We start from the raw sequence: 576,716 nt of genomic DNA, 5'->3' as shown, positions 1-576,716 counted from the left end.
TCTAATCAAGCATGTCATCGTTCATACCACGTTGAAAGCGCCGGTTCTCGTCCGATTCGTAACTAAGCAACGGTGGAATAATAATCAGTGATGTCGAGAAACCCACTTGTTGAGAAATTTATATGCAAAAACGGCTCGTTTGGGTTAAGAAAATATTTTACATAGAAGAGCGAACAACGTTTCGACCTTCTTCGGTCATCGTCAGGTTCACAAAGAAAGAGGTAACTGACAAGAAGCTGACCACATGTTTGAAAGGGGTTGTGTAACTGTGTGTCGAAATGTAGAGGGCGGTATTAGATGTTTGAATATATAATTTTATTTATTTTATTATATTAATATAGGTATAAAGGCGTTCCTTTATATTGGTTTATTTTGGGTTTAAGTTGTTGTATAAGTAAGGCTTCTTTAATTTTGCGTTTGTTTCTTTATTTAGTATTTGAGTGTTTTCTATGGTTATGTTGTGTTTATTTGACTTGCAGTGTTCGAAAACGTGTGAAGGTGACTTTTTATGTTCTTTGAATCTGGTTTTCATTTTCTACTTGTTTCTCAATATAGAAGTCGTGGCAGTTATCACATTGTATTTTATAAATAATGTTGGTGTGGTGTTTGTCAGTGTAGTTTTTACATAGTATAGACCTCAGTTTTGTGCCTGGTTGTTGAATAAATTTGGTATTAACTGGAATGTCATATTTTGTTACTAATTTTTGCCAAATGTTGGTTATTTGTTTGCTGATGTCAGGAATATATGGTATACAGCAGTATATGGTTTCGTGGTTTTGATTCGTGAGCTGTATTTACTTTAGTTGGTTGATTTTGCTTTCTGTCTAGGTGTGTGCGTATAATGTTTTCTACGGTTTGTGGAGGGAAACTTATTGATGTTGATGAAATATTGTTTTATTTTGTCTAATTCATCGTTAATTTTATCTGGTGAGCATAGTTTTATGGCTATGTTTATTTGGTTTCTTAGTATGTTGAGTTTTTGTTTTGTTTCATGTGCTGAGTCCCAAGGAATGTATAGTCCAGTATGGGTGATTTTTCGGTGGATTTCTGTTTTGAATTGTGTGTCAGTTCTTGTAATTTTGAGGTTAAGAAATGATATTTGATTGCTTTCTGACTGTTCACATGTGAAGTTAATATTGGGATGTATAGAGTTAATGTGATTGAAAAAATTAAGTATGTGTTCTGTAGATTTGAATCCTGCAACCGTGTCATCTACATATCTGTACCAGTATAGTGGTGGATGTAATGCTGTGTTAATTGCTTGTGTTTCAACTTGTGTCATAAAAATATTGGCTAGAACTGATGATACTGGGTTGCCCATGCTTAGGCCATTTGTTTGTATATAGTTTTGGTTGTTGAACATGAAGTTTGTCTTTATCGTGGTGAATTCTATGAGGGTTGCTAACTGGTTACTGGGAATTTCTATAGTTGGGTTAGGGTCTCGGATATAGAGTTCTAAGGCTATCTTGCAGGCTTCAGTGGTTGGAACTTCTGTAAAGAGGGATATAACATCGAAACTGGCCATTAAGGCTTTATGATTAAGTTGATTTAGATCAGACTTGAAATTAAAAGAGTCTTTGATGAATGAGCTGGCTGATGTTACATATTTGGATAATGCCCATGCTATGTATTTACCAAGACTGTAATTAAACGATTCATATGGGGACATTATTGGTTGTAATGGACAATCTGGTTTATGAGGTTTGGGGATGCCGTATATTTGCGGTGTGCGTGAGTCGGTTTTACGTAGGTATGAATAAAGTGTTTGCGAAATTGTGTTGGCTTTTTTCATTTGTAGTAGTAATTTGTTCAGTTGCGTCTCGTGTGTCTTTGTTAGATTTGTGTGTATTGGTTTAAATTTGTTCGTGTCTGATAGGATGTTCTTCATTTTTTGGATGTATTTATTCGTGTTCATTATGACTATAGCGTTACCTTTATCTGCTTTTAGAATTTTTATGTTTTTGTCTTGTTTTAGGTTTTTAATGGAATTAATGTCTCTTTTTGTAAGGTTGTAAAGACACCAAAACGACAAACCGTTGACTAACCTCATAATTAACAGATCCGACCGTCAATTAAACACAGACGAGATAGATCTACTTAACAAAGGACTCAACTTCGCAATAGCACCTAGGTACATTCCAACCATAGAAATCAAAACATGTTTAGAAGACCTAGCCAGGAGACTTGTGATACTTTCTACAGAGAACAAAAACAAGGAAACAACCAAAAACAACCAACAGAAAGAAGATAACTAAGATAATTTTATTGACATCCAACAGCCAAACTTCCCAGGAAAAATTACAAATTTATATTTTCCAGAAACACCTAAAAACAACATCTTAAACGATTTTTTCAAAGAATTTTCTCACAAAACCATCAACATAATTTCACTAAACAGAAAACTAAAAAACAACCTTACAAAAAGAGACATTAATTCCATTAAAAACCTAAAACAAGACAAAAACATAAAAATTCTAAAAGCAGATAAAGGTAATGCTATAGTCATAATGAACACGAATGAATACATCCAAAAAATGAAGAACATCTTATCAGACACGAACAAATTTAAACCAATACACACAAATCCAACAAAGACACACGAGACGCAACTGAACAAATTACTACTACAAATGAAAAAAGCCAACACAATTTCGCAAACACTTTATTCCTACCTACGTAAAACCGACTCACGCACACCGCAAATATACGGCATCCCCAAACCTCATAAACCAGATTGTCCATTACGACCAATGTCCACATATGAATCGTTTAATTACAGTCTTGGTAAATACATAGCATGGGCATTCTCCAAATATGTAACATCAGCCAGCTCATTCATCAAAGACTCTTTTAATTTCAAGTCTGATCTAAATCAACTTAATCATAAAGCCTTAATGGCCAGTTTCGATGTTATATCCCTCTTTACAGAAGTTCCAACCACTGAAGCCTGCAAGATAGCCTTAGAACTCTATATCCGAGACCCTAACCCAACTATAGAAATTCCCAGTAACCAGTTAGCAACCCTCATAGAATTCACCACGATAAAGACAAACTTCATGTTCAACAACCAAAACTATATACAAACAAATGGCCTAAGCATGGGCAACCCAGTATCACCAGTTGTAGCCAATATTTTTATGACACAAGTTGAAACACAAGCAATTAACACAGCATTACATCCACCACTATACTGGTACAGATATGTAGATGACACGGTTGCAGGATTCAAATCTACAGAACACATACTTAATTTTTTCAATCACATTAACTCTATACATCCCAATATTAACTTCACATGTGAACAGTCAGAAAGCAATCAAATATCATTTCTTAACCTCAAAATTACAAGAACTGACACACAATTCAAAACAGAAATCCACCGAAAAATCACCCATACTGGACTATACATTCCTTGGGACTCAGCACATGAAACAAAACAAAAACTCAACACACTAAGAAACCAAATAAACACAGCCATAAATCTATGCTCACCAGATAAAATTAACGATGAATTAGACAAAATAAAACAATACTTCATCAACATCAATAAATTTCCTCCACAAACCGTAGAAAACATTATACGCACACACCTAGACAAAAAGCAAAATCAACCAACTAAAGTAAATACAGCTCACGAATCAAAAAACCACGAAACCATATACTGCTGTATACCATATATTCCTGACATCAGCAAACAAATAACCAACATTTGGCAAAAATTAGTAACAAAATATGACATTCCAGTTAATACCAAATTTATTCAACAACCAGGCACAAAACTGAGGTCTATACTATGTAAAAACTACACTGACAAACACCACACCAACATTATTTATAAAATACAATGTGATAACTGCCACGACTTCTATATTGGAGAAACAAGTAGAAAAATGAAAACCAGATTCAAAGAACATAAAAAGTCACCTTCACACGTTTTCGAACACTGCAAGTCAAATAAACACAACATAACCATAGAAAACACTCAAATACTAAATAAAGAAACAAACGCAAAATTAAAGAAGCCTTACTTATACAACAACTTAAACCCAAAATAAACCAATATAAAGGAACGCCTTTATACCTATATTAATATAATAAAATAAATAAAATTATATATTCAAACATCTAATACCGCCCTCTACATTTCGACACACAGTTACACAACCCCTTTCAAACATGTGGTCAGCTTCTTGTCAGTTACCTCTTTCTTTGTGAACCTGACGATGACCGAAGAAGGTCGAAGCGTTGTTCGCTCTTCTATGTAAAATATTTTCTTAACCCAAACGAGCCGTTTTTGCATATAAATTAAGCAACGGTGGGCCCAGTTAGTACTTGGTAGGGTGACCTCCTGGGAATACCGGGTGATGATAACATTTTTAAGGGCCCGGCATGGCCTAGCGCGTTGAGGCATGCGCTTCGTAATCTGAGAGTCGCGGGTTCGCGGCCGACTCGCGCCAAACATGCTCGCCCTCCCAGCCGTGGGGGCGTTATAATGTGACGGTCAATCCCACTATTCGTTGGTCAAAGAGTAGCCCAAGAGTTGGCGGTAGGTGGTGATGACTAGCTGCCTTCCCTCTAGTCTTACACTGTTAAATTAGGGACGGCTAGCACAGATAGCCCTCGAGTAGCTTTGTGCGAAATTCCAAAACAAACAAACAAACTGTCAAGCATGACCCCCGTCGTGGCAGAGCGATATGTCTACGGACTTCCTAGGCCTAGAAACTTTAAACGGAATTCAATAGATTGATCGAAAGGTTTTCGGTTCTAGTGAGAATAAAACTGGTTAGTTTATCTCATAGCATGTCATCTTATGGTCCTGAGGTGTAAGACTTTCGTTGGTAGTGGAAACTATCTATTTATTGAAATTATCAGAGTCTACCTATCGTTTAATTTGTTGAACGAGAATCTTCGTTTCAACGTTTGGGTTATTTGTATTGTGTGGTTGGAACAAGCAATTAGTTTCCATATTTAAACAACCATCTAATATATTTTATGTCATCTCAATCAGAGTCACGCACAAAAATACTTGTGGATTCGCAACTTTTGGTTGCAAGGTATCTAATAAGATAGAAGTCACACACATAAAAAACAAATTAACTCATTGCATGTACTAACGAGCCCTTGAGCCTAAGGCCCACACTTTCAGGGTCTCTATAATGCAAATTTAATGCTTGAAATATTATTTTACACTTTTTTTCAGTGTAATTATCTCGACCCAGCATGGCGGTGGTTAAATCACTCGACTCGTAATCCGAGAATCGTGGGTTCGAGTCCTTGTCACACCAAACATACTTGCCCTGTCGACCGTGGGAGCGTTATAATTGGACTCTTAATCCCACTATTTGTTGGTAAAAGAGTAACCCAAGAGTTGGGGGTGGGTGGTGATGACTAGCTGCCTTCCCTCTAGTTTATTAATGGTTAATTAGGGATGACTAGCACAAATAGTCCACGTGTAGCTTTGGGCGAAATTCTGAATAAAGAAATTCTATGTAGACACTTTTCCCAATTTAAATTTTAAGCTTTAATTGCTTTTAATCAGGCTAATTGGAACAAAAGTACGAGATAACCGGTTTACTTAAAACTGTCTTTTGAGTAACAAACAAACAGTTTAATAATCATTGCCACAATGATGCAAGTTAAATTTCTTTAACTAAGTTACGAAGAGTAATTAGTAGGCCTAATTATTTACGTGCTGTACCGTAAATCGATAATACGAAATTTGGGCTTCTTGTTCGGGGATTACTAGCAAAAGTATTTCGCGATCTTTCGCGAAATAGCTGGTTTTTTTGTTTTTTTTTCAAGGGGTTGGGTGAAAACTTTTAAATTTGGGCAAACCTCGGATTGTTTGTTTATGTTTTTCTTATTTCTCGCAAAACTACACGAGGGCTATCTGCGCTAGCCGTCCGTAATTTAGCAGTGTAAAACTACAGAGAAGTCAACTAGTCATCATGTCCCACCTCCAACTATTGGACTACTCTTTTACCTACGAATAATGGGATTGAGCGTCACATTATAACGATCGCACTACTAAAGGAGCGAGCATATTTGGTATGAGGAGGACTTGAACTCGCAATCCTGAGATAACGAGTCGAGCACTGAAACCATCTGGTCATGCAGGGCCCATAAACACAGAATTTTATTATATAGATTTGTAACAGCAGTGCAATTATTTACTTCTAGAATGTCCTATGTATTTTACGTAGAAAATAAGTGTTTTTTCCAGAGTTGTTCTGATTAGTTCTTTATAATGAACGCTTTAACAAACACCACATAAAATTATCTAATGCGGTGAAATATACTGAAACTAGCTCTACTGAAAGGTGTAAGTCAGGAACTTAAAGATCAGAGTGAACTTTAAATAAACAAAAACAAATACAAAATACACACATATATTCTAAATAGAAACATTTATTTTTGATAAACGTTGTAAATACTTGTACTTTATGCTAGCATTATCTAACTGTGACTCCGAGGGTTCATGGTTCGCAACCCATTGCTCTAAAATAGGTCCTTACTTTGGTACTGTTACTGTATAGTAACCGTGACGTTGAAAAATTACTGTTCAGTCAGTTCAAAATTAGTTCAAACAGTTGGTGTGGTGGATATCTTTATCTACCTTTCTATTTGTTAAAAATTAAGGACGGTTATGAGCAGCTAGCCCTTGTATGAAAATTATAAGGTAAAATAAATCGCTACGGGGTGTTGGAAGTACAGTTGACGCTACACATTTACAGGAGTTCCTTTAAGAAATAACCAGTCACTAGAAACCCCTTATGAAATTTGAAATAAATTGGATAATCGCGCAGATTGACGCCACCAGTTGTAATGGAACTTAGCCTTCATCCTGGTGTGTTTTTCGCCTCAGTACTACTACTGAGATTCGCTAGGCCTCACCCACATTACGTTTACATCACTTCCTTTAAATGTTTTATTGTAGTAATAGTTTCCTTTGAACGCAGCGAAAGAGATTTACACTTGAATAACTTGGTCCTAATAGCGAAGAAAAGATGAGTTCCTCCAGGCGTGAGCAAATAAAATTCAGTTTTGGAAATTCTCACGAGCTAAACAGGCTTGTTCGTTATACTGTGGACAAAAATAATGATAATAAATATGAAAGAAAGTTAATACCACCGAATGGCATAGATCCAATATTTATTAGCATATGTATATACACAAGAAGTAAACAATAGCCTGCTCCGACGTGGCCAAGCGTGTTAAGGCGTTCGACTTGTACTCCGAAGGTCTCAGGTTCGAATCCCGCTCGCACTAAAACAGGCTCGCCCTCCCAGCCGTGGGGGCGTTATAATGTGACGGTCAATCACTCATATTCGTTGGTAAAAGAGTAACCCAAGAGTTGGGGTGGGTGGTGATGACTAGCTGCCTTCTCTCTAGTCTTACATTGCTAAATTAGGGACGGCTAGCGCAGATAGCTCTCGAATAGCTTTACGCGAAGTAAAAAAAAAAAACAATAGCCTGAGGAAAACTAGAACTCCTGTAGATAAAGTGATTCAGAATTTAAAAACCAAAAACCATTTTTGCTCTTCTTTTACCACAAGCGTGTTTAATATCTTTCAATTATCACTTGCACGATGTTGTTTTTAAGAAAGCTAGAAAACGACATATTAGAAAAGTTATTATAAAATCAGCATGAACATTAAATTATTAATGGTTTAAAATTTCTGAATTTTACTTTTAGACCGCGATGATGAGGCCGCAATTTGAGATTGCTTTAAATGTTCAAAGCGCAGGTAGGTTTTAATTGTATATACACACACGTGTATTTCTGAAAAGGAAACACGTGTGTCTCATTTTCAGCCTCTGACAGCATTAAACTAATTGCTGTACCTAGAAAGAATTCAGATGATTTGAGCTTTTACATTTTGACAACATTTTGGTTCACACCGTGGACAGATAACTATTTTGTTCTGTTAACGACCAATTCAGAGTTTTCATACTTCAAGTCAAGTGTGACCAGCTTATGTAGGACAGTGGCTTGTTTGTTTGTTTTGGAATTTCGCACAAAGCTACTCGAGGGCTATCTGTGCTGCCGTCCCTAATTTAGTAGTGTAAGGCTAGAGGGAAGGCAGCTAGTCATCACCACCCACCGCCAACTTTTTACCAACGAATAGTGGGATTGACCGTTACATTATACACCCCCACGGCTGGGAGGGCGAGCATGTTTAGCGCGACGCGGGCGCGAACCCGCGACCCTCGGATTACGAGTCGCACGCCTTACGCGCTCGGCCATGCCAGGCCAAGGACAGTGGCAGCTGATAGTATTAAGCGCTTCTGTTGCCTTAGTTTGGTAGTAATAATCGAGTAAGACAATTTGACGGAATGAATGTAATATCAAAACAAAATTTTCATGAAAAATATTTTAAAATTAATTGTATATTCTATCCACAAAATGTGGTATGTTGATTTTTTATTAAAAACCTTACTCATGGGTCCTAAGGTCAAGTTATAAAAAGAAAGAGATCACAAACGGTATTAATTAATTCTTATGTTTCATATTTAATTTAATAGTAAGGTTTTCAATGTATTCTATTAGTTAAATTGTTTCATATGTAATTTATTAGAAATATTTCATAATTTTTCTGTTGTTGACTTCTTATGTTTTGTATTTAATTTATTAGTACGGTTTTCAACGTATTCTATTAGTTAAATTGTTTCATATTTAATTTATTTTTAAATTTTTCTGTTCTTGACTTCTTATGTTTTGTATTTAATTTATTAGTAAGGTTTTCAATGTATTCTATTAGTTAAATTGTTTCATATTAATTTATTTTTAAATGTTTCTGTTATTGATTTCTTATGTTTTGTATTTAATTTATTTGTAGGATTTTCAACATATTCTATTAGTTAAATTGTTTCATATTTAATTTATTAGAAATATTTTTAAATTTTTCTGTTGTTGACTTCTTATGTTTTGTACTTAATTTATTAGTAAGGTTTTTAATGTATTTTATTAGTTAAATTGTTTCATATTTAATTTATTTTTAAATTTTTCTGTTGTTCACTTCTTATGTTTTGTATTAAATTAATTAGTAAGGTTTTCAATGTATTCTATTAGTTAAATTGTTTCATATGTAATTTATTAGAAATATTTTTAAATTTTTCTGTTGTTGACTTCTTATGTTTTGTATTTAATTTATTCGTAAGGTTTTCAACGTATCCTATTAGTTAAATTGTTTGATATGTAAATTATTAGAAATATTTTTAAATTTATCTGTTGTTGACTTCTTATGTTTTGTATTTAATTTATTCATAAGGTTTTAATGTATTCTATTAGTTAAATTGTTTCATATTTAATTTATTTTTAAATTTTTCAGTTATTGACTTCTTATGTTTTGTATTTAATTTAATAGTAAGGTTTTCAATGTATTCTATCAGTTAAATTGTTTGATATTTAATTTATTAGAAATATTTTTAAATTTTTCTGTTGTTGACTTCTTATGTTTTGTATTTAATTTATTAGTAAGGTAATTATATTAGTAATTTATTATTTTCAATGTATTCTCTATTAATTAAATTGTTTCATATTTAATTTATTAGAAATATTTTTAAATTTTTCTTTTGTTGACTCCTTATGTTTTGTATTTAATTTATTTGTAGTATTTTCAATGTATTCCGTTAGTTAAATTGTTTCATATTTAATTTATTAGAAATATTTTAAAATTTTTCTTTTGTTGACTTCTTATGTTTTGTATTTGATTTATTTGTAGTATTTTCAATGTATTCCGTTAGTTAAATTGTTTCATATTTAATTTATTAGAAATATTAAAAAAATTTTCTTTTGTTGACTTCTTATGTTTTGTATTTAATTTATTTGTAGTATTTTCAATGTATTCCGTTAGTTAAATTGTTTCATATTTAATTTATTAGAAATATTTTAAAATTTTTCTTTTGTTGACTTCTTATGTTTTGTATTTGATTTATTTGTAGTATTTTCAATGTATTCCGTTAGTTAAATTGTTTCATATTTAATTTATTAGAAATATTAAAAAATTTTTCTTTTGTTGACTTCTTATGTTTTGTATTTAATTTTTTGTAGTATTTTCAATGTATTCCGTTAGTTAAATTGTTTCATATTTAATTTATTAGAAATATTTTAAAATTTTTCTTTTGTTGACTTCTTATGTTTTGTATGTAATTTTTTGTGGGGTTTTCTAGTTTCTCTATAAGTAAATTCTTATGTTTTATGTTAATTTATCAGTAGGATTTTTCGATTTTTCTATGGGTGAATTCTTATGTTTCATATTTAACTTATTAGAAGGTTTTAAGGTTGTTCTATGAGTGAATTCTTATGTTTCATATTTAAATTGTCATAAGGTTTTCACTTTTTTCTATGGGTGAATTCTTATGCTTCATATTTAATTTCTTAGTAATGTTTTCACTTTTTTCTCTGAGTGAATTATTATGTTTTATATTTATTTTATCAGTAAGGTTTTCACTTTGTTTTATGAGTGAATTTTTAGGTTTAATATTGAATTTGTCAATAATATTTTCAAGTTTTCAATGAGTGGATTTTTATGAATCACATTTAACTGATTAGTAAGTTTTCAAGTTTGTATTGGTAAATCGAAGATCAGTAACTATGTCAGAAAGAGCAGCCTATAGTTAAAATATACGTAATTTAGAATTTAAACTTACGTTGAAAAGTATATAATATAGTGAATGTAATATTCCGATATCAGATTACGTGGCTCGGCATGGCCAAGCATGTTAAGTAGCAAAGCTATAGTGGGATTGACCGTTACATTATAACGCCCCCACGGCTGAAAGGGCGAGCATGTTTGCCTTGTTCATATAACAATTACTCTAATTTTTTTTATTATAATACCACTCGAATATCATGATAAAGAAAAGAATTATGTTTTAATGGTTATCTCTGAAGGTTACTAGAGCGCCACCAAACTTACACCAAAAAACTAGAACATCGTAATATTTTTAATGCTCGAAAGACAAAAAATCAATAATCGGAACTACGTTGTCTCAGTATCATGAGAAACGCTGAATAGGACACCTACGATTTCAGTAGACATAAACATGTGAAATGAAAGATTAGTGTGGAAATAGCTACTAACAAATACGTGAAAAAAATATGATAAAAATCTCACACTAACAAGGTAGATAAACTAATAAAAACGGATAATGTTCGTACCTATCAAGTGTAGCCTGATGTGAGTTGATATGTTAACAAACATTAGGAGAATCATAGTAAATAATCTCTAATGAAGTTGATTCAAGCTGAGAGCATTGAGTTAAACTTCAGCAGGAGGGAATCAAACAGTGTGACAATTAACACTGATCTAACTCTATAACGTTTGTCAGAACGTTTCGACAAGTTTAGAACGAGTTTAACACCATGTGTCAACAGACGTATGCTAGAATTTATAGTTTCGTTTTCTCTGATTACGTCTATTTATCCCACTATATTATAACGGTAGCTCCTGTTCTCTTTAATCCGTGTGACACTAATTTTTTGGGACTTCGTTAACCTTGGCAAACAGTGTTTCTTATTCTCCAAAAATGTATGAATACACACTGTTGGCCAAAATCTTATGGCCAATGTTTTTTGTTTTGTTTTAATTTTTTTGCGCAAAGTCACTCGAGGGCTATCTGAGCTAGCCGTCCCTAATTTAGCAGTGTAAGACGAGAGGGAAGGCAGCTAGTCATCACCACCCACCGCCAACTCTTGGGTTACTCTTTTACCAACGAATAGTGGGATTGATTGTTACATTATAACGCCCCCACGGCTGGGAGGGCGAGCATGTTTGGTGCGACCGAGATTCGAACCCGCGACCCTCGGATTACGAGTCGAACGCCTTAACACGCTTGGCCATGCCGGGCCCTAAGGCCAATGAACATAAAGAAAAAAATATGCATTTTGCGTTGTTAGACTGAACCACTTATTTGGGTAGAGCTTCGAAAGATGACAATAAGAAAAGGGAAAATAAAAATTAAAAAAAAGGTTAGCATTTGATAGGGAAAATGTGAACACTATGAAATTAGCCTAAATACTACCTGGTCAAATGTTTAGGACCATACCAAAAAGAAGTCCTACACAGGGTAGGAAATGCCCAACAAGCGGTCTCATTAGTGAGTTGCACAGCCGTTTTTGCGAATAACTTCAAACATTCGCTTTGGCATGGCCGATATAGGCGTTTGCAGAAGGCTGGCTGGAATGTTATTCCGAGTGGTGAAGATGGCTTTACGAAGATCACACACTGTTTGGAATTGACGTCCATTTCTATAGACTTCCCTTGCCATCCACCTCCAAACATTTTCAATGGGGTTCAGTTCGGGCGAACACGCTGGATGGTCCAAAAGAATCACGTTATTCGCCAGGAAAAAGCCCTTTGTCCTGTGGGTATTGTAGATTGCAGCGTTGTCCTGCTGAAAGATCCAGTCATTTCCACACAATCGAGGGCCTACAGTCAACATGCCAATGTAACCAGCTGCTGTTTCACGCCCCTGTATAACCTGAAGCTCCATTGTTCCATGAAAGGAGAAAGCACCCCAGATCATGATGGAACATCCTCCACTGTGTCGTTTAGAAAATGTCTCCGGTGGGATATCCTTATCGTGCCAGTAACGTTGGAAACCATCTGGACCATCCAGGTTAAAATTTTTCTCATCAGAGAACAAAACCTTCGTCTACCTTTTTACGTCCCACGTTTGGTGCTTCTCAGCAAAGTTTAACCGAGCTGTTTCGTGGTGTGGAAAAAAGCGTGGCCTTTGAAGACGTTCACGGTTTATAAAGCCTTTCTCTCGTTCAAACTCTGTCAACTATTTAGCCTTTGTCATGTTTCTGCCCAATGTAACACAGGAGATGTTAGTGGAAGATATTGACAACGCTAATATTTGAACACAAATGACTAAATTTCGTTACGTGTTTACCGATTAACGTTTCGTTTCAGTATGGTCTTAAACTTTTGACCAGCTAGTATTTAGGCTAATTTTATAGTGTTCACATTTTCCCTATTAAATGCTAAAAATATTTTTTTTAATTTTCCCTTTTATTATTTTCATCTTTCGAAGCTCTATTCAAATAAGTGATTGATTCTAACAACACAAAATGCATATTTTTTCTTTATGTTCATTGGTCTTAAGATTTTGGCCAGCAGTGTATATACTAGCGAAAGTAGCCAGCTTCGCTCTGGTTATTAGGCTGATAGTGTGTTTGTATTCTGAACCTGTTGTCGCATAAAAGTATAACTATATACTTTTATTGCTAAGAAACATGACATGAAAGCCATTGTTTGAACGCATTGTTCTCAAGAAGCACTGTCTTTTCTATATTACAGAAGTGTTTATATAATGAACCATTTTTTTTCTGTGTGGTTTTTAGTTAGCTTGCCTCGTTAAAAAGATACGCACCGTGCACGCACGCGGATAAAATAAATAATAATACCTAGGTGCGCACCCTCAGGGTTTACTTAACATGGGTGCAAAATTTCAGGTTTCCAGATTCTTTGGAGCTATGACGGTCACACACACAGACCAATAAACACGCATTTTTATTGTTATATATGATTAACTGATTGCTTGAAATTAAGTAGAAAGTTCCATAATAGGCTACCTGTGCTCTGCCCACCACAGGTATCAAAACTCCATTTCAAGCGGTGTGAGTCCGCAGACATGCCTCTGTGCAACTGAGAGGCTGGTATAGATGACTAAGTAACTATGTGTACTCTTCAAACCTGTTTAGTCAACTGAGTTTCTAAATTAGGAAATCAACAAATATTCGTTTGTTGTCTATACATTTCATTTTATACTTTCAGTACATAGATTAACAACAATATTATGGTCACACATATACGCATGCGCGTACGCACAGATGTGCGTGTCTGTGAATTATACGTATGCTAAAAGGGCGTGTCTGTGTATGTGACGTCATAGCTCTAAGAGCTCAGACAAAAGTAGGTAAAATGCTAGTGTTAGGTGCTGTTGATTCGCAATGTTCTTTATAATCTATCATCTGTACAAGTAGCCCTTGTACATTCTCATTCCAAACTCTGAAAATAACACCATAAATTCTTAAACAGACAAACGCTATAATGCTTCCTACTTTTCCTTATCACACCGAAAACATTCAAGTGAAAGCTTTAGGTTGTAACGTTTTCCTATTTATATCACTCGTATTTTTATCATCGTGTTTATTTCGTGCATTAAGCTTTCCGAAATCGACAATTTGACACCTGACATAACCAAAAGGTCAAACTTAAATGCACTTAACATTTAATATAAGATTTTTCTTGCAAAAAGTAAAACTGTTGTGCAGAGCTGGCAATATGTACTAAAGCTCGTCTCGCTAAGTGTGTGACGTCTGCTGTAATATAAAGGTATGTAAAACGAGATACGTTTCACAGTCAAGGGTGGTCTTTTGAAATTTCACAATAACACTGCACAATGAAAACGGTTTACGACGTAGTCAAATTAGATCATTTTTTTGCTTATTTTATATTACGTGTGTCATTTTCTTACTGCAAAGCCACATCGGGTTATCTGCTGAGTCCACCGAGAGGAATCGAAACCCTGATTTTAACGTTGGAAACCCGTAGACTTACCGCTGTACCAGCGAGGGGCTTTATAGTACGTCTGTACTATATATATATACAGGGAAACCAAAAGAAAGCTAGCAAATTAACCATGGTACAATGCATATCTTACACTAATTATTCAATCTCCCCTTAACCGGCATGTTCAAGTGGTTAGGGTGCAGGGTGCTTGACTCTCACACAATTTCCCCCAGGACTAGTAATTCATTGCAGCAAGTTAAATACAATAGTTGAGTGAATGAAAGCAGTATTATTCTAAGTGGCCCGGCATGGCCTAGCGCGTAAGGCGTGCGACTCGCAATCCGAGGGTCGCGAATTCGCGCCCGCGTCGTGCTAAACATGCTCGCCCTCCCAGCCGTGGGGTGTATAATGTGACGGTCAATCCCACTATTCGTTGGTAAAAGAGTAGCCCAGAGTTGGCGGTGGGTGGTGATTGCTGCCTTCCCTCTAGTCTTACACTGCTAAATTAGGGACGGCTAGCACAGATAGCCCTCGAGTAGCTTTGTGCGAAATTCCCAAACAAACAAACAAACAATTATTCTAAGCAGCTTGATTTCATTGGAAACTTTCATTCAAGCCTTTAAGTGTCACGATTTGATAGAAACTGACTGTTTGTTAAACGTATACTTCTGTTGGACATTGTGCAAGGTTTGAGTTGAAGAACACGTCGTTGTTTCAATGGAACTTTTGGCAAAGCGGGCATAGAAGGTTTGAGAACTTTGTGGATGAACTGCAACTGCCTGTCGGGTGAAAAGTGGACGATATTTCAGCTTCTATACTGAGGTCTTCTTGAGGACTGAGAAAAGGAATTGTTGAAGATGATGGCCTTCGGTCATTTAAAGTATTTATGTTGCTTTAACGTAGCAAGAAACATTCTTTAATCAGTTTGTTTCTCGACTTCTTTCATTGCACTTTCTGCAACTTGTTAATTTCTTGGTCTGAGATTGCTTGTTTGTTTTGTTTGCATGCGCTGAGCATTGAGCCACCTAGTGACGATCATTGAAAGCAATGGATCTATTTTACCCTCTACTGTTCCGTCAAAGATGTAATTTTTTTTAAAAATGTGTCTCTAATTAATCGCTGAACAATTTAACTGGACCAAACAGCAATAAATTATAATTTATTTTAACATTTTATTCGTTTTGTAGCTGACGTTTTGTACCTACTCAGTATATAAACCAGATGATGTATTCTCAGTTAATCTTTATTCCATATGTCATGGTAATAAAACCTGTTTGACGTAGTACAGGAATTGATTGGATGAGAAGAAATACGACCGACAGCAGATACATCAGCTTATTTTTGTTGCATCGGTGTCGAGCCTCATGATTTGGAGTACAATCATTATGTAGTCCATCTTTTAAGAAACTTGTTTTTATCGAAATTCCCTAACATGGCGCAACTTCTTCCCGTGCAAAATAAGTCAGTTTAAAAATAATAAAAATAGAGAAGGTTCCAACTTGTTGCAAGTCAGAATCGTGGATACAAGTTGACGACGTATGTTTGTTTAGAAGTTTTGCACAAAGCTACACAAAGGTTATTTGCGTACAAACATCCCTAATTTTGAACTGTTGGACTGGTGGGAATCTAACTAGTTAACAGTATCCTCCAAAACTCTTTAGCTAGTGTTTATAAAGTCTATTATCCATCTCTGTTATCTAACGTGATCACAGCTAAAGAACGGGTTATGATGCTCATTGTCCCTCTCTGTTATCTAACGTGATCACAGCTAAAGAACGGGTTATGATGCTCATTGTTCCTCTCTGTTATCTAACGTGATCACAGCTAAAGAACGGGTTATGATGCTTGTTGTTCCTCTCTGTTATCTAACGTGATCACAGCTAAAGAACGGGTTATGATGCTCATTGTCCCTCTCTGTTATCTAACGTGATCACAGCTAAAGAACGGGTTATGATGCTCATTGTTCCTCTCTGTTATCTAACGTGATCACAGCTAAAGAACGGGTTATGATGCTCATTGTTCCTCTCTGTTATCTAACGTGATCACAGCTAAAGAACGGGTTATGATGCTCATTGTCCCTCTCTGTTATCTAACGTGATCACAGCTAAAGAACGGGTTATGATGCTTGTTGTTCCTCTCTGTTATCTAACGTGATCACAGCTAAAGAACGGGTTATGATGCTCATTGTTCCTCTCTGTTATCTAACGTGATCACAGCTAAAGAACGGGTTATGATGCTTGTTGTTCCTCTCTGTTATCTAACGTGATCACAGCTAAAGAACGGGTTATGATGCTCATTGTTCCTCTCTGTTATCTAACGTGATCACAGCTAAAGAACGGGTTATGATGCTCATTGTCCCTCTCTGTTATCTAACGTGATCACAGCTAAAGAACGGGTTATGATGCTCATTGTCCCTCTCTGTTATCTAACGTGATCACAGCTAAAGAACAGGTTATGATGCTCATTGTCCCTCTCTGTTATCTAACGTGATCACAGCTAAAGAACGGGTTATGATGCTCATTGTTCCTCTCTGTTATCTAACGTGATCACAGCTAAAGAACGGGTTATGATGCTCATTGTTCCTCTCTGTTATCTAACGTGATCACAGCTAAAGAACGGGTTATGATGCTCATTGTCCCTCTCTGTTATCTAACGTGATCACAGCTAAAGAACGGGTTATGATGCTCATTGTTCCTCTCTGTTATCTAACGTGATCACAGCTAAAGAACGGGTTATGATGCTCATTGTTCCTCTCTGTTATCTAACGTGATCACAGCTAAAGAACGGGTTATGATGCTCATTATTCCTTTCTGTTATTTAACGTGATCACAGCTAAAGAACGGGTTATGATGCTCATTGTCCCTCTCTGTAATTTAACGTGATCACAGCTAAAGAACGGGTTATGATGCTCATTGTCCCTCTCTGTTATCTAACGTGATCACAGCTAAAGAACGGATTATGATGCTCATTGTCCCTTTCTGTTATTTAATGTGATCACAGCTGAAGAACGGACGGGTTAGGAAAAGTGAACCAGCTTTTGGGGAAAAAAAAATCTCCCTTTTACATCGGTTAATTGAAATGAGCTAGTTCAGTTATCTTCAGTGATGTCAGAAACGTCCATAGTAGGCTAATCTGACGATAAATCATCTTTTATAGCGTCATTCATGGTAGAGTACTCTAACGTTGCATAATCTATACTGACGTCAGGGGCATCCATGGTAAATACCCAAGCGTGAAATAATGTTCAATGATATTAGGAACATCCATAGTAGACTATTCTGATGGTACATATCTTTAGTGGGGTATTATTAGCAGACTAATAGTGTCATACATCGTATAGTAGTACAGTGTTGTTACTTTAACAACGTCAGGGGCGTCCAGGATAAGGTTCCCTGAGCCTGATGATCTTTAATAACAATGACATCAAGTAGTGTCAGGACATACCTAACAAAGTAATCTTTTGTTAACTTCCTTATGAAATGCATACGTGGAAGAATATCCTGAAGACCCATGATCCTTCGTGATGTCAGTAGCATACCATCCTGACATCATGGAAATGTCCACTTCCTCGATTCATGATTTATCCTCTTTTATTAATTTATGAAAGTTACGAGTAATTGAATTGCGTTATTCGTTTGAGTGTTACAAAAACACACTAGCATTTATGACACATGGTTTGTACCTTTTGGCTACTCTATATTTAACAATGTTGTATTTCTAAGTGTCACAGGTTTGAACCTGCTGTTTTTATGGCAGTTCTTCTTTTTGATTTCATTTTGCTTGATTGTCTAGGTATTAAACTTTTGTTCTTGACTTTGTTATAGAACGTTGAACGCTACAGGTGAAAGGGTTAGCTTAAACTTGAGTTTGTTTGTTTTTGAAATTCGCACAAAGCTACTCGAGGGCTATCTGTGCTAGCCGTCCCTAATGTAGCAGTGTAAGACTAGAGGGAAGGCAGCTAGTCATCACCACCCACCGCCAACTCTTGGGCTACTCTTTTACCAGCGAATAGTGGGATTGACCGTCACATTATAACACCCCCATGGCTGAAAAGGCGAGCATGTTTGGCGCGACGGGGATGCGAACCTGCGACCCTCAGATTACGAGTCGCACGCCTTAACGCGCTTGATCATGCCGGGCCTCATGTGTAGCCTGTGCAGAGTGTCCAAAAAAAATATGCACACACTTTGAACGATTATAAACACAATGTTTATTAAGATATATCTAGGTTTTATGACCCAAGTGTAAGAAGACAAATGTAGAATCTTTTGAGTTATCGCAGGTATTCGAACTGACAACTGTTCTGATCCGGGTACAGACAGATGGAATTGCAAAGCTCACGAATCAATTGCTGCTCTCAGCTCATTGATTGTTGGAGATTTTGTGCTATCCTTGACGGATCCCCATGAAAAAAAGTCCAGAGGTGTGAGGTCTGGTAAACGTGGGGGAAATTCACCACTACCTCTTCGTCCAATGCATCTGTTCGGCAAATTTTCGTCAAGATAGGTCCTCACATTATGATAGTAGTGGGGAGGTGCTCCATCTTACTGGAAATAAAACTCCTCATCTCCATATTGCTTTCGAATGCATGGCACGCCCCCACTGTTGAAAGGGCGAGCATGTTTGGCGCAACGGGGATGCGAACCCCCGACCCTCAGATTACGAGTCGCACGCCTTAACACGCTTGGCCATGCCGGGCCCCGATAACTTTTGTAATGAATAGCTAATTAAAGTATCGTGCTATAAACCTATTCCTTGGATCAGCAAAAGTTCAGCTTTGAGCAAGAAATTAATACAGAATTCCAGAAACCATTAAGAAGTTTGAAAATTATGTAAACTCATGAAGTTTATTACCGCCAGATTCAGGTAAAGTCAATGGCACACGCTTAGAAGCGGCGAAATTGATTACAAGTATCCGGTTTATTCGTCGAATACGCGGGAATGGAAAATATAGACAAATTCAAACAGGAAGTGTAACCAACCTAAGAAACTTGTTTTCTTTCAACCAATACTAAAACTAAGAAGGTTACGTTGGAAAGGTTTCAGAACCTGTTTAATATCTCTCGCAACAAGGAATTTCGAAACGAATTACGTATATTTGTTACTTAGTCTATCTTTCCGTGAACAGAGTCGTTAATGAAGGGAATACCAGGGAACAAAGGTTGTGGTAAGAGGAAGGGTCAGTTGAAAAACCTAACCTCAAAGTACCATTATACATCAGTCCAATGCGTGTCGTACGTTTAAAGTACAGCCCAACAACTCCGGACCACGTGCTATTTAGTTTCCATTTTAGCCCAGGAATCTGTGAGAATTCGCCCCTGCAAGTGGCATAACTAATGAAGATTTGTGTCAGTTTTATGCAAGTTGCACAAACATTTCGTTAGACATTATTTCAACTGAAAATTAATTAGACTTTCTTGCTTCTATTTGTTTTTATGTGTTTTATCCAGGTCTAATAAACGAGTCTCGTATACTTGAGGCCGTAATTTATTGTATTATAAATGAATATATATATATATATCTTTACGCTGTTGTATTATTTCTTCTTGGTCTAAAATTACACATTTTCTTCTGATTGAATCGAAACCTCTTCCTTCTCAAGGTCTCGTCTATGAAACGTGAAAGTGCGATAAGTAATGCTTGAGGGTTAGAGCTTCCAAAGCCACCCTTTCCATTGGATTTGAACGGTCAGACTTGCCCTTTACGAATTATACTCTGACTTATCTGCTTTCTCAGGTGATAGTGAAAGTTCTCACGATTGAGGTTTAATAAAACAAAAAAATCACGTGGTCTTCAGTTAGCCTATCAAAAGCATTGTCTGTTCCTTAGTTATGAAGCTGGTTTTAAAGCTTTTTTGTAACTTAGCACACTGATGAAAGACTTGTATAGCACAACACACTGATAGAAAACTTGTAGCACAGCGCACTGATAGAAACTTGTAGCATAGCACACACACTGATAGAAAACTTGTAGCACAGCACACTGATAGAAAACTTGTAGCATAGCACACTGATAGAAAACTTGTAGCACAGCACACTGATAGAAAACTTGTAGCATAGCACACTGATAGAAAACTTGTAGCACAGCACACTGATAGAAACTTGTAGCATAGCACACTGATAGAAAACTTGTAGCACAGCGCACTGATAGAAAACCTGTGGTGTAGCATACTGATCGAAAACTTTAATTACAGCAAAGCATGTTGATGGAAGACTTTACTTATAGTATAGCCTACTACCGAAAAGCTAGATGGATAGTCCTAGACTTTACTTGTAGCATATCACACTTGGTGCACAGTTTTTACACTTTAGTTTTAGCATAGCACACTGATAGAAGACCTAATGTAAAGTTTAGGGAAGAGTAAAATCCATACGTTGTTTCCCACACAGTGAAAGGAACAGGGTGTTAGATATTTAGATAAACACTTAAGACAAGTTAGTTACATATAATTATATAGAAACGTAAATTCAAAGCTTACGTGCTAGTTTATAACATAAATTTACCACGTAATGTGGAAACTAAACACGTTATAATTTCTCTCTAAACAGATCGAAAAGCTCGTAATAAGAACCAACTATTTCAGACGGCGCAGAAAGAAACAAAAGAACATCCGTTGTTCAGACAGAACAAGAAATGTTGAACTTTGTGCGCACAAACCGTTTTTAACCCTTAAATTATTACCGACGAAATCCATCCAGACTTTAAATATCTTTAAAGATTTTTTTTTTCTAAATTGGTTCTGCAGCATATTGATTGTTTATAAGATCAATATTATTTATTATACGCGTCAAACTCACACAAATACATAAACAAAACCGCTGTCAGTAAATCTATTAATCTCACTATTCATTGCTGGCAGTTCCTAGGTGTTTAACGTAGTAAATTAGTGATTCGTCCTGATTTACACTGAATGTTGTCAAAGGAAAAATCATATGTGGAGCCCTACTGGTAGTAAAATGTATTAAAACAAGTTGGTAATTCCAGGGGTAGGCTAATGTAACTGAGCAGTTTTCTATCAATAAAAGCTGTATGTTACCACTGCCGAACGTAAAGGAAGAGAAGTAATTATTTCTAGAAACGTGCAGGAGTACACGTCATCATCCGGTTTATTTTAACGTCACCAATAAGCTGAGTACAATCCTGACATCTCTAGATATATTGTTCAACTGATACAGTTCAATTCGCATAAACTTGTGTACACAGCTAGCGGAAACAGTCTGTTCTCACTTAACAACGTTCCATATGTAAAGTATTTTCATTTTTTACATATACAAGGTCGTTATAAATGTATCAAACGGAATATTGAATCGCAGGTCATTAAGACTAATAGGGAAAAGTGGAATCTAGAACATCAAGTGTATACGTATGAATTATCTTTGCTTATTTATTTGTAGTTTTGCTTTTCATTTTATCATAAGGATATTCTGAATTGGAGTATTCCTCGTACTCGACTGTTAGCTAACTAGACAGTCAGGACTTAATATATCACCTCAGTAAATGCCTTTATACGTGAAAGCAGTGAATGTGGAACCTTCGTGGTTTGGCTCTTTCACTACTAGTATTCTCACACAAACAAGTAACATTCGTTCAAAACCTGTCGTAAAAAAACTAACAACTATTACGTCATAATAATGGGAGAAGGCTGTGAATTATACCAGCAACTGAACGACATGTCATAGCAGTTAGAAAAGAAAATGCTTCTGACGCTAGAAATCTAACTAAATACCTTAGTGTTGAGAAGAGACTGTTAGTGGCAATGACACTTAAAATGGATATCACAGCAATGCTAATGACACTTAAAGTGGATATCACAGCACTGCTAATGACACTTAAATGAATATCACAGCAGTGCTAATGACACTTAAAATGGATATCACAGCAGTGCTAATGACACTTAAAGTGGATATCATAGCAGTGCTAATGACACTTAAAATGGATATCACAGCAGTGCTAATGACACTTAAAATGGATATCACAGCAGTGCTAATGACACTTAAAATGGATATCACAGCAGTGCTAATGACACTTAAAGTGGATACCATAGCAGTGCTAATGACACTTAAAATGGATATCACAGCAGTGCTAATGACACTTAAAATGGATATCACAGCAGTGCTAATGACACTTAAAGTGGATATCATAGCAGTGCTAATGACACTTAAAATGGATATCACAACAGTGCTAATGACACTTAAAGTGGATATCATAGCAGTGCTAATGACACTTAAAATGGATATCATAGCAGTGCTAATGACACTTAAAATGGATATCATAGCAGTGCTAATGACACTGACAACGAACTAAATATCACATATATGAAAGAAAGCTACTAACAACACTAACCGACGAGCAGAGAAGCAGCGAAAAAAATTGCTAATAAGACTGGTAATCGAGCTAAATATCCCCGGGGTGGGCAGAGCACACAAAGCCAGTTGTGTAGTTAGACGCTTAACTACAAATAAACTGAATATTGTAGTACCAAAAGTGGGCTGCTAATAAGTCTACGAATTGAACCAAATAATGTAAAAGCGAAAGTGGATTGTTGTTATTGTTGGCGGAACTGAAAATAAACCCAGGTAAAAGAGGGTTGTTCAACCACTTCCTGTCATTCTCCTAAAATAAAAATTATGCATTATGCCCTCATTAACTGGACGGATTAGGTGAACAGAAATTTAGGGTGCACGTTTAGGGTTACTGCACAGGTGGTTAATTATCTTATGCTCAGTTCTTAGCTTAATACGAAAATGTTTCACAAGAAATGTTGTCGTTTTATGTTATTAGGCATGAAATAAGACAATGAGCTATCGGTTCTCTGTCTACCAAGGGTATCGAAACCTAGTTTCTAGTAGTATAAATCCGCAGACATACCGGGGGAAGGCCATAATGAAAGACTTTTATCACTCAGAATAAGAGTAGGTTCTTTGGATGTTTGATGTGTATTTGATTTATCAAAGTAAAATGGCGAAATTAAACCTTCAAAATGTGAACACAAGGTATATATGCGTGCAATGTTTGAACCTCAAAATCTGAAACTCGGGAGGGGGGGGTCTCTTCTTGCCTTATCCAGCACAAACCTCTGTGAGGTATCTATTATATGTCAGAGAAGAAAACGTCGCCATTTGTTTGAAAAACAATCAGAGTTGTAGGACCTTGGACGATTTTACGTAACAAGGTAAAAGGTTCGTCACAGCCACCAAATCCACCTAACTGTAGAGAGGTAGCCGCAATTTCAACCTTGCTAGGCCCAGATCAGTTTTCAACGCAGTCGTTCTCAAAATTTTAAGGCCCGACATGACCAGATGGTTAGGCCTCGAGTCGTAATCTGAGGGCCACGAGTTCGAATCTGCGTCACACCAAACATACTCGCTCTTTCAGCCGTGAAGACGTTATAATATGACGGTCAATCCCACTTTTCGTTGTTAAAAGTGTAACCATAAATTGGCGGTGAATGGTGATGGCTAGCTGCCTTCCCTCTAGCCTTACAATGCTAAATTAAGGACGGCTTGCGCAGATAGCCCTCGTGTCAGCGAAATTCAGAACAAACAAACAGAATTACAAATATCCCTTAGTATTGTATAAGCTTCGCATAGCCCTTTTTCCCCTTTAAATAACTACTGTGACTCTCCCTAGCAATTTTCTTAACGCTGGGGGAAGGGAGATAGACATTCCAGATCTTCCTTCCTTTCGATCTCTGTAATATAACGGATAAACTTGATGATAGACTAGATTTAATAACGTTATTCCTCGTTCGACCTTGTTGTGCTCAATGGTTCGTCCTTATTGTCTTATAATGTACCAACATCAACTGATTCCTCACGTAACAAAGTTTTGTGCTCAATGGTTCGTCCTTATTGTCTTATAATGTACCAACATCAACTGATTCCTCACGTAACAAAGTTTTGTGCTCAATGGTTCGTCCTTATTGTCTTATAATGTACCAACATCAACTGATTCCTCACGTAACAAAGTTTTGTACTCAATGGTTCGTCCTTATTGTCTTATAATGTACCAACATCAACTGATTCCTCACGTAACAAAGTTTTGTGCTCAATGGTTCGTCCTTATTGTCTTATAATGTACCAACATCAACTGATTCCTCACGTAACAAAGTTTTGTGCTCAGTGGTTCGTCATTATTGTCTTATAATGTAGCAACATCAACTGATTCTTCACGTAACAAAGTTTTGTGCTCAATGGTTCGTCATTATTGTCTTATAATGTACCAACATCAACTGATTCCTCACGTAACAAAGTTTTGTGCTCAATGGTTCGTCCTTATTGTCTTATAATGTACCAACATCAACTGATTCCTCACGTAACAAAGTTTTGTGCTCAATGGTTCGTCCTTATTGTCTTATAATGTACCAACATCAACTGATTCTTCACGTAACAAAGTTTTGTGCTCAATGGTTCGTCCTTATTGTCTTATAATGTACCAACATCAACTGATTCCTCACGTAACAAAGTTTTGACCGGTATATAGACCGACGTCTGTATGCGTAACTTGAAGTCTGAAAGATGTTATTATTACCTTAACAATCGGGGACCACGTCTGCTCTGGTACGCGTAATACGTTGCAACCAGTTCTGTACAGGAGAGAATAAAAGAGAACGTGACTTCTGAAAGCCATGGCTGCTGACAAAAACAATGTCTTCCATAATTCAGGAAGATCCACGACGGCAATTAATCGAACGTAAAAATAAAATAAAAAAATGCTTATTATGTATTCATATTTGCAAGAGATGCATAGAGAACCTCAAGTTGCCATGGTAACAGAAGTAGGTACCCTAAACACTCGAACACGTTTGAAGATTAAATAGAACAGTTGATTCTGATCCTCTCTTGTCACGAGAAGAATGTTGCGTGGTGCGCGTGAGATGTTAATTTTTTTATCTCAACAACTAAGGGACTGTCTTAATAGGATCTTATTAAAAAAAACTGTGACAGCATTCTGTGTAATGTTAATAAAACGGACGAAAAACTGAGGTAAGTAATGTTCGTCAGACAAAATCGCTATGATTTACTTTAATAATCTTATATTCTGTGTACAGTTGAAGAGCTCCCTACTCGTTTAACTAAAAACGTTATTCTTCCACATCTGAAATAAAGCAGGGATTGAACTTTATAACGGTAAATAAACAATTATTGTTTTTGTTTGTTTTTGAATTTCGCACAAAGCTACTCGAGGGCTATCTGTGCTAGCCGTCCCTAATTTAGCAGTGTAAGACTAGAGGGAAGGCAGCTAGTCATCACCACCCACCGCCAACTCTTGGGCTACTCTTTTACCAACGAATAGCGGGATTGACCGTCACATTATAACGCCCCCATGGCTGAAAGGGCGAGCATGTTTGGCGCGACAGGGATGCAAACCAGCGACTCTCAGATTACGATTCGCACGTCTTAAAACGCTTGGCCATGCCGGGCCGAAAATAAACAATTAAAAAAAAATATCTTCAAAGTTGTGATCTGTGTCACTGCTCACAAAAGTCGAAATGCTAAGTATATGTTAAAGTAATAATAATAAAACTGTGCATATATACTTCCATTATCGTTCATTCGAACATTAAGCTGCACAATGGAAGACTTGCGCTGTGATAGTCACGGGAATCGAGCCCCGATTTTGTGCGTTATAAGACCTCGATCTTATATCACCGAGCCACAAGCGCAACCTACAGGGATACAAATGACTTTGTTTTTTAGGCCACGTAACGTGTTCTGTTAATTTTTCTAAAGGGTTTCAATGAGCTAACACAAGTTGTTTTCAGGAAAACAAACTTCTGGGTGTGACGCGCCCCAGTGGCACAACGGTATGTCTGCGAATTCACACTGCTAGAAGCCGAGTTTTGATACTCGTGGTGGGTAGAGCACAGGTAGCCCATTGTGCTTAATTTCAAACAAACAATGTATGAATATGTGTTATATACCATAATAAACGTTGCTGAACATGTCTTATAAAAGGATTTTTTTTTTTAACTAAACCGTCTCAGGCGGTTCAACTCCAGAAAGTATTGGAAAAATGACGGAAAAACCCTCAGACCCAAATATTGAGTAATGAATATAGAGACTTCCCGAATAATTCCTCCTAGCGGATTTTACCTAAACTATTCTATATGGACAAATAAAAAATAGACCCAAGTGTTTAGTAGTGAAAATTATATGGACTTTCAGAATAATTCCAAAACGAATCTATACGCTTTAAGACATTTGGTAATAAACGATTAAAAACACCAACTCATTACGTCAATTTAACTCTGAAATACGAGTTGATTCAAATACATCGTTAAGTTAGGCTATTATTTCAATTAAAATGCTACATGTATTTCCAGCATTAAATTATAACATCCGATTTGTGGACATTTTAAATGCTTGCAATAAACACCAAGTGAACTGTTACTTCAAACGTCATAACGTGCAAAACAACTTTAAATTTTCCAAATATATAAAAATGGGTCAGCAAATATTTATTCATTATAGATATACACACTGCAGAGACTATATTATCAAATCTCTTGGGAATGGGGCTGATATCACATTTCTTGGGGTTATATTTCCACTCCTTTTTACAAGTAATTCTAAGAATTATAAAAAGCTCAAACTTTGTCACCTGGGCAGCATTTCAAAATTTCCTATATCAGGCATTTGGGTTTAGGTCAACCTTCTGGGCTAGTCAAGGCAGATTTGTTTTAAACCATTGTTGGACTCGGTATGTAGTAAAACATAATAAAGGAAGAAGTGGGTCCTTCATCACAGTATTCTTTCAGTGCATAGGGTGTAGCATCATCCAGAATATCACGATATAATAAAGCATCCGAGACTTCCTTGACTGCTATCAACCCATAGCAACTAAAACAGACCCACATCCTGATAATACCACACAATTCTTCATGTTTAGAAGGACAATATCGTATTCAAAGCATTTTCTAGGTTACTAACGTGCTCGGACCCATCTGTCTGAATTAAGTGATAAATGATGGGACCTATTATCCTACTAGACTGTTTCAGCATCACGAGTGGCTTTTGAACTGTTGAACTCCAGAAAAAAAATACTGTTATAAAACAGTTTGGACACTCGTAGTGCTAAAGCTGCATCTAATAAAGCTCTTTGGAGTTCTTTGAGCTTTACTTATGACAGTTTCACTGCACTTGGCTGACCTTGAAAAGACCTGCCCAGCAACATGATGTAGGCTTTACATTTAAATTACTGAATACAAGTGAGGCGTTCCAATGCTCTTGGTAATATATGTACCGTTTTAAACAAATCTAATTGAGAAAGATACCAAAACATCCAAATATGGCTGGATTTAGTCGACCTGGAAAGTTAATAAACAGTAATTTTTTTATAGAAAAACCACATCGGGTTATCTTCTGTGTCTACCGCTGGAATCGTACCCTGGATTTTAAAGTCCGTATACTTGCTGCTCTTGCACGAGGGAACTAAACAATAATGAGTAAGAATAATGGTTAAGGATTTACGTTGAAATCTAGTTTTTCCTCACAATAACGTAATTATTTTATTGGTGGAAAAGTGTGACGAGAGAAATGCTCCTCACAATAACGTAATTATTTTATTGGTGGAAAAGTGTCACGAGAGAAATGCTCCTCACAATAACATAATTATTTTATTGGTGGAAAAGTGTCATGAGAGAAATGTTAGCAATATGTAAGAAGGGAAATGAATTGTATCTATCCAAATTTTGGCCAAGTGTGTTAAGGCGTTCGACTCGTAATCCGAGGGTCGCGGGTTCGAATCCCGGTCGCACCAAACATGCTCGCCCTTTCAGCTGTGGGGGCGTTATAATGTATCGGTCAATCCCACTATTCGTTGGTAAAAGAGTAGCCCAAGAGTTGGCGGTGGGTGGTGATGACTAGCTGCCTTCCCTCTAGTCTTACACCGCTAAACTAGGGACGGCTAGCGCAGATAGCCCTCGAGTAGCTTTGTGCGAAATTAAAAAAAAAAAAAAACTATCCAAATTTAGTTTATTACTGTTTTAGATACTGGTTTAAGAAATGCATATTTTCGTTTCTGCTACTTCGTTAAGTAAAGTTACGTTTCTCGCTTTGAGTAAACCTAGTTATTATCGTATTCCTAAAGAAAACCCTTGTTTTTTGAAATGGTTCTGTAAATCTACATGCATTACTACAACCACTCCCACAGTAATATCGAAGTTTCGTCGCGAGCATTCCAAATAGTCGTTTTAAAGAGCATCTGAAGAAAAAAAAAAAAAGGTTTTATTTGTTAGTGGGGAATGTAACGGTTTTAGCATGACGTCATTATCGAAACAAGTACTGAACCTGGATATAAATACATCTTGAAGGAGGGAAACAATAGGGGATCCAACGAAAGACTAGAGCAAACTAAATAAAATTCTGATGGATGAAGCTTTCTTTTTTCTTGTCAGTTTAAAAAAAACAACAACTGATGTCTCAAACAGATATTCATTGTAATATTTTTTCCTCAGGTCACCATTAATTAGAAGGCTTCTAACGTAAAACCATCGTGTTTAGATGCCCTTGTGGGCACAGCATAAATAGCCCATTGTAAAACCTTGCGCTTAACAATAACAACGACAAGAAAACGTTTTATTCATAGTAGAGACACGTGAAGAGTTGTATTTGTCAAATAACGTTGGACAGAAAATCCATAACCTAGACCACTGTATTTGTAAGACGTCACTTTATAGAATGAAAGCAGATGATTTTAACGTATTTATGATGGTCATTTACTTCGCCAAGCAAAGAAAGTGAAAGAATCGCTCAACCAGTCATAACATAACGGTATATGCAAATGTCACACGTTTAAATTACCTCTACCATGCATCGATGGTATAGTAACAATAATACTCGATACGCCATGTTGGTATAAATTGTCGTAAGATTATAGGTACGTTCTATAAGTAATTAAAGGTTTATCTGCTTTATCGAGATTAAAACTACAATGGCAAAATGCATATTGAGATATATCCATAACTTACAAAAACCTCTTCTAGTAACTTAAACGTATTATTTTACATGTCAAACTGATCGGTCAAACGCGTGTTCCATTCATTGGCTGTATCTTAAAGTGATGTTAATTTTTAAATATCAGAGAGAGACATAATTGGCTACTTTGAAATAGTATAAAGTACGTGATCTCGTTAGAACGTAAGATGCACTACTCATTAATTTAGAACTGGTAGCTACTTAAGATATATAAATACATTTGGAAGAGCTATTGTAATATAACTAACGTGTATAAATTTCAATATTTAATTACTACCATAATAAATAAAGCCAGTTAAGATGAATTTAAATAAATAATTGATCAAAGACTGAATGTATAAGCTCAGCAATAAGCAGTAATAAATCTCTCAACTTAAACTGCTTAACCATGACACGATAAATAGAAAAAAATTCAATACTGTTTAAGCGTAACCAGTTGCACATCTCAGTGCTTCAACTGCTTGACAGTGATATGGCACAGTAGACAGTGGATACATCCAAAACCTAAAACTTCTTGACAAGAGAACGGGGAACAAAAATATCAGTATTCTTAAAGGTAAACTTAGACATGAAGTAATATATAAAACTTGTTTATATATATTAACTTTGTACTTATTGTGGGAACGGTGTAGAAATATGGCGTCGAAAATGTTTTACAAATCGTTGGTTCTAATATTCAGAATAATCTTTGGAATGTTGTTTTCTTAAAGTAAAGGCTTAAAAGTAATGTTTTTTTCTGAAACTCTGTATTAATATGTCAAAACTACTGGCCCGGCATGACCAGGTGGGTTAAGGCGTTTGACTCGTAATGTGAGGGCGCGGGTTCAAATCTCCATCGCACCAACATGCTCGCCCTTTCAGCCGTGGGAGCGTTATAATGTTACGGTCAATCCCACTATTCGTTGGTAAAAGATTAACCCAAGAGTTCGCGAAGGGTGGTGATGACTAGGTACCTTCCCTCTAGTTTTACACTGCTAAATTAGGGATGGCTAGCACACTTAGTCCACGTGTAGTTTTGCGCGAAATTCAAAAACCAAACAAACAATCAAAAGTAGTATCACTTTAAAAAAAACAAGACGTTACACGAAGCACATGATACATAAAGTAGTTCGATACCCGGGCTGGTCAGAAGCAAGCCGCGGAACAACAGTTCCTTATAATATAAATTTCTCCTTAAAACAAAAAGAAGGGTTAGGTAATTGGGTTTTATCTTTACACTGTTTGATAATTAGAAACATAAAAGAATGTGAACAAACAAAATCCAATCACGACGCTCTGCACTAGTAAGGATAAAATTTTAAAAACTCTCATATGTCATATCTTTACTTTCTCTTCCTTAAAACTCCATTTCTCATGTGTTATATCCTCATTTTCTCTTCCATAAAACTCGATTTCTCTTGCGTTATATCCTCATTTTCTCTTCCATAAAACTCTATTTCTCATGTGTTATATCCTCATTTTCTCTTCCATAAAACTCCATTTCTTTTGTGTTATATCCTCATTTTCTCTCCAATAAAACTCGATTTCTCTTGTTTTATATCTTCATTTTCTCTCCATAAAACTCGATTTCTCATGTTTTATATTTTTTCTCTTTGTTAACCTGAAGATGGCCTGAGAAGGTCAAAACGTTGTTCTTTACTTTAATAAAAGTTTTAATATCCATACCAGCCGTCTTGAATAAATGAAGATATAAAATATTTCTCATATTTTATATCTTCATTTATTCTTTCATAAACTCGACTTCTCATGGGTTATATCTTCATTTTCTCTCTCCCATGAAACTCATTTGTTTCAAGTGACCAAGCAGTGTCTGAAATACGTCAGCTTTTGACTAAAAAGCTCTTAATAAACACTACAATGGATACTACATTTTGAGAGAACCTTTATCTTCTCCCAGTAAAGTACTGAACGTCAAGTGTATTCCTTATTTAGAGCCTTTACGGTTTAACGAGAAGAATTTTTAGAGTACTTGAGATCGTCACAAGTTCTAATTTTATTACTTTAACTGTCTTCAATGGCTTGTAATTGTGATGACTTCTTTTGTATTGTACTTCTCTCAAAACGGTCGCTGTGGTTTAAAACAGTGTAACGATCATTACAAAGCACAGCTATTGTAAACTTCACTGACAAACCCTGGCAAAAAATGTCTCATTGGTATTTTAAAAAAAATCATTATAATACTGCTAAAACGAAGCAAGTCAACTAGCAAGACTGTTCACGAGTGAACTGAGAATTCTTTAAGATTTCATAAGAAACTTTGCTGGTGAAGGATTGATTGGCTGCTGAAAACCTTACCAAACAATGTATTTTTCTCACAACGATCACCTTGAGGTGTTACCGTTGAGTTTCATTGTTTTATAAAAAAATATTAACTTGTTTAATGATTGATACTTGAGGTGTTGTTGCTAAGTTTCGTTATTTCTAACAAGAGTTATTGTTTTACAACGACCAGTGCTTGAGATGTTACTAGTTATGTTTCATCGTTTCTGAAACGTTGTTACTCACAACTATTGTACGAGACAAAAATGTTCATCTCTGGCTAATTAATTAGGAGGATTTGTTATGAGTTATGTAAAGAGGAGATATATGGCACGTTTCTTTAGTAGGAGTTATTTAATCTATATCAGTTTAAGATATGAGTTATTTGATGTATACTAATTTTTACTTAGGAGGTATTTTATTTATATTATTTTTTTCCTAGGAGCAATATGATGTATATTAAAGTTAAGTCGGAAATATTCGGTACGAACACATAGATTCCAAATTTTTGAAAATAATTTATTTGACTTTTACTAAATTGTGAATAACAGTTCTTCCCGATAGTCCAACGGTAAAGATGGAAACGTATAATGCTAGAATTCGGGGCTTGATCTCCGTGGTGGGTAGCAGATTTGTGCTAAGATACAATAAACATGGAGAAGTTGACATGTTAATAGAATATAATGATTATTCTAATACAGGGTTTTCGGAAAGTCACTGTGCACTTATATATTTATTAACAGACATGTTTCAATATAGAATGCAGGAGGTAAATATGAATGACAATTATAAACAATGTTGAAAGTGACTCCTGTTGGCATCAATACAGGCCTGGATCCTTCTTATTTTGTTTCTAAACACTGCTATCAGTTACTGGCTTGAAACAGACTGAATAAAATATGATTACAAAACTGCACGGTGACTTTCCGAACACCCTGTACTTTTAAGGAAAAAACAACAGACATGTTGCTATTAGAGACAAACATGATACATATTCTACAGGGTTTTTTTTTGGTTTTCTTTTATTTCTTTGGATTGCCCAATATAAGAGTCAATAAAGAGATACGTTTATTCAGTATCACATCTCGTGATTAAATTGTCAAAATGTCTCGTGTAGCTGAAATTATAGTGTACAAGACTATTTAACTTTATCTGTACTTGTCTGTTCTTAAATTTGGTCTGACGAACGACGGAGGTGTCTCTTCAATAGTGTTCAATGCCAGCTGTTCGGATTTTTTTTGTCAAAGGAGCTGAGATTTTTACACAGTCCAAAAGCATACCCATAATTCCAAAAGACGGAGCGCACTGTTGTGGCAAAAACGACGCAAAATCTGTAGTTCGAGCCCTGGCCACCTTCTGCTTTACTGCATTCATTCACTGAATATGAATTCGTGCTTCATGGAACTTATCGTGAGTAGGCTGTTTAAAGTGGAACTGTTTTTGATACTTTTCACCACGTACAGTCAGTTATAAATGACCGTCTGCGCTGACAATGTTTTGCCAACGTGTCATATGGCAGGGTAATTATCCTGTAACACTGCCAAATTGAACAGATGTAGTTGATATGCAATTTTTCATATGGAATAATGGAAAAGTGAGGTACAAAAGATATTATTTCTCCACTATCACTGGGGGCTAACGCGTACAATTGCCACACATTTTTATTTACATAAGAAGTTGTAAAAAATTATTTAACCTTCTTTTAAAAATCTTTCATCTAAAGTTTTAAATCTACAATAATTATCTACTTCCTATATTGATATTATACATTTATTTTTTCGTTCATAATAGACCCAGCATGGCCAGGTGGGTAATGGCGTTCGACTCGTAATCTGAGGGTGGCGAGTTCGAATCCCCGTCGCACCAAACATGCTCGCCCTTTCAGCCGTGGGGGTGTTATAATGTTACTGTCAATCCCACTATTCGTTGGTAAAAGAGTAGCCCAAGAGTTGGCGGTGAAGCGTGATGACTAGCTGCCTTCCCTGTAGTCTTACACTGCTAAATTAGGGACAGCTAGAGCAGATAGTCCTCGTGTAGCTTTGCGCGAAATTCAAAATAAACAAACATTCGTTCATAATAACTGAATCACCTCATCACCGAGGCCAGTCGTCTGGCGTACGATACACTTGAAAGAGAGAGCTATTGCCTACAACTGGCTTAGACACTTGAAGATATTTCAATTTCATAGAGTGCATAGATCGAGGATAACAAATAAAACTGACTCTGGATGACTTTAACCTGTTGATTGCCAAGTATTTCAACTGCTACGACAACTCCAAACCAAGTTCAAAATACAACTCTAATGCTTCTTCATTTTGTAACTTTTTCGTGACGCCATTTTGGATCGAAAGTGAAACAATTTGTAAGTAGGTATATATCTAGTGTTGAAGTTAGGTATTATTGAGAACGAATTAACTGGTCCGTGGCACTGTGTAACCGATCGGCTTGGACGAGTTATCTCGTCTACGGCACTGGACAAGTTAATGATATTCTGTCAATTGTAATGGAAAAATCTGCAAATAATCTTGTATCTTAAATGCGTGGTGAGTGCAGTTGCTTTTTTGGTTTGACTTTTAGGACTTTAATATATGATTACTGATAGTTGTTATTGTTTTGTTTTTTTATAATATCCACTACTACTATGACTAGTAATTAAGACTAAGTTAAAAATTGAAGTCCTGAAGTAAGTCTACAAACATTTTTACGTAATCCTTTAGAGAAAACAGAGAAACAGAAACTTGAAGGTTGTCAAACTAAGGTTAGATAATTCGTTTATCGTAAGGAAATTATGCCACGTAGAGTATTCGAATAATATTTCATAAATTGACACTCTGCATTAGTTAGAACTGTAATTATACTAACAATGAATCTAATGTACTTGGATAAGTACTCCGATAAATCTATTAAAATGTGCCTGTTGTTAAACTCAAGGCTCAACAGTAAACTATTCATGCTGCGCCCACCACGGATATCGAACCCAGATTTTTAGCATCACAAGTCCAGAAACTTACTGCTGAGCCAGTTTGAGCATAGTGACATTAAAGTATTAGGAATGTTCTAATCTAATATCTAAACAGTTACTTAGAACTGCGCTACTGTGTGCTTCGTTGGCATTAACCGTATAGGTTGTGAATAATGCAGGTTTATAGAAATACCAGGAGCATACAAGTAATAATACGAATATTTGATATAAGCTTTTCATAACTTTTCTTTTTAACTTTTGCTCATTATAAAAGAAGAGCTATTTTGTGACACAACGTACGTCTGGAGTTCAGTTGGGATCGCATCCAAGTAAATTTAGTTTCCCGTGGATTTTATTTCTTCATCCAACCTGGAAACAACATTTTCAAACTTTGAAATTGTACCAAATAATTATTCTGCTCAATACTGCACGAATAATTGATTTTCAAACGCAAAATGGTGGAAGAAAAGCCCATGAGTTAGCTAAGAAGGTATTATAATGATACGATCACTCCCACTATTCAATGGTAGAAGAACAGCCAGAGAGATAGCGATGGGTGGTGTTAACCAACTGTCTTCCCTTTCGTTCATTGCCACTAAAGTAGGGACGGTCTAAACATGCGTAAGATAAATCACAAACTATACACAACATTAAGTTAACGTAACACTGATGTCTAGTAACGTCACACAGCATTAAGTTAACGTAACACTGATATCTGGTAACGTCACACAGCATTAAGTTAACGTAACACTGATATCTAGTAACGTCATACAGTATTAAGTCAACGTAACACTGATATCTGGTAACGTCACACAGCATTAAGTTAACGTAACACTGATATCTGGTAACGTCACACAGCATTAAGTTAACGTAACACTGATATCTAGTAACGTCACACAGCATTAAGTTACCGTAACACTGATATCTAGTAACGTCACACAGCATTAAGTTAACGTAACACTGATGTCTAGTAACGTCACACAGCATTAAGTTAACGTAACACTGATATCTAGTAACGTCACACAGCATTAAGTTAACGTAACACTGATATCTAGTAACGACACACAGCATTAAGTTAACGTAACACTGACATCTAGTAACGTCACACAGCATTAAGTTAACGTAACACTGATATCTAGTAACGTCACACAGCATTAAGTTACCGTAACACTGATATCTAGTAACGTCACACAGCATTAAGTTAACGTAACACTGATATCTAGTAACGTCACACAGCATTAAGTTAACGTAACACTGATATCTAGTAACGTCACACAGCATTAAGTTAACGTAACACTGATATCTAGTAACGTCACACAGCATTAAGTTAACGTAACACTGACATCTAGTAACGTCATACAGTATTAAGTCAACGTAACACTGATATCTAGTAACGACACACAGCATTAAGTTAACGTAACACTGACATCTAGTAACGTCACACAGCATTAAGTTAACGTAACACTGATATCTAGTAACGTCACACAGCATTAAGTTACCGTAACACTGATATCTAGTAACGTCATACAGTATTAAGTCAACGTAACACTGATATCTGGTAACGTCACACAGCATTAAGTTAACGTAACACTGATATCTAGTAACGTCATACAGTATTAAGTCAACGTAATACTGATATCTGGTAACGTCACACAGCATTAAGTTAACGTAACACTGACATCTAGTAACGTCACACAGCATTAAGTTAACGTAACACTGATATCTAGTAACGTCACACAGCATTAAGTTAACGTAACACTGATATCTGGTAACGACACAGCATTAAGTTAACGTAACACTGATGTCTAGTAACGTCACACAGCATTAAGTTAACGTAACACTGATATCTAGTAACGTCACACAGCATTAAGTTAACGTAACACTGATATCTAGTAACGACACACAGCATTAAGTTAACGTAACACTGACATCTAGTAACGTCACACAGCATTAAGTTAACGTAACACTGATATCTAGTAACGTCACACAGCATTAAGTTACCGTAACACTGATATCTAGTAACGTCACACAGCATTAAGTTAACGTAACACTGATATCTAGTAACGTCACACAGCATTAAGTTAACGTAACACTGATATCTAGTAACGTCACACAGCATTAAGTTACCGTAACACTGATATCTAGTAACGTCACACAGCATTAAGTTAACGTAACACTCATATCAAGTAACGTCATACATCACTAAATACGCCAGTTTATCATTTCATTATTCAACCAAAGTTTTTCTTTAATTTTCATGCATATATTAAATCACTTTGGTGTAGCAGTGAGTGAATTTATCAAATATATAAGTACCGTTGGGATAACGGTAAGTTTACGGACTTACAATGCTGAAACCTTAGGTCCAATTCCACGAAGTAGCTAAATAAAATAGCCCAACATATTTCACACTAAAACAAACAAATATATGTCATAGGGTTTGCTGTTTTGTTTTTTCTGTTTGAAACATAGTTATTGATTCCTGCTTTAAAACAAATCTGTGTTAATATTATGTAATGCAGCCATATACAGGGTGTAAATATACCAAAAGTAAAGTACTTTTAATTAACATTGCGTAATGCATCCATATATAGGGTGTAAATATACCAATAGTAAAGTTATTTTAATTAATATTGTGTAATGCAGCCATATACAGGGTGTAAATACACCAATTGTAAAGTTCTTTTAATTAATATTGTGTAATGCAACCATATATAGGGTGTAAATATACCAATAGTAAAGTTATTTTAATTGATATTGTGTAATGCAGCCGTATACAGGGTGTAAATACACCAATTGTAAAGTTATTTTAATTAATATTGTGTAATGCAACCATATACAGGGTGTAAATATACCAAAAGTAAAGTTCTTTTAATTAATATTGTGTAGTGCGGCCATATACAGGGTGTAAATATACCAAAATTAAAGTTCTTTTAATTAATATTGTGTAGTGCGGCCATATACAGGGTGTTAATATACCAAAATTAAAGTTCTTTTAAGGCTTATCCAATAAAATCTTCCCGTATTATCACCAGTTAAGTAACAAATTTATGACTTTCAGTATCACTTTAAGTTGCAAGAAAAGAAAAATGTTAAATACGCAGCTAATATTCTTTACTGGTGTTTGAATGGCTACAACATAAGTTGAATTAAAACAACACAGTCGTCATAGAGTAACAAAACAACACAGTCCTCATAGAGTAACAAGAAACCACAGTCGTGACAGGCTAACAAAACAACACAGTCCTCATAGAGTAACAAGAAACCACAGTCGTGACAGGCTAACAAAACAACACAGTCGTGATAGGCTAACAAAACAACACAGTCCTCATAGAGTAACAAGAAACCACAGTCGTGACAGGCTAACAAAACAACACAGTCGTGATAGGCTAACAAAACAACACAGTCCTCATAGAGTAACAAGAAACCACAGTCGTGACAGGCTAACAAAACAACACAGTCGTCATAGAATAACAAAACAACACAGTCGTGATAGAATAACAAAACAACACAGTCCTCATAGAGTAACAAGAAACCACAGTCGTGACAGGCTAACAAAACAACACAGTCGTGATAGGCTAACAAAACAACACAGTCCTCATAGAGTAACAAGAAACCACAGTCGTGACAGGCTAACAAAACAACACAGTCGTGATAGGCTAACAAAACAACACAGTCCTCATAGAGTAACAAGAAACCACAGTCGTGACAGGCTAACAAAACAACACAGTCGTGACAGGCTAACAAAAAACACAGTCGTCATAGAATAACAAAACAACACAGTCGTGATAGAATAACAAAACAACACAGTCCTCATAGAGTAACAAGAAACCACAGTCGTGACAGGCTAACAAAACAACACAGTCCTCATAGAGTAACAAGAAACCACAGTCGTGACAGGCTAACAAAACAACACAGTCGTGATAGGCTAACAAAACAACACAGTCCTCATAGGTAACAAGAAACCACAGTCGTGACAGGCTAACAAAACAACACAGTCGTGATAGGCTAACAAAACAACACAGTCGTCATAGAATAACAAAACAACACAGTCGTGATAGAATAACAAAACAACACAGTCCTCATAGAGTAACAAGAAACCACAGTCGTGACAGGCTAACAAAACAACACAGTCGTGATAGGCTAACAAAACAACACAGTCGTGATAGGCTAACAAAACAACACAGTCCTCATAGAGTAACAAGAAACCACAGTCGTGACAGGCTAACAAAACAACACAGTCGTGATAGACTAACAAAACAACACAGTCGTCATAGAATAACAAAACAACACAGTCGTGACAGGCTAACAAAACAACACAGTCGTGATAGGCTAACAAAACAACACAGTCGTCATAGAATAACAAAACAACACAGTCCTCATAGAGTAACAAGAAACCACAGTCGTGACAGGCTAACAAAACAACACAGTCGTGATAGGCTAGCAAAACAACACAGTCCTCATAGAGTAACAAGAAACCACAGTCGTGACAGGCTAACAAAACAACACAGTCGTGATAGGCTAACAAAACAACACAGTCGTCATAGAATAACAAAACAACACAGTCGTGATAGGCTAACAAAACAACACAGTCGTGATAGGCTAACAAAACAACACAGTCGTCATAGAGTAACAAAACAACACAGTCGTGATAGAATAACAAAACAACACAGTCGTGACAGGCTAACAAAACAACACAGTCGTGATAGGCTAACAAACCAACACAGTCGTGACAGGCTAACAAAACAACACAGTCGTCATAGAATAACAAACCAACACAGTCGTGATAGGCTAACAAACCAACACAGTCGTGACAGGCTAACAAAACAACACAGTCGTGATAGTCTTGTGCTGAATGTTGTGTAGACCCAAGCCTTCACAACACAGCAATGTGTTTAAATAAACAAATGTCACATTGAAAATCGTATTTTTATGTTACAACAGTTGAGTTATAAATCACACAAATGCGTGTTTAGAAAACACATTTTGTGTTTCGAAATAAAACACTGTTTGTGCTAGTTTTCGCAGCATATTATCGTTCAAGTAGCTTTTTAAGTGTAGTATGTAACCGCCGTATTACAGGTTGGAACGCTTGATCTTTAGAGGTGGACTAGGTTACAGTTTTATTTGTTTTTTTTTTTTGAAGTTCGCGCAAAGCTACACAAGGGTTATCTGCGCTAGCCGTCCATAATTTAGCAGTGTAAGACCAGAGGGAAGGCAGCTAGTCATCACCACCCACAGCCAACACTTGGATTACCCTTTTACCAGCGAATAGTGGGATTGATTGTCACATTATAACGCCCCTACGGCTGAAAACGCGAGAATGTTTGGTGCGAGGGGGATTCGAACTCGCGACCCTCAGATTACGAGTCGAACGCCTTAAACCACCTGGCCATGCCGGGCGAGGTTACAGTTTTACATAAGATTTTCATATATACGAAAAAACATTAAATAGGTAAGAAAAGTACGATTCAGAAGTTTATTTTCTACAGTAGAATTTATTGCTATTATTATTATTAAAGTCTACTTTAACCACTAGCTAATTCAGTGTAAATCTTAGAACAGTAGTGTCTCTCACACGTGTGTGTCACGAGAACAATCACTACATCTTTTAAAATGTACATAATGTATATTCATGGTATCATTTCGATGATGTTCTCTCATGCAACTAGGAATAACATTGAACATGTATTACACTTCCCATTTTCATTGACATTCGAAACGTGACAACGCTTTACAACGAAGTAACCGGAAGTGGTACAACGTTGTGTACTTCAGTGACTTATTAGTCTTAGATCTATAGTTCCATGTTAAAGTTTGTTTTTTATTTATTTAATTGTATTTTCTAGTAATGAAGCTGACGGATTCTCCTTACAATTAATCGAATGCGCTTTGGTTGTAACTCATAAAAGTTTATTTTTGTCCCTAGCCAATTTTTATGAGTCATGAATAGATTCTTTCAGAACTTATAATATGTACAACACTAAACTATGGTTTAGTTTGCATATTGGGTGACGTGAAATTACGTTAACGAAGTTGTTTACTTGTTCAAAGGAGTCCCGGCATGGCCAGGTGGTTAAGGAACTCGACTCGTGATCCGAGGGTCGCGATTTCGAATTCCCGTCGCACCAAACATACTCGCCCTTTCAGCCGTGGGGGCGTTATAATGTTACGACCAATCCCACTATTCGTTGGTAAAAGAGTTGGCGGTGGGTGGTGATGACTAGCTGCCTTCCCTCTAGTCTTACACTGCCAAATTAGGGACGGCTAGCACAGATAGCCCTCGTGTAGCCTTGCGCGAAAATCAAAACAAAAAAAAACAAAACGGGAGCCTTGAATCACTCGCTACGTGATGGCGTGCACGTGGAACTCGAGTTCTTTATTATCTTCTAAATCTCTATGCATTCATAAATCAGAATTGATATACGTCTTTAGAAGTTTCCGGAATCCTCGTTGTTATGAATACAAATGGACAAGGCAGCTAATATGTTTCTCTTCGTGATCGTAGTATAAAACGTATAAAATGAAATTCGTGAAATCAGTTCGCTATTTTTTGTTATAATTATATAAAAAATGCGATTAAATTAGATGTTAAACAGATGGATTATTGCAACACCCGGATACAGATTATAATGAAACCAAAGCAAAACATCTAATAAGTAATCCTAAATCATTAATTTCAGATTAGGCACGTCTAACCTATTATTTAATTATTGCATCATATTAAGCCTACATAATCTTAAAGTACGTTACTTAGTCCTAATAATGTTTACATGGTTTGTTTTGCAATAGTTGAGCATTATCTCTCCCTAGTTTTCAACTGATAATCCAGAAAAAAGTCATGTAACCAACAGTGTCCTTCGTCAATTCTCGGGCAACTCAAATTGAATAGTAGGATTCGATCGTCTCTCTTATAACGCATCTACAGCCACAAAGTGTAGAGTGCGAAATCTGAAAGCCAGTTTAGCGACACCTAGAATAAATGAGCGACTCAGAAACCTTTAAGATTCAAACATAAGAATCTGTAGTTCAGAAGTTTTCGCCAGAGGGAGAGTAATTGATCACCAACTCCTATCGTCTGTGCGGCTACTCTTGGTCGAATAATGAGATTGACTGTCACACTTACAACACCTCCCATAACTATCGCGGTGTCATATCGCGGTTCATATACTGACCTTTATAAAACAGCTGACCACTAGACCAGATAAGGAACAAAATTTTGTTGATTATCCGACGACGAACTTATGTATGGAGGAACTAACACTAAATGAATATATTTAGCAGATAACAAGAAATCCTCGGTTAGGGTTAAGATACAAGTTAAAGTTCCTTCTAAAATGGATCAGGTCCATTACAGATTTAATAATATCAAGTTTCCCTGATGAAGAAAGGTCTACTTTTCGATAGTGCTCGGGTTCTGGACTTTTTAACTTTTGTCTTTATCTTATTTCTTAAATCTCCATGTTTTTATAACATAATTAATGTTATAATTAAAATATTCGATACTCGTCCTGTCACGCGGGACTTCAGTAACGTGTACCTAATAGCTTCCATCTAATATTTCATTATACATTCCAGCCACGACGGTTCAATGTTTTTACGATATTTTTTACGTATTCATTTTAATATAATCAATTATTTAAAGCTCTAAAAATATATTTTGTTCTTGACTCCGACGTTCCTTTCAAAACTTTCAAATATAGGCCTCACATAGCCAGGTGATTAGAGCGCTCCACTTGTAACCTGAGCGTCGAGGGTTCGAATCTCCGTCACAGTAAACATTCTCGCCCTTTCAGCCGTGAGAGGTTATAATGTTACGTTCACTCCTACTGTTCGTAGATAAAAGAGTAGCCTAGCCTAACAGTTGGCAGTGTGTGGTGATGACTAGTTGCCTTCCTTCTAGTCTCACACTGCTAAATTAGGGATGGCTAGCGCAGATAGCCCTTGTGTAGCTTTGCGCGAAATTCAAAACAAACCAAACCAATAATCACACCAAACATTCTCGTCCTTTCAGCCGTGGGGGCGTAATAATGTGAAGTGGGTGGTAATGAGTAGAAGAGTAGCCCAATAGTGGGTGGTGGGTGGTAATGGCCAGCTGCCTTCCCTCTAGTCTTACATTCCTATGTTAGGGACAGCTAGAGCAGATAACCCTCGTGTAGCTTTGCGCGAAGTTCAAAAACAAACAAAACCTTTCTAATATCTGTGCAGATTGATGTCCGTTGCTCATAAGTCTCCGAAACACGTGTAAGAACTCGAGAATACGAAGGCGGGCAGTAGACGTAAAAATAAACATACGACTGATCACGCGTAACTGGACGAAACAACTCATTTTTTAAGAGAATTTGGGTCGTACATATGGGTTGATGTAGCATACCACTCGGAAAACCTGGAACAAAACTTATGAAGTAGATAGGCTTAAAGATAAGACTTGCTACATTTAATGGACTGTAAGAGGAGTAAACGTTTTTATGTAGAGATAAGACAGGACAAACACAAGATAGTAAAATACACCTCGAAGGGAAATGCACTAGACACACATTCCAAAAGTAAAGAAACTTTGATAGAGATAAAAACTACTTACTCCATAAAGATACAACTAGGCACACATTGGAAGAGCTAAGAAAGTTAAGAGTTAGGCAGGTGTATCGATACGGGTAACCAAATAGAAAAAAAAATACACAAAAAGGCTATATACGAGTGGTTGGGTGGGTGTATATGGGTGCGTCATTAACACACAGACACGTTTTAAACTATTGATAGAAATTACAAAATCAGATAATTTAAAGCTTTTACCAATCCACAATGATAAAAACTGTAAGTAAACAAATAATTATTCAGGTGGTATAATGTGATGCATTTGAACTTTGTGAAGTACATTAGAAATTTCAGAGAGTGAGTGGTTTAAAGGTAATGCTAAAAGAAGGGAAAATATTTTTTTCGATTTCTTCTAAACGTATGTTTGTTGGGGAAGGGTAAAATGTCAAAAATGGCTTCATTTTGTTATGCTCAAAATTATATTTCTTACTTGTACGTTTTTCAAAACACATAACTATCACTGAAATAAACCGATGCTCTATTTGCTAAAGTTAAATTAATAATGGAAAAAATAAATCTGCTTTTATAGCACAAATCCATGTTTGACTATTTGCTGTGTCCACAAATCAATGTTTGGCTATTTGCTGCGTCCAAAAATCCATGTTAAAATATCTGCTGTGTCCACAAATCCTTGTTTGGATATCTGTTGCGTCCACCATGGGAAATTGAATTGAAACTTGTTTCAAAGTAACTACAAGAAGTTACAAAAGAATATAATAATGTGTCAACCACACTACACCTGCTACATTCACAGCCGACGAGGCCCTTCGCCCAAATTCAAGGCTGGATTGCAACAGACTTAGTAGAGGTTCGTGTAAGATGGCTTTGAGTCAGGAACTATGAGTTTCCAAATGAACCAATATTCGATTTCAGTTATCGAAGTGTGACACACAAACATTATTACAAAATTTTTCACTGTTAAATTACTTTTTACCTCCCTTTTCTCTCTCTCTCTCTCTTATAATAAATGATTTCAAAAATCTTGCGTCAAATACAGCGCTATTTTGTTCAGAATTCTTGAGATTCAAAATCTTCGTACTGGTAAGCTATTCAAACAGTACTTTCCACAGTGTGTGTTTATTCATAAGAGTAATTTATATTAATTTTAGAACGTTAGTTTACACCTATGCTTCAGCTTGAAACGACTGTTACACCCTTGTGCAAATTAATTGAAACAAAACGGAAAATTACGATTTTTTTTCAATTTTTTGCGTTTTATTTCTGAGAATCCAAAAATTACTCTCAAATTGATACACGATATGACCGCCTTTATATTTCAGAAGATTATTAATTTGCTTTGGCATCGAGTCCACGAGTTGACTACAATCTTTACTAATTTTGGATCGCGGTACCACACCTCAATTATGGCTTCAATTAGCTTATCTTTCGTAGTACAGTCTTTTTTCCCGAAGTCTTTCTTTACAAATCACCCAAAGATTTTCAATAGGATTTAAGTCCAGATAGTTTCCAGGCCAGTCCAGCACCTTTTCACAAGTTTCGATGTGTGGCACGGATCCAGATCTTGCTGGAAAATGCCAGATCCATCTGGAAATCTCTTTTTCAATTCTGAAACGACTCTTCTGTGCAAAACTTCGATGTACTGTGGTCCTCGCATCATAACTTCTACGATATGTAAGCCTTCGACGCCATAGTAGCTGAAAAAGCCCCAAAACATCTTCTTCAAGGGACGCTTTACGAACTGATTGATGTGAGATTCTCGAAGTTTCTCACCTGGAGATCTACGAACATGCAGACTTCTTTGGCCCTGTACGAAGAAATGAGTCTCGTCACTGAATAACACCTTCCTCCATTGTTCTTGCGTCCATTTCTTGACGGCTGAAAGACAATTGATTAGCAGTAAAACAAATAGCCTTATTTTTTAGAAAAGTCTAACGCAATTTCGAATGACGTAATATTCCTCAAAATTTCGTCCCCCAAAAATAGATCGACCGTACTGCAAAACACAGCTAATGACGCCGTCTGTGTGAAAAAATGACTATTAAAGGAAATCAGCGGGTCCAGCGAGCCTACACCGGCCGCCAAGCTGAAAATATTGTAAAATGACCATTTGTTTCAATTAATTTGCACAATGGTGTATAATACATGTTAACCCTAAAATTCGCAAAACGTTAGGTCCCATCGCATTTTTTAAATGCATTATATATTAGAGTTCTCGCGGGTTCGTAACTTAGTCACAGGATCTATATGTCACAAAATCTAACTAAACATTCTGTCACTTTTGTGATTATCTATTTTGATTATTTTAGGCACACAGAATGAAAGACTTTATCAAGTTTTGAGATTTTCCTACAGTAAGTATCGTAACAAGCAGCAGAATAGAATAAGTTACTCAGTATCAGTTGATGTGTATGTACCCTAGCGGCAGTAAACAGAATGCAGACAGGTCGGTAATCTCGTTGGTTAGCAGATATATATTATCAGTAACGTTCCATATTTAGTTATATTTTTCTCCTGTTTCAACAACCACATCTGCAGTGTCTATATCTTGTTTGTTTATCGCAAAGAATATGTAACTTGGCTGTTCTGTATATATACCAGGGTAAAATACACTGCAAGTAACTAATTCCATATTAATTAAGTGATTAAGACAGTGACAGCTGATGTGGTAGGAATATATAGTGAAAATATTATACTCAGTGTGGCTGACAAGAAATACAATATTTGATCATATAATATTGGAGAATTAGTGTTTCTTTGTAGCATATAATATTGGAGAATTAGTGTTTCTTCGTAACATATAATATTGGAGAATTAGTGTTTCTTTGTAGCATATAATATTGGAGAATTAGTGTTTCTTCGTAACATATAATATTGGAGAATTAGTTTCTTTGTCACATATAATATTTGTGAATCAGTGTTTCTTTATCACATATATTGGAGAATCAGTGTTTCTTTGTCACATATAATACTGGAGAGTTAGTGTTTCTTTGAAACATTATATTGGGGAATTAGTGCTTTATTGTAAAATATATTGGGGATTTTGGTTTTCTTGTAACAATATTATATTGGGAAGTTATGGTTTCCTTGGAACCTAGAATATTGGGAAATTAGTTTTTTTCCTTCTAACATATCGTATTGGGGAATTAGTGTTTCATTAAAACAGGTAATATTATGGAATTAGTGCTTACTTATGACATGGTATATTAGAGAACTGGTGTTCCTCTGTAACATGTAGGCCCCGGCATGGCCAAGCGTGTTAAGGCGTGCGACTCCTAATCTGAGGGTCGCGGGTTCGAATCTCAGACGCGCCAAACATGCTCGCCCTTTAAGCCGTGGGGGCGTTATAATGTGACGGTCAATCCTACTATTTTTTGGTAAAAGAGTAGCCCAACAGTTGGCGGTGGGTGGTGATGATTAGCTGCCTTCCCTCTGGTCTGTTTGTTTCTTTGTTTTTTGAATTTCGCACAAAGCTACTCGAGGGCTATCTGTGCTAGCCGTCCTTAATTTAGTAGTGTAAGACTAGAGGGAAGGCAGCTAGTCATCACCACCCACCGCCAACTCTTGGGCTACTCTTTTACCAACGAATAGTGGGATTGACCGTCACATTATAACGCTCCCACGGCTGAAAGGGCGAGCATGTTTGGCGCGACGGGGATACGAACCCGCGACCCTCAGATTACGAGTCGCACGCCTCAACACTCTTGGCCATGGCGGGCGGTCTCTCTAGTCTTACATTGCTAAGTTAGGGACGGCTGGCACAGATAGCCCTCGAATAGCTTTGTGCGAAATTCAAAAAACAAACAAAATGTAACATGTAATACTAAGTAATTAGTGTTTCTTAGTAACCACGTAATATTAGTGCATTAGTATTTCATAGTGACATATAATATTAGGAACCTGGTAGTTTTGTAACATATGACATTGAGGAATAAACGTTTTCTTGTGACATGTAATATTGTGGAATCAGTGTTTCATTGTAATACATATATATAAATATCTTTATTCAAGTTTGGGTTCATTCGATTCTTTTAATAAAATAACGGAATTGACTGCTACCTTTAAAACTCGCCTGCAGCTAAACGTGCGAGTCTGGTTCTCTATTAGATGACTGTGTGTTACCACTTCGCTTATCTTTTAGTTTGATAACAGTGAACACGTACTGACAAAAAAAAAATACTGTAATGAAAAAATACCCCAACGGCAAAATATTGCTCGGCGCAGTTGAGACATTTTCTCGCAGTCTGGGTCAGACACTCAAGTGTGTAGATCCTTTATTAAATGAAGCAGCCAGTTCCTAGCGTTTGTTGAGCTCATAATTTTCGCGTTTTCTGTCCCAAAGCAAGAACCAGAAGAAGGCCCTTCTCTTGAACTTATTTCCTTTCCGTTCTCATGGTTTTTGTAACTCCAGTCCATCATATTTGGCCAGTTTGGCTGTACTAGTAAGGCCACGATATGCTTTGGAAATCACTACTACATACGTAGTTCATGTGTATTCTGCAGTTTCGCGGTATCTAGCTGCACCATTCCCCGTGTGTGCCCAAGGTTCGAGCGATATCACGTATATATATATATATATAGAGAGAGAGAGAGAGTTGGTATAATTTTTACAATATTTTCTGGTTTGCACAGACACAACTTTGTCTACGCTTTAATTAATAGTTTTGGGATTTCAAGTTAAATAATTTTGCATTAACAACGTTCACAATAGTCGGCATACGTAAGCACGTGTCCAAAAGTAATAGATACAAGTACCAACATGAACCCCCACCCAGTGGCTCAGCGGTATGTCTGCGGACTTACAACGTTAAAACCGGGTTTCGATGCCCGTGATGGGCAGAGCACAGATAGCTTATTGTGTAGCTTTGTGCTTAATTCAAAACAACAACCAACATGAACACTCTTGTGATTTATAATTTATAATGTAGATGGTTACCAAAACTAAATAAAGCTTAGCTTTTATTACTGTTAATAAGTTTCTAAAGTGGCCTTTAAAATTTCCAAACGTTTATGTTTCAGTCCAGTATATTACAAGTAATAAAAAAACATTTTGTAAATGTAAAATAATGTAATGCTGGCAGTGCCAAAAATAACGCCAACAAGAATATGTGGATTATACAGTTATGCATAGATCATCACTACATGACTTTCAATATTAAAATTTATTATTACACTATAAAATGCACGAAAACAAAGTGGTGACGAGGTCGGTTGACCGACCTCGTAGCGAGTGTCTGTAATGCTTTTTAATAATAAAGACATGTTTTTACTGAAAATGATTTTCCTTGGACGTAAGTTTTAGGCTCTTAGTTACATTTCATCGACCTTGACATGACCAGGATATAAAGATAAACAAACTGTATTATCAACAGTCAGGAATATATAATTTTCCGACTGCAGTAATATTAAAGTCAAGAATGCATTTTCCAGTATAACATTAAAATTTAACGTTGAAAGTCATGTAGGGATGATCTATATATAACTTGTTTGCGTTCTTTATAACACTGCTATATCCTTACATGATTTTACCTTCACAAAATGTTTCCATTAATAACTTTGTGACTTCTTCCCCTGATTTAAAGTTCTTGTATTCTATGAATGTGTGTAATAGAATTTAATATTATATATATTGATTTTATTTCTTTCGTTTCTTACATAATATAGGGGTCGGCTCCCTAAAGACACCGATTGTATAGTGTACAAAGCATTGTGTATGTTATATGTTACAGTCGTCTAATGTTCATCTATTATTGGCTGGTAACACTGCACAACAATGTTTTTGAAAAGTTTTGCTTCCTGAAAAGTTTTTTGCTGATTGTGACAGGTACCTGGTGGGTATACACAAATATAGTTTTGGTTTTGCTTCATCACGTAGGAACTCCGAGAAATAGACAGTTAACTGTTTACCGGCAATAACGTATTTAATTGCGTTTATGTTTCTAATACGCTATTAAGTTCAACGTAATTAAAAGTGTTTTGCTCCTGATTTTCGTTTGTATTCAATGTCCGGTGCTTCACGTTGCAGTGTCCAACAGTAGTCAGCAAGCATTGACAGATTCCAGTTGCCCTGATATCGTTTTTCCATTGTAGCAATGTCCTGGTGAAACTTAAGATTTCGATGAAACGGTACGTGATGGGCAAATTTGGATGTGATTTTCATGATCAGCAGCCAAAAATCTATAAGAAACAGCCAACAGTGTTCACGAAGCAAACACTTTGTTGTGCAGTGTAATTTATGTTTTACCCTGTAGGCAAGCTTTTTGAAGGAACGCCAGAGTTCCGTGAAAAAGCTAACTTCAACAGGTAATTATAAGATCGTTTACTCTGGGACTATGATTGTTATTTTTTGAAATTACTACTAGTCACTACGATTAAACGATGACATCCTGCCCTACCCAGATCACATACAGTGGATGTAGGTTTAATCTAACGTTAGTAATAAAGTAGTTGTAGTTATCTCAACAAGAAACAAGAAGAAGAATGATGAACAGTTTGGTGGGCTAGTCGCTTTCTGGTTTAGCACCACAGCGATTGTTTCTTGCCTTCTTGGGTAGAGAAACAAATAAAGGTGAGTGGCAATCATATTTTAAAGTAAAACTCCTTTCATTGTTCATTTTTATCACGAATATTTGCATTCTATCTATCGAGTTCCTTATATCAAGCCTACAGACTATATGAATCTTATGCTAAAAACATTTATTTGTGTTCAAACTGTACTATACATCGTGTAAGTGTGATTTTACTATTATAACTAAAAATAATACCACTGAAAGTAGTACCACACTGCTTCGTTACAAAGAGCTAATTTTACTGTTACAACCAAAACTGGGACAACAATACGTCGTAACAATGTAATAATCTTGATGTTACAACTATAAAAAAAAAACACCACGTTGTTACCACTAATAAACAGCACGAGACTACATCGTAACAACGTGTTTGCACGAGATGAGAACCAACCGGTCGTTCTTCTTCTATATGGTGGGTTTCACTTATCAAGTATCGTGTGAGTTTATCTCATTTTTGGTTTTGTTACTCTTGGAACAAGGACGTAACTTGTGAACGGGTTGAAAGACAATCTAACCTAGTAGCTCATGACAGACATAAATGTATCATATTATGCTGAGCCAGCGGTTTTGAACTGGGCGTACTACGTGAGAGATCAGGTCTCTCTTGTGGGATTCTACGTGTTGTGTTAGAACGACGAAACACCATGAGTTTCTTGTTTTCTTCACTTAACAATATAACGCTGCAAGGATTGATACCTAAACAGCAGTTATGCCAAAACGAGAAAAGGAAAATCATTTTGTCAAATTAGGCAAGACTGGGGTGCTATTAGCATGTCTTTTTATTTCCTTCCTTTTGTGTCCATTTGGGTTAAATATATGGCCTACTTCAGCTTAAAATATATTGCAATATATAAAGAAATACCATAGAGCATACTTTTAAGTAAAAGGTTATTCCGAGAGGCTTAACTTACAGAATAAACATAGAACTGTTATATTAAAAAACAAAACAAAACATGTCAACTTTTCGAACATTTATTATAAAGAAGTTATCATTAATTAGTTTATTTATATTTTATAAGTACAATATTTCAGTTCAGAAATTGCGCTTGAAAACACTTCCTCCATCGTCAGTCTAGGTCCCATGATGCACTTGGAAACACTTCCTGGATCGTCAGTCTAGATCCCATGATGCACTTGGAAACACTTCCTCCATCGTCAGTCTAGATCCCATGATGCACTTGGAACAGCATGCGTCACGTTTTATACTGCTACTCTTAATGTAATATCCTCAGAGGTGAAAGTTCAAAGTGCATTTAAAGAAATGCCGTGGCTCAAACCTTAGACTTTTCAACCTACAGCCCGGTTCTTATTAAAAGAAACAAGGGATTTTCCTAAACTGGCCGACAGACAGGGGTTTCTTTACACATGATCCATTGTGACTGTATTTTTAAATGCGCTCGTTTCAAACAATCACTTCACGATTTATTAGTTATGAAGAATGATATAACCTTAAAATTTCAATATGAATATAAAATACAAGTAACGTATCGTGTATAAGGGGAAGAATGGTGGTGTATTTGTTGTATACTTATGGATACATCGTATTTCGCTTCACTTTCGTTTCTGCTTCGTAACTGATAAACCAGAATTTATGTATTTCCTAGTTTAGTCATCTACCCTACAAAGATTGCTTCTTCGCTTAACTTGGGTTTAGTAAACAAAGCTCCTCCGGGATAGCCAAACTACCTTTACCAATTTCAGCCATTTTTCAACTCCTAATTTTTTTTATTCGATATTTCCTACTGCGATTGGATATTAATGTCTTTAACTTATTACTTTACTATGAGGTTAACCTTAAACGCAATAGATTTTTTTATCTATTGATATAAGTTTAATGTGTCGACATTTTCTGTATAAAACAACGACTTTGTGCGACATATCTAAGGTTTCTGTAGAAAACGGTTGTGTTTGTATATACAAACATCATGTCTAACGTGATATATCTTCTACACCAACGGCAAGTGGAGCCACATTTACCTTTTCATTCTCGTTCACTCTAGCTGTATGTAATCGAATTCCTAAATCAGGCAGCAGCTGTACAATACGCATTCTTGTGTAATTAAAGAAAGAACATTAGGTTGTCTGAGGTGATGACATATTAAGCTAACCACAGTTCTATTCAAACGTGACTGGTTCATCACGTGTGTAAAGAACGTTTTGCCCAATTGGATAACTTGCCTCGTTCTTAAAGTTATTTGACCAGGTCATTTCGTGAATTAACAATGCATATACCCCAGCGGTACAGTCTATTTTTTTTAAGTGCAGACATTTTATGTTATAGCCTTTCCAGCTAATCAAGAATATAAGGTTTTTATGCTGATAAGCATATATCTTAAGCAAAGATGTTAGTTTTCAATTTCGTGCAAGGCCACACGAGGGCTACCTGCACTAGGCGTCCCTAGCTTAGCAGTGAAAGGCTAGAAGGAAGGCAGCTAGTCATCACCATCCACCGCCAACTCTTCAGCTACTCTTTTAATAAAGAATAATAGGATTGACTATCACATTATAATAACCCCACGGCTGAAATGGTGAGCATGTTTGGAGGTATAGGGATTCGAACCTGCGACCCTCAGATTGAGAGTCGAGCGACCGAAGTGAAGGTGTAGAAAATGTTATAAGCCTACTTTAAAGTGATACGCATCATTTAGCACTATTAGGTTATTCAGTGGAGCTGGTTCGCGTCTAAAGAGGAATACATTTAGAGACTGAAATCATTCTTTCGGAAGATTTTAATGTTTTTCTTCGTGTTGAGATACAGAACAAACTTATTGCATGTACCAGCAAATCCGAATACGATTCAATCTAATATCATTCACGATTGGGGTGTATCTGTTATCAGTTTGATGACTTGAACAAATAACATTGTTTTTGTGTTATGATATTTCTATACTGAAGTCTAAATATTCATGTTTTACAGCTATGGGTACCTAGAACTGTTTATCATAGACATCTGCCAAGTGATTAATTTGTTGTAGTGTGAGTGCGATAGCTTATGGTTCGATTCCCGTTTTCTTTAAATCGCACTCCGTACAATATTAATTATAAATTAGGAACGGCTATGCGCAGATAGCCCTTTAGTTTATTTGCTAGAAATTTTGAAATCCACTCAAAAGAAAAATTAAAAAGAAATACTCTCCCTGTAGCACAGTTCACACAACAAAGACGTTGAGACAGAGAAGTACCGTATTTTACCCCTTGTAAGGTGCTACATCATAGAAGACGTTCCGTAATTGTGGAATGACAATACCAAGAAAAAAAATATTTAGACTCAGTAACCAACACCTTGATGTAACCTTGACCTTTTTCAACCTACTGAGTAAATACAGTCAAATACATCGTATTCTTCACAGTATTTCGACAGTATTTGTTAAATTAAACGTTTTATGCTATTGAAAATACTTGTAATTGTTAAGTAATGACATTACGATCTGTATGAGAGACCCTATTGAGTAGACCCTAAACTAACCTCTTGTCTTAACCCATAACTTTTGTCTTGGAAAACGCATGGGGATTTATCAAGGTAATTTTAAAGGAAAAAGTGCATCATACAAGGCGTGTTACAAAAAAAAAATCAAAGAGTTTTGTAGCATATTCTTTTCAACTACGTTAAAACCCTTTGGAGACCATAGTTTTAGGCTTTTATCAAAGATTTCTAATAGAGTTTTCGTGTAAGATTTAAATTTTTCATCTCTTTATGAAACGCACGTGCGTCGTTAATAAAAGCCAGATATCTTAATGACGTATCAATATTTGATTCGTTTATTTGCTAAGCGTTGATATTGGATGGGAAACTCCATTACGAGCTTTCGTGTCCTGGCATGGCCAGGTGGTTAACGCACTCGATCCATAATCTGTGGGTCGCGGGTTCGAGTCCCCATCACACCAAACATGCTCGCCCTTTCAGCCGTAGGGGCGTTATAATGTTACAATCAATCCCTTTATTCGTAAAAGAGTAGCCTAAAAGTTCACGGTAGGCGGTGATGACTAGCTTCCTTCACTCTAGTCTTACATTGCTAAATTAGGGACGGCTAACGCAGATATCCCTCGTGTAGCTTTGCGCGAAATTCAAAAACAAATAAAAGAAACGAGCTTTCGTTTTTCTTTCCATTATTGAATAGGTGTCGTTTTATAAAAAGCCACTTTTGAAAGTGAGCTTTCGGTTGTTTGTTGTTGTTGTTGTTTTCATTTTAATGAGCAGTCGTCGTTGTTAAAAACTAATTTTCATATTAAGTTTCCGGATTTTATTATTATTATTTTTAACGAGTGTCGTAACTAAACGTACATTTTCATAAAGAGTTTTCAGTTCCAATTATCATTCTTGAACGAACGTCGTTATTAAAGTCAAATGTTCCTAATAACTCTCTAGTTGTTCACTTGTTTCCTTTGCTCTATTTTTCAACTAGTGTTACTATTAAAAAAGAGATGGCACTGTTGAATAATTCAAGCAAAGTGACGTTTTTCTACTATCGTTGTTATATGCAGTTGCAAAGGATATAACACCAGATAAGGAATTGAAAAATATCTTTTTTAATTAAAAAAACGGATAATATTTCCGATAAAGCTAGCGTTTTTCTGTAATTTGGTGTTTACATTTTAAAGGGCACCTTATGCAACGCCTTGGCTACTTGTGACAAAGTTCAAAGTTCAGATACGTTTGTCCCTAATAGTGACCTTTAACCAGAGGAAAGGAATTGAGTCAACAGTGTTTGCCGCTTAAACAACTTCTTCTAACTGAATAGTCACTGTTATAGTCACAGCTTTTAATTTAAGTTTGATTTACAGTAACGTATAACAACTCCAGCGTTGGGCCTTTCATGCACATTTCGGTGGGCTATCCATTGGACATGTCCAGTTTCAGTGGACATGTAATAACAACAACTTCGAGTAAAAAATCACGAGAAAAGTGATAAGTGGATTTAACTGAGAACACACCAAAGTTAAAAAAATGAAAAGCGTTGTCTCTGTTTCTCACTAGGTGTTAAACAATAGTATTAAAACTCTATACGGCTACTTACTATGTTCTCAGATGTCAATATTGTTGTGTTCATTTACCTTTACTCAATATGATAGATAAATCACGTATCGCCCTTTCTGTCTTTAAAAGTTTTTTTGTTTTGTTTTTTTGGTCTGATAAATCGTGTTTATTTCAAACTGTGAACTAAAACTGATTCACTTTTAATCGCCCTCTAGTGGCTCGGGGGTATGTCTGCGGACTTACAACGCTAAAATCCGGGTTTCGATACTCGTGGTGGGCAGAACACAGATAGCCTATTGAGTAGCTTTGTGCTTAATTCAAAACAAAAACAACAACACTTTTAATCTGACAGTAATTCTGGTTCTCAACTCATCGCTTTATACCAATGTGTCTACATATGTATATCTTTGACTAAGACTTTTAATGGATTTTGTTTGTTTGGTTTGAATTTCGCGCTAAGCTACACGAGGGCTATCTGCGTTAGCCATCCCTAATTTAGCAGTGTAAAGCTAGAGGGAAGGTAGCAGGTTATCACACCCCACCGCGAACTCTTGGGCTACTCTTTTACAAACGAATAGGGGGACTAATCGTCATATTATAACGCCCCCACGGCTGATAGGGCGAGCATATTTTTTGGTGCTACGGGGATTTTAACTCGGATTACGAGTTGAATGCCTTAACCACCTGGCCATGCCGGGCCAACTTCTAGCTACCATTTAAAATGTAAAACCCAGTGTTAATGTCTCACTTATCTTGGTTCAACACTTCCCGTTTCCTTCGTTTTTTATAACAGTTACGTATGGATGAGGCTTTTTTTTTCTTCGCCTGTAATTCAATTTTCGAATAGTGGTTTATGTAATTTAAGCCTTTAGAAATCGTCACATTTTGTTGACTTATCTCTCCTCGCATAAAATAGTCGTGTTTTAAGTAATAATGAGAGATAGGACTAATTATCCACTACAGGAAGATTGTGAGGCTAACCCTTTAGGAATAACGGTCTCTTGGAAATAAGGTTAAACTGTACACTAAAAAGGTTATCCTAAACTGTTACTTCCTCAAAAAAACAAAAAAAAACAACATCGTATTAAATTATACTTCTTATGTACTTGACTTGCGTAGCAGTGAACACCTAGACTTGTGAAGGTTGTATATTATTAACCTGCGTAGCGATGAATACCACGGTTGTATATTATTACTGATTGTTTGTTTTTTTGGAATTTCGCGCAAAGCTACTCGAGGGTTATCTGTGCTAGCCGTCTCTAATTTAGCAGTCTAAGACTAGAGGGAAGTCAGCTAGTCATCACCACCCACCGCTAACTCTTGAGCTACTCTTTTACCAATGAATAGTGGGATTGGCCGTAACATTATAACGCCCCCACAGCTGAAAGGGCGAGCATGTTTGGTGCGACGGGGATTCGAACCCGCGAGTATATTATTATAACATGAGAGGTGGTAAATGCCGACGTTATTGTAGGTTGTATGTTATAACGAGTATAGAGTTTTACGTAAAAATGTGTGTGTGTGTGTTTTCGTAGAGCAAATCCACATCAGGCTATCTGCTGAGCCCACCGAGGGGAATCGAACCCCTGATTTTAGCGTTGTAAATCCGGAGACATACTGCTGTACTAGCGGGGGACATTACGTAAAAATAAACACTGTTGTAAGTTGTATATCATTATAAGTTCACTTTACCCAACTAAAGATTCCCGTCGTTGTAATGTAGCCTATTGCACTGTGATGCAATTTCATGGCAAATAAACGCTAAAATCAGTGATTCGATTCCCCTGTTGTGGCTTTGCTATGAGAAAACACACACACACACACACATGGCAAACAATTACTTACATAACAAAAGAGAAAACGTTTCTTTATTCACAACACACAAATAAATATGTGGATGCAACTGAATGATTGGCAGGTCTTCTGTCTAAAATTTCGTGTTAGCGCCATCTAGTGATACCCACAAATTGCTTCAGAAAATAACTGACAGAAACATATAATGGTGTTGTTGCGTTGTCAGTCGAAAGGCCACACAATGCATTATATGCATTCAATCCACTGCAAGGAATTGTCTGTTAATAAATATATAAATGCGCAGTGACTTTCCGGACACCCTGTAGAACTACAACACTCGTCACCAGATCTGTCACTGAAATAATTTTATGATAAAGATGTAGGTATTATAAAACCTAAATCTTACCCTATACCACAGACTCATCTATTACACTGCCTCAATATTTATCTTACGCCAAGGATTAGCACTTATGCTGTCTCTGTATTACTTTATGTTTCATGTTTTATAACACTGTATTACTTTTCAGAATCTGTATAAATAATTACGACTGTGCTAAAGCACGCAATACCACGACAACTGATGCTAAAGAACCACATGGTGGTTAAGGCGCCGGAATATGAGTTTGAAATTTTGTGTTTCATTTCACGCCCATTATCATGAAATTTTAAAAAAAAATGGGCTCCGTACTTGAGAGCCATGAGTGCGTTATAAGAGTGGCTGTCACATCCCAGTATTCTGTTGGACAAGAATAGCCCAAGATCTGATGGTGGATAGCGTAAATTAGCTGCCTTCACTCTAGTCTATCATTTCCAAATTCGAGACCATTAGCGCAGAAAGCTTTCGAGTAATTCTGTGCAAAATTCAGCATACGGATGTGAATATCTCTGAAACGGAACTGAGGGAAAATTCAACAAAAGTGTAATAATAGACATTTTTTTTTCGAACCTGGTAAAAAGCCCATTCAGTTGTTTAATTAACACTTTAATTTCACTGAAATTAGATACAATTTATCACTCGTTTAAAATTTATAAGTGCTTAACATAGTAGTTAGTATTTCGAGCTATAGGTGGAAAGTCTAAGGTTCGAGTTCGCAATTTGCCTCCACATACTCTGCACTTTGAACTGTAGATTATTTATGAGGTGTCAATCAATCTTAATAACAGACACGTAACCAGGCAGTTAGTGCTGTTGGGTGGTTACTATTCCTCCTGGTCAGTATTTCAAAGTTAAAAATGACCTAGAAACTTCGGATCTTTAGGCCACTTATCCTAAGTTTCATCTAAAGTGACATTCTGATTAAAACTATCAAATGACAAAAAGTTTTACTTCATAGAAAAGCTTTAAGTAATTTTCCCGAAAGATTTGAATAAATGTTATTAGCGGATTTCATAATATATATATAAATATGTTGTTAGTGGTTCTCATCTGACAGTCAATACACTTACGTAGATGTTAGCATATTTCATCCAACAACCTGTAAACAAATATGCTGCTACTGGATATCAAACTACATATTTATATAGACGTTGCCAGCGGATCTCATCTAACAATCTATATATTTATATAGACGTTGCCAGCGGATCTCATCTAACAATCTATATATTTATATAGACGTTGCCAGCGGATCTCATCTAACAATCTATATATTTATATAGACGTTGCCAGCGGATCTCATCTAACAATCTATATATTTATATAGACGTTGCCAGCGGATCTCATCTAACAATCTATATATTTATATAGACGTTGCCAGCGGATCTCATCTAACAATGCATATATTTATATAGATGTTGTTAGCGGATCTCATCCAACAAACAATATATTTATATAGATGTTGTTAGTGGATCTCATCCAACAAACAATATATTTATATAGATGTTGTTAGTGGATCTCATCCAACAAACAATATATTTATATACATGTTGTTAGCGGACCCCATCCAACAAATTGTATATTTATATAAATGTTGTTAGCGGATCTCACCCAACAAACAGTATATTTATATAGATTTTATTAGCGGGTCTCATCCAACAAACTAAATATGTTCATAGATGCCGGTAGCGGATCTCATCCAACAAACAATATACACTGCTGGCCAAAATCTTAAGACCAATGAACATAAAGAAAAAATATGCATTTTGCATTGTTAGACTCAACAACTTATTTGAGTAGAGCTTCTAAAGATGAAAATAAAAAAGGGAAAATAAAAAAAAACTTTTTAGTATTTAATAGGGAAAATGTGAACACTATGAAATTAGCCTAAATTCCAGCTGGTCAAAAGTTTAAGACCATATTGAAACGAAGCGTTACGGTAAACACGTAACGAAATTTAGTGATTTGTGTTCAAGCATTAGCATTGTCAATATCTCCCAGTGACATCTCCTGTGTTACATTGGGTAAAAATATGGCAAAGGCTAAAAAGTTGACAGAGTTTGAACGTGGCAGAATTGTCGAACTGCAAAAGCAAAGTCTCTCTTAACATGAGATTGAGCGTAGTAAAACTGCTGTTGCAAATTTCTTAAAAGACCCTGAGGGATATGATACGGAACGAGAATTTCAAGTGGTCGGCCCAAGAAAATTTCGCCGGCGTTGAGCAGATGGATTAGACGGGTTGTCCGGCAAGACACTAGTCGATCGTCGAAACAAATTAAGGCCCTTACGGACGCAGGATGAAGCTCAAGAACAATAACACGGCATCTACAAGAGAAAGGCTTTAAAAACCATAAACGTCTTCAAAGGACACTCCTCCTTCCACACCACGAAACAGCTCGGTTAAACTTTGCTGAGATGCACCAAACATGGGACGTAGAAAAGTGGACGAAGGTTTTGTTCTCTGATGAGAAAATAGTTAACCTGGATGGTCCAGATGGCTTCCAACGTTACTGGCGCGATAAAGATATCCCACCGGAGACATTTTTACACGATTCAGTGGAGGAGGTTCCATCATGATCTAGGGTGCTTTCTCCTTCCATGGAACAATGGAGCTTCAGGTTATACAGGGGCGTCAAACAGTAGCTGGCTACATTGGCATGTTGGAGAGAGCATCCTTATTGACTGAAGGCCCTCGTTTGTGTGGAAATGATTGGATCTTTCAGCAGGCCTACGCTGCAATCCACAATGACCGTAGGACAAAGGACTTTTTCATGGCAAATAACGTGATTCTTTTAGATCATCCAGCGTGTTCGCCCGAACTAAACCTCTTGAAAATGTTTGGGAGTGGATGGCAATGAAAGTCTACAGAAATGGACGTCAATTCCAAACAGTGCATGATCTTCGTGAAGCCATCTTCACCACTTGGAATAACATTCCAGCCAACCTTCTGCAAACGCTTATATCGACCATACCAAAGCGAATGTTTGCAGTTATTCGCAATGACGGACGTGCAACTCACGACTGAGATCTCTTGTTGGGCATTTCCTACCCTGTTTAGGACTTCTTTTTGGTATGGCCTTAAACTTTCGACCAGTTATTATTTAGACTAATTTCATAGTGTTCACATTTTCCCTATTAAATGCTAAAAACGTTTGTTTGTTTTTTTCGAAGCTCTACTCAAATAAGTGGTTGAGTCTAACAATGCAAAATGCATATTTTTTCTTCATGTTTATTGGCCTTAAGATTTCGGATAGCAATGTATTTATATAGATGTTGTTAGCGGATCTCATCTAACAAATTGTATATATGTATATAGATGTTGTTAGCGGATCTCATTCAACAAATTGTATATGTATATAGATGTTGTTAGCGGATTTCATCCAACAAATTGTATATGTATATAGATGTTGTTAGCGGATCTCATTCAACAAATTGTATATTTATATAGATGTTGTTAGCGGATCTCATTCAACAAATTGTATATTTATATAGATGTTGTTAGCGGATCTCATTCAACAAATTGTATATTTATATAGATGTTGTTAGCGGATCTCATTCAACAAATTGTATATGTATATAGATGTTGTTAGCGGATCTCATTCAACAAATTGTATATGTATATAGATGTTGTTAGCGGATTTCATCCAACAAATTGTATATGTATATAGATGTTGTTAGCGGATCTCATTCAACAAATTGTATATTTATATAGATGTTGTTAGCGGATCTCATTCAACAAATTGTATATTTATATAGATGTTGTTAGCGGATCTCATTCAACAAATTGTATATTTATATAGATGTTGTTAGCGGATCTCATTCAACAAATTGTATATTTATATGGATGTTGTTAGCGGATCTCATTCAACAAATTGTATATGTATATAGATGTTGTTAGCGGATCTCATTCAACAAATTGTATATTTATATAGATGTTGTTAGCGGATCTTATTCAACAAATTGTATATTTATATAGATGTTGTTAGCGGATCTCATTCAACAAATTGTATATTTATATAGATGTTGTTAGCGGATCTCATTCAACAAATTGTATATTTATATAGATGTTGTTAGCGTATCTCATCTAACAAATTGTATATATGTATATAGATGTTGTTAGCGGATCTCATTCAACACATTGTATATATATATAGATGTTGTTAGCGGATCTCATTCAACAAATTGTATATTTATATAGATGTTGTTAGCGGATCTCATCTAACAAATTGTATATTTATATAGATGTTGTTAGCGGATCTCATTCAACAAATTGTATATGTATATAGATGTTGTTAGCGGATCTCATTCAACAAATTGTATATTTATATAGATGTTGTTAGCGGATCTCATTCAACAAATTGTATATTTATATAGATGTTGTTAGCGGATCTCATTCAACAAATTGTATATTTATATAGACGTTGTTAACGGATCTCATTCAACAAATTGTATATTTATATAGACGTTGTTAGCGGATCTCATTCAACAAATTGTATATGTATATAGATGTTGTTAGCGGATCTCATTCAACAAATTGTATATTTATATAGATGTTGTTAGCGGATCTCATTCAACAAATTGTATATGTATATAGATGTTGTTAGCGGATCTCATTCAACAAATTGTATATTTATATAGATGTTGTTAGCGGATCTCATTCAACAAATTGTATATTTATATAGATGTTGTTAGCGGATCTCATTCAACAAATTGTATATTTATATAGATGTTGTTATCGTATCTCATCCAACGAACTATATTTTTATATAGATGTTGTTATCGTATCTCATCCAACGAACTATATTTTTATATAGACGTTCTTAACGGATCTCATCCAACAAGTTATATACTAAGTTATACAAATGTTTATGACTTAAAATAATATTTATAGCTATTGTTTTCACTCTTTACTGTCCGGTATCCAAATAAAGTAGTTTATGGAACATGCTATTTTTATTATTTTATGAAAACAACTCCTTTAACATAAGAAAATACAAAAATATCCATTTTTCTTGGATATTTCATTATACGTCTGCGGAAGGAAATTGGTAACACAAAAAGTTAGACACAAGAAACACGTCCCTTAGTACTTGTCACGATATGGTCCTGATAATGAAATAAAGCAAAATGCTGAACATTGGTTTGGTTTGAATTTGTTTTGAATTTCACGCAAAGCTACATAAGGGCTATTTACGCTAGCCATCCCTAATTTAGGAGTGTAAGACTAGAGAGAAGGCAGCTAGTCATCACCACCCACCGCCAACTCTTGGACTACTCTTTTACCAACGAATAGTAGGATTGACGGTAACATTATAATGCCCTCACGGCTGAAAGGGCGAGCATGTTTGTTGCAACGGGGATTCAAACCTGCGACCCTCAGATTATGAGTCGAGTACCTTAACCAACTGCCTTTTATTTATTTTAATGGAGGTATTGTTATAAAAGCATAGGTTGTGTAAACTGCAATGTTGCAGGGTATATTTCAAAGACCTACTAACCTTGTATTAGCTGTTTATTATTCCACTGAGTAAAAGTTTGCAATAATCAATAAATATCATTGTATTCGACTTATTTATGGATAATATTGCTTTGTATGGTGAAGTAGGAAGGCTTGTCCTGTACTATACGTCCAAGCAGGAAAATTATGTTTGTTAAAGTGAGCATAAAAGATTTGAGAAGTGGATTGTCCTGTCCTACAAGTCTAAGTAACAAAACCTGTCCTGTCCTACAAGTCTAAGTAACAAAACCTGTCCTGTCCTACAAGTCTAAGTAACAAAGCCTGTCCTACAAGTCTAAGTAACAAAACCTGTCCTACAAGTCTAAGTAACAAAGCCTGTCCTGTCCTACAAGTCTAAGTAACAAAACCTGTCCTGTCCTACAAGTCTAAGTAACAAAGCCTGTCTTGTCCTACAAGTCTAAGTAACAAAGCCTGTCCTGTCCTACAAGTCTAAGTAACAAAACCTGTCCTTGTTTATACATCTAAGTAACAAAACCTGTCCTTGTTTATATATCTAAGTAACAAAACCTGTCCTACAAGTCTAAGTAACAAAACCTGTCCTTGTTTATATATCTAAGTAACAAAACCTGTCCTTGTTTATATATCTAAGTAACAAAACCTGTCCTTGTTTATATATCTAAGTAACAAAGCCTGTCCTTGTTTATATATCTAAGTAACAAAACCTGTCCTTGTTTATATATCTAAGTAACAAAACCTGTCCTTGTTTATATATCTAAGTAACAAAACCTGTCCTTGTTTATACATCTAAGTAACAAAGCCTGTCCTCGTTTATATATCTAAGTAACAAAGCCTGTCCTCGTTTATATATCTAAGTAACAAAGCCTGTTCTTGTTTATATATCTAAGTAACAAAACCTGTCCTTGTTTATATATCTAAGTAACAAAGCCTGTCCTCGTTTATATATCTAAGTAACAAAGCCTGTCCTCGTTTATATATCTAAGTAACAAAGCCTGTCCTTGTTTACACATCTAAGTAACAAAACCTGTCCTTGTTTATATATCTAAGTAACAAAACCTGTCCTTGTTTACACATCTAAGTAACAAAACCTGTCCTTGTTTATATATCTAAGTAATAAAACCTGTCCTTGTTTATATATTTAAGCAATAAAGCCTGTCCTTGTTTATATATTTAAGCAATAAAGCCTGTCCTTGTTTATATATTTAAGCAATAAAGCCTGACCTTGTTTATATATTTAAGCAATAAAGCCTGTCCTTGTTTATATATCTAAGTAACAAAGCCTGTCCTTGTTTATATATCTAAGTAACAAAGCCTGTCCTTGTTTATATATTTAAGCAATAAAGCCTGTCCTTGTTTATATATCTAAGTAACAAAGCCTGTCCTTGTTTATATATCTAAGTAACAAAGCCTGTTCTTGTTTATATATTTAAGCAATAAAGCCTATTCTTGTTTATTCGCCGAAGCAGAAAGTTTGTTCTGTTCTATTTAACAAGTAGTAAAATCCTGTTCTGTCGACCCAAAAACAAGTGAGAAAAACTGTTGTGTTGTCCAAAAGTCCAAAACAATAAGATATGACTGTTGTACATGCCAAACAGGAAGGTCCTGTTCTATAAACCTAAAAAGAAAGTTTGTTCTCATCTATAAGTAAGGAAGTCTGTCCTGTTCTATAAATAAGGAAGCCTGTCCTGTTCTATAAATAAGGAAACCTGTCCTGTTCTATAAGGAAACCTGTCCTGTTCTATAAGTAAAGAAGCCTGTCCTGTTCTATAAGTAAGGAAGCCTGTCTTGCTTTATAAATAAGGAAGTCTGTTCTGTTCTATAAGTAAGGAAGGCTATCCTGTTCTATAAGTAAGGAAGCCTGTCCTGCTCTATAAATAAGGAAGTCTGTCCTGTTCTATAAGTAAGGAAGTCTGTCCTGTTCTATAAATAAGGAAGTCTGTCCTGTTCTATAAGTAAGGAAGTCTGTCCTGTTCTGTAAATAAGGAAGCCTGTCCTGTTCTATAAATAAGGAAGCCTGTCCTGTTCTATAAGTAAGGAAGCCTGTCCTGTTCTATATTCCAAACCAGACGATCTTTAATCTTCGACATTTTTTTCTTTACCCTCGAAAATTGTTGTTTCTACTCAGCAGTCTCGCGTAGCTGTATTCAGGTCGTATAATACAGATTTTAAGTGATTTACAACGTGGTTAAGAATAATTGGTCTGAAGCTTCTTTTAAAATTTTCGTCTTAAGTTCTTGCTTGTCAGGTCTCATCACTGGTTTAGTTCTAACACTAAGTCATGTATACTTCGGTCTAACGGAATTTGTTTATGTTTTTATGGACTCATAACAATACTTTAAGTAAATGTATCGTGAAGTACGTCATATGCAAATTATTGGGTCACATTCTTTTCTGTAGGACTAACCTAGAAAGATAAATGAAGTAACTAATCTTTTACAGTTTCCATAAGAGATACAGTATCGACGTAAAGTGAGATAAATGATAAAACGTAAAGAGATATAATCTCTTCAGTAAGCCTGTTAAAAATATAAAGAGTGCCTTTAGTACACATTTTTCAAGGAAACCTTTTGATGAATGCGGAAGATGACCCCATTAATCATGAAAACCCGCTAACGTGAACGTTATGTCAAATCTTTGATATGATCATACCCTAACTCAATAGTAAAAATAACATTATTTTATTGCTCATATTCGTAAATGTTTTTCCTCCATGTAAGTTTAAACGTTCTATTTCAAAAATACCTAATTTTAAACATATAGGCACAACTTTTATTAGACTAAAATTAAGAAGAGGTTAAAACATTTTTTAAAGTATGCAACTATTAATGTATTCCTAAACATTATAACTTTAAAATTTCGCTCAAGGCTTAAATTTTTCTTAAATTTATAAGTTCTTGTAAATATTTTCTCACTGTTTGTTTAACCTGTTGACTGCCAAGTATTTCAGCTGCTACGGCAACTCCGAACCAAGTTCAAAATACAACTCTAATGCTTCTTCATTTTGTAACCTTTTTTCGTGACGCCATTTTGGATCGAAAGTGAAACAATTTGTAAGTAGGTCAAATACGTGTATGATGCTAACATCTAGCATTGAAGTTGGGTAATATTGAGAACGAATTATCTCGTCCGTGGCACTGTGTTACCGATCGGCTTGGACGAGTTATCTCGTCTACGGCACTGAACAGGTTAACGTATTTATGATTTTTTTGTGTGTGTGAGCACAGATGGAAATACAGATATACGAGCTGAGAGTGAGAACATCTGTAAGACAGACACATACAGACTACGTAAATAGCAAAACAAACGGTGTAATGAAGTTTAGTTTTCAAAGTTTACTTTTTTAATTATCAAATGCGTGCTGTTACATTTACATGTTTCTTTATTTCACGACGAACTGTATTTTCATTTCAATAGTTCTTTAACAACTGTTCTACAGTCCTTACACTACTATGGATAGAATTGTGGAAGTAACATTAAGGTTCATTAGATGCATTGTTCCTCTAAAGTGAATTTCTTTGATCACAGTAATCTTATCAAACCGATTTTTAAGTTTTAAAATTTTTTTCGAGCTGATATCATTTCGTGGCGAATAAAAGCACGAAATAAAATTCAAACTCTGAGTGAGTTTTCTTTGTGATTGATAAGCGTGTATTATGGAAAACTTTTCTCGATTTTGCATCAAAGATTGCCGTTTTGCTGTGAAGAATAATACACACATCTGCCTTTGCGGTCATCTCTTAACCTGCGTTATAATACTTCGTTAATATAATATGGAAATTTTATTGAAATTTCATAAGTTTAACAGAGGAAGGATGTTTGTTTGTTTGTTTTTGAATTTCGCACAAAGCTACTCGAGGGCTATCTATGCTAGCCGTCCCTAATTTAGCAGTGTAAGACTAGAAGGAAGGCAGCTAGTCATCACCACCCACCGCCAAATCTTGGGCTACTCTTTTACCAACGAATAGTGGGATTGACCGTCACATTATAACGCCCCCACGGCTCAGAGGAAAGATGTAGAAAAGAAACGTGAAATCGCTTCTTGTTTCTCTCGTAATGTGAGGTAATTTGTAAATATTACAGAAGTGATAACACATAGACGAATAAATACTTTATGAGCGAACTGCCCTTTCTTTCTTCAAGGAATAAATACGTTTTGAAGCTAGGGTTTCACGAGGTACTTAGAAAGTTCAGGGCTAGAGCCCACAGCGGCGAAAACTTTCGGCGTTTCAGTAAAATATCAGTCATGGTTTTCTATTCTGTTTTCTTGAGACACCAACTGGAGATTTGAGGCACTGAATTACTGAAAACTGGGACATGAGCGTAGGGTGCCAGTGCCTAGCGGTGCCTCTGCTTTGAACGCAGTTAATCTTGTAAGTTTGAAATAAAGCATAACCGCTCGAAGACGCGGTTAACTTAAACTGAAGAAATATAAATTGGTGATTCACTTTCTCTAGGTTATTTAGGATAACAGGCAGTTGTAGGTTTCATTACATCAAAATTTTTAGTGGATTTATTAACTTCCCAAATACACTCCAGGTCCGGCATGGCCAGGTGGTTAAGGCACTCAACTCGTAATCCGAGAGTCCCGGGTTCGAATCCCCGTCACACCATACGTGCTCGACATTTCAGTCGTGGGGGCGTTATAACGTTACGATCAATCCCACTATTCGTTGGTAAAAGAGTAGCTCAAGAGTTGGCGGTGGGTGGTGAGGATTAGCTGTCTTCCCTCTAGTCTTATACTGCTAAATTAAGGACGGCTAGCGCAGATAGCCCTCGTGTAGCTTTGCGCGAAATTCACAAAACAAACAAACAAAGTACACCCCAAGTCTGCAGAGCACAAATAACCCGTTATACAGCTTAACAACAGTCAAATCAAAATCATCCTAAGTATGCATACTTTCAGTTTGTTTGTTTAATCGAATCGCTGTTCGTGAATCTTCCAGGTCACAACGAGACAACTCAACCAGTTCAACTTGGCATACTGAAAGTTATATTGTTTCAATGTCGTTGTCTAACTGTTACATTCAAATTTTACTCACTTTTCCTTCCTAATCACGCGGGTTACGCGCAATTAAATCTCTTGTGATTTCAGTCACTCTCTTCTCTTTCTTGGAGAAATGAAAGATCCAAGTCTATCCTGAAATTCTTTTTTATCTCCCACCTTTACCATTTCTTAAATGTGGTTTGAACCTACGATAAAAACAAAAACAACTCTTAAGGTCAATTACAATTGTAAAGTCGTTTTGTTTATTTGTTTGAGAACTTTATGGCAAAGTCATACAAAGAGCTATCTGCGCAGAGATCCCTAATTTGAAATTGATATATTAGAGATAAAAATCCCACCCCACCCCTAACTCTTTAGCTACTGTTGTTTGAACTAACAATATAATTATCAGATGGACTCCGTTATAACATATCCAAGGCATCAAAGTATGAAGCGCAGTTTCTGGGTAAAGAGTGGCAAACTTTGAACCCTTAGATCCACGTTCCTAGCAAGCTAACATTAAGGCCACTCTCTCAGCCCTCTAACCTTCAGTTTGTGATCATATGGTTCGGACTCCTTACAAATGGAACCAGCTTTAACAGGTAGACAAAGCCGACATTATCCTAGGGCGGCAAAATGTAAAGACAATGAGAATACGATAATTCGAAAACAGAAAATCAGAGTTTGGAATAAATCATCACTTATCACTGCCAACTCTTGGGATTGGCCTAAATAGGTTTGATTGATGTACGTGAAACTACCAACTTCCATACGTTCCCTATGGTGGCAAAGATCCTAAGGGCAGCGCCGATTGCAAACTAACTTACAATTACTGAATCATTTCTGTATAATTCACAGTAATAAATTTGATGAGTGATCTAAATAATTAGTAGATTTCGTCTGAATAATACATAATAATTCAACAAGTGGATTAAACTATCGGTTTAAAACGTATTGTGTACTTTCAGAATGACTGGTGTAACCTTACAACTATGCTATAAAGAAGATAACCATTTCAGAAATCTAGAAAGACAACATTTATCAATACAAATTCGAGCCTGAAACTTGACGAAATCCAAACCAATTCTCTATCAACTGAGATAATTGTTTATTTGTTTTTCTTCATAAAACACAAAGCTACAAAATGGGCTATATCTAATTTGCTTGTCGCAGGGATCAAAACCTGATTTTTAGAGTTAAGAGCCCATTTACTTATCGCTGAACCATCGGGATTGGATGACAATTGAAATAAACGAATAACCCTGTGAAAATTCCTAGTAAGGCACATTTTAACAACTCAGACTACCACACATTTTCAAAGTGTATGTTAAAAACATTTCGCCATTAAATCTCAAACTCTGACGTATATTTTTCAATACGATTTTCTTTATTTGTGTCAATAACCCAATGATGTTTGAAAAATAGCTTTCAAAAAGCAAATTTGTTTTCCATTTACAGAATTAGGCCATTTGTATAAAATAATATTTAGACGGAAGAATGTTTTATGCAAAAATTAAACGATTTATTAACATGCACAACTACAGGTCTCATAATGCCGCTATATCAGCATATTCCCACAATAGTACCTGTTTACAGTTGAATGTTGTATAAATATAGACTTGCGGTTAATATCAGAAACAAGCTTATGGTCCGCACGCAAGAACTAAATTAGCTAACACAACTAAAACTTTACCAGTTTATTTTGTTGGCTGGGTTTTTGAATTTCGAATACTGTTTATGTGTGGGCGTATAAAAGTTGCTTATGGAATGCAATGCAAATATATATAATTGGATAATTGGTCTTTCGTTTATCGTATTTTGATCACGATAATTTTTTTTGATTCCGACAACAAAGCACTCACTTTTCACGTCCCTTTAAGTTCTACCTTGAAGTAAGCTTCGTAATATCACCAACTATATATTGTTCAAAAATCTATAATTTTTGTCTTCGCCTTGGTGAATCATCTGAAACGGTAAGAAAATCAACTGTAACTCAATAAACGTCTCATACGGGTGGTTATGGTTCAATGATTTGTCAGACTGTGGTTCTGCAAGTCCACGTTCACGTCCCGTTATTGGTAAATAAATAAAAAAAAAAACGTTCAGCATAGTTTGGGGGCCATTAAGCATTATAAGGGTGATAGTCAACTCCCACTTTGTGATCAGTTTGTTTGTTTGTTTTTCAATTTCGCGCAAAGCTCCACGAGGGTCATCTGTGCTAGCCGTCTTTAATTTAGCAGTGTAAGACTAGAGTGAAGGCAGCTAGTCATCACCACCCACCGCCAACTCTTGGGCTACTTTTTTACTTACATCATTATATTATTATTGCCGTATATACCTAGATCTACTATATTATGAAACTGAACATTAAGCTAACGCGACTAATTTCGTGACTACGTTAACAAAAAACTCCAACGGATTATTCAAGAATCTTATCTTGTTGTTTCTTTACTTACAAAGAAATCGTATCATATGTTGTGTGTTTAGTTAAAGACTTAAAACGTTACTCACAAATTCCTGCAAGATCGAAAGGAAAATAAAAATGTGTACTTCGTACTTTCGTATTAAAATCATCACAACTGTGAGTTGGTAATATCGAATTGCACGTGGTCGTTTTTAACAAAATCACATAAAAGTACATACAGAACACGTAGGTTAAAATTTCATTCAAAAACACGAGATACATAAAGTTTGTTTGACGCACTTCTCTCAAAAACTAAAAGACAGTCCATTACTTGGAGATTTCCATTATCCAAATGATATAAGCACCCAGATGAACAACCTCCAAGATACCAACTTGAGATTTCTTTGCATTTTAATGTATATATTTTCCTTTCGGAGATTCACAACTTACGTCAAAAACATTCTCAAAGGATACCTTTAAAATAATATATTTTCTTTAATATTCAGTGATATTAATAATAAATGACGCTGAGATTTTTTTTCATAATGATGTTAGGAATTACAGAGCGAACGTTGATTCAATTCTATCAAGAGACGAATAACTTGTTATTATTTTAATGTTTCAGTTATTTTCCTGCATTTATTAGCTTCTGATGTTGGATTTGGACTATTGAAAGTATATTTACAAGTGTTAGGTATCACCATTAGATTCCATCAAGGAACATAGGGCCGCAATCCCTTGCGGATTCTTCAACAAGTATTTAAGTGAGTAGGTTGTTAACCCGCTGCACCGAGCCGTCCCTAATTTAGTAGTGTAAGACTAGAGGGAAGGCAGCTAGTCATCACCACCCACCGCCAACTCTTGGGCTACTCTTGTACCAACGAATAGTGGGATTGACCGTGACATTATAACGCCCACACGGCTGGGAGGGCGAGCATGTTTAGCGCGACGCGGGCTCGAGCCCGCAACCCTCGGATTACGAGTCGCACGCCTTACGCGCTCGGCCATGCCAGGCCTGATTTACAAGTGTATTAACATTTAATAAGCCGTTCTTGCTTCTTTAGAATTTTCGCCCAAAGCAACTCGAAGGCTATCTGCGCTAGCCGTCTCTAATTTAGCAGTGAAAGACTGGAAGGAAGGCAGCTAGTCACCACCATCCACCGCCAAATATTTGGCTACTCTTTTCCCAATGAATGGTGGGATTGACCGTAACATAAAAAATTGCTCTCAAACGCTGGAAAAACGAGAGCCCTCACCACCATGGCCATGATAATTTTTGAACATTAAGCGCAACCAAATAGTGTTGTAATATATTTTGTAAGCAATAACCTATTTTAATTCTTCAGGTCTGGCATGACCTAGTGGTTAAGGCACTCACCTTACAAAGTGCGCATCGGTGATTTGAATCCTGTAACGGAAAAAACTCACCCTTTCATCCATAGATGAACTGTCATGTAAAATACAATCCCAGTGTTCGTTTGTTTGTTTTTAATTTCGCGCAAAACTGAACGAAGGCTATTTGCGCTAGCCGTTCCTAATTTAGCAGTGTAAGGTTAGAGGGAAGGCAGCTAGTCATCACCACCCACTGCCAACTCTTAGGCTACTTTTTTACCAACGAATAGTGGGATTGACCGTCACATTATAACGCCTCCACGGCTGAAAGGGAGAGCATGTTTGGTGTGACGTAGATTCGAACCTGCAACCCTCAGATTACGAGTCCAGTGTCTTAAGACCACCTGGCCATGCCGGGCCCCGTATTCGTTAGTAAAGAGTAGCCTTAGAGTTGCGGTGGGTTGTGTTGAGTTATTTCCTTCCCTTTAATCTGTTACTTCAAAATTAGGTACAGTTAGAGCAGATATTATTCGTGAAATTCAACAAACCAACCATTTTCTCTATAGTCAGGTAGGACAGAGCGTCACAGTAGGCTACCCGCACTGTAGATCTGTGGTTCTATGATTCGTGGGTGCCTTATAAAAATAACAGTAAAATATCTCGCTAATCAATAAGAGACGTCAATCAGTGATGTCGACAAACTACGTTTTCTATACGTCTAGCAGTCCAAACACAGTTCTATAGTATCTTTTGTTTTGTTGTCGGCCTTTCCGTGAGGAAGTATTCAACATCTCGATTTCTGGTAACCACCAAACTATCAGGGATTCTTGGGAACGCCCACGTATGGTTATGAACTACCCTTACTATATACCAACATCTCGATTTCTGGTAACCACCAAACTATCAGGGATTCTTGGGTACGCCCACGTATGGTTATGAACTACCCTTACTATGTACATTTTCTAATTTTAATGTGTATGATAACCATTTCAATCTACCTACCTTGTTTTTACCGTATTACCAACTTCTCGAACTGTTGTGGTTCCACTTCCAGTGATTCAGAGGTTATAACCCTGGTATCCAGGACATGTAGAAATACATTTAAAACACTTGTATCTAATCTGAGTAAACTCACAAAAAGACGTGAGATTCTTTTATGTAGATATTTAGGTAGATCTGCACGGTGGATGGGGCACATACATGCTATCCATGTGAAGACAATAAATTCAACGTTGGGCGTGGCATTAGAAAATGTGATATTTAAATGAAAAGTTTTTTTTATATTTTTATCTTGACCTGTATAGGTCGTCACTTTTCGTCCACCGGTGGACAGACTGTAAGTTTACAGACTTCCAACACTAAAAACAGAATTCGATTATCTGCGGTGCGCAAAACTCACATAGTTCATTGTATACCTTTTCTCTGAAACAGAACGATAGTTCGTTCTATGTAACTTTCCTCTAAAACGCCAACAGCGACAGTTCATTGTACACTTATTCTTTAAAACAGCAACAATAATTATTCATTGTACACTTATTCTTTAAAACAGCCCCACAATGGCTCAGCGGTATGTCTGCGGACTTACAACACTAAAAACCGGGTATCGAAAACCGACGTGGGCAAAGCAGAGATAGCCCATTTTGTAGCTTTGTGCTTATTTTAAAAATAAGTACATCCTTAAAACAGCAACAGTAACAGTTCATTGTATACTTATTCCGTAAACAGTAACAGTTCATTGGATACTTATTCCTTAAAACACCAACAATAACAGTTCATTGTATACTTGTTCTTTAAAACAGCAACAGTAACAGTTCATTGTATACTTGTTCTTTTAAACAGCAACAGTAACAGTTCATTGTATACTTATTCCTTAAAACAGCAACAGTAACAGTTCATTGTATACTTATTCTTTAAAACAGCAACAATAACAGTTCATTGTATACTTATTTCTTAAAACAGCAACAGTAACAGTTCATTGTATACTTGTTTTTTAAAACAGTAACAGTTCATTGTATACTTATGCCTTAAAACAGCAACAGTAACAGTTCATTGTATACTTATTCTTTAAAACAGCAACAGTAACAGTTCATTGTATACTTATGCCTTAAAACACCAACAATAACAGTTCATTGTATACTTATTCCATAAAACACCAACAATAACAGTTCATTGTATACTTATTCCATAAAACACCAACAATAACAGTTCATTGTATACTTATTTCTTAAAACAGCAACAGTAACAGTTCATTGTATACTTATTCTTTAAAACAGCAACAGTAACAGTTCATTGTATACTTATTCTTTAAAACAGCAACAGTAACAGTTCATTGTATACTTATTCCATAAAACACCAACAATAACAGTTCATTGTATACTTATTTCTTAAAACAGCAACAGTAACAGTTCATTGTATACTTATTCTTTAAAACAGCAACAGTAAGAGTTCATTGTATACTTATTCTTTAAAACAGCAACAGTAACAGTTCATTGTATACTTATTCCATAAAACACCAACAATAACAGTTCATTGTATACTTATTTCTTAAAACAGCAACAGTAACAGTTCATTGTATACTTATTCTTTAAAACAGCAACAGTAACAGTTCATTGTATACTTATTCCATAAAACACCAACAATAACAGTTCATTGTATACTTATTTCTTAAAACAGCAACAGTAACAGTTCATTGTATACTTATTCTTTAAAACAGCAACAGTAACAGTTCATTGTATACTTATTTCTTAAAACAGCAACAGTTCATTGTATACTTGTTTTTTAAAACAGTAACAGTTCATTGTATACTTATTCCTTAAAACAGCAACAGTAACAGTTCATTGTATACTTATGCCTTAAAACACCAAAAGTAACAGTTCATTGTATACTTATTCTTTAAAACAGCAACAGTAACAGTTCATTGTATACTTATTCTTTAAAACACCAACAATAACAGTTCATTGTATACTTATTTCTTAAAACAGCAACAGTAACAGTTCATTGTATACTTATTCCATAAAACAGTAACAATAACAGTTCATTGTATACTTGTTTTTTAAAACAGTAACAGTTCATTGTATACTTATGCCTTAAAACAGCAACAGTAACAGTTCATTGTATACTTGTTTTTTAAAACAGTAACAGTTCATTGTATACTTATGCCTTAAAACACCAACAGTAACAGTTCATTGTATACTTATTCCTTAAAACAGCAACAGTAACAGTTCATTGTATACTTATTCTTTTAAACAGCAACAGTAACAGTTCATTGTATACTTATGCCTTAAAACACCAACAATAACAGTTCATTGTATACTTATTCCATAAAACAGTAACAATAACAGTTCATTGTATACTTGTTTTTTAAAACAGTAACAGTTCATTGTATACTTATTCCTTAAATCACCAACAGTAACAGTTCATTGTATACTTATGCCTTAAAACACCAACAGTAACAGTTCATTGTATACTTATTCCTTAAAACACCAACAGTAACAGATCATTGTATACTTATTCCTTAAAACACCAACAGTAACAGTTCATTGTATACTTATTCCTTAAAATAGTAACAGTTCATTGTATACTTATTCTTTATAACAGCAACAGTAACAGTTCATTGTATACTTATGCCTTAAAACACCAACAGTAACAGTTCATTGTATACTTATTCTTTATAACAGCAACAGTAACAGTTCATTGTATACTTATGCCTTAAAACACCAACAGTAACAGTTCATTGTATACTTATGCCTTAAAACACCAACAGTAACAGTTCATTGTATACTTATTCCTTAAAACACCAACAGTAACAGTTCATTGTATACTTATTCCTTAAAACACAACAGTAACAGTTCATTGTATACTTATTTCTTAAAACACCAACAGTAACAGATCATTGTATACTTATTCCTTAAAACACCAACAGTAACAGTTCATTGTATACTTATGCCTTAAAACACCAACAGTAACAGTTCATTGTATACTTATTCCTTAAAACACCAACAGTAACAGATCATTGTATACTTATTCCTTAAAACACCAACAGTAACAGTTCATTGTATACTTATGCCTTAAAACACCAACAGTAACAGTTCATTGTATACTTATTCCTTAAAACACCAACAGTAACAGATCATTGTATACTTATTCCTTAAAACACCAACAGTAACAGTTCATTGTATACTTATTCCTTAAAATAGTAACAGTTCATTGTATACTTATTCTTTATAACAGCAACAGTAACAGTTCATTGTATACTTATGCCTTAAAACACCAACAGTAACAGTTCATTGTATACTTATGCCTTAAAACACCAACAGTAACAGATCATTGTATACTTATGCCTTAAAACACCAACAGTAACAGATCATTGTATACTTATGCCTTAAAACACCAACAGTAACAGATCATTGTATACTTATTCCTTAAAACACCAACAGTAACAGATCATTGTATACTTATTCCTTAAAACGCCAACAGTGACAGTTCATTGTATACTTATTCCTTAAAACACCAACAGTAACAGATCATTGTATACTTATTCCTTAAAACACCAACAGTAACAGTTCATTGTATACTTATGCCTTAAAACACCAACAGTAACAGTTCATTGTATACTTATTCCTAAAAACACCAACAGTAACAGTTCATTGTATACTTATTCTTTAAAACAGCAACAATAACAGTTCATTGTATACTTGTTTTTTAAAACAGTAACAGTTCATTGTATACTTATGCCTTAAAACAGCAACAGTAACAGTTCATTGTATACTTGTTTTTTAAAACAGTAACAGTTCATTGTATACTTATGCCTTAAAACACCAACAGTAACAGTTCATTGTATACTTATTCCTTAAAACAGCAACAGTAACAGTTCATTGTATACTTATTCTTTTAAACAGCAACAGTAACAGTTCATTGTATACTTATGCCTTAAAACACCAACAATAACAGTTCATTGTATACTTATTCCATAAAACAGTAACAATAACAGTTCATTTTTTACTTGTTTTTTAAAACAGTAACAGTTCATTGTATACTTATTCCATAAAACACCAACAATAACAGTTCATTGTATACTTATTCCATAAAACACCAACAATAACAGTTCATTGTATACTTATTTCTTAAAACAGCAACAGTAACAGTTCATTGTATACTTATTCTTTAAAACAGCAACAGTAACAGTTCATTGTATACTTATTCTTTTAAACAGCAACAGTAACAGTTCATTGTATACTTATGCCTTAAAACACCAACAATAACAGTTCATTGTATACTTATTCCATAAAACAGTAACAATAACAGTTCATTGTATACTTGTTTTTTAAAACAGTAACAGTTCATTGTATACTTATTCCTTAAATCACCAACAGTAACAGTTCATTGTATACTTATGCCTTAAAACACCAACAGTAACAGTTCATTGTATACTTATTCCTTAAAACACCAACAGTAACAGATCATTGTATACTTATTCCTTAAAACACCAACAGTAACAGTTCATTGTATACTTATTCCTTAAAATAGTAACAGTTCATTGTATACTTATTCTTTATAACAGCAACAGTAACAGTTCATTGTATACTTATTCCTTAAAACACCAACAGTAACAGTTCATTGTATACTTATTCCTTAAAATAGTAACAGTTCATTGTATACTTATTCTTTATAACACCAACAGTAACAGTTCATTGTATACTTATTCCTTAAAACACCAACAGTAACAGATCATTGTATACTTATTCCTTAAAACACCAACAGTAACAGTTCATTGTATACTTATTCCTTAAAATAGTAACAGTTCATTGTATACTTATTCTTTATAACAGCAACAGTAACAGTTCATTGTATACTTATGCCTTAAAACACCAACAGTAACAGTTCATTGTATACTTATGCCTTAAAACACCAACAGTAACAGATCGTTGTATACTTATGCCTTAAAACACCAACAGTAACAGATCATTGTATACTTATGCCTTAAAACACCAACAGTAACAGATCATTGTATACTTATTCCTTAAAACACCAACAGTAACAGATCATTGTATACTTATTCCTTAAAACACCAACAGTGACAGTTCATTGTATACTTATTCCTTAAAACACCAACAGTAACAGATCATTGTATACTTATTCCTTAAAACACCAACAGTAACAGTTCATTGTATACTTATGCCTTAAAACACCAACAGTAACAGTTCATTGTATACTTATTCCTTAAAACACCAACAGTAACAGTTCATTGTATACTTATTCTTTAAAACAGCAACAATAACAGTTCATTGTATACTTATTTCTTAAAACAGCAACAGTAACAGTTCATTGTATACTTGTTTTTTAAAACAGTAACAGTTCATTGTATACTTATTTCTTAAAACAGCAACAGTAACAGTTCATTCTATACTTATTCTTTAAAACAGCAACAGTAACAGTTCATTGTATACTTATTCCATAAAACACCAACAATAACAGTTCATTGTATACTTATTTCTTAAAACAGCAACAGTAACAGTTCATTGTATACTTATTCCATAAAACACCAACAATAACAGTTCATTGTATACTTATTTCTTAAAACAGCAACAGTAACAGTTCATTGTATACTTATTCTTTAAAACAGCAACAGTAACAGTTCATTGTATACTTATTCTTTAAAACACCAACAATAACAGTTCATTGTATACTTATTTCTTAAAACAGCAACAGTAACAGTTCATTGTATACTTATTCCTTAAAACAGCAACAGTAACAGTTCATTGTATACTTATGCCTTAAAACACCAAAAGTAACAGTTCATTGTATACTTATTTCTTAAAACAGCAACAGTAACAGTTCATTGTATACTTATTCCATAAAACAGTAACAATAACAGTTCATTGTATACTTGTTTTTTAAAACAGTAACAGTTCATTGTATACTTGTTTTTTAAAACAGTAACAGTTCATTGTATACTTATGCCTTAAAACAGCAACAGTAACAGTTCATTGTATACTTGTTTTTTAAAACAGTAACAGTTCATTGTATACTTATTCCTTAAAACAGCAACAGTAACAGTTCATTGTATACTTATGCCTTAAAACACCAACAATAACAGATCATTGTATACTTATGCCTTAAAACACCAACAGTAACAGATCATTGTATACTTATGCCTTAAAACACCAACAGTAACAGATCATTGTATACTTATGCCTTAAAACACCAACAGTAACAGATCATTGTATACTTATGCCTTAAAACACCAACAGTAACAGATCATTGTATACTTATGCCTTAAAACACCAACAGTAACAGTTCATTGTATACTTATGCCTTAAAACACCAACAGTAACAGTTCATTGTATACTTATTCCTTAAAACACCAACAGTAACAGTTCATTGTATACTTATGCCTTAAAACACCAACAGTAACAGATCATTGTATACTTATGCCTTAAAACACCAACAGTAACAGATCATTGTATACTTATGCCTTAAAACACCAACAGTAACAGATCATTGTATACTTATGCCTTAAAACACCAACAGTAACAGATCATTGTATAGTTTTGTTACAGATACTTGTTATTTACTACGATGTTGACTTTCGAGAAATTTTATCGCCATTAAATCTCGTATTTATTGTATTACAAGAACAAATTATAATATATACAAATATAAACCAAACAATGTCTTAGTAAATTCTTTTCATAGAACTAATTACATATATGGATATGCAAGTTTATATGTAATTTTTTTTAAAGTTTTAACTTTTTCCGTTTGAGGGGGTTTGTCATGTTTTGAGAGTTAATTAAAGTTTTCAACACTTCAACACGCAATCTTCTCTCAATTTCAACTGTGGAAGTTACATATAATGTGATGGTAAATGCTACTTTTAGTTGGTAAAAGAGTAGCCAGAGTTGACGATGGGTGTTACTAGTTGCCTGCTCTTTTGTCCGTCACTTCTAAATGAAGATAGGCAAACGCAGATAGCCCTCAATTAGCTTTGTGAGAAACTCGACGAACAAACAACCCGTTACTGAACGAGAAACAATATTAACCGGTTAAAAACAAGCAACTTTTTAACAATAACAGAAATTTCGACCATAAGTCTTATATCGCAAATTTTGGGTTCGGTCCCCACAACTAACGTATATTATCTTTTACTGCAGTTTTGACCCAAAATAAACCAACGGAATGAGTGCGTGTGTGTGTTTTTATCAAAGCCACATCGGGCTATCTGCTGAGTCCACCTTGGGGAATCGAACCCCTGATTTTAGCATTGCAACTCCGTAGACCTATCGCTGTACCAGCGGGGAACCCAACGGGACTAAAGTTAACAAATGTGATTTATAAATAATTCCAATTTATAAACTCAAAATTGTTAGTATCAAAACATAATATATTAATATAAATAAACAATACACGAGTAGGTTATTTTTTTACTTTTTTTTTAGAGAAACGGGCTTTTATTTGTATGAAAACAACATCAAGAAGTTTCGATATAACCAATTCTACTTTTTCTTCCCTTTTCTAAATATAAAATATATATTCCCATCACAACGATTCCCTGTGCATATATTCTCTTTTGTATACCAATGAAGGAAATCTGAACTGCTTGTTTGTATAAGAGAGCTTTAGGGTTAGTGCTTTCTTTGTTTGCATCCACAGAGCTTGAAGCATCGAACAAGAAAGCATTGGGAAAAATTGAAGTTTCTTAGGTCCTTGAATTTTTTCTTCTGTAAAGTTCACTGTATAGAATGGAACACAAAAGTGGAAGGAGTTACAAGCTTTTGTATCTTTCAGCTTCACTCGTTACAATAATCAAACAACAATACTTTATATGGAAATATTAGAAAACAAACAGAATCATGTTACGTCTCCTAAACATTCTTCGTTTGCATCTCTTGGCGATATTACTGCTCTGTAGTTTAAAATGCATCACGCATGTTTCGTTTTATTATTTGTATATTTTGGTTATGGCATCGCTGCATAATAAATAGGCAATAGGTTATCTGCGATGTGCCAACCGCGGAGACTGAATCCAAAATTTTAGCGTTATAAGCCTTCAAGCTTGCACCTTAGCCACCATATTTAACAAAGGTGAGCGTCATAGATGCCCTATTTTCTGAATGGATAGTTTGTTTGTTTGATTAATTTCGTGCAAAGCTACACGAGGGCTATCTGAGCTAACCGTCCCTAATTTAGCAGTGTAAGGCTAGAGGGTAAGCAGATAGTCATCACCACCCACCGCCAACTCCTGAACTACCAACGAATAGTGGGACTGACCGTCACATTATAACGTCCCTATGGCTGAAATGGCGAGTATGTTTGGTGTAACAGGGATTCGAACTCGCAAGACTCAGATGACGAGTCGAGCACCGTAACCACCTGGCCATAGCGGGCCAGAATGGATGGAACCTAGAGTTTTGAAGAGGCCAACAGTAGTGATGGGTAACTCTTAACAATAACAATTATCTAACATTTGATACCTCGAGCATGTCATTGTATGAAGTCCAGAAAGATAACCAAGCAGATTCATGTTTTGGCATGTAGGAAAACATATGGAAGATAAGACAGATGGCATGTTGTACGTCAGAAAACATATGGAAGATAAGACAGATGGCATGTTGTACGTCAGAAAACATATGGAAGATAAGACAGATTGGTACATGCAATCTCGGTAGCACATAAAATACAGACCTGCAAAACTTCTGGAGAGGAAACCAACACACATAAAAGTTCACGTGAACGTGTACAAACAAATATACTAAAATAAGTTTCGTTTAAACACAGGAACATAAAATGCATACTAGATATTGTAATGCCTACCTATTGTCTTTAATGACAATGAAGTATATCATATATTGCAACAGAGAGAGAATAAACGTTTTCTCAAACACAAGAAAGAGAGTGGTAAAAGTAGTTTTTAAACACTTATACTAAACTAGCCACACGTAAAGCTGGCAGAAGTTAAATAACCCTCCTATAACTTTTAAATAATGGGACATCAGCCAGACAGTGATAACGCTTCAGTAAAATAATTGTCATCAGCCAGACCAATGATAACGCTTCAGTAAAATAATTGACATCAGCCAGACCAATGATAACACTTCAGTAAAATAATTTACATCACCAAGACCAACGATAACCCTTCAATAAGATAATTGACATCATCCAGACCAATGATAGCGCTTCAATAAGATAATTGTCATCAGCCAGACCAATGACAACGCTTCAATAAGATAATTTATATCACCAAGACCAACGATAACCCTTCAATAAGATAACTGACATCAGCCAGACTAGTGATAACGCTCCGATAATGTGTTATAGAATTGATTTTACTTGTTGTCCTCTCGCTCTCAGTTGTACGTAATTATGCATTGAAACAAAGTCCTGGTATTTAGAAAGATCCAAATTATTCACTTTAATACAGCTACAACGATAACTTTTGAATTTTTCAACAAAACCAACTACGATTTGAGATGCATTCTAATCATTATTCTTACGAAATGTGTCCGTTTATGACTTAAAGTTTAAATATTAAGATTATTTTCGTATAATAACAAAATAACAAACGTAAGCCTATTTTAGTAGAAAGATTACTAGTTAATCTCATTAAATCACTTCCATTCTTTTGTTATTTTTCATTTTTAGCATCAAGTTATCGACTTTGTTTTTTATATTTTTCACTACCGATCGTGTCAACACATTGTATTGTACTTAATAAATTTAAGTTTGTTTTTTTTCTGGCCAAAAATTAGAAGTAATCGCTCATTTTCATAAATAAAATGCATAAGCGAACACAACAGTTATTTCTAGAATTAATTATCGTATTTAAGGCAATTTTTGTTTATATTTGTGTGAGGTGGGGGCTACAACTAATAAAATACACAAGCAATTTTGTGCATAATAAATTAGAAAAACGTGCTTAAAATACGTTGAAATCTAACCCTCACCACCAATGTTAGGGTTAAGTACTTTACTTGTAAATGCATTAGTTTCATAACTGGATTGCTGAACAGATGTCCTCTAGTACTAACTTTACGAGTTAACAGCTAAACTGACTAAACGACGACTGATGGAAAATATGGAACATGTGTTTTCATTGTGTTTATCAAAAGAAAAGAATTATTTTACTATATATATATTTCACTCATTTACTTGAGATAAAACAGCTAAAATTTTCTGTTTAGGTAATTGGTAATTCATAATAAAAATCATAAAAAACTGCCAGGGCGTGCCCATCCTATTAAAAAAAGTGTAGGGGTGGTGTCTAGCGGTCCGCCCATACAAACCTACACCTCTCATAATCATAAGAAATACTGAATCGCAATGGTCATATGTAATAGTAAATACCCACAAAATTATAATATAGTACCTAACCCTACAGAGAAACACACTATTTATCATTACAGAATTATAATATACAGCCTAACCCTACAAAGAAACACACTATTTATCATTACAGAATTATAATATACAGCCTAACCCTACAAAGAAACACACTATTTATCATTACAGAATTATAATATAGAGCCTAACTCTACAGAGAAACACACTATTTATCATTACAGAATTATAATATAGAGCCTACCTCTACAGAGAAACACACTATTTATCATTACAGAATTATAATATAGAGCCTAACCCTACAAAGAAACACACTATTTATCATTACAGAATTATAATATAGAGCCTACCTCTGCAGAGAAACACACTATTTATCATTACAGAATTATAATATAGAGCCTACCTCTACAGAGAAACACACTATTTATCATTACAGAATTATAATATAGAGCCTAACTGTACAGAGAAACACACTATTTATCATTACAGAATTATAATATAGAGCCTAACCCTACAAAGAAACACACTATTTACCATTACAGAATTATAATATAGAGCCTACCTCTGCAGAGAAACACACTATTTATCATTACAGAATTATAATATAGAGCCTAACCCTACAAAGAAACACACTATTTATCATTACAGAATTATAATATAGAGCCTACCTCTGCAGAGAAACACACTATTTATCATTACAGAATTATAATATAGAGCCTACCTCTACAGAGAAACACACTATTTATCATTACAGAATTAAAATATAGAGCCTACCTCTACAGAGAAACACACTATTTATCATTACAGAATTAAAATATAGAGCCTAACTCTACAGAGAAACACACTATTTATCATTACAGAATTATGATATAGTACTTAACCCTACAAAGAACCACACTATTTATCATTACAAGTGTGCTCTTCAAAACAGTATGTATCTTTGTAAACCTGACGATGACCGAAGAAGGTCGAAACGTTGTTCGCTCCGCTACATAGTGCTTTGTATACCCATACCAGCCGTTTTTTATATATATAATATGTATCTTTCCATAAATAAAAATAAACATTTCTTCATAAAATATTGAAATAATCACATCCAAAGGAAAACACACACACACATATATATACATTAGACAACTTTTATTTCAGTATGTAAAGTCATTCGTAGCTTCCTTCAGAAAGTGATAACGCTATTTACCACAACTAAAGCACCTACTGTGCATCTTCACAAAGTAGCACAATATATTTGTATTCAGAAAGCTAAATATTATACGTCCACTAAATAACTGTTTGGCTTCCTAATGAATTACGTATCACGATTCCATAGTACAGCACATTATCTCTCTTTATAAAGTATGACTCTACAGTACAACATAATGTTTATCGTTATAAAGTATGACTCTACAGTACAACATAATGTTTATCGTTATAAAGTATGACTCTACAGTACAACATAATGTTTATCGTTATAAAGTATGACTCTACAGTACAACATAATGTTTATCTTTATAAAGTATGACTCTACAGTACAACATAATGTTTATCGTTATAAAGTATGACTCTACAGTACAACATAACGTTTATCTTTATAAAGTATGACTCTACAGTACAATATAATGTTTATCGTTATAAAGTATGACTCTACAGTACAACATATTGTTTATCTTTATAAAGTATGACTCTACAATACAACATATTGTTTATCTTTATAAAGTATGACTCTACAGTACAGCACATTATCTCTCTTTATAAAGTATGACTCTACAGTACAACATAATGTTTATCGTTATAAAGTATGACTCTACAGTACAACATAATGTTTATCGTTATAAAGTATGACTCTACAGTACAACATAATGTTTATCTTTATAAAGTATGACTCTACAGTACAACATAATGTTTATCGTTATAAAGTATGACTCTACAGTACAACATAATGTTTATCTTTATAAAGTATGACTCTACAGTACAATATAATGTTTATCGTTATAAAGTATGACTCTACAGTACAACATATTGTTTATCTTTATAAAGTATGACTCTACAATACAACATATTGTTTATCTTTATAAAGTATGACTCTACAGTACAACATAATGTTTATCGTTATAAAGTATGACTCTACAGTACAACATAATGCTTATCTTTATAAAATATGACTCTGCAGTACAACATAATGTTTATCTTTATAAAGTATGACTCTACAGTACAACATATTGTTTATCTTTATAAAGTATGACTCTACAGTACAACATATATAATGTTTATCGTTATAAAGTATGACTCTACAGTACAACATAATGCTTATCTTTATAAAATATGACTCTGCAGTACAACATAATGTTTATCTTTATAAAGTATGACTCTACAGTACAATATAATGTTTATCTTTATAAAGTATGACTCTACAGTACAACATAATGTTTATCTTTATAAAGTATGACTCTACAGTACAATATAATGTTTATCGTTATAAAGTATGACTCCATAGTACAACATAATGTTTATCTTTATAAAGTATGACTCTACAGTACAACATATAGTTTATCTTTATAAAGTATGACTCTACAGTGCAACATAATGTTTATCTTTATAAAGTATGACTCTACAGTGCAACATAATGTTTATCGTTATAAAGTATGACTCTACAGTACAACATAATGCTTATCTTTATAAAATATGACTCTGCAGTACAACATAATGTTTATCTTTATAAAGTATGACTCTACAGTACAACATATTGTTTATCTTTATAAAGTATGACTCTACAGTGCAACATATTGTTTATCTTTATAAAGTGTGACTCTACAGTACAACATAATGTTTATCTTTATAAAGTATGACTCTACAGTACAACATATTGTTTATCTTTATAAAGTATGACTCTACAGTACAACATATTGTTTATCTTTATAAAGTATGACTCTACAGTACAACATAATGTTTATCTTTATAAAGTATGACTCTACAGTACAACATATTGTTTATCTTTATAAAGTGTGACTCTACAGTACAATATAATGTTTATCGTTCTAAAGTATGACTCTACAGTACAATATAATGTTTATCTTTATAAAGTATGACTCTACAGTACAACATAATGCTTATCTTTATAAAGTGTGACTCTACAGTGCAACATAATGTTTATCTTTATAAAGTGTGACTCTACAGTGCAACATAATGTTTATCTTTATAAAGTATGACTCTACAGTACAACATATTGTTTATCTTTATAAAGTATGACTCTACAGTACAACATATATATTGTTTATCTTTATAAAATATGACTCTACAGTACAACATATTGTTTATCGTTATAAAGTATGACTCTACAGTACAACATAATGTTTATCTTTATAAAGTATGACTCTACAGTACAACATATAGTTTATCTTTATAAAGTATGACTCTACAGTGCAACATAATGTTTATCTTTATAAAGTATGACTCTACAGTGCAACATAATGTTTATCGTTATAAAGTATGACTCTACAGTACAACATAATGTTTATCTTTATAAAATATGACTCTGCAGTACAACATAATGTTTATCTTTATAAAGTATGACTCTACAGTACAACATATTGTTTATCTTTATAAAGTATGACTCTACAGTACAACATATAGTTTATCTTTATAAAGTATGACTCTACAGTACAACATATAGTTTATCTTTATAAAGTATGACTCTACAGTGCAACATAATGTTTATCTTTATAAAGTATGACTCTACAGTGCAACATAATGTTTATCGTTATAAAGTATGACTCTACAGTACAACATAATGCTTATCTTTATAAAATATGACTCTGCAGTACAACATAATGTTTATCTTTATAAAGTATGACTCTACAGTACAACATATTGTTTATCTTTATAAAGTATGACTCTACAGTGCAACATATTGTTTATTTTATAAAGTGTGACTCTACAGTACAACATAATGTTTATCTTTATAAAGTATGACTCTACAGTACAACATATTGTTTATCTTTATAAAGTATGACTCTACAGTACAACATAATGTTTATCTTTATAAAGTATGACTCTACAGTACAACATATTGTTTATCTTTATAAAGTGTGACTCTACAGTACAATATAATGTTTATCGTTCTAAAGTATGACTCTACAGTACAATATAATGTTTATCTTTATAAAGTATGACTCTACAGTACAACATAATGCTTATCTTTATAAAGTGTGACTCTACAGTGCAACATAATGTTTATCTTTATAAAGTGTGACTCTACAGTGCAACATAATGTTTATCTTTATAAAGTATGACTCTACAGTACAACATATTGTTTATCTTTATAAAGTATGACTCTACAGTACAACATATATATTGTTTATCTTTATAAAATATGACTCTACAGTACAACATATTGTTTATCGTTATAAAGTATGACTCTACAGTACAACATAATGTTTATCTTTATAAAGTATGACTCTACAGTACAACATATAGTTTATCTTTATAAAGTATGACTCTACAGTGCAACATAATGTTTATCTTTATAAAGTATGACTCTACAGTGCAACATAATGTTTATCGTTATAAAGTATGACTCTACAGTACAACATAATGTTTATCTTTATAAAATATGACTCTGCAGTACAACATAATGTTTATCTTTATAAAGTATGACTCTACAGTACAACATATTGTTTATCTTTATAAAGTATGACTCTACAGTACAACATATAGTTTATCTTTATAAAGTATGACTCTACAGTACAACATATAGTTTATCTTTATAAAGTATGACTCTACAGTGCAACATAATGTTTATCTTTATAAAGTATGACTCTACAGTGCAACATAATGTTTATCGTTATAAAGTATGACTCTACAGTACAACATAATGCTTATCTTTATAAAATATGACTCTGCAGTACAACATAATGTTTATCTTTATAAAGTATGACTCTACAGTACAACATATTGTTTATCTTTATAAAGTATGACTCTACAGTGCAACATATTGTTTATCTTTATAAAGTGTGACTCTACAGTACAACATAATGTTTATCTTTATAAAGTATGACTCTACAGTACAACATATTGTTTATCTTTATAAAGTATGACTCTACAGTACAACATAATGTTTATCGTTATAAAGTGTGACTCTACAGTACAACATAATGTTTATCGTTATAAAATATGACTCTACAGTACAACAATGTTTATCTTTATAAAGTATGACTCTACAGTACAACATAATGCTTATCTTTATAAAGTATGACTCTACAGTACAACATATTGTTTATCTTTATAAAGTATGACTCTACAGTACAACATATTGTTTATCTTTATAAAGTGTGACTCTACAGTACAACATAATGTTTATCGTTATAAAGTATGACTCTACAGTACAACATAATGTTTATCTTTATAAAATATGACTCTGCAGTACAACATAATGTTTATCTTTATAAAATATGACTCTGCAGTACAACATAATGCTTATCTTTATAAAGTATGACTCTACAGTACAACATATTGTTTATCTTTATAAAGTGTGACTCTACAGTACAACATAATGTTTATCGTTATAAAGTATGACTCTACAGTACAACATAATGTTTATCTTTATAAAGTATGACTCTACAGTACAACATAATGCTTATCTTTATAAAATATGACTCTGCAGTACAACATAATGCTTATCTTTATAAAAGTATGACTCTACAGTACAACATATTGTTTATCTTTATTAAGTGTGACTCTACAGTACAACATAATGTTTATCTTTATAAAGTATGACTCTACAGTACAACATATTGTTTATCTTTATAAAGTATGACTCTACAGTACAACATAATGTTTATCTTTATAAAGTATGACTCTACAGTACAACATATTGTTTATCTTTATAAAGTGTGACTCTACAGTACAATATAATGTTTATCGTTATAAAGTATGACTCTACAGTGCAACATAATGTTTATCTTTATAAAGTGTGACTCTACAGTGCAACATAATGTTTATCTTTATAAAGTGTGACTCTACAGTGAAACATAATGTTTATCTTTATAAAGTATGACTCTACAGTACAACATAATGTTTATCTTTATAAAATATGACTCTACAGTACAACATATTGTTTATCTTTATAAAGTATGACTCTACAGTACAACATAATGTTTATCTTTATAAAGTATGACTCTACAGTACAACATAATGCTTATCTTTATAAAGTGTGACTCTACAGTACAACATAATGTTTATCTTTATAAAGTATGACTCTACAGTACAACATAATGTTTATCTTTATAAAGTATGACTCTACAGTACAACATAATGCTTATCTTTATAAAGTATGACTCTGCAGTACAACATAATGCTTATCTTTATAAAGTATGACTCTACAGTACAACATAATGTTTATCTTTATAAAGTATGACTCTACAGTACAACATATTGTTTATCTTTATAAAGTATGACTCTACAGTACAACATAATGTTTATCTTTATAAAGTATGACTCTACAGTACAACATAATGCTTATCTTTATAAAGTGTGACTCTACAGTACAACATAATGTTTATCGTTATAAAGTGTGACTCTACAGTGCAACATAATGTTTATCTTTATAAAGTATGACTCTACAGTACAACATATTGTTTATCTTTATAAAATATGACTCTACAGTACAATATATTGTTTATCTTTATAAAGTGTGACTCTACAGTGCAACATAATGTTTATCTTTATAAAGTGTGACTCTACAGTGCAACATAATGTTTATCTTTATAAAGTATGACTCTACAGTACAACATAATGTTTATCTTTATAAAGTATGACTCTACAGTACAACATAATGTTTATCTTTATAAAGTATGACTCTACAGTACAACATATTATTTCTCTTTATAAAGTACGACTTCACAAAGCAAAACTGTTTTCACAATAGGTTACATAGAGTGTCTCTAAAAGCCAATACAATATTTATTTATATCAAACAACCCCATCAGCCGTGGAAGTAAAATGTCGATACAGTTAATTTTTGTTGTTGTTGTGTTTTGTTTTTTGTAAAGTGTCGGCGTGGTCGGAGTTGAGTATATGCTTTCTTTATAATACATCAATTCTAAATCATAGCCGTGTATCGCAAACAGCTCTGAATATGTTTACGCAAAATTCAGTAAATAAAATCTAAGGAAGAAATAATAAAATGTAAACTTACTGTCAAAAGTTCGTCCCCTGGTGAATAAAGCCATCAAGCGACAAGTAAAAGTTAACCCTAACATTGAGCCCGGTAGCTTTTTATATGCCGAAATAAAACTACATTTCCTTTCTGATTACTGTATCAACCTTTAAATAAAAATAAATCGTCTGCTAATTAACAAATAAATCTATCCTCAAACTTAGCCCTATTTGAGGAGTTTACTGTGTTACTGTTCCGTTTATGAATTTTCTTTAGTGCAATATATTCCTGCGACAGTAGCTTCGGCTAGCAACCGGCGTTTATGGATTTGTAACGGACTTTTGAAGGATCTTCTTGTGAAATTCGTTTATTTATTTCTCTAACAAGCATTTTTTTTTTCCTTCTGCGCTTAAAGATACAGAAGTGATCACATCTGTAGGAAGAAATATAAACTTCACTCGAAGTAACAGTTACAGTTTTATCGCTGGCTTTAACTATTATAGATTTTCTTTAAAGGCTGAATACAAATAACAAGGTTATATGAAAATAAAAAATACACGATGTAAAACAGTTAAACCTAACGTTCTATAAATTCTGGTATAATTTTACAGGAACGAAAGCATCTCATGGGTCAAACATTTTATTTACTACGAGAACTCTTCAACCAAACCATTAGTACAGCCCTCTGTTAATTTCCATAAGCAATGCAGTAGAATCATTTTGACGCTTATGGCTTGCCAACAGTAATATGTATGATAACTAACCTTAATGTTACTAGACTAAACAAGGCACGAGCAATGTGCTCGCATGCATTTTAGTCATATTGAGATCGAGCCCTTTATTGAATCAGCTTATTGCATGCACCGAGGCGATACGAACATCAGGACTATAAACAAAAGACTTGCATTAAGAATAAATATCTGTGTGAGTGTTCTCTTTATACACTGAGCTTATTTTACTTTTATATTTAACTTGTGAAGTACATATACGCATTCTGCTCTGAACTCAATAGTACAGTTAGATCCAGTTGTTTACTTTTCAATTGGGACTCAATATGGGCCTAAGCGTGAAACTGCCTGATCTTGTCACAACAGACCAATTTCTATAAAGTTTAAAGCTGGTATACACAGATGAATCAATCTCTACAAGGTTTAGAACTGACATATACAGATGGACTACAATGTCTACAAAGTTTAAAGCTGGTATATACAGATGGACCAATGATTACAAGGTTTTAAAGTTGGTACGTACAGATGGACCAATGTCTACAAAATTTAAAGCTGATATATACAAATGAACCAGTCTCTATAAGGTTTAGAACTGACATATACAGATGGACCAATGTCTACAAAGTTTGAAGCTGGTATATACAGATGAACCAATGTCTAAAACGTTTAAAGCTGACATATAGAGATGGACCAATGTCTACAAAGTTTAAAGCTGGTAGACACAAATGGACCAATGTCTACAAAGTTTGAAGCTGGTATACACAGATGGACCAATGTCCACAACATCTAGAAGTGATATACATACAGCCGGTGACTTCAGGCTAAAAATCACTTACATATTATACCTTCTTTAAAAACACGAAGAAAAGAAAACTCAATTATTTACATAATTAGAGATGCCTTCCGATGTCAACCTCAATAAAAACTGACTTAATTAATAATAATTAAGTGTTACAACCAATTGAGCTACTTATTTTAGGATGTAATATTACTTTCGTAATTTTACTTTATTAAAGGGAAATGTTACCCATTGGTTTTCTCCTACAAATCCCTAACTGTGTAATACACCCATTTTCGAAAGTCACCCAAATTCAAGTCTTCAGGTACAAACAAAGGTCGAAATCATTTTATAATTCAGAATGAAAGATGCATCTGTGGTTTGCTTGTTGTTGTTGTTTTTCTGAAATCTATTGTTATATCGTTCACAAGTGTTAACAAGACTTTAATGTAAAAATATATTTACTATCGCCATTTTCAGTAGTAAATGTTAATATTGAATGAACGTCGAATCAACAGAACTGAAAGTTTAATCGTGTTTTATTCTTCATAATTATTTCGTACTTTACGCTTCATGTTTGTGTCAAAATATATCCCTTCCCCCCGTTAAGCCTAACCTCGTCTCCGAGCCTTTTGTTGTGTTTTGGTTATTAGGTATATAACGTGTACAGACAGAGTATAGCGAATATTCGAGCTCTGAACGCCTGATATTCAAAGTTTCTCGTTCATATAATAATAAGCACGTTATCGGCCGCTGTATTTGTTATTATTTCATGATTTCGTTATAAAGTATAATTAAGAACACTTCTGTTAAGTAAAAAGATATAAAATCCGGGTGTGTTCAGCTACTCATAGTTTATGTGTAGGAATTTGAAACTTATGACTACAGTAAAAAGTTGTTAGTTATATTTTTTGCTAGAAACAAAAATGGAGATTTGTAAAAAACACAAATATACTTTTCATACCAAAAAATATTAAAAAGTTATTTAGAACAAACTGTAGCTACAGTACTACTTATGGTATATGGTGAATCAGTTTTAACAGTGGTGTGACAAATACGTTTTAAACAATTATCTGGTTTGTTTTGAATTTCGCGCAAAGCTACACAAGAGCAATCTGCGCTAGCCGTCACCACCCACCGCCAACTCTTGGGCTACTCTTTTACCAACGAATAGTGAGATTGACCGTCACATTATAACGCCTCCACGGCTGAAAGGGCGAGCATGTTTGTTGCGATGGGGATTCCAACCCGCGACCCTCAGGTTAGGAATCGAACGCCTTAACCCACCTGGCCATGCCGGGCCTCAGTTATCTGGAAATGTCATTCTAACAGTTAACAAAGATGCGTTCGGTCTTGACTTAACACATAAGTAACCGTACGTTACATGAGCATCCCATAGTTCGAAACATTCTGAATATCCCACAATTTATTACTTAGATTTGCGATCTGCTTTATTTTTTCTCTAGCATTAACTTAACGTAGCTATAGATTTAAAAAAAAAGAAGATTTCTTCGGACTGCGGTTAAAGTTGGGAAGAATCGTTAACATTAACTGATCCGTCCCTTTAACTGGATCTTTACCTAACATCGGTTTGTACCACATTTATCCAAGATAATACAAAGAGATTCAGACCCAAAAAATATGTTTTTCTTCAGTAGTAGTCTACTAATAAAATAGCATAGGTAGTGGTTGGTGAACAGGATTTAACAAAGCATAATGGTGTCAAATAAAACGTTTAACACTACGAAGCTACAGCTAACGTTTTAAGTCAAGGTAAACAACAACTAACTTCACATAAGGAAGCTAGAGTTAACGTTGCAGATCAAGGTAAACAACAATTAACTTTCCGATTCAAGGAGGCCACAGCCAGCATTTCTGTAATAAAACAAAACAACGGTGTGTTAAATGGAGATCATTTAAAAAAATATATGAAATAGAGATTTCTCTAGAGGGAGCTAGAATTTCATATTATGGAAAGTAAAACATAATTTTAAAAGTGCTGTGTTATGTTAAAAAGACCTTATGGATACCTTAGAGAAGATAGATCATGACAACCCTATTATAAAGGTAAAGAGTCATTATTTCGCCTAACTCATTAATACGCGGTTATTATGGCTACGCCCAAACCATTAAAGTAATTTAAGGTAAAATGTATAGAAACATTGAAATTCCATAGATGGACGTTATTTCCTTAAAAAAATAGGATTGTTTCAAACTGTGAAAGTAATAATTACATGAATGAAATATACTATATAATTAAAAGTTACTAATTGTCTTAACAAGTCTTTGTGTTGTTTTTATGAAGACTGAAGAACTGTGTTGATCATCAAAGGGTTAAATGTCTCTCAAATAAGCAGTAATAAATGTTATACGCCTAAAAATGTAACAAAAGTAGATTCATGAGGGAGGGAATTAAAAAATAAAGTTCACAGTTATATAAAAATGCGTTAAACTAATAACAAGTAAAAGAAAACTTTACTTTAACCTGTAACAACGAAGAGACAACAATGTACTACTGTGTTTATTATTAAAACACAACAATGTACTACTGTGTTTATTATTAAAACAGCAATGTACTGTGGTGTTTATTATTAAAACAGCAATGTACTGGTGTGTTTATTATTAAAACACAACAATGTACTGGTGTGTTTATTATTAAAACAGCAATTTACTACTGTGTTTATTATTAAAACACAGCAATGTACTGGTGTGTTTATTATTAAAACAGCAATGTACTGGTGTGTTTATTATTAAAACACAACAATGTACAGGTGTGTTTATTATTAAAACAGCAATGTACTACTGTGTTTATTATTAAAACACAGCAATGTACTGGTGTGTTTATTATTAAAACAGCAATGTACTGGTGTGTTTATTATTAAGACAGTAATGTACTACTGTGTTTATTATTAAGACACAGCAATGTACTGGTGTGTTTATTATTAAAACACAACAATGTACTGGTGTATTTATTAAAACAGCAATGTACTGGTGTGTTCATTATTAAAACACAACAATGTACTGGTGTGTTTATTAATAAAACAGCAATGTACTGGTGTGTTTATTATTAAAACACAACAATGTACTACTGTGTTTATTATTAAAACAGCAATGTACTGTGGTGTTTATTATTAAAACACAACAATGTACTGGTGTGTTTATTATTAAAACACAGCAATGTACTGGTGTGTTTATTATTAAAACACAACAATGTACTGGTGTGTTTATTATTAAAACACAGCAATGTACTGGTGTGTTTATTATTAAAACAGCAAGGTACTGGTGTGTTTATTATGAAAACACAGCAACGTACTGGTGTGTGTATTATTAAAACAGCAATGTACTGGTGTGTTTATTATTAAAACACAACAAAGTACTGGTGTGTTTATTGTTAAAACTGCAATGTACTGGTGTGTTTATTATTAAAACAGCAATGTACTACTGTGTTTATTATTAAAACTGCAATGTACTGGTGTGTTTATTATTAAAACAGCAATGTACTGGTGTGTTTATTATTAAAACACAACAATGTACAGGTGTGTTTATTATTAAAACACAACAATGTACTGGTGTGTTTATTATTAAAACACAGCAATGTACTGGTGTGTTTATTATTAAAACACAGCAATGTACTACTGTGTATATTTTTAAAACACAATAATGTAGTGATCTGTTTATTATTAAAACACAACAATGTACTGGTGTGTTTATTAATAAAACAGCAATGTACTGGTGTGTTTATTATTAAAGCACAGCAATGTACTGGTGTGTTTATTAATAAAACAGCAATGTACTGGTGTGTTTATTATTAAAACACAACAATGTACTGGTGTGTTTATTATTAAAACACAGCAATGTACTGGTGTGTCTATTATTAAAACAGCAATGTACTGGTGTGTTTATTATTAAAACACAACAATGTACTGGTGTATTTATTAAAACAGCAATGTACTGGTGTGTTTATTATTAAAACACAGCACTGTACTGGTGTGTTTATTATTAAAACACACCAATGTACTACTGTGTATATTTTTAAAACACAATAATGTAGTGATCTGTTTATTATTAAAACACAACAATGTACTGGTGTGTTTATTATTAAAACACAGCAATGTACTGGTGTGTCTATTATTAAAACAGCAATGTACTGGTGTGTTTATTATTAAAACACAACAATGTACTGGTGTATTTATTAAAACAGCAATGTACTGGTGTGTTTATTATTAAAACACAACAATGTACTGGTGTATTTATTAAAACAGCAATGTACTGGTGTGTTTATTATTAAAACACAACAATGTACTGGTGTGTTTATTATTCAGACACAGCAATGTAATACTGTGTTTTTTATTAAAACAGCAATGTACTACTGTGTTTATTATTAAAACACAACAATGTACTGCTGTGTTTATTATTAAAACAGCAATATACTGGTGTGTCTATTATTAAAACACAACAATGTACTGGTGTGTTTATTATTAAGACACAGCAATGTACTGGTGTGTTTATTATTAAAACAGCAATGTACTACTGTGTTTATTATTAAAACTGCAATGTACTGGTGTGTTTATTATTAAAACAGCAATGTACTGGTGTGTTTATTATTAAAACAGCAATGTACTGGTGTGTTTATTATTAAAACACAGCAATGTACTGGTGTGTTTATTATTAAAACACAGCAATGTACTACTGTGTTTATTTTTAAAACACAATAATGTAGTGATCTGTTTATTATTAAAACACAACAATGTACTAGTCTGTTTATTATTAAAACATAATAATGTACTATTCTATTTATTATTAAGACACAACAATGTACTAGCCTATTTATTATTAAGACACAACAGTGTACTAGTCTATTTATTATTAAGACACTATAATGTACTAATCTATTTATTATTAAGACGCAATAATGTATTGGTCTGTTTATTATTAAGACACAACAGTGTACTAGTCTGTTTATTATTAAAACATAATAATGTACTATTCTATTTATTATTAAGACACAACAATGTACTAGCCTATTTATTATTAAGACACAACAGTGTACTAGTCTATTTATTATTGAGACACTATAATGTACTAATCTATTTATTATTAAGACGCAATAATGTATTGGTCTGTTTATTATTAAGACACAATAATGTACTATTCTGTTTATTATTAAGACAACAATGTATTAATCTGGTTTACAAGAAAGAGGCAACGTCGCTTTACAAGTGATAAATAACTGAATTAATCTATTTACGCTAAAGAGTCAGCAATGCATCAGTCTACTTACACGTGAGAAACAGTAGAAGACATTACAGTAATCTGTTTCCTCGAGTATTACAAAACACATTTCGTTAAATTTAAAGTTGTTTTTTTTCTAATTTAATACTATATAAAATAACTATCAATGAACGAACATTCTATTATTCTTCTATAATTTTATTAATTAATTTTAAAAGTTTTGAATGAACATCCAATGGCACAGTTGAAAGTCTTCCAGTTTAAAGGCTTAAAAATCGAGTTTTAATACTATTAGTGTACATAGTACAGATAGTCCATTGCGTAGCTATGCGCTTGACTACAAACAAACAAATAGTTCCGAATAAATACTGTATTTTATACAAAATTAGGAATTGTTTGGTAGGTACGGTGCAATAGTTCTACCTTTATGAGTATTATTAAATTAATGTTATTCTAGCTATAATTCAACGATAAAAGTGGATACGTGGTACCTGTTATAAACATGAGTGATATTCAGCACTTAAGGTTACTCATGACTTAGTTGAGAACACCAGTTTCGATTATTCATTATTTATTTGTCTTTATTAGGTGTTATCCATTATCCGTTGCCGCTGTAATAGTCACACTTTAAATTTAAATACTAATGAGTTAGTCATTTCATGTTGGTATAAGAAGGATTGCAAGCAAAAATCCACACTAAGTTGGATTCACAACCATAGAGAAAAGTCTTGGTTGCCTATTGTTAAGCGCAAAGCTACACAATGGGCTATCTGTACTTTGCCCACCGCAAATATCGAAACCTGAATTTGAGGAAAAGAAAACAACATAATACTTTCCGGTTCTTCCAACTTACAGAATATATTTTTCTTCGTTTTTAGATTCCTGAATTTTCCAGCAGTATGTGAGCGAAAGGCACGTTTTGGTTGGTTGTTGTTTTCAAGCACATATCTATACAACTGGCTATCTGCGCTATCCTCACAGAAAGCATCAGACACCGATTTTTAGCGTCATTAGCCCTCGCGTCTACTGCTGGACTCTCAGATTGAATCATGCACGTAAACAAAGTGTTACGTACAATACTGACGAATCTGTGAAATATGAGGTAAACTCAATTATTTCAGTGCGAATATATTTCCTCTCTTTTAACAATAGATGTTATTATAATATAATGAGAATAGGAACAATGTGAAGACATTTAAACCAACAGAGACTCACAAAACATTTGAGGGCAAATTAATATATTTATTTCAACATTACTTCATTAAATGCAGTATTTGTAGAATAACAAAACATAAATTTAATAACAGACATCGAAATATATAAGTCCATTTGTCTTATACCTAACATTAGTTAAGCCTCTATTAAGTACACCCTATGTATAATAGCGAGATAAATTAACAGCGTAACTTGTATACGTGTGTTGAGTTAGTTTGTTTAGGGCTAAAACTTTACTGTACTTAATAATGACAATAAATAATTTTATATAATGTTATTCTACAACCTGACGTTAGGCCTTTTAGTAACAAACTGTCTACTAAAATATGTTAACGTCCGCCTTTTCTTTATACCCGTTGAAATAAAGTGCACGCGCATTCATATTGTAATCTGTGCAAGCGCATTTTCAGGATAGGCAAAAACTCAGCATTACTATAATATATTACCTGGCATGGCCGGGTGGTTAGGGTGCTCGACTCGCAATGTGGATGTCGCAGGTTCTAATCACCCTCTCACCGAACATGTTCGCCCTTTCAGCTGTGGGGAGCTTTATAATGTTACGGTCAATTCCACTATTCGTTAGTAAAATAGTAAACAAAGAGTTGGGCTTACACTACTAAATTAGGGACGGCTAGCGCAGAGAGCCCTCGTGTGGCTTTGTGCGAAATTCAAAGCAAACCAAACCATTATAATAGATTGTAACAATAGCAACTGCATCCAATGTTTATACTGTAAGATAACCGCTTACAGATAGCAGTTGTATCCACTCTATAGATACAAGATAAATAAAAATGTTGGAAATTCAAAACCTACAAATAGAAAACGTGTGGAATGTAGACTGGGGATACCATAGACATTACTTACTTGAACCACAAACCCCTTATTTTGTTTAATAATTTTACTTATGATTACATTTGGTGGAGTCAAATTAAGGATTTGTAGTTTGAATAAATAATATCTTCATCTTTTTTTTTTACTTTTTTACCATCCATATCTTAAGATTTTAAATACTTAATTTTTCTTTATCTTGTTTGCTGGATTTTTATTCTCAACTATGAGTAAAGGATTACTTAATATTGTACGTAACTTTATACATTATAACGATAATAACCATAGCTAGTAGCTAGCTTATACAGAACATGATGATTTACTGTATCTAGTGTCTATTTGATCACATCAGCTCGATATGTAAAATGTTAAGCTGCAACTTGAGATTTGTTTAAGAACATAGTATGCATTTATAGTTTTTGTATGACTAAATTATCTATATATAATGCATAACAACAGGCAATTATGTGCAGACCAATCGAGGGGGGAGGGTTCCAGATGAATGGAACCTGTTTATGCCATAAAGCACGTTTTTACAATTATACAGTGAGCTACAAATGGCTGCTGCCGTGATTTTTCCTTGTTTATGAGCTGTCCTAATTTATGATCTTCTCTTTTATCATTTCTTTTAGATGTTAAAAAAGAGAGAGAAAAAAGGCTTGGAGAGGATGTATGTCCCGGGATCTAGCTCTCGACGTTCCTGAATATATATGTCTAGACTAAGACACAGTCCCCACTGAGAGTGTATCAAATTTTACCGGTAGAAAAGCAGCCTTTTGAAATGAAACATAATACACGTTTAGAATACTGCTTTAAATATAGTTTAGTGTCTATTAAAGTAATTACCCTATACGTGTGTGTAATACAATTGAATATTATGTGTGTTGATGTTTTATTACTTCAATGTATATATAATACAGGAATTAGCTTCCTAAAGACATCGATTGTATACTGTACAAAGCAATGAGTATCTACATGCTACAGTATCTAATTTTCATTCATTATTGGCTGGTAACTCCTGTTTCATCCTTTACTTAAACCTTTTAAAGGACATCAGATTTTTGTAAGAAAACTAACTTCAAGGGGTAATGATAACAATATTTACACTAGAATAATGATGTTTATAACTTATGTAAAATACAGAAGAACAAATCAACTTTTCAATACCTCTACTACCTTTGTAGACCTTATTTAGCATTCTACAAAACTTTTGGGTGCAATATACCAAACTATTTTTGTTGTAGGCTGGCAAAAGATTAAAAACGAGCCATTTTGAGTGAATTTTCTTGTCCTTGATACCACGTTTTTGTGTGCATTTTATATGTGTACGACCTAAGCAAACAACAGTTACGGTGCTTTTCTGCCCGAACGTTTTATTGAGGTTTTATACAATTCCTGGCGATCCTTATTATGAACCATTATCGTGATTCATAATGACACGTTGGACGCTGCACTTATTTACTTGGTTTTGCTGCGAGAAATGACATTACATTAGTCTGTATACAATTAACAAACGAAAGAGAAAATAAATTTTAGTAGAAGTACTTTATCAGACTTGAGGTATTTCGTAGATTAATATTTAAGGAAACGAGCGAAAAGAAATAAACATTCCACTGTTTCTCGATAATTTTATTCGTAAATATGGTATGGTTTCACGGGAATAGCGAGAAACATAGCGTGCGTTCGTCATTTGCCAACTATAAAGGATCCAAAATGGAAATGATTGTCAAATGCGGAAATTAGAAAATAAATAAAAGAAAGGGTGTTAGAATCCTTGCTGGGTATACCGAAAAATTCCAGAGAGGTCAGGAAATAGGAAATTCTTTCCTTAGAACATGCAATTAGACATACAGACATAAGTCACTTAATGATAAAGAATGTGGTAAAAAAAATTAAGTGTGATTTAGTGATGGAAATGTCAAAAACTTCAAACACAAGACAGATATGAATATAATAAATCCATATAAAATCCCCGCACAAATACCCAGATTCAATATTACAAACTTATGGCTATTAGCCACTGTACAACTGTATAGCACTATTCAGCTTGAATTTTATTAACCAAACCTGAATTCAAACAACTTACAGGAATTCAGTTTCAGTTGTATACAAAAATCATTATTAGAAAGATCTGGCTACTTGTGTAGTGATTTGTGTATGATTTTAGGTATTCATCGATACCTAGTTTCTTTGCCTTTCCTACATCATACATATTTTTTGCAAATAAAAAAATTACTTCCTTCCTTTGTTTTCTAAACAATTCATTTCATTAAAATAATTTGATAACCAAACATTTGTTTTTTTATAATTCAACGGTTAATATATATTGTTAATATCATATCGATTTTATCAGTTTCTTCCCTACATGCCCCCCCCCGCTAGTACAGCGGTATGTCTACGGATTTACAACTCTAAAATCAGCGGTTCGATTCCCCTCGCTGGGCTCAGCAGATAGCCCGATGTGGCTTTGCTATTGGAAAACACACACTTCCCTACACTTGTAAAATGACCTTATTGGTTACAATAGCTTAACAGTCATCACTAGAAATAATTTTGATAGCTTGGAAATTAATTTTGAGTAACCTACAGTAACGATAGATCACATGAAGAATGTGCAGCTGTATCGTCCGTATTAATCGTGCTTGCATTATGTTTTTGCACTGCCATCTCTAAGTCATTTTATGACTACAAAATATTTATTATTTTGTGATTTTTTTCCCTAACCAAAAATTAAAGTATTCTATGCATGTGTGAAATTAAATTTAATATAATATATACGGTGTGGCAAGACCAGGTGGTAAGAACGCTCGATTCGTAGTCTGAGGGCGAGTGTTCGAATCCCCGCCACAACAAAGATACTCGTCCTTACAGCCGTGGGGGCGTTATATAATGTGACGGTCAATCCCACTATTCGTTGGTAAAGGAGTAGCCCAAGAGTTGGCGGTGGGTGGTGATGATCAACCGCCTTCCCTCCAATCTTACACTGCTAAATTAGGATCAGTTTGCGCAGATAGTCCTTGTGCAGCTTTACACAAATTTAAAACAAACAACCAATTGTGTGTATTGATTTTTAACCCCTTCACCTCACACAAACTATAAGGGTTGGCTCCCTAAAGGCACCGACTGTATAGTGTACAAAGTATTAGTAACCTACATGTTATTGGCTGATAATTCCTGTTTCACCCTGTACCTTTTAAAGGAATTCCAGTTGTTTGTAAGAAATCTCTCTTCAAGGGGCGATGATAATATAGTTTATACTATAATTAGGATTTTTTTATTTAGATTATATTGAGCACTTCCATGTTTAATTATAGCCTGTTCCCAAGTGTTCTTAAAATTATTTTCTGTCGTACTAAAGCCATTGTGAAAACTTCACCCATTTCTGGACTACCAAAGAAAAATAAGACCTTCGGCTTGTTCTCTACTTTGGCAACGTTTTTTAATTATATTGGTGATTTCACTAGCTGTGAAACGATCGATAATTGAAATTAGATTCTTAAATAAGGCTATAAATTTTCTTTAGCAGTAATCTGTATCATAAAGCAATAGACTGAATACAGCAACAACTGTTTCCTTGGTCCATCCCTACATACTAAGTACTACTGTAGTTAGCGAAAATATATATTATTTATCTTCTCCTACAGTGTTTGAAGTGATGTGAAATCCGAGTTAAGATGTCAATAGATTTTAAGTAATTTAGTGATATATACACCCTAATAGATTAGCGTTATATTTACGGACTCAAAAAGGAAAAACAAAACAAAACAGGGATTTCCGGCGTGCAGTTAATACGTTGGGTAGGTTTGCACTGAAAACATGACAACATCAAATATGTAGTCAAAATAATAAAGTATTCCTAAATAAAGAAATATTGTGCCGTAAGAATTGTAATAAAAAATCACGTGAACTTAGGCCATAGAACAAAAATATCAAACCACTATTGCATTCATGTTGATTTTTATATCCTATCCTTCCTTCTGACAGCAAAATATGAAATATTGATTACAGTTATTGTCAGATGTTAAGTTATGTTTTCCAATTGTCAAGTAAAGCCTTTACTCTACAGTAGGTGTCTGTGACATGTTGGTGATAAATTCAACAATAAATGAACAGCACGTACACCACTTATTTTTAAAATAATATATTTATATATAAATACGTGTGTGTATTCGAAACAAGTTAAATGTATGTACAACAAATTATTTACACCATACAGATTATAGGCATATTATAAACATTGTATATAGTTCTATTCTTTTTGTCAAAAGTCTTCTCCAGCCTATTCAATTGCTTTAGAATTTCAGTTGACAAGCCAAACCACCTTTTGTTTATTTCTACTGCACAGATATTTCTTTCTTCAAAATATCCTCTGGTCCTTTTGTCAAAATGCACTCAGGCTGATTCAATTAGTTTAGAACTACACTTTGACGGAATAAATGTCAAATATTCTAATTATCTCCTTTTCTACTGCTAATCTCACGCTAACATATTAGTCGTTAGTCTATCACTTCTACGATAGTTAACTTCACGACAAACTCTTTCTTGACCGAGCTCCTCCTGCTCTTGTCTGTCTGCTAATTCCTTTTCAGCTCATATTTATATATGTTTATTTATAAATCGCCTGCTGGCTATATATTTTCGATATCAGTAAATTTCACACTATGTTCTATAATATCCACATAAATCAGTTATAAACACAAAATTTGATTATTACTGAGTTTAAGTAACTCAGCTTGTCATAACATTTACTTTAAAATATTTGCCTCTAACTTTCTTGTTATAAACAAAACTAACCAATCATAAAATATTCAATCACAAAATAAATAAATTAATAATATATACACTAAACAGTCTTTTATGTCCCGACAGTTATATTATAGGTTGATCCATAAACTTACTGCTATCTCACTAGGAGGACAACAAAACAGGTTTTTCAAAACTAAATATCTTTCATATGACTGAGACGCCAGAGAGTACAAAAATATGGCTATCTGGCTAACTCAAACTGAAAGTTAAGAGAGGGAGGACAAGGAAATATGGCTATCTTGCTGACTCCGATATGAAAGCTAAATAGCCAGATCTCAAAAGAGAGAATACGTGAAGGAACAGACGTCACATCTTTAATTTTGAGTGCACAAAGCCTAAAAAGTAATCAAAATGAGTGTCGTTATGACAAATGTGGAATTAGTAAGTATTATTAACCTATAAAATCCAGAGACCGCCGTGTATATCAGTACAAACATTCTATATTATGAAATGGCTTAAAGTCAATGAATATGACAAAGTTTTACATTCTCAAGTATCATACATAACCCTATCGCTACCTGTTTGATGAAATAAAACAAAGTATGAGAAATGTGTTTAACAAATTGCCAAAACTAATTACGTTGGTATAATTACCAATAAGTATTATAATTACACCATAAATCATTAATGTTATAATGAAAGACAGTTTGCTGATAATCTGTTTAAGAAATTCCAGTGTGAGTGTATATGTCGTGGATAAAAATAGTTCCAGTCAGGCTCTCATACATATGCTTCGTAACACAGACAAAATCAAGTGTCGGCAAATAAGCTAAATACATTGATGTTATCAAACAAACCAAAAATATGAAAAGTACTTCGCTCTACTAGACTGGCTCCTTGTTTAGGGCTTTGGGCAGTAAGGCTATTAACTTACGAAACACGAAGACATTCAAACTTTAGCAAATTACCTCTTGAACCACTACAGAAGATAAGGTATCTTACAATGGAGTAAGTTGATGGAGATCAAATCATAAAAGACTCTCTAGTGAAGGGATAAAAGTCCATGGAATCGAACACGTACAAGCGAAGACACAAGTACAAAATATAAGGCCTACCAGCACACTGTGTCTTGAAATGAGACCTTTAAGCTTCCTAAGAAAGAAATACAAAAAAAAAAAAACGGTTTATTGTGCAGACATGTCTTGTTTTAGCTCTTATGAAAATCTGAATTACCGTGTTTCTCCGAAAATAAGGCAGGGCTTATATTAATTTTCACTCCAAAATATGACACTAGGGCTTATTTTCGGGGGATGTCTTATTTTGATATATTAAAAAGATGAAGTTACAAAGTAAAACTATTAAACTAACCATTTAAAATAAACTATTATTAAACTATTAAACTAACTGATTAATACTTAAACAAACTAATTAACTAACTATTAAACTAATTAATAAATTAATTTTTTTTATTTCTTTCCTCTTCCTGCCACTCGTAACTAGGGCTTATATTAAAACTATCCCCAAAAATCACACTAGGTCTTATTTTATGGGTAGGTCTTATTATCGGAGAAACACGGTAATACAATGCAACCACTAAATCTGTTTCCTATGTCCTATTTTCAAAAATAACGATGTTTTCTTTGCTGCCTAATAAAGACTTTCCTTCATTTTGTCTCTATTGTTCTTGATTAGGAAATGGAGACGTGAATCATGCGTGCCTGGTTTGTTGCTGTCCTACACTGTTCAGTGGCCAGTAAACAACGATATAAAATATGCTTTGGTGTCACAGCTGCTTGGACCTTTCCGAAACACAACTTCTACACAAAACTTCACGAGAAACTAATACGTATCTTATTCAGTATTGCCCTTGTGCTTTTGATAAATGTAGAAATGTATCATAATTTACAGAAAACGTTATATATAACAGTCCACTGCAAACAGATTCTTAGGTCATCATTTTTGTACATTGTACTGAATTTTTGGTTTTGATTTATGTTCATTTATGTTAAAGCTCTCTCGCATTTGTTGTACAGTCTCAAATAATGTAATTGAAATTTGCTTGAACTCGTGATACGTTTGGAGGCCTTTTTCTCCCTTAAAACTCATTTTAAGATATAAAATAGATAACGAAAAACAAAAAAATATTAAAGTATGCAACATACATTATGTACAAAACAGTGACAAACAATCAAATGTTGACGCATTAGAACGAAGAAAAATAAATCGACGATAAAAATAGGAATTAGAGTGTATGTGTGTTTTCTAACACCAAAGTCACATCTGCTGAGTCCACCGAGACGAATCGAACCCCTGAGTTTAACGTCGTAGATTCGTAGATTTACCGCTGTGCCAGTGGAGGGCACGACTTAAAGATAGCACGTGCTTCTCAACACATTGTCATAGTGGATGTCCCGGTAGGGCGTTAACTTTTCCTGCTCAGTTCTATTTTTACACAATTGCCTACGAAACTAAGTATCAGAGGAATTATTCATTCTTTTGGGGGGCTTTTTCGACCGTTTAAGAAGGTGTAACGTATTACCTTTCCTTTAGACATCCGCAGAACAATCTACCAGTATTGACAGAAACATTTACTCGGGTGTGTACAATCTTTCCTTGCTTGTGAGTCTGGAATGAGACACGCCTTCGAAGCAGTAGCAAAGTGATTTTTCTCAAAGTTTAAGCCTAATGTATAAAGTTAATACTTAACTTTTTATTCGGTAATAAAAACCTTCTTCTGCGACAATTTTTGTTCTACGAAGTCTTGAAACACGCCTTTCATTAGTTCCCAGAGAAATATTAATAACAGTTTCCAACTGAAGTGTTTTTTTGGCGTTTCTCATTGAGAATTTCATTACTATTAATTAAATTGCATATAAATTTGTGATGAAATATACAGTAGTGTGCAAAAGTGTTAGGAAAAGAAAATGTTATTTCCATTTTATGGGACTATTTTTCCACGCCACTACGTAATGTAAATTTCAACACTATAGTAATGCTTCACTGATTCCTGTTGACAACTGAATGAATCATATACTTGCGCCAAGGGTATGTCATAAGGGTTCTGCTTGAGTAAACATACTGATTAAATTTAGGGCCTGAAATAACTGTCGTGATACCCCATGCAGTATTTCAACTATATAGAAGGAAGTTGGTATATGGTACCGGTATATGACAAAATAAATCAAGTTAATAGCACTCCACAAGTAAGCCTTGAAAAGAAAAAACAGTATATAACGCTATGCCAATGTCCAAAAAGCATAGAAAATTGTCAGTAGAACAGAGAGTTTTATATAATGCTGGTTAGACTTCAAGTGTGTAGCAATTTGAAATGTTCCCCAAACACTGTTAAGTACACCCTAGTTCATGAGACCGAGAAGGTAAATTTGAAAATAGGGAAGGAAGAGGCAGAACACCTAAACTCAATGACACTGATTTTAAGTATATTCATTTATGTAGCCTTCAGGACAGAATGAAGACTGCTACTGATATAAAGTATGAGATAAATGACCATGGACCAATATTTGTATGACTTTGATTGATAAACCAATATATTTCATATTTGAAACATCCTTTGTGTTTCTGTTATAAATTGTAGGAAGAAAAAATAGACATATCTTGTCTCAAGTTCATCTTTTCTTTCCCCTCGGCACAGCAGCAAGTCTCAAGACATATAACACTAAAGACCGGGTTTCAATATCCCTGGTGGGCACAGTATAGACAGGCAAATGTATGTATCTTCATGATTGAAAAGAGATAATTATAATTTTAAAATCACTTATTTTTCTTCAGAGATTGAGTGACTTAATTTAACAGGTTGTATGATACACAAAATATATTTACTTTGACTTAATAAAAGTTTTAGTTAATATCTTTATACAATTTTAAGTTCTCGGTAGCCTAACATTGTTTCGTGAATATACAAAATCAATTAAAAAGAGAAGCTTCTAGTGACTCTATACCAGTGAAAAGTTTCGATTCAGTTTTGTGGTACCCCAATGTGCCCAATTAGCCCCATTTTTTTTCTCCCTCTTCTCCACTGGACAAAATATTCACATACGCAAGCTCATAAATATCAAGTTGAGAATTCAAGAGGGCACGTGAAAGAGATAATAACAAACAAGGCCAATGGGTAAATATATCTGATAATTTTGAATAAAGCATATATTCAACGTCAAAAATAACCGCCTTTAGCCATAACTATCAAATGACACTAAGTGCAAATACTTTGTCGAATAATCATACCCTAACTTGTGCCAAAGTTGTACAGTTTGCACCAAAGATTTTCTACTGATTGCAAAAATATCCTTATCATATATATATTTCCGAAACAGGAGACAAGATAAATTTTTACTTCATGAACTGCATATTCCATATACCTTGAACATATAGACGTCTAATCACGGATGAGACTACGGTTCACTTTCAGTACGTCACCGCGATCTACTTTAAGACAAACCACTTATTTTGTGAGAGCAAACGTTTTCTAAAATGCTTTAAATCTCATGTTTTCAAAGGCTTGACTAAAAGCTTCGCAAAATTCTTAGATTATATTTTTCACAATTTTAAATCCACGGTAGCCTAATCTTGTGTGTGTGTGAATGTACAGAAAACAATTTAAAAGGGGAACTTTCAGTGACTGGAATACCATTAAAAAGTTTCAATTCATTTTTTTGTAACCCCAACGTGCCAAATTAACATCACCATTAAGGCACACATAATATCATTTGAACAACTGTTAAGCAATGCTACAGACTTAGATTACAGAAAAGTTTCACCGCTGAAGCAATAAATACTAAATATGTTACTGTGGTCACTGTTACAGAAAATAGGCCTGACTTACCTCCCAGCTTTTCTTAATAGGCTTGAGACACGATAGAATAGCTAAAATAAGACAAGTTTTCATTATAATCACAAAGAAAAACGCATTTACCAGTTTACATGGAAACATGCATGGCATTATTATATATACAAACATTTTAAAATAAATATTTAAAATGTCAGAAGAAACAAGGAAAATATCAACAGTATCTGTTCTAGTATTACACTCTAGTGGTTATTCTTAGAAACACAACGTACCAATTTGTGTTTATTTTAGGAAGTAAAAAGAATTTATGCGAGTATCGTTCTATTAATTAATTTTCTGACCAAACGTTACACTTCTTCAAATAATAAAACTAAGTTGCAAAATGAGCATTTACTCATTCAGAAAGACAAAACATTTTCTTGTTTAGATACCTTTTTCATGATCGCAATTCTAAATTAATCGAATTTCAAAAACGGTTATCTGCCTTACTTTTAAAGCACGAATGTGATGTTGAGTTCGATACATTAAGTTTTTAATATCATTCGATTTGTTTATTTGTCGTTAAACGCATAGCTACATAATAAGGCTATCTATACGGTGTCGCACTTTGGTGAAGAAAATCGTTTTTTAGTATCCTTCATGAGTAATATGAGCCACTGAGGAGCATTTATTTGACAAACTGGTGTATTATAAAATCGTTTGTCTCTCATCGTATTGCTAATCTGAAGAGTTATGGCGTTGAAAAAACGATAGTAACTAGCGAGAGACAAAATGATAACTCTCAAATGCTATTCTGACGTGATTCCGATTCTGAAACTGTGATGATCAAATAAAAGAGGAACGTGGGAAAAATTCTAAAATTGGCGTGATTTTTTTTACAAATGTTAGGCCAATCTGTATATTGCATTCAGTTACCTACCTGAAATGACAGGAATCTTTAAAATAGGCTCTAAGAGACGCCCATGAAATATTTACTCATTAAATAATCTATTTTACCCGTAAAGTAACAACTAAAAGATATAGTTACAGCAATAAACATACCTATTACCATACCCTAGTTTTCTACGTGTATCAGATTCGGTGAGCTCCATTTGTGAAACTTAGTTCAGTTGAAGGTAAATTTTCATACTTTACACGATGTTAAATATAATGTAAAGTATGAAGCAATATCATACTTCAGAATACTATTTATCATCGTGAGGTGTGTTGTATGTTTAAGTATGATATTGTTTAATGGTGCAATGGCTCCTTCGCTCGTACTGTTTATGCTAAAATGTTAAGATTCGTCTTTGGCGTCATGTTGAAGATTTAATTAAACCTTTTAATTGTAATGACGGAGGTACATCATGTGACCAATAACCATGTACATTGTATAATGTATTACCACCTGACACTGCAACGTGCCAATCACGTGGCTACGTAAACATTATCCAATGAAACTGTTTCACTTAAATTTAATAGCACAGTATTGTTTAGTTTATATTGTGCGAGAGCTAAAGCAAATTATTTCAGACGCGACAGTTAGTAAAAGTTTGCTTTCGTAACTGTTTATGAATCTTTTGTGTGTGTAATTCAATTATTGTCAATTGACGTCACATTACTCGAACCTTCTGAATTATTCTCGTTGCCTTAAATAAGTATTGTTACATCATAACGTCTTCTAGTTCTACGCCTCAGTCTGGCAGTACATAGACCACCAAATTAGTGTAAATAAATAAGTTAAATTAGTGAAAGTAAAAATGAAGTTATAGTGCGTGTGAATTCAGCCTTAACGAGCGATTTCTAAAGCGAGTTTCACAGCTCGTATTGTAATAACTTAACTTGCCACAGGTTGTTTATAAAGTAACTAAACCCGCCTATATGAACTTTATGGATACAACTGTGATAACCAACAGTATAAAGAATTTTGTACATAAGTTTGACTTGTTTTTAATAAACTATTTTAAAACAACAGGCCTGTTTTGTGTTTGTTGAAAATTATCGCCAACAAGTCATAAACACCTGCTATAAAGAATTTGTCCTGACACAACTTGACACACTTTTACAGTTAAGAGACAAGTCATGTTTTTGCCAAATTGTTTACTTAGTGATTTATAACATTCACCGTAAAGTAATGTTGGCAAAAATAATTCATTCATGAAGAAGGAATACAGGTGTATCGTCTGTCATGCGAAGTTAGGCCCAAGAGAACGAAGATGTGTATCAGAACCACATAACGGTGTATTATTTGTCTGTGTGTTTCTTAACCACAAAGTCACGCAATGACCTACATGTGCTGCACTCACCACAGGTATCGAAGCCCGGTTTTTGTATTACAACCCTTCAGACTTTCCACTTAGAGGAGGAGAGCTAATGGTTGGATAAGGATAAAACTCAGAGACAGAAGAGAAAATTGCCCAACATGGTGTGATTTGTCAGATGCTTTCAACAGTTCACTATTATTCCAAACACTGTGTGCCTGAAGATTGCCCTCTAGATGAGAGAAATGATCCAAGCTATAACTTCTCTACCTCCACTCCTGACGCATCCTTGACACAGATTATAAAAACCTATAGTGTTTAAAATTGAATATTAAGACAACAAACAGAAATCATGCCAGATGTATAACGCTCCCAAAACGTATTTAGATGACTGTTTTAAAACTTGAAATAGGAATTTGGCTATGCACAGTATCATAATCCTTACTGAAACCCTGTGATACAATAGTCACCTAAACAAGAAATATTTTCTATCTGGCTTCTGCCATGTGATAGATGCAAATATGAAATACCACACTAAATGTAACAAAACTGGCACGACTGGTCTGTGTAAACAATATGTGGAGCAGCGGAAAATGGGAAAAACATCAGGTGGAACAGATCTTCAATTATGTTGGATATTTTAAGATGATTGGGCTCGATAGGTTTCAGTTTGATTATCTGAATTTCAGGATTCCACCTTTAAGGAATATATGTTCGAACCTGCTTGGAGCTTATCCTTGTTAAAGTCCAAATTGAGTTATCAAAAACAAAAACAGTCTCTATAATTCTAGGTTAGGAAACCAGTTTCGTTGAAAAAGAAAGAGAAATAATGCAATGAACCAGTTCTGCTTTAGTGGAAGGTTTGTTTGTTTGTTTGTTTTTGAATTTCGCACAAAGCTACTCGAGGGCTATCTGTGCTAGCCATCCCTAATTTAGCAGTGTAAGATTAGAGAGAAGGCAGCTTGTCATCACCACCCACCGCCAACTCTTGGGCTACTCTTTTACCAACGAATAATGGGATTGACCATCACATTATAACGCCCCCACGACTGATAGGGCGAGTATGTTTGGCGCAACGGGGATGCGAACCCGCGAACCTCGGAATACGAGTCACACGCCTTAACACGCTTGGCCATGCCGGGCCCTTTAGTGGAAAGATTTGTTCATTTGCATCTCAGATTTGGACGTGTCAGTCACCAAAAATAATATATTACCATATCCAATGCAAAAGGAGGAATCTTACGGAAGAAAGAAACAATTACATCGTCATCCTAGTTCCAGATAGCATGCTTTTTATATGCAGTTAATTGCTAATTATATCTTTCATAGGTAAAGTTACAATGTGCACAAGCAGTGGTCATTTTCAGACCAAGGTTGGTTTTGTCCACTGAAAAGTGCATTGTATCAGTCTTTGGTTCATATCTTACTGATGACCAAATAATTATGCAAGGGATTCGAAACCAGGATTTTAAACGTGGTACTTCATGAAATGTTTCAAAATGATGTCAAAAAACATTCACATCTGTATACAACCACTTGATTTGACTATTTGTGAATAGATAATTGGGGGATGTACTGGGTCTTCAAGAAACGGATGCAAAAACCCAAATGTCATTCTTTCTGTTAAAAAAAAAAGTTTAATTGGCATCATACAGAGGTACAAAAATTGTTAAGATTTATCACAAAAATGAGTTGGGTTGTATAATCAATAGATGGTATCATAACATAGTAAATTAATTCTGAAAGGTTTTAATGAACATTTATATTGGATTATGTGAGATCTAACATTCCTTTTGAACTGATAACAGCTTCTTCCCGTGGAAACAGTGGGGTCTGCTTTCCCACGACTAATATTCAAACTAGTAATAATACAGCCCAACATACTCCAACAGATTGTAGAACCCGAATATTTAGCACGAAAGCGGTCGATGTGTAGAATTAAAGAAGGTAACGTGGTTTGGGATCTTCCACAGTTGACTGTGGTCTTATATACCTGCTCTGTGACATACCTACAATGACATCTGTCTGAAGTTGAGCTGTGTGACAAGTGAAATAGGTGGGTTTCTCGATATATTTCAAGTGTACTCCCTCCCCGGTTTGCCCCCCGCTAGTATAGCGATATGTCTCCGGATTTACAACGCTAAAATCAGGGGTTCGATTCCCCTCGGTGGGCTGAGCAGATAGCCCTTTGTGGCTTTGCTATACGAAAAACACACACACACCGGTTTAAACATGATTAATCAATGTGACAAAGCTATTTGTTACAATAATGTCGCGCAAGCACGAGAATAGTGGAGTTATTGTGCACGCCTAACGTCAGTAATGTGGTTCCTTCTGAAACCCATAAAATCGGTGTCCGCCCGCGCCTAAAAGTGTTCTAGCCTTCACTCCATAACATGTCTAACAAGGCCTTGCATGGCCAAGCGCGTAAGGCGTGCGACTCGTAATCCGAGGGTCGCGGGTTCGCGCCCGCGTCGCGCTAAAGATGCTTGCCCTCCCAGCCATAATGTGACGGTCAATCTCACTATTCGTTGGTAAAAGAGTAGCCCAAGAGTTGGCGGTGGGTGGTGATGACTAGCTGCCTTCCCTCTAGTCTTACACTACTAAATTAGGGACGGCTAGCACAGATAGCCCTCGAGTAGCTTTGTGCGAAATTCCAAAACAAACAAAACATGTCTAATAAATCAAACAACTTGTTTTGGTTTGAATTTGGCGCAAAGCTATACTAGGGCTGTCTTCGCTGACCCTTCCCAATTTGACAGTGTAAGACTAGATGGAAGGCAACTAGTCATCACGACAAATCGTGGGCTACTCTTTTACAAACGTCTTTTGACCCTCACATTATAACACCCTCACGTCTGAAATGAAGAGCATATTTGGTGGGACAGGGGATTCCAACCTGTCCCCCTTAGTTTGCGAGTCAAGCGCCCTAATCACCTGGCCATGTGGATACTTAATGTACGCGATATGTAAAAAAAAAGTGATATTTTATGGGCGAGTCATGGGCAAAATAAGTTATTTTATGGTCATTTTTAAGATTTCAAGCATCTGTTCGATGAGTAGAACTGTACGGACATTTTCATGTTACTTTGTTAGTGGTTGAGCCCTAAGATATAATATGGGCAACTTGTGCCCTGCTCGCCACGGATATCGAAAAGCAGTTCGTAGCGTTGCAAGTCTCAATACATACCGTTGTGCCAATGGGAGGTGGATTCATCGTACTAAGTATTATATTTTTATAATATCAGAGTATAATAAATGGTCCTTTGTTAGGTCGTTTGAACTTGACATTAAATTTCCTTTGTGAAATTTGGCGTCAATTTATTAACTACATTGTTTATTCACCTGGTATGCGGTCGGTATACAAACTCAAAATATTAAAATTTGAGATTCGTTTCCTCTCGGTGTACAAAGCGCAAATAACCCACTGAGTATCTTCAGGCTAAAATAATAACAAAAATCGAGCATGGATACATTGGAATAACTAATGCCACTTTTCGTTAAATCATATCAAATAAACCTCTTACGTATTGGTTAAGTTGAACATAGTAGGTGAAAGTTAGTTTGTTTATTAGTAATCACAAAGTCACACAGTGGACCATTTGTGCTCTGCTCACCGCGGGTATCAAAACCCGAATGTTAGAGACATAAGCTGTGAGACTTACTGCTGAGCCACTGGGAAATAGATTTGTTTGTTTTTTGTAGTTAAGCACAAAGATACACGACAACTATCTGTGGTGTGGCCATCACGGTACCAAAACATGGTTTTTAGTGTTATAAGTCTGCAAACGTACGGCTAAGCCACTGGTAATCGATCGGTGCGAATTAGAAAATAATTTGATTTGTTTTGAATTTAGCGCAGAGATACACGAGGGCTCATCTTTGTAAGCTGTCCCTCATTTAACAGTGAAAGACAAAAGACAAGACAGCAAGTCAACACCACCCACCGACAACTCTTGGACTACTCTTTTATCAACAGATGGTGGGAATGACCCTCATATTTTAAAGCGTCCACAGTAGAAATTCGAGTACGAACATGTTTGGTGAGACGAAGATTCAAACCCGTTACCCGAAGGTTGCAAGTCGAGCGTCATAACCACTAAAGAAAAAAATTTATAATTAACATTGCTTGTTTGTTTTTTGAATTTCGCGCGGAGCTACTCGAGGGCTATCTGCGCTAGCCGTCACTAATTTAGCTGTTTAGGACGAGAGGTAAGGCAGCTAGTCATCACCACCCACCGCCAATTCTTGGGCTACTATTTTACCAACGAATAGTGGGATTGGCCGTTACATTATAACCCCCACGGCTGAAAGGTCGAGCATGTTCGGAGCGACTTGGATTCAAACTCGCGATCCTCAAATTGCAAGCTGAGTGCCTTAACCACCAAGCCATGCTGGGCCTTATCAGAAGCTAAAAAACTGATAATCTGGTCTCTGTACACGGCCAATAAAAGTATTTTGTGAAATTACTTTTAAGATATTTTAATTTTCATGATATTAGTTGGGAAAATGAATACCAAATGACAGCTGTTCAATCTTAACAAAATTATTTCATAGTGTCAGGGGCGTAGATTTTTTACACACGATGGGGGGGATGATTTTTGCAACCACTTATGTGGACTGTTTAATTTGCAAATTGGTAATCTCTGATTACGTGAACCTGAAAGCTGTAAATATGCAGTCACAGAGTAATCTTGTTGCCACGATACTTGCATGTATACTTACGAACTATCGCTTAGATCGAAAAACTTAGAAGCACGCCTATATTAAAGATGTACATTTCGGCTACTGAAAAAGCCTACATCTAGGCCTAATTAAGTAATTCGATTGGTAAGAACACGAGAATCATAAGAACAAACACATAATTTGTAGGCCTGTGATGCAATAAAACAATTCAACAGACCAAACTGTAGGGGGATGATTGTATGCACCATACCTCCCACCTAAAATGAAAGGGGGAAATGTATACCCTTTCATCCTCCCAGAATCTACGCCCCTGATAGTGTCATTACTTTTCTTAAAATTATATTTTAATTTATATAAATTGTATACATCTGATATTGTAAAATTAAACGTTCTCTCCCTCTTCAACTTTTAATAGCACGTGTTCTTCTATGAATATTTAATTTCGTCCTTTAAACCCAATTTCTGAAGTATTTCTTTTCTTCCAAAAATTATATATAGTACAAATGCAATAAATTGTAGAAAATCTAGCCAAAACTCCCGCGTCATCATTTTTTGTTAGTGCCATCTGGTGCACGATTAGTACACTTTATATTTTTATTAAAATCAAACATACGATCCAGGCACAGTAAGCGTATAAAAATAAATCTTCTTTTAAATTAAAAAACACGTGTACAAACCATTATTTTTTTATATCTCAGGTTACTTCATAAATAATGATAACGCTCCACCAAAATGATTATTTTGTCTATAGTCTTATACTGATATTTAATTTAAATGTTTCGGATGCAAAATAAATAAAACGTTATTTCACAAAATATTTTTATTATAAACTGATCCCTGAACTTGTTTACATGTATACATAAAATCTCTCCACAAAACGTTGAAGTTTCTGTTGCATCTCAGATATTATGTTTCTGGTCCTTTAAACTAAATAACTTGGTTATCATGAAAATACCTTGTTATATAAAAAAAAATTCAAAACTATCATAAGAGATGAGATTCTACACCTGTTGATAGAGCAACAATAGAAATTCCTTTTTTTTGAGGGGGGGACAATCAGTACATAGCCAATTATTTTTATAGAACTTGGTTCATTAGAAAATCTATTTTACCAACTGGCTCCAAGACAGTAATTTTTATAAATAACGTTTAACCTTATACATGGTAATAAAAAATAAACTTACATATAATTTAAACTAACCAACTTTGAAAACATCAGAGGCAATGACTGTGTTTTTGCCAATAAAACATAAATGGTCTACATAAACTACGTGCAAAAGGTAGTATTATATAGTATTTCATTAAACATACATTCCATTATGTTCATCTATTTACTATTAATAATAAAACTTGACTATGTGAACAAAAGATGACCTTACAAACATTCATTATTATACCTTACACACACGTTGTTTGTTTTTTTTTACAACTGATAAAGAAATATACATTACTGGAAATTAACACAACTTCATTCTTTTTTGAGCATATGAGGTAAATTTTTAAAAAATTACAAGAGATAAAAAAACACTCATAATTAACATCTCAATCTACCATAAGAGAACTGTATATGGAAATTAAAACAATGTTATACAAAACTAAAACACTATTAAAGTCAAGCATATTATAAACAAAAATTACACATGGGTAAATACGAATATTTTAGCAGACTTAGAAACCATTAATTAAACTCTTAACATATTGTATATGTCCTTTTTGCTTTTCCAAACCCCCCCCCCAAAGAAATCAAATTATTGTATTACAAATTACGCTACCTCTAGTATACACAGAATTACTCTATGAATATTAAAAATAAATCAAAATAAATATGAAATCTAGTGACTGAAAAGGTATTTCAAACATTTATGAACAATATAAAAAATATTCTGTTAACCAAACCTTCTTCTATTTTGGACATACATAAACTCTCTGTATTCTTCACAAAAAAAGGTTTCTCCTCTTTATTGGCATTCCAAGTTTCTTAATCATTTTAATCAGCATAACATCAGTATTACAACTTCAATATCTTGGTTTGTTGACATGCAATACTGAACTGATAATTGTATTAAACCACATGCAAATCTTAGCTCTTTATCACACATTATTTTTTTTTTCTATGCCTGTTCATACAACATAACAGGAAATTTATTTTTAGGGGACAAACCTATTTCTAGTAAATTATTTTGTGGAAAAAAAAAAGATTCATTAAAGAAAAAATATCAACTTTGCCCAACTGTATGTAAGACATTTTTTTCTTTTATCATATAGATGGTAATAAAAATCATATAAATATACAAACGTTTAGCTAAACAACTTAAAAAATACTACTAGCAATGACTGTTACTATTTTTCTTAACACAAAGAAACTTCATGTAATCATCTCCCCAAATAGAAATATAATCTTTCATCAATGATAAATATTTTATAGCTTTACAAAATACGTATAAACCAACAGATAGTATCAGTTACCAAATCATACCTGCTTGAACTTGATTTTGTATTAACGTAAAACAAAATTTCTAACACAGGTTTAAACACCCTACAAGCATTACAAGCAAAATTCATCACAATTTTAATTAAAGCAAATGCTTTAACATGACAAAGATACAACCAAGAAACTCATATTTAAAAATATTTGTTATTACTAAAAAAACAAAACAGTAATATGGTTTAACTGTGCTTTATCATACTGTTCCTTAAAAGTCTTTAACATAAATTAATCTTTACAATAATCATTACCATTTTACTATGAAGATGATAAATGCACTAATGAAAAACGAAAGTATATTCTTAGTTTTGTTTAACACAGACTGAAGTTTATTATAAAATAATTCTACTTAAGAATTAAAAATAAATATTTATCATCCCATATAAACATTAATGTGAACTAAAACAAAATAAACGTTCTATCCATTTGCTCAAAAGAGAAACAATAATCACTTTATGCATGGAATATTCAATTCTGATACATGAATTTTTAACAATGCTAAATTCACCATCATTCTTTCTTAAACAAAAACAGATTATTTTTTGTAAGAAACACTCACACTGGAATTCAGGTTCACATTATCTATTTCTTTTTCTGTAAAAAATCAATTCCAAAAAGGGCATTCTGTTGCAACTTTACTAAATCAGGAAACAAAGGAGACACTGCTTCCCTTGATATCCTTTATATAACATTTTTGTAAACATAAATACGCACACATTAAAGATCTGAATAAAAAGAAAACCTAGAGTTAATTTTCAGCAAACTCTCACTAGATAGGAAGATTAATAATTTGTTTCTTCAATTTATATTTGTTTGTTGTTTTATAACTAAAGGAATATCACAAAGAAGTCAAAATATGATACATGTAGATTTCACCATTATGGTTACTATCCTGACAGAGATAATGCTAACCTATCTAACTGTAGTTCTACAAACAATTAAATGTATAATAAATTCTTCTGAACAAAAACAAAATGTCAAATACTTTCTAATATTATGTAGACATTTAATTAGGGTTGCTAAATAAAAATTTAAGAAAAATTGTCTACAAAGAAATATGTCTCAAAATTATAAAATAGTTTTCTGAAGTAACACCAACTGCCCAGGACAAGCACTACAAAAATAAAGTTGCCCCAAAAAATTAGTACAAAAATAGTGTTGCCCAAAACAAACGTTATACAAATAATATTTTACATTCAAAACAATCTGGAAGTTTGAGAATAATTAATTTTGGGCTATATATTAACAATGTATTTATTATCACATCTGAATTTCAAAAGAACAAGGTTTTAAGACGGTGACTAAATTAAACTACTTATCTGTATTACACCTTGAAACCAATTTTGAAATATTGAAGAAAATAACTTAAGGTGTGTGATCACAAAAACCAAATCTAATACACTTCAAAAGTGAAATAAGAACAGTCCATTTCCCGAGATATGAAGTATGAATATGAAAGAGACAACAGATGTAATTACACATATAACAGTTCTATGCATTTGAAAACATTTGATGTTTAGTTATCTCACTTTTTCTAACTCAAGTCAGTTTTTTTGTTGCTCCAAAATTTTGGCTCATGTCAAATATTTGTGGGTAACTATGCACGTGTCAAAAAAAGTTTACTCTCAAGTGTTTTTTTGGTCACTCAGATCTAAACACTGAAAGTGATTACCAGGTTTTTATTTGCTGAAAGAAGTTGCTATTAAGACAGTGCATAATAAAAATATAATATAAAAGTCTAGCCTAAAAATACACCGTTCTTCTGGCTCTGTTTACTCTACTGTACATCTTATTTTCAAATTAAATTTTCTAAGATGAAAAATTAAAATGTCAGTAAATCATATTAAGTTTTCATAATAAATAAAAAAACTTACTAAATTCACTTTCTCTATAACAAGTGTGTGAAAGTATTTTGTTAAACTAAAATTAGGTAACAAGGTAAACTATCTTTCAGCCTTAGTTTATCAACTTCTTTAAAGCAAACATACTAAACTAGCAAATATAGCTGTAGATGCATGTAACCTACTTTTATATACAAATTAACTAAACAATTCAGCAGCCTATGTTAATTTCCAACAAACAGATTTATCACATCTGACATCAGATGACATAATCACTATACTGATGAAATCTGGAAATGATAAGGATATTTAAAAACAAAACAAAGGGAAATTCTTAATATTACATCACGCACATAGAATACATTTACAATAAAACATAGTTTAGTAATAAATGTTTCAAAAGCATAAGTTTATCTCGCACAGAACTATAAAGCAGAAACTGAGATTTTCCTTAAAATAGTGTATGTAACACTCAAAAGCTTGGACTTATAATAGACATTCAACGAAACCATATTGTCTGTTTTGCTACTTCCTTTCAAGGCAGTGCTCCCAGAATTAAGTTTATTTTTATATAATAAAAAACTGAAAGACATGTTTTGACATTCTGTTATTTATCTTAAACATGAAACTGATAAATGTTTGGAAGTTTAATGAAGTAACCTTTCTTCATGGTGATAAAATATTTCAAGCTTGCATGGCAGTGCTCTAGAGGGGGACATGTAGGTACATACAAGAATTTCAAGATATGGATAGAGTTATGACAGTATACAAAGAATGTACAAAACCAGACGTACTTCTGGGGGGGGACCACAAAAAGTGTTCTTTTTTAACAGTCCATAAAACCAAAATTATAAGTAACAGATATTTCTTGTTTTTGAAGTCCATATATCACACTGTGTTGTAATCTAGAGAGTAAGAGAGTGCATAATTCTTCTCATGATTCATAGCATGTACACATTTTAATGGCATCACAACAGTACAACATGCAATGTTAAGTATCCCTTATGTCATGCCATTTTAGTGTCTAATAACTGACTGACAGACAACACATTACTGTAAAGAGGTAAAAGTGATTAGAACAGGTAATCTCTCCAGGCAGCATTTGGCCTCTTTTTCAAGGAAATAAGGATCAACTGAACTTTGTGCCTGCCTTCATGTATCTGGGATGTTACAAAAGGGCTAATTATAGACTATAAATGTTAAGTCTACACACACACTTTGAGACATTAAGCCTCAAAATAGATGGATAAATCTTACTTGTACTATAGACGAGACAACACGTATTCCTCAGTACTCAAGTGGTAACTTACAGAAAACATTAACTACTCTCATGCTAAATTACCTCACAAGTTCCATAGATGTAACTTATAAAAACATGTGCACAACATATAGTGAAGGTTCCATGAGATAAATGGATATGATGTCTGACAGTCCTAAGGTTAAGTCTCAATACAGACAACATCAGAACTATTCTACCTAGTGGCATGTACATTCATCATGAAAACAGTTCTACTACTCAAACTTGCTGACTTTAATAAAAGACATATTTCACTGCCACTATAGACTTTAGATACATGGAAGACGTAACAAGATAAGAATGCACTCATTCTTCCAAGTATACACATATACAAAATGATTACAATGAAAACTCTTAAGGCTTAAATGATTAGAAAAACCCTGAGTAATGAAAACTTTCTAAATACTCCATGGTCACCTAGTCATGTCAGAATAGAAATTTCAAAATTTAAGACTGCCAGATTTTAAATATAGAACTGAGCTTAACAAGTCTTCATATGAAATTTCTGGCATTATGAGATTCAAAAACACTTTTTTTCTACTAAAGTTTAGATGGAGATGCTTGGAAAACAGCTGATTATTTTTAATAATAACTCAGAGAATGTTAACAATTTTATAAAATTGGAGAAGTAAACAAAAGCCAACCAGCAAGAATTAAACCAGTCAAAATTTATATCATAAAGATAAATATATTCAAATACTTTTATAACAATCAAGATGAAACCCTAATAAAGATTTGTCACAAACTATCCAAGTTTCTTGATGAATAAATACGTGTAAATCACTTTTAGAAAGTGATGTTGCTGTAAAGCTACATTACCTCTCCCATTCCTCTTGTCTTTAAGAGTTTACAACAGTAATATTTACCCAAATGTTTTATGTCAAAATCAGAATAATTACTTCCCTCCCTACTAAGTCTACTTTGTCTTTAAACCATGTTACTTTATATGGACAAGACACTTAGGCGTAAGCAAATTCATGACAGAAACACTGTTAATCCAATAAAATTTAGTAATTTTTGCCAAAATATCAGGATTACTAGGCTACTTCGCATGCAGTACATAAACATATAAAATTGAATAATATTTTTGTCTAATCCTTGACACTAAATTTAACACTACTGCACTGAAAACTCGTGCAAATTCATGCAAAATCCATAAATTACGCTTTGAGTTTTTGATTTATGCAAGCTTAGTACATGCTCAACATAAATTATCAGTGATAAGAAAGCATTAAAAAATTATTATTATTGTATAGTTAAAGTTCACAAGCTTAAAAACAGCATAAACATTCAGACAGCCTCAGCAACATATAAGGCATGTAATTTACATTCATTATCAGTCTTGGTTAATAATTATTTCCAGCAGTCAGCAGCTCCTAAGTAGCTGAGAGACAGATGGTTATACAAGAAAACAGACAGACATTCAGCAGGATGACGTACTTCAGCGTCCACTGGTTTCAGAGGGAGAGTCACGGGCAACGATGAACCCCCTTTAAAAAACAAATTTTTCTTTATTTTAGGATATGGTAAAAGCTTCTCTTCCTTAATTTTTCTGGATGGACCTATTTACGAAGTGTTTCAAAATATAATTTAAATATTCTTTAGACACAGAACTTTAACACCCATAGGCTGTTTTTCCAAGGAAGAGAAATACAATACCTGATACAAAACAGAAACAACTAGTATATACAAACGTAGGGTGACCAGACATCTAGAGAAAACAGGGCACGTCCTCCTTTATAATCTTGTGTCCTCCATCCAGCAAACACGTTGAGTGTGTTGATATTTTCCAGCATTTTACTCATACACAAACAGTGTCTAAGGCGACTTGCCACTGCCATTGTGCTCCGAAGTAGTAAATTATCATATATTTCCCAAACCTTCATATGCGTGTGTATATATACCATATATGTAGACACTTTTTGACTTTGAATTTTATATATTTTGCTAATTAATTTTATATTTCATTGCAAAGAAAGTATATAAATCAAAACAAAAGTTACTCCTAAACATATCATATGGTAGATGGCAGTTACAAGTTATTACCAAACATGAACCAACTATTGTTTCATACACTTTTGGTTTTTTTTGCCAGTTTCCAATTAAGACTTTAGACCTGGAGGACACACTTGCGATTTGCAAGTTGACATTTATCATCTGCTTAGGTTTAGCCCATTAATGATTTTGTGACCAGCAAGTTTGCATTTGTTACAGTTTGTATGTTTTTAAAGAGGAATGTGATATTTCTTTCATTTGATTTGACAGTTTTTTTTTAACATTCTTATCAATAGATAGTGGTTTCAATTTAAGTAACAGCAAGCTGGCAACACTGGTGTCAGTAAGTAAGGGCAAGCTGCAACACTGGTGTCAGTAAGTAACAGCAAGCTTGCAACACTGGTATCAGTGACACTGGTATCAGTAAGTAACGGCAAGCTGGCAACACTGGTGTCAGTAAGTAACGGCAAGCTGGCAACAATGGTGTCAGTAAGTAACGGCAAGCTGGCAACACTGGTATCAGTAAGTAAAGCGGCAAGCTTGCAACACTGGTGTCAGTAAGTAACGGCAAGCTGGCAACACTGGTGTCAGTAAGTAACGGCAAGCTGGCAACAATGGTGTCAGTAAGTAATGGCAAGCTGGCAACAATGGTGTCAGTAAGTAACGCAAGCTGGCAACACTGGTATCAGTAAGTAGCCAAGCTGGTGTCAGTAAGTAACAGCAAGCTGGCAACAATGGTGTCAGTAAGTATGGCAAGCTGGCAACACTGGTGTCAGTAAGTAAAGCTGGCAACACTGGTGTCAGTAAGTAATGGCAACACTGCTGGCAACACTGGTATCAGTAAGTAATGGCAAGCTGGCAACACTGGTCAGTCAGTAAGGCAAGCTGGCAACACAAGCTGGCAACAATGGTGTCAGTAAGTAACGGCAAGCTGGCAACACTGGTGTCAGTAAGTAATGGCAAGCTGGCAACAATGGTGTCAGTAAGTAACGGCAAGCTGGCAACACTGGTATCAGTATGTCATGGCAAGCTGGCAACACTGGTATCAGTAAGTAAAGGCAAGCTGGCAACACTGGTATCAGTAAAAGTAAACTGGTATCAGTAAGTAAAGGCAAGCTGGCAACACTGGTATCAGTAAGTAAAGGCAAGCTGGCAACACTGGTATCAGTAAGTAAAGGCAAGCTAGCAACACTGGTATCAGTAAGTAAAGGCAAGCTGGCAACACTGCCTCTGGCTACAAGCCTAATTCTGTCTGAACTTTTTTTTTCTGATAAAATTTCATTTCACTAATTTTATCAAAAAATTTTAATAACATTAAATTATAACTCATTCACATTTATTCCATGTATGGCATGTGTAAGTATCTAAGCAGAAATGAAAACTGGAAAAAAAAATTCATGAAACTTTGTTGAAGCTGCCCAAAATTTATGGTTTCTTTTCTTCTTTTGCTGGCCAGAGATATGAAGTTAGAAAGCAGGGTAAAAAGGTAAGTGTAGCTGTGTGCACAAATCTACTAGTGAAACCAGCATTGTGAAAATGAGTCCAGCAAAACCCCTTTCATACCAGTAGATATCATGGGTAAACTCAGCACTTGTTCTTTTAAAGTTATACGTGCGTCTTCTGACAGAAATGGCTCTGGTTTATGATGTTGTTTAAAGAGTGCAAGTTTGTTTGTTTTTTTTACTAAGTATCAAAATGAGACATATTACCGAGTTTCATTTCTGAATTTGATACTCAGCAAGGATTAGCAACTAAAAGTCTGAACCCAACTAGATCAGCTGGACATTTTGATGCAGGGTTTGGTCTCAAAATGCAATTCTGGGAAGTTCAAGAGGCTCTGGCAAAAATAATTTTGCGTAGCCAAAAATCAGACAAACACAATAAAGCCACTGCACCTAAGAAATTCCTCAAAAATTTTAACTTTGTCTTTTAGCAAAATTTTTACAGTCTACAAATTTACTGTTGAAAGTGCTTCAGGAGGAAAAAAAAAACAGATCTTAAAGGTGTGCTTTGGCAAATTGTTCACCTACAGAAACCAGCTTGAAGATCAAAAAGAAGAAACATGAATGGTAACAAGAAGCTGGTCACTTATCCCTGAATTTGGTTAAAAAAAAAAAAAATGGCCAAGACCGCAAAGTGACATCTTGATGAATTTGCAAAGACCAAAGACTGGCAGCAAACATTTTTCACACTTTGGACAACATCATAAATTAGTTGAACTCTTGTTTCACTTCAATTCACCCAGCTGTCTTCATTTTCTCTGCATTGCAGCCTAGTACACTGCAGTACCTATCACACTTACAACTGTTTAAGGAGGCAGCAATATTTATCAGCAAGTATCAAACAGATGTATCAGAAATATTCACTGAAGAAATCCTAAATATGAGATCTATTCTGAAGAATAAAATCAACAACATTTCTACCATCAGAGAACTCACTATTTTATTGCCCACAGGAAACCATTCTCTATCAGTGAGTTTCCTGATGTTTATACAGCCTTCTTATTGTTTCTGACAGTACAAATAATAACTGCAAGTGCCAAGTGGTCTTTGTCAAAATTAAAAATTCTTAAAGAAGTACCATGAATCAGAAATGATTACATGTAACGTCACTTCTATTTGTCGAACTTAACGATTACATGTAACGTCACTTCTATTTGTCGAACTTAACGATTACATGTAACGACTTACATCGAACTTAACGATTACATGTAACGTCTTCTACCAATCGAACTTAACGATTACATGTAACGTCACTTCTACCAATCGAACTTAACGATTACATGTAACGTCACTTCTACCAATCGAACTTAACAATTACATGTAACGTCACTTCTACCAATCGAACTTAACGATTACATGTAACGTCACTTCTACCAATCAAACTTAACGATTACATGTAATGTTACTTCTACCAATCAAACTTAATGATTACATGCAATGTCTTGTTTTTGTTTTGAATTAAGCACAAAGCTACACAATGGGCTATCTGTGCTCTGCCCACCACGGGTATCGAAACCCAGTTTTTAGTGTTGTAAGTCAACAGACATACCGCTGAGCCACTGCACGTGCAATGTCACTTCTATCAATCGAACAAGATTTTGTTCATTGATCAATCTACAGATGTGACAACAAAGAAGAAAGATATTCCATATGGAATATTCAGGAATTTCAAGTGTTAAACTTTTATAATTATATTTGCTAATACTGATCTTGTATGTTTAACCCTTCTTGTTCATTCATTATATTCGATTAGTAAGATAAGAAAGCTTAATAGGCTCCATGTTATTAGTTTAGGAGAAAGCTGAGTAGGGGGTGTCAATAATACTTTCTGTTCCTAGTTATATCACTGTCAATAAATTATAGGATTGACCATCACTATATAATGCCCCTACACCTGAAAGAATGAACATCAGTGACAAATTTCACTACTGTGATCCACAGGTTGCATGTTATAGACCCAAACTATCAGACTATGCTTCGCCCCCACTTCAGTCTTTTGTCTCCCAAACCTGACTTATTAAACATGCTAAACTAGATTGATTAATGATGATAGACAAAATCATGTTAATGAAGGGTTTCAATAAGTTAGAAAACGTATTTATTCTTCCAACTATACAGCAGAAACATTCAAAAGGATTTTTGTTTCTATGAATCATTATAAACAGACAAAAATAAGTGCATGTGTTTTCACGAGTTTCAGGGATAGAAAACTTAATAAACACATCAATCATGCAACAGCTCGTGCAATAAAAATACACATGTGCATGTAAAGATAAAATCAATTTACTGGTGCACAATGCCTGCACACTGAAGAGAACATACTGCAAGAGATAGTATTTAGTGTTTTACTGAAGACATAACCCTTTTTCCTGCTTTAGCAAAAGAGAAAAATAAAGACTACCCTTTCCTACAGTGCATGTTCTTAGCTGAAAACTAATGGTATAATCTTCAAAAACATAATAAGTATATTACTGATAATTCCAGTATAAGTATTAAATATTTAATAAATATTAATATTAAATATAAAATATTTGTAACCATGAGGTACAGACTTACACTACGTCTGCAGTTATAGAAAGTCACAACTACACAACAACATTTCTCACAAAAAAAACATGATAACAACCACCTGAAGTATAAATGTCCTGCTTTTTTAGTTCTCAAAGATTTACTTGCCACCCAATGTTCATTTCAACACCACAGTACAGATCAAACTATTGATGCCTCAAACATCCACATAACACTACCTAACATAAAGGCAAACAAATTCTACTTTTTAGATTAACGCTGGAAGAATTGAGGTTTGTCAAGACGTATACAACTTCTAAAAATATATTCAATATTTATTAATAAATAAAGTTTTCTATATCTCCACTAATTTGTACAATTAATGGATGATCTAACGAATTTACATGAAATTCCTCTATGGATATCTCCCTCTGCCAATTACAGTCATGACGTTCATTCTGTCCAAGGAAAAATCTTAACTTTTAAGTAAGACAGATGAAATGCATGATTTTTGTGCCCTCTACACTTCCAGCTTCTTCAATTATTTTAACTTCTGCACTGACAAGTTTGTTCATTTTTTGTCCAGTTGTAGCTTAGTATCATTCATTTTTCCCATTTTTCTCCGAGTCTGGTGTGAAATTCGGAGTAAATAATAAGAAAAGAAACATACCATCTCTCTTTTTTAAAGATATCAAAAACTATGTGGAAAAAATAAATCATTTAATACCTTGGCTGCATGTTGTAGATAAGATTATGAGCTCGCCGTCTTCTCTCTTTGGCCCTAGATGTTTCAGAAAACAGACATGCTGCAGCAAAAACATGAAGAAAGAAAGATATTACTGCTAAACCATAAGCCCAGGAAAGGTGATTGAAGACAGGGTACAGAAGCCAAGACCTGTCAAAACACATTCCTCCAAAGACAGCAACCGAGAGGAACACTGGTAGAGCTAAAAGTAAATAATCATATTATTACTATCCTATTAAAATACATATTATATGAGTAATTATAATATTTTATAACAAAAATGAACAGAAAAAAACATTGACATCCCAAAGATTGTTATACTAGTTAATAAAAAATAAGAGATATAATTATTATATGCAAGAAACTTGAATAACTCTGTTACAATACACAGGAAATTATATTTAAGGTATTTTGTAACTGTTTCTTTGTCCGGAATGAATAACATTTAGCCACATGTTCAGGTGTTCAACTCAAAGCATCTTCTAAAGAAACAGATGAAAGAAAGATATTTTGGATACAAATTCCATGTACGCATCAGTTGTATGATAGTTAAACTTTACCTTTAAAGTCTATTTGATCACATACATAAACATTAGTTTCAATAATGATTAATTTTAACTCCTTTTTCTCAAACAACACAAATATTTCTCTCACACAAAAAGTTAAATCTTTCTCCAAACGTCCATACCCCAAGTACATCACTTTATATATTTGTCTTCTAAATAAACTTGTTTTCCACACTACAGAGGCCCAGCATGACCAGGTGGTTAGGGCACTCAACTCGTAATCCTTGTCACACCAAACATGCTCACCCTCTCAGCCATGGGGGCATTATAATGTGATGGTCAATCCCACTATTCATTGCTGAAAGAGTAGCCCAAGAGTTGGCAGTGGGTGGTGATGACTAGCTGTCTTCCCTCTAGTCTAACACTACTAAATTTGGGACAGCTAGTACAGATAGCCCTCATGTAGCTATGTACAAAATTCAAAGAACAAACCACATTACAGTTCATTCATTAAGACCAATACATTCTCCTAAACCTAGGAGATATTTCACATCATTACTTTTCTTCCTAGAATATTGATATTATCACCAAATTTAGAAGTATCATTAACTGAAAGTTTAAAATGAATCTTAGTTAAATACACCCATCATGTGTCACACTATTTGTATCAGAAGAATATCTATTACCAGCTTCCAGTTCCCACCACCAGGTCAAATATTTATTTAATTTTTAACAATTCTCCCAATTTAATAAAAATCTAACTCGCTACTTAAATTTTTTTCTACAGATGCTTTATTCTCAGTTTCCCAAGCTTTTTAAAAAAGGATTTTCTTTAACAATAATTACATTTAAAAACAGCTCTCCTAGACTTCTAAACAAAATTATATGTATTTGATTTTCATTAGTAAAAATATTTCCATAAAAAGTTATTGGATACTCTAACATGTTCTATTAATTATAAGTTCCACTTAACACCTCTTAATATTCCAATATTATCTCTATTTTTTTTTTTTAAGTTAAAAAAAACAAAAAACATTCTAGTTAACTTTGATTCACCTTTTATTCCTACAACTTTTGAACATATGAATCAAATCAATGTGGCCCTTATAATATTACAAAAAAACAAATACTAATTTTCAAGAAGCCTAAACTGAACACCATATTTTAAGAGGACCTTCCTGAAGACTTTTACAATAATAAAACAACCTTTAAGTTTTAAACTTTTTATTTTACATATGTATACACACACAAACACAGAGCCAAAGTATGTTTTCCTTACCGACAATTTTAAAAATCCAATTTTGACAGCAAGTACACACACTTCTACTGTTAATCTAGATTTTATTACCACATATAAGCTGGCATGAACATTCAATATAATGTCAATTTTCAAACTTTTTTTTAAACCAGTGGTTCTCAGTAAATGGTAAATGAAAACAAAGATAGAGGAATGAACTTACAAAATAAATATTCAGCTTCCATACATTTCATGTAAATTGGAATCTTTGTCTTTTATGCATAATTGTTTCAAACATGAGAAATACATTGTATAACCTCACAGTTACATTTCTGTTTTAATAGCAAAATTGGAAATTACACTGAAAGAGACATGCTTAACACCTACCTTTTACAAACTTAATAACCAATTTTAAAACCAAACGTGTGTTGACAAGTTAAGGTACCTGTAATTCCCAGCAATATCGTACAGACTGCAAGAAGAAATGCTTCCAGTTTCATAAAAAACCTCATCAGAACAATACTCAACACCAAGAGTGCCATCAAGGAGAACCACAGAGCTATAGACATCATGGCCTCTACAAATATCATCCAACCTTCAAAAGAAATATGATACAAATTATAATAGTTGAGGTGCTAAGCCAGAACTGAATATTTGTAATCTATTTAAATATATTTAAAGCCATATAAAACAGAAATTACACTATAACTTATAAAATAATATTAGCTATTAACCATCTTTACATACACTTGCTCTTAACAATATTGTCTTCTACATGTAGTCATGTGATGCAGTAGAATACTAGAATTTTTTTACATCTTTAATAATAACAGACAATTTATCCAAATTTTATTATTCCCAATTAAAAGATACATAACTATTTTCAAAACAAATTATATTTTTATGTATAAACAAGAACTGTCTTTTTTTTTTTTTACTGAAAAACAGAAACATTAAACATTACCTGGTTGTAACCAGTCTCTAATGTTCTGGGAAACATTAAACATTACCTGGTTGTAACCAGTCTCTAATGTTCTGGAAAACATTAAACATTACCTGGTTGTAACCAGTCTCTAATGTTCTGGAAAACATTAAACATTACCTGGTTGTAACCAGTCTCTAATGTTCTGGAAAACATTAAACATTACCTGGTTGTAACCAGTCTCTAATGTTCTGGAAAACATTAAACATTACCTGGTTGTAACCAGTCTCTAATGTTCTGGGAAACATTAAACATTACCTGGTTGTAACCAGTCCTAATGTTCTGGGAAACATTAAACATTACCTGGTTGTAACCAGTCTCTAATGTTCTGGGAAACATTAAACATTACCTGGTTGTAACCAGTCTCTAATGTTCTGGGAAACATTAAACATTACCTGGTTGTAACCAGTCTCTAATGTTCTGGGAAACATTAAACATTACCTGGTTGTAACCAGTCTCTAATGTTCTGGAACTTATAACTGAAGATCCAATGGCAGCCGTCAAACTTTTCATCATACTGATAAGAGGGATGACGATAATTTCTAAAGCAGACGTCCCAAAGTCCTAAACGTACAAACTCTGAGTACGTCTCTGGATAAGATACCAGCCAATAGGGGCTTGAAAATGAAATAAGAAGCAGAACTCCTGCAATAAATGCCAAGATACTACCTGTAAGAAGGGTTCCTGATGCTTTTGGATATACCTGAGGATCACTCATCACAAATTTGTAATGCTGCTATTATAATAAATGTTGACCACTTAGCACCACACAATTCAGCATCAACAGCAGCCTAGGACATAATAAAATTCATTTCAATCCACGTGTAGAAATAAATCATATAAACATAAGATTATTATATTTATCTCAGCTTTATCAGAGAGAAGCTGTCAGAATAATTCCAGGATTAAACAAGTTACTGTATAGGTTGAAATATCTTGATATGCTTTTAATGGAATTGGGAAAGGAGGAAAGTCTGAAGAGACATGACTGAGCTAGTTAAAGGGACTCAGAATTAAATGAGGTAAAAAGCATAAAGTTTTCTAAACTGTGAGGTTTGAATCCATAAACCTAAATATTTCAAACAAACAACATCTGTAGAGTGTAAAACCAGATAGCACATGCAATTTTAACATATGTAAAACTGACACAATTGTAGCTGACCAGTACTGCTTTTTTAAGTAGTGAGATAATCAGCCAACAAAATAGTTTGCACTTAATAAAATATGAAAGTTGTAATATTAGGAATGTTCCAATAATGAAATTGAATAAATATTTTAGAGATAAGGGTTGGATATAAATAAAAGTTTGCCTTTTCCTTTGCCTGTGTGTAGTCTTGAGTATTACCAGAAAATGGGCTAGCGTAAACGATTCAAACAGCATTTTGCTATTAACTTGCGGTAAAACGATTTACTGACACCAAGATTGTGTTATATTACAACTAAACCAAATAACCAACGCTAAATAAACTGTGTTTAACATTACAATGTATTTGTTAGTTTTACAAAATTTGAAAAGCTTAAGTTAATACTAGGTGTCATCTTGTTATTGTTGTTAGTGTTTTACTGCTACTGTTAATATTATTCAACATCACTTACGAATTTATTTTCCAACTCACTCGGTTACCATAAATTAAAGTTTGTTTTACGTCACAGCTCCATTATACATATATTACATTGAAAAATATGTAAAATTATCTACCTCTTATTTTACCACAAAATACTGAAAATGTAACTTACTGAACTTAGTACTTAACAGTTGCCCTATTCTTTATCATACATAATACAGTACAGGCTAATCTTACTCAATTTAAATTTCCACTCTTTGTGTCGGTTTCGTTACGATGCAAAAAATATCTCTAGGGGAACGCCCATTCCATTAATCGAGTAATTTGACCAACTTCAGTTTTCAGAAATAAAAACAATATGCGAATTTGTACAAAAAAAAAAAAATTTTAGGTTGCACTTTTTCAATGAAGTTTTTGAATAAAAGTAAACAATCTTAAAAACTGTAAACTTTAAGGTGTAAGATCAATTCTAATGTAGAAAACAATATCCACTGAAATACACTTAGTATATACTCGCCTTGTGATTCATCAAGTGGCGTGCCACAGTAATAAACGCCAAACTAATATTAAATTAATATAATTTTAGAATGTTTTTAAATATATACACAAAGATTATTTTTTGTTTGTTTTTTAAGGATGGTCTAATTTCTCCATTACTTACTACAATCTATTTTAGCGTATTCATTCGTCTTTCGGGTTCTTGTAAATTATTTAATGAAAATATAAAAAAATTCAGTCCTCAAAATGATAACTAATTAATTTTTTCTTAAAAAAACCTTGTTACAAGCAACATTTAATTTGACAAAAAATTGTAGACCAAAACTCGTAAAGAAACTACGGCAGACCTAGCAAACTTAAAATCAGTAACGACGCAAGCACCACAAACTGGGAAAGGAAGGAAACAAACCAACATTATTTTCAGAAAACAACACATCTTGTACTCACATGTAATTTTAAAGGTACTCGTTACTCTCTTCAAATTTTAGCTACAGTGCGCTTCAAAAAGTGCTGTGCATTGAGTTTTGAAACACCACTGTACTTAAAAATGATCAGAAGGTTCTTACCCATTCTAGCTGTTCGAAAAGTTTTCGCGGAGTGGGGGACAATAAGTCCATTTAAAAGTGAAGTTTTGAATAATGGTCAAAAGTATTACCTTACCAAGACACCGACCAGAATGATTCTCAACTTTAAAGCGAGGTTAATCTGGTATTTAGAAATTTAGTAACCAACATGTCAACAAACTCACCAAGATCAATGGAAAGATCACGTTTTCTGTGCACACTAATTAATGACGGACTCTTCAGTCTCTTACTTGCCTTATTGGTCCTACGGTTATGTATGATCAGTTTTAACTTACTGTGCTTACTGGTAGAATTACTGCTAGCTTTATAACCTTGTAATGTTCAGTAAAGGTCATAAATATGGGTAAGAGACTTTATGCAAACTCCTCGACTGCCCCAAATATCGTACTATTATGCTCTTTTATTTTATATTCTCAAGACAGCTGGTATGTGTATTAAAACTTTAAAATACAGAACAACGTTTCGATCCAATTAAGTCATCTTTGTTAACCCGAAGATGTCCTAATAAGGTCGAAACGTCGTTCTCTACTTTAAGGTTTAAATACTCATACCAGCCGTCTTGAGATACATTTTTACTTCAAGTGGGTTTCTCGTTATCACGAATCTCTTTTATTATTTTACCTTGCATCATTTCCACGTTTTCATGATTCAGTACATAATTTATTAATGGGCTGCAATATATTTAATATTCTCAAAATAGATGAAAGTTTCAGATTTCAAATGAATCTCGTATAGCATCCCACTTCCCAAATGTAGTTAGAAGTTTAAAGTTGTCCATGGTTGAGAACGTGAAGCTCTGCAACTGATGCTGACGGCAACATTTCAGATCATTTTTAGTTGCAATGTCACAATATTGTGAAAAATAATGATCAGCTTTCCTATCACATCTGTATATTTGCAAATCTACTAGAGGGCTCTCACTGATATCTAATTTTGCAAGTAATCTAATTTGGAACTTTGCAGCATATCTGATGATTCTTTAGCTTGATATAAGATATCATTCATAAACAGTATACAGTATATGAATGTCTGGTAAACTTCTGCCAAAATAGATCGTATATTTAATGCATGGTTTCTATTAGTGTCACGTATGTCAACAGTGAGTGTAGATGGTTTGAAGTACGATTTGTCTTATTTTTTATGAACCTCAGAACATTTGCCACTCGTGACAACAACACTATCATATCCTTGACCAATCTGGTTTGTAACTTAAAGACCGTTGTCTTTTATTCCTCCAGAATATATTTGGTCAACAATTCTGAGTCTTGTTAATCGGCGACTTCATAACAAAGTAATTTTTTGTCAACTTGTATATCATTAAGATACTGAAGTATTAAACTCATTTGTTCTGTTTTTGGATAGGTTTTTAGCTTCATCGACTAAGATTGAAAAGTACTCTACTTTTCTTATTTCTTTTTTATTTCGTTCAAAATTATATCACTGAAGATATCCAAAATAGCTTCTTGTATATACATATTTGGCATTTTACTTCCTTCACATGGTTATTTATACAGGATCCGATAATAACTATTTGAAAATTTATTATTTTCAGTGTCTTCTTCACGATGACCTTTTTGAGCTATGTTTTGAACAGCTGTAAGTCTCAACGTACTTGCAAGTATTTTGATGTATTCCCTATTTCTTTCCACAATCATCCAGTGAATTTCATTAATGTGGATTATTTGTTTGTTTGTTTTGAATTTCGAGCAAAAATACACGAGAGCTATCTGCGCTAGCCGTCTCTTATTTAGCAGTGTAAGACTAGTAGGAAGGTAGCTAGTCATCATCACCCACCACTAACACTTGGGCTACCCTTTACCAACGAATAATGTGATTGACCTTACGTTATAACGCCCACATGGCTGAAAGGGCGAGCATGTTTGGTGTAATGGGGATTCAAACCTACGACCCTCGGATTATGAGTAGCCCAAGAGTTGATGGTGGGTGGTGATGACTAGCTGCCTTCCCTCCAGTCTGACACTGCTAGCGCAGATAGTTCTCGAGTAGCTTTGCGCGAAATTTAAGAAACAAACTTATTTAACATAAATATATTTTAAAATACAATAAAAATAATGAAATTTATAATAACAGTTATTTCTAATAGTTATTACTTATGATGGTTTATCTGCAACAGTTTTACAAACTTACAGACAACACTGAATCTTAAATTCGATCAAGAACTGAATATTTTGTTGACAGTCCAGGTCCACGACGAGCTAGTTAATTCTAAGTTGACATTGTCACACTTCGCTTGAGCTAGCTAGCTAAACTGGACTCACACCGCTGACTTTTACCAGTGATGATATTTAAGGTCCTCGTACAAATCCTAACGTCCAAAAGTAATTCACTGAAGTTAAATGCTTTGTAATTCTCGAAATCCATAAATGATCCTGGTCAAAACCTGTACAGTGGAACCCCTCTAATCAGGCCAGTTTGTCTCAGCCCCGAAGGTGGCTGCTTTAGAGGGGTTCCACTGTACATAATTAGGGATTATGTAAACAAATAAAGGGACTGCGATTGAATGACTGCTTTCAAGGGGTGACCGAATCTGAGGGGTGGCCGCTAAGAGTGGTTCCACTTTAGTTTAATAGACGGTAATCACAGTTATATATTCTTAGACCTATAACACACTGACCGTAGCTCTCCAAAATTAATAAAACTATTTGTCTCTCGGCGCGTTATTTTTTATACACCAATCACGTGAGACTCTAGAACATTCGCCAAAGTTTGCTTAGCAACAGTACTGTTAATCAATAGTATCACATAGACACTTGGTACGTTGTTGACTGTTTCGCTCAAGAATCCTTTATAAATTTCGAGGACAGGCAGGACTTGCGCAGTAATACACAACAAAGAATAAACGTCACATGGACAAAAGGAAAATTTTACAAAAACAAGCATAGGTACTAAAAATAATCTATAACGGTAAAGGGTTTCGTCTTTGAAATGGACTATTATCGTTATTTTTGTGTGTGTATGTGCATTTCGGTTTTACTTTGTTACCATGGAAAAAAATATATATACATAGCCAGGTGTTTAAGACACTCGACTCGCAATCTGAGGGTCGCGTGCTCGAATCCCTGTCATACCAAATATGCTCGCCCTTTCAGCCGTGGGTGCATTATAATGTGACAGTCAATCACACTATTCGTTAGTAAAAGAGTAGCCCAAGAATTGTCGGTGGGTGGTGATGATTAGCTGCCTTTCTTTTAGTCTTACATTCCTAAATTAGGGACGGCTAGCGCAGATAGCCCTCGTGTAGTTCTGCGCGAAATTTAAAACAAATCAACATATATACGAGATGTTTTCAAACCTTAAGTTTCAGTATGAACAAGAAACAGGTACGAAAAAAAGAGAGTCGCTTGTATCCTTAATTTTATAATAAAATGTGAGATGTATAACGCTGGTGATTGAAATCACAAAAAAAGCTGTTTTATAAACACAAATTATATTTTAGGTTGCTATTGAACTCGTGTATCAGAAATCATAAGTCAATGTGATGTTTGCTTGTTTGTTTCTGAATTTCGCGCAAAGCTACACGAGGGCTATCTGCCCTAGCCGTCCCTAATGTAGTAGTGTAAGACTAGAGGGAAGGCACCTACTGATCACCACCCACCGCCAACACTTGGACTACCCTTTTACCAACGAATAGTGGGATTGACCGTAACATTATAATGCCCCCACGGCTGAAAGGGCGAGCACATTTGGTGTGACGGTGATTCGAACCCGCGACCTTCAGATTATGAGTCGAGAGCCTTTACCACTTTTCTTGGACCCGTGTTGCTGTAATCATTATTATTGAAAATGTTAACAGTATTGAAGGTTTCGTATTTATGTTATTCAGTGCTAAACATGACTCAAATTTATCATCTCAGTAACCGATTTTGTGACAATAGTATGAGTACCGATAAATAAATAGGAAAAAGTGATGTTTAGCTTCTTTTTAATGGTTGCTTATTAAGAAAAAAAATCCTCGAGAACCAGATTTTCAATTTCGTGATAATTCCTTCTTTGTCCAAACGTTTTCAAGGAATTAACTCTACTTACATTAAGTGTCACTTTTTTTTCCATTTAAATGTCCAGCTTTCATATCTGAAGCTCTCAGTAACTAGACTTAACTTACAACTCCTTCAAGCGTGGAACTCTGCACTTCAGAGCTTGTGAGCCTGGTTCAAATCCGTGCCATGTCACCGTATTTCAAGTCGTTGGTTCATCATAGGAGTGAAGTCAATTCCTTAGTACAGATAGCAGGTAACAGGATGCAGAGGATTAACATAGCTTACGAAGTAAATAAATACGAATTTTACACAAAGTAATATTGGGCATAATACATCACGTAGCTAGACTCCTTGGTTAAGTACCTCTGTGGAAAGTAAGACCTGGAAAGAAAATACACCCCTTTTTTTTTGCAAGTATCCCATCAAAGCACTTGCCTATTAACTGATTCATAATTATACATTATTATAAGCATAGTATTTGTTTTTTCTTAATATATCTTTCACCATAACTGTTTGGTGTTACAATTAGACTTCTGGCTGAAATTATCTGTGTATCTTATCACTGCAATATCTTTGAAGGTTCTAATCTGCGTTTTGGAAGCATTTCTGCTTTGTGTAAAGTCACCGAGTAGTCTCCCATACACAAGATAACGTAGGATACAAGTAAACTATGAAACAGTTACTAACTTCTTTAAACGAGTCTTGCTGCAGAAATTAACAACGAAGATTGAATTAACACAATTTTTGTAGTTTGAAGGTATACCAGCTATTTTCTGCCTCATTTAGTAGAGTGAGCTCTTAAAGTTCAATATTTTTCAAAATTTTTATGCGTAATTTCTATTACAGAACATTGTTGCTTTTGCTCTAGATACCTCTTGTTCTGAGTCATTCACATATGCATCTTATCCTATAACTCTTAAGGATAAAAAAAAAAAATGAGCGCACCTGAGAATACTTCTCGAGCTGATTGGAAAGTTTCAGAACAGAACTTTAGACAAATGCATGTGATAGGAACAGAACAAATACCAAACTCCTGAAATTCAACATAAATTTACTATCTATTTGCTTTTTTTTATATTGTTAACCATAACTTGTTCTGACCATTAAAGATTCCCTTAAGCACATGGTTAGAAACTAGATATCTGGATAACACCAGTTTCACAGTGATGGTGAATTTAAAATGCTTGTCTTATTGTGTGTTTTCTCATAGCAAAACCACATTGGGTTATCTGTTGTGTTTACCAAAGAGAATCAAGTAAAACCGTAGACTAAGTGCTCTTGTTAGTTAACACTCCTACGAAAAGTGGGGCCTAATAGGCCCCAGAGCACCTTGAAAGGTTAATATTAGGCTAATAATTTTGTATTTAAATGAAATTGCCATTTAAATCCATTAATGAATGGATTAACGAGATTCTCATTGTCCCTATCTACTATCTAGCGAAACCACAGCCAGGGGAACGGGCTTGGAGGAATCAGGACTAGAAACGTCTTTTCGTAGGAGTGTTAATGCAACGTCTACCATTTATATTTGAATAGCTACGTTTGCTGGTATATATTAATAAAGACTTGTTCACAACTGTATTCTATTACAGACATAGTATTTGCTTCGTTATTAGCAAGTTTTTACCATGACTTTTTGGTATCATTTTCGTACAGAACATAAGGACTAATTATAATTTTGTATTATATAATGTCACAGATTACTCTGATTAAGACTGTGTCATATGTTCAGTCTTACTTCTACTTAACTAATGTAAAGCAACACAATTTGGTCATATTGTATGCGATACGGCTCATACTTTCTCATTCTGTTACTGTTATCATATGTTGGTAACAGTAGAACTTTCACATCCTACCTACACATCTTGACATCAAGTTCACACTCAGTAACTATTACTATAGGAAACATAATTACCCAGTTTTCCATGTAAGTTATGGTCTTAACTTCAAACTCGAACTTCCAGAACCAGAACACAATTCGTGAAGCAGTTCTGTGCATGTTAAATACAGAATGCCAAATACGTTTTGTTATAATAGTTTCTTTAAATTATTCAAATATCAGAACACACTAACTTTTTTTTTGTACCTAACTAAAACACAAATGAAACTGGAATGCCTGAAACCTGAGGTGTTAAAATAGATTTAGTATTCTGGTGATGACAGCTTAATTAGTTTGGTGTTTCGTCCAAAACAGCATTGGAGTGAAGATTTAGATCTATGGTTAAACGTTGTGTGTGTTTGGAATCAGTCAAGTACATATTGTGTACTCCACTGTTAGTCACTATTGGAATACATTTCAGTACTTCAATTGTTTGTTTTGAATTTTGAGCAGAGCTACAAGAGGACTACCTGTGCTAGCTATCTATAGTTCAACAGTGAAATACAAGATGGAATAAAGGCAGCTAACCGTCACCACTCACCAACATATAGTTTATTTTTTTCACCATTGAACAGTGGGGTCTGACTGTCCAATCATAATTCTCCCACAGCTGAATGGGTCAGCACATTTGGTGGGAATTTGAACCCACGACCCTCAGAATAAAAGTTGATCACCCTAAATACCTAGCCAATACCTAATCTTGGGTAAGATAGCATCTAACCTACAACACAACACACTAGTGGAATCTAACCTACAACACAACACACTAGTGGAATCTAACCTACAACACAACACACTAGTGGAATCTAACCTAGAACACAACACACTAGTGGAATCTAACCTAGAACACAACACACTAGTGGCATCTAACCTGCAACACAACATACTAGTGGCATCTTATCTAGAACACAACATACTAGTGGCATCTTATCTAGAACACAACATACTAGTGGCATCTAATCTAGAACACAACAAACTAGTGGCATCTAACCTAGAACACAACACACTAGTGGCATCTAACCTACAACACAGTATACTAATAGTATCTAACCTATAACACAATATACTAATAGTATCTAACCTATAACACAATATACTAATAGTATCTAACCTATAACACAGTATACTAATAGTATCTAATCTATAACACAGTATACTAATAATATCTAACCTATAACACAGTATACTAATAATATCTAACCTATAACACAGTATACTAATAGTATCTAACCTGTAACAGTATACTAATAGTATCTAACCTGTAACACAGTATACTAATAGTATCTAACCTATAACACAATATACTAATAGTATCTAACCTGTAACACAGTATACCAATAGTATCTAACCTGTAACACAGTATACCAATAGCATCTAACCTGTAACACAGTATACCAATAGTATCTAACCTGTAACACAGTATACCAATAGTATCTAACCTATAACACAATATACTATCTTCATGGCAATGAAATGTTCTGCACATTAAAAGTTCATAACACCCAGCTGATACTTTAAAACAGGTTTGTTTTCACATTAGAAATAAAGGAAACAATATTTTGTACAATATTCTGTGTTTAGGTCCTTGTTCTTTTTTTTAAATTACCAAAGCTGATATTCAAAATGTAAAAAATGCTCAAAGTGCTTTTCAATGGTTCCACAATTTCCCCACAGCATTCTTTTAGTGACAACAAAAATATTAGTATATAAAAAATTCCAGAGCTTACATTACTGGTTTATATCAGAATATAAAACCGGACACTCATATTTACAACACATAATGCATTCTTAGTTAATTAACAAAAAGAAATGCACTAATTACTCTGGATAATATGACAAATTTTATTTAGACTGAAATTTCATTAAGGGGTAAAATAAAAAAATCCCAACACTCCACATTTTGTACCACTGTTTCATAATTATGCTTGTATTAGAAACCAGCAACAGTTAGTCATATCACAGTGTTTTAAACAGATGTTTTATTAACACTAAATGTTTAATTAAAAAAAAACAAATGAGAAACTTTGTTGGATACCTGTGACAATGATAAAGTAAAGCTACAAGAAAACAACAAAAGTATTAAGAAAGAGCCAAAGTTAAGCAACTCAGAGTTGTGTTTGTTGGTTGTGGTTTTTTTGCACATTACTGCATTTTATCCATTAGCTTGCTACATCTATATGGATTACCAAACTCTCAGGTTTCACAGTTGGAACTCTTGGTTTCACGTTTATGGAAACCTCCCACCTCCCCCATTTTACCAGCTGATCTTACACACTAGTGCACACATGGAGTGGGTAATGGTAGAAGGGGTAGCTATCTAACTGATGTCCATCAGTGAAGTGGAGTCTGTTACACTGGTGTTACTGTCTTTTAAAATACTGTCAAACAGGCTCTGGAGCTCTTGGGTCGACTTGATCTGGGTCAGGAACTCCGTTACAAGAGGATTCTTGTCTGTATTGTAAAAAGGAAAAAGGAACAACACATTGGTTCTGTGGATACAAGATGCTTAGTTTTGGTTTTTACACACACCTAAACACTAAACACTTATAAATACAATAATGAAAGTGGAAAACTAACAAAAACATTTCAGAACACAAAACAAATATTTTTCTGTTTAGTAACTAATACACACCATGTTACTACCACTATGTTTAATGCTCAGATCAAGAAGTTAAACACCAAAAACATTCATTTTATTGTGCACATAATCTTCATCGAGTAAACTAACAAGTTCAGAACAGGTTTGAAACTGCTGTGAAAAAAGAAAAAAAGCATGACTGGTGTCAGAATATTATTAACAATGTCCCAAACCTGTAAACTAAACATGAAGAACAAATTATGGTAAATAAATAAACACACGTGAAAAGTAGTCTTAACACTACTTCTTTCAACCACAATATAAGGCTGAAACTATTTTGTTTGAGGGCTAAAACTTTTCTGGTGATTAGTGAACATACCAAGATTATGTGGTTGGTTGTAAGGTACGATCCTTTTGACATGTAACTCACAACTGAACTGGCAATACAAAAAGACTGAGGTAAGTTAAGATTGTAAATGTTCACTAATGATTTATAACAACATTAACGGTGGTCAAGACGCAGTACGGAAAGCAATAAATCACAAGTATATATAGATATGTACAATTACAAGATTGAAGCTACTGAATATAAATCATTGTAGTTTCACATTACAACTGGAGATTATTCTGGCTATCATATTAAAGTCTACCCATGAAGAAGAAAGGTCTACCTTTTGAAAGCACTCGAGTTATAGGATTTCTATTTCATTTGTATTAAAAGTAAATATAAGATAAAATTATCACATGGTCAGTCCCTGGAACCTGGTCCATGTTGGTAGTTATGTTTTTCATTTGTTTTTACAAGTTTGCAGCATAAAGTGTGACCTGACCAGGGTGAGAACTTGCAGGTTGCTAGAAACACTAGGTTGTCTTTTTACACAAAATGCATTGAGAAATACATGTTGGTAAAAATAATCAAGGGTTGACTATTACACCAGCATACACAGTATAACAAAAGAACTCTAACACACCCACACAGATGTGCCTCAAACCAAGAAAAGTCTTATAATTAAAGAAAGTACAATACTGAGCAGATATTCACAATTAAATGAATGTATCAGGAAATAAAAAAAAATTATAATATGATACTTTAACAGGTTTAGTTTTTTCTAATTAGTTACTGCACTCGAGACAAAAGAGAACTCCACTTAAAACACCAAAATTAACAAAAACTTTAATTGGTGTTAAATGGCAGACTTTCTTTAAAAAAAACTTGAAACAAATTAACCTCACACATCAAGCAAAGGTTGATCCAAGACTGTCAATTTCAGAATTTTTTTCTGTTTTGTTTAGAACAGTAACATATGAAAGTAACAAGGATGCTTTGTAAGTAGAAAAGGTACAGCATCCACAGTTTATTAGACTACACTCAACTATTATTTTGCATTCATTGTGTCCATCTAAAACAATCACGCACATCAAGAACTAACCAAAAAATGAGTTGATCTTTTCTACAAATTGGTGAGTCACATGAGGAAAATATTGACAGTTCATTATTTTTTCCTTAAAAAGATCTTTGAACGTTAAGATGTCCACATGATATCTGTGATATGCAAGCAGTGCACAGCTGCTACAAAATCTGAAGATGTCTTAAATATATCTTTGTTTTTATTTGTACTTTACAGCAAATCTTACCAGCATCAGGTATTGCAAGAAGTGCAGTAAATGCTCTCATAGCTGAGCGTTTCAACTCGTCTTGTTTTTCAAATTCCTGCTTCACTGAGTTGGATTTCACTTTACTTGTACAAGTAGTCCTTAAAGGTTCAATAAGTCTCTCTAACCCTGAGAAAAAAACAAAAACACTTGTACAACACAATGCTATATGAACATTTAAATTTTTATAAACCTTAACTTTTTACAGTTGGTGAGATATTTTTATAGCATATCAGTGCTTTTAACGTATAAATATATATAAAATACAAGTACAGAAGTTTCAAATGTCTTCAGAAATAAGAGTTAATAATAATGATTAGTTTTAATTCTAAGAGAAAGAGAAAAAAGCCTCTATATGTTTCTATTAGTTGTACAAATAGTTAACAATGTTTTATAATTTAAACAATCTTTGTTAAAGGTATAAGGTGTTTCAAAAATTCTGTAATCCAAATTGTGTGATATCTGTGAAGACCTCAAATTTTCAATTAATCAATCTATTTATCAACAATAACTGTTATTCTAAGAGCTTTCCAAAGTTTCCACATAATTCAAACTAGATTCTTGTTTAATAATAAACCAGCATAAAAACCATGAATTTCTTAATAAGCAACCTTAAACATCTTTTGTTTAAAAAACAAAAACTAACATTTTCTATCTGTGTATCAAAATCCTTCCTCCAGATACTTTTGACCAAAGTTCCAGTATGTTCATAAACGTTTCATGTTTCTCAAGAGTGATTCTCAAATATAGTAACTCTTATTGTTCCTAGTCAGTTACCAATACCTGCAAGGTTCCGATTTAAGAAACTGTTTGTTTCTTGAATTTGGTACAAAGCTGCATCTTTAAGTAGCCTTTCCAAATTTTGAAATGATAGACTAGATGGAAGACAGCTCACCAACACCATCAACTACCAACTCCTGGGCTATTCTTGGCCAACAAAGTGAGATTACCACACTTATCACATTATAGTCCCTACACAACTGAAATGAAGATATTTACTAATGTGATTTGACCCCATGGTCCAAAATTGTGAACTGAATTACCTAACCTATCCATGTCAAGGCCAATTAAAATGGTAGTTTGTCTTATGAAATAATAAGTAAATAATAATACCTACATAGAAACAACATACAAATCCTGGTAAAATAATACAATTTAAAACAAATAACAAATCAGAGTTTCCAATTCTTGCCTTCTTTTTAATTTTTTCCAAAAGCTATGAAAAACAAACTTATTACAAAAAATAATTTGTTTGGTTTTGGAAAACGTTTTAAAGAAAAGTTTAATATATTTATATGATGGTCTCTTAACTATTGTAGTTAAACCCCTGAATAGTATTAAGATTTTAACTATAAGCAGTTTAACACCTACTCACAACAAATGTACTCAGCATGGCAGAAGCTACTTTAAAAATCCTTTTTTTTTTCTCTTCCCACAAAAACTATTTTATTTATTCAGAGTAATAAAACATTTCATAAAATACATGAATTCCAGCACTGATGAAAACTTATAATTTGTAACTCTTAGAAGGAATGTCAACAACCATATTTATAGGTTTTTAACAAAACAAGATATTAAACTCATAAGTTAAAAAATAACAACATACTCTGCAGTACAGCTGAAGGGCAGAGAGAGGCCAGCCGTACCAGCATTAAGTATGTCAACATTTTAATGTCATAGTGGTCTCGAAGTCCATCTTCTACATGGTTAATGAATTCAAAGACATCAAGCCGATCCAAACAGGAGTCCAACAATGTATACATACACTCAAAAGCTGCCTGTAAATATAAAATAATTATATGTTCATACTGTGAACTACTAGTATTCCGGAAAGTATGAAAAAATGATTTCTCCAATATTGGAAAAGTTCGTATGGCAACGTAACCAGGCCAATGAATTAAGGATGTAATGGTACAGCGATACAATGAGTATAGTACTATGAAGACGTGACTTGATCAATACATTGTCTCACACAATACGATTCTTGTATCTTCACAAAATTTTGTAAGCTGTTAGTAAGCATAACAAGTCTTTTGTACAGAAAAAGTCATGATTTCTCATGAAAAAAATATTTTAGCTAAAAATTAATGATTTAATAAATGAATACAAGTACTGATTACCACATGTATTTATTTTATCAAAAACATTACATGCAAAGAAACAAATTAACCATAACAAAATATGTAACTAAAAATTTGAAAAAGCACCATGAATGCAAATTACACAAGTAAAACAATGTTAATAATATAGATAATAAATTACAGACAAGACTTTGAAACTATGTAACGAACTATTGGTAAAACTTCAATATCTAGGTTCATATCGTATTGACTCCTATGATGAGATACACGCCCATAATATTTGTTAATAAAAAATTAAACACTTTCTACAATGTTTACAAACATTACTTCTTTGAAATACCAAGTAGAATAATTCCTACTACAGTATTGTACACACATCCTATCTGCAAGTAAAGCCAGGTAAGTGTTTCACCAAAAACAAAAGCAAATCATAATGAAGCTATATTACCTAGATCAATTATTTTTAAAGACAGTTCAGGAAATCTAAAACTTTACCCTTAAGCTCTGTCAAAACCTTGTCTATTTAAGCATGCTTATCAAAAATATAAAATCCAGTAAAGTGCTTATGAATCCAGGTAATTAAAAAATTTTGACACTAAATCCATCTAAAAAGTCGGTCATATTGAAGAACTATATTTTAATCAAAGGATCTGTATTAAGTTGATGTATTATCAATATCAGCTTTATGAAGTTACAATTAAGACTCAATCTTTGAAAGTTTATAAAAAAATAATTGGATTTATTTATTTAAAGAAAAAGCTAGTGTTGCAGGACAAGTATGTATTATTTTAATATCAACTTTAATAACGTTCAACTTAAGGTTTCAACAATAACAGACGAATATGGCATGATGAAAAACAATAAAGAAATATCTTAATCTTTACAACCATGGAAGGAAGATGACATAAAAAATTGCCTATTTCTAGCTAAAGAGCAGCAAAGTACAGATAACCAACCAGCTAGAGAAATAATGGTACTTGTAACCATTATAGTAATGTTTAGTAGAAAGAAAAATCCCAGTATAAATAAACCACAAGTTTGACAGTGATGATGGTAACGTTTTAGTACTGTGGAAGCTATCAGGGTTAACTACCATGGTTGAAACTCTCGAGGCTGTAACCATTACGAATTGTGATGTTGCCATTCAATTTAGAAGGTCACCATTTCACTACTCCCAGTAGGCTACAATTTCTGAAGAGTCCTGGATTTTGTTTGTGGGAAACACAGGGAGTTGCAGAAATTAACCAATGATGTGTGAGAACTACTTGAAGCAGCTGTGCACACTACTTGGAATCTCTTAAGAATACCAAGGATATATCATTTAGAAATTCATGTTGAGAGCTAAAACTCTGACAGTATTTTTAGTTTTCTTCAGCATGAGATTTACCCAGCTGTTCCTCTAATGACAAAAGTTCAGTTCAGTTGGGAAGATGTTTGCATTTAAGTTCCCCCTTACAGGAAGCAAGTGACATGTACAAGATACAGAAGGTATCCAATATTCAGAGAAGCTGGTTCATCACTCCCATGGTTCATCACTCCAACTCTGATGTACATTACAAATACTATTTCTTTCACGCCATCAATGTAGTTAATAAACTAAATGTATAATATCGCTACTAACTTGACAACATCTGAGTATATCTAGTAATACACTGATTGAGGAGTTAAGAATAACAGAGTAACTATTGGAAATTATTGACAAGTTAATAAAATTAATTAAAATTAATAAAAATAAGTGAGCAACTAATGCAAGTGTTATTAAACTTTGATGTTTTGTGTAATATCTGTCTGAGTCATTCTCTATGTTAACTGTAAACTCGAGTCAGTGACTTGTTTACTTCACTCAAGACTGTATCCTCATTTAAGTAAATAAGTATGACTCGTGGTGAAAGTCAAGGCTCCAACGACTAGCCAAAATGCTTGTCTGTTATATGTAGTCTTGGAAACAACATTAATGTATCATCGCCAACTTCTTACCATTAGAATAATTCTTTAAACCAAAATAATAAAGTTATTCAGGAATGACTAACCAATACACACCTTTCTGATGTCAAGACCATCGTCTACAGTGTGTTTGAATGGACCCATCTCTACCTCGCGAATCAATTCTTTCTGAAAATATAAAAATTTGTGAAAAAATAAGTTGTTTTATCTTTCTTAAAGTGTGCTAAATAATATTTCATTTTTATTACTGACTTATAAATAAAACAGTAGGTTGCTATTAATAGCTCTTTTTCTATTAGCACCAAAATCTGTAATCTGAGTTTAAATAATAACTGGAAATTTACTAATAGTCAGGGCACTTTCATGTCTATATTGTTAAGCAACTTCCAACTAAAAAACAGATTTTTCTATTACAATTGACAGAATATCATTAACCTGTTCAGTGCTTTAGATGAGATAACTCGTCCAAGCCGATTGGCAACACAGTGCCACGGACGAGTTAATTCATTCTCCATAATTCCTAACTTCAACGCTAGATGTCAGCACCATACATGCATTTGACCTACTTACGTATTGTTTCACTTTCGATCCAAAATGGCGTCACGAAAAGTTACAAAATGAAGAAGCATTACAGTTGTATTTTGAACTTGGTTCGGAGTTGCCGTAGCAGCTGAAATACTTGGCAGTCAACAGGTTAAAATCCCAAAACTAATTTTCATTTACAACTAATAGAATACCATAAATACCCTGAAATTAATTTCAATTACAACTGAAAGAATATCATTAGAACTCCAAACATTTTTCCATTTACAACTAATAAAGTATTAAAATCCCAAAACAGATTTTTCACTTACAAGAACCTGAAACATTTTGCACAGAAATGTCAGTTAACATTTATTGCAACCACTCTCAATATTACATTTACAAGTTTTGCTACTTTCTTGGGCACGATCCTGAATGAAACAAGACAGCCTCATCACAAATACTCTGAGAGATCCTTAGCACCAAATGTAATCTGAAACACATTATTACTATAATTACACAGTTACTAAACAACCAGACTAAAATAAACATAACAGCAGCAAGTCCTTAATCTAAAAAAAGTGTAATACTAAATCCTTACACCAGTCTCTACCTATCCTCTGTATTTCTCATAAAATAGTTTAATGATAGTGAACAAAATGGGAACCTCACACACTGGTTAGAAAAGGTATACTTCCCCGACACACTTTTCCCAGTTATATACACACACAATCTTGGTAACAACTGTGTTAGATTAATCTACTTTCCTCTTTCAATTCCATCAGACAACCATGGTTGATATATAAAATTCATTGATTAATCAAACAATCCATTATTTTGAGTGAAAACTCAGAAATACTGGATTCATGGTATTTGTTATATAGAAATAGAACTGAAACCTTTTCCAATAACAGTTTCTTTTTGTTCTGAGTATGCTTAATGTTCTTGCTGAGCTCCACTTGGATTTCTGACAGTATTTATCTACTGTATGCACTGTTACCAAATGGAGCAATCACAACAGGTGCTTCTTTAACTTTCTAGCATCTTTCAGGAATTGTTAACATATTTCCAGAACCTTTCCAAAAATTGTGGGAACCTTGCCTTATTCTAAGCTGGTTTTACAGCAAATTATCAATCTAAGATAGAAACCAACTCTTTGCTTCAACTTGTTTCCTTGTACATTTAAAAGAAAATTATGAATTTTGCCTTGATGAATTGTCGATACACCTCAAGCATAACGAATGCTCATCTTCCTTCAAAAATCCAGAAGACAAAACAAACGTAACATTTAAACTAATCCCTTAATCTGAGTAGTTTCAATGAAAGCTCAAACAGATGATTTCTTGATCTAACTAGGCAGTTTATTTTTCTTCTTCTGGTGTAGAATGAAAGTTCACCCTTTTCTTGACTGTTGGCTAAATGAACGTTTATTAACACAAAAACATGAGCCCTTACCCTCACTTTGGTTTCACTGTACAACTGAGGCAAAATAGATTCCAAGAGGTCTCGCACCAATGACGGTTTATTGTGGGCTGCTGAATTGAAAGCCACAAGGGCAACTCGACGAACATTCAGATCTGGATCTTGTAAGGTGGAAAGAAATTCACCAATACAGTTTTTAAGGAGACTGTCAATTGGTTGAGGCTAGAAACAAGATTCAGAAATATGATTCACACAAAACATGAAATTTAACAAAATTTCTCTCTGTTATAACATTAATTTTCAAATCATTCAAACAAGCTAAAATTAATAAAAATATATGGCCATTGACATAAATATAATTATTATTATTATATTTCATCACTTAAATCCGAAAATAAGTTCAAATGTTCAAATAACTTAAGCCACGTTAACCCTATCATCACGACCATTCTTTGCTACACATTACACAAGGTTTTAGTGATTTATATTAAAAAATCTCTAGTCTATATGTTATACTAATTAGCATAGCATAAAATCTTAGCTAATAATTAATATTTTAAAAGCATATAAATGAAGTTCTCAAATTTACAAAGCTCCTGAACGTTCCATAAATCGCAACACATTTTCTCTAGGTATCATTTTATCCACCACTCCTCCAACAGCTACAAAATTTAACATAAATTATTAAATCATAATTACTCAGATAAATCACAATTTCTAGTCTTCAATTCTATTTAATTACAGAGCTATCAAACAGAAAGTCAGATCCATCTTGCCACACCCACCTGTCACATTCTCTCTAACAGGATCTGTTAATAATTTTCTTACATATCATTCTACATTATCTATAACCAACAGAAAGCCAAGATTTATCAAGTAATGTCTTATATAATGTTTTCTGAACTGAGAAATATTAATTTTACTTTTAGTGCAATCTTCTTTCCCACTGGAAAGATTGTTTCTTTGTAAATAAGCACAACGCTACACAATGGGCTATCTGTGCTCTACCCACCATGAGTATTAAAACCTGGTTTTTAGCAGTGTGTCTGCAGACATACTGCTGTGCCACTGTGGGACACAGGAAAGATAACTAGCTCAGAAGAATTTGTTAGGGGAAATTGTTTACTTTTTGCAAGTTATATGTTTTTAGTGCACTATTCAATTAACTAAATTTTATTTACTGCATTAGTACTATCAGTATAAGAAAAGCAGGGTTAAATGTCATTGATAATTAAAAGAAAGAAAAAATATATCGATATGTAGTTATTTCTTGTTTTTCATGTTAATTCTTTATTATTATAAAAGTAACTAAAATTTAAAAATAGGTTAGTTCGGTTTAGAGAAGGCAAAATAAATAATAATATAATAAAAATGTTTCATGAGGTATGCGTGTGAGCAGCTTGTGGGTAACATAATTAAATAGTTTCATGTGACCTCCACTTGATTTATAACTTATAATAGCATGAAGAGTAGGTAGAGTCAATTAAAAGGGCAATAAAACCTAATTATAGATAGATATATACTGTTACAAGTTTAAACTACTTAGGATAAAGGAATGTAATTTCATGTTACAATACAAAGTTATTCTAGAAGAAAAAAGGGTAATTCAGATTCATTTTGTTGTTTTTTTTTCTGGTGATTACGATGTTGGTCAATTTGACCAATGCTTTTATAGAATTAGGGTAGAGAAAATAACAGATAAAAATTTAACATTTTATTGAAAACAAACATTTGAAAAGTATTTAGGAGGCTTTAGAAACTACATAAAACAAACCTGAGATTTTTGACACAGAGAAACATACATTTAATCTCAACATAGAATTACTTTACAAACAGATTACTCAAAGCAAATACCCAACACATTCATGAAAAATTCTTTTAGTTTATATAAAATATTTATTAAAATACTTCACAAAAACGTTTTTGCATGTAAAAGACTTGTAGCGTTCAATGAAAGACTGCCAAACTTTGTGAAGATATGTATGCTACATTAAAAGTTTGTAATATTAAATCTATAAAGGTTTTATGTAACTACAAAAATGTCACATGGTCGAATTGACTGAGCCTGTATTGAGAGAGTTAAACACCATTAGAAGTATCTTATTTTGGCTAATTTTTGACTAAACCATTTTTATGTCATATGGCATGAATAAAAATACAGAATTTTTCCCTCTTTTTCCCCACAGTTCTTATACCATGACAATAATGTTAACAGTATTACACTGTTTTTGGACACAGTTATCAAATTAGCCCTGTGCTAACTTCTGAATTCAGTCAATAAAATACAATTCAAATCCATTATTGACGAATAAAATGTTCTGTAATAATGGACCTAAATATTATTCAAATTTGTAGAGTCTGAAAATGAGACAAGAGAAAGATTAATAAGATGGTACAATAGAGAATAGAGCAGCACTAGCACCCACAGGATCACAGAAACTTTAGTTTACCTGTAGCTCATAATTAAGACTATTTTTCAGAGAAAAAATATAGATTCATTAATTTTATACTGTTGTGTCAATAATAAAAGATTTAAATTGAATACATTTGTACAATCTGGCAAAACAATGCATTTATTACTGGTTTAAGAAGTTTAAGAAGTTTTGCAGTCTTGTCAATGAAAGCAAAACACCACCATCTACAAGACTACTAATCACTACTACTTTATCATATAATTCCAAGCCTTTTTTTTATTTTAATTATGAATCTGTCAGACAAAATACCCACCTAGAATACAATACCTGCTGGGTCACAAGGGATAACAAACCTTACTTTACAACTGGTTGAAAGCTATAATTTTTACAAATCAGATTTCATCAGCTTAACTAGCTTAATGAGAGAAAATTCAACATGATGAAGCATAATATAGCTTGAGAGAAAATCATGTACCAACAATCTATTAGCCATAGTTCAAAAATGAGTCTTACCTGATCAGATATAGTGAATTTCATGGCTGTAACCACCGTGCTACGGGTTAGCTGTGATGAGGAACTCAAATAGGACTTCAGTTTAGGAAGAAGAACTGGAGGATCAATTAGTGTCAATTTCCCAAGGCACTCAGCTACCACATTACGGGTGCCTTCTTCCTCACACTCACAGTGCTTGAATAGCATGCTCCTTTGAAAATAAAAAACATGTTGTATTAATAATCTTCTAACTAATACTTTACTTGTTCAGAAAAGAAGTATTAATTAAAACCATTATATATAACAATTAATTAATAATATACTCTAAAAGATTTTCAACACTTAATTAGTAGGATTTGTATGTATACAAATTCATTAAATATATGATCACATCAGATTGCCAAAAGATACTAAGTGAAGAATATATTCTTAGAAATCACCCTATAAAGATAAAAATTATACAAATACAATGTTATTGAAATTGTTTCCACATAATACAATATGTACAAATTGAATGATATGCAAGTTTTCCCTAATGTATTTATGACTACATTAGAGGTAACACAAAAAATACATTCGTCAGAATTTTAGATGTCTGATGCTACCAACTTCAAAAGTCCACAATTTGTAAAGCATATGAACTAGAAATGTGTACAAAGCCTATAGATTTGCAATTTCTTTTCTATGTTAACAAGTACTCTCTATGCAGACAGGATGTTTAAATATTCCTACTTACCAAACAAAAACTACAGATGAGGAGAAATTAAAACAAGTTAGCTGTTTAGACCTTTGTTGTATTACTCTATCAAAAACAAATGTTCATAAAACATACAACAAAAATATTCTCAATATCTGTTATAGTTTCATTCTACAGAGGCATCAGACATAACTTTTTGCTAAAATTACAAATAATTAAACAATCCAAAAATTACAAACAATTAAACAACTATGTTTATGAATAATTAATTAATGCTGAAGTCACAAACAACTGATTAATGCTAAAGTTTAGAATAATTATGCTTAAATAAACAATGCTAAAGTTGAGAATAATTATGCTTAATTAAGCAATGCTGAAGTCATGAATAATTGAACAATACTAACATTATGAAATTGAAGAATGCTAAAGTTAGAAATAATTAAACAATGCTGAAGCTGAGAATAACTGAACAATGCTAAAGTTACAAATAATTAAGCAATGCTAAAGTTGCAAATAATTAAGCAATGCTAAAGTTACAAATAATTATGATTAATTAAACAATGCTAACATCATGAATAACAAAACAACGCTAAAGTTGAGAACAACTGAACAATGTTAAAGTTACAAATAATTGAAAAATGCTAAAGTTACAAATAATTATGAATAATTAAACAATGCCAAAGTTATGAATAATTAGTGTTAAAGTTACACTGACTGCTAGTTCCAGCAACCTTCAAACTGACCCCAAACATGCAAAAACTCATCACACATGTAACATGCAAGAGATTTTGTGTAAATGTCAGTTTTCAACAAAACTTACCACACAGAATCAACAAAGGGCTGAAGTGTTTGAACTGTTGCAGGACTGGCTGACTGACAGCTAATAATCTGAGAAAAACAAAAGGGATTTTCACAACAAAGTACTTAAAGACAAAGCTTATGATAACAAAAAATAACACAAGGAAAATTACTTCACATTCATTGTGATGTAATCAAATGTCACAATCTACATCTGATTTATACAGCACCATATAAAAGTATTTTTCCCAAGGATCAGACAATAAATATGATATTGTACAGAAATAATCAAAACAGTTTATTTCAGAAAATTCGTTAAAAGATACACAACAGTGTATGCACACAAATCACACTTCATATTGAGCTAACAGACTGTAAAACTGAGTTATCTAACATCCATCACCAACTGTTGAACTTCTCTTAACTAAACAGGGAGATTAGACTCACTTTTATAGCATATCAATGGTAACAAAGTAGTAAGCACATTCATGCAGCTATGAGACTCAAACCTTAAATCCTCAGATCTACAGTAAAAGCATGCTAACCACTTGGCTACACCCAGCCTTTAAAAAATTTTACCAGTTAAATTTTAGCTAAAGACAGAAAGAGAAACAAAATCAAACTACAGTCCTACTTCTTTTAAGGAATGTAGCAACAAGTACTGACGCCTGGATTGAGTTTCAATCTCTTCTAAAACAAATGGTAGGTATTCCTGCAGGTTTCCTACACTGATACTACCTGGTAAAACAAAACAAACAATATTACCAAAACAAAAGCCTTAATATTACAACTATAAATGCCTCATAATATAATCAAGTGACAGTTCATAAGTAATGACTTTTTCAGGAACATTAAATCTACAAAAATGAAAAATGTTTAAAAATGGTTTCATTTATGGTAAATAAAGAGAAATTAATCTTGATACCTTTTAAATACAGTGCAAGCTTTACATATTACACTACAAAAAACTATACTTTATTCAATTAAAAAGGAAAACAAATACAACAGAGACCCTATAAATAACTAGCAACACTTGAAAAAAAAATATTAGACCATTTAACCATGTATTTTCAGAAATGATTCTATATTTTGAATTTGTAATTTCAAAATGGTGACCCAAAAATACATCCAGTAGACTGAAACAGATATATTCGCTTTATTCTAGGCCTGACTTCACACGATGTCCCCAAAACAACAAATTTAAATGCTAATATCCATGTTGTGGTAACAAGATATTTCAATTCACGTCTAACTACTTCAATACTGATCTATTTCATTTTTATAACAACAGTTTTGGCACCAAAGTTGAATAATTCATTGTAGTCTCTTATATCAGAAAAGACTCGTCAGAAAGCAACACAGCATAATAAACAAAAATAGCCATTTGCCATCATTCTAATGATTTAGAGCTATAGAACATCCAAATGTCCCATTGAATCTAAAAATCATTGGTTTCAGTAATTATAAAACAATTATTTATAAGCTGAAATAACATGATTGACTTTTATCCTCAGCTTATGAATAAGTTATATATAGTGTGTTCAGAAAAAAACTTAGTGGAAAAAGCACATCTACATAGTCAGAAGCAGCTGTGAACTTTGATAGAGTTCAATAGCCTCAAGAAATTTCTGCACAGAAACGGTTTTTCCTATATATTTAATTGTTTAAATAATTTATGAATATCTGTCCAAACAAAACTTCAGTAAAATATAAACATATGGAGTTCTATATAATTTTATCAAATATTGGTAAACATTCTTTGTAACTTAGAAAACTATAAACCTGCAGAATTCCCACAGATATAAAGATTTCATGTCTTCATTGAAAATATTTACTGTACTCTATCACTTACTGACTTTCACACATGGAAGATCACATTATTTCCACTACAAAAACGTTGCTTACACAAGTGAGAGAACATGTATATTGTATGTCAATGCAAAGTTGTCCAAATATATTATTTTAAGAGCTTAACAAGGGCTAACAATGGGCAAAGTCTATGTATATAAGACCCAAGTCATTCATTGGCTGAGACTGAAAATAAACGATATCTGTTAAATTCATAAATTGTTCCCACTTCTATCAATCTTGAGCTATGATACAGTTTAAAATATCTACAAGTTGTATTAACAGCTTCCAAATAGAAAAGATTACTTAAATGCTTGTGACAAATAAATGACAACAGCTACTGTATTATTTCCTGAAAATAAACTAAAAAAATAACTGTTTTAATCATTTCACAAAAAGTTTAATGTGATTCATACAAAAATCATACATTTTTTTTATTAACTCTATCATGATAGGTCACAAGTCAAAGGCTGAGCCGTATTGCATTTGACACATTCAAAATTTGACTGCACAACTATTTGATAAATGTATGTCAATAGGTCTGATATCAAGCTCTATGATTTAAATTTTAGTGTGATCCATCAGTTATTTTCTGGTATTAAAGTAAATACTAAAAAAAAGGCTAATTATTTTCCATGAGTCACATATGTTGAATACAGCTTTGGTTCAAATTAAGATGTTTACAATGTCCAAAGTCTACAGTTTCTTACAAATCAGAAGCTCAAATATTGACAAACTAGAATATCAAATAAGAACCTCCTATTCTTTCTATTTGCTGAAATATCACTTGTACTGAGTCAAACACGACTACACTTCTTACACTTTTCCATTTTTCAAGATGCTTCCTCACATATAAATTTTTGTCTATGACATGTGAATAGTTTATTGAAAGCTCAAAGTGTCCCCCTAGTGGGTTTCTCAAAACATTTCCAAGTATTACATCATATCATTCTTTCATTACAAACCTTCAAACTTGTAAATTCAATCTTTAGGCTGCTCGAAATTGCATACTTTTTAAAGACCCAAGTACAGCTTACTGTCCAAGCTTAATAAACTGTGGTGGGAATCTACTGTATCAATATGGTAATTTATGACTTTTTTTTGGTTATTTCAAATGTATATATGAAAGTTAAAAGATTTTGTTTCACATCCTCTATGTACAAAACTTTTATAAGGCTTAGCAACCCATGACAAGCAGTGAATGAGCTCAAAGATTGTAACTAAAAATTATTTGCTTTACTTCTGTAATTACTCAAGAAAAATAGGTTTAAGAATGTATTTGTAAGTAGTAAAATGTATATGTATAAAATAGGTTTAAAAATGTATTTGTAAGTAGTAAAATGTATATGCATAAAATAGGTTTAAAAATGTATTTAAGTAGTAAAATGTATATGTATAAAATAGGTTTAAAATGTATTTGTAAGTAGTAAAATGTATATGTATAAAATAGGTTTAAAATGTATTTGTAAGTAGTAAAATGTATATGTATAAAATAGGTTTAAAAATGTATTTGTAAGTAGTAAAATGTATATGTATAAAATAGGTTTAAGAATGTATTTGTAAGTAGTAAAATGTATATGTATAAAATAGGTTTAAAAATGTATTTGTAAGTAGTAAAATGTATATGTATAAAATAGGTTTAAGAATGTATTTGTAAGTAGTAAAATGTATATGTATAAAATAGGTTTAAAATGTATTTGTAAGTAGTAAAATGTATATGTATAAAATAGGTTTAAAAATGTATTTGTAAGTAGTAAAATGTATATGTATAAAATAGGTTTAAAAATGTATTTGTAAGTAGTAAAATGTATATGTATAAAATAGGTTTAAAAATGTATTTGTAAGTAGTAAAATGTATATGTATAAAATAGGTTTAAAATGTATTTGTAAGTAGTAAAATGTATATGTATAAAATAGGTTTAAAAATGTATTTGTAAGTAGTAAAATGTATATGTATAAAATAGGTTTAAAAATGTATTTGTAAGTAGTAAAATGTATATGTATAAAATAGGTTTTAAAATGTATTTGTAAGTAGTAAAATGTATATGTATAAAATAGGAATAAAAATGTATTTGTAAGTAGTAAAATGTATATGTATAAAATAGGTTTAAAAATGTTTTTATAAGTAGTAAAATGTATATGTATATATAACATATTGAAACTGAAATGTGACTATTTTACAAAATATTGATTCATTAAAACACAGCCAACTTTGTAAAGGCCAGATTTCTATTTTTGGATATGGTAACATAAGTGCAAGTGCATCATTTTAGTGTAACTTCTGTATTGTTAACCAGGCACAACTGGAAGGTCAATATAATGAATATAATAAATATATATCAGTTTATAATGTTATTAAATTTAAGCTATTTGGACCAAACGTGTGTTTTCATGTTATAGTTTGTCATCATTCTAGAATAAATAAACAACTTATATTTAATTCCCAATTCTTCAGGGAGGTTACGAAATCGGTCAAATTGAACCAACTCATACAGAGATACAGTGGTGAAAAAAAGGAACAAATAAAATAAAGTTTTCCCTAAAATTATTTCATAATTATCTGAAAGCTACAAAGGTTTCATGTGTGAAATTTGAAAACATTCTGATACATAAAAGTATTTTTAATCTTTAAATCAAAATTACTTTGCATTTTGAATAGTCAATAACCTGATAGGACTAAATGTATGAGCAAATTTGTAATCAAAAAAACTTAATAGTTGATTTAAATACCTGATATTTTGTGTATTAAAATCTTACTTTAAGCCACATTACATTGTTAATTTTCTCTAACTGTAATCACAAACATTTTCATCAATCAGGTCCAATTATCAGACATAAAAATCCAATAGCCAATGTCCAGAACTATCAACCTGTAAGTTTAGGATAAATTAAGTTCCATACTTACTAGACCAGGGTTAATGCTGTTCCACTTACATCAAATGTGTGCATGGGTGTAAAATCAAACTCCACATATGTTTTATTAAAACTTATTAAAAAGGCTACCTGTTGTTCCTTCTATCACACTGTAAAATGTCTACTGTCACTGAGATTTTTCAAAGATCAGCAGCCTTTTTATCTGACTAACCAATCCACCACAAGTCTTATATAAAAACGTATACATGTGTGATTTAGTTACCAACATGCAGAAGATAATGTTCATTCACTTACTTTCATATTTACAATACCTTCTAAGATTGATAACTAGCTTTTGTTTGGATCAGAATAGTTAATTCTTACTGAAAGCTTTACTGGAATGAAATAATACAGCTATGTTTGAATGAAGTGACAGAACTTATTCCAGACTCAGTAGACTTCTTCCAAAGTACAATGTAAGGTGCGAGTTGTGTTGAATGTCATGCAATAATATGGTTGTTTTGATTGCACTGTGTAAGTAAGATTAAATAACATGCAGTTATCTTATACTTCTATATATCTTGAATTAAATCATTACTTTCAATACATCCGAAATACCAGTCTATCAAATACACATACTTAACTAAAAAGCTCAGGAACTTTGTCTACATCACATCTACTAATTGCAAGTCATACAATTTTTAGTTTTATAACACTGTGAAAGAAATCTGATATTGATACACATATGTATGTATTTTCAACTTGTATCAATTTGTCCATTAATGTAAAACAAAAAAGTTGAATAGGAAAATTTATGTTTCAGCAAGTATATTTTTTGTTTCTGATAGACCAGAAATACTATATAAAAAGTGTACACCCAAGAATTATACTTTTAAATAGAACACTCAATGCTAGATATAAAAAATGTTTAGAGTAGAAATTCTTTGACCTAAACTGTTATTAGCAAACCTTTATTAAATTTTCATTAAGTTTTTTATAATTTCTTTGTACATACAGTATAACTACAACATCACAAGTTACTTCTCAGACGCAGATCACTCACCTAAAGCGAAAGAAGCTGCTGTCTTGACTTCCTCACTCTGAGAGCTGAAGGAATCTACCAGAATGTCCTTCAGGTCTTCAATCCCACTCAAATCTCTTTAAAAAAATAATTATTATCTCCTATCAGCCACATTTTTAACAAAAAATAACATATTTTCAAAGAGAAAATCAAGAATATAAGTGACATGCTTGTGTTTTGTATTTAAGCTGTTTGTTTCAAGCATTTGTAAAAATTTCACAAGGGATATGTTTTGCTAGCCCTGTTTAATTTTAAACAGAAATGCAAGAGGAAAGGTTGCACCCACCATTAGCTCTTAGATACTCTGATCAAATAATGAAATTTCAATGCCACTCTTATGATGAACTTACATCCAAAAAGTGCAGTGTTTTTGTGTAGTAATAGGACATGAACCAATGTTATTAGCTCTATAGTCCTGCATGCTGACCTATATGTCACATTTGGTATATTTTGTATATTTTAAGCACTGTTTTTAAATATTAAATGGCAAAATCTGATATTTCAGACTAATGTTGTCTGATCATGACTGGGATACGTGTTGGGTCAAATGGCATGTGTTTATTGTAAATTAGATGATAGTTTTACCACAGGCTGGTTGGGAAATTCAAAATTAGTATAGGTAAAGTTGAAGTAAATTTATGAATTAATTAAAACAGCTAAAGATATTTAATATCAATTTAGAGCAGCTCTTAATTTATAATGTGCAACAACTCAAGTTACAAAGTTCTCATTTCTTAGTGAATCTAGTTTTTGTGTTTGTAAAGTATTCTATTTTGTTGGGTTTATTACTCTTTAGCCATACAACACTTAGTATTATTAGGGATACTGGTGCCTTCAAACGTACGAAAGCTCTGAGCAAGAAGTCAGTGTTACCTTTCATATCAACTTATCTTCTAAATGCCATACTAGCTGTCAATACAAATTAAATGTGACAGGACATAGCATAAGCCATAGAAATAAAAATGTGGTCTTGAAAGACAAACTGAAAAGCTTTGTAGTTACAAAAACCCAATCTCTAACCCCTGATTTAATATCTTTTAACTGGTACTTGTGGTCTTTTATATCAAATACATACATACGTGGGCAAATTATAGCTTTGTACAATGAAATCTCAATGGTATAACTGCTCTCACCTTAAGTTCAGAAAGTGTACTTCAAAGAATATTTCGTATTTATATACGTTGTATTATACAGCATACGGAATGAGTGGATGTGGTTAACTGGAACAGTTACTTTTCATGTCAAACATTCATTTTGTAGTCGACTACAATGAGGGTCTACTAAAATACCAACATTATCCACACAATGAATGTTTCAACAAGGCTAAAGACTGAGAAAAACAATTTAGAATTATGTATTAAAAAAAGTAAGGACAAGTTATTGCTTTGTACAATGAAAACTCAGTGGTATAGCTGCTCTAAACTTAAGTTCAAAAAGTGTACTTGAAAGAGTATTTAGTATTTTGCTACAATTAGGAGTTTAACATCAATGAATTTGTTGTTAAGAATGAAGTTACACAATACATTACCTGCAGTGCTCTGCCTAGTATGGATATCATAAACTGATTTTTATCACTATAAGTCCTTAGGCTTATTGTCACTCAACTACCATGAGCAGTGAAGCAAGATGGATATTTAGACATGACGATTAACATAATTTGAAGGACTAAAACAATTTGTTTTTTAATTATACAGTTCCAAAAATAAAAGTGTGTATGACACAGAAATCAAAATAGAACTATTAAAAGTATACAAGATAACAGTAAACAGTTGCAGACAAAATACTAATTTTCGCTTCTATATTTTTCTTTTCTTTTAAAGTGGATCACAAGCATGAAAAATTTGACAACCAGTGGACTAATGCTTAGACTTTGAAACAGCAGAGGAAACACTCTTCCACATGCTGACAATAAGGATTCTTCAACTTTATAAACATTCACATTTCCCATGTACTCTTATAATTCATACAGTACTTGATCTGATGCCTTAATATATAAGATGAATTCACTGAGTGTGTTTTGAATTTCATACAAAGCTACACAAGGCTATCTGCACAAACTGTCCCTCATTTAGCAGTGAAAGACTAGAGTGAAGGCAGCTAGTCATCACCATCCACCACCAACTCTTGGGTTACTCTTTCATCAATGAATAATGGGATTGACCATAACTTTATAATACCTCCCATGACTTGGAGGATGGGGATTAATTCATTGGGAAGTGACATTAGTATTTTTAACTTCATCTAAATGCTACTTACTATTATAAACCTTTACACTTCTTGAAGATATAAAGATGACATTACAAAAATACAAATAACATTAATTACAAAACACAACCAAGAATCTAATTGCTTATACCGATACTACTAAAATGGCATTAGGAAAAATAAACTTACATGTGTTTCCCTATTTCTCCAATCGCCAACAAGGCAAACAACTGGATGTAATCATTCGATTTCTAGCAGTGAGAGCAGAAATCAAAGACAGAATTTATACAAACAATATTTGCAAAAATATTATTTTCACATTTATAAAACTTCTTTATTTTGCCTCCATATAAAAAGCATGTTCCATTAAAACAACATTTTGGACACAAAATCTAACTATATTTGCTTGGTTTAACTTTACAATTCAATAAGAAGTGGATACTAAAGTAACAACGAGACTACGAATGCCAAAGAAAACTTGTATTCAAAATGTTGAGAAAATGAAGATCCTATTATAGCATTCTTAGTATTAGTGCTATCTTGGTATTCACTTGTCAATATGAATGAGGCAATAAGTATTGTTTCAGAACTTTCTACAAACATACACAAGAGATATCTTTGCTAGTTGTTCCCAGTTTTGAATAAATAGACTACACAGAAAGCAGCTAGTCAACAACATCCACTGCCAACATTTTTGGATAATTTAATCTAATAATGGTATTTGACTGTTACTTTTATTATGCACTAACAATCTCAAAGTGCATAGTTCATTTTTTATATCAATGAGGTCTCAAGATTCACAGTTTAATACATGCTAATCACTAAAGTAATAAAAATAGTCTACAAAATAAAAGCCATTCAACTTTGATATATTTCCTTCTTAAAACAGCAAATAAAGTAAAAAAATGAAAAACTAGCATAAAAGTGGACACATCAAAATGAAAACATAATCCTATAACAGTAAAAGATAGAAACCATTACAAAATAACTATGTTACAAAGGAGAACAAATTAAGATTGTAAACCTGTTTGAAAATAAAAATTAAAAATGTTAAAAGACAATAATGGTGAAAACAATACAAGTCTTACAATCATACAGTTCAAAACTGAAATATTACCAAACAAACTTATTGTGAAGTTTAAAATTACATGATATAAATACATGTACATACATAACAAATATTTTAAACAAGTAGAATATAAGATGATTCATCATTTTAAGAAAGATTAAAGTCATTTAAGTTTCAAATGAGGAAAACTACCTGTATGTCCAGTAAAAACTGTTGAACAACATTTAGAGCCTCCTCTGGGCATGTGATCGTAAGAGCTGCCACACATTTAGCAATAGAATGGAAAGCCTGCTTGTGAATCCCATGAGCAGCCACATTACCAGTGGTTGATCCAGTCTGGTACACTGGAGCTTTTAGTTTCTGTGCAGACATAAACATAGTTAAACTCCTAATAAGTCATGTTACACAAGCTCATTTGGCACTCCAACATAACAGAGGTGGCACTGACAGTTTTAAACTAACAGCATGACTTATTTTTGATACAGAAAACAATGGTTTACAAACAAAATCATTACCTTATAATACAATCCATGTTTTGCAAATACACATGAGTACACATCCACACACAGAGAATAAAATATATTACTGAACTAAAAACCCATTTCCAACATGTTAAACATGATTCTTGATCTTAATGTTTAGACATGTCATCATAACAATTTATGTAATTCTCAAAAACTACTTTGTCAGAAAGTCTTGAGTTGTTAGCATTTGATGACAGCTGTTACTTAAAATAAAGCAAAGACAACTATTTCATAACATACTTTCACAAGCTTTTACCCAACTAATTTCATCAAAGCACTTATTCATAAGAAGAAACCCTGTACAAGTAAATGTGTGTGAATACATAATATTAATCAGACTTGAAAATCATGTTTCCATTTCAGAAATTTTAGTAGTACAACAGGAGATTCAGAAGGTTATAGAAATTTGTTAAAGTTGGTCAAACAGAAAGTTAGCACCTCCAAATGGAAGTAAAAGAAACATTTACCTGAAAATGTAAAACTTAACAGCAGGAATTTCTTCAAATATATTAAAGGTAAATAAAATGTTAGGATTGAAGTAGAACCCTTGAGAGACGATAGAGGAAAGGATTGAGGTAGAACTCTTCAGAGACGATAGAGGAAAGCTAGTGTCTGACAATTATAAGAGAGCTGAATTATTGTGTTAGGTTGTCCAAAAATAAATGTTTTTGAGCTGCGAAGTTTGGAAAAGTATAAAATAGTGTGGTAAAACATACTTTAATCAAAGTAAACACCATTTGCTTCAACACACTTGTAATGATACTGTTTATGCCCCTGCTGGAGAAATGAGAGATTCTATGGTTAATGAACTCCCTGATAGATTCTTCTGCAGCTGACTGGTTTTGAAAGAATTTATTGCTCAAAAAACTGTCGAAGAGCTTGAAAAAATGAAAATCTGTAGGGTAAAGGCCTGGGGAATAAGGTGGATGAAGCAAAACCTCGATTCCCAATTCATTCAATTTTTGGAACCTCATCCTTGACAGGTCTCATAATGCCAATTTTGTTGATCTTCAGTTAGCTCATGTAGAACTCACTTATTCAACTTTTTCGTCTTTCCAATTGCACTCAGTTGGCAATGCTTAATTTGCTTGTGCTTAGTTTTTTTGCAAGCTCACATACTGTTGTGTGAAGATCCATTTCAACTGCTTCCCTTAATGTGGTTTCATCTAAGGATGGCTTCCTTCCACTACCTTTGTAGTCTTCAAGACTTTTATCTCCACGTTGAAACCTTTAGAGCCAATGCTAAACTGTATGTTCAGTAACAGATCCCTGGTCAATTGCCTGGTTGATGTTATGTATAGTTTTGGTAGCTTTTCATCCAAGTTTGAAGTCGTAGAGGAAAATCAGACGAAAGTCCTTCTTATCCATGCTGCCTTGGGGGTTGAAAAACTCACTATGAGTAGAGTTGAAACAGCAGACAATTAAGACACCTTGTAAGCAACAAACATTGGATTAAACTAACTAACCAATGATAAGTTACTCAATATTCAGCTTCTAAATGTCATCGTAAGGATTCTGTCATTTATTTCGGGACAACCTAAAACTTTACTTTTTCTTTCCTTTTTACCAATGAAGATTTAACAGGTATTCCACATCTTGAATAGTTGACAGATGGAAACAAGATAACTGTGTTAATTCTGAGCTTACTAAGAAAAAACTGGGAAGTTTGAAAAACAATAAGGCCGATATTTTTTTCTTGTTTGTTTTGTTACTTTGTGTTTAATTTCACTGTGAAAATGTCAAATAGAGCTGTAGAGACCCCTATGGGTAACAGTGAGAAAAGGAAGCATCTGGCATTATTACAGCATATAGATAAACTATAATACTATTTATAGTCTTCATTTATCCCACTTAGTGTGAATATTCATACTTTTCTCTGCAAAAATACTGATGTACTTAATTACTGTTCATTTGAAGCCGTGTATGTTTAAGCTTTACCAAATATTTTTGTTGGAAATACAATGTTTCAGAGAATTTATTGTCTATAATTAACCCACTATTTCATTTATCAGTATATTACTCCATTAATAAGCTATAGTAGTATTCACAGTATTTATTTAATCCTCTTAGTGCAAGTATTCATACGTTTTTGCTGCAGTATTAGTGTTTCATTATGGGGTGATACATTTGTTCTAAAATCTGAAAAATTCCAAAACAAAACTGACCCCAAAGGTTTCGGAAAAGGGATTGTGGACCCGTACCTCCTTGTTTTTTAAGGTGGGATTGTGGACCCGTACCTCCTTGTTTTTTAAGGTGGGATTGTGGACCCGTACCTCCTTGTTTTTTAAGGTAGGATTGTGGACCCATACCTCCTTGTTCTTTAAGGTAGGATTGTGGACCTCCTTGTTTTTAGGATTGTAGACCCGTACCTCCTTGTTTTTTAAGGTGGGATTGTGGACCCGTACCTCCTTGTTTTTTAAGGTAGGATTGTGGACCCGTACCTCCTTGTTTTTTAAGGTGGGATTGTGGACCCGTACCTCCTTGTTTTTTTAAGGTAGGATTGTAGACCCGTACCTCCTTGTTTTTTAAGGTGGGATTGTGGACCCGTACCTCCTTGTTTTTTAAGGTGGGATTGTGGACCCGTACCTCCTTGTTCTTTAAGGTAGGATTGTGGACCCGGTTTTTTAAGGTAGGATTGTGGACCCGTACCTCCTTGTTTTTTAAGGTGGGATTGTGGACCCGTACCTCCTTGTTTTTTAAGGTGGGATTGTGGACCCGTACCTCCTTGTTTTTTAAGGTGGGATTGTGGACCCGTTTTTTAAGGTGGGATTGTGGACCCGTACCTCCTTGTTCTTTAAGGTAGGATTGTGGACCCATTACCTCCTTGTTTTTTAAGGTAGGATTGTGGACCCATTACCTCCTTGTTTTTTAAGGTAGGATTGTGGACCCGTACCTCCTTGTTTTTTAAGGTAGGATTGTGGACCCGTACCTCCTTGTTCTTTAAGGTAGGATTGTGGACCCGTACCTCCTTGTTTTTTAAGGTAGGATTGTGGACCCGTACCTCCTTGTTTTTTAAGGTAGGATTGTGGACCCGTACCTCCTTGTTCTTTAAGGTAGGATTGTGGACCCATACCTCCTTGTTTTTTAAGGTAGGATTATGGACCTGTACTTCCTTGTTTTTTTTAAATAAATTTTTATTTTTCATTACCTCTATCATATCACTAGCTCTAATCACCAATGTACAATGCAACAAAGTAACATCAGGTAACAAAAGAAAAACGTTTTATTTTTTTGTAGAATATCTTTAGAAAGTTTTATTTTGTTAAATTCATAATTTTATCTCTTTTCCTTCTAACATATATTTAATTATTAAATTTTTATTTTTCCTTTCTTGTCTCTTACAACTTATTCACCTTGACACAAATTAGTGTCCTCAAAGCTTATTACATTTTCTTTGGGAAACATGAGCAAACCCCTCCAGGAAAATTTTCATTTATCGCATAATATCCTAAGCCTCAAGAACAAATGCAACGCATATGTTTTAATTTTAATACTTTGATTATGCATTCTCAAATTACTAATATATAATTTACTAAAACATAATAAAACCTAAATACAATTTAAACCATATCTCTAACATTTAGGTAAGAAACAACCATAAGCATCATTGTTGAGCAAGCAGGCAACAACACTATAGTCAACTTTATGTACCTCATGATCAAGACTTGGTACCAATTTCAAAATAACAATTGCTAGTTTGAACTGTACAATAGCCCTTTCTAACTGTTGTAAACATAAGTTTGTAACATACATGGCAGGGGTAAACCTCAAATAAATCTGTTGAATGTGAGCATGGCAGCTGTCATGAGTTGAAAAAAAATTACTTGTTAACTGTATTCATTCAAAGTACTTTGAAATGAATGAATGAAAAGGTTATGTAAGCATCTTAGTAGCTAGACATACCTCTACTCTATTACCATTGTGTTAGTGAAGTTACAGAGAGCCAAAGTAAAGATTTTTTTTCACAGTAATAAACAACTTAAAACTTAGATGAAATTTCAAACCATAAGAGTCGTTGTAACATTAAATTCTTTCACACTGAAGATGTTTAAGTATATCTTGAACGTAATACAGTGACTCACACAAAGAAGCATTTAAAGAGTTGAGATTGTGACAGGAAGTAATGTACTGATGCATCATCTTTTTACATATTTAACAGTGAGAATGGTAGGACTAGGGAACACAAATATATATTTTGAAAGGGTATTCATCATCTCTAGCTATGACAATTTTATTTTTTCTAAAGTGGGGGGTTGGTTTTAGGAATGTGTTTTCCATGGATGTTGTGGAGGTAGTAAATTTAAGCGAGTTTAAGAAAAAGCTTTAATTTGTAGAGTTAATAGTTGTAGTTTAGTTTAGATGACAGGACAGCTGAGATGGTCCAGTGTACATAATACAAAACATTATGTATTGAAGCAATTGCTTCTGATTAGAACATTATAAAAACTGTTAAAAGATGGGGCTATAAATTAATTCTTAATATTATCACACACCTTTAAAAGTTTCTTGTACCCTAGTCCTGGTAGATCTAGCATAACTAAAGCCTGGAAAAACTCTAGCATCGAGTTAAGAGCAGCACCTAGAAATAAAACGTTTTTTGTTCAGATACAGAATATTTGTTAAAACACTGTTCATTACATACTTAATTAACATTTTGAACATTGTCATTGGTTTGACTTAAGTTAAAATTATTTTCCAATATTAAAAGGATAAATAGTTCTTCACTTTTAAACATGCTTTTCTGAAAGAAAAAATACCAAAGGCAACTACATTTTCAGCATATTTCAATACAATGTTTTTATTTGTTATCGTGTTAAATGTTATCTATAAATAATGTTTGTGTTTCACTTTTAAGAAGTTGTCATGCAAATTTCTCAATCAAACAGTACAAATTTATGCCACAAGGAAGGCAAGTCTGAGGAGTCATCTTCCCCGTTTTGAACTTAACAACACTTTTAATGGAATGAACGTACTACACAGCGACATAATACCATTGTCCTCAAGTGATGACGACCTCGATTTCAACTTTTGTTTTTGTATTTGCAAATTAATTTGCACAAACTTTTAAACAATGTGTAATTTCCTTTAAAAAAAATAAACATTACACGAAATACAACTGCTAAGTGTTTCTCAACTTGTATACGCCTAAAACACATGCTCAATTAATTCAAAACCACATACTTACCACTTTGCAAGCACATATTCAAATGTTTCTGAACATTCAGAGAAGCTTGCCTTCATTACATCTTTAGATTTACTTTGCAATAATACACCTTCAGTTTGTTTCATAGACAGCTACAAACATATTTTAGCTACTTGTTACTTCCTATGGGCCACATTCTTTATTTTTGCTACCTTTGTTTTAACTCATAAAACTAACCATTTGTAACTATTTCATACTCTATATACTGTTATAAATACAGTTACATATGTGTAGTTTTATTAAAAGAAGTTATGACTACTTGATTTTGTACATTTGATTCCATAACATTTTTATCAAATAGAACAGGATTTATCAATCTACACATAATGCCTGCCAAAAAGCATGGTTTAAATCTCATGGAGGAAACTCCAAATGGCAGGAAAACCACCACAAGTGTTTAGCAGATTGCAGCTGGTACACAAATATTTTTGTTACACTTAAATATGAAATAATCATGGTTTACACTCCAACAAAAGAATGAAAGCAGAACAAATATTAACAGAACCAATTTTATTTCACAAACATCAAGAACAAACTAACAAATTCTTACCCTGCAATAGCGGTGATTTGATTAATACTAAAATTTCAGGTAGAATTGCATCTGTAACTTGTACCAAGGACTGCTTATGTACCCTTGAGATTGAAGTTAGCAAGCTCATTGTCAACTAAAACAAAAAGAGGGCACACTTCTTTCAGTTTAATCGAGTCACAACATCCGTTTAAGCTCAAAGCAGTCATAACCTTAAACAGTAAAAAGTGAATGAACATTTCTACAAAAACAAATTAAGCTAAGTAATAGTATGAACTGTATAGAAACAATAGTTTTTTTCCCCCATTTGGACAAAATTTACTAATAAAGCAGAGAACATTTCGACCTTCTTAGGTCACCTTCAGATTAATGGTCAAGATTCACTTTTTTGTTTGTGCAATAACTCATTTAGGTACTTGTATTTCAAGTTTAACAAGGCTTTTAGTAGTTTTTTCTGTAAGTTAAGGATAATGTTTGTACACTGATTACAATTCTTGGATAGTTTTATCTTCACCAAATCATGGATTACTTTATCCTATCAGGACTGAAGATGGGTTGAAATGTTGTTCTGTGCTTTATCAGTAAAAGTGTTACAACCCAAATCAGCCGTTCTGAGATACATTACTTCAAGTGGGTTTCTTATTATTAACAAAAAATGTATTCACAGTTGTTAACATTATATAAATATGAAAGAAAACTATGCTTGTTGCATGTTTAGAAGTATTTATCACTAAATATACCATTTTACAAACAGGTGTAACCCAAAATAATGGTTTACAAAGAAAACAAGTTGAGAAATGAATAAGAGTGTACATTTTCCTTATAGCAAAGCCACATCGGGCTATATGCAAAGTCCACAGAGTCCAAAGTCCCTGATTTTAGTGTTGTGAATCTAGGAGATGAAATGAATGAGAGACAATTTACAAAACAAAACATTTAATAGATTATATGCACATACCTGTGAAATATGCAAGTCAGACTCATTGATCAGAGCAGGGAGTTCATTCATAATTTTATCAATCATTTCTGAAGTCAATGACTCACCTATTAATACCAAAAATAAAAATGACTAAAATCAAATAAACTGGAGTTTGAAAACACCTTGCTAACAGTGATAAAGAGGCTTAGTGCATTCTTACACTGCAAACAGTTAAATAAAGTATTTTGCTTTTCTAAACTTAAATTATAATTCCATAATCTAAAAGTAAAAGAAAAATACAACTGCATTTTGAAAATAATTTTAAATTTCAACCAAACAACCAAACCAAATGTTATCTGAACAAATAAAACTAAGGCATCAAATACAGACTGAAAATGGTATAATGTACTTTATTAGAGGTATCTGATAAAACAGAATCAAGACAAAAAAGAGAATACTGCAATCCAACATCTAGAACAGGGGTGGGCAATTGTGGTCAGCTCGAGTTTAGGAATCGACTTTTTCCATCATTTATTTTTTTACCGCAAATTTGGTAATCAGCAGCTGCACTGCCTCACGTCATCGCAAATGTCGTGCGCTTGAACACTGCCACAGACTTTTCCCATTTTGTAACATCACTCTGGTTTAGATGTTTGTCATACAGTGTGCATTGTTTTGAATGCACTTGCAAACATATTTTATTGTGCAACTTGCAAATGTATAAATATATTTTATATATGCAAAAACGGCTCATTTGGGTTGAGAAAATATTTTACGTAGAAGAGCAAACGTTTTGACCTTCTTCGGTCATCGTCATGTTCACAAAAAATCCAGATGGTGAACACTCAGAAAATAAAGACAGTTTAATTAATTCTAGTATTACTGACGAAAAGAGAATGTCACGTGACTGGAAAAACATGAAACGAGAATGTATTGGAAGTTGTGAGTTAAAACTTGCAGTGATTAAAGCAAATAATAAACCAGTGTGTCTTTTGTGTAACAAAGTTCTTAGGAATAATAAAATATACAACCTTAAGCAACACTAACAATTTTTGCAACAAATTTGATGTAAAATTTCCAATTGAAAACAAAAATCGTATGAATGAAATTAGCTGCCTGAAAGCACAACTTCATGCATAAAAGGGAGGCCCCCACAGAACTAATTACGTTAACTAGCTATAAAGTAGCTTGAATTCTAGCTCAAACAAAGAAATTTTCTGATGCTGAACTAGTAAAAGAAATATTGATTATGGTCATTGAAACTCTGTTGAAGAATTATGATTAAAAAATAAAAGATATTCTTTAAAAGGTGAATAATTTACAATTAAGTCGAAGAACAACTGTTTGCAGAATGTTAGAGTTAGCAAAAGACAAAAAAATGAGTAGTTTGAACAACTAAAAAACTTTGTATTTTTCTTTAGCATTAAACAAGTCAACAGATATTTGTAATACATCACAGTTGATATTTTTGGTTCGATATCTAACTTCAGATCTTCAAGTGTGAGAAGAAACGCTAGTCCTTTGTGGATTACAAGATCGAACATGTGGAAAAAACATCTTTGCAAAATTACTTGACATGTCCAAAAATTCAATCTAAGTTTTAAAAAACTGATTTCTGTCACAACAGACAGTTCTCCCACCATGACTGGTGCAAAATTAGAATTTGTTTCTCTTTTGAAACAGCATTTAACTGAAAATAATGTGAAGTCCACATTGCTATCTTTCCATTGTATTTTGCATCAAGAAAATTTATGTGCTCAGATATCTACAAATGGTGAACTGAAAATTTAATGGACATTGTTGTGAAAATTGTGAATTATTTTAGAAGTGGAAGCTCTCTCATCTATCAACAGTTTGTTGAATCTTTGAAGAAAAGTAGTGACTGTACTTTTGATGATCTTACTGATTTTGGAAATGTAAGATGGTTAAGTAGAGGAAAAGTCTTGGAACAATTTACTTCATTATTTCCTTAAAAAAAGAGTATCTTGTTGAAAAACATAAGATGGAAAGTTTTCCTGAAATTGAAACTTTGTCATGACAGTGTGATATGCACTTTCTGTGTGACATGATAGTTCACTTGAATAATTTGAATACAAAGCTTCAGGGAAGAGGTAAAATAATAAGTGAACAATCATAGTCTATTCATGAATTTAAATTAAAGCTAACAACATTTTGTATGCTAGAATTTCTCAAGTCTAGATACAGATCTCAGGTTACTGACATAAATTTAGAGGCAGAGCTAAGGTGCTCATTGAGCACAGATATTAGGCCAAATTTCACAAAACGTGTTTGTGAAAACCCAGATCAATTTTCCCATTAAAGTTTAATTGAAATGCAGTAATTTTGATTATACTGACATCTTTCTTTCTTTCATGGTGTTGTTTTGATTAGCCACAGTTGTGGCCACTATGAAAATTAAGTTGACCACCCCTGATCTAGAAGATTTGTGCTCTATTTGTATGCTTCTCATACACTACAAAATAGAAAATTTTATAATCTGAGTAAATGTTGGATACTGCATATCTGAAGCTTGTGAAAACAGGTTGAAAATAACAAATTCACAAGTCTTCTGAGAGAACATTTCTAATAAGGATTAACTAATAATAAAAGAAAATCATTCTATACTCAGCTTATACAGCTATTAAAAACTAATTATAAAACATCATGACCAAACTGTTTTAATCTAAAATGTGAAATCACAGCTTAAGTTATGTCTTATTATGAAAAGTAAAAAAATTAATGAACTATTCCTACCCCTTCTGTTAAATGATCAAATTATTTGAGTAGGCAAAGAATAGTGCTACTTCTTACATGCAATTTTGGGAATATACATCAATTTAACAAAATAATTCCAGAATAGTGTGAAATGGAACACCTCAAAGAACTGCTAGAAAAATTTGCAAGTTTCAAATATTGGTTATACATGTACTTTGTATATTAACCAATCCACATCATTGAATTAAAAAAATTATTTTCATAAAAAAATTTTTTACTTTGTTTTGCCCATTACATTTGTATGAAGAATAAAAACATTTCTGTACACTCACATTTACCACACTCAATTTTGAATTTAATTCAGTTACTTTGTTAACAGACATTGGTATTTTCAACATGAATTATACCATTTGTACAAAAAAAGTTATTAGACATCTGAATATGTAAAATTGACCTAACTTCTTTATTAGAATCTCTAAAAACCACAAATCAAACAGTTCCATAATTAGTCATCAATGCTTCCAAACAGAAAACTGAATATTGGAATAATTCTCCATCTGCCAGAAAAACTATTTATCAAATAATTTTCTTATTTTTCAATATTCAAACCAAAGTTTTCAAATAATTTTGATCCCATACGTGTACATTATTTTGAAAGAGTGAAAATGTAAAATATTTTACAAACACAAAGTAAAAAATAACTTATTTACCTTTTGAATATTGTTGCTTTTTATATGTTTATACTAGTACCACTAATGTTTTACAGAAGAATACTTACTGTAGTTCTTCACAAGGGTATCTAGGAGGGTTAGAGTTGAAAGTTTCAGGGCCCTCTGGTTTTTTCTGAGGAAAGATGCTAAAATGGGAACAGATTCTCCTAAAATTGGCCTGAGATTTATCCTCAACGGTGACCTACAAAATGAGTTTTAAACATAATGCATCCAATTTTCTCAATTTAAATCTCTCGAGCAAAATATGAAATATCAGTTACACCACAGATAACCAAGTCTTTTCAATAATTGAATGGATATTTAACTAAACTTATCAATAGAAAACACTTACTAATCAACACTTCAGAAGTTTTATAATTTCTGAAATATTTTCGAATAATTATTTCCATTTATTTTACAAAACTGTGGTACTTCTCTGTGAAATGATTTATGAAAGTTTAAGAATTACAAACTACAAGAAATATAATTTTTAGCACCATAATAAAAGAGTGCTTGTTCTGTTCATAACATGTTATCCATACAACTAGTATGTATTTGTATTTTCTTATAGCAAAACCACATGGGGCTATCTGCTGAGCCCACCGAGGGGAATCGAACCCCTGATTTTAGAGTTGTAAATCCGTAGACATACCACTGTACAAGCAGGGGGCTGCAACTAGTAATACAATAAATCACAAGTACAATATTAGTATATTTAGTGCTTTTACATATTCTTTGCATAACTTTGAAAATTCTTTAAATATATTTACATTTTTGCCAGAACTATACATTTATAAGATTCATTTAAGTATAATAACAAATATAATAGTATAGTTAAATTAAAAGAGAACCTTTGAAATAATTAAAATATTTGGGTATATGTTTACATCAGAAACCCAAAATTAGAAAGTAAGAAGAAAAATGGACATGAAGATTTCCTAGTTTTTCTTCTATTAAAAAGACAGTACAGGTTTCATCAAGAGATACAAAAATACAAGAAAAAAAAATGCCACTTCATAATGTTTTTACTTCACCAAGTAGATTGTAGTAATTACAACATACCCAGCAATTTTTGTGAGAGATTTAACAGTTGTGAGCCTTGTAATCTCATTCCTAAGCCTATCTAAGAAAATAGGCAAACAAGTTTGGAGCTCTGCCTGTAATTGGTCACCCAAGTTACAAATAATTTGACCCCTGAAAAAATAAAAAAAAAAAATAAAAAAAATTAAGTTTTAGCATGACATTTAAATGCATTTGAATCAATACGGAGATGACAGATTCTAACGATCAATAAAACCTTTCTGTTGAAACAAATGCAAAAATCGATTTCAAGTTTGAAAGGCCAAAAAATGATCACATTCTTACTATAATGATAAAATAATATCTATATTTCTTTAGAATCATTCTGAGATAAGCACACCGCTGAACGAGATATCTCTAAGGTAAAAATTTTCACTCTACTTGTAATCATAAGACAAATTTCAAAAATTCTAATAGGGCCACAATATCAAACTATCACGTTTAGCCCTACAATCCTTAACACATTGAATTTTCATATTAAGTAATTTACAAATTATCAAATATTAATTGATAAATCTTCATGTTCGTCTACTCAAATAAAAACAATATTATAAGTTGTGATATAATTAATTTTTGAACATTCCAAATATAAGATAATGTTGAAAATTATTATAACGGATATAAAATTTTGTAAAATAAATGTTATGATAATTTATAGAAAGATTTATTTATTGGCCAAATACTAAAATTTTAGCAATTATATAAATACTGTATTTTTTAAAAGTCATAAGCTATGGTTATTGTGACCTTCCTCATTTCTACAACCTTAATCTTTAGGCAGAGTATTTATAGTGAGTACAATGGAATAGGTAGCAACCACCTGTTGTACAAAAGGACAAAGTTTCAAAAGTATTCCACCTGTCATCTTCTAGTCAGTATGTGTGTGTAATCTGTTGTAAGTCTTTTGTAATACTATGTTGGATTGTGGAAGACAGACACAAAGGAAACTGGAGTAAAACTAGAATCATTAACCCACAAAAAAACCATTTTGGAAGACAAGAACAATTAAAGAATCTTTCTACATTGATACAATAAAGACTTCACCAAACAGAGGTTTATGATTAGATGTGAGTAACCTATGGCTACCACTAGTTGAAGCCACATGCAGCTGTTCCACTAGTCAGAACAAGAAAAAATAAACCATAACACATACCCACATCCCAATACTAGAAGAGACTTGAAACATCTTACATAAGTAGTTAAACTAATACCAAGTTTATAATTCTGTTTTAGTCAATCAGCTTATTAAGCCTGAATTGTTAACCCAGGAACTCACTACTTCACCACAGTCTTGAACTACTTCCTCCTCGGATCTCTTAGCCATAACTCCAATCTAAGTTTCCAATTGGCCAAGCCATCTCCCCTTCCTGTTCTCTCTTCCCTTCTTCCCTATCACAGCTTCCCCCCCACTTATGATATTAATTTTAATGCACTTTTGGATCTACCTTAAATAGTTCTGTATCTACCATTCCCTCAAGTAAGACAATTGTCTCCATTTAGAACAAAACCTCAATTCTGCACATGGGGCTGAAAAGAAACTTGTCTCTGAGCACCCATGGGGCTTGGGAGATATAAAACCAAAACTTGTACCAAGATAAACCGAACACATGCTGACCTGATTAAAAAAAGATGACTTTCAATAGGCCATCCTCTACACTTATGTTTTTTTCTACAAAAGACAGTTGCTGCTTATTACAAAGTACTCATACCCTTATTTTTAAACATGTCTACTTGAACTTAAAAAAAAAATGAAGTGCCTTTGATAAGTTTTCTAAGCTTACAAGTCCAATACAACCATACCCACAACTCATATTTGATATGCTGTTCCCAATCTTTAACAACAAAAAACAAACATGCATTTACAATATTAAAACATTCATAGCAATAACCTTTAGGTCATCTAGAGATATTTTTATTATTTCATGAACCTCTTTAATGCATTAATAAAAACTGATTTTATTTGGTGGCATACAAAACACAAACTCTACACAAGATTAAAAAATACAATTACATGCATGAGATAGCCCTCTCTTTTACTTCTTGATCTATATCTGCAGCTTTGAGCCTCACATGGGTACATCGATACAGGTCAGCAACAAAAGGAGTGAAGTTAAATGTAGTCACGTGGTCTTTGAAACAGAAACAAACCATAAAGAATAGTATTACCACAACTACAACTACATAATGATCACAGCATAAAATGTATTTAAATAACACCAAAAAGTGTGTTATATTAAAATATCCAATCAAAATATTTATTTTCAGCAGACTTTAAGTAAATGAGTATTATAATACAAAAGAGCAAAACTGTCTGATGAAAAATACCTCACAGAATAATTGCCCTGTAGACTGTTTCTCACTATCCAAGTTAAATGTCCTTAAAATTTGTTCTTTTAGAAATTAAATAATATTCATAACATATTCATCTAACATTATAGAACAGAATATACCCTGAATGATTTCCTTTAAACACAATGTTTTAGGGAAACAGAATCAATAGTAAACAAAGTTGTCCTTATAGGCAATTACAAAACACTAATTATCACTGTTTGTTCATAATAAAGGGACTTAACTGATCAAGATAAGCATTTAAGTGACAAAAGATATTCATTATAAATACGAGCTTACCTAGTGGTCTGATGACTTTTACTAACTGCTGCAGTACAAGCAAGGCTTCTGATGTAATTTTATAAAATGCATCCCCAACAGCATGAATTACAACCTAGATTAGTTAAATTAATTTTAAAACATTTTTTCTCAACACTAAAAACTGTAATTTACAAAGATTATTGTATCACTTTTTTTCTTACAATTCTTGTTTATGGCTACTGTGTTGAGGAAGTGGGTAATTATAGATAATTATTAACTATCTGAAAAAAGAATATATTTTAACAGACAGTCACAGAAAGTTGATAAAATCTGACTTTTTAAAGACAAATTATTGCAAATAACAAGGACCATTCTTACTTCCACTTCTTGGAACAAAATAGTCAAAACATTCTGTAAGTTATCATATGGAAAGAACAAGTCTTTCATGGTGAAAGTTTAAGAGGTCCTGTTAATATTTTATAATGGCAAAATGAATACTGAAAATCTTTGCCGACTGTGACAAATGTAATGTATACTAAAACACATCAGGTTCTCTTGTAAATAAACTTCACTAAGTTTTTTTAGAAATGATTTTGTGGTTTTTATATCCCACTTACAAAGTTAACATGACTTAATAGTCAATTTGCCAAATGTTATCTAACAGTGGTAAAACTGGTATTTAATTTGGAGAAACTTCTAGAAATATTTCAGAGTAAGAAATAAGTTAGTTTGCACTCCTTCCTATTGAATCTTGAACAATAAATTATGTTAATGAAGATAAAACAAAGCTGCAGCACCTACATGGAAGCTGTCTGAGATATGTAGAATAAAATGTCTCTATGGCACAAAATACAAATAAACACAGTATAGAGGAGATACAGAATAACTCAGAGTAACATAAAGTTACTAATATATATTATTTACAGAAGCAAATATGAAATACAGTAACAACACATTGGTGCAAGAGCCCTCTATAAAAAATGAACTTACTGGAAGTACTGTTGAAATGTGTGGATGGAAAACCTCAGGGCTGTGCTGAAGTCAGCAGACAGTTCAGAAAGGATAAGGTATCAATCTTCATGTTTGAACTGGTACTCTTGTCACTAAATATAAAAATAAGCTTGAAAGGATAAGGTATCAATCTTCATGTTTGAACTGGTACTCTTGTCACTAAATATAAAAATAAGCTTGAAAGGATAAGGTATCAATCTTCATGTTTGAACTGGTATTCTTGTCACTAAATATCAAAATAAGCTTGGTGTGTATACATATTTCTATTAGTGACTGCAAAGTAATGCTACAGCCCACTTAACACGGTGCAAAGAATTGGAGATTGGAAGAATAATGTGTTTTTCACGATTGCCACGATGTTCAGGCTTCCACACACGAACATCAGTAACAACCACACTTGGGAACAATTAATAAATGTTGCCACTGCATTTAAAGTTTGTGTTATGAACACAAAGGATTCATCATATCTTACAGATGAAAGCTAAGGAACGTGTTAAGCATTTATTCAGTTGTCTAATGTAAGAAAGAAGTAAAAAGATATAATATATTCATTGTGGCCATTAAAACTTGTCAGATCTTAATAAACAAATACACTCATCATGTTACCACTAAGATTATCTTTTTCAACACTAGATTCTTCATTCAGTCCCATAAAGTACTTCAGTAAGACTTTTATAACAGTATTTCAGTCACACTATGTATGACACAGTTAAAATATAACAGGCCTAATGTTTTAAGACAAATATAATTAATTACAATAATTCTTTGCCAGCACTCACACCATAACAATTGTTATAAGAAATATGCTGTCACTATTTTAAAAAAAATTTCAAAGCTACAGATTTCCAATTTGGTTCTTAACACACATGATCTTCTCGTAACAAAATGGAAGATAAAAGAGAATTGAACAGAAGCAAGATTGTCTGAAGACATATTGGGAAAAACTATTTTATAGCAAATGTGCTGGATACGTTACAATCAAGAGTGATCTGAGAAGATAAGATTCTAAAAATGTGATAATATGAATAACAATAAGCATCCAGACTCTTGGTAATATAATTAACAGAAAGTTAAAAGAACAGCCAACATAACCCACTTTGACCCTTACACTGCAATTGGGACATATTTCACAGCTGCAATGTAAGGGTAAACAATCATGACTAATAGATAGCTGCTTATTTGCAAAGGACCGGTAGTTACAAAATAAAATTTTATATTGTTGGTCTTTTTTTCAAGGGGTCTTTTGTAAAAAATATATTTTCCCTTTATTTCATTTGTTTTTATCTCTACAGTCAACGTTTTCACCAAATTTGTGATGACTGGCAGAATATCCCACAAAATTGGTGAATGTTGAACTCATCATATTAAATTGCAGTAAAAAAAAAAAAGGAAAACAGAATACTTTTCCAAAATAGTGACAACGAAACACAAAAGTAAGCTGTATAACAGTTACTGAAAATAATGAACAACATCACAGAAGACTAAGTCAATCAGACCAAATACTTGAAATTTACTTTAGTCTTTGAAACCTAAAAACATCAAATATACTTATCAACAGATTACTTTAAAATATGGACATTGGATCTACCAGAAAGAGAATAAAAGTAATAAGCTAATCCTTGGAATGACTTATCCTCTTTAAAGTAAAACAGAAGTTTAAACTTTGACCTGGTACTCATTGGAGCTTGTCTAGACTGTTGTAGAAGTACTGAGACAAACCTAAACACATGTAATCGAAACTGTTTCAGCTGCACACATCACATGACAAGAAACTCAAGTTTTAAGTATTGTTTCAGAGGTTTCTTTCAAAATAGAGGAATAATAATTTGGATAACAAAATTTGATATAGTTAAGTTCATTAAACTATGCTGATTATAATTTGCTTTAATTAAACTTTTAATGAATGTAACTCAGTAACACTTTGCAACGTGTGCAGAAAAGAATTTAAACAATGGCTGGTAGACATAGGGTTAAACAAGTTAACCACAATTTTGATGAACCAATTAATTACTTGATACCAATCTAAGAAATCAATGCTCATACTGAAAAATATATTAACTGCTCAGCTCTAACGTATATACACAATTTTTGTTTTTAAAGCAATCTGAAGCCTCATTTTAATTTTCTAAGATGTAACAAATATAATCATTTATCAGCATTAGAAACAGGCAAACATTAATTTGTTCATCTCTCAGTACAGTCTAAAGGTAAAACTAAAGTAATTAAAGCAATTTTAAGATCATAAATAAATCCTGAAACAGCTGAAGCAACTTTTCCATTTACAATTATAAATATGAATTACTCTACAGACAATTATAATTTTTAGATATTCGTATAGTTAGAGATTTGCCATTCTGTTTAGAGATCATACTTAATTTAATTAGATTATACAAATTATTAATTTTTATTCTTTCTCCACACTACTTTTTCCTATAACTTTAATTTATTTAGTCAAACAAATCTTTAAGAGTAAACCAGGTTCTAAAAGTACTTACCCTAGAGAATAAATAACACCTGGAACAAGCACAGGTATATGATCAGAAAGGGCTCCAGGCAGAACACAGACCAACTCTGTCAACAAGTTAAAGCATCCCTGTCTGGTTTTTGTGCTTTTTTCTTTCAGTTGCTTGTGAAGTGATTTTACAATTGATGGGACTTGGCACTGTAGCATCGTCACAGGTCTAAGTGTGTAGGAAAAACAGAGCTAAGAATTAAAACTAGAAAACATAGCAGTTAAGATCATTAAAGGCTAACTTTTGCCATTCAAAATCCTTTCACTTCTGTTTTGTTTCTTACCATTCTTTAAATAAACTGTAAATAATTTTAAAATAATGTGAAAAAGCATATTATGCACATTATAAATTATTACTGAATACCTTCACACAATATATTATGTAGAGTTTAAACAGACTTCATAAAAGAAAACTGCAGGGCTTTCCAAGATTTATTCAAGACAAATCCTGCCACATGCAAAAATATTGGATTTTCCTTGCATTTTAGTTCATCAAATGTGCCCACCAATGAACACTAAATCTTTGTAATAAAAGCTACCAAAATGTAAGCAAATTTCACTTTAACAGCAAAACCTCTCTTGTTTAATTTCTATACTTAAATTGATTACTTCATGGGTAATTTTTCATTGAAATACATTTCAGGACTTTTACAGTACATTCAGAACTAGAAGTTTTTAAAAACCCATTTTCCGTGAACTGCGAGAATTTCAGACTTATGCAAACCACCCAATTAGACTGTAAAGTATTATTTATATACATTATTTATATATAATTTTTTCTCAAAATATTCAAATATCATAAATATTATACATGAAGACCTTGTGTTAGCTCACAGAAAAAAATCAAAATTATATGTATAAACCAGTTGAACTTAAGTTGCAAAACTATGTTGTTGTTTTGAATTAAGCACAAAGCTACACAATGGACTATCTGTGCTCTGCCCACCACGGGTATCGAAACCCGGATTTTAGCGTTCTAAGTCCACAAACACACCGCTGAGCCACTGGGGGGGTGGGGTGCAAAATTATATAATAAACCTAAATAAAATACAGTTTCAGAATAATGTTGTTTTTTTTTAAGATTTTTGATAGTAAAAAGAAATATTGTCAAAGACCTGCAAAACATTTGTTATACACATTGCTAACGAGTTGTGGATGTTACATGTAGATAACAATAGTAAACTTCACATTTGTTATACACATTGCTAACGAGTTGTGGATGTTACATGTAGATAACAATAGTAAACTTCACATTTGTTATACACATTGCTAACAAGTTGTGGATGTTACATGTAGATAACAATAGTAAACTTCATTTATTTGTTGTGGATGTTACATGTAGATAACATTAGTAAACTTCACATTTGTTATACACATTGCTAACGTTGTGGATGTTACATGTAGATAACATTAGTAAACTTCACATTTGTTATACCCATTGCTAACGAGTTGTGGATGTTACATGTAGATAACAATAGTAAACTTCACATAACAACTACTTATGAAAGTGTTTTGGACTGAAAATGTTCTTGTTAAAATCATTAAAATGATTGGTTGTTAGAAGTTTGTCTTTGTTCAGTTCTTATCACAAAGATGTTTTCTGTGTACAACTTCTCAAAAGTTGAAAATAGATTTATACACAAATAATAACCTTCAGTTAAAGAGATTCAAGAAACATATTTATAAAACAGTTTTCTTTACTATTTCAACCTCTTACTTCACATTAATGATGAATCATACAAGTTCTACAGCACTAGAAATTTACAATTAACAAATCTCAAGTTTCATTCAAATTGTAACTCTTACTTGAAGTGGATTCAACCACAGGTTGAAACAGTGTTATAACCCAAATCAAATCTATGGCAGAAGTTGTTACTGTTCAATTAATTATACAGTAAGTTCCTAACTAAACACATTTAAACTTTGTTGACTGCAGTACCATTAGAAAGTTTTTCAAATCAGTCACTTATGTAATCTGTTTCTTGAAACACCTGGACCTAATAACTCACATAAAACTAACACACACAGTTTCTTGAAACACCTGGACCTAATAACTCACATAAAACTAACACACACAGTTTCTTGAAACACCTGGATCTAATAACTCACATAAAACTAACACACACAGTTTCTTGAAACACCTGGACCTAATAACTCACATAAAACTAACACACACAGTTTCTTGAAACACCTGGATCTAATAACTCACATAAAACTAACACACACAGTTTCTTGAAACACCTGGATCTAATAACTCACATAAAACTAACACACACAGTTTCTTGAAACACCTGGACCTAATAACTCACATAAAACTAACACACACAGTTTCTTGAAACACCTGGATCTAATAACTCACATAAAACTAACACACACAGTTTCTTGAAACACCTGGACCTAATAACTCACATAAAACTAACACACACAGTTTCTTGAAACACCTGGACCTAATAACTCACATAAAACTAAAACACACAGTTTCTTGAAACACCTGGACCTAATAACTCACATAAAACTAACACACACAGTTTCTTGAAACACCTGGACCTAATAACTCACATAAAACTAAAACACACAGTTTCTTGAAACACCTGGACCTAATAACTCACATAAAACTAACACACACAGTTTCTTGAAACACCTGGACCAATAACTCACATAAAACTAACACACACAGTTTCTTGAAACACCTGGACCTAATAACTCACATAAAACTAACACACACAGTTTCTTGAAACACCTGGACCTAATAACTCACATAAAACTAACACACAGTTTCTTGAAACACCTGGATCTAATAACTCACATAAAACTAACACACACAGTTTCTTGAAACACCTGGACCTAATAACTCACATAAAACTAACACACACAGTTTCTTGAAACACCTGGACCTAATAACTCACATAAAACTAACACACACAGTTTCTTGAAACACCTGGACCTAATAACTCACATAAAACTAACACACACAGTTTCTTGAAACACCTGGACCTAATAACTCACATAAAACTAACACACACAGTTTCTTGAAACACCTGGACCTAATAACTCACATAAAACTAACACACACAGTTTCTTGAAACACCTGGACCTAATAACTCACATAAAACTAACACACACAGTTTCTTGAAACACCTGGACCTAATAACTCACATAAAACTAAAACACACAGTTTCTTGAAACACCTGGACCTAATAACTCACATAAAACTAACACACACAGTTTCTTGAAACACCTGGACCTAATAACTCACATAAAACTAACACACACAGTTTCTTGAAACACCTGGACCTAATAACTCACATAAAACTAAAACACACAGTTTCTTGAAACACCTGGACCTAATAACTCACATAAAACTAACACACACAGTTTCTTGAAACACCTGGACCTAATAACTCACATAAAACTAAAACACACAGTTTCTTGAAACACCTGGACCTAATAACTCACATAAAACTAAAACACACAGTTTCTTGAAACACCTGGACCTAATAACTCACATAAAACTAACACACACAGTTTCTTGAAACACCTGGATCTAATAACTCACATAAAACTAACACACAGTTTCTTGAAACACCTGGACCTAATAACTCACATAAAACTAACACACAGTTTCTTGAAACACCTGGACCTAATAACTCACATAAAACTAACACACAGTTTCTTGAAACACCTGGACCTAATAACTCACATAAAACTAACACACAGTTTCTTGAAACACCTGGACCTAATAACTCACATAAAACTAAAACACACAGTTTCTTGAAACACCTGGACCTAATAACTCACATAAAACTAAAACACACAGTTTCTTGAAACACCTGGACCTAATAACTCACATAAAACTAAAACACACAGTTTCTTGAAACACCTGGACCTAATAACTCACATAAAACTAAAACACACAGTTTCTTGAAACACCTGGACCTAATAACTCACATAAAACTAACACACAGTTTCTTGAAACACCTGGACCTAATAACTCACATAAAACAAACCACACAGTTTTCATACCCTTCTTCATGGTCCATTGTATTGGGATCCACTGTACCAATAGAAACTGTGGGCCGAGTTTGTCGTAAAAGTGCAGTGTAAGCATGAAAAACATCAACCTTAACATTTTCTTCTCTTTCTGAAAAATGAACAATTAAATAAAGATATTCACATTTTATTTAAAAAAACGTGTGTAATTTTAATTGAGCTAATCAAAATTAATCTTTCACACTTGTCATTAGATAAAAACATACTAAAAGATTTACAAATATTTGTTATATCTATTTGTTTCTTAACATTCAAATAAGTATTTAACTTAAAAGTACTCTGCCTAATTATCCCAAAACGTTTTGTTTAGCAAGTTCAGATCAAAAACAATTATCGCAATTACAAGAAGAAATTCCTTTCTTTTTTTTTGCTAGTTGCCTTGAAAAGTATAAGGAGGTCTTATGGTGTCAGAAACATATCGTATCTGAACACAAGAAACTGTCCTAAACTGATAACAAAAAACAGAAATTTAAGACAAAAAACATATCAGCAGCTACAAATTTTTTTATGAAAATATTATGAAACCTAAGGCAGCCAAAGTAATCTTACAAAGTTTGTTTTAGAACAAAACTACTGAGTGGATGATTTATGCTGTACCTAACATGTGAATCAAACCCAAAATTTTAGCATCATAAGCCCTCACCTTTAATACCAAACCACATATGGAAGAATGAGTATCCAAGAAAAGATACCATAATAGTATCCTCCAGTTTCAACTTTTTTTTTTAAATAGAACACTGTTTACAACATCACAAAATCCCCAAGATGCTCAGATTATTTGAAAGACAAAATAATTATGATTTTATGTAATCTCACTTTAACCTGGTAAAATATGGAAGAAAAAATCAGTTTAAAAATTAAACAATTTATACATGTACTCTTCTATGTGAACAAAATATCTTCCACAAAATCTTTCTAGCTCAGTATTTGTTCTTTAATGTATGCTTATATCCTCACACGATATTATAATGTTCAACAGTAACAGAAGTTGTAATTAACCAAAATGAAGTCCTACGTAAATCAAGTCACAAAATATAAGTTCCCCGAATATTCACTCTATCACTGATTATTCTGAACTTTAACTCATGCTAATATAATTCACCACTAGGAGGATTTAACTGCTCCACTACTTATCAGTTTGAAGCTCCCTAAGTGGAATAAAAAAAAAATCATGTTTTGTAGTGATAAAATCCACTTAAACTTTATGTCACCTTTAAATCTTGCAATCAAAGCTGGGGAAATTGTTTTGTAGAATTCAGACAACATTTCATGTCTAGTTGCTATAACAGCTTCAAGACACTTAGCTGATGCCCGTCTCACCTTCCAGCTCATGTCATCGTCGTCACTGTACTCATCTTCACTCTCTCTATAATTGTTAAACAGTACCAAAACTCACTATAGATTAAACAGTAAATCCTTTTCGTCTGCTAAAATCATTAATCTCCTTTCACATGTCACATGTTATCATCTAATTGTCTGTCAGTCATAAAATCGGTAAAGTACATTAACACAACTGATACTATTAGCCAAACCACACATGTTGCTTCAATATGTAACTAGAAAGAGTGAATTGCAAACAAACATTTTAGTATTGTTTATTTTAATGCAAAGATCCATATGAAGTTCGTGTAAGAGTTGGTCAACAGTTTAACATGTTGTTTAGGTGGTAACTTTCTTAGTTAAAGAATCTTAAATTCATGAAGTTGGCGATTTGTTTGGTTGTTAATGAAAATAAAAATTATTCTATTTATGAACCAGGCCATCAGAATCAGGTGTGAAAGAGCACACTGATTAAGTACCAAAAGATGAGTCTAAAATCAACTCTCAACATCTCACAGATGAAAGACTTAACAGTTTACTACAGAAAAGTAAAACAAAATAAATGCTGCCTCCCAAAGCTTTTCTGCAGTTATTTAACATCTATGCAAAGACTGAAGAACAGGTTTCAACAAACACGAATCTTGTGTTTTTTCTTCTCTGCTCTGAATTAGCATACAAAATTTATGGACTTAATCAGTTCTACATGTCCTTTCATTACATTTCAGTAGCAGTACCTCAAATAGACCTCTCTCTCAGAGCTTTCAAATGTACACGATGATGGATAAAACAAACATGAGATAGGCTGGGAATTAATCAGTGAACAACAGACAAAATACTATCCTTAATAAGGTCAATTCACAAGTTAGTTACTTATGTTGGAGTAAAAGGTTTTGACGTATTATATAACTCCACTGAAGTTTCCAGTTCTTCCTTGAATATTACAAAGTTAAAACCTTTTATAATTACTGGTAAGTATTGGAGGTTGTCGTTAGGTAAAGTTAACTTCTCAGTTAGTGAAACACTTTGACAACTGTTACCTTTCATGTGCTTTTAGTATGACTTTACTTCACCTTGCCCATCATGTTTCTTGAGATATATATTTACAGCAGTTCTTATCTTACCACCACCTATTTGCTTCTCCTTCGAGACAGAAGTTCGGAACTTATGGAAGATGTAAATCTAGTTCTAGCAGTTAAGTTTAGAGATATTTCTACAGGTACCAAAGTGCTTTAAACATCACAAGTTGTATTTGAAATTTAGATCAGATAAATGTTCACCAATATTTTGAATTCAGGTTGAAAGCTGAATATTAATCACACTGTTCCATCGTTTAGATGAAAAATGTCTAGGAAGCTGGCTGAACACTACAGTTCTAACAATTTACTGACTTAAAACCTTTTAAAACATCCTCTTTCAGCATATGTGTCCACTAATAATTAATCAGTGAACGAAATTAGAAAGTTAGAACTTTGTTACTAAAGGTTACTTCTAATTATTAATAACTTCATACTGAAATAAGCTAACAATATACAGTTAAAATAATAACGTTATTTCTACTTAAAAAGCTATAAATTAATATGTAATAAAACTAAAACACAGTTATTGGCTGGACCACTTCTTCATTAACGTTTTCACCAGTAATCCCCTGGTAATTTTTCATATAGTTCAAATAGATTGGGAAATATAAATTAGTCTTAAGTTTAGAAATGGAAAATAATCACTGTAAAGGTCAGAATTAATGAACAACAAAAAAGAAATAATAGTGATAATGTTCAAAAAGCACCTTAAATATTATTAACGATCTTATAATAATGGAGCTTGTGATCTATACGTCCAAAACTCAGATCTGAGAAACAACAGCACCAATCATCGTCAATCATAACTGAATAATGTATTTATAAGTAGGTAGTATTTTTTCACAAAAATGATGTTTCAGATTTAACCAATAAAAGTACAAAAACAATGCACAAGTTTCAAACACGAAACAATCAAACAACAAACTTTAAACAAATGTTTTTCATTGATGAAAATCTCTCATTAAGTATTGCAACAGAAAGTCAAGGCTCTTTCATTGATAACTGTGGCCACAAAGAAATACTTCAATAAAATCTACTCTGTGATGATAGCTCATTTACAAACTAAAATTTAAATAAAATCCTTTTTCATGGATGGTGAACATTATTGAATGTCAAGTAGAACTGTCACACAATACCAGAAAAGGATGCAGACCCAATAGCCTTTCACAAGAACTAGCAGTTATACCTGTCCAGAAAGAGAGATTTCTGATAGTAATATTAATGTAACTAAATGTAGAGAAAGCAAGAATACGTCATTATTCACAATGCACATAAAAGAATGTTTGCTCCTAAGGTCCATGACGTTTATGCATATAAAACCAAGATATACTTGTAAGTGTACATTTAATAACAAAATCTGGTCAAAAATGTAAAAAAAAAACAATAATATTCTCTCACTATTAAGAAATTATGAATGAAGAACGTTTGTGGATTTACACTATGAACTGAAACACTTGTGACAAGTGATCAGTAAACAAGTATTTAAAAATACCAAATACAACAATGCTCACTGCACTAGTGAGACAAAATATTGTGAATGTTTGGTGTAGTGAAACCACTTTTTTTGTGGTATTACTCACCCTTCATCATCTTCAGTTCCATCCATTTCCATTGAATCCTCATCATCATAGTTATAATTGGGATCATAACAAAGGTACTCTAAGCTTACTTGAACAATCTGTAAAAAATTTGTATCTTAACAAAGGTACCACAAGGTTACTTGAACAATATGTAAAACAATATATATCATAACAAAGGTACCACAATTTTACTTGAACAATCTGTAAAACTATATATCTAAGCATACTTGAACAATTTTTAAACCAAATTTCAGAGGAAACAGTCACATAATAAACACAAGTTTTACTTGTGACTACTGAAGTGATATTTTCTTTGTTAATTTAAAACAGCTATAACAGTGCTTCAGACAACAATGACAACACACGTGGGTTTTACAGTATGTGATGTTTCACAATATTAACACACTCTAAATGTTCAATGCTTTTGAAATTTCTAGCATGGTTTTCTAGCTTTAAGATCTAATTTACGTTTGAGTATAGAGGTTGAAAACTAGTCATAACCAACCATTATTGTGCACCTTTCTTTAATTCTCCTTTAAATGTATATATGGTTGCAATTCTCAACAGACAACTATTACTATCTAATTACTGTCTATTACAGATTTACACTTTCTGATATACAAAGCATGGATGCAGCATTAGCGTTCTCAGATACCCAAACAGAACTGACCGTATTAACATGAGGCGATATTTCCTTCGGGCAGCGTCTCACAAAAGATTCAAATGCTTGTAAACAGTACTCTCTCAGTTCATCATCATCGTACTTGCAGTATTCTACAACCAATGGCATAATTTTTTCTAAATGTTCTCCAATTCTATGACCTGCTTGTCGACTGAAGTAAAGGACAAAGTGGGAAAACTTAATTGTGATATGAATGTACAACTTAAAAAAGAATCTCAGAATCAGTAACAAAATAACATTTTGCATCCAAACTGAGTTTATACTGAGTGCACATTTCATTCTGTATTATACAGGGTATTATATAATTTCCTAAGAATCAAAATATCACAAGGTTCTCATTAGGAAACAAATCAAAACTGTACCTACTTTGTTGCTATTAATGGATTTTTCTTTCAATCAATCAATTTTTCAATTTCCTAAATATTTATTGTTTAATCAAATTAACAAATACATAGCTATTATTAAAAACATTCCTTAAAGTAAGAACACATAGAAAATCTTACCTTACAGCTGCTATACACTGGATATAAGTTTTAGTGGTTGAAATGTTTTTGCCAAGTTCTTCTTTTAAAGTGTCAATAAGTTTATTGAATAAGGTTTGGCTACAGCTCATTACTAAGTAACCTAAATGAAGAAAAATACATTTTACTCTCCAATAGCTATATGTTGTTTCAATGGGACATAAATAGCAAAAAAGCAAATGTAAAACAAACAAGCAATTTAATATGCAATGTTCTTCAATAAATATAAAATTAACAATCTTCATGAAAAAAGATATGTTTCTAGCTGAAAATCAAACTTAAACAAATTAATTCAATGTTTTAGTAAGGTGACAAACAAATATTTCTAAACGTAACAAGAAGACTTGACAGAGCATTGGTCTGTCTTCATGCAATATGAATGTAATGTGTTCTCCCTAGAACAAATCACTTTACTATGCTTGTACATTATTGTTTTCAAACTTATTATTCTATAAGTATAATGTGCTTCCACACTGAAACATTAAACCTTAACTAACAGTTTTATAAGTTACCTAATCAAATCTTATTAACTTTAAACAAAATCATGCTCATTGCTTACATTATCAAACTTTTCTTAGAGATGTGGCCTATTTAAAAATCATAAAATACACTAGTGATTCAAATGCACTCTTTTAAAAAGTTCTTATTTTTAAACCAATTAGTACTTTGAGAATGTAAGCCTGTATGACCAAAGCAACAAGTTCCATCATTTACACAGTATCAACTAATACAGTGCCATGTCAGGTCACGCGCTTGCTATGATACTAATCCAGTACAATCTGATAAGTGTGTATGGACACCCTACAGAACTAAAAACAGGGTCCTGTTAATAAACTCAAAAAGCCCCTTATGAGCTAACAGCCATCCATACAAGGGTCAGCTCTTGTTTTCTGGCCCTAGATCTGCACCCTTTTCAATGACCCAATCTTGTCTGAAGTCTCTTATGCTGTCATATAGTTACCCCTGTCTATGGAATAGAATGGAATTGATGGATCAGTTTTTTGATTTTGCAGAAGTCCCTTTACTGTTCAGCTTTGGATTAGTTTGGAAATGTCTGCAAGAAGCCTCCTGGTCTCCTAAATAATATGTACCCCTCACAACTAACGTGGACAAATAAATAAACACTACGAAAGACCTTATCTAGCTTTGTAATAGCCCTGTCTTACCAACTTCAAGACAGCATAAGTGCAAAAAGACCAGCCCAGGCTACTGTGACTTGTGTTGTACTTGACAAATCAGTTTTGATACGCTAATAATTCGGTAAGTTAATCACAATTAAAAGTTCACTTCCTCAAGTAATACTCCTATTTTCTCATGACTGTTTCTGACCTAAAAACATATCCCAGCTAAAACAGATTTATCTGAAGTCAGACATCTGGGATTCAAGCAATTATACAATCATTACAATAGAATGATAAAACTGATCTCAAACTGTTTATATTGAATGGAAAATGTGACATGGCACAGGAAATGTACGACAATTTAGATCTACCATCATTAACTTGCAAGACACAAATAACCATTATATACAAACAATGTTTATTCATACCTATGGCAGTTATGGAACGCTTCCTCACTGCTAGACGAGGACTGGATAACTGAGGCAACAGTGCTTCCTGAATGGCTGGGTGAAAGCTTATGAGCAGTCCTACAATGGAAAATGAATTGATTTAAAATACAGGTTATCAAAGAACAAAAACTTCACAAGGCTTCTTTAAGGGTTATTTTTTTTAAAACAGAGTTCATTTGCAAAGACTAAATAATGCAACAATTTTCAAAACACAGCTAAATTTCAACACTATATATACTCTTCAAAAAAAGATACGCAAAAGGGATATTTTTGTTATTTTAAAGAGAAATATATGTAATAACGTTACAAGCATAGAGTATGTGATGTTACACGTGCTAAGGCACTGATTGTCAGACCAAAATGACAATAAAAGTTGTGCACTTTGAAAACGGAGGAAAACATCGGATTTTTTGCCAAAACGCATTCGTGTCCAATAAATTTGTTTGAGAGATCTGCATGTTCTGCAAGTGCAACATGTGCAAAATCCCTATATAAGTGACAGGTTCTCGGTTTCCATAGCTCAGTGTTAAGCCACCGACACGCAATACAGTTACGCCAAGATTGATTGTAGCACAACGCAACAAGGCCATTGGTCACTTGGAAGCAGGCGAATCTCAATCAGATGTTGCCAGAGCTGTGAATGTCCACCCAAGCACCATCACAATGCTATGGAATCGTCACCAACAACATGGATCAAGTTGTGACCGTCCACAATCTAGCAGACCTGTGTGACCACGCCCGCACAAGATTGCAACATCTGGTTACGTCACCTTCGGGATAGGACCACCACTGCGACGTCTACTGCCTCAACCATACCAGGCCTGCGTAGGATTTCCAATCAGACCGTATGCAACCATCTACGAGATGCAGGAATTCGACCTCGACGTCCAGTCAGAGGCATCATCCTCACCCAGCAACATCATCAAGCACGGCTGCAGTGGACTTGGGCACATCGGGTATGACCTCATCGACGATGGAGGCATGTTTGGTTCAGCGATGAATCACGTTTTATGCTTCGTAGACAGGATGGAAGGACCCGTGTTTACCGTCGCCGAGGTGAACGTTTTGCAGCAAACTGTGTGCAGGATGTTGACAGATTTGGTGGTGGCAGCATTATGATGTGGGCTGCCATCGCCTACAATGCCAAAACAGACCTTTTGCACATTTGAGGGAATCTTACAGCTCAACGATACGTCGACGAGATTCTTAGGCCCCATGTGCAACCCATCATGGTGAATGTCAACGATGTTTTTCAACATGACAATGCCCGTCCTCACACAGCCCGACTCACCACTGTATTCTTGAGACACCACAACATCAACATTCTTCCCTGGCCCTCCAGATCACCAGATTTAAACCCCATCAAACATCTTTGGGACGAGTTGGACCGACGTCTGCGACGGCGACAACCTCAACCGCAGACTCTACATCAGCTTGCAGCAGCTTTGCAGGTTGAGTGGACAGCCATTCCACAGGATGTGATTAGTTATCTCATCGCTTCCATGGGCAGGAGATGCCAAGCTGTTATTGATGCTCACAGGGGCATACTCATTATTGACGTTGAGTGACGTTAAACTTCACCTAGTGAGCGTGGACTTAGCTTTGCAGACTTTGGATGTTCAGCAGTGAATGTGCAAAGTTTCACACGTCAAACAGAACTACCCGGAATAAACTTAACAATATGTCTCATATTTTGCCTTTTGCGTTTCTTTTTTTGAAGAGTATATGAAAAAATAAACAGTAATATACTGAATGAGACAATATTAACCCTACTATTATGGACTGGGTGATAGCCTTCCAACTTCTAACCACAAAATGTCCATAGGATGCTATGATTTTTAATATACAAATATCTTCACAAAATTATGTTGGTTACTGATTAACACAACAAGACTTTCGTACACAAAGTATCAAGTTTTCAAATCAAGTATTAAGATGTTTTTAATTAAATATTTTGTCACGAAAGAATGTTGACCTATCCAACATGCACAGAAATTTTGATTTTAAGATTAAAAAGTTTCATGTAACAGAAAAATTTCAAATTTCACAAACAAAATATTTATAACCTCAACATAATCAATTATCAAAAAATTTTTTTCCAGAAAAAACTTATTTTTACTACTGTATCTCTATACACATTAGACCAATTTGATCAACCTTGAAACCACCTTAAAATATTAGAAAATGGATATAAATTATGCTTTTTTTTCCCATTCTAGAATGACTACAAATTATAACAAATGTTTAGTCTAAATACCTGCTCTGGTGTAAAATACATTATACACTGCTGGCCAAAATCTTAAGGCCAACAAACATAAAAAAAAAAAATATGCATGTTGCTTTGTTAGACTCAACCACTTATTTGAGTAGAGCTTCTAAAGATGAAAATAAGGAAAGGGAAAATAAAAATAAACTTTTTTAGCATTTAATAGGGAAAATGTGAACACTGAAATTAGCCTAAATACAAGTTGGTCAAAAGTTTAAGACCATACCAAAAAGAAGTCCTAAACAGGGTAGAAAATGCCCAACAAGATCTCAGTAATGAGTTACATGGCCGTCATTGTGAATAACTGCAAACAATCGCTTTGGCATGGTCTATATAAGCGTTTGCAGAGGGCTGGCTGGAATGTTATTCCAAGTGGTGAGATGGCTTCATGAAGATCATGCACTCTTTGGAATTGACATACATTTCTATAGACTTCCCTTGCCATTCACCCCCAAAAATTTTCAATGGGGTTCAGTTTGGGTGAACACACTGGATGGTCCAAAAGAATGACATTATTCGCCATGAAAAAGTCCTTTGTCCTGTGGGCATTGTGGATTGCACCATTGTCCTGCTGAAAGATCCAGTCATTTCCACACAAGCAAGGGCCTTCAGTCAATAAGGACGCTCCCTCCAACATGCCAATGTAGCCAACTGCCGTTTAATGCCCCTATATAACCTGAAGCTCCATTGTTCCATGGAAGGAGAAAGCACCCAAGATCATGATGGAACCTCATCCACTGTGTCATGCAGAAAATATCTCCGGTGGGATATCCTTATAGTGCCAGTAACATTGGAAGCCATCTGGACCATCCAGGGTTAAATTTTTTCCCATCAGAGAACAAAACCTTCCTCCTCTTTTCTACATCCCATGTTTGGTGCTTCTCAGCAAAGTTTAACCAAGCTGTTTTGTGGTGTGGAAGGAGGTATGGCCTTTGAAGACATTTATGATTTTTAAAGCCTTTCTCTCATAGATGTCATCTTATTGTTCTTGAAATGCATTCTGTGTCCGTAAGGGCCTTAATCTGGTTCGACGATCGGCTGGTGTCTTGCCAGACAACCTGTCAAATCCTCCTGCTCAACGCCAGCAAAATTTCTTGGGCCGACCACTTGAAATTCTCTTTCTGTATCCCTCAGGGTTTTTTAAGAAATTTGCAACATCAATTTTACTATGCCCAATCTCACCAGCGATGGCACATTCAGAGAGACCTTGTTTTTGCAGCTCGACAATTCTACCATGTTCAAACTCTGTCAAATTTTTAGCCTTTACCACGTTTCTACCCAATGTAACACAGGTGATATCAACGGAAGATGTTAACAACGCTAATGCTTGAACACAAATGACTAAATTTTGTTACATGTTTACCAATTAACGCTTCATTTCAGTATGGTCTTAAACTTTTGACCAGCTAGTATTTAGGCTAATTTCTTAGTGCTCACATTTTCCCTGTTAAATGCTAAAAAAGTTTATTTTTATTTTCCCTTTTTTTATTTTCATCTTTCAAAGCTCTACTCAAATAAGTGGTTGAGTCTAACACAAAATGCATATTTTTTCTTTATGTTCATTGGTCTTAAGATTTTGGCTTGCAGTGTATGTGTATACATTACTATTTACATACAGAACATAAATTAATAATAACACTATGTAACAAACTTTTTACTCTTTCTTATTTCTGGGCAGAAAGTGTTATTTCCCAATTACTTATGCCAAGAGATGGCATCAAGAAACTGTAAACATTATCCAGACACATTCTGCTGTGTATGTGGCCAATTTATCAAGACAAGAGTGAAGAAGTACTCTGTGACAGCATCTGCTAAAATGTGTGAAGCCTACAAGGCATATTTCAGCACCCCTGTCGTGGATCAAAACAAACCCTGAGTACCTCATTTTACCTGCGACCACTGCAAAAATACTCAAAAAGATGGACAATTTTTGCTTTGCTTGCTTGAGTAGTAAGATTTTATACTATACAAATTTTAGACCTTTTAAAATTTAAATATCTTTCAATTTTTTTTTTAATTTCCAATAGTATAGAAAAAATATCAAATTATTTTGCATGAACCTATTACACATTAGTTGTGGATGAAATAAATTTATTCTTCATAATAATTTTATTTTGTTCTTTTGTAGGATAGTACAGAGGGGAAAAGAGAGCCATGAAGTTTGCTATTCCAACAATATGGCACGAACCCACCGACCACTCAAACAATTTCTACTTCTGCATGGTGGACCCTTCAAAACGTCCAGCTAGCAAGAATGCATCTGCTATCATGTTTCCAGACCTTTCATCATCCACAGCCCCAGTTCCACACTGCCCTGAGCTCCCTGTACCCACTCTGCCAGAGAGAAAGCAGCCATCCTCAGAAGAGAGCAGCAAATCAGAAAAGAAAACAGATGTTAAAGATCCAGATTACAATTTCAGAGTTGCAGCTGGTGAGAGAAACCCATAATACTCCAATCAAAGAGACCTCAATAACTTGATCAGAGATCTTGGTCTAACAAAGTCGAATGCCAAGACTATATTTGAATATATGAAAGTGATTTACGTTACAGTCGCAAATCTTGAAAAACTACCCACTTCTAAACCTTTTTGTGTAACTTTAGTATAAATACATGTAAATCTTGATTCATATGTTGTTTTATTCTGACCTTATGTAAATGAAAATGTGCAATATGTTTTTACATAGAAAATAGGTTAATTTCCAAAATTCACTATCCAGGTCACAAAAACAAAGTTTGAAGGGAATAATGGTCATTTTCTGTACTTTTACAACATAAGCAATTAAGAAATAACACATACTATTCAGAAACAACTTTTGTGTTACAGTGTTATTGAAAACAATTATCTCTTCTAATTATGAGCTTTCTACTCATTTACTGCTTACTTAAGTTGCTAAGCTTTATCAAGTTATGCACATGGAGAATGTGAAACAAAAATTTTTGACTTTATATATACATTTTGAAATAACCAAAAACTACAAATTACCATATCAATACCACAGAATTCCACTACAAGGTTAGTAACTTAGTAGCTGGATCTAAATATTATGAAATTATGAGCTTACTAAAGTCTTACCACTTAAAATTTAGCATCAAAGGAATGAGTCTGCTACTCAAATATTTCAAAAAGGCTCAGAAAAGCCAACAGAAGGAAATTGAGTTTTCACATATCATAGATCAACACAGACGAGAACAGTGTGTGGGGTTCAGTAAACGTAGCAATATTTCAACAAATATAAAAGACAGGAGGTTCTTAACTTGTCAATCGGTAATTTGAGTTTCTAATTCATAAGAAATAATAGACTTTGTACTTGAATATCAAATATTTAATTTTCACCAATGTTGCTTTCAGCCTAATCATTTTTTGGGATATTTTTAAATATCTACTTTTAAGTTACAAAATTAACTAATGTGTGACACTAAAATTTGAATTATAGTCTACAATTTTCTACCAAACTTACTGACATACATTCATGAAAACATTAGTTCAATAAAATTTTCAATGAGTTCAGGTAGTTTCAGAATGACTGATATTCATGGACACATTTTATCCTGATTGAAATAGTCTACACTTCTATCTGTAAATCATAAAGACGAGAGAAAAAAAAGACAAATGTTTAAAGATGGCCAACCACTTGACCTGTTACAATGGCATCACTATTACTTCTGTCAGGTAAAGTAACATTTTGATTAACTATATGCTGAGTGAACTACATTTGATATCCATTAAATAGTTTCTTTTCAAATAAAAACAAGTTATTTATTTATTCTATTTTAATTCAATAAAAAAAAGCAGTGTCAAGTCAGTTAGGATTTGAATATCTTACTACCATTTACCTTAGCTGGTACCAGCTAAATGTAATTAGGTTTACCAGATGTCTTGTAACAGAAGATTATTTCCACAGCTTTTAGCACTTTACATGCAAGTTTGGTTAAAGTGTCTGACCTCATAACCTAAAACAACTATCAGAATTTCCATTTTATAGTTCTGAATATGTTTTGTGTATTTTCACAAAATCTTGCATTCTTTCTGTGATGTCGAGAAAACCCACTTGCAGAGAAATATATATGCAAAAACGGCTCGTTTGGGTTGAGAAAATATTTTACATAGAAGAGCAAACATTTTGGCCTTCTTCGGTCATCAAAACCTTGTTTGCTCTTCCATGTAAAATATTTTCTCAACCCAAACGAACCGTTTTTGCATATATATTTCTCTTGCATTCTTTCAGTAAACTTCATGAGCCTTTTGTATGCAAAGAATACAATTCTTTAATGACGAACTTTTACTGAGAATTTGTCCATGAATATATGAAGTCGGGCTTCTAATCGGTGTAAATTCAAAGTAATTTTCATGTTAAGATAAAAAATGCTTTATTTAAAATTTTTCAAATTTTTTATTTCCATGATCTCTAAAACCTCCTAAATAAATATTAAATGTTTGTCAGTAAAGGTTTAACTATTCTGTATTTTTTCTACCCTAACTATTTAAACACTCAATTTCAGACTTGTAACCACCATAAAAACACTGTACAAACTGAATCTAAACTACCTTTTTGTTTGTAGAAACAACTGTTTATCCTGAATAGCTTTAAAGCTCATGACAGTATACAATGTTTAATCTTAACATTACTGTTTTATTATCCTTTGTATAACTAATAATCTGACTGCATAGTTTGTAAGCTAGGTGAATGTGTGTAGCTCACATTACTATATTAAATAATATGATGCATGTGAGTACAGCTCCTGAAAAATTAATTTATTTCATTATCTCCCCTAATGTTACCTAAAAAAAATTATAATTTCAGTTAATTTTGATAATAAACAAACATAGATGAAAAACAATACAGCACTCACCTGTAATCAGTACAGCACTCACCTGTGATCAGTACAGCACTCACCTGTGATCAGTATAGTACTTACCTGTGATTACTTGTTTTTATTTTGCTATTGGTTGCTAAAGAAATTTAAGCCTACTTTCTTACAATAATTATTCTAGTACATTAAATAGTCTTTATTTACCTAACTATAACACAAGAGCCTTTAAATATTTACTTAAGCTTGTCAATCTCAGCACCAGGAGAGAATAAAAACAAAATAGACAACGCTCTGTACTGAAAATATTTTAATACATAATTTGGTAGATTTAAACCTTGATTTCCTATTGGTTATTATAAAAAGTCATAGTGAACTGTTAGCAATTTGTGAAACAAGATTTGAGAGGTGGGTGTGGCAGGTGGGTCTGCTTTTCTTATATGTGGCTCTATAAACAAGTAAGACTGAGGCTATAAAAATTGATATAAAAATAAATGAAATATATTAAACTCCATACTTCTCAGAGGAGTAATAAATAAATAAGAAAAGACTTATAGAACAAACTATGAAACTGAAAATTTTCCTGAATATTTTCTCATAAAATTAAACACTTGAAATTCATATAATATTAGAATTTACTAAGATATAGTAGTCGATTTGCTGATCATGATAAAATAAAAATAAATTTTACACTAAGAAAACACGATTATGTAGCTAGACGAATATTTTTACACAGTGAAGTTTCACATATTGATTTGAGTTAATAATGAGAAATTAAATACTCATTTAAAGCAAAATGACATTGCATCAAATATTTTCGCACACACAGACATATATGTAGGATATCATATTGACACTAAAATCATTTAACGCAAAATAGACATTTCACCAACGTGCAAAGATACTGATTAATAAAAATGAAGTTTAATATTCTAAACAACCTAAATTTTAATATTAAATAATGATAATGAAAAAAAACAAAATAATGAAGGAATTATTAATAAAATGAAAGACAAAGTTATGAAGGTAGAAACTCTCTTTTAACATTAATTGGAAAAACTTAACACTGATATTTAATAAAAGTTACACAAGTTGTCTCAAAGACTACGTACACATGTAGTGGATAAAGTATGGGCATAGACTTTTACAGAGTTAAAATCAAAATTTCATTAAACAACTTATTTATTAGTGCATGTCAATAAACTGGACATCAAAATATAATTTACAAAACAAGTTCTGATTTCTGAATTTAAAAATAAAATAGCTGAGTAAATAAATTTTCATTTATCCATTCAATGTGTCACATGATGACACTGCTCTGAAGTCCGTTTTGGACTTTCTTCCCTTATATGAGTTTGAAATGTCCATTAATCAAATAAACAACAACAACAGATACTGACGGAACTTAAAAAAGAACCTCCAACATTCCTTACTTTATGAAATGCCAATAAATTTGTTTCATTCACTGCACAATTTCTCCCAAACTCTTAATGATTTTGAAAATATTCCTCAACTTGTGCTTATTTGCCAATGGTGCAAGTATATAACCAATTAAAAAAAAAAACTATTTTGTAAACTAAGCAACTATGACATCCTTACATCAATTCATTCTGATAAAAAGTGAAATTTCTCAAGATTCTATTGAGTGAAGACTAAAGTCATGGAAAATAGAGAGTTAGATGCCACAAGGTGTAACCTGAAATTTTGTTCACCCTAACTTTGTATTCACATCAGGTGATTTATTACTTTTCTCAGTAGTTATACACAACTCAAAGACCAATAAAACAATAAATACATATATAAACTGTTAAAAGACTGAAACTGTTTAGGATAAATAACTAATTTTCTGTTACAAACTGCAGTGATTCCAGAAAGTTAAAAAGGATAACTTAAATTTATTTCATATTTTTGTAGTGGTTACAAGATTGGTCAAATCGGTGAACAGTGTTGGTGAAGATAAAACAGTGTGTTACTGGAAACAAACTTTTGCTATTTATTAAGGAGGTTCTAGAAGTTATGCAAGTGAGATATGGAAACTGTAAGATAAAAAAAGTAGTGTTATTCTCAATATGAAAATCACCTAAAACTCAGACTAGTGAGCATCCGTGCCTGACTGATTAACGTAAATTCAGAGACAAATATCAGTAAGAATACTTTATTAAAAACTTTGGCTTTCTGTGTATAACATACTTGTAATGTTTACTGAAAACTTATCACATTTTGAAAAGATAAACTTGGTAAATTCAAAATTAGAGTTGTAGATAATCTTCTAATATGGGTTCAACCCAATGGACAAACCCTGTGTATATTGAGCAAGGTATTAAAATGTTGGCAGGTGTTCTTTATATCCTACTAACCACTATCGTTGATAAAGCAACTCTTCTACCTATCACAAGACAGTTGGTCTTCATGCAGAAGGCCAGTGCAGCTCATTGGATTATCACCTAGTACTCAACTCTAATTATAAAAATACATTTACCTCCAAACCGACTCAACAGATCAGAGAGGATATCAAGAGCTTCCAGCTGAACAGAAACATCTTCTTGCTATGAACCAAAACACAAAAACAAAACTATATTAAAAAATGTACAAAGCATCTACATATCACTATATTTTCACTCATAGCTTAGCAGCTTCCAACTCTTTTGTAAAATTTAGAATAAACAAATTATACTGGCATATAAATTTAATAATATTTTTGTATTAGATGTCATAAGAAAAACATTTTAATGGTTGTTCCTTATAATAAAATGGATTGTGAACTTTCTTATACTGTTTGCAAGTTTATAAATAGAAAATTCATTACCATTATTATTTAATTATATAATAAAAATTTTAGTTTCTAAGTACAGTGTTTCATTTTGTATGAATTAATTGTTTGACATGTTATGAATGATCACAGGACAAACAACAAACACGACTCAGACCATTAGTTATATTTATTTTCTTTCTATTATCAGAAAATTACACTTAGTCGACAACAACAAAAAAAGCCAGTTAAGGCATTTGGTATGTGTTACATCAAAATTTACCTTTACATATAAAACTAAGCATAGGCTATTTAAAACTTACATGAGGGTGGGAAGCCAAATATAAAAGTTATTTAAAAGTTCTCTTTCATAAATGTGTCTAAACTTGTAAATGTTGCAAGAGATACTTTGTTTCTTTATCACAGTAACATTGTCAGATTATACTCGTAAAGGTTGAAGTCGGTTTGTTTTCAATAAGGCTGTGAATGGATCTTCTGAAGGAGGTTCAGGTTGTGAAATTAAAAAAATTTAAATTCAAGAGTTACACTTTTGTCTATTTGAATTTGATTTTTATTTTGTACAAAGCTGCACAAGGGTGACATGCCCTAGCAATCCCTAATTGAGCAGTGAAAGATTAGAGGGAAGGCAACTAGTTATTGGTTTACTCTTACCAACAAATGGCAGGATTGACCATCACATTATTAGGCACCCCCATGGCTGAAAGGGTGAGCACGTATAGTGGGGTGGGGATTCAAATACGCAACCAAAATATTGTGAGTCAAGTGTTCCAACCACCTGGCCATAATGGAGCTCTAATGTCTATTGTCACAATAATGCCAAAAAGAAGAAACACCTCCTACAAGAGTAATATGTTCAGACCAACAACAAAAAGAGATACTCTATCTTTCATACAAATCATTTACTTACCTTTGAAATTGCATTGCTTAAACGCCCAGTAATCTTCTTACAAATTGTAGCAACAAGTGCCGTTGATGTTGGCGGTAACTCACTTATGACTGTCTTCAATCCTGACAAAATATTGCTTAATGACAATAAATACATAGATATCTGTGGTTAAAAACATTAAAGTACACTTGATTAAAGACACTAATGTCACAGATACTGTTTTTAATTCACAGTTGTATCAGCAGTTTTCAATCTCATCATAATTTGTTACTGCTGGACAGCATACCATTACTTTCTGCATTTTCTTTTACATAAATAATAAACTACATTTCCAGGAGGTATACAATTACAATTGACTTTTTATTTTCAAAATAGCCTGCTAATCCTTCAAAATAAGATAACTTTATTTAAAAACTGTTTATCTTAAAAGTCATAATGTTAATTGAAACTTTCATTAAACATTCCAACATACTACCATTTTTTACATTACCAACAAATGTATAACCTAACACCAAAATGTATCTAAAGGAATATACTTAACATCCACCGAACAGTTACACAGATACTTCTTTTAACAGTGTACTGTCATCCTCATAAAATTATGACATTTATTCAATATCTTGTGTCTAATAATCGTATATCACTAGTTGAAGAAGCATTCCTCAACCAACCCACATGGAACATGGTATCAAACAAATATAAATATAAATGTACTCTCTATCATCTACAGTGATAAAGCTGAGAACCATCATTAGCATTACATCTCTACTGAAAATAAACTCTGTAACATACAGATTTCATTATCAAGTCAGAGCTTACAAAAAAAAAAAAGAGGCAATAAACTGTAAATCTATGGACAAAATAAAAGTTTTGAGAAAGGATTCTATAGCTTTACAAATGTAAATTTTCATATCATGACTCAACACAAGCAACAAAGCAGTTCATAATCTTTGGTCTACTTTCTGAGAAACATTACCAATGTTACCCATTCCATGTTAGCAATAGTCAACTAGAATGGCAATCTAGAAATAAAAAGTAGCCTACTGCTACATCAACCCAAGAAGAAATATTCCATTGCTACAGACACACAGAAATAAGGTGTAGTGATGGACTGTACCTTATCTGTGTGTCTGTAGCAGCGGAATGCATGGATGACCAAAAATTGTATACGTGATTTCTGAGCAGTGGTGACAGACAACAAAAACCATGTATGTAGGTTATCCACTCACTTCGATTTAGATCAAACAACAAAAACTGTATATAGGCTACCACTCACTGCAATTTACACCTGTATAGTATACAGTGCTGGCTACCATGACACTAGTCTCACTGTACATGTCTACATATTTTTAAAATCCTAAAACAACCTCTGGAAACTTTTCTTGATGACCTTAAGCTGACCTAGGAAGGTCAAAACGTTCTCTCCTTGTTGATAAGTGTTAATACCCATACCACCCAATCTGATACATTTTAACAACCTCTGAAATCTGTTGCTAACCAATTAGATAATAGTCTCAAAACAGGCACTAGAAATGTTCAAATATTACTTCTGTTGGTTCATTTACATTGAAAACATTCATGTGTTTTACAATAAAACCAAAACTCAAGTGCAAGCTTTGCTTTCAGGTCAGTAAAAGTACAAAAATGCAAAAACATAATATTTTAGAAATTTTATAACTACTATCTAAGTTTTTATAGTAAGAAATAAAAATAATAAACAGACTACAATCCAATATTTGATTCACACAATATAAATAAACAGACTACAATATTTGATTCACACAATATAAATAAACAGACTACAATATTTGATTCACACAATATAAATAAACAGACTACAATATTTGATTCACACAATATAAAATTCAAATTCTTACCAATGCTTGAAATATCTCTCAACTGTTCTTTCTCAGATACCATATTGTTACACAAGGTGTCTACAACTGTCTCCACTTGATACTCTTTTACTTTGTTTACAAGTGGGCCCAAACTAAAATGTACATGTACAAACAATGAAATACCTTACACTTTATGTAGACCATATCAGCTAACTAAAGTTGAACTAGGATTAGAAAATCAACAAACAGTACCATTTGCAAATGAAAACAAATGCCACAAAACCTAACATAAAGGTTGACCTCTCTTCATAAGTTTGCCCTGATGAAGAAATATCCTTCTTTTAAAGTGCTTAAATGACAGGATTTCATGGCTTCGTCTTAAAATTGTTTTGAACCTATATAACTTTATGCAAAAAAAATAGTCCAACTAGTAGAACTAATCTATTATGCTTGGCCCCTTTCAAAATAAATGATTTGAAATTTATTTTTACAAAAAACTTTGATACAATCCATATCACTGAATATCAGATATAAAAACGAATTCCAATAAAAAAAAAGAAAATTTTCCAACAAATAAATACTATCACCATCTACAGAAACCTATCACATCAGTGCTTTTAAATGCCTTACAAGTGTCAAAAAAAAGTTAACATTAGATATTTAGGAATGAACTACCTCTAATAGTATGTTTTCTAAAGATATCTTTACGGATTATAACCAGAGACCATCAAAATGCAAATACAGATCTGACTTTAGTGTACTTCTAATTTGCCTTAGCATATACAAAATCAAATCATATACTCTCAGAAAAGAAAAAAAAAAACTCTTACACATTCAAATATGTGCAGTTTTTTGTTTTTTTTTCTACAAATCCAAAATGACTGCCTTATTGGCAAAAATTTAACTACCACATTTTAAAATAGTTACATAGGTTGATTTCTGAGGTGGATGTATCTAATCCAGACAATTTCTGAAGTATGATAAGGAAATACCAGATGTATTAGTCAGTGTCCTAATATATATGATGAACTGTTTTTTCTTTGCCAATTCCAAAAGTTTGTGTTGATTCATTTTCTATTTTACAACTGTTACATTTGACTTGTTTTATGTGTATACTTGAAACTCTTGAAATAAATGTTTTCTGCCAGTTCCATTCACAACGTCCTCCTACAAGCACAGAAGAACGTGGATTGGAAGGAGTGCGAGCAAAAGAGGAAACAGATGGACAGTGGAAACAAATTTGTGCAATCCATCTTGCAAACTCAAAATGTGATTCACTTAGTTTGTTTTTCCAATGCACAGATTCACATAAAAAAAAACTGAGCAAGTGTGAAAGAATTCAGAAAATTTTATTTTACAAATTGAAAACATAAAATTGATAAAGGTCATGAAGTTTCAGATTTTTTTCTGATATACAATATTTTTGTTAATGAATTTATATTCTTCAAGAAAGATTGAAGAATGCACCTTTCCAGGTTCTTCTGCAATTCCTTCTCTTTATTGTTTTGATTTCTCTGGCAATTGAGATCACTATGATGTCTTACCAGCCACTTTTGTTAAAATGTACTTCCACTGCACTTCTGCTCAGAAGTTTTATCACCTTTCCTCTCTGCCACTTCAACAACTGAAGTCAAATTTTGAGGTTCCTTGAGCTGACAACACTCTTTTCAAGCATGCTTTGTCACTTGAATGTTGGTAAAAGAGATTTTGGTGGGTGCTCTGAAGGCTTAGATGCATCTTGAATGTGATGCAGTATTGTGATCCTGCTGTTTGGTAGCAGTCAGAGTGATATCCATACTCCTCTGTCACCTCACTTGGAACAAGCATCATCCATCCTATGAGAAGAGTCCACAGGCTATGCTTTAATTCACCTACTTCTTTTACTTTACCAAGTCTCTTGTCTGAATCTTTATACTGAGAAACATGTGTGAATGAATCAGACACTAAACCTGCAAAATGAATTACACATAGTTTTCTTTGAATTGCTTTTCTGACCTCCTTCTGTTTCCTTTTCCATGTCTGCTAAAGGGATCCGTATACATCTATGTTTACAAGTGGGTGTGACAGAAAATTTTTATATCAGTACTTTCAAATACAAATGCAAAACATGTCATGAATATCAGTTGCAAAATAATAATTACATTTGGATACATCTTGGGAACTGACACACAGTACATGCTAGAAAAGCTGGCTAATTAGGGCATGGGCTAGATAGACAGTATCACTATGCAAGTTAACTATCCAAATATTGACAAGTATATGGAACAGACTTAATCACTTGAAAGTTCAACCATGTAGCCATTTTAAGATGTAATAGCTAAATCCTTACCATTACAGTTGTCGCTTGAGTTTGTAATAATAAAAAAAAAAAGTTGTACATGTTAAATATATAAAACTTTAGATTTCTTCAATCCTAACAATACAAGAATTCACCTCATGTCTTAAATAAAAATAAAATTTGACAGTCTTGAGCTAAAATACAACACACTCATCTCAAACAACAAGCACTGTTACAAGAAGTTCATTCCAAAATATCAAATGTCAATTTCTTTTTCCTGCAATTAGGACACTTTTATGTCACATAAAACTCTTAATGTGATAGGATCCTGGAGGGTGATGGGGGTGCACAAGTTACCTTATCTCACCCCCATGTTATAACAGTTTCTTACTTGCAACAGGGAAGAGGCTGCTTTTCACTTTGTTATCACACAAATGTGAAGTGCAACCTAGTACATGGTAGTTTGGTAAATATAAGACATAGATAATTCTTTAAAATATTAAACTCTTGATATTTTTCTCACTTTTCATGCCCTGGCCATAATTAGAGACTCCATACTTAATCAATTACAAACATTTTTTTCAGTTCAGGAAAAAGAACTGAACCAGCTATTGTCTTCTCTCTCTTTTTCATGAAGTTCCAAGAACGTAGCATGTGTAGTTTAACTTGTACTCAGTTGTAATATTAAGATTATTCATATATAAATGCATACAAAAACCAACAATCCAAGGGTTAATATGGGATGGATTTTTTCCAAACATGATAATTTAACCAAAACATGTTAAAGATAAAAACCCTAACTTACCATTTTACAGCAAGGTTTTGTACCTCACCATTTTTGTCCTCCAAAAGCTTCAACAACATTTTGACAACCTACAAGTAACATCAAACAAAAGTCAAATGTGAAAGTTCTTGTATCTACAAAACACATTCTCAACATTGTTGTTTGCACACACTGATGTAAAAAAAATTCCAGTTTGACCAATTTTTAACAAATTACACCATTCTAATAACATTTGAAGAATAAGAATACTGGACACACACACACACATTACAACCACACATAGTTATTGTGCAAGAACGTTGTTTTGTCCTCCTATTGGTTCGGGTTACCATCAAGAGATGATGACATCATGCACTATTGCAATTTATATTAAATGTGTTTTTATTAGGTAGAAAGCAGCTCAAAGGTAATGGCTTTGAAATCTTACAGACATATGTGCAAAAGAATTGAGCTCTTTTGTGTGATGAAGTGAGATACCATCTCAGAACTTTGCTATTCCCATAATCATTCATCAATCAATTGCAGTAGACCTGTTTACCATTAAGCTGGAACTTCAACACAATTTTGAGTCAACTCAATTTTAAATGAAGTATTCAACTTGCTTAATTTAGTTTTTTTCTTTTAGACACAAGCAAACACTAAATGTAGCATATGTATCCAATTGAAATTTGGTGAGATGGAAGACAAATTACTCTAGCTTTTGTTTCAGCCAAGTAAAAACACTGTAGCATGTGATTCAATTATCATCACTCACTAATTTTCATAACTCCAGATCAACATTAATGTTGCTCAAACTTTACATAATTCCAGTCTAATAGTTTGTTTATCCTATTGTACATTTGCATGCTGTTTCATTTCTTTAGTTGACAATTATTACAGTTTTAAAATAAGTGGTAACTAAACTCTACAAGTGTCATAGCATTTATAAGCTGTACTCCAAAAGCAGGTAACTAAATTCTTTTTTATCCATTGTCCTACGAAATCTAGCACAACACCTTGAATAATATTAAACCCCTATAAATGAATTACAAAACATTACTGTTATAATGGAAATTTTACAGGATTGTAGAAGATAAAGATTATTTAGTCAAATTGGGTTGCTATCACAACTGTAATACTTTAAGGCTTAGCGTTGGGACCTTTGCTCTTTTTGATTTACATCAACTGGACCAAGGAATGATCAGTAAAATCCTTACAATAGCTGATGGTATTAAAGTTTCGGAGTGTTACCTCCCAAGAGGATATTTTAACTGCTTTATAAATATGGATGATAAGATGCTGAACCTTATACAACAGTTTCACACACATACACTCAATAAATTAATACATCAAGTAAATACAGAAATAAGTTATTTGCTAATGATTTTAAATAAAAAAGTTACTGAGCAAGTCTTCTATGAAATTCAATTATTTTTCAGTAACCAATAATAAACAAGCAGTAAACAAGTTACTGGTCAGTAAATTTTGATTCTTTACCAATAACCCTAAGAAAATATGTAAACAGAGTCGAGCTTAATAAAAAAATTTGATATTTTGATAGCAAGAATGTATAGGAACTGAATAAAAAATAGACTTATTTGAGAAAAGCAACCTTGAAAGCAAATGTAAGTTAAAGGCATACACAATTTCTTCAGTCTCTGCCATTTTAATAGAAAAAATAATAATAATAATGGAATTTTATGGATATATTAGTTTTCAAGGAAAAAAAAACATAATATGCAGAATGTCTCACTTGGACTATACATGCCTATAAACAAAACAAAGCTCAAAAGTATGCAGCTTTAGCTGAAAAAAACATCTGGGATATTTCTAATGTTAATTCCGAGTTCCAGCAGATGGTAAACAATTATTAACATGTTAAAATAACAGTATTTAAATACCATTGTCTTACTCAATGTTACTGTATTAATTTATCTTGGAATTTACTGTTACTTACTTTTCTTTCACTATCATCATCGAGTTTAATGGACTGTTTTTGTAATTCACCCATTAGATCATTGGTTGCCATAAACCGAAAATCTTTGTCACTAGAGGTCATCTAGATCAAAAAGAATAAACCAGTGTCATCTGTCAAAGCTGTACTGAGCATTAAAATAGCTTTCACTAAAGGCAAGCATTGGTGTATGTTTCAGATTTTCACAAAATATATTTTTGTTACTGACAGATTACAAACAAAGCATTCATAAACATACATTAATGTTCAATGATTCACTGCCTTGTACATGTACAGTTCTGATATATAAAAATATCTGGCATTGCAACAACTACATCAAAACAAAGAATATAATATTTGTAACATAAAACAAATGGTGACCTCTTCAAGTTGTTGGACTTTTGAGATTACAGACTTTCATAAAATGTAACAGAAGGAACTTGGTAATATGTAGAGCTAGTAATCTGTGAATAATAGTATTTGCTAACTGATTAACCAACAGGGGCAGTAATTAATTTAGTATATACCCCCCACACACCCCTGTACAAACAAGTATGAAATGCAAAAATGTATAAAAAGGGCAAACTGTTTTTATAACTTTTCCAATTAATCTAATGTGTTGTGTTAACACTTCTACGTTCACTAACATTGTTTAATTTTTTTTAGAGTAATTCATGATTTACTCTAGTTTCATATCAATGACCTCTTTTGAATGCCATCATTTGTACATTTTGGAAAAAAAAAAATATCAAAAAAATATTTTTCCAGTTTTAAATAACCTAAACATTTTTTACTCAATAAATGAACTGCTAATGTTGATTAAGTACCACCACATTGAACTTACATAAATCAATTAGATTGATAATAAAATAGTCAAAACGCGTTTTACTGTCACATGCAAGGGTAACAATAGTTTTATTTACAACACATCACAGTTGCAATTAGAAACAACTAAGTAACATGTTAGCTAATTTGTTTATGTACATAGTTTTAATAGGTTAAACATGAAAATAATATTCAAGTTTTGAGTCATTAGAACACTTCATAAATACCTACCATACTCATTAAACAGTAAACTTATCTGGTTTGGTAACAATTTTTTGGTTAATATTTTAAAAAATGTTTACAAACATCATGACTCAATAAAACCATAGTATATCTATTAACCCTTTCACATTTCAATCATTATACATTATATATGTATATAGATTATTACTATTTATAAATAAGTTATTAAAATTTCTTTAAAATACAGAATATTAAGTGAAGTAAATAAAACAATTATCTCTTCTAGTTATGACCTTTGAACACAGTTGTTGCTTCACATAAATTGCTAAGCCTTTTATAAATTTGCACAATATGAAATGAAAAGGTTTTTTATATTTCATATATATACAGTTGAAGAACCAAAAATACATACAATACTCTACTGATACCATAGAATTCCACTATAATTTATTAAACTTAATAACTAAGTTGACATTAATGTCTAAAAAAATATAAACTTCGAGCAGGCTAAAAACACCAAATTACCACCTTCAAATCTTGATTCAAAAGAATGAGGTAACCTTTTGACAGATTAGAATGCCAAAGAAAACCACTAAGGGGCATTCTAAGCTGTCAATTGGTTATTCACATTACATATTGAAGTAACTGTATACAAGGACCATTTCCAAAAATGGAAAGAGAAGAGTGGATCCACTATGTTTGATTCAGTACATAAGCCACATCTAAACAGATGGAAAAAACATGAGGCCCTTACTTTGTATTCTAGCTTGTCAATACTGGAAATCTGAATTAGTAAGTAGTATTTTGACATTGCAAAAATCTTATTTGAACCAGTATTGCATGCAACATACCATGTGTGTTTTTTTAATATTTATTTTTAAATTAAAAAGTTAATGTATCATACTAACATTTGAATTAATCTACTATTGCATATCAAAGTTACTGACATAATTTTGCAAAATACAGTAAAACCTGTCTTAGCCAGAAACCTGTACAAGCCTGAAATATCAAATTTTGCAGCATTATTTTGAGATTTCTCTTATAAAAGGCCCTCTATATGGCAGAACTTGCATAACACGGACAAAAAACTATCTTTCACCTACATCATCTATCAACAAGTAGGATTAGAACCTGAGTAAGGAGGAAAGAATGTTTGTGATTAAATATTAATTTCTTATTGAAATAATAAATTTTTGTTTAATTAATAATTTGTTTAAATGTTAATAAATTATTGGACATTTTGTTACAGTAAGTATTGGTTAAACATATTATGTTCTTTTTTCTGCCGTCGTTATTTCGGAGGTTACCATTCCTACGAACAACTGACTATTTTTGGTTGCATTTGCTGATGGTAAACTAGAGAAACCATGGGTAATAGGTGAAAGTGAAAATCCATGCTGTTTCAAAAATTTAAAGAAAAATGAACTTCCTGTGGAGTGGAAAGTGAACAATAAAGCGTGGAAGACAAGTGCTATATTCAAGGAATTTTTCAACATGTTACAAAATAGAATAAGAAAATAGAAATATTCTACTTTTCCTAAATAATATCCAAAAGTTCAACTTTCAAATGTTTGTTTGGTCTTTCAACCTCCATGTGCAACATCAGTTCTTCAGCCATAAGAAAATATATTTGTTTAGCCTTAGGCAATCTCCATCAGTGCAACCTTTTGTATTGTATTGTACTGTAGTGTTTATTCATGAGTCTAACTACTCTTACCTAATGATGACAAAAACCTTCTCCAAACATTGTACTTCTTTTTGTCTTAAATTCCTGTTTTTTTGTAACACATTCAACAGATACATGTTACATGCTTACATATCATTGATTTCTGTGGCTTTCAAATATATAAAGGTTTACATCTATACACATTTATTCTGCTGTTATGTAATAGTCTAATTCTTACTCTATACAATGATATTTAGACTTCTCTTATAACTTCTTTCAAAATTGTGTTTCATTAGTAAATGATTAAAACAACTTATGAGACACCATAACAAGGTTTCAACCAAGGCTTCTACAAAAACTAAGAGAAATGCTTAACAGTGAAGAAAAATTATAACATTCTCAAGGGAAAAATAAATTCTCAACATAAATATATTTGAGTGAACAGAAAGATTCTAAAAAAAAACCATTGAAAACTGTTGTTTTTTTACAGGCAAAATTCTTTGCAGTTGTGCAGAAATAAAAGGTTTTTCCTTTATGAATTACTCTAAATACATTTACAAAATGTCAAAATATTGATTTAAAAATATCTAAATTAAATTGTTGTAATTGTTAGAATTAACAAATAAAATTGGATTTTTTCATTTTTGTCTTTAGACTTCGAGCACAATCATTTAGGTTTACTTTTAATCCTAAACTTTGTACTAGAAAATGTTTCATACAGCCAACAAAACTACAGTACTTAGCACTAAGTAACAATAAAAGATTTATTAACTTACCAGTCCCTGTTACAACAATGCCATGTACACATTTCTTTACTATTGTACAATTTTATAAGAGCATGTAGCAATACTGGAGATTTAGGTGTTGTATAAATATGCAGAAACTTGAGCAATTTGTAAGCAACCAGTGGAAATAAATTGTACCTGATTTTACTTATTGAGCTAAAGAGTAGTGAAAAAATCATTAGGAAAAGAACAAAACTAGTCTATTCAGATATTATAGTACTGAGTTAAAAAGTACTGTTCAACTTCTACAGAGCAACAGAAATAATGTTTTTAAAGTTATTTATGTGATGAAAATTTTCAGTATTTATTACATGAAACAGATTTTCACAATAATAATACTGTTGAATTAATCAGAGTTTATTATACAGTCCTGAAGAGACCAAAATAAGTGAAAGTTAAAACACTTAATACATTCTATGAACGATTGGTTCAGTCAGGTTATAATCCAATGATTTCGGAACTTATACCTTTAGTCATGTGATTAATATGAAAATAAAAACATTTTAAGTTGAAATTAGTTATAATTACTTATAATGATTTTAAGAAAAACTGATAGTATCTACATTGTAAGAACTGCAGGTGTTCTACAAAAAGTACTAACTGAAGAAAACAAACATTTAGTCCAGATACCTTATTGTCGCATGGAAAAAGCAAATGTATGAAGTTTTACAATGATACCATTTAGCCTTTTTGCAATAGCCTCAGTATAACATACACAAAATAGTCTACACATGTTAAGTATTTACACTAGCTTTAGATACTACATGTACATCTTCACAAAATTTTTGTAGACTTTTAGTAAAGATTACAAGTATTGTGTATACAAAAATCAGATTATTTAATGAAATGTTTTTACTACAGACTTGTTTGTGAAAATAGTGTTTCAATACTAATCAGTGCAAAGTGATTTTATGTTATGACAAAAAATATTCTTTGTCCCAAAAATCTCAAGTATTATTTGCATAATCCCTAAAACCTCCCAAGTACATTTCAAATGTTTGTTTTCAGTAAAACTTTATATTTTGTTATTTTCTATACTCTATGCAGGGTCTGTCATTTGATAGACCTTGTAACCACAATAAGAAAAGTTAGGAAATACAAATTATGTTTTTTTTCATGTTTGAATGACTGCATATTATAACATACAGAATACAAATGTTTAGTCCAAGTAGCTTTAATCTCATAATGCCATAGATTTTTATACATATTTATTATTTTTTGACCTTCCAGTCGTGCCTAGATAACATTACACAACTTGCATTGATACGGTGAACATGCACTTGTGTCACATATCCAGTAATATAAAGCCAAGCTTTAGTCTTCCCTGTCTTGGCTGTGTTTAGTATGTTGTAATATACAGTCACATTTCAATGTTATACAGATTATTACTATTTGGAAATAAATTGTTAAACTCATTTTCCTTAAAATATGGAACAATAATTCAAAAAGTAAAGCAAACAATCATCTCTTCTCATTATGACCTTTGTACTCAGTTGCCGCTGGACACAGGTTGCTGAGCCTTTAAAATTTTGCACGTGGAGAAAATGAAATTATTTTTAATTTTATATATATATATATATATACTTGAATTACCTAAGTATCATAAATAACTACACTGATACCACAGAATTCCACTTCAATTATTTAAGCTTAGTAACTAAGATGTATTTAGATTTAACAAAATATGAAACTTCAAGCAGATTAATCCTAAACAGTGGGAATGTTGTAGGTAGAAGCTTACCACAGACAAATTGGAAAAAAAATTCTTAAACATAACCTCAAACATTTCCATTTCTAACATTTTGAACAAAATATGAAAAAAAATTAAAAGAAAAGCATAATAAAGACTTTTGTACTACAAGTTCAAAAGTTTTTTTAGGGCCTGAAAATCACAGTCATTCTCCAATGCACAGTGCTACTCTACATTCTTTACCCCAGGTAGTCACCATCTTTTGCTTTTCTTGTTGTAGGCATACATGTGACATTGTCCACTTTTTTCAGCTCCTGATGATGGAATGCTTTCTGAAAAGTGCCAAAAGAAAATGTTCCTTTTTCAGAAAGTCTATCATGAACAGTAAGGTTATGTCTTCCTGAGAAAGGTTTTGTCACCCTTCTATACCTTTCCAATAATTGGTAAATTACATTGTAACAAAACTGCCTCGATGGCTTCTTGCCAGTTTGTACTAAATACATGTTATAAGAATTGAAAATTGAGATATCAATTAGGTGAAAAAAAGAGTTTATTGTACCACTTTACACATTTACAAAAGCAATCAATATGTCCAATTTGCTTGTCACTTTTGTCAACAAGCCTCATCTTGATAGTACAATCTAAAACCATATTGGGTTTGGTTATTGGTTGTTTAGTTTTCTAACCATCCTTTCCACTGTATTTCACCTTTATGTACTGCACTAAGCCAAGTAACAGGATGTTTGTCTTTCCATTAAAGTGCTAAAATATTCCCTTGCTTCTTGGCCTCAACATCTCCCTTCTTCAGAGGTGCAAATTTAGGCATGTTTTTCTAATTAGTTCTACCTGTTTCACAAAAACCAGTCTTATTTCCAAAGAGAAAATTGCATTATTCAGGAGACTTATATAATAATTCTACAACTCTTGCAGAATAGATAATCACATCTATTACAATTGCTGTCTCACAGTCACATAACACAAAGATCTTTAATTCAAATGTATGGTGCTTGCTTGGAATGTATTGCTTGAAAACAATGTGACCCTTGAAAAGAATCAAAGATTCATCAATAACTAGTTTTGTGAAATGGAGAAACAGATTCCTTAGTTTTATTCTTCACCATTGTAAACACTTCTTGAACTATCCATAATCAATCATTTGCATTCGGTTCCCCATTATTTGCATGGTGCAACTATCTAAGAACCTCCCTGAATTGATCTTGATTAATGTATTTTGGAAAAACTGGAGTTCCTCTAAGGAAATCCTTCCAATAAGCTAACACGTGCTTTTTTTACATGTGGCATAAGCATAACCAGAGCAAAAAAGTGTGCATATCCTCAATAGTTGAATTTCCCCTTTGTTACTTCATGAAGTATGTGCATATCCTCAATAGTTGAATTTCCCTTTGTTACTTCATGAAGTATGTGCATATCCTCAATAGTTGAATTTCCCCTTTGTTACTTCATGAAGTATGTGCATATCCTCAATAGTTGAATTTTCCCTTTGTTACTTCATGAAGTATGTGCATATCCTCAATAGTTGAATTTCCCCCTTTGTTACTTCATGAAGTAGAGGGAATATTACTTTTACTTTCCTCATAATTCAAGGATTTGCAAAACACATGTTTGTTTCTCACACAATTATACTTTGAACAAGTAGAGCAGTAAAAATTTATATTCTTTAGATTCATCCGTGAGCATTTCTACTATTAAAAGAATGAACAAATGAATCAAAACCATGACACCTTACCCATTGGGAACCAATGGATTCGAATTCACTAACTAAGCCATGTTCAGAGCTAGAAACAACTGAATTTGATGATGAAAAATCTCAAGAGTTTTATTCTTCATTGGAATAATTATCACATGCTAATACTTCAATTTCATCTTTTGATAAAAAACGTTTCACTTCATTTCCTTAGTTAACACACCATTCCTTCACTTCTCCCTGACTTACACTGAGAAAATGACTCAGACATAACACCTTGAGTGAGTATGGTCACTATGGTTTGAGGTGGTTGCCAACTAATGTTTATAGCCTGTATCATCAACTGATGATAGCTGTACTGAGTACAAAGCATGAAATTATCAACTGATGACGACCACCATTAAAGGGTTAAAGACACAACCTACCTTCTTGAAGTCCTGGATCAAAAGAACATGGTTGCTTCTTCACAGAATAAAATGGCTGAGAAAACCACACTGGATAAATTGTAAGCTGTCAATTGGTTATTCACATACATTAAAATAAGTGTATACAAAGGACCATTTCTAAAAATAAAAAAGAGGTGAATGGAGCTACTGTGTTTGATTCATTACATCAGCAAAATAAAAAGATGAGGTTTTCTATTTTATATTCTAGCTTGATAATATTAGTAATTTGAGTTCCTAGTTTATACAAAACTAGACTCAGTGTTTTGATATCACAAACATCTATTTTTAAATAGTGCTGCATTCAACATACTACTTGACTCACTAAAATCTATATTTAGATGTGTTCTTTTAATATTTATTAAGAAATTAACTCATATAATATACAATTTGATTCCAAACTTATTGACATAAATTAATAAAATAACAGTTCAATAAAATTTTGAATGCAACTCAACAAACAAGATAAGGTGGCCTTCAACTCATGACCTATAGTGAAAGGGTTATTAACTGATGCTCATGTAGCTGCACACTAACTTAGAAATAACCATTTACTGATTGGACTGCCGAACTCCAGCCATGTTGGTTTGAAAAAAAAAAACCTATGTTAATTAATACCCCAATAACATAAAAGATTATGATACTGTCTAGATCTACATCTACTTGTCAAATATTAAATAACAATTTCTGCAAACAAAATGGATGGAGGAGTTTGGACCTGCTTTTAGTACTATATATTAGTTAATTCTTACATTAAAAGTAAATATCAGAGGAACATATCTAAATATGTGTGTGTCACATTATTGCTGTTTGTAGCACTGGTTCAAATTATATAGTTGTGATATCAAAATACTACGTCTATAGTTTCATATGAATTACAAACTCATATTACCAATATTTACAAGCTAGAATATAAAATAAGAGCCCAATAGTTTTTTTACAGTTGTTGAGATATGGTTTATATATTGAATCAAGTAGTGACCCTGCTCACCTCTTTCCCCTTATATTCACTTACTTCAATATATGACATGAGTAACCAATCAAAAGCTAAAAATGTTTCCCTAGTCACCTTCTCAGCCATTTTAAACTGCTTGGAAGCCATCTTGTTCTGTCAAACCAAGATCTCAAGCACATTATGTTTTAGTCTGCTTGAAATTGCATACTTTTTCAGAGAAAATATAAATTACTAATCTTGATAAATTTCTATGCTATATATAGAGTTATCTATGATTGTCTGGTTATTTCAATTCTATATATAAATCATAAAAGAATTATTTCACATCCTCCATGGACAAAATTTGAAAAGGCTTAGCAACCTACAGCATGTTGCAAATGAGTACAGAAATCATAACTAAATGATATAATTGTTTGCTATACTTATTTAATTACTGTTCCATGTTTCAAGAATTTATTTTTAAACAGTAATATTCTATAGACATACATAAAGTATAATAATTTAAACATTACTGTATGTTACAAGATACTAGTCTACTAAAATACAGCTAAGACAGCATCACTTTGTAAAGATTAATGGTCAGTTTTATATCATTGAATACTATACAATGCATTCACATACACAACAACAGTGCAAGTTCTGCGATGTTTGACCAGCACAACTATAACTGGAAGGTCAATATAATAGAAACAACAAATAAATAAATATATATAAATGTACAATGTTATGAAATTTAAGCTATTTGGAAAAACATTCATGTTTGTGTTATAATTTACAGTCATTCTAGAATTTAAAAAAAATGTTTCCTTCCTTTCTGGTTGGTTATAAGGTCAGTAAAATAGAAAGAACCTACATAGCCATGGTAGAGAAAATAACAGACAAAATATAAAGTTTTACTGAAAATGAGGACTTGAAGTGTATTTATGAGATTGCATATATCATAACTGAGGATATGGGGCAGAGGATTACTTTTACAATCATAACATGAAAGTCACTTCGCACTCAGATTAACAATGAAACAGATTCAATATTTTCACAAACAAATCTTTAGTAAAAATACTTCATTAAAAAATCTGATTTTGTGTTTGTGAAAAACTTTCAATCTTTACTAAAAGTCTACCATATTTTGTGAAGGTAAACATATTACATCAAATGCCACAGTATAAACACTTAAGTCATTTATAATACACCAAACCCAATATTACGAGTAGCCAAAATGTCAGGATGAAAACAAGATTTCTGAGGGATCATACAGAAAGTTGCACATCTGAACATTACAAGATGGGCAAGTTGTTAAATTCTGTTTGTAAATACAGATGGATAAAGTAAAGATTTAGGCAGTATTCTTTACCCTGTAAAGTTGAGAGATAGAAACACCAAACAATTCTCAGCTTGTTAAAATTTGGAAGTTTAAAAAATAATAAAACTCCTGAGCCAAATATTTCTCCAAGAGTCTTGAAGGACATTAAAAATTGAATACTTTAGCCACTTACTAATAATTTTTGTAAGTCTTTAAACAGCAGACAAGTGCCAATAGATTGAAAATTGTCTGATGTTACTCGTCTTTACAATGAAGGTGATAAAAAATGTTCTAGTAATTGTAAGCTTATTAGTCTTACATTAATGGCTGGAAAAAGTTTTGGAAAATCTGATAAAAGATGCTTTGTAAAGTCATTTGGTAAAGCTTAAAATTTTGTTGGATAGCTAGCATGGTTTCTTTCACCAGGATAAAACTTAGACCAATGTTTTGACATCATTTGAAAATGTTACTTCTAATGTAGATAAAGGTATAAATACAGATTTAGCAATACTTGGATTTCAGAAAGATTTTGACAAGGTGTCACAGAAAAGACTTGTAAAAAATTATCTTTGTAGATGTGGGAGAGAGGTTGGCTAATTGCACAAGAACTGGCTAGATGGAAGAAAGTAGAGGGTTGTTATAAGTGGGATATCTCAGGGTTCAATGTTGAAACCTTTGTTCTTTTTTATTTATAACAATGACAGAATCAAAGGAATGGTCAATGAACTGCTTGTAAATGCAGATATTAACATTTTGAGGGTTTCTGATAATTATTTAGAAAAGGATTTAGATTATTTCCATGAGTTGGATAAATAAATGGATGATGCATGTGGATTATAAGTAAATTATATCTTTGATGACAATAACTCTGAGTGTTGTGAAAGAAAAGGGTCATAATGTTTGGTTCATCAGCCTCTAAGTTATACTGTACTATCAGTGAACTGTTGCTAGTGATGAACCAAATAAAGATTTTATTTTATTTAGATAAATACTAAACATACAAGCATAAAAAGGTTATAATTTCATAGTATAGGTCATCTGGAGTACTGTGTTCAGTCTTGGGCTCCTTGCATCAGGAAGAACATTGAACTATTTGGAGAGGGTTCAAAACAGAAAAATATCTGGAACAGAAAGGTTGTCATAAAAGGACAAGTTAAGATCTCTAAAATTGTTTTATCTTGAAGAAACTGAAGGGGGAATGTGACAGAGCATTTACAATCAAGGGAATTTATAGTACTGATACATCATCTTTTTTCTTACTTTACAAGGCAATGGTAGAATTCATGGACACCAACATAAGTTTTGATAAGGTAGAAATCACCTCCTGCTAAAACATGTTTCTTTTCCTAAATGACAGGTTATGTTTTAGAAGAGGTTGTCTTCCGATGTGAGGGTTGCAAATAATTTAAGCAAGTTTAAGGGTAGGTTTGATAAAAATTTGAATAAGGACTTGTTTTGAGTTTTTATTTTGAAGTTCATTTAGTGAATGGGATGGCCTAGACTGACCAACAGGACCTTTTGCTGTCCTCAAGTTATTTATGTATGTATATGTAATTTTATTGCTTATGAATTACAGTTTAATGCTGGTTTCAGTTTCATTATTTCCACAGTCTCTTTCATTCTTATGTTATTTGTTGTTGGTACTATATACCATGGCATAACCAATGTAATCTCATTGATAAATATATCAATAAACAATGCAGAAATTTAAGCATATCGAGCATTATTGATTCTCTATTTTATCTTGAAAAAGGTCCTCTATATACAGTAAAATGTGGACATTTTGATATTAAAATATCTTTTAATTTATATCTCAACACACAAGTTTTTATCCATAAATGGAAGACAGACACAAAAAGACAATTTATATATACAACAATTCACTTTAGAAGAGTGATAAACTTTATTTAAAAGAAATATCTTAAAATGCCATCAAGTAATGAAAATCCATTTCTTAACAATTTGTTTTGCACTTTCTATTTCTTTAAGATATTTATCAAAATATTATATAAATATTTTAATTTAAATATGTTATTTATTAAATGGAAATTACCTAAACAACCAAATTTTAGGTAGATAAACAAGCATTACCTGTGTAGCTTGCCAACTGAAGAAACCATAGCTCCATCCTTATTTCAAACACTATACTATAATAATAATGTCAAAAATTGATATTTTTTCTATTAATTAAAGTGTTCTAAAGATACTACCCTCTTGGTCACTGACTTTTTTTTAATTAGTGTCTTGATTATTGTTAATAATTTATTAGAACACTAACTAATCTTTAATTGGATGTAATAACATTTCAAGTTTCACCAGATTTTATAAGCACAGTAGTTTTTGTGGAAAAGGTATCTAAAGCACGATTTTAGTCGCCAAAGTATACATAAAAAAAAATGTAAAAAATTACACTTTTGCATTACAGTCTACATTATCCACAAATGTACAATTGCAGACAATGGTACAAACTACAATAAAGTCTGGTACTAGTCATACAAAAATAGTGACAGATGCAATTGTAACTTTTAACCACTGTCAATACCATTTCCAATTGAGTGTAAATTTTCACTGTAAGTTTCTCATCGTTAATGTTAATATAGTGGTAATAATTTGGCATTTATCTGTGAATATTAGTGTGATAGAACTAACTTTGGTAAAGGTAAGCCTAAACGACCTGGAAAACAGGTTTGAGATTGAAATTATTTACGCCACGAATCTGATATTTTAATTTGGTTGTCTTAAAATTACCTATTTAAAACTACACACTTACCTTTTCAAGAAGATTTGCTATATGATACGACGCACTCGTCATTGTGTACGTCTGTGTTTAAAGTTCACTTCAATCAAATCTTCCTAAAAATACGCTACCGGTAATGGTGAAAAATTTTCATTAGTAATAGTATCTTTCTTGCCTTTAAGCGAAGTAAAAATAAACCACTAGACGTCGCCTTAGAGAAGAAAGTACCACTCTTAATAGAATATTTTGTTATTATAAATTCAGTGATGAAAAAGGAACAAGAGTATATAAGGTCTATTGTCGTTAAAACTAAATTTATGTTCCTCTTTTGATTACGTTTAAATGAATAAAAATAATTATCTTCTTTACATTACCTCATACGTTTTTTGTTTTTTTTACATAATTCAGTAACTATGTAAAGTTTCTTTCTTAATCTGAAGATGACCTAGGAAGGTCGAAATGTTGTTCTCTCCTTATTAATAAAAGTGTTAATACCCACATCAGCCGTTCCGAGATACAATCTAAAGTTCGATATTGATTAACAAACAAAGTTTTAATAGGCAGCAATTGGCATGTTCAGAGTGATACTTGAGGGAAAAGTCTTGCGTAACTGAGCTATAAAAGTAACTCAAATAGAAAAGACGATGTTTCAAAAGACTTCCATCTTCATTCTTCAGGTCAGTTTACACTATTCAGAGTATCCGTGGAAGGATTTAGGTTGTAGTAAATCAAAAACATTCGGAAATATAAGATTTATTTTCATTCTGTTCGTGGATTCTTGGGTATAATCGACAGTCTTCGTAAAAAGAAAATAAACAGAGGGTGGGAGCTCCGCTCCATCTTTGCAAAAAACAAAACAAATGGGGTTATTACAGGATCCAAGGAACCAGGGATGGGTTCAAACAATCCAACACTTAAAAAAATTGGCATGACAGGAAAATATGAGTACCTTAAGCAAAACTCACTGTCATCGGACGAGCACTGAATATTCTACCCAGCCAGTACTGAACTAGAAACCTCGACTGGAAGAAAAGAGTCTTGATTAATAAGAATGTACATGAATCTTTTATCAATAAAAAAACTTAAGAAAATATGAAATGTGGTTTGGCTTTTTAGGAGCATCGTTGAAGTAATCATTAAATATAGCATTTTTTATTGTACTCAAAGGGTCTTGCATCAGTGAAATAGGCTGTCTTTGGAGTCTTCTTGATCGTCATTGTAGACACTAACTGGAATCATCAGCTTGCATATGAAGCCTGGTAAACTTCTTTAAAAGGATGTTTAATGTGTGTCGTGATTATCAGCATTCGTTCCTAATCTGTTGACTTGAGTCTGCTTACTTCGGGTGCTTGTTTTTGTGTGTGTTCGACAATTAGAGGTAAAAGAGTTTTCTTTGGATGTGTCTAGGCTTTGTATCTCTTTAACCTTGTGTTTGTGTTTGCTGATCTTCCAATTTTTTTCCATTGTGTCTGTAGTTTGTGCTTGTTGTATCAGTTTTTGAAGGAGTCCATACAGTGTCCTGGAAGATTGAAGTGGACATGATGAGATTGATTGGTGATTCTTGTAGCGGGGTTATCGAAATAAGTGAACAACTCAAAGCCCTAAATATTATATCCCACAATGCTCTCGCCAGTTTTGATATCATAGACCCCTTCACGAACCATCCAATTACAGAAACCCTCTGTATCATCAAACATGTTGAATTGACATAAAGATAGAAACTATTACAGAACTAGCCACAACTTGTCTACAATGAACATGGAATCACCACTCTTTTTAGTTTTAACACGCCCCTCCAACCCTCACCCAATGGTACAGTGGTATGTCTGCGGACTTACAATGCTATAAACAGGGTTTTGATAGACCAAGAGAACAGAGAACTAAAAATACTTTTAGGAGTCACCATCAGGGAAGCGTTTGAACAAAAATTCGTTTCTTCTACCAGTAAGAAACTTAGCTTTTAAAGACGCTGAGTTGACGAAACGTTTATTATCTGGCCCCATAGTCATGACAATTTATTAATTGTTTGTTTGTTTTTGAATTTCGCACAAAGCTACTCGAGGGCTATCTGTGCTAGCTGTCCCTAATTTAGCAGTGTAAGACTAGAGGGAAGGCAGCTAGTCATCACCACCCACCGCTAACTCTTGGGCTACTCTTTTACCAACGAATAGTGGGATTGACCGTCACATTATAATGCCCCCCACGGCTGAAAGGGCGAGCATGTTTGGCGCGACGGGGATGCGAACTCACGACCCTCAGTTTACGAGTCGCACGCCTTAACACGCTTGGCCATGCCGGGCCTCAGTTTATTAATTATTTTACAGCATTTTAATTCCATAGACAACAGAACCCATTTCGCCACTGAAAAGGAAAGTAAAAATAACCTACTATTTCTTGAAATTTTCATGAACAAACAGAATCACAGGTTTGAAACGACCACATCCAAGAAAACAACTCAAACTGATAGATGCTCACATTTCTGGTCTTATTATTAAACTTTTACTAAACGCTGCATGATTAAATGCTTGAACAAAATTCAAAACATACACGTTGAAATCTCCATCGAAACCTCACGCAGACACATTATATCCACTTTCAAACAGAACACGTGCCCCTATAGTTTCATCATTTCAGAAAACATAAGACTACAAACTGGTAAAACGTGCTCGAAAAACGAGTCCAACGCTGTTTGTAAGTAATGAAGTAAACTTGGATCTGTTGATGTCAAAACTTGATAAAAAACAAACAAACTGGAATGCATTTTGAAGCAAGAATAAAATAACACAAAAACCTTATGAGACTAATAAAACACAGAGCTCTGCCCTATTAGAACATGCTTTGTTGACTAGATATAAAACAGACTAGTATAACTGCAGACACATCGACTCAAATAATTTCTGCTAAACAAGAAAAACAGAAAAATCGTTTTGCATTAACACGGTGAAACCATCGCTGAATGCACTCACTCTTGGAAATCAACAGCTTGTGGTCATAATCTGTCAAATCATCACTCGTTCAATCAATCACGTTGGTAATAAGGTTTATAATTCCAGTAATTAAACATGTCATTTTTAATTTTACTTCTACCTCTTACCTTTTGTTTAACCTGTTTACGTTGAAGTTAACTTCCAGAAAGTTCTATCATTTGCTTTGATTTTTGATTTATCATGTGTGTGTGTGTATATATTTATATCTTTTATTCTGACGTCAACCTTGACGCTGTCGAATTCATTAATGTGATCAAAAAGTACTAAATCGCAAATTTGCATAGGGCACTGACTCAGGATTTATATTCATATTTATTTATCGTGATTTAAAAGGTCATTGTTTCAAAATTTACCCCTTTTAATGAATGTATATTACTACTGTTTAAACGGATTCGGCTTTTATTTTGGACAGCAAGAAATTCGACCGCGTTTCGTCATTTCTGAAGAAATCATAGTTGCAACAAGCGAAGCTGTGATTGGGTGATTTCCCGAAAAAACGCAGCTTCGTCAGCTGATGATAGAGAAGCGCTTGTGTCAAGGCAGTGAACGCATGAACATCAGAAGCGTGAAAACATGTTTGGTGGTTGAAGTTTAACACACGTGCGTGAAAGTTATTTCAAGAAGTTTTTAAGGTTAATAACATTCCAATTATCCTATATGGTGTTCCTATTAAACATTAAGATCAAACATTTTTCGTTCGATTGGTTAGTCTAACTTTGTGGTCCACCATACAATGGCTGAAGAAATGTATTCAGAGCGGCAGTTTCCACAGATTAAGGGAGATTTACTAATAAAGGTAGGCACTAAACACGTAGAAGCTAATACCTGTACATATTACATTATTAACCATGTTTAGTTTGTTTAAGAAGGTCACTTTAATCTATGCTATAGCAGTGCCTGATAAATTATATTTACGTTTCACAAAACCAAAAAAGCACATATTCTTATTTTATTAATTTAAGTTATTTATTATTAGTTAAATAGGTTTTTAGAAACATAAAACGCTTGTCAGTTTGCTTAGTGTAAAACGTTTCTATGATCTAAAGGTAACACAGAAATTACGTTTTATATTGAAGTATCATATATGTGCACCATAGAAATAAAAACGTTTTATGATCATATATTTCATACGTGCACATGTTGTGGATCGCTACAAGAGGTCTAAAACGTGCATATATTTTAACAAATCATTACAATTTATCAAAAGCTGTCACTGAACTGTCAAAAATAAAAATATGTAAGTGATGCCTCACAAAAGCGACCTCTTTAAACGAATTTTAAGAAAAGCGTTAAATATTAAAGTTCTGAAACAAGAATTGGTTTGTTTTGAATTTTGCTCAATGCTACACGAGGGCTATCTGCGCTAGCCGTCCCTAATTTATCAGTGTAAGACTAGAGGGACGGCAACTAGTCATCACCACCCATTGCTAACTCTTGGGCTACTCTTTTACCAACAAATTGTGGGATTAACCATAACATTATAATGCCCCCACGGCTGAAAGGGCAAGCATGTTTGGTGTGACGGGGATTCGAGCCCGCGACCTTCGGATAACGAGTCGAGCGCCTTAACCACCTGGCCATGCCGAACCCCTGAAACAAAAATAACCTTACAAAGAAGTGTACCAAAGTACGTAAAACTTATTTAATCCTATTACATGTTTGTTTGTTTTTTTGGTCACACAGTATACATTCAAAAATATCGTCATCAATGGATTGAAAGTAACACGAATAACAACGTGAAATGTGATAAAACGGAAAAATTAGAAAATGTTTAAATACAATAAGAAAATATGCGGTCAAAGGCTTAGCCTAATTAGCTTCATTCGTTAAAAACATTCTAATGAATATTTAATATTTTTAACCCTTTAAACAATGTCCAGGTTCTAGTCGCTTTTTATTTATGTGTGAAAATGTAAATGAAATTCATAAAAGGTCAGATTAAATTTTTTTTCAAAATCATATGTAAATATCGATTTTCTCCATTCACAGTTGTTAATTAACAGTATATTTATTTCTCTTTCGAAGGTTATTAAGCCTAGTTAGTTAGTTTTGTTGTTGTTGTTTTAAGTAGAATCATTAGAGTTCTTGTCCGGATATATAAAATTTTACAAAATAATCCTCGAAACTGAAACAACAAGACCTAAACTACAGTTAGCTTGCATTTTTCTTAAACGAAAAATTACGAAAGATGAATTCTACTTCTATATGTGTGTGAAATATATAATCTATTTCAGGAAAACACTTTTAATGATTGTAAAGTATTGGCGTTTCGTCATCTAGCCTCAGTTAAAACGTTAATAAGGTTTTTCGTAAATGAGTTTCACGTGCGGCGTATCCGTTTATTTGAATACTAACCAATAGATTAAATACTTTCTTAGGAATACGTATATCTTTATTCTTCTGTATAGTGCGTGCGAAAGCCACCAGGTGATTTTTAGTCACTCAGAAGAAGGAATAAAGGAAAGTGTTAAACATTGTTTTTGTGACTGTGTTATTGTTAATCTGTTCTATTAGAGAGTCTACACATAAAGCCATTAGTTTTAATGGCACTACGTTTGAAACTTTATATTTTAGGCGTAATTAAATATATCCACTAAGATTTAGTGTTAGATAGGATAACATGTATTCTGATCAATTTAACTCAAAAATGCAATACCCTATGACCCCAGCACATCATGAATGTATTTTGATCAGTGGTAAAGGCATTTCCCATATTTTCTGTTTTGTATTGTAGAATAAACATCGTTTTACATTATTGTAATTTCAGCTTGTTTTGTTTTGTGTTATTACAAACACAAATTAGGACCTCCTTATATTAGTCCTAAGATGTTAATATATTGGTTTTCAACAATTTAAAATACTATACGTTCGAAAATGAAGTCAACAAGAGCCACGCATTTCCCTTTAAATAGTGTTTTGTGGTCGTATTGTTGTGTACACACCAGCAGCACACTATCAGGGGTTAAAGTGCGAATTTTGAATTGAATCAATTTATTGTTGATTGTCTGAATAGCATGTATTGTAATTCTTGGCGTTATCACAACCCACATTGATTTAAATTCTACTGATTAGTTTTAATCTCTTACATGTTAATGGACTTCAGTATAATTTATCAGTGGCGGATCCACAGTTGTTGGAAAGAAGAGGTTCCACAACAGGGCGCGAAGGAGTCCAGAGGTTATATTGGTTTCACTTAGCATAGGTTTGTATACGGTTGAAGTAATTTGCAAACAAAAGAAGGGTGTGATGAGTCTGGAAAGACATAAGGTAATTATTTCCACATAAAAACATTTTATTGTCGCCAAGAAGGGGGGCCACGACTCTCTGGATCTGCGAATCTTTATGTATTTACTGTTCAACACCTTTTATTTTAAATTAATATTCTTTACTCAAATATATTATATTGGACTTTAGTTTGCTTCGAAGCAATTTATGCTATAGTTTAAAGTTCAAACAACCGTCTGGCAGTTACCTGAAGAATGATGAAATTTAATGAAAACGTTTATCAAGAACGTAAATGAAACAGACAAATAATTGTGTTTTAATGAAAACGTTTATCAAGAACGTAAATTGTTTGTTTGGTTTGTTTTGGAATTTCGCACAAAGCTACAAGAACGTAAATGAAACATAAATGAAACATCTCTCATCTCGGGATTGAGACGTATCATTTACTTGAAAAAAATTATAAAACGATTTATAATTATAATTTATAATTATCTTACAGGTTTTTTATCAAACGAATGCAGGTAAGTCAATCACAGAAAAATTAAGTTTTTTTTTTTTACCACAGCCTTGCAGTATTACAGTTTATTGAAAAAGTGTTCCGAATTAAAAACATTACTGTTTTATTGAGAGATATGTCTATAATTAAAGTAAACAGTTATTAATCAGAGTTCATCTATTAAATGCTTATGTGTTAGACAATAATTACCAGTCATTGTTTTTTTTCTTTAATATTATTAAATCAATGAACCGTATTTATCACCTTTCAATTACTTATGAGTATGAACTTTGTCCAGTTTTCTGATACACTCTACGTGTAATAATTTCTTAATGTTAACTGGAACATTAGCAAAATGTCGTTATTTATTTCAAAAACAGCTACGTTATATAGCACGTACTATTCACTTGTTGCGTGTTTATTCCTATCACTCAAAACTTCATATTTTCCACCCATATAAGATCACTTCTGTGGCTTTAAAACAGAAAAGTCCCCGGTTTTGAGAGTAGCGTTATTTAATACGTTTTTTAAAGCTATTCTCAGAACATCAACATATCGATTTTTCGTTTAATGTACTGCATATTCTTTCCCCATAATGTGCGTGTGCTATATTGTTGTGCACTGGTGTGCAGTTTGTTACCTGTTCTACGAACTATTTTGCAACATCGATTGAAAATGGGCTGGAACCACTTTTGATATTTTTTTATTGTTTATTACCAAATGGTACTTATAGAGATGTTTGTTTTGTTGTTGTTGGGTTTTTTTACCGTTCTTAAATTGCGATTTCAAGAAAAAAAAGCTACTGTGTAATTTTAAAGTGTCAGTTTAGGAAGTGGTTATTATCAAAAGTATGTGTTAATACAAATACTTTAATAGTCGTTGTTTTATGTGACACATATAAAGTTTTCATCGGTTTCTTTATTACTAGTGAGATAGCGTCAAGTCTACAGATGTATAGCTCTAAATGCTGGGGTTCGATTTTCCGTGGCGAACACAGCAGATATCCCACTGTGGCTTTAGTCTGAATCAATCAAACAAGCAAATAAAATAATCCATTTCAATATTGAGTAGAATGTTAATTAACGGCTTTCTTTCGTAATTCGAGAAATCTAAGATAACGAATTATGTTCTCTTTATGCTATTGAAAAAAATAAAACGTGTTTCCTTCAGAACCTAAGTGTCAGTTTCTTACCCAGACCACGAAATGAATTATTTTTCCTAAGTGCGCAATTCTTTTTCCTTTTTAGTTTTATCTACCCCTCTCCTCGTTTCTTTTTTGCCTTCTTTATATTTCTAGCTCACCGCATAGACATTGACCTTGTAGACTTCATTCAACGTTCAGTCCACGTCGTAGTTTCATTACAGATCGTTGCTATGAGCCACCCCTAAAACTGGAACGTGGTAACGTTATGTTTCTAATAGGATTTTCCAAGTTTTTGCGTGCGGCGTTCAAGGTTGCTTTGGTACATAAGGCTTTAATTTAAGGATAATATTTTATTACATAAATGTAAAATATTATCACACTAGTAATATGAAAAACTATTCCTCTGAAAAACAAGAATTTAAAATGCTGCTCAGAATAAATAATATCAATAGTGAATGACTTGAAACGTGTGATGTAGTTCAGTAAATTACAGTAATAATGTTCAGTGTTAATAGTAGAGTCAGATTAGTTTTCATAATACATTCACAGTTTTTGATTAATAGACTTTAGACAAACATTAATAATACACTCACAATTTTTCATTAATTGACTTTAGGCAAAAACACTCACAATTTTTTATTAATGGCCTTTAAATAAGCTTTCATAACACACTCACAATTTTTTTATAAATGGACTTTAGGCAAACACACTCACAATTTTTCATTAATGGACTTTAGACATATTCTCATAATACATTCACAGTTTTTGATTAATAGACTTTAGACAAACATTCACAATTTTTCATTAATTGACTTTAGGTAAAAACACTCACAATTTTTTATTAATAGCTTTTTAATAAACTTTCGTAACACACGTAACCTTAGTTTGACTCTTCCAACAGCACAAAGTTCTGTAGGTGGTGCATTGTTAAGGTGAACATTTTTGTGGCAGAAGTTAGATTCTGACAGTTTTTTTACAGAAGGCTGATAGTTCCTATAAGAAATGCAACATTTTGCACTATGATGAAAAAGGGTTATTTCTAAATGATGGTGAAACAACATATCGCTCTTGTTTAGTTCAAAACTGGCTCGAAGGGCAAGATGATGGCTTCAGTTATCTCATTTGACCAGTACATCCTAAGAACGTACTTCTACTGTTTATTTGTTTTAATTTCGCCCAAAGTGACGCGAGGGCTATCTGCGCTAGCCGTCCCTAATTTAGCAGTGTAAAGTTAGATGGAAGGCAATTAGTCATCACCACCCACCGCCAATTTTTTCGTTACTCTTTCACAAATGAATAGTGAGATTGACCGTTAGATTATAACGCCTCCACGGCTGAAAGGGCGACCATGTTTAGTGAGACAGGGATTCGAACCCGCGATCCTAAGATTACGAGTCGAGATCCCTAACCACCTGACCATGCCGGGCCTGCTTCTACTTTGCATCTTTGGGATGTGCTTGACTTATTCGCCACCGACACTTGTGAATTAATTAATTGTAGACTGCTTCAGGCCCGGCATGGCGAGGTGGTTAAGGCATTCGACTCGTAATCTGAGGATCAAGCGTTCGAATTCCAGTCGCACCAGATATGCTCGCCCTTTCAGCCGTGTGGGCGTTATAATGTTACAGTCAATCCCACTATTCGTTGGTAAATGAGTAGACCAAGAGTTGGCGGTGGGGCATGATGACTAACTGCTTTCCCTCTAGTCTTACACTACTAAATTAGGGGCGACTAGCACAGATAGCCCTCGAGTAGCTTTGCGCGAAATTAAAACAAAAATTCGAAAATTCATAATAAATTTGGTACAATCAAACAAAACACCTTTCAATATCTTTTAGGTGAATACAGGTTATTATCACGATGACAGCGGTATAAACTTAGACAATACATAAACTGTGACGAAAATTTAAGTTACATATTTGGTTATTTTATTGGTATTTACCATAAAGAGACAATTTCCCATAACATTTCTAACGTATTACTTCTGTTTACGTGAGACTGAAGCAGTAAAACAAAACAAAACATACAGGCTTTAGACTGAATTTTGCTTGGCCTACAGCTGTCGTAGCAACAGGGTCAATGTTCTTCAAAAAATGGCACTTAACCAAAGCTTTCCTCGAAGATCATCAACCTTATTTTATTTTTGCTTTTTTTTATTTATTTCCCGTTGTAAATGTGGTTAGTGCAAGAGTTGTTCTTAATAGAAGCCACTTATAAGCATAAATTACGTTTTCAGTGTGGTTATTATATCATGTGTTCAGTTCACATTGTAAACAGCAATAAATGTCATAGAAGAAGTCTACAGCAAATATTAATTAAACCATATAGGATTCACTTGTATGCATACCAACAATAAATGGTTATTTCACACACAATTTAGTTCGCCGAATAAAAGAATTCTTAGAACGTCTTTGAGGTTCGAGGAGGCTATACAAAATGTCGTGGTTACGATTCTAACACAATACAAGGTGACGTTTGAAAATTTAAACGCACGCTGTTCACGTGACGACACAATAGGATCAATTATATACTCTCTTGGGAGATTAATAGCTTCTTAGCCATTTAATCCAACAAAGAAAGACAGATATTAAGACACAAACATCGCGTTAAAAAGTCCTAACGAGATCAGGTCCTTGTCACACACTGCGCTGCCCAACGGATATTCCGACGTGACTTGTCATTTTTGTGTCGTAGAAATTTGAGCAAACGACTCAAACGCGATTGATCAAAGAAATTGCGTCTAAAACCAAATATTGTCACCCACATACACATAATATCAGAATTATAATATACGTTAAATTTTTCTACGTTCGCGAAAAAAAAGATTCTAAACAATGTTTACACAAGTTCAAACTCTCAAGACTTTAATTTTTGTTTTATTTATGAGACCAATTTTATTGGATCGGCAAGGCCAGGTGGTTAAGCCACTTGATTTGTTATCTGTGGGTCAAGGGTTCGAATCCCCGTCACATCAAACGTGCTCGCCCTTTCAATGTGGGGGGCCTTACAATGTTACGGTCAATCCCACTATTCGTTGGTAAAAAATTAGCCCAAAAGTTGGTGGTGGGTGATGATGACTAACGGCCTTCCTTCTAGTCTTACACTGCTAAATTAGGGACGGCTAGCGCAGATAACCCTAGAGTAGCTTTGCGCGAAATTCAAACCAATTTTAATTTCTTACAAGCTACAGCCTATTAACCTCTTTCTTTTTAAATGACCACTTGTGAGACAACAATAAGTTTACGGACTCACAACGCTCAAATCCGGGATTCGAGTACCCGTGCTGAACAGAACACAGACGGCTAATTGTGTAGCTTTGCGCTTAAACATAAGCCAGTTTACTCACGTGTCTTAGCTTTCATTCACCAAACATAGTATAGAAAACTCTTCTTATCAATCTAATATTAAAAAAATAATTTTAATAAAAATTATTGATTGTACTTGAAATATTGTTTTCTTACATTATCAAATTTTTACAAAACCTTTGTTTCAAATCATGGTATTCATGGTATTTCACGTTTAGTTTAGATATTACAAGATTCCTTATGCAAAAATGAAAATGAAAAACATCCATAGTATTTAAAACAAAACTACATAAACTACGCTGTAGCCGTAAGTACCAAATCCTGAATTTTAGGGCTGATAAAAAAGTTTTCATGTTGCAGCACTGGGAATAAGTATACAATTTAACAATAAAATAAAGATAGTTCCAAGTAATTAACTTTGTTTCTGAATTCCAAAGACAAGGATCTCCATCTTAAATTTACTTAAAAGTGATGAAACGTCCTCTTTGAGAGGAACCATTTGGATTTTTTTTTCGCCAATTAAGCGTTCTTAACCATTTCTCAGGCCAAAGAAAACCAGAATAAACCAGATTAGGCTTAGCGACGGTAACGAGTTGGCTTGCTTACAAAAATAAAGGACTCATTGTTATCAAACGGTCACAAGACACAAAGGTTATTAATATTGTAATAAATCAAAACTCTAAAGAATCCATTTCGTTTATTTCATTTTTTTTCCAAAATGTGCTGACATACTTCCCAATCTTATTGTTTGTTTGTTTTTTTGGAATTTCGCACAAAGCTACTCGAGGGCTACCTGCGCTATCCGTTCCTAATTTATTAGTGTAAGACTAGAGGGAAGGCAGCTACTCATCACCACCCACCGCCAACTCTTGGGCTACTCTTTTCCCAACGAATAGTGGGACTGATCGTCACATAATAACGTCCCTACGGTTGAAAGTGCGAACATGTTTGATGTGACGGGGATTCAAACCCGCGACCCTCAGATTACGAGTCGAATGCCTCAACCACATGACCATGCCGGGCGGGCACCCAATTTTATTGCCCCCCCCCCTTCCCGTAGGACAGTGGTGAATTTACGGACTTGCAAACACTAAAACTAAAATCCGGGTTCGATTTCCCACGGTGGATACTGCAGATAGCCCATTTTGAACTTTGATTACCTTATAATGTTTAACCTCTAAATCGAGTTAACTATGATATTTTGAAGGTTAACAACGTTTTGATAATTTATCATAAACGTTACCCACATACTCTCCACATTAGAAAGATATGCAAAGATTTTATCTTATCTCTAATATAGTTCAATGTAATTTCTTACAGCTAATGTTTTCGGGAACACTCTATAAGGCATTGTGTGCAGAAGAGGATTGAACGGTCAGCTAAAGCTAACCGAGTCTCTTTGTTTTCTCCTGATGTATAATACTGATATGAATAGCATTTCCTTTTTTAAAAATTGACTATGCATATTTAGGTTTATATCTATCCATGACTGCTTGGTTATTTTTTGTATATATCATAGAAAAATGTGTACAGATGAATAACTTATTCCAATTATACATATGTTATAGCTATTACAGAAAAACTGTAAATAAACCTTTAGGTTAATTACAGAAAATATGTAAACTTAAATTATTCTCCTCCAGTTGGATATAAAAAAAAAATAGAAACAATTTAAGATACTTGTTCAAGTTAATTAAAGTAGCAAAAACGTTTCTCTACGTAGACGTGTTTAAATGGTGGTTCTTTTATATAGTTCTTTGAAAGCATACTATAAAAAAAGAAATACAATTAGCGCGATTTTGGTGTTGGTATCTTATATCAGGAGACGAGCTGAAATTTAATATCGATTAAATTCATGCTGATTTTGAATAAGAGTTGAAAACTGTTGAATAATTCAATGATCAAAATGTTGAATTTTGGGCATTGTTAGATTTTATCTCGATTAACAGTAATGCACGAGGTATTTAGTGATGCTAAACTACCATAACTGAGCATTCCCTGGTCTCGTTTTAATGTCAAATGGCATTCCGGGCTATCGAGTTATAGATAGAAGCAGAAGAGCAGTTGCTAGGCAACGGATGATCCCTGTATCTACGCGGTTCTCCAAGCGGTGATGTAGACGTACATTTGTTGAAGTACGTTTATACGTCGTTTTATTCGAAAAAAAATCTAACCAATGAGAATGTATAATGTTTTAGCGTCTACACAAGATGTGTTTGAATTACCTAACTTTTTATTAGCTCAGTAAAATGTCAACAATTACTTGCCATTTAAACTGTTTTCTTTTTTTTGTGGGTGTGTCGAATAAAAGCGATGCGTTTTCTCTCATGAAAATCTAGAATAACAAAGATTTCCCTTTTATTTCTTTGAAAAGGCACCACTGAAATTTCCTTTTCTTACCCTGCGCATAACATATTTCGCTGTATTTCTGTGTCATCCTTAAACTTAATGGTTTTGAATTTCATGTAAATAAACTTTGTGTCTTGATATACATCGTCACTAAACCTAATTAGGCTTATTTTATGCTCTTTATAATGGAAGATTCCTGGTCACTTGCTGTCATTGTCCTTGCTCCACTTACTTGAGTAAAATGTAAGAAAAATAGTCTCGTTTGTTTTGAATTTCACGCAATTGAGGGCTATCTGCGCTGGCACTCCCTAATTTCGCAGTGAAATACTATCGGAAAGACTGCTTGTCATAGCAATCCACCGCCACCTCTTGGGCTACTCTTTTACCAGCGAAGAGTGGCATTGACTGTCACATTATAACACCCGCACGGCTGAAAGTGCAAGCATGTTTGATGCGACGGGGATTCGAACCTGCGACCCTAAGATTACGAGAGGAGCGCCCTAATTACCTGGTTATGCCGGGTCATATTGATCTTTTAAACAAGATCGTAACTTAATACTCTAAATAATATATATGTATATATATCTTTGACAAAGAAAAAGTGTAAATTATTTTGGCTTACACTGTCTAAAAAGTCAAAGGTGTTAATTAATAAATAGAAAATCCAGTTAAACGTGTTTCATTTGCTGAGCTTATCGTGGGAACCGAAACCAGAATTTTAGCGTTATAAACGTAAAAGTTTAGCGCTAACAAACCAGGAGATGTTTTGTTTGTTTCTAGAATTAAGCACAAAGCTCAATTATGGGTTATTTGTGCTTTGTCCACCACTGGTGTCGAAACCCGACTTCTAGAGGTGTGAATTCACAGATATACCGTTGTGCTACTGGGGAGCAACCAGGAGATGCAAGGAATTATTTTAGCACGACCTTAAGGAGTCAAATTTGTCTTTACGCTATAATTTGTTGAATATTGAAATTAAAGTCAATCTGGAAAGTCTCAAAGAAGGTGGTTTTTGGATTTACCTTTTTGAGACAAGTTTGTGTTTGTTAATTGATAGATTTTAAAGTGAAATCCAGCATGCTCAAGTTTTCATACTAGCTAGTACTAAGGTTTACACACTGGGACTTAATTCAGTATATATCAATAAAGCCACGTTCTCAGTAACATTAATTAAACAACTACCAATCTTTATGGTTCTGCTATCAACTTTCTATGTTAAGCTTTCAACTGAGATACGAACGATTTCACCTGCGATTCCGTAGGGAAGTTAAAACATCACGATAGTCAAGAGTGGGATGAGCAAACAGGAACACTTTGCTAGCAGACAAGTTGGTTCTAAACGGTTCCTGAATATCTCTGCGTGTCAGTTGGAGACTTCCATGCTTCTTGTGTTTCGCCATCGAGTTTGTGATGCGCTGATGGATTTCGGTCACTTCAAACTTCAAACCAGCTTTCGCAACCCCAACGCTAAAAGAGAGTTGGAAATGCCTTTTGGGAGATAAAATGTCTCCCATTGGTTCGTAAAGGGTCTCTTAATAAAATTTCTTCGGCTCTCAGAAACAAACTTCTCTTTATTATAAAAATATTGTTAATCATTTGCAACTGCATATATCTTATGAACTGAAACTCTCTCGTGTATATTCCACGCGCGAAGCTTTCTCTTCATCAAATCATTTTTTATAACACGTTATGAAAACAACGAGTTTCACACGTAAGCGTTCCCGTTAACCGATATCTACAACTCTTCAACGTACAGTAGTTGAATGAAACGTAAGCGCCCGCGTCGCGCTAAACACACATTACCTATCGGTCAATCCCACTATTCGTTGGTAAAGAGTAGCTAAGAGTTGGCGGTGGGTGGTGACCTGCCTTCCCTCTAGTCTTAAGGGACGGCTCACCCCTCGAGTAGCTGGTTTCCAAACAAACAAACAATCAACGTACAGTAGTTGAATGAAACGTAAGCAACACACATTACCTATCTAATTACCTAATACCTGCAACTCTCTTCTGCTCTACACACACTAAAATCAATGGTTTGATTCCCCTCGGTGGGCTCAGCAGATAGCTCAATGTGGCTTTGCAATAAGAAAAATATGCATCATCTGCCTAACTTGATAAAAGTAAGCAACACACATTACCTTTCTAGTTATCTAACATCTACAACTCCTGCACGTAGGTTAATTAAACGTAAGCAACAAGTTATGAAGAATCTTGAACTTCTCCAGTTCGAAAACTTTCATTCGAAATAGAAGTTAAGAAGCCAGTTTGATATTCCGATGTCATGCGTGCGGTCTTGCTCGTGCGCCTGAGGGACGACTGACGTAGTTTTTCTCAAAATGTTTTCTTGTTAATTGTGAAGAAGCTCACTGAAAACAAAAACAAAGGCCCGGCATGGACAAGTGTGTTAAGGCGTTCGAATCGTAATCCGAGGGTCGCGGGTTCGAATCCCGCTCGCACGAAACATGCTCGCCCTTTCAGCCGTGGGGGCGTTATAATATGACGGTCAATCCCACTATTCGTTGGTAAAAGAGTAGCCCAAGAGTTGGGGGTGGGTGGTGATGACTAACTGCCTTCCCTCTAGTCCTACACTGCTAAATTAGGGACGGCTAGCGCAGATAGCCCTCGAGTAGCTTTGCGCGAAAATTCAAAACAAATAAACCATTCATCTTTAAAAACAGAGAGAGCGAGAGCACGTGGCGATTCTTCTCTTCCTGTCTTGTTGGAAGTCGCTGTAAGTGATCACCCTTTAAAAAGTTCAACGCCCATTAACAAAAATCAATACTTTGCAACGTACGACATACATTTAATGACGGTGAGTCATTGTGTGTCATTATCTCTTTTCGTAATTGGTGAAAAACAAATTATTCCTTGCGTCTGTTTAAATGTTTGTGTACAACAACAAAAAATGTCAATGTTCATCGCTATTTTACAAGTTTTTCGTGCAAAGTTAGTGAAAAAGAATTGTTTAATATACTTGTTAATACGTGTAAAAGTAATTAATAGAGAAGCTCATTATGTTCAGTCGTAATTAATTTGTTCGTAAAGTAATTGTCTTCACTTATGCTGCCCTCCCAATGTCACAGCGGGATGCCTGCGAACTTACGACGCAAGAATCTGGGTTTCGATACCCCTGGTCAAGGCTGACGAATGGGGGTCAGGGGGGGCTACAGTCCCAGGGCCCGGGGAAATATGGGATAAATAATAATGTATTCTCATTTTCGTAATATATTTAAGGAAAAATCGCAGTAATGTGGGGGATCGCTTTGTCTCAAAAAATACCTTTTTTATCCAAAAAATTTAAATTATCAACACGTTTGGCTTCCTCCCGCCAGCAAATTTCTTCATACGCCCATGAATGTACCATGAATTTTTGAGGGCCCGGTGACATAATTGTCCCCGGGGCCCGACCTGCCTCTCGACGCTTCTACCCGTGGTGGACAAAACACAGATGGTCCTATATGTTGCTTAGTGTTCAATTTCGAAACAATCAATCAGTCATACTGAAATCTACATTTACATAAGTAAAAGTCAAATCTCATTGTATTAGATATCGATATTGGGTCAATGCAGTTTTATGTCAATATGTTTATGTACATTCGATTAAGTACTTTGTACTTGACCAAAGGACTAGAAGTTGCAGAAGGAGTGACGTAGTTTTAAGTAATTCAACTGAACTCGTCTCATTCGCTACTTTTGGACGTAAACTCTGGAGATACAAGATGTCCTCCTCTTCAACTAATTTTATACATGGTAATCTTCGTAGACAGCTACAATGAATTGCCCGAACACAAATAAAACATCTCACTTGACTGGTGGTGTTTCGTCTACGCTCGGAGCCAAGACACGTGACAGTCACATGTGTTGACAACCTCTTACGAGTGTTATTTGGCCAGTAGCCTACCTACCGACAAGCCCTCACTTTTTTTTTTTTTTTTTTTGTCTTATTCGTAGAAGGAAGTTACGATAAGATTCGGAAACAAATGGAGTTAAAGAAATCTCTAAGAGATTCCAGTGGCTAGGATAAAGTACCGATATTGTGATGTTACCGTTTGACCGCTCGTATTTTACTATGAACCACCCAGAGACCTAATTGTTCAAAAGGGTGTTAAATTTTATCTTTCCGATAGTATCTTCAGATTTGATAATTTTTTTCAAGCATGAAAACCTGGTTAAAATGCTATTTCAACGTTACGGAGGTACTGTGTCATTGACTTTTTGGAAAAGTTCCAGTATTGTAATTAGGCAAACTGTTTCCACACTTACGCTATGAAACTGACAAGACAGCTGTTGCCATGGTTCTATTCATCATATGTGTCGTGGATAAGTCAACAGATCATACGATTTCCCGAATCTTCCGTCAGTTTGGTGAACAAATGATTGCTTTCGAAAAGAACTGAGAGCTGGCTGGTCATCTTTCGTCAGCCAGGAGATTGTTGATGTTGAAAAGTTAGTTTGTTCGTTTGTCTTTACGTAATGCACAAATTTACACAATGGGCTAACTGTGCTTCTCCCACAACGAGAATCAAAACCCAGTCTTAGCACTGAGGCACTGAAAGGCAACGCTGACAAAAAAACACTGAAATTCTGAGCATTGAAAGCAAACTGATTCATTACGAACGACCTTTATGGCGCCAAGCGTAGAAATATTAGAAATAAGTTATTCCTAAATAATGAGAAAATCATTAGAGCAATGCATCGTATGTGTATATTTATAACTGCACCTGGTGTGTTTTCATTTACCACGCTGTTTTCTCCGCAATGTTCAACTAATTTGCTTTAGGTGCGTGAATGTAGACTTTCAGTCCCCTCGTCCTCTTTTAATTCAAAATAGATTACTTTTACGATGGAAAAAAAGAATCAAGTAGAAAAAAAATGTGATTTGTGATATTTTTATCTCTAAGTGCCACAGTTAGTCTTAGGCTCTGTTTTAAGCGTTTTTTGTTTGTTTGTTTTGTTTTTAAGCTGCCATTAGACCTGTCGACGCCGTGTGTCTGGTCTACTTCAGAACGGGTTAACAACCGGCTGAAGTCAAAATTTATTGTATCTTTTATTTCTCATAGTCACGTGGTTTAAGTCTGGGATGCAAAGATGGTGTTTTACGAGAAGGACTTTCTTGTATAAGAAACCTGAATTATTTTTTTCATAGATCATGTGGAACTATTATAGAACTATCGTGTTTACCAAGACAAGATTAAGTCCAAATAACCTATTGTTGTTCTGAAAATAAAAAACAATACTTTCAATAAGGCCATGACTTTAGTGATAACAAAGGATATCGGGTAATATCTAGAGAACTCACTATCTTGCTATGAGGTTTACCATGTCGTAAACATGGTACATGGCTCCCTTTCTGGAAGTTTCCCATGTATCACTTTACCTAGTTATCCCCAATTTCTTCCACCAATATGTTACTGCCTTACGGTGGACGTAAAGGTCAGTATTTCGTTTAGGTTGGTTGGTTTGGTGTTTTATGGCGCAAAGCAATTAGGCTATCTGCGCCATTTCGTTTTGTTTCTTTGTTTTCGGATATTCGAGCAAAGATACTGAAGTGGGGAAGACAGCTAGTCAAAATCACCCACCGCCAACTCTTTGGCTGCTCTTGTTGGACCGAACAATGAGAATTTAACTGTCATCCTTATAACGCGCTCAGGCCCCAACGTGCGAGCGCGATTTTCTTTTCAGCAATTACGGGATGCGAAGCTTGGACCCACAGATCTATACCCCGACATATTAACCAGTAATCCATCCAGTATGTTGTTTTGGACCGCACGTTGGAGATGGAATGAAATCCGAAACAGAAAACACAAAGTTAGATGAGGATGAATAATCCAATTAATTATCCTATTATTTATTGTAATTACTTTAAGCATCCCTCCAATGAGACAGTGTTAAATCTGTGGACTGATAAATGGGGTTTCAATACCTGTGGTGTTCACAGCTCAGATATCCCTTGTGAAGTTTTGTACCTTACTACAGTTTAGTATTTACTCAGAATGTACTCAATGTAATATTTTAATAAAATGCAGAACTAGTTAAAAACTCCGAATATTCAAAGCCTTATTTTCGTATTGAATCATGGAATGTAAATATAAATGATAATAGTTGGCATAAAAGTGTGGGCGACTTATCACGTGCATACTTCCCTACCATACGTATATTAGTGTGTAATTATACTTCTTAACAAAAATATCAGCCCCAAATAGCAGTTTTCAATGATACAGGGAGCTCGTGGAAGTGTATGTTGGTTGGGTCGGTCACTGAAACTTGTTGGTTTACAGTTCAAGAAATTGCATGTTTCAGCCATCAACCACATTATCTCTCTCAGTAAAGTTGCTAGAGATCCTGATGAGTAATTAAATCGAATCGGGTGCACGCGCGCTCCACGTTTGATATTGCTGGTGCACAAAATATAGGTGTTAAGATTAATTTACTCTAATCCTGCGTATAAGAATTTCAAGTGCCGAGGCTATTGATGATTCCCTTTTGTTTCTTATAAGCTTTTCTTATTTTCATTCTTATTTCTTCCCATACTATAAAACCAGGTGTTGTTGTTTTATCTAAACTCAGTATCTATTTTGTTCCGCGCTTGAAGAGCGTTAAGTCTTCGAATTTACAACGCTAAGATCAGGGGTGTTCGATTCCCCTCGGTGGTCACAGCATATACCCTGATGTGACTTTGCTAAATAAAAAAAACACACACACACTAACCATTTTGTGTTAATTAATCTGTAATTTCTCTGTTTCATTCTGTTTAAAACACCCACATTCTCCACCCAAATCCGCCCGGCATAGCCCGGTGGTTAAGGCACTACACTCGTAATCCAAAGGTCGCGGGTTCGAATCCCCTTCACACCAAACATACTCGTCCTTCCAGCCGTGGGGGCGTTATAATGTGAGGGTCAATCCCATTATTCGTTGGTGAAAGAGTAGCCCAAGAGTTGGCGGTGGGTGGTGATGACTAGCTGCCTTTCTCTAATCTTACACTGTTAAATTAGGGACGGCTAACGAAGGTAGCCCTCGTGTAGCTTTACGCGAAATTCAAAAACAAACAAACAAACGTGGAGATAAGACTGGAAATGCTTGATTCCATAATAAAAGTCTGTGCGATATATTGGGTGTTTGTTTTCTTGGACTATTCTTTTAACAACGAATAGTGGGATTGACCGTTACTTTATAACGCTTTTAAAATTATTTCAGTTCTGCCTTATGTATTGAGTTCATTTTGATTTAAAATTATTTATATTTCTCACTTTATTTATACTGGCGTGCGACTCGTAATCCGAGGGTCGCGGGTTCGCATCCTCATCGCGCCAAACATGCTCGCCCTTTCAGCCGTGGGGGCATTATAATGTGACGGTCAATCCCACTATTCGTTGGTAAAAGAGTAGCCCAAAAGTTGGCGGTGGGTGGTGATGACTAGCTGCCTTCCCTCTAGTCTTACACTGCTAAATTAGGGACGGCTAGCACAGATAGCCCTCGAGTAGCTTTGTTCGAAATTCGAAAACAAACAAACAAAGAAATTATTTATACTGTATTTTTAAATCTTATTATTTGAAAAACAACTTACATTTGAATTTCCCGGCATGGCCTGGTGGGTTAAGGCATTCGACTCATAATCTGAGGGTCGGGTGTTCGAATCTTCGTCGCACCAAACATGCTCGCCCTTTCAGCCGTGGGGGCGTTATAATGTCACGATCAATCCCACTATTCGTTGGTAAAAGAGTAGCCAAAGAGTTGGCGGTGGGTGGTGATAACTAACTGCTTTCCCTCTAGTCTTACACTGCTAAATTAGGGACGGCTAGCGCAGATAGCCCTCGAGTAGCTTTGCGCGAAATTCAAAACAACAACAACATTTTGTTGTTAATTAAAGGAAGAATGTTACTTCTAGATAACTTTTACAATTTACCTAAGTATGTTCTACAAAAATATATTGTATGCAGTTTTGACTTATTTATATAAGACATTCAAAGAAATATATATCTGCATCGTGCTTTGATAATGATTGCAGTAGCGAGTTGATGAAACTATTTATATTTGCCCCAGAAGACAAAGTTCGAGATATGAAGATGATTTTTCACGTATTAAAAACTGTTTCACTTTAACAAAAGTATATTTCTGTTTTCAGAAAAACGTTCAGTACGCGCAAACGCTGCTTTTATATTTAAACGCAAGGGTGTCATGTAATAACTAGTTTCACTTTCATATTTTTTTAACCTCCAGTGGCACCGCGGTATGTCTGCGTACTAGTTTTTCAATCTCCGAAGTGGCAGAGCACAAATCGCCCATTGTGTAGCTTTGTGCTCAACTTTAAACAGCATATTTATTTTTCTGTTTGTGTGTTGTTATTGTGTTTAATAATATATATTGCTGGGTTTTTATTGATTATATATATATAAAATTACGGCTTCCATATTTTCGTATTCATAACCTGGGCTTGTTTTGTTTGTTTGTTTGTTTGTTTTAATTTCGCGCAAAGCTACTTAAGGGCTATCTGCCTTAGCCGTCCCTAATTTAGCAGTGTAAGACCAGAGGGAAGGCAACTAGTCATCACTACCCACCGCCAACTCTTGGGCTACTTTTTTACCAACGAATAGTGGGATTGAACGTCAAATTATAACGCCCCCACGGCTAAAAGAGCGAGCGTGGATTCGAACCGCAGCTCTCAGATTACGAGTCGAACGCCTTAACCTATCTGACCATGCTGGGCCCATAACTTGGGCAACGCTTTGAGGAATGATAGACAATATTATTTTCGGTACATAACAGTTAACTGGCATGCCCGTTCAACACATGGTGAAATCACCGTGGAGTAATAAAAGAGGTCCAGACCCCTACGGTCCCCCGCTGGTACAGCGGTAAGTCTTCAGATTTACAACGCTAAAATCAGGGGTTCGATTCTCCGCTGTGGACTCAGCAGATAGCCAGATGCGGATTTGCTATAAGAAAACACACACACCCCTACGACATCTGTGTAACTCCACTGGATGCCTAAAACTTAATTGTCTGGTTTGGTGACAACGGGTCCAGCAGTTCGCCAGTTATAAGTGGACATACATATATTATTTCTTTTTTTGCGAATAATAATTTAGTTAATGCTGTTAGAAAAATACCCAACATGTCAGATGTTTCTCAGAAATACCAACAATAAGTTTAGACAGTAAATTGCATTGTCTACCATACCATAATAATTAAAGAGTTTTTGCTAACATTCATGTCGATTTCTTTGGAATTTCTTCATGTTTATACACGTCACATTTAACTTAACATTATAAATTCGAAATGGCTGTAATTTTTAGAACACATGTCATTTTCAGAACACTTTAAGAACAAGTGTCTATCGACCATTTATTTTTATGATTTATCTTTTGTATGCTGTTTGTTTATTTTTATTTTTGTTACTGACACTTTACACTGACGAAACATCAAGACGTTTAAAGCCTTTGCTGGAGTTTAAAAACTTTCTCTTTCGTGGATAGTGTGAACTTGTTCAATGTTCTGCTTATGGCGGGAAAAGTAAGCCTTAGTGTTGTTGATTTGAATGACACAGTGATGTAAGAAGGCACTAATTTATATTTATATCGCCCTCTGTTTTGATGTCACAATTTTAACTTTTATGGTTTGTGCGTCAAACGATACCTTTGAAAAGACAAAACCAAAATACCAATTATAAAAGTTGCATAATAAGTTATCAGTGCTATGTCCGTCACAGGTATTGAACCCATGGTATTAATGTTAGAAACCTTCAAATTTTCCGCGAGGAAAGTCAATAAAGGTGTGTCACATTTATTCGAAAATAGCTGTGTGTTTTGTGTTTTTTTTTTATAGCAAGGCCACATCGGGCTATCTACTGAATCCACCGAAAGTAATCGAACCCCTGATTTTAGCGTTGTAAATCCGTAGGCTTACCGCTATACCAGCGGGGGACGCAAATAGGTAACACAAACTGTATTTATTTTAGTTTAATTTCGCAAGTTGTAACTGTTTTGTGAGACACAGTTGGGGGTTCTTTAGGAATCTCTACCACTGTTGTCTCCTTGCAATTACAAGCTGGATTTTCATAAAGAAACGAAATACATTTTGAGTTTAGCGCCATCCTTTATGAGTTACAGATAATTTCATTGGTTAACAGTTAATGGTTTGGGCAACGAATAATTCGGGTGTTTATACTAAGCTTTTTTTTAACGACATTCGGCAGATTTCATAGATTTGTTTGGTTTGAATTTCGCGCAAAACTACACGAGGGCTATTTGTGCTAGCCGTCCCTAAGTTAGCAGTGTAAGACTAGAGGAAAGGCAGCTAGTCATCACCATCCACCGCCAACTCTTGGGCTACTGTTTTCCCATCTAATAGTGGAATTGTCCGTCACATATAACGCCCCTACAGCTGAAACGGAAAGCAAGTTTGGTGTGACAGGGATTCGAACCTTCGACCTTCAAATAACGAATCAAGTGCCTTAACCACCTGGCAATGCTGATCCAATAAAACCGGTCTCATAAATTAGAATAAAATTGAAAGTCTTGAGAGTTTGAACTTGTGTAAATATATTGTTTAGAATCTTTCTTTCGCGTGACCCTCGGATTACAAGTCGAGTGCCTTAACCACCTGGTCATGCTGGGCCGTCAACAAACGAATTTAGAAATTAAAAAAAGTTATATCATGCCATACTTTCAGACTGGGTATTGTTTTATACGTCAGCATGCTGTTCTAGCTTTTTCTTGTCAGGAGCTATGTTCGTAGTTGTACTTTAATAGAACATTATATATATATATTAGTGCAAAGTTTTTTAAAAGTTTTGCCGAGAAACCTGTTAATAATCAATCGCTAGGCTGTTTAGATATTAGTTTGGCTATAGTGTTCGTAACATTTCTCACCCCGTATGGCCAGGTGGTTAAGGTGCTCGAGTCGTAATCTGAGGGTCGTGGGTTCGAATCCCTCTCCCACCAACCATGCTCGCCCTTTCAGCCGTAGGGGCGTTATAATGTGACGGTCAATCCCACTATTCGTTGGTAAAAGAGTAGCCCAAGAGTTGGCGGTGGGTGGTCATGACTAGCTGCCTTCACTTTAGTCTTACACTGCTGAATTAGGGACGGCTTAAGTGGTACCAATAAGCACTGATTGTTACAAGAATCAAGTGTGCTAATAATTTGCGGTTTTTTATCGTCTGCTGTCAAAATATCTACAGAAAATTGATCCTCACCCCCTCTATGAATAAATTTAGTCGTAAAATGAATGCACTTTATCTAATTTTCCTTGAAAAAGTTTGAAAGAATAATATACATTTCCTATTTCGAAGTATTCTGTTTTCAATACATTCAAAGAAAAGCTTTTTCTGCGTATTTTTATATCATTTGTCGCTATGGGAACAACTAGTCAGCCTTTAGTAAGCATAAAGATTTGCTTTGGTGATTACTCAGGCGTTTTCAGAATACTGAACGAGTGAGTTTAGTCAATAATTTGGCACACAGTAACTGCCAAGCCGAATTTCGCTTTCAAATTGTCAAACCCTATGAAAATACAAAAAGAAAAAAAAACGGCCTTGAAGTGAAAAGTTTGCAACTGGAAGATACATTATCATACTGAGAAGATAACTACTCTTGCGAATCCAGTTTGTGGACTTTCTAACTTCTACAAATTTAAAAACAAAAAAATTCTTTTAAAATGTGAAAATGACAGATGCTCAGGGAAAGACAGCCATTTCTAATTATATTTTAAATATGTGAAAAACTTCAGAAACTTTATATATTATTTTTGTTACCATGTTGAATGTGAAGTCTGTTTTTCTGATTCAACGTCCACTTCAAAAGATAGAATTGTCAGTCCTTAGCCCTAAACTGCGCTCTATATTATTCTGTGTGAAACGTTATCCGTTTTATCTTTGATAAGCTGCAACTTTATTTAAATCATGCGTAATTGTAACAATTGCAAATTAAACTATAGATGAACTAAACCCTATAAACATATGTATGTATACTATATGTGCTTTCGTAGGGTCCCTGAAAGTTTTGTTAGAACTGAACCCCATAAACATATGTATGTATACTATATGTGCTTTCGTAGGGTCCCTGAAAGTTTTGTTAGAACTAAACCCTATAAACATATGTATGTATACTATATGTGCTTTCGTAGGGTCCCTGAAAGTTTTGTTAGAACTGAACCCTATAAACATATGTATGTATACTATATGTGCTTTCGTAGGGTTCCTGAAAGTTTTGTTAGAACTAAATCCTATAAAGATATGTATGTATACTATATGTACTTTCGTAGGGTCCCTGAAAGTTTTGTTAGAACTGAACCCTATAAACATATGTATGTATACTATATGTACTTTCGTAGGGTTCCTGAAAGTTTTGTTAGAACTAAATCCTATAAACATATGTATGTATACTATATGTGCTTTCGTAGGGTCCCTGAAAGTTTTGTTAGAACTGAACCCTATAAACATATGTATGTATACTATATGTACTTTAGTAGGGTCCCTGAAAGTTTTCTGTTTCAAGAGTAAATAAAAGCAAAATTAAGAGGAGCAAATATTTTTATCCTTGTTTCAGAAGTTCATATGACGTACTGTGTTATAGCATACAGAATGCATAATTATTCTCGTGATTTATAGAATACGCACGTTGTAATGAAGTTGCGACAGCACAAATCGAAACGTTAAGCGTCGCTTGTGTGACGTCATTTTAGTGTTTACTGACTGACTGACAGACAAATACGCTACCGTAGAGTGATACGAGTGGTTTAAACATCTGACTCTTTTTTATTGTGAATCCTTGCCTTTGATACCACTTTACAAGGTCATTTACTCTTTGTTCCAGATTGGAATATTTCAAACATTGCACCTCAAACAACACTTGTTTGCAATATGTCCACCTCATTCCAAACAATATAGTGTTTCTCTTTGAATATACAGTTTTGTTTTATAGTGCATAAATATTCTTAACTGCGCCAATACAGTTCATCAATTCTTTATTAGGCGTAGGTATTCTTTGTTTGTTTTTGAATTTTGCGCAAAGCTACACGAGGGCTATCTGCACTACCCGTCTCTAACTGAGCGTCGCAATACTAGAGTGAAGGCAGCTAGTTGTTACCATCAACCGCCAACTCTTTTACCAAAGAATAGTGGGATTGACCGTCACATTATAACGTCCTCACGGCTGAAAGAGCGAGCATGTTTGGTGTGACGGAGATTCGAACCTGCGACCCTCAGATTACGAGTCGAGCACCACAACTACCTGACCATGCCGGGCATAGGCTTAGGTAACAAAACCTTATTCACTGTAAGCCGATTGCAATGATATATTTATGTTAATAAGGTCAAATTATGGCTGAAATTGAAGCATTGGTAGTGTATTCAACAAGAGTAAAAAGTTTAACTAAGCAAATTTAAACCGATAATTTGTGGAATGATCAATGACACACCTTGCAGAACGTACGGCACTGAAATCGATATCACAGGATGCAAGAACTTCCTGCACGGCCTTCTGGCATATTAGTGGTACACTTGAGTAACATCCAGTAGTGATCATGGATATTTCATCTGCATGTGTTAATTAGATTCACACGTAACACAGTATCGTAGCATAATACCACCATTGATTTGGGTATATAACAATTTGTTAACTACCAGATGTAAAGCATTGTTAAGGTGACCTTGTGTAAACAACTTTCGCAGAAAAAACACTTGACTTCGTGATATTTCAAATTCTCAGAAACTTTCCTCGTCGCCTTGCAAAAACGCCCGACATGGCCAAGTGGATAAGGCTCTTGACTCGTAATCCGAGGGTGGTGGGCTCGAATACTCGTCGCACCAAACATGCTCGCCCATTCAGTCGTTGGGGCCTTATAAGTGATGGTCAATCCCACTTTTCGTTGGTAAAAGAGTAGCCCAAGAGTTGGCGGCGGGTGGTGATGACTAGCTGCCTTTCCTCTAGTCTTACACTGCTAAATTAGGGACGGCTAGCGCAGATAGCCCTCGAGTAGCTTTGAGCGAAATTCAAAACAAACTAAACCAAAGCCTTGCAAAAAAAAATAATAATAAAAAAAATCTAAAACCTGAAAACAAAATGCCTCATTCGTTTCGTGACAAAAGATGATCAGTCGGTTAGGCAGCGGTAAGTTTATGGACATACAACGCTACAATCCGGGGCTTGACTCTCCGTGGTGGACACAGCAGATTGCCTGATATGGCTTTGACCTAAAGCAAACAAACATACAGAAGATAATAAGTGTATTTAAGTGTGTTCGTTTTACAGAAACCTTTGTATTTGGACTCTTAGAACTTATAAAGTGTAATTAGATGTGTATTATTGTAGTTGTGGAAATTTTTATGATTTATGACTGAGAGAAATGGCACTGTTGGAGGATGAAGAGCAAAGACTTGAATCTCCTCTCCTCGTGTACGTCACGAGGTAAAAACTACAATGTGAACTATTTTCTTTTATTGGCCGATAGCTATTTTACGGGGTTTTTTAATTAAAAATTGGATTATAGACTTAGGTATAAAAGATTGATTTACAATACCTGTTAAAGATTTTATTTTTTTTGTGGAATATTATTTAATAGTATGACATATTACGTTATTTTATAAATTATTTTAGATACAACTTTTGAATATGTGTTGTTGTTTTTTTCAGTAAAACATTTATTTGCTAACTAATTTTTATATTTATATGATTAAACATTGGCTGATAGGCGCAGTATTGTGGCGTCATTGCGAAATATAGTTTGTGAGCGACAAAGATTGATTAAAGTGCTAGGCCTGTGGGAGAATTTTCTTGCGGTTTTAAATAAAAATGAAAGTTCGAAAGCGAAGTTCGTCAATTGATTAAAAGTTAGTATAAAAAGTATGCCTAATGTATCACACATCTTGATCGTTCATATAAAACGTTTGAGTGAGTATGTCCCACATTTATATTGTTCTTCAAATTCCGAGTTTGTCCAACGTAATGACGTATATGTTATAAATTAAAATACTATATATACCCTTGTTTGATTTATTCGAAGAATGTGAAAACGTTTAAGACTTCACTGTTGTAACTCCAATTTTTGGGGTTATTAACGTGTGGCAGAACGGCAAGTACAATGATTTATTTGTAGAAGAAAATTGTATATTTTTATGTATAAACAGTTGTGTGATAACAGTTTTACCGATCGAGGTACACAAACATGTAGTTAGCGTTAAGCAACTGCTGCAGTATGCGCAAATACGCAATATCATCGTTCCGTTGGAAAACAGACCACGAACGTTACAATTATGGAATGCGTTAAGGTCAAAACATTTTCAAATATGTAGAACGTCCAAATAATAATAATGTGCCTATACTGTTGCAGAAACCATACACATTTATGTATGGAAAGAGTCAATCGTGACATTATAAAAATAATAATTACATAAGATCGTCTAGGTTGTCTTGAAGTTTAACCTTCATTTGAGATATACTGTTCTTTTTAAATGTTTATCTGTTTGTTTAAAGGCCTGGCATGGCCTAGCGCGTTAAGGCGTGCGCTTCGTAATCTGAGGGTCGCGGGTTCGCGCCCGAGTTGCGTCAAACATGCTCGCCCTCCCAGCCGTGGGGACGTTATAATGTGACGATCAATCCCACTATTCGTTGGTAAAAGAGTAGCCCAAGAGTTGGCGGTGGGTGGTGATGACTAGCTGCCTTCCCTCTAGTCTTACACTGCTAAATTAGGGACGGCTAGCACAGATAACCCTCGAGTAGCTTTGTGCGAAATTCCAAAACAAACAAACAAACAAATTGTTTGTTTAAAATTTCTCGTAAAGCTACGCGAGAACCATCAGCGCCATTTTGAAACGAAAAATTAGAAAGTGTTTTCTACAAAATAAACGTATGGTGTGTAGGGGGTACATTATGCAATAACTTCGGGTGAATGTGTGATGTAATACCTAAGTTATAAAGGATTAGAGAAGGAAACTGTAATAACCTTATGAATGGCAGAAAATGTTATACAGGTTTAAAATGAGTTTGTTCGTAGTTAAGCACAATGCTACACAATGCGCTGTCTGTGCTCTGCTCGCCACGGGTATCTAAGCTCGGTTTTTAGAATTTTAAATCTGCTATTACACTGAGAGGCACTGAAAAAAGGGACTAAACACAAAGTTGGAAGTGTAATAAAAATAACACTTCATTTATCAAACAAAAATCTGTTAAAATACTGGAGGCACGAGTGCAAGAAGCGAGGAACAGTCGCTCCACCTACAGCCTTAGATAAAGATCTGTGTCACTGTTAGAGGTAATCGTAGATAGAAACGCAATAGGGTTAACTTTCGCAATCATTATCCAGTTGATAAACCCATGAAAAAAGACATGGAGAATGTGTCCTCCATCCTTTCTAAACCTCCATATCAGTGATCTTGACATTGAGACTACGCGATATACAAAACTAAGGCACTTCTACATGGTAGGATTTGTTGATAGCAAAGGCGAATGACCAATGACCGTGTGTAATTAGAACATGAATAAATCAGGAACATTACTTAGTGGACCAGTGGTCGAAACCTGGTGATTTCACAACGTATTCATCTATAGAAGAAGTAACTGAATTTATTATGGTATTATAGTCTGGTGCTGTGTCACCCCTTTGGACAAGGCTTTGTTTACTCCCCTCACACAGATACTTTATTTCAAGTTATACATCGGGTCCCCTTTTCCCTTAAAGGCACATTATTTTTGAATAAGGTATGAGTCCCCATTTTTTACTGGTGACATATAATATTTCTAGGAATATATTATTTTATCTTCAAACTGACTTTATATATATCCAATATTAGCACACTATGGCATTTCTTCATACCAAGATGTAGGAGGCAAATTCGGAATTGGGGGTCAATATTTATTTGACCTAATAAAGCAAGGAATGTGCACCATTGCAGCCAGGGTCCAGGGTTCGCCTAGGGTCCTGGAAACTTGGTTTCTGGATTAAGTTCTATACATTCTTCTGCTATTCCTGAAAGTAACTTTCCTGATTTTGATGCCTGTTTACTGGGACAGATTAGCCCCCACTTTTTACGCCATCTTAACTTTTAGTTGATGTGATTTACATTTAATTACTTATAATAGTAATACAATTATTATAATATTAATACAATATGTTAACATATGAATTCACACTGCGACGCATCAACAGGTCTAATAAATCTAATCACTTTATGTAGATGAATGACTGTTGTATAATAAGCATGATATCACATACATAAACATAAAACTTTGCGATCATTTTTAACAGTTTCACGGCCAAGCGTGTTAAGGCGTGCGACTCGTAATCTGAGGGTCGCGGGTTATCATCCCTGTCGCGCCAAACATGCTCGCCCTTTCAGCCGTGGGGGCGTTATAATGTCACGATCAATCCCACTATTCGTTAGTAAAAGAGTAGCCCAAGAGTTGGCGGTGGGTGGTGATGACTAGCTGCCTTCCCTCTAGTCTTACACTACTAAATTATGGACGGCTAGCACAGATAGCCCTCGAGTAGCTTTGTGCGAAATTAAAAAACAAACAAACAAAAAACAGTTTTATAATTGGCGAAACTTTAATATGATATGCATGTAGTATTTTATGTCAAAATATTACTAAATTCTGTTTTGTATTTCAAATAGGCTTCATTCAAGAGTGTATATGGTTTGTCAAAAATAAAACTTCATTTTCTACAAACAGGAATGATTAAATAAAATACCCTGAAATACTCAGAATATTTGTTCGTTTTTTATAAGGATTTGAGATTTAATACCTTTCGCCTCGCTCGTTGTCTTATAATGGGCTATTTTATATACGTAATTCACTGACAAACGCCAAGTAGCCAAAGTTGTCCGGAACCCCGTGTATCCTCTGGAGAAGTTACCAAATTGTTCTCTTTCCCTTCCTCTAACGCCCGGTATGGTCAAGCGTGTTAAGGCGGTCGACTTGTAATCCGACCACGCGGGGTTCGAATCCCGTTCGCACCAAACATGCTCGTCTTCCCAGCCGTGGGAGCGTTATAAAGTGACGGTCAATCCCACTATTCGTTGGTAAAAGAGTAGCCCAAGAGTTGGCGGTTGGTGGTGCCTTCCCTCTCGCCTTACACTGCTAAATTAGGGACGGCTAGCGCAGATAGCCATCGAGTAGCTTTGCGCGGAATTCAAAACAAACAAACAAACAAACCCTTCCTCTGTGAGCGTTTTTGTTTGCTGGTCCCCCAAAGGTTTGTTTGTTTTTAGTTAAGCGCAAAGTGACACAATAGTCTATTCATGCTGCACCCACACCGAGTATCGAAATCCGGTTTTGAGTGTTATAAGCATTCAGGCATACCACTGAGCCATTGCTGAGCGATCCCTAAATGTTGCACTGGTACAGCCGGATCTCCTGAACAATGTGTTAAACATTTCCTAGTTAAGCATGTAACATTACAAATAAGATGTTTTAATTTAGGTGTCGTCTTAGCCCACTCTTAATTTTAATGAGTCTCAAAAAAAACAACATAAACTCTCTAGCTTCCAACACAAATTTCAGTTTTTGGAATATTTTCTTCTGGATGCATTTAACAAAAATTGTAAGCTAAGAGTCATAACCAAACTACAGGACTTTTTCGTATTGACAATGGGATTTCGCAACTGCAGCCTCAACTCTGGAATAAATGAACAATATTGTACTCACGTCATTTTGTTATACAATACGTAGGAGTATCATTTTGGCATGTTAGACGCTGGTCCTTCTTCCCCTGTTAAACCTGTAGGCATGTGCATATACATTAAACATTTTGATGAACACGAAATGTCCAATTGTAAAAATGATAGAAAAAAAACACCTATTTCGTTCCCAAATCTCTACCGATTTGACGTTAACAGAACACAATATTTATTTTATGTGAAGACTAAATTAAAAACAAATTTAGGTTACTCTGTAACTTAAAGCGATTTTAGCACAGTATTTAATTTTTCCATATACTATTTAGTGATCAGTTATGCAACAAATCAACACAATGTAGCTTTCTTAGAAGACAGTTTTTCACAGTCTGGGTGACATTAGATTTTCAGATCGGCTTGATGATCGTGTGACATTTATAAGTTCAATAATTTAAGTTTTACATGCCTTTAATTTTTGCTATTAAGTTCTTCTTCTCAATAACATTTATTGACCTTTGAATATTAATTAAATATTATTTTCTTCGTTCCAGAGTCCGGGAAACGTCAAAGAGGCAATAGTTAAACTAGGTGGCGCTCTTGGTTCTCATCTACAAGTAAAATCGTCCTGCTCTACTGTTGCCTTGGCGAACCTGTCACAGAAGCTGGGAAGAATAAATGGCTTAAATCCACTGGATAAATCCACCAGTTTACCAAGTATAGGATTGCAAAAAGCTTTTAACAACAGACATAATTTATCCCATAAAGAAGACAACAATATCAATCAAGTTACAGGAACTAATTGCGTCATTTCCGGGTTAGATGCTGAATCGTCACTACCGTTACTTTCCACAAATATCGCTAGGCATGGGCCTCTTAACAACAGCCTCAATATAAATCCAGGATGGAACAGCAACAGAATAGAAAACACTAGTCACGTACAAAACAACAATGAAGGAAACAGTGCCAAACACCTGTCCTCTTCCAACAGTAACGAAACTTTAGTGACCCCCAAACGACACATTTCTCAAACAGAACATAATAATGAATACAATCAAAAGTTCTTACGAGTTGATCCTTACGGTAGAAGACTGCCCTTAACCTCACAAGGTAATAGTTCCTTTCATGTGTTATTATCTAATTAAAGTAACGCTGTTATTGAAAAAAAATGCCCTTAAATCACGTAATGTAATTCTATGTTACTACTGTAGCGTGTATAGGTCATTAGTTTTGGAAATTAGTTATAAATTTCAGTCGTTGTTGTATTCATTGATTAGTTGCTAATTTAGGCTTAAAGAACCTTAGTTGTTAATAATGGCAAGGATGCACACACACGTATATATAATAAACGATACGTGATAATGGAATTTTTTCTGACGGAAGTATGATATAACTTGCGTTGCTACTCGTGTTTTTTCTGTCATAAAAAAGGTGAAAATAAGAGTGAATTCAAAGTACTACATGTTTCAAAAATGTTATAATTTTATTTTCTGTGACTACATGCGGGTCACATTTAAGTAGCCATCTTTGTTTATACACTGTAGCATATTGATGTTTCTCCTCCGCTGGTTTTGAGATACCAACGTATCACTGATTAATAACAAGTATTGCCAATTAAAGATGTTGAACAAATAGTAGGATAGAGTTTGTTGTTAACTTAAAGGGTAAACGTGGCCCACTGTTTACCACGGCTGTTTGTAGACTGAAGGGTCGTGGATTCGAGATGTAGCACTACTGAACATGCCCACGCTTTCAGTTGTAGACGAAAAACGAAATTATCTCTTGTTATTCGCTTTAAATAACCAAAGGTGGTACCCTTAACTGTTGATATTGCTATTATTTACGCTCCGGTCAGTAGTTAAAAATTAAGAACAGTTATCCTTGAACCGTTGAGTTTTCTAACTCGATCCTTCAGTCCTCGTGTGTTTGAGTTAAAACATAACTTCCTGATGGCCAATTTTTTTTTTTTAAACAAAGAGTCAGGTATAACGTCTTAGATTTACAGCTGTTTTGAACAAATGGTAAAGTATTCTCTGTGTGTGCATTTTAATGGGTGAACGGTATTTTTAAAGCTTCCAAATACTAACCTTACAGTGCAAAGGAAGGATAACAAGTAACCCAGATTATATGTGTACAGAGAAATGACTGGTGGCTAGACAAGTGATACTGGTACTTCTAAAATACAGCTTTGAAAATGAGTGAAATGTTTTATTAAGATGACATTCCATCTGCACCCTCCACCCTCCAAGGCGGCTCAACGATAAGTTTGCAGATTTAAACGCGAACAACCTGGTTTCGATAGTTGTGGTGGGCACATCACACAGACAAACATTTCGCTTCGACACACAAAAACGTCAGTTATTCTACTATACACAATAAAAGAAAGAATTTTGCTATTAAAGTAGGCTTAAAAAGTATGTTTAAATCATAAATGAAAACAAGTTTCACATACTCGATTATTTAAGTACATGTTTTGTATGTGATCGCATCTGCCTTTGTAGAGAAATAATGTTATCTGAATAATACACTTAGAATTTATCCATTTAAAGCGCCCTCCCGTGGCACAGCGTTATGTCTGCGGACTTACAACGCCAGACAACGCTTTTCGATACCTGTGGTGGGCAAAGCACAGATAGTCCATTGCATAGTTTTGTGCTTAACTTCAAACAAACAAACCATTGAAAGCTGTATTTGAGAATAAATATGTGGATTCTGCTATATAGCAGTATATTAGGGTTACACTCAACGTGGTATTCCAAGGATTAACAAAGCACCACGTCACCCATCTTTGCAATAACAAGTAAACAGGAGAATGATTCTATTCAATGTTTGTGATTGGTCGTCACTCGCCAACAATTTCAAAAGTTTCAGTACCGGCCCCACTATTCGTTGGTAAAAGAGTAGCCCAAGAATTAGCGGTGGGTAGTGATGACTAGCTGCCTTCCCTCTAGTCTTACACTGCTAAATTAGGGACGGCTAGCACAGATAGCCCTGGAGTAGGTTTGTGCGAAATTCAAAAACAAACAAACAAACAAAAAACCAGTACCGGCACTGCGTAATTTCAAATATGTTGCGTAACATCGTTTTGTTTTAGATGACAATGGAGTGTGGTATTTACAGATGTTTGTAAATCTTGAAACCTCTTCTTGTATCCTTCCCTCACAAAAAGATCAAAATGCTGGTAATGTGGATATAGATTAATAAATACATTGTTAAATAACTCAGAAACGCTTGGGTACTACTATTTTGTTTCTTTTGAAACGTTGATTGTAGTGAATTGGTGCAAGTGGAATGAACGGCATGGACGAAGAATGAATTTGAAATAAAAATACAAACTTTATTCATCGGAGAAAGTAATGAAATGGCCGATCGGACAGGTGGAGAAATATTGTGTTGAAGAGAAGAAACCATTAAGCACGTGAAACCTTATTTAATTAATTAATAATTAAGACACCCGGTCATGAAAAACTGACTGCTCTGGTCGTCACGCCAAATTTTGAAATATTATGCCCCAGAAGGCGCTGATTGGAGGAAATAAACTACTTGACTCTACTATTCATAATCCTTTTTTAGATTTGCATATAGGAGAAATGGTTTTAGAGGCTTCAGCGTTCCCATCTTCTCCAGAACCAATATCATTCTAATACAATTCAACTTTGACCTTTGGAAACACTTGTTTTTCTCATAACTCTTCTTTCTTCACTTTCAGCATCATTTCTTCACTTGATTTGTTTTATTCAAGCATGAATTCAAAGGTAAGCGCCATCTACAAACACCACAGTCTCCTTTCTTTCCATGTGTATGTTCCTGGCAAGGCATTTTACAGATTTTACTTATGAGTATATTTTTGCAATTAGAAGAAGAAGCGTTTTAGACAGTATTATTGGATTACACTATGTAACAAAATTTTTACTTTTTCTTGTTCCTGGGTAGAAAGTGTTACTTCCCAGTTGTTTATGCCTAAAGTAGATAGAAAATGCCTATTTTTTCTCTGCAAACTTTGCTTTTTTGACCTGGATAATGAAATTTCAAACTTACCCACTTTCAGAACATTCCAGGTAGATACAGTGCTGAGTAGCTGATGGAGAATTTTCTAGAATATTGTAGAGGCCTGGCATGGTCTAGCGCGTTAAGGCGTACACTTCGTAATCTGAGGGTCGCGGGTTCGCGCCCGAGTCGCGCCAAACATGCTTGCCCTCCCAGCCGTGGGGGCGTTATAATGTGACGGTCAATCCCACTATTCGTTGGTAAAAGAGTAGCCCAAGAGTTGGCGGTGGGTGGTGATGACTAGCTGCCTTCCCTCTAGTCTTACACTGCTAAATTAGGGTCGGCTAGCACAGATAGCCCTCGAGTAGCTTTGTGCGAAATTCCAAAACAAACAAACAAAGAATATTGTAGAACTTACGAGAATTTTCAAGAACCTTTTAGAATTTTATATACATGTATAAAGGGGCTCATCACTCACCACTTAAGTTTAGTTCTAGCTGCCTAATGTCAACACATAGACCTATCTGATTTTATCAGATATGGCATCAAGAAGCTCAAGCATTCTCCAGATGCATTCTGCTATGTATGTGGCCAATTTATCAAGAACAAAAAAGTACTCTGTGACAGCATCTGCTAAAATATGTGAAGCCTCAAGGCATATTTCAGCACCCCTGTCAGGAATCAAGACAAACCCTGAGTACCTCATTTTACCTGTGAGCACTGCAAAAAAAAAAAAAAAACTTTAGAAGGTAAGGCGGACAATTTTTTGCTTGCTTGAATAGTAAGATTTTATATTATACAAATTCTAGACCTTTTAAAATTTAAATATCTTTCGGTGCACCTCAAAGATGGATACAATAGCATGAGGACCTTGCTAGAAGCTTTGAAGTATGATGAGTATGGCTGGTTATTGGAGACTTCAAAATGGTGACATTCCTGATGAGTCTCCAAGAAGGCTTTACCAAGTTTCTCTGTTATCTTTACCTTTGAGACAGCAGACACACCATAGCGCACTACAATAGGAAGCACTGGCCACAACAGATCGAGTTCTCTGTGGGGAGGCACAATATCAAATGTGAGCCATTAGTGGACTTCCAGAAGGTGTTGTTCCCACCATTGCACATAAAATTGGGCCTTACGAAACAATTTGTCACAGCTCTTGATAAGGAGTCTGCAGCCTTCAAGCACCTTCGAGACTTCTTCCCTAAGCTGTCTGATGCAAAGGTCAAAGCTGGTGTCTTCGTTGGACCACAAATAAAGATCTTAGAATGCACAGAATTCTCCAAGAAGCTAAGTAGAAAGGACAAAATCTTGGGGTAGCTTTGTCGCAGTGGTTCGGGGTTTCTTGGGCAATCACAAGGCCTAAAATTATGTGGAACTGGTTGAGGCTCTGGTGAAGAACTACGGCAAAATGGACTGCAAGGTAAATTCAAGGAGAACATGGAGCATACTCAGAAGAGCGCTTCTACCAAGAGATTCTGGACTTTGAACGCCGCTACCAAGGAGCGTATAACGAAAACATGATGGGAGACTATATTTGGGGGCTGATACGTGAAAGTGATTTACATTAGAGTCGCAAATCTTGAAAAACTACTCACTTCTAAATATTTTTGAATAACTTTGGTATAAATACACGTAAGTCCTGATTCATATGTTGTTTTATTCAGACCTTATGTAAATAAAAATGTGCAAATTTGCCCGTTTTTACATAGAAAATAAGTTAATTTGTAAATTTCATTATCCAGGTCACAAAAACAAAGTTTGAAGGGAATAATGACCATTTTCTGTACTTTTATAACATACGCAATTAAGAAATAACACATACTATCCAGGAACAATATTTGTGTAACATAGTGTTATGGCTACATAGTCTGGCTTCTACAATCCGTTTTTTGGCTCTGACGTTTTTGGTTTTTTTTCATGAATTTGGGTCGGGTTTTCACGACCTGAAATGCAGTCTACCTGCAAATGAACTTGAGGCCGTTAGGATGATATTGCACGAATAAAAACGTATATCGATTATCAGACAGAAATGTACAAGAAAAAGAAAAGTGGAGATTTCCTCAGCGAGTCTTAAATCTCTCAGGTGAGACATGAATGTAATTAAAAATGCCAAAATTGTTCCCGGCCATATTATCTTTATTTCTGAGCAAGCCAAAAACTGTACCACAATTATTCGAAAATATACTTCCTCCATATTATACTCACGAGTAAAGTAGAATCCAATACAGTCCATCGTAAGAAACAGTATACAGTTTCCGAGACTGGATCCTGCTACAGAAAGTAGTACTTAGGGTTGGATTAGCACATGATCTCTATCGGATTTAGGAAAGTGAGATACAATCTGGTCTGGTTGTTTTTTAATTTTGCGCAAAGCTACACGAGGGCTATCTGCGTTAGCCGTCGTTAATTTCGCTGTGTAAGACTAGAGGGAAGGTAACTAGTTATCACCATCCACTGCCAACTCTTGGCCTACTCTTTTACCAAAGAATAGTGGGATTGACCATCACATTATAACGTCCCCACGACTGAAAGTGCGAGTATGTTTGATGTGACGGGGATTTGAACTCGCGATCTTCAGATTACGATTCACAAACCTGACGATGACCGAAGAAGGTCGAAACGTTCTTCGCTCTTCTATGTAAAATAGTTTCTCAACTCAAACGAGCCGTTTTGCATATATATTTTTCTACAACTAGGTTTTCTCGACATTACTGATTTTTCTGTCTTCGATCTTGCTTAATCTTATAGCAGTGATCACGTGCTATTGTTCGATATTGGAAATTCCATTGTAACAATCTTCTCTGCAAAAGATGGCTAGACCAATTTTAGACCATACGTCTTTTAAAGCTAGGCAAATCGGAAACACAAGAATCCATTGGGCCTGTATTAAGGGACTTTACACAGATATGTGTCAGATATGCTGTGATTGAGCTTTGCCTAGTTTGTTTCCGTTCAAGAGCAGAATCACATTGAGTATCTGCTATGTACACAGAGGGGAGATCAAAAGCCGAATTTTAATGATATAAATCTACAAGCTTACCGTTGATCCACTGAGAGACAAATTTATCCAGACGACTTTTTTTCATGAAAACAGTGGTTGGTTTCCAGATGGAGCTGTAAGCATGTCAGATTTTGGCTTGCGAGTCTTTATCAAATTTGAAATCCGTGTATTTATTGTGTAAATGATATTAAGCTTTGCTAGAATGTTTTTTTGAGTCGGAGGGTTCTCTTTCATAATCATAATGTTTACTTTACATGTGAAACCTTCACTTTCTATTAGCTTAGGGTGTATTAAATACTCTGCTTCGAGAGTATTTCTGCTTCCAAAGAAAATACTCAAATATACTCCGTCATAAAGTTGTGTCCTTGGGCTTTTTATCTTCTATCAATCTCGCTGTATATAAAATTTGTACATATTTTACTTTGTTTTTTAATGTTCTTTTAGCCATAAAATAGCCTTGTACTATCAAATGGTCAGGAATTACCTATTAACCGAATAAGTAGGCTTTAAACATGTGGCCCAAGGGACCAGGACTCATGTCTGAGGCGACACATTATTGTATTAGCTGTTACGTGTTATAATTTATGTCGGACTAGTATCTGATTTATTATGTTAGGTATATTAACCTATAACACTTTCATATAGCTGGAGATTTTAATTTTAATTTAGAAGTTAATTAAATGTTGATATCAAATATATGATATTTGCTAACCACATTGATATACACCCTTTTTCTATCAGCAAAAATATATTTTAATATACAAAAACAATACAATTTACAATAACTGTTGTTACGAATATGTATTTATATACAAACTCACAAACAGTATTCAGTCTTCTATCTGGTCTGGAACTGAATATTCTATCCATGGTCCAGGTCCACCAGACGTAAGTTACTTTACGTTGTTACACAGATAACACTTCACTTAATGAGAATGCAAGCTAGCTCTATTCTTTACACGTGAGATTTGTCTGCTGAAGTTATGCAATGGCTTCGTAGAGATACTAACGTCCGAAATTAATTCACTGAAGTTGAACCGTTTGTAATGTTTGAAATCTATAAACATTCCTGGTCAAATCCTGTAGTTTTCCGATTAATAAGCATTTTTCTAAATTTTCACTTCCGAGGCTTATAGTATACTGACTGTAGCTATCCAACAATATTATATTGCTGTCTCTCGACTAGATTTTATTCGAATTAGGCGAGGTTCTCGAACGTTCAACAATATTCGAAGATACGATAATATTTTTGTAAATCATATGTTCTTGATCCTTACTCTCGAGAATCATCTGCAAATTTACAGAACTTGCGCAATACACATCCAACAATATCAACATCAAACTGTAACAAACACAAAGATTAAAATAAATGTACAGTAGTAAATCCATTACGTAGCTTATCCATATTGTTTTAATAAAGTGCAATTGAAACTATCACGTTCAAGTTAGCCGTTGTATCAAACAAATGTGAGATCTTTTTAGACAAATAGGCTTGTAGTAGCAGGAAAAGGTCGTGATCGTGTTACCAGACTTATTCTTTTAACAACTTTTTGAGAGACTTTTCAATCCCAAAAATAATCCAAATGAGAGTTCGCTATTTAATAAAGAGATGCTTCTGATTCCTCACCCCATCATTAACTTCAATCAAACTAACTAACAGTAATAATTTCTTTTTTCCAACCTTTTTTTTGTCAAATGCATCTCAATGGAAATTGCACTTCTTTCATATCAAATTATCTGTTTTGGTACTCTTGAGGTGCAAAAGTTGTTCAAATTGTTCCATTGCATTGCATACAAAGTTGGTGCTATGTAATTTCGTTTATATAAATAAACGTCAACATGTGTCTGTCTGTCTGTTCCTTATACGTTTCCACATTTCTTGATCAATCAACACCAAACTTGGCACAGTGATACAGAATGGCATGAGGAAGGTCATAGGGTTGCCCTCTCTAATTTTGTAAAAGCTGCCAATTTTGTATATCTCTTAGCCTTAGAATGAACTACGTGACAAATATTGTCAGAATTCTTCATAACAGTATGTCTCTCTCTCCAGCACTGGTAACTTTGTATATTTATTGCATTTTTAATATTTATTTTGTGAAGAAAAAATAGAATCACAATTTCTTACCCTTTGTTACAAACTAATTTTTATTTCACTCGTCGAACGGACGGATACTCTCACTAGTTAACAGCATCTTTCAGACAAATCATAAAGTTTTATTTCTTGGCTTTGTTTGGGTCTAATCTGTCAAAAACTGACTTGAAAGCTCGTTATGTAACAGTATATATATATATATTATTTGTTTGTAAATTTCGCGCAAAGCTACACGAGGGTTTGTTTGAAGTTAAGCACAAAGCAACACAGACAGTCCATTGTGTTACAATTACGGACTTACAACGCTAAAATCCGGAAACATACCGATGTGCCACTGGGGGAGGGCGTTACATGAGGGCTAGGTGCGCTAGCCGTCCGTAATGTAGCAGTGTATGACTAGGGGGAAGGCATCTAGTTATCACCACTAACCGCCGCCAACACTTGGGCTACTCTTTTACCAACGAATAATGGGATTGACTGTCACATTATAACGTACCCACAGCTGAAAGGGCGGGCATGTTTGGTGTGACGGGGATTCCAGCGCCTTAACTACCTGGCCATGCCAGTGTGTGTGTGTATATGTGTGTGTGTGTGTGTGTGTGTGTGTGTGTAAGTAATGATATGTTATTAAATTCATTTTCTGAAATAACAGTCTCTCTCTATTAATCTTTGTTTTGTTTTTGTTTTTGTATTACGTTAAAACTTGCTATTGCCCAGCCCTCAGAAGATTTCGACTTAGGAATATTATATTAACTTCTGCCATTTAGTTCTCCCATATAACGGGTTTAGAAATGGAATTTCATAAATTTATTTCCACAATTTAGTAAGTAAGTAGGATGATTACTATCTGTGTGAGTCTGCCTGCCATGCACCAATTCACAGTCGGCAAGCGCATTAGTAAACAACTGAGGCCAGCAACACTTAATCTAATTGAATACAGCTCTGCAAAAGATAAATGTAGCGTACAGGAAATACATCTCTCATAACGTCAATACAATACTGTCTTCAGCGGAGTTAAAGCTAACACGACGAATCGCTTTGTAAAAGTGTATCAACCTTCAGCCAAGAGCATCCGATGTTCAGGTCCACTCTAAGATAATATCAAATTTAACTATATAAAGTAACTTCCGAGTATTGGTTATTCTGAGCTCAGGTCTTTAAAATTTTACATCGTGTCTGATAGAAACTGAAATAACATTCAAATTTCAGAGTTGAAGCTAATGCTTCGATGTTCACACAGAGGGGTACTTTACGAATTAAGTACATGTTCTGGAAAGTTTGTTAATTACATAAATTCATAAGTTCACTCTTCTTGAACTCGGTGGGATTTTAGTTCATTTTGGTTTGTAGACTTGGGAGGTTCAGCTGCGCGCTAGACCTACGTATATGTATTCGTCTTGATCGAAATTTGGGAGGGTCAAATTCTATTTACACCTTGTGACTATGTGGCCTTTGTTGTGTCTGAATAAGTATTTGGTCATTGTGCGTGACCTGGGAGGGTCAGAATCTTTTCCTTGTTCCTTTGTTTGATATTGTATGATAAATTGTCAAATGTTATACTATTGTTCATAAAATCAGGACTTCAACTCTGGATTGAGTTACTGTTTCTTCTTCCATGTTCAGGACTTACTGCGTAGCTTACTGCTAATCTGGGTCGGTATTATGGTCGCGTTGTTATTAGTGGTAACCTCATGAGGTCAGTTGCATTTCAGACCTCGTCCTCCCGATGTAGCCCAGTGAGTTACGAAATCTGTGTTTGTATTTTTGCTCTTAAAACAAGAGATCGGTGTTTTTTTTTTTTTTTTATCCAGTTTTATCTAATTTTAAACGAGTAATATCAGTATATCTCTACCTGAAATATTGAGCTAATCCATGTAGGTAAGGACTGTATAGAAAGGATAGTTGTTGATAAACTGATTGTAGAATGTATTCGTGTAAGTAAATCGTCACTGAATTTTGAAATTTTGTGACGATATTAAGTTTATTTCATATTACTTACACTTTATCGAGGCTTGTATTACAGAAACTTTTCACTTGGAGCATTCCAAAACACTGGCTTAGTACAGTAGTTTTCAAGCGTTACGAAGCCACAATTTGGTTTTGGTTTGTTTTGAATATCGCGTAGAGCTACTCGAGGGCTATCTGCACTCGCCGTCCCTAGTTTAGCAGTGTAAGACTAGAGGGAAGGTAGCTTGTTATCACCATCCATCACCAACTCTTGAGCTACTCTTTTACCAACGAATAGTGGGATTGACCATCACATTATAACGCACCCACGGCTGAAAGGGTGAGCATGTTTGGTGTGATGGGGATTCGAACCCGCGTCCCTCAGATTACGAGTTGAGTGCCTTAACTACCTGGCTACGAAGCCACGGAATTTTCTAATTTCACTCTTTTTCGTTAGAAAACCAGAACCCTTAACCCACTCCAGATGAAACGTGACCAAGTTCGGAGCAGTATTGATAACGTGACATTGTATTGGGTTGAGGAATAATTCGTGAGCGTTTTTTCAAGTTAACAAAATATATTCATAAATGAAATGAAACGCTTTCGCAAAATATTTCATGTCATTTGGTAGATAAATGTTTGCTCTAATAGATGGTGTGTTTGGTTTTCATATGTCTTTAATTTTTGCTTTCATTTTCAGCTCATTAAATGGAATGTTAAGTGGACAAAATCGAGCATTTTCGACACCATCTGCTTTTCGCATTTAATTTCTTGCAATTTCGTTTAAAACTGCATACTATATACCAAGTTGTTACATGAAATAAAGTATCATAATAAATGTTTTGGGTGTAATGTGTTCATGCATTGAAGTATTGTATAGTCTTGCATGTAATGCTTGAATGAAATTATTTAAAAATGCTCACGAATTATTCCTCAACCTAATAAATACGTGTACATAAATCTTCTGCTGTTTATTTATTTGAAATTAAAAGTAACATTGTTTTCATACAGTAACAGCTTAATGACAATGTTATTACTTTTATTAAAGTAATGAATCTGTCTGCTTTTTTCCACAAAGTTGGTCCCTTGACGGCTTAACAGTCAATAATTTAAAAAAAAAAAAGCCATTACCTGTTACTTCTGTGAGGGTAGAGACGACTGATCACCTTCGTGGAATTCTGTTGTTCCATGGAACACAGTTTGAAAAACACATCATAGTCACACTACAGTGGCCACGTTTTAAATATAGAACTACTAATCATAGAATGTTTGTTTTTTTGTTTCTAATTTTCGCGCAAAGCTAAACGAGGGCTATCTTAGGCGTCCCTATTTTACCAGTGTAAGAATAAAGGGAAGGCAGCTAGTCATTACCACCCACCGCCAACTCTTGGGCTACTCTTTTACCAACGAATAGTGGGATTAACTGTCACATTATAATGCCACCACGGCTGAAAGGACGAGCATATTTGGTGTGACGAGGGTCAAAGAATGAAATATTTAGTTTTGAAATCACCAGTATGTATAAACTTACAACAATAATCACAGAATGTTATGGTGTGAAATAAATAAACTAGTGAGGTGAGAAGGTTACACCATGTGACAGAAAAGTGTTAGCCTTAATAAAACAATCAGCAGGAAGGCTAACTGATACTGCAACGAAATAAAATAACAGTTTCAACATCTGCTGTTTTTATTGCACATATAGGTGGAGTTACCTGTCTGTTGATGCGTCACTGAATGCCAAAGCGACTAATGTTAAGATAGACAAACAGGTAGATAGATGCAGAAGAGTTTTGTCGATTATAGTAAGATGGAAAATATATCACCCCAAACATAACCTCTTCTTTAAGGTGTGGAGTTCAATGCGTTAAGTTCACACTTATTATTGAAATATCCAGGGACCGAACATTTCATGTTTTATTCTATTCCATAAAAGCAGTTAACACTTGTTTACTTTGTTTCGTTTTTGTCTTATCATGTCAGAAAAAAAATATCTGAAAGAGAAAAGTAGTGCGAACGTAAACCCAGGCTTCATCTTTTAGACATGCTATTCGGTGTTCTGCACTTTGGACTTTTTTTACTTTGTTGACACTGCTTTTTCGTTGCTTGTATGTTTCAAGCAACAAGAACCTCGAGCGAAAGTTCACGTGCCTTTCAAGTTACATTCAAGTTTCCATATTGTAATACACCACAACCATCTGCAGCTCAGTTACGCCAACATCTTTCGTATAATATGTGAACCAGTGATTTTTTCCAACACCTTTGCAACCCCTTCGAAAATATAATGTCCTCCAATAAAAAAAAAACAACGTATCCAGTGATAACATTTTATTGTATAATAATTAAGCTTAGTATTCCGAAAATTAAATGATCTCAAAGTCTGTGCACAAAGTTCAAGGAAGGTACAGTTCAATCTATGCTTTGATCGACATGTGTCATTGGATTATACGAGTTTTGGAGACTTTTTTTGTTTCTCTCATGGTGACCTGATAGCACGCCCACATCAACAGTATGTTTGTATATACAATTATACACTTCCACAGCTGAACCACTTTCGGTACACAAAATAATTTAGACCTTATAGTCTAGAACCCATGCTTCACGAGAACACTTCGTCCAAAAGTTAAGAGAGTATTATTTTTCACAAGAGAACCATCGTTGACATAGATGTCGCGTTAGTCATTAATGAAAGCAGCATATTAAAAACACAAAATAAATAATATGTTATTACAGGTTAAATCTGGCACTTACTCATAAAACAGGACTACATTCTTGTATATACATATATAATTTATTCCTGCTATATTTTTCAACTTTTGATTGCTAATGAATTTCACTTTTCTACGAATTACTTTAATTTCTTTTCTATACATGCAGAAGCTTTGAAATACTATGGTTCGAGATTAAACAACTTTGAGCGATTAGAAATACAACAATACCAGGAGCTATGGTACATAGGACTGGAAGCCAACAAAATTGAAGGAGAAATTGGTTCTCCTCAAAATAATGGCCATGATGACGAAAACGGCTCCTATCTGAAGGTAAGGAGAATGTTTATTTTACAGGATATTTATTGCTTTGTTATCCTAAAACCTATTCAAACTATAGATTTTTTCGAGTTAGATCTAATTATTTCCAACAATATAAAATAATTTCATTGTAAGATCGAAATATATTTTTTCATAAGGATCTATTTTTTGTTTGTTTGTTTTGAATTTCGCGCAAAGCTACTCGAGGGCTATCTGCGCTAGCCGTCCCTAATTTAGCAGTGTAAGACGAGAGGGAAGGCAGCTAGTCATCACCACCCACCGCGAACTCTTGGGCTACTCTTTTACCAACGAATAGTGGGATTGATCGTAACATTATAACGGCTGAAAGGGCGAGCATGTTTGGTGCGACCGGGATTCTAACCCGCGACCCTCGGATTACGAGTAGAACACCTTAACACGCTTGGCCATGCCGGGCCTCCATTTTTTTAATAATAAAGATATTGATAAGTTTAGAGTTACTTTAATAAGCGAAGTGTGGTCTGATCGAAATATATTTTTTCATAAGGATCTATTTTTTGTTTGTTTGTTTTGAATTTCGCGCAAAGCTACTCGAGGGCTATCTGCGCTAGCCGTCCCTAATTTAGCAGTGTAAGACGAGAGGGAAGGCAGCTAGTCATCACCACCCACCGCGAACTCTTGGGCTACTCTTTTACCAACGAATAGTGGGATTGATCGTAACATTATAACGGCTGAAAGGGCGAGCATGTTTGGTGCGACCGGGATTCTAACCCGCGACCCTCGGATTACGAGTAGAACACCTTAACACGCTTGGCCATGCCGGGCCTCCATTTTTTTAATAATAAAGATATTGATAAGTTTAGAGTTACTTTAATAAGCGAAGTGTGGTCTGTTTTAAGCCAGGGACGATCTGGCATGGCCTGGTAGTTAGGGCGCCTGACTCGCAATCTGAGCGCAGATAGTCCTTGTCTTGTCGAAAGAACGAGAATGACTGGTAGGACGAGGAAATGAACCAGCAACCCTCAGATTGCGTGTCGAGCGCCCTAACCACCTAGCCATGCTGGACAACCAGCTGGCTTGGACATAGTTATTACGAAAACTAAAATCTTCACAGGAAATTAGTAAAGAAAAATAAAAAAGTTGTTGTTTTATAGCAAAGGCAGAAAATGAGTTGTTTTTTTTGCGCGTAATGAAAACTAACCCTGGATTTTAACATTTTAAATGTGTAAGCTTATCGCTGACCCACCTGGAAACAACACATTTTTCACAATACTTAAATGAGTCTGTTAAAGCATGATACATAATTATGCGTATAAGAATAGTGTGGCTGTACTCAGTTTATAGTATAACACAGATTTACGTGACGGAACAAAAACAAAAAAGTTCACAGTGATATTGAATTAAAAAAAAAGAACTATATAAAATAAAATATGTTGACAGTTCACAGTGATATTGAGTTTAAAAAAAGAACAATATAAAACAAAATATGTTGACAGTTCACAGTGATATTGAGTTTTAAAAAAGAACTATATAAAACAAAATATGTTAACAGTTCACAGTGATATTGAGTTTAAAAAAGAACTATATAAAACAAAATATGTTGACAGTTCACAGTGATATTGAGTTTAAAAAAAGAACTATATAAAACAAAATATGTTGACAGTTCACAGTGATATTGAGTTTAAAAGAAGAACTATATAAAACAAAATATGTTGACAGTTCACAGTGATATTGAGTTTAAAAAAAGAACTATATAAAACAAAATATGTTGACAGTTCACAGTGATATTGAGTTTAAAAAAAGAACTATATAAAACAAAATATGTTAACAGTTCACAGTGATATTGAGTTTAAAAAAGAACTATATGAAACAAAATATGTTGACAGTTCACAGTGATATTGAGTTTAAAAAAAGAACTATATAAAACAAAATATGTTGACAGTTCACAGTGATATTGAGTTTTAAAAAAGAACTATATAAAACAAAATATGTTGACAGTTCACAGTGATATTGAGTTTAAAAAAAGAACTATATAAAACAAAATATGTTAACAGTTCACAGTGATATTGAGTTTAAAAAAGAACTATATGAAACAAAATATGTTGACAGTTCACAGTGATATTGAGTTTAAAAAAGAACTATATAAAACAAAATATGTTGACAGTTCACAGTGATATTGAGTTTAAAAAAAGAACTATATAAAACAAAATATGTTGACAGTTCACAGTGATATTGAGTTTAAAAAAAGAACTATATAAAACAAAATATGTTAACAGTTCACAGTGATATTGAGTTTAAAAAAGAACTATATAAAACAAAATATGTTGACAGTTCACAGTGATATTGAGTTAAAAAAAAGAACTATATAAAACAAAATATGTTGACAGTTCACAGTGATATTGAGTTTAAAAAAAGAACTATATAAAACAAACCAGTGATATCAAGTAAACCCACTTGTAGAGAAATATATATGTAAAAGAAAATATGTTGACTTTACTATCGGGTTCTTATGTTCAATATCAAGTGTATACAGTAGGTATGAATAATATATTGAATTTTGTATTCGTAATTTGTTATCATAATTCTTTATCTTAAAGCTCAAGGTATTACTATCAAGAAATATTTCACACACTTTTATGCGAAACTGGTGATTACAACATGAATTATTAACGAGATTTATCTTATATTTTCTCACCCGGTGGAAATACCAATAAAACGCGTTTGATATAATCAGATAGAAACAAGGTTTCTAGTGTTGTTAGTCCTAAGACATGCAGCTAAGCCACTGGACGAGTGTTTGGGTGATGGAAACTTTATCTGCTTCACGGCTATGAAAACGAAATATTCACCATCCTCTTCGTACAGCTCGCTAATTAAGCAATAAATGAACCTCGGAGAAAAGTCCCTAAGAATAAAATGTATTTGCATTAAAAACAGCTCATCTAGTCTTAAGTAATTGTCATAATAGTAGCTGATGTAAGCATAAGCGTCACAAAACCTTCGTTTCTTAGTGTTTCGTTTAAACTATACAGAATTATTCGTGGAAATCTAAAGGCACGAAACGAATCACTACGCAGTTTTGTGACCAATTTAAAGCTGAAGAAAATAAGAAACGCCAGTTGGAAACGTTTTTGAGTACAACTTTTGTTGGGTTCATACAATGAGGTCATTATTTTGAGGACCAGACAGGCCCGATCAGGAAGTATTAAACTGACTGAATCTTATTGTTTTGTTTGTTTAAATTGAATGCCATTGTAACAACATAATGTGAACGAAGAAAATATTCTCGGTTATTATTGTTAAAGTGATTTTTACCTGAAATTTGAATTTATAAGCTAAACAGAACACATAATTATTTTGTATCAGTAGTTGCTGTTAGTTCGATGCTAGAAAGGCATTTCTTTAATTTTTGAAAAACGCCATATTTCCTTATGAATATAATTGTTACTGAGCTAGGTTTCGACTAATTAATGTGTTTAATTCCAACTGTAACCTTATAATCTTTTAGGTTCCTCATGACCATCTGTACTATAGATACGAAATTTTAGAGGTCATCGGAAAAGGGTCTTTTGGTCAAGTTATTCGAGCACTTGATCACAAAACTAACCAGCAGGTGGCAGTAAAAATCATTCGGAACAAGAAAAGGTATACATTACTTCAGATTTGTTTGTTGTTAAGCGTAAAGCTTCGCAATAGGTTATCTGTATTCTTCCCACCACGACTGTAAAGCTCCACAATAGGTTATCTGTACTCTTCCCACCACGAGTGTAAAGCTCCACAATAGGTTATCTGTACTCTTCCCATCACGAGTGTAAAGCTCCGCAATAGGTTATCTGTATTCTTCCCATCACGAGTGTAAAGCTCCACAATAGGTTATCTGTACTCTTCCCATCACGAGTGTAAAGCTCCACAATAGGTTATCTGTACTCTTCCCACCACGAGTGTAAAGCTCCGCAATAGGTTATCTGTACTCTTCCCACAACGAGTATTTAAACTCGGTTTTAAGCGTTGTGAGCCCTCAGACTTAGCGCTTAGTCACTGGGAAGCATTAGTTTAGGAGGAATATTCTCGTTGTGCATTTAAGGAATAAAAATAAATAAAATTCGTGAATAAATTAGGCTTAGTTAAAAGTTTCTTTGTTTATGAATTTCGCACAAAGCTACTCGAGGGCTATCTGTGCTAGCCATCCCTAATTTAGCAGTGTAAGACTAGAGGGAAGGCAGCTAGTCATCATGACCCACCGCCAACTCTTTGGCTACTCTTTTACCAACGAATAGTGGGATTGACCGTCACATTATAACGCCCCCACGGCTGATAGGGCGAGCATGTTTGGCGCGACGGGGATGCGAACCCGCGACCCTCAGATTACGAGTCGCACGCCTTAACACGCTTAGCCATGCCGGGCCATATTTAAAAGTAAAGCAAAATTCACACAACGAGAAATGATCCATCAGAACTTATATATTTTGGATGTTGTTGTTTTCAAAATTAGAGCTTTAAAGAAATGCTCCTATTCTCTGAATTATAACATAATGTTTTGGGACAACAAGGGTCTTAACTGTCCAATATTCTAAATTCAACTAAAACTATTGAATACTAAATTTTTAAAAAAATACTATAACACGTCCTTATCTTTCATATAGTTATCAAGCTTTTATCTTAAACTCACTTAAATTTACTACTTTCACAACGTCTGAATGCAACCTATTTTAAAGGCTAACTACCCTGTTAGAAAAGTAAGACTGTCTTAACTGGAGATGACTCGTATCCTGCCAAAATTTACGTTCGTGCCCATTAATCTTACTATCCTGACAGTTATATTTGTAAAACGGTAATTTTCTAACACTGTCAATTCCTTTTACAATCTTAATCTCCTCAATTAGATCTCCTGTACCTCTTCCTTTTTTCAAGAGAAAACAATTTGAGAGGTTCCAGTCTCTCCTCTTATGACAACCTCTCCATTCCAAGCACCATTTTAGTAACTATCCTCTAAACTACAAGAACTCAATGTCCTTCTTAAGATAAGGAGCCTAAGACTGATACAGTACTCCAAATATAGCCTAATTAGTGATTTATACAATGAAATTATAACCTCTTTAGACTTGTATTCAATATTTCTGTATATACAATCTAAAATCTTATTTGTCCCGTCACGTACAACAGTACATTGCTTGGATGGGTTAATGTACTGATTGACTGTTACACAAAGATTCCTTTCCAAGGTTATTGCATCCATATTATATTTATAATTCAAATTATGATAACTCACATGCATTATTTTCCGTTTTTTTTTGTATTTAAAACCCATCTACCATTTGTTTACTCAACTCACTAAATGATGTAAATCCTTTTGTAAAGTAGTAGCATTCTCTTCACAGTTAGTAAGATCCAAGAGCTTGATGTCATCTTCAAATTTAAGTAATTTTTTGAGTATTCTTTTATCTATGTCATTGATATAAATCAGAAAGGGCAAAGGTCCTAAGACTGAGCCCTGAAGTACAACATGTGTAGCATTAATCCAGTTTGGCTGAATTCCATTTGTAAAAAACCCTGTGCTTTCCTCCATCACGCCACACTTCTATCTAATCAACTAACTCCTCATCCATACTTATAGAGATAACTTTTTTACAAATCTTTTATATAACACTCTGTCAAATGCTTTCCGGAATTCCAGATACACCAAATGTGCACCCTTATTATCATCTACATAAACAGTAACACTTCCAAAGCATGTCAGAAAATTGGCAAGGCAGGATTTTGCTTCAGTGAAACCACGTTAACTATCTGATGAAATTATAGATTTTTGAATGCCTTTGTAAAGTATATTTTATCAGACTATCCAAACATTTTCTACAACTGGTGCGTGGGCGTATAGTTACTGGGACAATACGCCCGTTATTCAAGGACTTACAAAAAGAACACAGCAAATGGCTAACCTTTAACCTCCTTCTGAACTGTTGGGGAAATATTTTCAAGCCCATAGTTATTTTGATAATATTTCAAGGTAACTTTGTTACGAAAGTCAAAAAAAATATAATCTCAAAACTATAATCCTGCAAGGAATTGTGGAAATTGTTGTAAACTCAATGTATTCGCCAAATCGTGGTTCAGTTGTCACTTTCAAATAAACTAATCTTTCAACAAATCTTTTAAAAGATAATTTTTGTTCTCTCATCTTCCTTCAGATTTCATCAGCAAGCTCTAGTTGAAGTGAACATTCTAGATCTTCTGTGTAAGAAAGACAGCGATGGTTATCATAATGTCATCCGTACTATTGACCACTTTCACTTCAGAAATCACTTGTGTATCGTCTTTGAATTAATGGGGTACGTAACTGATATTTTACGAAAAATAATTGTGTTAATTAACTTAAGCAAACATGTATGCTTAGTCTACTCAGTCCTTCCACATACAACATTAAATTCAAGGAAAACCGGGTGTTTACAGGATATAGAAGATTATTAAGTGTAACAAATGGTACTTTCTAAGTTGTTAATTGACCATCGAAACTTGCAAGTAAATAGATGGTATTAATTAGGTTTTGCTGGCAAGATTCGATGCTAACTTAATAATTTAGAAAAGGCCATTGCTACGTAATGGTAATAGGTATGACAGAACTGTTCTGCTTACTTATTACTATTTAGAAAGTTAATATGATAATTGCGTCTAATGAATAGTTATTTTGTTAATTATTTTGTCACAACTTTCGTCACAAGTTTGTGTTACTGCTGTTAAATATTCTGTGTTCCTCTCGGTACTATATATATATATATATTCTTTTTTTGTGTGTCGTTTATTTGAACTTTTTGCTTGACCTCTGTAGCCTGAACCTGTATGAACTTATAAAGAAGAACAACTATCAAGGCCTAAGTTTAGGACTAATTCGAAGATTTACGTATTCGCTTATACAGTGTCTTCGTCTTTTGTACCGAGAGAACATCATTCATTGTGACCTGAAACCGGTAATTACAATAATTATCGATTTTCTTACCTTTTGTATACATCGTACTCAGCCGTTAGCCTAATTCGGTGTCATGTTGTAACTTTATTATTTTCAGTTTCGACATGGTAACCAATCACTGTTCCAATATTTAATCAAAAAAGTCGCCATTATAGTGGTTATTTTATCATGTTTGTTTGACCACGTTACTCTCGATTTGATTTTAAATTATTGTTTGTTCTCTAGATATTTATAAACTAAGGATGTTCTGTTTGAGGATATTCTATCTCCACATATGAAACACGCCCAACTTTATCTAAAGTTTTTGACCAATCACAGAAAGTCCACATTTTCTTGAATCCTGAGTAAATTAATTAATATATTAATCGGTTTTAAATTACATAACTGTCTTAAACTGTAACTCCAAAACGTAAATACTTTTTTTGCTGTTAGTAGTTTATATTATTATGGTTTTAATAAAGATTTTATTGTGAATGTTAAGTGGACTGTTTATCCATTTGGAGGCTACGGGAATGTTAAGTGGACTGTCTATCCATTTGGAGAGTATGAGTTAAAATATCGTTAAGGTTAAAAATCTGTAAATTTTCGAGTAAAAAAACTTACAATCGTTTATCCACAAAGACAATACTTTGGTGAGTTTATGAACTTGAAAATTTAAGTTTTAATTATCAGAAGTGTTTTGACTTTAATATTTTAATATATTCTGGAATATTTCTTACACACTTCTAACATGTCAAAGATCTTCTGGTTATTTTGATATTTATACTTCACTTTCACTAATGTTTAATCAAGACAAGCTACCATCAACATAAACAATAATTAGAATGCATTGATTCGTTATTTGGGTACCCTCGACATAAGCGATATTTTTGGCCATAATACTGTTTATTATATCAATTATTGTTATTTTACAAAACTTTCGATTTAGGAAAATATCCTTCTCAAACAACGGGGAAGCAGTTCTATAAAGGTGATAGACTTTGGTAGTTCCTGCTTTGTCCACCAGAGGGTGTACACCTACATACAATCAAGGTTTTATAGATCTCCGGAGGTAGGTTTATAATCTTGGCCACATTAAGATACGAGACAGGGTTGTTTAGTGCCAGTATTATTTTGGTAAGCTTTCGTATAATAAATGTACTTTTTTAAAGTCCAGAAGACTGCTAGTGTATTTTACAGTCCATTTCGCTTTTATTTTTATTTGGAAACGACGTGCCACTTACATTGTATTTAAGAACTTGAGTGTCAGCTTTAAACCTTGTGCCTAACAAAAATACTTTGTTTGTTTATCTTTTGAATTCTTTGCGAAGCTACACGAGGGCTATCTGCGCTAGCCGACCTTAATTTAGCAAAGTAAGACTAGAGGGAAGGAAGCAAGTCATCACCACCCACCGCCAACTCTTGGGCTACTCTTTCACCAACGAATAATGGCATTGACCACCACATTATAACACCCCTACGGCTGAAAGGGCGAGCATGTTTGATGTGACGGGGATTCGAACCCGCGACCCTTGGATTACAAGTCGAACGCCCTTACCACAAAAATATTTTTATTTTTAAAAAGCGGTTTATGCTGTAGATACGAATTAAAATTTAATTGGAAAAGTTTCTCACGTTTTCAGAGAGATGTACGAACTGAACTGCAGCATTAACTTTGTATTTAAAAAAGAAACTCGAAAACAAGGGAACGTTTCTTAGAAATTACGTAATGGAATGGATAATTATTGTATGATAGTTGGAACGTGATTCGTGAGTTAATAGGTTCTGTTGCTTTGTGTATTTTACTTAAAACCAATATGTTTATTTTTTTATTATTCCCTCTGAAAGTACACGTGGTTAAATTGTTAATATACAATTTGTGACGAGTGTTATTACCAATAATACCCTGTGATAAAAGTTAAATTATCCTAATACATCATGTGTTATCATGTTTATAACACTAAATTAAGTGAGGGCCGGCAAGGCTAGATAGACAACACTGCACAAAATTTTTTGAAGTTAAGTTTTGCTTCCTGAAAAGTTTTTGCTGATTGTGACATGTACCTGGTGGGTGTGCACAAATATAGTTTTGGTTTTGCTTCATCACTTAGGAACTCTTGAGAAATAGACAGTTAACTGTTTACCGGCAATAACGTATTTTATTGCGTTTATGTTTCTGATACGCTATTAAGTTTAACATAATTAAAAGTGTTTTGCTCCTGATTTTCGTTTGTATTCAATGTCCGGTGCTTCACGTTGCAGTGTCCAACAGTAGTCAGCAAGCATTGACGGATTCCAGTTGCCCTTATAACCTTTTTTCCATTGTAGCACTGTCCTGGTGACAACTGAATATTTCGATGAAACCACATGTGATTGGCAAATTTGGATGTGATTTTCGTGATCAGCAGCCAAAAATCTATAAGGAACATCCAACAGTGTTCAAGAAGCAAAAACTTTGTTGTGCAGTGTAATGCGCTCGACTCACAATCTCAGGGTCGTGGGTTCGAATCCCCACCCCACCAAACGTGCTTGCCCTTTCAGCTGTGAGAATATTATAACGTTACGTTCAATCCCACTATCCGTTGGTAAAAGAGTAGTCCACGAGCTGGGGGTGGGTGGTAATGACTAGACGCCTTCCTTCTTGTCTTACACTGATAAATTAAGGATTTGCGCGAAATTAAAAACAAACAAACTAAATTTAGTGAATGACGTCATAACTGATATTCATTATTTAGTCTAATGCCACTTATGTATTTCCTGGCCCTCTACAACTAAACAGCAATGACGTAATACAGTTAACTCTGGTGGAGTGTTTTTTACACAGTTATCTTCATACTCATTCGTATTGAAAGTTTTCTCGAGAACATCTCACTTCTCAGTTAGGCTTAGAGTCGGTTGAATGATCTCGTCGTTGTACAAATAGCTTGTTTGTTTTGGAATTTCGCACAAAGCTACTCGAGGGCTATCTGTGCTAGCCGTCCCTAATTTAGCAGTGTAAGACTAGAGGGAAGGCAGCTAGTCATCACCACCCACCGCCAACTCTTGGGCTACTCTTTTACCAACGAATAGTGGGATTGACCGTCACATTATAACGCCCCCACGGCTGAAAGGGCGAGCATGTTTGGCGCGAAGGGGATGCGAACCCGCGACCCTCAGATTACGAGTCGCACGCTTTAACACGCTTGGCCATGCCGGGCCAGTACAAATAGCGATATGGTAACAGTGTAGTTAGGCTTAAGATGGCTGATTTAGCTCTCAAGTAGAACATATCTTAATCCATTGTAAGAAAATACACGTTTCGCTATACGTTTTATACTATGGCTGTGTTTTTATTTAAAAAAAATAAAAGACAACTATAAGTACCACATTCTCTCCGTATTAGTTAACTTGGTTGGTTATAATTTCTATTCTACAATAATTTTATTCAGGTTATTTTGGGAGTACCTTATGGTCCAGCTATTGACATGTGGAGTCTTGGGTGTATTCTGGCCGAATTATACACCGGATATCCTCTCTTTCCCGGTGAAAACGAGGCTGATCAGCTAGCGTCCATTATGGAAATTATTGGACTACCTCCGGCTGAAATTTTAGAGATAGCGTCACGACGCCGTCTTTTCTTTGGTGAGATTAATTGTAATATTAGACTTTGTTAAAGTGCTGACGTTGAATGATTTAAAATACACTGCCGTTGAAACTGCACAAAACTGAAAGGTATTTGTTTATTAGTGTGAGTCAGTACAGGCTATGGAAATTAGGCTTAATCAAGTTTCTACAAATAATGTGTTCAGTTTAAAATATATGTTATTAAGGAATATTTCTATATTATTTATTCTATTTACAGCCACACTATTTCCCAATACATATAATGAAAATGATTTTAACCTTCCAAGTCTGTTAACTTACCGCTAACCTATAGGAGATTCTTACTATCCGAATCGAATCGTATAAAAATATACAGGCTTTAGTATGTACCCGTTATCAGACATGAAACCTCACCATTTGTATATCACCGTACATGATTAGTAATAAAAACCCTTCCACTTTCATTTAATATACACCGGATAGTCCTTTTATATACAAATTTAAGATTGTTACTAAAGCTGTACTAAGTAAAGTCATATCATTGTTAGTTTGTGAAAAAGACTAGTGCCAACTAGCAAAGTAGCTAAAGACGTCTTTGACTTTCAAAGGGGTATGATAGTGAGGGCTCGTCTAGTAGAATATTGCTATTGAATACGTTTTGATAAAACATTTTTAGAGAAAACAACCTTCACTTTCCAAATATACATATAAATATATTTTATCTAAACTTTTTTTTTTTTATGAAAACGTGCAAATCCCCTCAGTAAACACTAAAAGTTTTGAAAGACAACAAAAATTCCGGCTATTGAATACAGGTTTTTCACATCATCGTCTGTCAACATTAGACGACATAAAGCGAATACATCTATCAATAAGAAAGACAGTGGCTGCCAACCACTGCTAATTCATGTAGAGAAACGACTATTGAACAAACATTAAAACCATAACAACATCCGACTGTGTTTCGGTTGACTATTGTCTTAAATAGATAACATTTGACAACAATTCTAAAAATTGACTACCTCAGAAATGAACAGGAAAGCAGTACTTTGGTGGTCCCTAAAGTGTGACCAATAGGCAGTGAATGATTGAAAGTGTTTTATATATTATGATGGCTCAGTTTTTATCCTTTAGTGGTACTCAGAATAGAACAGAAGTAGAGAGAATTCCACATTCACTTACTTAACCTTTCTTGTGTTGTTCTGATACTGCAAACTCCTTGAAGTGGTATAATTGTGAGGGGAATGTTCTTGTTTAAGACGTTTGGCCTCCTAATCCTTTTAGAAAGAGCGAGTAACATCCAGGATGTGTCTAAATATTGTTATTGGTCATTCGGACCCACAGTTATGTACTTCCGTCCCAATGAAAAATAATTTTTCAACCAATAATAGAACAACCTGGTAGAATTTTATTGTCCAAGTTTACATCGAAGAGCATGATCATAACCATACTGACCTTGATCAGTACAATAAACATCTCTCAATTCAGCATGATTTAAATATCAAATTCTCCAGTGTGTGTCAAGCTGATGTCAACCTGAACACTATGTGTAAACCATATTCTTCAACGAATATGTGTCAAGCTGGCACCTGAATACTGTGTGTAAACCATATTCTTCAACAAACTCCAGCGTGTGTGTCAAGCTGACGCCTAACCACTATGTGTAAACCATATTCTTCAGTGAACATGCTACAGCTTAAAATTACATCTTCCGTCACTTTGCAGTCTATTTCGAACCAATTTCTATGTTAGGATAGTTCCTTATATAAGTGTGTCCCAGTGATTAGTGTGCAGAACTGTGGGCCTGAGAATCTAGTTTTTGTGCTTCGTTACTTTTCCCCTTAAAAAAAAACTAGCTGGAGAATGTGTAGTAAGAAGTCCAGGTGTAATTACAAAGTGAATAAAAAGCCATATGGATTTTTGTTTCACCCCACATCTTTTGGATGCTAATGGACAAAAATATTTGTATTGGAAACAAGGTTCTCATTAGTTCGTTATCCAGGGTGGATAAAGTAAAGGAGGGAGTTAACTGTGATCAAAAAAACAAACAAACCATAGAATTTCAACTCTAGTCATAATCACATGGTAATTTTATAAGAAATAGCATTACAGTTTAAAAAAGGTGTAACATTAATCAAAATCTCTGTTGATTCATAGATTCCAAGGGTAATCCTCGAAATGTAACAAACAGCAAAGGGAAAAAACGTAAACCTGGATCCAAAGCTTTGCCCTCAGTACTAGGATGTTATGATGAAATGTTTGTGGACTTCCTTTCAAGATGTCTGAAGTAAGTAACATTAATGCATAGTGTCTCAGTTGTTTGATTCTCCCAGAAAGTTATGTTACGTTATGAAGTAAGTAACATTAATGCATAGTGTCTCAGTTGTTTGATCCTCCCTGAAAGTTATGTTACGTTATGAAGTAAGTAACATTAATGCATAGTGTCTCAGTTGTTTGATTCTCCCAGAAAGTTATGTTACGTTATGAAGTAAGTAACATTAATGCATAGTGTCTCAGTTGTTTGATCCTCCCAGAAAGTTATGTTACGTTATGAAGTAAGTAACATTAATGCATAGTGTCTCAGTTGTTTGATTCTCCCAGAAAGTTATGTTACGTTATGAAGTAAGTAATATTAATGCATAGTGTCTCAGTTGTTTGATCCTCCTGAAAGTTATGTTACGTTATGAAGTAAGTAACATTAATGCATAGTGTCTCAGTTGTTTGATTCTCCCAGAAAGTTATGTTACGTTATGAAGTAAGTAACATTAATGCATAGTGTCTCAGTTGTTTGATCCTCCCTGAAAGTTATGTTACGTTATGAAGTAAGTAACATTAATGCATAGTGTCTCAGTTGTTTGATTCTCCCAGAAAGTTATGTTACGTTATGAAGTAAGTAACATTAATGCATAGTGTCTCAGTTGTTTGATCCTCCCAGAAAGTTATGTTACGTTATGAAGTAAGTAACATTAATGCATAGTGTCTCAGTTGTTTGATCCTCCCAGAAAGTTATGTTACGTTATGAAGTAAGTAATATTAATGCATAGTGTCTCAGTTGTTTGATCCTCCCAGAAAGTTATGTTACATTAAATTATATAACAGTTCAAGAAATAAGTTGTATTTTAACTGTCAGGAAACACATAACTGAACAACTCTATACAAAGTCTAACCAATAAACTGTCAGGTAACACACAACAGAACAACTGTATATATAATCTAACCAATCAGCTGTTAGGTAACACACAGCAGAACAACTGTATATAAAGTCTGGTCAATCAGCTGTCAGGTAACACACAACAGCGCCTCCTTCAGCCTCAACTCGTCTCTTGCCATGAAACTGATCGCCTTCAACATGAAATTAAAGGATTCGTAAATGAGTTGGAACTAGTTTCTATAATTTTAACTTTTCATATGGTTTTCTTCCATCATTAGTGTGTGAAACGATTCCATATTTGTTTATTGGAGTATATTCTAAAGTTACACTTCGCTACGTTCTTATTTAATTTGTGTAAGTGCAGTAGCTTCAGTTGTTAAAATGTGACTTACTAATAAACACTATAACCCATGTGATATAACACTCGTTATGAGGGAGGCTCAGGTTCGAACTTAACCCAAGAATAAAAAAGTATGACAGAATAAATTGCTTCTGTACCTTGTTTGTTACACTGGACTTACACATTAGACATGAGGACAGACTTTATTTGTGAATGGAATGACAATGTAGTAGTGTGAGTTGAAAGTGTTATAGGGGGGGTTATACTATGTTTTTTTGCTTTTTGAATTTCGCGCAAAGCTACACGAGGGCTATATGCGCTAGCCGTCCCTGATTTAGCAGTATAAGACTAGAGGGAAGGCAGCTAGTAATCACCATCCATCACCAACTCTTGGGCTACTCATTTTACCAAAGAATAGTGGGATTGACCGTCACATTATAACTCCCCCACGGCTGAAAGGGCAAGCATGTTTGGTGCGACGGGGATTCGAACTCGCTAACCTCAGATTACGAGTCGAACGTGGTTATACTCTGAATATATTTACAAGAGTTTGTTTGGAATTATGCAAATGGGCTGTTGGTACTCTGGTCACCACGAGTTTCGAAACCCGATTTCTACCGTCGTGAACTCGCAGACTTACTGCTGTTCCATTGGTGGGTGTTTACAAGAATCATTCAGTATGATCATGAAATAAGACTTCCAGTGTTATTGTTACTTACGTGATTCAACGCATCATACTTGTGTTTTTTGGTATCGTAGTTGCATTGTGTCCTTCATCGTATGTTTGGGGGAATACATTGCAGCTGTCATATGAAACAGAGATACTTTCGAACTTCGTTAACTTGATTGTCTAACGGAAGAGAGGTTGTGTAGGGATTCAGTTTGGATTGTTCCTACTTTGACATCAGAACCTGCTTGTCAAAGTCCAATCTTTGTTTTGTCCCTTTGTGTTCGTTTTTTTTCTCTTCTAATATTAAATTTGTTTGTTTGTTTGAAGTTAAGCACAAAAATACACAATTGGCTATCTGTGTTCTATCCATAACGCGTCCCCCGCTAGTACAGCGGTATGTCTCCGGAATTACAACGCTAAAATCAGGGGTTCGATTCCCCGCGGTGGGCTCAGCAGATAGCCTGATGTAGTTTTGCTGTACGAACACACTCTACCCATCACAGGTATCGAAATTCGGTTTTTAGCATTGTAAGTCTGTAGACGTACCGCTGTGCCTCTGGGGGTCCCGACATTAAGAATAATTAACATTTCATCTAATTATGTTTTGTTACACGGAAAGGGAGAGGTAACACATTATATGTGTGTCATAAATTAAGTGCATTATATGAGTTAAGCGAGGATAAAGCACAAAAATTATAATTTAATTTCTTATACGTTATATAAATTTTATAAATAATACCCAGCTTGAAATTATTTTGTTTGTTTCATAGGTTGAAAAACACTGAAAAAATTTCTTAACAAATTAAACTGAAATTTGAATATACATATAAATTAATTGAAATGAATTTTATACCAGAGTCGAAATGGTTTTCTGTTGAGTTCATCGCGAGGAATCGAATCTCGGATTTTAACGTTATAGGTCCGTAGACTTACTGCTGGTCCACCTGGAGGGACAATGAAGAAAGAAAACGAATCTCGTGAACTTTAAATGTTTTTAACAAAGTTCAACTGAATTTTGTTTCTTTGTTAGGCACAAAGGTATAGAATGGGTTATATGTTCTGTGCCCACGGCAAGTATTGAAACCCGATTTTGTTAGTGTGTTAAACCGTCAGACTTACCGCTAACCCACCAAGGGGGTAGGTCACTCAAGTATGAATAAACAACTTACCTATTGCTATTTTCTTAGGACAGAGATACACAGTGAAATATTTGTAAGTTTTATTTAGGCAGTTATCGTTCCAGGATAATCCTGTTCTGTGTGCAACGCAAAATCACTGTATTTATTTCTTTAATCTTTCCGGGTTCTTTGTTTTTAACGTTCCAGATGCAGTTAAATGTTACCATTGTGAGATAAACTTGTTAAAACACAGATCTCGGAAATCCTAATTTGATTTAAACTCGTGTGTTCATGATTTCCCAGTTATTACTATATACGTATAAAAACCTTTTCTTACAGCTGGAACCCGGAATTACGAATTAACCCAGACGAAGCTCTGGGACACAAATGGTTAGTTGGACATAAAGATGGTCGCTGTGACAGAAGTGAAACTAAGAGCTTACGTTCGTCAACTCCTCCAAGAGAGAGTAATACAGGTATAATTTTTGTAGCTTATATCACTCGTATGTCGTAATTTAATATATTTATTACTTAGTTATTCATCAAAAACGTTTTACAGTCGGTTGGCTAATATTTCACTCTGCAAGATTAGGTTCCGTTCCATAATTAAGGTTCAGAAAATAGCTGAGGTCAGATCTCAAGTACATTAACCCTAAAAGGTTATATATATGTCGATCAAATACATACGTCACCAAAGTTTCAAATTATCATGTCAAAAAGAAAAGCTTAAACAGCTCAGTTTTCATTTATTTGCTTTAAAATTCCTAGACGATTTCATTTAACAAATAACTGATGTTTTAGATTCTCTCTTGAATATCATGCGGTTTTTACTTTTGATGAATACCTCTGGTTCATGTTCTTTGTACATTAATTCTATAGTTTTATGTTTTTAATTGGTAGTTTAAATATATTGTTATATCCATGAATACTCGTGCTACGCAAATATTTATTTTGCGTGATATGCATATACGAGTTTATTGACATCTTCGATTTTTATAGTTTTTTTCTTTATGAAACAGCTTTTATATACACAATACGATACTTTCAAAGTTACTATGTGAAAGCCGATGAAATTTTGAAAAAAATAACTGATCTAAAAATAAGTGAACTCCTACCGGTTTTTTGTTGTTGTTGTTTTCACATTACACTAAGTAAGTCCATTACAGATCCAAATCGGAGTCGTGTAAAAATGACGTTTTTAACTTTAAGATTTCCTTTCGTCTCTTATCGTCTAGCCTAACTTATTACCTCATGTTTTCGAAGGTAAGCTTCTTAGGCGGAATCCATGGAGATAAAAATATCTATGGCAGTAACTTGTAAGAGACAAGAAAAATAAAATATGTTTACACTACTATGATTTCGAGCCGTAACAAACAAACAAACAACGATGAATGTGTTAACGAAAACTGTTAGTAGTTTAAAATTTCTCAGTTTTGACGTTTAGATCGTGGGTTTATTGTTGATCTTTCTTTTTACCTCAATCCAACAAAGTCACAGAATGGCTTCTTTTGAATTTCGCGCAAAGCTACACGAGGGCTATCTGCGCTGTCGTCCCTAATTTACCAGTGTAAGAACAGAGGGAAGGCAGCTAGTCATCACCACTCACCGCCAACTCTTGGACGACTCTTTTACCAACGGATAGTGATGACGAGAAAACTATATGTAAAAACGGCTGGTTTGGGTTCAGAAACATTTTTAGTGGGATTGACCGCGCATAATAACGCCCCTATGACTGTTTGATGTGACTGGCTCGAAGGGCAAGATGATGGCTTCAGTTATCTCATTTGATCAACACATCCTAAGAACGTACTTCTACTGTTTGTTTGTTTTAATTTCACCCAATTTAGCAGTGTAAGGCAAGAGGGAAGGCAGCTAGACATCATCACCCACCGCCAATTTTTTCGTTACTCTTTCACAAATGAATAGTGAGATTGACCATTAGATTATAACGCCTCCACGGCTGAAAGGGCGACCATGTTTAGTGTGACAGGGATTCGAACCCGTGTCCCTCGGATTACGAGTCGAGTGCCTTAACCACCTGGCCCCACTGAATGAATATAGCTAGCGTGATAGTTGTAAAAGTCACAGTAGTTTTGCGTTTTAAAAATGATCCATGTAACAGTTGTCAATGTCAGAGTCATCATGTGTTTTAAAGATAAGCTACGTGACAGTTGTCGACTTCAGGGTTGTTGTGTTTTAAACATAATCTATGTTATAATTGTTGATATCAGTATCATAAAGTATTCATTATTTTACGAATAAAATGCTTAAAACTGCCTTAAAAGTTTTCGATATAACGGCATGGATTCATCTGTAACTAGACAACCAGAAACCATCAACACTAAAAGTTCTGAAAGGATACAAGTTCGTGAGCAGTTCCATTCGAGAGAAATCTGCTGAAAGAAGTACTGTAAGCAAAACCTCTTCAGAAGAATCTCGTAAGTTCTTTTTGTTCTTCCTAGTTATTAATATTCCCATGTTTTTAAATTGTAATGTTATAAACTACTGCTGGGTAATGTGCGCGGGAAAGTTGGTTCTAAGCCTTTTCTCTTTTCTTTCGGAAATTTTAAAAATGTTCTCATCCGATACTTTTTTTAAATATGATTTCCAAATATATTCAGTAACCCAAAAATAACCTTTGGCATATTAAAAAAATGCTTAAATTGGGTTAAAGAAATAAATAGTTTATTTTGATAATTTTAATCATTTTTATACAGTTCTTTTGCGGCCAGTAGAGAGCGTTGAGAGCAACAATGGAGAATTACAAGATCCTCTCGAAGATTCAGGAACATTTCTCCCGCCTATTCTTTGATCTGGTTAACATAATGTGGGTTTAAAATTCTTTGTAGCACCTTCGATACAATTTAAAAGGAAGATAGCTGCAGGTATTCCAGCTGTTGCAATAACGTTGTTTAGCAGTTTTTTTTTCTTGTGTGTACAAATAGTTAATTACAATTCCTGAATATAATGTGCGAAATAAAGAATATAAACAATAATACATCCGTAACAGACATATCTTTCTCAACATAAAAAATATACCATTTTGAACAAAAAAAAAACAGTTGTTGGTAATGGTAGTAAATATATGATATAGGCTCAGTATGTTTCCATTGTATTCACTACCAAGTATTTTAAAGTGTATAGTTGACCTAACATTCAACAGCATTTCATCTGTGAAGTGTACCACTTGTAACAGATCTATGTTAATATTATCTTATAAAAATATCCATTTCAGATGTTAAAATTATGTACTTCATTCAGTGGTGATTGACCTCTTAAGAACGTGGATAGTTAACGTTTAATCATTTAATAACTGCCAGTAAATACATCATCAAATTTTATTTAGTTTCGCAAAACGTTTGTTAAAACATAGCTTTCCATCATTGGCACAACCACGAGTTTGACTTATAAAAACTCTAAAATATAGGTTTCGATTTGCTGCAGTGGACACAGCAGAAAGCCCAATGTGGCTTTGATCTAAAACAAATACAACCATTCTTTTATAAATTATTTAGTTTTTCTGCTTTTGTTAAAGCTAGGCATTCGTGTATGCAAGATCTTTACCAGAAGATTGAAAATCCAACTTTTGACATTGAATATAATATTAGGTTGAGGAATAATTCGTGAGCGTTTTTAAATAATTTCATTCAAGCATTACATGCAAGACTATACAATACTTCAATGCATGAACACATTACACCCAAAACATTTATTATGATACTTTATTTCATGTAATACCTAGGTATATAGTATGCATTGTTTTAAACGAAATAGCAAGAAATTAAATGCGAAAAGCAGATGGTGTCGAAAATGGTCGATTTTGTCCACTTGACATTTCATTTAATGAGCTGAAAATGAAAGCAAAAATTAAAGACATATGAAAATCAAACACACCATCTATTAGAGCAAAAATTTATCTACCAAATGACATGAAATATTTTGTGAAAGCATTTCATTTCATTTATGAATATATTTGTTTAACTTGAAAAAACGCTCACGAATTATTCCTCAACCCAATAGATATTTGAGTACAAAGTGATAAATTGTAAAGTTAAATTTGTGTTGCAAATGGAAGAAAAACTGTTGACCACACCTTCATTAATCCCACCTATTTCAACTTGACTTCTTACGATTCAAGTCTTTCTTTGCTTATGTTAAACTAATTCTCTTAAATTCTAACATCTAAGTCTTCTAGCACAGAGTCATTATCTGAAACTGTACAAAAGTAGGGATTTGTCACATGATACGAAACAATTTTTTACGTGTTTATAATTAAAATATTTTTAGTTTAAAATAAATGTGCGCTCTTTCTAGTATTTGCATTAGCAGATTTTCAGTAAGAGCCTAATGCTTGAATTATTGTCGCCAAAATAACGTACTGCCGAGTTTTTTTTTTTAAGGATTCCTCATGCATGCTTTACTCATGATGTGCATTTTTAAAAATGTTACTTATATCAAAACTATTGTTGTTATTATTAGTCTAACCACACAGGTTGAATTGGAAATACAAAAACCTCTTTGTATTAGAAGTGCTTTATCCAAATGCTTTGTAAGATTTTTTAAATGAAGGCAGGAACAGAAATCCCACCCTTCACTATAGAAAGTTATAGACCAAAATAAAAGGGCAGCAAGACCTTGGATGGTTCATCCCCGTGAAATAGTCACTAATATTAAACAATAGTAAAGTATTTTTAATGAGTTGTACAAAGGAAAGATTTCTTTTTTAATTCTTTAATGAATTATAAGTATGGATACAGTTGTACTGAACATTTCATTCTCTGTGAACATGTGAGTGTGTATTTTGTAATAACAGTTAACTGAAAAAAAACAAAATACAAAACTATAAATTGTGTGGTGTTTGAAATTTTGACACCCATTTTAATATACTTGGATAAACATAGATGTATTTCTTACTGGATTGTTTCTTTTTAATATATCCAGATATTTAGTATAAAAACATTTGAAGTAATCCTTAATAATGAAATGATAAAATACAGATCACATTGTAATATAGTTTACTTACAATTAAGTACAGAAATCACTCGCCAAACTTAAATCTAACTCGAACTGTGACTGATGTGTGTGTAAAAATCAGAAATCAACTATATTTTGTACTTTGGTTCATAAAATTAAATTTATATTTGATTATTATACATTTTATTTTATAAATAGATCATAGTTCACTTTAGTATTTGGAAAGCTAATTAGGCAGTTACTTAATGTTTGATATTTTTCAGTTACTTTACAGGATAATTGTTTTGATGAGACAAATTGAACATTATGTAAAAAAAATTAAGAGTTTAAATCTAGTGCATTGAAAGAAAATTCAATTTTTAAATGTAGTGATTAAAATAAATTTTTGTATTAATGTCTTCTGAAAAAATTAAAAAGACAAATATGTACACATACATAAAACCCTAGGAAAGTTTAATACATTTTGTTAAGTTGCCATGTGATTAAGTGTACCAAAACAGGAAGGTTTAATACATAAAAATAACATTTCAGTTTGTTTTGTTTCGTTCACATGAAAATCTGTGTATGTAAAAGAAAAAAAGCCTTTGTTAAATGTTAAGTTAAAGCTATCATAAATCTAAGTTCCCTTGTAGATACTGTAAAACCCATTAATTTGTGTGAACAACCCTGCTCTTAAGTATTTTGTGACTTCTAAAGATTATATATTGAGAAGTCTCAGAATTAATTTTCTCACATTTTAAAAAAATCTCTGGTCACGCTATGTATGTTTGATGCTATCACATACTTGTTATGTATAGTGTTATGTAATCAAAGTGTTTGATGTCATTTGAAAATAAATTATTTAACTGTTAGAAATATACAAATTGTCATTAGTTTTGTACTTGTAATTAATAATTTCCACTTAATAAGTAACAAGCTGGGTCACATACGGTTCTAATTATTTCAAGTCGTTTATGGATAAAGCACATGACATCCTTGCATAAGTTACATTATACAATTTCCTTATGCAGAGTTGCCCTATTCCATTATTATAAGGGATATGGATTTATATTGGTAAAGCAAAACATGACCTGATTCCAGAAGGAAAAAAACACAGGTTACCGAGGAGCCAGTTACCAGTAATAAAGAAACCTGTTAAATAGCTTATTTAAAAATTTAGGTCTACAGTAGCCACATTTAGTGTTTTACTGGAACTCACAACCAGATGGCAGACCAACTGTTCATTGTTATCTGGCATGTATCTTGATGTGCATGTTTTAAAAATCTGCAAAAGTTTTGAATAATTTACAATCATTTTGCCAACATTTTTATGGTGGTTTCATTTTACAGATAAAAACAGCAAGTTAAATGTTTGGAGAATAAACAAAATAATGCTCAGATGAGTTTGTACATTACCGTACTAACGTGCTGACACTCCTGTCGTTCAGGTTACGGCAACAATTACAAGTTAAATATTCTGAGGTGTTGAGAAATAAAGATAAACTGTCCATATCATCAGGATATGCATGCAAGGAATATCGTCTTTGTATCAACTAGATCTCGATAAGGTGAACCTTCGAGACAAAACATTTAGCTACATGTCAAAGTTAACAATGCCACTTACCCAGCACGATGTACACAAAATGTAATTGGTTACGTCAATACTTCTAAAAAAGAATATTACATGGTAGATGTAGACACAACGTTTATCACGTGATCTACTCAGCATAAAACCTTTTACAAATGTGGGAATCTTATGATGTATTGCATTCATAGTCAAGGCAAAAGCATCTGTGGAATATGGATATATAGAAAGGAGATTGGTATATGCATATTTTCTATGGTGTAATGCACACAAAATAGCACATAAGTGGTTTAAATTAGAAGTATAAAAGTGAGTGCAGAGCACAACTTTGAGTAAATCAAGAAAAATTAATCAGTAGTACATTGTGTGTACAACCACTGAATCGCTAATCTAATAATCCTCGCATAATTCAACGTTCAACAGAAAGTGTTGATGTGTGTGTAATGTGGCACATACGAAAATTTCAAAGTATATGAAATATCCAATTAACAGATACCATCAAAAAACTTTTATTTTCAAGTTGTATATTTCAACATTTATTCTTGTTTTCTAATACAATTGTGAATGTTATTCTATTGAAAATTTATACACTAGTCAATTATAATATTGTAAAATAGTTATAGTAATTCACTCTTCAGCTACTTGGGATGATTCCACATCATTGTAACCATAACCCTAAGTCAAAAGAAAAAAATAAATACATCATGATGTATTCGGTAACACACAGTCTGAAGTGTGGGTTTTATAATGAATCACTTTTCTTTTACGACTTTCAAAATTTGGAAAAATCCACAAGATGAACTTAGTGTATGATTAAACAATTAAATCAGGAAAGAAACGTCAAGTTATATATGCATGTATTTCACGGAAAGCAAGGTTTAAAGTAACTGACCTATAAAGAGTCAAAAAAATAATGTAATTTGATTTAAAATTTCCATGATTATTATCTCTAATTTTTAAGTAAAACAAGAAATATAATTACTTCTACAAGTTATGTTAAAAGTAGACAACTAAGACATGTATTGGACAGAGACTTCTAATGTGCACCTTAAAAACTTGTGTGCATGTCCAAAATGAAGTTGTATGGGACAAAACACTTAACTAAACACACAAATCTGCAGAAGTTGCACACACAATAATGAAAACATTAATTTATTACAGGTATCTAATATAAAACTTAACATCAATTTTTACTTCAAAATACATGTTAAAAATTTATATAGGAGGATATTGTTATTTGTTGTTTTTACATATTTATATATATAGTGAGAAAAAAATACCATACTTATAAACTTATATTTTATATAACTACAATTTAGATGTTTTGGATCCAATTACACCTATAACAGATTCCTGCTTTAAAATATTCTTAAATTTGACATGCAAGTTGGAGTAATACATTTTCTTATTTTAAAACTAAATGTCAAAACTGAAGGCATAATTTGCAAATATTCCAAAAACATACTGATATAAATCATTTCAAGTTGATCATAGTTACCAATAAACCATGAAAACTTTTCAAAGCACATAACAAAAAAAACGCTCTTTGTTTGTATGTGTATACATGTGTGCATTAAATCCAGTGATAAATTTAAAAGTGTGTATCAAATGTAAAAGACAAAATATTCAACTAAGGAAGTACAAAGAACACAGTAAAAGTTACAGCTTTTCCCATACTGAAAATGTATAATTCACAATAGGTAAAAGTTGGTAGAAGGAAGGGAGGGAAATACCAATTGGAAATAAATTTTCAGAATAGGAAAATTATAACTTCAAATAAAATACCTCCACAATATTAGCTAGGATCCCTCAGTGAATAGGAAGCAGAGCAAGTGTGAGGGAAAGACAGAAGTAACACTAAAGTGTCTAAAGGATGCATCTAGAAATGAACAATAAGGTCAAAACATGTGATTAGGAGAACTACACCACTTATGGACCAGAATCCTCTTCACCCATCAGTGAAATATGTAAGAAATAAGGACTGAAAAAGAGGGGAACTCCTCCAAGTGGAAGAGAACTGTAGCAGGACAGTGATTCCAACCATAAATTGTATCTAAATCCCACATAGTATAAAAGTGGGTAAAGCAATGGATGTGCCCTTATGTGCAAAGTGACTAAGTCATGATGGACCACATATGGTAAGTCAATTACCTTCAGAACCCATGTTACTGGGAACTGACATCCACAGAGGAGTGTGATGAGAATCATAATCTTCAACTAAAAGTGTAAGAGACCAGAGGGAATCCAGAATCACCTCAATTCCCGAGCATGACATATTTGACTCGTTGACCTAAACATCTGGTATTGAAAGGATGTCTACATAAGAATCAACTATTCCAACAGTGAAACTAACTGGATCCATCCAAAAAGCAATAACATCTTCAGCATAAGAAACAATGAGGGATAACAAAAAAGATGGAACCAGAACAATTTCCCTTTTCCTCACTGACCCACAATATAAAAAAAGTATGACAGAGGGAAGAATACAGACAATCATAAATGTGTGAAAACTTATGTTGGTTGTTTCTACCCTAAATCCAAAAACCAGCTATAGTGTACTGATCTCCATGCAGCAGGAGGAGGACTCCCAATCTAAAGGGTGAACTGCAATTTGATGCCTCATTCCCTTGCATAACAACACACATTGGAAGATATCACTTCATCAACACCCACAGAATACCACTGCCCTACTCTGCACTGAATTGTTATAGGTAACCTTATTTAGAACTCATTCATGAGTGCCTCCCATAGTCTACCACCCCAGTAGTTTGAACTGGAAAGTAGTAAGGACTCCCATATTCCACTAGAAGAAAAGGCAGATAAAAGAATGAAAAGTCCAGAGAAATGTCATCACATAAGACAGCTAAATGGATGGCCATGAATTCCTATTTTGAAAAGCAGACTACACTGATTTATCTGATACAAGGGATGGTCAGCTAGTCCATTCTACCTTACCCACAAGTGATCTTGTGGAGCACCCCATCACAACAGTGAGCATTGCAAACCCATGGAATTGAAACTAAGAGTCAACATGGCTGTACAACATGGTTTCTAAATGAAGAATACCTGATTAAGCACCACTTACCATAGAGAGAGATCCATATAAAGAAATGAAGGGAAAGAAAGTATGAATTTAAACTTACTCAGTCAAAACTTGAAGAATGGCCACAAGTGGAAGATGAAACCTAAAAATGAAAAAACTGCAACATGGCAGAAATAATGGGAGATGAACGAATTATGTGTAGTCCACATACCTGACTGTTGGACTTTCACCATGGACAATGAATACAAGAAGCAATGGAAAAGACGATGTGGAAAACATGATGAAAAGACATTGTGAACAAATTGTGGTAGGAAGAAGACAAGGACAAATAGCCATCTGAAACAACTTATAAACCCAACAGGTAAGAGTAGAAGAAGAAAGATCATGAACAGAAGACTTCAAAAGGGATAAAAAGTTGGGAATGGGTAAAATAAACATATGTGTAAGCAATATAATAACAAAGGGTACAGACCAGACAGAGAAGTCTATCGAAATAGGAAATAAAGGAAGAGTTACCCTCTCTGGATGTCAAGGTCTTTGAGAAGATAAAGGAGGAGACAGGTAGGGTGGTAAAGAGTGCATGGAATTCCAATGACAAACAAATAACTTTCAACATCCTCAGGCTAAGAGGAGATGGAAATATGTTTTAAAGGAAAGGTGAAACATGGAGCACAAGGAAATAGGTTCAAATGGATATAAAGTGAGGGAATGGAGGACCACATTAAGACCCAAGTCCAGAAGACTAAGCTGTATGGGAGGACAATGAATCCAAAAGAAACATTAACATGGTATGGACAGGGGAAGCAAAAACTCAACATTACTGGGAGAAATAAAAAGGTATGGGATAAGACAACCCAATAACTCAAGAGTGAGGAAACTGAAGACCACTGGCTGAAAAGCCATTTGGGAAACCCAGCCATGGTAGGCCATTCAGCAGAGAATAACAAAATACAGACCAACTGTGGAATACCTTCCATCTGCACTTATACACCTCTATTGAAGAAGCACATATAGAACGAGTCAAAAGGAAAGCTAATTGATAGTAGAAACCTGTTCTCCTTATCAAGGATCAGATAACTGCTACGTGAGAAGACAGAGTATGTGAGTAGTCGGATGTAGATTCAGTAACCAAGGTTGATGAAGAAGGGAGGAAAAAGTTGCAGCTGATGTATTCAATGAAACCATGACTGAGATGGCCAATAAGAAGTGATCAGAAAGACTCAACATGGAGCGATACAGATGAAAGAGACTACCCAATGAAATATTCAAATGGAAGAATAAATATAAAGGAATGTTTGGGACAAATCCTGGCTAAAGGCATCAACAGTCAGAACCTGAGGATGATGTGCTGTGGACCAAATGAAGAGTAAGTTGTGATTAAGAGCTGTAGCAAAAGCATCTACTTGAGGAAAATCCCATAAAGAGAAAAGCCACCACAATACAATGGGATCTAAAAACCACTATGTTGGATATAAATGTAAGCATGCAACAAGATAAATGTGGCACTTGTGACCCCAATAAAAAGAGATCTAATGTTTGAAAACAAAGATATTAACAGAGTGCTCCCTTGGTGAATGATACATGCAAACACCATAGAACTGTCAAAATGAATCATCACTAGACAATATTTGGTGAAAGGAAAGAAGTGATTCAAGGCTTGAGGATGACATGTAAGAACTTCTGGTTGACAGACCAATGACCTGAAGCCTCGTGGTGATTGACCCATGCACCCAAGCCATAAAGAGATGTGGTCATGAAGAGATGTAAATCCAGACAAGGAGGAAGAAGCAGAACACCTTCAGATGTAGAAGCCTTGTCCAACCATTAAAGTAGACAGACCATCAGTGTATGAGGAAGGATGAATGGGAGCTGCTTAGGGATCCTGGGCAAGGTTCCATTGATCTTGAGAGCCCACTGAAGGGATCACATGTGCATGACCAAGGAGAACTAGTTATGTGATTAAAGACAATATTCCCCAAAGCAACAGAACCTTGCAGGCAGAAAGTGATGGAGCTGAAAGGTGTGGACAAACTGACAACTTCATAGATTGAAGTTACAGAGGATAAGGTCAAACCCAAATAAGATGAGTGATAAAAAAGATGCCTTAAAAGACAAGATATTTGGTAGGATGGACTTCTCCAACTTGATTAACCAGCCCACCTGAGTAGCCACTCAAAAGAGCTGATAAATATGGCTGGCTGATTCCAGTTTGGAATGAAGTATAGGGTGCAAAATTGGCAAACTACCATGTGATGAACAAACTGAAAATACAGATGAGATCATGCTAAGATAGGAATGTGTAGATAAGCAATGACAATATACATCTTGTACATCCATAAGCCCAGGGAAAGTGCCTGCTGTAGAGAGAAATGACTCCACTGTAAAATGGAGCAGTTAAACAAATCAATGACAGGCTTCCAGTCTGCAGTTTTCTTGGGAACAATAAAGAGTCTGAAATAAAAACCTAGCAAAATATGTGGAAAAGATTCAATGACCTGCTGGGCTATTAGCTCCTGAACCACCTCCAAAAGATACTGACTTGTTATTGGATCCCAAAATGAAGGGAAGGAAATAGGTATAGATGTCATGGGAGATGGGAAAAGAAACAGTAATACAAATCCTTCCAATAAACCTTGAAGAACCCAATGATCCATGATGAAAGGATGCCACTGATGAAAAAAAATCAGCAAGTTGTGCTCCCACCAGACCATAATCCACTGGGTGCTTTCTGATACTGTTGGCAATATAACGTGTTGTCAAAGAAAACAAGACAGGGCACCTACAGTAGCAGGGATGAAAACTGGAACACTACAAAATTGCTTTCCCCATACACAAGTCCCAAGATAATATGGTGGTAAATAAATACAAGTTAAGGTAGCAACAGGACCTAGAAGTTCCCAACAACAGCATCAACACATATGCAAAACCATAGCAAAGAGGACAGATGAGTTAATCTGGAGAAAGAATGACTGGGAGGAAGTGTGGGAAGATCTAAACATGGAACTTTGACCCAAGTAACATTCAATCTCTCTGCAAATAAATGATGATAAATCTCCAGTCAGATCATCCACACCTGAAGTTTGGTAACATGAAATTCATAAATAGGAAGAATCAGTCAAAGGTCATGATGATATTTAATAATGAGACCGTAATAAACCAGAAGGAAATTGAAGTGAAGAAACAATCTGATTAAATTTGAAAGTAATTGAAGTGAAAACCACTTTGCAAGTATATATTAAAGCTGAAAGCAAAATTTCAAATAAACAAAGGAATACATTTGACCACAAGTGTTGCCAAATGAGAAGTGATGGCTCTTTAGAGACGTATAGAGGAAGTCACAGTAGTATGTCATGTGACTATTGGTAGTGAAGTGACACATGATTATGTGGATGAGACATATTGAAATCAACTGATTCCAACAGAGGGGTATAGAGGAAGTCACAGTAGTATGTCATGTGACTATTGGTAGTGAAGTGACACATGATTATGTGGATGAGACATATTGAAATCAACTGATTCCAACAGAGGGGTATAGAGGAAGTCACAGTAGTATGTCATGTGACTATTGGTAGTGAAGTGACACATGATTATGTGGATGAGACATATTGAAATCAACTGATTCCAACAGAGGGGAGCAGAGAACTTGTGGCATACATAGAGAAAAAGATTTGCATATAGAGAAGCAGTACTAGACAAGAATAGCTACTCCTGTGAACCAAGTTAGTACAGTATCAGAATATACCCTAACAGAAGAGGATTCGTTCAAATAGTGCCACAGCAGCAACACAAATACACCTCAATTCCAAAGTTTCACCTTTAACCTAGTTCTAAAGTACAAGTGGGCATTCAAGCCTATAATAACAAAAAACACCTAAAGTAATATTCTCAGACTGTAGCTAGCTGTGAGGTAATAACTGCTCTTAATAAAACAGGAATACATAACAGATACAGATTATTAAAGCCACAGTACAAAGAGTATTTTTACAAATTATTCAAACCCTAATGCTATCATTTCAGCTTAATTACATGACAAATGTTATTCTGGTACCTGACAATAATGTGACACATAATATAATAATGTATTTCATGAAAGCATCTGTACAATTGACACATACCTTTTGTCCTTGAATTTACTTGTGGTTTTACATCTAATAACCAAACTATTGAGACTCTTCACTGAATTTTGTATTGTAAAATGGAAGATACTGTAAAACTAGTTTCCAGTCAGTAAAATATAAAGTACCCACAATTCCTGTTGTACCAAAAAGAGCTCCAGTTTTAGACCTATATAAAAAGAAAGTTTACACATCTGAAAACATACTTTCTGATAATCAGAAACATCAAGAAAATAATTGAATTTAATAATTTAATTAATACTGAAAGGAACAGCCATAATGGGCCAGGAAGCAGTTTCTCTCATATCTTAATAAAATTGTTACAAAAAACAACAACATTACAACCTAAGTTAATAACTTTATATTAAAAATATGCATATTACATAAATTTATCTAATGAATACAATAAGACAATAAACAGTAGCTTCATTTTCCAAAATTTTGCCAAAGAAGTTTGTAGAATTGGACTTTTAAGGATAAAATAAACACAAACACCATGGAACTCTTTACAACAGAGATTATGGACAGTTTTGAAGATGAGTAGAGGGACTTCAAATAGCTTGTTAGCTGGAAAGTTAAGTTAGTACCAGCAAGATTCACTGTATTGGGAAAGTGAAAAATATAGTAAATAAAAGGTAGTTATGGAACTGACCAAGAAAAAACAAGGGACAGTTATGTTTTGTGAGACAAAGAAAAGTAAAATGTTCACTGCAGCAAACTTAACAGTAGAAAACAACAGATATATATATATATGTATTTATCTATTGAATATTTAGGAGGTGTTAATAGGCTTAAACCACTGGTAAATATTAAAGGCAGAAAGAAGGAAAACCTGAGATTCTATTCACATGTCAGGTTCACAAAAACATTTCTGAATGGAAATAAATAGAACTTGGTACAAAGTGATTGAGAGAATAACACAGAGAAGTTTTGGTTTTGTTTACCATCTGTTAATTATAGAATATGTATGTGATATATGGTATATAGTTTTGTGACTGCTTTCAATGAAGATATTTAACTGTATTTGTGGTATATCAAGAAGGTAATGAAAATCACACACACATGCTGATGAGTTATGATACTGAGAAGAAAAAGAACTTGGCAAATGAGTGACTTGTAAACAAGAGATTTACATACCTGTGACTGGAAGTCGAAAACAGAAGTTAAAATAAAGTAGGAAGATCAGTCATAATTAAATGGGAATTTCAACACTTGATGGCCATAAAATGTATATTAATCAATGTTCTATAAATTCACTGTTTGACCATTAAATTTTTCATTTGACCACACAAGATTTACTTTGAAAAATGTCCTGTATTCTTTTTTGAAAAGATACCAAGTAACAGTATGCAAACAAACAGAAAGCTCTTCATTTCTGTGAGGAAGGTGTTCAAATATCTTTTCTTATCCATCACTAGTCAAATGTTGTTTCACACTTAGTCATGTTCCTTTCCAACATAATAAATTACCAATAATCTCTGTTACATGATCGACGTTATCTTTCATTACATTCTGTAGTTCATGTATGCATAAAATATTTAGAAATAATTAATGTTTAAACTAAAACCAAAAACAATGTAATCCCATTACCTACTTTAGCGATAGCTTTCTTGATGTATTTATACTTCAGTAGGTATCAGTATCCTCCATTTTATCAATATTTTTACATATAGTAAAAACTTTTTGTTTCAATGCATAACGTGGAAATAATTCATTAATTTTCAGCTAGCTTGGTAGAATAAATAATTTAGATCGGCCACACAACTTCTCTAAACTGCTCCAACTACACTGTTACTGTTAATTAAAAATCAAATAGCATTGTAACACAAGGTTTAGTTTTACAGTTTAAAAAACAAACATTTCCATTTCAAGAATACCCAAATCCTTATTAAAACTTCTATCATTATTACCTACCAGCTTTTAGCTAATTCTAAATATTTCCTCCCAACAAGACGAGAAACTACACCCGACTGCATCGTGAAGAATGATATTTCTAAAACTTAAAAAATAATATATATATTTTTTAATTTTACGTGATAAATTAACTTCGTAAACTTCTTCACATTGACCTGACCGCAAGCAAAGTAAGCCCTCTACTGTAATTGTGTTGATATTGTAAAATATTTTCATGAAATAAATTAATATATTTTTCTTAAAATATTATTGCAGCATTAATTCTCAGTTATTTGATTTTGTAAAAATAGAAACGTAATAAATTATAGTAAATGCAGAATAAATATGAAATTTCTGTATCTATAGCTTTTTTAACGTAAAATATTTAAATCTTGATATCATTGTACGCGATTTTACCTCAGCTTCTGAATACTGACGTCTTAACACGCTTGGCCATGCCGAGTCAGCAGGAATGGCAAAAATTAGTTATACAGCTTTCTTTTCTCATTTGTATACATGGTTACATGGATTTGGTTTGGTTTTTGAATTTCGCAAAAAGTTACACGAGGGCTGTCTGTGCTAGCCGTCCCTAATTTAGCAGTGTAAGACTTAAAGGAAGACGGCTAGTCATTACCACCCTCCGCCAACTCTTGGGCTACTCTTTTACCAACGAACAGTAGGATAGACAGTAACATTAGAACGTCCCCACAGCTGAAAGGGCGAGTATGTTTGGCGTGACGGAGATTCGAACCCGCTACCCTCTGATTTCGAGTCCAGTGCCGTAATCTCCTGGCCATGCCGGACCTGTGTTAGATGGATTAACACTATTCAGTTGTGTTTTTATACCACTCAACTAAATAGAGTTGTTTTGCTTTGGTTTCTTGACTTGAATGACTTAATACTTTGAAAGAGACTATTTAATCACAATGCTAATGAGAATGAGGATTTGTAGAATTAACTAATGGAGTTATTAGCTTCTAACCCCATGTTTTGGCTTCTTTATTTATTACAACTAACACCTGGAGGTTTTTGTATTTAACAACGCTGTTTACCTTTCACTTTTTTTCTTTTTTGTTTGTTTCTAGACGTTGATCATACGATAACAACTATAATGTTTCACACACATGTACTTTTCAAGTAACTTTAATTCTCAGTTGTCTGCTATGCTGTGTTTTTAATGTTGAGGCATCTTGTTCAGGTAGTGACTGGAAGTTGTGAGGAAAATATCATGGATATCATAATAGGAATTCCCCACTAATAAGGTGAAATATATGATACTGCTGACATTCAAGGGTATAGTAAAGGATGATCTGAATCATTTCAGATAGATAACTGCTTCAGATGGCTGACTTTGAAAAAAGCTTTTTAACTTTTGTTTCTGAGATGACTGTTCCATCCTATCCTAGGCTCCAATGATTCTTTAAGTGTTTGTATGTTGTTGTTCGGTGAAAAGCTTTGTAGAGTGCTTTGACATCTCCAGTGGTGAAGAAGGAAGATATGTTAGATGGTTGAATGTAGTAACTCGCATTGATGTCTTTTCATTACCCTAAAGGTATGGATGTCAGGATGCATTAGAAAGTGGGCCATTTATTCAGTACGTTAGACCTGATAGCTGAATGGTGACAAGAGGAGCTACAAAACAAGAACCGACCTAAAATTTTTGACACGGCAAATATATTGTATACGTTTAGCGTTATGCCATTTGGCTTGTGTAATGCGTCACCACATTCAAGAAGCTTACCGAGTTAACACCAAAAAGGATTATATGAGTGAAATATTTTGTCTCATATTCGAGTCTGCAACCAGAGATTTGAAAATGATGGTCTAGTAGAAAAAAGAAGGAATTCAAACTTAAACAAACAAAATGGGTGCACATGTGTATGGAACTGAAATTTTATGGTCAGGTTGCAAATAGAAAAGGAATCCCCACAGATACTTGTGAAACAATAATGGTGTAAGACTAACTTAATTAAACCTATGACTAAACAAGAGTTTTTTTCACATTATTGATGGTTTATGGCTATCTTCTTCAAGTTTACCTCATCATTATTAGCGCTAAATAAAGTGGAAGCACACTACATATGGAATTAACCATGCTAACAATGATTCCAGTCCCTAAAGCATGATTTAGTGGAATCCCTAGTGTTAGCATATCCATGACAATATTATGAATATCTGCTAGAACTAACGCCAGTGATAGAAGAATTTAATTAATTTTATCACAGTTGCCAGATGAAGTGTGCCATGTGTCATCAATATGGTTGATGAACTTAAAATCCCCAAAGAGATTATAGCATATAAGATAATAGCACTAGAGGAAAATAACACGATAGCATACAGGATAACAGCATTGTAGAAGTACGAGGTGATAGCAAACAGGATAACAGCATTGTAAGAATATGAATGGATCATGCATCATTATCTAGACCCACAATATAGAAATGCAGACAGGATGCCTTGCTCAATGGTGAGACTTTATTCGCTCACTGAATGTCCTGATTCTGAACACTGGGTGGGAGTAAAGACTATTGTCATAGTGATGAAACGATACAGCAGAAGATTCTATTCTATGATTAACATTGAAAGCTTCAGAAAAGGCAGTTGGAGACCTTAAACTATCATAGGGGATCCTTGTCACGCAACAAAGCTCATATCGACGAACAACGCACGAAGTATTTGGAACTCTTAGCAGTTACAACTGCAAGGAGGTGTGCTGTACATTTGTTATCAAATGGTTTTCGACCTTTGTTACTGCTAACGATCTCCAGGTATTTGAAGTAAAACTGAAAGGCTCTGTGATGTCATCCATACTTGTTATAATGGTACGAGGCCACTTGTGTGTGGTTCACAAATTAAGTAATATGTCCACACAACCCATAACTGATGTAACATTGGTTAGCATAATTTGAAGTGATCTAAGATTAGTTAACGATTTTTCACACTATTTTTTTCTTTATTATAACTAATTTAAGAAAATTTCATATTTTGAGCAAACTTGGTGGATTTTTGTAAGAATTTCGACAGCAGTGTCCTTCAGTGTTGAGAAAGATGGTGCTTCAAGGTCATATTTTCACCCATGTTTGAATGAAAGTGACCAGTCACGGTAATACAGCTAGTTGTTCTGGATAAATACAACTTTTCTTGTGAAGTATGGAACATAAAAGATTAAACAGTCTGGTGCAGAATGTTCAGAGTTTCAATATTATTCCCTAATACATATCCTAATTAAATATTTATTATTTTATGGACCTGTCCCATTGCAATACATAAAATCAGTTTGACTGGAACATACCTCAACAGTCGTGTGGAGTCAACATACTTATTTTATCAACATATCTTTTCCGATTGTTTACTCACTAAATGTGAAAGTAGCTACCACTTTTAACATTTTTGAAGGAAGAGGTGTTCATTTTCATTATCCTTGTAAATTCATGGTTTGATTTATTAAAAAAATAAAAAATAGACATTTTCATTTATTATACACACACACACACTATATATAAAAGATATTTTCGCACTGGAAAACTGTGGTAGAATTCGTGATTTGTGATGACGAGAAACCCACTTGGAATAAAACTATTTCAGAACTGCTGGTATGGGTAATAACACTTTTATAAAACAAAGAACAACGTGATAACCTTCTTAGGTCATCTTCAAGTTAACAATTTACTGTCCAATGATTTTTTTCTTTTCTTTCCAAAGTTTTAATTCATGTTACTCGAGTACCATGTAGAATGATTTTCTCGCTAATACTATGCAGCTGCCGATGGCCTATAGGCGCGTTGTAGCTGACAACGAATGAGTCTATTAAGATACTGAAATCTCTGATGGATAATTCTATTTACAAACCAGTTGAAAGTTGTGCAAGATATAAAAGCATCAATCACAGTAAATGCCATTATGATTTTTGATAAAATATTGGCTCCATAGAGTGTGCATATTATGACTGCTCTCTTGAGTTTACACGAGAGAACCAAATTAGCAGCTACAAGTCAAGCAAACAAGAGCTTTGTAATTATTTTAACTTTCAACTAGTTAGGTCTTATTGCTGTTAAATAGTCATAAGTCGGACTTGTGTTGACTCCCACCAACACTCAAATTTACAATGCTAGAAACAGGGTTTCAATACCCGTAATGGGCAAAGCACAGATAACCCATTGAGGAGCATCGTGCTTAATTACGAAAAAACAATTTGTGTTAAAATATAAGGGCAATTAAATATTTAAAAAATTCAAGCTTATCACGAAGAACTGAATTATTTTAATATTTCAGAGCACAAACAACATTACACATCAATAGAGAATATTCTTGGCTCTCATGTGGAGTACAAAGTTTCAGTGAACCAAGCAATGGTATGACCAAACAACCCACGTCGAATAACGAAAAAAATCAGTCATTTTTGTGGATGCTCAGCTATATTTTCTTTTTTTCAGTGTTATTACTACTCCTGTAGCACACGAGCCTGTAAACTCCTGATTGTTTCTAATTACCTCCATCTTCTGTGAGCCTCTGGCTATTCTTTCTCTGACCTCTTCTTCCTAATTTATTCCAAGCGCGTTAAAGCGTGCGACTCGTAATCCGAGGGTCGTGGGTTCGCGCCCACGTCGCGCCAAACATGCTCGCCCTCCCAGCCGTGGGGGCGTTATAATGTGACGGTCAATCCCACTATTCGTTGGTAAAAGAGTAGCCCAAGAGTTGGCGGTGGGTGGTGATGACTAGCTGCCTTCCCTCTAGTCTTACACTGCTAAATTAGGGACGGCTAGCACAGATAGCCCTCGAGTAGCTTTGTGCGAAATTCCAAAACAAACAAACAATTCCTAATTTATTTTAAATTGGTAGACCCAGAAGATTAGTAACAAATTGTTACAAAGTCTTGGGGTAATTGTACAATATTTTTAATGGGTATTTATGCTAGCTATCTCTAAGTTTAAACTGATTAATTAAAAGGAATGCATCTAATCCACAGCACCCACCGCCACTTAGTGGATTGTTCTTGCCTAACCGAATAATGGGATTTGTCTCGCACTATACCTTACCATCAGAGTGGATTTTTATTTTTTGTTGGAAATTTATAATCTGACACGCTGACCAAGTGGTCTTGCTTTGCCCCGATATATAATGAGTTCCATTATTTTAAAAGATTTAGACTTTTTTTCTTACTGCTTAGACACTAACACAGTTCTGAAGAAAGAATGAGCAGCAAACTAAACAAAACCACAATCAATGCGTATGGATAGATGGCGTATGTTGTTGTCATCATACAACAATTCCTCATTCTTTGGGCTCCCAGATTTTAGTTGCACTGTGGCATAATAAATTCTATTTTTATTTCGTTATGATTTTGTTTACCATTCATTTATTACTTCCGCCACCAAAAGTTGACTAAGGTTTTGTTTAACGCTGTGTGTGTTTGTCAGGAACATTTCTCGTAAACGGCCAAATGGATTTTGACAAAAGTTGGTATGTATTTGAGCTATGATCCAACTCCGATGATATGAGACTGGTTGTTTGGGGAGAAGAGGTCAAGGTCACTGCGATATCACAAAAAATCAAATTCCGATTTTCCAAACTATTATTTTCTTCATTAATTTAATTTATTAATTTACTAATTTAAGAAAATTTCATATTTTGAGGAAGCTTGGTGGATTTTTGTAATGTTATTATTTATCTTTGTCTTTCCAAACACGAGCCGTGTCCGTTGCTAATGACGTACATACGGACAAATTTTCGTATTTTTTTGATGTAGCAGAGACATACGCTCTACAGCGTACTTCTTCAATAATTTCTGCTATCAACTACGAATTTTAATTGTATAAAAACAATAACTCGCTTTCTCTCTACAGTAGGTTGATTGTTTGTTTTTGAAATTCGCACAAAGTTACTCGAGGGCTATGTGTGCTAGCCGTCCCTAATTTAGCAGTGTAAGACTAGAAGGAAGGCAGCTAGTCATCACCACCCACCGCCAACTCTTGGGCTACTCTTTTACCAACGAATAGTGGGATTGACTGTCACATTATAACGCCCCCACGGCTGAAAGGGCGAGCATGTTTGACGCGATGGGGATGTGAAACCGCTCCCCTCAGATTACGGGTCACACACCTTAACAAACTTGTCCATGCCGGGCCTAGCAGGTTGATTTTGAGAATGTTTTATTTTGAAACTAGAATTCCCCCTAGCGATTACGTACAAATGTTAATGTTGTGAAAGATTATTTAGATTTTTGATAATAACTAGTCACATTAAATATAACATCATGGTCTAATCCAGTGGTTTCCAAACTGTTCGCCGCGGACATTTCAAATTTTCGAGGGAAACATAGTGATATCGTCATCTGTCGGACACCTCGCGAACTACTAGCTCGAGGTAGTTCACAGTTTTAATATTAGACCGCTCTACATTCCTTTCGATGATGCTCTCGAATGTTTGAGATATGTTTTTGTTACTTGTACTTCCTGCTACGCCAGCAAGTTATCGATCTTTGTCGTTTATTAAATTTTGTATACAAATGCCTGTCGACTCTCCGGGTCTGTCAATAATCGAAATAACTGAAGGATATTGTGATCAAGTGTCTGTGAGGTCGAGTGAAGATCAGTGTATTATTTTGTTGATTTTATAGTTCTTGTGCATAAAAATGGAAAGATTTTTGAACATTAATAAGAAGTGTGGGAGTGAAGAAAAGGATGGCGAACCACAGACTAGTGGCAAAGATGTGAAGAAACAGAAATACCACGATAATTATCTAGATTTTGGTTTACTTCGGTAGATGTCAATCATGAAGTGTCCGCGGTGTGTGTTGCGTCTAAAAGTGTTGGATACAGAGTGCATGCTTCCAAGTAAACTAAATCGTCACTTAAAAACCAATCATCCTAACATGGCTAGAAAAATACCGTGATTATTTTACCAGAAAGTTAAAATAATTGAAAGAACAAAAAGGTACATTTCTGAAACACGCATCAATACTTTGTTTGTTTTATTCGTATAGCAAAGCCTCAAAGGGCTATCTGCTCAGCCCACCGAGGGGAATCGAACCCCTGATTTTAGCGTTGTAAATCCGGAGACATAGCGATGTACTAGCGGGGGGGGGCGCATCAATACCAAGCAGTGTTTTACTAGCATCCTACAAGGTGACGTAAAGAGACGCGAAATGTAAAAAGTCTCACACCATCGCAGAACTGATTTTACCGGCTGCAGTGATATGGTGAACATTATGGTTGGTGAACCTGTAGGAAGACTGCTTTGAAAGGTGATTTTATCCAACAATACTATTAGTTGTAGAATCCAACACATGGCCAAAGACCTCAACGATCAGCTAATTGACAAAATGAAAGGGAAACAGTTCGGGTTACAGCTAGATGAGGTGATGAATAAAAACAAGGATGCTCATTTGATTTGTTACGCACAGTTCGTGGACGGTGACAAAATTGTGGAAGACCTCTTTTGTAAAAATATCACTGCAGGTACAAAGGCTCAAGACTTGTTTGCGATCCCTGACACTTAAATGTGTGAAAACAACTTAGACCGGACCAAATTAGTTCTCGTCTGCGCCGATGGTGGTCCCTCTGTGTCTGGCTGTTACGGATGATTGCACGCACTCGTACGAAGCAAGGCTCTTAATGCACTGTGGACCCACTGCATAATCCCCATGGAAGCCCTTGCGTCAAATCACCCGAGTCCTCTATTGAGCCTACTCTTGTAAAAATGTGTGTTGAAATTTGTAAAAATCTCGATCACAGAAGGCGAGGATTTTTAAAAACTTTGTGAGGATATGGGATCTGAGCACACATCTTTGTTGTACTATTGTAGCTCGCGAGGGCTCTCTAGTGGAAATGCACTTTCCCGTATGTTCGAATTACGACAGGAACGCTACTATTATTTCGAAGAATAACATGAATGTGCTAAAAACTTTTTGGATACTGATTTTTTGTCAAAATTAGCATAACTGTGTAATCTCTTCGAAAAACTGAATGCATTGAATTTCTATCTGAAACTCGCAGAGAAGGTTTCAGCCTTTAGAAAAAGTTACTGCGATGGCAAAGACCGTTTTCCCTGTTGCAGCAGTTTGTTACACCGAATGAAGTTGATCTGACCCACAAACTAAAATCTCTTTGTGAAGCACCTAACACAGCTCAATGACTGGTTTAAAAATTACTTTCCAGAATATATAGAGAAATTTGCATGGATCCAAGACCCATTTCAAGACTATGGCCCCATCTAATTTACCTCTGCAAAAGAAGAAAATCTTATTGAGCTGTCTTGTGACAAGACTTTAAAACCAAAATTTGGCAGCACTGAACTAACCGAGCTTTGGATATCAGTAAAAGATGAATATCCACTGCTAAGTGTCAAAGTTCAGTGAATCCTAATTCCATTTACGACGTTATATCTCTGCAAAGTTGGGTTTTCGACGGTTGCTGTGATAAAAAGGAAGTACCGTGCGAAAATCAATGTGGAACAGGAAATAAGATGGCTGTGTCCAATCTGATTCCAAGGTTTGAAAAGTTGTGCAGTGCTCAATAGGCGCACAAATCCCATTAGTAATTGTGGTAATTTAAAAATGAAATACAAATATTGTTTTTACTCACAATTTATGTGCATTATTCTTTCAAATAGCTACGAAGTTGTTAGTATTTAATAAGTATTTATGCCCTAAGTTGTTTGGACCTAACTACTTAATAAACGGAACTGTTAGGTTTTTCATTTTGCCTAGGAGCACCGTGAACTGGGAAAATTTGAGATACGCTGGTCTAATCACTAACTTAAAAACCTTCCTTGATCACGAGATATAGCTACGATATTGTTCATAATATTGAGATGCGGTTTAATTTTGGAAATTTTGTGTTATCTTCCGGTGTATTTTTTTATTCTTTTAGTTCTTTTTCCTAACTTCTTAAATAGTTATTGAAATTAATAGCATTGAAATTTATGTTGTTGTTTTTTAAGATTTATACTTAAACCTGGCTAAGCACGGTTTGTTTTTTTTTTGCAATAAGAAGTGATCAAATTTGCATTCTAGTTTTTTAAAGTTTTATTTTGAAATTTTGTTTATATATTTCAAACAATTGTTTTCGTTTTATCCTGGTTGCAGTAACATCTTGTTAGAACATTTAGCGTACAAATTAAAGGGTTTATCTTATATATATATATATATATAAAAAAAAAAGGTCGAGAGAACAAATAATCTACAGAACTTGATCGAATTTTCGTATATTTTCTTTATTAGGCCTAAAATGTTTTAATAATTTCAAATTAATCAAAATATTATTATTAAAATAAATAACACAATAGATGGCATTTTATACAACCATCTAAACTTTTCATGCTTTATGAAGAGATTTAAAAAAAATTATAAACCTGAGAAAGAATTTCTCCAAAGAATTATGTTTCTAATAAACTTCAGTTTATAGCATAAAGACATGCACAATCAAAAGTAAAGAATAGAAAGACTGAACTTTATGGTGAACTTAGTATTCGTGAAATTTAAAAAAAAAAAACTGACAGCTTTATAATTAAAGACACCAGCAGTGGAAGGTAAAATGTTTCAATTTAATTTTGTAAGTTTTTCATAAGTAGTTTCACTTTAGTAACTGAGATGGACAAAAACATGTTTCTCCTAGTCTTAAGCCTAGTTAAAACTTGCGTTACTTAAAGTATGGTTATATATTACACGTTTTTCTCCAAATATCAACACGCAAAAACCTTACATTTCTTATCACACACTGACAAGAAACTAAGTCTGGAAGGAAAGTAACAGATGCTTCGTAACCATCACTAAAACAATAAAAAGAAATTAACAGTGCTTATTAAAGTACAACCATGTAAGTTAGTTTTTGTTATTGAAACAGAATAGGAGAAAACAAAGTACCTGAAATCATTTGTACTTTTCTTTCTGATATGCAACATCAATGTTAATACAAAATAAATATTTTATTTTCATATAAAAACGTAAAACATACTTAGTTCTTCTTAAATTTCCACAGATTTTTAAAACTTACAACCCCAATTAGTACCTATGAAAAATATAAAATATTTTGGATAGTATTCTGATAACATATCTTTGTGATGGTTAATGGTTAGTGTTAAAGAAAGTTTAAATATGCACTACACTTCCACATTCTAATCTAAATACATCCATATATTTATCGCTATTTTTTGCCAACTGTTTCTACTTTATATTCCCTCATCATTTATCTCAATTAAAATTTGTATTATAGCTTACTTGTTTAAATTTAAAAAACTAATATGAAAAACTATTTACTAAAGCCTATAGATTAATACACAACTATAAATAAAAGTTTATTTGATGCTATGAAGAAAATACACGTATAATATTTCAAAATTTCAGTCAAGAACACTTTAATCCCTGTATGATATTTAAGTTACAGGAGCAACTAGCTTGGGGAAGTTTATAACTGCTAACCTGCTTATATATTAGTTTATGTTATTCATTCAATGTTTAACTCTTACCCTAGCTATATTGAGGTCTGGTTTGGTTAAATAAATTCATCCAACTAAAATAAAATCTCGCACATACTCAAACAATAACATATAAAGCTATATATTCCATAAAGTAATAAATACATTTCCGAGCACTGTGTTTTGTTCATTATAAACCACTTCACTGCTGCAGACAAACCGTGCTCTGTAAGCTAAGGATATTATGAAACAAAATATACAATAATTAAAATGTTACAAACTGTTATCAAAAGTAGTACAATGAGAATGAAAATTAATTGGTTGTGGAGGGAAATAGTTGTTTTTACAAAACATGGATGTAACACATCATGCTTACAGAAAATACCTTCTGTTCTTCTGTTATCGTGGGGTAAAGCAAAAGTTTATTACAAAAAAAAAACAATATATATAGTACTTTTTTTTAGCACAAAGTTACTAATAAAACACGTGGTTTGAAATTAAAATAATAAATCTAAGTTTTGCAAGTTGTTTTATTTAAGAAACCTTATTCTGACCAGTGGAGCATGACCAAGTTGTAACTGTTCTTTCCACTAGAAATAAATACATTTGTTTATGTTCTGAACATTTATTCGACCAAAATACCAGCACAACAAAATTTGTACCTTTATACCAATGTACAGATACTGACAGTTTTATTAATATCTTGAAAGCACTTTTGTTAATATAAAACACATTGGATTTTGATGCAAATTGACGATATAATGATAATTTTTTTTAAAAAATCACTAATTTAAAAGCAATTATTTATATTACATTTATTTAAGATATTAACCCTGAAAAAAGTAATTTTTAATCCACAAAATTCTAACAAGTTAGAAAATGATTTGTTGTCAGTACAAGTTTAACGTACTTGGAAAGTTTTCTAATTAATTACATTTGTTTTTGTAACTCTTTGGACTGAAGAAAAAAGTTTAATATTAATCGTTAAAAATACAAATAAACATGAAAGCATCTACTTGATGAAAAACAGCTTACTTTAATTACAATATAAAAATAGACAAGTTCGGAAAACTTCTGCATCATAAGTCACTTATTTCAGCTACCTTGTTAGGAATTTTTCCATATTAAAATATGAACATTTAAAAGGGATTAACCTATTCAGTATATTAAATTAATTAAAGAGTACTATTTATCATATCTATCCCCACTTGAAGGGACAATCTTGTTTTTCATGACACAAATATACCCAACTGCAAGATAGAAATCATGTACTATCAAAAGATATCTGGACAAGAAAAAAATTCTCGTTCCCAGTAGCCTCCTGCATAAATCCAGTCATTAGTCTTGGTGTGTGGATTTTCTTCTTGTTTAAACCACCTGTGAAAAATACCGTAAGACGATAACCTGACGTTTCTTCGACTTCAAACTTTTGTAATGTGATTATCAGAAGTATTTCTGAATAAAAACAATATTAAGTTTAAAAAAAAAGTAAAACTGATAAGGATACGTTGAAGTTCTAATAGTGAGCACATTAAAAAATCAAATGTGCAAGTAATTTGAGAATCTAAACCAAGTGCAAGAGTTAATTTCTGAATGAAATAGAATGTTACTTTTTAGACTTTGAAAAACATATAGTTACGACAGAAAGTGTTCGTACCCCTGCGTCGTGAATAGTTTTTTCCTCGTAACTTAAAAAGTATCACGATCAGGATAATGAAACTATAGTATATTATAAATATTATACTAACACACATCTACATAAATTGTTATGTAAATTGAACGAAAAATAACTGTTTATAAACAAATAACTAAACATAGGAGAGGCAGAAAGTGTTTGTGTGTCTACTTTAATGGTCAGTTGTGTAGCCTTTCAGGTGAATTACTTGGCGCAATCTCTCCTCATAGCCCTCCATGATCGTTTGACAGTATTCGACTGGTATTTTCTTCCATTCTTCTTTACAGAAGGCCTCCAACTCTTGCAAGGTTTTCGGATGACGCTGAGGAACCCCGGTCTTCAACTCATGCCAAACGTTTTCAATTGGGTTGAGATCGGGGAACGAGGAAGGTTAGCAGTTGATCCTGTAAGCTTAAACTTGGCAATTATGCTTTGAACAGTAGATTTCAGCACATTAAGTTGTGTAGCAATATCGGAAAGAGACACACGAGACTTGTATTTTAAAATAATTCGGTTTTTTTTTTTAAATCACTGGACAGTCGTTTCCTGTTTACCATGATGACCAAGCAGATAATGACGGAGACAGCGCTAAATTGCCGGAAAAACATTTTTTGCTGGCTAAATTCCAATAATTATGAACCCAGTGTCTAGTTCTGGAATGGTATAATGTAGTTTATTCGCCAAACTAAACAAAACCTTTATGAGAATATCAGTTTTTTCACACTTTCTGAAATGTACGAACACTTTCTGCTCCTCCTATTTTTGGCTATTTATTTATAAAGAGTTTATTTGTCATATAATTTACATAAACATTTATATAGATGTATATTAGTATAATACTTATAATATACGATACTTCTATTGGCCTAATCGTGATACTTTTTAAGTTATGAGCACACAACCACTCGGATAACAGGGGTACGAACACTTTCTGTCGTCACTGAATGGGCTTGAAGCAGCTTCAAGACAGGGACATTACCAGAAGTAGATGATTTAATCATTAAACTTACTTATGTTTTTTATATTTCATCTGGTCATCATTTTTCAACAATAAAACACATATTTTAGTACCAATTATAATCCATTTATTGTATGACGTACGACTTGGGAAAAACAAAATGTAAGCTTTTCTTCCTTGACTCGCATTATTACAAGATTACTTTAATTACTTCCTTGACTCGCATTATTACAAGATTACTTTAATTACTACCTTGACTCGCATTATTACAAGATTGCTTTAATTACTTCCTTGACTCGCATTATTACAAGATTACTTTAATTACTTCCTTGACTCGCATTATTACAAGATTGCTTTGATTACTACCTTGACTCGCATTATTACAAGATTGCTTTGATTACTACCTTGACTCGCATTATTACAAGATTGCTTTGATTACTACCTTGACTCGCATTATTACAAGATTGCTTTGATTACTACCTTGACTCGCATTATTACAAGATTGCTTTGATTACTACCTTGACTCGCATTATTACAAGATTGCTTTAATTACTACCTTGACTCGCATTATTACAAGATTACTTTAATTACTACCTTGACTCGCATTATTACAAGATTGCTTTGATTACTACCTTGACTCGCATTATTACAAGATTACTTTGATTACTACCTTGACTCGCATTATTACAAGATTGCTTTGATTACTACCTTGACTCGCATTATTACAAGATTGCTTTGATTACTACCATGAGTCACATTATTACAAGATTACTTTAATTACTTCCTTGACTCGCATTATTACAAGATTACTTTAATTACTACCTTGACTCGCATTATTACAAGATTGCTTTGATTACTACCTTGACTCGCATTATTACAAGATTGCTTTGATTACTACCTTGACTCGCATTATTACAAGATTGCTTTGATTACTACCTTGACTCGCATTATTACAAGATTGCTTTGATTACTACCTTGACTCGCATTATTACAAGATTGCTTTGATTACTACCTTGACTCGCATTATTACAAGATTACTTTGATTACTACCTTGACTCGCATTATTACAAGATTGCTTTGATTACTACCTTGACTCGCATTATTACAAGATTGCTTTGATTACTACCTTGACTCGCATTATTACAAGATTGCTTTGATTACTACCTTGACTCGCATTATTACAAGATTGCTTTGATTACTACCTTGACTCGCATTATTACAAGATTGCTTTGATTACTACCTTGACTCGCATTATTACAAGATTGCTTTGATTACTACCTTGACTCGCATTATTACAAGATTGCTTTGATTACTACCTTGACTCGCATTATTACAAGATTGCTTTGATTACTACCTTGACTCGCATTATTACAAGATTGCTTTGATTACTACCTTGACTCGCATTATTACAAGATTGCTTTGATTACTACCTTGACTCGCATTATTACAAGATTGCTTTGATTACTACCTTGACTCGCATTATTACAAGATTGCTTTGATTACTACCTTGACTCGCATTATTACAAGATTGCTTTGATTACTACCTTGAGTCACATTATTACTTTAATTACTTCCTTGACTCGCATTATTACAAGATTACTTTAATTACTTCCTTGACTCGCATTATTACAAGATTACTTTAATTACTTCCTTGACTCGCATTATTACTTTAATTACTTCCTTGACTCGCATTATTATAAGATTACTTTAATTACTTCCTTGACTCGCATTATTACAAGATTACTTTAATTACTTCCTTGACTCGCATTATTACAAGATTGCTTTGATTACTACCTTGACTCACATTATTACTTTAATTATTTCCTTGACTGACATTATTACAAGATTACTTTAATTACTTCCTTGACTGACATTATTACAAGATTACTTTAATTACTTCCTTGACTCGCATTATTACAAGATTACTTTAATTACTTCCTTGACTCGCATTATTACAAGATTACTTTAATTACTTCCTTGACTCGCATTATTACAAGATTACTTTAATTACTTCCTTGACTCGCAATTTTACAAGATTGCTTTGATTACTACCTTAACTCGCATTATTACAAGATTGCTTTGATTACTTCCTTGACTCACATTATTACTTTAATTACTTCCTTGACTCACATTATATCACGAGAAATCAAATAATTAAAATCAGTAAATTATTACTCACTTTGGCTCCCATATTTTTCTTTCCCTTTTTCTCTGCTTCTTTGACTCCCGCTGTTTTTCTTCTAATCGGTTCTTGTCATATGCAGCGCCATCTTTTCATAGAAAATATTACTAAAACCTTTAATAATGAAAAATTTAAATGTATTTAATTACATTATCAATACAATATGATATCCATTCCTTTAAGTTACTGGTTAATGGAATTATTTCTGGGCTGACAAAATACATGTAAAATCATATAATAACACATAGAGTGAACCAGATACTAGAATGAAAAACAGTCATTAACTCTGAAATAAATAAACATAATGATACTGAATCATATACGAATAAAGAAGTACGCCTCTTGGCACAAGCTAGCCTACACTTTGAAGTGACTGTACAATTCCGTAAGTTTCTAAACAATCAAGTATACACCTGAAGCTTGCCTATGTAATACCCAGTATGTGTTCCACAAGTAACCACAAAAAATTGCCAAATAGCATAAAAAAAATGTACCATGTGACAAAGGAACAAAACTTTTCTTAGCTTTGTGCTTGCTTCTTTATGACGTCACAGTCAGTTTCACAACTAGGATATGAATCTGCATTGTGATTAATCACAATCAACATGGCCAGGTGGTCAAGGTACTTCACTCGTAATCTGAAGGTCGCGAGTTTAAATCCCCGTCACACCAAACATGCTCACCCTTTCAGCTGTAGGGACATTATAATGTGACAGTCAATCCCACTATTCGTTAGTAAAAGAGTAGCCCAAGAGTTGGTGGTGGGTGATGATGACTAGCTGCCTTTCCTCTAGTCTTACACTACTAAATTATGGACAGCTAGCACAGATAGCCCTCGAGTAGCTTTGTGTGAAATCCAAAAACAAACCAATCCACAATCAACAAATTGATGTTTCAGGTCCAGTATTCTTTTCATGACTATTACTTGTGTCAACAATCATGCTAAATATTAAACATGATAATGTACTGATGCTAAGCAATGTGACTGTCATTGAAACAAACTTACATCAGGAAGAATGAAGTAAGTCCAAGCATCTCAATGAACTTCCCAGATCTTTTACTGTTTGGGCATTAGCTTGAAAGACATTGTAAAAACAGATAAAAAAGTCCACAAAGCTGCATCTCTTATGCTCACATAAAAAGCCACTGTTGGTAACTCTCGGCAGTGCTCAAGTTGCCTCAGTGGTCAGAGCATCTAAACCTCAAGCATAACTTTCACTTTCAAATATCAATGCAGTTGGAACTTTTTATAATTTTGTTTTCCAAGAGATTACGTTTTGAGCAAGCTCTTTCAATATTTGTAATAAAACGAAAACCTTTATATTTACTATTAATAGATTTCAAAACACAGAAAGTCAAAATGATTCATTGGTTATAGCACTGAACTCTCAAGTTCAAAGCCCAGTCAAGTTGGGATTTTGATCTCCTAACAACAACAAAAATTATTATATTTATACTAAGCTCTTTCAGTACAAGTATATATTAAATCAGGATTTTGAGATATTGGTTCAAATTCCAGTTAAATGATGGCAAGCTTACAGCAACAAGTAAATTCAGCTTTTCATTTCATTTGAACACTTCTGATGCCACCTATGAAAATAAAACATATGTGAAATTCTGAATAAAACTAAAAATAGTTCAGAAATAATTCAGAAAAAGAAGTACTTCACAAGAGAAAGAAAAAGTAAATAGATGCACAATAAAATTAAAAAGGCTTAGCAAAAATTAAGATAACTGAAGCAAAGATAAGAGAACAGAGATAATCACATTAACTTTTTGAAGAAATAAAGTGATGCAGATAAACATGCAAATAGGTTCTGCTCCCACTCTGTCTTTCCCATGTGTTGAATGGATGAATCAGCCAGTCTTCCACACCTGCTTTATATTGAAAGTTATTCGAATTTTCGTTTTATTAAGGGTTTCCTTTTGTTTTTTGACAAAAATAAGAAAAAAACTTATTATGTTTTCTGGCTGTTAACACTGTGAAACATAATACAGTTGTGAAAAATTTTCAGAATGTAAAATCTTACCAATGTCACGTAGTTCAAGTTTGTGAATGTCTGGCCTTAAACGAGAGTCAGTAGGAGGAAGCTGATGTCTTAAGTCATCATCTAACTCATTTAGAGCCATGGCAAAGAGTGTAAAATAGTAATACTGAAATACAGAGATACGAATGTAATATCAGGACACATTAAGATGCGAATGTAATATCAGGACACATTAAGTTGTTTTCCTTACGAGAAAAAAACATTAGCATTCTCTGACATTTGCATACAACATTTTTGGTTTTAACCTTTCAAAAAATCAAAAATTAATCAAAATAATTATTTAGAGCGATGTTGAAAACCATATTTAGTAGCAATGTTGAAACATGCAAGCATCTCTAGGTTTATCTGTATACATTACAAAACAGGTGTAAATGTGTTTATTCTTTTTTCACTAAATGCATGGGAAACAACGTCTTCAGACCTATTGCAGCCTGCATTTCTCCTTACACTACTTATCATGGAGTTACAAAAATAATAAATGTCTTCAAAGTGGCTGTTTCTGGAAGTATAAATTACAGTTAAAAATGCAGCCGAAGTATACCGTACAGCTTATAATTCTATACATTCTTGTTCTCAGTATGATTTGTGTTTTTCTGTGCATTTTGTTGTAATATTTTAAATGCAAGTGCCAACACAGAATGAACTTAAACTATACGTTTTATGTACTTAAATTCCAGAACACGTTTCCTGTTATTTAATTTCCACAACTTACATTTATCAAAGTTTTTCATGCAGCCTACAAGTATATTGTTTTTATGAAATTATATGCCATAAAATAAAAGATGCACACTATTTTATGCTTAGCAATACATAAAAGCACAACAAAAATACATTAACTTAAAAAAGGACAATTAAGGTTAATCACGATTATACTACTCAACATTAAAATATAACAATTCCAAATTACTACGCAAAGCTGTATAAACAAATGTTACCTTTAAATAGTAAACAAAATTTAAGCATACTGTATGTCCAGAAATGGCAGTAAGGGGGGGGGATATTATAAGTTTAAACTAACCCAAAATGCATCTTAGTTTCTTCTCTGTAATCCACACATCAAACAAAGAATGCTTAATTTTAAAGCGTGTTCACTTCCTAAATACTACAGTATGTGCACCCGCAAAATGTTTAATGCAGCCACCTTAATTATTTATATTTACTTCAACCTCTCACAGAGAATAATTAGATGCCTCTTCTGTACTCGTAAATGTCCAGACCAAGCATGCAGTTCAAAAGTAACATCTGATTTAACTGCATTTGCTTTATACATTAATTATCACAGTATTTTGTTATACAAATGTAAACGTACAAAGTCCAAACCATCATTTGGAACAGCCACAGCTAAGTAAATAAATGTATCAATAAACATATAAAACTTTCTGTACGTGCAATTCTAAAACACAAATATTTAATTTTTTCTGGTTTACATACAACTATAAATAACTCGATCACTTTTTTGTTTTTGGTACACAAACATTTTAGGTGTCTTTATATATTTAAAAACAGCTGGTATGGGTAGAGAAAGCACTAATAGAGGAGCGAACAACATTCAGACCTTCTTTGGTCATAGTGAAACATTGTTCATTCCTCTATTAGTGCTTCCTCTACCCATATCAGCTGTTTTTAAATATATAATTTTCTCTACAAGTGGGTTTTCTCATCATCACAGATTATTTTAGGTGTCTAAAACAGCAACTGTAATTTTAATACATTGATTCTTGAAAATATCTTTTATTCAATGTTTTAAACAGACTAAGTGTAAAACAGTGCCACTAAAACATATTTCTATTCTCAATAGTCAATTTTGGTAATAAGAAAAGCAAATTAGTCATCAAATGGTTACTTAAGTGCTGTATTCCTGATTAGTTATCCTGTTTCACGTTTAGTTCAAGAAACAAATTCGCTTCTCTCAACAATAAACAGATTAGATTTCGAGCTTCTTTATTAAATAAACATTTCAAGTTGATTTGTCGTGTATTTACATCAATACTAAGACATTAATGAGAATAATATACTTTCAACGCTTCCCAGTTCACATATTTTACGTAGAACAAAAACACTAAAAACTTAAATCCATCACTTCTGTAGTTATATGATACCATGACCCATCCACACAATGTTTTGTACTTCCATATATTTATACTTGCTTTTACATAGTGCTGTTATGTAACTGGTGTCAGAGTTACCAACAATTTATTTTACCTTATGCTGCTGATTTAATGTCAGTTCGTATTAGAAGACATTAAATATCGTACACAATATATAGGGATAATTGGAGGAAAAAAACCCAGCAGGTGTGCATCTTAGAAGTTCTTGATGTTAATCAAATGAATTATACAATCTATATAATGACAAAAGCATATTTAATAAATTCTTTACTTGAATGTAACATTGAACTTCAACACGTTAGCGTCCGAGTCAGACTAGCATCATCAGGTAAGTTAGTTCAGACATATCTCGAGTACCACTACTTTTATAGCACATCCAAGTTGTTGCATACAATAGACTTGTACATGTTACTAACAGCTTACTACACTTTGTGTTGGTACACAGAGTGAAATGAGAATTATATTCAACAACCTGTGCATGTTCAGTTAATAAGCTTAAGATCAGCAGGATAATTAGCATTAATTACTTTTTATACAAGCTGTATGATTTAGACATTTTACTTACGTATTACACAGAATCGAAACTTATTAACAAACCTTAGCAGAGTTTTCTGGTCTCGGATCAGCTTGCCACAGTATTACAGAATTAAGTATGTCTAATGACAAAGATGAATCACATTTAGGTATTATGCCATTAACATCATCTCTGACAGGCTGAAAGGGGAAAAAATAATAAAAATTAATGATGCCAAAATGGAGGTAAAAATAACTAGTAATATTTACATCCTGCATTTGAATGTCTCCAGATTATTTGACATCAATAGTAAAAGTGGGTATCTATTAATATCATGTGCATCTTTTGAAAAATGAAAGTCCACTGTTTGTTTCTGCCCTACGTGCCTTTTAAAGGCTATAATGATTACTTAAGTTTATAAAATTATCTCTACAATATAGCACATAAACATAACTAACTAACAATAAATCACGATTTAACTTCTGGTACACCTTGCTTAAAACAAATGTAAATGGAATATTTACTAACAATGTTTGTAATTTAACTACAAAATGTTTTATCAAGTGAAACATTTTATTCTTTAACAGTTTGTTCTGTACAGTTAATGTTAGCCGAAATGTTGGTGTTGTCAAGAAGAGGACAGTTTGTTATTAATAAATAACAGTAAATACTACTGTTGAGAAATTTTTGCATCATATATTTTTACATTTGTTTCTTTGAATGTAACCTAATATTTCAATAACTTCTTACATTCTTAAAGAGAAAAAAAGACTGATTTATACAACTGCAACTAGCCATGAAAGTGATGTTAAAAGTTGAGGTATATATTATCTATTGTTAACTGTATATTGATTTATACACTTAACACTTACTGTAGACAAAATGCTCGAGTATTCTGCACTAGCTGCTTTGCCTGCACTGCTTGAAAAACACCTTGTAAAGCTATGAAATTTTTCAGCTATTTTCTTTGGAGTGTGGACTGGACTGCTTGTTGGAGTATTACTAAACATTGAGGTGTTCTGGCCACTTAGAGGTTGTGCTCTATCAGGAGGACAAACATTCTTTGGATGTGTGCAAATATAATCCTCATATGCTTCAATTTCAGCACTCTTCAGATATTCTGTCCATTTTCCATACAAGAACCGAAGTTTTGTCTTCCTGTACAAATGGGTTGTATAGAACATCTGACTTATTAACAGAACAACCAAAATTAATGTATTTTGAGTGATATGAACAAAAAAAAACATGAAAAGTATTTAATAGTGACAGTAAGTACAACATTTACACTACATCAGGTACATTTATTTTACAACACTAGTTTTAAGTCTGACTGGAATTAACAGACTAAGGTACGGCTTTCATACTGCAAGATGTAGCTTTAATCTGACTTGCATATAGCTTTACAGCTTGTATATCTCAATACAAGTTTTTAATTTGACTGACAACAGCCTTCATATCATATGAAAATGTTATTTTTATGATTTGCTTCCTCTGATATTTCTAAAACTAAGTATTAGTCAATACTCAAGTGCGTGATAAAGTAGCCACAAAGTTGTCATCTGAGTTATAATATCACAAAACAATACAATGATGATAAGAGAAATTAGGAGAACAAGAACAAGTAAAAAACTTCAAGATTTCCCATAAGAGCAAACATTTGCTGATACATATTTCTAATTTGTTGTAGGCTTAGAAATTATTTTAAAAGTAAACCTCATTTTATATAATTTAACAGTTGAAAAGACTCTGTACTTAGTAAGGCTAAACAATTATAGAATTGAGGAAAAGAAGACAATTTTATGTTTCACAAATACATTGGTTATTCATGATCATGGTTTCAATATTAAAAGCACTGTCTGATACAAAATAAAATGTCTGTAATGACAAAGCCAAACAAATTTTGTATTTGTGAAATGTACAATTGTCTTGTTCTACCTCAATTATTTAATCTTATTTTCATATTAGTAGTTTGAGCAACTTTCTTTGAAATCTTCTGATTATAACAGTTCACATTTGATTAACTTAATTCATTTGCAAATTAAAGCAACACCAAAATACATCTCTTTCGTCCACTGGAAAGAAAATTAGACCTTTAACATAAGATAGAAATTATGGAAAAATGCTTTGCACGAGTTAAGTGATAAAAACATTTCACTAAATTAGCAATTCGTTTGCTAATATGGTTTTGTGGATAAACTACATTCATAATTTATGGTATTCTGACATGCTCCAAACAAACAGGCATCAATGTCATAACCTAAATACGAAGATACTGAATCTGGTTGAATCAATTTTAAGTCACAAAGTTAGCAGTGAAAACAGAGAAATGAAAGTCTACACACATCCTGATTCTTTCTAAAGGTTGAATAATTTCTCTCAAAAATTCATTTACAAACAATAACTCTACCAATTACTAAACCAAAGTCTGAGATTTGGGGATATTTTACATTTCCATTCAATGACTGTTTATTGACTTCACGTACAGGGTAGTTTTGGTACAAAATATACATGCAGAAACAGGCTGGTATGGGTGAAATTTATCAGATTCTGAACTGTACCTCTATGAATATTTATGGTATTCTAACACACTCCAAAAGTACAATATACAAGACAGTGAGGCATATTACATATTCAAAACACATTACCTATCATATGATTTAATAAATTATTATATGAATTCAGGCTTAATGGATCATGGTCTAGTTTTAGCATGTCTTGCATAAATAAATACAGAAATTCAGTAAGTTTATGCAAAATCAATTAATGATAAAGAATTTTGAAGCTTTGAAACTCAAAAATAAAATGCATACTCACTGCTTGTCGTAAATAAATCCTTCTATCCGATGCAAATCTTTACAAAACCAGCCTGCTTGTTTAAAGTTCAGAACAACAATAAGACCAGTGTCGTGACCAGTCAATTCTAACGTGCCATACTACATCGGAAATAAAAACAACACACATTAACAGCATGTGGCTATTGGCGGGTACCACGTTTAATAAATGTTTCTCTTTTAAATTTCGTGTAACCTAATTGATAACATGATTCGTTAATTTTAAATGTTTCACTTTATAGTATTAATTCTGTTCTTGCATTCTGAAAATTTGAAAAATATATACAGAGATGTAAGAGGCAAATTAAAATTGGAGGCATCCACGAAGCTCCTGGGTTCTAGATTAAGTTTCATGCATTCTCCTGCTTTTCCCGAGATGACTGAGTTAAGTGAGGAAACATAGGACACAGGCACACCCATTATGACCTGGATCAAGGGTTTGAGATAAGGCCCTGGAAGCTCCTGGGTTCTAGATTAAGTTTCATGCATTGCCTTGCTTTTCCCAAGAATAATTTTCTTAATTTTGATGCATATTTACTGGAACAGTTTGAACATTTGCTAACACTTATTTCTAATACAATCAACAAAAGATGTATTTTATTTTTTGGGTTCAATCATGTTACATTCTTTGAAAGTTTTTATGAATTTTCTTATAACTTGGTTAATGAATATTTTGAAAAATATTGAAATATTATATGCCTCATTGCATTATTTCAGTAGTAACAGTCAAATTATAAGATGTATAATAATGTTATATTCTTTCAGTACAACTTTCAAAAATAAACCCAAATAAATTAAACTAGGCAGAATCTAAAATCTTCTAACACCCACGAAATGTTAGTGAATAAAGTAAAATATATAAAAACTGGTTATAACGAGGGAATTAGCCTCTGACGCACATTTTTCAATAACATGAAGGTACACTTTCTGATCATTATATTTATTGTTAAAATATATAAAATAGTAATGCAATGTACTGCTTGTTTTGTGATGTACTGGTTGTTATGGCAACCATTACTTTTATTACAAGTTTTAGTTGTTTGCAGTCTTTACTGTTTTCAATAAAAAACATTATAGAAGCTACAAAAATTCTCTCATTCTGTTTTTCTCTTATGTTTTAATGAAATGTTTTTACTTTATTTGTAATTAAGACTACAATAATTATCTATGCTGTCACGAAGGTACACAGTGATTAGTACTAACACAGCCCAACTTTAACAAAACAACTCAAAGCCAGCCCTTATCACTACACAGTGATTAGTACCAACATAGCCCAACTTTAACAAAACAACTCAAAGCCAGCCCTTATCACTACACAGTGATTAGTACTAACATAGCCCAACTTTAACAAAACAACTCAAAGCCAGCCCTTATCACTACACAGTGATTAGTACCAACATAGCCCAACTTTAACAAAACAACTCAAAGCCAGCCCTTATCACTACACAGTGATTAGTACTAACACAGCCCAACTTTAACAAAACAACTCAAAGCCAGCCCTTATCACTACACAGTGATTAGTACCAACATAGCCCAACTTTAACAAAACAACTCAAAGCCAGCCCTTATCACTACACAGCGATTAGTACCAACATAGCCCAACTTTAACAAAACAACTCAAAGCCAGCCCTTATCACTACACAGTGATTAGTACTAACATAGCCCAACTTTAACAAAACAACTCAAAGCCAGCCCTTATCACTACACAGTGATTAGTACTAACACAGCCCAACTTTAACAAAACAACTCAAAGCCAGCCCTTATCACTACACAGTGATTAGTACCAACATAGCCCAACTTTAACAAAACAACTCAAAGCCAGCCCTTATCACTACACAGTGATTAGTACTAACATAGCCCAACTTTAACAAAACAACTCAAAGCCAGCCCTTATCACTACACAGTGATTAGTACCAACATAGCCCAACTTTAACAAAACAACTCAAAGCCAGCCCTTATCACTACACAGTGATTAGTACTAACACAGCCCAACTTTAACAAAACAACTCAAAGCCAGCCCTTATCACTACACAGGTGATTAGTACCAACATAGCCCAACTTTAACAAAACAACTCAAAGCCAGCCCTTATCACTACACAGTGATTAGTACTAACACAGCCCAACTTTAACAAAACAACTCAAAGCCAGCCCTTATCACTACACAGCGATTAGTACCAACATAGCCCAACTTTAACAAAACAACTCAAAGCCAGCCCTTATCACTACACAGCGATTAGTACTAACACAGTAACTTTAACAAAACAACTCAAAGCCAGCCCTTATCACTACACAGTGATTAGTACTAACATAGCCCAACTTTAACAAAACAACTCAAAGCCAGCCCTTATCACTACACAGCGATTAGTACTAACATAGCCCAACTTTAACAAAACAACTCAAAGCCAGCCCTTATCACTACACAGCGATTAGTACTAACATAGCCCAACTTTAACAAAACAACTCAAAGCCAGCCCTTATCACTACACAGCGATTAGTACTAACACAGTAACTTTAACAAAACAACTCAAAGCCAGCCCTTATCACTACACAGTGATTAGTACTAACACAGCCCAACTTTAACAAAACAACTCAAAGCCAGCCCTTATCACTACACAGCGATTAGTACTAACATAGCCCAACTTTAACAAAACAACTCAAAGCCAGCCCTTATCACTACACAGCGATTAGTACTAACACAGCCCAACTTTAACAAAACAACTCAAAGCCAGCCCTTATCACTACACAGTGATTAGTACTAACACAGCCCAACTTTAACAAAACAACTCAAAGCCAGCCCTTATCACTACACAGCGATTAGTACTAACACAGCCCAACTTTAACAAAACAACTCAAAGCCAGCCCTTATCACTACACAGTGATTAGTACTAACATAGCCCAACTTTAATGAAACAACTCAAAGCCAGCCCTTATCACTACACAGTGATTAGTACTAACACAGCCCAACTTTAATGAAACAACTCAAAGCCAGCCCTTATCACTACACAGCGATTAGTACTAACACAGAAACTTTAACAAAACAACTCAAAGCCAGCCCTTATCACTACACAGCGATTAGTACTAACACAGCCCAACTTTAACAAAACAACTCAAAGCCAGCCCTTATCACTACACAGCGATTAGTACTAACACAGTAACTTTAACAAAACAACTCAAAGCCAGCCCTTATCACTACACAGCGATTAGTACTAACACAGCCCAACTTTAACAAAACAACTCAAAGCCAGCCCTTATCACTACACAGCGATTAGTACTAACATAGCCCAACTTTAACAAAACAACTCAAAGCCAGCCCTTATCACTACACAGCGATTAGTACTAACATAGCCCAACTTTAACAAAACAACTCAAAGCCAGCCCTTATCACTACACAGCGATTAGTACTAACATAGCCCAACTTTAACAAAACAACTCAAAGCCAGCCCTTATCACTACACAGCGATTAGTACTAACACAGCCCAACTTTAACAAAACAACTCAAAGCCAGCCCTTATCACTACACAGTGATTAGTACTAACACAGCCCAACTTTAACAAAACAACTCAAAGCCAGCCCTTATCACTACACAGCGATTAGTACTAACACAGCCCAACTTTAACAAAACAACTCAAAGCCAGCCCTTATCACTACACAGCGATTAGTACTAACACAGCCCAACTTTAACAAAACAACTCAAAGCCAGCCCTTATCACTACACAGCGATTAGTACTAACACAGCCCAACTTTAACAAAACAACTCAAAGCCAGCCCTTATCACTACACAGCGATTAGTACTAACACAGCCCAACTTTAATGAAACAACTCAAAGCTAGCCCTTATCACTAAGATATTTATTAATCCCTTTCTTAAACTTACTGCACCCACCATATACGAGGATAACCAACTTACTACACCCACCATATACGAGGATAACCTGTTACAAAAGCAAAACTGAAAATGATTCCTACCCTACAAGGTTTGTATTTCATTTCTATCCCCTTGTCTTACTATCCTCACCTTTAAATAAAAGCATCAATTCTGTCAATTCCCTTAAACATCTCTAACGTTATTTAAGAAGAAAAAAAATGTGTTGATCTTAGCCCGTCCCTACATGCCCTTTTCACATCAGGTATTCTGGTAGCCCTCCTTCAAACCCATTCCAACAATTATGTGTCCTTCATGAGATAAGGAGTCCAAGACTGAACCCAATACTCTAAATTAACCCTGTTCTGGAAATCCACACAACAACATTATTAACTATTTTAAACTTATATTCAATATAAAAACTACATGAAATCTTGTTTGCCCTACCACCTACAACAGACTGATCAACTAAAGCACAAAGATCCTTTTATTTCATGACACTGTTAAAGTTATTCCCATCAAAATTATACTTACAATTTGGATTAAGATAACCCATATCCATTACACCTTAGAGTTATTAAAATCAAAACTCATCTGCTGTACATCTTACCAACTCACCAAATGATATATATCCTTTTTGTAAATAACAGTCTCCTCATCACAACCAACATCCAATACCAAAAACTTAGAAACTTCAAGTAATTTCTTGACCATTCCCTTCACCTGTATCACTTATGTTAATCAAAAAAAGCAAAGAAATAAATACTAAGCCTTGAGGTTGTCCACTCATGACTAGCTCAATTTGATCGAATTCCATTTATAACAATCTTTTGCTTTTTCCAATCTGCCCACTGTCTATCTAATGAACCAACGTAGCCTTCACACGGATATTCTTGATGACAAGAAACCCACTTGAAATAAAAATGCATCTCAGAACAGCTAGTATGGGTATTAACACTTATTGATAAGGAGAGAACAATGTTTCGACCTTCCTAGGTCATCTTCAGGTTAAGAAGATAGCCTAGGAAGGTCAAAACGTTGTTCTCTCTTTATCAGTAAAAGTGGTAATACCCATGCCAGCCATTCTTAGATAAACCTACACAGATAATTTTTAAAAGAAGCCTTTCATGTGGTACCTTATCAAATACTTTCTAAAGATTCAAGCATACTAAATCTATACCTTTAAACAACATTTTAAATCTTGTTACATGAATTTGCAAAAATTATTTTATTAAATTTTCAAAAACTTTTTGTCAACATATGCAAGACTATTAGGCTTGTAATTACCTAGAAAAATTTTATCACCCTCCCTTTGAAAAAAACAACAAAAGAAATAACTTCCAATCTTCTGGCACCTACCTACTATTCAAGGGCTTGCTAAAATATTAACAAGTAACTCAAATATTCAATCATTAGCCTCCTACAAAACTCTTGAGAAGATGCATGATCCAGGAACATAATTTTTTAAACTACTCAAATATTCCTGACAAGCTTATAATTAAAGATGATCATCTTGTTTAGTTTGTTTTTTTTCCCATCTAGCAACTTTTCGGGATGAAAAAGACTGCTGAAACCTACATTAACAAAAACTAAATGAAAAACAGTATTTAGTGATGCAGTAGTCTTGTAATCAGATATATGCCTTCTTTTATTATTTTTCAAAGAGCCCTATTTTATCCTGACATTTTTCTTACCCTTAATGTATTAAAGAAATTCCTACTGTTAACACTTCTAATTTTAGACAACCATTGTTCGTTGGTAGGATTTTATATATAGACGGGGATTCTTCTACAGTAGGTGTCCGTCTTGTTGGTGATCATTCTGAACAATAAACAGACAGCACACAATCCACTTATTTCAAAATAATATATTTAAAACAAGTCAAATGTGCATACAAAAATTCTTTACACTCTGGGATATCACAGTTGTATCCAATAGTCTAAGTAATTCTCTTTCTTGTCAAAAGGCCACACATACTGATTCAATTACTTTAGAACTCAACTGACAAAACAAAATTTTCTCTAATCTGTTTCTTTATGCACAAAATGTGATAGATTTACTTGCATTGAGTTGCCACAGTTGTATTTAGATCTTTCAGTAATTGTCTTTTTTTCAAAGTCCATACAGGTAGGTTTAATTACTTTAGAACAAACTTTGACAGGAGAAATTATTATCTTTATCTTTGTCAACTTCTGAAACTCAGTTTAGATATTGCTTGTTGCAGCTAAACTAACAACTATACACAGTCTACCTTCACTTAACGTTTTCTGACTATTTTCTGTATCTGGATGTACTTATAAACACACGATAGAAAAATCTAGAAAAACTGTAGTACACTGATCAAATAAGAGTGAAGTATTTCAATCATAAGCTACAAATTAAGTTTGAGGTATTAGATTTTTTTTGCACATTTCCCAGGAGCAAACATTTCTAACCAATTTTTTTTTTTAAACGAGAAAAATTATGCCACGTTTCTGCCAGCTTTTCATCTCAAATTTTTCTTTGAGCAGGTAAGCTGAGCATTTACTCAAGTTTATAAGTTTTGTTTTTTTTACACTATAAATGGTTAATTATACAGTATTTTACAAAATGCAACACATATTCTAAATGTCAATACTTCACAGCATGGGTGTTATATTGTGTTAATTCATTTTTGCATGATATTTCTCCCTGCTTCAGATTCAAACCCAATACCTGTCACATGCCAAGAATACTCGCCTAGATAAGGGGTTAGGACAAATAGATTATCATAGTTTTCTTCAAAATTTGCTGTAAAGCATTTATAATGAAATTCGGAATACACTCTTTTACAGAGATACAAAAAAACATTGTTATAAAAATTATGACAAACTGGTCATGTCAAATCCAGCTATGTTTAGCTACATTATAATCTTTCATATTTTCTTAAGTTATTTGAACATTATCATTCTACACAGTTCACCAGTCCCACATTCCTCATCTATAGTAAAGTAACCAATGTCGATTACAGAGACGTCAAAGTGGTGTGCTGGTCGAGTTCACAGAATCTACCCAACTCGTATTTAGAAACAAGACACTATTTTACATTAAAAAACTACAGCACACAATTAATAATAATATAGTATTTAATATCTTTTGCCAGTGAAGCATAAATTTATTTATTATTAATTTGTGTGATATTAAAAACAAAATTACAAAGTCAATGAAAAATGATTTGTTAAAATATCAGGCTTATTGTAACATGACATGAACCATAAAATTAATTTTTAAGATGCAAATTATCAGTTCAGAATTACTAATTTTTAGCAACAAAATTAATAAACCTATTTTTACTTTTAATCAACCACCTACACGTTTTACCTATTTTTAAACTTTTTTTCTGTACACATTTGTGTTTTTCCTAACTGTTTCTTTAGTACAACTTAAAGTTTCAAGAAGTTACGTACCTGCTCAAACCAGAGTTTTCCTACTATTATATTATGGACACAGCAAGTTACATTGGTCCAAGTGTATGTTTCGTTATGTCTTTAAAAAAAAAAAAAATTCTTTTTACTCACTCTGTTTGCCTTAAACACAATATTTGAAGCACAGTCATATCCTGTTTGATATTTTTTTTGTTTTAATGGAGTTTCATTAACTATAATTCTGACACGATTTCTTATATTTTAAATTTAAAAATACCTACAATCAAATATTAGATATTTCATAAAATCGGTGATTCATATAAAATAAGCTTATATCAAATATTACAATGATATAAAGAAGGGGTGGAGATGAGAAAGAGGACTGTAATTCTTATGAAAGGTTTTAATAGATTTCAACCATACGCTGGAGTTGGTTAAGAAATGGTGTTTTATCTGTTAATAGTTAACAAAGATGTAAATTAACATATAATATTTCTCAGGTTAGAAAGTGTAATTTGGAGCATGGGAAGTGTCATTATTTAGAACAGAATAAAAATACACATTTTTGATTACTACTGTTAAAAATATTTAAGAACCTTTAAGCTTAAATATGTGATGTTTGAGCCTTAAGGCTTCTTTACTTGGCTATAACAACACACTGGTATAAAACATAATTTGGTGTTATATCTTGTTAAGTTTTAATCATTTGAATAAAGACAACCAACTTAAATTATCCTTTTTTAAAGCCATATACCAAAGGCATGAACAACAAAAATTTAATTACGTTTCATGCAAGAATAGATTAGACATATTATGCTTTGTTGAGGTTTATATAAACTTAATATTGCTCACTTTAAAAATAATAAACATCTATTTAGCTGTCAGGAATAACATTTATAATTTTTCACCTTCAGTGTTATTTTGTTAATTGCATTTTGTGTCTGTTAGTACAGTTACATGTAAGGATGTATTCTTTTAAAAAACAGTACAATTACTGTTTTAACATTTTGTTTGTTTTACTGCATGATTTTGGAATCATGTAGATACAACTACAGTACTCAGCTAATCCTATTGCAACACAGTTTATTTAACACATGTTCAATCTTCCTATATATGTTTTGTGGGAATGTGTTTTTATTCTTCTTCATGTGTCGATTGTCTAACATCTTAACTACATCTTTGGTTCATGAAGCACTTTTGGTGAACAAAAATCTGTTGTGTACTCTCTCAAATAAGGTTTGAAATGTAATTTATTTATTTATGAAATATTTTGATTGTGATTAAGAAATATCTACATTAAACTCTTTCTACAGCAAGTTACATTAATATCTTGTTACAATTCTACAAAGATTTTGAAAGATGTTTTATGGGTAAATATTACATTTTAATATGTTATCTAAATCCTCAAAGTGTAGTTATTTTTGTCAGGTCATGACTTAAACCTATTTATACTGAATTTAAGTGCAAAATTTAGTTTTATATATATATATATACTTATTTTTCTAATGCATCACTGTATTATTAATAAATGCCTCCTAAACATTTGTTAAGAGAATGTCATATTTCACGTGTTTGTTGATATAACAAGTTATAATATTAATTTTGTAGCCAACAAGCAATTTTACTTTGAAAATGTTCTTACAAAATGGTATAAAGAAAATTGTTACATTTTAGAACTTTATAGTATAGAAACTCTGTTGGATAATTCCTCTTTACCTTAAAAGTTTAACAGTAAGCAACCCTTCTGGTTTTATTTCCACAGTCTTTCCACAGAACTTGAGTTTGGGACATATGGACCCATGGAAAATATAATGTGGAGAATCGCCATGGAAAGCACTCACAGGAGGATGGTGGCTGACCTGTTCACATATGATCCTAAAACCAATATCTTCCCTATCAGAAAGAAAAGAAACTAATTCTGGTATTTTCATCTCATTATATGAAGATTGTACAATTTGCCAACATGAAAGAATTTTCCAGATGTGTACATTATTTGTTACATCTGTATTAATGTTTAATTTGTTAACACATCTGCAACAACAACACCAGCTGATACAGGACTTTATTTAAGAGAGCAGTGGCTACTTGATGAGGTCTAAACCATGCATTCTTAGAACATTTTATACCAAACAAACTGGCTTATTCCAAAAAATTATGCACAGTTCAAGAAGTGGGGGGGTGATAGATATTATAGATCCTCCTACTTTGTAATTATTATGCTTTATTATTCTGTTGTTTTTTTTTCCTACCTAAGCAGGAAAATAAAAGGGTGACTTACTACCTTATCTCCCCAGCTCATGGGCTAGCCCATGAATAATGGGCAACTGGCCAATACTGGATTCAGTTTTAGGGTGACTTCAAATACATAACTATAAATTTGTTTTTTACACTATAAATGGTTAATTATAGTTTTGAACAATGTAACATTCTGAATGTTAATGATTTATAGCTTGGATGTTATATTGTGTTAATTCTTGTCTGCATAGTGTGTTTCCTTGTCCCAGGCTCAAATCTAAGACCTATCACATTCCAAACAAGTACTTACTTAAAAAAGGGGTTAATCTACTAACACTTGTATCAATAGAACTTGTGTCTGTAACATTTAAACATTTCAAAGTAATACAATAAGACGCGAAATTTGATAAATAACTTGTATATACTATTACACTACTCGTACTGATTATTATTACACTACTCGTACTGATTATTATCACACCACTCGTACTGATTATTATTACACTACTCGTACTGATTATTATTACACCACTCGTACCGATTATTATTACACCACTCGTACCGATTATTATTACACCACTCGTACTGATTATTATTACACCACTCGTACTGATTATTATTACACCACTCGTACTGATTATTATTACACTACTCGTACTGATTATTATCACACCACTCGTACTGATTATTATTACACTACTCGTACCGATTATTATCACACTACTCGTACTGATTATTATTACACTACTTGTACTGATTCTTATTACACCACTCGTACTGATTATTATTACACTACTCGTACTGATTATTATTACACCACACGTACTGATTATTATTACCGATTATTATTACGCTACTCGTACCGATTATTATTACGCCACTCGTACCGATTCTTATTACGCCACTCGTACCGATTCTTATTACGCCACTCATATTGATTCTTATTACACTACTCATATTGATTCTTATTACACTACTCATATTGATTCTTATTACACTACTCATATTGATTCTTATTACACTACTCATATTGATTCTTATTACACTACTCATATTGATTCTTATTACACTACTCATATTGATTCTTATTACACTACTCATATTGATTCTTATTCTAAAGTTAATGTAATAGATACCACATGATAAAGAACTAATTTAGTGTAGTTCTTTGTCATCATGCAGGTATATCAGTTTAGATAACACTGATTGATAAAACTAATACATAACTAGATAACAACAAACCCACCTAACCAATTCGTACGTTTCTCCAAGTAGAGGATTGAAAGGTTTTCCCAATCTTTCCCAGTTCGATGCTAATGCAGAAACAGCAAAAGCTGCAACATACTTTGGATAGAAAAATACGTATTTCATAATTAACTTTCATTTGCATATAAGCCTATTATAAAATAAAGAAAAGCATTACATTACAGAACTCATAGAAACTCTGATAGATAATTCTTTGTTACCTTAATATTGTGACATTAAGCATCTGTTCCAGTTTTGTTTCCCACACCCTTTACACTTTTATTTGCAATATATATCTTAAATTAATACATCTGTCATAAAATGAAATAGTTTATTAAACAGATTTTACAAAAGCTAACCCTAACAATGTGTCATGATATATTTTTACTGATCAGAAACATTGACAACTGATAGATATATTGAAATCCCCATAAAATACAGGATCACTACCTTCAGCCAAAGAATAGGTCAAAAACTGACAACAGAGGAAGGAAGAAACAAACTTATATGAATAAATAAAATGGATATTTATTCATTGTTTGTTTGTTTTTGAATTTTGCACAAAGCTACACGAGGGCTATCTGTGCTAGCTGCCCCTAATTTAGCAGTGTAAGACTGGAAGGAAGGTAGCTAGTCATCACCACCCACTGCCAACTGTTGGGCTACTCTTTTACCAACGAATATTGGAATTGACCATCACATTATAACGCCCCCACAGCTGAAAGGGCGAGCATGTTTGGCGCGACGGGGATGAGAACCCGCGACCCTCAGATTATGAGTCGCACACCATAACACGCTTGGTTATGCCAGGCCATATTTATTCATAATAATGTACCAGTGTTCAGAACTAAACTAACCAGCTTCTTGCTTTATGTTGTGGCTTCAATGGATACTGTGAATAGAGGAAAGTTTCCTACAGGTCTGCATAGGACAAGGACAGGATACAGAACAGTTACACCACACATTCAAGTTAAAGGGGAGTCCCAGTGTAGAATCACATAATTCATGTAACATGTATATCAATGGCTGTTCCAAATGGCATAATCATGGAGAGAGAAGCCACAGCTTAGCAATATTATTAGTTACTGTATCACTCCAAGAAGTGGACACAGATATAAGATCAAAGTGTAGAAGCTTCTGTGATATAGTCACTGCTGTATCTAACTTTTACCTATAAGCAAAAGGATTAGTGCATGTTTATGACCTTTTGACTTCTGGTTTAGAACAAAATCATGTGTAAATTCAGAACATTTGCACAGAAAATTTTAAAGTTAACTTGTATATATATCATAGCTAGCTGTCATAAAATAATTTACTGAAATATAAAAGCTGAATTGATTTCAGAAGCGAACTATAATGGCTGTTAGACACCTATGGTAACAGTAAAAAACAGCAGAACACATTTGAAAATAGTATGCTGGGTATACTTCCTTAAATGTTTCTAAAGTAACACAATGGAAGCACATCACAATGATTTATCTAAAATATTTTTCCAAACAATTCTTCTTTTAAACTTCTCCAGGACTAATTTTAAAAATAAATACAAACAGTCATAAATGAATCATTGAAAACAAACTTTTTGACCCAACCTACAGCATTTGACAATTCCATTGGAAACCAAATTCTTTGATCATCGCATAACAATCCTGAATGCTCCTAAAACCAATTAGTAACACTAATGGAGAAATTTTAAGTAAGGAAAAAACCTTTTTCCCTACCAACTAATATTATTACACATGAAACATTTACAGATGTAGCTTGGAAAATATTCTTCAAATACAACACGAATGATGTAGAAAAATCTTTAAAGTTAACATTTTAAAGAAAAACATTAAAAGAGAACATATTTTGTACAGATACCTTCATGCACCTAGGATAACAGTTATATGGATATATAATGACCAAAAACATTATTCTCTGAGTATCACCAGAACAGTTTTCTGTAATAGGCACTGATCAACATACATGCAAATAAATGTGAAAATTTTGCAGTTTCCAACAGAATAAAAGTGAGAAAGGGTAACAGGAAATGTTATTTTAAATATCTCCTAGCAAAACTGTGCAGACACCAATGAAAATATATTTCTGTTTATCACTATAACAATAGCCACGCCCATCCCCCCCACACACAGTGCCCCCCCTAAAACAATGTCTTTTCTAGAATAATTAGATATTGTTTTTTGACATAGAATAACACTGCATAAAATTGGCTTCACACAAGCACAATAAATATACTTAGTTTGGTCTCTCATGGAAACTAACTATTAAAAATAACTCTACCTGGATTCTATCTAATGGATCATCACATTCATTGGCTTTTTGTAACAAGAAACTGTATTCCATGTACTCCGTGAGTCGCTGGAGAAAACTGAGTGGCTCATTGAATACAACTGGCATGGTAATCTTTGACAAGTCCTACAAAAGAAAAAAATAATCAAAGTTTATTCTAAATAATTAATAAAATCACTGCCAAATTGAAACATTTTGGAAAAATGCATCAATAAATTAACTATATCTCTTAGTTGACGTTTTTGTCTGAATTGTATGGATGAAAATTAAAGTGATTATAATGTTAACACTAACTGATGCAAGTTAACAACAACGTTTTCATTGAGTAAACCCATAACTGATTAATGTGTGGTTCAGATAGTAAAGCTTAAAACAAACATTCACTCTTCTAGTGGAAATAAGGATAAACATCACTAGAATGTTCGAGTTTGTCATTTTATTTTATTTATACTGATATGTATGGTTCTGTTGCTTTTTAATAATGTTTTGAATGCTGTTTATTTAAGGTAAAACTCAAGTCATTTGCCTCAAAATTGTGTGTTAATTCTTTATTATAGTGTTTCTCACACAACAAATTTAACTGATGTGTAACGTAAGAAATATACTTGAAAATACATAGAAAATAAAACGAAAAAGTACAAAAATAATTCAGAGAGCAATTATAATGGTCATCAGATAGGTTTCAGTTTCCTTTCGTGGAGAGATTCCGGATTTTGACCTTGAAAAAGATTGCTTTAAACGTTAATGATTCTTTACATTTTTTACCACCTACATGAAAAATCACAAAGTTAAATCTATGAGAATACTGGTGATAAAGGTCGCATTTAGATTCACATGTGCTAATTTTGTGGCTGGTTACTTTTTGTAAATTTCATGTTAAAATATAGTTTTATATATGGCTATTTTAACACGTATTTAAAATACAAACAGATTCAGAAATGTATTTTTTTATTTGAATGATGGATAAAAGTTTAAAACACTTTCGCAGCTTTAATAGCGTTCTTCTGTCAAGTTGATCAATAATACAGGGTGGCCCGTAAGTCCCTACCTATCCATATGTTATTATGTTACATTCAATTACGCATTTATTATAAATCTGTTTCTTTTATTCAGAGAAATATAGCCGATGTAAGCCAATTTACACTAAAATGCCTCACAGAACATGGAGTCGCATAATATTATGCAGCGAGAATGATGGATAGCACACAGATACACTAGATACATGCATACGGACCACCCTATATAATGTATTAGCGTACAACCCCACCCGTAGTATATCCAAACCTCGTGTTTCATAGCAAACTGAAATAAATAAATTTTGCGAAATCATGTTGGCCAGCAAAATGACAAACAAGGTAGTTAAACGTCGCTAAACTCCTTTGTGAGCCAGTCAAAATTAAGATCATTTATAAAATAAAATCGTGGCGTATTCGTAGAATAATAATTATCAGTAAAAAAATCTGTTAGATCAACAACTTCCAACCTATAGAAAACCAGTGCGTTTTTGGTAACGCCCCTTTTCCAACTGTGGGATTTCTTTTTGTCTTGTCTCTTATCCACAGAAGTATAATCTGATATTGTTAGTATTATTTTATACTACTAGTACACATGTTTAAACAACAAAATTGGAAAAATATTTGTTGATTTCTTAATTTAGAGTCTCCGTTGATTAAAGAGGTTTGTTTGTTTTGTTTATTTAAAACCTTGGTGATATAACAGAAAATATATTAATTCAGAAACGACTCAAGTTTAAGATTGAATTGATATTTTTAATTTCATGATAAATTTTATGCACTTGGCTCTAGGCTAAATGATAGAACACTCACTACACTTGTAAGATTTCAGGTACCCTGTCACTAGAATAATAATGGGCAGACAGTAGTGAAATTATTATATTTAGGTAAATGTATTTTGGCTTTTATAATTCCTATATCAAGAAACCAAACGTGACATAGCACACACTTGGTTTTATATAGGTTAAAGTTTGTGTTTGTTCAAACATTTCCGCCGTACGTTTCCACATTTCTTGATCAAACAGCACTCGACACAGTGATATAGAATGACGTGAGAAGAGAGGATAATTTAATTTCATATCGATAAACTTTTTTGAATATAATGTTTTTATTTTCAATTAGTTCCTTTATGTACTTTCATTGCACTCTTAATGTTTATTATGTTAAGAAAAAACGGTGTCACTCGGGATTACTAAAACGGGCAGAAAGAAGTTCTTGTGCCGAGAGTTATTAATAGAAATTTGTGTTTAAGTGTTAATATAAGTATCATTAGAAGAATTAAAAAGTTATGCACACACGTTTACAATAAAAAAAAACTTGGGGAAATATTACAGATTAATATTTATTAAAAAATTTAAATTATAAGCAAATGTTAAAAATGGACAAGAATTATAATACATTAGATGTATTGCGGAACTTTTTTATTATTATTATTATTTGTTATTCTTAGGATAATTTATTTATCTGAAAATTCAAAATCGATCATCAGATGGCACTATACGATATTCACCTTTCCAATACAATGTTTTAAAACACTCCATATGCCAGATTCGTTTTTGGGAAACACTGGAACTGGAAGAAGACATCTATATAAAAAAAATAATAATAATAATATCATCTTCAATTTATTTTTATATAAACAGAGAAAAAAAAATAGTGCACATACAAACATTAGATTACTATTTTTCCATCATTGTAAAACATTTGTAAAACTTACTAAACCTGTTAAACAGAAGTCTCAAATTAGAAATTTGATGTTACATAAATACAGTCACAATACAGAAAAAATCTATACTTCTCAAACATCAAATGAACAAAAACAGGTAAAAAGTCAAGTTTACGTCAAAAATTATATCAGTGGGATACATTTTATGACCCTTTTGCGAACAAAATATAACTTCACCATAGTGCGGTATCACAGTGTTGACTAGAATATATATCTACTTTTACTTATTTTTATTATATCTCTTAAATTATTATTATTATTCTTTTAGTCCAACATACAGGATTATTGTACGCATTACTGATTTTAATTTTGTTATAAAAATTCTCTCACATTACCACTTTAGTTTATGTATTTCTAACTCAACTAAATTTACGAAACCCGTCGAGTGAAGCACAACTTTTACCAACTGTGATAATTCACACGTGGACATCGGCCTAAACAAGTGGAACTTTAATCACAGTGTGACGCACACCGTTGATGAGAATACTTAACATATGTAGGTTATTTTATACTATTTCAAATTTAATTTTATTATAATGGTTTTTATGCACCGTTAGCTCAGTAGATTTAAAATAGTTTCCTGGGCTGTCGAATCTCGTGAGATATTACTGCGTTTACGGTTGAAAACACTGCTCATTGTTAATTGCGAAAGTACGTAACTGAGTTGCATCAAGCATCTAATCGTCCATAATTTTGAAATGATAGTCTAAAGGAAATGCAACTACTTAACATCACCCACACGTAACCATAGGCTACTCTTCACCAACGAATAATGGGATTAACGGTTAAAGCATGCACGCCTACAAGGACGAACACGTTCGAGGTTGGATTCGAATATGTGACCCTCAGATTGTGAGGTAAGTACTCTGACCACCAGGTCTCAAGATGATAAAAAGATGTGAGAAACAAAATCTCGCACTCTTTGCAAGTTGAACAAGTATTTGGAAATACAACAGACCATTCCATAAAGAAAATATGATCTTGGTAATGATTTTTAAAAAGTTACATAACAGGCTTACCCCTGAAACACCATCAGTTTTATATACCTCTGGAACGTTAAATGCTCAAAATTGAAATATGTTGTACCGACTCCTAAACAAGGGTTTCTTAGCTAGTCCTACTCTGATAGTATTCTAAGAGGCTACGCAACCTCGACTTTTTCACTTTTGGTTTGGTTTTTGAATTTCACGCAAAGCTACACGAGTGCTATCTCCGCTAGCCGTCCCTAATTTTGCAGTGTAAAACTAGAGGGAAGGCAGCTTGGTCATCACCACCCACCGCCAACTATTGGGCTAATCTTTTACCAATAGTAGGATTGACCGTCACATTATGACGCCCCCACGGCTGAAAGGACGAGCATGTTTGGTGCAACAGAGATTCGAACCTGCGACCCTTAGATTAAGAGTCGAGCACCTTAACCACCTGGCCATGCTGAGCCTCCTTTGTACCGGCCAAATCCCACAACTCTGCCTGACAACAATTGGTGGTGGGTGATGTTGACAAGTTCCCATTCCTTTATCTAATATATCATTTCAAAGTTTAGGGATAGCTAGCATAATTAACCCTCTTTAAGCGAAATCCAACAAAGAAACTATCTACAATAATGCGAATCTAGGGGCCACGGGAAATATTAAAATCATAGTTTCAGTATTATACGTCAGCGCCTCCCAGTGGCAAGCTAAGTTTTACAAGCAATTTCAATTGTTACATTTTAACTACATTCAAATGTATTTCATTGATTAATTGAACCGTATCCAAAACCTAATACTTGTTGAAGAAAGAGACAATTACCCTGCTAATGTCAATGATACTATCACTTCACACACTTGATTAAAACTAGACTACGTTAATCGCAACATATATACATTAAATCAACGGTAAGATTAAAGACATACAACATTAAAGTCCTTGGTTCGAGTCTCCACAGTGGACGGACCAGAGAGTGTTGTTGATTTTTAGCGCAGAGTCCAGGCCTGGCATGGCCAAGCGTGTTAAGGCGTTCGACTCGTAATCCGAGGGTCGCGAGTTCCAATCCAGATTGCACCAAACATGCCCGCCCTTTCAGCCGTGGGGGCGTTACAATGTCACGGTCAATCCCACTATTCGTTGGTAAAAAGTAGCCCAAGAGTTGGCGGTGGGTGGTGATGACTAGCTGTCTTCCCTCTAGTCTTACACTTCTAAATTAGGGACGGCTAGTGCAGATCGCCATCGAGTAGTTTTGCGCGAAATTCAAAACAAACAAACAAGCGCAGAGTTACAAAAACAGCTATCTTCAGTGTCAAAAAAAATACTAAAAATTTGTATTCATACATCCAGAAAATAGTTTGGTCATTTAGTGATTCGAGACCTCACCCCTATTCCGGGATACTCCATCCAACGTGGTGTATGTCCTCGAAATGGGGGAATGGGAAAGAGATGAAACAGCCAGGAAATTAAATGTAGGGGTGTGTAGTGTCTAGTTATTTTTTGTGTGTCGGAAAGGGAACACTTTTGTAGCTGTGCCAATGCCTCCACATATTTTAAGTTAAATGTCAAATACATAATATTACAACAGCTTTTTACCTTCAACTTAGAAATATTTATGCGTTTACATTTTCATAAAGTACAGTTAATTACATCCGTGATAAAATACAATGGGAAGAGAATAAATTCCCAACGCCTGCCTTTTAATTTCCTGTCGACATCAGAATGAAATATTTTTGTCGTGTTTAGTTTCTAATAATAATTACCTCCCATAAACCTTTACGTTCAATAATGAGCAGAGAGAGAGGGGAAAAGAAACAGTCGGAAATTAAATAGTTTTACGTTTATCCGTCACGACTATACGAGATAAAATATTTTCGTTATAGTTACTGATGTATGGTAAATGCAATTAAAGATCTGTCTCAGCTTAAGTCATATCCACGGTGCTCAATTCCTAACATTTAATCACGTCTCAGTATGTCCACCGCTGTATAAATTATAGCGAAAGTTTATGTATTGACCACATCACGCTAATAGGGTCAGACTGTCGTAGACGGAAGAGTGATGGAAACTATCTAATTACTTTTTTCTCAACTATAAACCTGAAGTGGAAGACTGATGGTCAGATATCGTTTTATAAAAGCTACTAAAGAACAGAGAGTGAACAGTAGGTATTGCTTGTTTGGATATCGTTAAGCCTAAAACTACTTGTGCTATACCCAACGGAATTTTTGGTTTGCAAGCTGTGTTACTTACATCTGAGTCGTCGGATAGGGGGAACGGCTTTAGATATTACTAGTAAATAATACACGAGAGTTCGGTGGCTTTCAGAATCCTATTTTATCTGGAATAAAAATGAAGTCGTATAAATTTATTTTTATAGCGTAAGGGTTAAAGTTATTATTCAGGTGTTTTGCGTTTTTTTTTTTTTTTTTGTAAACATTACTGTAATGCATAAGTGTTAAACTGAAGAATGACATCCTCACCTCGTTTCGAAGTTATATTATTGGTCCTATCAAACCGATAGGGGGATGTATCCCCTTCATTTTAGGTGGGGGTATGGCGCATACAATCATCCCCCCTACAGTTTGGTCTGTTGAATTGTTTTATTGCATCACAGGCCTACAAATTGTGTTTTTGTTCTTGTGATTCTCGTGTTCTTACCAATCGAATTACATAATTAGGTCTAGATGTAGGCTTTTTCAGTAGCCGAAATGTACATCTTTAATATAAGCGTGCTTCTAAGCTTTTCGATCTAAGCGATAGTTCGTAAGTATCAGTCAGTAGGCCTAAGTATACATGCAAGGTTTGCAAGCACTATCACAGAATCTACCTACGTCTTGTACGTAGTGTAAGATTAAGTAAAATTTTCATCACAACATATTGAACAGAGCATTTTAAAATCAAAAATATTGCTCCCAAGCGTAAACTCCTTTGATCTAGATCTGGCAGGCCATTTGTAGTTTGTAGCTGCATCAATCTTTTGTGTATATTGTGCGGTTTTCCTACGCCATTTGTTCTTATGCATGTCTAGCCGGTTTTATTGTCGAATGTCTTACTCTCCTTAGCTGCCAAAGGCGCTGACCATAGTGTACGTTTAGTGTACAGTTAACGACAGGTTCGGGCCGCTCGGACCCAGACGCGCCCTACTTCACCCCTCCGCTCCCTTTAGTCTGAGCCTCGATTTTACAACAGGGCTCATTAGACCTGTGTTTGTGGCTCTCATTAATCAATGAAATTTCAGATTATCACCGCCCTCTAATAAAGTGCTGGTGCTATATTGTAAAAGAACAATATATTATCTTATAGATAGTAAAAATATTGTATTTTTTTTTGTATAATTAGAACACAAAAGGAGCGATTTCAACGGCCTGAAACCTCTACTTGAATTGTATTGCTAGTTTTTGTTTTGGTGTTTTTATTTAATAGACGTGCTTATGGACATTATATCACAACGTGTTTGATGAGCTTTAACAGGAATATAATATATTTGTGATTGTTTAAGTATTTTTCGAGAAATTTGCAATTACTTGTGTTGTAACCAACACATATTATTGTCCCAGCGATGCCCAGGCGGTCAGTCGGTTCGGTAGTGACTGTGAGGTTCACGCGTTCGACTTAAATATATTGTACAGTTCAGTCCTACTTCCATTCTGTTCTATCTTCGTTCGTTATACGTTAGAGTTTTCCAATAAAGACTGTATTTTAGCCTGTTGAGTCATCTGGGAAACAGATTCCAATTATGACAAGCAAGCGTCTGAAACTTTCCGATATTAGACAGTTCTGCAAGCCAGTTACTAGTAGTACAAGTGACAATGCAGATGCAGATAATCCAACAACCTCAAGCAAAGGAATAGAAACTTGTTTTACAGAGGAAATACCATGTTCATCAGAGGACAAGTCTTAAAATGCTGCATTAGAGGAACTAAACCGTGCATTCCAAGCAAAATCAACGACAGTATGTGGCATGATTGAAGCATCTGCAATGACAGTTGAGCAATTGCGGGTATTGCGAACAGAGGAAAATTACAACAAGATATTTGGTGAAGCTGAGAAAAAGGTAACTTCCCTAGATCTGGGGCCTATTGAACTACCACGCATTCGCAGACCCCCCAGAAGGATCACAGGTTAAGGCTCAGCGCACCATTCTGCAACAGCTAGAGATTACTACAGAAGCCAATATTTTGAATTTGTGGACACAGTCATAGAACATCTGACCACTAGATTCAATGCAGACAATACTAACTTGAGGCAATATCTGGCACTTGAGAACATGATCACATCTGGCAAGATTGACAACTCGGTTATAAACTTCTATCCAGAAATCTCTGCACAACGGCTCGAGTTTCAGTTGCCCATGTTCAAAAAAACAACAAAAGCAGTATCTCTGAAAGGCGCAAAGGATGCTTACTGTAAAATGCATGAAACAAGCCAGTAGATGTTTAGTGAAGTGTTTCTTCTTATGAAAATTTTGCTTGTATGTCCAGTATCCAGCTGCCAATGTGAACGCAGCTCTTATGCATTAAGACGATTGAAGACGTGGTTAAGGTCAACTATGTCTCAGTGCCGCCTCAACCATGTGGCAGTTTGTCACACTCACAAAGATGAGGTCGACAAGATAAATATAGAAGAGCTTATGAAAAAATTCATAAACAGATCATCACAAAGGAGGTCTACGTTTGGGAACATGTAAACTAGAGGACTAAATGAATCTTACTTCAATGAAAAGTATGAATAATTATGTGTTACATTGTATTGATGTGTAATTTTCAAGAGTTCGCAAAGACATTTTAATTATTTTTATTAAACGACATGAACAGTTTTTCAGCAGATATAAACTTATCAAGGATAATTACTAATTTTATTAATATTTGAAAACGTAATTCATGCAATGAAAGTTATTAGTAATCTTGTCAAGTATAATGGTCATCTTTTATACTGTGCAGTGTGCAGGAATAAATTCATGTGGCAGTTAATTTGTGACACATTTGTCTTTATTCTATTAACATTTTGAAAACTGTTCACAACACCTCACTAATACAAACCTACATGGAAACCTTGAAGTATCGTGGCAACAAGATGACTCTGTGACTGCATGTTTACAGCTTTCAGGTTCACGTAATCAGAGATTACCAATTTGCAAATTGAACAGTCCACATAAGTGGTTGCAAATATCATCCCCCCCATTGGGTGTAAAATATCTACGCCCCTGTTACTAACTATCACTGAATTTCAACAAATTATCAGTTTTGTTTTTGTTTTTTTTAATGAATAAATCTTCCTGTGTGGACTACAAGATTTCCAAACCTAGTAACAAAGCTGGCGATCTAAAAACGCAGTAGGCATCTGCTTGGGTTTGTGTAAAGGGTGGGAGTTACGTTATAGCGTTTTTTTGGAAGAACTAAAAAAACACACCGACGCGTCAAAAGAAAAACATTTTCATAGTTTTATACTAGGTTTCTTAGTATTAAAAATTTATAGAATTAGTAATTATTCTTTAGATACAGAATTTTAGTTCCGGAATAACAAGGTTATAAAAACTCACCTTGTTTATGATTTGTATAAAACACATAGTAATTTTCATTTGTAGAATACGTAAGCCTAAATGTACCAGCGTTATTATTTGAACCCGTTATTTTACTATTTTCGACCACAAATAATCATCCTTATCGAAACATATTCGTAATATGATCATGCTATGAAATAGCATATTAAAACTATGATGTTTGTTCTTGTTTACAAACATGTACAAATTAGTTGAACAAACATGTATTACTGCTAGGGCGTTGAACACATCAATGTCGATAAAATGAAAATTAATGGAAAAGTGTGTGTGTTCGTGTGTTTTATACCAAAGTCATGTGGGGCTGTCTGTCACGTGCATCGAGGAGAATCGAAACATTTACTTTAGCTTTAATAATCCTCAGACTTACTGCAAAAAGAGTTGTTGTCTTGAATTAAACACAAAGCTACACAATGGGTTTTCTGTGCTCTGCCTACCACGGGTATCGAAACACAGATTTTAGCGTTGTGAGTCCGCAGACATAACGCTGTGCCATTGAAGGTCACCACAAAAAGAGAGAAACGCAAAGTGGCCAAAACTTCAACCATGAGAGCACAAAGGATTTTTCACAGAATGGCTGTAGAAATTTTGGCTGAATGAAGTTATGAATAAGAAACTTCTGTTCCTTCCTCCCCGCACCCTTATGGTTTAACTTAACGTCGTCATTGCCAGCTAACAATGTTCTGTACCTTGAAGTCACAAAGCACAAAGTAATAAGCCGAGAGGTGGAGGAATGAAAATGGTTTTTACAAGAGTAATAATGGTTTTCAAACGTGTCGGAAATACTGCCAGACTACATCACAAAGCTGGCATTTCTTGGCACTGTGCCAAACTTCAAAAAATAGAAACATCTGATAAGGTAAATAGAAATGTCGGTTTGTTTTGAATTTCGCGCAAAGTTACACGAGAGCTATATGCTCTAGCAGTCGCTAATTTAGCATTGAAAGATTAGAGAGAAAGCAAACAAACGTTGTTTGCCTTTTCTTTAATGGAAGCACTATAATGTTCGGTCAATCTCGCTATTCGTCGTTAAAGGAGTAGCTCAAGAGTTGGTGTGTCGCGGATTCAAACCCGCGACCTTCAGATTGAGACCCAAGCGCACCCCCAACCCTCCTGCCAATGCCGGGCCAAGAAGATAAGTAAAAATGTCGTTAGTACAGTGATGAAGTGTTGTTGTGTTGGATGCTATGTTTAGAGGATAACACGATTTTACAAATACAGAACATTTCACTGTCAGTTCACGTTTAACACGTTATTCACGGTCAGCAGATACTGTATCAAATTACAAGTACACATGTAGAACAAATTAAAATACACATTCTCATAATGTATGTCCCTCCACTTTATCGTTGGTCCACCATCGGGTTTCGATCCCGCGACTCTGAACGTCAGGCTTATTTACTATGGGTATAAATATTGCTCCCCATTAAAAAGCCCACTTTGTATAAACAATTGTCATAGTCTTGGATACACCAGTAAGCTATATTTTTAGTTGGCATACATGACAAATGTATACAGCCCCTCAAACTCTTTATTTTATGTGGACCAGATTTTCTAATATATTTTGTTGAATGATTGTTCCAGTTTTAAATGAATGCAGTACTATGTAAGTGTTAAGACAAAGTAGAAATCAGATTTTAGGCTAATTTCAAAGAACAATGTAAGGTAAACCACAGATAAAACATCAACATTTTATTAATCCTCATATACTAAGTACAACATAAATTCAGTGGTAGTGTTCGAGTTCAAAACAATTAATATGTTATATTCCCCTTTTGTTTTAATACCAACAGACAGTCTTTCAGGCATTGTTTCATCATATTTAATCACAGTGTCCTTTGGTATTTTACTTCCAATATATCTAATCACTCCCATAAAGTTTCTGTGGGAGTAACTTTTTATTTGTCAAGTTTTTAATCTATCAAATCCCAGATGTGCTCAGTTGGGTTGAGATTGATGCTCTGTTGTGGCTATCGCATCATTTGAATGACTCAACAGCTTTTTCTTACCTAAGTAATTTGTGTATAGGTTGGATAAATGTTTGTGGGTCATTAGGTTACTTTACCAATAATACGCAAACCGATGGATACACCATGACAGATCAATACGTGAAGGTACTTGCACTGGTCCATTATACAATCTGTTTTTCAAATATCTCCTGTAGCCTCAGCAGAAAAAACACACACCCCCAAGCCACCGCACTGTCTCCCCCATGCTTCATGGTAGATGCTATGCATTGAGGTATCTTTCACCTTTCTTTTTCTGGGCTTATAACCTACACTTTGAACCAAATATTTCAAACATGGACTCATTCGTCCACAACAACCTTTGGAAAATTGTCAACAGTTTTTGTATTTTTTTAAACAAATTTCAATCTCTTCACAATATTTGAATATCGAAGTAAATATTATTTCAACTGACACACAACCAAATATTAAATTCTCATTGAGTCTTCTTAATACTATAAGATCTGGACACTTATCTATCATCTGGTACATGATTGTTTATCTCATGCTTGAGATCAGCGAGTCTTCCTTCTGTCATGAAGGCTGCATAAACAAAGATACTTAACATCAGTATCACAGTTTAGGTGTGCTGCCTCTTCCCTTCCTAGGGTATACCTGACAGTGTTTAGGGAGCATTTCATGTTTGCAAACATTTGTCAGAGTCCAACCAGCATCACGCAAATAGCTTTTATATGAAAATTCTCTGCTCTACTGACAATTCTCTATGCTTTTCGAAACGTAGCATGATAACAAAACGTTATATATTGTCTTAAATACTGTTTTTATCAAGGTTTATTTGTAGAGTGCTATTAATATAATTAATGTCTTCTATCATATACTGGTACTATACACCAGTTCCTTACTAGCTTCTTTATTTATAGTTAAGACACTGTATAACTTTGGTCAGTATGTTCATTCAAGCAGAACCCTTATGACATGTCCTAGGTACAAGTATATGATAATTATAGACAATAAGTACTCTCACCTTGGTTCATTCAGTTGTCAACATGGATCATTGAAGCATTATCATAGTGTTGAAGTTAAAATTATGTAATGGTATGGATGAATTAGTCCCATAAAATGGAAAAATGGCGCAATATATCTTGTCCTAACATTTCCGCACGGTACTGTATATCCGTTTACCCTTAAAGAAAAATGGTGCTTGGGTTTTAGGGTTCTCATCTTATTAAGACTTCTTGAAGCGACGTGTTTTTCTGACACCATGTATTTATTTATATGTATTGCAAAAAACATTACTTTAGTTCGTCAAATTCAACAATCATATTTAATGTGTAATTCAAATATAATTTCGTCATATGTCAGGTCGAACTACAACACTAAGCCTTGCTAGTTTCATTACATTGTATTGCAACAACATTGCACAGAACACACAATATGATTTGCATAGTTATTCCACATCCGGTAGGTCGTTATCAACATAAAAATATTTCAACTAACTGTTTTTAACAGTCACATGCAATAACTGCTATTTAGCCCCAATTTGGTGCACAGGTCCTAAGGACACTTTGAAAAAAACAACACTAAGTTTTCGATACGTATTTCGTTACTACAACGGTTCAGTTGTAATAAATAGTAGTTAATTCGTTGTAAAATAAATTATCCAAATATACGCACTTACGAAAACTTCCAATTAATAAAAAAGCTATAAGAAATTTTTAGAACGAGTTAAAATAAGCAATGAAAAGTAACTGATTCACCAGATCTCTCAACTCTGATAAACAGTGTATACGATAACACATTCGTACATACTCAAGGTTGAGGTTAAACTCTGACAAGTGACAAAGCAATGGACCTTTCATTTCGTGTAAAATGCTCAATATATCCTGTATATTAGGCAGATACACGAAAAGAACAAAGCAACTTCCGAAACAAAGTATTATCACAAAAACTTAACAAACTAGTACAAACATTCGTGTACAAAAGTCTTTGTTCTACTATATGTTCCGCTTAGATTTGATTTTATTATTATTATTTTTGTAACTTCTTATATTTGTATTTATATTTCGGGATGCGAGTCTTGCGAATATATCAGTACTGCTTGACGAACGAACTTGCGCTGAAAGTCCACACACGCAAAGTTTTGGGTTATTATGGAAAGAAAACACCTGAAACACAATCTTAAAAAAATGAGTATATATTTTCATTTTCAGAAATTAAAAAAAAAAGTGAAAGATGTGGGTGAGGAATGATATTACTTCAAAAGATCCATAGATCCACAAGGTGGGAATCCATCTCCACGATCCCTACTGATAGAGCCAGATATCGCGCAGATAGCCCTCGTGCAATTCAAAAACATACAAACCACCAGATACTTGATAGTATCTGCAAGAATGAGACTTCGAGATGCGTGGTTCAGATCATAACAGGACATTGCTTTGTCTGATCCTGTTGCTATATTCTCATAACTGAATCTTGCACTTTCTGAAACTTGAAGAATACCGACTTTGCTACTGCTTCACACCCTGTTCTCCATTCTGGACACAAATGTTTCTTTCACCTGAGTGATGAAACTCCTTTTATATTTTTGGTTTTTTTTTTTTAATCAAAATACTTGAGAAGAGTCGGTTTTCACTTATTTTCACTGATCTACTTCTGTGGATAAATATTCGTTCCTTCTGCAGGTTATATTAATACCCAGAATGGTGAGAATCAAAACTTCTCCATCTACATCAGTCAGCATAAAGAAATCAATGTTTGTGAGAGATTTGGTTGTTAACACCCAGTAGGCGTTATCCGGTGAGGTAGATATCTTGTTATCTGTTGTCCACCGGCAGAGGATTTGCGGATCGTTTAGCATATGAAGTGCTTACAACAATTCTAGACCACCCAGAGCACTAATCAGTTTAAATGTGTATACGTTGAAGAGGATAGTTATAGGCGAGAATCCTTATGGTAAGCAGAGCAGTTTTTCTTTGTGGCCCGGCGTTCGAGTCGTAATCCGACGGTCGTGGGTTCGAATCCCCGTCGCACCAAACATGCTCGCCCTTTCAGCCGTGTGGGCGTTATAATGTTACGATCAATTTCAATATTCGTTGCTAAAACAGTAGCCCAAGAGTTGGCGGTGGGTGGTGATGACTAGCTGCCTTCCCTCTTATCTTAAACTGCTAAATTAGGGACGGCTAGCGCAGATAGCCCTCGTGTAGCTTTGCGCGAAATTCAAAAAACAAACTTTTCTTTTTTTAATTTTCATTTGCCGTATTTCAACAAACATTGCCTGGTATCCAGCATAGCTAACCACCGTATGATAATATCAGAGACTTCCAGAAAAAAACATCTTTTTTTTCCCCCCCCTTGGAAAATAATTAGCAAAAAAAAAACAGACTTAAAATCATTTCCTCTTCCATTTATTATATAATTAACCATTCACTTATTTTTAGTACACTCGAGGTTGCTTCTATATTGTTGTATAGTGTATAAAACGTACCCAGGTAGAACCGCGTAACAAATATTGTTTTATTGGAATGACTACAAATTACATACAACACTAAATAAACACTGAAGTTTACATACTTGACGGGCACTGTTACCAATTCTAGAATAGACTATTTTAGATATCAGTTAACCACGCTCTACAAAACTTTATGTCTCTCTTATTTGCAGTTTGCCAACAGTAAAATTATCTAAGCTTATATTCTTCCCAGGTGGATTAGCCTCATTGGTAGTTTGTCAATAAAGGTTGTTGGTTTAAACTCCATCTGGTGCATTATACCTGCGTTCTTTTATTCCCAAATTTGCAAATTTTGTTTTACATGTGTAACGGTTTGTTGTTATTTTTGAATTTATAAGCCAGCCTAATGGAAATTTTTACGCCTTTTAAAATAATTGGTAAAATTTACTTTTAGTTTTATAAATACGTCTCGGTTCCTCAGTGTTTTATGCCTTTCGGTATGGGGAAATTCTGAAGATCAATAGGTAGAAGGTTAATCCAACCAAAGTAATTGATTTATTGTATATTTTGTTATTATGGGATAACCCTAAGTGTGTGACGAACGCGTTTCTCTTGTGCTGGATCAATATTTTTACAGCCAGCTTCGATGATATTGTATTAGATTTCACATCATTGTACGCCTACGCGTTTGTTTCTACGACACATCTGCTTATTTAATTAAGAAGTAAATACACAAACGTGTTTTAACAATCGATTCGATGTCTCTCGCTCGTATAAATACCCTTGAGGAATTACGTTGTCAGACACGTCATTGATTCTTCGTCTTAATAACGTTCTGCTCTTGAAAATAAAATCCCAGTTTGATTACTATGGGTGAATAATGTGCCAAGATAAGATCCTCGTCTTCATCTTTCAGCGATTACCACCTATTACGTTATTGTAGCTTGTATCTCTAGCCAGTTACGTGTCAGTAATAATTTAAGATAACATTTTTAAATTTTTCAAAGTATCTATGTGCTTCACGAACAATCGAATAATTACAAATTAGTTTATTTTCTCCTTTCACGTTTCCAAAAGATTAAAACACTTATTCAGTATGATAAGTTGTTGTAGGCCTACGCTACAGTCTAGAATGTAATTATGGTTGACAAATAAATTGTCAAGATGGTAAGAGTTCTGTACCATGGGATGAGTTTGTTTATTTGTTTTTGAATTTCGCGCAAAGCTACACGAGGGCTAGCCTTCCATAATTTGACAGTTTAACGCTAGAGGGAAGGCAGAAATTATCATCACCCACCGCCAACTGTTGGGCTACTCTTTTACCAACGAATGATGGGAATGGTCTGTATATAACGTCCCCCTCCGAATGAAAGGGAGAACACGTTTAGTGTAACGATGATTCGAATCCTCGACTCTCAGATCACGAGTCAAGCGTCCACAACCACTTGGCCATGCCAGGCCACAGAGAATGAGAACATGTGTTGATGTAAAAACTTGATTTATAAAAATGTCCCTCAGAAACATTTTTGACCGAGTGAAATTCCCACTTAAAGAAAAACTAACGTTTTTTGTGGGTTTACGATAACAATTAGTTAAATACCAGAAACGTTACGATATTTACAGATATTTGATCCTTTTAGTGCCAGTTTTTTATTTCTATGTTTGATAACCTCTTGTAATAAATGATAACATGCGAATAAACTCGGGCAAATATTTTTGAAATGTTAATAAAACCCGAGTTATCTCGGGCAAATCATTGAGGTTAATTAAATAATTTTGGTATGTTTGTTGTGAAATTCCTAAATTTCCTAAACCCTAAATTAGCAGTGCAAGACTAGAAGGAAGGCAGCTAGTCATTACCACCCACCGTTAACTCTTGGGCTACTCTTTTACCAACGAATAGTTGGATTGACCATCACGTTATTAACGCTCCCACAGCTGAAAGGATGAGCATGTTTGATGCGACTGGGATTCAAACCCGCGATTCTCGGATTACGAGTCGAGTGCCTTTACCACCTGGCTGTACTGAAAACTGTAACCTTATTGGATAAAGATAACTGTTACAGATGTAAAGTATTCCACGAGTTTTTATGTATTACATAACATGTATTCAGTATTTTATTTTATAACAAAAAACGAAGCAACTGTCGATTATGGTGTTTTCTTTCGAATATAATCCTTACCCAGTATGGCCAGGTGGGTTAAGGCGTTCGACTCGTAATCCAAGGGGCGCGGGTTCGAGTCCCCGTCGCACCAAACCCGTCGTATTTATTTAGTGTTGTGTGAAATTTTTAGTCATTCCAGTAAAACAATTAATATTTGTTACGTGGTTCTAGCGGGGTACGTTTTATACACTATACAACAATATAACAAGAAACCTCGAGTGTACTAAAAATACGTGAATGGTTAATTATATAATAAATGGAAGAGGAAATGATTTTTAAGTCTGTTTTTTTTTGCTAATTATTTTCCAAGGGAAAAAAAAAAAGATGTTTTTTCTGGAAGTCTCTGATATTATCATACGATGGTTAGCTGTGCTGGATACCAGGCAATGTTTGTTGAAATACAGCAAATGAAAATTGAAAAAAGAAAAACTGGTTGTACGCACGCGTTCGTAACATGGTTATTGTTTTTGAATTTCGCGCAAAGCTACATGAAGGCTATCTGCGCTAGCCGTCCCTAATTTAGCAGTTTAAGATAAGAGGGAAGGCAGCTAGTCATCACCACTCATCGCCAACTCTTGGGCTACTGTTTTAGCAACGAATATTGGTATTGGCTGTCACATTATAACGCCCCATGGCTGAAAGGGTGAGCATGTTTGGTGCAACGAGGATTCGAACCAGCGACCGTCGGATTACGACTCGAACGCCGGGCCACAAAGAAAAACTGCTCTGCTTACCATAAGGATTCTCACCTATAACTATCCTCTTCAACGTATACACAAGTAAACTGATTAGTGCTCTGGGTTGTCTAGAATTGTTGTAGGCACTTCATATACTAAACGATCCGCAAATCCTCTGCCGGCGGAAATAGATAACCAGCTATCTACCTCACCGGATAACGCCTACTGGGTGTTAACAACCAAATCTCTCACAAACATTGATTTCTTTATGCTGACTGATGTAGATGGAGAAGTTTTGATTCTCACCATTCTGGGTATTAATATAACCTGCAGAAGGAACGAATCCCACTATTCGTTGGTAAAAGAGTAGCTTAAGAGTTGGCGGTGGGTGGTGATGACTAGTTGCCTTCCCTCTAGCCTTACACTGCTAAATTAGGGACAGCTAGCGGCGATAGCCCTCGTGTAGCTTCGCGCGAAATTCAAAACAAACCAAACTAAAAATACTAAAAAGTAATGTGGCCATGTAGACGACGTTTTCTCGTGACTTTAAAGGAGATCAAAGAACAGATATTAGAGCGTTTCTATTTCGTTTTGAGTAGGTCGATAGGGAATCGGCAGTTTTATGGATCCGCAAGTCGTAAACCAGTTAGTACTGCTTTTATAACGAGGAAAAAAAATCAAAAGAAGGTTTACTAAATGATTTGGTAAAAATGAGCAGACATTCTGTTGTTCAGGTGGAACAAAGGGATACTGTTGTTAATAATGTTCAGTTGAACAGAGCCTCACAGGCCTGTGTTAGGGCCTTCGTTTTTCTTATTTAAATTGATGACATTCATCCGGGTATAAACATTAAATTTTAAAATATTTCTAGGCTTAATGAAGACGTAGAGGCACTAGAATGGCTGATCGTCTGGTAAGTTGGAAACTTGCATTTAATTGCCACAAGTACAATGTTATGCATAGAGATTATTATAACATTCATAACACGTTTGATATAAACGGAAACCCATTCAATACGTGGTTGAAGAAAACGAATTCTTGATAAAATAAGGGTAAGAGGTAATCTTATCGGAGCTTGAAACATTACCCGAATATAAAAAAGGTAAAGGCCTACGCATTTTTTGTGTAGTATTCTGAAGGTAAAAGGGTGAGTGAACAAATTTAAGGTATGATAGATAGTGGTTTTTATACCAGACGATTAACTTGCGGAATCAGTTGCCGCATGCCTGCACTTTACAGAATATTAAGATGGCGGATCAATGGAAAATAAGGGGCCAGATTAAATATTCACTTTTTTCAAGCAAGGAAAGTCTTGAACTAAATGGTCCGTTGTTGTCGGTATGTTAAAACTGTCGTACAAAATAATGTCAGTAGTGTGTGAAATAAATATAATTGGTGAAGTCTAATTCCAGTTTCCATCCAATTAATTGTCCGTAGGTCGAGTATCAATAATTATTATTGCCTCGGCTGTATTATAATACTGTCACAAGGCTTTTAAATAATTTATATTGTTGTACAAATACATTCCTAGAGCTATTTGTTGAGTACACTTCATAGATATTGAAAAACAACAGTTGTGGAGTTTAACTGGAACATCTGCTCTGAACGAGTTATGGGTGAAAGTTCAAGAGCCATTCAGCCAGGTACGTCACACTGAAGCACGTGATTTACTCTGTAGCTCACGGTGTAAACGTACGCTGTAGACTACAGAGTTACATGTATAAAATAATTAACAATATACACATGCAAAATCATGAAACTGTTTTGAATCTGCGCAGCGTTCTTCTGAAGCAGATCAACGTATTTAAAGTTTTCGAAGACTGCAGATTCTACAAAGATTTCACGCGCATGTGTAGTGCAAAACTTTTCGAAGACTGCGGGTTCGATACAGATTTCACGTATATGTGTATGTATATTGAGAGATGTTACTGACGGTGTTGGTTTTTTTTCACTACATTCTACAAGCGCAAAACTAAGACGTTACAGTTTTGTCCACGAAACTGAAGAAGCGTACCACCTTTAAGAGTCGATGCCTTTGGAACTCGAATTTTTGTCTCTAAGAGATAGTAACGAGCAATTCAAGTAACGTTTTTTACTGTGTTTGGTATTATTGAGTAGAAAAACGTGCAGCTTAAGTACTTGTAATAATTAAGTTCAAGTTTCAAGATATCGGAGTAGCCATATATATCGAACATTACTACTATCACGAAACCTGAGATATATCTAAAGGCAATAAAGGCAACTTTATATACAAGAAAGGATACATCACCAGTACCAGTATATGATCACGCACGTACAGCTGCATATAAATTTTAGAGGGTGCTCAGAGGACGAAACTTATGGCGTTCGGTTTAGTTTGTTTTGAATTTTGCGCAAATCTACACGAGGGCAATCTGCGTTTGTCGTTCCTAATTTAGCAGTGTAAAACCAGAGGGAAGGCGGCTAGTTATCACCACCCACCGACAACTTTTGGGCTACTCTTTTAACAATGAATAATGGGATTGACCATCACATTATAACGCCCCCATGGCTGAAATGATAAGCATATTTGGTTCGACGGAGATTCGAACCTCCGACCCTCCGATTACGAGTCGAGCGCTTTAATCACTTGGCCACACCGGGCCGTTCGATTTAGAATTTTATTTTGAGCTCGAGGGAATTTTTTTTTTTGCTATCGATTACTGACAAGATATTAAACTCAAAATACAGGTGGGTAATTTGCTTCTCAGCTAAAATTTGTATATTTCACATGAAAAATATTTTTCAAACGTTACGTTTTTTGTTTTGTTTTAATCTGGTGTCACTTAGATCAAAGGTTTCAACTTCGTATGGGCTAAACCTAACTTTATTACTAAAAGTATGTGTGTTTTACTTGTAGCAAAGCCACATCGTACTATCTGCTGAGCCCACTGAGGAGAATCGAACCCCTGATTTTAGCGTTGTAAGACGGTAGACTCACCGTTGTACCAGCGGGGGGGGAGGCTAAAAGTATGTAATTTGGCATTCCCTTCGCTAAAATGCGCACTATGTACAAAATCACAAGATAATAACTTCTGGCGTTGTTGATATGTTCGTTCAGATAATGGCGGGAAATTAAGTTAGCAAATTACGTCATAATAATCTACCAGGCTTCAGTTAAATTCAGTACATTCCACCGGTCGAGAACCCTCAGCTTAGATATCTTACGTAAAGTTAAGAAAGGAATTTTTAACCCCTTTTGAAATATATACGTAAAAACGGCTCGTTTGGGTTGAGAAAATATTTTACGTAGAGGAGCGAACAACGTTTCGACATTCTTAGCTATTCACGCACAGCAGAACGCTGCATTGTGACCTGAACTTTGATATATTATAATCACATTTAAATAAGATATTTGATCGCCTGTTTAACAGTATATTAGATTTTTTGATTTTTTTTTTTTTGAAAGGCGGATGAAATAACTTTTCCGAACAAAACGAAATCAAACTAAACAGGAGTACCACTTTAAAACAAAACCATTTACAACAAAATCAAACTAAACAGGAGTACCACTTTAAAACAAAACCATTTACAACAACAGTAAAACATTTCACTCAGTAAAAGGAGTGAAAAGCTAAAATAACCGGTAAGACCAAATCAGGCCCAGCATGGGCCGGTGGTTAGGGCGCTCGACTCGTAATCTGGGGCTCGCGAATTCGAATCTCCATTACAGCAAAATTACTCATCCTTTCAGCTGTAGGGAAGAGTTATAATGTGGCAGTCAATCCCGCTATTAGTTGGTAAAAGTACCTCAAGAGTTGGCTGTGAGTTGTGATTACTAGTTGCCGCCCTTCTAGTCCTACACTGCTAAATTAGAGACGGCTAGCGCAGATAGCCCTGGTATAGCTTTGCACAAAATTTAAAAACAAATTAACAAGACAAAATTAATTTTGGGGTCTAAGACTGAGCGCATACAAGAAGCTAGTTATATCACATAAAAGGAACGAGTGATAGATTAGATGAAAAGCAGGTCACCAACACCACTCTCCGACGGTTATCACTAACAGTTTACTTATATGAGATAAAATATTGGGATCTGGCAGTCACTCCTATAACAAAGTGCGGAGCGCGACTTTTCTTTTTTGTAAGTATGCAAATCATAGAACTTCATCTCCACAGTCCTTCTCACTGACCATTGGTCAGCGTTCGATCCCTTCCACAAACTATTAATTTTTTATACAATCTAAAAATTGGTTTTGTTTGTTTGTTTTGGAATTTCGCGCAAAGCAACTCGAGGGTTATCTGTGCTAGCCGTCCCTAATTTAGCAGTGTAAGACTAGAGGGAAAGGAGCTAATCATCACCACCCACCGCCAACTCTTGGGCTACTCTTTTACCAACGAAAAGTGGGATTGACCGTAACATTATAACGCCCCCACGGCTGATAGGGCAAGCATGTTTTGCGCGACGGGGATGCGAACCCGCGACCCTCAGATTACGAAGCGTACGCCTTAACGCGCTAGGTCATGCCAGGCCCTCTCTAAAAATTGGAAACAAAGTTATAGAAACTAAAGAATTGTGTAGTGACGAGTGGAATTTGTAAACCATTGGTTTTTTATTACTTTAACCAAACAATATGCAACATTCGTGCGCTGTCAAAATCACTCACGTTTCGTGTTGTTGTTGTTTATTTGTTTTTCAGTAAAGATAGACAAAAAGTTCTGGTGTAATTTCTTTTTTACAGTTCCGTCATGATGTCCCAAAGCAAATCCTTATGTCAATCCAATGATCCGTTCGGTGATGTTTAATCGTCAATAAAGAAATACAATACTTTGTAAATATCAACGTTTTTGTCCTTTTTATCTACTTTTGACTTGTCCACCAGGTGGTGGGTCAGTAGTAGGTTTTTGAACTTAAAACGCGAAGTTCAGGGGATTTGAGTTCCTACTGTGGACGCAGATAACCCTCGAGTAGCATTGCGTGAAATTCAAAACAAATCCAACCAATACTTCTAGCGGCTAGAATCTAGCCCTAATAACAGCACACGGAACTATTGTTGAGAACAATGAATAGCTCACACATTTTCAGCACTGAAATCTTTACCAACAGAAACAGAAAACAGTTAAAGTAAATATTAAGAGGGAAACAGCTAGTCACTTTTTTCTTTTGTTGAAACAAAATTCTATCACTGAGTTAGTTAAACAAAATGAAAAACGTACTTTCTGATGAAAGTCGTTACCGTAGTTACTAACTGAATTAGCCTGTACTCTTACCCTGTGTTGATTTCTTTGTGTTACCCGAGCAACCAGGCGATAACAAATCACAAGCACTGCGTTACTCGGAAACACAAAATCAACCGAGTAAAGTAATTCGAAAAACATCGAAAACAGATAAACCATGAAACAGTTTAACAAATAATATGGAACACAGTGAATATTCTTATACCACACTGGTACTTTGTCAGTTACTGAAGCTTTTCAGTCTAATATACATAACTTTTCTCCTAGCAAAGTTTTGTATTAAATTTGTTTTTATTGCGCCAACTTGCGTCACTGAAAGAGCATTTTTGTACGTTTCTAAGTCTACTTGCTTCTATCTACCTCGCCTTAATAAAAATGCTGTAACTAATACATTACGGAAAGTTAGTTTAACCACAACCTACTATCACAAAATGTTACTTTTCTCCTAATAACTGATTAAAATAGATTTTACACTTTTAAACAGGACGCAGCTTATGTACCAAATTAAAAACGCACTATATTTGATACATGTTTGTTAAACAGACGAACGTCATAATATCCAGATTAACACCGTTAGATGTTTTTGTTATTATTAAAAGCTGAGAACAAGGCACATTTACTGTTTGTTTTCTGTTGTTCTTGTATTTCAGGAGAAGTTAAACTCTTTGAAGTTCGAAGCAGTTTTCTTGGATTAACAACAGCTGCTAGTTGAGATAGGCTTTTTTTTTTTTTTACTTCTGTAATGTATGGTCAATAAGATATTTGTAGTGGTATGAATTTAGTTATTTAATGTAATAAATTATACACGTACGGATTTCACATTACGTCGACAGGTTATTACATTGTGTTTTAGAACGATTGTTTGTGTATTTCGCGCAAAGCTACAAGAGGGCTATCTACGCTAGCCGTCCCTAATTTAGCAGTGTTAGACCAGAGGGAAGGCAACTAGCCAATCACCATCCAACGCCAACTCATGATTATTACCAACTGGTATTCTTTATTATGTTAAATATCTGATCCAAATATAAAGTATACAAGTACAAGTTTGACATTACATCTATAGAAACAGTTTTTGTTTGTTTTAGAACAAAGCCACGTGGTCTGTCGGTTATGCCCACCACGAGGAATCGTGCTACGAATCTTAGGTTGTATGTCCACCGTGGGATGTTATTAAATTAAAATACAAGGTTAAATAGTTCTTTTACTTTGAATGCTAGCCCAGCATAGCCAGGTATTTAAGGCGCTCGACTTGTAACATGAGTTATTTACAAGAACTAGCTGCGTAAGGACAAAAAATATCGTCACGAATATTGAAAAACTTATCAACTGTGGCATCTAATATTCATATACACTGTGATACCATACATATTCTGACATTCGTAACACTGTGACATCTTATATTCTCACAATGTCTTTCAAGACTGACCACCACACATGTCTAAATATTACAAAAATGCGACACAGAGTTCCTGAGAACTCAAGATCACATCGTTGACACAGCTGACATGAGGATCGCCCTCCCAGCCGTGGGAGCATTATAATGTGACCGTCAATCCCACTATTCGTTGGTAAAAGAGTAGCCCAAGAGTTGACGGTGGGTGGTGATGACTAGCTGCCTTCTCTCTAGTCTTACACTACTAAATTGTGGACGGCTAGTGCAGGTAGCCCTCGTGTAGCTTTGCGCGAAATAAAAAAAAAAAAACACATCTGCAGGTAAAATAAATAACACTAGTTCTGTAACATCATGCTAATTAGCCCTCATCTCTTCCCCTACAAAAAAACAAAAAAAAACATTTATCAGTGGCAGGAGCCACCCACACGCTGTACCAGGTACTTAGCGGTCGAGTGAGCAATATGTTCTTGGTTTTATAAGCACGTGACATTACACGATTAACTCAATAAATGAACTAAGTCATATTCTTTGTATTATTAGCTAGTAGCAACAAGCCTTAAATTGTAAATATATGAATATTTTCCCTGTATTTCTCTGCGTCAGTTAAAACCTGTTAGCTATGTACTATCAAAATATTTACTTTCCTTTTCTATTCATTATAATATTATCATCAAATTATTGCACGGTTCTCGGAAAAGTTGCTAGAACATCGAATTTTGTTGACTATATAGATTCTATGTTATAGAATATTAATCGTGGAGTTCGACGAGGCCTAGTGATTGTGTTGCTAGGCTGTTTGTAGGTAGGCCTAAAGTTCGATTCAAAGTATGCAACTGAACGAGCCCTGAACTAATTAGTTTGAAGGCTGAAAATCCCTTATAAGAAGGTAGTGCTCAAGAAGTGACACATTTCATTCACCATGCCTCACAAATACAAATTTCTGAAGCCTAAAATTACCGAACTCTTTGCGCCGTATCCTTTCTCAAAAGTAGTTCGTATCTTGGTGAATTTTAATCTCGTACATCAACAACCGACGTGCATCACGTGTACAAAAACATCTTAACTTAATAGAACAGTAAGCGCACACGTTCATATACGGGATCATAATTTGAGAAAAAGAAACATATGTATATCGAAAATGAATATTCCTCACAGCAAAATCGAATTTTTAAATTATTCCGATATATTAATCTCAAATCGTGAAGTTCTTTCCAATGTTTTAAATCTATCCGGGCTCGAGAGTTGTCCATCCTTCGTTTGTTCACTTTTTTAAAATGTTCTACATCGTGAATCTTGAGAGCAGACACTTATAAAAGTAATCATATCAAAACAGTTTGGTATCTTAGAATCTTAGAAAAAAACACAGGTATAGAATACAGTGGAGCGCCGTTAAGCCGCGGTATTGGGGGGGGGGTCAACCTGCTTAACCGCGGCTTAAACCTTTGTGACTGAAAAGCCGAAGTCGCCAACAGCTCCGCCGAAGAGCCTCATCCGGGCCATTGCGTGATCATTATAATATTAATATATAGACTATTCAGATACAATTGACAAGTGCCGTTTTAACACAAACGACCAATACATTGCGATAGTTCGCTTTTCTCTGTAAAATTTCGTCTTCCCGTGTTACATGCGGGCCGCCATGTCAATATGATATGCTCACTATTAATTCAGAAACTGAAGTGATTTCTATTGGCCAATTTGTGGCCAATATTTATACAATTCCATAAAACTATCGGATTATCGAATTAAAAATAATACTTTAATTATTGATCACTTTTTTCACGGATTTACCGCGGATTAACTTTAATGTATGGAGAGGTGTGATTCGGTAACAATGGCGGCCTCCATAAAGCTGACATAGCGGATAAGGTAGATTAACGGTCGATTTCTATTGTAATATATTTTATTTATTTCCCAAATTAAAGCAAATCCTTTTTAAATATCCCCTTGAAGTTATAAAGACAAGGAGAGTGCGAGAAACTTTAAAAAGCCAGGTAGTAGATTTAATACATCAAAAATTTTGGGACAAGACTTGCTACAGCGGCTTAAGCGATTTCGCGGTTTACTGTCCCGCGGCTTAATGGCGCTCCATTGTATTATCATACGAATTTCTTTTCAATTACACAGTTATTAAAATTCGGTGAAACTAATTTAATTAAACCCCAAAGGTCTTCATAAAATTCAGATGGAATAATACTGTAAGAAACAAATGCTCCATATAGTGTAACTTCGAAATATAAAAGATTGACAATCAATAGGACACAAACTCACAGCCAGAAAGACACTAGTAACAAGAGTACACGAGTTACTCCACCTCCTGCGAGGCAGAAGGCCCATTGTGGTGAAGCCGTACTTGTCTGTAGAACCCTCGAGATTATCACTTAGTATTCATTTCGATGTTCTATCCTGAGGAGTTTTGTTTTGTTCTTATGCCAATACGGCGCTTTATTTTTATGTGAACCGTCACGGTGTGTATACCTCTTTGTTGGTAGAGTCGCTACACGTTTTATGATTATATGAATTATTCAAATAGCATGCACATCATAAAAAAAACAAAAATCGATTCACTCCCTCTATAAGACTCATCTTTATAAGCCTCTGCGAACCAGAAAAAAAGATTATTGAACTACACAGTAATGATTGTGTTTGAAAACAGTATTTCAGTTAAGACTAAATATTCGTTTTATGTGATGCTAACCAAAAATAACCCGTATTAAGCAGGTAAAAAAGGTTTTGTAAACCCTTATTTTTATCATAGTTAAAGTTAGTGATTTTCCTAATTGAAACTATTTTAGGTCAACAATGATATTATAAAAACATAAATTTAGTCCCATGTACAACTGAAACACACATGATTTGATAACCGTGTTACGAACGCGTGCGTACAACCAATTTTTAGTAGCAGCTGTAATTGTCTCGTATGCAGGGAACTAATTTTTCAACACGGAGAGACATCGAACTAACACTTGCACGAGCATTCAAAATAAAGATTTATATTTTCAGTTCTCACTAAATTTGTCAGGAATAAGTTTAAACTCGTACTTGAACTTTAAACTTCACAAACCTCAAATCACTGACTTGTTTTCGTATAGTTCACTAATGTCTGGAAGCTTGTTGCGTTTTTTGTTTTGTTGTTGTTGTTGTTTTTCAATTTCGCGCAAAGCTACACGAGGGGGAGCTACACTGGTCGTCTCTAATTTCGCGGTGAAAAACTACAGGGAAAATAGCTATTTATCACGACTCACCCGCCAACTCTTGGGCTACTCTTTTACCAATGAATAGTGGGACTGACCGTTACATTATAACTCCCCGTGGCTGAAAGGGCGAACATGTTTGGTGCAATGGGGGGTTCGAACCTGCGATCCTAAGATTACGAGTCGAGCACCTGGCCTTGCCGGGTCCTGGCGTGTAAAAGTGTGATACTAAGCCTAATTGGTATATAATGAAAAAAAGAGTGGAAAAGAACAGTGGAAATTAATATTAGAACTTGTATTTAAATGAATAATATTTAACCTTTCAAACAAACTTTCTTTTACGAAGTATGGGTGTTATTTAAATCTACTATCGCAGTTAGTTGATAGTAAAAGTTCGTCACTGTACTAAAAAGCCAGTTCTGTAAACGAGGAATTTGAAAGTTGGGAAGTATTTGCACTCAATTCTACACAAAAGTTAGGACTAATTCTTCAATACTCCAAAAGAGAAACTTCTTCCGAGACTAAACGTTTTCACGATAATAATGTCATACCATTTTCTCCTGTCAGTGCTTACAAAGAAAGACAACGAGTTCTTTAGCAAACTATTAAATGTAGTACATAGTGGTTGCAAATATTGAACGAGGGACTTCAGAAAATAAGGAAAACGGATACAGTAGAATTTCAACCTTAAATACACCTTAAGTGTCATGGGATCTAAACGATTAGAGCCTTTAGGATTCAGGTAATTCCATAATTTTGGACTAATGACCAAAAACAAAGCATCCAATCAGCAGCGAGTACACTGCTGCCACGAGAACTTTTCCCTACCTTGACGTAAATAACGTTTTTAACATCCATTCTTATAACGTATTGATAAATGAAAATGGTCAGTTTATTTACAGACATTGCATCGGGAGCCTTTTGATCGGGTAGCTCTACAAACTAACAACTAGACCACGTCCAGCCCTTTTAATAAAGAAGATCAAACAAAAGCGTGTTTATCAAAAGATTCAATCACTTCACATTAATACGCTACAAGCTTTCTTTGTTAACTTGCTAGAACTAAAGACATCCAAATTCACGTTAACTTGCTTCAAACTGTCACTGTAGACCTAAAGACAGTCACTTCATATTAATCTTCCACAAACTTTCTATTGAGGTTGAGGAAGTCAAGCTATGTAAATCGTTACTGTTTACTCAGGTAATAGATTCAAAATCGACAACTTAGTGTTTAAGTTACTCAGCAAATACCAGTTTATGTTTAACATGTTATGATATTCAGTTAATTAAAACTAACCCCACGTGAACGGACCTCGAGAAGCTTCTGTTTAACTATGAGGGGTTTTCATTATTAATGCTGTTAAACATTTATTATTTTCATCTAACTTAAATAAACTATAAACTAAAAGTAGATAAAAACCATAAACATTGTTAAATGTATTTGTTCTGTACAGTGGCGACTCGTCGAACGAGGCACTGGTTCACGCATAATTTACATTTCACTAATCTCGAAGACTTAAAACAACATAATTAAAATGTTTACTGTATTGTATTTTCACTGTAATAAAACATTAATTAATGCTATTAAAGCAGCGGTCGCGAGTAATTATTATGCTTAAAGAAACAGTAAGTACGTTCACAAGAATAATGAGCGCAAAAGTAAAGCTCGTTGTTATGCCAACAGAAGAACTTTGTTAGGCAAGTATTAGGCGCCTAACGAGGAAATGAAGAACGAGAATCTACGAGACCTGAATTGCATGGAGTTCAGCCGATGCAAAGGTAGCCATGTGTAGCATTGCGCCTCACCTGACAAAATATCGCCAGCGGCCGCTGGGCTTTTGTAGTTTGTTTATAATTGATAGATTAATCTTAACTATTAAATAGTTTTAATTTACAAATCAACTCTCCACATTGGTATATATATAATATACAAAAAATTATTACTTTTGTACTAAAATATATTCAAATGGTCTAAGTAATTTACTAATGAAGAATACGCAGGGTTAAAATAACATATAGTCAAATATATAGCAAGTGCATACTTTGTATACACACTAATTAAATCATTTCTGGCGCCTGTCAATCTGTTTTTTCTGTACAGTTGCTAGGTGAGACGGATACACAAAGAACATTTAGTGAATGAGCTAGGTACAGTAAATCAAGTGTTACTTGCTCAAAGATTTCTATCCTTCGAAGGCTTTGAACTTCTGCCAATGTTTTATTAATACTAGGGATAATTACAAGCTCAAATTAAACGACAAGATGTTCAGTTACTTTTTCCTAATCCGTTACAGAAGCTAAGAAGAAATAGAAGAGCCTGGACGTTAATTAGTAATTAATCAGTGGAACAGAACAAATAGTCAGGACGTACAATTCATTATAACATTTCGTTGGAGTTTTACTCAAAGTTTTATTTCTTATACAATTTCTCGCGATCTCTCGAACTGTAAAACATAGTTAGATAAAACAAAAGCTGTAAGACATGGGGCAACCAAGCACTTGACAAATGTGCCCAAGTATTTATGAGATGTTAATAAGAAAAGGTTTTCTCATGGGACACCATAACAATGTTTCCTTGGCTGTAAGCAGAGCGAAAATTTCAGAAGTGATATATTAATTGTTGTTTTTGCTTAAGGACGATTTAGGACAATTAAAAACCTTCTTTCCTCGTAAGGTCAAATGGTTATTTGTTATTAATGTTACATTAAGTTATAGTTGTTGCTGTCTTGTTTAAAATTAGCCACGTGGATGAAGCACGATTTTGTTCTTGAAACAAATAGATTCCGTAATAAACTGAGCTAAAATAAATACGTTAAAATATTATAGCACTATCTATTGTACGCCCATTTAACTACTTCGCAGAATGTAAACGGATCTTCACCATAATTGGTATGGGGGTTCACAATAGGTCCATGGGAGTGTACGTACGAATTTTCAGATTTGCAATTTCAACCCTATAGAAAAAATGATAGATTCATAGATTTAAGTTGTACAAGAAAAAATGTCCAGATGGAATAAAAGACGTGACACGGTGCTGAAATCGAAAATACAACTTTTATTAAACCACAGCAAGAAACAAAACATAGGAAAAATAACTATAGAGAAAATAAATAAGTGAACAGAATTTATATCTTGCTCACACAACCAACAGATAAAATAAGACTAGGTTAAGGCTAGGACTCGAAGGCAGATTCTTGCTCTCTTAAGAAAGAAATTCAATTTTTTCTTCTGGAAGCTGAGTCCAGATTCGTTTCGTAAAACGCCAGAACTGCAAAATATATTTTTCTTACAGCTTGCATCATAAAAAGGCACCGAGATGTAGAAATATCTCTTGTTTCGTGCGACAGATGCAAGGTATCTTTTGAACCGAAGGTTAAAAATACAATGTAAATATCCAACAGAACAGTAGCTAGGTTCCTAGACCGGTCAAACTACAAAAAGATAACCACTCAGAATTGGCTTAACAAGATACCATTACCGAGTTAATGCGTTCCAAAATGAGAACAGAAATCTGTGGATAAACTTGTGCTATGAGACAAGATATGTAATATGTGGATGTTACACAAGCACAGAGGACAAGTTGAAGCTTGATAAGCTGGTTAATGGAGAACGCAAAACACTCAACGCACAGTTAGCTAAGGGTCCATACTATGAATGTAGGGTTCGTGTTTCGCGCCTTCTTGCCGCAAAAATATGCTTGAATTAAATTAGGGTTAGATAAACTGTGTAGTTTTGGTAGTTTCTTGTACAACCACAATGATGGCGCGAGATAAATGTCCAAAACAAAACTAGGTATAAAGATAAATAAAACAATAGATTATTAACTGTAATTATCACTTTACGTTGATTTCTTTATTCTTTAAATACAAAATAACTCCAAGTTGTGAAGACTTGGGGCTCGGTATGGCCTGGTAGTTATAGCGCTCGGCTCGCAATCTGAGGGTCGAGGGTTGGAATCCCCGCCACACTAAACATGATTGCCCTTTCAACCGTGGAATGATATAATGTTTCGGTCAGTCCCACTATTCGTTGGCGGTGGGTGGTGATGACTATCTGCCTTCCCTCTAGTTTTACACTCCAAAATTAGGGATGGTTAGCACAGATAACGCTCGTGTAGCTTTTCGCGAAATTCTAAAACAAACAGAAGTGCTCGTAATGATCCCTAGTTTCGGGATGTTTACACCCATACCACAAATCTGGATTACCAGGAATTAGAGTTCATGAAATTTCTACGTCGTATTAGTAGCCAACATGTCCAGAATTATCATTCAGTTCTACAAATTTCGCTGCTTAACCCACAAATGTGCCAAAAAGTTATTTTTGGAAACGTCCTCCTCTCTCACCAACCATTTTCTCAATCACTCTAGCGTAATTTGATGATAGCGACATATGGTAATTTTTTTCTCTAAAACTAATCCTAGATGTACATCCTGCGACAGAAATATGGTGGAAATACCGGTCAATTTGTTCTAAGAATATGTTCTTGCTCAAGGCAGTGAGTGATAGATGTATTGTCAAGGGGAATATATCCCATCAAAATGAAATATTTTGCAAAAACGAAATAAAAAGAATTCGATAGAGACTACTTTATTAGTGATTTAATGTAGCCTATTTTTTTACTTCAGTAAAAGTATTTTCAAATTACAGATTTGCAAACAGTAGATAAACAAAAGATGCTATTTGGTTTAGTTTGAATCTCTCGCAAAGCTACACGAAGGCTATCTGCGCTAGCCGTCCCTAACTGAGCGTCGTAAGACTAGAGGGAAGACAGCTAGTCTTTACCACCCATCGCTGACTCTTGGGCTATTCTTTTTACCATCGAACAGTGGGATTAACTGTCAGATTATAACTGAATGAGTGGGTATGTTTGGTGTGACGGGGATTCGAGCACGAGATCCTCAGAAGTAGAGCGCCTCAACCACATGACCATGCGGAGCTGTCTTATTGTTTCTCGCAAATTATGACAACCACATCCTGGGAATTTCAATTCAATTTACATTTTCGTTTTGTCACGTGCAGTTATTATTCTGTTACTAGCAGAAACCCGCAAAACATTTACTATTAAATTAATATCTTTATTGCAACAGTACTTTAAATATAAGATTTCTAGAACACAGAATAATTTTAATCGCAAATACCGAAATCTAAAAGTCCATTTGTCTTAGGCCTAACATCAGTTAAGCCTAACTTGTATACGTTTTGTTTGCTTTAGTTTAAACTTACCCTACACGTATTACTATCAATAAATAAATTTTGTTTTATACCTAATGTTACACCTTAAGAACTTTGATACGGTGTTTTACAAAATACCTACTAAAATGTATTTACATCTGCTTGTTGCTTATATCCGTTAAAACAAAGTGCTCATGTATCATTTGGATTTGGTTAGTAAGGTGAGTGCGCAATTTCAGGACAGACAAAAACTGAATATTATTACAGTATAGTGCTTGCCGCATGCTAATAATGGGATTGACCGTAACATTTTAACGCCCCCACTGCTGAAAGGGCATGTTTGGTGCGACGGGGATTCGAATCCGCGACCCTCAGATTACGAGACGAACGCCTTAACCCACCTAGCCATGCCGGGCCACATGGTTCATAACAAGTACGTATGTTATGTACAGTCTATACGGTTTCGTAGTTCAATCAAACTCAAAGCTGTAATAATTCTCTAAGCATTTTAATCTTCTCTGGTCATTGTCATCAACTTGAAGTAACACAAAAACAAACCAACATTCGCTCCATTTCAACCTCTCCGGTGGTCATTCGGCTTGACTTTGAAATAATGAAGCACCACAGAAACAAACGTGAATTATGTTCTGTTTTAACCCTTTTTGCGGTCAATCAGTTTCAGGGACTTTTTCAAGAGACATAAATGTAACTTACACTTAGTCACTTTTTATCCATTTCGCTGTTCAAAGTGATAAAAATTCTCGAAAAGTAATCTGCGATCTAAGTTGTTTATGTGAGATGAGAAAATATGCATAACCAAAAAACACTTTAAACGTAGTAGAAAGTAAAATAAATATATACTTTCCGTTACACATAATACTGGCTGTAAGTGACCGTAAAGAAACACTCGGCTCGGAGTTTTCATTCACTCAAATAGCGTTAAATTACTGCACTTTTTAATGAGGCCACCTTTATGATTCCTTTTAAAAGTAGAAACATCACAAGTATGCTGTATGACAGAACTAATAATAATGATTTGCAATGTTAAAAAGTCGGATCGAACTGTTCTAGGAAATATAAAACTGGAAAACATCAGTTATTGATTCAACGTAAGGGTATCAGTTGTTGTACCGTAGCGTATACGTTTCTTATTGATTGCCTCAAATTACCATCATACAATTTTTTTAAAACTTTTAATCGTCTTTATGGTGTTCGTACGCGTAAGAGCGTGCATATTATTCATCTACTTAAAATATGTGCTCTAAACTTAATACAGAGTGGTCACACAATAACAGTGTTATAACTACGAAAAAATACACGGCAGCCGAAAATGAAAATTAGAGAGCACGATTACCAAAGAAACGTGACAAGATTAAACGATAAAAAGAAGTTGATAAATTTTACCACCTGGGGCGCGATTTTAGTAGTAGTTTATATAAATAATCTAATAATGTTTCATAATTAATAACCTAAGCCTAATTATTATTCATTCCTTTTACTAGATATTAATTGACGGCTTTTTTTTTCTAATCAGCTGCATAATTCATAACCTAAGCCCAATTGTTAATTCCTTTACTAGAAGCTAACCGATGGCTTGTTTTTCGTCATGTGTCTTGACTTTTAATCGTCTTAACAAGTAGGCGTTTGTGTATGAATCCTGGCTTTGTTAACTTTTATATTAGGCTTTTTTGTGAGTATTACCAATTAGGTGGTTCTAGAAGGCTTATTTCGATTTTCCTTTTGTTTGTTCCTCTCCCACTGCTTTACTATTATTCTACATAATTCTTTTCTCCAGCGTGATGGATCACTACAGACAGATCGGTACACTTATTATACTCCGAGTTTCGACAATGCATGAGAATGTATGGTGTTTTGCTTTCTGTTTCGGTATTTAGGTGATTTACTGTGTACCCACTGCGATCGTACTGTGTTGTAGTTCTTGAATGAAGGAATAATGCAAGTAAAACACTGACACATTCGACGGAGTTAATTAAATTAAAAGTTCGACTTTTTCAAACAGTATTTGATAACTGCTGATGGATGTCTTTATTTCATCCAAGTAACGTCCAGCTAATTTTTTTGCTTTACAATGGGTCAAATGCTGCAAATCGTCTCTGCCCTATGATGCAGTTCAAATATCTACTTATAAATTGGCAAGCCTATGAAACTAAACTGGTTTTCAAGTACAGTGTAAAAACAACAGAAGTTCTAGAGTGCCGCCATATTGTATCCCTTAAGATGGAAGAAAGCTAGCACCAAACTCTTTCATTTTTTACCGAAGTTTCAATGTACAGAAACCTGGTATTCACGAAAACTTCGAATATCAGATTAATTAAACACAACACTCGCTATATACTGATTAACCAAGGTGTCTCTAACAGTTATTCCTACTTGCATGCTAATGGTGTATTTATTTAATGGTCTTAAGTTTCACTAACTCGTAGTAGCCTAACTGTTTATTAATACAATCCTGGACATACTACACGTGCAGACAGGCTTACATTTCAAACCACCGAGACACATTCATGTACATATATTAAACACACGCAAACAGAAATGTGTTCAAATATTATAAACTTTAGTCTTTTTATCAATTAAATTTAGAACGTGTCTTCTTTCGCCTGAGCAACGCTTATATTACTACCATATAACGCAAAACTGACCTTAAAAATGCCAGTTAATTGAAATTTAGAATACGTAATGTTACGCCTGCTTATCTAGAAAGTCACGTTAAACCTTAGAGCACTTACATAAGTGCACAGCAATTTACAAGTCTAAAATCATGTTTATGGCATCCATAAAAATTTATCAAAATGTCACGAACCTCAGATTCTCTCCAGCAGGTGGCATTATTAAATCTACATGGAGGAATAGGTTAAATGACTTATTTGCCCATAGAATTATTTCACGTTATTTTACTTGTCCGCCGTCTTAAAAAGCAAGGTCACAGAAATGAGGACGTTATAACTTGTACTCACATGAATTTATTTTTAAATTGTTAACTCCCAAGTGAAACTAAAATCTGCCTTTCATTTGTGCTTCAGTTCCACTATCTTAACAGCTACAAACACACACACACAGGTTGACTACGGAGATGTACCAAGCCGCTCGTATTGCCTGATGACTTCGAATCTGTAACTCAGTTCTACAGCGTATTTCCCCTTACAAAAATATCTGATATAAAGTTCTCATGTCCAAAGCATATCCCTCCTCCTTGATGCTTGCCACAGTTTATCTAGTGTTAGAGAACGAAGATTAGCCAGCACCAGTTTCGACAACTCGATAGCACAGGAATTCAAAGGTGCTGCTTCTGGCAACTTGCCAGTTACATTTTTGTAAAAAAATAGCACGAATACCCATTTAATTTTTCTGCTACTTCAGGTGGGTAACGATTGAACACATGCGTTGTAGAAGCAATTTTGTAGACTTGTGTTACTTTTATAGAAGAGAATACTTTTTGATTGAGTTACATACTGTTGCCTCGGCCACGTGAATGATTTTTGTCACTGAACTTTGTGCTTGTGAATTCTCCTCTGTTACAAGACTCTGCACTTTATTTATCACAGTTGAGGGGTGATTTGTTGCGGGTCCATTTTTCTATGGTCCTGATGTCCCAAACTTACCCATTTTTTTTGCCTTCCAATTCCACTAAATACATGGAATATTCCCGTAATTTATCTCAACATCTTTATGATCCGAAAATGTGAATATTTTCTTTGAAATGGCGTTTACATACAAATTAATTCTCAAATGTATTTCTAATCACTATCTTATATTCATGGAAGAATAAATTAAATAAATGAGTTTTACCACGTATACCTGAAAATAAGACTAAGTTGGCTCTGACATGTATTATTGACTAACTTTCTGTATACATAATGCTGAAATTAGGTTTATCTTTTGGTTGAACAAACTTTTCGAAACATTAAAATTGTTCAAAACTTTAGATGTTACACGTATAAAATAGTTATCTAAAATTTAACACAACAGTTCAATTTGAAGTAATTTTAAACATTTTTGAAATATCTAAATCATTTGTAACTACTATTATAAAACTTTGTACATCAAGAATCCTTATATTTCCCATATTTCTTAAAGGCAGCCTAGAGTTCAGCAAGAACTCTGCCATATCTAGAACATCTCTTCTTTTTTTACTTTTAGTAAGAAAAGTTTTGTATTTTTTCTAAAATTTTATAAATTACTAAGCTTTAATCCCATCTAAGTTATCAGTCTATAACATTGCCATCTACTTAGAACTTATGAATTAACGTCAAAAATCGAAAACTTGACAACAGGCTTCAGCCTAAGGCTAAAGTTTGATATCAGAATATTTTAAGATATATATTTAGTATATATTAATACTGTATTATGGATAGTGAATCTATAAGTTTTTCTAAATTCACAGCCATAACACGGTATCAATATATGATAAGTATACATCTTAATATTTTTCCACGTTAAAATTCAACACAACTTACGAATTTTTTCCTATTATCAAAATTACTTCAAAGTTAAGAAATATCCATTAATCTATAAAATTCAATATATCGAAAATATTATGTTTTGGAAACGCATCTAAAACAACACGAGTTTTCAAAACAGTATTACTCTGATTTAAAATCTTTCTTTATTACTTGTTAATAAAACTTCAAAGTTAAGAAATATCTATTAATCTATAAAATTCAATTTATCGAAAATATTATATTTTGGAAACGCATCTAAAACAACACGAGTTTCCAAAGCAGTATTTAAAATCTTTCTTTATTACTTGTTTTCCCCCTCATAATAATATTACCAATCATACGTTGTTTTAATCACCAAGGTAACTGTAGACTATTCGATAGATACGACACACAATTCGTATAAAATTAATCTTTTGTCACCTGTACTGTTTGAAGATCTTAGAGTTAGACGTGGGGCGAAGTCGGTCCATAGTATTCTCTTGTCCGGCCATTGCTAGATCGGTCTGCTGCGTCCGAAAGGCAACTCGTCAATTTCTCTCTCCTCCGGGTGCAAGTTGTAACGGACTAATGACACATTAATTTACGCTTCGTAGTTTAAAATAGTGTAGTGATAAGACACACAAGTTAGAAACACCTGCTCACGTAGGTCCGATTTAACAACTGAAAACTAACGCTGCACCGAAGTCGATACTTACTCTTACAAACTTAGTCGGAAATACGTGACAGTGAACTCTACATGTCCTAATGAATGTTTTATGGGATATTTCGATACTTTTTGTGTAGTTGATACAAAGTCATAACGTTCCCAACGCGATAATATACCTTAATTCAACGTTTACTGTTCTGCACCTAAAAATAACTTGTTTACGGAATATTCATAACACTACATGTGGTCATCTCTAACTGTTCTAATTCCAACTGTGAAAATGACTACACTTTGATTTTTTTTTTTTACGTTCAGCAGCATTCAAATCGCTGAAGACCAGAAAGACTATGTTCGCCGACTCAACTGCGAAGCCTGGCAAATTACTACTACATTAAATACACGTGTTAATCACGTTAACAGTGGATCAAATTCACAATGAAGACCTGCACGTTCTTAGTTTAAGTTTAATACAGATTGTTCAACGCACACTAAGCCTGATTCTAAACAAGTCTCAGAAACTAATTTGGCACTGATAGTTCTTCATGTTCAGCCATCCTTAAAGATTCTCGACGAGAATCTTATAGATTGGAACTCGACTACTTAAAACTTATAAATGTTCACCTATCCAACTCACCTCACAGTTTTAAACCGATATGACAACATAAACTCACGGCGACAAATTTAATATCGTGGAAACATGGAAAGGTTGAACGTCGATTACGCGGTTTCTAAGTTTCCGAAGATGCACAAAAATTATGAGACAACTAAGCAGCTTCCTTTTACTGGTGATACGTATCAACAACAGCGTTAGCCCTCCTGATTCTGATTGCGCCTCGTGCTAAGAACAGCTGACGTAGCTTGAGTGACAGATCAATGATAGCAGTAAGAACCAACAACTTAGGGGAGGCAGGCTTAGGAACAGAAAGAGAAAATAGAAGTTTTGTCAATATGGAAAGAACGCTACTTGTAATTCAAATGACCAACGTGAACCAATTATTGTTTTATATAAAATAAGAAGAAATAATGTCACTAGTACATGAGGTGAGGAAATCTCCTTCTATGTTTCAAATATCGAACAAAGTGTCAAACTAAAACTACGTCATCATTTACGTCAATGTATTATTTATAATTTTAAACAGCGCGAGTTGTATCACGATGGTAATTATTTACAAAATAATGTTGACTTATAACATGTCAGGTAATTACGACATAATGTTGTCGAAACGTTGTATATTTGTCATCAAATTTCTTTCTTAGCCCATTCAAGACGTCTGGCCGCGTGGTTAGGGTGTTTGACTCGCAGTTTGGGGTCCGCGGGTTCGAATCATCGTCCTACCAAACTCGCTCGCTTTTTCCAGCTGTGGTAGCATTATAATGTGACGGTCAATACCACTATTCGTTGGTAAAACCGTAGCCCAAGAGTTGGCGGTGGGTGGTGATGACTAGCAGCCTTCCCTCTAGTCTTACACTGCTAAATTAGGGACGGCTAGCACAGATAACCCTCGAGTAGCTTTGTGCGAAATTTCAAAACAAACAAACAAACGTTCAAATTTGAGATAACGACACGTGCAGGCTTAGCCGGCTGAATAAATGTGAATCTGAGGGGGTTAGAGAAGATTGAGGGCACGTCACTTGTTATTCTAACCGTGACCGTATTGTTTGTTTGTTTTTTGAATTTCGCACAAAGCTACTCGAGGGCTATCTGTGCTAGCCGTCCCTAATTTAGCAGTGTAAGACTAGAGGGAAGGCAGCTAGTCATCATCACCCACCGCCAACCCTTGGGCCACTCTTTTACCAACGAATAGTGGGATTGATCGTAACATTATAACGCCCCCAAAGGGCGAGCATGTTTGGCGCGATGGGGATGCGAACCCGCGACCCTCAAATTACGAGTCCCACGCCTTAACACACTTGGCCATGCCGGGCCGTGACCGTATTCAAATAACCATTCATTAATAAATCAAAATTTGAGGGATATATGAACCCCCTCTCCCACCCGGTTTAGCCGGTTATGCACATTCAGTGATTCGTAGGATTGTCGCCAGATTAATTAATTTTTTTATAAAATTTAAGCGACTTAAACTACAAAGCTATGCGTATTTGGGACACCATTGTTTGTTTGTTGTTAAAACACAAACCTACACAATTGACGATTCCTAGACATGCTTGGGATATTTTTATTTATTTGTTATTGAAGCAGAAACCTATACAATGGACTATTTCTAGGCATACTTGGAATACTTTTGTTTGTTTCTCGTTAAAGCACAAAGCTATAGATAGTCTATTTGTGTTGTTCTCAGTATCGAAACCCGGTTTTTTACGTTACAAGCCCATGCACTTATCACTGAGCCACTGAAAGGCTAACTTGTGTGTATTTTGAAATTAGTTAACTTTTTAAGACTTTGAAGTCTTTGAATTTCTTTAAGTGGTGTGTTTAAATTCGGAATTTACAATGAATGACTTTCGTGCTATCCATTTATTTGTCTGTATTCAACACGGAGGAGAGATCTCTACTTTAGAGTTTGCGACTAACAATCGATGTAATGAAGGCAGTGAATTTTGAAAGAGTTTAAAAGAAAGCTTGATGGAAATATGACTGATAATAACTGACTTTAAGTTGTTTTAAAATAGTTTTAGTTTGACTTACAGAATGGGACATCTGAGATGGACCAATGTGTCCTTTATTGTTCCTAAATATTATGTTATAATGAGAGGTTTATACGGGTCTCTGAAGTCATGCAGAAGTGTAGAGGTTTTTGGAAGTATTCCAAGAATGGTGCACGAGCCAAAAAATAAAATATAGGTTTAAAGAAAGAGAGTGAATTCGTTGAATGTAAGCTACAAAAGAAGTGTAAATAAAGAAAGAACTGTACTTCAGAAAACTATATGCAAACTTTGATAGAGAAAGTGGACCATTGGTTGGACCGAATAACACATTTAACAATTAATTCAACGAATATACATGTAAAAACGGCTCGTTTGGGTTTAGACAATTTTTTATGTAGGGAAGCGAACAACGTTTCGACCTTCTTCGGTCATCGTCAGGTTCACAAAAAAGAAGGTCGAAACGTTGTTCGCTTCCCTACATAAAAAATTGTCTAAACCCAAACGAGCCGTTTTTACATGTATATTTTTCTCGACATCACTGATTATTAATTCAACGTGTATTTGCCCCAATGATTATTTGGAGTGTCTTTAAAGCTAGGGGAGTTGAGAACTAGTACAACTCCAGGCGTCTCAAATATGTTTTGTTTTTTGTTGTTTTTTTGACAACCGTGATAACTTTTGTGCTACAAGTTAACTTATGATATCACATCTCCTTTCCATGCATACAAACAAGTACATGGGAAACGTATAAGAAACGGTGTAAAAATATTTCTTCAGCACGTGATTAGAAAAACAAACAGCGAGTTAATAATACCAACTGAAGAGAGCTGTTCGTGACAAGCCTAACCATAGCATCACATAAAAGCTAGGGGATTTTCAATGCGCGTGGGGTGGGAAGCTCACGTTCTTCTCCTACATCCCAAAACTAGCCCTTTTCTCAATCACAACAAAATGTGAACAACTATTGAAAGACATATCTGATTACTTTATGTGTACCTGAAATAAACCACAATCCCCATGGTCACTCTTAACACCTCTTCACAAAACATCTTGTCTTGCAATATTTGACAAGTGCCATTCTTGTCAACGACTCCATTTCCTTTTAACATTCTATACATGTTATTGACCAGGTGATTACAAATCAATTGAGGCTCGACATGGCCGGGCGGTTAAGGCACTCGACTCGTAATCCGAGGGTCGCGGTTTCGAACCACTGTCACACCAAACATGTTCGCTCTTTCAGCGGTGGAGGCGTTATAATGTGACGGTCAATCGCACTACTCGTTGGTAAAAGAGTAGTTTAATAGTTGGCGGTGGGTGGTGATGACTAGCTGCCTTCTTTCTAGTCTTACACTGCTAAATTAGGGACAGCTAGCGCATATAGTTCTCGTGTAGCTTTGCGCGAAATTTAAACAAATCAATTAACAGAGGTTTGGCAAGATCGAAAGTAGAACGTCGATTACCATGTTACATGTTCAATAAGAGTCCATGGATGGGTTCAATGGCACGTGATTATTTCATTGGTAAAGCTAATGATTAAAAGAACTGAAAAACAAGAAGTATTACTTTGGGAGAAGTTGTTCAACATTCAATTAAATAACAACAACGTTTTTTTTGTTTGTTTATTTAAGAAAAAATAAACGTGTGATATTTATTTGAGTAAAACAGTTTACGTGTGCAAAATATATCCAAGTTAGAGTAGAGGATTACCTGTATGAGGATGTAATACAAAGAACAGAAATGTTATATGGGTTGGTGAGAATTTCGCGCAAAGGTACAAGAGGGTTATCTGCGCTAGCCGTCCCTAATTTAGGAGTGTCAGACTAGAGGAAAGACAGCTAGTCATCACTACCCACCGTCAACTCTTGGGCTACTCTTTGACCGTCACCTTATAACGCCCCCACGGCTGAAAGGGCGAACATGTTTGGTGTGACGGGGATTCGAACCCGCCATCATCGGCGTACGAGTAGAGTGTCTTAACTACTTGACTATGCCGGGCCTAAAGGTTATATGAAAGAACAATAACTTCTGTAAGGCCGTAAGGTAACTGTAAGAAAGAAAGTGTAAACACCTAGACTTTTTTAAAATTTAAATCACAACTGGAACTTCTCCTAGTGTATCAGCAACAAGTCTTCCAACGCTAAAAACTGGGCTTCTAATAGCCAATCGGGCTACTTCGTTCTTAATTACAAACAAACAAAGGATTTATTTGTTTGTTTTGGAATTTCGCACAAAGCTACTCGAGGGCTATCTGTGCTAGCCGTCCCTAATTTAGCAGTGTAAGACTAGAGGGAAGGCAGCTAGTCATCACCACCCACGGCCAACTCTTGGGCTACTCTTTTAACAAAGAATAGTGGGATTGACCGTCACATTATAACGCCCCCACGGCTGAAAGGGCGAGCATGTTTAGCGCGACGGGGATGCGACAAACAAAGGAAATATTATAACTGGAACAAACAGGAACATACCATACCTACTCTTGACGAAGGAACGATTAGACGTTACTTAAGAAGCGCATGCGCACTAAGAGAGAGATGACACCATTGTTTCCTCCGCACACTCACAAGCTCTCTGTATCTACGACTTGATTTCCTTCAGATAATCTTCTTGATAAAGAGCCATATCTCCAGATGTTTGTTTATAAGCTTTTAGGCTTATCGCTGAGCCACCTGGGAAGCATCACAACAGAGAAACTTTGGTGCATTTAACCTGCAGTAATAACTACTTTATTGTTATAAAAAAAAATTCGGGTAAAGATTCTGTTCCAGTATTTTAACGGGTAGTAGTTTTGGTAAAGGTAACTGAAAAAAAATCTCCATGTTATACAGAATGATATTAACATTAAATACGAATAATGCAAGTCTTTGTTAGATAAAAGCAAAATCATTTCGATAAGTTTGCAGATCACGTTTCGTGAAGTGGAACATCAATATGGCAAAGTCTAAAACGCGTTCGTCATTCGTTGAACCGAAGCAAAATTGTGATTCTAGTCTTATAAATAAAAAAAAAAACATCGTTGTAAAAAAAAAAAAAAAAAAAATTAAAAATGGCGCAGCTTAAATAAATGAAATCAAAACTGGTGGCCAAACTTGTAACTACGCTGATAGCGTTGGTAACAACTTTGCAGCGGATATTATTCATACATTAGTGTTAGCTAGGCCACGTTTTCTGTTCATCTTTTGGTATGATAATCGGTGAAATACATCAGCAAGAAACTCAATTACAATTGGAAATATTGTATCTGAGGTATTTCTCCATGGTTTGCCTTGAAATTTAATGGGTAAAGTAAGAGTCCCGTAGCGCACATCCACAGGAAATATGTGATAGTTTGGTTTGCTACAGATCGCGATACAGTAAGTAGAAAATTGCTAAACTATTACTCATGTTAATAACACATAGTGTGTCCTACAGCGCGTTGTTTTGGCTGCAAGACACGCGGTATGTGTCATGATCATAGCTCGGTTTTCGATCAAGTGTAACAGTAACTGATCGTAAAAAAAAAAAAAAAAAAAAAAATACAACTTACTAAATGAATACTGAGTTACAATAGTTATCAAACTGCCCTGTTCTGAGTTTCACTAAAACATAGAAAGAGAGATTGGTACTTGTCTTGATGGGACCGGCATGGATAGGTGGTTAGAACGCACGACACGCAATCTGATAGTCTAGGATTCGAATCTCCGTTCTACTGCGACTTTACACTGTCTGTGGATTTCACGTGACTTATTGATCCGCATGCTCAAAATCCTTTTAATAGAATATACTCCACCTTTTGTAGTACATATATATCTCAGAAGGTAAACTCTCTTAGTTATCCTCGTTCTTACGGAAAGAACGCCACTGGCTTAAATATACTTATATCAGATGTGTGTTTTTCTTATAGCAAGGCCACAACGGGCTATCTGCTGAGTCAACCGAGGGGAATCGAACTCCTGATTATAGTGTTGTAAGTCATTAGGCTTACCGCTGTACCAGCTGAGGACTGACATCATATTATTATTAAAAAATTATATTATTGTTTGAAACTTTGTAAAATTCAATATTTTTTTCACTTTCCTAAATCGCATCAATGCCTTTACTTCTATTTTTAAATTTACTGCAATGATTCTCAGTAGCTAACAATTAACTATCTAATCTATATCTTGTTCTGTTTGTTTTTTGAATTTCGCGCAAATCTACACGAAGGCATCCTGCGCTAGTTGTCCCTAATTTAGCAGTGTAAAACTAAAGGGACGACAGCTAGTTATCACCACCCACCGCCAACTCTTGGGCTACTCGGCTACTCTTTTACCAACGAACAGTGGGATTAGTCGTCACATTATAACGCCGTGGCCATGCCGGTCCTTGCATGCAAGAGAAGATTTTACGAGTGTTAGAAACCCAGAGATTTGGTCACATACGAAGTTAGTTAGACAAGACAGAACTGAAGGTCCAACATGGCCAGGTGGTTAAAGCGCTCGATTCGTAATCTGAGGGTCGCGGGTTCGAATCTCCGTCGCACCAAATAGGCTAACCCTTTCAGCCGTGGGGGCGTTATAATGTGACGGTCATTCCCATTATTCATTGGTAAAAGAGTAGCTCAAGAGTTGGGGGTAGATGGTGATGACTAGCTGCCTTCCCTCTTGACTTACACAGCTCAATTTGAGACGGCTAGCGTGTAGTTTTGCGCGAAATTCAAAACAAACAAACAATCGTCCTCTTACATGCAACAAAATCGCGTTGACACTTTTCTTGTATTCACGTTAAATGCGAACAGAGACGTAATCCTTTTGTGTTCTGCTTTTATGCTTTCAGAATAAGAGAGACGTAACTGATAGTATATTTATTTTCCTTTCGTTTCGCGTTTCTTTTATTAACGACTATTTGTTGAAAGCGATGCGTGCTGGTCGTATTTCCTCTGATTCCAATTATCTGTTAGAGAACATATTACAGTAACAAAACGCTCACCACTGAAAATATAGTGAAAATACAGCTCACCCAATGGAGTTGGTGTGGAACTCCTTGTTCCCAAGTTCTATCTTGTCACTGCCAAGAAAAACGGGAAAAATAAAATAGAACAGATGTAATAATTTATTAATATAGTAGGCTTACGGGTTTGTTATATTTACACCTATAAATACGGAGGGTTAATCACATCTTATAAGAAGGGCTTGCATTTGCTTCTGCAATGGTGCGTCGTCTTAGAAACAAGCCATGGACTATGGACTACATTTTTAACGCCTTCAGTAATATTTGGTTCATACAACCGCCCTTCCACAAGAAGTGAAATCTTTCCACGTTAGGCTTATGGCTGGTGGATTGTCAGTTATTTTCGAGGAAGGATGTTCGAAAAGTGATACTGTTGGACAATATGGATGTAAGAAGTCTTTATTGTTACCCAAGAAAACCAAAATCTTGCACATCAGAGCATTTACGACAATTTGTCTTCCAAATCTATAACCCAAGCCAATCTTGGTCGATTTAATCATTCGGAAAGTGAGAATAAAAAGAGAGCCATTCCACTCAGAAACACTATACACATCTCTCGATGCTTTTAACATAATAATAAACAACGGTTTGTAGTTCATAAAGGCTCAAAATAAAAAAAAAATGCTTGCAAGAATTCAGCAGTATCTGTAAATAAATAACTGTATTCATGAAAAAAGATGTTTGTTTTGTTTTTTTTAAATTTCGCGCAAAGCTACTCGAGGGCTATCTGCGCTAGCCGTCTCTAATTTAGCAGTGTAAGACTAGAAGGAAGGCAGCTAGTCATCACCATCTACCCCCAACACTTGAGATATTATCTTACCAATGAATAATGGGAATGACCGTCACATTATAACGCCCCCACGGCTGAAAGGGCGAGCATGTTTGGTGCCACTGGAATTCGAACCCGCGACCCTCGGATTACGAGTCGAACGCCTTAACACGCTTGGCCATGCCAGGCCAAAAAAAAAAATGATTAAAGAAACTGGGAGTATTAAAACCTATTCGACCACATCTCTGTTTAATCCCCCGAAGTCACTCCAAGAGCATTTATGTATTTAATCTACTTAGACGTGTTATTGAAAGCCGATATCCGATAAACAGAGGCTTGCTAGAACTGAAACTGTGATATCCGCCAATACTGAGCAGTCCTGAAGATCAAACTCAGCATAATCGATGATGGTGAATGTAGTCCCAGAATGATTAGTGTAAATAATAATACTAGCTAATTTATCTAAAACCAAATTATGACGCTAAGGCTACATTAAGTCCTGCATAATGCTAATAACAACGTAGAAAACAATGTTTGTTTTGTTTCTTTTAAATTTCGCGCAAAGCTACATGAGGACTATCTGCGCTAGCCGTCCCTAACTTAGCAGTATAAGACTAGAGGGAAGGCAGCTAGTCATCACCACCCACCGCCAACTTTTGGCCTGCTCTTTTACCAACGAATAGTGGGATTGACCGTAACATTATAACACACCCATGTCTGAAAGGGCGAGCATGCTTGGTGCAACGGGAATTCAAACCCCCGACCCTCAAATTACTAGTCGAACGCTTTAACCCACCTGGCCATGCCGGGCCCCCAGCTAGATAAACGGTGAAAGATAAAACAGATTGGGTCTCCTTTGTTTGCAAACTGCCTTTCGTGTTCTAAATTCTCAGTGCTCACCCTCCAGTTGTGTGGATTTTAATGACATCGTACATGGTTCGTGACAGCTATGAATAATGTAGCTTACTTTTGAACTTGCCACGTGGTTCAACCCAGAAGAGATGTTTCCTTGTCGATGACTGTTATAAAATGCTCTGATGCCTATACCTCCTATACATAAATTCTACGTTAAAAAGTGGGTTCTGTTCCAGCCTGTAAGCAAATCTTCGATCGACTCTACTATTATATATACATACATTACTCTTTCCTCAGCCATTTCGGCAAAATTATTACCAGTAATTTGTCATTTTCTTGTTCGACAGGTAATGTTTCGAGTTACAATAAAAAGTATTAGTAAATCCATTTCTCTGACGAACGACCTATAATCACGTGGCTCATAAAATGGTAAACACGTCATTTCTAAACTGGGTTAGTTTTACACCACGTTTCAGGTTGAAGACAAAATCTGATAAGAAATTAATTACCAGTTTGTTTAAACTTTGTTCGTATTGTCAGATGTTTGGGTGTATTGTATATTGTATACGTTCTTATATTATTTGTTCTCCTGTCGCTTAGTAGGCATATTTTTAGATATTTCTTTAATGGCAATGAAAGCATAGTAATTTTTAGTTTTGAGCAGGGGTGTAGATTTTTAACACCCGATGGGGGGGGATGATTTTTGCAACCAATTATGTGGACTGTTCAATTTACAAATTGGTAATCTCTGATTACGTGAACCTGAAAGCTGTAAACAAGCAGTGACAGAGTAATCTTGTTGCCACGATACTTGCATATATACTTAGGCCTACTGACAAAATTCAAAACTAGCAAACCAACATTTCAGGGCCCAGTATTCGCCAGTGGCTCATCAGTGAGTTCGAATCTTTTAGTTTGGTTAATTGGTTGTTTTCGAATGTCGCGCAAAGCTACATGAGGGCTATCTGCGCTAGCCGTCCCTGATTTAGCAGTGCAAGACAAGAAGAAAGGCAGCTAGTCAGCATCCACCGCCAACTCTTGGGCTACTCTTTTACTAACAAATGGTAGGAATGACCATCACATTATCTACCATATACACACACACACAATTGAAAGGGTGAATATGTTCTATGAGATCTGCATATTGCGTCCTAATCACCAGGCCATGCCAGGTCCCTGGTTTGTTTCCAATATTCGCGTGAAGCTTAACATTTAAAATGAAACAAATAATAAGAATAAAAATATCAAAACAAAAGAGACCTTTAGGACTCCAAAGATCTTCCCAGATTAAATTAAATTAATTTAATGTATTAAAGTACATGTGAGACGAATGAAATAAAGTACATTAAAACATTCCAATGACTGGAATTCAGTTTTACATTTTATAGCATGTTTGTTTACAGTTAAACACTAAACTGCACAATGTGCTATTCGTGCTATCTTTACCACAGGTGTTTTTTTTTGTTGGTTTTTTTAATTTCGCGCTAGCCGTCCCTAATTTAGCAGTGTAAGACTAGAGGGAAGGCAGCAAGTTATCACCACCCACAGCCAACTCTTGGGCTACTCTTTTACCAACGAATAGTGGGATTGACCGTCACATTATAACGTCCCCAATGCTGAAAGGGCGAGCATGTTTGGTGCAACGGAGATTTGAACCAGCGACCCTCAGATTACGAGTCGAACGCCTTAACCCACCTGGCCATGCCAGGCCACACCACGAGTGTCCAAACCCAGTTTTTAACGTTATAAGTTTTCAGATTTACTGCTGTGTCACTGGAATGTGAGAGGGCTTTTATAGAATATTCACTCACTAGTTTCGGTTGTTTTTTTTCTCAGTATTCTCACATAGGTTATTTAGCCTTTGAATCCCCGTATTTTAGCTATTATGGCATTAGGTGTTGTACGAAAATGTTTTTTTTTCTATTAACACCTAGTTTGAGCACTCAAATCTATGGACTGGGTATTACAGTAAAAGATGCGAAAATTTATGTTTATAACCTACATGAAATTATCTTACAGATAAAGTGGTTTTGAAATGACTTTATAAAGTTCTCCACTGGTACAGCGGCAAGTCTACGTATTTTAACGCTAAAATCAGGGATTCGATTCCTCTCGGTGGACACAGCAGATAGCCCGATGTGGCTTTGCTAAAAGGAATACACACAGATTCTCTAACGACCTTATTTCCACATGGTAAAATATTATTATACACAACAACACCTTCTCTAAACAAAAACGCGGGTACTTATTTTTTTGTACCCACTGACCTGAAATTAGTGACAAAGAATTCATTTTTCCCCTGTGTATTTTCAGTGAGACACTTTAATAATAACTGCATAATTCTGATACGGACTTTTGATCCATGAAATGGAGTTCAAAAATAAAAAGAATCATACCAATTTGTACAAGTGTCTATTTCACCTCCAGGAAGTAGATGCAACCTTCTAGCCATTACTTTGTATAGAAAAAGGATTAAAGCAGTGTTTTCCTAACTTTAAACATCCATGTAACAATTTTGAAAGTTCAATCTTACTGGTATATCACTGGGGATTAGATGGTGACAAGTCGTCAGGTTTGTATGACTGCTGTCTGAGGAAGGTGAATACTCACATAATAATACACATGATACACAAAAATAGAAAGAATAATAAGACAGGAACTTATGAAATTTATTTACATTGCTCGTTGAATTTAATTGTAAAGTAACTATCTTTAAATTCAAAGTTGCATATGTACCTATAAATAAGTGAGTTGATGATTGTTCAAAGGGAGGATTGGAACTGCTTGTGACCAGACTTAAGACGAAGACGTGACTCCACGTCAATAAGACGATTTCGGGCTCCGGTGCAAAACTTTTTTAAAGGAGGTATCCCCGTTAATTTTTCGCCCCTGCCGGGTACCACTTGAAACCCTTCCAGGTACCACCGATGATACATGTACAACACTTTGAGGATCATGTGTTTTACGGCCCTTCGACATCTGGTTAATAACGACATCTGTACTCAAATATTGTTTTTAAATTATCTGAATATTTTTGATTACAGATATGTATTCTAAACTAGTTATAATGTTCTGAAATGAGTAATTATTTGGAGCACAACATTTTTATAAGTTTAGTAAGCAAATAATATTATTACCTTCAGATGAAAGCAAGCAACCCACTCTCTCTCTCTCTGTATGGGTATTTGGGTATTGATGTTTGTCCACTCAGGAAGGTCAGGTTTCGTTAACCTATTCCTCCTTCCTTCAGATTTTAGCTATTATTTTTTTTATTTATGTTTTTTTTTTTCCAACTGCCAAGCGTATTTATATAAAGTACACGAGGGCCAGAGTAACCCGCACTTACTCAGGCCCGTTTCAGGACAGTGTCCATACACGATCTATACACACACTTGGTGCAAATAAAACATTTATCTTATAGTTCCATAGATTGTTTGCACTTTCATCAGTTAGATATTAACTGGAAAACGTTTACATAAAAACCCTTTCAATGTATTGTAATTAATCTCTAAACTAACGGGGAGACTAGTTTACAGATGGCCTTTTATTATTATTTTTTACATATTTATTTTTATTTATAAAATATATATTTACTGGAGAAAGTTGCTCAGGTCTATCATCATCAGGTAAACAATACCTGTCTAGTTCACTTACTAGTTCGTTTTTCTCCAATTTCTACTAAAATAATGTATTGTACTCTGTAGTTATTGCTATCTGCTATTGTTTCGATATGTGCGTATTTATGCATAAATTCGGAAGATGTTGTTATAGGTACTTCATAAGCTGTTGTGAGTAATGTATTTGTATTTTTGTTTGAAGTTGTTTTTTGCTTACATTTATCCATGCAGGAGCTGTATAGTCAATGAAGGGTCTAATGCATGTTTTATATATTTTCATAATGTTGTTTGTCGTAGCTCCACTCTTTTTGCCAGTTAGACTCCTAGTATAGTTTGTTCTTCGCCAATTTTTTGTTCTAATATTATTTATGTGGTTTACCCACGTTAGTTTTAAATCAAACTAAGTCTTAAGAATTTTGCTGATGTAGCAATCTGGAGTTGTTCATTATTCATGTAGATCTGTGGTTGTGCTTTTTTATGTTTAGTTAACTTTGTGAATGCTACTAGTTGTGTTTTAGTTGTGTTTATTTTGATTCTGGGTCCGGCATGGCCAAGCGTGTTAAAGAGTTCGACTCGTAATCTGAGGGTCGCGGGTTCAAACCCCGGTCGCACCAAACATGCTCGCCCTCCCAGTCGTGGGGGCGTTATAACGTAACGGTCAATCCCACTATTCGTTGGTAAAAGAGTAGCCCAAGAGTTGGCGGTGGGTGATGATGACTAGGTACCTTTCCTCTAATCTTACACTGCTAAATTAGGGACGGCTAGCGCAGATAGCCCTCGAGTAGCTTTGCGCGAAATTAAAAAAAGAAACAAACAATTTTGATTCTGTATTTTTGGCAATATTCACTTATTCTATTTAATTCTGGTTGTTTGTTTGTGGCTGCTATTGCTGGTGTTGGTGCACTTTTCCAGATTGCTACATCGTCTGCGAACTGTGATGAGTATCTATTATTTGGATTTTTTTTAGGGGCATATTATTCACGTACATGATGGATAAAACAGGGCTAATTACCCCTCCTTGAGGGACACCAGCTTCTGGAGTGAAACTCTCAGAGAAGGTCCTTTCAGCATTTATTTTGCATTATCTGTTTTCCAGAAAGTTTGATAGCCAGCGAATAGTTCCCCGCGACAGTTTCATTTCTTGCATTCGGAACCGGAGACCGTTGTGCCATACAGTGTCGAATACTTTCTCGATATTGAGAAAGCAAGCGACAGTGCATGCTCTTTTATTAAAACTATCTACAATTGTTTCTGTTAATCTGACTAAGTGGTCTGTTGTTTGTCTGAATTTTCTGAAACCATTTTGTTCTTCTGGTAATTTTGATGTTGTCTCCAAGAATGCAGAGAGTCTGTTACTAATTATTATTTCTAGAATTTTGCTTACACGGCTCTTCAGGCTGATTGGTCTGAAGCTATTTGGGTTATTGGCTGGCTTTCTTTCTTTATGGAACATTAATACATTTGCATGCTTCCAAGAAACTTGGATATAACCAGAATATATCGATAGATTAAAGTTGCTCTAAGATGTTCAAGTAATTTCGGAGTGTCTTTCTTAAGAAGAATGGGTCGTTTACCATCTTCTCATGGTGATTTATTTTTAGTGCTTGTTATTGATTCTATGAGTTCTTGTGCTGAAATTGTGTTTTGTAAATGCTGTTGTGTTTGTGTTGTTGGTTTGATAATTGTTTAAGTCTACTGGGAAGAGTAGTTTGAATACTTTACTGTTGTTTGTTATAAAGTTATTTACTTTATTATAGTGGCATGTCTGGGTCGCTATTTGTTTTGAACGTATTTTCTAGTTGTTGTTTGAACATTTCGGCTTTTTCTTTATTTGTATATGCTGTGGTGTTATTGTGCTCTAAACGCGGATATTTTCTTGTTGTTGTATCTGCATTTATTAGTCTTTTTAGATGTGTCCAAAATTGTTTCGGGTCTGTTTTTTCGTTACGATTGGTGCAGAAGTCGTCCCATTTTTCTTGCAAGTGATCCACTTAGAGAGTTTGTTTGGTTTTGAATTTCACGCTAAGCTGCCCGAGGGCTATCTGCGCTAGCCGTCACTAATTTAGTAGTGTAAGAATAGAGAGAAGGCAGCTGGTCATCACCCCCCCCCCCCATCGACAACTCTTTGGCTACTCTTTTACCAACGAATAGTGGGATTGACCGACTTAGAGAGAGAGACTAAAAATCAAACTGATATTGAGTATAACTAGTTAATTAAATACATTTTTCTTAAATAATAAATAAACCTAAACATACACCCATTAATGAATATAATTTATTAAATATACTTTTTTACGTTCTTACTTGTGAAAGTTAGAGTGCGTATTTTCGGCTGTAAACTCGGAGTTGGTAGACCATGTAAAATCGTATTACAAGATCTTACAGTTTCAACACTCTCAACAAACATGAGTTAGTTGTGAGGTGACCTCTAGTGGCAAAGTAACAACTTAGGTATAAAATATAGAACAAGCCTTCGGATATACATATTATTCTAAAACAAATATGTTAAAAACTTTAAACCTGTTATTTTTACACATACAAACATTACAAACTTTTACAAGAAGACCGAGAACTTTGTACACACTATTGTATTAAAATTAACAATAAAAGTACATGACATACATTAACTCAAATACTGTGAAAATCTCACACCAGAATTTTTTAAACACATGAAAGGACATTAATTGTGACATTATTTTTTTTTAATATCATGATTATACCAAGATTGTAAAGATGTTATAATAAGAGAATGTAATGTAGCAGTTGTAGGTAAACTAATTTGTACGGCTCTCAAACACCATTACGAAAATAATACATTTGAATAAAAAATAAGTTATATATGAAACATTGACACAGACCATGCAATAGGCTTTAAGTCTATCTACCTACACGGTGCTGACGAGAAAAACCCACTTGTAGAGAAAAATATATATGTAATAACGGCTGGTTTGGGTTGAGAAATTTTTTATGTAGAGGAGCGAACAACGTTTCGACCTTCTTCGGTCATATGAGGGCTCCGGCATGGCCAAGCGTGTTAAGGCGTGCGACTCGTAATCTGAGGGTCGCGGGTTCGCACCCCGTCGAGCCAAACATGTTCGCCCTTTCAGCCGTGAAGGCGTTATAATGTTATGGTCAATCCCACTATTCTTTGGTAAAGAACTGCTAAATTAGGGACGACTAGCGCAGATAGCCCTCGAGTAGCTTTGCGCGAAATTAAAAAAAAACAAAAAAACAAACAAACAATCGATCATATGAACATGACGATGATCGAAAAATGTCAAAAGGTTGTTCGCTCCTCTACATAAAAAGTTTTCTCAACCCAAACCATCCGTTTTTACATATATATTTTTCTCTATCTTCCTACTGTGCGTTATATAAAAAATAAATAGTCGAATATTACGTATAACTTCTTAGTTAATAATCCAACTGAAATTAACCTGCTGTTATCACTTACAGATAGCATTAACCCTTGTAGACTACAATGTGTTGTTATGATACGTTATTTTTCTTATTATTCTTTAAGGCCTCAAAGGTCGCATGCGACTTACAGGCTGTGCACGACAGTACTGGAGTTATTAGTGACGTAATTCGACCTCATGAGGGGAGGGCTTATCCAGATTTGTTGATTACTGTGGAAGCTATTTAAGCAAAGGGACCGCAGGCTCGATCCAACCTGGGAGAGATGTAACTGCTACCGTGAGGGTTATCTTATTTAATTGCAATTATTTGTGCCATGACCTTGTGTCCTAAACAACTGAATTTTAATTAACCTTGACTAGAGATAATAAAGCACATTTTCTGAAAAGTACGTTCACATGAACTTTTCTGTTGTGAAAAAAACAGTTAAACTTTATTCTGATACAATTATACATGCGAATTTTAAATTGGAATTAACGAAAGTTTAAGTTAGCTTTAGGATTGTTCTTAGCGTATCGGAGAGTCTTATTATCTTCCGGGTTCGGCATGGCCAAGCGTGTTAAGGCGTGCGACTCGTAATCTGAGGGTCGCGGGTTCGCATCCCGGTCGCGCCAAAGATGCTCGCCATTTCAGCCGTGGGGGCGTTATAATGTTACAGTCAATACCACTATTCGTTGGTAAAACCGTAGCCCAAGAGTTGGCGGTGGGTGGTGATGACTAGCAGCCTTCCCTCTAGTCTTAGACTGCTAAATTAGGGACGGCTAGCACAGATAGCCCTCGAGTAGCTTTGTGCGAAATTCAAAGCTTTTATCTTCCTTATTCCAGCCCAATTGATGAGTTCTAATAATGAACGAAAGGAGTCTTAAGCTGTGACTTGTAGAACACACACACGCAAAAATCTAGAATGGTATTTTAGTAGGCCTTTGATTTTGTATTTTCATTAAACAGTTTAAAAGAGATAAAGAAAAGAAACGTCTGCTGCTTACGTGATTCTTATCGTAAATTTTTAGCTCGTTGGTTTCTAACGATAAGCCAGTTTTTGATGTTTAAGTTGTATTATTTCCTTTATAATTTGTTTAATAGTAAATTGACAAACAGAGATCTATAAATATAATAAAAATTATTTATACTGCGAACACATTACATGTTTCTGAATAATACAGACTAATATTCTATTGATTGACTTACGTAGTACATTCATTACGGAAAACAAATCATTGGACTCATTATATTTTTGTCTTGTTTGTTTGTTGATAAGTGCTAATTACAGAATTGGCTATCCGCACTGTTCCAATCACAGGTACCGAAATCCAGATTTTATCGTTATAAGCCTCTAGACGAACCTCTTCGCCCCTGAAGGCGACGTTGTTGGTCGATTTACATAATCTGTTTCTTAAATAACCAACTACATTTTGTTTACATGCGCATCTTGTTCATTAAGGATTTTCTGCTTAATATAAAATTCCGTTAGATCATTTGTTCAATAATATTCAAAGTACTACATTAAAAGCTATTTCAATCATTTCGTACCAGCAAAGATAGGTGTGATTAAAATTATTGCTAATACAGCTAAAACTCCATTGCTTATTATTGAAATTAACTTTACCATAACAGATGGCACTATTGTCGTGAAGTGTACAGTTATTAACATTGGACGAGTTCAGTCAATAACTCGTTGTTGGTAAAAGAGAAACTGCAATTGTGGGAATGAAAATTTAAACAATATCTACAGTTCGAGTTTTAAGAATAACAGTTATTTTGGTTCAATAAAAATTAACACTTGTTTAATACCGAAAAAAAATCGTCTAGGTAAGGTAGAGCTTACGCAGTTAAGCACTAATGGTGATATTAATGATGGCTCTGAGTTTCATTATATTAATTATCTATATTTGTACTATTTTTGTTAGTATGAATATCTGATTGAGTTCAACTGTAAGCATATTAGTAATGGTTACGTTAATGATTATTGTTATTAAACCATTGTACTATTATTATATGTATCTAAAATTATTTTTCTCAATTTAAAATTTTAGTTTTGCTTTGCTAGTGTAATGGTATAATATCAAATTAGAATGATTTTAATTCTGATTTGGGTAACTGTTTTTTTTTTCCTTGACTGTTATATTCTAGTTAATTACCTTATAAATTTCGAAAGCCAAATCCTTTTCTTCTACCATTGTAGCATGAGGAAAAAAACTATAATTTATAAAAACTTTTAAAATACACACCAGATGTTTTATACGTTAAGTGCACTATTTTTATCATGTGTTACTTTAACGTGCTATTTGTAAATTGTGCCAGTAAAACAGCATGCATATTTTTAAAAGTATTTTTCTCTTAATTTTTTCAAAATAATTCTCTCTCCTTTTTTTCCTCATTGATATTTCCAATGTGATACCAAAAAGCCACCATAATATTCAATGACCTCAACAGTGCATGCAATGCCTACTTATTTTTTCATGTTGTTTGCAATTTTCAAGATTAAAGTTATGAAAAAAAAAAGCCCAATGTTATGAAAAAATTTAAACTGTACAAAATTGTGCTACAATGAGTCCTCTTCAGTTGTTTCTGGCCTGTCATTGCAGATGTCTCCAGTGGTACATAGTCATGGTGGCTCATTGCAGATGTCTCTAGGGGTATGTAGTCATGGTGGCTCATTGCAGATGTATCCAGAGGTATGTTGTCATGGTGGTTCATTGCAGATGTCTCCAGAGGTATATTGCCATGGTGGCTCATTGCAGATGTCTCCAGAGGTATATTGCCATGGTGGCTCATTGCAGATGTCTCTAGGGGTATGTAGTCATGGTGGCTTACTGCAGATGTCTCTAGGGGTATGTAGTCATGGTGGCTTACTGCAGATGTCTCCAGAGGTATGTTGTCATGGTGGCTCATTGCAGATGTCTCCAGAGGTATGTTTTCATGGTAGCTCATTGCAGATGTCTCCAGAGGTATGTTGTCATGGTGGCTCATTGCAGATGTCTCTAGAGGTATGTTGTCATGGTGGCTCATTGCAGATGTCTCTAGGGGTATGTAGTCATGGTGGCTCATTGCAGATGTCTCTAGGGGTATGTAGTCATGGTGGCTCATTCAGTTTTGCATGACCTTAAAAGTCCCTTTTCCTTCATCTCACTCAAAATTACATCTGGCTGGAGCCCTTCTGCCCTCAGAATTCAGTCTGTTGGTCATTCCATTTTTATTAACTATGTTCATAGCACTTTGTGCTTAATGATAACTAAGGTCTGAAATGGTTATGTTGTCTTGAAATTTTTACATGTTCTACAGTAATTCCTGCACACTGAATCCCAAAATGATGTTCATTTTTCTCCATCACGTACAGATTTTTCACAAAGCATCATACATATTTTCATGTAAGTGAACTATTTTCATTGAAATTGGATCACATTTTTTTTATTGCTTAAAATGTTGACAGAACCGTTGGCTATAGATTTCTCTAAACCAACCACAATGTGAGTCTTATTAGTTGTTCGAGAACCCATAAGAAACGCACCACTAGTATATAAATGGTTAATAGGCTACATGATGTGTCACATCTGGATAGTAATTGTCTGTGCATGCACTTTGACATTGTTTTTTGTTTTCAATATTTATTTATTTATTGCTATGGCAACAAAAGATTGTGTTAGTGACCAAAACATATTATGTTATATTTGTGGTAAATTTGTTGTAAAGTAACAAAGACAAAACATTACAGAATTCATCATAAAAGCATATTATGCATATTTTGAAATAAAATTTGGGGAGCTAAACAAGTTTGCATCATTTGTGTTGAAGAGTTGAGAGAATGGATGGAAGTTAAAAAAAAGCCTTTGCCTTTTGGAATTTCAGTGATCTGATGTGAACCTAGAAACCATGGAGATGACTGCTTATATAACATGAAATAAAAGGGAATTTTTTTTATCTGAACCTTCAATATACAATAAGACCTGTTGCTTGTGGACTGATGTATCTGTACCTACTCCACTAGAGAGTTGATATTCATTTTATTTGATTGTAAATCTGAAATGAATACAAATGATGGTAGAGATTGTTTTAACCTGAAATCTTTGGTGAATTACAACTTTTCACACAAGGTGAACTTAATGATTTGGTGAGGAGATATTTGGGTCTATCAAAGGATTCTTTAGAGATTTTGAGGTCCAGACTTCAGGCTAAGAACTTTTTCCAGGGACATCATTTTACTAGTATGGAAATCATGAGGCTATACCATACTTTTTGCAAGAAGTTTGATTGGTTTATCACAATAATTAATACCAATGCTGGGTGTTGCAATCTGTGAGCCAGGTGAGTGGCAGTTGTTCATTCATTTTTTTCAAAAGAAACCTAAAATGTGTTCTCCACAATGGTAACACCTTTGCATCTGTTCCTATTGCTCATTTGGTTGACTTGAAGGAAATGTACGAAAATCTCAAACTTCTAAATAAGGTCAAATACAAAGAATATGGTTTGCTAGCTTGTGAAGACTTGGAAGCCCTTTGTGTGTTGTTGGGTCAGCAATCTACTAATATAAAGTTTCCAAGTTTTTGTGTGAATGAAAAGGCAGAGCATGAGAGAAGCAGTGACCGCACAGTGTGAAACAAGGTTTGTAAAACATTGAAAGTTAAAATTTGGTTGACATAAAGAAAGTCCTATTACATTACCTCCACTTCACAGTAAAGTGGGCTTGATGTTCATAAAGACCTCAGACAAAGTTGACAACTGTTTCAAATATTTCTGTGGGCAATTCAATTCCTAGCCCTTTCAGAAGCAAAACTTAGAGAACAGAGTTTTTTTAGACCCCAGATTAGGAAATTAACTTTGGATGAACATTTCAAAAGTACAATGAGGAGAGTTGAAAAAGAAATGTCTTGCCTTTTTTAGAAACAACAAGGACTCAAATTATGAAAATATTGTCAGTAACATGCTGAATAAATTCAAAGAGTTGGGTTGTAATATGAACTATAAAGTTTATATTTTATACTCGCATATTATATATTTCCCTGGAAAACTCAGTGTTGTCAGCAAAACACAAGGAAAAAGAGTTCATTGAAACATCAAAGAAATGGAGAGGAGATATTAGAGAATGTGAAACATCAGCATGCTAGGCAATTTTTGCTGATCATTGGAACAAGGTGCTCCTGATGCAATACATAAAAGAAAGACCACAACACATAGTTTTGAGACTAAAGGGCATAAATGTCATTTTAAAAAGTTCATGTGAACAAGGATGTACATTCATTTCACATCAGTGTTCTTCTCTTTTTTCAGTTTGTTCTTATCTTTGTTAACAGACATAATGATAAAAATATTCATTGCAGATAAAAAAAAAAATTGATACAAGTAAGAGTTTTTGTCTTTTTTTTTGTAAAAATTCCTTACATGGTTGAATGAAAATGGATATTATTTTTTATTTCTGTGTAGCTGAATTATGGAAAATCCACGATTAAAACTAAAACAACTGTTATGAAGTTGAAGTTCACAGGTTGTATAATCAGTGCTATGACTGATGCAACTTTGACCAGTAGGATACAGTTATGGATGCCTGATTCATCTCTAGAATCTGGTCTTTAGGGATGAGGTTTCTTTGCCTCTTCATCTTTGAACTGAGACTAGTTTTGCAGGCTTGCCATCATCTTTGATCTTATTTTTAAACTTCTTATGATATATTCATACACCTCTCTTGTCTGTTCCTTCCTCTGATAGGGAGGTATTATTTTACTGTATCTGAACTTTCTACTTTTGGGTTTACAACCATTGTATTCAGTTGTCAATCTGTAGTGTTTCAAGAGCTTAAGTCCTGAGAGTAGTTGGAATATCTCATCAAAGCCTGGATCCTTCCCATGGAGTAATTTCTCCAACCTCTCTATTTCCTCTCACTATTGACAACCTGTCATAATTGCCTTTCCACCTCTTCTCCACTCACTATGTTTCCAATCCCAAACTTTACAGCTGTGGTTGAGGATGCTCTGTATATGGTGTGGTTCAATCTCCTTTTATATTCTTTGGACATATTTCTTCCCGTTCTTTATTCTTGGAGCTATAATTTACTCTTGTTTTGGCTTCATCCCATGCTGTTCACCACAAGGACAGGATTATCTGCTTTTCTAAACACCCCAAAGTTTGGATGATTTGGGAAAGTGATTGAATGTCTTCTCCATTCCCCTTCTGTTTATTTCATGTACAATTATTCTGACTCGTGTTGTTTCATTTCTTTTGTCTGACTTATTAATGATAATTCATTCACACTTCTTTTCTTAGTGCATTTGTGAATGTATATTTTTCCACAGTATTCTTCTTCCCCTAGTAACTTATCTCTTTCCAGTTTGCTTATTTCTTCTGTGGGTTATAACTCTTCCTTCATCATGTTTGTCACATTGTGGCTTCTCTTTCCTGTAGCCATCGATGTCTCCTGTACGAGTTCTTACAGATTGGAATGTAGACAAACTCCAACACGTTAGTGTTCAATTGCTTACACCACATAAAGGTCTTGCTTACCCTAGGTTTCATTTCCCACCAGTCACTATTACTCACAGTAACTCTGTGTGTGTTTTTTTTTCTTCTCACAACCATCTTATTCAATACATGTATCTGTGTGTGAATACACAAGTATATATGGAGACAATGGTCTGCACTTAACAGTCAGAGTTGCCTCACAAGGAGTACTTCTATAAAATTTACAACAAACAAGGGATTACAACAAGTGTTAGGTCCTTCTGACCATGCTCAGTGCAGGATGTTGAAATGAGGTTTTTTACAAGACTGCTTTGGCAGTGTTCATGTATATTATCTTTCAGGCTGTTTTTTAGTTGTGAAGAGAAATTATAGCACCAGCTGTGTGTCTGCCCTTACATCTGGCTCATACCTGCTGTCTTTGGCATTGGTAACCCATTGCACTGTTTCTCAGTGTGGGGCTAGAGTGTTACCTGGTAGTGTAGTACAGGAAACCCCACTGTGCCAAGAACCAAGCCATTCTTAATGTTTTAGTTCAGATAGATGGGTCATGGGTTTGTCTCAAGGAACAGGTCTGAGACACTTCTACACAATAATTGTGGTATCTCATGTTGGTATTTCTCCAATACAGAACATCTTGACTTGTAGCCTTAGTTGCGTTACATATGCTCAGCTGCCCACTTGTGAGGTAATGACATGTTGAGAAATCTTGCATTCTGCTCACCATGTAAAGATTCTTTTGATGTTTTGTTGTTGTTGTTTGTTTTGCTCTACCTCCTCTTCTTGCAATGAATATCACAATAATATTAGCAAGGAGTATTCCCTGCTTAGGATGGCTGTGGTCTCCTATCAAATGCTTCCCCAGTAGCTTTTCCTGAGCTTGTGGATGAAATACTTTAACTTTCCAAACATCTTCAGTATGGGATTATAGCTCTTTGTGGTGCGGAGAGTTAATATTCTTACAGTTAACATTATCATTACCTGAAAAATGTATTCCTGGTAGATACCTCTCTACATCACTTCCCACCCTTTCCTTCCTGTTTTGGGTGCAGTTAGTTTACATTGTCAAGAGTGATTTCATATTCACACAGAAGTGCTTGTGAGGGATTCCATCTGTAAGTGACTTTAGTCTAACAACAATCACATTATAAACTATATGTTAACTAGTGTAGGGGTGAGAACTTTATTTAAGGCTTGTGGAATGCTCAGAAATTTACATGTGTAATATAACAACTTTTTGTGGTGTATAGAAATAAGATTCTTTCTGAAATACACTGATATGTAAGGAAAATGTCAACTTTGTATATGCTATTGTATTTTAGGGTATTTTAAGTTGCTGTATCTTTTGTTACTATAGTGTGGCTAAGTTAAAACAGTGGAACTTAAAAATGATATATTGACAGCTATACAAGTTTTAGAGCCTTAGCTAATTTAAACTTAAACTTATGTTTGAAGAAATTTCCAGTCGATGTGAGTTGGGAAAAAATTTACCCTTATGCACTTAAGACCTCTGAGATGCCATTTGTCTGTACGTAGAGGAAGTAAGAACATTGTTCCAGTGGAACTTTAAAAAGAGTTTACATAGTAGGTTTGAGAACATAAATGACTGGAACTTCCAGTTGAGAGAAAAGGAGTCAACATTCCAGCCAAAACATTGAAATAAAAACATGAGGCCAGTATTTTCACATGACAAGAATATCATACAAGTAATAGTATCTTATAAATGGTGGTTTATTCCAGGTGAAGGAAAGGTAACTAGAGATAAATGTATTACTTGTGACTTGATATGAGTGCATGAAAAGTTATAATAATACTGTGTATGTATCTTATTAAATATCATCTTAAAATTGCAAGGTTAATTTCTTTAGATGGCTGAGAAGGCTCCAGAGGAAGGCTCTGACATTGTGTATTCCTCAGCTAATGACTTGAAGTTTCTCAAGCATGGATTTGTTACAGTCAATGGAGTGCCAACAAGTGTGCTGACATGTGGTCGATGGTTAGATGAACCTCTTCCAGAAGATGACTCAAAACAGATCCTGATTATTTTAATTCCTGGTCAGTGGATCTTTGGTTACAAAACTGTTAACTATGGTTATGTGAGTTATATTGAAATTGTACACATTTTATACACTGTATTTATAGCTTAGGTTTATATATATATACATGTCTGTTATGTTTTGACAATGAAAACTTTTAAATTATAATTGTTTATCCACATATGCATTATAATACTTTATGAAATGCCATAAAGACAGAAAATGCATTTCTAAGTACTTGTTTTTAGAAAAGATATTTTAACCTGTTCAATGCCATAGACGAGATAACTTGTCCAAGCTGTTCGGTAACACAGTGCCATGGATGAGTTAATTCGTTCTCAATAATACCTAACTTCGACGCTAGATGTCAGCACCATACATGCATTTGACCTACTTACAAATTGTTTCACTTTCGATCCAAAATGGCGTCATGAAAAAAGTTACAAAATGAAGAAGCATTAGAGTTGTATTTTAAACTTGGTTTGGAGTTTCCGTAGCAGTTGAAATACTTGACAGTCAACAGGTTAAATATATGTATAGCATTGTTCTTGTGTGAACAAAACAGTGAACCAAAGGATTATCATAAATTAAAAACAAAAGTCGGTAGGCATAGTGACATACCTGTGAAACTGAGATGCAACACAATTCAAAGTTGACCTGCACGTAACTGTCCAGCGGTATGTGCATTTTTATTTAACAGTTTCGCTGTAATATAAATGTACATTATAATTTTGCTTTGTTTAGCATTTTGTAAAAGCAGAAGTTTTGAAAAATGTTCTGCTGATATGTAGTAACCCAGTTGAATTTATAATTACTCATGTTTCATTATTTCTTTTAAATATGGAGTGCTGTTTGAAAATTTATTATAGTTACGAATAAATCTGTGCAAGCAAGATTTATGTTGTTAAAATGAGGTTAAAAGTGTGCAATATAGAAAACAATGAAACTTAATTATAAATATGAACACATGTGTAGAACAAGGTGTGTATTTAAATATGAAGCAATGCTTGTTTTCTAATACAAAAATATGTGTGAAAGAGTTCTGTATTTACTATCCTTAACCTCAAGGTGTCTTAATCTGCCACTTTACAAATGTGTGCTACGTTTGAGGTAATGTACTTTGTATGATTATTGTGTTCAATGTGATCTATCATTTAATCTTCTTTAATTGAATAATAAACTACAATGGTTAAGGTGCATGTTACACTGAATTTATCAAATAACTAGATGAGCGAGAAGTGTGCATTAGTCAGTTCATAACATTTATTATGGGAGTTTTGTGTTTTGAATGTTGGAATTAAATACATAGACCTGCAGTGGTTTTATTGTCTCGAAATTTTTCCACGTTCAACAGTAATTTCTGTACACTGGGCCTGAAAATGGTATCGATTGTTCCACATCACATACAGATTTTTCTTAAAATGTCACGTATGTTTACATAAGTGAATCATTTTCATTAAAATGAAGTCACATTTGTTATGGCTGATATGTTGACAACTACTTCTATAGGAAAATGTATTTTTCTGGAAAGAAAAATTACAAGATTTATTCACAGGTGAAATACAAAATAGTGCCAACCAGGACAATTTGTATGTCTAACACAATTGAAACTTTTTGTATGATTAGAGACCAAGCACATTTATCGAAGTTATTATGTATTTCATAAAACATTTATTTTGGACTTTTAATAGTTCTGAAATAAAAATATAAATAATTTTGTAATGGGAAAAAGAAGAATTTACAGTAAACTAGAATTATTATTATTAGTAATTAGTTATTAGTTACAAAGTGACATGACAGAATGAACCCTTCATGTTAAATCTGACACTTTCAAAGCTTATTAGCAAAATATTACTAGAAGTGTAGGGTAGTTGTTATTTTCACTATGCAACTGGATACAAAACTGGCATGGAGTATTATATATTTAAATATGACTGGATAGGGTAGAGAAGGCACTAATAGAGGAATGAACAATGTTTTGAGCTTCTTCGGTCATCGTCAAGTTCACAAAGAAAGAAAGGGTTACCGACTGGTAGCTGGCCACATCTTTGAAGGCAGTTGTATAACTGAGTGTAGGAATGTAGAGGGTGTGCTTAGATGTTGGATATATTTATTAATATGGGTATATTAGTGTTCTGTTGTATTGGTTTATTTTAGGCTTAAGTTGTTGTATAAGTAAGGCTTCTTTAATTTTACGTTTGTTTATGTTTGTTTCTTTATTTAGTATGTGGGTGTTTTCTACGATTATGTTGTGTTTATTTGATTTGCAGTGTTCGAAAACATGTGAAGGTGGCTTTTTGTGTTCTTTGAATTTAGTTTCCATTTTACTACTTGTTTCTCCAACATAGAAGTCTTCTTCGTGCTGGAATTTCCATATGCTCACGCACATATCCATATCTGATGTGTAGTTTTACCAACATAGGTAACTCTACAGCTAACTAACTATAAATGTATTTATATGCAGCTTACGAGTGCATAGGAATGGGTGGAACATATTTGGTTGTAAACATGTTTTCAGTTTTAAATGTCGACATAAACGCTATTTGTTTTATAATGATCATTGAATATCCAATAATATCTCTTTGAAACACTTGTGTGTATGGTTTTACTTGGAGAGGACACGAGTCCCAAACAAACATGTACATTCTGTACACATGTTAAAATAAAAGACAGGTCAAAGAAAGTCATTGGTAAAAGTTATAACTTCCCAAATTAGCTTCTCTCTGTTAAGTTGTTATTATCTGTGTATATTCTATATTTTATGTTTAAAACCTAGGTAATCCAGGTGCAATTGAACACTATGAAGAGTTCATGTGTGCCTTGTATGAAGGTCTACAACGGGCTGTTCCAATTTGGGGTATCTCCCATGCTGGTCATACAGCTCCACCTCCTTCAGTGAAATTACCAAAGTTCAGTGGTAAATATTGTAATTTATTTAGGGCTTTTTTATGTGCTAGAAAATATGGATGATTGTAATTGTTATAGCAGTAAAGAAAGAAGTGTAATATCTCTTTATAATATCTCTTTGTAATACCTCTTTGTAATATCTTTGTAAATACCTCTTTGTAATACCTCTTTGTAATATCTGTTTGTAATATCTTTGTAATATCTGTTTGTAATATCTCTTTGTAATATCTCTTTGTAATATCTTTGTAATATCTGTTTGTAATATCTTTTGTAATATCTGTTTGTAATATCTTTGTAATATCTGTTTGTAATATCTCTGGTTATTCCTTATCAACATTAAAAACACTACAGTTTTATTTCACAAATTACTTTTTATCTGTAGCTTTTAATGGTCGTACAATTTATTTTCAATAACTTATTGGTATTCATACTTCAATAAAACAACAAAAATAATCTCATTAAATGATTCAAAATAATGTTTTAACTGGTTTTGAATTGTTATAAATATTTTCTTCTGAAATCTTATATGTATGTGATTATATATGCAAGTTCATTAGTGGGTATTATATATGGGTTATATATGATGTAGAGTAGACATTGGCAAGAACTTCAAGCTAATAGTGGCTTTAAGTAGTCCTTTTTTTTTCAGTAATATATGACTATACATTCACAAAATTCTTTGTGTCTCTTAATGTGTTATTTGCTTAAGGTTTATGTAGGTAAAAAGAAATGATGGAAACATTTGGATGTGCCATATTTAAATGATAGGTATAAGAATAGGTACATTTATATCAATAGTAAATAAAAAAATATTAATGTACATTTTAACTTTATTGGCCAGTTCTCTTGTCACATGCAAAACAGTGTCATTCTTGAAAGTAAATTCTGTAACAGTTGGAAAACCTAAGAAAACCTTCTCATCACTGGACCTTTTCAAATTTCCTGATAGGAATAATATTTTTCAAATAATTAATACATCTAAATACATTGTTTAACTCTGTTTATTAGAATATTAAGTACTTCTTATACAAGGTTTCTATTGGTCTAATATGTAGACTGATCCAAGCAAGTTAAGAAGGGTGAAGTGTTGATGTAACATATTAATCGTACAAGTAGTGTTTAATGTAACACTACATACAAAAACTTTTAATGTTTCTTTATTTACACTTTTAGTAACTGTTTCAGATAAAACTTTTTGTGTATGTGAATGTTTGTGTACATGTATATTGAAGTGAACACTTTTTTACATTCAAATCTCTTTCCAGATTTGAAAGGATGAGCAGTCATCAAAATTACTCTAACTTAGAGTTCTTTGTGTTGAGCTAAAACTTCGGCATTTCTTTTCATAAAACAGTGATCTGTTTTTATATAAACATGTTACATGTGTATGGTATCTATGAACTGTGGGGAACTGATGTTAACAATTGATATTTCAATTTAGAAAATGAATACCTGTATTCCTTGGAGGGTCAGGTCAGGCACAAGATGGTCTTTTTGAACACTTGTGTTCCCCGAGACAGACAGCTTATTTTAATTGGACATTCCATAGGTTGCTACATAGTGCTGGAGATTCTGAAGCGTCTGCCTAGGTTAAATGTAAGCCCAATTTTATTTTTCTAACTTTATTATTTTAATTTTCCTCATGAATACATAAGTTTGCATAAGATTTATGCTGAGAATTACAGTGCAAATTGGTAACAAATCAAACATATACTGATATACGGAAGGTAAAAAATGTGTAGTTTTACTTCAACACAGAAATTATTCAAGTTGGTCTAAGAAGATCGTAGATTAGAGTTAGTTCTTCCATATGTAACATGATATTGAGTTAAACTAGTTCTGAAGAAACCCACCTCTCGTCACCAATCACGAACTAGGACAAACTTAAGATCTGCCAGTATTTCTTTAAAGCTTGAAGTATATTATGCATCTGTGGATCAGAAATAACCACATTTTACACAGTACTGATTACATGTGGCAAAAAAAGATGTTTCAAAAACCAGAAACCCCAAATGCAAAAACGTTAGTTTTTCTCTGTACTTATTAAAGTTTAGTTAAAAATACATTTTAAAAGATCCTTAAAATGTATTTATGTAATGATCCCCTCAGTTCTACACCTTTTAATCTTAGCAAGTTCCACTAAAATTTCATACATGATGGCAAACACTACAGCAGGATTTTCTGAATGCTTTGTTTGCAATTTACAGAAGTGGCATATATTTTTCATATATATTTAAATTTCCTTAAGAAATAATTTTGTTTTTAAATTTGTTGATAGGAGTATAGTGTCTATGGAGTATTTTAAAGTCCTAGGAGACAAATATTATAAAAGAATTAAATATTTATTTTGTACGTTTAAACATTTTAATTAGCAAAGGTCATTTGTACAATTATGAATAAACATTTTGAATTTGAACACTAAAGTTAATTAAATCACAAAATAAAAAAAATATTGTAAAAATACTATTAGATAACCAAAATATGTGTAAACTTATTAATGTAATACCTAAACTGTTTTGTTTAAAACTGTGAAATTTGAGTAAACCAATGTAACATAATTATAGTCAGCATTACTTCCTCATTGAGGTCAATCCAGTAAGCTGATCACATGAACATTCAGTTCATTAATGTGTGCCTCATCCTATTTTAGATTTACATTTAAACAGTGATCAAAAGAGTTATCTTTTTAATTTATCCCTTCTACTCATTCTTGTACTTGAGTTTCTTAAAAAAAAAAAGCTTCAAAGAGTATTATTTATTATTATTTATTAATTTATTTATTATTTATTAATTTATTTATTATTTATTATTTATTTATTATTTATTAATTTATTTATTATTTATTAATTTATTTATTATTTATTATTATTTCAGATCCAAATTTTGTAGAAATAATTCTGAAACCTTTACTCTTACTCCAGCTTTATCCCAAAAGAAATAGGTTCTCTTTGCCTGTTTAAGCAGCGGTATGAATTCTACCACTTTTTGTACCTCGTTACATCTCCACTAGTGATTTTATTTTTGTGGTTCTCTTCACCTACACAAGTGTGCTCTCTGTACCCAGTCTGTATATAAAGCTCTCTGGTATTCTTTGCTACTTGCTTTTTCGAGACGGCAAAAATTATGAAGACTCTTATGTTTAGACTTCAAGTTTCTCTTCATTGTTACAATATTTCTAGCACTTTCTTTTGAAATATTTTAAATATTTTTCATGGGGCTTGAGTTTATTGTTTATTTTAGCATAAAATCAAATATAACAAATTGGCGATATCTTTTTTATTATGGATGTTCGTGACTCGCACACAGAGACGCTTGATGCCCCTCTCCTACCAATTCACAATTCTAACGTTACCCTTGTCAGGGGGAGGGGTACCTTCTTCAGACAATGTACAGTTCTCATACAGAGGGATAGAGTCATACATGCTGTCTGATGTGTTTTATCCTGTTGGCTCTGAGATTGGTTTTGTGGGAAACAAAGAGTGGACAAGTACTGTATTTACATAAATACATCAGAACATGAACATCAGACAGACATCCTGTCTCTTGTAACAACTAGTATACCATGTTTGTAACGTTTTAAGTATTTATGCTGTGGCTTGTGAATCTTTGCCTTCTTTATTATGATAAACTAAGTTGCCTGATCCTTCAACCTTTGCCAGACATTGCAGAGCATATAACAACTTTTGCAGATCATTTGAGGAAAGTTGTTGCCATGCCTTGTCCTCCTTGTTGGCATGCCTTTGCTTACTGTCATCTATAAACCTTCATTTGGGCTCTCAAAGGATAAAACCTCTACTTCCTATCTGGGGCTCTAGACGAGATTCAGGTTACGTGACAATGTAAATTTGTTCCATATTTCCAAGCTCAATTTGTTGCATTCTGAGTTTCTTCAGGTTGGAGGTGAGATTTGTCCTGTTGGACATTGCTTGCCTTCTCTTTATAATTAGTGGCTTGCATGTGTAACTTTCAGGTTATGTTTCCTTCATGTAATATTTCTGTTATACAGATATATCATACTGTGATCTTCATTCCTTTGCCACTACACCTTAGATCTAGCTTTGAATCCACAGTCCTGTAATTCCAAAAACAAGATGTGGAACTTTATTTGTGTAGATGGGGACTGAATTGAGTTTATGGCTATGAACATTGAGAACTCTGTAGCCAGTTAGCCTTTACTGCCCATGTTTATATTTTGTTTTATCTGGGTGAAGAGCACATCCATTACAGAAGTAGTGGAGACCCCCACTAATGTGCTTTAGTGTATGTCAGTATTAAACACCTCTTTTCCTCCACAGAAACTTTCTGTGTGTATCTTGTCCCCACCAGTCCCTCCAACTGGTCACTGTTGGATTCCAGCTAATGTTTTAGAGGAGACGTGTTTTGGAAGGTTACATTTTCCTATACCAAAAATTTATTTACAATAATATTTATCTCCTTTCACATTATCACTGTCTACCTCCTCACTGTATCCATTGTTTGGATCTGATAATTTTATCAGTCTCTAAAAAAATGAACAGAAAAGAAAAACAGGGATCTTACGTGGGGATTGGATATAGAGTGCACATTGGAGTTGGTGGAGTCGCAAGACTGAAATAACTATGGATAATATAGTGGAGTATAAAACTGAAACAAGCAAGGTATAATTGATGCCATTGCTTAAATGAGCAAAGAAGAGAATCTTTTGATGCGATAAAGCTAAAGTGTGACAGGATATAAGAATTACACTACGTAACAAAATTTTTGCTTTTTCTTGTTCCTGGGCAGAAAGTGTTTATTTCCCAGTTGCTTATGCCTAAAATAAATGGTAAAGACCTATTTTTCTTGTCAAACTTTGCTTTTGTTACCTGGGAGCGTATAATGAAAACATGATGGGAGACTGTATTTGGGGGCTAATACATGAAAGTGATTTACATTAGAGTCGCAAATCTTGAAAAACTATTCACTTCTAAACATTTTTGTGCAACTTTAGTATAAATACATGTAAATCTTGATTCATATGTTGTTTTATTCAGACCTTATGCAAATGAAAACGTGCAAATTTGCCTGTTTTTACATAGAAAATAGGTTAATTTCTAAATTTCATTATCCAGGTCACAAAAGCAAAGTTTGAAGGGAATAATGGCCATTTTCTGTGTATAGACAACATAAGCAATTAAGAAATAGCACATACTATCCAGGAACAAGATTTGTGTTACGTGGTGTTATCAGAAATATATTTTTGGTGTAGGAAATTGTAAACTTTTATCATGCAAGAAGTCGAATTTCAGTTTCGTAGTTGCAATTTTAAATTAAGACAAATTTTAAGATTTAGTTACTACAACAAGTTTTTCAACCTGCCATTTATCTATTCTTCTGTTTATCTATTCTTTTCAATGGTGGGCTTACTTTTAGAATATTAAGAAGTTTTTTTAGCTACAAAATCCATGGGTATTAAAATTGTGGCTGGTGTGTGTGTGTGTGTGTGTGCGATACACACTGAATCTTAACATGTATTTACACTCTTATTCCATATACTGTGTTTATTATAACCTTCTTTATTATTTCTGCATTTCTAACATTGAGTATAATGTTCTCTTTGATAGGTAATACGTGGCATATTACTTTTTCCAATAATTGAACGCATGTCAACCACTCCCCAGGGTCAGTGGATGTGGCCACTCTTAAGTTATTTAAGACTGCCTGCCCTATTTGGTGTATATGCTCTTAGTTATTTAAGCCCTCAGTTACAGTGGCGTCTCCTCCTCTGGTACTTTAAAGACCGTCCTGTGCCTGAGTGCGTCCTACGTGCTAGTCTTAACCTTTTTCACCCAGAATGTGCCCGCCAGTGTATGTTTATGGCAAAAGATGAACTTGATAGTGTGACCACTCTAGATATCGACAGTCTTAAAGCCCACGTGAATCATCTCATATTCTATTATGGATCCAGTGATCAGTGGTGTCCAGTATCTTACTATAAAGATCTGAAGGAAATGTTTCCCCAAGGTGATGTACGCCTCTGTCAGTACGGCTTTGAGCATGCCTTTGTGATAAACAACAGTCGAGAAGTGGGAGCCTTGGTAGCAGGGTGGATCTTAGAAGGGGTGCTAGAAACCCCTCGAGACATTCACTCCAAGGCACTACTTGTCTAGTTGGATCATGTGGAATAAACCTTGAGTTGTCACATTCCAGAGATTAAATGTAAGCTGTCTTTATAGCAACTTGCCATGTTTTTTGTTAATATTCCCTGAAAACTAGCTACATATTTAACCTACATTGCATGACATATATAATTTTTATTTGTATCAAATTCATTCTAAAGGTTTGTAAATGTTTTTTTGAGCAATGAGTAGTTCACATATGATAAAGACTTTTGCAGTAAACCATTTGAATTACAAAAATGTTTTGATACACACTGGCTTTTGAAATTAGTTATTTACCTACATTTTAAAGCAGCAATATGTTAGTGTGTGGTAAGCTATATAAAGAAGTAACTGGGGAAATAATAAAATTAAGATTGCAGTAAAAATACACAGCAAATTAATGTTAGCACAGTAAAAATACACAGTAAAATAATGTTAGCGCAGTAAAAATACACAGTAAAATAATGTTAGAGCAGTAAAAATGGACAGTAAAATAATGTTAGTGCAGTAAAAATACACAGTAAAATAATGTCAGTGCAGTACAAATACACAGTAAAATAATGTCAGTGCAGTACAAATACACAGTAAAATAATGTTAGCTTGTTATATTTCTGAAAGTTAGTTTATGAAATAAAACTTATGCTGATCACAGGTGCACAAGAGACCAAAAAGAGCTATCGACACGTAGGCTTTCACCAATGGCAGTAGTATGAAAATATTTATTTTATTTACGTAAGTTTTGTGCTAACTAATCTCCACTAATCAATCAAAAAATTAATCTATATAAGTCCATTCATAAATGTGATTGAATTAGAGTTTGTTTTAAATGTGTACAACTTAGTTTATCATTAATCTGCCTGAAATTCGTCATATCATCATGACTTATTTTGTGTTATCCAGAGGTTCATTTTATTTTGAAAATCATAGGGAAAATATTTAGTTTTATTAATTATTAAGTTATTGTGTTATATGACCATATAAATGTTTTAATTATGTTTTTGTATTTAATTTGTAAAAAAAAAATTTTAATTTTAGTTTTATTTGCCTAAAATTTTATAATCATGTATTAAAGATATAATTGCATGTGTCACTAAATGTCATGATAAAATCTTACATATTTCAAGACTAATCTTTCAAACCATCTTTAATATAAGTATGCTAAAGGTTTTAAACACTTTCACAAGATGATACTATGAAATAATGTTGACCTTTTGCATAAACAATGCAAGAAGAGATTAAAGCTTGATTTGTATTAATTGTTATAATGTTAGTGAGGTATCTACATTCCACCCCTCTATCTTTTGTTGAGTTATATTAACACTAGCTAAGTGGTATGATTCAGTGTCGTGATTTTGTAGGCTGTTTTTTTACACAAATTTCACATGATGAAAATGTTAAGTGTGCATAGAGATATATCATAAATACAGTTAACTTTGCTATTATTTATTCTACTAGCTTACTGTCACAGTAGTTGATTGTTTTGGAATTACTTTATTATGTGTGTGTGTGTGTGTGTGTGTTTTACTGTAGAATAAATTAGTGGCTTTCAAAGTTAGAAATGTCTTGATGTTGGTTAGATCACTAGTAAGGCATTTTCTTTTGTACATTGTGGCCAACAAAAGTATCAACGTGATGCTATAAAGTTCTGCTACTAACCCATGAAAAGCACAAGGAATTAAAAATGGAACAACCTCAAACCACAATTTTCTATCTTGTGATCAGTTGACAGAAGTGTGTCATCTACACTGCCAATGTGTCTAGAAATCTACAATGAAACAGTATTCACTTTTTTTATAAAATATTATACAGTGTATTGTGCTGTGTTGTGAATACAGTGTATTAAAGTAGAAAGTTCAACATTTACCTACACTGGAGACTTGCATAGAACAAGGCTTAATCCAGGATTATCAAATGCAGGAAATACTGCTAGACAACTACAGTGGAATCCCTCTAAAGCAGCCACCTTTGAGACAGAGACAAACTGGCCTGATAAGAAGGGTTCCACTGTACATAACTAGTGATTACATAAACAAAAAAGGGACTGTGATTGAATGACCGCTTTCAAGGGGTGGCCGCTTAGAGGGGTTCCACTGTACTTCAGTGTATTCTGCTTTAATATTGTTTAGTTTCTGAGAGTATCATACATAGAATTTGAGGAAATTTTTTGAGACAGTTTTTAAAATTGCTTTGTAATGAATTTGGATACTTTTTGTACACTGTAACAAGACTGTAAAAGTTCTCATTATACACATGTATTGGATTTATAGTTGCTCTTTGAAGGTCAGTTATGTACCTATCATATTCTGCATCAAGCCACAGAAGACCTAGTTTATTATTGTTATTATTTATTTTTTGTTTTCTCAGATGAAAATGTCATCTGGTGGATTTCAGTAGTTGCTTTCATTAAATTGTTCACTTACCTAATTCTTTCAAATCCAGTAGGAAACTCTTGAAGTCGGTGTAGAAATAAAAGAATAGTGTTAGTAAACTCATTTCAAGACATACCTTTTTTTTATGCTTGTGTTAAACCTAAACTTATATGTGAGACTTATTTTAAGTGGTTGATTGATATTCCACGATGATTAGAAAATCCACTTGTAGAAAAAATATACATGTAAAAACGGCTGGTATGGCTCGAAAAAATATTCCATGAAGAGGAGCGAACAATGTTTCGACCTTCTTCGGTCATCGTCAGGTTCACGTCAGCCGTTTTTACGTGTATATGGTTGACTGATAGACTGCTGCCTGATTGCAAATGCCTCTTAAAGCTGAAGGTATCCAAACACTTTGGAAAAGCACAAACTCCTTAAAGTGTAATAGTGACTGTTTGAACAGGATTGGTAAAAAAGTGGGCTTTAAAACTTTACCATCCACTGTAATAGTGTGGGTTTTCATCCATTTGTTTAAATTTATGTAGAACAGACCTTTATATTTTATTGCTTATCATTTTCATTTATGAAATATGATTTAGATATCTCAGATGGTCATCAACCATTAAATGTTGAAGAAGCACATGTGTGACAAAATTCACAATATTGTTTTCAATAATCAAAGAACTATCTGGTAAAATTCAAAACATTGTTACAAACATTGAATATTCCAAGTTCATTTTTATCCTCATAAATTATATTGTAGGCAGGAGTGTGAAATTGTGGGGTGAAGAAGGGTTTCAGACACCCACTTGTACTATAGGATAACATAATATTGTTGTCAAAATATTGTGCATTTACAATAGTTTTCCCAATCGAGCCATCTCCGAACTTTTACCCAAGCAATCAGTTTCTACCTATATAACTTTGTCAACTCCCCCCTCCCAAGAAAATGAAGTATCCATATCTGTCTCTTAAGAGATTTGTAGATAAATTATCAGTTATTAGTGATAAGCTATGTTTATCAGTAATTTGCTCTCGTGGGAACTGATTCATCCAAGTATTGCATCAGTATTTCATGAAATGGTTAGATTCTATCTTACTGGTCTGGTCATTGCAATTATAAATATTTATATATAATATGTGTTTAAATATATCACGAAATTACTGGCTAATATGTTATCTGATTTATGACTGATCATTGAAACTTCAGTTAAGTTGGCAAAAGACCTGTGTTTGCTGATCATTCTAGCAGTAAATAATATTAATATTTTGCACCCCAAAATGGTGATCCCTAAATCTCCAGAATTTAGAGACTGGAACAAGCAGAAAGTTTCATTTGCTTTTCTCATTCTCTGACTATTGTTTCTTAACTTGCATGTAGTTGACTGACTCCTTTGTAGGACAATAGGCCTGGCATGGCCAGGTGGTTTGGGTGCTTGACTTACAAGCTGAGGATCACCAGTTTGAAAACCCATCCCACCAACCATGGTGGCATTATAATATGATAGTCAATCCCACTATTCATTGGTAAAAGAGTAGCCCATAAGTTGACAGTGGGTGGTGATGACTAACTGCCTTCCTTGTCTTTCACTCCTAAATTATGGACAGCTAGCACAAATGGCCCTCATGTAACTTTGTGCAAAATTAAAAAAAACAAAACAAGATTCTTTGTAAGGCTTAGCTTTCCTGAAAAGTTTATAAATTTGTAACAAAATTTTCCTAGAACTTAATAATCAACACAGAAACACAGTATTATTCAAAATATTTAATCAAAGCATCTTTTATAATTTTGAAGAAATTCTGGTTGAAAAATATAGTTCAGTTCCATCTACAATTCATGCATTTGATGAGCATTTATCAACAGAAATAGAAAAGTTAATCACTAACAAACCCACTTGGTTGATGAAGTGATCTGTAATATATGTCTCAAACTACATTGTTTTATATTTCACCTTTTTTGTAGTCAGAAGATTTTATGACTTTCACTTCTGATTTACCCAAACCATAAGATGTGGATTTTTGGAGTCATTTTTCCCTTTCGTGCAAAATTTTGAACATACTGGTCAAACTGTTATAAAATAAAATCTTTCAGTGTATCTTTGACCTATAAACAAACTTAACTCTCATTGTAAACAGTATGAAGTTTCAAAAAAGCCATTTCTGGGATAATAGATTTGTTTTTGTACAACATTTTATTTCTAACAGAAAGACACGATCACATACCATAAATGTTGTACATGACTATGTCTCCCTAGTAGAGATGAAATGCTGCACAGAAATAAATCTGTTATCCTACAAATAGCTTTTTCAAAAATTCATATTGTTTGTAAGTTAAGTGTGTACCTTACTTCTTAAAGAACATTTAGTTCTAGACCTTTGACCATTCAACAAACATACCGTATTTAATGTAAGGTCGAAAGATTGTTTAGAAAATTTTTATTTCAGAGCTGTATATTTGCTGTGATTTAAAAATATGAGTAGCAGTTTGTAATTCTAATCAATGAATTGGTGGGCAGCAAACCTACTTTCCTAAAACACAAAACTTTATGATAACTTTCAAGACATGTTCTGGAAAAGCAGACAAACCAACATGGACTAAATGTGTGAACTTTTGTAAACTGCATTGGTTGGGTTTTAATAATCAAGTATGCTTTTAACAGAAAGAATTGCATGATCAAAAGTTATAAGATCATAGTAATAAGGTGAAGAATATTTATTAGATGTTTTGGAATTTGATTTTTTTATAATTTGGAGGGAATTGAATGCATACAAAACTGTAGGATTTGACAAATAAACAATAAATATGTATAGTAAATTAGAACAGGTTTAATTATAAATATAATTTTTATGTGTATATGTAGGGTCATATTTTGTTGTAATTACTGAATAAAGTTTCATTCATTAAAAGTATGGTGTCACATTTAGCAGTGGTCAAAGTGATGAAGTTGTGTTCCATGTTTTTGTTATGTTGTTGTGTTGCAGAGAGGCTGTATTTGTTGAGTTTTTAACCAATTTTAACTGACAAATTCATATGTCATAACAACCTTGCACATTAACACATTGGCTCCCAAGCCTATTTTGCCAATACTTTCCAGGGTCCCACTAGTCATTTTATAATTACTTTTTATAGGAAGAGTGTATATGTAGGTGTTGTGTCCCAGCCAATAAGTGTCCCTTTAAAAATAAAATAGAGCTTGACTCACTGGTGCATCATGTGGGAGCCAATGTTAAAATAATATTTCATTTTTGCCATTATAAGAGGCCTTTATACCTCCAGAAATGTATAAATAGACGAGATATGTGAAAAATAGGTCAGGAAATGATCCTTCTTATGAGAGAAGTATTTCATCTACAAGGAGGATTTGAAAACATTTTGTGTTGTTAGCTTTGATTAATAATTGTCTTCTGGATTCTGATTATGAAGCACTGTTTTATTGGATGTTTAAGTATGGTAGGTGCTTGTGGTCTGTTAACAAAGTTGTGTTATAAATGTGCAGTGTTTTATATGTTTTTGTTTCCTGTAAGTTACTGGTGATGAAAATGTATTGTTTTTCTTTATTACTGTAATTCTCACTTTTAATCAGTCATGGTTTAGTTTAATGATAAGGGGATCAGTTTCCTCTTGTTTAAACAAATACTGTTGTACTAGATACTGCAGTTGTGTATTTATTCTTTTGTAGCAAAACAAAAACAGTTTTTAACTTTTAAAATGTTAATACTGAGATCATTTTCTGAGAAGCAAAGAAATTTCTCTGATGGTTATTACAAGTTTTATACTGTCGAACATTTTACCAAGACTTTGTATGTTTCATCAAGTGGTACAAGAAGATGAAATATCAAAACATTTAACATAAAAAAATTCTGCTATGAATGTCACATACGTAAGAAAGAAAAGTATTTCAATGTATAAACTATTTTTCTAAGTTTTTATTTCTATAAATAAGTTATTCACTCATACTGAATTATTTGCTTAGATATATCACATACTTTGAACATTTCTAGATGAAAAGTTTATTATTCTCACAACAAGATATTTATTTTTCAGTTTGCAGTTATAAAAAACAAAGATACTGAGAGACACGTCAACTCTGTGTTGAATGTATTTTTATATAAATGGTTCCAGTAAAATGCCATTTGTTTCTGCTTGTTGACATTATTAGTTAGCTGTTTCTACCTATACCAATGTGAAACAGTGCTACATCTTGTTTATAACTAAGACTTTGCACAGAATAAAATAAACATCACACTTAGTTATTTTATAAATCTTAACTGATATTCAGTAAGAAACATTATAAAGCTTTCACCTCATTTAAAGGTTAAGATATACTAAATTGGTGTAAGAAAGAGTGATTTTTGTCACAAAACATTTAAAGGTTACAAATTTTAGGCTAATGTGAGCTTATTTAACAGCTTTTGTTGTTAATATCACAAAGTATGAGGCTTTCAAGATAAATACATTGTTCTTCAAGCTGTTAATGTTTGTGGAATAAATAATCACTCTAAGCTTCTTGTATGTAAGTCTAGTTTATGACGCAGGTGACGGATGTTTTTGTTACTGTAAACAAAAGAAAAAAATTGTAAGAATCCGCTTAAAGTGTTTAACAGCAGCTGACAAAAAAGTTAAGAAAAGTGCTCTTAGAAATCTTCCTTTAAAATGTTATGTTTAAACAACTATAACACAGTGATGAATAAATATACATGTGTGTGTGAAATACATAGCAGTGCCTTCATATGACCACATGAAAAGAAAACCTGGTCTGGCATGCAATGTAGCAAAGAAAACAACTTAATTCAGAATATATAAGGTTTTGCATTATTCATAGCATATATTGATTTACTTCTTGTGACAAAAATAAGAACAAAATAAATGAAATATAAGATAATATATATGTGTGTATTCATGGGAATTTCACTGTAACTTTTGGTTTCAGTTGAATGAACTTTAAAACTGTCACAGCAGACAAGAAACTTACAGCAAAACTAACATCAAATGTAAGTTTGACATGTTAACAGCATACCATCATATCATTAGTTTTATTTAATGTAAAGTTTATTGGTGGAACTTTCTCAACTCACAAGCATATCATAACAGTTTTATTTTTTCTACTTCAAAGAAAAACTGACTGATAATTTTGAATATTTTTCAGACCATACAGATAACTGTGTTGTTATACATACACAATTAGCCATATTTTTATTTTGATTCATATTATTTGCACAATAAATTTTTGTTCCATTTGCCACGTTGAAGTAAAAGTGGCATGATTTAGAAGTAAAACAAAATTAGTAGTTTTAAAATCATTTTGAAAACAAAGTAATTCATCATACGGCACTAGAGTTAGAAGGTAAAATATAACGAACAACTTACCTTAAACTACTTAGAATTCTACTGAAACTTGTGGAAAATATAAAATGAACCATCCTATCTTGTGTCAAGCAGAAGGTTACAAATCTTGAATGTTGAACTTTAAGCACTCACATGTGCAATCATATGAACTTTGTGAAATAGTCTTTTTTTGTGCTGACATGCATATTTTGTAATTATGGTCATGTGAATTTTGTGAAGTTAATAATTACTCGTGAAGTAGATACCCTAGTGAGTTTTGTGTGGTTAATAATTACTTTCGTGAGTTTTTGTGAAATGGATACTGCAGTGGATTTTATGAAGTTGGTAATTAATTTTATGAGGTTCATAATTACTGTCATGTGGGTTTTGTGAAGTTATTACTTTAACATGGATTTTGTGAAGTACATCATTCCAGCTTCACAATTAATATTGTGTGTTGTCAGACTTGTTTAATTCATGTTTTTTTTACTAAAGTTTTTAATCTATTTTATTTAATTATATTTGGTTTTCCTTCCTTAATTGTGAGTGTAGTATTTGGATTTTCCACTAGTTTCTCCAAGCAACAACTGGTTTTCCTTTTTGAAGCACGTAACATTTCTGAAAGGATTTACTCTGCATGTTATTTTAGTGTATTGTTATCAACTCATTTTGGTTAGCTTAATTTCACAATATAAAATAACTTTTAGAAATATCCTTTGAACTGTAATTTGTGTTAAACTTGTATTTTAAAACCTTGAATTTCCACACAAAAATTAAATGTAGAGTGCAAGTATTTCCTTTATCCTTTACGGGTATTATTTTAGTTGCAGCGTATCGGAGAGATACAAACTGTTGAAATTTACTAGAAAGAAATCAAAATTCAAGATGCCCAAATTTTTGTGCAAGAGATTTCACGTCACATCAGGTTTTTATCATGCGGGATAGTTATAAAAATGTTTATAAAATTGTTTCTTTAATATTTGTTGTTAATATTCTAGAAGCTAGTTTTCTTAATTAACAAGCCATGTAGAAGAGTTCATGGCTTCTCTTCTTTCCAAGGTAATCCTTTCAACCATTTCCATTAACCATTTGTATTATTTTTTATGATTATTCTAAATACAAGTTTAAATAATACAGAAATGTAACATTAATTTATTCATTTTTGTTTTTCACACAGTGTTGTACATTACTCAGTAATTTTGATGTTCAGTTTGCTGTCACTCATACGATGCATGAGAATGATACTGGTAGAAGGGTTAAGGATAGCTAGTTGTGTGTATACAGTTGTAGTTAATTGTAAATTTGAAAACATCTAGATATATAGGACACAAATTTGATTGTTAGAAATCAGTTTTGTTTTCATTTTCCATGTTTCATTTGAAATAATTATAATATATATAGCCTACACCAATATCAACATTTGTAGAACGTAAAACACTTAACTGTGTCCCTTTTACTACTATAGACTTAAATGAGTGTGAGTCCAACAGTTATGGTAGCTACTACTGTAATCAAAACTATTGAAGTTTAGTAATAAATCTTGTGAAATAATTTGCTCTGGAATGCTTTGTTATTAATGGTAGAATTAACTTCTGAGCAATAATTTACGCTGTGTTAGACAAAAGTGTAACATATAGGTCCATCCATATAACATGGTAATTATACAAATAAAACAAATTCTTAATGTTATTCAGAGTACATATTTGAATGTTGCAGCTGGCATTGATACAAATTCTATTGCATTTGTGGTTATTGTGCTGGTAGTAATTGCTTTTCTATAGTATGAGACTGTTGAGCAAGAGGCCATGAATAAACATTCAGTTTGGAGATGATGAACACTATACCAAGTAAACACTGAATTATTGTTGTTTCAGTATTGCTCTTTGTAACTCGAGGTAGAAAACAAATACTTGTGTGTTGTGGTAGTTGTATTAAAAACTTTATACAAACCTGTTTCTGTAACTCCCTCTCAACTTTCATTAATGTCGTGAACTGTGGATTGTATAATTTTAGTCTGTTTGTTCAGTTCAATAAATACGTTTATTCTAACCATTTGTATTTGTGTGGCCTAACGACATCATAACAAAAGTAAACAATTAACATTTAACTTCTAAGTTTTCAACAAAGATATCAGAACATTCTTTACATATTTATTTAGCCAGTTGTTTTCATTCATTCTCAGTGAAAGAACACAAAGGTCAAACTGAACATTTTCAGTTATTCACCTAGTGAAAAAGTACAAGAATCTGTCTAAAGTCTAACTAATCAATTTCCATGCTGTACTATTTTATGTCCTCCTTGTGACAGTTGAACTTCAACCAAATGCACATTATTTCTTCATTTAATGTCTCTGCACAAGTGCTTGAAGCACTGTAAATAATCTTTTTTTTTAAATTTTGATACTTAATCAAAGGACATTTCATTTTTTAAAAATCATTCACTTGTTTATGTGATGTACAATGTCTCAGGTAATTTGTTTTATAAGGTATATCCATTGAATAATCTGTTCCTAGGTGTAACATGTTTAGTCATATTTCTTTTGGGTTCTTGAGAACAAATTTGGAAAAGCTATGACAGAAGGGTAACATTCAACAACTTCAGTTGTATGTTGACTTGAGGATGTTCTTTGCCAACTGATAGGCCTTGGATAGCTAGTCTACCACATATAAGACAGGTGCAAGGGAACCTCTGTAATTAGAATAGTTTTAACCAGTTGCTTTGCACCAGTAAATGCCAAACAACCCAACTGTAACCAGAAAGATGCTGATGACATTTAACCAGTTGCTTTGCATCAGTAAATGCCAAACTACCCAACTGTAACCACAAAGATGCTGATGACATTACAAGGTCAAAAGATCTCAATCAACAAGCACTGGAGCTACCAGTTCCATTTCAAACATGGGTGAGGATGTAGAGAGAGCTAAAGTTGGCCATTGGTAATCTTAACATGTACAAAAAGGTCATCTCATCCACATAATCAGAGTCAAGCTGGCAGCTGGTCCTCATCAATACTACGTGTACACTAACCAAAGTAACACGCATTCAACTCGGGCAACGGATAAAGTTTTGAGAAGTCACAGAAGTGACAAGAATTTTGTAACTTTTTTTTTTTTAGGCTTTGGACATAATTTGAAATGTTTTCAGAGTGTTTATTGACTTTTGGAAAACTTAATAGTACCTTCTCCCCTTTAGAGGGATAATACATTTTACTTGCACATACCTTAATCTTTCTTTTGAGGATGTAATGACATTTACAGCCACATACATCAGCCCCCCCTTTTTAGGGGGTTGTATCTTAATGGAGTTAACTACCATTGATAATTACTATCAATAAAGAATGTGTGAAAGGCTCTTTGAAAAGTATGGATTATCCAGCAATTACCAGGCAATTTTTAGCTCCTGGTGTTAATAATTACCAGTGTCCTGTACAGGAAATTCTGGTCTGAGATAATCTCACACACCACATGGGTGCTGTAGTAACAGAGCTACAAGATAATCCACTAGCAGTTGCTAGTAAGTAATTTTGTAACAACTCAACTTACCACAGTCTACCCTTTAACATACAGTACCCATCTGGTTTTACCTATATGTTGGAGGATAACCACTAACTGATTGCCAGTCTTCTGTGTTAACTTCCATTTTTACATCTTTGTAAGTGGGATTCAACCTGGAACCTCTTGCACTCTAAGTAAGTACTTTACTGACTAAGTTAAAGGTTACATGACTAACATAGAAGAACATTAAAGAAGATATTGAAGTTAGTAACAAACTTTGTAAGCCTGGTTCTCTCGGTAAGAATCTTTGGAATGAAAGTTTTCATTGTGAATGCTACAGCTGTTTAGATTTGTCTTTCATTAAGCTTCAGCACAAAAAATACACACCTGATGGGGACAATATACCGAGATAGAAAGGGAAGCCCATACAAAACTACAATCATCTTGCAGCAAAACTGGAGTCATTTTAACCATTTGAGCTTCACTGTAAAGACAAAATATTTGTTTAAACAGATGATTTAGGATTTTGCATTATAAGTTGAGCAAAGAAACAGTAGGACATGCACAGAAAGCGTTTTCCCCCAATCCCACAAAAAAAATAACTTAATTTGAGTCTGTTCCATACAAGAGAATGCTGAACGACCTGGTACTAAAATGTGAATAGCTGTTGTTGTTTCCTTCAGAGCAAAGCTGCAACAGATTATCTGTCTGTTACATTTTAAATCTGTATGTATACTTATCCCTGTTCCAACAGGGGACAATGCAACAAGCATGGAAAAATTGAACCCCAAGTTTTTTTATTATAAATCTGTATATTTATCCCTGTTCCAACAGGGGACAATACAACTAGCATGTACAAATTAAACCCCAAATTTTAGCATTTTAAATCTGTATATTTATTCCTATCCCAACAAGGGACAATGTGAATAGCATGTGCATCATTTGGTATTTCAAATACCTCCCATTGCATATAATAAACTAACGCATACAACTACATGTTTTATTTATAAACACTGCATCAGGAAAAAGTTAATTTATACTCTTTATAAGACTCATGTTTTTTTTATTTTCCTAGGTAACTTGCATTTTCAGGCTTAAGTTTTGAACTTTAAACTTTCATTAATTTTGACAATTATTCTCCTCATAACATGCTCGGATAGCTAGTATTACGGGCAACATATGCTGTACTATGTCGCGTTACAAATAATAATACACTTGTTACTGGGTCACCTGTATGTTCTGGTATTAGTGTAAAACTAAGTTACCTTGTAAGCTTAATGCCACATAAGCCTAGAATTGGAGTAAATATTTCTATGTCAATATAACATTTGTTTTGTCGGTTTTAAGTTATATGCAGTTCCTGTTAACTGTTTAAGTAATATTGTATTACACAAAAATCACAAACCTGTGATTAGCTGTGCAAGCAGCTTCTTATACGGGGTGGCCACAATTTTTTCTAAATTTATTTTCCACAAGTTTTTAGCCAAAAGTTCTTGTATTTCAGACATGGGTATTTTTTTCAATTTATTTTCACTATTCTAACTAATTATACTGCTTTATATTGCCACCTACTTAATAAAAGGTAATAAAACTTCAGTCTATGGTATTACACACACAAAAAAAAAAGACCTTTTGACAATAAAATCAAAGGTAAATAATAAAACATTTCAATAAAATAATGTCAACTGGCAGATGTCACTGCACTAAAACAAGAACATACCAATAATTAGCATACCTGCCTTCGCAGATTCCGAGAAAAGAGGCACAGTTTTCTCTTCCCTGGAGTTTGTTTCAAATTCCTTGATTTTCTTGAATTTGTGGATAATCAACAATGCTAGATGTCAGCACCATACATGTATTTGACCTACTTACAAATTGTTTCACTTTCGATCCAAAATGGCGTCCCAAAAAAATTTACAAAATGAAAAACATAAGACTACAGAGCATTGAAAAAACAACATTGACAGTAAGATATGTGATAATACACAGTTAAGTTGCATTTACCCACTAAACACAAAATCAGGAAATTTTTATATATTTTTTACTTATGAGATCAGGTGTGGCCTAGATTGTGTGCTCATACTGAGAATCCAAGAGTTATGCTTCTCATCACATTTTGTAAAACATTTCACTTTACAATTTGAGGACACAGGTATGGTATAAGAGTAACTGTCAAATCCTCAACTTGATCAGACAGGAGTTGAAGGTTGGTGTACTGAATAGCAACCTTTCTTTCATTTTTGCAGTTAAGTATTTTGGATGTCTATCTGCAGCCAGCCCTCATGTAGCTCTGAATCAAAATATTAAACAAACCGTAATCTCCTTGTTTTATTAGTAAACTTTAAAACAAAATCATTACAAGCTTGTTTTTTTATATTCAATTCTAAAATAAATTTGATTTGTAAATATAATGCTACAGGCCCAAGTGCCATTTCACGAATCTTCACAGAGGTCATTGAAAAAAATCTTTTGAAGGAAACAGTACGCACATTAAAATCCTCTACCTGAATCAATACTTTACCTTCTTATTTATTAAAATAGGTATAAATCAACTAATATCATCACCTTCAATATGGTACCATGAGGTTGTTTTGTAATGCTACCTAATGTAATTACTATAATACAAAGAATTATTCACAGCATTCTATTTTCAGAAAACAGCATAATTTTAAATTTTCAACTGTGGAGATTTCTTTAATGTACAAATAAGAATACATATATTTGTATTACAAGCCAATGAGTACATGCCAACAAGTTTGTGACAATTAGTAGAAAATTACTCTACTTTCTTTGTATGTTATTCAAACCCAAGTTACAACAAGTTGGATACAAGATATATTTCTGTTCTTAAGAAAATGAAGGCCTGGAAAAAAAGGGTGCCAGAGTGAAAGCAATGACTTCTTATTACAAAAACATACCAGTACTTTATTTACAATAATCACATGTACAACATGACCAAACTGAGCCTGAAGATATTACTTTTAACTTTAAAAGAAAAACATAATACACTATATTACAGATTGAAAACTACTGTCTCTGTTATGGAATATAACCCTTTATTTTCTACAAATAAAATAAATACTACAAAATATCTTTATGCAAAAAATTCACAAATAAACCAAAATCTTGTTAAATGTACAATCCTACTTACATAAAAAATAGTAATTGTCTTTATCAATAAGGAATTTTTTCACTTGTTTCGTAATTTCAATACAGATAAAAAACAAATTGCGTGTAGCAACACTTCAATGATCATAGTTCTTTTCCTTTAAACTTCACAAAAATCTATGCAAGAAGGAACTGAAGTTTTAATTTTTTGTTCTTTAAACTATCAATCTTACTCGTTCGAAACAAAATATACAAAAGTGGATTCAAAACCTGAAATAAAGTTTTTTAAAAGCTCCAAGTGAAAACCTTTTTGAACAAGTTTTATTACCTAAGCCTGGATGATTTTTTTAAATAAAATATTGGACTTATTTTCACAATTCACTGCTTTATCTTGTTATTTTTTAAGTTAATGTTACAAAATATTCACCTGCCTTATCATATTGTAAGTTGTTACAAGAACAACTTGCATATGTTTTTTGTAACATGAACTTAAAATGTTAACAGACAGTGAATATGTTGTGTCTAGTGTGCACAGAAGTCAAATTATATGGTATCAAGTACTTCAAACACTGGTCTGAATGAATATACAATTTGCATCAACTAAATAAACTAAAATATACATCAATATATATCAATCAACTTAGTTATTCAATGAAAGAAGGAAGGTTAACAGAGCTAATGCTCCAGTTGTTCAGAAGAAAAATTTCAGGGTTTATGTTTTTGCTTGTGTGTGGTTCAAAAAAAATCTCAAGCTCTCAAAATGTAAGTTGATAACTATAACTGTCATGATATCTATTACATTTTTAGCTTGGCATCAATAATAAATCTCTGAAGGTGAAGAAAAGTGTGATAATTCTGTAGGTTCTGGGTGAACATATGTAGTTCAGGATGACAGTAGCAATGCTGTTATCAGATTATGATTCTTTGGAAATGTTGAGAAAATGCTCAAAAGTTTGTATGTTGCAGCACCAACAAGAGAATAAGCAACTAATATTGAAAGTAACATTCATAACATCATTACAAGGAATCAACTGTATATAGTTTAACAATAAAAGTTAAAAAATGTCTGCTATCAGTCAGAAAACTCAGTTTCTCTCATTAATCACAACAGAAAGTACAAATAAATATATCTAAACCAAATAATAATGATTTACAATATAATTCTTTATTTCATAGATATAGTAGAAATAGAAGTCTGATGGTTAAAATCTGCAAATGATATTTATATATAATGTGTGGAGAAAAACAGCACCAATAACAGCTTCCAGTGTACATCAAACTTGGTAGTCCTCGAAACTGACACTATAAAGAGGGTGGAGAAGAACAGCACCAGTAACAGCTTCCAGTGTACATCCAACTTGGTAGTCCTCGAAACTGACACTATGAAGAGGGTGGAGAAGAACAGCACCAGTAACAGCTTCCAGTGTACATCCAACTTGGTAGTCCTCAAAACTGACACTATGAAGAGGGTGGAGAAGAACAGCACCAGTAACAGCTTCCAGTGTACATCCAACTTGGTAGTCCTCAAAACTGACACTATGAAGAGGGTGGAGAAGAACAGCACCAATAACAGCTTCCAGTGTACATCCAACTTGGTAGTCCTCAAAACTGACACTATAAAGAGGGTGGAGAAGAACAGCACCAGTAACAGCTTCCAGTGTACATCCAACTTGGTAGTCCTCAAAACTGACACTATAAAGAGGGTGGAGAAGAACAGCACCAATAACAGCTTCCAGTGTACATCCAACTTGGTAGTCCTCAAAACTGACACTATGAAGAGGCTCAGGTCTTTACTGGACTGAGAATAGTCTACACAACTAGGTGCTTGTATCTGAGAAAGAAGTTGTGAAACTTTCACGGGTCTGACTGCAAGTGTTTACGTGAATGGGCCAGTGAGCTTGTTGGCACGAGTGATTGCAGTAACTTGTATTCCAACAGCAGTAGAAATGAGCCTCCTTGCTGCAGTTAGCACACTAAAACAAAAACCAACAGCTCACAATTCAAAACGAATACCAGATGAAACAGAAAACATGAAAATAATTTTCCTCAAGTTCAAAACTTTTAAATAACATGAATTTATCTTTTATCTACACCAATTTTCTGTTGTAATTCCTAATAAAAGAAAGCTGAAAAGACATGTACATACAAGTTAACATATTAACTGAAGTGTTAAGTTTAAAGTTGAGGTTTATTGTGAAGAAATTAAAAAATAAAAACATTTTATATTATGTTTGGTTGTAGAGTTCAGTTTGTCCAACTGTAACGCAGTTTTTCACATGACAAACTCCTTTAAGTACCTCTGTCTTTCTGTAATTTTCTTGAAGTTTGTAGAATATTTTGAAAAGTTTACGAACGATGTATGTAATGAAACATTAATTAAGCCAATTCAACATGTAACCATACTTATGGCCAATTAACATGATGGTTTTCACATACAAAACATCATCCATTTCTGTAAGGTTAATTAATAAAACTGGTCGTTTTGTTGTTGTTGCTTTTAACACAAACTAATATTTCAAACTCTGACTAAAGCCAATTGACAATCACTTTTACATGTAAACCACTATTCAATACCATCTAACAATTTTTTTACATGCAAACTATTATCTAATACTGACTACAACTAATTAACATTATTCTCGGTTTTTTACATGTAAACCACTACATAATATCTAAGGTTAATTAACAAGATTGTTTTTTTACATGTTTGCTACCAGATACAAACTGCTATCCAATGCTTTACAGTTTTAGGCTACTGTTTCAAAATACTTACTCACTTCATTCTGAAAATTAAAATAGTTTAATGTTTGTTTGTTTTTTGAATTTTGCGCAAAGCTACTCAAGGGCTATCTGCACTAGCCGTCCCTAATTTAGCAGTGTAAGACTCAAGAAGGAAATAAGACTAGAAGGAAAGCAGCTAGTCATCACCACCCACCACAACTCTTGGGCTACTCTTTTACCAATGAATAGTGGGATTCACCGTAACATTATAATGCCCCCATGGCTGAAAGGGCAAGTATGTTTGGTACTATGGGAATTCGAACCCATGACCCTCAGATTAGGAGTCGAATGCCTTAACCCACGTGGACATGCCGGGCCAAATAGTTCATGACAACTAAATAAGGTATAAGAATTAAACTACAACCACAACAGTATGAACAATATTTTAAAATGACTGAAATAAAAGGTTTACAGAATTTTTATTTTCCTTCACAACTTGATTCTTTCCTATGTTTATATCACTAAAAGTATGATACATCTGTACTTGAGATTAGATAGATTAAATACTTTTATATATTAAGAATGTGATGCAAATGGTGACACCTGCCCAAGCTTTTGTCTGTCTTCCACATGAAAATCTTGTACAGAGGCAAAACTCAATATTCAGTTTAGAAATGACAGGAGAACAGACACGAATGATTTTCATGCCATATTTTACTTCACAAACAGGATATTTTACACTAAATAGTTAGGAATTAGTCACACGACCACTCACATATCAAAATGTGACATAACTTAAAGAATAAAACTGTTGATTTACCATATGTTATTCTTGTGTGGCTCTTAGACAAATGAAACACTCGAGAATTATATTTCATGGTGGGTGGAACAAGTAACTCAGAACTTTAGCTCAGAGTAAAACCAAAAGTGCAATACATTTAACCTTTTTAAAGTAAATAAAATAACTTGATAGATTAGCATAAACTTCCCCCATCACTGGGGTCAAGTACATTTGTTTGTTGTTATTATACATTTTATGTACTGACAAGAAATTTCACTCCCAAACACGACAGAAATTTACATTCCATGGTAAATTCTAATGATGCTAAATTGGAAACAGATAAAAGTTCAGGAACAGACACTATTTATAAGGTATTTTTCAGAACGCTAAAGTAGTGTGGTAGTAATTTTTAATGGCGGTATTTCAGAAACTCTGTTTATGCCTGTCATTACTGCCAACAAAAGTTACATTTTCTCAAGATACAGACCTCATATGACCAATGGTAAATCCTTTTATGTGATTCCTATATTTTCCTACATTATATCTTATTGGTAATGCTTTTTATACAAGATTTCTCTATGTCATTACTTGCTATATTGCTTCTGTACCATTAATATAACGTCAGATCAACTGTAATGCTTTCTCATCCTTGTATTGTCACACACAAAAAAAAATCTTCCAGATGAAGCAATTCATGATGATGAGAAACCCACTTGAAGTAAAAATATATCTCGGGGTGGCTGATGTGAGTATTGACACTTTTATCAGGAAACAGGTTTACTAATAAAGTTACTGCTATAGAATCCAAGGAGATTTTCATCAAGACTGAAAACGTATATTTTCACTAGCATACTTTATTTGGCATTCCCAGTGACATTAATGTAGTTGTTATCTTATCCAGTATTACTAACTTACTAAACAAAAATTAACTTAAAACTAGCAACTTATTCTACTGTATATTAATACAGACATAAGTAAGTTTAATTTCCTGCTATTGGTTTTAAAGAAACAGATAAATATAAGTGAAATTTTTACAGGTTAAAACTCTCCTTCTACAAAAATTACATGTAATGTAACTAATACAAATTTGTGTTAATAAACACATAAAAATTGTATCCAATCTTTATCATACAAAGCTAAAAATTAGCAATAAGTTATTACTGTCTATGAACAACACAAAGTTTACATTCTTACACAATATCACTGTCTATGAATAACACAAAGTTTACATCCTTGTAGAATATCACTGTCTATGAATAACACAAAGTTTACATGCTTGTAGAATATCACTGTCTATGAATAACACAAAGTTTACATGCTTGTAGAATATCACTGTCTATGAATAACACAAAGAATATCACTGTTTACATGCTTGTAGAATATCACTGTCTATGAATAACACAAAGTTTACATGCTTGTAGAATATCATGTCTATGTAACACAAAGTTTACATGCTTGTAGAATATCATTGTCTATGCATAACACAAAGTTTACATGCTTGTAGAATATCATTGTCTATGCATAACACAAAGTTTACATGCTTGTAGAATATCATTGTCTATGCATAACACAAAGTTTACATGCTTGTAGAATATCATTGTCTATGAATAACACAAAGTTTACATGCTTGTAGAATATCACTGTCTATGAATAACACAAAGTTTACATGCTTGTAGAATATCACTGTCTATGCATAACACAAAGTTTACATGCTTGTAGAATATCATTGTCTATGAATAACACAAAGTTTACATGCTTGTAGAATATCATTGTCTATGCATAACACAAAGTTTACATGCTTGTAGAATATCATTGTCTATGAATAACACAAAGTTTACATGCTTGTAGAATATCATTGTCTATGAATAACACAAAGTTTACATGCTTGTAGAATATCATTGTCTATGAATAACACAAAGTTTACATGCTTGTAGAATATCATTGTCTATGCATAACACAAAGTTTACATGCTTGTAGAATATCATTGTCTATGAATAACACAAAGTTTACATGCTTACCCATTGCTTTTTCTTTGTGGCTTCTATTTCTCTTTCTTTCTCCATTGCATGTATTTTGTTTAAATTTTCCACACACGTTTTTTGTTCATGTTCCCAACTACTTCGTACTTCTAATAAAGTTAATTCTAAAAAATAAATATGTATATTGTAATGGATTTGCTGTTATACATTTATTTTAAAATCTACATTTGTTTCATTTTGATGCATGTGACAAATTGTTAAATGTGTCTTTCAAAGTCTCGCCTGTTCTTTAAATTTGTAGAAGATTCTCAAGAGTGAGAATTAACAATATACATTTCATGATAACACTAGCATATCTTCAAATATTGTTCAACATTCAAGAATTTCACCTAATTGGTATAAAAGCCTGGTGAAACAACATTGTTGGTCACATATAGATAGTATGCTATAAGACTCAGAAGCTACAATTATGGTTAACACCTACTGATCAAAAACTACAGAATTTGACCAGGAATGTTTATAGATTTTGAACATTACAAACCATTCACCTTTACTAGATTAACTTTGGACATTATTATTTCTAGGAGGACATTAAATATCTTCGTCAGTAAAATCATCAGCTTATAATCTGCATGATGCCAACCAAGAGAACCAACACAGAATTAACTTGCTTGTTGTGGGCCTGGACCATCAATAAAAACATTCAGTTCTAGACTAGACAGAAGACTCAATGTAGCTTGTAAAACTACTGTATATAAACCAATATTTATAATAACTGTTTCTAATAACCATTATTATAAACTGTACTATTGTTTGTAAATTGAAATATACATGTGTTACAAAAGAAAATTGTGTGTATCAATCTTGTTGGCAAATAACATAAATTTAATACATATTGAGATTCAATTAACTTTTAAATTAAATTTAAAATTCCTGGTTATTTGAAATCATAATACTTTAAGATATGTAACAATAAATCAGAGACTCCTCCGAGATAAATTATAATATGTAACAATATTAAGTCACATGCTAAATATTCTGTCAAAACATGTTTTCAACATGCAGAGTGTAAAATGAAAACTTTCTAATAATAAAACATGGTCTTGCCTTTTAAGTTATAAAAACTGTTTAACACCTTATCAGTGATCAGTTGATCTACATTTTAGTTTAGTCTCAATCAGAACACAGCATAAAGTTCATTTTACCTCTCTTCATGTTAAAAACAGCAGATGTATCTAGAACGTAAAAATTATATTTCCTATCAATACATTCAAGACTCCAGCTGATTCTTTGGTGAAATACATACAAATTATAACTTTCCCTAAAAAGAACACAATGGAAGCTCCCCTTTCATAACACTTGTAATAAAAATATTCAAATGTTTTTTTTTTGTTTTTGACTGTTCAGTCAGCTTTTGTCACGTTCTATGTTCACTGCAGTCAGATATTGTCATGTTCTATGTTCACTGCAGTCAGATATTGTCACGTTCTATGTTCACTGCAGTCAGATATTGTCACGTTCTATATTCACTACAGTCAGATATTGTCACGTTCTATGTTCACTACAGTCAGATATTGTCACGTTCTATGTTCACTACAGTCAGATTTTGTCACGTTCTATGTTCACTACAGTCAGATTTTGTCACGTTCTATGTTCACTAGTCAGATTTTGTCACGTTCTATGTTCACTACAGTCAGATTTTGTCACGTTCTATGTTCACTACAGACAGATTTTGTCACGTTCTATGTTCACTACAGACAGATTGTTCGGTCAGCTTTTGTCACATTCTATGTTCACTGCAGACAGATTGTTTGGTCAGCTTTTGTCAAGTTCTATGTTCACTGCAGACAGATTGTTCAGTCAGCTTTTGTCAAGTTCTATGCTCACTGCAGACAGATTGTTCAGTCAGCTTTTGTCACGTTCTATGCTCACTACAGACAGATTGTTCAGTCAGCTTTTGTCACGTTCTATGTTCACTACAGACAGATTGTTCAGTCAGCTTTTGTCACATTCTATGTTCACAACAGACAGATTGTTCAGTCAGCTTTTGTCACGTTCTATGTTCACTACAGACAGATTGTTCAGTCAGCTTTTGTCACGTTCTATGTTCACTACAGACAGATTGTTCAATCAGCTTTATTGTATTCTATTCCTGAGCTCAATTTTTATTCATTTCAATTTTTAAAGCAATCAAAGTAATTTGATACCATTATAGATAAATGTATTCTCAGTACTATCTCAGTGTTAGGAAATGTTTGGAAAAACATATCTATGGAGAGAGAGAGGAACTTTCTTAAATCCACTGATTCTATTGATTCAGAGCACGTGACTAAATATCAAAGCTCCAAAATTGTCAATATTGAAAACTGGATTTATGCGTTTACTAGGAACTAGCATTGAGCTAAAACAGGAATTTGTATTTTAAGTACATAATGTCTATGGTACCTCCACCCTTATTCCCTTACTTTTTTCTTTTTACAATTCTTCCTATTTGCAGGTTTTCAAATTCCCAGTTTTGTATTTATCTTGTAAACTATTATATGAGAGCATCATGTTACATTAGAGCCTATATTTTAACCTACTATGATTATGCTTCATTTCAACAACTTCTTGATCGTGTAACCATCTCAACTTCTGTATTTCCTGTTCTAAAAAACTGACCCTTTTTGTCAGGCTATCTACTTGTCCAGCTTTGTCCAACAGTGACTTCAACTATGATATAAAGATGAACATATAATTATAATATTTTTACAGCAATAAACAACAACAAATACATTCTCATTACTTAAGAAATTACATCCCTGGCATTTTAATAAATAAATATCGAAGAAACAAAACTGTTTTCTTTACTAGAATAGAGATTCTGTTAATAAACACTTGGCAATTTTGCAAAACTAACTTTACCCAATATAGCTAAATACCACCCATAAAAAACACCAGTTAATAGAGGGAAGATAACTTGTTTTTTTCCTATGTATATTAGGAGATTCTGCCAGGATTTTCTTTCAAGATCATTCTTCCCAGTTTTCAACTTTTCCTCAAGGCATGTTTTGAGATCTTATCTAATAATTTCCTTGGTGTCCCTAGTGAATGAGTGACTTTTTAATTCCTGTTTTTATTTTATCTCTCCCCTAATTTTTAACTTTCTTCTCAGTTATTTCCACTTGCACAGCTGAATTGCATAAGAAATGAGAGAATCAGAGAGATGAAAATTAAAATAACACAATGTGATGCCCAAAGTAGAATACAGTACTTCTGTAAGGTTTGTTAGTTTTGAAGTAATAAAGCATCTAGCACTTTGCATAACACTCATCTCACTACACCATAACTTTGGACTAAAGTTAATAAGTCACAAAGTATTTAACATAAAGATACTCAAACTACCCTTTCTTAGGGAAGATTAAATCTTCTGATTATGACTCTTTCTGGTTATTTCATTTTTGCAACTTAAAACATTTTACCCTACATTAGCACTGTTGATAAGAGGGCTTGTTTTCTAGAAGCTTGTTGACTTTAGGTGATCAAATCCAGAGATAACTGTGAAGGTATTGCTTAAGATACAACAGCTTGTATGTGCACTACTAGCTGTGTTACTAAAGTGCAATGCCCACACTGCTAGTACAGCAGAAAGTCTGCAGGTTTACAATGCTAAAATCAGGGTTTGATACCCCTCGGTGCAATCAGCAGATAGCCCGATGTGGCTTTGCTATAAGAAAACGCACACTAAAGTGCAACTTTAAGTTCACATTTAATGAAGGGTGTAGTATTTTTCCTTTCTAATATCAATACACATTTTCCATTAAAAACTACGAAACATTTTACACAGATATAAGGAGAATGTAATTAAATATGTTTAAACTTTGTTAATTCTTTAGTCTCAGCTCTGTAGTCCTAACAAACTGATATGTTCCATTCTACACATTATGCATGTATAAATATATTCAATTTGATCGCTTGCCTTTTATTCAACATTATGTGTTGTAACACTTGAAATTATATTCACAGATAGTTCTGGGTTAGAGATACAGCTTGTGACAATACATCATATAATCTCTATCATTAAATACTGTTTAAATGTTAAAACTGTTTATTACAGTTTATGTGAAATACAAAAATGTATTCTGAAGACGGCTGGTACAAGTATTAAAATAAAGTATGTGAAATATAATTTTTATGTTTTTTTTAAATGCGAAGTGCAGGATAGGAACAGATAAACAGTGCAAAAAAATCCTGGGTTTCAACACTATTTCAGTTTTAATACAGTTAGATGTTTATAAAAACTCATCACTGACATGACAATATTGAAAAATAGTAGAACGTTTAGAAAAAAAAAAAGGGGGAAATATGTGATTTATGGATAAGTTACTGCAGTTTGTTAATTCGTTAAATTTCCAGTAGAGAACATAACCCTCAGGAACAGAGACTTTAGCTACAGCATAGTAACAATATTGATGCTGCTTGAAATTAGATCAATTTTTACTGGTATTAGTATCAAAACAAGCAAGTATACCGAATGAAAATCCTATACTCAGGTCTCAGTAAAATACAGTGATATACTTTCCAATACAAATATAGTTATATATATGTTTGTGTTTGTTTACTTCCAACAAACTAAAATAAGCCAAAACAACAAGTTAACAAACACTGAACTGCATGAACAGTTTGGTGTCACAGTTTACAACGTATAATAAAAATAAAACCCATATCACACAGTAAACACACATGTGTATTGTAGATCATAAACTTACCTCAGAGGAGGGTATATCTGACTCCTTTTTTCCAAGCACCTCTAGAATTTTACCCTCATCCCAAGTGGTACCTTTATCAAGAAAGTAAATATTGAAAGTTAAAGTTACATTTCAGATAACGTAAAAACTTTTTTAAAAGGTTTACTGGCCTATTATTTAATAGCAATGTTTTTCATCTCATGTGATAACCTAAGCTAGAAAAGATCAAAACAATAAACACAAATAATTTCTGTGAACTCCATATATCTGGTATCTACTTACCTGCAATAAATATCTCCATGCATCCAAAGTAAAAAGTGCACAAATTCCACAAACCAAAAAAAATCAGACTACGTTTTTAGCAAAATTTTCCTCTGGAAACTTATGGAATACTTTGTGCACCTGGTTATGACAGTACTTAACACACTAACTGGTTATGACAGTGCTTAACACACTAACTGGTTATGACAGTACTTAACACACTAACTGGTTATGACAGTACTTAACACACTAACTGGTTATGACTTATTGATCTACCAAAACTGGTTATGACAGTGCTTAACACACTAACTGGTTATGGTTATGACAGTAACACACTAACTGGTTATGACAGTGCTTAACACACTAACTGGTTATGACAGTAAGTACCAACACACTAACTGGTTATGACCTGGTTATTATAACTGGTTATGACAGTGGTTATGTTTTAACTGGTTATGACAGTTTTTTTATGACAGTGCTTAACACACTAATTAGTAATAACTGGGTTGTTATGAAAATTACAGTACTTATGCTTATTGATCTACCAAAAACATAAGTACCATATTTGCCTGATTATAAGGTGGTGGGTTTTTTTATTAGTAATTAGGTTGTAAAAATTCAAAGCTGACTTGTAGTTGCAGCTGACCACATGAGCCCCATCCTCAAACTCTAGCTTGTATCATTCCAGAATGTCCAGATAACACACAGACTTGAGGTCATTGCCAGTTCTTGCAACTAATCCTCAAGCACTGTTCAGTTATAGTAATGAATTTTGTGGACTTAAAAAACAAAACAAAAAACATTATGACACTTTTTTTTCTTTCCCATTGTTTCTAAAAATGAGGGTTGCCTTATATTAAAGAATACTCTGTAATTAGGCCAATATGGTAAACGTTTAGCAAACAAATTATGAAATGTGATTCATAAGTTAGTAGTTTTATACCCAACAATATTTTGATATGAATGACACATCAACAAAACATAAACACCTTCACAGAACAATACATTTCATAACGTAGCCCCCCTGCTAGTACAGTGGTATGTGTACAGATTTACAACGCTAAAATCAGGAGTTCGATTCCCCTCGTTGGGCTCAGCAGATAGCCCGATGTGGCTTTGCTAAAAGAAAACATACATTCATAATGTCTACACATTTGCTATGTGAAAGAAATTGTTAAATAGTATTACACCAACTGTTAGGCAAACACTACAAAGATACCCACCTTCTGAAACAACACTGCTTTGTGACCTTGTACCTATATGCAGGATCTCTGTAGCTCCTTGTGATGAGGAAAACGTTTCTGATTTCCCCATATCAACTTTAGTATTAATGCCATCAAGTACTGGTTGTTTTCTGTAGTTCTGTTTTACTTTTGTTACATTTACTAATCTATCCTGTCTTTGAATAGTTTTTCCTGCCAAACTGGAAGCACAAACATTTCTTACAGCTCCATTTGAATTTTCTTGTACTTTGATTTCTTCTGGTCTTTTGTCGTCTAACTGTAACTGCGTGCAATGCACGTTAGATGATTTTACTTCTGTTTTATCTCCCTTCAATTCACCTTGACTACTAACCACTTCCTTAGTATTTGCCTCACTGTTATGATCTTCATCTATTACAAGTTTATCTTCTGCTAGCTCATCATCACCACCAGAATGCAATCCGCCTGAAGTTCGTTGATTTTGTTTATTTTCTATTTTAGTCACTGATGAAGTACCGTTTTCAGTTAGAGAGCTATTTTGTTCATTTCGAATCGATGTATAATTTTTGTTACTGTCATTTTCAGTTAAACTGACAGTTTCATGACTAGGGTGAGGATCTTCTTTAAGTTTTTTGGACACAATAATTTTTTTTGACTGTTCTAAATACCTTTTAGGACACCCTCGTTTTTTCGACGAATTTTTTTCTGAACTGTTACTTCTAGTAGAAGTTTGTACCACACCATTTCCTTCCTCTTTGACTTCCATTTTTCCTGATCAAAGGAAGACATTAATTATCATCAAAAAAAGAAACATTTTAGCTAATTAAAGTGTTGATAATACAGCTATTAATATGACCATCATTAACAATGCAATAATAATACATTATTATTATAATAAAACTAAGTGTCATAACAGAATAAATAAATGTTAACTATAATTAAAGCTCTTTGGAAGCAAAATATTACTTTTCTTCAAAATGTATAAAATATAAAAAGTCAGTGCAAATTGTGTAGGTGTGTGTAAATGGTGTTTCGTATTATTATAAATTTAACATTCTGTTGTTTAATATTCAATTTGGATTTGCTTGATGAATACATAATTTTGTATTTAAAAATTATTCCCATTATTTGCAGTACATTCTTCTAGAGAAAAAAAAATTTATCTTATAAAGCTTTAAAAAGGCTTTTATTTTCTCATAGAATGTAGCAAGTTTGTTTTCATTATTATTATTATAAACAAAGTTGTATATCTTGTTTTACCTTAAAAATTTAATACTTTCAAATTAGGTTTCTTGTTGGTTTCTTTCAACTGTTTGCCCAAAACTACCCAAGGTCTGTTTGTGCTAGCCATCCTTTAATTTCCAACTGACAGACTAGAGAGAAAGCAGATATTCAACAGGCACCCACTGCCATCTCTCGAGTTATTCAAATCAAATTCAGCCATCAATTTCATGAAACATTTATAGCTCTAAAACGTTTAGCATGATTTTGAGGCTACAGAATCCGTCATACAAAGCCTTGAAGAGTATGACGGCTAGTATGCCATATCTGATCCCACTGCTTTATAAATGATTGTTTCAAAAATGAACAACCACCTTATTTTTTGGCCAATACACCACCTTATGAACATATACACGTTTTTATAAAAAGGATGACATTCATTTAAGTTATATGATTAGTCAGAAAGTTTACATATCACCTAATGACCATCAAATGTGTCCTCCACAACAGAAGTCTCCAAGCATTTTTGGACAAAGAACAGGAAGTAGATCTTTCTAGGCTTCATGGGCCAGAGAGTCATGGTAAAATTAAGTACAGATGTATACATGATTAGAATACAATATCATTAGTCTATTTCTCATAAGAGCACAAAATGAAAATATTTAAGTTGCACAATCTTTTTTTTTAACATTAGTGAGAAACACAAAACTAGTGCTCTTCCGATAAAATTACGCTTAATTGAGGTTCAAAGTTACTGCTTCCTGTCATCAAAAGCGATTGCAAATGCTCATCAGATAAGGCTGATCTGTAATTAGATTTCACATACTTCATCTTTGAAAATGTCTTTTCACAGAAACAGGTAGTGCCAAAAACTGAAATAAATCCATGAGTAAAGTATTTTTTTAAATGAACATACTAATCACTTGGAAGGCATTTATGGAACTGTCAGTCTTCTTTCTTTGTATTTGTCTTTCAACATGTCACTGGATTGATAATCAATCACTTCTATTTTAACTTCAGGTGATAGTTCGTCAATAACACATTCAAATGGATGGTGGAAAATCCTTATTTCTGTTGTGCTCGTATCAAGATTAAAAAACTTTCCTTGAACTGTAGTTTCAGGTCAGAAAGGATATATTGTACAAACCTGAGTACGAATGGGGATCCCGATTCTTGCTTGAACTGTAGTTTCAGGTCAGAAAGGATATATTGTACAAACCTGAGTACGAATGGGGATCCCGCTTCTTGCTTGAACTGTAGTTTCAGGTCAGGAAGGATATATTTACAAACCTGAGTACTAATGAGGATCCCGCTTCTTGCTTGAACTGTAGTTTCAGGTCAGGAAGGATATATTGTACAAACCTGAGTACGAATGGGGATCCCGCTTCTTGCTTGAACTGTAGTTTCAGGTCAGGAAGGATATATTGTACAAACCTGAGTACGAATGGGGATCCTGCTTCTTTTAAAAAACATGGAAAGTGTTTGAATCAGCTCCTCATCAACTGGGACTAAAAAAAATTAGTTTTTGTCAAAAAGCTTTCACCTTGGTGTACACATTCCAGATAAGCACAGTTTTGCCTTGTAATCTAAGATTGAAGTCAATCAGGTACGCAATCAAATCTACAGAAAAAACTAATTTCCAAAGCCATTCGCTGTTTGTGAGTAATTGTGAGAGCAGTTCTTTTAAGAAAATTTCAATCTCAGTTATAAGCTCAAAAAAATCACAACATAACAATTCCACAGCTAAGCCATTGAACTGAAGTGTGGTAGGGCAAATCAGGATATGTTGATTCTTTGTGTGTTTTCTTATAGCAAAGCCACATTGCGCTATCTGCTGAGCCCACCGAGGGGAATCGAACCCCTGATCTTAGCATTGTAAATACGGAGACATACCACTGTAATAGCGGGGACTTGTTGATTCTATTTCCAACAAAAATTCATGGAACAACTATGGTTGAGCCCATAAGAGTGAATGAAGTTCACTGTTGAAACTACTTGTTCCATGACACACAACATATCCAGATATTTTCCACACATTGCCTGCTGATAAATAATGAGTGAAGAACCATAGACTTGGAACAACCCATACTATCAACAGCTTTGTAAAATTGCATAAATAAGTCTCTTCCTGCACCACACGTTTTTACTATAATCTATAGCAACACAATTCAGCTGTTTCTATTCCTGGTTGTACCGAGTTAGTGATTTTTCGATCTCTTTGAACACATCTTCACCTGTGGTTTTTCCATCCATACTGTGCACAAAAGCTAATTCTTAAGTCACTTCAAAATTAATATTGACTCCATGAATAAACAGCAGAAACTGTGAAGTGTTGGACACATTTGTTGACTCATCAAGTGTGATGGAAAAGTGCTAGAACTCTTTGTCCTTGACTTTCAGCAGACACAACACCGTTTCAATGTCATCAATGCTATGAGCAACTGTATTTGCCAAAATGCCATTAGTCTTATATAAGTCTACTTTTTCTATGCACATTTCTTCAGCTGCTTCAATCATACATAATTTAATTAGCTCACCATCGATAAATGGTTTTCCTTGCTAGGTTAACAGGTCTGTCACTTGGAAACTTGCTCTTGCAACTTCATTCTCGGCTTTCTTCTTAAATACAAACCGATGTGATAAGTTACATTTCAAGGTTTCATATTAATCTGAAAGTAGCTTTTCTGTGAACTGAGAAAAGTTTGATGAGTGCTTGGTTTGGTAATGTTTACGACGGTTGTATCCTTTAAGCACTGTGATAGTTTCATTGCATATTAAGCACAATGCTTTGTTACATGATTCAATAATGAAATAGTCCACGCTCCACTGTTCTTTAGAACACAACATTCAAAATCAACTTTTCTCTTCTTCCTTTTTCCTGACATAATAACTAGGAATAGCTATGAGCTCAAACAAAGTAAACAACAGCATGCACTGACACACCGAGGTACACAGGGCAGGTATGGGAAGAAAATAGAAAAGTGTATCACACCAAGATTGGTTTTTGCTCAATTACATTTCATTTATTGTTTTTAAATATTAAAAAAAGAAAATGATAATTATATCATTATATTACTTAATGGTGGGCCAATCCAAAAACAGTTGAAAATCACTGTTCTATAACCTTTTTCTCTTATAGGCTTATAATGCCATTTTATCAAAGTTTACTGTTCTTCACACTTTCTTTCTCTTTTTGGCTTATGATGTCATTTTATCAAAGTTTACTGTTCTTCACACTTTCTTTTTTTGGCTTATGATGTCATTTTATCAAAGTTTACTGTTCTTCACACTTTCTTTCTCTTTTTGGCTTATGATGTCATTGTATCAAAGTTTACTGTTCTTCATACTTTCTTTCTCTTTTTGGCTTATGATGTCATTTTATCAAAGTTTACTGTTCTTCACACTTTCTTTCTCTTTTTGGCTTATGATGTCATTGTATCAAAGTTTACTGTTCTTCATACTTTCTTTCTCTTTTTGGCTTATGATGTCATTGTATCAAAGTTTACTGTTCTTCACACTTTCTTTCTCTTTTTGGCTTATGATGTCATTGTATCAAAGTTTACTGTTCTTCACACTTTCTTTCTCTTTTTTGGCTTATGATGTCATTGTATCAAAGTTTACTGTTCTTCACACTTTCTTTCTCTTTTTTTTATGATGTCATTGTATCAAAGTTTACTGTTCTTCACACTTTCTTTCTCTTTTTATTTATGATGCCATTTTATCAAAGTTTACTGTTCTTCACAAAGTTTCTTTCTCTTTTTTTTGGCTTATGATGTCATTTTATCAAAGTTTACTGTTCTTCACACTTTCTTTCTCTTTTTGGCTTATGATGTCATTGTATCAAAGTTTACTGTTCTTCACACTTTCTTTCTCTTTTTGGCTTATGATGTCATTGTATCAAAGTTTACTGTTCTTCACACTTTCTTTCTCTTTTTGGCTTATGATGTCATTGTATCAAAGTTTACTGTTCTTCACACTTTCTTTCTCTTTTTGGCTTATGATGTCATTTTATCAAAGTTTACTGTTCTTCACACTTTCTTTCTCTTTTTGGCTTATGATGTCATTTTATCAAAGTTCACTGTTCTTCATACTTTCTTTCTCTTTTTTGCTTATGATGTCATTGTATCAAAGTTTACTGTTCTTCACACTTTCTTTCTCTTTTTGGCTTATGATGCCATTTTATCAAAGTTTACTGTTTTTCATACTTTCTTTCTCTTTTTGGCTTATGATGTCATTGTATCAAAGTTTACTGTTCTTCACACTTTCTTTCTCTTTTTGGCTTATGATGTCATTGTATCAAAGTTTACTGTTCTTCACACTTTCTTTCTCTTTTTGGCTTATGATGTCATTGTATCAAAGTTTACTGTTCTTCACACTTTCTTTCTCTTTTTGGCTTATGATGTCAATTTATCAAAGTTTACTGTTCTTCACACTTTCTTTCTCTTTTTGGCTTATGATGTCATTGTATCAAAGTTTACTGTTCTTCACACTTTCTTTCTCTTTTTGGCTTATGATGTCATTGTATCAAAGTTTACTGTTCTTCACACTTTCTTTCTCTTTTTGGCTTATGATGTCATTTTATCAAAGTTTACTGTTCTTTACACTTTCTTTCTCTTTTATCAAAGTTTACTGTTCTTTACACTTTCTTTCTCTTTTTGGCTTATGATGCCATTTTATCAAAGTTTACTGTTCTTCACACTTTCTTTCTCTCTTTGGCTTATGATGTTATTTTATCAAAGTTTAGAACAAACTATTCACCCACCACTTGTTTCTATATATATGAAAAGACAGTAGAACAAACATTTATGTTCACATGTGGTTTCATGACAGTTTTGATGAATGATTAAGAAACATTTATCAAAAAAGGTGCATTCTAAGATATTAGGTTTTACATAAGACTTTCTTAAAAGAAGTTAAAAACTTGTAGTCTGTGTAGAAAAGAGTTACCTAGAAGGCCCAGGTTGAAGCTTCAAACATCAGAGTTTGAAATTACTAATTAAAATTTCTTACTTGTAACGTAAGATCAATTTTTGCCTTTGGAAAACTTAAGAATGAGATAGTTAGACAAGTGCTGGTGACTTACTTTTTGTTTCAAGTTAACTGTCAAAAACTTAATCATATATTTGAAGTTATATGATAAATAACAGAACATAATCTTTCCTTTAAGTTCCAGTTGTCAAATTTAATAACATTAATGCTAAAGTTAATCCTAACAACTTATGTCTTCAAACCCATCTCTAGTTTCTGTCAGTTTGGCGATTAAAAATCAACAAACATTATGTACAGGCTTCTATTAACTGTTAGTTAACAGCCAAGTTAGTTTACTGGGTTTAAGAGTCTCTGAAGATGAGAAAGAAATATTATACAAAACTATAATTCTATTAATAAACTTTGTTTATAGACAATCTCTCTCACTATCAAACAATTATAAAGTTTATTTGTCATTAGAAACACAATGTTTAGCAACATTTACAAAAACAAAAAGAATATATATATAAAATTACCACATTTCAAGTAACATGATTACAAAAGAAATTACATCACAATAATAGGACTTTTGTATAACAATTATACTAAATTGTATAGATCTACTTACAGCAACAATTACAAGTCAACACTGAAGAGTTAACATTCACGTTTAAATTCTGCAAGGGTATTATTAACATAATTTACCTTGTGATTCATAAAGTATTTCCAATTCAGTTTGAATAAAGAATACATTTTTGATATTTTAAAAGTCTGTAAAAGAGCTATTTGTTTATTTTTCATTCATAATATTCCTACTGGTAAAACTGTAACAAAATCACCTCAGTAAACTGACCTGCCCTGACTCTCAAATCATAATTCAAATGTTTACTTGTAGCATCATGTCCTGTTTCCTTACTAAAAACACTTCATTTCAGAAATGATATCATGATGTTTTAATAGCTAACAGTACAACAATTAAACAGAGGAAAGTTTCAACATTAACAATATGGTAACAATGATAAATTCATTCTCACATAAATACCTCATTAACTACATTGTACAAGCTTGTTCGAAGAATGCATTACAACCGAAACAATGCAATACTAATTCCAACCTTCATTCTTTATTTTCTCAGTAGTTATAAATGTCATAAATTAGTCAGTGAAAGAAGGTCTGTGATGCTAATATTAACACTTATATCAGAGCACAATATCTCAGTGATTATAAACACAAATTTATGTTAGTAAAGTGTTAGAAAATAAATAGCACAGTAAAACACACAATTATTCAAACATATTCAGGTTTCTCAGTTGCTGTAAATGCCCAATTATTTAATTTTAAAGTGTTAAAGCATTAATAACACAGTTTAATAGAAGTTATAAGGTGTCACAGTACCATATTTATATTTGAAAATATAATACATAACCATTCTCACAGATTTAATGTTACTGTAAGTTTCAAACACACACAGCCTATGTATACATTTGTATTTTCAGTATGTTTCATATTTTATTAAACTCCATACCTTGTTTTATCAGATGACTCTTTTTCTTATCAAAACTTTCATCTTTTTCACTTGACTAGAAGAAATAACAACCACTCATGTTTTAAAAGATAAAAATATTTCCCATGCAAAATAGAAATCTATAAACATATGTTCTTCAATTCGCTTCATCTATTAGTGTATAGGTTTATACTTGTAAGTGTTGGGTGTTGATATCAAGAAATTACAAGATTTAAGCCAAAATTACCTCAAAAACGTCTGGGGAAAACAGTCCAATTTACTGGCAAGATTGGAACATGTTAACCATGATACATAAGACATGTAAGCACCTAGTTTAAAAAATAAAAAACCTTTCTTACACTTGCAATGTATACTGCTTTTTGAAATAAAAAATTTTTTCTACATATTTATTAATTATTGATTTATTACTTTCTCCAAAATGTTTTAGACCCAAAACCAATTTCTACATGAAAACATCTATACATTCAAACAGTTTTTAAAATTTTCACTATCACGTTAAAATCTTCACTCATTATTCAGTGAGTTCACACTCATAATTTTGTTCACACCAAAAAAACAACAAGGTTACTCTTTTATCCAACAACTTTGTCATGTGTTTGTACCATACTGGAATGAGACAAACCTATACAAACCCTCGAGCGTACCAACTGAAGTACACATCTATTTTAATAAATTTGCCTCTATATGTTTAAATGACTAAGATACCCTTAATACGACAGAAACTGGAACTTAGAAGCAAACAGAATGTAGAAGTTCTCTTGCTTCAGCCTCCAGAAAGATATAATAGCAAAAGTAGAACAACACTTTAAAACATACCAGTGCAAACTTATCCTGGGAAGTACATCACGCGATCACAAGAGAACTTCTGAAATGTTGAAGATGAAACTCCAAAAAAGGAACCAAGAAGTATACTATAAACAGCTGTAGGTAAGTGGAATATGAAAAGAAATATAACATCAATTCCCTGGGGAGCTCAAAGCATGAACACAAGATTCAACTGTGCAGCCTATAGGCCTGGACCATTCCGATGGAAAAATACAACCAAAAAGTTGGTACAAAATAATGTAAGAGGTCCATCTGGTGCTTATCATAATAAAGAATGCATATTTTTAAAGTTGTAAAGGTTTACGCACAACAAGGAAATCTACCTTGTTCTCTACTATCTTGCACAGTTTAAATTCTCATAACTTTTCTTGAAACTATCTTTATTGATAAACCATCAAAATACTTGAAACTGTTAATGCTTAAACACAAATACAAAATTAAACAATGTATCAAAATATTTCTATGTTACTACTCTAACCGTTATTTTTTTTACAACAATCAGTTTCATTTCTCCAATATTTTCTAACCATACAGATAAGATACATCAGACAGGTAGGTGTAAGAAACATCCCAATAAGACAAGAAATATCTTCATTTTATCACAGAAATGGATATATATTTCTGTAGAATTTTTATAAGATAGTGTTTTCACTTTCATATCTTTTCATCACTGTTGCTCGACTCAAAAACTTGGACATCAAGCACTGGTAAAAGTGGACCAAAAATCCTAATAATGAAACAATTTTTTAAATGAAGTCCACCTTTCAATTTTTTAAATGGAGTCCACCTTTCAATTTTTTAAATGGAAGTCCACCTTTCAATTTTTTAAATGAAGTCCACCTTTCAATTTTTTCTTTATACTAATATTTATGTCACTTGGCTCAATCACTGCAAACTTCAGTACATTTCAAACTATGTTAAGTCATAATTGTTGCAGTGTTACTATCTGTATTCAAACTGTGTATCGTATACATGTTAAGGTTTAGGCAAAATAGTTAAATAATGAAAATTTTACAACTTATTCTTTTATCTGTCTGTTAATGTTTAACATAACAAGTTAAAACAAACAGATGCATGGACCCGATTTCAAAGTTATAATGCTTATAATAAGAGTATGGTACATTACTATTAAAAGATTGTGAACAATAAACCAAGAAAGGAAAATATTTTCTTTCATGAAAAATAGTTACAATAAACTAATATAATTAGTCAGAGGTTTGTATCTACTGATTTTAATGCAGTCTTTTCTTGTGCTAATTTAACTTCATTAAAATGTATTCATTTTCATATATATGGAATGTTAACACTAAAACGTCCAGTAAAATTAAACCAAATCATAAAGAAGTACTACGTTAAAAACAGCAAATCAAAACCAGACAGATATTAACGAGCTAACACAAACAATGTATAGTGCATTAGCTGTATTATAACTCCTAATTTGAAGTTACTAAATCATCCTGTTGTTGGTTTTGTACAGATCTTTTTGTTATGAGCATCAGATTACATCATGTTCTTCTTACAACAAATATATCTCTTTGTACTGCAGTTTTCATTGTATTTTAAATTTGTGAATTTTAATATGCAGCTACGAGTGCTAGTGAACTAGTAATATTTAACACAATTCATTCAGCTCCCAGTCGCACCCAACTAAGGACAGCAGATTTAGGTATGGTCAAGTTGCATGGTTAGAAAGTATCGTCACAAGGCATCTGAAGATGGTAGAAGATGGATGAAAATAGACAGGTTTAGTCTAAGTAACTTAAATTGCATAAAGCTATATATTTGTTTTTATTATATTTACTTTCCAGTCATAACTAGCTAACATTACATAATGTGCATTAACTCGGTACACATACACTCACTTTACTGTATCAAATATTATTAAATTGATTCAGTACCGTTTTAGTGAACTGGTATTTTATATTACACAGAAACATTTAAATTATTATATGTCATATGTGTATAAGTTATGACTATTTAGAAATATGTCATGAAACTTGTGTTTCTTAATACATAGAACAATAAATAAAGTACAGCAAACAATTATCTCTTTTAGCTATGATCTTGGAACTTAGTTGTTTGATATTCTCTAAGTGTGAAATTTTAAAAGGCTAGAAATTTATTTCTAGTAGCAACTATGAGCATCAAAACCTGATTTTTTGTGTTATAAACCCCTATATTGAACCACTGGGGATAAAAATAATATGTCGAGCATATTTCTTCATTACAAAAGTTATTTAAAAAGTGATAAGAAAACATACCTTGGATAATGTGACAATTTTATCTGGATCTACTACTGTCTTGTATGGAGCATAACTAAAAGGAATATTTTTCTTCTGAAGCCGGACTAAATGTGCCTGCAGCTCTTCAACTGAACGCTGAAGAGCCATATTTTTCTTTTTGAGGGGAGTTGGAGGATCTTTGGAAACCAAATAGCACTTATCGATTGGAATCCATGCTCTAAATAAAAACAATACAAATTTCCTTAGAACATTTTTCTATATATGGATGGCATGTGCTTTTAACAAACTTACTTATTACATCTCTTCAAAATTAATTTTTTTTTTTTCTTTCCTAAAGACACTTAACCATAGATTTACAGAAGATAAACCATTCAAATGACTGTTTATAAAACTATGGCAAAAAGGAAGTTAGTCTTCATTATTTTAGAGTAGAAAAAAATATACACTTGTTAGATTTAAAAACAGAATATCTTACCTGTCATGAGCACCAAAAAACCTGGCATCAATGAAGCCATTTAAGACCCTTACAGCCTAAAAACATCATTACAAGAATATTTCAGTGTATAATTTATTTAAAATATATATCTATATTACAAGAACAAATTAATAACTGAACACGTACATAAAATTGTGTGTGTGCAAATACGTACATATTTATGCCCTTCTTTGAAAACAATATACTTATTTGTAGAACAATTCACCGAAAACTTGTTAAAAACCTAACACAACCATATCTGTATTAACTTTACTATTAATACTATTAAACATACAGACAAAATATATAAATTTACAGAAGAACTTTAAATGTAGTAACATTTTTATTACATTTCTTAACAGTGACTTTTCCTTTTCATTTTTTTCAAGTTTACCTGCACTGTACCAGCTATTGAAAACATAATTTACAAATACTAAAAACAATCCAGTACAGATTCTGCATTTATTAGTTTCCCTCTTACCTAAAAACATAAATACCAATTATCACCACCAGCTAAAGTCAAATACTTATGAAGGATCAGATATCACCTCATTATATTATGTTCGAGGAAATGTACTGAGACAGTTTTATCCACAGAACAAAATATAATATGTTTTGTATGTAATATATTTAAAAACTTACATAAATATATAAATTGACAAAGATATAATCAAAGTTTGAAATACTTTCTCACCTTTGCTGGCCAGAAAGGATAACCTTTTAACTTGGCATATATCAAAGTGTGTGATATCCTCTGAAAAAATAAACAGAGATAGCTATTTATAAAGATAAAACTCCTCAGTAACTTACTATACAAATAATAATTTGTAACAAGAATAATTAAACTCATATTTACAATTTAAAGCTCCTACACTCAGTAATTCTTACCAATAACTGAGAAAAAAAATTAGAAAAATGTAAGATATACATTCACGACTTTTGTTTTAGACAATAAAAGATCACATTTTATTAACTTCATGAAATGGAAGTTTCAAAGTCTAACAGTTTCTTACACTAACTGGAAGCAGCAGCATAGTTTAATGTTATAATGTTTAAATATTTTCTGCATAATTCAAAGTGCATAGTGATCAAAAAACATTAAGACAATAGAAAATAATTTCCAATGTTACAAGTGTTCAAAACACATAATTTACAGCTTCAAACACAGAAAATGAACCTCACACTTAAAGTAAAAAAGAAACAAACTGAAGTCAATATATGTACACATAAGAATTCTACAACCAAGTTTTGAAAAAAACAAAAAGGTTTAAAATTTCCAGGGAAGATTCAACACTAGGCATAAAACATCACCCATGATAACCACTTGTTAACAGTGTAGTTCTTAAAGGTGTTATAGTTAAGTTTACTTGCAAAAACCCTTTTCTACACTTGCTTGTTGATATTAGAATGATGTTGATGGTTCTTTTTTCTGTAGTTAAAAATAGACTACCAAAATCTTTGCAATACTTTTCAGATAAAAAGATTTACAGTTCAGGATAATCCATAACAGAGCTTACAAAACAGATACAACTGTAATGCTATTAGAACAATTATCATCTTTGCACAGCACGTTTGATGTCTGAATTTTAAAAGTACACTCTATTAAAGAAACTTATCACATCGTTTATGATAGAAAACCATGTACTTTCTAGATGCGTGTACAATATTCTTGTTATTTCTTAAACTTCCTTAAATTAAATTTAACCATGAATTATCTAAAAAGTTCAATAAAGGAAACATATTTAAGTGAGTTTGTCTTTCTGTGGATATAAAATGAAAGAGCTAGATTTTTGCATACAAAGAATATGGTTCACTGCTTTGCACAGCAAAGAGAAACTTTACTTCTAACGTAACTATGACAGGTGAATGTTGTTGTTTTGTGATTTGATTAAGATGATTTTCCTCTTTTGAAAAGTTTTCCTTGATTTGTTTGTTTTTTAATGCAGTGTTTCAATAGAAATTTTAATGTTGTTCTCAAAACCAAGTTCTAAATACAATAAGGTTCTGACTATAATATTTATTGTTTATTATTGGCTAGTAATTCCTGTTACCATGTACCTAAAGATTTTTGTTTGTTTTGAATTTTGCACAAAGCTACTCGAGGGCTATCTGCACTAGCCATCCCTAATTTAGCAGTGTAAGACTAGAGGGAAGGCAGCTAGTTATCACCACCTACCGCCAACTCTTGGGCTACTCTTTTACCAACGAATAGTGGGATTGACTGTCATATTATAACACCCTCACGGCTGAAAGGGCGAGCATGTTTGGTGCAACGGGGATTTAAACCGCGACCCTTGAATTACAAGTTGAATGCCTTAGCACACTTAGCCATGCCGGGCCCCTAAATATTTTCAAAGGAACATCAAATGTCTGTATGAAAGCAAACTTCACAGGGTAATGATAACATCATTTCCCCTAAAATTTTGAATTTTTTTATGTTAATTACTCCTAGTTAATAATATTCATAAAAATGGATATTCCATATAAAACTATGCCAACTTAGTGAAATTGGCTGACACCATGTTACTGGTTTCTGAGTTATGTACATAAAAAACAAGCAGGAGAAAGAACAAGAAATTTAAATTTTTTGCTACTATATTTACAGATGTTCCCTGGACTTGACTCAGTCATTACACATTGTTATCAAAGGAAACACTGATGACCTCTTATGGTGATATTTAAAATACCATTTCAATGAACTATAGATGCCATCCCTACATAGACAGCACTGCCACCTGTCTGATACACAAACATAAAGAAAAAGCAAGTGTAATGGATTCATCAATCAAAATAGCAAATTCTGATTTTGATTCAAACGTACTCTTTGAAAATGTGTTTCACAATGTCTATGAACAACAAATCCATATGAAGTATCCATATCACATCAAAGCCCATTAACTTTTGCAACATCATATGCTATCCTTGAGGTTACGAAAAGGCCAGTTCTGTTTTGTAACATCATATGCTGTCCTGAATACTTTGCAGTGATGCCTTCACGATGCAATATCCTTCTAGTACATGTTCTTCAGCGATTTAGTTTTAGAAGATTCTAAAATTTTCACAGTGGCCTAATGAGGTGTACTCTCTCTCTGTTTGTCAATGTTTTCATAAAGTATATTTCTTGTTTGGATTTTGTACCACTACAAAAACAAACCCGATACTTTACCCACTGCACATGCAGTATAATTTACACACCTTTTTTCTACTCATAACCTTACAGTCTTGGAACATATACTTCACTCCAGCTGGCCACTTTTAACTATGATCCAATCATTCATCACAAAAATTGAATTTTTGTTATAAAAACCAGCACTCAGAAAATCAATCTTCATAAGCCTAACATCGGCAGATTCATTTTCATTGACACAGGCTTACACCCTCATTCTTCTTTTCCATTACCATCAACTGCTTTGCTCATAATGGTAAGACTTTGGTGCTGGTGTAGTACGATTCATATTTGTAGCTTTTTTTATTTGTTATAACAGATGAATTATAATAAAATTTTAGGCCTCACTTTAATTACCAATAAATTAGAATGATTATTTTATTTCACCAAACCAAAAGATGAATTCATTTCTATGCTTAATATCTTATGTCAACCTGACATAAACTGCAGATTACGTAAAATATGAGTTGCATGAAAAGCATCAACTCTGAATTTATTCCCTTTAGAGAGCAGGTCTTTTTGTTTGTTTAATATTCCACTAATTATAAACAATTTAATGCATAGCACAAAAGCATGTTTTAACAGGCCCCTCCTGAGCCAGTGGGGAACATTTTTGTTAAAAAAAAACAACAAACTACCCAATCTAGTTTTTCTTAATTTGAACTAAGAGTTTTTCAACATTTTTATTGGCAAAAAAGTAGGCATTTCCCACACACTTTTAGTGTTGGGCTATGAATGGCAATTTAAAGTGGTAAGCTAACTGAAACCTGCCAAGCTCATCATGTGCTTAACAGCCAAACAAAAAATATTTATTAATCTCCAAAGACACTTATAGATATTCAGGAAGCATTTAGAATAACCTTGGTAGATACTGTGCAAGCCAAGTACAATATCATTCTTGTAGCTGGTTTCAAAGTGTACCTGTGAGCTAAATTGTAAGCTAAACATAAAAAGGTGATAGAAGAACCATAAAAAGCCTGCAACTGCTTAATTAATAATGCTGAGATATGGTCTTGTTGACAAATATACTGAATTTACCACCAGCCTGTAGACCTTAGTACTAGCTAGAATAGAGACTTGAAGATATTGGATTTCAGTTAAATATTTATCAATTAACAAACAAAAACTTTCTTTGAAGTGGTCTCAAAAAGATATGTCCAAAACCACCCTCTTTGGGATTTTCTGGATTGAACTTATTTTTAAAATTCAACAAATTTAGTATAAAGACACACCCTAACCTCGAAGGATGTGTCAGAAGATCTTTAATCAATCTTCTTTGGTGAGATCCAGCCCCATTTAAAGACTAGTTACATATACTACATGTAGTTACTAGTAGGTTAAAGAAACTTACACATGGTTCAATGAACCAATCATCCTTCAGAGAACAGCAATGACTGTAGCAATCTGGACAGACTTCAATTTCACTTACTTCCCTTTTAACTTGCTTCACAATAGACTTTGCATTTGCACTAAGAGGGTGTTGAGCTATATAAAATACAAGTATCTAAATAATGTACAAACCAAGAGAAATGTTTCACAGCTTCTACCAAGCTAGTTCTAACTTTATGAATTTTTACTTCACATTTCATTGTTATCCACGTTGTTACTGATTAATGGTTATCAAAAATTCTATTGTCTTGGTCAATTCTATTTTGGTTCTTGCTTAGTAGCATCAGCTTGGAAACTTCATACCATTTTTCATAAGCAAAATATTTCTTGTATTAGAATTAAATGCAACTATATTCACAGAGTATACGAACAATAACATGTGTAGAATACTTTGTTCACTCTTGGGTGTCTTGCCTCAGGAAGGACACTGAACTATTGGAAAATAGTCCAGGATGTGCCTACCTAATGTTACACCTTGGATAGCAAGGTTGTCGTGCAATGACACAAGTTAAGGTTTCTGAAACTCTTTTCTCTTGAAAAAATAAGACGTTAGAAAGGATATGACTGAAATATTTAACATAAATAAGGAAACATAATGTAGATGCACCATGTTTTTTGTACTTAATAGTGAGAGTGATAGGACAACGGGACACAAATATAACTTTTGGCAGGGTAGGAGTTGTCTTCAGTTGTGATTCTAACTTTTCTAACAGGGTGGTTGGCCTTTAGAAAGGGTTGCATTCAGATGTGACAGATGCAATTAACTGAAGGAAGAGAGTTGGCTCCAAGTTGTCGTTGTTTAACTTAGAGTTCAGTTTAGATGATGAGATGGCCTAAGTAGACTAACTGGTCTTTTGTTATCCTTAAATTATGTGTATTCATGTAAAAATAAGTAATATGTTAATACTGAGCAAAGGAGATAAAAATAGTAACACAGTTATTTGTTTCAAAAAAAAATTACTGATTCAGAGAATAGCTCAAAAAATCACAGCTTAAATCCTTTCAAGTTACTAGACTGACTTGCACTGAATAAATTAACTTGATCTCTATTGTACTATGGATAAGTTACAACTACCTAGTGCACTTATACAACATTGAGAACACTTTTTTAAATGCATCTATCAACTTCAAATAATAAAATCATTAATCATCATTTAATAAGGATTTTTTTTACATGCAAGTCAACAATGAGGAATAATTGTCACATCTATAAAAATTTACAGTCCAGCCTACTGACTCTCTTTCACAACACTAGCTGGTTTTACAGGTAAATACAATATTAACATATAAAGTTAACAGTTTTCAACCAAAATATTTAAACTAATAACAGTGATACAATAATTATTTAAGTCTTTTAGGCATAAAATATTTTTATACTTGAATTTAAAAACAACACTTGACGTAAATTACATCAAACTTTTGTTAAATTTTCACAAGTTAACAATCACACCATTATTTACAAAATTTCATTCTGTAGTTTCCACAATAATAAAATTATAACAATTATTATAATTTTTCACTACAGGAACAAAGTCTGAGAATAAAGTAAACAGTGAAAACTTAGGCCCATTGTAAATTATACTGTTATGTACAAGAATAAAGTAAACAGTGAAAACTTACGCCCATTGTAAATTATACTGTTATGTACAAGCCACTTTGTATCAGCAATAAATGACTCTGTGCAACCATAACCTTTTTCTTTCACTTTCTGAGAAAAAAAACACCAAAAACATTAGAACATAAATACCAAAATAAAATCTAACAGAGTAATGTTTTTGATCCAATATATAAAATATTTTTGATACAGTTAATGATCTATATTAGTTCATGAAAAATAAAGATAAAATTAATTGATTCTCAGTAATAAACATTCTTAACTACCCACACACAGTTACAAATGAGAATCTGCAGGTTAATTTTAGGTAATCCATTTCCTGGAGAAATCTAAAAAATGCAGCAAATGTCACTCTTTCATCTACAGAATTTAAATATATTGTACAGTACAGTGATTAACTATACTGAACATGTAAATACATAATATCACATAAAGTATCAATGTTTTTCTCTTTTCTTCAGTTTGTTTGCGTTTTTGTTACAAACATAATAAAAAATGTTCGTTGTGGTGAACAAAATAATAATTTGATTCACGCAAGAATTTTTGCTTCTTCCTGCATGGTGAAACAACAACAAAAATTCTTACATGATAGCAGAAAAACAAATATTATTTTAGAAATCTGTGTAGCTTAATTATGGGAAAATCTGTTATTAAAATCAAAACAACTTTTATGAAGTTTAAATTTGTAGGCCTGTGTAAGTTTTTAACCAAAGGTTCAGAATCAAAGTTCAAAATTCAATAAAAAATAACTTGAGATTTACAGTTTTTCTTATTTATACCTTATTCTATATACAAATGAAGAGGCAGCAGTCCTTAACAACCTTGCATAACAGGTTACCACAAAGGTAAAGATGGCAGTTAATGAGTTACCTAATTTTAATATTCTTCCTGACACATTAGGTGATCATACTGATTTACCTTGCAAATTTTAATGAATTTTATTTTTTTTTATATCCCTTTTTCAATTTCATATATTACGTTACAGAATTAAATGTTGTTTACATTCATATCTCATTATAACAAAGTAATACATCAGATACATCCATTGGCTTGTCAGAAATAGATATTCCTTGATTATGTGACACAGTCTATTCTGCATGCTCTATAAATTTAGTGACTATTATTTACCAAAAACAAAGATTATATAAATCCATGTGAAAAATGCTAAAGTAACATGAATTGTAAAGGATATTTCACTAGCTGTTGGACCTATTGTATAACAAAGCATTGTAAATAATTCTCCACTAAATATACAATAGGTCCAACAGCTAGTAAAATATCCTTTTGCATGAGAAAATTTAATGGTTTTGGAGTTTTATATACACACACAGAGCTAGGATTCTTCTACAGTAAGTGTCTGTGACTTGATGGTGATACACTTGAACAATAAATGAACAGCACATAATCCACTTTTTAAAAATTATATATTCATAACAAGTCAAGCATATCTACAAATACTATTCACAACAGGATATCACAGTTGTATCTAAAACTCTTAAATAATTCTCTTTTCTTGTCAAAAGTTAACACAGATTGATTTCATTACTTTAGAATACAACTGAAAAGACAAATTATTTTTCTCTATTCTGTCTCTTGTTCTACAATTTGTAATAAATCATTTGCATTACCTCAAGGATTGCCACAGTTTTATCTCAGACTTTAAATATTTGTCTCCTGTCAAAATCCATACAGATGGGATCAATGACTTTAGAACATTCTTTGATGACACAAATTATTTTCCTTATCTCTATCAAACTGTAAAACTCACTTTAAAATATCACCCATGACAGCAAATTACTCGAACACTGACCAAGTTTGTGTTTTCTAACTTTTTTCTGAATGAACTTTTACTTCACTGAACTTTACTTTTGTTCTGCTTGCCTTCACTCACTAGATAACTTATATTTATATGTTGTTCCCTTAAGCCTTGAATAATACTTACTTAAGGTAACAAGAAAAATACCAAAGATTCAAGTAACTTGGCATCAATAATAATTCAACAATTGAACCACACACAAAGTACAACTCTTACCAAATTATGCAACCAAACTTCTCATATCTACTGCCTATAAAATAATTACTTTTAACTCTCTTGTTATGAAAATTGAATAATCATTAAATATTAAACCACCTAATAAATCAAATAATAATGCTTACATTAAACAATTTTGTTTATCCAACAAATGGTATTGGGAACTTCAGACCAAATATCTAAAAATGCTTAGGTCAGATGAAAGGTCATAACAAACCTTCACTTGGTAAGACCAAATAAGTACTAAAAATCATCTTAGTTAAACATTCACAATTACTTTACCACATCAAATAAAGGGCAAATACGAATAGGTCCCAGATGTGATGTAAATACACCACCTCAAGAATGCCTGGCACTATTTTCTTAAATAACTTATGTCAAATTGTATGAAGTCCTGAGACAAATTTCATCCAGCCTTATAATAACAACCTGATATGAACTGTTGTGGTGAGAAAGTAACAATTCATCTGCACTCCACACATCAGGCATGGACCTATCTAAATATTCATAAAACATCTTAGGATCATTGCTGGCTCAGTCAGTTAGCCAAAATATCTTATCATTGCAATGTTTCTTGCATGTACAACCTACATCCAGTTTCAAAATAACAACCTAAGAAAGGTTGAATCTGAATTCAGACCTTAACTTTATAAAGTATCATGGGACTATGCAGAAATATTAAAGCTTCAACCACATCCTTCCAGTTGTTGTCAACTGGTTGAGCTTTTAAACAGGAAATGAGATGCATCAGATGCCTGTCAGAAAAAGGACAAGAATCATAGATTAGCAGCAGGCAATCAGGACTAAAATTTCACTGCACTACCTTAACCCTTTCCCAACTAGTGGACACACTAGTCACTCAAAGTGCATGCAAACTTGTAAATCAACTTTCAAATATTTGTTTATTGAAAAGTTAGCAAAATTTTAAAATACTTATCTTAATTATTTCATAAATAACAAAAATTCTTAAAGCTTTCACTGTTTCATTTGTAGATGTAAATATTGCATTTGTAGACTTTCTTTGATTTACTTTTACAGACTACTGAACATTTATTTACTTCTGTCTATCAGATTTCAATATTTTTGGTTATTTCAGGTTTATTTCATCTTTCTTTACTTTCTGTTTTCCATCTTTGAACTTACTGGTTAAATCTATATTTATTGCATCACCAGGAAGAGCCATGATAACATTTACTGGGCTTCCACTCTGAAAAAGAGGTAGATACTAAAAGCCAATAATGATCAGAAAGAGAAAATGCTAAGCTTTTAAGCCAAATAATCTAAACTCCAAAAACACCGTGTGTAAATGACTTATGCATTTGAAAATAGTTATTTCGATGCAGTTGAGGAAACTAAAGCAATCTTAAAACATCCTCAAATGATTCCAAGCTACTTACAGCTTGGGAGTTTTTATAAAAATTACATAGTTTCAAATTATATTTTTATATTCATTATGTTATAAAGTTTTGTGTTATGTCCATTTAAAAACCATGGTAATATTCCACGACATCAAGAACAATGAGATTGAGTCGGTACATTAAGCTATGTCCTCCAACTTGCAAAATATTTGAACAGAAATTCTTTTTTCACTGATTATTAAGAACATTGTGTTTAAACATCACATAATGAACCACACCTCTTAGTCTGTGAAACTGTGATTATCAAATAAGCTGATCTAACCCAAAATACTTTTAGCAAAACATATTACAACACTTTATAATGATAACCTTAAAATGTAATGTCCGTGAGAAGTAGTAAATCTTTGTGTAGCAGGAAAACAATTCAAAATTAACAAAATAAAATATCAAATGAAACAGACTGGAGAACACCAAACAAATAAAAACTGACTGGACAAACAAAATTGGAACTTATGACTATTATTGAAAAACTGAAAATCTCAGGTAGAAGTAAGCATTTTTATTGCTATTGTTTCAAAATAGTTTAACGTTAGAATTTTTCACGACCTTAAAAAGTGATTCAGTAAAGGAAACATTAATGTTATCACTCAGAGACAAGAAAATTTGCACTAAGTTTCATGCAAGTTGGTTATGTATTTTCATTTGTATTAAGAAAATAACAGGAGGTATCAGTGACTCTTGCAAGTATGGTAAGAATTAGAACATTAATTGCTCAGACATCTCTCTAAAACAGGATCAGACATGTTTAACAGTGAATGCAAATTTTGGCTATTAAAGCTTACCTTTTCCAAAATACTTAAATCCATAGGATGCACAATATACTGATAATAATCTGGGAACTCCTGATGAGAAACTGGGTGCAAGAAAGGCTGCAACTATCAGAAATATACCAAAATAATTTGTCAAATCAGCTTCCTCAGGTTCCAGTGCTATTGATAAAACAATACAATTTTCATTCTACAACTTAAACATCCAAAGTAGAACAGACGTTAGTGATTGGATTATACAACATACACGAGTCTTACAGCTTTCTCTCACACTGAATAATGTACCAAACAAGAATTATTTCATTCCTCACATGTGGGAAAACTGCACTGGGCAAATCTATCTTGCAAAGAAGCAGAACTACTGGTACATTAAGTAATATAGAATGAAAAAATAAAAGCCACAGCTGAAAGAAAAAAGTCATTCATATTGATATAATCAACGTGATAAACAACAAAGAAAAAAATTAAATCTCCAAAGGAGATAATAAAACACAGAATGTAAAATCTGATCATTTTAAATGTAAAAAAAAAGAAAAAAAGTGAAGAACTGGACATAAACCATATAGTACCTATAACGGTAAAACAATGAAAAGGATTATGCCACAAACAATAATATAGTTAAATATACAGAAACAGATTCATGTGAACTGATGTACAGCCAAAATTCAAACAGCAATGAGATGTTTATGTACCAACATGATGTTTAAAGAAAGCAATGGGAAATTATATGAAATCTTCAAAAGAAAAAATATTCAGTGACTTGCAGTTTTTTTCTATGAGCAAAAATATGCAAGTTTAGAAAGAATAAACATTCCACCTGTAAATAAACTCCCACAGAAAAAAATAAATAAATGGGTCTAACAAGGTCAAATGCTACATGCAACACAAATTTCAAAGCAGAACTACTTATGAACACCAAATAGTACAAGAAACTGAAGACATCACAAAGACATCCTACCATTCCTCTACAAGCAGCAAACTTTGGTATACTTGTGGCTTCCATGCCAACAAAAAAGCAGGACTGACCAAAGCAGTGGTGTATGGCCTACCCCTTGTGAACTTCATGGTGAGGGAAAAGCTACAAAATGAACTGTGTAGCTTTAGGTGATATAAAGAAGCAACAACTAATTTAGATTTTTCTTAAATTAACATTATATATAAAGACACATACACTACATTTACCAGGAGTAAAAATACAACCTAATACAGTGAAAAATTAATGAATTAATATTAAACAAGAATTTTTGGGATTAATTTAACTTGCTTCCTTTTTAGGATTCTGCAAAACAAAATAACTGTAGCAATTATTAAAATAAACACTTACAGCAATACCCTTTATCCTCTGCACTACGTACTTCAACAAAACACAAAATTCTGAGATGGTCAGAAGGTTAAGAGCCAGAGAACGAGTGTCAGTTTCTTCTGCAACCATTATAGTACAACATTCTGGACAGACCCAGCTGTCCGACTGTTGTCGATTTGGGATACATTGTAAGTGGTATCCTCGAGCACACATTTGGCAATTAACAGAAATTTTGTCTCTATGACATACCCAACAGAATGCATCTTTTCCTGGCTCCTATAAAGTACATAAAATTTATTATTTGAATGAGAACAATACATCTGCGTTTGTTTGTTTTCAATGGTTTTATAAGATACCTAAAAATGGAAATTAAACATCTGAAAAGAAGATGTATCCATGTTAAAATTACTGTATGGACAAAACAAAATATATTTGAAGTACTTAATATATGGATAGTTCACGATGTGATAAAAATGTATAATGATTGTATGACATCAATTCGTCATATCGCCAAATGCTCCGTTAACACTATATAACTTTTACAGATTTGGAGTTTGTAGGCTGAGAGTATATATAACACAAATAAGTGTTCTAAAATTGTTTGAGAGGTAGCAAATAATCCATAAACTTATTTACTATTAACTACTACTAAAACATCTATGTAGATAAATTATTACATAGTTCTTGATAGTGTCATTAACACATTTTACAGATCATACTGCAAAAAAAAAAAAAAAAGACTTTAACTTAAGTCCATATTAATGCACCTACTGACTAAATTATATCAGTGAAGGTTATGTTACTCTACTTTTCTTCTTTACTGACAAAGTAAAAAAAATCAAGCTACACACTGCATCCTTTCACTAAAATAAACTAACTTCCATGTAACTGCAGTATATTTAGAATAACAGTAATTCAATGTTACATTATAATAAAGCAACCTCACATGATAATGTGGTTAAGTATTATACAACAATATATTAAACAATTCAGTGTTATAGAACAATAATTTAATACAACAAAATAAGTTTTACAACATTGTTATTTGGTATAACAACTTTGCTTCAATAATTTCAATACAATTAATTTAAAAATATTGAAGTGTACAATTAAAAGACCCGAAATATTCCAAAAAATGCTGAATTCTAGAAAACATGAATACCGATAACTACCTTAAGAACATTGTTTTTTTTTTCACCTTCTCCACTACTATTATTACTGGATTTACCTTGTTTAATAATGTATGTGGTTGAGCAGAAGTCTCCATATGAGCTTCATGTTTCTGTGACTGCAAGCTCGTATCTGGATCCAAACACAAGTTCATGCATTAAAATACAGAAAAATATATTTGAAAATTTAAATCACATTTCAAGTCCTTCAGCCTGATGTAATTAAACTGTATTTTTATATTCAAAAATTAATTATTATGATATATTAAATTACTCAACATATATTACAAAAAAAATAAGAACAAAATCTACCAAATGTGGCTACAAACGTGCTCCGATGTTTGCTCTTATCAATGAGTACACATTTTATTTTCGCTGAAGGCCTGTGAAGATAAATTTTATGAAACTGGAGGGAAAATATAGTAGAATTTTTAATATAAGCAAAGAAGTTTGTTGAATTTCACACAAAGCTACATGAAGGCTCTCTGTGCTCATTATCCTTAATTATGAAATGACAGATTAAAAGGGAAGGGAAGACAACTAGTTAACACCAACCATCACTAAGTCTTTGGCTAACACTTTACTAACAAATAGTGGTATAAGCTGTCACATCATAATGCCCGTACTGCTAACCCACATCCCACAGATTGCAAGTCAAGCACAACAAAATCAGAAAAGAAAACTGATACTGTATTTAATTCTTATAAAGGCAATGAATTGAAATTATTTTACTGTGACAAACTAAGAAATTTATCGTTTATTCACCATTTTATACACTCTACTCTGCCACGTGAATCTCAGAGCGCGCTTGTTAATAGTTCATCTTACGAGGAAAAAAACTTCTCACGTCAAAATATTTTATTTATTTAATATTACCATAATCAAAATGTTAATTCAACATTATAAACTTCCAACTCTTTACTAACTAAAGCAAAACAAACAGGTATTATATTGTGCATTATTTTCACAATGGACTCAACTCACTCAATAAGTCATTATTGCTTTAACCAGTTCAGAGAAGAAAGATGTGATATATTAAAAAAAATAAAAAGAGACAGGACTTCAAACATCTTCAAACAAACTAATAAAAATAAAACTAAAAATGCATGAAACTAACTTAAAGAAGAATTAAAATATTTCTGAAAAACTTTAAGACAATATAATAACCAACAAAATCTAACTGCAGCCAAAGACACAAGTCTGGAGACAAAACGTGTTAGAATACCAACCCATCCATGGAACTAACACTAGAAATATTTATTTGTCCAACTTTAAATTTCTTACCTATCACTAAGCGATGAATAGAATACATGTAAAAATTATATTTATAATTTTATGCTTTTTACTTAAATCAATAAAACTGGTGAGCATTTCATGATACTTTGTGATGACAAATTGCAAACTCTTTTTGTTAATCTGAAAATGACCCAAGAAGGTCAAAACATTCTGTACTATATTTTAATTAATATCCATAACAGATGTCTTGGTAAACATTTCATGATAATGTTATTTTCGTTATCACTGCCTATACAGTTCATTACAACAACTCCATATTTATTAATATTTGTGTGGCATGGCACATTCTCGATCAAAAGTGATGCTTTATTGTTAGCCACTGGAGTTCAGTTTGACATTATACATGGCTAAATCTCTTCCTTCTATTATATGTTACTTGGGATACTTTAATTTTAAAAGCTTTACTATGCCATGTAGTCTGTGAAGCTTTTTGCAAAGAAGAATCAGAAATCAGATTTACACTATATTTCTGGTTACAAACATAATAGAACCTCTAAGTATTTAGGGGTGGTTGTGATGGAATAACAGTTTTAATGTTGGCACTGAATCATAAACAAACCTTAGATCAGTTTCTGTACAGAAGAAAAGCCAGAAATTAATATTTATATAAAATAATCATAATTACACCTCACAAACAGGTGAAACAGCCATCTGTTTATTAAATTATAACATCTCTTATTCCACAATGTTTCTTCTGAAAATAACATGCACAAACAGTATGAAATAACAAAAATGAAAACCTTATCACAAAAAATAAATTATCACAACATTTGTATCTAGTTTTTCCATATTCACTAATTCAATCCAGGTATGTATGTATTGATAGTAATAGCTCCAGTGATAAGAACACCTGTAGAAAATATATTAAATTTTTTAAAAATAAGACTAGAGGGGTTAACATTTCATTGTTCAGATTATTGGTTAGGTATCTTTTGAAGAACTGTGTTCATTTTTGGGATCCTTTCCTTACAAAGGACATTGATTTGATGGAAATTGTTCAGAGAAGGGCTACTTGAATGATACCTGGGATTAAGAGGTTGTTGTATGAAAAAAAATGTTTAGTATTATATGAGATTTGATTGAGGTGTTCAATATTTTTAAGGGAATTTATAATATTGAAGCATTATCCTTTTTCAGATTAAATAGTGGGAATGGTAAAACAAAAGGACACATATAAATGTTGGCATAGTAGGAGCCACTTTCAATTAAGACAGTTCTAATTTTCTAAGATGGTGGTTGCAATAAATTTAATGAAAGGCTCAATAAATAATTAAATAATCAGGATTTGGTGATGGGACAGCCACAATGGGCCAGCAGGCCCTTTTTAGTGTCTCTTAATCTGTTCAGTGCCGTAGACAAGATAACTCGTCCAAGCCGATCGATAACACAGTGCCACGGACGAGTTAATTCATTCTCATTAATACCTAATTTCAACGCTAGATGTCAGCACCATACACGCATTTGACCTACTTACAAATTGTTTCACTTTCGATCCAAAATGGCGTCACGAAAAAAAGTTAAAATGAAGAAGCATTAGAGTTGTATTGTAGTGGCTGAAATACTTGACAGTCAACAGGTTAAATGTTACAACATTTAATCATAACTGACAAAAATAAAATTTGCATAATACTATTAGTTGTATAAAATATAAATAGATATAATTATTTTCATATTTTCAAACTAAATGTTTGTTTGTTTTTGGTGATGGTCTAAATATCAAAAGTATTTACAGTAAGCAAGATATTACTTTGAACTAGAACTTACTCTTTGTCTCGTATCTTGGGAGCTTAACATTCCCAGCTGATGCCATTGATAAAAATGCTTTAGTCTTGGCCTCAAAATCAGGATTTTCTGAAAGGAAAAAACATTTGATAGAAATATTGAAAACAGATGTTACTTATAACAGCTGGTATCCTAGATATAACAATTATCTACATGATTGGAGAATTCTTTTACCATAATATTACAAACAAATAACAATGAAGCAGATTTGTAACAACTTTAATTGGATTACTCATTATGACATTATAATGTGACTCACATTTATAAGAACATAAATATTACTGGGAAATAGGTGCACAATAAGAGCAACCAAACTAATCCTTAAAAATTACAAGTAAATTAATGTACTGAGAAAATTGATCCCAATAAAGTTTTTTTTACAATTTTCAACCAATTACTACCTTTACATCGGTCAATGTGATATATTTTGAGTAAATATTGTAAAATCATGGAATGTCATATAAAATTATGTGATACACCTGTAATTAACCATTATTAATATTTTTTGTTAATGTTTCTGCCACTGAAGTTATTTAACTGAGAAAAACCTATTTTATGAATCACAAAAATAAATTATATTTTCTGCACTTTGGTTATTTAATTATGAAAATTTACACTGCGTTAAGACTTTTAAAACTTCCAAATTATTCCTATTACTTATCATCATAATAATTAATCTTCTTTTCTGAACTTTATAGCAAAATAACATGAAAATAAGAAAAATGCACCAAGCAACTCAAAATAATTTTAAAATGGCTAGGTACACTTAAGAGTATCAACACCTCACATCAAAAATCTTAACACTCCTACAAAAAGACGTTTCTAGTCTTGATTTCTCCAAGCTCATTCCCCTGGCTGTGGTTTCGCTAGATAGTAGATAGGGACAGTGGGAATCTCGTTAATCCATTCATTAATGGATTTAAATGGCAACTTCATTTAAATACAAAATTATTAGCCTGATATTAATAACCTTTCAAGTTGCTCTGGGGCCTATTAGGCCCCACTTTTCGTAGGAGTGTTAAACTAATACTCCTTTAATATATTCTATTTAAATGTCCATTTACATTTTTTATAACAGATTATGGCATTTATTCATAAATTTTTACCTACTTAAAACGGCTTAGTAATAAAAAACGTACTCTCATCCTCAAGACTAGCTCTACATTTAACGTAGACATTTCTTTGGACGGTTGTTCAGAAACATAAGATGAATGATCTGTTCTAAGTTTGTTTATATTCTTATAAAAGGAAGAATTTTCATAAAAGCAAGTATGAATTACCTTTCTAAGGTTCATGACTAATATTACATGATATGTATTGATGGATATTATTTATGGAAATTTTACCACTAAATATATAGTATTGTATAAAATACAGAACCATATCTGATACTAATTATTTATGACATGTTTATATTTATGAGTGAAGACTACTTCAAGAACTAAATTCATTTAAACAACAAAAAATGTTTCAGGTCACAGAAACACACTTTGGAACCTAAGATCCCTTAAATTCTATGATTTTTGCTGAGCAAATAGTCATTTTGGTTAAAATCTTGTAAAAACAAAACTTCATGAAATTTCTATCGCTGAAAAATTAAAAAAAATTAGTTTGTTATCAGTGGATTCACAGTAAAATGAAGTCTGAAAAAACATTATACCCTGATTTTATTGAGTTTTTTTTTCATAAGATTATTTTACATAAATTCCTAAACAACTCTAATAGTGTCAAGATCTATCACATGAAAATGATTGAAAGCAAAGAAAATTTGCAACAGGTTTTTTTTTAAAACAAGTGTATAAAAAAATACATACTATTTATATGATAGTTGCACTACAATTAAAATTGAAGGTTTACTGTAAGAACCACCTTGCAACTGTACAAAAAAACAACAAAAAGATTATTAACTAGTTTTGCTTCAAAAGTTAACTGAAAAAAGAAATATATTTAAGAACAGTAATCCTTACTTGATTTATATACATAAATATTTGAATTTCATTAAATATTATGTTAATCAGCAGTGAATAATACAGTCAATATTCTACCTAGCATTTACAGTTTTTAACAGAAAATTGCAGATAGCCTTAAAACACTATCCTCATTTGATGTATGTTTTAAACTAGATATAAATGGATCTTTATGAAACACATTATCCCACATGTTGGAACACCAAATGTAGAAGTACCATTCCATTACCTTCCTCTGTTCTAATGGTTTGTAAAAAAAACCAAATAACAAATGCAACCAAATCAGTTTTGTTTTTAATACATACATGGAAAGAATTTTAACTCTCATGTAGTTTATATTGTACATACAAATAATTACTGTATACACGATGAAGTTCAATAATAAGACCTTGGATCATAACTTGCCTTTAAACCTTGTTGCCATTTGTATTCCTCTGTTGTTTTTCTGCCTAAAACAATCATTATAAAAAATGTGGGTTTTATAAAATACACATCAGTAGTTTTAATGTTTATAACAACTTTTACCAAGAGATGGAAAAGCTCATATTTATAAAAAGTGGATATAACAATAACTAGAATAAGGAATAGATATATTCTACTAAAACTCGTGTTCAGGAATTGACTGCTAACAAGACAAAAGACGTGTATATAGAATTGGACTGTAGGATCCATAAGCCAGAAGTGAAACCTAATATCCTAAAGGCAGTTTTCATTAATTTTGATCTAGTAAATAAACAAATATGATGTTTCCGTTAGAGTATATTCTAAAAAAGGTAAAAATGTATGTATGATTATGCAGGTTTACAAGTCCCAACCTTTACTGTAGCTTCTAAAGACAATGTTGCAGACATGTGTAGAATTACTTTATGGAAAGTCCCTCTTTTTAATAACTATTTATTGTGTTAGAATTTAATATTCCTTTTTAATTGTAATAAAAAAAATTGCAAAGATATATTTTGAAAGCCTTTATGAATTCTAATTCATTTTAATAGACTGTAATTAATTTGTCATACATAAAAATTTGTTAAGTAAATTAATACTTCAAATAAGACAATTCTGAAGAAATATTATTTATTCATTCACCGGGTTTCCTGAAATTAAACTCACCATAGCATTTCCACATGGTCCAAGTCTATACGAGTACAAAAAAGGACTAGCTCTACATTTAACATGGACATTACTTTGGATGGTTGTTCAGAAACATTGATGGGCTGAAGTATCTGTTCTAAGCTTGTTTATATTCTTATAAAAGGAAGAATGTTCATGAACGCAAATATTAATTAACTTGCAAGGTTTTGTATATCATATAACAGATAAGACATAATTTATACATTACTATACAATATACATTTTTCTTCACTCCTATTCATAAGTTTTGTTTTTATAATTATGTCAAAAGATATTGATGTTATTGAAAAATAAAATAAAAGACCTATTTTTCTAAATAAAGACAATGCTATTGGCCTAATTTGTCATCAGGCTAAAGTTGTGTTGCAAACAGAATTTTAAGAGGTTGAAGGAAATATATACAATTAACAACAGTACTAAAAACTGCAGTTCTACTTCTACATAAAATATATTTTGTAAATATTTAATCTTTAATTGTCATTTTATTATAGAAGAGTTAAATATTATTTGACAGAAAAGTAGTGGGAAATGCTGTAAATCCAGCTAAAACTAACAGTAAAACTTATAAAAATGACCTTAGAAATTAATGAAAAACGCATGTTCAAAGTATAAACTATTACTCTTATAATGAGATTTTATTCTTAAATTTGGTTTGATACTAACAGTGATACATCAGTAAAGCAAAACTAAGTCGGTAATTAAATTGTCTGTAATAATGAGTAGATGTTACAGTAATAGACTTTCCATCATGTAGTACAGTCTTGCAAGCCTTACAGATTATGCTCTTTTATTTAACAAATATACTAGTTTTGCGATAACTGTTATCGTAACGATTTCAATTTTGACTGTCTTGTTGTTTAATGTTAATCCTTAAGCCTACTCCTTGCATAACTTCAGAATTCATTAAAATCTTACTTACTTTGCTAACGTTAACAACTTAAAAAAATAAAAGATAATGTGAGATTTATCTAGAAATGGTTTAATGTACTTACATGTTATCTTTAAGCAATGTGCAAGTGCTCAGACGTTCCCTGATAAGGACTTCCACACATTTGAATCTACAAACATATAACGTTTGTTAAGAGCGTGCATTTTGTACGCCCTTATGCCTCATATCAAATAGATACATAATTAATTTTTTGTTGTTCAGTGTTATTATTTACAACAGCGAAAGCCTAACAGTATCAATTATTACGAAAGAAACAGCAGCGTCCTAAATGATAATTAACGAAAGTGAAACATATGTGAGAAATAAAATATTATGAAATACAAATCAAAGCGCTTTTTTTTCTCTTGTTCTCCTTTCCTAATTGAAGAAATTAATACATGTCACAAATCATAGAAAACGTATATTCTGGTTATTAAACGCAGACCACAAGATCTAACATGACAAAAAAAAAAAAATGAGGCCTTAAGAAATATCAAACAAAAAAAAACATGTTCTTTGCTAATTACAAAAGGATTCGATCGACAATTAATCCTACCTACTTTACTAAAAGTGAGACTTTTTTTTTCTAAACATATGAAGATATAGCAATTAAAATGAAAATACAATATTATCAGTCAAAAACCAATATACTTCACAGAAAAGCGTACAATAAAAATGAAAATATAATATTATCAGTCAAAAACCAATATACTTCACAGAAAAGCGTACGATAAAAATATGTCGTTGTGATATTAAAAACATTTAGAATCAAAACGATCATAACCTTTTTCTATCAATATGTTCAAACATTTTCAGTAAGTTATCGGTATGTTGCCTTTTTCAATATTTTTCCACATCAACATTTATCATGGCTTATTTGGTTAATTGGCTGCATAAAACTGATAGGTAAGAACGTTTAAATGATATAACTTGTGGGATAATTTATAAAGGAGCTTTATTATATATTTCCATAACTGTAAATAAAATGACAACCCACCCATGTCTACAGGATATTCTCATTGTTGAAATTTAGGTCTTATAGAGCAAGGAGGGTCAGGTTGACTTGAACCTCTTCCTCCTTGTCTCGGAATGTAATTTGCTCCTTTTGAATATTTCGCATAACTACACGAGGATTATCTGCGTAAGCCGTCCCTAATTTACCAGTGTAAGACCATAGGGAAGGTAGCTAATCACCAACATCTACTGCCAACTCTTTTACCAACTAATAGTGTGATTGATTGCATATTATAACACACCCACGGCTGAAAGGAAAGCATGTTTGGTGTGATGGGAATTCGAACTCGCGCCCCTCATTTAACATATTAAGCGCCCTAATCACCAAGCCATACTCGGCCCTCCAGAATGTAACTTTAGTAGCTCAATATTTTCAGTGGCGTATTTCGAAAGGGACTAGAGTGGGCTCAGTCCCAGGACCCATGGTTTTAAGTTTTATAATTTTATTCTACGTAAAATTACATGAAACGTAAGGCCCATACAAACTTAAATCCGCCATTGAAATTTTTGTTATTGCAACTTCGTTAGGAGGTAATGATATCCTCCGAGTTCTCTAATCCAGTTAAATCTAAATTGAAAGACCGTCAGTCATTAATCGAATATTGATACACCTGTTTAGAATTTTGTTTGTTTTTGTTGTTGTTAATTTCGCGCAAAACTACTCAAGGGCTATCTGCAGTAGCTGTTCTTAATTTAGCAGTGTAAGACTATCAAGAAGGCATCTAGTCATCACCACCCACCCCCAACTCTTGAGCTACTCTTTTACCAACGAATAATGCCCCCACGGCTGAAAGGGCGAGCATTTTTGTTACGACGGGGATTCGAATCCGCATCCCTCAGATTACAAGTCGAACGCCTAAACCCATTTGGCCTTCCTGTTTAGGAAGTACATATTATGTAAAAATAATATTAAACATATTAGAATTTATATTGCTAAGACAAACCAAAGCAACAACGCTAAACAAATAAAATTTGTGAGCCAATACATACATTATTAATATCGTTGGATTTAGAATCTAATACGTTACATATCTGAAACATGTATTCATTTTTGTATTGGTAAGTATTCTACCATTATATTATATCAATATATACATAAAACAATGTATGAACATATATTTCAATCTTTATAACTTTGTATAAAAACTGAGTCAAACAAAGTTCAACATATTAAAATGTTATTAAAGTCTCTGCACTAAAGGCCAACCTTTGTACTTGTTCAAGTTAGGTTTTATTTTTCTTGATAAATTTTTATTTGGATATTATGACATTTTGATAAGATCTTGAAACTCGATAAAATGTTATCTGCTTGTAATAACCCATATTCTTTTCCATTATTATATGCTATAGCATTATTAGTATTAAGGTTTTGAATGTCACACACGTGTTCAGGTATTATATCATGTACGGGTTGCTAAGTTTTCCTTCGTACGTACTACAGCATCTGTCACGCATTACTTCAAAAATGTTTCTGCTTAGATATCTATCATGTAGTCCATCTTTAGTTGTTTTACAGTTATTTTTCGTACATCGCGTTTCTTTTTTGTATGCTGAATTTGTCATCATTACCGATTTGAGGAAGATGTCTGTTTTTTTTTGTGCTTGACAATATAAATTCAAGAATATTTGATATTATTTTAATATAATATGTAATTTGTAAATACTTGTATCAATATTTGATTTGGGCCTGGCATGGCCTAGCGCGTTAAGGCGTGCGCTTCGTAATCTGAGGGTTGCGGGTTTGCGCCCGAGTCGCGCCAAACATGCTCGCCCTCCCAGCCGTGGGGGCGTTATAATGTGACGGTCAATCCCACTTTTCGTTGGTAAAAGAGTAGCCCAAGAGTTGGCGGTGGGTGGTGATGACTAGCTGCCTTCCCTCTAGTCTTACACTGCTAAAATAGGGACGGCTAGCACAGATAGCCCTCGAGTAGTTTTGTGCGAAATTCCAAAGAAAACAAAAACAAAAGAAAATATTTGATTTACGAATAACGGTGTTCCAATGTAGAATTAACTGGATTAGGGAGCTTATAGGATATGTATTCATATAGAATATGGTTCAATGTATTCATCTGGCATCCAGATACTGGCAAGTCTAGATGGATGATAAGAGAACACTTAAAATTGTTAACAGATATAAGGCTGAATGTGAATAAATCAAATTCAGCCGATATAAAAGAGTCTGGTATAAGTAGCTCACTAAGAAACAAAGAAGACTCATTATTTACAAAATAAAAACAGAAAGTAGTGAACAGTCTTTATTAATGCCCAGTCGCTTTTCGCTCATGAAAACACTTGATCAAGAAGAAGTACTATCCTGTATGTTCACCAGGGAGATTCTTCAAGAACAAATTACACTGAAGAGTTGACTTTGCTTAGAACTATGTTCACGTTCAGGCTCTGCCAGAGATTTCTAAGTGTCATATTTCCAAAGATTGGAAATAGACTCATTATCAGAAATAAATAAAAAAACGAACAAGCGAGAGAGAAAGCATAGCTTTGTATATCTTTATCTTTGTATATGACCAGAACAAATGCACTAGTTCTGACAGTAAGTAACTAGCTAAGGATGTAGTCAAAGAAGTTATTATTGAAAACTAACTTATATATACGTACCTTGATAAATTTGGTTTTTAAAGTAATGAAAGTCCGACAATCATAATACTTACTTAAGGTGTACGTAACGAAATATAATAGATTGTTCGAATAAAATAAATAAAAGGTAATTTAAATTTTGTAGTTGTTATATACTATTAAGCACAAAGCAACACAAAGAACTATCTGTGTTTTGTCCACCACGGGTAACGAAACTCAGTTTCTAGTAATGTAAGTCCGAAACACACCAATGTGCCACTAGGGAACAAATATATTATCTCTTTGTTTTGTTTATTTGTTTTTGCTCATCATAAAGGTACACAATGAGCTATTTATGCTGTGTCCACCACAAGTACCGAAACGGGGTTTTTTGTGTTATAAATATTTTGACTTACCACTGAGTTATTGGGGGTAGCATTACCATACTGGCAAAATCTAATGCTTTTTAATTTTTGATATATTTACATATGTTTCTTATTTATTATAATGAGCATTATTTTAATAGCATATTCAAGTATCAAAATGGCCTAAAAGAACTTTTCATTATTATTGATTGTTTAGTTTCCTCTGTGTCGTTGCAGCAACGTGTGGTTCAGAGTTACTAACATTGTCATGTTATTGTCCCTTCTCTCAGTTACATTTTTAATAGATGACGTTCTCTGCTCACAAGGATATTTCAGTGCTATATATCAAGCCTGGGTTAGACGAATTGAAAGTAAAATGTTCCTTGCTGATCGATTTTTGTTTGTTTTGAAATTCGCGCCAAGTTACACGAGAACTAACTGCGCTAGCAGTCCCTAATTTTGCAGTGTAAACTAGAGGGAAGGCAACTAGCTATCACCACCCACCGCCAACTCGTGAGCTACTTTTTTACCAACGAATAGTGAGATTGACTATAACATAATAACGCTCCCACGACTGAAAGGAGGAGTATGTTTGGTGTGACGGGAATTCAAACCCGCGACCCTTAGATTACGAGTCGAGTGCCTTATTCACCTGGCCATTCTGGGTCTGATCGATTTTAACATCAATTGAAATTAATAGCTAAATAATGCTATTAGAGAACAAAATTCACATGGTTATATTGTCCACTGGACAAAGAAAGGGAGTCAGTGTTCGGAATTTAGGCACATTTTTATTTTATCAATGTCTTCCCTAGTAAAGACCTGTTTTCTATTACAAAACATTCGTGTTTGATGTTGTAGTTTCCAACCTCAATAGAAGAAAAAAATCAACTCTAAACACGAGCTAAGAAAGAGAAAAAACTGTCTGCAGTCATCTTTGGAAATATACTCTTGATTTTCTTTTCATTCTTTGAATTAAGATTCTTCTTGTTTATATGAAATTTTCTGCTTGTTTATTCACATGCTATAACCACTTCGTAAAATTATGTCAATCATAAGAGTTCTTGTAAACTTCATGGAGAAACGGTGTAATTATTGCGGAAAACTTGTTTGTTTGTTTTTGAATTTCGCGCAAAGCCACTCGAGGGCTATTTGCACTATCCGTCACTAATTTCGCAGTGTAAGACTAGAGGGAAGGCAGCTTGTCATCACCATCTACCGCCAACTTTTGAGCTACTCTTTTACCAACGAATAGCTGGATTGACTGTAACATTATAATGCCTCCACGGCTGGGAGGGCGAGCATGTTTGGTGCGACTGGGATTTAAATCCGCGACCCTCGGATTACCAGTCGAACGCCTTAACACACTTAGCCATGCCGGGCACGGAAAACTGTATGTATTTCTTGTCAAAAATCAGTTATTAACTGAAAATAAACACCAATAGTATTTTATGTTTTAAATAATTGTTCAGCTGTTTCAATTATTATTTATGATCATTATCAATTAACACAAGCCATTAAAAGGCGTTAAAATCTGTTATTGTAATCATTGCGCTAAGAAAGGAAGAAACGCAGTTTATGCAGTTGTCTGTCAAATGTTACTTGAAGATTGCTATTATTGATAAATACATTTAATAAAAAAAGTGTTTTACTCAGTCTCTTATATATTTCTTTTACTTCTTTTCTGATTATTAAAACATGCGATATTAAAATATTGACGGAACCAAAAAAGTAGAAAAACAAAACAAATAAAAACCTGTAGATAAATCGTTTGATATGATCAAATAGTTCGTGTTTACGGTGGATGTTTTTACGATAACAATCGTGTTGCAAAACGAATTGGCCAGGTGATGAGGGGGAGTAGATGTGCGGTTACGTTAAGTATATTGGTATTGTGAGAAAGTACTTGTACTTTGTGTAGACAATGAATACGTAGGTGAGTTTTGCGAAAATTTGTATCTTTTATGAATGTTGTTATAACGGATAGACAAAGTGAAACTTCTGCTGTAGTTTATTTTAATTAAAATATTAATTACGTGACAAGACTAAGAGTAGTTGGTGAAAATAAAGCTTGTTCACTTGTGGAGTTGTGTCAGTTTTAATTTTTTATTATGTTACTATGTATTGGGTTGAGGAATAATTCGTGAGCGTTTTTTCAAGTTAACAAAATATATTCATAAATGAAACGCTTTCGCAAAATATTTCATGTCATTTGGTAGATAAATTTTTGCTCTAATAGATGGTGTGTTTGATTTTCATATGTTTTTAATTTTTGCTTTAATTTTCAGCTCATTAAATGGAATGTCAAGTGGACAAAATCGAGCATTTTCGACACCATCTGCTTTTCGCATTTAATTTCTTGTAATTTCGTTTAAAACAATGCATACTATATACCTAGGTATTACATGAAATAAAGTATCATAATAAATATTTTGGGTGTAATGTGTTCATGCATTGAAGTATTGTATAGTCTTGCATGTAATGCTTGAATGAAATTATTTAAAAACGCTCACGAATTATTCCTCAACCTATTAAAAATAATATTAATATCGTTAGAGTATTACTATTAAATAATTAATTATTACTGGAATTAGAATATCATAGTTTACTGTTTGGATGATGCCATGATTGCTGTAATTAAAAATGTAGAATATTTGTAACTTCATTTTTAGTCCCAGTGCTTAAAAGGTTGTATTTATTTTATATGTTCTTGAGGCTTATGGTTGTATTGTTCCTCAGTTAATGGCGTTTGTTATTAATAATGGATGAACCTAGAATGAAATGTAAACCAAATATGATACTTGTGTTTTCAAACGATGTCGAACTACAAACCAGCAAAAAAAATCAGAAAACTTTTGTCAGAAGAGAATTTAATTTATTGAGCAATCAGTGGGTCATAGGTCAAAACAAAGCATCCAGTAAATATAACTTTTAAAAGTTCACGTACTTACTCAGAAAAACTTAATGAAGTTAATCGTACAAAAAAATTTTCCCCATTTTAATAGCTAACAAAGATATAAATAAGACATAAGATAAACCTGGGTGTAGGCTCTAAATTTCAGCCTTTGTAATAAAAATTAGCATTATTAAACTATCTGCTGACAAGCCTAATATTTTTCCAATAGATGGTATTCCATCCTAGCCTGTAAGATTTTGAAAAACCTGTATTTCTATTATGCTCAAGAAAAAGCAAGTTCATTCATTTAACTATTATTTATCTGTATATAAATATTTATCTCAAATATCCAATTCGGTAGTTCCATTATTCGGACTTTTTTTTTCCTTCTTATTTTTAAGGTATAAATTTTGGTACATCAAAGAGCCTGTAACTCAGCAAGGATGTCTCTACTCTCAAGCACCATCTGAATAGTCAAGAACCTCTTTTTTTAAAAATTATTGTTAAGTCATATTCTCTATTATTTTAGATGAAATTTGTTCCACAGGTTTAACTTGAATAAAGGAAAAAATGCCCGGAGTGGATACATTTTTATTATTTCCAAATCATAAGTTTTATTTTGCTTTTGATTTAATGTTCTGAGAATTCTGCATAAAAATATATGATGCATCTGTATTAAATACTACCTTAATAATTTTGAATATTTCAGAAAAATAATTCCTAACTATTCTCTTTTCAATAGAGGATCAGTTTAAGGGACTTTAACATATCCTCTCATAACATCTCGTGTATTCTTAGAACTACCCTAGTAATTCTTCTTGGATCACTTAACAACAGCTTAATGTACTTAAGATAAAACCGGAACATCTCTCTTCATGTGAGTCTCATCTAGTAGCTTGTACCTTAAAGCTAGTGTCACTTTAGTCTTGGTCACTAAATTTTGTTAGTGTTCTATTAACAGTAACATAGCTATCTTGAGAACTTAGTGTTGTGTCATACAATACCAAAGTATCTTTTCTTCTCATTCAAATTATGAGGATTCCTCTCCAAATTGTGCTATTTACATCATGACAACTTGCATGGATAACCTTACAATTATCCTTATTAAAATAATTAAGTGATCCAAGTCCCTTTGTGAAATCATAATATCCTTCTTATAGCTAATTGGTCAGTAGAGATCCAAGATTTTATGTAATCAGCAAACATTACCACATTCTTTATTGTGCCTCTATCAGTGTTATAGGACAAGGAGATCTAAATTACAGTACTCTAGGTGTTTCTTTACCAAATTATTTTACAGATTATGATTTTTAAATGAGGATTATATAGATAAGTCCTAAATATTGATTATTCAGCTATAGTCAGTGTAGTCAGACCTCTTCTAAAACTTTCATTAAAGACATCCGGGGTCTCTTCCTTTAAACAGTAGCATTCTCCTTGTAAGTATGGAAGTTCATTCTCAGTTTATATATGTTAAGTACATTAATTTGTACATTGAGAATATTCAAACATGCTTGAGCTTGATGACGTCTTTAAATAAAACCGTTCTTCTCACAATAAGTTTTTCATCAAACTTAATGCAATAAGCAAATTTAGATATTTTACACCACTTAGTATGCTTAGTATTTGCACAATGAACAATGAAGACCCCAAAACAGATTTCCACAAGTCATATTCACTAATTCAGAAAAATAGTCTCATTTTGTTTATTTTCATTTTGAAATCAAGCCAGTCATAAATTCACATTTTAACATTTCTGCTCCATTTGAAAGGAATCACAATTAACATTAAATATTGTTACAGCAGTTTATCAAAAGATTTCTGAACATTCCAAAATGTGCTTCAGTAATAAAACAATCTATAGCAGTGCACTTGTAGCATATAAACTTGAAAAACAGATTATTGTTTTGCAAAGAGTGTATCTGTGTTGCATGTAATGAAAATGGTCCAAGCATTATTACTGATGAATGCCTGACACTTTTGACTGACTGCTGTGGTAAAAACAGATGAGAAATCTGTGGCATCCTGGTGAGGCTTGATTTGAAAATCAGCATTCATTTGTGATCTTTTTATTACAGGTTAGGTACTTACACTATTGAAAAAAGTGCAGAGGTGATTTATATGTACCAATAATATCTGGTTTAACAAAAATGAACCTCAAGAGAGAGAGAGAGAGAGAGACAAAGACTTGGATTTGATCTTCCTGGAATATAGTTGTGGAAGAGGTGACTTAATTTACATATTTAAAAGTGTTAGGTGTGTGATATTCAGGTATACTGATGTCCAACAAAAAAAAAGTTAAATTTCTGCATGCAATTCTTTAAATGTAGAATAAATTGAATGTGGTCATTAAACAAATAAATGCTGGTTTAGTTTTAAGTAAAAAAACAACAAAAACAACCACAATGTTCTATCATCAAAATGGAGTTGGTTTATTCTTTGTTGTTTGGCTGTTGGGGCCAATAAGCTGCAAGAGACGAAAGTAAAAAAAAAAATTGAGAGAGAACTGTGGAAATACTAAACTTAAATACTCGAGTGAACAAAGAAGTTCAGGCATCCCACAAATCGACAGCTTACGTACTTCAACACACAGTCTTGAGCCAAGACAGTTGTGTAGGATTCTGTATTGACTGTTTAAACAGGCTTCCTTTCAAGAAGTCCATACAGAAACACATACATATTAGCTTGAGACTTGAAGATGAGAATTACTTTAGTTTACAATATTTAAGTATGAATATGATGAACTGAATGTAAATTTACCTGAATAAAGATATTCTGTACTTGTCTTGGAAGGGTTAACTTCATGACACCATTAATATTTAAATCATTATATGAACTGGACTTTTGTTGCTTATGGCATGTTTCAGGTGTAACTGCATGATCCTTTGGTTTTTATCATTTTAATATTTTTTTTTATAGGACCATGAAAATTAAATTATTAGTCTATTGATTACATTTAGCTCGTATTTCTCTCTGCATTGGATATTAAAATATTCTAAAATTACATGGATCAATTGGTAAGTTAGACGAATATTTGGGAAATTACCTTTAATTGTAGTCAGTGTAAGGTATTACACTTGAGTTATCATAATTAAACATATGGGTAAATGCTGAGAGTGAATAAAAATATACTGGCATAGTAATGGATAAGCCACTTAAGATACTAAGACAGTACTGTTGTTGGTAGTAAAGCAAATATAATTGTAGGGTGTATTTACTGGTATACACGAGTTGATTGTAAGTCGAAAGAGGTATTTATCACTATACATATTACTTGATATGAATTAGTTGTTTTGGTATATAAAAATATTTGAAAATTATTGTTTTACTAATTATGAAAATGATTATTTACAGTACCTAAGGCAACTGGATTGTACATGGTTCGTTATGTCTGGACAAAGATCCTTGAAAGAGAGACTTCAAGAGATCAAATTATCATTGCAGTGAGTAAATATTGATTATTTCAAATATAGTTTACAAATAACTATCGATTGAGAGCTGATTGACAGTTATTGCATGCATGTACGTTGGCAAGGAGATAAGGTATTTTGAGTAAAACTTGTTGAGCATTATGGGAAATAAATATGTTTAAAAATTTATTCCCTTTCTTTTATGGGGTAACAAGTTGAGTTAACAGCATGCATTCCAAACATTGCACATTGATTAACATGGTAGGTTGAGGGTGATGACGTTGCATCACTGTAGTTTTGTATAAATTTGTTCATTTAGATAAATGTTGTGATTTGTATTGGATAGTACAATTAAAATTACGGTTGGTTATTAAGTGTGTAATGAGGTGTGTGTTTGTATGTGTAAAGTTAGCATTTGACTCATTAAATAACATCAGTGGGCCTGGCATGGCCAGATGGTTAAGGCACTTAACTCATAATCTGAGTGTTGCAGGTTTGAATTCCCATCATGCCAAACATGCTCACCCTTACAGCCATTGGATTGTTATAATGTGAAGGTCAGTCCCACTATTTGTTGGTAAAAGATTAGCCTAAGAGTTGCCTGTGGGTGGTGATGACTAGCTGTCTTCCCTCTAGTCTTACACTGCTAAATTAGTGATGGCTAGTGCAGATAGCCCTCCAGTAGCTTTGCATGAAATTCAAAACAAACCCCCTCGGTGTGGATTCCTGTACGTGGTGAGGGGACCTCCCAGGGAAGGTTCTGTTCTATCTGGTTACCTTCTCTGGGATCTAAACATCCACCCATGTGTTTGCCGTGCGTGGCGACCCGTGAAGGGGAGAGAGGATCCTGGTGGTTGAGGGGTCCAACCCTAACACACCACTTTGACCTCGAATTCCTGTAGACAGGCGGCCTTTGGGTGGCCCCCCCTTGGGTCAATCAGCTGGTCCACTTGGGCTAGAGTCAACCAAGCACCAGTGTTGGAAGTTCTCAATGGGTGTTGTGGACATTGTGCCTGATGCTGGTGTTTGGGTATAGTGCTCACGAAACCCTGGCGTTGCTGCATTGTCCTTGCATGACTTTGTAGTGCGTCCCCTTGTAGGGCTCCATGGTGGTTGGGGTCAGTGGGTACCGAAATTTTTTCCTTTTCCTATGGACCCTCCAAAAATTTTAAATAAAATTGTAAAGAAAAACAGTCAATGGGTAAGCAACCACGTCTTGAATACTCAGAACAGCAATCTTCAACATCAGTAACACACGTGCCTCATTTTCTTATATTACATTCTCTTTCGGAAAATCCTTTAGGGCAAATGGCCCCTTTTTTTTATTCAAAATGGACTAGAGGGACTTGCTGGCTCTCCAAAGTCAGTAAAGAAACTTCGATCTGGTGACATATTGGTTGAAACATCCACATCCCAACACAGTGAACTCCTCTTGAATTCAAAGGCAATTTGGGATATACCTATTGAGGTTACACCCCATGCTACCTTGAATTCTTCACGAGGAGTTATTGTTGAAAGGGATTTGAAGAACGTTCCCGAGTCGGAGATTCTCGCTGGTCTCTCCACTCAAGGTGTTTCTGCAGTGAGGCGCATCTCCACTCGCAAAGATGGAGTTACACTGCCAACAAATACCCTCGTTTTAACATTTACTTCACCACGTGCACCTGCCACCATCAAGGCAGGTTATCTCATTTGCAGGGTTCGGCCATACATACCAAACCCTCTTCGATGTTTCCAATGTCCATACCATTACTGTTTGTTCTCTGTACCTGTCCCCTGGAGAGACATATGATCAATCAGATCTTGATGCTCTCGTTGAACAGTTGCCATCTCCATTTCTAATCCTAGGGGATTTTAATGGACATCATCCCCTCTGGGGAAGTGCTATTATTGATGGGAGGGGCCTATCTGTAGAGCGGATGCTCTCTGATCACAATCTTTCTCTTTTCAATACTGGTTCTTCCACTTTCATGCACCTATTCAGTCCTTTACTGCTATTGATCTCTCAGTTTGCTCCCCTTCATTATTCTCCCATTTTTCATGGAGGGTTGACAGTAATCCACTAGGCAGTGATCATTTTCCGATCCTTTTGAGAGAGACTGGCCGTGGTCGATGCCACCCTACCAGTGTGCCCCGGTGGAAGCTGGATCAGGCAGACTGGTCCACTTTCACTGCTCTCTCAGAACTTGATCCTGCCATCGTAAATCAGCCATCAATAGACGACTGTGTAGCAGCGGTAACTGACTGTATTACACATGCAGCTGCTCAGTGTATTCCTTAAACCTCAACATGTTTTCCACGATATCCTCGTTCGTGGTGGAATCCTGTTTGCCACTTAGCATGGAAGGCTCAAAAGCGGGCCTGGGATACTTTTCGTAGATATCCCACACTTTCAAACCGGGTTGCTTTCCAACGGGCCCGTGCACATGCTAGGTGGGTAAGACGTCAAAGCCAGAAAGAATCTTGGATTAAGTTCACAACCAGCATATCTTCTACTACCAGTTCCAAGATCATATGGGACAGGATTCGAAAGGTTAATGGGCACTACAATGCTGTCCCCCTCTCAATCTTACTCTCTGATGGTCAGGAGGTGACTGATGTTCGGAACATCGCTAACACTCTAGGTGAAAGCTTTTGCCGGGTATCTAGCACTTCTGCTTGTTCCTCCACCTTCCTGGCCATCAAGACTCGGGCAGAGCGATCACCTCTTTCCTTTCGAACTGACTGTTTCTTTGACTATAATTGTCCCTTTACCCTGGTGTAACTAAAAATAGCCCTTCATCCGTCTGCCAGTACATCTGTTGGAGCTGATGATATCATTATGACATGCTGCACCATCTATCTCCTGCATCTCTTGATGTCCTTCTGATTGTTTTCAACCGGATCTGGCAGGAGAATGTTTTTCCTGATGCCTGGTGCCAGGCCATTATTTTACCTTTCTATAAGCCAGGGAAAGATCCCAAGATTCCTTCAAAGTACCGTCCAATTGCTTTGACGAGCTGTCTCTGTAAGACATTAGAAAGGATGGTTAATGCTCGTCTTGTTTGGTTCCTTGAATCAAACAACCTCCTCTCGCCCACCCAGTGTGGGTTCCGTCGACAGCACTCCACCACAGACCACCTAATTCGTCTTTAAACATCTATCAGAGAAGCCTTTCTCAACCGCCAACATCTTGTATCAATATTCTTTGATATAGAGAAGGCTTACGACACAACATGGAGGTATGGCGTTTTGCGAGACCTCCATACATATGGGTTACGTGGCCATCTACCCATGTTTATTAAAAATTTTTTAATGGACAGGAGATTCCAAGTTCGTGTGGGTTCAACACTTTCCCGTTCTTTTGTACAGGAACTTGGAGTCCCTCAAGGCTGTGTATTGAGTGTTACACTTTTCAGTATAAAGATAAATGCCATCACTGAACAACTCCCTCTCACTGTTGCGAATGGGCTGTATGTCGAAGACTTTCACATCTCATGTCAGTCGTCAAACATGAGATATATTGAGTGGCAACTACAAACCGCCCTCAATTGTGTACGGAAGTGGACTCTGGTGAACGGCTTTAATTTCTCTCTCTCCAAAACTGTATGCATGCACTTTTGCTGTCAATGGGGTATTCACCCTGATCCTGAACTTCATATCGGTGAAGTTTTGCTGCCAGTGGTCCCGGAGACCAAGTTCTTGGGGCTTATCTTTGATCGTAAACTGACCTTTATACCACACTTAAAGCAGCTTCGGGTCAAATGCACAAGAGCACTGAACATCTTCCGTGTTCTCTCTTCCACCAGTTGGGGGGCAGATCGCTGTTCAATGTTAAAGGTATATCGTGCTCTTATTAGATCGAAACTCGATTATGGATCAATGGTCTATGGCTCTGCCAGACCCTCGGCCTTAAAGATGCTGGACCCCATTCATCACCAACGACTTCGACTCTGCACTGGGGCTTTCCGTACTTCTCCAGTTCAAAGTATATACATTGAATCTCATGAACCTTCTCTACACCTTCGCCGTTTGCAACTATCTTTACAATATACTTCGAAACTTCATTTCTTACCAAAGCATCCCACCTGGAAATGTGTTTTCCTTCCTCGGTGGGCAGTACTTTTTCAGAACAGACGATCTGTCATTGCTCCGTTTGGCCTTCGCATCCGGGTGCAATTGGATGAATTGGGTCTGTCCTTGGATAACATTGCAGATTCCACAGGTTGGCCCATCCCACCATGGCTTATTACAGCTCCCAAATGTGACCTTTCTTTCAGTCACCTAAAAAAGGCAGATACTCCAGATTGGAAGTAACGTCTTTTATTCAATGAATATCTTTCAAACAATCATTCAGTTTCCATTTATACAGATGGTTCCAAATCAGGTAATTCAGTGGGCTCTGCTATGGTTTGCTATGGGTCAGTAGTTGCGTGCAGAATCCCTTCTACAGCTTCTGTGTTCACTGCCGAACTGTATGCCATATCTCTTGCTCTGGATCATATTGCAGCTGAGCAGTACTCCAACTGCACTATTTATAATGATTTGCTTAGTTCTATACTTGCCTTGGAATCGCTACACGTTAGCTCACATCCTATTCTCGCTGATATTCAAAACCGACTGGCCCATTTCTCATTAGCAGCTACTTCAATCCAGTTTTTCTGGATACCAGGCCATGTTGGTATTCGCGGGAACGGGCTTGCAGACATGGCAGCTAAATATGTCTGCTTCAGCACCATCACTCCTATGCCTATTCTGTACATGGACTATGGTGTTGTCTTCAAGGCTCGGCTCTGTGCCAGCTGGCAGTCCACTTGGAGTGAGCAACGTGACAACAAACTTTTTCAAATCAAACCCGAAATTGGACTTTGGCCATCTAGCTTCCGTAAAGTTCGGAAGGAGGAAGTTGTTCTCACTAGGCTACGCATTGGTCACAGTTTTTTAACTCATCATTTTCTTTTATCTGGAACTGATGCACCAATGTGTAGTTTGTGGAACACTCAAATCACTATCAGCCACGTTTTACTTTCTTGCCATCATTACAATTCTCAACGACGGCAATATTTTAAACATATTTTTTCCCAGGGTCAGTCTGTAACATTGGACAGAGTTATTGGTGATGGTGACTCTGTCCACCTTGATAATGTTGTTAATTTTTTAATGGCCATTAATCTTTTTAATCTCATTTAAGTGTTGCATATTTATTCATTACACCTTTTTAATTGTGGTTCCTTTTTTACAGTTTTAATCTCTCTCATTCAATTTGACATTGAACAATGGCCAGAACATTAAATAACTCAACACCAGGACTGGAAAGGCCAACTTCAGGTGACTAATGCTACTGTTTGAACTACTCGTTAGTTGTCCTGGCGAGTTGTTATTATACTTTTGCTGCATATCATTTCACACTTTTACTACTTTACTTTTTAGTACTGGCCATATTGACTCATAACCTGGAACCAGGACTGGAAAGACCAACTTCATGTGACTGACGGTGGTTTTTATACTTACCTGTTAGTCTTCCTGGCGGGTTATGATCATTACCATTCTGCTACAGGTAGTTCTTTACAACTTTGTTGACTGGATGTCAACATTGGTTTTTATGCCATTTTCTGTTTTAATTGCCGTTTTGCTTTTATCTTCAATTACTTTCACAAATTTTACTCCATTTACTTGACTTTTATCTTTTTACTGGACATTTGGCTACTCATTATTATGATTTTGCGGAGTGTCTTTTAAAACTTTTATTCTTTTATATTTTGATAATAGCTGCTATGACACATAACCCGAACCAGGACTGGAAAGGCCAACTTCAGGTGATTGACGGTGGTTCTTGAACTTACCTGTTAGTCTTCCTGGCGGGTTATGATCATTACCATTTTGGTAGAGTAAATATTTTACAACTTTGAAGACTGGATCTCACCATTGGTTTTACACCATTTTCTGTTTTAATTGCTGTTTTGTTTTACCTTCATTTACTTTTACAAATTCTACCCATTTACTTGACTTTATCTTTTACTGGACATTTGGCTACTCATTGTTACAATTTTGCTATGTATCTTTTAAAACTTCTGTTCTTTTACATTTTGATACTGGTTGCTATGACACATAACCCGGAACCAGGACTGGAAAGACCAACTTCAGGTGACTGACGGTGGTTCTTGAACTTACCTGTTAGTCTTCCTGGCGGGTTATGATCATTACCTTTTTGCTAGAGTAAATACCTTACAACTTCTTATGCTCTGCCTTCTATCTTAACATTGTAGACTAGGTGTCAACATTGGTTTTATACTTTTTTTGTTTTACCTTCATTTCCATTTATGTCTATTACTACATTTATTTATTTTTTTTATTTATTTTTTACATTTTTACCGAATGTCTGGCGCAGATAGCCTCGCTGCTTTGTGCCATAAAACACTAAATCAATCAATCAATCAAAACAAACCAAATAACATCAAAGAATTAAAGACTTAAATCATGCATGTATATGAATATTCTTTATGACAATGATTTAGGCCCTGACGTTTGAAACAATACAAGGGATAATATCATATCTGTATTCTTGTGTTTCTGTTAGGCGAACCTGTGGTTGTATTTGAAGGGTAAAAAGTAAATATTAGGCCTGATGATAATGATTTGATGAATAAACAAAGTAACAGTCAATAACATTTTTATATTGAAGAAAATTAAAAAAAATTATAATTTCCTTAAAATGTGGCACATCTTGATTAGAATCACATGATAATTCTTTTGTAACTTACAGACAAGAGTAAAATGGTATATTTTTTTTAAACTTGGAAATAAAACATCAGTTTTACTATTTGTTCAAAAAGTTAAGTCACATACTTACATGAAGCCAAGCATCATAAAAAATCAAATTAATTTGTAGTAAATCTCATTTGCATGGTTGTTTGTATGTACAAAGACCCTTTGTTCTGTTTGCGTTTATCCATTAGGTACTGGAGTATATTCAATCATTATTCATGCACATATTGTGTATGGGAATTATTTCTATCAGCAGTGTCAACAACTAGTTGTAATAATCTCGCCTATTTCAGCCTCATGACTTGATCTCCTAGACATGATAGAATCAGTATCACTCTTGTCATGATCTCTGTAATCACTTGTCTTCATCATCTACAGAATCAGTTTGTTTTATTGTACATGCCTGGCAGCCATTTTTTGGCTGCCTGTTCTGTAGACATGTTAGAAGGATTTGTACAAATTTTCTTCTTTGTCCTTTTTGCCATAAATTCCTACAAAACTATTATTAATTTAATATTTGTCCATTTTCCTCGTGTCCGTACAAATTCATTTGTTTGTTTTTGTTAATCAGTAGAAGTCTCTCCACAGTCACCTCACCAACATGCTCACTGACCAAACCATGTCTCAGTGATATTATTACTGGATCTTATGCAAAGCACTATTTCCACCAGCATACAAACATTCTAAATTCATTTTGTCTATATAGAAGTACAAACTCCCAGAGATCCTGAGATTTGACTCCATTTATGTCGTAGTTAACCATTCACTCAAGTTCTTTCCATTCTGAGCTTATCTCAGTTTTATCAAAATTGTTCATTTTTGATATCTCATAATAAATTCTCTGCAAGTAAATTTAAACACTCAGTTTTCCTGGTGGCATTAGTCCAGTTTGATGGATTTATGAAAAACATACTTTGATAAAGTTTGCTCTTGCAAGAGAAGAATCTTGATTCGAGATAAGTTTGTGCAGTTGGAATGACATGAATTCTTGGTTTGTATACAGTTTTCTAAACAAAGTCTACATGAAGATTAAAAAAACACAATGCAGCTGAAAATAAATTATAATTACAGTCAGCATTGTTTGTTAGACTGTTGTCGACACCAACACTAGTGTATTTTATGTTTTATTTTCCTGGTACCATGCTTTTAGCAGAGTGCTCTTTAGATGTTAGAAACCTGATTCATTTTCAGTTGGCCCAGCATGGCCAGGTTGTTAAGGTACTCCACTAATAATTTGAGGGCTGTTGTTTTGAATCCCTGTCACACCAAACATGTTTACGTCCTTTCAGCCATGGGAGCATTATAATGTTATGGCCAATCTCACTATTTGTTGATAAAAGAGTAGTCCAAGAGTTGGCAGTGGGTGGTGACAGTTAGTGCAGATAACTCTCATGTAGCGTTGTGCAAAATTAGAAACAATCATTTTAGTTTCAAGCTTGAACTTTTTTAAAAGACTTGCACTGTTTAGCAGAAATTCTTTCCTGAGTTCTTGGAAGACATTTCCTGTTTTTTCCATCATAGGTATGATGGCATAAAATATTTTCCTTTTCAAGCTGCACTGACAAAAGAACATACATTTCAGCACATATTTGTGCTGTTAACATGTTGACAGAAATGTCTTTTACCTTTTTTAAGTGTCTGGGAAATGTAGCCGATACTACACTCTTCTTGGAACGGGCAAGGGAATTCTATGTTGCTTGAGGAAGTTATCCAGTTACACAGTAAATGATTTACTTGATTTCTGATGTGTGTAACAAATTGTGTATCATGTACTTTGGAAAAATTAAAATCTTCTCTTCAAGTTCTTATGTTATTTTAGGTGTATAATTATTACAGAGAAATCTGAAATTTATTTTTGAACAGTGGTAAGATTATTACTAGTTTTCTTTTTGATGCACTTTTAGTATATGCAAAAGTGTAGCTGATTAGAAAACTGCTACAGTACATGTGAAGCTACCTTATCAATACAGTTTACTGGTAATTATATTGAGTTAGTATGTAATGAATTTAAACTTGTATATTACTTATAGGAACTTTGTAGCAATCAGATAATAACTTTGTAAAGTTGAAGGAACAGTTTTATAATAGAGTTACTTATAGTACTCAGTACTTAACTAGAATGTTTTAAATTTACATCAATAAAAACATAAAAATGTTATTTGTTTCCAAGCATGTCGCTATCTGTTACTATAATAGTCCCACTATACTTATTTAGGCATACACTGTTAGCTAAGAGTATAGAACTTTTAAAATGAAAGTAAAAATACATGTATCATTTATTTTAACCATGTCAAAAAACAAACAATTAAAAGCCAGTCATAATTATTCAATTATTTATTAAGCCTTCTTTTCACTGCTTAAATGTACTGCATTTGTCACATTTAAAGGAATTCATTTTTCCCAAAGGCCAACCATCCTGTTAGAAAAATAAATCTGTTTCAGCCGAAGGTAACTCATTTCTTATCAGAATGTATATTTGTGTTTTGTAGTTCTTCCATTGTCACATTTAAGTATGAAAAAAAAAGATGTATTTATTAACACCATCACATAATAAGTCCAGTTGAGCTCGTGTGTTAATTCAATCTTAGTTACTACTTTCTATAGTAGGATTTATTGACGGAAATTATGTACTGACGCATCTTCAGTCATGTAGTGTATGTGGGAATGCTTTATGACTCTCACAAGGAGCACTGGTCAGGAACCATGACCAGGTTTTGTTATTGGTCAGTTACAGAGATGTAGGCTTAGAGAACAGTGTTGTCATTTTTCTTGTTAAATTTTTTTTTTTATTTATCTTGGAGATTCAGAACACTGTTAGTTTTTGTTATTCATCCTGCTCCCTTGTATGTTCCTCTTGTCTTTAGTTAATTGACCAAATAGCTTTTTGTTTTGTTTTTTAAGAAAAATAATTTAATTTTTACTTACTTTAGTTATAACTACAGTTACAATATGCAAATACCAAACATCTTTCCGTCCCATAGTATGTATTTCTTATCTTCAGAATTTGTAAATCTTTGTAAGCTAAGATCATGAGCAAAATTTAACCAGAGCTGTTACTTTTTGCAGATTGTCCAGCCGAGAAATGTAGTTGCTGTTTCATGTGATAGTTACATTGTGTCCTACTTGACTTTAGGTTTCACTGTCACTTGGAACAGGGATAATTTTGCATTTTGTTGTCTATTTTCTGATAGTTTAGCTGCAGAGAGGACTTGTTTTGGAATTGTAAGTTTTGGCACATTCCAAGAGAAATTCCTTCTGACCTTTGAGGAGAGAAGACTTGCTGGTGAAGTTTCTTATCTCTTGATCTTTTCTCTTTCCCTCTGCTGATTTTGTCAGTTCATTTTCTTAACATTTAATTATTGTTTTGTTCTTACTCCTGTAATAAGCCACCCTAAAAATCAGCCAGTCTTTGTTACTCAAAGCTAAATATTTTATCTTATCTTTGAGACCACTTATAACAAATAAATGCACTTTGTAGACATCAATGGATTGTGTGCAGCCATATTCTTGGATTATCACAGTTATTCTTCATATAGTACAATGGTCTATTCCACAGCTTTTGTTTGGTTCACCTTTGAACCATTTATCACATAACTAAATTATTACAATTTACTATGGTTTCTTGTTTCTTTTAAATTATTCCTTTCAGGTATCAGGTCTGTAAATCCCTTGTTGTGAAGGTAGGGCTACTGTGTTCTTGGTTCATCCCGAATATAAGAAAACCACAGATATAGCATGTTGTATTGATAAAATACTTAATATCTTTATCCAAAGCAAATGAGAATGGGTTAAATGTACGAGAATCTATAATTTTGTTTTGTTGGATTATAGTCTTCAAGAAGAAAGCAACATTCAGATTATGACATACGTTACATGATGTGTGTGTGACTTGTGTTTTGGTACTTAAACATGTTACAAATATTTGTCTCAAAATCAAAACACAGCTTCAAAGTTTTTAACTTGTCTGTATGTGAGATCATAATGGGTAATGTAGTGTAATATTATTGACTGATTCTGTATATTATGAAGTATTAGAAACATAGTTATAAATATCTGGAAATTGAAAAAAAACACATAACATTAGTAAAAACATTAGAGTAATTTAAGTGCTTACATTCTTTCCAAAGAATCTAGTACTTAATTTATCATTAAACAAGTCGTGTTTTCAGAACTTAGAGCAAGAACACAAGTTAATTCAGGTGAAATGGAGTATCATTCATAGTTTATGTATTTAAGATGTTTTACACCATTTTTCCTGTCATGTGTTTAAAAAGTTTAAAGTTATTTTTCGTTTATGTATATTATTGGTGATTAAAACCAGTCTACTGTGGTACAAATAACCAAGATAATTGGACACACAACATTGTTTATGTATATATCTGTGTTTGTGTGTGTTTTGCACATAAATCATTATGAAGCTACTTCATTGCATAAGTGTTTTGAACATGCATTTGTCAAATTCATATAAATCAATGAAAATAGAATATTTAGGATACAAATGAGAAAATCCAACAACATGGGTGTATATTGTATATGTTGTTTTTTTACATGTCATTGTGGTGGTTTATTTTTTATTGGTTTAACCATAATGGTTATTCAAAGTAATAGTTTTACATCAGTCAAGATGATATGTAGTACATATAAACTTGCTAAATGAAAATGTATGTAATAACTTCTGTTTATATGTAATGGATTAGTCATTACTGATTATTTTATATATTTTCAGGTTCGTATTTTTTAAAAAATAAATTCAGGATTATTTAGTGTTATTTAGTTTTACTTATATTTTGTTTTGATATCAATGCTACGTTTTATTTATTTTTTACCTACTAATAGGAATAAGAAGTCGGAACATTACTGCATCAAAGAAGCACAGCCAAATGGATTACCTCAAAAGTTCATACGTTGCTGTTAAGTTTTATTTGGCTAAAAATCTGGTATTATGTGAAAAAAACTGTTAAAAATATTTTAGTTAAATATTTAAGTAGAATACTGTTAAAAGTAAACTTAAATATGATTTGTTTTCTTTGTCTTGTGTAAGTGAACTTTGTTTTTGTTTTCTTTGATAGGTTGTTTAGGCAGAGAATTCATGGTGAAACTTTGTAGAATGGACGGCAACTGCCTGTTGTGGAGACACAAGTGTAGAGGATGATGTTTTGAAAGTCTTCCGCCTTTTGTCTTCAAAATGAAACGTCATCCTCTACACTTGTGTCTCCACAACAGGCTGTTGCCGTCCGTTCTACAGAGTTTCATCAGAACTTTCTGTTTATTTACTGGAAATGCCCCTGCAGGTTAACATTAATTCTGCTTGTTTGATAATAGTTTTATTCTAAGAGTTTAGCATTGTTGAAGAAAATGAGAAGTTCCTTGGTTTTTTTTTTTTTTTATCATCAGGTCAAAGAGTCATTCCATGGATAATATTAACCATTTACAAACCAATATATATGACTCAACAGAACTAAGATTGAAACCTGACTGCCAGGATGATGTTTCTTTGACTCTTTTAAGTTCATCAGTGCCATTGACTCCAGTGTTTCATTATAAATCTCCAGGTACAATGATTCTCGAATTATATTATATGCATACCACAAGTATCATTTGAAAATAATACCAGGAAAATGTGTTTCGTGACATTACGTTAAGCTTTTTCTGAGTATATTACTTACATATGTAAGTATACTGTTTCTTTAACTGTGTAAAGTAAACAGTTATATGGTTTTCTATATTACCAGCTGATTTCTACAATGTTTATAAATATGATATTAATAAATAAAAAACAATTAACTTTCTTCAAAGTTTACATGTTTTGAATAAAATTAATAATGTAAAACAGATGTATTGTTAAAGTTGCAATAAACAATGAATATGTATCAGTGCTATGTGTATAGACAAATATACAGACAGTCTTGATATAATATCTAGCCTTCACTTAAATACAAATTTTTACCAATTCCTTGCTGCCCTCTACATGCAAACATTTTTACTTGCCACTCATCTTAAAACTTCCTCCTAATCTCGTGTGTTTCTACATGATATTGTTGCATGTATATGTGCATAAAATATCTCTCCACCAATAATAGTGTGACATGTCTTTCTGGCACAGCTGGCTCCCTCTATACTGATATGTTCAGTCGTTACCTCTCGACTAATACTTGTGTGTTCAAACATGTCCTTTTTTTACTACAATGAGATTTTTAAATGTCAGTGCTTAGCTGAAGTATCTACAAAACCAACTGTTATAGAAATATTTTTGTTTCTAATTTTGAACATCGTGCTTCTGCAGAGAATGTCGTGTTTTGTGAAACATATCCACAAATTAATATGAGTAGTCTGCAAACCAGAAAATAGAGCACAAAGTTTTTAAAGGTATGAAATGGTGACATTCTGTTGAATACTTGTGGTAACTATGGTCTCATTTGCTACAGATGTTGCCATTCCAGATGCCAGTCCTTTCTGTCTTGTGGTGGAGATACTCAGTGTTTCATATATGTTAAAATGTATAGGGCTAAGACACCGTGTAGGCTAGTTGTTTGGAGTTTGATTTCATGTTGCTCACAGTAGATTTAATTAATTCTGAGTAACAGTTACTAACTACAGGAAGTTTACAGTTAGGCTAAAGAATTGACTATGAGACTGAGATTCAAAACACAAAAACCTTAATGCAATATATTAAGGTACTTGACTACATTGAAACCAATGGAGATATCTTGAAAACTTTCACTGTCAAAAACTATTAAATTCATCAATACGGGCAGCAAACTGTTCTTCAATTAAACTTTCTGTAATATCCATTAAATTAATTAATGCTACCAGTAAGTTATTAGTTGCCACTGATATCTGCTCAGATCATATCGATCATTGTACATCCAAATCCTAACTGAATTTCTTGACTTTGAGAGATACCAGGAGTTATTTGTGTGGAGCACAAATGGAAAATGTTTGTTTTTAAATTTCTTGCAAAGCTATGTGAGAGCTATCTGTGCTAACCGTCCCTAATTTAACAGTGTAAGACTAGAGGGAAGACAGCTTGTCATCACCACCCACCACCAACTTTTGGGCTAATCTTTTATTAATGAATGGTGGGATTGACCATCACATAATAACGCTGCCATGGCTGAAAGGGCGAATGTGTTTGGTGCAACAGGGATTTGTACCTGCGACCCTCAAATTTCGAGTCAAGTACCCTAACCATCTGGCCATGCTGGGCCAGGATAATGTTGGACACCTTGAACGTTGTTCTAGGATCAGGATGAGGCAGCACATTCATCCAGCAACAGGTTGTTTTGCTTCTTTACTTGAGCCAGGTGGTTAACTTTTAGCCCCAGAACATGGGATTTTATTCAGAGTTCTGAATAATTTTGTTGACTCATCATAATTCCCCAAACTGTAACCTAAACTAATTCAAGAATCAGTTATGATTGAAGATGGTAAATCGACAGCCTGTTTGCATGTATTCCTTCTCATCTTCTTCAGATCAAAGTTTTCCTTAGAGCCTCTAATTTTCTTGCTAATTTCCTTCACGGAAGTTGTGTCATGTTTGGATTGAAGTTGATAAAAACTTATAGCTTTCTCTTGGCCACTGTGGTGTCAGTCTGTAGATAATATAAACAGTTGATTCTCCATAGTGCCTGAAATGCACATAAATTTCTTATCTAGGTCAATCATTGTTATATAACTTCTTGTATGCACTTGTTAGATGTGCCCAGTTTTTTCATATTGGATGTATGTATATCATAAATAGAATATTATAAAATTATATTTCTCCTTTCTTAAATCATCTAAAAATAACACTGAAATGTTTCAAATACTTCAGAATACACACAAGTAATATTTTATTTCATAAGAAATAAATGACTGTTTTTTCTTAGACATTTATAAATAATGAAGTGATAATCTTAGATATATGTACAAAATCAGAATAGCAAACTCGTACGAGAAATTATTTTGTCAGACCCTCTTAAATGCTTTAAACTTTTTTTTTGTATTTATATCAAGAAAAATCAGATACCTTTTAAAAAGTTTTTTATCCTATTTTAAAAGTATTAAAACTTTGAAATAAATTATATGAACAGATATTTATTGCTAAATTTAAAACTGCGTTGAAAAGTCAACATATTGCTGATCGATGTGAATCTTTAAGAAATGTTATAATTTATCTTTGTAATTTTTTTTATTAAATTCTGGTTTTTAATTATTTTTTTAATTAAATTTTGGTTCTTAATTTTTTTGCTAATTTTAATATTTAATCTGAATAACCAGTAATCTCAATAACTTTGAAAAATTACGAAATTTAAAACTTAATAAAAAGCCAAAGAATTTTGTAAATACATAAAAGTAACCCTTGAAACACTGATGAATGAAAATAAATATTATCTGTTCAACCAACACATGAAAAGAGAACTAAGAATGCTGTAAATAATTTTGGTTAACGATCACTTGGGGTAAGGTAGGAGTTCAAATTTCATTGAAATAATTACTTTTCTAGGATTTCTGGCTATTTTTGTTATGATATGCAAGTTGTAATGATTTATGTAGAGGTTAGTTTGCTGTGAGACTTGAAGACCTGGCATTGTGCTGATGGATTATCAGTTTCACGACGATTTTTTAATATGGTTGTTTTGTGTGAACGTTTAACTCTGTTTTTTATGTATTACTTTGGTAGTAAACAAAACTAAGAAAAACAGTTTTTATCTACAGAAGTAGAAACAGTCTTATTTGTGTTTACAAGGGGACTTCCATTATAAATTTTACAGTCTGATTTTATGTATTACTTTTAAGTTTTGGCCCAACATGGCCAGGTGGGTTAAGGCGTTCGCAAGTTCAATCCCCATCACACCAAACATGCTTGCCCTTTTGGCCATGGGGATGTTATAATGTGACGGTCAATCCCACTGTTCGTTGATAAAAGAGTAGCCCAAGAGTTTGTAGCAATGACTAGGGGCAGTTAGTGCAGATAGCCCTTGTGTAGCTTTGTGCAAAATTCAAAAGCAAACAAAACTTTTAACTTCAGAGATAATTTTTATAAGAAGTTATATTTGTTATAATATGATCTTCTAAGTGAAGACTGTGCAATTAATGTCTAATAAAAATACATGTATTTTTTGTATTTACTTACAACCCCTTTCCACTCAAATAATAAAACTTTTCCTGCAGAATATACTCATTCTGGTTTGTATTTTTAACATTGGGGTTATCTGTTTCTCTACATGTATTTTTTATTAACTTGAATGACAGAGATATGAGTTAGAGAATACTTATAATTGATGCATGTGTATGTGTGCAAACAAAACATCTAAATGCTTTTGGTATAGATTGTATATAAAGATTAAATCCCAAATCGTGATCTTTGATGTCCCAAAAAGCAATAAAAAAATGAATAAAGGAGAGAGAAACTCGAAGAATCTAAAGTTCTAGTGTTTAGTTGTATATGTAGATTAAATATATGTATGTGTATATATATATATAGACAGGTGGATGGATGAATAGATAGATAGTCTGAATGTGTTACTCAAATACTAGTATATATATCTGTAAATAACTGTGAGTAAATAAGAAATCTGAAAGGGTTTAGGTGACAAATTTAGATGAAAGTTTGTCAAATTTGTAACATTTATTTTTTAATTACAGGTACTTTTGGTGATAAGGATCAGTCATTTACAGATGTATCTGCTTTAGAAAAGAAAAATCCTCATAAAAATGAGGCCCAGCCTCCAGATACTTTTAAATATACTGTGAGTTAGTTGGCATCTTTTAACATTTCTTTAAAATTGTAAACATTTTTTGAGTAAAGGTAATTGAACTGATACTTGATTAGTTTATAAGTACTTTCATGATTGTAAATAGGAAGCATAATAAATTATATGTATAAAATTATGATTCTTCAAATATTGTTTTTCATTTATGCAAGGTGTATATATAGTTTATTTTAGAGAAACCACAGTGTGTTTTGTGCCATGCTGTCCTGAGTGCAGAGTCAATGAAACCATCAAAACTCAAGCATCATCTTGAGATGAAACATCCAGAACACGCAAAGAAGGGTTTAGATTTCTTCAAACGGCATGAACGGTGTTTTAAAAGCCAAAGAATTGATAGAAGTGGGTCGTTTCAGCAGCAGAGTGCAGCCATAGTGGAAGCTTCATATGAGATTGCATTTGAAATTGCTAAACAAAAAAAGCCTCAACCGATTGGAGAAACACTTCTTAAACCCTGCATGATGAAAGCAGTAAATCTTATTCTTGGAGAAGCCAGTGCAAAGAAGATGCAGCAAGTATCCCTGTCAAATAATACTATACAGAGGCGCATTTCTAAAATGTCTATGGATGTGAAGGAACAGGTTTTGACTGAAATCAAGGGTTCCCCTTTGTTCTCAGTTGTTTGTCTTCGTGAGATACATTAATTCAGGTGACATCAAAGATGAATTCTTATTCTGCAGTGCACTTGAAACCACAACAAAAGCTGATGATGTCATGGAAAAAGTTTCAACTTTTTTTCAAGGCGAAGATCTTCAATGGGAAAACGTGTGTGTGGTTTGTACAGGTGAGGCACCGGCTATGCCTGGATCGAAATCAGGATTCCAGTCGAGAGTGAAGAAGCTAGCAACTCAAGCAAAGGGCATCCACTGCATGATTCATCGATATGCTCTCGCCAGTAAGACTCTCCCTGCCTCTCTGCAGGAAGTGCTTGAATCTGTAATCAAAATTGTATATTGTGTGAAGACTCAAGCACTCAACACTGGCCTATTCAAAGAGCTATGCAAAGACATGAATGCTGACCATGAAGTCCTTCTCTTCTACACAGCATTACGTTGGTTGTCAAAAGGAAACGTTATTAATCGTGTCTTTGAAATGAAAGATGAAATAAAGCTATTCCTGGAGACTCAAGAAAGGAAAGATCTTGTAGCTCACTTCGAAGATGAAGCATGGAATAAAAGGGTTGCTTACCTAGCCGACATTTTTGACCAACTGAACAAGCTCAATTTGAAGCTTCAAGGAAGGGAAACACATGTTCTCCTTTTTCAAGATAGTCTTCGGGCCTTTGTTTCCAAACTGCAGAACTGGCGTCGGAAAACCAATCTTGGAAACATCGCTATTTTTGAAAAACTTTGTAGAGTGACGGATGGATCTCAGATCCAACTGGATCAGTTCCTCAAGGATGAGATTACTGAACATCTTCAGTCTCTAGAAAAGGAAGTCAAGCGTTACTTCCCTTAGCTATCACAGGAACAGGAGGCCCTGGTAAGGAACCCATTTTGTACTGAACTTGATGTATCCAGCATCCCAGATGATATCCAAGATGAATTTCTGGATCTAAGGAACAACTCTTCAGCTCGTGATCTCTTCAAGGTGAAATCCGTGACTCAGTTCTGGTGCACTATGTATCAGTCATACTCCAAAGTCAGCATGATAGCTTTACGTGTCCTTGTTCCATTTGCTTCTACCTACTTGTGTGAGGCAGGATTTTCCACTCTTGTCAATATAAAAACAAAGAATAGGAACAGATTGGATGTCGGAGATGACATGAGACTGGCTCTAACAAACGCCCGGCCACAAATTTCAAAGCTTGCTGCTGAAATGCAACATCAGGCATCTCACTAGCTGGGTTGGATAGCTGTTCAAACCTATGTTAATATTATTTTAAGAAATATATGTTCTTTTTGTGAATTCAGGTTGGACCAATGTGATTTAATTTGCTAATAAATAATTACAAAATTTTTAAATATGTTTTTTTAGATGTTTATTTTCCTCTCCTTCACAGAAAATAAAAGAAAAATTAAGCTGCTGATAGTAAGCCCAAAGCAGGGGGTCACATGGGTTTCAAACTTTTAGGTAAGGGGTCGCGAGTGCCAAAAGGTTGGGAACCCCTGTTCTAGAACATTTAGTACATACTCATATGAAGTTTCTTATGTGTTTTTTGGAGAGCAAAGCCATAGTGTGCTATTTGCTGTACTCACTGTAGAGAATTGAACCCCATATTTTAGCATTGTAAATCCATAATTTATTGTTCCACGAGGGGACATCCAGTTTATTAACCCGATCACTATAACCTATTTACCTTGTAAGCAGATATGTTACTCTCATGAAAGTTCTTTATAAAAAAACTAGTTGATGAAATAGTTTTAAATTTGTCTTGAGTGATTCTTAACTTGTATAATTTTAGAAAAATAAAACAGTTTTGATTTGTTTCTTCTATTTATAATAAAAATTTGTTATTTAATATAGTTATTTGCTCTCAGACTCTGAATGGTTCATGTGTAATGTAGTTTTCAATTTGAGTATAAAAAATACTGTGTATTATCTTTATAGTTTCACATTTCATTTGCATAATCTCTAGAACCTCTTAAAGAAAAAAGTAAATGTTTATATTTTATTTTCCATTTTTTCCATTATGCTATTAAGTCTTGATATTATCATCAATGTGCAGTGAAGACTGAATTTAAGAAATGGAAATATGTACACACCTTTTTAAATGTTCCCAGAATATTTCATCTTTTTTTCTCATGCGCATAGTTTCACGTCTTTATGTTTTCACTTATAGTTTAATTTTCCATTCTAGGTTTTAGTCTTTTATTCTTGATGTGGGTATACCAACCTGCTCCTGCCCACATGACCCCACAGTGTTCTATATTTATTATGGGGCAAAGTCATCCACAGATTCCTTCATTAATGCTTGTGTGTGTGCAGATGCTGTTATCTTGCTTAGACATTTCCACAAGACAAACTATGTTAAGTTAAATGTTTACAATAATAACGTTTTCAAATATGCACTTATAAACATAAATTATACATAACTAATTAAATATAAATTTAAAACTTAAATTCAATCTAACTGTTTAGCAAAGAAATACATATAAGGTGAGAAAAACGTTTCAAACATTAGATGCACCTCAAAAGAACAATAGACAAAGCTTCTTTATTTCTTGCTACAAATCCATACACTTGTAGAGGTTTCTTCAAGCTATAACTGAATAGTGCAAAATCTCCCCTTCTTATTGGTTGTAAGCATACCGTTTAACTTTAGACTGTCACCTGGCAACACAGCTTTGACTTTTTAAATGGGCGTGACTGACTTTAAGCTTAGAAACATTATAATGTAACCCCCCTGTAAAGACATTCTTGGAAATTTTCCAAAGACACTAATGAAGGACAGGTAGAACTTTAATTTGACCTTCTATGCTAACAATCTTTATTATATTCTCATAGTATCGTGTATAATAGCTCAAATTTTAGACTTAACCACAAGCAGATCATGTGACGTCAAAAGCCTGCGGTTTAATAGATGTTTGAAATGTTTCATTTATACACAAAGTAACAAAACTTAGACAATATAAAACATAAAGTTATAACATACTTAACGATAATCATTGTATAAAAATTACATTCATATTAAGGTGGTTTAATTAAAGTTTAAATCTAACTCAGTAACATACATTGAAGGGGTTTAAACATGGCATTGGTGACATGGGGTTAAGGGTTATTTACGAAAGTGGTTTCAATGACTGAACTGCTCTGTTGTATGTGACCTCTGTTATATGCTTCTCTAATATATAATTATCCACAGTATGATCTGCTAACATGGTTTATAGGATAACAGTCAAACAAAGATAAAAGAGTCTCTAATTTTGAAACTAAACCTTAGCAAAGACTCTTAAATCTTGTAAAAGTTAAGTTACAGCAAAACCTGCCAAATAAAGAACCAGAATTTTAATGCAAAATAACATTGCACAAGGCCAGGAAGAACCCCTCAGCCCCGTGATCTGTGTTTGCTGTCACTCGGTTGCAAAGGTCCCTGCACCCTTGGCAGGTCCAAACTGAACTGAAAGACAAAGAAATTTGAACAAACTTGCATATTATCTTAAGGAATGTAAAACAATTAATATCAACATGTACTACACATTGTTTGAGAGTTAAGCCTTATCATGCTTAGCTTTGTTGCTAAATTACTTAACAGGGCTTGTTACAAAACTATTTCTTTATGTTGAAGAAATAGTTTCACACTATCAGTTATGTGATAACAAAAAAAGAGCCCTTTTATTATTATTATTGATAGAATGATTAATTAAAATATTTTGTAATTAACTATCAGTTTTTCTGAACTGGTACAAGATTAACCAGTTCTGTAAGCAGAAGTATTATTGCAAGAACTCTTTTTTTTTTTTTTTTTCTTTTTTGGCTAACAAAATGTTTTATGTTTGTTTGTTGTTTTTTTTTGTAAAGAACAGAAATATCAGTTGAAAACCTAACTTGTTCATTGTTTAATTCAGGAAAATGCGTCTTATAGTAAACAGTACTAAAACTATCAAGGTACTTTCTAATATGTATGGTGAAGGAAATGTTCTCATTATGGCCCACTGATCAAAAAGTGAGGCTTTGAACAATACTAGCTATCAGATGAATAAGTAACAGCATGAACTGCTACAAATTGAACTGAATATTCTTTGCTGATGCAATAATCGGTCAGGTGTTACATGAATTATAAAGGGAACTAAAAACCAAGTACTTTAGCATCATTAAGAGTCTAACCAGTGCATGTCTTTCATGTGTGGATTCTTTCTGTTTTTTATCCTATTTTTAACTTCCAAATAGTTGCCACAAAAATGGATCCTGCTTGGTGGATTGTAGGAGCAGCAGAACATCTCACTCTGTGATTTAGTGAACTTGTTTATAATATGCTGTCCTTAACAATGTGGAAAGTTTGAGAAATTCATTTGTCCAAAGACAGAAATTTACAAGATATTTTGTAATATCAGTATCCCACTGCATTTGGTGAAAATCTCTTATAAGCTACAGATAGTTAGAGTTTAAATTTTGTTTGATAAAAGATTATTGAACAGAAAATTGGATACTATTGAGTAATGGTAATGGAATTTTTTTTTTTTTTGTTACTTCAAACATAATTTATATCTAATGTAAATATCAGAAAATTTCATTATTGTGAATTGTGTAAATTGGTTATACAGTTAAAGATACATTAAATATTTAATGCTGATAAATACAGACTTGGTCTATGTAACAATGGCTGACCTGTTGTCATAGTTTTATGTGTTTTTTTTGTTATATTTTCAAGGTTGGTGCTCAAGATACATTAACTGATAAATACAGACTTGGTCTATGTAACAATGGCTGACCTGTTGTCATAGTTTTATGTGTTTTTTTTGTTATATTTTCAAGGTTGGTGCTCAAGATACATTAACTGATAAATACAGACTTGGTCTATGTAACAATGGCTGACCTGTTTTCATAGTTTTATGTGTTTTTTTTGTTATATTTTCAAGGTTGGTGCTCAAGATACATTAACTGATAAATACAGACTTGGTCTATGTAACAATGGCTGACCTGTTGTCATAGTTTTATGTGTTTTTTTCAAGGTTGGTGCTCAAGATACATTATCGAGTATTGCGGCACATTTTGACACTACTCCTTCTGAACTGACCAAACTAAACCGGCTAACAAGCCGACTTATTTTCTCTGGGCAAGTGAGTGCAACTGTATAAAATGGACACTTTTATAGTGGCAGTTTTCTACTTTCTGCATGTAGTTTGTTATTTATACTAACATATTGTATTTCTGGGAATTTAATGTGATTTGATGTTCTTACACATTCAAGTATTTCACAGTGAAATGTTTAAATTCCCATATTTGATTATTTTTGTTATACTCTATATAATACAAGTATACATTAGAAAAGTCTTCTAATTGTATATATTAGGTTGGGTGTTAAATGTACACAAGTAATTTGTTTCAGTGACAGTTTGATAATGATGAATATGATGTGTTAAAAAGTATTGTATTAATGAACATATGATGACAAAAAACCACAAGTATTTTAAGTAGATTATCGATGTATTGTTATATTTTCTTTTATAAATCTTCAGAGTTCTCTCCATTTTGAGTAGTGCAGAAGTTCAAATATGTTTTAACACATGATAGGAACTACTGAAAGGAAACTATTATATAACCACGTGTGTATGTAGTGACCATTGGAATGTAATGAACATTTGCCTCTAATGAGAGATGACCTAATTGACAGTGTACTTAGACTATGAATTTGAAGACTTGTGGATCACAACCCATTGTTACAAACAAACACTACCTGTTGGGATGTGGGTGCACAGTAATAGTGGGTCAAATCCTTCTGTTTGGTCAGACAAAAGTAGCCCAAGAGTTTGCAGTAGGTACTGAAAGTTTCTTCTTACCCTGTGGTCCATTTTTCAAAAATGAAGGATATATGCAGATGACTCTTTGTAGCTTTGTATCAACATTCTAAAACAAATTCAAGTTTCCTATGGCCTTTTTATTATATTTAATTCCAATCATTTAAGCTATTTAGGATAAATTATGGTCTCCTGTTACACTGCAATCATTCTGGAATACTTTTGATTTATTTCTTAATTTTTTGTGGTGGTTACAAGGTTGGTCAAATTGACAGACTGTATACAGTTAGGGTCAAGGAAATAACAGATAACATTTAGGTTTTCTGAAAAAAAGTTGATGCTAAGGAGATTTTAAGAGACTGCTAAAGTGAAATTTGACAATTTTCAGATAAATAAAATATATTTTTAATCTTAATATAAAAATCACTTTGAGCAGTTAACACTTTGAGTGAGTTTGAATTCATTCATTCAGGGAAAAATGTTTAGTAAAAATACTTAATTAAAAATGATTTTTTTGTGTACAAAAGACTTGTAATGCTTACTGTTAGCCTGGGAAATGTTGTGAAGATATGTCTACATTATCAAAATTTATAGTATGACTTACCTCATGATTACTTTGGTGGTTACATATTAGGTGCAATGCACCTAATTCACATGAAAAGTGTTAAGAAGAAAACAGTGTATTCTCCATGCATATAGCATAATTTGGTTGATTTTCACTAAATTTTAGTTTTTAACAACAGATTTATTTCCATGGAATTTTAATAAGTCTTCTCAGTGTATTGTTTTTTTAGGTGACATTGAATTAGTATATTCTAAATGAAGTTTCATAAAGGATTTTATTTTATTTGGCATTCTATATTTTAGGTAATAACCATGTTAAGTTTAATGTTCAGGCATTTAAGAATCATGTATTTGCATTATATTTTGTTTCTAATAGATTCTATATATTCCTAAAAAAACATATGATAATGGAAAGAATTTCATATTGGTAGAAGAGAAAGGATTAGAATCTTCCAATACAGAAGAAAAACATGTGAGTAAATGTCTATCTTGAGGTCTTGAGTAAGCTTATCAAACTAGTTCTTACATGTTTACTTCCACATTAATTATATGCACGTCTTTTGCATGGTGTAAGTATGCTTCATTCGTCAGTGCATGATTAAACATAGTGTTTGAAAATATATAAAAAGTCACAACTAGAAATCACATAATGTGTTTTATGTTTGTGTCTTATGCAGAAAAATGATCTGGTACAAAATTCAAGCCCCAAGCCAGGCCATGTGGAAAGATTGAAGTCACCTGTAAATGAAATGTCAGTCTCCTCGGCAGTAACCACTTCTGCTTTAGACAAAGATAGAACAGTTTCAGACTTTGATAATTCTAGACCTTCTACTTCTGTGGATGTGAATGAATTGGATAAAGACTGTTTGGAAAAATTCTTGAAAATTAATGCTCGATACATAACAGATGGAGAGGTAATTTTTATCTAGCTATTCTTATAAAATAAGATATTATGAATAAAAAATATTTTTAATCTTAACATGAAAATAACTCTTCACTCTTGAGTAGTTCATGGAGAAAGGTGTATTACAAATTCTTAAGTAGAAATGATTTTTGTTTACAAAAGACTTGTAATGTTTACTGATAACTTGGAAATTTTGTGAAGATATCCCTATGTTATCAAAAATTATAGTATGACTTATCTCATGATTATTTAGCTTGCTGAATATTGCATTTCATTTCAACTTTTAGAAGGTTGTAGAGTAGTGAAAATCAAATCCATATAATTTAGTTTATAGTGAAACATTCTTTTGTAAAGCTGTTGCAATGATACCCTTTAACTATTCAAGAGAGGATAATTTGGAATGAAATTGAGATAACTGGATTGCATATCACTTGATGAGTTTTCAAAGCGTTCAAATAAAATTCTGCTTAAATTCCACAATTTAAAGATTTTTTAAATAGACTTATAGCTTCATATCAGAAAGTATTCAAAATTACTGTCAATCAGCATATAAACTGTCTCAGAGCTATAAAATGATATAAAATATATCTCTAAATTGGAATGTTCAAGAGTAGACCTATTTTATTCAGAATCTAAGCAACAAAGTAGAGAAATATGAGATCAAATGATACTTGCAGTAGCATTGTTTTAGTAGGCTTTTTATGTTAATTGAGAATGAGGGAAAGCATACTGAACACCTGTACCATTTTCTACCATGTCTGTGTAAAACTTCTTAAGCAAAGACAAGTTTTTAACAAGATGTTTTATTTATAACTACTTGTACATTATTCCCACAATGAATAATGTATTGCTATTGTTAACTGACATAAGTTTCTAATTATCTGGACAACATTTCAAAAATTATTTACTATCGTGACGCCCACTTACAACCTCCTTATTTCAGGATCTGTTTAATGAGGTGTCTTGGTCTTTTATCATAAAAATAATCTGGATATGAGTTCAGTTTGTTACATTATTCTTAATACATTTTGTTGAATACAGAAAAACCCTGATAATAAACTTAACTAGTTATTTGTAAAGAAAAAAATTAAAATTTCTATGGCCATTTTATTAGGTTTGTTACAAATCTCAATACTTCAGGATTTATTTGTTACAATAAAATTTCTTTTCACAGTGGGAGAGTTTTTTTTTTTAGCTTCAGTATTTTATTTTTAAACTAAAAAAAAACTTATTTTTATGGTAATTGAGGAGACTTATCATTTGTTTTACCACAAAAGAAATATTTCTCCTAGATACGTAAATGTGGCTGCAAGTTTTGTATTCGTGACTAAGATAGCTATTCATACACATATCATTACTGTTAGTGAACTAATACTTTATTGTTGAAACAGTTCTATACTTGTATCAATAGCTGTATTTGTCTATAATTCAACAGGGTGTGGTGAGTGGAATTCTGCTAGTCACACCCAATGCACTGATGTTTGAACCAAATGTCTCAGATCCACTAGTGTTAGAGCATGGAGCTGAGAAGTTTAGTGTTACTGCAGCAGTGGAAATGGTTTTTAGAGAAGCTATTTACTGTGACATCTCCCACATGAAGGTGAAGTGTGATCCTCAGCGGTCGTAAGTTTTAACCCTGATATTTTGATTTATAATAAAATTAGAATGCAAAATCCAATCATTATAACTCTCTAGAAGTTAGATATTTTTCTTGACTCACCTTGTGTACTCTTCTAGCATTCATGAACTGATAGTAATATGTTGTTTTTCTTCTGCAGTGATTATCCGCAGCAGGTCAAATGATTGAGGTTTAGGCATAAAACTTATTGAACAAACTAAACTAAACTTAATGGCAAGTCATGTCATAATAATCAAAATCTTTTATAAATATAATTACCTGTTTTTATTTACTTTGATCTGCAAGATTCATGCTGTTTATAAATAGACATGAACAGAAAAATATTACCATGAAAAAGTACCAAGCTGTATGATGTGTAATAACACCTTATTTCTACCCTAAAACAAATCATGTTTGTACCATAAAACCATATGATTTGTGAAATAAATTTGAAATCTGTGCATGTGTGTGTTTGTAGGTTTAACCAAAACACAAGTTTTCACCCTTTAGATACAAGTAACAAAACACTGTACTTGTGGAACTTTTCTGTTGTTTTTTATTATTATTTTCTGCTGGTTTTGTGATTTCAAAGGTCAGTTTTCAAATTGTAATTTTATGGTTAACATTTAGTGAAAATATTCATATACAGTCAAAAGGTTGTATTTAATAATTAAGTATAAATAACCTTCTTTAGATGCGTATACTTCATTATGCACAAACAAAAGTTATATAAAATGTAAACATCAAGATATAATAAAAAATAAATTATTTTAAGTATATTTTGATATATGTAGTTCATATAAAGATTGTATCATTACTAGTTGAGTTGCCAATGATATATTTTTGGTACAGAATAATGAATATTTACAAATTCACCCCTTTAGCTGAGCAAACAGAATATATATGTACTACTACATTTTGTAACTTAGTCAGTTATACTATGATGAAATTAATCAAAAACTGATTTCTACCATTAAAAAGATAATTTTTTTTGTCTCCAGTAGCTCAGAGGTAAATCTTCACACTTGTAACACCAAAAATTAGGTTTTGGCACTTTTAATGTGCACGACACAGATAGTCTCGTGTAACTCTGCACTTAATAATAGACAAACAATACCATTTCTTGTGCTTGACTTAAACAAACAACAAATATATACCACTAACAAAACTATGGTTTCATTAGACATGATAATTTAAGAGGTTTTCCATTTGTAATAACTCCTAAAGTATAACTAGATAGTATACAGAAGACAAGAGTGCATACTAATTGTAATATATTATGATTACTGTGAAATTGATGGAATTTCTCATGAGAAACACATAATTGTTTCATTGATTTTTTTCTTACAGACAATGTTCTCCAAAAGCAGAATTGTATCATTCTAAAGGTCCACAAGGGCCAGGAACATGGACAAGTAAAAGTAAACTAAGCGGAGATTTGGACGTGATGGGAATTGGAGTGAAGGAAGTTGAAGGTGAAATATCTGAGACTAGTGAAGATTTAATTGTGACGAAATCAGGTGCTGAAAAAGGAAACTTTGTGGAGCAATCCACCAAGAATGTTCCAGAATACACTGTACTTAAGGACTTTAAACAAGGATTTGATAAATCAGTTTTTGTCACACCATATGAATCTAGTTTGATAGAAGGAAAGAAATCAGATTCTAATCAGTTTTTAAATAACTTTGATGAACCTGCTAGTTGTGTAGAACCCAACAGAAATAATTGTTTTCATGGTAGAGAAAGTAAAGCTGTTGAAGATGACATTAATGGTTGTAGTCCTGGTTCAGTCTTGAACAAGGGAGATAAAGACTTATCTTCCATTCGACAACCTCCTCAACATTGTTTCAAGACGGAGAGTCGGAAAGAAAATTTAATGAGACGATTTTCGTACCCACTAAGATCTTTAACATCTTATACAAAATCTGTTTCTAAGTTTATTTGGTTATCATCAGAGGACATTATCAATTTTTCACACCGTTTATTTGATAGTGAAACAAATCTGAAAGACTCGTCAACTGTGAGTCCTGAGCAGTCAGTATCTGTTGAAGGAAAAGATAGTGAGATTTGTTTTGTGGTAGAAGATGACCTAGTGACAGACAATCAACGTCAACAATGTTCAGATATTCCGGTTGTTGACTACAAAAACATGGTAGAAGACAAGCCTGAACTTTTCTGTTCTCTTGATCGTAAGTGTTAGTTTTATGTACTTAAGGTTTGGTTTTCTATTAACTGTGTAAAAAAACGTTTTATTTTTAGATTGAAGTGTCATAAGATTTTTCATGTTACAGTACATAAATAAATAACGTGACTTCTGATTTAACTTAAAAATTACATGAAAAATCACTAAAGAAACTTTACATTTGGAATTATAAAGGGTTTGTTGGCATACTTGAAAACTAATTTAATTTTTCATTATGTAATTTAACGTGAAAGCATTCTATTAACTTAGATGCCAAGACTTAAAAGTTAAGTCTAAGGAATATATACATACACAATGAAAGAGAGTTAACGTAATTGCATTTTCAAGAAAAAAGTGTAACTTTGGTAAAACAAAAAGTGTTTGAAATAAATTGGTAATAAACAAGTAATTATGAAAATGCTATTACTAACTTAACAGACAAAATTCATGAATCTTGTAGAAAGAACTGCTTATTATTTTATGAAATATTAATTAAATTTGACAGGATTAGTGTTTTAGTGGTCAATTGCAATATAAACAACAAATATTTCTGTAGTCTACTGATATTTTCCTTGTTCAAAAGTTATAAATTGAAGGGCATGATATTAATTACTGATGAAGGGACCAGTTGTAAAGAATGGATTTTAAGTTTATCATATTAGTGATTCAAAGAACTGAGTATTGTTGAGTTTACGGAGAGAAAAAAAGGCTAAAAAACAAAAGAGTAGTTGATTAGATGTAGACACCCTTGCACGGCCCCAAATCGTGCCGTTTGAGTTGATGTTTCGTCCTGTCCGCCATCCGGCTGTTTTGGACTACGGGCTCCGGCCTGGCCACTTCTCTTGTGGCACCTTTGTCTCGCTCTCCTTTCTCACACATTATTTTTGTACTGCCCCATCTGACTTCATCACCTTAAACAAGTCAAATCAAAATACAGGAAAACTACCAAGTAAAGGTAAATAATCTTCCACGAGCAGGGACGAAGAGGAACTACAGCGTTCCTGACCACCCCTGTTGGGGAAAGAATTCATCAGACTTCTCTCTCTCTAAACTAAACCCAAGGTTTCATTGTGATTATATGTAGAATTTTTTAAATCAAAAAATAACTACTTGTTTAATAAAGGTAATTGTCCCTGTTTTTAGTGTTAAATAACTGGCAAGATAACTAGTTTTTTAATGCTTTCATTTAATCTTGTGTCAGTCTTGGTAGCAGTTCAACTGTAGAGAGTTCATTAATGCTGTTGGTCTTTGTATTTGCAGACTTAGGTTCATCATTAAAAGATTACATTGCTTTTCTTCTGTATAGCTGTAAACAAATTCCTGATGGTCAAAACCCAACACTTTCTGAGGAAGCACATTAAACATGTAAAATCTTTGTAAATAGCTTGCACCTAAAACCCGATTTAAACCTGTTTTGTATTTATTACTTGTACTGGACACGTGTGTATAGAATATTGCATAACATAGTAAAAGAACTGAACTGCAGTATCTCTAAAGGACAGAAAATGATTGGGTTATTATTGTTTTTGTTGGAAGTGATGGGTAGCAATTTAAACCTCCTCTCTTCTCTTTAGTTTCCAAGACTTCAATATAACATTCTAAACAAAACTCTCAGCTTTTTAATATCTTTTGTTCTGTAGTATGAAATTCGCTTTATGAAGCCTGGTCTAAATCAAGTTAAGTCAAACAGTCAATCTCCAGGAAAAACAAATATTATCCAGCATCTTACTGTTCAGGAAAATTTTCCTGGTGTTGTTTCAACAGATTCTTACTAATTCCACTGCCAGTTTTATTATTGTTAAAAGCAATTGCCCTGAAATTTTGTTGTGGACTTTTTTCTGTTACCACCTATTGTAGTACAAACAACTGAATAAATGTATTAGATATAGCAAAAAAATATTTTATTAATATGCACATGTATTATTGTAGAGTTGATACCTTGCAAGGTTAAACCTCCAGATGAGTTTCCCCTCTATTTATGCTTGAGACTGGGTTGGCCACGTGACAGAAAAACAAATCAGTCATCATCAGTTGTTTCACGTGAAAAGAAAAGAATCAGAAGTGAATATTGGTTTAGCATTCCTCAACAAAGGTAATTTTTTTTTCACTATATCTCTTCTTTTGCACTGTCTTAGTCTAATTTTTTTCATAGCTAATGCTTTTCATAAATACTTAAGTCAACTATTACCTCTTCCATCACACTGTGGTAAATACTAAGTCAACTATTACCTCTTCCATCACACTGTGGTAAATACTATTTGTAGAACAAATTTCCATGACTTTAAAAAAATCTTTCAAATGTCCCAAAAGTCTTCTCACTGGAAACGCTTGTACATTACTTAATTTTGTGTCCTTTATAATATGAACGTCATAAATATTTTTTTTATTAAGTAGCTAATTAGGGTCTTCTGCTTGCACTAACCACAATTTTTCTTGCTACTTTATCTGTGAAAACCAACGAGAAATCAGTTGTATTCTAGCTGGTAATCCTTGCACATCATCTTTGTTTACAACTCTGATTTTCTAATTTTTAGGTAAGTTTAACTGTTTTAGTTTGTTTGATAAATTTGAATAAGATTTTATTTTTCAACTTCTAGTCAATGATGTTTTTTGTATTTAAATCCAAACAATTAATATTACAGTAATGTACCCTAACAAGTTAAGTTTCACAAGCTCTTATCAACTTGATATGTAAGTTTCACCCTGATATGGGATCTCATGGTAGATACTTTTTTGTCTATCCAGTTTATTTTTCTGGCAGCTTGATGTACAGTTTCTTGCACAACTGATAAAGCTATGTGCCATGCAGGGTTTGAACCCTTCTTTTCTTGGGGTTATTTGTATTCTTGTATGGCTAGAATTAATTCTCTCTCTTTTTGAATTTTCTTGTTTAGTTGGAACAGTATTTAAAAAAGATTCAAGTGGGAAATGTTATTCATCAGCTTCTTTATTTTGTCACTAAATAAAAATTTAGTTATTGGCAAGAAAACCCCTAAAATATACAGACTGGTTGAGCAGTCTTTTATTCCTTTTACATTTGCACCATTCAGGATGTTCCTTTGACAATGGTTTCCTGAACTGGATAAAGCATATTTCCTGCATGAGATAAATCAGATCTTCAGCTGAGTGTTTTTCCCTGTAATATGTCACACGCTCCATGTGTTTTTTGTCTTTTCGTTACTATATTTTGCAGGGGGAAGCTCATCTTTTAGATTTATTTATGTACACCAGTCCATTTGCCATCTTTTCAATGTGGGATTTTAGCTGTCTGTTTCACTGAGAAGTGAATTGCATTTCTGAAGTTAACGGTTTCCTCACCTGAAAACGTTGTTCAAGGTAGATACTCACTTAACCACCCACTTTTCTTCCTTAATTCTAGTGTTTTACTTTTGCATTGTCAAAAACGAGCAGTTGGTATAAACAGGGCACTCAAGGGAGTACTGTGCTTGGAAGATGTGCTGCCCTCCTATTGGTGGAAAGATGTAATGCCTTTTGCATCACAAACTGGTGCAGTGCTCTTTATTATATGTAGGGGTGTTAATTTAATTGAAGGCTTGGTGCATATGAAAAGATCTTTTCAGGGAATCTCTTAGATATACATTTTCAGGTAAGAAAAATAATAATTTTACAGGTACTGAGAAAAATCAGCTGCTGTTTTTTCAGAATTTCAGCACTAAAGTGAGTAAGTTAACCTTGATTAGTGTATATGGAGCACTCTTATTGGTTATTACATGATATCGAAAAGTCTAATGTAATTTAAATGTATAGTTCTGTTCAAAGGGTACCCAAAACAAGCATCTTGTATTTTATATTTTTACGTATAAGGATTTGGGGAATCTTTTAAAAAATCTACAAACTGTAAATATTGAAACTGCTAGAAGTATTTATTAGATAGGTATGTCTTAGTGTTAGGTTAATGCAACTGCTGGTGGGGCTACAGTCCTGAACCCTCAAATATGCATTAGATCCTGAACCTTCAGTACTTGTGGTTCTTTATGTACTTACTATATTTCTCAAACATTTAACTTTAAAATGTATTACTTGTTTCAAAATCATGAGAAGAAGCACTGATTTTATAAATAAAGGAAACTTCAGAAAGATATAACCATTGATATAAATATAATTATTATTATTACTATCTAATAGCTGTTAGATAAGGTACTTAAAAATTCATTTAAAATCTTTTTAAAAATGTTTTATCAGAGTGGACGATCTGTACAGATTTTTCCAACACTGGACGTCAGAAAAATATGGAGATGTTGATTTTTCTAAACCTGAGGATTTTGGTTTTGACCCAATCAGTTCTGATGAAGAAGACCATCCAGACGGTAACAATAAAAAAGTTGACTCCAAAGCTAAGAGTAAAAGGCAGCTTAGGGCTTTGAGTTTGTTGAGACTAGTTTCAAGGCAATATAGCTCTGACTTGAGTCCATCTGAGTGGGAGGTACTACTTTTGTTTTATTGTAAATATAACTTTAAAAGTTATAAAATATTTTTGTCAAATTGCTAAAGAGTAATTTTCTTGAAATATACCTTTTTTTTGCTGCTTACTTCTAGCTTATTTTATATATTCGTCTCGGGCACAGATAACCTAGTTGCTTTGTGCCATAAAACATCAAACCAACCAACCAATATTCATCTCATTTTGTACCTTATATATTAATAAAGAAAAATTTTCTGTGACATTGCAGTGTAGATTATGAAAGCCATGTAAGATGCTGAAGGCTGCTAAACATTTGCATAAACAAGGTATACTTCAAAGTTTCAAACATTATGAAAAGACACTATTTTTGAGACTGTGAATTTCTTGAATTCTGAATTTGGTTTTCAGTTTAGATTCCAACACAAACTGGATATTATTCACTCAGTTATTTATTGCTATGAAGAATAATTGTGTGAAACCAAAATGAAACTTTGATTCATTGTGATAATTTCTCATCACATCATTTAGAAGACTTTGAGTTACTTAATTAGTTACATAAAACTGCCAGAAGATATAATTTGTTGTTTTGACCAAGTTGGTTTCGATTTGGAGAAACTTTTCTTTCTCTCATAGTTGTGCATTTCAGTTACAAGTATAGGAGCTATCAGCTAAATGACTTTTTCCCATCGAACACATTTGTAGTTTATTTATTCAAGTATGCTAAACTGACACCTGATTTTGAACTTCACTGTGCAGTAACATATTAGGTTTAATTAAAGGTCAAACAGTGTTTCTCGTGCAATGCTTATGTAATGTAAATAAATAGAGATTAACATTGATCAAGAACAATCTTTTGTACTCGATTTTCAGTAAATGGTGTGTTTTGTAATAATTTTCTACCCAGTTTTGAAACTATAAGTTCTTTCAAGCATATAAACAAAAAAAAATTTTTTTTTCATTTTCTAATAGCTACCTACAGCTTTAGTAATTGAACTTAAATTTGTTCTCTTTATAAAATCACCTATTAAACAACAAATACATATATTATTTGGGTGTTTCTGCTGGAACAATACATAAATTTGAATAAAGTGAGAAAAATTAAACTTTTAGCCATTTAATAGTTTTTCAAGCATTGTTAAGTTACTTTGTTTTCTAGTCTTTCAAGCATTGTTAAATTACTTTGTTTCCTCGTCTTTCAAGCATTGTTAAATTACTTTGTTTCCTCGTCTTTCAAGCATTGTTAAATTACTTTGTTTCCTAGTCTTTCAAGCATTGTTAAATTACTTTGTTTTCTAGTCTTTCAAGCATTGTTAAATTACTTTGTTTCCTCGTCTTTCAAGCATTGTTAAATTACTTTGTTTCCTCGTCTTTCAAGCATTGTTAAATCACTTTGTTTCCTCGTCTTTCAAGCATTGTTAAATCACTTTGTTTCCTCGTCTTTCAAGCATTGTTAAATCACTTTGTTTCCTCGTCTTTCAAGCATTGTTAAATCACTTTGTTTCCTCGTCTTTCAAGCATTGTTAAATTACTTTGTTTCCTCGTCTTTCAAGCATTGTTAAATTACTTTGTTTCCTCGTCTTTCAAGCATTGTTAAATCACTTTGTTTCCTCGTCTTTCAAGCATTGTTAAATCACTTTGTTTCCTCGTCTTTCAAGCATTGTTAAATCACTTTGTTTCCTCGTCTTTCAAGCATTGTTAAATCACTTTGTTTCCTCGTCTTTCAAGCATTGTTAAATCACTTTGTTTCCTCGTCTTTCAAGCATTGTTAAATTACTTTGTTTCCTCGTCTTTCAAGCATTGTTAAATTACTTTGTTTCCTCGTCTTTCAAGCATTGTTAAATTACTTTGTTTCCTCGTCTTTCAAGCATTGTTAAATTACTTTGTTTCCTCGTCTTTCAAGCATTGTTAAATTACTTTGTTTCCTAGTCTTTCAAGCATTGTTAAATTACTTTGTTTCCTCGTCTTTCAAGCATTGTTAAATCACTTTGTTTCCTCGTCTTTCAAGCATTGTTAAATCACTTTGTTTCCTCGTCTTTCAAGCATTGTTAAATCACTTTGTTTCCTCGTCTTTCAAGCATTGTTAAATCACTTTGTTTCCTCGTCTTTCAAGCATTGTTAAATCACTTTGTTTCCTCGTCTTTCAAGCATTGTTAAATCACTTTGTTTCCTCGTCTTTCAAGCATTGTTAAATTACTTTGTTTCCTCGTCTTTCAAGCATTGTTAAATCACTTTGTTTCCTCGTCTTTCAAGCATTGTTAAATCACTTTGTTTCCTCGTCTTTCAAGCATTGTTAAATCACTTTGTTTCCTCGTCTTTCAAGCATTGTTAAATCACTTTGTTTCCTCGTCTTTCAAGCATTGTTAAATCACTTTGTTTCCTCGTCTTTCAAGCATTGTTAAATCACTTTGTTTCCTCGTCTTTCAAGCATTGTTAAATCACTTTGTTTCCTCGTCTTTCAAGCATTGTTAAATCACTTTGTTTCCTCGTCTTTCAAGCATTGTTAAATTACTTTGTTTCCTCGTCTTTCAAGCATTGTTAAATTACTTTGTTTCCTCGTCTTTCAAGCATTGTTAAATTACTTTGTTTCCTTGTCTTTCAAGCATTGTTAAATCACTTTGTTTCCTCGTCTTTCAAGCATTGTTAAATTATTTTGTTTCCTCGTCTTTCAAGCATTGTTAAATCACTTTGTTTCCTCGTCTTTCAAGCATTGTTAAATCACTTTGTTTCCTCGTCTTTCAAGCATTGTTAAATCACTTTGTTTCCTCGTCTTTCAAGCATTGTTAAATTACTTTGTTTCCTCGTCTTTCAAGCATTGTTAAATTACTTTGTTTCCTCGTCTTTCAAGCATTGTTAAATTACTTTGTTTCCTCGTCTTTCAAGCATTGTTAAATTACTTTGTTTTCTAGTCTTTCAAGCATTGTTAAATCACTTTGTTTCCTCGTCTTTCAAGCATTGTTAAATCACTTTGTTTCCTCGTCTTTCAAGCATTGTTAAATCACTTTGTTTCCTCGTCTTTCAAGCATTGTTAAATCACTTTGTTTCCTCGTCTTTCAAGCATTGTTAAATCACTTTGTTTCCTCGTCTTTCAAGCATTGTTAAATCACTTTGTTTCCTCGTCTTTCAAGCATTGTTAAATCACTTTGTTTCCTCGTCTTTCAAGCATTGTTAAATTACTTTGTTTCCTCGTCTTTCAAGCATTGTTAAATCACTTTGTTTCCTCGTCTTTCAAGCATTGTTAAATTACTTTGTTTCCTCGTCTTTCAAGCATTGTTAAATTACTTTGTTTTCTAGTCTTTCAAGCATTGTTAAATTACTTTGTTTCCTCGTCTTTCAAGCATTGTTAAATCACTTTGTTTCCTCGTCTTTCAAGCATTGTTAAATTATTTTGTTTCCTCGTCTTTCAAGCATTGTTAAATCACTTTGTTTCCTCGTCTTTCAAGCATTGTTAAATCACTTTGTTTCCTCGTCTTTCAAGCATTGTTAAATCACTTTGTTTCCTCGTCTTTCAAGCATTGTTAAATCACTTTGTTTCCTCGTCTTTCAAGCATTGTTAAATTACTTTGTTTCCTCGTCTTTCAAGCATTGTTAAATTACTTTGTTTTCTAGACTTTCAAGCATTGTTAAGTTACTTTGTTTCCTCGTCTTTCAAGCATTGTTAAATTACTTTGTTTTCTAGACTTTCAAGCATTGTTAAGTTACTTTGTTTCCCCAATTTAATGTTGATAGGGTTGGAGAAGGGAAGTTTTTAACAGAAAAAATAGAACTTTTATAACTCTCATATATTTTGCAATAGAACGTGTAAGTAATATGGGATTCAGTGCTTACTAAAATATTAATTATCTTAATTTCATAACAGGTGTAGTGCTTTTTCTTAAAATTGATTTCAATTTTTAAAAATTTGTATCAGTGCCATTCACATTAATGTTTGATAAGTCTTTTAATTTTTATATTTCTTAAGATGATTAATTATTTATCATGAATGTTAGATAAAAATATGATTCAGGTTACACATGTTGATTAGGGTTAATGAAAAGATTATGCTTTATAGTGTCAGTACTTTTTCAAAGGATATTTGTGTAATCATACCAAAACCAAGCAGTATGTTAAGTAAAGTACATAATTGATATTCTAAAATACTATAGAAAACTACTACTACGACACTTATAAGTGACGTTATCAGACTATCTATTTATTACTTTAATGTTTTACCCTAATCAGCATATTTGTTCCTTGCATTGCACTCTCCATAGGAAATCTGTAGGTTCATGGGAAGCCTTTTAACATATTCATATTAATTAAACTGTAAACGATTATTAGTTCTGCTGAATTATAATGCTTTCACATCTTTTGACATTTAAAATTGTAACTTTAGTAACAAAATCTGTTTGCATCAGTCATTCTAAGCTCATCAATGCCAACTGATAAGTGTTTTTAGTAAATAAGATAAGTTTTTGTAATTTTACTTCTTTGTTTTTTAAGATTGTGTCAGTGAGCGACACCCAAAGATCACCGTATCTAGACCCTTTTGAATTACCATTTCCAGAGCTGCAGGAAACAAGTGAGATCCTGACAGAAGAACATTGTAGAGAGGTCAGTAGAAGTTTACAACAGTAGTGTATAATTAAACAAGAATTACTGGTACGGATATATTTTGTGTAATTTTTATTAATTATATATATGTAAAAATGGCTGGTTTGGGTTGAGAAAATTTTTATGTAGAGGAGTGAACAACATTTCAACCTTCTTCAAACATCGTCAGGTTCACATAAAAATTTTCTCAACCCAAACCAGTTGTTTTAACGTATATATTTTTCTCTACAAGTGGGTTTTCTCGTCATCACCGATTTTTATTAATTATATTATTGTGGAAGACAGAAAAAATGATATGAGATAAACATATAAAAATGAATAATATAAAAGCAGTTTCATCTATTTTTATTGCTCAGTAACAGCCATAGTTAAGCATTTAGGACCATGTTTTAACTTAGTTGTAACATGCCAAGACTGAATCTAAGAATTTTTGTTTTGCTTTACTTTCTGCAATTTGGTTTTTTGGATACACTTTACATCAAAGGATAGCACTTAGTCAAAGCATTGACTGTCAACTCTTATCTCACTAAATTTTACTTTTCCAGTGTATTGGCTCATTTATGGATGGGTATGTTTAGATAGCCTTATGTGTAGTGTAGGACAAAAATTCTGTAGTAAAAAAACAGAGTTGAGTTTTTGTTTTATTTCAGTTGGGTGTTTTCAACATTATAAAGACTAAGTGTATTTTAACCAGAGTTTCTGGAATTGACCCGGCATGGCCAAGTGGGTTAAGGCACTCGAGTTGTAATCTGAGGGTCGTGGGTTCGAATCCCTATCACACCAAACATGCTCACAATTTCAGCTGTGGGGGCATTATAATGTGATGGTCAATCCCAATCTTCATTGGTAAAAGAGTAGCCCAAGAGTTGGTGGTGGGTGGTGATGACCAGCTGTCTTCCCTCTAGTCTAGTCTTACACTGCTAAATTAGGGACTGCTAGTGCAGATAGCCATCGTGTAGCTTTGCATGAAATTCAAAACAAACCAAACGTTTCTGTAATTGAAGAATTTGTGCATAATGTTTACTACTGGTATGTACATAAATATTGTGTACTGTATAAGTCTTGTTACTGATTATAACCTGTTACACTTTTTTGTGTGATTCTGCACTTTAATTCTCAGATGAAGTAGACATTGTTATTAAAAATTAATTATGGAAAGAAACATTATTGATTTATCAATTTTGTTTTTAACCTATACATTAATTATTTATATTTATATATATACATTCCAGTTAGCAAAGCACCTTCCACCTCGGGTAGAGGGTTGCCCCTGGATACTTATATATTCTTCATTTAAACACGGATTCAGCCTAAAGACACTGTACCGGGAAATGGCAAAGTTTGAAACCCCGGTTATCTTGGTTGTTATTGACAATGAAGGAACTGTGAGTAAAAGAGTTTTGTGAATATAATTGTTGCTTTCAAATTATGTGTGTTCTTTTATGGAAGAAATTCACAATAGTATACATTCCACATTATATGAACTGAATGTTTGCTTATTTTGCACACACCAAAATTTTATTGGAACATTTATTAACTGGTGTACACCATGTTAAAAAAAAAAGTATTTTACTTGTAAATATTTAATATTATTATTAGGTTTACTGAATGAGGCCCTGGCATAGTCAGGTGGCTATGTTGCTCAAGTCATAATCTGAGACTCCTGGGTTCCAATCCTCATCACGCTAAACATGCTCTTCCTTTCAGCTATGGGGGTGTTAAAATGTGATGGTCAATCCCACTGTTTATTAATTAAAAAAAAAGATTAGCTCAAGAGTTGGTGGTGATGACTAGCTGCCTTCCCTCTCATTTTACACTGCTAAATTAGAGATGGCTAGCACAGATAGCCCTCATGTAGCTTTGTGCAAAATTTAGAAACAAACATTTTCCATTCATGCTCCATGCAAGTAACTACTGGTATCTCTCAGAGTTGAAAATACAGTTAGGATGCACAATGTTTGATGTTAAAAATTAATCTGAGTGGATGACTAGTTGCTTTCTCTCTAGTCTTAGACTGCTAAATTAGGGGCAGCTAGCCTTTGTGTAGTGTTGCATAAAATTCAAAAATAAACAAAAGTTACTGAACAAGGTGCAGGATCTAGTTATTTTAAGGATGACTCTTAGTGATAATATTTTGAAAGTTTTCTTTAGTTGTGTGTTTTTATGAAGTTACAGAATGTGTCCACTTTGTAGAAAGTATATTAACAAATGTTAATGCTACTCTACTGTTGTTGAATTTTACAAACAATGTAATATTTTATTTTGTTCATATAGAATTTTGTTTGTTTTGTTTTCAAGCTTAAATAATTTAATCTTTAGATTTAGTAATTACATTTCTGATAAGTTTTAATTGTAACAAATATAAATAAGAATTTGAGACACTTTTGTACAACTGACATTGTGCCTGAGGAAAGTTCTGTATTTGTACACTGTGTCATGGTACACTTTAAGATGAGAAACTGAATACACTGTGTGTTGACCTGTTTAATGTTTCCCACTGGTAAATATAAAAGTTTATGATGCAAATATTTGGTCTTTGTATAAGTGGTTAGCACATTGTATTTTGTAGATTTGTGCTTAACAACAAACAGTCTAGTATCTGACTTTATTAAGATACCGGTTTTTTTCTAAATGTGTTATGTGAAGTTGATGTCCTATCATACCAAGTAACTGGTAAATGTTTAAAGTTATTCAGTTTTGAGCTAATTTATCAAACACTCGGAAGATTATGATTAATTTCATAGTAGTTTTTTTATTTTTTTATCATGACTCGTGCCTTTTTCTTCTGAAGAGGATTTCATAAGCTTACTAGTTTTTAATCATAATATTTGATTTTTTTATTAATACTAGACATTTAACACAAAGTATGTGATATACACTATTGGTTTGTCTACAGAGACTTTAAATTTTTTTTTCTCTGTTTTTGAAAGATTAGCCCTTTATGCATAAACTGAGTTAAGCCTTTTCTTTAACTAGGGGGTTTTATATTGACAAGATGGCAGCACTGGATTGTTTTCTCTTAGCCTTTACTATAAAAAACAATATTATTTTAAGATGTTTGAATTTTATGTAAATATACTTTTTACTCAAAATGACTTTAAAAAACTCCTTCAGGTGTTTGGTGTTTTGACATCATGCTCATTGAAAATAAGTGAGCATTTTTATGGAACTGGAGAGTCTTTTCTGTTCAGGTTTTCTTCTGCCTTTCAAGTAAGTCCCTGATGCATTAAACAAGGTAGAGTTGATAAATATAGCAGTTTAGTAACAGAGACTGCCATAGTTTTTATGAAATATTGAATTTCTGAAGCTAAACAACAGCTACTCTGCTTAATTGTGCTGTTATGAATTTTCCTCAACTTGATATAATTTAAGACCTGTATCTTATAATTTTATTTTTTTATCTAGTAACTGTTTTAAAGTAATGAGCTGTTCACATTAATTTTAGGTTTTTTTTTCCCCCTCTCATGTGACTTATAACTGCATTATGGTATCTTAATGGGAAAATTTAAGGCTTATAACACTAAAAATCAGTGTTTGATACTTACATAGAACACAGTATGGATAGCTCAGGTAATTTTGTGTTTATAAATTTAAGTTGAAAACCAGCAATTAAACAACCTTTAAGAGAGGTTAAAGTTTTCAAAGTGCTTTTTATCAGGATATATATGTTGTTATGTTAAATTCTAACAGGTTGTGAAATAAATAAGATTGAGAAAAACATTTACATTTTCCCAGCTTAATCTAGTTTGCATCATAACGGCTCTAAAGCATTTTCATAATATAATTAGCATCTCAATCACAACTCTAATTCTCTAATACTGAGGACCTGTAATGCTGAAAAGTGGGTTTCAACATGTGGTGGGTTAAGCTATTGTGCTTAAGTTAAAAAAAACAACAAAACAGGTAGTGTGTGACATACCATAGTAGCTTTGAAAAGTCTAGGTATTGGGATAGAGGTTGCTTTGACACTGAATAAATAAGGTATTTTGTAGTTGATGTGTTATTATTATCATATGCACACATTTTTACTTTCAGTCTTATAACAATTATATATGTTTATGAATATTTTCACAATGTTACCCTTTTCTTTCAACGTATTTTAGCACTACTGCTGGACTACGAAAAACACTTATTTCATTAAAGGAGACATGAATAGTCTTGCATTTGGAGCAGGAAGGTAAGTGACATTCATTTCATATCAAGCCTGAGCTACATCAGTAGTAGTTGCTGATATATCCTCATTTAAACAGTGTTACATCTATACTGTTAAAAGTTCTCTACAATATGAAAGTGTATGTTAAAACCTTCCAAGGATCTTGCAATAGTGTCAACTAAGTGTTAAAAAAGAAAAATAAATTTTCACATTGAGATTCATGGGTTATGCTACAAATAACTAAATCTTTTTCTCTGTAATCCACTTATTCAGAAATGTAAATTCACCCATTTAAGGTTGTTCAATATTCCTTTTAGATTTTATTGTAACTGTTTTTTTTTTTCTCACTCACCATTTTTAAGTGGTCAGTTTGGTTTGTGGTTGGATGAAGACTTATTTCATGGACGAAGTCACAATTGCGAAACTTATGAAAACGACACACTTTCTACTCACGAAGACTTTGTAGTAAAGGGAATCGAAGCTTGGGGTTTTGAAGGTTTCTAAGTACGTACCAATGCCAGCTGTGAACGTAATCAGTTTCTAACCATGTATACACACAAAAAAATGTTACTTGATATTTTGAATTTAGTAAGTACTTCAACTTTGTAACATTTTTAGTGAAATTTTAAAACAAAAATATTAATCACATTTATATTTTATTGCTGTTTTTACATTAATGCATGCGGTCTACAGTTACTATGTACAATATGTACATAGAAATTGTTGTTATATATTGGGCTGTAAACTCTTTGTGCTGTTTAAATGTCATTTGACACTTAAATCTTGTGTTAAATTTTTTAGTAAAATGAAAACGAATGTGAAACAGATACTCTAAGTAATTACACATAGGGCTGTTAAGACTGCTCACAGTTTTGTTGAAACTAATGACTATATGTAAGTTTGTTGATAATATATTAACCATTATTTAAGAATTAAAGTTTTGAATAAAAACAGTTTTTCTCTGAGTTAATAACTCACCAGATAATTGATACTTAAAATCATTAGCCCTCAGCAACTCCATTATCACAGAATTGAGAAACAACAATCTGATGGTGATATCATGGTTGTTATGAAATGTACATTTTGTCTTTGTTTTTTCTCAGTTTTTAGAGGTTATGTATTTCTATTTTATAATGTTTATATAACTGGTATAGAAATTTTGCTCCAGTTGTAGAAATATTACCTGAAAATGTTAAGAAAAACATTATTAGTACTTTAATGAAGTAATTAAATATACAAACACAAAATTTAAGCAACATTATAAATGACAAAGGTAGAAATCACTGTACACAATTGAAGAATAGTGGGTCACAAGTCAACATAAGCTTAGTGAGTTAAAAAAAAGATATAGATGTTTGTTTTTTTCCTTCTTGTATAAGTTGTATAAAAAATACATTTCCAATAAGGAAATTAAATTTCCACAGCTGTTACAAAAAGTTTAAATGTTTACAAAACCCTCATATTAAGTAAAATCTATACAACAGTCATTTTGACATGTTAATAGACAGTGGCACTGGCACTGTGTGGAAGGACAGACTTGTGGAATCCGTGATTGAGATGATTAATGTTATAAAACACATTTAAAACTTTTTAAATAGTCATCACACTATGTTGTACTACAAACTTTAGAATGCTCATATTACAAAGAGAGATGAGGATTACAAAACAACAACAAATGTTTGGAGTTGGGATTAGTTCACTCACTATCCACAAAAATGGTCTCTTACAAACATTAAATATGGTACAAAATTTTAGAAAAACTGTTCCTGATGAATGCTAATGCATTTCAGTGTAACTTTAAGGTGTTTTAAATAAGTAGGAAAACAAGGAGGATAGAAAGCGAGTTACACGTAATATTTAACATAAAATCATTTAACTGCTCGTGGGGCAACATGTTACATTCTACTGAACATGATTTTGGAGCATTCCAACATTAAGTGTAAAGAAAATTGACCAAAAAAAATAATGAAATCACCCATTTTTCTATTTCTAATATATGCAGGAATCTCCAGTTGTAATTAGTGGGATTAATTACCATATTGGTGGTAGTTTTTAAAATTTTGTATGTTAGTGGAGATTCTGTCCTTACCAATTTCATGGAACAACAAGTGATTTGGTGTATAAATAGTTTACAGAAATATGTTTAGAAAGTCAGTAGTTCACATCTTCACTGGAAGTTCTGGGGTTAAAGAAAAGTCGACTGAAGCTGTTTTACAGAAATAAATGTACAGGAAATCATGTTAAAGTAAAGTTGTTCAGTGCTCTATACTAACTGAAATGAAAAACAAATGAAAATGTTAGTCTATTTTTCAACAAAATCATGCAGATATCCTGAGTGAGATGGCTTAAGAAATGTAAAAGCACTTAAAGAATAACTTTCACAAACATTGTCTCAGTTGTATTAATTGAAATTAATATGAAACCCTTTTTTAATAACGAAAGAATGTAAAATGCATCATTGACAGAACTAAATATAACACGTACATGACTTTCACTTTAAAATTATTAAATGTATGCAAAATTGAGGCAATATGCAGTTAGCTTAATATTTCAATAATTTGCAACATCAAAAAAAACTTGAACACTTGTAAACTAATGTATTCAAAGGGTTTTTATTTAAAAAGACATTTCTGTATCTTTCATATTGCAAGCATGAATTACATTCATTGTTTTCCTTTTTTAATAACCTGTCAAGAGTGCAAATTGTGTTGATAATTACCACCAATAATTGTAAAATAAAATATTTTAAATTCAGATATGGAGTGGGGTTATTAACTATTAAAATCAAACCTCCAGTGGCAAAAATACGTTAACATTTGTAGTAATATGAAGTTGTTGTGTGTGTTAAACAGTTGTAAACAAGTTATTGAAAAGTTATAAATTTATGTGGAAGTAAACTTAATACATCTATGGTGCATACACTGTTTAGTTAACTAAGACTCATCCTGAACTAGTTAGCCAAAGCAAAAATTTATTTATACCTTGGTGGCCTTGAACTTAATATTTGAAGATTTCATCGTATAAGGTGCAGTATGGATTTCTATAATTTAAAATAGGAACTTAAGATTTATCATGATAAACAACGAAGAAAGCTAAGATGTTTTCAGACATATTGTGACTGCGAAGCTAACACTTTCTTTACATAAAATCAGATCTTACTGTATCGTATGATGATTGTTCTCGTTTAATTATACATAGTAAAACAAAAGTGGACATTGTGGATACTTGTTCCTTACTCTTTTAACTAATAGTGTCCCTCTTCAGACAAAAAAACCCATTAACATTAGAAATATAATAAAGTCGGTAAAACAGCAGGTAGAGCCTAAAAATGGAAGATGTATTGTGATTGTTAGAGCTCTTTATATTAAGAGAAAGTTTTATATTTCAGAAGAAAGTGTGTGTGTGTGTACCAACTAAATATGAAATTTTCATGTGATGGTTTGTAATTTATTAACTTGTGTCAATAATGTCCACAAAAATTACACAATAATTGATTAAAATGTCTTAAAATTCTCATAGTCCATTCTTAAGATTTATTAAAAACATTTTAAAATGATACAACAGTGATTTTTTTTTTTTTTTAAAGAAGAGCAGTTGTCACACAATCACAACTCTCTCAAGATCTGAAGTCTCCACTGTTTAAAACATATCTAAACACTGGGTCCTCTGGTGTTTGTGAGACTTCAAACAGAAACGCTGTTGAGAATCAATCTTCTAATCATTGCTCTTCTGCAAATTTCATGCAGAACTGGGTTAGAAAATTAAATTACAGGTGAATCAGTATTATTACAGAGAGGCTGCAGCCATAGTGGAACCAGTTAGAATTTACTAAGACACTGTAATAAGGTATCTCTGAGAGTTGGTCGGAGTTTAGAGTTTCCAGCACAGTAGATGTGAGTTGAATGTTCTTCCACTTGGATTAAGGTATCTTCTGTTTGCTATGGATGCGTAAAACAATCATGTGGTTAATGTCTTGGTCAGAAAAGTTAATACTGAATGAAACCTGAACAATATTTACAGTAAAGATTGAATGAATGACTGAAGTCACATGTTCTATACTGTATTGTCCAATTTTAATGGTAAAATAAACACTTGAAATACACATAAGGATGTCCCTTAACCTCAATGATTGGAAGTTAATTTATACAAATCTAGAATTCAAGGCCTATAATGTTAGGAAGATTTAAAATAAATATTAAACATTCAAAGAACATTTCTAATCTCAGTTATAAAATATGTCACACTGATGAAGTTTACCAGCAGAAGGTTCGTGTGACATACACAAAAATTAGCCATCATTAACAAAAGATGTGATGAAATATTAAAATGACTATATCAGAACACAGTACATCTTTTAAACACAGCTAAGACTTTCTCATACAAAATTGATTTAATAATATGAGTAAACAGCTGTGACTGTATTCTTACAATTTTTCTGTTCTATTACGTAATGAACAAGAACATAAGGTTTAGGGACAACAAGGTCCATGTTGGCTGTCCCATCCTCTAAACCAAACTAAAACTATAAAAAAAAATTAAAGCCAGCCTTTATCATTCATATATTTGTCAAGCTTTCTCTAAACTCATTCAAAGTGAACATTCCACAATATCTTAAGACTACCCTATTTGAAAAATTAAACTGTCTTAGCTGAAGATGGCTTCGATCTTGCCTCAATATATATTCGTTCTCTGGTTCTACAATTTCTACTGTTAAGTATGAAAAATAAACACTTCAATCATATCTCCTAACTCTTCTTTCTTTTTTTAAGGATATATATCTCATTATGTGATAACCACTCTGTGTCAGGTACTGTTTCAGTAACCCTTCTCAACAATTATGTTTTTCCTAAGGTAAGGAGCCCAAGTCTGAAAACAATACTCAAAATGTACTTTAACGAGTGACCTATACAAAGAAATTATAACCTCTTTAGACTTGTATTCAAGGTTTCTGTAGATACAAGCTACAGTCCTAATTACCCTATCACTAGCAACAACACACTGCTTGAATAACTTTAGAAACTGATCAAACATTACACCAAAATCCTAAGCTTTCATGACACTGTCAAGATTATTCTCATCGATATTATAATAACCCACATGCAGTATTTTGTATTTATCATAATTAAAACCCATCTACCACTTATTTGCCCAACTCACTAAATTGTCAATCATTTTGTAAATCAGAAGCATCCTCTTCAAAGCCAACAATGCCAAAGTCCTTCATGTTATCAGTAAATTTAAGTAATTTATTGACCATTTCTTCCTCTAGGTCGTTAATGTAAATTGAAGAGAGCAATGGTCCTAAGACTGAACCCCTGAGGTACACACACATCACTTGCAACATTAATCCACTTTGACTGAACTCAATTTATAACAACCCTCTGCTTTCTTCCAGCAAGCCACTCTTCTATCTAATTAGTTTAACTTATCTCCCCACATCTATAAAGAGGATTTTCTTTGCAAGCCTTTTATGTGGCACTTTGTCAGATACTTTCTGAAAATCCAAATATGCCAAATCTACACCCTTACCCTCATCTTACGTTTACAACGACATATTCAAAACATGTAAATAGATTTTGTAAGGCAAGATTTTCTCTTAAGGAAACTATGTTGATTATTCGATAAAATTCTAAACTTTATTAAATTACTTTGGACTTTTCAAAACTTTTACAACTGGTGCAAGACATAGGCCTATAATTACTGTGGCAACATCTCTTACCTCCCTTGAAGATAGGAGTGACATCAGCTAATTTTCAACCTATTGGTACTTGCCTACTGTTCAAGGACTAACAAAAAAATTGTGGCAAGTGGCTCACATATCCAATCCTTGATCTACTTTAAAACCCTCAAGGAAACATTATCTGGCCCAATTTTATTTTAAGAAGCTCAGAATTTATGTAGTTGTCTTTTCAACTTTGTTTTCATCTATCAATTGCCCAAAATTAGTAAAAACTGAAGAAAGAGCAGAATTTAATAAACTATTCATTTCATAATCGTCAGATACAAGCCATCTTTTATCATCCCTCAAGATCCTATCCTAATCCTAACAATTTGTTTACCCCTAATATACTTAAAAACATCTTTACAGTCAAGTTTTCAGTCAAATTTTTTCATACATCCTTTTGGATGTCATAATTTCTGCTTGACTGACTATCTTGATCTTCTATGATACCAGTCAAATTTTTTCATACATCCTTTTGGATGTCATAATTTCCTGCTTGACTAACTTTCTTGATCTTCTATGATACCAGTCAAATTTTTTCATACATCCTTTTGGATGTCATAATTTCCTGCTTGACTGACTATCTTGATCTTCTATGATACCAGTCAAATTTTTTCATACATCCTTTTGGATGTCATAATTTCCTGCTTGACTAACTTTCTTGATCTTCTATGATACCAGTTAAATTTCTTAAATTTATCTTTTGTATCCTTTGTGAATCAACCTGTTTCCTTACTTGTAGCTTCCCTTTTTCTTCTGTAAGGAATATATTTATTTTGAATATTAAAAATTTTTTTTCTTTAACAATTTTTTGCACACTTGCTCAGTGTCTCCAAGTAATTTAGCTGTCCAAATTAAGAGAGATAATTCTTGTTGCATCCCTTCAAAGTTTACTTTTTTAAAAATTTGGAATCAAATTATCATTATTCCTCATTTCTGTGTGCAATAAAACATCAAACCTAATACAGCAATGATCACTTGTACCTAAATGTTCCCCAATTTCCATCCTCTTAACTATTTCTATATTAGAAGTTAATAATAAACCTAAAATAGCATTATTTCTAGTAGGTTTCTTATCCAATTGGTGAAGAAATCCATCTTGAACAGTTTCCAGAATCCTTCCTCCCTCACGGTTTGACTATAACATTTCCTAATCAATATGTCTGAAATTAAAATTACACAATCATGAATTAATTAACAGATAAAAACTTAATCTCACTGTAAGCTTTCTCACTAATTTCAGCAGTTTCAACTGGTGGTCTGTAACAGATTCCAACTAAGAGCACTAACAGAAACCCAACTGCATTCGACCTCCTTCCTATTTTCCTTAATAGTCTCAGTGTCAACATGATGGAACTTGCACTTTACATACACAGCCACTTCTTCCCTCTCTTTATTACTCTGCCCCAGTTAAATAACCTATAATCGTGTATTAGAGAGAAATTTCTGTCATCAAAATCACCTACATCTATCCATGTTTCAGTTCTTCCAATGATATAAAAATCTTTTATTCCTACCAGTGACCTAAAGACATCTATTTTATTTCTTATACTTCTAACATTACAATAGTAACAGCTAAGCCTATTCCTATAACTATTGTTATACTGACTCCCTGTGCTAATTTTTCTCTACATCTTAATTTTATTTAATGTAGTTTATCTTTGTCCTCACCACTATCTAGTCACAATTTAAAACTTCCCTTACAGCTGTGTTATAGCCCTTACAAACATGTCAGATCCTTTCCAACTGTAAACCATCCATTTCAAAAAGTTCCCTCCTGCCACTGAATTAATGCCACATGTCCAACCAGCTAGCCTGCAGATTCTTACACATCAATTTCAGCCTAACATGTAATTCTACTGACCCATTCAAAATTTCAACTCAACAATTAATTCATGGCCTGTATCTTTACTTTTATCAACCCCTTGTACTTACTAATTATCTCCTCTGGCTTACACTTCCCTATATTATCAGACCTTACATGCACATTAAAGTTTGCATCATTGCCAGTCCCATTCATTATATCTCTTTCTCTGTTAGTTATATCTTCAACCTGTGCCCCAGGGTAATCTCTTTTTCTCTTTATTTACCCCATGGACTATTCTATCCACATTCCATGTCAAGGAATCACCTATAACTGTAACATCTTTAAGTTCATAATTCATATTCTTATCCATTCCTGTTGTTTTTCCTTTCTCAGACTGAAACCTGCTGTTCAATATAATAAAGTCTTTACAATTAAGTTTACTACTTTTAACCCTAATATTATCTTTTCTAACCTCCTGAATATTATTGTTAATCTTAGCCGATGCATCCCTTATTTATCTGTTAATTTTTCTAAACCAAAATGTGAAATGTAATGAAGAAAAGATGACAAAGAGGCCTATTCTACTCCCCCAGCACCAGATCATTCCTGCATACTGGCACCATTGATGTCTTTTTGACAAAAATCACAAAATGTCCATTTCTGCACACTTCATGTCTACTTTTCTGATCAACTGATAACAAGTCAACAGCCTTTCCATTCATACATTTTTAATTGCGTTGGTATCAAATCACTGTAAACAATAGATTACATCATTTGGTAAACCTTATTGCACATCTCAATAATGCAACAGTTCAGATACAAAGTGATTTTCTTGCTCAGATTAAAAAAATACTTCATCTGAAAATTGTTGAATTTCTTTCTATAATATCTCTAAAACCTCCTAAATAAATACTGTTTGTTTCATTTTCAGTAAAAATTTATATTTTATCCATAATTTTTTCTACTCTAACACTATATGCTTTTGGTCAATTTGACTGACCTTGTAACCACCATATAAAAATACAAAATAAATCTAAATTACCCTTTTTTAGTTTTAGAATGACTGCAAATTTTAAAAGGAAACTAGAGTTCTTTATCCAAAACAACTTAAAGCTCACAACATTATATCTTTTTCTACTTTAATTTATTGTTTTCTTACCATTTGAACAATGTATAACTAACAATCTTGCCAAACGTATAAAATTCTTGAAAAAAAAAAAGCTCATTTTTAGGGTGCAAAATTACATAACACATAAGCTGTTCACGAGTATACTTTGTGAGTAATTAGTTATTTGTCTTTGTCTTACCTAATTTATCCTAATAAGTTTTTGATCTTAATATCTTTCTTACTTTTATAATAATCAATACAAAATACCCGTGAAATATAGTACCGACCTGGGTCTTCTTGTGTTTTGTTGTCTCCTGCTAATGATACTAAAGTCCATTTTTTGTTTTATTTCTAGTACACTAAATAATTTTTACAGAATTGAGCATTCCACCTAAGATCACAAAATAAAAGCACACAACATCCTATAATTATTGTGAATTTTTCTGGCTTTCTATGTAAAAAAAGCCTTCAAAAGTTAACCTAAACTTGTCAATGCGACTTCCATGAGAATAAAGTGGAGACAATAGACAATTCTCTGAAAACATAATATACTATGGCATTTGACAGATTAAAACTTTGTCTTTTTATTGGCTGTAAATAATATAGTATAAAATGTTACAGAACACTATTAGTAACTTGTAAAAGGTGGGCATGGCAGTGGGTTTTATTTTGTAGTTTATAGCTCTGTATATGTACATGATTGAAGGCTATAAAAATTTTGTTTTACTTGAATAATATCTACATTATTATGACAAACACCATACTCCTAGGAAAAATGATAAATAAATTAGACAATAGGAATGATCTTGAGAACAAATGTCACAATTCTCATACTGGGGGAAATTAAAGAAAATTTTATACATTTCCTTATAAAGTTAAAAACTTATAGAACTTTAAAATTTGATTTACTAGCTTGTTCGTATACAATAATAAAGATCTAGCCAATTTTTTATTGTAACTCTTAATAGTTGTAACATTGGACCTTGACATGCCTTTGGTGAGAGTGTTAATCTGTATCAGCATATGAATCTGTAATGAACAGAGTAAAATTTAACACAGTAAGGTAGAGTTCAGAATGTATAGCTGTACTCATCATGCTTCACTGAATTTTAAACATTTCATAATCTGGTCCTGGATTTCCACTAAAAACCTGAAAAAACTACTCATTAAGCCAAGTTATCTGCTGAAGAAATGAAACATTTTAATTTTCTCACATTTTTTCCTCTCTAACCAGCTGATGCGAGCCGATAGTTCAACAAAAACACAAATGACAACCAGTCATATTATAATGAATAACACTGCACAACAAAGTTTTTGCTTCTTGAACACTGTTGGGTGTTCCTTATAGATTTTTGGTTGCTGATCATGAAAATCACATCCAAATTTGCCAATCACATATGGTTTCATCGAAATATTCAGTTTCACCAGGACATTGCTACAATGGAAAAACGTTATCAGGGCAACTGGAATCTGTCAATGCTTGTTGACTACTGTTGGACACTGCAACGTGATGCACTGGACACTGAATACAAACGAAAATCAGCAGCAAAACAATTTTAATTATGTTGAACTTAATAGCGTATTAGAAACACAAACGCAATTAAATACGTTCTTGCCAGTAAACAGTTAACTGTCTATTTCTCATAGTTCCTACGTGATGAAGTAAAACCAAAACTATATTTGTGCATACCCACCAGGTACCTGTCACAATCAGCAAAAACTTTTCAGTAAGCAAAACTTTTCAAAAAAATTGTTGTGTAGTGTAATTGGCCCACTTGTGACATATTCCTTTCACTGAATAATCAAAAGTCAAATAATGGAACTGTGAAAAATAATCTTTTAGCCAGCAATTAAGTGTCACTATTTTACATTTCCTAGTCAGTTTACAAGTAAAACATTTTTAAAACATATACTAACATATCACAGAGATAAGTTTTCATTTTTGTAAAAACATATAACACTATTACCTTGCATTAAATCCTTTATAAACATGTTGATCTAAACAAATAGTAGCTGACACTACACTTCATGTTTGGTAAGTTAAAACTGACATACATAGTCATGTTGTCAGCAAATATCACAAAATGAACTTACCAAATGAACCACAAAACCAGTTGAGCTATCTTCTACTTTAACATCAATAATCCCAGCCTAAAACAGAAAGATTTAAGAAACTGAACGAAAAACATTATGTATTACTATTAAGATTATAGTTTTGAATTATAAGACACAACAGAGTTTTCTTAAATATTTTGTTTCCTATTTAAATCATGCTTAATAATAACTTTAGAAATATTTTCTGCTACAAGATAAGTTTTTTACACAAAAATATAAGTGTGAAAGATCACAATAACAGATAAGAATGGAATTTGTAGCATGTTAAGTATGTGAAAAAAAGGAAAGAGTTGTTCATTACTTTAAGGTTTTAAATTAGTTGTTCTATATTTCACTCTAAACACTGTCAAATTTTCTTTAGTTGCTGCTCAGTATTGCTTCACAAAACATTAATTTCTGTTTATAGCAGTGGTAGTTAATTAAAAATGAATCCTGTGACATCAGATTAGATTAATCAGTTTCTGTTAGTGTTCCAATCAGCTCTAACCAGAGGATAGAAAACCAACAACTTACCCAACTATAAAATATCCTGATTACAAAGTACAACTCGCCTCACCCCACTATACAATACTCTGATTTAACCAACTACAATGTACCCCACAGCAATATAAAATAACCTGATTTCTCCAACCACAACAACATTAAAATAACCTGATGTGCAAGTCTTTAAAGAATAAATGTTGACACAAACTTATAAAATTGTGAGATCCATAAGTGTGCAGGAACATCATTCCATTTTTACACTTCAGCTTCTTGGGAACAGTTTGTGTGTGTGTGTGTGTGTGCACACGAGTTCTTAAAACAGGCTGAATCTATACTCTAAATTTTACATTCTCTTTCCTTTAGTTTGTGTGAAGAGGGAAAGAAATAATACAATCTAGACAAGTTTTGAAATACACAGCATCACAATACAAGACACTAAGGGATAGAGTGTATGATAATATGGATTATAAACAACAAAATTATTTGAAATGCCAGACCTCACATCACAACAGAGAGTTTATAAAGGTTAATATTAAAAGTATTTGACATATCACTGGTCTCTTTCTATTGAACATGCTAGGACTGAAGTGGGCCTAATACCAATCAATTAAATATCATTCTAATCATATTTGCAATTAATGTATTTTGTGCTCCATGAACTTACAAACAGTTCTGTTAATTTGAAGGCTCTATAAATAATTTTGTAGCAATAAACGTTACGAACAGTACAGTACTTAGGTTTTTACATTATGTACTCTACACTATATTTTAATCGACACAATTATACTTCTACTGATGCTTTTGTTTTTAAATATTCTATGTCAGGACTTCTCAATCTGAGGCCACAAGAAAATGGAGGGGGGAGTGTAGCCAAGGTACTCAGTATCTTTATGTTTCATATGAAAAAATATGTATGCTGAGAAAGTCTGTCAATGCTTGCCCTATGTCACCTGGATGGTCTAAAGTATCTTCTATTTTGATAAGAACAGACTGGGTGATTATAATTCATTACGTCATTTACCTTAAACATTTTTAGTAATTTACTGTCTCTTTTTATCAAAATATATATTTGAATTAGAACTACCTTCTTTAATACAGATAATGAACCATTATAGACAATTCAGGTGCAGATTCATGTCTTATATGTTGTAAGGTACAGCACAGGAGCAAGATGACATCTTACAAACTGTGAGTCACAACACCAGAGCAGAAACATCATCTTACAAACTATGAGTGACAACACAAGAACAGACTGGCATAAGTATCCACTATCACTGACTTCATTTATTATTTTTGGGCTGCTAATGTTAGGACTTGAGTGTTTATTTCTGTGAGGTGTGAATAGAGATGGAAGTTTTGTTTTGTTTTCAAATGTTACAATGATCATCACACATCTTATTTCCCCATTATCATGTCACTGTTAATAATGCTTCATATTTACAAATACTGTACACTTCCACCAGGTGAGCTGCTCACTACAGATAAACAAATGTGTAACAAAATCATTAAACAAAGTTTAATCTTTCAAAGTAATTTATCAATATACCCAAGCCTTCAGGAAAGGTTATAATAACACATCATAAATCTGGGTGAAAGTATACCCTATACTGATTGTTACAGTAGCTAAAATTACCTTCTCTTCAATATAATAGTTCAGGGTAACTACAGTTATTTTCCCAGCAATCTCAAGTATATTGTAGTTTATTAATTTATACAAGTTACCTTAGCCAACTTTTGAACAAACTGAACTATATTCAGGCTTCCCCAAGTGTAACTTGTAGGATTTCTGCTCTCATCATGTCTTCTCTTTTTGGTAGGAGGCACTTGTCCATCTGGTTCTATTAATGGCTGTAAATATCAAGAAAGCTTTATATATGTAATAGTGTAAAATATAATTGTAGAAACAAATGTTCATAAACATAACAATAAACACTGTAATGAATGATCAAGGATGGAAAGGAATTTCTCAGTTTTTAGTACCTTTTTGGTTTGTTTTAAAGCCACACTGAGTTAACTGTTGTGGATGCTGCAGGGAATCAAACCCTGGAATTATAGCTTCATAAACTCACCAATATCTTACCAGTGAAAACCCTTATGAGAAGAAATTAGGCATTCTCCAGTTCATGCTCATTAGATATGATTAATTAATCTTTAAAGTTCCAACCTTTTAAGAGGAAGTTTATAAAATAAAACATCTGAATGATATAAAACATTACCGTGCACCAATTATGTTGTTAGAAAATAATGTAGGTTCATGAACACTTGATTTAAAAGGCATAAAAACCCCATAACCAAAGCCCTTTCAAATCAGTTTTCCTCTGCAGAAGTAAGGTCCACCTTTCAAAAGCACTTGGGTTAAATAGTTTTTATTCATTACTGTGTACCAAGTTATTTAAGTTGCATACACACGTAGCCACTAGTTACAAGAAAAACAAAACATTATTACATTACTAAATGTGAAAAAACAACAAAAAGATATTAATTGATTCAGATTATAAAGTTTTACATTAAATTTAAAAACAAGAACATTGTGTTGTGAAGTGTTGTACACGTGAAATAATTGTGTGTTGCAAAGTGTTGTACACGTGAAATAATTGTGTGCTGCAAAGTGTTGTACACGTGAAATAATTGTGTGCTGCAAAGTGTTGTACACGTGAAATAATCAGTGCTGTGTTGTACAAAAATAACGTGCAAAGTGTTGTACCACGAAATAATTGTGTGTTGCAAAGTGTTGTACACGTGAAATAATTGTGTGTTGCAAAGTGTTGTACACGTGAAATAATGTACACGTGTTGTAAAAATAATTATGTATGTTGTACACGGAAATAATCAGTGTGTTTGCAAAGTTGTACACGTGAAATAATTATGTATGTTGTGGCGTGTGTGCGTGAAATAATTATGTATGTTGTGACGTGTTGTACACGTGAAATAATTATGTATGTTGTGACGTGTTGTACACGTGAAATAATTATGTATGTTGTGACGTGTTGTACACGTGAAATAATTATGTATGTTGTGACGCGTGTTGTACCGCGTGAAATAATTATGTATGTTGTGACGTGTTGTACACGTGAAATAATTATGTAGGTTGTGACGTGTTGTACACGTGAAATAATTATGTATGTTGTGAAGTGTTGTACACGTGAAATAATTATGTATGTTGTGACGTGTTGTACACGTGAAATAATTATGTATGTTGTGACGTGTTGTACACGTGAAATAATTATGTATGTTGTGACGTGTTGTACACGTGAAATAATTATGTAGGTTGTGAAGTGTTGTACACATGAAATAATGTAAAGCTGTTGTACACGTGAAATAATTATGTAGGTTGTGAAGTGTTGTACACGTGAAATAATTATGTAGGTTGTGACGTGTTGTACCGCGAAAATAATTATGTAGGTTGTGAAGCGTGTTGTACACGAAATAATTATGTAGGTTGTGACGTGTTGTACATGTGAAATAATTATGTAGGTTGTGAAGTGTTGTACATATGAAATAATTATGTAGGTTGTGAAGTGTTGTACACGTGAAATAATTATGTAGGTTGTGAAGTGTTGTACATGTGAAATAATTATGTAGGTTGTGAAGTGTTGTACATGTGAAATATATATGTAGGTTGTGAAGTATTGTACACGTGAAATAAGTATGTATGTTGTGAAGTGTTGTACATATGAAATAATTATGTATGTTGTGAAGCATTGTACATATGAAATAATTATGTAGGTTGTGGAGTGTTGTATATATGTATGCTCTTTCTTCAGTGGGTTATTCCTGCTGTTGTACAGAAAGAAACAACAAAACAAACAAACAAACAAAGACCAAGTCTGCTATATTTAAAGTACCTTTAAGTGACTTCGATTGTCCTTTACCACTAAAGTTCCTGTAACAGTTGCTAAGGCAACCCCTGGTTTTACTTCTGTGGGTGTTAAGGATGCTGCTAGCTGTAATCATAGGTATATAATTTAAATAAAAGGTAATATCATGTAATAACTTAAAACATGTTTATTGTTGGATATACAAGGTGAAAACAAGATGAAATATTGCTACAAGGTTTCACTAAAACACCAACTTACAAAATGCTATGACAATGTGAAAATCTTGCAATTTAATACACACTCTAAAGCTATTTTCACATTTCTTTAGTTACTAATCATAATATGCACCTGTTTTTATAAAAGCATACATATATTCAAAGTATTAAAGCAAAGATATAACTTCAAGGAAACCTAAAATGAGTAAAACTGTATTTAACTTCACTTGTAATAATCTATGTTAGAAAAAGCATACAAGTAACATACACTCTTCAGGTTTTTTTCATGAGAAACTTTGTTTCTTTCCAGTTTAGTAGTCCAATCAGAAATGTTTGTAATACTATGAGTAAAAGCAGTAGATAAATTTAAATACTGCTTTCAAAAATATATTGTTTACTGAACAAGGTATCAATACATTGATAGCATGAGTTATTACATTCAAATACCAGTGAAAGATTATGGTATCTTTCATATGGTTCTATGAAAGTTGGTTGATACTATAGCATGTAGCCTACAAAGATATTTACACCATAGCATGCAGTCTACACAGTTACTATAATGAGCACCATTTTGACTTTTGTTTATTTGCATCTGGTACCAGTTATTATAAATGTTTTTAAACTAATAAAGTACAAAATAGCATTACATAATGTTTTGGGGGCAAATATAATAAGAATGAAATAAGTTCCAATGATCAAAACTGGTGCAGTTATAATCTAAATTTAAATCACTCTTTTGGAACACGCAACTTATAAAATTGTTATTATTTACTGAATAAAAACGTGGATAGACATAAATAACCTATCAAGTAATTATGTTTTAATGAATCATTAAAATGATTTTGATGATAATATTTGTGTCGAACTGCATGCTATACTTCCTTTTTTATGGTAACTATTCAGTTACAATACAAGAACAACAACTAGGGAAATACTCAACATGGACAGCTCTTAGGGAAAATTAACTTCTTTGTTTTGTTTCAGTAACATTAACGTGTTACATTAACCATCTAAACACTTAGCTTGAGAAAAACAAAGGTTTAACCTACTTAGATAATACTAATAACAAAAATGCTATACACTACACAAAGAAAAAAAGGCATTTTTATAAATATAAACTAAAAGAAGTTTGAAATTACTTAAAAAACTGATGTTTACATGAATATTATAAAAGATTAAATTAATTTATTAAACATTATTTATGACAATGTTGTACATCTTCAAAACAATATCCAAACCACTTCAGTAAATCTTTTCTACTAACTTCTGGATCCAGTTCTATTTTTTCATACTTTCTTTGAAGAGGAATATGCAAAACATCTCCTCTTTTGTATGGAATAAGTGGGCAGTCCTGCAAAGAAATATACAGAGACGAAAAGTTAAGCCTTTAAATGTTTCATTAGATAAACTATTACCTAGACACTAAACAGGGCTCCATTTATAAAGAATAAACTTTTTCAAGTACAAGTTTTGTACAGTCTACGTACATATAAACTTTAGTAAAATCAAGTTGGATTTAAATGCTGACACAGTTATTTTACTCTGCAAGTCAGAATATATACACACACACAAATCTAAGTGTTTTCATCATGCGATTATTATGAACAAAGTGAAAACAGATACTAATAAGTGTTTTGTTAACAAAACAAATTTATAAAAATACAGGTTTTTAAAATATTTAATTGTGATTTAACACAACCAGCTTTTATAATATTCAAAAGATATTTTAATAACTGGTTAAGTTACTGAAACATTGAGTAAAAATCGTTAATTGTTTCATATGAAATTATTAAAAATAACTGGAAAAAACTATTTTTAAAGCCAAGTGATCAATACACTGACAATATGAGTTATTGTCTTCAAATACCAGAGACTAGATGAGAGAGAGACTAGCAGCCAATCATCTAGTCTTGACAGTTTTCTTAGATTCTCCCAAAGTTCTAATGGAGTTTTTTCTCAATCAACAATGGCATTTTTCACCAGGTGATTGGATGATCAAGTCTGATATCATAGATCCCTATCTTCACATTGGATGATCAAGTCTGATGTCACAGATCCCTATCTTCACATTCTCATAACACTTATCCCACAATCTGAACATCAGTAGGAGACATGATATAGAACTAATCTAAACTGTTAAATATTTCATTTTCCCTAAATATTAACTTACAGCTTCAATTTTCAGATCAGATCTATGTCTTTGCAGAACTGGTGGAGCCGTGTACACTTCTGGCACAACAAGGTGTAAAGGTTTCAAGTCTCGGATCAGTTTGTTTGCTTGACTGAAACTAAGGCTTGTATCAATTGGATAATAAAACACCTTCAAGGAAAAAAATTATTTAACATACTTTAATATTTACTAACATAGAAATGTTTATGTTGGTTCCATGTATTATGTAGTGTTTAACTTTAATAAGAAAAAAAACACTCAGAAAACATAAAATTTAAAATCAGAAAAGTGATATTTAAGATAAACATAATAGTATGGTGTGTGTGTGTGTGTGTGTGTGTATATATATTTATATGACAGCAATGAATTTGAAAATAATTCCTGAATTACTCAGACAATAAAAGTAATAACTAAATGTTCATCATTATTAGTCTTAAAAAATAAGTAACTCCATAACGTTCTAAACATACTCAGTGAAGGATTTTTAAGAAATAACTTATTTCAAAAATTATTATGTGCTTAAAGCAAATGTTTCTAAAAGTTTCCTATTACAAGCATGGGATATAAAGATACTGTTATCATGAGTTGATTAGTAGTAGTCATAAGCAGAAAAGTTAACTTAGATTGGTCTATTTAAACTTTATGGTTTTCAAACTGCTAAAAGTGAATATAAAGAACACCATATTACCAGGTTAGAAATTATGAAATTAAAAGTAATATTTTATATAAATGAAGAACTGTCCATACAGAATAGCTAAAGCTAAAAATACTTTTTGTTGTAAGTTACTTCAGGATGAAAATATTAGTTTTGCTTTGTGTGTGTGTGGTATTTTTACAATAAAACAACATCACAAAAGGACATTTGTTTCCTTTATAACAGAAGGGCTTGCTTGATACATTATGAAGTCTTAATTTAAATAAATAATTTAGATCAAGCAAAGAAATAAACAACTGAATATAATGTGCTATAAGAAATGAAAGCAATCTTAATTTAAATCAATGGGATATGCAGTGAACACACTTGTTTTAGGATACTGAACAGTCATCTCCTACCAAATTAATGAACTGTTCAACATTTTTACCATAGATATTTCTTCCCATCAGCCAATTACATTGAAATTCTGTGTAAATTCTTTATATCTAATGTTTGATACTTAATGGGAAAAATGAGATTTAATCATAGCAATTAGTGCTGCCACATAACTGATTATTTGTATTTAACATAGAAAGGGTTGTAACTTCTAGATATCATCTGCTTTACCACTGAACAACATACAGCGATCCCTCCCATGGATGGAACAGGTGTTACTTCTAAAGGCTAACAAAGGGATAAAGGCAACTAAGTAGAGCAAAGTCAACTTATTGACTTCTTGGTCAGGCAAAATTCTTACATATTCAGAATAAATAAATAGAACTATGAAAAATGTCTACATTAATACAAGAACATAAAAAGTGTATGGAATGTCCCCATACTGATATAAATATAACGACATACACTTCGCAAAATATAAAGTTACAACTAACAGGACATTTACCTTCATTGCCAGAGGCTGGAATGGTGAAACAGCATCAAGGTATGGGAAATCTGGTTCTGTACAAGATGAAAGAAATATGATAATATACATACAATGAAGCAGACAACTACAATTAAAAGTATCACAGAGAATATTTATGTGTTTTTATGGAAATCTGTACAGTGGACTAGCTCGTCTATAAAAGGAAAGTACCACAGAGAATATTTATTTGTGTTTTTATGGAAATCTGTACAGTTATGTAAAATTGCATACAAACCTAAATAAAGTATTCCACAGTATTTCAAATATAAAAGATGCAACTGTCTTATGGAAAATATTTAAATATTGTCATAAATGACAAAAATAAAATGCCACAAAAAATTATAAACCAATTGTTTTCAAACACAAATATCAGACATAAACTACTTCAAAGTAATTTCCTGGTATGACAAACAAGCTATATTTAAAAAGTTACCATGTAGACCTAAATTAGAATACCATATCTGAATATATAATTAAAAAAAACTTACAGGAAGGGAAAGAAAGCAAGTACAAACATATAGAATTGTGCTCATATGTTAATTTCCTATCTAAATCTGGAACTGACACTAAATAAAGTTTGCTTAACTAAGATACATGGGCAACTTCTTTACTCCAAATAACCTCATAACTATTTCATGCTCAATACAGTTTTCAAGCAATAACTTTTAGACTAATAAACGTATCTTCATAACCTTTTGCAGATTTTTGGTAAACATTAAAAAGTTTTCGTATGCTAAATATCAGATTTTTTAAAATAAAGTTTTAAAATTTTTAAATATTGTTTTTCTCATGCCATTTTTTTGCGTGTTGGATAGGCAACATGAAAAGTAATTTATGAATCAGAAGATTTTCAAATTTTACATAAGAACATTTATAATGCCCAGATAATTATCAAACACTTCTTAAAAAATAGTTTTGTATTTTATCTGTTATTTTCACTAACAAATCTCTATGCAAGCTTGGTCAATTTGACCAATCTCGTAACCACCATAGTAAACTATGAAATAAATATAAGTTATGCCATTTTTTCTTTTATAATGACAACAAATTATAATACCAAAGTTTAGCTTTAATCTTATAACATTTTAGGTTTATACATATTTATTATTTTTATTACATTGACCTTTTAGCCATGCCTAGCTAACAAAAGAGAAGTTACAATGATGTGATACACTTTAATTAATGTTACCATATCAAATAATATAAAGCTGTCCTTTAGTCTTTACAGAGTGACCTGTCTTGGCTGTGTTTTAATGGCCTAGTATTTTGTAAATTAGCAGTAACATTTCAAATATTATACATTATGCATGTATATATGTTATTACTATTTACAAATAAGTTCTTAAACATATTTGTTCTTAAGATGTAGAACAGTAAATAAAGAAGTAAAACAAACAATTATCTCTTCTAGTTATGACCTTCATAATCACTTGCTGCTTGTCATTGGACACTAAACCTTATAATATACTCTTCAAAACAAGAAACGCAAAAGGGATATTGTTTTTTATTTTAAAGAAAAATATATGTAATAACGTTACAAGCTCAGAGTATGTGATGTTACACGTGTTAAGGCACTGACTGTCAGACCAAAATGACAATAAAAGTTGTGCACTTTGAAAACGGAGGAAAACATCGGATTTTTTGCCAAAATGCATGCATGTCCAATAAATTTGTTTGAGAGATCTGCATGTTCTGCAAGTACAACATGTGCAAAATCCCTATAAAAGTGATGGGTTCTCAGTTTCCATAGCTCAGTGTTAAGCCACCAACACGCGATACAGTTACGCCAAGACTGACTGAAGCACAATGCAACAATGCCATTGGTCGCTTGGAAGCAGGCAAATCTCAATCAGATGTTGCCAGAGCTGTGAATGTCCACCCAAGCACCATCACAAGGCTATGGAATCATCACCAACAACATGGATCAACTCGTGACCGTCCACGATCTGGCAGATCTTGTGTGACCACGCCTGCACAAGATCGCTACATCCGGTTACGTCACCTTCGGGATAGGACCACCACTGCAATGTCTACTGCCTCAACCATACCAGGGCTGTGTAGGATTTCCAATCAGACCGTACGCAACCGTCTACGAGATGCAGGAATCCGACCTTGACGTCCAGTCAGAGGAGTCATCCTCACCCAGCAACATCGCCAAGCATGGCTGCAGTGGCCTCGGGCACATCGGGTATGGCCTCATCGGCGATGGAGGCATGTTTGGTTCAGCGATGAATCGCTTTTTATGCTTCGTAGGCAGGATGTGTTTACCGTTGCCGAGGTGAACGTTTTGCAGCAAACTGTGTGCAGGATGTTGACAGATAAGGTAGTGGCAGCGTTATGATGTGGGCTGCCATTGCCTACAATGCCAGAACAGACCTTTTGCACATTCGAGGGAATCTTACGGTTCAACGATACGTTGACGAGATTCTTAGGCCCCATGTGCAACCCATCATGGTGAACGTCAACGACGTTTTTCAACATGACAACGCCCGTCCTCACACAGCCCAACTCACCACTGTCTTCTTGAGACACCACAACATCAACGTTCTTCCCTGGCCCTCCAGATCACCAGATTGAAACCCCATCGAACATCTTTGGGACGAGTTGGACCAACGTCTGCGACGGCGACAACCTCAACCGCAGACTCTATCTCAGCTTGTAGCAGCTTTGCATGCTGAGTTGGCAGCCATTCCACAGGATGTGATTCGTCATCTCATCGCTTCCATGGGCAGGAGATGCCAAGCAGTTATTGATGCTCACGGGGGACATACTCATTATTGATGTTGAATGACGTTAAACTTCACCTAGTGAGTGTGGACATCGCCTTTGCAGACATTGGATGTTCAGCAGTGAATGTGCAAAGTTTAACACATGTCATACAGAACTACCCGGAATAAACTTGTTAACAATTTGTCTCATATTTTGCCTTTTGCGTTTCTTTTTTTGAAGAGTATTGTTTGCACGCGAAGGATGTGAAACATTTTGTTAGGTTTTTATATAAACATCTGAAATGACCAAAAATTACTATATCGATACCAGAAAATTCCATTATAATTTATTAAGCTTAGTAACTTCAATGTATTTGGGTCTTAAAAAATATGAAATTTCAAGCAGACTAAAAACTCAACTTACTAGTCTGAAGTTTTTGTATCGAAAGAACAAGATGTTGTCATAATACTTGAAAGTGGCTGTAAAAGCTGCTAAGAGAACAGTGTGAGCTTTCAAATGATTATTCAAATGCCACAGACAGAAGTAAGTGTATATAATGGAGCATTTCCAAAAAATGGAAAGAGGTGAGCAGGGCCATTGTGTTTAATACAGTGTGTGAGCAACGTCAACAAATAGAGAAGAGGTACTTATTTTATATTATAGCTTGTCGATATTGGTAATGTGAGTTACTAATTTGTGTGAAATTATAGACATCATAAATATCTAATCTGAACCAGTGTTGCATTCAACATACCACATGACATGCCAAAAACAAAGTTTAGGTGTGTTTATAATATATGCTTTAATTAAAACTAAACTTTTAATTATAGCCTACAATTTTATATCAGACTTATTGACAAAAATTCATAAAATAGTAATTCAATAATGTTTTAAACGCAAGTTGAGAAACGTGACGACATGGCCTTTGACCCACATGGAAAGGATTGAATACAAAAACCTACAACTTTTTCAGACAATTTTGTTATAATACAAAGTCACAAAAATTCATACTGTTTTTTTTTTCTTACTACTGTTAAATTAGTTAATGTACTTTTAGTTTAGTGGTTTATTTTTCAGTGAGACAACCTTATGCTTAGTGTTTATAACTGTAATACATGATTATTAAGTGGGGGAAAAATGTATTTAAAAAAAACAAAACAAAAACAGTGCTAATGATGATGTTACTGAAACAACAGCAATCCAACAAAAAGAAAGGTTTGAGAACTTTCTTTAAACTTTCAGAAAGTATTTACCTTATATTAGGTTTCACAATCTTAATCTTCCTTTTTTATTTCCTTTAAAAAACAATTTTAATTGAAGATAATGTAATTAAAACAAAAATCTAATTACTAACGAGACCTGTAAAAACCACCACATTGTTCAAAGAGTTCCCCCATAACTCCATAAAGTGGACAGCATCACCAAAACGTAGCGAAGGGTGACCAGCAAATACAATGCATGGTGTTCGGAATTCATTACTGAAGCCTTCTGCTGCAAGAAAAATATACAAATAAAAAAAAACATTAACTAATTAAAATTTATGTCTTTAAAGTGAGTATACTAGTTACAGTGAAAAATAAACTGTAATCACATTAATAAACTCTTCCTCGAAACCATAACAGTTAGATGTATTTGTTGCAAGTAACGCAGCTAGAGTTCTACCCTTATAGGCTGAGAAGTAATTGTGATTTTGTTGGCATCATTTCTTTGCTTGTTGATTGATTGTGGTGGGATATTTTTAATAGCCACAGTTATGCTTCAACATTATCAAATATGTTCAGTTTAAATATGGTTCCTCATGTAACAAGACACCTACATTAGAATGAAATAATCTCAGACGTTTTATGTTAACTTAAGGGAGAAAGTAGTGCAGCCTGTAAGGGAATGCTGAAAACGGAACATCGTGTCATTGTGCTTTCAGATAACTGTGAAGGGTTTCAAAAACAATTTAGGTCAACTGGCATTTTCTTATATTTTCTTAACTATTTTAAAATTTCAAAATAAAATAAGATTTACAGTCTACCAAGTAGACCTTCCATCTACCTAAATCATGCAACAGAAGTTGGTCTTTTAGCAAATATTAGTGAGAGTAAGTTCTGAATGAACTACGTTTGTTTTTGTAAGTGCAAACTATCAATTTTGGTCAAGTTTATACACATTCTGTATATATCTGGAACTTTCCTTTTAAATGCATAGCTCTCCACTGAAGTTCAGTGTTTAAAAAAGTCCATTGATCAATGGATAAGTCAAACACTTTCTTAACTGTCCATCATAGCAGTCAATTTAAAACTTCCAAATTTGAAATTATTTCTTTGACTGTACCTTTTAAACCTTTTTTTGAGTCAACTTGTTTTCTCATCTGCAGCTGCCCTGTGTGTTTTATTTTATTCAAATTTTAATATTTTTGATATTCTCTACTTAAGTTCTAACAGATTAGCCATTTTTTACTGTAGGTTGTTAAAACCTGATAATGTTTTAATATAGTTGTAAACAAATAGTTCACAGACTTTTTCCATTTATCTTATATGTTCTATTAGCATGTGATAGGGTGATAAATTATTTACGTTCACAAGTTTTACTTTGTGAAATGTAATGTTTTTGCTTCCTGAATCTAAGCATAAACGTATAATTAGCATTACATATAACCAATGTTTTCTTATATAGATATATTTAAAAGTAGAGGTTGCCTTTGTACCTATAATAAACTATCAGGTCTCTTTGCAATTTCTGTTCACAAAACAATAAGGTTTTTGAAAACAGGTGCACAAAAAATTTCACATGTTGGAAATTATTAAAAATAAAGCTAAATGCTAAAGGAGTAATAGCTAAATGCAAAGAATTTTATGTCACATTTTGTCACACAGAAAAAGACAGCACAAACAACCCATATTTGATCCCAGGATGAACAACATAATTCCTGAAAAGTATTGATACTGAAGATCTTTCAGAAACCATACATAACAACCTTTTGAGACTTTTTGGACTGATAATTCTTTTAGTAAACTTATAATTTGCAACATAACTAATGCTTTACACAAACTATAAATACATACATAAACACAGTTTGCTTTCCCTACCTTTAAGTCCAGAAAAATGCTTCAGTCTATTGTTACGAACAAGATGAGCATGAGGAAAAGGTTCTTCAGGGAGATAAACCTTGGACTGTTTGCTCTGAGAAAGCCTAAGACATCACAAATCAAGAAAGATACTTTGAACAATCACAAAAGAGTGGGCAAAATTTTTATCATTGCAAGAATTGGTTGGTTGGATGTTCTGATGTTTTAGCACAAAGGAACAAGGTTACTTGAGCCAAATAGTGATGCAAAAACAAAACAAAAAGGAAACATAAAATATAATAAATTGTAGAAAAATAAAATAATTGATTGGATGTTCTGGTATTTTAAAGCAAAGCATCAAGGATACTTGAACCAAATAGTAATGTATTTTTTACCTTACAAAAACAACAAAGAAACATAAAATATAATAAATTGTAGAAAAAATAAAAATAGGCCAAAAGGTGCAAATGATCTGGTTTTAAAATTACAAAGGTCAGAAAAAACCCAATTAATACAGACAGTGGCATCATCACTGATGACATTGTCCAATATGTCATCTAATATGGTGCAGCAGCTGATAGTTGTGGTGAAAACATGAAAGTAAAATATGGGAATTTATGACTTGAGTGCCACAAAGGCCACACACAATAGTGGTTCAGAACCCTTTCAAGAGAAAATTATGAAACTTTGACTAATGTGAAGCTTTGACTTCTTCCCTCTGATCCTCACAGTTAAAACTGCCAAATGCTAAGTGAGATCTTCACGAATGTTATGAAATTACTACTGCAATTACCTCCAATACAACTTGGCAAGTTTTAATAACTTAACATACAAATGTAACCCTAAGTTTATACTAAACTAATGAGATTCTGGGGTATCTTTCTGTCAAAAAGAACCCCATTTAGAACAGTGTTATAAGGATCCTAAAAGATTATAACGGGAACATTAGAAGCTGTTCATTAAACTTTAAATGTGAGCAAACATTGAGATGTGGAGAAAAGTTTGCAATGAAGTGACTGCCATATTTCAGTAATGCAAGTGTGTGAAATACTCAAGTAAATACCATCAACTAACAACTTACATTTATGTAAAATGAAAGTAATAAACTGGTTTTTTTTTTCTAATTAATTTTCTTTAATAATCATAATTAAAGGAAAATAATAAAAACTGATGTTTATTCTTGTGGACAAATGTCATGATACTTTTAAATTGTTCCCTGAATTCCTTTTGCACCAAAAGCTCCAATTCTATACAACTGCAAGAATATCACATCTTAATCCTGTCCTACGGGTATGGAAGTGTGAGTGAAGGGATCAAAAGTATGCACGTCACTACCTTTTTACAGAATTAAATTCACAACTTAGTTAAACAACTCTATTATCAACAAATATTGATAAACTTGGATCAGGCCATAGTTTATTATCCAAATTTTTAACATTACAGGTTTCTTAATTCAGAAGAAAATATTTAAATAAATTCTCAATCTTATTTTCTCGCCCCCCACTAGTACAGTGGTATGTCTCCGGATTTATACCATTAAAATCAAGGTTCGATTCCCCTCAGTGGGCTCAGCAGATAGCCTGATGTGGCTTTGCTATAAGAAAACACACAAACACACTTATTTTCTCTGTAGCAAGTGACACTTATTCATTCTATACTGACCACTTTAGGTTTGTTTTTTCTATACTTATACAATCTCCAAATTTTGATACAAATTGAACACTTGTAGTACAGATATTGCTAAGATACGAGTAAATTTATAGTCTGAAAGCCTTTTGCTACATTGGTATAAGCAGGAAAGTCCTATCACATTCTTTAAAAAAAATATATATGTAACCCTCTCAGGAATTTTCTATTAAGTTATTTCATGGCATCAGAAAAACATACAAGTTCAAGAAGTCTTAACAGAAAGTAATAAAAAAACTCATAACTCATACTTTTGGTAGGTGGATATTTCTTCTTTAGGGTCAAACTGGACATCAGTTAGTTATGCCCAGGTCAAAATTTTCAAGATTACATAGATTCAATGCACAAGAATATCAAGTTCACAGCTGAAAAGCAAAGATCAACTGAGCTACTTTTTCTTTAGATCTAGAGGTTATCAACTGGAACAACAGGCTCAAAACTAAATACTACCAGAAACCAACATTTTGTGTCCTCTGCCATCACCTCAGCACATTCATACCCGACTGTTACAAAATTAATTTAATAAGTATTTATATCGTGCAGCACATAAACCTACCAACTATTATGGTATTTTCATGATGAACTTATAAATATTAATAAAATATATAATTAAAAATGCTTTCCCTCAAGCACTCATCAACAAAAGTAGTTTTGAATATGTTAACAAGGTTTACAACTGCAAAATTCCTGACCTCAACGTTCCTAAATGTCCTATCACCTTGGTGTTAACTTTCACAGGTTCTCACAACATCAAACTAAAAAGTAAAATCAAAAACATTCTGAACTGCAGACTGAACCAGCTGAATATGTTTCATAACATGGGCAAGTCGAAGATAATATATATATAATACTTACAACCATAAAATATTAAAGCCATAAACCAAAACACATTATCATGAAATTAAAAAAAAAAAAGAGATCCTAGGATATAAGCTACAATGTGGGGTTATAAGATGTATCCCAGGTTTCAAAGGTGACTAAAATAGAAGGACCCACATTGCGGTGGGAATAAACCATCTATCAGTCTTAACCTTCAAATTGCTAGTCTCACATAAGAAAATTAGAAATTAGGAGAGTGAGATGTGGGTTCCACATCTACATCAACCTTCACTGTCTGCAGACAGTTATAAGAAGGTGACTGCTCTTCCAAGTTAGAATAAGAAAAAGATAAACATAAAAAATGAAAAAATAAATAAGAAAATAAAAAATACTTATTTTCATTTATTTATTTTTCATTTAGATATAAATTATTAAATTTCATTAAAATATATAACACTTATATATACATGCAAAAATTATACAATTGTACAAAATATAATTACAGTGGAACCCCTCTAAGCAGCCACCCCTTGAAAGTGGTTATTCAATCACAGTCCCTTTTTTGTTTACATAATCCCTAATTTTGTACAGTGGAATTCCTCTAATCAGGCCAGTTTGTTTCAGTCCTGAAGGTGGCTGCTTTAGAGGGGTTCCACTGTATATACAATATACAGTTGATTACAATTTACATTTTCTATTAAAAATGCAGAGAGTAGCACAGAAAATGGAGTGACGCTACCTACTATCACAATGAGATTTTTTACGTAGCCTTGATGAAGCTCCTAGAAGCATAGAAAGACTATTCATGGCTCTGTTCAGGACCTATGGTTTCCTGCAGTCCTGGATTCAAATCCTAGTCTATTTGCACTTACTGGCTTTTTTACTTTGTAACAGTTGGAATGAATAAAACATTTTCAGTTTAGATATGTATCTAAGTTTATGAATAATCTAAATTGTTTTTAAAGCCTAAATGCCTCCAATTACATCTATATTTGAGGCTGCAAAAGTATTCATTTAGACTTCCACAGTATGGTATATGCAATAAAGGTGTCTACACACATGGTGTCCAACACTGTCACTACTTGTCACATGTGGCAAAATGACTGGTGAACCTGTAGTGAATTAGTGCTTTACTTCTGCCACCTACTTTTTAAATATAATTAAGTCTTTCAATAAATAACTGAAACAATTATTGTGTATTTTTGTACCCCCATGTATACCTGGGTTAAAACACAGTTAATTTGTTTTTGTCAAGTGGCAAAAACATTTAACATACTTTTACTTCCTCCACAATTTTGGTGATGATGAAAAAAAAAAAACTGTTGGACACTCCTGGTTTACACAATACTATTTCGACACTCCTGGTTTACACAATACTATTTCGACACTCCTGATTTACACAATACTATCTTATTGTAATAAAGAAAAACAAGTACCAACCATTCAGCCAAAATATTGGAGTAAGCAAGTGAGCGATCAGCCACTGGAGACAGAAAGTACATAGGGACCAATAACTGACCAGTATTGTCTAACTGTCCAGCTAAGCATTCAAAGAGGTCATAAGTCACTCCAGAAGGATAGCAGGGAATCAACACATTCCCACCATTGCGTACTGTCATAGCTGCAAAGATACAAACCAGAGGGAAATAATGTAACAAGAAAATCAACTGAAAGACAAGCAACATTCCTGAGCACATTATGAGATGCAGTAACTCATTCAGTACCATGTTCATAAATGTTTATAAATTTAACTGTTAGGTCCTCACATACAACTTAAAAGTTGGAATATTCAACATACTGTATAAATATGCACACAAAACACACATACACACAAACATTTGATCTACCAGTTATGCAATTAAGAACAACAGAAAGTATACACACAATCTTATATTCTGATGGATCCACTCATTCTGTTTAATATTCTGGTAACATTATCATACTAGAAGCTATTCTTAACAGAGAATAAAAATGTCAATTCTCTTTATAAATTGTTAAATTTAACCATGTTTTGCAAATCAGTGTATATGTAACATTAAAAAATGGGCTCTTGACCCAACAGAATGATCATTAAAGATGCCTTTACATAAAATACAACTTATCAGCTGATTGTATTAAAACTAAAAAAAGGTTTTGTTCACAAAATATTTAAGATAAGTCTGCTGATGACCCTTTCACACAATGTTTTGGTTTAAACTGAACTAATACCACAGTCACATTTTCACACAATAACACAGCTTTTAGTGTAGTGGGAAAACAATAAACTTGATCATATTTTGAAAATTTAGGATTTTTCTTCTTTGATCCACGTCTCATACTTTTTACTGTATAATAAAAGAGATTTCTTTGTCCTTTCATTAACACTCCCACTTACTTGTAAACTTACTGATGGGGAAATTGTTTTATGGTGTTACAATAATTACTTCGAACACCTAAAATTGTCTTTAAAAGGACCATTTCAATCTACAAATCCCTCAACCCCACTTTAACTAACTTCAAAAATATCATTTGTACTATAAAGTGCATATTATTTCATACATTTGTTGGAAATGAATAAAACATGTTTGTGAGACCACACTATCTATAAACTGTACAAGTTAAATCTAAAGTTGCATGAACATGGACACATAAAGGTGTGTTACAACAACATATAACTGTTCATATTAGCTTAGCTAAGTAGGCAATCATGTTGGGAATTAAAACCATGAAAATGTAAATATAGATTATAACAAGTTAAATATATCTATAAACATTTAGTTTTATATACACACAAAAAAAGTAGAATTTTTTACAAGAATAATTAACTAAATGTTCCATAAACCCTGTGAAGCTTGCTACTAGGGATTTAATATAAAAATTTCAAATGTGGATTGTTAAAAGCCAGTGCAGAATCTGTCATTATCCTCCAGAATTTCTGGTCGCAATGTACAAAATTATGATCAGTTGCACATGAGATAAACTGGTTACATGTAGCACAATTTTCCCTAAGTACTTGCTTCAACTTAAAATAATATACTCAATAAAGTGCAAAGATTAAACACAGTGGAAATACTCATTACATTAATACAAAACTTAAAACTTTTTTCAGATTTAATCAATTCTAAAAAAAACTGATCTAATAAACTAGATCACTGTGATGAAGTTTTTGTCTCTTCAGTAACAAATAATTCCCAGCTCTTTAAATTATGTAGTTTCACAGATAAACACGGCAATTTAGAAACAATTTTTTCTTCACCTACAAGTCAATTAAGATTTAACTGTTTGAATGCAAGTAGAATTTCATAAGAGTATTATGTATTCTACAAACTGCACCTAATTAATATATTGTAGAGTCAAAAATTACCACTAGAGCATATAGCTGTCAGAGTTTAGAACTGGAGTTGATGCACTATGTACCTGCAGGAAACACACAGGATTGTAAACAATACATATTAGCTCCAGCTGTGTGTGCAGGTCATCATTTAAATCCTAGATAAGTATATAAAATACCTACCTACAGTACTACATAATTCTCCTAGCATACTGTCAGGGTTTAGTAAAGGTGTTTGAGTTAAACTAGACAGAATAAGTACATCCGAGTTGCGTAAAGGCGTATGGTCTAGAGGTTTTGGATGAGTGGTGAGAGTAGAGGAACCTGAGATATACGCTATCTGTAATAACACAATATAAAATTAAATATATAACTATATCAGTATGATTCTATATACATATACATACACACACACACACACACATTCATACTGACAGTTACTTCAACACATACACTTGTTTACTTAATACACACACACACACATATATAATATACAATCATACTGACAGTTACTTCAACATATACACTTGTTTACTTAATACACACACACACACATACATATATAATATACAATCATACTGACAGTTACTTCAACATATACACTTGTTTACTTAATACACACACACACACACATACATATATAATATACAATCATACTGACAGTTACTTCAACATATACACTTGTTTACTTAATACACACACACACACACACATATATATATATACAATCATACTGACAGTTATTTCAACATATCCACTTGTTTACTTAATACACACACACATACATACATATATAATATACAATCATACTGACAGTTACTTCAACATATACACTTGTTTACTTAATACACACACACATACATATATAATATACAATCATACTGACAGTTACTTCAACATATACACTTGTTTACTTAATACACACACACATACATACATAATATACAATCATACTGACAGTTACTTCAACATATACACTTGTTTACTTAATACACACACACATACATACATACATATACAATCATACTGACAGTTACTTCAACATATACACTTGTTTACTTAATACACACTTATACACACATACATACATATATAATATACAATCATACTGACAGTTACTTCAACATATACACTTGTTTACTTAATACACACACACATACATACATATATAATATACAATCATACTGACAGTTACTTCAACATATACACTTGTTTACTTAATTAACACACACATACATATATATAATATACAATCATACTGACATACTTCAACATATACACTTGTTTACAATACACACACATACATATATATATAATATACAATCATACTGACAGTTACTTCAACATATACACTTGTTTACTTAATACACACACACATACATATATAATATACAATCATACTGACAGTTACTTCAACATATACACTTGTTTACTTAATACACACACACACATACATATATAATATACAATCATACTGACAGTTACTTCAACATATACACTTGTTTACTTAATACACACACACATACATATATAATATACAATCATACTGACAGTTACTTCAACATATACATATATAATATAATACAACACACATACTATATAATATAGTTACTTACTTTAACATATACACTTGTTTACTTAATACACACACACACACACACATATATAATATACAATCATACTGACAGTTACTTCAACATATACACTTGTTTACTTAATATACACACACACATACATATATAATATACATTCATACTGACAGTTACTTTAACATATACACTTGTTTACTTAATACACACACACACATACATATATAATATACATTCATACTGACAGTTACTTCAACATATACACTTGTTTACTTAATATACACACACACACACATACATATATAATATACAATCATACTGCCAGTTACTTTAACGTTTACACTTGTTTAGTTAATACACACACACACACACACATATATAATATACATTCATACTGACAGTTACTTTAACATATACACTTGTTTACTTAATACACACACACACATACATACATATATAATATACATTCATACTAACAGTTACTTTAACATATACACTTGTTTACTTAATACACACACACACATACATATATAATATACATTCATACTGACAATTACTTTAACATATACACTTGTTTAGTTAATACACACACACACACACATACATATATAATATACAATCATACTGACAGTTACTTTAACATTTACACTTGTTTAGTTAATATTTATTAATTATTAATTTCCCAGTAAAAAAATTCAATAATGAAGGAAGCTGAACAATGAAATAATTCTTTATCAATTTTAAAAACCAAAGTCAAGACAATTTCTTCTGTCAGTTTGATAAATTGCTTAAATTAACAGTTGAATATTTTCAGTTTTTCAGGCTTACGATGACAAGTATCTACATAAAACTTGTTATTAAACTCACTAGACTTTTACTGAATAATGCTAGAAAAATTACGAGCAACCAATTTCCAGGTATGAAAATCTTCACGAACTGTGACATCTCAAAGCAATTTTTGTTATACTACTAATAACAATAAATTAATACTGAAGTGACCATTATTTCTATGGTAATATCTTTATAGGAAATCTGCAGAGAAAACTAAGTTTTATCAGTTCTATGGCTTGACATCCACATGTTCTCTTGGCTGCTTGACCAGAAAAAGATTTACAAATCAACTGCAATGTAGATGGCTTTCAAGTGGTTTTTACCTTTTCATGTTCAGTGAGAAGAGTCCAATTACAGCTTCCAAGGCAGTAACCTGAACTCATGGCTGAAATCTTGAACACCCCAAATACATCCTGTAAAACAGAATGAACATTCACTTACTGATATTGTACACTTCAGCTTTTATAGACAAACAGTGCAGCATGAAAGTACTTAGGGCTATTACAGAAGTAATAAAATAACTCCAGCATTTGTTTTGCAAGCAAATAGATAACAATATAAAAGCACTGATTACTATAGTAATGAGTGCTAAACACAGATTGAACAATATGTCTCTTGTAACAAATCATCTGAAAAACATAAATTCATAAGACTAACAAGACACTATTAGCCCACCATGCATGTGTTTAATATCTAAGGCACATTTTTTGCAGAGAAAAACAAGTTACTGAATGCCCAAAAATTGCTGTTAAAAACCTAATTTTGGAATTCTCTTATTTTGGTCAAAGTGTTTGTTTCTAATAATAGCTAATTAAACAAATAACTGTAATATTTATATTAAGATACTAATACATTATTAAATAAATATAGTGATCTAATGGCTCAGGAAAATCATTTTGTTGCATTGCACAATTAAATATTGAGCAGTCAGCATCTCTAGGAGACATCCAACTTTTGGTGGAAGAAGTTTATAAAAGCTGCAAGTTAAAAAACAAATTTTTGATGCAGGATTTATTTTATAAATAAAATATATGCACATGATCTCACAACACTCACTTGAGATCTATTCCACACTAATTGTTAAAATGGTCATCAACAGCTAATGAGTGCTTGGTATACACTCACTTGAACTTGAAAGAGTCATTAATAACAGAAGAGGGATTAGCACATACTCGTTGAAAGTAGTCATTAATAGTAAAAGACAGTTTTGTGCATACTGATCTGGAGCAGCTGTTAGTAAAAGAAGTGTTAGTATATACTCATTTCAAGAGAACTTAGTAGGCAATCATTTTACTCTTGCTACAGGTATCCCTTATTGTGAACGACATAAGGCTCTACTGTCTTACATTCAAAACTTTATTAAACTAATTTTTGTTTTTATGTTATATCAATTAATATAACATAAAATCTTAGCTAATATTCCATATTTTAATAGTATATAAGTTTTAAGTTCTTAATTTTATAAGACAATATTTAAAAAACATTCTGAATTTCTCCTAGTAACTATTTTATCCCCACCCTCGTAAGAAACTGTGAAATTGAAACTAAATTATTCACCATGAAAGTTTTGATGCTCACACAAACTATAATTTTTTATAACCTTCAATTTTGTTTGGTTATCAAGCAGAAACTCACACCCTCTCTTTCAGGATTTGTTAATAATCATCTCTTACATTTAATTATGTATAATCTATAACCAACAGAAAGTGAAGGTTTTAATCTATCAAATGATGCATTATGTTACGTTGTGTTCTGAACAGATTTTTTGAATAGGAGTTTTGTTCCTACAAGAATCACAATAGCTAGATTTGATGAATTTGTAACAGCTCTTGTTGCATAGTTATAAACCCAGAAGAGGTCGGGAAAATCATCTGTTTTTTGCATGTTATTAATCTATGTTCTTTTGTGCATTATTTAACTAAATAGAAATTACTTAATGCAGTACTACTATTAGTATAAAAATGTAAGGTTAACTGCCATTGATAATAAACAGCAATAAAAAAGTAAGTACTATATTTCTTGTTTTTCATGTTCATTTTTTATTTATTTATTATTATAATAGTAACTAAAATGTAAAAATAGGGATCTTTTAAGGTTAGATAATGTCAATTTAGGTGAAATAAACAATAATAATAATATAATAAAAATAATTCATGAGCCACTTACAATAACAGCTACAAGTGGCTTGTGGGTAATGTAATTTGATAGCATACTGTGTTGTGCACATTCCCCATGTGACTTATGACTTACATTGACACAAATGATAGTTAGACCTGGTTCAAACGGCAACAAAACAATAAAATTTAATTACAAATAGATGCATAATGTTACGAGCTTAAAGCTACATAAGATAAAACAAATGTAGTTTCACACTACATTTGAAGTAATTCTAGACGGAAAAGGAGGATAATTTAGCTTCATTTTGATTTTTTAGAGGGGTTTACGAAGTCGGTCAAATTGACCAATATAGAGTTAGGGTAGAAAATATATATGAAATATAAAATTTTACTGAAAACAAACTTGAAATGTATTTAGGAGGTTTTCATACACATGATATTTGGACTTTTTAAAATGAAGTACTCTTAATCTTAACATCAAAATCACTTGGAACACGAATTATTTAGGACATACTCAATATACTCGAGGACAAATATCTTTTTTTTAGTTTATTAAAAATACTTCATTAAAAATATGATTTTTTGTATGTAAAAGACTTGTAATGTTAACTGAAAGACTGCCACATTTCAGAAAGATATACATAACATATCAAAAATTAGTAGTATCAAATCTATAAAGTGCAAGAAGGTTGTATGGCTGTTGAAACTGTGGATATAGTTCAAGGAGTCATCCATTAGTAGCAAAAGAGGGTTTCTTATATATATTGATTTGAAGAAGTTTTTAGTAGCAGAAGAAGGCTTAGTGTGTGTGCCATATGCAAATTCAAAGTAGTCATTAATAAAAGAAAATTTAATATATCCTCAACAATAATGAACCATAGATCACCAACATGGAACTGTGCAATGTCGGTTCCACTTAGGCATAAAAATAACATTGGCAAAAAAAGGCCAGATCAACTAAACTATGAACATAGAGGATAAATGAAATTTATTGAATCATCGAGAAAGGCATTTCGACTGAACTTAATTTTATGAGAAACATATCTGCACCATGTAATACATTTTTTCACATTCAAATTCAGACCACTTTATTAGAAATTATACCAATTTAAAGTTGGACCACCTTTTGTCTAAATAATAGCTATGATACTACAAAGTGCAGGAAGGTGTCTTGAGGGTTTTTTCCCCATTCAATCATTAATATTGTATGCAATTCATGGAATGAGTCAGGCAAAGGATAGTGATGGTGAATGTATAAGTTCATCCTATACATTATTATTTGGATCAAGATCCAGGAATTATGGTCCCCATATGAAATGCCTGAAGTCTTATCAGGTTTCTCAAATCAGGTACACAAAATCTAGGCACAGTTCATGAAAGCAGGGTCATCTTGAAGTAGTTGTTCCCATCCGAGTACACGTGAAACCACTAGATGCAGGAATTGGAAATAATACAGAGGCAAGTTATGGCAATCATTCTTTCTTCTATCGGGGCCAAGAGGCCTAAGGTAAAACATGAACCAAACCATGACTCCACAACCAGAGACCTGAACAGTTGGGACTACACAGTAGGAGAGTGCGTTACTCTTGTGGATTTTTCCAAATCTTTATTCCACCTGTGCATAAAAAAAGAAGACAGGGGTAACACATAGTTCATTAGATTGTACAAACCTTCACCAGTCCTATTAAGTTCAACATTTATGACCTTTACATCACTCAAGAAATTTGTTTTGTTGATAACTGAGTGAAGTGATTTACCCAATGGTTTCCTATTGGTGTGTTTCATTTTTTGTAATGTTATTTGGAAGTAAAGTTGGAAAGGGGTTTGGATTGCCCTGCATTGTATGTCTTTCTTCCCTCTCTGTCATCATGCGACAAATCCACCATACAACATGTATTTTATTCAACTTTTTTTCCCATTGCTGATGCATTGGAATGATACTGTCTTGGAACAATCTACTGAAACTGTCTTGGCCACTGTGACAACCACTACCATACCTTCATTTCAAAGCTGCACAAACTTTCCCTGCATCTATCAGAATAACTGTGTTTGTCTCATTCATTAGTGTTATACAGATTCAACTGACACATAGTGTGATCAGCTTAATCTGTATATGCAGCTCTGTTCAGACTCAAGCTCAAAAGGTTACACAGTTCATAAATAACAAGGTCAGACCCAATATTCGTAACTGATTTTTTCCTTGTTCATTTGTTGCAAGTTTTATTTTCATTTGAATTGATTTAAAACTTGATAAATAGGAACTGACATTTTACATCTAAAAATTTTGAGAGAGCTTGACAAGATAATGAAAAAAAACTATTATAAATGTATGATATTTTAACAAGTTTTTGCTATCCTTAGGCACAAGTAGATATACAAGTATGCAGTATTGAACAAAGGTCATTAACTGGATACTGTTTCACAGTATTGGTATCTCAGGGTAATGATTTAAAGTAGAACTGTTTTCTTCAATTAAGATAACTTATTTTATTTTGCACTTATTAATTTTAGGTTCTTTGTTTAAAATCACTGTTTTTTACAGATATACTGCAGTTTTCTGAAATATAATGGTGGTAAACATGGGAGGATTTCTTATTATATTCGGTGAGTCTGGTTTCTAATTTTCTACATGTTTCTCCCATATAAAATTCTGGGCAGTTATTGCATATTATTTTATAAATTACCTTGGAATTTTTTGATTCTATGCAATTTTAATTTAATAGTAATTTTAGTTTAGTGCTAGGTTTTCGGGTGAATTTCACATCAACAGAATTTCATGTTTGATGAGAAGATTTCTCCAAGTGTTGATTACTTTCAAGTTGATGCCAGAGATAAATGGTAAACAGTAATGTAACACTTTATTTTTGCTTGGTATATTAATATCAATTCTCTTTGTGAATTTTGAGGTTTTTGTTCTGGTGGTTGTGTGGAAATGTTTTGACAACAGTTAGTGAAAATTCGTCATTGAGAATGAAGGAACAATTTATGTAGTTGATTTATTTATTTATGTACTCAGTTGAGCAAAGTCTCAAAGCTGGGTGGTGTATAAAGAAATTTATAATATAATTTAAGACTGTTATACAATGGTTAGTGGGAACTTGTTGGTGTGAATGGATAAATGCTTTATGGAGTTGATTTCTTCATCTATGTGGTGTGTAAAAAGATTAGTATAATAATATACAGTTATTATACAAGTTAAATACACAAAAGTAGAAGTGCTTCAGCACCGCTGGTTCTAACACCTCTGTTCATCTTTATACACAGCTAAAACTCAGCTAATTACTGATTAGACCTATCAACAAACAAGCCATAGCAAAATCTGCATCTGATCTAAGACAAGTTTCCACCTGCAAACTCAACTAGAACCCAATAATAACAATTTCACCATCTTAGTTCTGTGTTTCTATAAGGAGATTCAAGTGCATAATAAATTCCTCTATAAACCAGCACACACACATATGCAAAGGCAACCACCACCACCATGCCTTTAAAACTTAAGTTCATTACTTACAAGCACACACACACACACACACAGGTCTGGATTAAGTCCACTGGGAGTCAAGGGCTAATGTATTTTTAGAGAACAATCATTGGAATTGTATGTATTTATAGAAACATTTAAAGATTGGTGGAGCTCCCAAAGTCAAAGTCTTTGGATTCCCAGGGCTGCAACCTGTCAGCCCTTGCATTAATCTGGGACTGCATAAGTAAAGTTCATTATTTACACATGTCTTAAATGACAGGCAAACTGTTGTGTTGAAAATATCACTAGTGGTGGAAAATAGTTATAAAATTACATTTGATTCTTGGCTAAGAATAATCAACTAGTAACAAATTATTAACCAATTAGTTGTAGTAATGTAATTTCTAAACAGTCTTAAGTAATAAATAATCTTGGTAAATATTATTGAATATTTTGTTAACTAGGAGGTTTTTTACTGCTATGTAAATCGGTATATGCCACCAGGATATTATGATGTAAATTCTCCTCTTATGTAAATCCTGTGTTGATGTGCCAACTCTTTAGTAGTTATGAATGATTATGCATAAGACAGCAAAATATGCACAGGGCATCAAAAACAGAGAAAAAGAGAATTTTCTCTAGGATGTGGTTCTTCAGTGTATGGTTTTGTTTCTACTTTTTAAATACCTCTAGAATGAAAATACTGCAAATGTTTCATTTAATGTTTGTTTGTTATAATTAACTGTCAAAACATTAATCAAAAGTTTGGTTGAGATCATTAAAGAATGAATATTTGATGCAATTGCTAATTGTGGACACCACTAGTGATCACATTAAAAGTTCAAATGAAAAATAATTTAACAAAAGATAGCATCTCTGCAGAAATGAAGTAACCCCATACTCTCTAAGTAATTTACAATTATATCCAATATTGAGGACCATTTGTAAGTCAAGCTGAAAAAATCAAAAGCAGGTAACCAATAAATTCAATAAAATATCTATTGACCTATTTCAGAACAACAAAAAACTTCTAAAACAATGTTTGACATGTATTATTTATCTGAACTTTGTACTGAACCAAATAACAAGAGTTACAGGAAGTTAACATGAGATTTTTCTGCTATGAAATGGGCCTAAACATTTTTCCCATGTTGGCTTTTAAGTTTCACATCTTAATACAAGAACTGTGATGTTTCCAGTCTAAGCACTGTTTCCTGCAGTCTTTATCATACAGCTTTAATTCTGCCTAACAAATATTGCCTGCAGCATGTTTTATAAACTATACTTAATTCATGTAACTCTGTATACAAATATGTAATTAATGTTAAATTACAATAACAAATACCTTTAAATATAAATGATTTTGAACAAAAAAAAGGCTTTCAAATATTAGTAAATACACTTACCACTTTCTCAGCAAATCCAACTATTTTAACTTTTGACAAACTACTGTTTACTTCTTTCAAAGAATACAGTTTTTTCCATGTTTTGGGTTTCAGTACTTCACACAGTGGAGGTGATAACAGTCTGAAAAGGATAGTGAAACTATTATCTTACAAACAATACAAATTCTAATAACTGAACTTGCCTTTGTGTCACAGCAACAATGCCATATAGATCATGTGAACTATATCATGCATCTTACAGCTAACATTAGATACCTAATTTAATAATCCTTATTCTGGCACTTAAACCCCTTCAGTTGATCAGTCTTAACTAAATAAGTTCAGTAACAAAACCCCATCGCCAAAATGCGTGTGTGCGTGTACAACAATGATAAGTTAAAGAAAATTACTTCACTATAAAAGGAATTCTTCTCACTACAACGTGTCATGAAATAGTAACATTTTGAACTGTAACATTCTAAGTCTGAATAGGTTTAACAGTATGGCTTTCCATGTTGTAGCGATATAACATTTTACAACTCAAAATTTGCATGGACCTTAAAGGTGTCATTGTCAACTTTGAGAATTGAAGAGTCAAGAGTTTATAAGAAATAGTTACATTTTGAGAACACATGGTGTTTCTACTACTGATAGTAAATAGTTCTCTTAAACCTAGTTTATTTTTTATTGCAAGTCCACACATTTGTACTAGTGACACGTCAATGTTGATGATGATTATGGGTCGAATTTTGCACAGAGCTACTCAAGAGCTATGTGCATTAGACACCCCCAATTTTGAAATTATAGCTTACAGAGAAGACAGCTAGTCAATGGCACTCGTTGTAATCTCTTATCGCACCAAATATTTGAATTTGACAGTTACTCTTATTATACACCCATGACAATAGAAAGTGGAGGTTAATTTCTTTCTTTTTGACAGTAGTAGGGTGTGATCCACTCAACTTCATATCCATTACTTAAGTGTCCTAGCCATTAGGCCAGATAATAATGGTAGGTTTGGCTTTCAATATTTTTAATTCATACCTAAACACTGTACATTACAGGCTAAAAGCTTACACTTCAAAAGAATAAAATATTAAACTACCATTTTTAAATAAATAAATATGTATCACTATCATAACTGTTAAATAATGAACAATATGACCCATCCATTTGTTAATTTTTTTTGTCTTTTTCATTGTCCTCACCCCCTACCACTGTTTAACTACACAGGTAGTATACACATTGGTAAATTCTTGTGCATACAAATTTAACATTTTATAATTCAGAAATATGGTTAGCTATAACAGCTAATGATAAAAGTTTGTTTTATTAGGTTACTGTTTAGCAACATTAAAAACCTATTTATCCTTTACATGAGAAAGTAAACTTCCTACCATTGTATAATCATGTTCACATTAACAGAATGATATCTTAAATGAAAGGTACACAAACCCATTATAGTAAAGCTATTCAATGGTGGTTTGATGTTATGTGCTACAGGTATAGTTTGCATTATTATAAAATTCCTTAAAAATATATATTTTTATTAGTTTTAAATGTGTATTACATCTATACACTGGTAATTACTGGAATTTGATAATCCACTGACCACCAGGCTCATCTATGAATAACATTCAATTAATTGATCATTTACACAACTCGCAAACATTAAGACAACAATGGTATATAGATATGAATCAAAGTCTCAGATGTAAGATTAAAGACTTGTAATGTTAAATTGTAAGGTCTGATCACCATCGCAAACACAGGTCAAACAACACATTGTTATGCTAAGCTAATAAAAGACAAAAAATGTGTCATGAGAAAAATCTTGGTAACACGTATTAGTCATAAATAAGATATTAACACTTTGTTAACACTGTTGAAATATTCATACCAATAATTTATTTTCAGTGATGTCAAGAAAACCCACTTGTAGAGAAAAATACATATGTAAAAAGGGCTCGTTTGGGTTAAGATTTTTTTTTTTTTTTTAAACGTGGAGAAGCAAACAACATTTCGACAATCTTTGGATGTTGTCAGGTTCACAAAGAAAGAAAGAGGTAACTTGTGAACCTGACAATGACCGAAGAAGGTTGAAATGTTGTTCGCTCCTCCATGTAAAAAAAAAATCTCAACCCAAACGAGCTGCTTTTACATATATATTTTTCACAAATACAACAAACATTTATTTTGTTTTTTGAAAACCTTTCAAACAATAAGTGTCCTTACTTTAAAGTTTCTGGTTGTTTCCACTTGGTTGCAACTTTATTCTTAGGGTTCTCTCAACATAACTTACCAGCTCTTCCATAAACTGCCTGAATGCAAAAGGTATCATTGAAAGACATTATTTTGAATCTATGTATGTTCGTCTTTCCAACAAAAGTACATACAGACTGAAGAAGAATGAATAATTAAACTCATATCTGAGAAATTAAACTATGAAACTGTGATTTCATGCTGTTTTAAAAAGAAACTTTTAGTCAATATAAACTGGACACAAGTGAAACAAAGTATTCCAACAAGAAGCAAGTCATCCAAGAAAAATACACTTCAATACAAAGTCAAATTATTAAAAGTCAAATTTCAAATTTTGTAAAAAAATATTTAAATTTTTATCAATTATTATTAATAAAAGCTGTGCTAAAGTTTCCAAAGATGGCTATTTAGACAAATACAGAAGATACAAATTTACACTGCATTAAAACATTTTTAACAATGATTTGTTAATATCAAGAGTCAAATAACAAGAATGTATCTCTATATTTTGTAAAAATATTCATTAAACAGGGAAAAAAAATCTTGGAATAATTATTTATCTAGTTAAAAAGTTCTTTAGTTCTGTAGTTTTAACAACAAAATTCGTTATCACACTAGATATTTAATTTTACAAAGAGACGCAAGTTTAACAACATATTTAAATAATTTTGTAATTTTACTCAAAACCTTTATTTTTGAAATAAATGGATCAATTTCAGTAAAAACACCATTAGATTTTACAATAATGTTTCACTAGCTAATTAAGTCTTGACTGAGTTCATACATTAATTAGAACTTTCTCAATCAAAGTTATTGTGAGCAGACATTATATTCTAGACATTGAATGTGTAAACTTTACCTGATATTACAAAATATTAGTAAACAAGATGTTGTTTTACTTTGGAAAAATCTTCACTGCACAATTTGTTAAAGTAAAATGATACAATGTATATCGTACATGTTACTTGGAACATTATAACAATTTAAATTCTGAAAACAGAAGGAATAAACAAATCAGACACACTGGGTACAAAAACAAAAGTAAATTCATGCTTGACTAAACACCTGGATATAACTTCTTACGACACTAAAAGAAAGAACATTTTTAAAGTATCCAGACACAAGTTGTAAAGTAATCACTGTTAATAGCAGATGACATAACAAATGCTTCAAAAATATATCTAAGAACTAGCACCACTTAAACTGAATGGTAAACTTTTTAGATATTTACATCTGATTTTAACTAGTAACTTGGACTAATTATGCAAGCCTAAGAATACTTAGATATAACACCTTATTCAACTGAACCAAATAATGTCCTTATTCTTTAAACTGGTAATTTTTACAATTATTTTTACAAGTTTTATTTGAAATAAAATATTAAAGTGTGTTCAATCAACTAGTGGACGTAGGTAAATATCGGTCACCTGTTATGACAAGCTAAACTACTATATCTATACAAGTGTTTAATTTTGTTTTATTTTTAAACACGCTGTAAGTACACTAAAACATTTCAAAAACAGCAAACTTTTTTACAAAATATTTACCCAAATAAATATACTGTGGTATGTTGCTTTATACTTTGGTACTTTGTTTTATAAAATATTTAAGCAAGTAAACTTATTGTGTTTTTGTTCAGGCAACTATAGTGAATAAGAACTTCTGTAAAAAACATAGGAAAAGTACTTAATATCTGCTTAGATCAGAGTTGTGGCTCAATCATTTATTGTAAAAGAGCCAATGAGAAGGCCCTAAATTTCAATGAATGATGTTCTAAATTCAAATAATCAGTTTTTTTTCATTTTAAATAAAAACCCAATATTTCTGATCAAGCAAAAACACATAACACAGATATGGTGGTCATAAACTTTACATACAGTAGCTAACTAGAGCTCATATAAATGCATAAAGGAGATATGTTACGTAATATATATCCCCTTTATGAAAGAAACTGGTACACTATGTGTATCATGTATGTTTTTCTATTTGATGTTTTGGCTGTATACGTCAACAGGAATTATCATAATTCACATGATACACTCACAATCAACTGAAAGTTTTTTTGCTTTCTCAATCAGTATTTCTTCCGATGCCCGAGAAACGTAGCTCGACAGTCAGTTGCATATTGGCATCACCAACAGCAGACTAGAGAGAATTGTGAACACGCATCTGAATCAAAGTGATTGAGCAGTGGTCATTTTTATAAATCAACATGTTTATTTAAGCTAATTCTGTTTTGTTAATAAGAGGCACTCACTGATACAGCATCTGTGTATGAATAAACACTAAGATTGTACTTGTAAAGTTGTTTTTAACCAATCAAGATTGCCAAAAACAATTTATTATACAGAACTTTCTGAATTTGCCAAAGATATAACAAATACCATTATCACAAGAGACAAAACCCAAAATTGACATAGTTATGGGTCATCCTGCAGCACTGCCTTTTCTGTCTATCATGATATTATTTTCATTTCCCAGTGCCTCACATACTTTCAAAATCTCTCAAAAAATAGCTGTGCAAGTTCAAGGAGAGTACACATAATCCTGTTTTTTGTTTGTAAGACCATAATCAAAGACATTGGATACTTTCTGCAGGTTGACTAGCTTAAGTGTAATATGTAAACTTTAATTTTATTTTCTAATTTACAGGATTCATTATATTAATCTTTATCTACAAAGCTTTCTCCAGTTCACAGTTTTGAAACCAAGTTTAGTCACACAGTCTCAGTGAAAAATATTCCTTTCACCCTTAGTTTTAAAAAATAGCTAATAATTTCAGTTGCAGATACCAAACGAAAACTTAAAGAATTAAAATATGAAGCACTTTCCTGTTCTTCAGTGCACAAGGAAGTGATTATGACAAGTGTCAACCTTTGGTTATATGGTTCCAACATCGGAACTTTCAAAAGACATCCACAGCAATTCTAATTCTCAAAAAATTAAAATGTCAACAAACTGATTTAATGTTTAGATTTATTTAAATTAGAAATATGCAACAAGCATGAATAAGAACTGCATCTGCTTTGTTACACTGAAAATATTTACAAACATTTATGAAAAGTCTCTTTTTTTTTTTTCTTCCTAACTGGGAACATAATTTGGGAAGACATAAAATGTTTAATGTTTTTTAAGCAGTTTATTTACAAGAAACATGTGAAAATAAAAATTTTAAGACCAACATTTTCCATATTATTTTTATGGCACAAAAGGCCAAGATCTCTGAAAGCAAGAAACCGTGGTACACGTTTTTTGTAAAAGGAATATTTGATAGATTTCTAACTTTATTAAATGTACCAATATTTTAAACTTTACAGGTACTATCTGACAAATGTATAAAACACATTTTACATTCTTACCTTCCAATGTGGAGCGTGGGCTCGGTAGCGTACACGATACCTCTAAAATTTGTACTTTCAGTAATGTACGGCAATGCCATCATATTCTGATAACTGGATATTAGAATCACATCAACTTCACCAAAGTCAAAAGTTCCTGTCTGTAATAAGTTCCAAAGATAAAATAATAATATGAACTAAAAGACTTAAATCATACAAATTTAAAAAAAATCAATACTGTACTTTGAGCTAAATGTATCAAATAAAGTGATAAAAGAAAGACAAAACTAATGGCTAAACACTTTCCTCCTACTTCAAACTGCTGCTCTGTTTTATTCTGATATCAGTATTGTGGTGAAAATAAATCAGAGCTGAGCTTTCCTCAAACTGCTGCTCTATTTTATTCCGATATCAGTATTGTGGTGAAAATAAATCAGAGCTGAGCTTTCCTCAAACTGCTGCTCTGTTTTATTCCGATATCAGTATTGTGGTGAAAATAAATCAGAGCTGAGCTTTCCTCAAACTGCTGCTCTGTGTTATTCTGATATCAGTATTGTGGTGAAAATAAATCAGAGCTGAGCTTTCCTCAAACTGCTGCTCTGTTTTATTCCGATATCAGTATTGTGGTGAAAATAAATCAGAGCTGAGCTTTCCTCAAACTGCTGCTCTGTTTTATTCGATATCAGTATTGTGGTGAAAATAAATCAGAGCTGAGCTTTCCTCAAACTGCTGCTCTGTTTTATTCTGATATCAGTATTGTGGTGAAAATAAATCAGAGCTGAGCTTTCCTCAAACTGCTGCTCTGTTTTATTCTGATATCAGTATTGTGGTGAAAATAACTCAGAGCTGAGCTTTCCTCAAACTGTTGCTCTGTTTTATTCTGATATCAGTATTGTGGTGAAAATAAATCAGAGCTGAGCTTTCCTCAAACTGCTGCTCTGTTTTATTCTGATATCAGTATTGTGGTGAAAATAACTCAGAGCTGAGCTTTCCTCAAACTGCTGCTCTGTTTTATTCTGATATCAGTATTGTGGTGAAAATAACTCAGAGCTGAGCTTTCCTCAAACTGTTGCTCTGTTTTATTCTGATATCAGTATTGTGGTGAAAATAACTCAGAGCTGAGCTTTCCCCTGAAAAACTGAGTAATTCCCATACAACCACTAAAGCTGAAAATACAGGAGAGACCATATAATAATCAAGACAAAAGAAGATATTATTGGAAACCATGAATACATAAGGTTAAGGAGACAAGGGAAACTTTGTTGGAAATATTATAATAAATGAGCATAAATAACGTATCAGTTAGAAGCTAGGATAATATACAGATTAAGTACAATTACTTTGTATGAATTAAGTTGCTGTTTATACAACCTAAATAATGTGAAAAAAATTAAATTATACAAGAAAGGGACAGGTAATGTTTACATGGTAGGAAAAGTTAGTATTGGTTCAAATTTAGAAGAACTATTCTAAGCAGCTAAAAACCATACTACTACTGGTTATCTAATTACGACAAAGTCCTAGTAAGAGCTTTTAAATGAAAAGCTTACAAAATTTCCTGATGTCATTTGAACCTTCATGACAAGAAAAATACTAAATCCCTTAAAGTGACAGCAAAAGTTTTCCACTACAAATTGATAAAAAAAAAATTGTAATTTTATATATGATTATTAACAACTCAGTTTTATTTTCTAACTCGTTTCATGAACAACCACATTTTCTTATGTATACAATTAAGAATATTCTCAACAACATTTCGTTGTGTATGCAAGACACTTGTAGAAAAAAGTGACACCTTTTTCACTCCTCGTAATATCTTGTCACACCATCACTTCTTAAATAATGGTTCAACAAAGTTACATAAATACACGGTAACTAAGACAAAATATATGATAAATCTTCTACACAACATCAGCATTTGCACTTCTCCCCTTTGCAGGGTCCTTCGCACATTTTGGTCTAAAAGCAAAAATCTTTAAGATATAGAGTTAACAACTTCCTAAACTGAAAATATATTTCTAATAATACTTACTTCCATTGACACTACCCCTATTTCTTTGTTTTCAGGGTTTTCACTCTTTGCCCATTTAGGCATTGAGAAAGCTTGCTCCAGTCTGTTATACTCCACTCAAATCCCCTAGGCAAATTCTAATTCCTCCACCAACTTCAATGTGCCCTCTATCTAGGTACTGTATACAAGCACTTCATTCAGATAATGCTACTTTTTTTTTTTATTCATAAACCAGATTATATTGCAGAAGAGCATCAGCATTACTGGAAATATACTTTCAGTTTAATAAAATATTAACTTCCAAAACATACTTACCATCCACTAGCACTAGAACTAGAATCATACACTGAGAAGGTTGAGGGACCAGTGTAGGTGTGATTGATACAGAAAGCATCTGTACAGATCAAGATAAAACATGGTACAAGAGTGAGATAACTGTATTACATCCAGAATGGATACACTCTTTACCTGGAACTTAGTTCCAATATCAAAGGTGGAATAAAACATAAGTAATCATCAGTATAATCCAGCCCCAACCATGTAGCCAAGGTTCCACAACTCAGAGTTAAAACTTAGGGGTTGTGATCCCTATATCCCACATTGGTGGCTAGGGCTATTGGACCACAATGTTTTATATACATATATACTTTGACTGAATCCTACTCTGCAGCCAGAGTTGATGCATTTTATATCACCGGAAAGTAAGCAACCTCTAAGTGGACAAACTTTTTCTTCCACCTTTTGAAGTCCAAAAGGCATCACCTTAAAAATGGGTCTGAAATTATGAACATTCTTCCTCATTGTCCAACCAAGTGGACAAGGAGTATTCCACTTGCCCCTGGGTTTATGCAGATGATGTGAAACCTGTGCTCAACCAAGGATCTAGGATGGGATCACGTTACATTCAGAATTATAAAGAGATAGTGGATCACCTTCCACGAACAACATATGAAGTCAACGTTGATAAAAGAGAAGGGATATGTACTTCCCATACAGCTTCATATTAAATCTGAATCACAATTACAAGTAGAATCCTGAAGAGGCTGGTACCACTCCCACCAACATCTGGAAAAAACATCCAGGAACCATAGTGGGAGGACTCCGAGCTTTGCCCTCTCTTCTCCAAGAGTGGAGGAATGCTCTACTAGTAGAACTGGAGGGGGGGGGGTAAATGCATTAGGGGTGTCCTGAGGAACAGTGCTTTAGAAATTGTGCATGAGTTGAACAAAGTTCCCTATATTTTTTAAAAGCAAACCAATCACAGGTTATTCAACCTGATAATTGGCATGGGCAGGCTGGATTCCCTTTAGCTTTGCTACTGAATATCCATAAGTGCCTAGATGGTCTTATGGAACACCCCATTTTGACAAAGTCTATTGCAACCTGTAGTAATTATAGTGAAAGTGACTGCTGGTATAGAATTAAGAAGAGAAGGTAAACCTGCCTCGACAACACTTGCCACAGAATAGAATTCATTGGAATAGAAACTGGTCCTGGAAACAAAAGAGTATATGACTAAGGAGAATACTTACCTCTGGTTAAAGTGTAATAGATGTGGTCAAAATAGCTACAGGGGTTTGTGGAAAATCCTCAGAAGAGTAAACTGCCAGATCACGTAAGTAATGAGAGAAGAAAGTATTAGGGGTAGTCCACATATCAACCCAAACAACATCTTCCAGAGACAATTCAACCAAGTGACTAATGGCATACATATATGACAAATCTGGTGAGATGTGACAAACAAAAGATTCGTACCATGTAATGTCAATCCATTATAGGCCATATGAATCAATTTGTGAAGCAACCTTGTGAAGGTAATTGGAGATCAGTCACAGGAAACAGAAGAATCCCAATGAATGAACAACTGGCTCATTGTATCTCAAAATGAGTTAGTATAAACCACATAACACCTGAGAGCCCTGACAGAACATAAATGATGGGGATCCGAGTGGTCATAAAGGTGAGAAATGGCTGACAAATGAATTGGTGAAAAGGATCTTTCTCCTTTCTTGGCTGCCAGAGTCTTGTGAAGAAATGATTTATAAGGGTAAAGCAGAACAAATATGGAATGATAAATAGTAATATGCAATAGATTGCAAACAACTCTAACTGATGATGTCTACAAGGCAACAATAAAAAATACAATTCAAAAGAAAGGTAAAACAAAAACACAAAACTAAGAGCTCAAAAAGGAAGATGAAACAACACATGTAAAACAGCATAAAATCCAAATTTACTAACTGAAAAGGTCGTTTTAGCCAAAAATTACACATTTAGCAGACCTGATAGAACTGGGAATTCAAAACCTTCTGACATTTGAGACACCTAAAAACAGTGGATAAGAATGTCTTATTTAAAGCCATCATAGATGAGACAAGACCCATCTCAAATATCCAAGTTATAAAATGAGAAATGGTAGATAGTTTTGTAGAAAGAGGGATTCAACCCCTTGAAATAAACCCTTGACAAAAAATATTCTATTTCCATTGACAAAGGATCATGGTTGGTCAATGTACAGATTTAGTTAAATACAGAGAAAACTTAGAAGTTAAACCTTTATGCCAGACAAAGGACTGAGAAGCTTCCAAACATGAAGACTGAGTTTCCAAATATCTGAGTAGAAAGTGTCTGACTGAGGTTATCTCAACAGATACTGCCAAAGTGTAAGATGTAGATGTGGACATTCCTGCAGATAAGATAATGAAGAAGCAAAAACCATGCTTGAACTGGCTAATATGATGCAAGCAAGATAACTTGGAGGAAGTAGAACAAATCAGTCAGAACCCAGGGCAACAGCCAAATATAGGGTAAAGGCATATAGATGTAAACCTGTCCAGTCCTGTCAACACTTGAGGATGAGGTATTAGAGACCAAAAGAACGGCAGCCGAGAATTCCAACTGATAGTTGGAGACGTGAGCAAATCCACTCAAAAAACTTGTGGTGTAATATTCATTTCATTGGTAGAATCTGGTTGGATCAAGACAAGTGACCTGCAATTAAATTTATCACTCCTGGAACATGAAATGCTAAATAACTAATATCATTGGAATGAGTCCAGTAGAGAAGATCCATGGTGCATATACAAAAGTCTTGTATGTGTGCCTTCTTTGTGAGAAATCTAAGATATCACCATAAAATTGTCACAATGTATCATGACAATTTTTCCCTTCAAGAGAGACAGAACTTGAGTCATTGCCATTGTACTGCAAGGAGTTTGAGAACAATGACATGGAGGGTAGACTCATCTTCTGTCCAAGTACCCTTAACTCCTAACTTTGAAGACAAGCTCTCCCTCCCTGATGAAATGTATCTGTGAACAAATGGATCTTAAGACAAGGTGGTTGAATGGGTATCCCAATAGTAGTGTTGCTCTGATCCAAACACACCATTCACAATCCATGATGTTGCTCCTTAATAACAGGACAGGATGATCTAAGGGATCAAAATGCATCATCCACTGGTCACTGAGTGATGACTTTAAGGATGTCATATGTGCTTGTCCCAAAGAGATGAGAGGCTTGAGAGATGCCCACATCCTCAAAAGATAGAGCATCATCTAAGCAGTAGGAGAAAGATATTGAAGTAAAAGCCTAATAGCTCTTCTCATGGTTGAAGTCTGATAGGAATTAGTTGAGTGTAACTTAAGTGTGTTGAAAAACACACACCTAAATGGATGAGATATTGCATCAATGACAACAGAGATTTCTCCAATCTGATAAAGAAGCCCACTTTTTTAGCTTCTGAAAGATGAATCTGAGAGTGTTAATCTGCTAATTGATGAGATGGAGCCAGAAGGAACCAGTTGTCCATATACTGATGTGTGCACAGGCCCAAGGAATGCAGAAGACAAGAAAAAGCTCAAAGAACACTGCAAAAGACACAAGGTAATGATGCAAGACCATCAGACAGAGCCTAGTATGTCTGAGTAGACTTGTATTTAGACCAAATGTGACAGCTAAGTGTAAGTTGTAAAGATCTCTCAGCATACCAAATTTGAAAAGAAAAAAAAATCCATGAAAATGTGTTTTTTATCAAATGAAGTTTCCATACTTTCAGTGCAAATACAAAAAGAGAAAGAAATTCAACAAAAATGGAGAATTCATACCTTTTGTATTTCTTAATCCTGGTGGGCTCATGCAACATGCAGAAATTGAGTCAAGAATTTCACTTGTACAACAATACATGTAGTAACTCAGATTTCTTAACATATCCTCCTCTCAAAAACTCGTGATTATTTTATGACTGTTTCTTACTACATATTTCTTACTTTTTATATTGTAGTTGCTCCCATTCAAACTATTAACAAATTGAGACAACATGGCTGACAGTGTAAGTATCAAAATACTTTTCTTTGTTATATAATTTGTATATTCATTTGCATAATCTTTAAAACCTTCTTAAAGGATATCAGAATTTTTTTAAGGTAAATGTTTGTACTTTATTTCCCTACCGTATCACTAACTCTTGCTATTATAATCACTAAAATAATTAAAATTAGGAAATTTAAAAAAAAAATTTTAATGATCTGTAGAATATCTTTAGTTTCTTTTTGTTAAATTCATAACTTAATCTGTTTTTCTTTTCATGTATAGCTCAATTTTTAATGTTTTATTTTCATTTCTTGTCTTTTACACGTTTATTATTCATCTTGACACCAGTCAACAGTGCCCTCGAGGCACATAAAAATTCCCTTTGGAGATACACACAGCTCTTTAGCCAATTTATGTTCATTTCTTAATATTGCAAGCTTTGAGAATTGATGAGAACTGTGATGTATGTTTAAATAGTTAAACAATTTAATTATGTATTTTAAAACATAACTGACATATAATTAACTAAAATATAATAATGAGACCCAAATACAATTTAAACCATATCTCTAACTACATGCTTAGGTAAGAAACGACCATAAGCTCTATTGTCGAGCAAGCAGCCAACAATATTATAATCAACTTTATGTACCTTATGATTAAGACTTGGTACCAATTTCAAAATAACCATTGCTAGTTTATACTGTACAATAGCCCTCTCTAACTGTTGTATACACAAGTGTATGTAACTCCTTCCAGACAGGGATAAACCTCAAATAAATTTGTTGAATGTGGGTATGGCAGCTGTCAGGAGTTGACAACATTTATTGCTTGTTAACTGTATTCATTCAGAGTACTTTAATATGAATGAATGAAAAGGTTATGTAAGCATCTTAGTAGCTAGACGTACCTATACTGTATTACCATTGTGTTAGTGAAGTTCCAGAGAGCCAAAGTAGAGACTTTTTATAGCTCACTGGTCACATGATAATACACATGAAGTTTTAAGTAGTTTTCAAAAAGTTTATTTTGTAATAAAGGATTTAAAACTTTGAATCATAACATATATGACAATATATTTAATGTTTAATATTAACAATATTAAATTAAATTCATTCACATACATTTATATCACAATTGCTTAATTATATTTTTAAAACAACACGTGCAGAAAAGTGCTTAACGAGATTTCTGTGGAGAAAGGGTTAATGGATTGTCTTGAAATTTGGTGAGTAAGGGTCCAGTGGAGCACATTTACTGAAAATATATGATAATTTGGATTACTTAGGTCCAAGCTACAGAAAGTGGAAAATTGTTAAACTATCACTCCTATTAATAATGCACAGTGTATCCTGTTGCACAACACACTATCCTGTGTTCTGATAACAAGAAAAAAAATGAAAAGGGGGAATTTTCAAAACAAGTAGGAAAAAGTAAGAGAGTCGGATATAAAAGTAGATCCACCGTGCATTTATAATACACAAACATTCTACATGTTTCTGTTGAAAATATCAAAGAATTTGGTTTTTTCTAAATGCCTATTGTTATCTGATCTCAGAACTTTAGCGCACATAACTACATTAGAGGAACCTTTTGGAACAGCATCAAATCTCTCGATACAAATACAAGACTTTAAGTACCTTTTTCAGATGCATTATGTACAAAGGTCCCAAAAATGGTATTAAAAAAATAACAAAAAAATTGTTTTTGACTTACCTCTGGGACTAAAAACTCTGGTGTACTGTCCACAAACACCCTTCCAGCACACTCCTTCAGCTCCTGAATTAAATAATTGCCAATTGAGGGAGAAACTTATTTCTGGATATTTTTAAATATCAAACACTTTGGGTTTCAATAAACAGAGAGTCAAATAGTACTTCATAATTAAATGTCCAATTAACGATATTATACAATTAAGTTAAGAAATACAATTTAAGAAAATCTAACTGGAAGAATAAAATGGTATAAATTGTGATAGATTAGTCTGAAAAACCCCAACTGACCATGTAATAACCCTTTTAGTCTTTTAAATAAAATAAATATGTTCATAAAAATATCAACCCCTCTATTGAGAAGACCCAGGATCAAATACTAGCAACCACCATTTCAAAAAAAAAAAAAAGAGACCTTTTCAGGACTTCCCTGCAGATTAGCAGCATAAATGTAGGATAAAAACCAGTAATTGATAATTAGAGTTATACAGAAATAAGGAAATCTGTATTTATCTTAGCAATTAACTTGTGTCGTACTGGAGGAAATAACTCAATGGAAATTAAAACAACACTTTACAAACCAAACCTGATGTGAGAAATAAACAGGTCAGCTTCACAAATACATGTAACATGTGTGTGACAACCATTGTGGGTGTATTTTGGCTTTCTTGATGTCAAAAGTTAACTTTTCTACAGAATTGTTACTTGTTCTATAAAATTCAAAGGTACTGTTCAAATTGATACTTGTTTGTTGTCATTTTGATTTTTATACTCACTATCACAATATTTTGGATCACTTGTAATGAATAAACAAGTTATGTATGTAATGTGGCACTATAACTAATCTATCAGAGAAGGTAAATTATGTTTGCAAATCTTCTGTGCAGTTTTCTTTCTTAAGATAAAGGCTTTGAGATATAATATAATCAACCAATTGGAACAGGATTAAATAAACAAAACAGGACTACATTTTTATTATGTACCATTAATTCAGAAACTGATTTTTTTACACCAATATGCCTACATACTGCACCATATTGAATATTTTATATCTTTATATATAACAACATTTAGTGTCAAGAATACATGTTGAAAAAAAGTAGTTGAAATCACTCACTTTTTATGTAAATGGAATAATAAATAGAATATTCCAGCAGTAACTAAAGGGATTAAATGGAATATTGGGTTTTTAGGATTATTTTTGTTTAAACCTTTTTTGACTCTTATGTAATTAAGAATCCTGTAAACAACAAAGTTTCAAAGCCACAAATAACTTCACGTATGTATACAGAGATGCCAACCATTGCGATTTGAGCGTAATCATTACGATTTTGGTGTATACATTACGACTATACGCTCATACAGACAAATATTATGACTTGTTGCAACTCCCACATTATTATATGTTATATAGGCCTATACAATAAAGTGATAAATTGTTCCACCAGGGCTTGAAAGGGGTGAAAAGAAAATTTCTAGTGAGATACAAATCAATTTTGATAATAAATAAAAGACATAGTCCAAATGGCTACTTGCAATAATCATGTTTGTGCTTGAAATAATAAAAAAATATTTGTACCTCTGACGTCTACCAATAGTTTGAGTGCAGTGCTTCTCCATACTGGGTACGTGGGGGAATCCATAGTTACATCATCAGTGCTTGTCAGCCAATCAGCGCTTGAATAGATGGGTATTTCTCATTTTCTAAGCGGCATAGAAACACCAATGCAATCGTTCACAAGATGGAAAAAAAAAAAAAGAGGCCTCAGTCACCAAATTGTCTAGTTTCTGGCAAATCTGAAAGGACTAAAACTGTGAAAGGGCTCTGTCTACAATCATTATGCTCAGTCATTTGAAATAGTTGGCATCTCTGTATATAGTGTAGATGGAGCTGTTTGAAAAGACAATCGAGCCTAATGGATCTGTTAGGCCTGTGGTTCCCATACTCTTTTGGCCTGTGGCTCTCTTTACGTGAATAGAAAAATTTGAGGCTCCCAACACATTAAAAATGCTTTAAAATGCGATTTGAAAATCCCTCCCACTACCTTAGCATGGTGATTGAAAGACAATGACATAGTAAAAACAATAAGATATCCTTTCAACATTTGGTACCATTAATTTAATTCAACATAATTTTCTTCAACTTACTGTTTACTTAGAATTTAAATTAATTCAGGTTCTTTACTTCTAGCCCAGAAGTAATTTCACAGCCAACAACAGATGTTCAAGGCTTCTACTTTGTGAAACACTGCTTTCAGCAATTTCAGGGTTTTATCAAACAAGTGAAACTAAAGTTAACAATAACTCTATATTTTAACAATGTGCAAATTTCAATATAAATAAAATAAACATACCCCTTCAAGCTGTGCATCAACACAATCTCGAGGAGTCCATGTTGGAAGACTCGATATTCTGGGACTGCAAAGTAGTAATATTAGTAATTAATGACACAGCTGAATATGTAATAAAGGGTTCTCAAAGCCACATTTGACACACCTAAACCTATTTAAAGGTAGATTTCCATATAATTAACAGGCCTTAAATCATCATTTCTACATTTTCTTTTAAATAATTAATATCTTTCTGTTGTAATTATTCATGTATGAAAGTGCAGCACATATTTTTTACCTTGTTAATTACTAGAATGCTTGTATAAATGTTTCCAATTCATTTTTATTATCACTAGTACTGGCTGGCATTTCTCATATTCTATACATAATAACATAAAGAAATGGAATTATAACAGTTTTATTTATTAGTGAAAATTAATGTAAGTTACAAAAATAAACACCTTAAATATCCTCACTTAGTGAAAGAACCACTGATTAAAAAATAATATTAGTGCCTATCCATTAAGCGTCTTATGCATAAACACATATATTCCATATGGCATCATATCAACTTGTGATTAAAAGTGACTTTTTTCTAAGTCATATCCTTGCAGATGTATTAAATCATGACAAAACAGAATCTTCCATCTTTTACTGCAAGGTTAATTACATTCCAGCCAACTATCATCAAAAATAAAAAAATGGCAATTGGTGAAACACAAACATGACATAAAAGTTTGAAACTTAAATGTACATCATGGTAGTGAATTACTTCAGCAAAGTTTTTCTTCTATTTCACACAAACTCTAATACCACCTGTTATACTTTCTTTCATAAATATGCAGAGCCTAATATATTTGTCTTTATAATATATATAGGTGGTGTTATTATGTTTACGTTTTACTTTAGCACACTAATTTATTTTATACAGTTCTTATGTACTGACTGATCTCTGCCATGTGTTTTGTTCTTGATTTCTATGCCTTCAACTGATTACTCATCTTATGTTATCACCTGTATGGCATTACTTCCATGTTATTACTACCATTTATTTACTGAAACTTATACAGGCCCCAATATATTTTAATGTATGTAGACACAGAGAGTTTGTGCATTTTATTTCATTCAAATTTTAATATTTTTTACATTCTCTACTTCACTTAAGTTCTGACAGAGTGGCCCTTTATTTACTGTAGGTTGTAGTTCTGACAGAGTAGCCCTTTATTAACTGTAGGTTGCAGTTCTGACAGAGTAGCCCTTTATTTACTGTAGGTTGTAGTTCTGACAGAGTAGCCCTTTATTAACTGTAGGTTGTAGTTCTGACAGAGTAGCCCTTTATTTACTGTAGGTTGTAGTTCTCACAGAGTAGCCCTTTATTTACTGTAGGTTGTAGTTCTGACAGAGTAGCCCTTTATTTACTGTAGGTTGTAGTTCTGACAGAGTAGCCCTTTATTAACTGTAGGTTGTAGTTCTGACAGAGTAGCCCTTTATTTACTGTAGGTTGTAGTTCTGACAGAGTAGCCCTTTATTTACTCTAGGTTGTAGTTCTGACAAAGTAGCCCTTTATTAACTGTAGGTTGCAGTTCTGACAGAGTAGCCCTTTATTTACTGTAGGTTGTAGTTCTCACAGAGTAGCCCTTTATTAACTGTAGGTTGCAGTTCTGACAGAGTAGCCCTTTATTAACTGTAGGTTGTAGTTCTGACAGAGTAGCCCTTTATTTACTGTAGGTTGTAGTTCTGACAGAGTAGCCCTTTATTTATTAACTGTAGGTTGTAGTTCTGACAGAGTAGCCCTTTATTTACTGTAGGTTGTAGTTCTGACAGAGTAGCCCTTTATTTACTGTAGGTTGTAGTTCTGACAGAGTAGCCCTTTATTAACTGTAGGTTGTAGTTCTGACAGAGTAGCCCTTTATTTACTGTAGGTTGTAGTTCTCACAGAGTAGCCCTTTATTAACTGTAGGTTGCAGTTCTGACAGAGTAGCCCTTTATTAACTGTAGGTTGTAGTTCTGACAGAGTAGCCCTTTATTTACTGTAGGTTGTAGTTCTGACAGAGTAGCCCTTTATTTACTGTAGGTTGTAGTTCTGACAGAGTAGCCCTTTATTTACTGTAGGTTGTAGTTCTGACAGAGTAGCCCTTTATTAACTGTAGGTTGTAATACATATAATTTGCTAACACCTGGGGTAGTTAAAATGGTGTGACAAATGTAATGGCTATTCATCTGGTGTCAATGTGTTGTTACATGATTGTACCTCGTATTCCTTTCATAACATAAAGATTACATAATGTAATGTGCAACTTTGGATGTGTATAACAAAAAAGGGATAACACAATTTTTCAAAAGCACACGTGCATAACAATCAGTTTAAATAGTTGGTGAATGATTAATAAGATCGTGAACACTTTGTGTGTTTAATAAGATCACGAACACTTTGTGTGTTTAATAAGATCACGAACACTTTGTGTGATTAATAAGATCACGAGCACTTTGTGTGATTAATAAGATCACGAGCACTTTGTGTGATTAATAAGATCACGAGCACTTTGTGTGATTAATAAGATCACGAGCACTTTGTGTGATTAATAAGATCACGAGCACTTTGTGTGATTAATAAGATCACGAACACTTTGTGTGATTAATAAGATCACGAACACTTTGTGTGATTAATAAGATCACGAACACTTTGTGTGATTAATAAGATCACGAACACTTTGTGTGATTAATAAGATCACGAGCACTTTGTGTGATTAATAAGATCACGAGCACTTTGTGTGATTAATAAGATCACGAACACTTTGTGTGATTAATAAGATCACGAACACTTTGTGTGATTAATAAGATCACGAGCACTTTGTGTGATTAATAAGATCACGAGCACTTTGTGTGATTAATAAGATCACGAACACTTTGTGTGATTAATAAGATCACGAACACTTTGTGTGATTAATAAGATCACGAACACTTTGTGTGATTAATAAGATCACGAACATTTTGTGTGATTAATAAGATCACGAACATTTTGCATGATTAATAAGATCATAAACAATACTAAAAACATTAAATTAACTACTTTACTCTCACACTTCACCTTAAAGAAATATGCTATTTTTTCATAGTAGCTAACAACTGTGATTTAAGTTACAACATACACCAACAAGAAGATATTATCTCTAACAGCCAATGAGTATTAACAGTTACATGAAAAAAAAGAAGTAATATGAGTTGGAGGGCAATGTTCCTCTTCTTTACCACTATTTTTATGATCATCCTTTCAATATCAATATTTTAACCATATAAAATAGACCATTATAAACATTAATTAGTTCATACCCACTGAACTTACCTGTGAACTAATGGTAATGGAAGAAAGGACAACACTGATGTCATGTCTAATCCACAATCTAGCATTACGGCAGTATTTTTAAATTTCAGAATGTTGCAGGACTTGTTGGGGTTGTTACTTAGGCAGTACTATAATTTAATACATACACCTTTATTAAACTATAAAACTAACAAATGCAAACAAGTTTTAAAATAATTTTAGCAGAGAAAGGAAATTGACATAAAAATTCTTAATGAAATATTAGATTTTGAGAGAATCTAAATTTACAGATGTAACTTTTTTTTTTTAATTAACCCTTTCACAGCAGCTGGAATAAATGTTCCCATAAAGTCGTGCTTGTGACACATAGAAGTAAACGGAGATGGAAAATATTTATTGTCATCCCACCTGATGCTGATGTACAGTTTCCTTCAATGTTTACCACTCAGCCTTTCAATGACCAACACGATGCCTAAGCAGAATGCACAAAAACTGTGTGCTAACTATTTTCATATTGTTAGAGCAATGAATAATAACTCTAACTACTGTATAAATAAGCTCGACGTACTTGACTCAGAAAGCTTAGAAGATAGTAAAAGTGAGTCCAGTGTTATTTTAATGGATGATGATGAAGAGGCAATGAGACAAGAAGATGCTAGCTCTACACCTAGTGATGATGGTCAACAGGATGAATACGCTTCCAACAGAGAAAGATATAAATAAAAAACATCTGTCCTAGTCACAATGTGATGGGATGGGAGCACTGGGAAGTACACATCCCAGCAAAAGTAAATGGGCTAAGAGTACTACTATTCATACAGAAATCAAGTAAAGACATAGGGAACAGCTAAAATGTACCTTTCATCAGAGGAAAAGGAACTGTGAATCTAAAGCAGAACATTAAAATTAGTTGAGAAAAGTTTCACATTTCTGTAACCATCATATTTACATCAATTTGGTCTAACTGAACTATAATAAGGAATATTTAGAGATTTGAGTAAAATTTTAAGGAAAGTTCCAATATATCTACTGCATTTCTTTGTCTATGAAAATCAGTCTACTAATTTCAGGTTTTACAATAATATATAGACAACAAGGGAACATCTTGTCCTTGATTGGTCTTCCTCCAAGACCACCCTTAAGAAGTAAAAAGTTAAATCCACATTTATTTTTCAGCAAATCACCAAGCAACCTTTCAAACTATTGAAAATTGTTGACCCACTACTACCAATAGTGACTCGTTTCCTAAGCCATCGATCCTGTTACAAAACTGTGTCCTAATGTGTTTGTTTTGTTTTGCTTTCCAAATTGAATTTGGTGTCCTCATGCCTTCAGAATAAAGCACAAGGAAATCAGAGTATTTTATCATATTGATCCTCCAGTTAATTTTGTCAAATTTTACAAGATCACATCTCAACCTTCATTCCTCATTGGTAAATAAATTGAGAAATATTTACTCATCCCCAGAATGACATGATACTTTCATCAACCAATTGATCCAAGTCATTTTGGAGCATCTCAACATTCTCAATACAACTATAAACATAAGAAAGTTAATCATCTGTAAGCTATTAATTTACTAACTAACAGAGCTATAATTTAAATAACTTATTTTATAATAATAAGTTGTATGTTATTAACATAACCACATATATATATATATATAATGCAAATGCAAAACAAAATGACTATATTCAATCTACTTTTATAAAACTAAAACTACAGTGAAGTGCAATGAAATTTATTTTTGTTTATAAATTTATCTAAAATTCAGAATTAATTAATCCTTACCAGCTTCATCTTCCTGGCTAAATTCTTAATTTCTGGTTCTGTTCAGTTCAAAAGTTTGGATATTCGACTTTCAAAGTAAAAATAAAATGACTTTCTCTTAAACACTTACAAGTCGGACTGTGGCCTGAAAGAGGGTTAATATTTTAAAAGGCACCTTTGAGCTTAACCAATAATCCTGGATTTAAAATCTGTCACTATCAGTCTTATAAAATCAAGTCAACACTGATCCCACAGTTACAGAACACGTCTTATCCAGGCTTGAGTTTCGTTTTTGAGCTTCACTCATAAGCCCTTAACCCAGCAAGCTCGTTCTGACTGTGCAGTAATTTAAATTATCTTGATATCTGACACATACTTTATTACTAAATACGATAATAAAGCATTATGGTATAATTATTTTAATAATATAACAACTATTTACATTTAAATCCTACGAACAGTATGACAAAATTTCATGAAAAAGTAATTGAAAGAGAAATATAATCACATCTTGTCAACACTAGGGCACTATGTTCAAAAGTATTTAGGGACCAACGGTTAATTCATAGCTTTATGTTATTAAATAAGCAGAGGTGCGTCAGGTATAGAAGCTAGAAGCAAGATGAGAAGTTTGTTTGTTTTTTTGAATTTCGCACAAAGCTACTCGAGGGTTATTTGTGCTAGCCGTCCCTAATTTAGCAGTCTAAGACTAGAGGGAAGGCAGCTAGTCATCACCACCCACCGCCAACTCTTGGGCTACTCTTTTACCAACAAATAGTGGGATTGACCGTGACATTATAACGCCCCACGGCTGGGAGGGCGAGCATGTTCGGCGCGACGGGGATGCGAACCCGCGACCCTCAGATTACGAGTCGCACGCCTTAACACGCTTGGCCATGCCGGGCCACATGAGAAGCTTAATAATAATAAGTGAACAATTATATTTTATTTTAGTGATGAAACCAATGTTTCCCCTTCCAGAATAATAGTAAAAACACGAGTGTTTTGACTGATATTGTTTTCTTAACTAAGCACTGTTTATTTAAATGTAATGGGTGGTTGAGATGATCGACTTGCAATTTGATGATCGGATTTGAATCCTCGTCCCTGAACACAATTGCCCTTTCAGCCATGTTATGATCAGTACTGCTATTTGTTGGTTAAAGAGTAGACCAAAAGTTGGAGATTGGCCGTACTAATAAGCTGCCTACCCTTTAGTCTGTAATTGCTAAATTAGGAACAGCTAGCGCAGATGACTCTGGAATAGCTTTGTGCGAAATTCAGAACAAACCAATTCATTCATATGGACATTTTTGGCGCAATGATATGTTTCATATTACATTCATTAACAGTACTGTTTAGCGTATTTACTATACTTACTTTTAATATTTTTAATTTTTCATTGTTACATTTTTATAATATAGATGTTGACAAAAACGAAAGTACCCAACTGATGATACAATATATTCTTTTTTTTCTAAATAAAAACAGTATACTAATTGTGTTAATTACCGTATTAATTTATCTTTTTGTTCTTAATAAGTAGCCAATCTAATCACTTTCATTGTTTTGCAATTAAGCACAAAGCTACACATTGGGCTATTTGTGCTCTACCCACCAAAAATATTGAAGTCGGAATTTTAGCGTTGTAAGTCCACAG

General features: G+C 33.4%; 9 protein-coding genes across 48 annotated transcripts; 3 read left to right on the top strand and 6 right to left on the bottom strand.

The window, feature by feature from the left end:
* Nucleotides 1-97,267: 97,267 nt before the first annotated feature.
* Nucleotides 97,268-132,113, bottom strand: LOC143246600 (uncharacterized). Of its 6 annotated transcripts, none has more exons than XM_076493604.1 (5): nt 131,764-132,113; nt 130,468-130,817; nt 129,490-129,639; nt 127,284-127,503; nt 97,269-97,497 (listed from the first exon to the last, which is right to left on the bottom strand). In XM_076493604.1, exons 2-5 carry the CDS (start codon nt 130,742-130,744, stop codon nt 97,284-97,286), a joined length of 861 nt encoding a protein of 286 aa, XP_076349719.1. In that variant the 5' UTR covers nt 130,745-130,817; nt 131,764-132,113; the 3' UTR covers nt 97,269-97,283. The 6 variants fall into 6 exon arrangements, with proteins under 6 accessions (XP_076349724.1, XP_076349719.1, XP_076349720.1 ...); XM_076493605.1 differs by having other exon boundaries at nt 131,829-132,113; XM_076493606.1 differs by lacking the exon at nt 131,764-132,113 and adding an exon at nt 131,623-131,761.
* Nucleotides 132,114-140,378: 8,265 nt separating this feature from the next.
* Cand1 (Cullin-associated and neddylation-dissociated 1) lies at nt 140,379-220,861 on the bottom strand. The gene is given in 33 exon segments (XM_076493603.1): nt 140,379-141,001; nt 142,764-142,910; nt 144,388-144,559; nt 146,903-146,974; nt 148,784-148,972; nt 151,678-151,867; nt 153,174-153,241; nt 153,786-153,889; nt 158,916-159,010; nt 161,328-161,389; nt 162,400-162,567; nt 167,225-167,310; nt 168,485-168,599; nt 169,422-169,507; nt 172,876-173,009; nt 173,870-174,001; nt 175,899-176,016; nt 176,516-176,609; nt 177,467-177,514; nt 177,516-177,579; nt 179,983-180,168; nt 184,023-184,140; nt 185,261-185,415; nt 188,026-188,123; nt 188,696-188,858; nt 189,211-189,331; nt 190,778-190,876; nt 200,354-200,420; nt 201,552-201,652; nt 203,408-203,520; nt 206,452-206,519; nt 208,367-208,468; nt 220,686-220,861. Coding segments are annotated over 33 exon segments (3,711 nt in total). The 5' UTR covers nt 220,728-220,861; the 3' UTR covers nt 140,379-140,867.
* A 3,312-nt stretch (nt 220,862-224,173) lies between these two features.
* On the top strand, nt 224,174-288,441 carry LOC143246597 (dual specificity tyrosine-phosphorylation-regulated kinase 4-like). The gene is made up of 12 exons (XM_076493600.1): nt 224,174-224,435; nt 253,323-253,878; nt 266,679-266,842; nt 270,318-270,454; nt 272,995-273,135; nt 273,633-273,771; nt 274,699-274,821; nt 277,178-277,370; nt 279,489-279,618; nt 282,950-283,086; nt 284,932-285,048; nt 285,328-288,441. Exons 1-12 carry the CDS (start codon nt 224,373-224,375, stop codon nt 285,420-285,422), a joined length of 1,995 nt encoding a protein of 664 aa, XP_076349715.1. The 5' UTR covers nt 224,174-224,372; the 3' UTR covers nt 285,423-288,441.
* A 1,214-nt stretch (nt 288,442-289,655) lies between these two features.
* On the bottom strand, nt 289,656-298,402 carry LOC143246598 (cytochrome b-c1 complex subunit 10-like). The gene is made up of 3 exons (XM_076493602.1): nt 298,221-298,402; nt 296,307-296,475; nt 289,656-289,823 (listed from the first exon to the last, which is right to left on the bottom strand). The coding sequence occupies exons 1-2, from the start codon at nt 298,280-298,282 to the stop codon at nt 296,352-296,354; spliced, it is 186 nt and encodes a 61-aa protein (XP_076349717.1). The 5' UTR covers nt 298,283-298,402; the 3' UTR covers nt 289,656-289,823; nt 296,307-296,351.
* An 8,994-nt stretch (nt 298,403-307,396) lies between these two features.
* Nucleotides 307,397-372,506, bottom strand: LOC143246596 (oxysterol-binding protein-related protein 2-like). 12 transcript variants are annotated; one of them, XR_013026055.1, is made up of 12 exons: nt 371,302-372,486; nt 336,465-336,540; nt 333,933-334,067; nt 331,654-331,751; nt 329,889-330,065; nt 328,215-328,293; nt 320,912-321,030; nt 318,970-319,255; nt 318,181-318,297; nt 315,458-315,581; nt 313,425-313,541; nt 307,397-307,967 (listed from the first exon to the last, which is right to left on the bottom strand). XR_013026055.1 is itself a non-coding variant. In XM_076493596.1 (12 exons), the coding sequence occupies exons 1-12, from the start codon at nt 372,188-372,190 to the stop codon at nt 307,853-307,855; spliced, it is 1,446 nt and encodes a 481-aa protein (XP_076349711.1). In that variant the 5' UTR covers nt 372,191-372,479; the 3' UTR covers nt 307,397-307,852. The 12 variants fall into 12 exon arrangements, 6 of the variants coding, with proteins under 6 accessions (XP_076349711.1, XP_076349709.1, XP_076349710.1 ...); XR_013026053.1 differs by having other exon boundaries at nt 307,397-309,989; nt 371,302-372,483; XM_076493596.1 differs by having other exon boundaries at nt 313,425-313,515; nt 372,162-372,479.
* A 16,876-nt stretch (nt 372,507-389,382) lies between these two features.
* Nucleotides 389,383-415,016, top strand: sturkopf (lipid droplet associated hydrolase sturkopf). 5 transcript variants are annotated; one of them, XR_013026051.1, is made up of 6 exons: nt 390,359-390,435; nt 396,076-396,262; nt 399,020-399,160; nt 400,592-400,746; nt 404,733-406,001; nt 414,749-415,016. XR_013026051.1 is itself a non-coding variant. In XM_076493592.1 (6 exons), the coding sequence occupies exons 1-5, from the start codon at nt 390,385-390,387 to the stop codon at nt 405,276-405,278; spliced, it is 1,080 nt and encodes a 359-aa protein (XP_076349707.1). In that variant the 5' UTR covers nt 390,359-390,384; the 3' UTR covers nt 405,279-405,327; nt 411,687-415,016. The 5 variants fall into 5 exon arrangements, 4 of the variants coding, with proteins under 4 accessions (XP_076349708.1, XP_076349707.1, XP_076349706.1 ...); XM_076493592.1 differs by having other exon boundaries at nt 404,733-405,327; nt 411,687-415,016; XM_076493591.1 differs by having other exon boundaries at nt 404,733-405,327; nt 405,922-415,016.
* Nucleotides 415,017-421,235: 6,219 nt separating this feature from the next.
* On the bottom strand, nt 421,236-462,889 carry LOC143246594 (uncharacterized). 2 transcript variants are annotated; one of them, XM_076493587.1, is made up of 17 exons: nt 462,522-462,889; nt 460,807-460,850; nt 458,417-458,503; nt 455,416-455,489; nt 454,209-454,463; nt 452,900-452,992; nt 448,673-448,760; nt 447,015-447,148; nt 443,192-443,251; nt 442,498-442,553; nt 442,041-442,239; nt 438,955-439,009; nt 431,262-432,011; nt 429,799-429,869; nt 427,633-427,762; nt 425,090-425,214; nt 421,236-421,542 (listed from the first exon to the last, which is right to left on the bottom strand). In XM_076493587.1, coding segments are annotated over exons 1-17 (2,379 nt in total). In that variant the 5' UTR covers nt 462,524-462,889; the 3' UTR covers nt 421,236-421,386. The 2 variants fall into 2 exon arrangements, with proteins under 2 accessions (XP_076349702.1, XP_076349703.1); XM_076493588.1 differs by lacking the exon at nt 460,807-460,850 and having other exon boundaries at nt 462,522-462,628.
* Nucleotides 462,890-467,562: 4,673 nt separating this feature from the next.
* Nucleotides 467,563-514,992, top strand: LOC143246592 (oxidation resistance protein 1-like). 19 transcript variants are annotated; one of them, XM_076493582.1, is made up of 18 exons: nt 468,207-468,343; nt 469,705-469,805; nt 472,658-472,746; nt 484,294-484,367; nt 484,852-485,009; nt 489,085-489,188; nt 494,822-494,929; nt 496,548-496,643; nt 496,849-497,085; nt 498,511-498,698; nt 500,044-500,882; nt 502,805-502,967; nt 505,079-505,319; nt 509,778-509,888; nt 511,121-511,273; nt 513,003-513,098; nt 513,992-514,065; nt 514,404-514,992. In XM_076493582.1, exons 5-18 carry the CDS (start codon nt 484,868-484,870, stop codon nt 514,543-514,545), a joined length of 2,694 nt encoding a protein of 897 aa, XP_076349697.1. In that variant the 5' UTR covers nt 468,207-468,343; nt 469,705-469,805; nt 472,658-472,746; nt 484,294-484,367; nt 484,852-484,867; the 3' UTR covers nt 514,546-514,992. The 19 variants fall into 19 exon arrangements, with proteins under 19 accessions (XP_076349698.1, XP_076349683.1, XP_076349689.1 ...); XM_076493566.1 differs by having other exon boundaries at nt 484,294-484,368; nt 498,487-498,698; XM_076493583.1 differs by lacking the exons at nt 468,207-468,343; nt 469,705-469,805 and adding an exon at nt 467,563-467,800.
* Nucleotides 514,993-517,534: 2,542 nt separating this feature from the next.
* On the bottom strand, nt 517,535-575,595 carry IntS9 (integrator complex subunit 9). Its single transcript, XM_076493586.1, is given in 20 exon segments — nt 517,535-517,979; nt 524,773-524,829; nt 526,999-527,124; nt 529,122-529,220; nt 530,574-530,660; nt 531,480-531,629; nt 533,015-533,070; nt 537,104-537,235; nt 538,822-538,925; nt 542,746-542,926; nt 544,799-544,955; nt 547,359-547,448; nt 554,022-554,142; nt 556,236-556,284; nt 556,287-556,321; nt 559,622-559,761; nt 567,639-567,701; nt 569,989-570,052; nt 573,308-573,435; nt 575,078-575,595. Coding segments are annotated over 20 exon segments (1,968 nt in total). The 5' UTR covers nt 575,087-575,595; the 3' UTR covers nt 517,535-517,859.
* Between the last annotated feature and the right edge of the window lie 1,121 nt (nt 575,596-576,716).

Source organism: Tachypleus tridentatus, chromosome 3, assembly GCF_004210375.1.
Source record: "Tachypleus tridentatus isolate NWPU-2018 chromosome 3, ASM421037v1, whole genome shotgun sequence".
Classification (NCBI taxonomy): Eukaryota; Metazoa; Arthropoda; class Merostomata; order Xiphosura; family Limulidae; genus Tachypleus; species Tachypleus tridentatus.
This window is presented reverse-complemented; position numbering and strand designations above follow the sequence as displayed.

Excerpts from the sequence above, each read along its gene's own strand:
- LOC143246592 (XM_076493568.1), top strand. The coding sequence starts at position 472,691 with ATGTCTGGACAAAGATCCTTGAAAGAGAGACTTCAAGAGATCAAATTA. Across the intron at positions 511,274-513,002 it reads TTATTGACAATGAAGGAACT|GTGTTTGGTGTTTTGACATC; the intron begins GTGAGTAAAAGA and ends AAACTCCTTCAG. Across the intron at positions 514,066-514,403 it reads CTTGCATTTGGAGCAGGAAG|TGGTCAGTTTGGTTTGTGGT; the intron begins GTAAGTGACATT and ends ACCATTTTTAAG.
- LOC143246597 (XM_076493600.1), top strand. The coding sequence starts at position 224,373 with ATGGCTGAAGAAATGTATTCAGAGCGGCAGTTTCCACAGATTAAGGGA. Across the intron at positions 273,772-274,698 it reads TTCATTGTGACCTGAAACCG|GAAAATATCCTTCTCAAACA; the intron begins GTAATTACAATA and ends CTTTCGATTTAG. Across the intron at positions 285,049-285,327 it reads AACCTCTTCAGAAGAATCTC|TTCTTTTGCGGCCAGTAGAG; the intron begins GTAAGTTCTTTT and ends ATTTTTATACAG.
- LOC143246596 (XM_076493594.1), bottom strand. The coding sequence starts at position 371,372 with ATGGCCGGACAAGAGAATACTATGGACCGACTTCGCCCCACGTCTAAC. Across the intron at positions 331,752-333,932 it reads ATCCATTAGATAGAATCCAG|TATGTTGCAGCTTTTGCTGT; the intron begins GTAGAGTTATTT and ends TTCTATCCAAAG. Across the intron at positions 313,516-315,457 it reads ACTTGAACTACGTGACATTG|ATGGCGCTGCATATGACAAG; the intron begins GTAAGATTTTAC and ends TTCTATGAAAAG.
- sturkopf (XM_076493592.1), top strand. The coding sequence starts at position 390,385 with ATGTCTCTAGGGGTATGTAGTCATGGTGGCTCATTGCAGATGTATCCA. Across the intron at positions 396,263-399,019 it reads CCTGATTATTTTAATTCCTG|GTAATCCAGGTGCAATTGAA; the intron begins GTCAGTGGATCT and ends TTTAAAACCTAG. Across the intron at positions 399,161-400,591 it reads GAAATTACCAAAGTTCAGTG|AAAATGAATACCTGTATTCC; the intron begins GTAAATATTGTA and ends ATTTCAATTTAG.
- LOC143246598 (XM_076493602.1), bottom strand. The coding sequence starts at position 298,282 with ATGCAGTCGGGTGTAGTTTCTCGTCTTGTTGGGAGGAAATATTTAGAA. Across the intron at positions 296,476-298,220 it reads TTAGAATTAGCTAAAAGCTG|GTCTAAAACTGGAGCTCTTT; the intron begins GTAGGTAATAAT and ends CTTTTTATATAG.
- LOC143246600 (XM_076493604.1), bottom strand. The coding sequence starts at position 130,744 with ATGAGTGATCCTCAGGTATATCCAAAAGCATCAGGAACCCTTCTTACA. Across the intron at positions 129,640-130,467 it reads TAGAGACTGGTTACAACCAG|GTTGGATGATATTTGTAGAG; the intron begins GTAATGTTTAAT and ends TTTCTTTTGAAG. Across the intron at positions 97,498-127,283 it reads ATCTACAACATGCAGCCAAG|ATTCGTCAGTATTGTACGTA; the intron begins GTATTAAATGAT and ends CATATTTCACAG.
- LOC143246594 (XM_076493587.1), bottom strand. Across the intron at positions 447,149-448,672 it reads CAGTATAATTTACAATGGGC|CTCAACACCCTCTTAGTGCA; the intron begins GTAAGTTTTCAC and ends TATTTTATATAG. Across the intron at positions 443,252-447,014 it reads ATTGGTTCATTGAACCATGT|AGGATATCACACACTTTGAT; the intron begins GTAAGTTTCTTT and ends TTATTTTTTCAG.